This window comes from Acartia tonsa, chromosome 5 (assembly GCF_053477335.1).
Source record: "Acartia tonsa isolate MP-2025a chromosome 5, ASM5347733v1, whole genome shotgun sequence".
Classification (NCBI taxonomy): Eukaryota; Metazoa; Arthropoda; class Copepoda; order Calanoida; family Acartiidae; genus Acartia; species Acartia tonsa.
Genome location: NC_137264.1, coordinates 2,077,769 through 2,587,794, shown reverse-complemented (window position 1 = coordinate 2,587,794; position 510,026 = coordinate 2,077,769). Strand labels below are relative to the sequence as shown.

The 510,026-nt window shown below is 34.2% G+C and overlaps 17 protein-coding genes and 2 long non-coding RNA genes across 48 annotated transcripts; 6 read left to right on the top strand and 13 right to left on the bottom strand.

Moving 5' to 3' along the window:
- The first annotated feature begins 9,902 nt into the window (after positions 1-9,902).
- On the top strand, positions 9,903-58,993 carry LOC145318533 (uncharacterized). The gene is made up of 18 exons (XM_080159849.1): positions 9,903-10,035; positions 12,304-12,405; positions 13,281-13,316; positions 13,746-13,786; positions 16,402-16,471; positions 17,626-17,746; positions 20,852-20,979; positions 23,453-23,536; positions 24,797-24,901; positions 25,924-25,959; positions 26,597-26,684; positions 30,562-30,627; positions 33,732-33,805; positions 55,991-56,062; positions 56,574-56,624; positions 57,500-57,598; positions 58,063-58,137; positions 58,829-58,993. Exons 1-18 carry the CDS (start codon positions 9,956-9,958, stop codon positions 58,869-58,871), a joined length of 1,371 nt encoding a protein of 456 aa, XP_080015975.1. The 5' UTR covers positions 9,903-9,955; the 3' UTR covers positions 58,872-58,993.
- Positions 58,994-63,689: 4,696 nt separating this feature from the next.
- LOC145318532 (uncharacterized) lies at positions 63,690-100,636 on the bottom strand. 2 transcript variants are annotated; one of them, XM_080159847.1, is made up of 20 exons: positions 100,629-100,636; positions 93,573-93,648; positions 90,979-91,182; positions 85,920-89,546; positions 85,435-85,713; positions 85,045-85,110; positions 83,952-84,079; positions 80,531-80,682; positions 79,050-79,177; positions 74,613-74,808; positions 74,144-74,225; positions 72,621-72,771; positions 72,115-72,293; positions 71,383-71,443; positions 69,544-69,647; positions 67,962-68,100; positions 66,740-66,844; positions 65,408-65,540; positions 64,585-64,700; positions 63,690-64,112 (listed from the first exon to the last, which is right to left on the bottom strand). In XM_080159847.1, exons 2-20 carry the CDS (start codon positions 93,642-93,644, stop codon positions 64,026-64,028), a joined length of 6,009 nt encoding a protein of 2,002 aa, XP_080015973.1. In that variant the 5' UTR covers positions 93,645-93,648; positions 100,629-100,636; the 3' UTR covers positions 63,690-64,025. The 2 variants fall into 2 exon arrangements, with proteins under 2 accessions (XP_080015973.1, XP_080015974.1); XM_080159848.1 differs by lacking the exons at positions 63,690-64,112; positions 64,585-64,700; positions 65,408-65,540; positions 66,740-66,844; positions 67,962-68,100 and adding an exon at positions 68,330-68,390.
- Positions 100,637-103,829: 3,193 nt separating this feature from the next.
- On the top strand, positions 103,830-139,854 carry sty (sprouty signaling antagonist). Of its 2 annotated transcripts, XR_013879377.1 has the most exons (5): positions 103,912-104,070; positions 119,304-119,407; positions 119,969-121,010; positions 137,664-138,472; positions 139,456-139,854. XR_013879377.1 is itself a non-coding variant. In XM_080159845.1 (4 exons), exons 3-4 carry the CDS (start codon positions 119,971-119,973, stop codon positions 137,926-137,928), a joined length of 1,305 nt encoding a protein of 434 aa, XP_080015971.1. In that variant the 5' UTR covers positions 103,830-104,070; positions 119,304-119,407; positions 119,969-119,970; the 3' UTR covers positions 137,929-139,854. The 2 variants fall into 2 exon arrangements, 1 of the variants encoding a protein (XP_080015971.1); XM_080159845.1 differs by having other exon boundaries at positions 103,830-104,070; positions 137,664-139,854.
- Positions 139,855-144,185: 4,331 nt separating this feature from the next.
- LOC145318521 (PAX3- and PAX7-binding protein 1) lies at positions 144,186-169,137 on the bottom strand. Of its 4 annotated transcripts, XR_013879368.1 has the most exons (24): positions 169,047-169,137; positions 168,377-168,438; positions 166,555-166,671; positions 165,054-165,184; positions 163,933-164,032; positions 161,660-161,758; positions 160,667-160,748; positions 159,648-159,758; positions 159,018-159,070; positions 158,254-158,344; positions 157,544-157,664; positions 156,193-156,272; positions 154,930-155,035; positions 153,952-154,089; positions 152,262-152,570; positions 151,786-151,886; positions 150,305-150,394; positions 149,836-149,951; positions 149,230-149,332; positions 148,208-148,320; positions 147,107-147,258; positions 145,686-145,785; positions 144,921-145,173; positions 144,186-144,626 (listed from the first exon to the last, which is right to left on the bottom strand). XR_013879368.1 is itself a non-coding variant. In XM_080159826.1 (23 exons), the coding sequence occupies exons 1-23, from the start codon at positions 169,096-169,098 to the stop codon at positions 145,015-145,017; spliced, it is 2,586 nt and encodes an 861-aa protein (XP_080015952.1). In that variant the 5' UTR covers positions 169,099-169,137; the 3' UTR covers positions 144,186-145,014. The 4 variants fall into 4 exon arrangements, 3 of the variants coding, with proteins under 3 accessions (XP_080015952.1, XP_080015951.1, XP_080015953.1); XM_080159826.1 differs by having other exon boundaries at positions 144,186-145,173; positions 149,836-149,943; positions 150,297-150,394; XM_080159825.1 differs by having other exon boundaries at positions 144,186-145,173.
- On the bottom strand, positions 162,317-163,593 carry LOC145320212 (uncharacterized). Its single transcript, XM_080162648.1, has one exon. The coding sequence runs from the start codon at positions 163,225-163,227 to the stop codon at positions 162,328-162,330; it is 900 nt and encodes a 299-aa protein (XP_080018774.1). The 5' UTR covers positions 163,228-163,593; the 3' UTR covers positions 162,317-162,327.
- mRpL44 (mitochondrial ribosomal protein L44) lies at positions 169,098-202,505 on the bottom strand. Its single transcript, XM_080159828.1, has 13 exons — positions 202,379-202,505; positions 193,040-193,082; positions 188,611-188,658; positions 187,247-187,348; positions 181,881-181,960; positions 181,245-181,356; positions 180,380-180,508; positions 179,532-179,618; positions 178,766-178,854; positions 178,302-178,371; positions 170,964-171,019; positions 170,177-170,273; positions 169,098-169,810 (listed from the first exon to the last, which is right to left on the bottom strand). The coding sequence occupies exons 1-13, from the start codon at positions 202,489-202,491 to the stop codon at positions 169,769-169,771; spliced, it is 1,068 nt and encodes a 355-aa protein (XP_080015954.1). The 5' UTR covers positions 202,492-202,505; the 3' UTR covers positions 169,098-169,768.
- A 215-nt stretch (positions 202,506-202,720) lies between these two features.
- On the bottom strand, positions 202,721-208,999 carry Psf3 (DNA replication complex GINS protein Psf3). 5 transcript variants are annotated; one of them, XR_013879372.1, is made up of 9 exons: positions 208,891-208,999; positions 208,372-208,440; positions 207,879-207,913; positions 207,194-207,288; positions 206,483-206,561; positions 205,915-205,987; positions 204,913-204,976; positions 203,359-203,745; positions 202,721-202,981 (listed from the first exon to the last, which is right to left on the bottom strand). XR_013879372.1 is itself a non-coding variant. In XM_080159843.1 (8 exons), exons 1-8 carry the CDS (start codon positions 208,981-208,983, stop codon positions 203,651-203,653), a joined length of 603 nt encoding a protein of 200 aa, XP_080015969.1. In that variant the 5' UTR covers positions 208,984-208,999; the 3' UTR covers positions 202,721-203,650. The 5 variants fall into 5 exon arrangements, 1 of the variants encoding a protein (XP_080015969.1); XR_013879373.1 differs by having other exon boundaries at positions 202,721-202,825; positions 203,432-203,745; XR_013879374.1 differs by having other exon boundaries at positions 202,721-202,825; positions 203,559-203,745.
- Trs31 (trafficking protein particle complex subunit 31) lies at positions 208,994-217,625 on the bottom strand. Its single transcript, XM_080159844.1, has 8 exons — positions 217,528-217,625; positions 215,736-215,781; positions 214,507-214,563; positions 213,889-213,945; positions 213,160-213,264; positions 212,019-212,136; positions 211,265-211,359; positions 208,994-209,769 (listed from the first exon to the last, which is right to left on the bottom strand). The coding sequence occupies exons 1-8, from the start codon at positions 217,554-217,556 to the stop codon at positions 209,707-209,709; spliced, it is 570 nt and encodes a 189-aa protein (XP_080015970.1). The 5' UTR covers positions 217,557-217,625; the 3' UTR covers positions 208,994-209,706.
- LOC145318526 (serine/threonine-protein phosphatase CPPED1-like) lies at positions 217,605-228,927 on the bottom strand. Of its 6 annotated transcripts, none has more exons than XR_013879369.1 (12): positions 228,884-228,922; positions 228,477-228,587; positions 227,856-227,921; positions 227,092-227,180; positions 226,382-226,547; positions 225,406-225,475; positions 224,934-225,031; positions 224,260-224,335; positions 223,025-223,089; positions 222,469-222,541; positions 218,356-218,518; positions 217,605-218,255 (listed from the first exon to the last, which is right to left on the bottom strand). XR_013879369.1 is itself a non-coding variant. In XM_080159839.1 (11 exons), the coding sequence occupies exons 1-11, from the start codon at positions 228,917-228,919 to the stop codon at positions 218,457-218,459; spliced, it is 912 nt and encodes a 303-aa protein (XP_080015965.1). In that variant the 5' UTR covers positions 228,920-228,927; the 3' UTR covers positions 217,605-218,456. The 6 variants fall into 6 exon arrangements, 3 of the variants coding, with proteins under 3 accessions (XP_080015965.1, XP_080015968.1, XP_080015966.1); XR_013879370.1 differs by having other exon boundaries at positions 218,369-218,518; XR_013879371.1 differs by lacking the exon at positions 223,025-223,089.
- On the bottom strand, positions 225,774-226,371 carry LOC145318530 (uncharacterized). Its single transcript, XR_013879376.1, has 2 exons — positions 226,256-226,371; positions 225,774-226,193 (listed from the first exon to the last, which is right to left on the bottom strand). It is a non-coding gene; the product is annotated as an uncharacterized LOC145318530 (long non-coding RNA).
- On the bottom strand, positions 228,921-247,243 carry LOC145318525 (serine/threonine-protein phosphatase CPPED1-like). 5 transcript variants are annotated; one of them, XM_080159836.1, is made up of 14 exons: positions 247,124-247,243; positions 246,308-246,418; positions 245,715-245,792; positions 245,032-245,120; positions 244,299-244,387; positions 243,053-243,129; positions 242,123-242,192; positions 241,683-241,780; positions 240,623-240,698; positions 239,492-239,629; positions 232,972-233,086; positions 229,696-229,716; positions 229,356-229,392; positions 228,921-229,180 (listed from the first exon to the last, which is right to left on the bottom strand). In XM_080159836.1, the coding sequence occupies exons 1-11, from the start codon at positions 247,157-247,159 to the stop codon at positions 233,025-233,027; spliced, it is 924 nt and encodes a 307-aa protein (XP_080015962.1). In that variant the 5' UTR covers positions 247,160-247,243; the 3' UTR covers positions 228,921-229,180; positions 229,356-229,392; positions 229,696-229,716; positions 232,972-233,024. The 5 variants fall into 5 exon arrangements, with proteins under 5 accessions (XP_080015962.1, XP_080015961.1, XP_080015960.1 ...); XM_080159835.1 differs by lacking the exon at positions 229,696-229,716 and having other exon boundaries at positions 232,962-233,086; XM_080159834.1 differs by having other exon boundaries at positions 228,921-229,392.
- A 2-nt stretch (positions 247,244-247,245) lies between these two features.
- On the bottom strand, positions 247,246-261,926 carry Ctu1 (Cytosolic thiouridylase subunit 1). Of its 4 annotated transcripts, XM_080159830.1 has the most exons (14): positions 261,887-261,925; positions 261,802-261,851; positions 261,107-261,276; positions 259,874-259,990; positions 258,662-258,782; positions 257,606-257,690; positions 256,771-256,844; positions 255,381-255,421; positions 251,812-251,917; positions 250,394-250,451; positions 249,295-249,369; positions 248,488-248,578; positions 247,906-247,980; positions 247,246-247,358 (listed from the first exon to the last, which is right to left on the bottom strand). In XM_080159830.1, exons 3-14 carry the CDS (start codon positions 261,255-261,257, stop codon positions 247,288-247,290), a joined length of 1,065 nt encoding a protein of 354 aa, XP_080015956.1. In that variant the 5' UTR covers positions 261,258-261,276; positions 261,802-261,851; positions 261,887-261,925; the 3' UTR covers positions 247,246-247,287. The 4 variants fall into 4 exon arrangements, with proteins under 4 accessions (XP_080015956.1, XP_080015955.1, XP_080015958.1 ...); XM_080159829.1 differs by having other exon boundaries at positions 261,802-261,926; XM_080159832.1 differs by lacking the exons at positions 247,246-247,358; positions 247,906-247,980; positions 248,488-248,578 and adding an exon at positions 248,587-248,685 and having other exon boundaries at positions 261,802-261,926.
- On the bottom strand, positions 261,923-326,074 carry KrT95D (phosphofurin acidic cluster sorting protein KrT95D). 6 transcript variants are annotated; one of them, XR_013879367.1, is made up of 25 exons: positions 317,533-317,685; positions 309,861-309,990; positions 306,263-306,336; positions 305,355-305,462; positions 303,128-303,236; positions 301,289-301,355; positions 300,767-300,858; positions 298,083-298,157; positions 296,528-296,642; positions 295,600-295,666; positions 294,461-294,533; positions 293,575-293,743; positions 293,131-293,210; positions 287,869-288,033; positions 278,296-278,370; positions 274,153-274,242; positions 273,604-273,696; positions 272,850-272,970; positions 271,828-271,952; positions 270,747-270,818; positions 268,553-268,616; positions 267,654-267,747; positions 266,727-267,447; positions 266,429-266,615; positions 261,923-266,281 (listed from the first exon to the last, which is right to left on the bottom strand). XR_013879367.1 is itself a non-coding variant. In XM_080159822.1 (24 exons), the coding sequence occupies exons 2-24, from the start codon at positions 309,966-309,968 to the stop codon at positions 266,496-266,498; spliced, it is 2,877 nt and encodes a 958-aa protein (XP_080015948.1). In that variant the 5' UTR covers positions 309,969-309,990; positions 325,925-326,074; the 3' UTR covers positions 261,923-266,495. The 6 variants fall into 6 exon arrangements, 4 of the variants coding, with proteins under 4 accessions (XP_080015948.1, XP_080015950.1, XP_080015947.1 ...); XR_013879366.1 differs by having other exon boundaries at positions 261,923-262,253; positions 262,617-266,615; positions 317,533-317,684; XM_080159822.1 differs by lacking the exon at positions 317,533-317,685 and adding an exon at positions 325,925-326,074 and having other exon boundaries at positions 261,923-266,615.
- Positions 326,075-332,529: 6,455 nt separating this feature from the next.
- On the bottom strand, positions 332,530-352,347 carry LOC145318519 (uncharacterized). Its single transcript, XM_080159819.1, has 5 exons — positions 352,046-352,347; positions 336,814-336,930; positions 335,974-336,127; positions 334,268-334,331; positions 332,530-333,243 (listed from the first exon to the last, which is right to left on the bottom strand). Exons 3-5 carry the CDS (start codon positions 336,124-336,126, stop codon positions 333,077-333,079), a joined length of 384 nt encoding a protein of 127 aa, XP_080015945.1. The 5' UTR covers position 336,127; positions 336,814-336,930; positions 352,046-352,347; the 3' UTR covers positions 332,530-333,076.
- Positions 352,348-355,180: 2,833 nt separating this feature from the next.
- LOC145318518 (uncharacterized) lies at positions 355,181-359,361 on the bottom strand. The gene is made up of 5 exons (XM_080159818.1): positions 359,153-359,361; positions 357,760-357,865; positions 356,943-357,017; positions 356,416-356,583; positions 355,181-355,311 (listed from the first exon to the last, which is right to left on the bottom strand). Exons 1-5 carry the CDS (start codon positions 359,314-359,316, stop codon positions 355,222-355,224), a joined length of 603 nt encoding a protein of 200 aa, XP_080015944.1. The 5' UTR covers positions 359,317-359,361; the 3' UTR covers positions 355,181-355,221.
- A 38,451-nt stretch (positions 359,362-397,812) lies between these two features.
- Positions 397,813-422,850, top strand: NAT1 (N-acetyltransferase 1). Of its 4 annotated transcripts, none has more exons than XR_013879365.1 (16): positions 397,813-397,927; positions 401,307-401,393; positions 403,293-403,371; positions 409,673-409,765; positions 412,856-412,960; positions 413,310-413,412; positions 413,769-413,890; positions 414,173-414,277; positions 414,929-415,018; positions 415,905-416,083; positions 416,696-416,814; positions 417,107-417,993; positions 419,179-419,808; positions 420,307-420,459; positions 421,529-422,386; positions 422,572-422,850. XR_013879365.1 is itself a non-coding variant. In XM_080159815.1 (15 exons), the coding sequence occupies exons 5-15, from the start codon at positions 412,895-412,897 to the stop codon at positions 421,589-421,591; spliced, it is 2,517 nt and encodes an 838-aa protein (XP_080015941.1). In that variant the 5' UTR covers positions 397,813-397,927; positions 401,307-401,393; positions 403,293-403,371; positions 409,673-409,765; positions 412,856-412,894; the 3' UTR covers positions 421,592-422,850. The 4 variants fall into 4 exon arrangements, 2 of the variants coding, with proteins under 2 accessions (XP_080015941.1, XP_080015943.1); XR_013879364.1 differs by having other exon boundaries at positions 422,511-422,850; XM_080159815.1 differs by having other exon boundaries at positions 421,529-422,850.
- An 11,071-nt stretch (positions 422,851-433,921) lies between these two features.
- LOC145319896 (uncharacterized) lies at positions 433,922-442,142 on the top strand. Its single transcript, XM_080162298.1, has 4 exons — positions 433,922-434,017; positions 434,171-434,260; positions 434,783-435,151; positions 442,134-442,142. Exons 1-4 carry the CDS (start codon positions 433,961-433,963, stop codon positions 442,140-442,142), a joined length of 525 nt encoding a protein of 174 aa, XP_080018424.1. The 5' UTR covers positions 433,922-433,960.
- Positions 442,143-472,165: 30,023 nt separating this feature from the next.
- On the top strand, positions 472,166-476,744 carry LOC145319895 (uncharacterized). The gene is made up of 5 exons (XR_013880054.1): positions 472,166-472,188; positions 473,106-473,142; positions 475,592-475,672; positions 476,252-476,320; positions 476,658-476,744. It is a non-coding gene; the product is annotated as an uncharacterized LOC145319895 (long non-coding RNA).
- A 4,558-nt stretch (positions 476,745-481,302) lies between these two features.
- LOC145320211 (uncharacterized) lies at positions 481,303-501,412 on the top strand. The gene is made up of 26 exons (XM_080162647.1): positions 481,303-481,464; positions 483,354-483,479; positions 483,550-483,641; positions 485,033-485,187; positions 486,952-487,023; positions 489,298-489,475; positions 489,591-489,612; positions 490,073-490,138; positions 491,797-491,869; positions 491,990-492,061; positions 492,329-492,432; positions 492,497-492,600; positions 496,076-496,191; positions 496,292-496,410; positions 496,476-496,539; positions 496,648-496,734; positions 496,847-496,950; positions 497,091-497,191; positions 497,301-497,578; positions 497,732-497,850; positions 498,214-498,268; positions 498,839-498,899; positions 499,758-499,801; positions 500,087-500,188; positions 500,416-500,554; positions 501,288-501,412. The coding sequence occupies exons 2-26, from the start codon at positions 483,391-483,393 to the stop codon at positions 501,323-501,325; spliced, it is 2,454 nt and encodes an 817-aa protein (XP_080018773.1). The 5' UTR covers positions 481,303-481,464; positions 483,354-483,390; the 3' UTR covers positions 501,326-501,412.
- The last annotated feature ends 8,614 nt before the right edge of the window (positions 501,413-510,026 follow it).

The following is a 510,026-nucleotide window of genomic DNA, read 5'->3' as shown; positions in this document are numbered from 1 at the left end:
TTAAATTTTGGCAAAGACAAATTTTACTCCAAAATCCAGGACATTAGACTGAACTTAGTTTTGTTTATCATCATTTCAGATTTATTGTCCATTGTCTTATCCCTTATAAGAATTAATCCGCATTTCTTCCATTTCGCTAAAAAGTTTGCCAAAAAAGTGCACTGCAAAACCTTTGTTAACTTGTTTAAAATGACAAAAAAATGTATATTTTCTATTTCTTGCAAGTTAAGGAAATGACACAAGAAGTAAAAGCTTTTTATACACAGTGAATGTTGCATGGAACAAATTGATTTAAAAAGACACTACTAAATTTATTCTTTTTTTTAAAAATACCACAAATTATGCAATAATATACAGAAAACATATGAGTAAAACCTCTGTCAAAAGAATTTGAAAAATTAAACCACTTAAAGAAAATGAATGGATCCTACATGCGGTTTATTTCTCGCATGGACTTTTTAAAAAAAAATTGGCAGGTTTTTTAGAGGATTTTTATTGGTATTACTGGATTTATTCTAAAGGAAAATTTCCCAACAACCCCCTTTCCACTTTCCTCCCCTTCTTACCCACCCCTCTTCAATTACATGAAAAAAAAACAAAATATACTTCCACATACTACTTTAAACGGTTTTGAGATTTTTGTATAATTGAATGTTAGAATAGCAATAGAAATAGGAGAGAAGAACTATAGTGTGAACCCCTTTTTCGTAAATCTGACAAAGGAACTCCTCCAGCTGACAAAAAACTTTAAAATATATAATTTCTAGAAAGCTAACTTTATATTAAGTAATTCAACAATTCATAGCTAACTTATTAAAGGATTTGTAATATGCTTTACACTATACTAGAAAATAAATTTTAACACGATATAATTTATGTGAGAAAAGCTTTATCTTAAGAAATGCGACTATTTACAGCTGACTCTTTATATGAACAAAATGAAAAAAAATATGCCCTTTCCTCTTACACATGTGTGTACAGTGTATACACAGTACAACGCTAGGTCCTGTTGAAAACGTAACGAACGTACTGTTGTATTGCTATTTGTTGTTATTTTATTTTTATATAATTTATTTCAAGGTAAACATCAAACAAATTATGAATCTATGTATTTTAAATAGATACGAATTGCGAATTAAAGATTATAAATCATGTACATTTGAAGTCCGAGATATTATTTTTTGTTTTAATAGAAACTCAAGAAAAAAATATAATTTTATTAACTTAAATTCATAAAGGGATTTTTATTATTTTACAACGATTGCAATAGATGAAGCATATTTATTATTAATGCACAGATAAAACATAGATGTGAAACAACAATATGAAGGCAGTACTTCATGTGATGGACTTGATTCGAGTAAAAGTTGAAAGAACAGCTCTAGTTAACTCTAATGAAAAAACTAGAAAACTTCAGTTTAATTCAACCAATGAGATTTCATGTATGCTCCGATGCGATTTATTTATTGGCTCAATCAGACATTACCTCTCTTTCTTAGTACCTTTATTAGAATAGCTACCCCTGCATTTAACTGAAGAGGTGGGTTAGAAGGGGAGAAAAAAAGGGAAGGGGGTTGTGAGGAAATTTTCACTTAGCACTGTTTGTTAAAATCTTTTCACTGCACTGACTAAATGTGATCAGCTGAAAATGGATTTCCTATTCGAACCCTAGTTTCCTAAAGTGTACAGCAGACCCAATTATTGCAGACCCTATTTTCAGCGACTCCGGTCAAATGGAAAAGCGATTTAATGTATAAACGATTTATACATTATACATTAAAAATTTCAAATTTTTCAAATTTTGATTTTTTTTAAGTTTGAAGCTTTTTTAGCTAGTAGCAAATATTGAGATAGGACGCGAAAGCTAAGCACACTTTCGGAAACTAAAATTCAGTTCATCCTAAATGTATAATTCAGAGAGGAGGGAGGGGATCTTTGACTGTAAATTAGAATGGTACATCGAGTTGTGATTCATAAAGATTGGGTACTTGATAAAGATTAGTTACTTCTATTTGAGGTTCCAGGACAAACACAGGAGTCCCAAACGTCAGAGTGGACAAACGTAAGAGTGTTAAAATATTAATATAAGTAGGTATTTCTACACAGGTTAGGTTAGGTTAAGCTATGAATATACAAATAAGCCCCCTGCAGGGGTTAGGCATTTAAAAAACAAAAAATATGGTTTAAAATAGGTTAGGTTAGGTTAAGTGTCCACTCCTGCGTTTGTCCACTCCGACGTTTGGGACTCCTGCGTTTGTCCTAAGACCCTATTTGATTTATAGTGGTTGGTTACAAAGTAGTTGTGTCTATATTTTTCACCTAGCAATTTTGTTTATTGTCATTGGGAATCTATATCAATTTATCTACATTGTCTTATCCCTTAAGATCCCTACAAGAATTGCAGATTGATGAATCAGTTTAAAAGTTGGCCTGTCCCATTGTATTGAAAATGCAGTTGTTTACAGTGAATATAATTTTGTTCTTGCTATAAAGGCATAGCAATAACTCCGCCTTCCATTAAATACAATAATACCAGAGCTGGATCTTTAAATCATTTCAATGGTGCGCCAAATCGGGGTGAGCCAACTTTCCACCAATGAGAGCACAGCATTTTACGAAATGCCGCGCTGTGATTGGCTGAAATTCGGCGCACCCCGATTTGGCGCACCATTGAAATGATTTAAAGATCCAGCTCAGGAATGTTAGGGGATGAGACAATGGAAGATAAATTATATATAAGCCCAATTATGATAAACATTAGTACCCCTTCTGTAGTTTACATTATTGGTTGAAAAGTTTGCTCACAATAGCTTTGGGTACTGGTGTAAAATACAGTTTAATGTCCCCTCCCTCCCTGAAATAATATAGCCACAAAGGGTTCATCAATAAGAAATCTGGCTAGAATAATTTTTTTTTATAGCTTTTGATTTCTATTTGAGTTCTATTTCTCAAAATAAGTAAACTCTTCAAAAAGTTAATTTTACAACAACAAAAGATATGAAAACAAAGTGCTTCATTTTGTAAGAAAAAAAGGAGATTTTTTATGAAGAAAAATATGGTTAATACCTAAAAGGTGATCCTTTGGTAGATTCCTAGAAACAAATATCCTGATAAAAAAGTAAAAAGATGTTTGTACTTCAGTATTTCTGACACAAAATACCTTTAATGAAAGCTTTATTATGCTGATGATTTCATGCAGGTTTTAATTTATTTTCTCGTATTCATTCGAATCCGGTGGATAGGAACCGGTTCTCATCCATACGAAAAAATTATGTCTAGCATCATATTATATCCAGCTTTCTACGAATATAAAAATGTACAATCATAAGATTAAAACCAGTTTTTTTAGCCGATGCCTTCGGCACCTCGGGGCTAAAAAAACTAGTTTTAATCTTATAATTGTACATTCTATATCCGCGGAAAGCCGTTTATAATACGATGCGAGAAATAACTATTCCTAGAGAGTGATTGAATCATTGGTGAGCAATTTTATTCTATGAGATATTTTACTATCACTAAAAAAAGACTGGCCATACCGCATTATTACCTATAGAGTAGTTACGCTACTAAGAAAGCAGCCGCCAGTGAAAATCAGTATTGTATAATCTTCAATTCCGTTTAAATTTGAATGCTGTAAATTGATATTACCGCCTTATAAATTTTATAAAAATTAAAAGGGAAGGTGGTGCAGGAACCCTCAACTTTACATATTAGGAAATTTTTAGGCTTTTATTCCAGAGGCGATTTCTCTTGGGAGAGTGGAGGTAACATCTCAAAAAAAAATGTTAAACCTTCCCTGGATCTCAATGAATAATAGAGGGCGGTGGTTATCTCCCCCAAAATAGTTATTAACCTCTGAGAAGCTTCATTCTAAATGAAAACCATATCAGTTTAGCGGTTAGCAATATCCTTTGATACAAACACACAGTCAGTCATCGTGTTACTTTGGAACACAGTAACAGTGTCTGACTGATTATGACGTAACAAAAAAAATTAGCCAATGAGAGGCCGTTATTGATCAATGGTAAAATTTATAGTGGCCTCTCATTGGCTAATCTTTTTTGTTACGTCATAATCAGTCAGACACTATTACTGTGTTCGTTACTTTGATATACAGATAAATATGCTTTAGTTCGGAAGTGATGGTTCAACTTACAAAACCATTGTCTGATATTGTCATAATTTCTTAGAACAAAATCAGAACCTGGTTCATTAGAAATTGTATTTTTAAAAGCGAAGCTTTTCTATAATGAGGGTTGGTCCGTCCGTACATCCGTCCGTCCGTAACGGATAGCTTTTTTCGTTAATTTAGGCATGTTAGAATTGTACTATCGATTTCAAACTTTGCATGGTGATTCCTGTAGTAGTTAGGTACGATTTAGAAAGCGTAGCAACTCTATAATCACTACCAGAATGTTCGTACGTCCATTTTACTTTTTTAACAACAAATTTTTATGTGATCTAATTATCAGATTGATCTGATTTTTGGTATACTGATTCCTGGGACAAAAAAGTACAATATCATAAGCGAAGCAACTTTATAATCAAGTCCTAAAAATGTAAGTATGTCCATAAACATTATCCTGTATACAGCCGGTTTTCAACATATATACTTAAAATTTTGCTTCGACTCTTATACATTTATATTCTGATTATTTACTTCAGACACTACACAAGCCTTAATGTCCGTTTGTCCTTTCATTATAGAGCTTCGCTTTTATGGATGTTGTCATCCTTGTTTTATTTTAATTTTAGCGAAATATATTTACTACATAATCATGGAAGGGGGCGGTTAACCCCAACACCATAGATTTAAATATTAGAAGAATTTTTTAAAAATATAAGGAGATGTTTTTTTCAATGATTATTCTAACTACTTTGCAACTCAGTCCTAAAATTGATGTCAAATTACCCATGACCTATAAAATGCTTCTTAGAAGGATGATATAAGTAGTATAGCATTTGTTGAGATGATATCGGAAGGACAGACAAACATCCAACTATTTTTAAATAGGAAATTTGTTATTTCTATCTATCTAATGAATCGGCCTTTCTGAACTTCAATCCAAAGTTGGAATGTAAAACTACAAAAAATTTAATTTAGGATTTCATATACAGTTTTGGGTCTTAATTAAAACCAGGTCATACCTAAAGATGTTAAAAATGTCAAATGTCAAAAAATGTAAGGTAGGTAAATTCCCTGTGTAATTTTAACAACTTATTGCCATGCACACAGTTAGGACTTTCAGACAATAGTTAATCAATAAATGGGTGTTACATTAATGATGCCTTTTATTTTTTTGGTGGTCATATTTATTTTATTGGATGCTGTACGTATTGGTGCAAAAAATGGGGACAAATTTCAAATTGTTTTGGCGTGTGACGTCATACCACCATCTTTTTTCTAGAGGGTTTCTTTCCTCCTTCCCTTTTCTTTCCCCTCACTTGTGACGTAAATAAACAGCCCCGTCAAATCAATTTAAAAATTGTCCCCATTTTTTGCACCAATACGTACAGCATCATTTTATTGTAAATATTTTTTTGAAAATTTGCTGTTTTATGAAAACATCCAAGTGAAAATGTTGGAAAAAAACTCCCCCCAATGGATTTGAGTTCAGTTTGTAAAATCAGGTTGAACTATAAACAACAGTCCAATATGAAAATAGTCAATATATCACCAGTTTGTTGTGACAAGGTCAATGGAAGATTAGCAGGCACACAGGGATAGGACAATGGGCGATAAAATAATCTTAACCAAAATTTTAATCAGCCTTTAAAAGATGATAATTATTGCGTCGTAGAGGTTAATTTAATAGCAATTGTTCCCTCCCTTCCTGAATGAATAATACAGATATTTTAAAGAAAAACAATCGGGAAAAGGCATATTGCTGTTTTAATCAAAGTAGTGAGGTTTTTTCTGCAGATAAAGAGCTAGAAAATATTAATTAAATTGCCTGTATTTTTAAGGAAGTTAAATAAACTTGTTAGGGTGGCTTTAGGCTACATGGAGGAGTGAAGCCCTATTATTACACTAACTAAAAGATTTACCTGATTATTATACGAAGATTTTTAATTAAGTAGTGACTTAATAGTTATTTCTCGCATCGTATTATAAACAGCTTTCCGCGGATATAGAATGTACAATTATAAGATTAAAACCATTTTTTTTTAGCCCCGAGGTACCGGCTAAAAAACTGGTTTTAATCCTATGATTGTACATTTCTTTATTCGTAGAAAGCTGGATATAATACGATGCTAGACATAGTATTTTCGTATAGATGAGAACCGGTTCCTATCCACCGGATTCGAATAAATACGAGAAAAGACTTTTAGTTTTTTGACTGTTTAAAATTAACAAATTATTTGTCTTGTCTTTTAAGGGGGATTGTGCAATATCCCCCACAAAAATAATCTAAAATACAGCATATTGTGATTCATAATAGTTATTTCTCGAATCGTATTATAAACAGCTTTCCGCGGATATATCAGAGGTAGCCTTACAATATAATAAATCTTGACGAAATTACTGGCTGTTTCCAGATTATTGAAAAATTAAAATTATAATTCATTAATTCAAATGGAGAATAAGCTACCAAAGTCAGATTTTCAAACAAAAAATTTTAGTTTGATATCCAATGAATTAGAACCATACTAAGAAATTATGTATAGCCTCGTATTATATCCAGCTTTCTACGAATATAAAAATGTAAAATCATAAGATTAAAACTATTTTTTTAGCCCCGAGGTGCCGAAGGTACATTCTATATCCGCGGAAATCCGTTTATAATACGATGCGAGAAATAACTATTATTTCACTGCATTTTCAGATTTTAAAAATAAACTTTGTAAAATTTTGTTATGTTAATATAGAAATCTATCTCACATATGTTAGAGTAAAAATATGGTGTTGATAATACGTATGTCAGTTATGAGCACATTTGTTAATACCATACAGTGATGCTGTGAGTATTGGTGCAAAAAATGGGGACATGATTCCAGTGACGTCATATTTTTCTTTCCCGAAAAAGGGAAGGGGGGAAGAAAATCTCTTCATAAGAGATGGGGAAAACCCCCTTTTCTCCCATCTCTTTTTTTCGTCTTGAATGATTTTGCCAGGGTATTTTAAATTCTAAGAAAAATGTAATTAACCTAAAATTTGATACAAAATTATTTATATGCTGCAATGGCCATCTCTTAATTAATGCAACTTTACAGCGGATTTATTTTAGTAGCCGACTGCAGCTAATTGCCTAGCTTAACTGGAAAAAAAATATACAGCTATTCTAGAAGACAAAGAAAGTCATTTTTTCCCCCGAGCATGGCAACTAGTGAACAGAATCTCAGTTCTGCACCACAAGCCTCACACGACTGAAGTTCCCATGTCTATACAGTCATATTTATATGAAAATCTGAGAAAATATTTTAAAATATTTTTTATTTTTTTTTGGAAGATTTTAGAATTTTTATTAAATACTAAAAGAAAGCATAATTAACTTGAGGGAAAAAAAGACTACTTTGGAGAAATAAATGAAAATTAAAAACCAAAATTAAACCACATTTTAGCATAAAAATGATTTTTTGTTTAAATGAGAATGATATTCCTATCCAGTTTTTTGTTTAGGAATGAATATTTTTTGCCCGGGGGAATAAATAATGGAGCGATAGCTCATCATTTATTCATTATAGGAATACCCCATTTAAAGAAGTTCTTATTGGTAACATCTTTACGCACAAAAAAAAATCTTATATTTGCTGAAAAATTAAAGCAGTTTAAAAAATTTATTGCAATAATTCTTAAGTTTATTTTTATTGCTGACACAATTTGTAATGATAGATAGATATTGCATCGCAGTGTTCAATACCCTGTACCACTCTTTAGCAATAAACTTGCGGAGGTGCTTCAAAAAATTAATTTTTATTTTTATTGATACCATCCACGTTAAGTTAACTTTTAGGGCAACTGTCATAGACGTCCAAGTGGTTGGGGGGGGGGGGGGGGGGGGTAAACTTTGAAAACCCTCCTGCACAATGAAAAAAAGTACATTAGATATCCCCCCCACCACCAAAGAAAATTTGAATCCCCTCATTTAACCCCAAACAAAAAACAACTAAGTACAACCCTGGCAACTTTACTTGTTTCAACCCGTATTCCTGGAGAAACAGAGAAAAAGTATTGCCATTGTAATAATTATTTTCTTTGTATAAGTAGCATTCTATTGGTCCTGTGATGGTTTTAAGCTATAGTTTTCTAATGAAAGACTTCTGTATTAATTGAAAGTCAACTCTAAAAAATATCACCTTTTCCCCAAAAGTTATAAGGGGAAGAGGGCGACTAAAGTTTAATCTTAAATTTTTTTTAGTTTTCAGAAAAAAAATGGTGTCAATTTTTGTAGCACCAAGAAAGTTGTCGATTTTTGCATCAACTTGATGCATCTTATTCAGCCTAATTTCACCGTCTTTACAAACACTTTTAAGAGCGCAGATACTCTATATATAAGGAATATGTTCGTCCAACAGTCGCCTGTACTTTTAAATATTAAAGTCTTAGTTTTTACAAGCATTTTTAGATCCGGAGCTACTATTTAACTGGAATATGTTCGTCCAACAGTCGCCTGTCACTTTTAGTTCTTCTGGTTTTAAAGACTTTTCTACTAACAAAGCTACTCTACAACTAGGGTATTGATGTATGTCCGACCGCTAGTTTAATAGTTCATATATTACTCATGAATATCAATAGTTTAGTAAACATTCACTAATTAACGAAAATTCCACTCCAACTAAAATTTATGTTAGTTTAGAGAAGTAATCCATTGCAGAAAGATTTTATATAAATTAACCATAAAACTTGACTGTTTAATATATAAATGTATATGATATTTATTTAATTCATTAATTATTGTTTTTTTTTATGTATGTACAAGAATAATAAATCTAATCTAATCCGCATCATACACCCCTGGAGGGTTAATGCTTCCCGAAGGAGATAAATTTTATGAGCGTATTTTAAATTGGTCGAAATAAGTTAAGATTTGGTTTTAATTGTTCGGGTTAAATAGATAACAATATTGATATTTATACAAGACTGCTTCCTTTTTTATAAATGAGTTAAATTAATTTCTTCTTTTAATTTTTATGTATAACATTGTCCTTGTTTGACGGCCTAAATGGTGCAGTATTATCATTGCTATTATGAGCTATGAAATAACAACAAAGTATTTAACGCAGTGGTATTAAATAAATCAACTTTTTGAATTAGAAAGATACATTTGAAATAATCAATGAAAATTAAATAATATTTCGCTTATTTCTGTACTGATTTTGGATATGATTATCACCTTTTTACAGAGCTGAAAAGCCCCAGCTGTGTACTGAGCCGTCATCAAATTCAGCCGCATGTCGGTTGAACTCTTGCGGGACAATTTTGAAAATCCAGAGCTGCAAAATTGCGACTAAAACACTAAATAAAAACAAAACAACAATTTTTCGACCAGATTTCTTTTGCGGCCGCAGCTCAAATAGCGTCTTGTCAGTAATCAGTAACAATCCAAAGCAAATGCGAGCTGTGGTTGATGAAGCTCTTTATATTGTCTGTAAAAAAGGGGATAAATTTAAAAACTTTTGGCCGATGTAGCCCAAATGACGTCATATTAGAATAATGGACAGTTCTAAAATTACGACTTTCAGAATGTTTCGGCAAAAAGTTTTAAATATATCCCGTTATTTTAGGCACTATAAAGAGCTGGTGATATCCTCTTAGAATTTTTTTTAAATTTCCTAACCTAACCTAAAATAGTTGTTCATTGTCGAGGGGGGGGGGAGGGAGGGGGATTCTCAAATTTTCAAAATTGAAAAAAAAGAGGAGAACGCCAAAGAGCTTTGTAGTTGAGCCCTTATTAATTATTTACAATAGTTTTCAGATATTAGCAAATGCTATCAAATGCATAAAAGTTGTTAAATGAGAGAAATAATGTATAGTGAGAGTGAGATATCGTCACCAGCCCACTCTTTAACACCAAGGGAGTCCAGGCATCAGAAGTAAGTAATTAAAAATGACGTCATACTGGCCTACCATTGGTCAATTAAAATGTATACTGGCCTGCTATAGGTAATTTACTATGCAGGATCACCTTCTACAATTATTATCATAATTTCTTATTTTATTTTTCGCGAATTTTTTTAGTGCCTATAAAAAATGACGTCATTCTAGCCATTGGCCAATAAAAATCTACACTGGCCTGCCATTGGTAATTTAGTCTGTGTATTGACCTATCTTTGGTCATTTGTATTGTATGACGCCATTATTTATAGGCGCTATAAAGAGTTTTGTAAGTTTTTTTTGTGTAGGTATTATTATTAAATCACAAAAAGTGGACAATAAACAAGGATGATTAAGTTATTATACGTAACTTCCAAAAAATGCTAAGAAGGCCAAAAGCGTTTTAGTTAATTATCATAAAAAGATTTTCTCTTTTTTCAATCTATTCTTTATATTGGTTGATATTATTATATTTTGCTGACAAAACGACATATTTATTACTATAAAACGAGCCTATGAATTATTATGTGTTTTGTCATAAAACGGTTTAGTACTTACCTATATTTCGGGAAATTGAGAAAGTCACTCAAAAATCAGACATGTGACGTCATAAAAATGAGGGAGATGAGAGGAGAAGAGGGAGAGAAACCCCCTAAAACAGATATGACGGAACATGTCTGATTTTTTAGTGACATTCTCCATTTACATATTTCGGCCGGTGGAGTTGAGATTATTTATAAAAAAAAGTCCAATAACTCATAAACCTAATAATTAGTGTCTCTTTGAATTTAGCAAAGTATTTGACGATCTGTATACATTTTTCATTGATGGGCAGCATATTAATATCGTAATATTATTGTACTAGCGGTTACGCCCCTAGAGGCCTCTAGGGATATTTGTGTTGGGTGAGGAGATGATCCCCCTACATTCAATTTTAGTTTTAAAAATATTTTTTGGGTTTGGATATTTCTTTTAGGGTCGATTTCTCTTGGGAGGGTGTTGGTACCCTCCCCCCTCTAATCCTTATACTAAAGTAACAGGATGTTTGTCTGTTTGTGTATCTGTGTGTTTGTACCGAAGGATCTCGCTAACCGCTAAACCAATCGGGTTCTCATAGGTCCTGGGAAGGTTTATAAGTATTTTCTTGGGAGGTGGGACACCTCCAACCCCCCAAAAATGAAAAATACCACACCCCCCAACAAAATGAAAAATATCCCCCCCCTCTTACTTTTTCTTTTAAAATCTAAAATAAGAAATTTGGGTATCAAATTCGACTCCCCCCTCCTCAAGTGCCCCTAGAGGCCTCAAGGTGCGTATCCGCTAGTACTAATTTAAAGTAACTTCACTAATAGTAAAGTCCCCTTCACCCTTTTTTCTTTGCCTCCTTTTTCTTTCCCATTTAAAAACTTTAAAAGTCGACCCTTTTAAATTTTATAATTTTTTGTTGGGAGCAGGGTCATTTTTTCTCTTGGTAGTGCTGTGGTATCATCTACCAAGAAAGTTAAGAGGCCTCTAGGGGCGTATCCGCTTGTACTAATTTATAGTAACTTCACTAATAGTAAAGTCCCCTTCACCCTTTTTTCTTTGCCTCCTTTTTCTTTCCCATTTAAAAACTTTAGAAGTCGACACAATACAATCTGTCCCGATTTTGTATTACTTTTGCGGAACATGATTGCAGTTACGTCATATTTTTCTTTCCCGAAAAAGGGAAGGGGGGAAGAAAATCTCTTCAAAAGAGATGGGGAAAACCCCCTTTTCTCCCATATCTTTTTTCTTCCCCCCTTCCCTTTTTTTTCTTTCCTTCTTCCCTTTTTTGAGAAAGAAAAATATGACGTAACTGCAATCATGTTCCGCAAAAGTAATACAAAATCTGGACAGATTGTATTGTGTCTTAGAAGTCGACCCTTTTTATTTTTTTAATTTTTTGTTGGGAGCAGGGAAGTTTTCTCTTGGTAGTGTTGTGGTACCATCCCCCAAGAAACTTTCCCAGGACCAAAGAAAAGCTACATTGTGAAAAAGAACCACATCGGTTCATCTGTTAGCGAGATCCTTTGGTACAGACACTTACGGTCATCCTGAGCTGGATCTTTGAATCATTTTAGTTGTTAGCAAGATCGGGGTGAGCCAACTTTCCACCAATGAGAGCACAGCATTTTATAAAATGCCGCGCTGTGATTGGCTGAAATTTTGCTCACCCCGATCTGGCTCACCACTAAAATGATTTAAAGATCCAGCTCTGTTCTTTTTATACAAGGATAATATTTTAGATGTCTGGCACCGAACAATCTTGGATGTTTTGGAAAATATCCCCCGGTGGACAAATGGTCACACCAGGACTGGAAAAAGAATAAACGACCCAAAATGGTGAGGTAAGGGATAGGACAATGGAAAAGAAATTAATCCTCCCCACTAATCTACAGCTTGGTGAACCTCTTTTTTTCTTATTTTGAACTTAAACATCCCCCACCACCCCATAATTGTATTGGAGGGATATTTCTATGGAGATACAAGTGTTGTAGATTAATTAGTCATTTTTCTTCTTTTGAAACATTACACATTTCTTTCCCACCTCTTTTTAAAAGTGAAGCTTTTCAATTTCTACAATTAGGGTCAGTCCGTCCAGAACGAATAGATCTTTTCGTTGATTTCAACATGTTGTAATTGTCCTATCGATTTTAAACTCTGCATCATGATTACTAAAACAATTAAGATTTAGGCAGCATAGCAACTTTAACATCGTTATCAGAAAGTCTGTACTTCCATTTAAAACATGCAAATTTTTTCATTTTTTTTTTAAATGTTGTAATTTTCCTATTCACCTGATTTCTATTACAACAAGGTATAATGTTATAAGCAAAGCATCTTCATAAATTTGTCCTAAAAATGTAAGTATGTAATTAAATAGTATCCTCAATTTAAGCAGTTTTGCCACAGAATTACTTAGAATTTTGTTTAGACTTAAACATTTATATTCTGCTTATTCAGTTCTACAAGTGTTAATGTTCATTCGTACAACCTTTTCAAAGCTTCGCTTTTATGGATGTTGTCATCCTTGTTATTTTAAGAAATTGGTATAATTTCACTTATATTAACAAATTTTTGGTTGAAAAACTAATCTGTATAAGTATGATATACTGTAAATTAGAAAAGTTGAAAATTATCTATTTAACACAAATTTGTATTTTAATGTTCTTATTATGTTCTAGTTATATTTCTGTTCAGTTATATTACTTGATTGTTTAAGGGCTGGAAGTTTAACAGATTTTTCAAGACAAAGCAGGTTTTTTTATTTGACTTTTTTAATTTTGGAAAAATAAGATTACTTATTATTTCTTTCCTTAATTCACATTTCTCATACAATATAATGATAGTTATTTATCAATATCGTATACAGACAGACATACATCATGTTACTTTATAATTGCTTTAAGTAATAACTAGCGGTTACGCTCCCTAGAGGCCTCTAGGGGCACTTAAAGTAGAGAAAGGAAAGTTGACTCTCCCCCATATTTAATTTATAAAAAAAAAAAAAAAAAATTTATGGGGGTTAATTTTTTTCTATGAGCGATTTCTCTTTGGAGGGTAGTGGTACCTTGCCCAAAAATAGTTATGAACCTTCCCTGGAACTATAAGTAGCTTAACTGTCAAGGAGACCTTCGCTACAGACAAAAATATCTTACTACTTTATATTATTTGTTATTATTTCTAGACAATTAGAAGTTGGTAGAAGTGCAAGACCTGGGCCACGAAGTAAGTGTTATAAAAGGCAAACCACACTACAATTAGATTCAGTCCGTATGTCCGTTCGTCTTCAGCAACAAGCTCTTATTTTTTATATAGGCATGTTTGAGGATTAGCCCTTTCCATTTTAACTTTACATATTGATTCTTGTAACAATATGGTACAATTAAGAAGCGTAGCAACTCTGTATTCATTACCAGGTTGTCCTTACCTCCGCTTTGAAAATACTGAAAAACTACACTCACGTTTTACAATTATTATTATACAAATAAACAGTGGTTATGAATGGTGATTCCTTACAATAGTAGACATAGACACAATAGCATAAAATTATGTTTTCTTTAATCAAGTATTAGGTATTCCTTCTTCAATGTAATCGTCTTTATTTTAATTTTAAACTTATGTTAAATACTGTATTTAGCTTATTTTTAGTAAACTCGTCCTTGGTTCAGCAAAACTTAATTTGTGTTACAATTACTTTAAAGGTTTTCAAAGAATTTCGTCTGCGTTGTAATGAACATGAATTTTTGTAATTAAGGCGACCTTAATCACTTTTAAATCGCAAATTATATTATTCAACGCTCACCTCTCCTCGGGATACGAGTTTGAAACAATATTAACACCTCAGTTGGGACGAACCTAATAAAAGTGTCTGACTCTGATTATAACGTAAAAAAAATTAGCCAATGGGAGGCCACTATAAATTTTACCATTGGTCAATTACAGTGTATACTGGCCTCTCATTGGTGATTGGCTAATTTTTTTTTACGTCATAATCAGAGTCAGACACTTTTACTAGGTTTGTTAAGACATACATTGTTGGTTTTGTTAACGCTCAAAGGGGAGAAGGGGGCGAGTTTCTGTGTGTGTGAAATATGGATTAACTCTGGAGGCGAGAAACAACTATTCCATAATGCTTCAACCAAGTTTCATCCGTGTATGCCCAATAATTGGGGTGCTATATCGATTCCTAGATTTTTTAAGTTTTCGTGATTTTAGGTTTTGTGATTTATTTTATTAAGTTTAATTTTATGACACTGCTCTATATTTAATTTTTCCCGATATCCATTCATAATTTTTGAGCTTCCCTACTTATGTATGTTGTCATGTATGTTTATTTCTGAAATATTTAATTCCTAATACTCTTGCCTAATCCCTACTCAGTTCTTTTACAATTTTCAAACTTGTGTCCCGGGGAGGAGTGAACTGTACAAAATATAATTTTATCATTCACTAATATTTTGAAGAAAAAAACTACAACCTTTAATTATTTTTCTCGTATTCATTCGAATCCGGTGGAAAAGAACCGGTTCTCATCCATACGAAAAAACTGTGTCTAGCATCGTATTATATCCAGCTTTCTACGAATATAAAAATGTACAATCATAAGATTAAAACCATTTTTTTAGCCCACGCCTTCGGCACCTCGGGGCTAAAAAAAACTGGTTTTAATCTCATAATTGTACATTCTATATCCGCGGAAAGCTGTCTATAATACGATGCGAGAAATAACTATTCTAAAATCTTCATGTGTTTTCATATAAAATTAATTACATTAATTAAAGATAATCTAAATTAATTTTCAATTTTTAATTGTGAATAACTCAAGTATTAATTACTAATATTCATATTTTTTGTAGTAAAGATACTCTAAAAGTCTATTTGTCCTTCTGTCCCTACCATCCATCCATCCCACCATCCATAGTCTAATGAATAAACAAAAATTATTGTGACTTATTGTATGTACGCTTTTGGTTTATATTTATCTTTTGAGAGAAAAAAATGATAAAAATATAAAAAAAAGGATTTTTTTAAAAGTTATTAAAAACAAGGATTTAAAATGAAATTGTTTATTGGTGTCATAACCTTCAATCAGAATTGAAATAAAAACATAGTTTTTCAAGACACGTTGTTCTTAACAAGAATGATTACTATAGATAGAAAGAAAGAGATAATAAATAGATAGTGATAGGGAAAAAGAGATATAATCAAGGATAGAAATAGATGAAGAGTGATTAGGTGTGCGAGAGAAAGATAGAAAGAAAGATAGAGAAAGATAGATGCCTAAGGATAGAAAGAGATAAAGAGCAAAACAGCAAGATCATAAATTCGGTATTGTGCATTTAGTTAATTAAGTGATTGGTGGATTGAAAACTATCTGCACTCTGGTTGGAGAAGCTTAAGTGTCGTACATCATTCACCCAATTAGAGCGCAGGTAGTTTCTAATCCACCTATCCTATTGGTCAAAATTAATTAACTTAAGTTGTATTTCCGCTTTTAGATAAAGAATTATACAAAAAACGAATTTTAAAAAAATCCTTAAAATTTGATGCAGATTCCAAATCTCCCCCTAACATTAAAATTCCTTCCAACTTATATATCCTACTGGTTATAGAATACATAAGCGTTGTGGGAGATTCTCGCATACCCTGATAAAATGTTTCTCCCTGCTGGCTAATATAACACCACCACCCCCCCCCCCCCCCCTACTTATTCCCACACTTTATTCTCTCCCCTGACCATGTAGAAACATGTTGACCAATACCTGAGGTCTATATTAGCAACCTAAATTAAGGACAAAAATTACCCTGTAGCAATATTAATGTATTTTATATCCATTTAGGAATAGAATATGAGTCCAGCCCCGCAAGGTCAGATTCTGGTGTTGCTAAATCCAAACCTAAAAACTACAGGTATAAAAAATACGTCGGTTTAAATCCAGAAATAGGTGATAGGGCAATCCTTATTCCTTGTATTAAAGTAACACAATTATGTTTGTATGTTTGTTTTTACCAAAGGATCTCGCAAACCACTGAACCGATTGGGTTCTCCTTAACTGGGTAGCTTCTCATAGGTCCCGGGAAGGTTTATAACTATTTTAGGGAGGGTGCCACCACAATCACAAAAGAATCGATAAAAAAATTTCTAGAAATTTGAAAGAAACATAGACACGCAATTTTTTAAAATTCAAGAGGCTTCAACGCAACATAGACACGAAATAAAATAAAAACATTTAAAGTGACACTAGAGGCCTCTAGGGTAGTAGCCACTAGTGACAGATAATTGAATTTAAAAATTCCCTGTTTATAATTACTTACAAAGAAATTTTGGTCCATATTCTTACTTCATGTCCCCACACATACTTTTTAAAAGCGATCTTTTCTATAATTAGGGTCGGTCCGTCCGTCCGTCTGTAACGGATTGTTTTTTTGTTAATTTAGGCATGTTAGTATTGTCCTATCGATTCCAAATTTTGCATGGTTTTCCTGTAGTAGTTATGTACGATTTAGAAAGCATAGCATTATCATTACCTGAATGTCCGTACGTCCATTTTAAGCATGTTGATTTTTAACTTTTTTAACAACAAATTTTTATATGATAAAATTATCCGATTGATCCGATTTTTGGAATACTGATTCCTAGGACAACAAAGTACAATTTTATAAGCGACGCATCTCTATATTCAAGTAAAAAAAATGTAAGTGTGTCCTTAAAAACATCCTGTATTTAAGCAGTTTTTCAACAAATTTACTTACAATATTGTTTCGATTTTTATACAATATTCTGATGATTCAGTTCTCACACTCTACAAGTTTGTCCTATCGTTTCAAAGCTTCGATTCTATGGATGTTGTCATCCTTGTTTAATTAAGAGTTGTATATATTCGGTCTTCTGGGAGGTTCACTTGAGATGGGAGCTGACTTACAATTTATACAGATAGATGTGCATACATTCTGTTACTTGAGTATAAAGGATATCCAAATCATACTCTTAACCTCTTTGCCATTAATAAAAAAAAATAAAACAACGAAAGAATCATATACGCTAATAAATATTTATATTATAGGTCCAAATTATCAAGTTCTCTTTCTGTGATCCCGCAAGATTCCAATGCCCGCAAGAAGATTGGCTTTGGACAGAGAAAGAAAAGTACAAGATCAATTGACTGGTCTTTCTTAGAACACCAGGTTTCAAACTTTAGTTATTTACCTTTTTAAGTGCATTGGGGAGCAAAGAACATTCCCTACTCCGTTTTTTTTAGAATAATGGGGTCGTGTAGTTTATTTTTTTATTGCTTTAGGTCTAGTTAGGTAAGATTATGTTGGGTGCTGGGAAGCCACACACGGACCCCCCCCCCCCCCACAGGGATTTGAAAATAATGGTGGAGGGGGGGAGGGGGGAGAGAAGCACTTTGGGGGAAAGTCCCCAAACTTTTTTCTGACATTGTATCTATTATTAGGTGACGACAAAAGCCAAGAAAAAAAAATCCGTTTGTCTGTATAGAATCGTATAAAGTGCATTTTGCTCACTCCATTGTTTAATGATAGCCAGCTTATACCAACTAAAAAATTATTCGGGGAAAAATCACAAGCCCTACACGTATTTTCAGCTGTCGACGGACGCCGGAAAAACACATAGTAAAATTGACGACCTCTCCATTTGCACCCCTAAATAATATTTTAGATTTGTTTTTGCTTGTTGGTTATACCTTATGCCTGAATAATAGCACATGAATGGTATCATGAAAAAAACAAGGATGACAACATTTATAAGTTCTTAAATATACATCCCTGCAATAAGAAGCCAAGTAGATGGAGGGTAAAATTTAGTAAGATGTTCATTGTTACTAGAAAGACTGACGGACCTAAGAAGTTTAAGAGTAGCTTTTTATTTAACAAAATTTTCAGTAGTCTATCCTAAAAAGCTTGTGAGAAATACACGTTTCCTTATGTCATTTCTTACAGAAGAACTGACGGTGATGTCGGTTTAAAGGAACAAAAAACCTGTATTGTTTAACATTTTTGTCCTTAAATATGAATATTAAGAATTCTATATTGTTTTTTTTTTAAATAAGACTATTGCAAATTTTGTAATTGTCTTATTCCATCTAATTTTAAAGAAAATTTGCATCAGAGGTTTTGTAAAAAATAATTTTCTGGTCAAGAAATATTATTGAGGGCTCGGCATTCGCACACAAGCCACATATTTCAACACTCTTGGTTGCCTAACAATTTTACGACCATTTTTTATCCTTTTACAAACGTAACAGGATCTGTGTCTGTGAATGTGTGTATCTGTATTTTGTACCGGATGATCCTGCCAACCACTGAACCGATATGGTTCGCCTTTACAGTGTAGCTTCTTATGGGTCCTCGTAAGTTTAATAAGAAATCTCCCAAAAAAATTTATCTCCCCTCGACAAAAAAAATTTGTACATTTTTTATCTTTCAAACTAAAATTGTAAGTCCCTCATCTCTTTTAAGTGCGCCAAGAGGCCTCTAGAGGTGAGGCCGCTAGTATTATAGTGTAATGATGAATACACAGAGATGGTCTAGATGATCACTCCATTAAATGGACCAATTTTAAGTGTAAGTTAATACCCTCCTTGATGGTTATAAATTGTTAACATTTAACAGTTAGGGAGTTCAATCCATTATTATAGAAGCAGAAATAATAATATAATCTATGATTACGGTTTTGACTCTCTATAAAACGTAATCTACCATTCCACTTTTCCCTCCCTTGGTGATGATATCATCAACGCTGATGTGATTTTTGTAATCTATAATTCCAATTTTGCCTCTCTTGGTGATGATATCATCAATTCAATTTTTGAAATGTACTATTCCACTTTCAAGAGAGGCGAAACAAGAATCGACATAATTGAAATCATACATACTATTTTTAAATTATGTTAATCGTAGGAATGTATAAAATATCATTTATAATTAAAAATTTTTCATGTAAAATAAAAATAATAACTAGAATTTATCATTACTATTATGTCGATTTAAATAAGGAAATCAATGTTTATGAATACGCTGATATGTAAACATAAATGTACCATTCCAGTTTCGCCTCTATTGAAAGTGGAATGGTACATTTTAAAAATCGTATCGGCGTTGATGATATCATCACCAACAGAGGGGAAAGTAGAATGGTAGATTACGTTTTTTAGAGGGTCAAATCGTAATCATATATTATATTTCTGCTTCTATAAAAATGGATTCAAGTCCCCAACTGTTTAAGTAAATCATTTCATATCCAAACAAGTTCTGTTTTTTAAGGATAAAGCTTTGTTTGGGGAAATTTTATTGTCCGAAATCCATACAGGAGTGGAATAGAATGTGCCAGGAAGGGATTGGACTTTGGGGTCTTTAATATACTAGACCCCAAAGTTTTATGACAACGGTTTCTTTCTTTCTTCGTTGGCTTAAAAACTTTGGCAATTTCATAAAATTTTGATTGGTTGTTCATAATGTGTCAAATTGTTTCAACTTCTAAATGTTATATAAAGAAAGGTTATGCTGTGTATTATCATTGGGGCCATTGTGCACAAAAAGACAGACTTGACATATTTTAGAGTAGCTGCGTTAATAAGGTAAACAATAAAACAATAAAAATAACGAGACTAGTCTAATTATTGACAATTTCAAACAATCAACACTGAATTGAATTAATCAAGTAGAAAGTTTTTTTTAAAAGATACAATATTTAACCTTTAAATGTTTATGTAATTAGAAAATTATAAAACATATTTTTGTTACATTGTTACGTAACTTTAAAAAAGTAAAAATAAAAAAATAGATGAATTTTATGTATGAAGGCTTGCCTGACCCTTTTTCACTTTCTAATGGTTTCACACACATCCATGTTGAATTGTTGTGCACGAAAACTACGTGCAATCAAAATAACCATGTCATGATAAACCTTAAATAACCCAAATTAACCTAACTTAATGGTCAAATATTTCTTTTATGAAATGTAAGTGTCTACTAAAAAAAGGGGACAAATGCTACAAAGTTTGGCCAAACTGTTTTGATAATATGACGTCAAACGCAATACTTCGGCCCAAGTCATTTAATAGTCGCCTTTTTAGGTGACACTTTTACCAGCTTCATTTCTTGAAATATGTGCTTATTTTTTTGTAGCTGGACTAAGTCTCCAAAAATCAGCCATGTGACGTCATAAAAATGTGAGGAGAAGTGAGAAAGAACACCCCTAAAAAGAGATGGTAATCCCTTATTTTTATGACGTCACAAGGCTGATATGTCCAGCTACTTCTTGTTTAGATAAATGGAACAAATGATCACCAGTTGGTTACAGATTTATCTGAGCTGCACCTGGCAGTCACTAAATCCAAGCACAGTGTCATCAAACATCTGGCTGATCAGGGCTTGGACCTGGGCCATCCTCTCAGGTATGGGACAGCGGAAAGTATCATGTGTGACGTCATATAAATACGTCTAAAAGGAAAGGATTAGTGGAGAAGTGGGAAAGGAAACCCTTAAAAGAGAGATGGAAAATAACGTATTTTTATGACGTCACACAAGATACTTCTCGCTGCCCCTCCCCCCTCCCCCCCCCCCGGTATATTTGATGAACACTAATAAGATTTGTCACTGTTGGGGGCACAGGATCTCCTTTTAACCGCTGAACCGATATTGTTCTCCTATGAAGTGAAGCTTTTCATAGGTCAAGGAAAGGTTTAAAATTAATTTGGGAAGGGTAGGTACCTCCAATCTCCCATAGAGAAAAAATCCCCCATTTCCTCTTTTTCTTGTAAACACTGAAATTGAAATTGAAAGGTCTAGTAATAGAAAAAAAGATAGAAAAATAATTAGTTAAACAACACAACAAATGAATAAAAAATTAACGATATAAAAAAACATACAATAATGACATTTGGTCACAAGACCAAGGGTAAAGTGCTCTTGCAAATAAATTTTCTCTTGAATTAAAGGATTGTGTAAAATATAATATAATTTGCCTTTCTATACATACAAAGGTTTATGAAAACTTTTTGACAAAATCATCAAATTTTGCTGTAAAAACTTTAGGTATAGTCCCTTTCGTGGCAACGCCCCTTAAGGGGCGATTCTTCGTATTTTCACAGTAGCTTTTCTCCTATTTCTAGCCCCTGCGGACGGCTCTAAACCTGCGGGGCCAATTGCCTAACCCTGCGGGGCAATCACCTAACCCAATATAATCTAACCTAACCTAAAATAACCTATTAAAAGCCATTTAAAAAATACGACGAATCGCCCCACAAGGGGCGTTGCCACGAAAGGAACTATTCCCACAACTTTTAGTATCTTTCAGAAGATTGCGAAAGCATAAAACTTTAAGTAAAAAACGTTGTTTTTCTATATGTTTTTCTGTATTTATATTTGGAGTTCCTATTTGCACATTTTTTATTTAGATGAAATTTTGCAACTTAAATACATTGCTACCCTCTTTATCCTGAGCTGGATCTTTAAATCATTTTAGTGGTGAGCTAAATCGGGGTGCGCCGAATTTCAGCCAATCACAGCGCGGCATTTCATAAAATGCTGTGCTTTCATTGGTGGAAAGTTGGCTCACCCCGATCTGGCTCACCACTAAAATGATTTAAAGATCCAGCTCTGAATATATCTTTTTTTTAATTTAACAATATTGCAAATTTAAATTAGAATAAATGAATAAATTTGATTGGAAGCAAACTCTTTAAAATCATCTATTGTTTCTTATAATTTATAAAAAAAAATTGATTTTATAAAAAATGTTTTTATTTACCTTTTTATGTTAAAGGGTTATTGTCTAGATTTTACTGTTTAACAGTTTACTAATGATGCTGTGAGTATTGGTGCAAAAAATATGACGTAACAAAAAAAATTAGCTAATGAGAGTCCACTATAAATTTTACCATATTGGTCAATAACGGCCTCTCATTGGCTAATTTTTTTTGTTACGTCATATTTTTTGCACCAATACTCACAGCATCTTTACTGATGTTTTAATGTTAATCAATAATACAGTCATTAAGTGATTTAATTTTGTAGAAAAAAATATTTTTAAAAATATTTATTGAAAAAATTTAGTTTTTCGGTAGCGTAGCTAATCTATCATTCATTTTGTTTATAATCTACTAGCGGCTGCGCCCCTAGCTTTTAGAGGCCTTACATTCGAAGGGAAAGGCAGAAAATAGTTTATAACCATACCCAGACTTAATTATGAAAAAATAGCCTGAAACAATCTTAGGACCTATAAAAAACTTCACTGTAAAGAGAACCAAATCGGTTCAGCGGTTAGAGAGATCCTTCGCTACAGACAAAAAAAAGTGCTTACTAATTTTATATAATAGGATTATTCATTTTGTTTATAAACGTACTAAAAAAATCCTTAAAAAAATCAACAAAACAGATTTGTTTTAAAATATATTTTTACAATTTTTTCTAACGTCGAACTTTTGCCAAAGTATTTAAATAGAATCAAAATAGAATAAATTTTTTATTTCGTGTAATTCATAACGTTAATAATAATTAAATCTAAAGAACCAAAAATCAAATATTTCATGAACCTAATCTTATAACTTTATTTTCACAATAATTAAGTAATGGAGTGAATAAATAAAAGTTTAACAATTACAAGCAGGTACGCCCCTAGAGGCCTCTTCTTTTGTGGAGAGGAATTTTTTTTCTAGGAACGATTTCTCTTTGGAGGGTGGTGGTACCCTCCCCCAAAATAGTTATAAGCCTTCCAAGGACCTATAAGAAGCTACCCTGTAAAGGATAACCTGATCGGTTCAGCGGTTAGCGCGATCCTTCAGTACAAACATACAAACACACAGACAAACAGACAGAAGACATCCTGTTACTTTAATACAAATATTTAATCTTCTATAAATGTTTTAGAGGAGTAACTTCACTGTCTTTGGCTGTTCAACTTGGTAAATTAGAGATGTTGAAGGAACTTCTTAAAGAAATGGCTGCCTCCAGGTATGATTATAACAGCTGATGCTGCCTTCAGGTATGATTATAACAGCTGATACTGCCTCCAGGTATGATTATAACAGCTGATGCTGCCTCCTGGTATGACTATAACAGCTGATGCTGCCTCCTGGTATGACTATAACAGCTGATACTGCCTCCAGGTATGATTATTTTAGCAAATGCTGCCTCCTGGTATGACTATAACAGCAGATACTGCCTCCAGGTATGATTAAAACAGCTGATACTGCCTCCAGGTATGATTTAAAAAGCTGATGCTGCCTCCTTATGACTATAACAGCTGATACTGCCTTCTGGTAAGATTATAACAGCTGATGCTGCCTCCAGGTATGATTATAACAGCTGATAACAGGTCTCAGTCACCGCAGCTTGCCAACCGACTGCCAAAATGTCGTAGCTGCTGACGAGCTAGAAATAAATGTTGATGGTTTGCGGATGTAGATGGTTGAAAACTGATTAATTTTCCGCACTTGTAAAATCTAAAAATGTTTGAATAAAAATCTATAAAATTTATTAATAAGCGACTGTGGTTAAATCAAAGATTATTAGTGAAAGATAATTTTTTTTTCAACATTTCATTATTATATAATGCCTTTCACAGCTTTCAAATATTGACGGGAAGTTGGGTAGAAAATATTTACTTAAATAATATTGTTCGATCAAACGTTATTATAAAGTTTAACTAACAATAGTTGAATTTTCTGTTCCTGTAACTATATGAACCATTCTATAATATAAAGTAGTAAGTTTTTTTTTGTCTCGAAAAATACTGGGTCGAATAGTTTATGCTTTTCAGAAAAGCTTTGTATATATATCTTTTGGTGGTTTTGGGCTATTTACCTGACTCCTATGATATGAATTAGTACAGTCTTTTTTGTCTGAAGCTTAAGATCTCGGAAAAGACTGTGTCAACTCGGTTGTACTTTACATGAAAGCTATATAAATATCTTTTTGTGGTTAATACAATTCTATACATAATTTTTCAGCATGGCTGAGAACCGGTTCTAATCCACCGGATATTAATCAGTTTTGAAGCGATACTGGAATAGTTATTTCTTTCATCGTATTATAAACTGCTTTCTGCGGATATAGAATTATAAGATTAAAACTAGTTTTTTTAGCCCCAAGTTGTAGAAAGCTGGATATAATACGATGATAGACATAGTTTTTTCGTATGGATGAGAACCGGTTCCTATCCACCGGATTCGAATGAATACGAGAAAAAGGTATTATTGAAATCTGTTTTAGGTCTGTTGGAAAAACAATAAACTTGCTTTCTTTGGACACCAACACATCCAGGAGAGAAACTCCATTGATAACAGCTGCCAGAACAGGACAGCTGGAGGCTGCCAGGTAAACTTTTATTCCAGTATGGCTTCGAAACGGATTAATATCCGCAGGATTAGAACCGGTTCTAAGCCACACTGAAAAATTATGAAATGTATCAAGTTTTCTACGAATATAAAATGTACAATCATAATATTAAAACCAGGTTTGTTGGCCCGTGCTTTCGGCATCTCGGGGCTAACTAAAACTACAATTGTACATTTTTATATCCACGGAAAGCTGTTTATACTGGATGCGTTAAATAACCTTGAAATTATTTAGACTGTATTCTTAAAAGCGAAGCTTTTCCTTGAATTGAAAGTACGGACAAAACAATCAAATATGAATTATGTGCATTGCCAATGACAGGCCAATACACAGACTAAATTACCAATGACAGGCCAGTATACATTTTATTTGACCAATGGAACATAAGTATGACATCATTTATTATAGGCACTATATAGAAAGCTTCACTAAACAATCTTCGAGGTGATAAAATAAGCAGGATCTATATGTACGTTTTTTCGAGAGTAGCGGTCAATTCAGGCACGTTAGAATTGTCCTATAGGCTTAACGACATTCAAACATATGATCATGAAACAATTTGAAAAGTGTAGTAACTATACAAATATCAAGGCTCAGCAGCCGCGACTAGGCCTTAAATTTAAAATCGTTCGGATGTTTAAATTTTTTTTCATGGGAGTGCCATATTTGGGACGGATTTAGACTTCAGACTATTTTTTTAAAATTGTAAAAGGTTAATTACAGGTTGCTGATGTGCGGCTGCCGAGCCTTGGCAAAAATCCTATTAGATGATTTTTAGAAAATTAGGCATTATACAAAAGCAAAGCATCTCTATCATTAGGCATAAAAACGTTGAACGACATATTTACATTTAAAAAAAAACTGATATGAAGTTCCCCAAACTACAGGATAACATACATATATGGACATATGCAAGAAGAGGCACAATTATAACGCTGTTTTGCTTATTTCATTATCCCAAATCATCCTAGAAATCATCACACCAAACAATCTTTTTTTAGAATCTTGTGTGAGTACAACTGTGATCTTGAAGTCAGGTAAAATTTTAAATAAAAAAGTCCATATAAAGTTCAATAAGAAAAAAAGTTTTCGAAAGAAAGGTCAATTTAGTACAGTTTTAACACGGTGTAAAAAAAATTGCTACGGTTCAGTTTCTTATTTAAGTTGTCGTGGCTTACATAATATCGACAAATTATTTTCAAAATAATTACTGACAATATTTATGATGTTAATACAATTTTAAGGGTTTTCTAAAAAGTGGTCGTAGATTGAATAATTTCAACATATCGATAGTCTAAATTCATCTACTTATTTTGAATTAATAGCGATAATTTTTTGACATGACTGTTACTTAAAAATCAGCATGTATTATTGTGTTACTTCTGAATGTTGTTATCCTTGTATTTCTAGGGACGGTGACGGGCATAGATGGAATGCCATAAAGGAACAGCAAGTATTATTGTGTTACTTCTGAATGTTGTTATCCTTGTATTCCTAGGGACGGTAACGGGCACACATGGAATGCCATAAAGAAACAACAAGTATTATTTTGTTACTTCTGAATGTTGTTATCCTTGTATTTCTAGGGACGGTGACGGGCACACATGGAATGCCATAAAGGAACAACATGTATTATTTTGTTACTTCTGAATGTTGTTATCCTTGTATTCCTAGGGACGGTGACGGACACACGGCACTGTGGAATGCTGTGAAAGAACAAAGATTTGATATGGTCCAGTTTCTCATCTATAAAGGAGCTAAGGTGAGGTGCTTTCCAATAAAAAGCGTATCGAGCACTTAAACCCAAGTAAAGAGTAGATGCTCACAGAAATGTTCAATAAAGATCATTCGTCTCTCTTAAGTAGCAGTTGAGTTATTTGTATGTATTTCCTATCAAAGCTCTTTTTAGTGCCTATAAAAATGACGTCACGCAATACAATTGACCAATGATAGGACAAAACACAGACTAGGTTACTAATCGGCAGGGCCAGTATAATACATACATTTTAATTGACCAATGGTAGGCCATTATGACGTCATTTTTATAGGCACTATAAAAAGTTCCTGATTTACAATTTTATAATAACGAAACAATTTGGTTATTTAGTAGATATGCATATTAGTGAAAGGAATACAGAAAATAGCTGTATATACAGTGTGTTTTTTTTATGAGAACTTTTTTGAAAGCAAGTTTATCCCACTTATAGTTTTCAGAATTTAATGATTAATGGCTTATTTTCTTCGTTTTTTAATGCAATTAATAGAACACCAAAAAAGTATTTTAGTTTTTATTATAAAGTACAGTAAAATCTAAAATTCATAAATTAGGTGTCAACTTCTAAAAATGGTTTAGCGCATTTTTCTTATGCTCAAATATTCAACCTTTTGCAAGAATGGCTGCTAAACACTTCAAAGTTTAGATATAGAGCTAAAAATGTATACAGATACTATTAAGGATATGTACTAGAACATATCAAAGTTTGAAAGTCATATCTCAACCAGGGAGGGAGTACTGGTCCCCCAAAGTCGAAAAAAATCCAATTTTTTTAGGCATAAGAAAAATGCGCTGAAACCATTTTTAGATGTTGACACCTATGATTTGAATTTTAGATTTTACTGTACTTTCTAAATAAAAACTGAAATATTTTTTTGGTGTTCTATTAATTGCATTAAAAAACGAAGAAAATAAGTTATCAACCATTAAATTCTAATAACTATAAGTGGGGTAAAATTGCTTTCAAAAAAGTTCTCATAAAAAAAACACACTGTATTTAATACCTAACGACCAAAAATAAAAACAATAAGTATATAAAAGTAACAGAATGTGTATGAATCTGCCTGTCTGGTTGCTTTAATTATTTCTTCCTGGGAAGGTTATAACTATTTGGGTGGAGAGTACCACCAAGAGCAATCCTAAGAGAAATCGCTCCTAAGAAAACAAGGATGACAACATCCATAAAAGCGAAGCACTGAAACGGTAGAACAAACGGACATTAACACTTGTATGGTGTCAGAACTGAATAATCAGAATATAAATGTATAAGAGTAAAATTGTAATTAAATTTGTTGAAAAACTGCTTGATACAGGATAATGTTTATGGACATACTTATATTTTTAGGACTTGATTATAGAGTTGCTTCGCTTGTAACATTATACTTTGTTGTCCCAGGAATCAATATACTAAAATTCAGATCAATCGGATGATTAGATCACATATAAATTTGTTGTTAAAAAAAGTAAAAAAAATCAACATGTTTAAAATGGACGTACGGACATTCTGGTAATGATTATAGAGTTGCTACGCTTTCCAAATCGTACCTAACTACTACAGAAATCACCTTGCAAAGTTTGAAATTGATAGGACAATTTTAACATGCCTAAATTAACGGGGAAAAAATATCCGTTCTGGATGGACGGACGGACCGAACCTAATTATAGAAAAGATAATCTCTGAAGTATTTCTAACATGCCTAAATTAACGAAAAAAGCTATCCGTTACGGACGACCCTAATTATAGAAAAGCTTCGCTTTTAAAAATGATGTACCCCCCCTCCTTAAACTAAGGTGTCTCTATATGCGGCTAGGGGATTAACCACTAGTAACGTAATAAAAAATACCGAAAGCTGGGTTTATTAAGAAATTAATTCCAGATTTTGCTTCTATTATTAAAGTTCCTGTTTTTATGAAAATAATCTAATAAAATTTTGATTTTTAGAATGAAAGAAAAGAAATATAAGGAAATTATAATATGATTAATTTTTGTAGAAAATTGAAAACAAGGAGGACTATATCCAAGTTCCAAGCTTATATATCTGTAACATATCAGCACATAAAAAATAGTCTTAAAATTTAAAATTAAAGTTTTAATTGCTTAAATTTCTTATTTCATGATGCTTATTAAATACATAATATATATTACCGTTTAAGACGTTATAATAGAGACGTTACGCTTATAACATTATGTTTAATTGTCTCTGGAATCTTTAACTCCAAATTTTAAGAAGGATAAGAATATCATGTAATAATTTGTGTAAAAAACTTCATTTTATTTTAAAAATCATACATTATCGTCACAAGAATCTTCATTTAGGAATTAAATCGTCATGATTCTAACATGACCCTAATAAATGCTAACCGTTAAGTATGTATACAACATAAGTGTAGAAAAGTTTTTTTTAGTAATGATAGAAATACTTTTCACTGGGAAATATGATTTTTTTTCTTTTATTCTCAATTTTATGTTAGAAGCTAATTAATTTTCAAATATACGGAAATTAATTTTGTATTATTAGATTCGAAAGAATGATAAAGAGAGGGGTAGGTTTATGGTAAAATCCGTAAAGGTTATGTGTTGTAAGTAAAAAACAGTAGTAGAACGATAAAAATTTATGTTACCTTTTTTAAAAAAAATTTTGTCTATAGTTCTTTTCAATAAGAAATACACATATTTAGTGAATATTATCGTTCTACTACTATCTTTAAACCTTAAAACACACACCTTTACGGATTCTACCATAAACCTACCCATCTCTTTGTGGGAGGCAGGGATGACTGGAATATAAATTACACTGGTACCCAAAGTATTATAACAAAGCTATCTTATTAATTGGCTCAAGAACTTTGGGTACTTGATTAAAAACTAATAGTGTCCAAACTTGTGTATCAATTCATCGTCTATTGACTTATCACTGATTAATAAAAAATCTCCAAAATTATATAAAAAAAGATTGACATCATAGTACAGACAGTTCATGTTACATATTTTTGATTACGAGTTTTGTGAATGCATATTATGATGTTATTAGCTTCTCAATTATCACTAAAACAAGAATGACAACATCCATAAAAGCGAAGCACTGAAACGGTAGGACAAACGGACATTAACACTTGTATAGTGTTAGAACTTAATTATCATAATATAAATTTATAAGAGTCAAAGCAAAATTGTAAGTAAATTTGTTGAAAAACTGCTTGTACAGAAAAATGTTTATAGACATACTTACATTTTTAGGACTTAATTATAGAAATGCTTCGCTTATAATATTGTACTTTTTTTGTCCCAGGAATCAGTATACCAAAAATCAGATCAAACGGATAATGAGATGACATAAAAATTTGTTGTTAAAAAAGTAGAAAATTAACATGTTTAAAGTGGACTTACGGACATTTTGGTAAAGATTATAGAGTTGCTACGCTTTCTAAATCGTACCTAACTACTAAAGAAAAGATTCGCTTTTAAAAATATCAATGATACTCCACTGTACCCCCCCCCTCCCCTAGGGGCTTCACCTAAGAGGTAAGATAAAAATGTTTTTCTGCCAAATAATAATAATAATGTACATAGGGTTTTATTTTAGAAATTTTACATAGTAACTACTATAGTCACATGGGGGGGGGGAGGGGGCAAGTTGACCCCCCAACACCCCTACTCTTTCTCTCGTAAAAAAATAGGGGGTCATTATCTTCTAGGAGGTTGATGTTACTATCTATCCCCTAAAATAGTTATAATCCTTCCCAGGACCTACAAAGCAGGAATGAGAATCTACACTGGAAAGTATAACCATATCGGTTCAGCGGTTAACAATCCTTTGGTACACACAGACATCCTAACACTTTTATACAAGGAAATATCTTTCAGGTGTTTTATTCTGATAATGATGTATCCTGTCCCCTCCAACTTGCCTGCAAGACTCCACTATTAAAGGTAAAGTATTTATGTAATGAAAACTCATGTCTCGCACGAGTTTATAAATTGCGCATTCGATCTTCTTGGCGAGCTGATGGGCTGCTCAAACTGCGTCATAACTAAAGATGTTAAAACAGTAACTACTTCTTTGAAAGTTGGTATTTTAAATTTTCAATAGGGGAAATTTCAAAGTTGGATTGTGCAATATTAATATTTAAATCAGGGCAACGTTCTTGACTATATCAGCGTCATAACTAAAGACGTTAAAACTATACCTTCTGCTTTCAAAGATGTACGACATCAATATTTGGAGAGAAAGGGGATATTCTTGGATCAAAATTAGACGCAACTTTTTACAATGAGCTGTTAGGACTTGCAATGGTTTGTTGTCTGAAATTTTTTTTGATAATTAATGCTTTAAATAATTAAGCCACAACAAATGTTCACCTTAAAATGTTTATACAAATACTGGAGGTATGTCAAAGACGGGCGGATATTTAAAAATTTAAAAGTTGTTTTGCAAAAAAAAACTTATTTTTATTTCCAGTTTAATTGAACAAAGCAATTAAAGCCAGAGGTCATTGTCTTGTTGCACAACTTTCAGATTGTACTATCATTTCTGCATAAAAATTAGTTTCATTTAATTTTCCAATCAAAATGAATTAAAATTTCTATATTATTTTGATATTGTTAGTAACTGTTCAATTTGACATAAATGGTATTTTGATATTGAGTTAATTTGCATTTTCAAAATAATGCTCTTTTTTCAGTTTTTTTTTTGTAGAATTACCATATTGTACTGTTATGCGGAAATTATAGTACACTAACTTTGAGTGTTTTACACTGCAAAAAAAATTAGCGCTAGGCAGCCGCAAAATACCTTTTAAAAACAAATGAACAACCAAAAGTGTTTTTAGCATGGCTATCTGACCATTTAGTATATCTTAAATACACAACTGGTTTTTAAGTTGGCGGCGTATGCGCAACTGCCGCGCCATGGAAATTTTTAGCTGAAAGTTTTGAGTAATTATCCTGTTTACTATTGTGGTTTACTTCCTACAATTATCAACAACACAGGTTTAGATTCTAGGATCAAAAAGGGATAAGACAATGACCGAAAAATTGAAATACATTTCCAATGAAAATACGGTTCCAGAACAAACGCAGGAGTCCCAAACGTCGGAGTGGACAAACGCATGAGTGCTAAAATATTAATTTAATCACATTTTTCTATACAGGTTAGGTTAGGTTAAGATATGACTATACAAATAAGCCCCCCGCAGGGGTTAGGAATTTAAAAAACCTAAAAATGGTTTGAAATAGGTTAGGTTAGGTTAAGTTTCCACTCCTGCGTTTGTCCACTCCGACGTTTGGGACTTCTGCGTTTGTCCTAGGACCGAAAATACACAAATTTACCATATCTGTAGATTACAATTAGTGGTTGGAACGTTTGGACACTCAATTAAGGAAACCTCTAGGGGCGTAGCCGCTAGTTATCATTTAATAATCTTAATAATTTCATATGCGTTAAGATAAATAAATCCTATAATATAAAGTAGTAAGTTTTTTTTTGTCTGAAGCGAAGGATTTCGCGAACAGCTGAACCAATTTGCTCCTCCTTTACAGTGGAGCTTAGAATAGGCCCAAGAGGGGGGGGGGGTCATCCCCAACCCCCCAGAACCCCAAAAATTTTTCCTTGGTGAATGGTCTACTTAATTCCCTAATGTGTCCTTGGATGCCTCTAGGGACAAAGTCACAGTACATTATATAAATTAAATATTTTATCACTTTCATATTGATCTTTAATTTGAAAGAAAAGAGCTTTCCTTAAAATTCTTCCAGATAATAAATGTTTAAGATAAGTGTATCTAAAAATAGTGTGACAAATAAGTGTTGGAATTTTTGTTTCGAAAATAATTTTAAAATTATTAAGAAATCTTTTTATAAAAAAAGATCGGAATTTTTCTAAACTTATTTGTTGAAAAATGACGTTCAAGTTATTGTCTCAATTCTCTATTGGAATTGTCTTTACTTTTTAAATGCAGAGCATAATTAATAAACCTTCGCTTCCCTCACTCTGTCTGTCTTTGTATGTGAAAGTGTCTGTCTGGGTTGTGTAACGCCAGTTTTCTATAAAGATCGTGTCCTAACTTTTGTGATTTTTTAACCCATTCGTGACGAGCTCCCAAAGTTCAAAGTTTTGATTAGCCGGGTTTCAACAAAATAGATTTTTTCAATAATTACTCAACAGAATTTTAAAAAAAGATGTCAAATTAAAGATTTTAATTTTCCCTGGACCTATAAGAAGCTTCATTGTAAAGGAGAACTATTTCGGTTCAGCGGTTAGCGAGCTCCTTCGCTAAGGACAAAAAAGCTTAATACTTTATAGAATAGGATATTTTGATATCTTGAATTCAACAACAACGACTTTACAAAGCCTTGAATTTGACTAAAAGAATTATAATATGAACACTTTCTATCAGTGGCGTGCACAGGATGTTGCCTGTGGCTTCCACATAGTGCAACCATCTAAACCAAATTCGATTGGTGTGTAAGTTTTAATAAATTTTTAAAAACAAGATAGGGATTATGCATTTGTACGGTCCTAGTTGACTTTGTGATTCCTTACTTTTGTATATATGTATTTAACCATGCTAAAGTCAAATAAATGTTTTTTATGTTATGTAATACAGGTCCGAGAAGGGTATTATTTCTCCCCCACCCCTTAAATTTAAGGGATGGGTATAAATACAAATAAACTTTGTATACTTTTCAGGTTAGGTGACACCAAATAATGACAATGGGAGCTAGCATGAGTACAGCCCGGCAGGGCTAGAGCTCCAGCGCAGAAGAATATTCTTAATAAGATGAATGTAAAGTTTCATATGAGAGGCGGGGGGTCAAGGGCATCCAAGCTTTTTTTATTTGGGGGGGGGGGTTAATCTTTATATCATATAGGCAAGAACGTCCGAGTTTTTTAATTATTTAATGGGGGAGAAGGGGGGGAGTAATCACCCCTTTACCCCCGCCCCCATTGGACGTCCTTGTGGGGGATGTTGTAATTCACAAGTTGGTTCGAGAGAGTAATTATAATTTTATAAAAAAAAATCTTTGATTTTTAGGAGAAGGGGAGAGATATTTGTAGTTTGTTAATATCACATGGAGCTAATCTAGAATATAAAGATATTGCTCTCAGGTAACAACTTTGTTAAAATCACATGGAGCTAATCTAGAATATAAAGATATTGCTCTCAGGTAACAACTTTGTTAATATCACATGGAGCTAATCTAGAATATAAAGATATTACTCTTAGGTAACAACTTTGTTAATATCACATGGAGCTAATCTAGAATATAAAGATATTGCTCTCAGGTAATAACTTTGTTAATATCACATGGAGCTAATCTAGAATATAAAGATATTACTCTCAGGTAACAACTTTGTTAATATCACATGGAGCTAATCTAGAATATAAAGATATTACTCTCAGGTAATAACTTTGTTAATATCACATGGAGCCAATCTAGAATATAAAGATATTACTCTCAGGTAATAACTTTGTTAATATCACATGGAGCTAATCTAGAATATAAAGATATTACTCTCAGGTAACAACTTTGTTAATATCACATAGAGCTAATCTAGAATATAAAGATATTACTCTCAGGTAACAACTTTGTTAATATCACATGGAACTAATCTAGATTATAAAGATATTGCTCTCAGGTAACAACTTTGTTAATATCACATGGAGCTAATCTAGAATATTAGGATATTACTCTCAGGTAACAACTTTGTTAATATCACATGGAGCTAATCTAGAATATAAAGATATTACTCTCAGGTAATAACTTTGTTAATATCACATGGAGCCAATCTAGAATATAAAGATATTACTCTCAGGTAATAACTTTGTTAATATCACATGGAGCTAATCTAGAATATAAAGATATTACTCTTAGGTAACAACTTTGTTAATATCACATGGAGTTAATCTAGAATATAAAGATATTACTCTCAGGTAACAACTTTGTTAATATCACATGGAACTAATCTAGAATATAAAGATATTGCTCTCAGGTAACAACTTTGTTGATATCCCATGGAGCTAATCTAGAATATAAAGATATTGCTCTCAGGTAACAACTTTGTTAATATCACATGGAGCTAATCTAGAATATAAAGATATTACTCTCATGAAACAACTTTGTTGATATCACATGGAGCTAATCTAGAATATAAAGATATTGCTCTCAGGTAACAACTTTGTTGATATCACATGGAGCTAATCTAGAATATAAAGATATTACTCTCAGGTAACAACTTTGATGATATCACATGGAGCTAATCTAGAATATAAAGATATTACTCTCAGGTAACAACTTTGTTAATATCACATGGAGCTAATCTAGAATATAAAGATATTGCTCTCAGGTAACAACTTTGTTGATATCACATGGAGCTAATCTAGAATATAAAGATATTACTCTCAGGTAACAACTTTGTTAATATCACATGGAGCTAATGTAGAATATAAAGATATTACTCTCAGGTAACAACTTTGTTAATATCACATTAAGCTAATCTAGAATATAAAGATATTACTCTCAGGTAACAACTTTGTTAATATCACATGGAGCCAATCTAGAATATAAAGATATTGCTCTCAGGTAACAACTTTGTTAATATCACATGGAGCTAATCTAGAATATAAAGATATTACTCTCAGGTAACAACTTTGTTAATATCACATGGAGCTAATCTAGAATATAAAGATATTACTCTCAGGTAACAACTTTGTTAATATCACATGGAGCTAATCTAGAATATAAAAATATTACTCTCAGGTAACAACTTTGTTAATATCACATGGAGCTAATCTAGAATATAAAGATATTACTCTCAGGTAACAACTTTGTTAATATCACATGGAGCTAATCTAGAATACAAAGATATTGCTCTCAGGTAACAACTTTGTTAATATCACATGGAGCTAATCTAGAATATAAAGATATTACTCTCAGGTAACAACTTTGTTAATATCACATGGAGCTAATCTAGAATATAAAGATATTACTCTCAGGTAATAACTTTGTTAATATCACATGGAGCTAATCTAGAATATAAAGATATTGCTCTCAGGTAACAACTTTGTTAATATCACATGGAGCTAATCTAGAATATAAAGATATTACTCTCAGGTAGTAACTTTGTTAATATCACATGGAGCTAATCTAGAATATAAAGATATTACTCTCAGGTAACAACTTTGTTAATATCACATGGAGCTAATCTAGAATATAAAGATATTACTCTCAGAAACAACTTTGTTAATATCACATGGAGCCAATCTAGAATATAAAGATATTGCTCTCAGGTAACAACTTTGTTAATATCACATGGAGCTAATCTAGAATATAAAGATATTACTCTCAGGTAACAACTTTGTTAATATCACATGGAGCTAATCTAGAATATAAAAATATTACTCTCAGGTAACAACTTTGTTAATATCACATGGAGCTAATCTAGAATATAAAGATATTACTCTCAGGTAACAACTTTGTTAATATCACATGGAGCTAATCTAGAATATAAAGATATTACTCTCAGGTAACAACTTTGTTAATATCACATGGAGCCAATCTAGAATATAAAGATATTGCTCTCAGGTAACAACTTTGTTAATATCACATGGAGCTAATCTAGAATATAAAGATATTACTCTCAGGTAACAACTTTGTTAATATCACATGGAGCTAATCTAGAATATAAAAATATTACTCTCAGGTAACAACTTTGTTAATATCACATGGAGCTAATCTAGAATATAAAGATATTACTCTCAGGTAACAACTTTGTTAATATCACATGGAGCTAATCTAGAATATAAAGATATTACTCTCAGGTAACAACTTTGATGATATCACATGGAGCTAATCTAGAATATAAAGATATTACTCTCAGGTAACAACTTTGTTAATATCACATGGAGCTAATCTAGAATATAAAGATATTGCTCTCAGGTAACAACTTTGTTGATATCACATGGAGCTAATCTAGAATATAAAGATATTACTCTCAGGTAACAACTTTGTTAATATCACATGGAGCTAATGTAGAATATAAAGATATTACTCTCAGGTAACAACTTTGTTAATATCACATTAAGCTAATCTAGAATATAAAGATATTACTCTCAGGTAACAACTTTGTTAATATCACATGGAGCCAATCTAGAATATAAAGATATTGCTCTCAGGTAACAACTTTGTTAATATCACATGGAGCTAATCTAGAATATAAAGATATTACTCTCAGGTAACAACTTTGTTAATATCACATGGAGCTAATCTAGAATATAAAGATATTACTCTCAGGTAACAACTTTGTTAATATCACATGGAGCTAATCTAGAATATAAAAATATTACTCTCAGGTAACAACTTTGTTAATATCACATGGAGCTAATCTAGAATATAAAGATATTACTCTCAGGTAACAACTTTGTTAATATCACATGGAGCTAATCTAGAATACAAAGATATTGCTCTCAGGTAACAACTTTGTTAATATCACATGGAGCTAATCTAGAATATAAAGATATTACTCTCAGGTAACAACTTTGTTAATATCACATGGAGCTAATCTAGAATATAAAGATATTACTCTCAGGTAATAACTTTGTTAATATCACATGGAGCTAATCTAGAATATAAAGATATTGCTCTCAGGTAACAACTTTGTTAATATCACATGGAGCTAATCTAGAATATAAAGATATTACTCTCAGGTAGTAACTTTGTTAATATCACATGGAGCTAATCTAGAATATAAAGATATTACTCTCAGGTAACAACTTTGTTAATATCACATGGAGCTAATCTAGAATATAAAGATATTACTCTCAGGTAACAACTTTGTTAATATCACATGGAGCCAATCTAGAATATAAAGATATTGCTCTCAGGTAACAACTTTGTTAATATCACATGGAGCTAATCTAGAATATAAAGATATTACTCTCAGGTAACAACTTTGTTAATATCACATGGAGCTAATCTAGAATATAAAAATATTACTCTCAGGTAACAACTTTGTTAATATCACATGGAGCTAATCTAGAATATAAAGATATTACTCTCAGGTAACAACTTTGTTAATATCACATGGAGCTAATCTAGAATATAAAGATATTACTCTCAGGTAACAACTTTGTTAATATCACATGGAGCTAATCTAGAATATAAAGATATTACTCTCAGGTAATAACTTTGTTAATATCACATGGAGCTAATCTAGAATATAAAGATATTACTCTCAGGTAATAACTTTGTTAATATCACATGGAGCCAATCTAGAATATAAAGATATTACTCTCAGGTAATAACTTTGTTAATATCACATGGAGCTAATCTAGAATATAAAGATATTACTCTCAGGTAACAACTTTGTTAATATCACATAGAGCTAATCTAGAATATAAAGATATTACTCTCAGGTAACAACTTTGTTAATATCACATGGAACTAATCTAGAATATAAAGATATTGCTCTCAGGTAACAACTTTGTTAATATCACATGGAGCTAATCTAGAATATTAGGATATTACTCTCAGGTAACAACTTTGTTAATATCACATGGAGCTAATCTAGAATATTAGGATATTACTCTCAGGTAATAACTTTGTTGATATCCCATGGAGCTAATCTAGAATATAAAGATATTACTCTCAGGTAATAACTTTGTTAATATCACATGGAGCTAATCTAGAATATAAAGATATTACTCTTAGGTAACAACTTTGTTAATATCACATGGAGTTAATCTAGAATATAAAGATATTACTCTCAGGTAACAACTTTGTTAATATCACATGGAACTAATCTAGAATATAAAGATATTGCTCTCAGGTAACAACTTTGTTGATATCCCATGGAGCTAATCTAGAATATAAAGATATTGCTCTCAGGTAACAACTTTGTTAATATCACATGGAGCTAATCTAGAATATAAAGATATTACTCTCATGAAACAACTTTGTTGATATCACATGGAGCTAATCTAGAATATAAAGATATTGCTCTCAGGTAACAACTTTGTTGATATCACATGGAGCTAATCTAGAATATAAAGATATTACTCTCAGGTAATAACTTTGTTAATATCACATGGAGCCAATCTAGAATATAAAGATATTACTCTCAGGTAATAACTTTGTTAATATCACATGGAGCTAATCTAGAATATAAAGATATTACTCTCAGGTAACAACTTTGTTAATATCACATAGAGCTAATCTAGAATATAAAGATATTACTCTCAGGTAACAACTTTGATGATATCACATGGAGCTAATCTAGAATATAAAGATATTACTCTCAGGTAACAACTTTGTTAATATCACATGGAGCTAATCTAGAATATAAAGATATTGCTCTCAGGTAACAACTTTGTTGATATCACATGGAGCTAATCTAGAATATAAAGATATTACTCTCAGGTAACAACTTTGTTAATATCACATGGAGCTAATGTAGAATATAAAGATATTACTCTCAGGTAACAACTTTGTTAATATCACATTAAGCTAATCTAGAATATAAAGATATTACTCTCAGGTAACAACTTTGTTAATATCACATGGAGCCAATCTAGAATATAAAGATATTGCTCTCAGGTAACAACTTTGTTAATATCACATGGAGCTAATCTAGAATATAAAGATATTACTCTCAGGTAACAACTTTGTTAATATCACATGGAGCAAATCTAGAATATAAAGATATTACTCTCAGGTAACAACTTTGTTAATATCACATGGAGCTAATCTAGAATATAAAAATATTACTCTCAGGTAACAACTTTGTTAATATCACATGGAGCTAATCTAGAATATAAAGATATTACTCTCAGGTAACAACTTTGTTAATATCACATGGAGCTAATCTAGAATACAAAGATATTGCTCTCAGGTAACAACTTTGTTAATATCACATGGAGCTAATCTAGAATACAAAGATATTACTCTCAGGTAACAACTTTGTTAATATCACATGGAGCTAATCTAGAATATAAAGATATTACTCTCAGGTAATAACTTTGTTAATATCACATGGAGCTAATCTAGAATATAAAGATATTGCTCTCAGGTAACAACTTTGTTAATATCACATGGAGCTAATCTAGAATATAAAGATATTACTCTCAGGTAGTAACTTTGTTAATATCACATGGAGCTAATCTAGAATATAAAGATATTACTCTCAGGTAACAACTTTGTTAATATCACATGGAGCTAATCTAGAATATAAAGATATTACTCTCAGGTAACAACTTTGTTAATATCACATAGAGCTAATCTAGAATATAAAGATATTACTCTCAGGTAATAACTTTGTTAATATCACATGGAGCTAATCTAGAATATAAAGATATTGCTCTCAGGTAACAACTTTGTTAATATCACATGGAGCTAATCTAGAATATAAAGATATTACTCTCAGGTAACAACTTTGTTAATATCACATGGAGCTAATCTAGAATATAAAGATATTACTCTCAGGTAATAACTTTGTTAATATCACATTAAGCTAATCTAGAATATAAAGATATTACTCTCAGGTAACAACTTTGTTAATATCACATAGAGCTAATCTAGACTACAAAGATATTACTCTCAGGTAACAACTTTGTTAATATCACATGGAGCTAATCTAGAATATTAGGATATTACTCTCAGGTAACAACTTTGTTAATATCACATGGAGCTAATCTAGAATATAAAGATATTACTCTCAGGTAACAACTTTGTTAATATCACATGGAGCTAATCTAGAATATAAAGATATTACTCTCAGGTAACAACTTTGTTAATATCACATGGAGCTAATCTAGAATACAAAGATATTGCTCTCAGGTAACAACTTTGTTGATATCACATGGAGCTAATCTAGAATATAAAGATATTACTCTCAGGTAACAACTTTGTTAATATCACATGGAGCTAATCTAGAATACAAAGATATTGCTCTCAGGTAACAACTTTGTTAATATCACATGGAGCTAATCTAGAATATAAAGATATTACTCTCAGGTAACAACTTTGTTAATATCACATGGAGCTAATCTAGAATATAAAGATATTGCTCTCAGGTAACAACTTTGTTGATATCCCATGGAGCTAATCTAGAATATAAAGATATTGCTCTCAGGTAACAACTTTGTTAATATCACATGGAGCTAATCTAGAATATTAGGATATTACTCTCAGGTAACAACTTTGTTAATATCACATGGAGCTAATCTAGAATATAAAGATATTACTCTCATGAAACAACTTTGTTGATATCACATGGAGCTAATCTAGAATATAAAGATATTGCTCTCAGGTAACAACTTTGTTGATATCACATGGAGCTAATCTAGAATATAAAGATATTGCTCTCAGGTAACAACTTTGTTGATATCACATGGAGCTAATCTAGAATATAAAGATATTACTTTCAGGTAACAACTTTGTTAATATCACATGGAGCTAATCTAGAATATAAAGATATTACTCTCAGGTAACAACTTTGTTAATATCACATGGAGCTAATCTAGAATATAAAGATATTGCTCTCAGGTAACAACTTTGTTAATATCACATGGAGCTAATCTAGAATATAAAGATATTACTCTCAGGTAACAACTTTGTTAATATCACATGGAGCTAATCTAGAATACAAAGATATTGCTCTCAGGTAACAACTTTGTTGATATCCCATGGAGCTAATCTAGAATATAAAGATATTACTCTCAGGTAACAACTTTGTTAATATCACATGGAGCTAATCTAGAATATAAAGATATTGCTCTCAGGTAACAACTTTGTTGATATCCCATGGAGCTAATCTAGAATATAAAGATATTGCTCTCAGGTAATAACTTTGTTAATATCACATAGAGCTAATCTAGAATATAAAGATATTACTCTCAGGTAACAACTTTGTTAATATCACATGGAGCTAATCTAGAATATTAGGATATTACTCTCAGGTAACAACTTTGTTAATATCACATGGAGCTAATCTAGAATATAAAGATATTACTCTCAGGTAACAACTTTGTTAATATCACATGGAGCTAATCTAGAATATAAAGATATTACTCTCAGGTAACAACTTTGTTAATATCACATGGAGCTAATCTAGAATATAAAGATATTACTCTCAGGTAACAACTTTGTTAATATCACATGGAGCTAATCTAGAATATAAAGATATTACTCTCAGGTAACAACTTTGTTCATATCACATGGAGCTAATCTAGAATATTAGGATATTACTCTCAGGTAACAACTTTGTTAATATCACATGGAGCTAATCTAGAATATAAAGATATTACTCTCAGGTAACAACTTTGTTAATATCACATGGAGCTAATCTAGAATATAAAGATATTACTCTCAGGTAACAACTTTGTTAATATCACATGGAGCTAATCTAGAATATAAAGATATTGCTCTCAGGTAACAACTTTATTAATATCACATGGAGCTAATCTAGAATATAAAGATATTACTCTCAGGTAACAACTTTGTTAATATCACATGGAGCTAATCTAGAATACAAAGATATTGCTCTCAGGTAACAACTTTGTTGATATCACATGGAGCTAATCTAGAATATAAAGATATTACTCTCAGGTAACAACTTTGTTAATATCACATGGAGCTAATCTAGAATACAAAGATATTGCTCTCAGGTAACAACTTTGTTAATATCACATGGAGCTAATCTAGAATATAAAGATATTACTCTCAGGTAACAACTTTGTTAATATCACATGGAGCTAATCTAGAATATAAAGATATTGCTCTCAGGTAACAACTTTGTTGATATCCCATGGAGCTAATCTAGAATATAAAGATATTGCTCTCAGGTAACAACTTTGTTAATATCACATGGAGCTAATCTAGAATATTAGGATATTACTCTCAGGTAACAACTTTGTTAATATCACATGGAGCTAATCTAGAATATAAAGATATTACTCTCATGAAACAACTTTGTTGATATCACATGGAGCTAATCTAGAATATAAAGATATTACTCTCAGGTAACAACTTTGTTAATATCATATAGAGCTAATCTAGAATATAAAGATATTACTCTCAGGTAACAACTTTGTTAATATCACATGGAGCTAATCTAGAATATAAAGATATTGCTCTCAGGTAACAACTTTGTTGATATCACATGGAGCTAATCTAGAATATAAAGATATTACTCTCATGTAACAACTTTGTTAATATCACATGGAGCTAATCTAGAATATAAAGATATTACTCTCAGGTAACAACTTTGTTAATATCACATGAAGCTAATCTAGAATATAAAGATATTACTCTCAGGTAATAACTTTGTTAATGTCACATGGAGCTAATCTAGAATATAAAGATATTGCTCTCAGGTAACAACTTTGTTAATATCACATGGAGCTAATCTAGAATATAAAGATATTACTTTCAGGTAATAACTTTGTTAATATCACATGGAGCTAATCTAGAATATAAAGATATTACTTTCAGGTAACAACTTTGTTAATATCACATGGAGCTAATCTAGAATATAAAGATATTGCTCTCAGGTAACAACTTTGTTGATATCCCATGGAGCTAATCTAGAATATAAAGATATTACTCTCAGGTAACAACTTTGTTAATATCACATGGAGCTAATCTAGAATATAAAGATATTGCTCTCAGGTAACAACTTTGTTGATATCACATGGAGCTAATCTAGAATATAAAGATATTACTCTCAGGTAACAACTTTGTTAATATCACATGGAGCTAATCTAGAATATAAAGATATTGCTCTCAGGTAATAACTTTGTTAATATCACATGGAGCTAATCTAGAATATAAAGATATTACTCTCAGGTAATAACTTTGTTAATATCACATGGAGCTAATCTAGAATATAAAGATATTACTCTCAGGTAATAACTTTGTTAATATCACATGGAGCCAATCTAGAATATAAAGATATTACTCTCAGGTAATAACTTTGTTAATATCACATGGAGCTAATCTAGAATATAAAGATATTACTCTCAGGTAACAACTTTGTTAATATCACATAGAGCTAATCTAGAATATAAAGATATTACTCTCAGGTAACAACTTTGTTAATATCACATGGAACTAATCTAGAATATAAAGATATTGCTCTCAGGTAACAACTTTGTTAATATCACATGGAGCTAATCTAGAATATTAGGATATTACTCTCAGGTAACAACTTTGTTAATATCACATGGAGCTAATCTAGAATATAAAGATATTACTCTTAGGTAACAACTTTGTTAATATCACATGGAGTTAATCTAGAATATAAAGATATTACTCTCAGGTAACAACTTTGTTAATATCACATGGAACTAATCTAGAATATAAAGATATTGCTCTCAGGTAACAACTTTGTTGATATCCCATGGAGCTAATCTAGAATATAAAGATATTGCTCTCAGGTAACAACTTTGTTAATATCACATGGAGCTAATCTAGAATATAAAGATATTACTCTCATGAAACAACTTTGTTGATATCACATGGAGCTAATCTAGAATATAAAGATATTGCTCTCAGGTAACAACTTTGTTGATATCACATGGAGCTAATCTAGAATATAAAGATATTACTCTCAGGTAACAACTTTGATGATATCACATGGAGCTAATCTAGAATATAAAGATATTACTCTCAGGTAACAACTTTGTTAATATCACATGGAGCTAATCTAGAATATAAAGATATTGCTCTCAGGTAACAACTTTGTTGATATCACATGGAGCTAATCTAGAATATAAAGATATTACTCTCAGGTAACAACTTTGTTAATATCACATGGAGCTAATGTAGAATATAAAGATATTACTCTCAGGTAACAACTTTGTTAATATCACATTAAGCTAATCTAGAATATAAAGATATTACTCTCAGGTAACAACTTTGTTAATATCACATGGAGCCAATCTAGAATATAAAGATATTGCTCTCAGGTAACAACTTTGTTAATATCACATGGAGCTAATCTAGAATATAAAGATATTACTCTCAGGTAACAACTTTGTTAATATCACATGGAGCTAATCTAGAATATAAAGATATTACTCTCAGGTAACAACTTTGTTAATATCACATGGAGCTAATCTAGAATATAAAGATATTACTCTCAGGTAACAACTTTGTTAATATCACATGGAGCTAATCTAGAATATAAAGATATTACTCTCAGGTAATAACTTTGTTAATATCACATGGAGCTAATCTAGAATATAAAGATATTGCTCTCAGGTAACAACTTTGTTAATATCACATGGAGCTAATCTAGAATATAAAGATATTACTCTCAGGTAACAACTTTGTTAATATCACATGGAGCTAATCTAGAATATAAAGATATTACTCTCAGGTAATAACTTTGTTAATATCACATTAAGCTAATCTAGAATATAAAGATATTACTCTCAGGTAACAACTTTGTTAATATCACATAGAGCTAATCTAGAATACAAAGATATTACTCTCAGGTAACAACTTTGTTAATATCACATGGAGCTAATCTAGAATATTAGGATATTACTCTCAGGTAACAACTTTGTTAATATCACATGGAGCTAATCTAGAATATAAAGATATTACTCTCAGGTAACAACTTTGTTAATATCACATGGAGCTAATCTAGAATATAAAGATATTACTCTCAGGTAACAACTTTGTTAATATCACATGGAGCTAATCTAGAATACAAAGATATTGCTCTCAGGTAACAACTTTGTTGATATCACATGGAGCTAATCTAGAATATAAAGATATTACTCTCAGGTAAAAACTTTGTTAATATCACATGGAGCTAATCTAGAATACAAAGATATTGCTCTCAGGTAACAACTTTGTTAATATCACATGGAGCTAATCTAGAATATAAAGATATTACTCTCAGGTAACAACTTTGTTAATATCACATGGAGCTAATCTAGAATCTAAAGATATTGCTCTCAGGTAACAACTTTGTTGATATCCCATGGAGCTAATCTAGAATATAAAGATATTGCTCTCAGGTAACAACTTTGTTAATATCACATGGAGCTAATCTAGAATATTAGGATATTACTCTCAGGTAACAACTTTGTTAATATCACATGGAGCTAATCTAGAATATAAAGATATTACTCTCATGAAACAACTTTGTTGATATCACATGGAGCTAATCTAGAATATAAAGATATTGCTCTCAGGTAACAACTTTGTTGATATCACATGGAGCTAATCTAGAATATAAAGATATTACTCTCATGTAACAACTTTGTTAATATCACATGGAGCTAATCTAGAATATAAAGATATTACTCTCAGGTAACAACTTTGTTAATATCACATGAAGCTAATCTAGAATATAAAGATATTACTCTCAGGTAATAACTTTGTTAATGTCACATGGAGCTAATCTAGAATATAAAGGTATTGCTCTCAGGTAACAACTTTGTTAATATCACATGGAGCTAATCTAGAATATAAAGATATTACTCTCAGGTAACAACTTTGTTAATATCACATGGAGCTAATCTAGAATATAAAGATATTACTTTCAGGTAACAACTTTGTTAATATCACATGGAGCTAATCTAGAATATAAAGATATTGCTCTCAGGTAACAACTTTGTTGATATCCCATGGAGCTAATCTAGAATATAAAGATATTACTCTCAGGTAACAACTTTGTTAATATCACATGGAGCTAATCTAGAATATAAAGATATTGCTCTCAGGTAACAACTTTGTTGATATCCCATGGAGCTAATCTAGAATATAAAGATATTGCTCTCAGGTAATAACTTTGTTAATATCACATAGAGCTAATCTAGAATATAAAGATATTACTCTCAGGTAACAACTTTGTTAATATCACATGGAGCTAATCTAGAAATTTAGGATATTACTCTCAGGTAACAACTTTGTTAATATCACATGGAGCTAATCTAGAATATAAAGATATTACTCTCAGGTAACAACTTTGTTAATATCACATGGAGCTAATCTAGAATATAAAGATATTACTCTCAGGTAACAACTTTGTTAATATCACATGGAGCTAATCTAGAATATAAAGATATTGCTCTCAGGAAACAACTTTGTTAATATCACATGGAGCTAATCTAGAATATAAAGATATTACTCTCAGGTAACAACTTTGTTAATATCACATGGAGCTAATCTAGAATACAAAGATATTGCTCTCAGGTAACAACTTTGTTGATATCACATGGAGCTAATCTAGAATATAAAGATATTACTCTCAGGTAACAACTTTGTTAATATCACATGGAGCTAATCTAGAATACAAAGATATTGCTCTCAGGTAACAACTTTGTTAATATCACATGGAGCTAATCTAGAATATAAAGATATTACTCTCAGGTAACAACTTTGTTAATATCACATGGAGCTAATCTAGAATATAAAGATATTGCTCTCAGGTAACAACTTTGTTGATATCCCATGGAGCTAATCTAGAATATAAAGATATTGCTCTCAGGTAACAACTTTGTTAATATCACATGGAGCTAATCTAGAATATTAGGATATTACTCTCAGGTAACAACTTTGTTAATATCACATGGAGCTAATCTAGAATATAAAGATATTACTCTCATGAAACAACTTTGTTGATATCACATGGAGCTAATCTAGAATATAAAGATATTGCTCTCAGGTAACAACTTTGTTGATATCACATGGAGCTAATCTAGAATATAAAGATATTACTCTCATGTAACAACTTTGTTAATATCACATGGAGCTAATCTAGAATATAAAGATATTACTCTCAGGTAACAACTTTGTTAATATCACATGAAGCTAATCTAGAATATAAAGATATTACTCTCAGGTAATAACTTTGTTAATGTCACATGGAGCTAATCTAGAATATAAAGATATTGCTCTCAGGTAACAACTTTGTTAATATCACATGGAGCTAATCTAGAATATAAAGATATTATTTTCAGGTAATAACTTTGTTAATATCACATGGAGCTAATCTAGAATATAAAGATATTACTTTCAGGTAACAACTTTGTTGATATCACATGGAGCTAATCTAGAATATAAAGATATTGCTCTCAGGTAACAACTTTGTTGATATCCCATGGAGCTAATCTAGAATATAAAGATATTACTCTCAGGTAACAACTTTGTTAATATCACATGGAGCTAATCTAGAATATAAAGATATTGCTCTCAGGTAACAACTTTGTTGATATCACATGGAGCTAATCTAGAATATAAAGATATTACTCTCAGGTAACAACTTTGTTAATATCACATGGAGCTAATCTAGAATATAAAGATATTACTCTCAGGTAACAACTTTGTTAATATCACATTAAGCTAATCTAGAATATAAAGATATTACTCTCAGGTAACAACTTTGTTAATATCACATGGAGCCAATCTAGAATATAAAGATATTGCTCTCAGGTAACAACTTTGTTAATATCACATGGAGCCAATCTAGAATATAAAGATATTACTCTCAGGTAATAACTTTGTTAATATCACATGGAGCTAATCTAGAATATAAAGATATTACTCTCAGGTAACAACTTTGTTAATATCACATGGAGCTAATCTAGAATATAAAGATATTACTCTCAGGTAATAACTTTGTTAATATCACATGGAGCTAATCTAGAATATAAAGATATTACTCTCAGGTAACAACTTTGTTAATATCACATGGAGCTAATCTAGAATATAAAAATATTACTCTCAGGTAACAACTTTGTTAATATCACATGGAGCTAATCTAGAATATAAAGATATTACTCTCAGGTAACAACTTTGTTAATATCACATGGAGCTAATCTAGAATATAAAGATATTGCTCTCAGGTAACAACTTTGTTAATATCACATGGAGCTAATCTAGAATATAAAGATATTACTCTCAGGTAATAACTTTGTTAATATCACATGGAGCTAATCTAGAATATAAAGATATTGCTCTCAGGTAACAACTTTATTAATATCACATGGAGCTAATCTAGAATATAAAGATATTACTCTCAGGTAGTAACTTTGTTAATATCACATGGAGCTAATCTAGAATATAAAGATATTACTCTCAGGTAACAACTTTGTTAATATCACATGGAGCTAATCTAGAATATAAAGATATTACTCTCAGGTAACAACTTTGTTAATATCACATAGAGCTAATCTAGAATATAAAGATATTACTCTCAGGTAACAACTTTGTTAATATCACATGGAGCTAATCTAGAATATAAAGATATTACTCTCAGGTAATAACTTTGTTAATATCACATGGAGCTAATCTAGAATATAAAGATATTACTCTCAGGTAACAACTTTGTTAATATCACATAGAGCTAATCTAGAATATAAAGATATTACTCTCAGGTAACAACTTTGTTAATATCACATGGAGCTAATCTAGAATATAAAGATATTACTCTCAGGTAACAACTTTGTTAATATCACATGGAGCTAATCTAGAATATAAAGATATTGCTCTCAGGTAATAACTTTGTTAATATCACATGGAGCTAATCTAGAATATAAAGATATTACTCTCAGGTAACAACTTTGTTAATATCACATAGAGCTAATCTAGAATATAAAGATATTACTCTCAGGTAACAACTTTGTTAATATCACATGGAGCTAATCTAGAATATAAAGATATTACTCTCAGGTAATAACTTTGTTAATATCACATGGAGCTAATCTAGAATATAAAGATATTACTCTCAGGTAACAACTTTGTTAATATCACATATAGCTAATCTAGAATATAAAGATATTACTCTCAGGTAACAACTTTGTTAATATCACATGGAGCTAATCTAGAATATAAAGATTTTACTCTCAGGTAATAACTTTGTTAATATCACATGGAGCTAATCTAGAATATAAAGATATAAGTAATTTTGTTAATTTCTAATTTTTTACTCTAATAAATTATAATAGAGACCCCCCTCCCCCCGAGTAATTGCATGTTTTCAATCCATTGTCCTGTTCATTTACTAAGTATATTTGCGAATACTTTTATTTAATGAAATCTTCCAAATTTTAACATTTACAAAACGGCAAGCTTTATTGCATCAAGATCCATGACAGATCTATATAGGAAATAAACTAGGGTTGGGCCGGATATCCGGCCATTTTAAATATCCGGCCGGATACCGGATATTGAAACTATCCGGCCGGATATCCGGCAATATAATCTTTTATATTTTACAACAAAAATCTCTGTTTTTTAAAATCTTAAATGGCTGTAATTTTCTTATTATTGAAGCTAGAAGAAAATTTTTTTCTGAATATGTTTATCTTTATGTAAATTTTATATTAGAAATCTCAAAACATAAATTTTGGCGGTGGCAGCAGTTCTTTTATGATTTTATGATTTTATGAAATTGTAATAAGTCATGAAGATATATAAAAAAGCTTAAGTTTAAAATTTGAAATCTTCAAGTAAAAAGTTGCGGTCACAGAAACTGTTTAAAGATTTCTGGAGACCTGGAGGTTCAGAACTTGCAGGATTATACCTGGAACCTGAAATCGACTTGAACATCTATATTACATATGAGGATGTACGACTATAGGATATTTTAGTATTAGATAACATGAAATACTTTGTTTAAGTAAAAAAATATTTTTACTTTTTACTTGAATGACCTTACCAGATTTGCTGGCATCCTGTGCCCGCCAGGAAGGAGGTATTAAAAATAATTTTCAACTCTTAGTTATGTGTCATACCCATATTTCGAAAGTCACTCAGTTATAGCCCTCTACCTTTTATACACAGAAAATGGGATAGAAAAAAACAGAGGGGGGGGGGCAGGCATTTAACGCCACCTCCCCGCCCATCCTCCAACCATTAGGGGTTGATATTACATATTGAGGGTAGTGATAGTTAATTAGATTTATTTGCTATGGAGATTTAATAGTTACTTAATTTTTAAGTTTTAACCTTAATTTTATCCTATTATATAAAGTAGTAAGCTTTTTTTGTCTGTAGCGAAGGATCTTGCTAACTGATGAACCAATATGGTTCGATATGGTTCTCCTTTTAAGGTCCCAGGGTGGTTTTTATTCCGTTTAATTTTTATAAAAAAGTCGTTGTAAGGTTTTAAGTTATTTTTCTGCACTTTCATGTCCTTTCTAATATCCCTAGATACTAGGGACGCAGCCGCTAGTATAATATAAAACACCAGTTTATGAAGAATTTTTTTTGCGGGTATAGTCCCTTTCGTGACAACGCCCCTTAAGGAGCGATTATTCGTATTTTCACAGTAGCTTTCCTCCTATTTCTAGCCCCTCGCAGGGGACTCTAACCTTGCGGGGCCAATTGCCTAGCCCTGCGGGGCAATCACCTAACCAAATATAACCTAACCTAACCTAAAATAACCTATTAAAAGCAATTTTAAAAATACAACGAATCGCCCCTTAAGGTGCGTTGCTACGAAAGGGACTATATCCTTTTTTGATACTTTAATATGCAGTAATTTGGCCGGTTATCCGGCCGGATATCCGGTAATTTGGCCGGATAACCGGATATTTGCCGGATATCCGGCGTTGGCCGGATATCCGGCCGGATACCGGATATCCGGCATTTGAAATCAGCCGGATATCCGGTATCCGGTATCCAGCCAAAAAACTATCCGGCCCAACCCTAAAATAAACGTCTATAAATGAGCTCGAGTCTTCCAATGGTAAAGTGTTTAAAACTCATAGTGCTCCAATAATTCTCATTAAACTCTCATTGACCAAAGCGTTAAGACCTTTATTCTATTTGTTTATGGAATGAATTAAGTTTTTCACTTCATGTTGATATTTGAATTACATTGAAGTATTTAATCCTTTTTTCATAAATAAAAAAAATTACGTTCATAATAGAGTAAATCTAAGAAAATTGTATTTTAAAAGAATTCGATTGTGGCGACACTTTCTTCGTGTTAAAATATTAAAACTAAAATTTTAATTATATTAACCCTGTCTTGATGGTAATGTGAAAAAAAATAATTGAAAAAATCTTTTTAAAATCATTTAAATTAATAAATATTTACTTCTTTCTTTTAGATAGTAATGGCTGGGGAGGAAAATTGATTTATTGAGAAATAGATAAATAGTTATGTACTTATAGAAAACTAGCCAATAGCGATATAGTTATATTGAGCCAACTCTAGTTTATAATATCCTGCTCTCTCTATTAAAAGCGAAGCTTTTCTATTATTGGGGTCGGTCCGTCCGTCAGGGAAAGTTAGCTCTCTTCATTTACTTAACCAGGTTAGAATTGTACCATCGATTTCAAACTTTTATTGATGATTCCTATAACAATTAGGTACGTTTTTTAAAGCATAGCCATTCTATTATCGTTACCATGAGGTCCTTACGTCCATGTAAAACATGCTGATTTTTACTTTTAGACAACAAACTTTTGTATGTTTTTATTATCCATCTTCTGCTTTTTGTAATACTGATTCCTATTACAACAAGGTACAATGTTATAAGAAAAGCTTCTCTATAATAAAGTTCTAAAAATGTAAGTATATCTTTAAACAGTATCATGTATTTGGCAGTTTTGCAACAAATTTATCTCAATGTTGTTGTCATCCTTGTTTTTTTAAACAAACTCACTTTTTCCGTTTCCATCATTGATCTTTGTGCTTCTCTACTTATGGATGTTATCAACCTTGTTGTGTACTCATTAATTAAAATCTTTGTGTATCATTTCTAAAAAAACAAATGAATAAGGTTGTTTAAAAGGGACCACCCACGATCAAGGATGTTTATGAGCTCCGCCCACTTATATAGGATGTTTATGAGCCAATCCATATAATGACAGAAAACATCTATTTAGTATTTACTTATAAATATTCTTTCATTACAGAAGCCAATAAAAGATATCATTTTATTTATTCTTTAAAAAAATATAATCATAATCATATAAATAAATTGATTTTTATTTTCGTTTGTACGACCTTCTGTGGATTTTTTTTATCCTTTCAGTAATCAAATTTTTGTGTGCTCCCTTCTATTTTGGAAAGTCGACAAACAATGAACAGAATCTAATTTTCGCAAATTTTTACTTAAATTTGAAGATTTATGAATTCAAAAAATCGAAATATATCTTCATGTCTTAGAATAGTGTATTTTTTAAAAAATAGGTTGAAACTTGAAAATACTAAAAGATTTCATCAATAAGCATAGTAAAGAACATTCTGAAGAACCATTATAATATTTAGAAATGATTAACTTTATCTATGCACCAAAAAAATTAGACTTAATACTTTTATTACTTTCATCATTTTATATTTAAAACACAAATATAAATATCTATAAATTTTTAAAAAGAATGTGTTTAATCTTATCAAATAGAAAAAAAAGTCCTTTTTATCTTTCTAAAGCCGCTAGTTTGCAGTGTAAGACAAAGTTGAAAATATTTTTGTGCAAAAAAATTATTGACACAAACTAGGTTTTTGCATTTTGGCAATTTAAACGCATTAGCAATATCTATAATTAGTTGCGTGCGAAAGGGGGGTGTAGGAGAGTATCAACACCTCCTCACCCTAACACAAGATATAAACATATGGAATGGACAGGGTTTTGCCAGGAGTGTGCGCTTCGCCCCTTAAATCAAAATTGAGAGTAGTGTTATCAATAGGGGTGAAATATTATAATATAATTCGGGGGGGGGGGGGGGGGGGTGACATAGATTCAGTATGGTGTAAAATAGAACAGCCAATATGCTAATTGCTTTATAAATCTTTTTCATTGGAGCTTTGTATTAGTTTGTTTAATGCTATTGTTTAGGTGGGGAGGGGATGGTGATAATAAAACATACTCAAATTTCAAACAAGCGTCTTGTACAAGCCTATACCAACAACAAAACCTCTACGTCATTTTCAACTGTCGTTGAGGGGCAACACTCATTAGAATTGACAACCTACCCCCCAAAATTTATATTTGATTATTTCGCTTGATGGTTATACCTTATTTGGTCTTGTACTTAATGTATAAGTGGCGACAGACCCTATGTAAAGCACCAAAAACTTTTTGCTTCCCTTCTTTTAGACTTGTACATTTTAATGACTAATGTTCTGCAAAAGTTTTGCTGAGGTTAATGAACACTGCAAAAACCTGAAGTTTTAGAGTCTGGTTGTAATTACAGATATTGGGACATGCAACCAATGAATGGAATTATCACTACTTGGATCTTACACCAGATTTTCATGTTCTATAATAAAGTGAACTCTGGAGCAGGCTAAAATAACGATCTCCTCCACCCCCCCTCCTTTTTCACATCCCTTTACCTCCTACTGGATAAACGGTCCGACCAATAAATGCGAGGGGATATTGTAATCTAAATGGACGACAATTTTTCTCTGTCATAATATCCCCGTATTTTCTACATCCATTAACCAATGTACTGTAAATTAGACAAACCATCATTAAATTTTATTTTTACTTAGTCCTAAAGTAAAAAAAGGAATATAATATACAATAACATTAAAATTTTAAGGCTTGCAGAAGGGGGTGTGTTCAACCCCCCGGCAAAATTAAGGGAGTTGGATAACTCGATCTAGGTGTTTAGCCCCTTAAACCATTCTACACATCCCTTGATAAGGGTCTACAACCCCCCCCCCCCCTAAAAAAAGGGGTATGTTAAGGTAAAACAATCAAAAACCTCTTAACTAAAAGGGGGATGTGAAAAAAGACGATTGAAGCCAAAGTTAGTGTTAAAGCAGGACAAACAAACAGACGGACAGAAACAGTCCTTTATAGAGTAGTATTGCTACTTATAGTTGTATACTTTATTAAATCATTTACCTTACTAGCGGCTACGCCCCCTAGAGGCCTCTAGGGGCACTTGAGTAAGGGAAAATCAACTTTGATAACCCAATTTATTATTTTAGATTTGAAAAGAAAAGTTAAAAAAATTTTGGGGGAGTAATTTTTTTTCTAGGGGCTATTTCTCTTGGGAGGGTGGTGGGACCTACCCCTAAAATAGTTGTGAACCTTCCCGGGACCTATGAGAAGCTACTCTGTTAAGGAGAACCTGATCGGTTCAGCGGTTAGCGAGATCCTTCGGTACAAACACACAGACAAACAGACATCCTATTACTTTAGTATAAGGATATGTTAGATAAACGCAGCATCCTTTGTCTAGCTGAAAAGAAATAACTTATTAATAACTGAAATTTTTAATGAAAAATCTTTTTATAATTTCATGATTACATAGTATCAAAACTTTTTTTTACAAAAAATGTTTCACAACTTGTTAATTGAAGTTTCTAATGAAATAAAAGTATAAAAAGTTTTTAAAAAGTATTTTTATTTTAAAATATAGGAAAATGTCATAATAGTTAATTATCCAATCGTATTGTAGACAGCTATCAGCCGATAGTAAATTAAAAATATAAGATTAAAACCAGTTTTGTTAGACCTTAGGGGCCGAAGCAAAATTGTCTGTAATACGATGCTATACATGATTTTTCAGTATGGCTCAAAAGTATAACGTGCAGACAGACAGACATAGTAAATTGTAGAGTAGGTGATCACTGGTCTGGGGGATCTTCTGACAAAAAATCAGCCGCCTATCTTATATAGTTAATAGGAAAATCACATTTCCAATTGATATTATATTTTGCTAACTAAAAAATTTTGGGTACATTTTAAATTCAATTCCAATTTGATAGTACCAATAAATTTATACTACAAAAGGGTAATTTTGTCAATTTATCGTCCATTGACTTATCCATTAAAATCCCTGGCCAAACATCAGAATAATATATTGAAAGGTTTCGTGATTTTTACAAAAAGAATTTATCACATATAAACTATTTCTCGTATTCATTCGAATCCGGTGGATAGGAACCGGTTCTCATCCATACGAAAAAACTATGTCTAGCATCGTATTATATCCAGCTTTCTACGAATATAAAAATGTTCAATCATAAGATTACAACCAGTTTTTTTAGCCGGTGCCTTCAGCACCTCGGGGCTAAAAAACTAGTTTTAATCTCATAATTAAAGCCGTTTATAATACGATGCGAGAAATAACTATTTTTTTTCTTTTTTATGACAACTGGGCATCTGCTCTCTAGCTCAATTTGTCCATCCATAATTTTTTTTGTGTTTCGCTATTTATGAAAGTTGTCATCCTTGTTTTTATTTATTTCAATTATTTAGAGGCAAGGTTAAAAGAAAATTGTAATAGAAAGCCAAATTATGTACGTTATCTCCCCACCCTAAAAAGAAAATTAAAGCTACTCAATAATTTACTTATTTTCTAATTTTAGGAATACATTATTCTGGATTGTTTACAATAACAGCAAAGAGCTAGCGTATCATGTAATACAATGTGGAGCTAGGTTAATTTTTTGTTAGTAGCAAAGCTACTCTATAATCAATTCTATCTGTTAATCTGTAATGATATTTTACTTCGAACATTATTTATTCAAAATCTGCTAATACCAACAACCACGAAATTAATTCGAGAAAAAAATTAGAGTATAGTCCCTTTCGTAACATCGCTCCTTATGGGGTGATTCTTCGTATTTTTCACAGGAGCTTTTCCCCTATTTTTAGCCCCTGCAGGGCCAATTACCTAACCGTGTGGGGCAATCACCTAACCAAATATAACCTAACCTAACCTAAAATAACCTATAAAAAGCCATTTTAGAAATACGACGATTCGATGTTACGAAAGGGACTATTCCCAAAAATTACGAAAACCTAAACGTGATTTTCAGCTGTCGTTGGGGAGCAACATTTAGTAGAATTAGCGACCTTTTTATCTGCATCTGCCCCCAAATATCATTTTAGATTTATTTCACTTTTGTTGGCTATACCTACATATCTCATTTCTGCTTGTTTTTGTAGGGTACAGCCTTGGAGCTGGATTGATACCAGATATCTACCAGAACCTATCAGGTATAATTCAGTCAGATTAATTGATTACTGTACAAATGATAGATGGACAGATTAACCTGTGATTTCGCTCAGAGTGCCTATTAAGCACGGATATCCCCCGTAAAGTTATTTTAAAATACGGTCATTTTTTGCATTGGTTGTAGAGTTGTCACGCATTCTAAATTGTATCTAACTATTATAAAAATAATCAAGCAAAGTTTGCAATTGATAGAGTAATTTTAACAATCCTAAATTAACGATGGTGAATATTCATTAAGGACGGGCTACCCTAAATGTAAAGATGCTTCGCTTAAAATAAAAACTTTATCAAATGCTTATAATTATTGCTAACAAACGCGTTGCTTAAGTCCAACTGATTATAATTTACCAATTAAAATACATTTGAACTAGGACATGCAATTACATAAAACTAAACTAGAGGTCTGCTAAAAAAAATGTTTTAGAACATTTAAACTACAAACACTGAAAAACTTACCAGCTATTTTCTAGTTTCTAGTAGTTTTCTGTTTTATAATGATTTAGATGGTAAATAGGCTAGGCTAGACCAACAAATTTTTTTTAATAAATCGCCAAGTATAATTATTTTCAGAGAGTTGAAATCAAATGTTAATTGCGATAAGCTTTAGTAGAGGAGCTGAGCTAATATAAATCAATAGAAATAGCTATAAAGCATCCCAGAACCACCTGAGGCTTCCCTAAAATGTGAATTCAATCAGTTCTTTGCTTATTGAAATCTTAAGCTTCAGACAAGAAAACCTTTTTTGTTTGTCTGTAAAGATCTCGCTAACCACTGCACCAATTGAGTTTTAGGGAAGGTACTGGATTGGTTTTAGGCTATTTTAGTTTTAAACTTAGGTCTTAGGATTAATATTTAGGCAAGACAAGGCGCTGATTGATCTGATAGAATCATCCAGCTGTCAGCCACAGAAACTTTTGCTCATCAGTATTACAACAATCAGAAAATTATTTCTAAGGTTAGATTTTATTCCTTTGGTAATCAATGGCGATTTCAAAAATACCTTGAAAAGCCCGGTCCCCTATTTTTAAAATAAATTGAAAACATGGAGAAGTATTTTTTCGTTTGGTTATTTATTTTTGTTATATTAGTCACTGTAAAGCCCCACTGGGTTGGCGCACTCTAAAAAAAACTTTGCTACCTTGGATTAGACACGGATTTTTGTTTTTGGGGTTGGGGGGCGGTGAGAGTAAAAAATCCACATTTTCGAAAAAGAAATGTAGAAAAAAAATCTTAAAAATTAAGAAAGCTGTTTATAGTGCACATAAAAATGACGTCTTACAATACAAATGATCAAACTAAATTACCTATGGCAGGCCAGTTTACATTTTAATTGACCAATAGTAGGCAAGTATGACGACATTTTAATAGGCACACTAAAAAGCTTTAAATTTAGGGCTTTATTTGTGCTCTTTTTTTAAGAATGACAAATGGGAGATCTATATTATCTCTGATAAAACGGCTTCCAGTTGATGAAGATATCAAGAAACTGTTAAGGTAACACAAAATTTAATGGAATTTTAAATAGCTTGATGCTATCAAAACAAATTTTACAAACAGCTACAACGAACAGTCTGAAAATTTTAAAGGGTTAAAAATTAAACCACACGCCATTTTTTATGATAGCGTTGACCATTAAGCTATATAAGTTGGAAAGAATTTTAATGTGTATAATAATTTTGAAATCTGCATAAAATTTTAAGGATTTTTTTATAAAATTCGTTTTTTGTGTAATTCTTTATTTAAAAGCGCAAATACAATTTAAGTTAATTAATTTTGGCATCTTTGATTGGTGGATTGAAAAATATCTGCGCTCTGATTGGAGAAGCTTAAGTGTTGTACATCATTCAACCAATTAGAGCTCAGGTAGTTTTCAATCCACTTATCACAGATGCCAAAATTAATTAACTTAAATTGTATTTGCGCTTTTAAAAAAAGAATTCCACAAAAAAACGAATTTTATAAAAAAAATCCTTAAAATTTTATGCAGATTTCAAATCTATTATACACATTAAAATTCTTTCCAACTTAAATAGCTTATTGACCATCCCTACCCAAAAATAGATCAGAGGTGAATTTTTTAAAAAGTCCAATGAGAAGCTACACTTTACAGAAAAACCATATCGGTTCAGAGGTTACAACGATCTTATAGTAGAGTCATATATATATATTTATTATTTAATTTTAGATTGGAGTTACAACACGAAGATGAAGACGACTTTTATGATTAACAACAAAAATCATCTCTATAATATTTTATTCTAAACTTATATTATATTAGGACAATTGTTTCCAAATTTAGCGCAGAAAGAACAATATAATATACTAGCGTCTGTGCCCCTAGCATCAAGGGATTCTACAGGGTCATTCAAGAGAAATGATTTTTTTAAAAACTTAATTTTGCATAGAAAATAAAACAATAATGTAAAATCCTTTAAATATTTGGAAAACCTAATATGAGACATTTATGTTTCAAATATTTGAAAATGATTATTTCAACAAATTATGCCCTAAAAACCGGTTTTTCCAAAGGCCTTTTTTTCGAAGATTTATTGATTTTAGAGTTGTAAAAAAATGCGCACCTTTTTAAAATTTTAATTGCGCAGCTTGTATTAATAGTAGAAAAATGTTATGCATATCGTTAGAATCGTCATAATCTCTAGTTTTTTAATATATAAAAACCATTCCTGTGCTACGTATAGTATAAGAGCTACGAGGTAAAATGTTCCAATTACTTAAAACTTTTCAACCTTTTTCTCACATATTTCAATGTAGCTCCTAAACTACAAATAGCACAAAAACGGGTCTTATATTTTCAAAAACTAAAGCTTATGACGATTCCAACGGTATGCGCAACATTTTTCTACTATTAACACAAGTCACGCAATTTGAAATTTAAAAATGTGTGTATTTTTTGCACACCCTTTAAATCCATAAATCTTCGAAAAAAAAGTCTTTGGAAAAACCAGTTTTTTGGGCATAATTTGTTGAAATAATGATTTTTAAATATTGTAACATAAATGTCTCATAATAGGTTTTCCAAATATAAAAAGCATTTTACATAATTGTTTTATTTTCTATGCATAATTAAGTTTTTAAAAAAATCATTTTTCTTGAATGACCCTGTATATTCGAAAAAATATGGAAGGGCAGAAAAATAACTTAAAACCACACCCAAACTTACTTCTAAAAATAAAATAGCCTAAAACCATCTTAGGGCCTATAAGAAGCTTCCCTGTAAAGGAGAACCATATCGGTTCAGTGGTGAGCGAGATCCTTCGCTACAAACAAAAAAATTGCTTAGTACTTTATATAATAACTAGCGGCTACGCCCCTAGAAGCCTCTAGGGGCACTGGTAAGAGGGGGAAAGGTAACCTCATCCCATTTTAAATTTTAGTTTCAAAAGAGTTAGAAAAACATTTTTTTTTTGGGGGGGGGGAAGACACCCTCTCCAAAAATAGTTTAAAACCTTCCCAGGACCTATAAGAAGCTTCACTGTAAAGGAGAACAATATCGGTTCAGCGGTTAGTGAGATCCTTTGGGACAGACAAAAAACACTTACTACTTTATATAATAGGATATTAGTTCATACATAAATAGTTATGGGAGAGTTCCTTCCAGTGCATATAACAAATACGTATAAACTTTTTTAGGTCCTACCCCAAACGTATGAGTCCCAAACGTCGGAGTGGACAAACGCAGGAGTGTCCGCTATTTTAATAATATGATAATTTTGAAATTTTTTTATACCCCTGTCTACAAAATAATGACTATGGCCGCAGCGCTCGGCCCCCTGGCCTATAACCTAACCTAACCTAACTAAGAAAATAAAGGGACCGAGTGGGGGGAGGTGGGTTGTATAAAAAAATTAAAAATTGAAAAGAAAAAAAATTGGGACTCTCGTGTTTGTCCACTCCGACGTTTGTCCCAAAAATCCTGCGTTTGTCCACTCCAACGTTTGGGACTCCTGGGTTTTACATTCCTATGTTTTTCCACTTCTACGTTTGGCGTGGAACCCTTTTTTAAAACTTTAATTTAAATTAGAAGTATCCAAACTTTAATATGTAAAGTAGTAAGGTTTTTTAGTCTGTAGCTTAAGATTTTAAGATCTACTGAACCGTATGAGATAGATTTTTGGTAAGCTTCACATAGGCCCCAGAATAGTTTCAGGATGTTTTTTTTTTAATTTGAGTCTTGGTATGTTTTTATGATATTTTTCTTACCATATTTTTCTTTGATTACTAAGACCCTAATATAATCATAGCTTAGATAAAAAAAAATACAGAATAAAAACTCTTAAATTAAAATACATTTCTAGCACTACTCGATCTTTTATAAAAATTACATCATTTTAATTGAGGTAAACACTAAACATATGCAAAGGTGAACGTATGGACATAACCTTATTATATAGAGTAGCAGCGATAACAAAAATCAATATTAAGTGATTATTTCTGTACAACTGTTTATTGATTTTGATAGACAAGTTTTTTGTTTAGGTTTTAACAAAACAAAACACTTAATGTTATTAAAATGTACATTTAAAAAAATAAAATTATTATAAATTTAATAAAGTTTTGAAAAGTACATGATTTATTTTAGTAGTAAAGTATTATCTAAATTATAAATTTTGTTCGAAACGCTAAGATGAATTTTCTCACCTGCTATTAAATATAAACGTCTAAATTTTCTATGAGAGGAGTATCTATATACATTTTACCCATTTTTTGCAGGGAATGGTTTCTTACTTGGCTGCTATTTATAAATTACGATTAAAATTTCTTATAACCGAAGAGCATAAAATCCATTACTTACTTTTCAGTATGACTTCTAAACCGATTTAGATCCGCTGGATAATAACCGGTTCTAAGCCATACTGAGAAATAAAGTATCGTATCGTTTCAAATTAAAATTAATTTCGACGTCTAGTAAATCAAGTGCAAATCATAAAATCAATACCAGTTTAGTTGGTCCAGACATTCAGCCATAAATAATCTTTTAATTTTTCATTTTAATATCTGCGGAAAGCTGTCTGTAATACGATGCAATTATTTTCTTAAATTTTATTTCTATAATTAGCTACTGGTAGATGTTTTTATTCTTGTTTTTTTACGTCAATCTTAATTTACAAAAAGATTCTGGAAAACTTATTTAGGAACTTATAACATTCAAATATAATGGAAATTTCTATAATTTTGTGATATTACAAAAATTAATAATTAAGAATCAAAAAGAACATTCAAATAAAAATTACATTTATTTTGAAAAGAAAAATGATTAGTTGTACTTAATACTTATTATTATTAAATTATTGAATTACATAGAATTAAATAAAGCAATTAATTAACAAAATGGAACGGAATGACTATAAAGTAGTAAGCTTTTTTTGTCTTAAGAGAAGAATCTCGCTAACCGCTGATATAGTATATATAATACTAGCGGCTTAGCCCCTAGCCTCTAGGGGCTTTGCCCCAAGAGGTGATAAAAAAATATGGGCGAAATACGTAAAACGACCAAGGAAATCCCCTAAAAAAAAAAAAAAATTGAGAGGGAGGATTTTTGGTTTTTTGGGGGGGTTGGGGATGTCCATCCCCCCAAGAAAATAGCCCTAAACCTCCACAGGACCAGTAGGAATATTCCCTGAAGAGTAGAATCCGATCGGTTCAGTGGTTACCGAAATCTTAAGGGACGGACGGACAGACAGACATCGTTCTACTTTGTATTATAGATATCAGGGTGGGGCACATAAATCCGGACTTTTTCACATTTTGTATTTATATATATTACAGTTATCCTACAGGGAATTCTTTTTTAACTATTTTTAGGGAGGGTAGGTATCTTTACCCTCCCAGAATCTTTAAATTTTTTAAAAAGTCAAAGAATCATCTATTCCCCTTCTACTTTAAGTGCCCCTCGAGGTTTCTAGGGACGTAACCGTGAGTTATAAATAAAAAGGAGATCAATATCTATTCCTACTTAAAATCTTGCTAACTGCAAATGGACAAATAAATCAAAACAAGATTTATAGGCCTTATTTATTGCTTAATGCAGCTTATTTAGTTTTCGTTATACCTATTTAACTTCCAGCTTAACTACAAAGACTGAAGAGGGTACAATGTTCTCAAAGATATATTTTAAATAAATAATTATGAAGATAAAACTTTTTCACTGCAGTAAATTTATGTTATATTAACCTTTAGGGCCATAAACATTTAACATATGAATTTTAACAATTAAAAAGGGGCTGCTATTCAGCCAATTAATTCCATTTGAAATTGCCGAAAATTAAATATTTTGTTGAAAGTATAACTTGTTTTTTTGGGTAACTGAAAGGGAAATGGATAACAAGGGGAGAAAAAAGGGAAGGGGGTTGAGGGGAAATTTTCACTTAGAATTGTTTGTCAAAATCACATTCTCTTTTCCCTGGCAATTAGGTTAAGTAACATCCAACAAAACCTTTGATTGCACGCCCTTTGTCTAGAAGTCCTAACTGTGCATTGTAATAATTTGCGCTAGTTTATATGCCATTACATTTCCCTTACTCACCTGTTTATGTCGCGCACCTGACAGAGTAGCAGTATGAACTATTTTTAACGTCTTTAGTTGGGCAAAAAATCAAACAAAAATGCCACAGTCGCGGGTTTTTATTATTGGGGCATATTAGAATAATTTTTTATCCATAAAAGGGATAAAGACCCTCATGCTAAGTCTAAGTTGAAGTGTTGGAGGCGGCATTTGTTCAGTGACTGTAAGAAATACGGACATATTTTAGTTATAGAGTAGCTGCACTACATAAAACAATTATTCTCATATTTATTCGAATCCGGTGGATAGGAACCGGTTCTCATCCATACGAAAAAACTATGTCTAGCATCGTATTATATCCAATTTTCTACGAATATAGAAATGTACAATCATAAGATTAAAACCAATTTTTTTAGCCCGTGCCTTCGGCATCTCGGGGCTAAAAAAACTGGTTTTAATCTTATAATGTACATTCGTTATCCCCGGAAAGCCGTTTATAATACGATGAAAGAAATAACTATTCTTTTACACAATTATTTTATTTTATTTTATATCAATATCTACAATAAAATGTATAAAATAAATTGTAAATATGTTTTATTTTTATCACAATTCCAATATAAAATTATCTTGTTTTTACGCATTTTAACCAAATTTAAAAATCTATCAAACAACTCTATCTTTGACATATGGTTGATGATTTACTGGTACAGGGTCATATTTTATATACAATCGAATAAACCAATAAATATTATTATATTTCAATAATTCTTTTGTACATATATAATCCTGATGTTTGCTACTAATATTAAAGGGATAGTTATTGAGCACTATACTATATTAGTGTAAATATTAATCATTAGATGGCGCCAAAGTTCATCTCAACAACTTGTTCTTCTCTGTCATCTATGAGATGTGCGTTGCTCTTGTTTACTGGTTCTTCGTCCTACAATCAAATTTATTTTTTATAAAAACAATGATGACAACACCATTAAAAGCAAAGCCCTAAAACGGTAGAACAAACGAACATTAACACTTGTAGAGTATCAGAACTGAATAATCAGAATAAAAATGTATAAAATTTAAAGTAAATTTGTTGAAGAACTGCTTAAATACGGAATAATATTTAAGGACATACTTACACTTTTAGAACTTGATTATATAGATGCTAAGTTTATAGCATTGTACTAGAGTTGCTGCGCTTTCTAAATCCTACCTAACTACTACAGGAATCACAATGCAAAGTTTGAAATCAGTAGGACAATTCTAATATGCCAAAATTATCAAAAAAACGCTGACAGTTATGGACGGGCTGACCCTAATTATAGAAAAATTAACTTTTAGAAATTAGTTGTAGAACTAGAACCTGAATTTAAGAAGCCTATCAGGCCTTGGCCCAATCAATCATTAGGACTTACCAGTTCATTTCTGGCGTATGATTCAACAAGGACAGACCTCTTGATGGTTGGTTGAACAGCCTTTTCTGACTCTGATCCACTCCAACCAAAATTTTCTCTTTTTCTGTCTCCAACACCTTCGAGATATTTAGAAGATGATTTTAGTGGGTATTCTCCAGCTTATACCAATAACGAAATTAATTCAAAAGAAATTCACGAAACCTATACGTGTTTTTCAGCTGTCGTTGGGGGGCAACACATCGTAAAATTGACGACATCTCTATTTGCCCCCCAAATATTATTTTAGATTTATTTCGCTTGTTGGTTATACCTTATACCTGGGTATTCTCACACAAAAAGCATGAAAACCATTATTTTTAAAATAGCGGGGTGGTTTTCTTTTTCTGTGTCAAACCTATGTGGGTAGATAATCCCTGCGGGGCCTATACTACCATGCCCTGTCCCAGAGAAAATACCCAATGAAACCAAACCTGAAATAATTAACAAAAAATTCCCCCTATCTCAAATATTTTAAGTTTATCTTTAAAATAAGTGGGGAGGGGGTATAAGTGCTGAACAGGGTATTTTGGGTGAAAGCACCAATTAGCAAAAGTTAAAATCTCTTTTGGCATAAATCTGATGGATATGACATAAAACAGGAACAACAATTTTCATGATCAGTGAACAACAACAAGATACACATTGGTATAGAGAATCTTCACACAAAAAATCAGCCATCTAACTATAATAGCTGCTGAGAAAATCACATTATCCATAGCATTACAGACAACAAAATTGCAGTGAATTATGGAATAGCTTTGCTACTCAACTAAATAAAATTTACCTGAATCTGAATCCGAACTGGAGCCCGATTTCCTGGAACCAGCAATTTTGAGATGGCTGTCTCCGCTCCTATGTCGTCTACCCACTGTACTATTGCTCCACTCTGCCTTATGGCTCGCCTGCCATTCTTTTACCTACATTTATTTTAGTTTACCTTTAGACGAGTGCCAAAAAAATAATCAGCTGTCCTATTTTTTAAAACCTTTAGTGTACCTTGTTGTTCTAAGGAATCACTTTTCCAAATATCATATGAATAGGATATTATTTTATAAAAAGAGGAATATGAACGACGATTCTAAATGTTTTTTTGGTGAACATGCTAGTGTAATGTTTAATATCGTTATATCAATTTTTTTTAAAACAAGTTTCACCATGGTTTTCTATGAATAAAACTTTGAAATTACAAGTATTTTTTGATGATATATCATCAAATGTTTGGTTGAGTTTAAAGGTTCAAATAAACGCCAATACATATCCAAATAATGTAAATTACGAAAGTACACTAATAAAACTGTATAATGTTACAAGTTACCATCCCCCTTATGTAAATTTACATTTTCATTGAAAAGGTTTTCTTTTGTGTCACAGCAGTTTGAACTCAACAAAACATTTGATGATATATAGTCAAAAATAGCTAACATTTCAAAGTGCTGAAAGGTGCTTTGATTGATTGATTGATTAGCCACAGTCTCATAGGGTTTGGACCTAAGTAGTCATGGAGTAGGCTGAGACACTTTTGTATAGCCACTAGGGCTATCAAGCTCCACGTTCAAGCACATTATGACTTGACCCGCTATCTCATGAGAGCTACTCATTATTACCTCACCCTCGCCGAGTATGGCAGGTGTCCCAAATTAAGTCACCATAATGAATGACGCTCTCCGCAGAGGAGCTTGGGATAAGGGTAGTACTGATATTATGTACTTGACTATTAAGTATCCAAACTTACTCAATAATCCCCTTCTTACACAACCAGGGGAAGTTGCGTGAATGTATTCAACTGAGTAATTCGAGTTGCCACATGGGGACAAGAACTCGAACTCTCATTACCGTAACTCAGTGCGTTACCACTGAGCTACGACGCCCCTTCTGAAAGGTGCTTAGAATCACTTGCTCTCGTTCGTGCATTTCCTTCTTTTGTCAATAAATCTAAAAGTCAGCATGTCTTAAATGGACGTACGGACATTCTCTGAACGATTATAGAAATGTTACGCTTAGTAATCGTGCCCAACTTTTATTGGAATCACCATGCATTGTTGGAAATTAATAGACAATGCTAATTGACATAAAGTAACATTAAGAGCTTTTAAACACCTAAGAAATATAATTTTACCTTTTCTTTATCCGATACTACCTTACAATTAGGTAATGTGTTAAGTCTGGAGTACACGGCTAACTGTTGGTTACGCTGCATAGTCCACATATCTGTCTGTCTCTTCTGCAAATAGACATCATTTATGTATATCATATGGTCCATCTGACCCCAAAATTCGTCAAATTTAAAAAGTGTTTCCATAGCAGACTGACACCTCTGTTTTTTTTTGCTTTCAAGTTATGCACGTTAAGTAATTTAACTATTCATAGCTAACTGAAATTTTTCATGAGTAATCCTTGGTAGGTCTATTTTCCCTAAATCGACCAAAAAGTTGGAAAAGTAACGGCTGGCGGCTCACCAGTTTAGCCGTTTATTGCCTATTTTCAGGGCAAATTCATCATAAAAAACGTTGGAATCAACTTTTTAAAAACATATTTTTGGTTTAATTCATGTTAAAAGATAGCAATAACCATTTTTAAAATTTCTAGTAACAACAGCTACCGGCTAGAACCATTTGATAAGGTTTTTAGGCGACAAAAAGTATTATGTGGAGATAGGTTTCGTGACTAATTTGCTCTTAAAATACCCAAAAAATAGCAAAACGGCTGAGCCTTCAGCCGTTAGCCGTTACTTTTCCAACTTTTTGTGCGATTTAGGGAAAATAGACCTACCAAGGATTATTTATGCTAAATTTCAGATCGAAATTCGAATTCTAAGTGCCATTTAATCATTGATTACGAGATGGTTGCATTAACCCCCCCCCCCCCCCCCCCTTAAACAACGATGGCAGCATCAATAATAGCAGGGATCTTAGGGGATAAAACAATTAGGGGGGGGGGGGAATCGCTAATTTGCTAATTTGTCTAGAGCTCCGGTTAAAATTAATTTATGTAAGTTAGACAAAGTTACTTGTTCTGTACATCAAAATCATGGATAAAGGACACTGAAGAATGGAACATTTTTATCGGGGCATGTGAGAATCTCTCACAATTATTATTATTTCAAGCGTCAATCGTTATCCCCAATGATAATACACAAAATTACCCCTTCTGTAGATTAAATTAAGTGGTTGAAACGTTTGAACACTCAACTTAATTAATAAACCAATCAAAATTCACTAATGTCCCCAAAGTTTTTAAGCCAAGGAATAAGAAAATGTTATTATAAAACTTTGGTGACAAGTGGAATAAATAGCCCATTGTATCCCCTCTCTCTCTCTCTCTCTCTCTCTGAGAAATACCTTTTTGAATATGATGTCACTGTTGGAGTTATCGACCTCCAGGTCACTCTGGTCCACAACAGTGCTCTGCATGGTCTTGAACTCTGCCAGGGTCTTGGCATTCAGGTACTGGTTCGCCAGCAGCCGGTTATGTCTCCATCTATATCAAGAAATAATGGTTTAGGTACTGGTTCGCCAGCAGCCGGTTATGTCTCTATCTATATCAAGAAATAATGGTTCAGGTACTGGTTCGCCAGCAGCCGGTTATGTCTCCATCTATATCAAGAAATAATGGTTTAGGTATTGGTTCGCCAGCAACAGGTTATGTCTTCACCTATATCAAGAAATAATGGTTCAGGTACTGGTTCGCCAGCAACCGGTTATGTCTCCATCTATATCAAGAACTAATGGTTCAGGTTCTGGTTCGCCAGCAGCCGGTTATGTCTCCATCTATATCTAGATCTGTATCAAGAAATAATGAATATTTCCAGTATGGCTTCTAAATCGATTAACATCCTCTGGATAAAAACTAGTTCTCAGCCATACTGAAAAAAAAACATGTATTGTTTTATATTTAAGACATTTTTACGAAAAAAAAATCTTAATATTAATACCAGATTTGTTAGGCCGGGACTTCGCTCCGTTAGGGCTCACAAAACTGTAATTAACTCATTTTCCATTTTACTGTCTTAGGAAAGAAGTCTATAATACGATGCGATAAATAACCATTTTAGAATTCTATTTTCCGAGAATAGGAAAATGAAAATTTTTAAGATTTCTTTCTTTTTCCATGGCCTTAGTTAATTATTTTTACTTTGTAAAGCGATATCATATTATCTTTATAATAAAGTAACAGGATGTGTGTTTGTCTGTCTGTCTGTACCAAAGGATCTCGCTAACCGCTGAACCGAGCGAGTTCTCCTTAACAGGGTAGCTTCTCATAGGTCCCGGGAAGGTTTATAACTATTTTGGGGGAGGGTACCACCTCCCTCCCTAGAGAAATAAAAAAAATCAAGAAAAAAATTAAATATTTGAGAGACTTTAACGAAACATAAAGAGGTATCGTAGAATTTGAAAGTAATGAAAAGGTATCGTAGAGACTTGAACAAAAAAACCATTTAAAGTGCCACTAGAGGCCTGTAGGGGCGTAGCCGCTAGTAATATATAAGGTAAGGTTTTTTTGTCTGTAGCTTAAGATTTCTAAACTACTGAATCGATTGAGTTCTCTCTCCATTCTTGGGAAGCTTTAAATAGGTTACGGGATGGTTTAGGGCTATTTTTCTCTTTTCCTTTGAAAACAGAACCCCTAGATTCTAGGGCCGCATCCCCTAGTATGTCAATAAAATGGTAAAAATATAAAATAGGATTACAGTTGAATAGAATATATTACTAATATAATATTTGTGAAAGTTGTTTAATAGTTATTTATCGCATTGTATTCAAGACATCATTCTGAAAATTGTAATATGTAAAATGTATGAGGATAACGCCCATAATTCAAATTCCAGTATTAACTTTTATATAGTAATACAACCATTATTGTTTTAAATACGAAAAGATACATTCCAAAGTAAAATAAAAAACCTTTACAAATTAATTCTACCTGTTAAATCCAACAGTACATCCGAAAAGAGCAACCAACAGGACAGAAATAACTCCACCAAAAATGACAACCCAGGCCCAATCAGGCAAAGTTATATCTAGAACCTATTAATATGATGAAAATTAAATATTAATAATACAAATTATAACTATGTCCGTCCATCAGTTTGTCTGTCTGAAGCTTAAGATCTTGTTAACTACTTAAACAATTTGAATCTACCCTTCAGTAAAATGTAGCTATTGGACATGCAATGTTTTTAAGCTATTTTCTTGAAGGATAGGACACTTTGGTGGATTAACACAAAGTGCCAATTGAACAATGATCACCCCCACTTCCCTTGTTTTATTATGGCGGTGGGAGGGGGGGGGGGGTCCAATACTTAAAAACTTCAGGGGAGGCCCTAACACTGCAGGACTACCCAGTACCATAAAAACCTATCTTTACCTGATCTAACGAAATAAAAAAAAAACAATAACTACCAATTTCATATTTTTAATTTATTCCAAAATATGGAGGAGGGTAAGGTTATCAGTGCTTTAGAGGTCCTGTATGTGTAAAAGAATCTTATCTCCTCAAGTCTTCTTCATGAAAAGTCCCTTTAGTTTAGTCACGACCCTCTTTGTTATAAAAAAGTACATTCTTATTTAACACTTTCATTACAAATTAAACTATTACATGATTTTTTTCATAATTAGTTTGTTACAATTTTGTAACTATTTTTTCTAAACACTTAAAAATTTCTTTGCGTCGTCCAGTTTTTGTAATTGGAAAATAATTGAAAGGGGTAGTTTCCCGAAATGCATTTAAACTTAATTTAGTGATCCGCATATTTTTGGCTAGTTAATGGGTTAAACTATATTTATATGGCATATATTTGAAAGAATTTCAATTTTCTACCACGTAGTTTTGAAAATATCAAGACTTAAAATTCGTCTTTTTGTGATACATGCAATTTAAAAAGACGATTTTCAAGTCTTGATAGTTTAAAAACTACGTGGTAGAAAATTGAAATTCTTTCAAATATATGCCATATAAATGTAGTTTAACCAATTAACCAGGAAAAAATATGCGGATCACTAAATTAAGTTCAAATGCCTTTCGTGAAACTACCCCTTTAAAAGTTTCATAACTAGAATAAAGTTGTTGTTTTTTTGCAAAGCTACTCTTTTATTTGAAATGTCCGCCTGATTTTCTCGGAACTAAGATAGACTACTGATATTTTATAGTAAAGAATGAGATTCTATTTACGAATACACTATGTACTTATTAAGTTTGTCTGTCACAGTAATGCTATAAAAGATACTAGCGGCTTCGCCCCTAGCCTCCCACCCCCCAAGAAAATAGCCTAAAACCACCACAGGACCAGTAGGTATATTCCCTGAAGAGTAGAATCCAATCGATTCAGTGGTTACCGAGATCTTAAGGGACGGACGGACAGACATTCTTCTATTTTGTATTATAGATTTTAATTTTACGTATATGAGCCAAACAATAAGGTTTTGTGATTTTTTAATTATCTAATCTTATCAAGTTTTATCTCTTTTTTCTCTAAATCTTTTATAACCAATGAACTTTTTCTCTAAAATTATTGATTTGTCCGCTAGATATTTTGAACTTTTATTTTAATTTTGATTAATTAGATTTTACGTCTTAAAGTAAAACAAAGAGGAATTAAGAAACTAATAATTTCATAATAAGTATTAACCATTATCCAATCCCCCTCCCCCCCACACACACACCTAAGACGTTGACAAATGTCCTCGCCAATAGCCTCTAGGGGCTTTTTTATCCGAGGGGGGGAGGGGGATGTGCAGCTCTGCTATTAAATTTCATTTTTACCTCAACTTCAATATTCTTTTGTGAGAGGGGGGCCTGCGTTGAAATAACGTAGAAATCTATCCTAAAAATAAAAATTTAGTTTATTTAGTGGCGCAGCTTCTTGTTACTATCTCTGTAAATCCTTCCATCACTAATTGGAATGTCAATTAGAGATATATAAACTAAAAAATCAAACTATTATTTTACAAAAAGAGAGGGGTAGGTTTCTGGTAGAATCCGTAAAGGTGTGTGTTTTAAGGCTTAAAAATAGTAGTAGAACGATAATATTCACTAAATATGTGTATATCTTACTGAAAAGAACTATAGACAAAAAAAAAATTTTTAAGTTAACATAAATTTTTATCGTTCTACTAATGTTTTTCACTTATAACACATAACCTTTACAGATTCTACCAGAAACCTACCTCTCTTTATACGTGGGTGGAATATTTTTACTCTGAGCCTAAACCCTGCGGGGATCCTTAACCCTACGTCCTACGGCCTGCGATAACCTATTCTTTTGGGGCTAATCATTACCCAAAATATTCTTTTTAAAAATCTAAACTTAATCTTCCCCGTGTTATTTTCAATTACTTCAAAATAAAGGGGGGAAGAGGAACAGTGCTCTACAGGGTATCATTTAGCTTTCAAGAAATCAAGACAATGTTTTTGACGGGCTGTATCACAAGATGTACATACAGCAGAAAGAGCACAGTTATAGAATGTATTTTCTTATGATAATTTGGTTTATACCTATCAACATCAATCTGATAATCTCCGAGCAAATAAAGAGTGGTTGTATTTATTTTAGCTGCACCCCCGCCATCATCAACATCACCAGCCGTGGTCAGGATTAAGTCCTCATCAGCCCCACCCTCTGTAATGATCTCTGTTCTTGTTATCATTTCCTCTACCAGTCCTTTCTTCAAGGCCTTGATAATTATTATAAGAAGCGCAGAATTAACAACAACAACAAAAAATTTTATGAGAGCGAATGTATCAACAAAAATTCTGACTAAGATAATAATAAAAAAAACGTAGAATTTGAAAGAATCTTAGTTGTACAAGCATTTTAAAACTTAATTAATAAATATTTCTACCAGTTTATTACCGCAATTTACAACTACAATTGCAGTTTTCTTTAATTCTAACATTAATCAGGAAAATGAAAAAAAGTAGCACTTATAATTTTAACCGGTCTTTGACTTTGGTTCAACGCCATTCGATAACTAGCGGACACATTAATACAAAATTTCTACCTCTCTGAGATCTTTAGTGTCAAGATCAAAGACCAGGGCAACCAGTTCAACATTGAAGTCGATGATAACATTAGGATCTCTGAAACTGAAAGCTTCAACAGAAACACCACGCAGAGACTTTGATATGAGTGTAGAGTGCTCTAAAGCATTCCTGAAAAATGTACTAATATGACTTTAGCTATATTATTAGTACTGTATTTAGTTTTAATTCACCAGATAGAAACAGTAAGCTTGGTTTTTAGTATTATTCCTATGATAGAAACAGTAAGCTTGGTTTTTAGTATTATTCCTATGATAGAAACAGTAAGCTTGGTAGTATTATCAGCATATTATGTATTATTATTCACCTGAAAGAAACAGTAAGCTTGACATTATTATCAGCATAGTCTTTAGTAGTATTCACCTGATAGAAACAGTAAGCTTGGTAGTATTATCAACATAGTATTTAGTAGTATTCACCTGATAGAAACAGTAAGCTTGGTCGTATTATCAGCATAGTATTTACATTTAGTATTATTCACCTGATAGAAACAGTAAGATTGACAGAATTATCAGCATAGTATTTGGTATTATTCCTATGGTAAAAACAGTAAGCTTGGTAGTATTATCAACATAGTATTTAGTATTATTTACCTGATAGAAACAGTAAGCTTGGTAGTATTATCAGCATAGTATTTATTTTTATTCACCTGATAGAAACAGTAAGCTTGGTAGTATTATCAGCATAGTATTTAGTATTCTCCTGATAGAAACAGTAAGCTTGGCAGTATTATCAGCATAGTATTTAGTATTATTCACCTAATAGAAACAGTAAGCTTGGCAGTATTATCAGCATAGTATTTAGTAGTATTCACCTGATAGAAACAGTAAGCTTGGTAGTATTATCAGCATAGTATTTAGTATTCTCCTGATAGAAACAGTAAGCTTGGCAGTATTATCAGCATAGTATTTAGTATTATTCACCTAATAGAAACAGTAAGCTTGGCAGTATTATCAGCATAGTATTTAGTAGTATTCACCTGATAGAAACAGTAAGCTTGGTAGTATTATCAACATAGTATTTAGTAGCATTCTCCTGATAGAAACAGTAAGCTTTGTAGTATTATCAGCAAAGTATTTATTTTTATTCATCTGATAGAAACAGTAAGCTTGGTAGTATTATCAGCATAGTATTTAGTATTATTTACCTGATAGAAACAGTAAGCTTGGCAGTATTATCAGCATAGTATTTAGTATTATTCACCTGATAGAAACAGTAAGCTTGGTAGTATTATCAACATAGTATTTAGTAGTATTCACCTAATAGAAACAGTAAGCTTGGCAGTATTATCAGCATAGTATTTAGTATTATTTACCTGATAGAAACAGTAAGCTTGGCAGAATTATCAGCATAGTATTTAGTATTATTCACCTGATAGAAACAGTAAGCTTGGCAGTATTATCAGCATAGTATTTAGTATTATTTACCTGATAGAAACAGTAAGCTTGGCAGTATTATCAGCATAGTATTTAGTATTATTCACCTAATAGAAACAGTAAGCTTGGCAGAATAATCAGCAAAGTCCTTAGTATCTGGATATTCCAGAGTAGGGTTCCAGCTTAAACCTGGAAAAAAAACAGGTAAAAGACAAGGAAATAAAAGTTATTTCTCGCATCATATTATAAACATCTTTCTGCAGATATAAAATATAAAGTTATAAGATTAAAACCAGTTATTTTTAGCCTCGAAGATGCCAAAGACACGGTCTAAAAACACTGGTTTTAATCTTATGATTGTACAATTTTATATTCGGTATGGCTGATAACCGGTTCTAATTCACTGGATATTAAACTAAAATTTTGTATTTGAAAATCTGACTTTGGTATAATTTTAATTCATCAAAAATCTTGTAATAGCCAGTCATTTCGTCAAGATTTATTATATTGTAAGACCTCCTCCGATAAAAGCTTGTAGGGTAGTAGGAATAAAAGTGATCAAGATATTGTGGGTACCTGACTTGATGACCAACGAGGCAGCCAGCTTGCAATATTCTCCACAAACTCCAGGAGTTGTTACACGCGGAGTTGTTGTAGTTGGCTGTGTTGTGGTGGTGGCTGTGGTTGTAGTGGTGGTTCTTTTGGTTGTGGTGCTGGTTGCAGGGCGGCTCAGCTCCTTCTTTGGAGCCTTCTCTTCTACTATTTTTATATCCTGATAAAAAATATGTTTTTACTTCTAAGAATAAAGGTACTACGAAAGAGAGGTAATGTCTGATTGAGCTAATAGGAGAATCGCATCGGTACATACATTTAATCTCATTGGTTGAAATTGTGTACACATTTTGTTACGAAAGCATTTTTTTTTTCATTTCATAAATAGATTAAAGTCAGCTGTAAACAGTATATTTTCTTAGTAGAAAATTTGCGGAATTAAAATTAATTGCCCAAAAATTTCGTCTTCAATTTGAAAGGTGGATTCTTATAAAAAAAAGTTAGGCTGGCTACTCGCTGGTAAGGCAAAATTATTTTTAAGAAAAATCCTCCAAATCGAATAAAAAAATTTACAAAAATTAAATAAAATCTTAAAAGGGTTATTAACATATGATTTTGTTTAATTTTTGTAGATTTTTAATGTGCTTTTGGATGATTTTTCACAAAAATAATTTTGCCTCACTATCGAGTAACAAGTATCATTTTTTAAGAATCCACATCAGCTTAAGTCGAAAGTAAACAATACTTTTGTCTGCTAGAAATGTTCCTTCTTAGATTTGACGAAAAAAGGGTTCAGAACATGCTTCTATTCTTTTATTTCTATTCTTCTAAGGGATTCATAAAAAATAACAATTTAATAAAATGAAAACAGACAAACCATTTGGGAACTACTGTTTATGAGATCTTCAAATACTATTAAAAAATAACAACAAAAAATCACTATAAAGACTAAAATATGCAATAAAAAATCTTGTTGGAAAAAGTTTAGTAAATAAAATTTTTGAAACGTGAATCTTGCTGTACTTCACATCATCAGGAAGGAAAGACATTTTCATGTTTGCAAGTTTGGACATGAAAGTATTGTCTGGTCATTGTAAAACTTTGGAAAACTCATTAACCAAAAGTGTGGGAGCGTCTTATTATATGCAAAATTTTTATGCAATTTTTGGAACAATGGAAAGGTCGATTTTAATAAAAAAGGGGGGGGGGGGTAATGCAATCATCTCGTAATCAATGTATAAATGGCACTTAGAATTCGAATTTCGATCTGAAATTTTGCATGAGTAATCCTTGGTAGGTCTATTTTTCCTAAATCGAACAAAAAGTTGAAAAAGGAATGGCTAACGGATCAGCTGTTTAGCCGTATTTTGGCTATTTTTAGAGCAAATCTGTCATAAATTACGTAGAAATCAACTTTGTGAAACATATTTTTGCTTTAAATTATGTGAAATACAAAAAACATTTTTTTAGATTTATAGTACCTACCAGAAACTACCGGCTAGAATCGTTCGAAAACGTTTTGGAGCAGCATAGAGTATTGTGTGGAGATAGGATTTCGTAATGGATTTGCATTGAAAATAGCCCAAAAATGGCTAAACGGCTGAGCCGTCAGCCGTTACTTTTCCAACTTTTTGTTTGATTTAGGGAAAATAGACCTACCAAGGATTATTCATGCAAAATTTCAGAACGAAATTTGAATTCTAAGTGCCATTTAATCACTGATTACGAGATGGTTGCATTAACCCCCCCCCCCCCCTTATTTTTGTTTTGTTAGCAAAGTATTAGGTCGCAATATCTTAAGCGCCGCTTCTCTAGAATTATTATATATCTATTTTTAAGCTAGCAGGTTTGCTATCAAAGATCGAATTAAGCAATTATATTTTTTCAATCAATAGATATGCAGAGTCATTTATTTATTTTATTTTATGGTTATTCTCACACATTGCACCGATCTTCTGTAAAAAAAATCTATTAATATTCAACTTTTTATTCCTATTATATAAAGTAGTAAGCATTTTTTTTTTTGTCTGTAACGAAGGATCTTGCAACCCCTGAACCAATATTGTTACAGTGAAGGTCCCGGGATGGTTTTAGGCTATTTTAATTTTTACCTAAACAGTCTATGTATGGTTTTAGGATATTTTACTGCTTTTCATATCCTTTGAAGTCTCTAGATATGGGCGCAGCCGCTAGTTGAACACAAAGTAAAATTAGAATTATAATATTCATTTCCTTTTGCTCACAATGAGTTTCAAAAAATCTATAAACATAAAAACAATTTAATAAAAGATATATTTTTGACATTTTAAGGTGCTCTATAATTTTGCCTTTGGAAATGTTAACAATTTAAACATTAAACAATGCTTCCCTAAGGTTTAGTAAGTAACCCCCCCCCCCCCCTCCCGCTATCCCTTATATCAAATTGATTATAAAATAAGTAAGAACCCCCTTCTTTGCTCGCTGGGGACTTTAGGGAAAAGCAACCGCCAAGTTACTTTTATTTAAACAAGGATGACAACATCCATAAAAGCGAAGCACTGAAACGGTAGGACAAACGGACATTAACACTTGTGTCAGAACTGAATAATCATAATATAAATGTTTAAGAGCCAAAGCAAAATTGTAAGTAAATTTGTTGAAAAACTGCTTGATTCAGGATAATGTTTATTGACATACTTACATATTTAGGACTTGATTATAGAGTTGCTTCGCTTATTACATTATACTTTGTAGTCCCAGGAATCAATATACTAAAAATCAGATCAATCGGATGATTAGATCACATAAAAATTTGTTGTGAAAAAAGTAGAAAAATCAACATGTTTAAAATGGACGTACGGACATTCTGGTAATGATTATATAGTTGCTACGCTTTCTAAATCGTACCTAACTACTAGAGGAATCATCATGCAAAGTTTGAAATCGATAGGACAATTCTACCGTGCCTATATTAACGAAAAAAGCTATCCGTTACGGACGGACGGACCGACCCTAATTATAGAAAAACTTCGCTTTTAAAAACAGATGTCTGGGGGGAAATGAGTTATTTAAGCAAACAAAATTTAGCATAAATGGATATTTAAATCCCAATTTAATTAATTTTGACATCTGTGATTGGTGGAATGAAAATTATCTTTGCTCTGATAGGAGAAGCTTAAGTGTCGCAAATCATTCAACCAATAAGAGCGCAGGTAGTTTCCAATCCATCTATCCTATTGGTCAAAATTTATGAACTTAAATTGTATTTCCGCTATTAGATAAATAATTATACAAAAAACGAATTTTATAAAAAATCCTTAAAATTTGATGCAGATTTCAAATCTCCCTCTAACATTAAAATTCCTTCCAACTTATATATCCTATTAGATATCTTCATTCAAATTTTTAGCTTCGCTACTTATTTATGTAAGTATTTTTGTTATATTCCATCTAAATTTCACACAAAATATAACTTATAGAAGAGAAATTCAGATTTATATTATATATACGTATTTACAATTTTGCGTCGAAATTTAAATTATAAAATATATTTTTGTGAAAAAGTAATTTAATAATCCAATTTATCAAATTAAATACTAAAACATAATAAATAGTTTATAAAATCATTAAGATTAAAAAAAAATTTAAACGCACAAAATTGAGAAGTACGAAAGTAAGCAATGAATCATCTCCATTTGTTGAATATTATATAGATGAGTTTATTATAGACTAGGGGAACTTTTTAGGTCAAATTTTGACAAACTTCCCAAGGTCCATGGTTAACGCCCTCTTAGGACCTGGCAGACTTTTTTAAAAGCTTTCTAATGGTCTTTGTTTTATTTCAACCCGCCTTACCCTACCTCTTTTAAACAAATTAAATTAGTTTTACGACCTTGTTTCATTCGAATTTATTAAACTTCTTACAATTGAACCGTTCAAGATCCTCATTCCAGAGAAGCTTTATATAGGTCCTAGGACGAGGTGGTTTTAGGCTATAATTTACTGAACATTTGTATCGTTTAAGATATTTCTGTTACTCCATTTTCCTTTTTGAAAATTACAAAAACGAAGTTTTTTTTATCAATATTTTTAAAATATTTGAACATGGATAGGTATTAAATTTGTATTTTATGAACAATAGGAGAGTAAAATACAGTAAATCTACGGTCCTTTTCTTTTGGTTTCGTCTAATATTCCTATTTTTTCTGCAAGCCTTGAGGCCTTTACGGCACCTGAGGGGAGTGGAAGGAAATCGACAGATGAGTCCCCCCTTTGAATTTTAGTTTCAAAAGAAAAAAATTTGGGGGGGGGGGAATTCTCTTGCAAAGATAATTGTACTATCTAACAAATAAATATAAACCTTTCCAGGACAAATAAGAAGATACATTGTAAGGAGAACCATATCGGACAAAGGTTAGTGAGATCCTTCGGTACAAAGAGACAGTCATAGATCCTGCTACTTTTGTTATATGATTTTCTAACCTGAATATTTATATCTCGACCAGAGAGAATGGATTCAAAGACACTGGCGCTGGAGAAATCAATGTCCAGGACAGGATCCTCCTCCTCCTCCTCTAACTCTACTCGGGGCACTGGTATCACTATGTCAACTAAAATTGGAAACAAGGATGACAACATACATAAGTAGCGAAGCACAAAAAAATCATAAATAGAAATAGGGACAAAGTGATTTAAAGAGCAGCTGTTCAGTGTTTATAAATCAAGAAACCTTTTAAATGTACTTTTTAATGTTTACATCTTGTAGCATTACTGACAAACCGACCGACCCTATTTATAGAAAAGCTTCGCTTTAAAAAAAACTAATAGTGTTGATAAGTGAAACTATTGTAATTCCTATTTAAACTAAATTTATGTTTAGTCTTACCCATAGAGGAAAGGGACATTGGCCCTGTAAACCAAAGGGGGGGGGGGGTTAATGCAACCATCTCGTAATCAGTGAGCAAATGGCACTTAGAATTCGAATTTCCATCTGAAATTTTGCATGAGTAATCCTTGGTATGTCTATTTTGCCTAAATCGAACAAAAAGTTGGAAAAGTAACGGCTAACGGCTGGCGGCTAAACCCTTTTGCCATTTTTTTTTATATCTATTAGTCCAAATTAGTCACAAAACCTCTCTCAACATAATAACTCTTTTTCTACTCCAAAACGCTATCAAATGGTTCTAGACGGTAGTTGTTTGTTCTAGAAGTTTTAAAAATGGTTATTGCTATCATCTAACATGAATTAAACCAAAAATATGTTTTAAAAAGTTTATTCCTACGTAATTGATGATGGATTTACCCTGAAAATAGGCAAAAAAAACGGCTAAACGGCTGAGCCGCTAGCCGTTACTTTTCCAACTTTTTGTTCGATTTAGGGAAAATAGACCTACCAAGGATTACTCATACAAAAGTTCAGATCGAAATTCGAATTCTAAGTGCCATTTGCTCACTGATTACGAGATGGTTGCATTAACCCCCCCCCCCTTAATACCCAAAGTTTTACAAACAAAATCTCTTATTTATTGGCTTCAAAACTTTGGGTACCTTTAAATCTTGATTAGATTGTAAAAACCTTCAGTTGCCAATCTTATTATTAACCAATACATTTTATCTACAAAAGGGATACTTAGTCGCGTCGTAATTAGGAGGGGGGCGGGGGGTCATTAATTTATACTCTACTAGCGGTTACGCCCCTAGCGGCCTCTAGGAGCACTTGAGGAGGAGAGATTCGAATTTAATAACACAATTTCTTATTTTTTTTTGGGGGGGGGGTTCATTTTTTGGGGGGGTTAGGGGTGTACAACCCCCCAAGAAAATAGTTATAAACCTTCCCGGGACCTATGAGAAGCTACCCTGTAAAGGAGAACCCGATCGGTTCAGCGGTTAGCGAGATCCTTCGGTACAGACACACAGACAAACATCCTGTTACTTTAGTATAAGGATTGGCTTATCCCTTTTACCTTTCTTCTTAGCAAAATCCTCTTTGGCAGAAGGAGTGAACCGAGACCCGCCACCAAACTTCAGCTTTGGAATAAAGGATTTCTTAGGAAGTGGATTCTTGGTAAAGCTGGAACTTGAACCAACAACTACAGTTTCTTCTTCATACTCATTCCTAAAATGTAAAAGTCACTTAACAAGAATGACAACAAACATAAGAAGCTAAGAACAGAAATACAAAACAAAACAGGTAAAAAGCTATACTTGCTATGGGAAATTTCAGACGACTATCTTATATATCAACTAGGTAAACCATGATTTTCCAACATAGCATAGTAGACGGACAGACAAACAAGGAATTTTATAAATGAGCTATATATCTAAATCACATTTCAAAGAAATCACATTTCTTAAGAAATGTTTTTCACCATCTTAAATTGTAGCCAACATACAGACATTAAATAAAAATGAGTGTCTTTTTAACTTTAACAACACATTTGATATAACATTTCCCCAAATAATTAAAGGGCATATTATTGACTATGTTTAATTCTCAAACATTACCACCGCGGTATTAATGTAATTAAAGAATGTTATAAGGGACGTTTCAGGTTCGAGTCTGGGCCACGACGCGCCATACTAAAGAAGTTAAAAATTATTCCTAATTATGCTATTTCTGGTAAGATAATGCTTATTGCTTAGGCCCTTCAAGAGGCGCAATAGTTTAATATAAAATATTTTAATAAAGGGACTGGTTGTCTGTTTGATGTTACTTAACCTAATATCCGAGTTAATATATTAACACGTTTAGCTAAAATAGACAAACCTCTAATGCCATTAGACGATCATTTAAATCATGGAAAAGGAAATGTGATTCTGAAAACAATTCTAAGTAAAAATTTTCCCTCAACCCCCTTCTCTTTTTTCTCCCCTTCCTACCTACTTCCTTTTCAGTTAAACCAAAAAACAAGTTTTACTCTAACTTTACTTCAATAATATATTTAATTTTCGGCAATTTCAAATGGAATTAATTGGCTGAATAGCAGCCCCTGATTTAAAGTAAAAAAGGGGCATCGCCCCTACAAGCTAATAGGTAAGAAAGTGTTACATATTCATGTATGTAGCCCTGATTCTCTGAAATTAGAATTCAGATGCGCTCGGAGATCAGAAGTGAGATTCCGTTGAACGATCTTAGATTGTTGTTAAGCATCGCGCCCAGATAAATGTATTCTATGTTGGTTCGGATTCAGATGCCCACGGAGATCGAAAGTTAGATTCATATATTTTGAACAACTATCTTATAAATTGTTCCAATTAACCTCTTGTTGTTAGATGAACGATAGATAATTAAAAAAATTAATATTTTGAATGAATGATGTACTAAGCATTAACTGGCACAATATATATTTGAAAGTACCGAGTGGAGTCCCCACCCCTAGGGGGGGGGGGGGGACTTTAAAGCAAATTTTTACTTAGGTATAGAATGCTACCTTGTATGGATCTTACATTAAGCAAACATGGTATTTTTAATCAAACAAAAATCCTTAAAAAAAATTTTCATTCATTTGGTTGAAACTTTTTCCAACTTCTTCTAAAGTAAGTGGGGGGGGGGGGGGCTTTGCCATTCTTGGTATGTTGAAAATCCCCCATTTTCTTATTATGAAAACTAAATATTTTCATGTTACCAAGCTCTATTATATCCTGAAGTTAATTAATTTTAGCTAAATGTTTAAGAAACAAGGATGGTAACATCCATAAAAGCGAAGCTCTAAAATGATAGTACACACGATCATACTTGTAGAGTGTCAGAACTGAATAAAGATAATACAATAATTTAAGTTTACACAAAATTTTAGTAAAGGGAATAGTTCTACTACTGTTTTTAACTAAAAACACACAACCTTTACGGATTTTACCCGCAACCTACTTTTCACTTTGTTGCAAAACTGCTTAAATACATGATACTGTTTAAGGACTTGGTTATAGAGAAGCTTGGCTTATAACATTGTACTATGTTGTCCTGGGAATTGATATTCCAAATATCAAATGAATAGGTAATTATATTACATAAAAAAATGTATGTCCAAAAATTAAAAAATCAGCATGCCTAAAATGGACGTACGGACTTTCTGGTACCGATTATAGAGTTGCTACGCTTTCTACATTGTACCTTATTACTATAGGAATTATCCTGCAAAGTTTGAAATCGATTGGACAATTCTAACGAAATAAACTAACAGTTACGGACGGACCGACATTAATTATAGAAAAAATTCGCTTTATATAAGTAATTACATATATTTCTGTATTTGAAGTTAAGTAGAGGATTCTTTGGAAATCTATATTTATTTCTCAGATATAAAAGAATTTGATTGCAAAACAAATTCTATATTTAAAATAAAAATTCATTCACCCTTTTTTTTAAGAATAATATGACAATCATAAACCGAGGTCAGAGGCACCCCCAAAATCTTAGATAATACCTCCCCCATAAAAGGAGGATGTGCAATAAAATGGTTTAGGCAGTGGGGGGGGGGGGGTTACTAGAGAACCCTTTAAAGCTAGAGTGAGCTAATTTCGGATTTAAGCTTCTGTAGGGCCTAATTTACTTTTAAGAATATCGGTGACCGCGGCTTCCGCCGAAAACCGCCGTTTTCCGCCGCCGCCAATAAAATTTTTATTTGCATTTCTCGCCAAATTAGGCAATTTGGAATCATTTGAGACCATGTTATTTTTTTCAAAAATTTCCCCCCCCCCCCCTAAAAATAACCCTGCGGGGGAACTTTTTTCAAATTCTTGTTTATCAAAGGTATATCTGTAATTTGGTGCTCCTCCTGAGCTTTTGAAGATATTGGAACAAAATCTTACTTGGTGGGTCAGTAAAAAAAGATTAATATAAAGAAAGGCTGGTTGTCTCATTGAATTAGGCGATTTGGAATCATTTGAGACATTGTTGTTTTGGCGGTGGCAGTAAACGGCGGTCACCTCGCCGTTTTATTTAAATTTTTTTCTTATGACCAAACAAAAAAATTATTGTCTAACAATTTTAAAAGCCAAGGAGAAGTACAGAATGTCTTAATAAATGAGAATTTGAAATTTTTTGGCGGCGGCATAAAACGGCAGGAGCAGCGGTCAACCCGCTGTTTTTTTTAATCAATCTTAATTTACTGATCCACCAAAAAAAGATTTTATTCCAATATCTTTAAAAGCACAGGAGAAGCACTAAATTTAAAATTTACCTTGATAAACGAGAATTTGAAAAAAATTACCAAGTTCCCACGCAGGGTTAGTTTTAGGGGGAAAAATTTTTGAAAAAAATAACATGGTCTCAAATTATTCTAACTTGTCTAAATTAACGAAAAAAGCTATCTGTCTCGGACGGACGTACGGACCGACAACCCTAATTATAAAAAAGCTTTGCTTTTAAAAATTCTTTTGGCATACCTTAACAAATCATTGATATTATCATCGGGACCATACAAATAGTTAGGATTACTGATTTCAGATGGCACCAGCAGTCCAAACTTGTATCCAGGTGGTAGAAATTCATCCACGTCCAATATTTCAATATCCTACACGTTTTATTTTTCTTCATACAATGTAGTGTTGTAAATATATCTAGAGCGATTTCACACCAAGTACCTTGTTAAGCAATCCATCCCCCGCCCCTCCCTCATTGAAAATATGTTGAGTAGGGTAGTTTTTCCTTTTTTGTTTATTACCTTAGGCTTGTATTGGGTACTTGTGGCTCCGCAAGGTTAGGGCCACGCATGTAAAAAGTTAATTGATAAAGGGGAATATACATGAACAAGAGCAAGTGATTCTAAGCACCTTCCAGCAGTGAATTTAAATTTTTTTTGTTGAATATACCTGGGTTATATAGATTTTAAAAATTTGGTTTCACCATGGTTTTGTATGATTAAAACTTTGAAATGTTAGACTTTTTGTGACTAAGTATCAAATGTTTTATTGAGTTCAAACTGCTATGACACTAAAGTAAACTTTTTTGATGAAAAATGTTAATTTAAAAAAAGTGATGGTAAACTGTATTATTAGTGTACTTTTGTAATTTATAGCATTTGATTATGTTTGGGTGTATTATTTTATTTGAACATTTTACCTTAACAAAAAATGCTCAACATTTCAAAGCATTATTAATAGAAAACCATGATGAATTTTGATTTTTTAGTCGATATAACGAAATATTAAACATAACCCTAGTATATTCACCAAAACCAAATAGAATCACTGAAGTAAGGTGCTTAGAATCACTTGCTCTCGTTCGTGCACAGTCCCCTTTCAAACGCCTATCTAATATAATAAGTAAGTATTGTAGTGGGTACATTAAAGACAGAGATATTATGAAGGTCCTCCTTAATTTGCAACGTATAAATCTCATTGAAAGACAGACATAATTAGAGTGAAATTCTTAATGAGTAGACGAACTCAAAGAGGATTGATTTTTTAAGATCTTCTGAAATCTTCATTTTTTGAAATTTTAAACTATCTTAGTCAACAAAAAGTATTGTATGCGAACCTGAAGGATTTGTGCAATAGGATCAATTGGAGGTTCATTCGTGCTAACTCTGATTATATCTTTATCCTAAAAAAATTTACACAATTAAGAATATTATACCTATTAAAAAATGATGAGTGTGTGGGTGTGTGTGTGTGTGTGTCTGACTGTACTGTAGGATCCTGCTAACCTGTGGCTGTAAGTTTATACCTTTTTTAGGGGGAGAATACCACCTCCATCCCAAGAGAAATCAACCTTAAAAAAAAATACCTCACCAATGCAATAATCTTTATTTGCTCTTTTTCTTTTTAAATTAAAATTGAAAGTGTGGTGTCGACTCCCCCCCCTCCCCTTACCTCCAGTATCCCTAAGGTTGTAGCAGTAGTATTTATATAAGATAAAAATAACTACCTTTTCAACAGTTTCTTGCTTGGGAGGTTTGTATTGGAATGAGTTTCTGTACTTGTTGATAAGTTTATTTGTGTTTGAGAGGCCCACACCAACTTTAGGCTCATCAATTATAATATCTTCATTAATGGCAACTTCCTTGTTGACTTGATTCTCAGAGAACTCGTAGAAATCAGGGGGCAGAAGGTTAAAATCTAGAGTTTCTTCTTGAATAATGTAACTATCAGGATTAACAAATGAAGCAGTTTTGTCTTGAGAGGGTTCTTCAACCTTAACTTCCACCTAAAAGATAAAGTTTTTATGGAATTTCATTGCAATTAAAAGATTTATATATTAGGTACAAAATTCAAATAGAGACAAAACTATTGTTAAAAAAAAGAATTTGCTTCTTTCCTCAAATACCATTATTTTTTCATAGTTATGATTATTGCATAAATTAGGAAACCTTAAAGCAAAAAAAATATTATAAAATAAAAAAATAAGATTACCTGTGTAGTTTCCTCATGAAGTTTCTCAATGGCTTTGCTAGTGACTAGTTCAACAATTCCAAATGTAGTTTCTTCTAAGGTTCTTTCAGTCACAATATTCAAAGGATTTAATGTAAATTCTTCAACAGCTTCTTTGATAATTTCATTGCCACTAGAAGGAATCTTTTCAGTTGCAGAGACAGGATTAAAATCAGTTTCAGCGTCTTCTAAAGGTTGATTCTTAACAGTTGTTAGAATAAAATCTGTATCATAAAATATCTCATCTTCATTCATATTTTCAGCATCATTAATATCAATGGAATCAGTAGAATATGTACTGAAAATTTCTTCTAGTAGAAGAGTTTGTTCAGAACCCTCATTGATTTTTTTGTTCGGCATTTCAGTGGAAACTTCAGTGTTGTCCTTTGTTGTAGTTATCTCTATGTCAAAAACCTGTTCAATCATTTCTTTGGCTAATGGAGAAATTGTTGGAGTGCTCTCTTCTTCCGTTACATGATTAGTAATGTTAAAGATTTCATTGACTAATATCAAATCTTCATCAATCTTGTTGTTTTCAGGATATTCATCTGTTTTAAAAACAAATTTTGATGGAATCTCATTTTCTTCACCAGTTATCATTATCTTCTCAGAGGGATTTTCAATGTTTTTCATGGTCTTGTTTGATTTAGTTTCCTGATCATTTATAGTTTCTGTGGTAGTAAAGTTCTTTGGATCTTCCTTTCCTTGGACTGTTTCAACGTAATTTATTTCATCTTTAAACAACTCCAAGTCCTCTATTGATTCCAAATCTTTCATAGACTCCATACTGATTGTAGGCTCTATATCCATTAATACATCAATGCCTTTTATTGACTCATTGTCCTTAACCATCATCATATCTTTCACTATCTCAATATCTTTCATCTTCTCCATGTCAATCTCTGACTCAATAGTCCCAATGTCCTTCATAGTTCCAACTTTCATCATTGTATCTATGTCCTTTAATGACTCAATATCATTAATCATCTTGATCTTCATTTCTTTTGTCAACTCCTTTTCTTTCACCATTTTCTCATCCTTCTTTATTTTCATGCCCTCCATGTCATTCATTGCCTCCATATCCTTCATAGGCTCAATATCCTTCATAGGCTCCATATCCTTTATTGTCTCCATTTCCTTCATTGTCTCCATTTCCTTCATTGTCTCCATATCCTTCATTGTCTCCATATCCTTCATTGTCTCCATATTCTTCATGGTCTCCATGTCCTTCATTGTCTCCATATCCTTCATTGTCTCCATGTCCTTCATTGTCTCCATGTCCTTCATTGTCTTAATATCCTTCGTTGTCTCCATGTCCTTCATCATTTTAATGTCATTCATTGTCTCCATATTCTTCATTGTCTCCATGTCCTTCATTGACTCCATTTCCTTTATTGTCTCCATGTTCTTCATTGTCTCCATGTTCTTCATTGTCTCCATGTCCTTCATTGTCTCCATGTCCTTCATTTTCTCCATATGTTTCATTGTCTCCATGTCCTTTATTGTCTCCATGTCCCTCATTGTCTCCATGTCCTTCATCATTTTAATGTCACTTATTGTTTTCGTATCTTTCATATTCTCCATATCCATCACCATCAGATCTTTTATTAACTCCACATCTTTTTCTAAATCTTGGTCTATCACTTCAACATTGTCTTTAACAGGTTCTACAGTAGCTACTGCATCTTTGTCTTGAACCGAGTCAATCATAATCTTAGTATCTTTAATTTTTTTGTCATTTGTAGAATCAACTTTCAATGTCTCCACATCTACTATATCCATGTCATTCATTGTAGCTTTATGTAAATCTTCTATAACTATATCTGAAGAAATGGTTTCATTAAGTTCAATATTTTTCAACTTCTCAATCTTATCAGTTTTTATAACTTTCTTCTTATTCAAGATATCACCAGAGTCATCAATTTGTATATCTTTATTAGGCATTGTTGTAATCTCATGATCAATTACATTTGATTCAGTTATTATATTGAAATTTTCCAATTTGTGCTCTGAAACTTGTAAAGGTTTGGAGTCTGGATTGGCATCATTAGCGTTAGTTTCCTTCTCTGAAATTAAAGTAGAATCAGTAGCTATAAGAAAGTCATTATAATTAATTTCATTTAAGGTTTCTTGAACTAACGGGTCCTTGTATATATCATCAATTAAATTATCTGTATCTAGACCAGTCTTATTGTTCTCAAATGTAGGTTGCTCTTCATTCATGAGAGATAGAGTTGTAGATTCTTCAATAAAGTTATTCATGTTGTTTGATTTGGTATGATTATCATCAAAGGTTGAGGCAAAGATATCCTCTATAATCAAGCTTTCCTGTGGTAATAGAATATTGACTAGAGTAGAAGAAGACAACGGAATAATAGTGGTTTCAGGTATTTCTGTGGAACCAACAAAATCAGCAGGAACAACTCTTTCAGTTACAGTAGTATCATCAAATTTGCCAAAAATAGCATCAAGAATTTCGTTTCTAATTGTGACCTCATCATATGGCAGTTCAGTAGTTGATGTTGAACTTACATATTCTTTTGTTGTTGAAGTTGAGGGTGGAATTGTTAAAATATCTGCTTGTTCATCCTCAAAACTGCCAAGTGGACCAAATTCATTACTTACAAATGTTTTCGTTTGAAATTGCAATGCAAAATGGTCATCTTTCAAAAAATCATTGTCAAACTGAAAACTGTTGATTTTTTGTTCATTTTCATTATTGTTCAAAATTGTTTGTACTGTTGATATAGTTTCAGCAGAGGTTGCTTGAGTGGTTGATATTGTAGATGCTATAGGTTTAAAAGATGTTGAGGATGGTAGAGCAAACTTGTTGTTGAATGTATTAAAGCTTCCAAATTTCAGATCATTGTTACCAAATTGAACTTTATTGAAAGTTGCAGAGAAGGCAGATTCATTAAAGTCATTGGATAACAATTTCTCAGCCTCTGTTGTTGTAGTGGTAGTTGTGGTTGTAGTTGTTGATGTGGTTGTAGTAGATGTTGTTGTAGTGGTAGATGTTGTTGTTGTTGTAGTGGTTGATGCTGTTGTTGTTGTTGTAGTAGTGGTTGTAGTTGTAGATGTTGATGTAGTAGTACTTATTACAGGCTTTTGAAAGCTATTAAAACTAGAATCTCCAAATGATCCAAACTTCAAACCATTGCTAAACTTAGTATCAAAATTAGGTAGTGTTTTGCTTCCAAACGTTGGTGTTTCAACTGCCAATGGCCTAAATCTTGTTTCTGAACTTTCCTCAACAAAAGAATTGATTGAAGGTGTCTCTGAAGTTGTTGAATGTATTGCAGAAGTAGAAAATTCTGATGACTTTGTAGAAGACGAAAAAGGTGAAGATTCCTTTAAAAATGGCGCATTATTCTGAAACTGGCTTGGCCCTTCATCTGTAAAATCATCTGACAAAATTTGAGTTTTGTGGAATTCAGAAGTTGAAAATCTGTTAATTTCCCCAAAACTTTGGCTTCCAATTGGCTTAAACTTGACTTGGTTATCAATAGCTACAGCACCTTGGGTTGTAGACAAAGGTACTCTTTCTGTAGTTGTATAAGGTACAGAATCAGCTGTTCGACCAAAACTCGGAGCTTGTCCAAATTTCCTGACAATTTATGCAATTTAGTAATTGAAAATATTTAAGAAAAGGGTGTCAGGGCATTTAGTATCAATTTAAGGAGAATTTAATCACATCTACAAAACGTGTTAGTGTGTACCAGTCTGAACAGCAGTTGTAGGAAGGGATAAGAGACAGTATTATCTTTTTCTTTCATTCATGATACGTAGCTAGGGGGAACATTATTTATTACACATTATCTTAAGTTTAACAAGGATGACATCCATAAAAGCGAAGCTATAAAATGGTAAATTTACACATGAATTTGTTGCAAAACTTTTAAAATACAGAATTCTGTTTAAGGACATACTGACATTTTTAGGACTTCGCTTATAATATTGTACCTTATTGTAATAGGAATCAGTACTCCAAAAATCAGATCAACCCGATGATTATATCATATAAAAAAAATATTGTTTAAAAAGTTAAGAAATCTAAATGTTTAGAATTGACGTAAGGACATCCTGGTAACAATTATAAAGTTGCTACGCTTTCTAAATCGTGCCTAACTACTACAGGAATCATCAAGCAAAGTTTAAAATGAGAGTTTGAAATAGATAGGACAATTCTAACATGCCTACATTAACGAAAAAAGCAATCCGTAAAGACGAAGGTAAAGACCGACCCTAATTATAGAAAAGCTACTCTTTTAAAAAATCAAAATAGAAAGTAAAATAAATCCTTTAATATTTCTTCTAAAGTGTCACATAACAAAACAAGGATAACAACATCCATAAAAGCGAAGCACTGAAACGGTTGGACAAACGGACATTAACACTTGTTTACTACCAGAACTGAATAATCAAAATACAAATGTATAAGAAACGAAGCAAAAATGTAAGTAAATTTGTTGAAAAACTGCTTGATACAGGATAATGTTTATGGACATACTTACATATTTAGGACTTGAATATAGAGTTGCTTTGCTTATAACATTACACTTTGTTGTCCCAGTAATCAATATACCAAAAATCAGATCAATCGGATGATTAAAATCACATAAAAATTTGTTGTTAAAAAAGTAAAAAAAATTTACATGTTTAAAATGGACGTACGGACATTCTGGTAATGATTATAGAGTTGCTACGCTCTCTAAATCGTACCTAACTACTAAAGGAATCAACAAAATATTGACGTTCGTACAGACCCTAATAATTGGGAAGCGGGGCGCCCTGCAAACTTAAAAAAAAAAATATGAAGGGAAGGGGGTTAGTGTTCCCCTATTTCCAACCATTGTGGGGGGCCCAGTACCTACGGGGTTACAAGTATCAAATATGACGTAAACCAACCTAACCTGACCTAAAGTTATAAACATACTAATGACCCCCCCCCATCATTTTTGATATCTTTTAAGAGGGTTCTTTGTGTGATTGTGCTGTCTTAATTTTAAAAAACAATACATCAAGTTAAAATAGCATTCCTAAAGCCAGTGTTGAAACCAGTATCAAATCTTTTAAACTGCGGCTCAGCCTCTCGGCGGACGCGTTGAAATTCCTGCTGAAATTTTGGCAGATTTGCTTGGTTAAATTTTGGCTGGCTCCTTTGCACATTTCTGTACTCGTTATTGTGGTGCACGTTTGGTTTGAACTTGGCTCCGCCAGTATGTAAACCAGAATGGCTTGAAACCTGAAAATAGATTAATTAGAATACTATTATTACATTAAACATAGTAGTTTTCTATAAGGATGGACTGTAGGTCATAAAAAAACGTTCAAATACATACCAAGAATGATAACAGCAAGTTGCGAAGTAAGTAAGTAACTCCTGTTAGACAAATGGACAAAGTAAGTCATAAAACAGATGTTCATGGGTCATTAAAAAGATAATATGCGTTTATTAAATTGTATAAAACCACGAAACCTTTCTAAAAAAAAATTATTAAAAGCGAAGCTTTTCTATTATTAGGGTCGGTCCGTACGTCCGTCCGCACGTCCGTCCGTCCGAGATAGATAGCTTTTATTCGTTAATTTAGGCATGTTAGAATTGTCCTATCGATTTCAAACTTTGCATGATGATTCCTGTAGTAGTTAGGTACGATTTAGAAAGCTTAGCAACTCTATAATCATTACCAGAATGTCCGTACGTCCATTTTAAACATGTTGATTTTTCTAATTTTTTAACAACAAATTTTTATGTGATTTAATTATCCGTTTGATCTGATTTTTGGTATATTGATTTCTGGAACAACAAAGAACAATATCATCAGCGAAGCAACTCTATAATCAAGTCCTAAAAATGTAAGTATGTCCATAAACATTATCCTGTATCAAGCAGTTTTTCAACAAATTTACTTACAATTTTGCTTCGACTCTTATACTTCTATGTTCTTATTATTCAGTTTAGACACTATACAAGTGTTAATGTCCGTTTGTCCTACCGTTTCAGTGCTTCGCTTTTATGGATGTTGTCATCCTTGTTTTTCATAAGTAAAATGGCCAACAGACTGCCCGACCATGTAAATTGATTTCAAGATGCTCTTTGCAAAAGAATATCGAATTTCAGCCAATCACAGCGCGGCATTTCATAAAATGCTGTGCTCACATTGGTGGAAAGTTGGCTCACCCCGATCTGGCTCACCACTAAAATGATTTAAAGATCCAGCTCTGGAGAAAAAATCCCATTTCCAACATAGCCTTACGAACACACTGAAATGAACTAAAGTGTAGCTTCGCTAAGACCTATAAAATAACATTACCAAAATATTACAAAACCCCACTGACTAGAGGGTAATCATGTACAAATAATAATTTATAATTTCCATTTACAAAATATACAAACTGACCAACAAAATAAGTTATAGAATAGTATCAATTAGTAATAAGTATTTTTAAAATATACAGTGTGTTTTTTTATGAGAACTTTTTTGAAAGCAATTTTACCCCACTTATAGTTATCAGAATTTAATGATCAATGGATTATTTTCTTCGTTTTTATAACCATTTATAGAACATTTAAAAAATATTTCAGTTTTTATTTAAAAAGTACAGTAAAATCAATAATTCAAAACTTAGGTGTTTACATCTAAAAAAGGTTTGAGCGCATTTTTCTTAAGCTCAAATCTTCTACCCTTTGCAAGAAAAAAATTGGATTTTCAGTAGTTCCCTCCCTGGTTGAGATATGGTCTTCAAACTTTAATATGTTCTAGTATATGTCCCCAAAAATATCTGTATCAATTTTTAAGTAGGTATCTCAACTTTGAAGCATTTTGCAGCCATTCTTGCAATGGGGTAGAAGATTTGAGCATGAGAAAAATGCGCTAAAACCATTTTTAGATGTTGACACCTAGGTTTTGAATTTTTGATTTTATTGTACTTTTTTAATAAAAACTGAAATATTTTTTTGATGTTCTATAAATGGTTATAAAAAACGAAGAAAATAAGCCATTGATCATTAAATTCTGATAACTATAAGTGGGGTAAAATTGCTTTCAAAAAAGTTCTCATAAAAAAAACACACTGTACAAACAGCGAACCCCTTTTTCCCTATGAAATTGCTAACATTCATATTTATGAATTCATTTTGTGTAAATTCCTAGTTTTCTAGAGCATTACGAACAGACAGTCGGATCATTTTAGTTACAAAATACTGATAGTAATAAAAATCTTTTTTTAAAAATCAGCCATCTTTCTCTGTTAAGTCCAGGTTATCACCTTTTCTATTCATGACACAATAACAGATATAATAAGTTATGGGGTGAAACATAAATGAAGCTTCCCCCGAAAAGGAGGACTAAATCGATTATATTTATATTGACTTGTAATAAAGCAGATTCGCCAATAAAACCTAAGCAATAAAAACGGATCGTGGAAAGAAAACGAAGAAGTGGGTTTTGTTTTATTTTCGCAGTAGCTTTTGATATCAGGTTAGGTTGCCCTGCAACGTTGGGAAATCGGCCCCTCAGGGTTAGAGACTCCCGCTGGGGATAGAAACAGGAGAAAGGCTACTATGAAAATACGACGAAACCTACTACTTCGTTTTCTTTCCATGATTTAAAAAAAACAAAATCTTTTACTAACCTTTCTTATATGATTCTGTAAGAGTAATAGATAGAGAATTATAAGGCCATATTCAAGCATATAACACTTCATTTCTGAAAAAAAAAAACATAGTTTCCTTTAGTAATAAAATCAATTTTTAAAAAGGATAACAACATTCATAAGCAACATAGCCTTAAAACAAACAGACAAAATGAATAACATAGAAGATGTTCAGTTGATTAATATATGCAATAATGTACAGAAATCATGAAACTTTTCTGAAATAAATTTAATTTAAAAAAAAATATCTTTTTGATTACCTATATATGCAATGCATGACCGGCAGAATGACGGACAAAATAAATTTTACTCTTGATATTGCTCATTGATACAGGGAATCTTTACAAAAAATTTCAGCCGTCTATCTTACATAGCCACCGAGAAAATGCATTTTCCCCATAGCGGTACGGAAAAACTGAAAGACTAATGGACAGACATTAAGTAAATTATATAATAACTTAGCTACTTATAACAGAAAATTTAATTTTTTGTCCAAAAAATATATAGATTATCCTCCTTATAGGAAGATAAAATTGCTTTTTTGTTATTTTTTTCTTTTTAAAAGCGAAGCTTTTCTATAGTTAGGGTCGGTCCGTCCGTCCGTCCGTACATCCGTCCGTCACAGAGAGTTAGCTCTTTTCGTTAATTCAAACAGGTTAGAATTGTCCTATCGATTCCAAACTTTGCATGATGATTCCTGTAATAGTTAGGTACAATTTAGAAAGCGTAGCAACTCTATAAACAATACCAAAATGTCCGTACGTCCATTTTAAACATGTCGATTTTTAACTTTTTTGACAACAAATTTTTGTGTTTTAAAATTATCCGATTCTTCTGATTTTTTGAAAACTGATTCCTATTACAACAAGGTACAATGTTATAAGCGAAGCATCTCTATAAACAAGTCCCAAAAATGTAAGTATGTCCTTAAAAAGTATCATCTATTTAGGCAGTTTTGCAACAAATTTTCTTAAAATATTGTTTGTACTGATGCATTAATATTCTGCTAATTCAGTTCTGACAATCTACAAGTGTTAATGTTCGTTTGTCCTTCCATCTCAAAGCTTCGCTTTTATGGATGTTGTCATCCTTGTTTTATTGTAACAAAAAAAACTCGAAACTAGTATACACCTTTAACTAGAATAATACCACAATAAAAACGAATTTTAACTAATTTCATGAAAACATTAATTATCACTTGATAAGTTGATACCTATACATAATTAAAAATGCACATAAAATTACTAAAGATTAATTTGACTATCGAAAGAACTAGACTCCTAAAGACGTCCAAGTTTTTACCACGTATAAATGTACTTCATGACATTTTTAATTATCACTGTTTTGGGCTGTGGTAGTTATGCAATAAACAGCTGATCTGTAACAAATGTACTACTATAATGCATTTAAATCAGCTGACCGCTAGAAATGCGCAAAACAATAAAAATTTTATAAACTGTACATAACAAATACCTTGAACCAGAATGTTCGTACTATGCAGTTAAAAATGATGAAACAGTTATTTTTCTGCTAAATTATTTAAGCAAAATATTTAATTTTTCCGTTTGCAATTTATTGATATATTTGTTAGCAGTTTTCTGGAAATTTTCGAAGAATCTTTTATTTTTGGGGAAAGGGAAAGTCCTCTAAATAGAATAGGTCTGTTTATTTATGCAAAGAGTCTAATTAAATTCAAAAAATGCAAAGAGAACCAATTTTGAATTAAACCTAAATTAATCTTTATAATCAAAAGTAAGATAATGTCTTTAGCTGTGTGTGTGTCTATGTGTCTGTCTGTGTATATACCGAAAGAACTTGTAGCCGATGAACAAATATTATTCTCCTTTACAATTCAATGGTAGCTTCTCATAATTAAGTTATGGTAAGGTTTACAACTTTTTGGGGGAAGGGTACCACCTGCCTCCCAAGAGAAATCACTTTTAAATTTTTTTAAAAACTAAAATTGAAAAAACAGAGGGAGGGGGACTTCTTCTGCCCCCCACCTTAAGTGCCCCTCTAGGGGCGTAGAAGAATAATAATTACGTATTTTTTTGGCCTGTAGCTTGAAAGATTGCTGTAGATTGTTTAAATATGCTATAATTGTTCATATAATTACCAGGGAGTAAGGAAGGAGACAATGGGCAATTAATTCAATTTAAGAGTATTTGCTGAAAGACCTTGAAATCCAGATAAATCCAGAAAATATGGAGGAAATTTTAAAGGGAGAGTTAAAACAATACAGAAAACAATAAAATAAGAAGAAAGTTCCAAGAAAAAAGCATCCATTTGAAAATTATATTACCAGCACATCAGACTGACATTAACTAGCAGCTTCGCCCCTAGCCTCTAGGGGCTTTGCCCCAAGAGATTTTAAAAAACTAATTTTTCATGCTTTAGATTTTAAAAAAATATAAAAAAAAAATTTTTGAGGGGGGGGTATTTTCATTTTTTAGGGGAGTTAGGGGTGTCCCACCCCCCAAGAAAATAGTTATAAACCTTCCTGGGACCTATGAGAAGCTACCCTGTAAGGAGAACCCGATCGGTTCAGCAGTTAGCGAGATCCTTCACTACAAACAAACAGACAACAGACAAACAAACATTGTTCTACTTTGTATTTTAGATAACTAGAAAAATCTCCCTGGAACTTATTCAACCCATAGCCCAATAACCCAAAATTTAATTGGATTCTTAGATTATTTATTAAACAAATATCACAATAAAGTTTTTATCTATGAAATGATATTTTCAGGAGAGAAAAAAATTGTTAAAACCAGCCACATCATACCAAATTAAGTTTATTGATACTTGTCTGCAATATTCAAAACTAACAAACGAATTAGCGGCATTTTGTAAGCTAGTACCCATTCTTGCACATTCCCTTTAAGCCAGTACCCAGACTCCTAAAAATTGAATATTCGATCCATTGTCCCCTCCCTTACTCCCTGAGTCCGTAACATAGGATCTTGCTAACTGCTGAACCGATATGGTTCTTTTTTTTTACAAAGTTGCTTATCATAGTTTATAACTATTTTGGAGGAGCTGCGAAGCTGCTGGTACCTAACAATTCAAGAACTTAAATTGCTATACTGAAAGTGATATACAATTGATTTCTTATTCAAGAAGTAATGTATGTAAAGTATATGTATATTTCGCCAATCAAAATGACAGTTCTTAGACTTCACAGACAAATCCACCAAAATGAATATTTCTCGCATTCATTCGAATCCGGTGGATAGGAACCGGTTCTCATCCATACGAAAAAACTATGTGTAGCATCGTATTATATCCAGTTTTCTACGAATATAGAAATGTACAATCATAAGATTAAAACCAGTTTTTTTAGCCGGTGCCTCCGGCACCTCGGGGCTAAAAAAACTAGTTTTAATCTTATAATTGTACACTCTATATCCGCGGAAAGCCGTTTATAATACGATACGAGAAATAACTATTATTGTAAATTTTAGTTTTGAAAATCACTAAACCTCTACGTTTATAACTGCCTCTACGTATGATCTATCATTTATTATCATCATTGCATATCTATAATACAAAGTAGAATGATGTCTGTCTGTCCTTCTGTCTGTTTGTCTGTCTGTCTATCTGTCCGTCTGTCTGTCCGTCTGTCTGTCCGTCCCTTAAGATCTTGGTAACCACTGAACCGATCGGATTCTACTCTTCAGGGAATATACTTACTGGTCTTGTGGTGGTTTTAAGCTATTTTCCAAACCCCCCATTTTTTTGTTTGCTGAAGATTTCCTTGGTCCTTTTACTGATTTCGCCAAAAAAAATTTTGATCACCTCTTGGGGCAAAGCCCCTAGAGGCTAGGGGCGAAGCCGCTAGTTATCCATATTATACAGCGTATTTTCTTAATGCAAAAAAAGTATATTCTTTCATATTTTCTTTTCCAGTGGCGATTTATTCCAAACCCAGCTCCCTCAAAATAGTTAAAAATAACCTAAACCTATAAGAAGCTTACTGTTAAATGGAACTATTTTTTTTATATATATAAATGTCAAGCAGTTAGCGAGATCCTTATTTATAACAGACAAAGTACATATAGCATCTCATAGGGAATGTTTAGAACTATTTCGGGAGAGGGTTCAACCACCCTTTCAAGAGAAATCATCACTAGAAAAAAATGACCACAAAATATTTTTTTTTTATTTTCTTTTACAACTTAAATTGAAAATATATTCTGCTTTTTTATTCACTAGTGGCTTTGCCCCAAGGAATCCCCTTAAATTTTATCGAAGCAGCCGTCAGTCTTTAAATGAAATAAATAGTTTTTTTTGTCTTTTCAGTTTACGTCTAACAAGCTAACCACTGAATCAAATGAAGTTATTTGTAAAAAAGTAAAACTCCTTTTAAAAAGATTCCATGTGAATTTATTTATAATTCTTCGAATTTTAGAGGAAAAGATATCTTTAAAATCTTTCAATATATTTAAGTACTTCAAGTAATATAACATTTTAGAAATCTATAAGGCGAAGAAATAATATGAATAAATCTAACAAGATTAATCATTTACATAAGAAGCGAAACAATGACACACTAAATACAATTCTGTATTAAAAGGGAGAAAAAATAGCCTTTAACCTTAATGAGACGAAACAGATAATTCATTCTGTACAGAGGTTAGCAAAATTTTAACTGAAAAAAATACCTACTGCTATATGCAAAGCATTAGCGGACATGCCCACAGGATCTAAGGGCTCTATATTCGGAAGGGAAGAACAGAATATGAAAACAGCCTAAAACACTATAGAACCTATGTTAAGCTTACTTAAATTGAGAACCAAATCGGTTCAGTGATATTTAGATATTGTGCTTCATACAAAATGCTTTACAATATATATTCACAACAAAAGTCAAATTGACATCAGCCACTAATATATACTTTACACTTTTCTTCAACTGAAAAAGATGTAATCATTAAGTTCATATTAATATTTTTAAAAAATAAAGTTCTGAAAACTTTAGCATTTGATTTTAACATTTCTATAATTTTAAATTTAAATGTTTCTGCATACATAAAATATATAGATATAAAGATAACTTGTGGCTTGCTGTTTTTACTCATAATATTACAACATAAAATTTACCAACTTGCACATGTTGTTTTCATAGAATAATAGTAGAGTACTTACAAAAAGTATTGCCTTTATAATTATTGTTTCTATCGATCGATATGATCGATCCAATTTTTCGTAGGTATTTAAGATTTAAAACAAAAACAAAATTTCTTTGGGGAAAGGTAGTTTTTTTTTTTGGGGGGGGGGAGTAGTCGACCCCACTATTTTAGTTTTAAAAAGAATAAAAAAAATTGGGGGGGGGGGGGGTATTTTTCATTTTTTGGGGGAGTTGGGGGTGTCCCGCCCCCTAAGAAAATAGTTATAAACCTTCCCGGGACCTATGAGAAGCTACCCTGTAAAGGAGAACCCGATTGGTTCAGCGGTTAGCGAGATCCTTCGCTACAAACAGACAGACAAACAAACATCGTTCTTCTTTGTATTATAGATGACGATCGACAATATTCGTTTGCCTTAATGTCTGATTTAATACCTTTGCTTTAATGTATGTTGTCATCCTTGTTTTTTTTACAACTGATTCCTCATTTAGTCCATATTGATGTTAAAATCTATTTTAAAATTTAATTTTAGTTGAAAATATGGGATTTTTGTATCTATTGATGAAAGAACAAGTACATGAATATTAATGACTTTTAAAAGCGAAGCTGTTCTATGTCGGTCCATTCGTAACGGTTGCTCTTTTCGTTAATTTAGATATGTTAAAATTGTCCTATCAATTTCAAACTTTTCATTCCTATAACAATCATGTAAGATTTAGAAAGCATAGCAACTCTATAATTGTTACCAGAAAGTCTGTGCGTTCATTTAAAACATGCAGATTTTTAACCTTTCTGACAACAATTTTTTAAGTTTTATAATTATCATATTCATCTGATTTTTTAAATACTGATTCCTATTACGAGGTACAATGTTATAGGCAAAGTATCTCTATAATTAAGTCCTAAAATGTAAGTATGTTTTTAAACAGTAACCTGTAATTATTTAAGAACTAATTCAATTTAAATTTTGTTTAGACTTATATTCTGATTATTATGTTCGTCTGTCCCACCGTTTTAGGCCTTGCTTTTATGGATGTTGTCATCCTTATTTTTAAAGCAATTAACATTAGAATTTGATTTCTAATTGATCTAAATCTAGGGTTTGTGCTTAATTGTAGATTGTAGGACAGGTAGCTTTATTGCTGAAATTATTGATTTTATTTATTTACAATCTATAATACAAAGTAGAATGATGTCTGTCTGTCCGTCCGTCTGTCTGTCTGTCTGTCTGTCCGTCTGTCTGTCCGTCCCTTAAGATCTCGGTAAACACTGAACCGATCGGATTCTACTGGTCCTGTGGTGGTTTTAGGCTATTTTCTTGGGGGTGGGACACCCCCAACTCCCCCAAAAATGAAAAAATCCCCCCTCATTTTTTTTTAAATTATTTAAAATTTGTGGGGGCATCTCCAGAGGTAATTATTTTTTTTTTCTTTAATTACCTCTTGGGGCAAAGCCTCTAGAGGCTAGGGGCGAAGCCGCTAGTCCTTATAATAAAGTAACAGGATGTTTGTTTGTTTGCGTGTTTGTGTGTTTGTGTGTTTGTCTGTACCGAAGGATCTCGCTAACCGCTGAACCGATCGGGTTCTCCTTAACAGGGTAGCTTCTCATAGGTCCCGGGAAGGTTTATAACTATTTTGGGAGGGTACCACCACCCTCCCTAGAGAAATTAAATTTTTTTTTATTTCTCAATTTTAGAAAGAGAGTTCAACGAAAAACAAACATCAAACGTAATTTTTTTTACTTTTTCTTGTAAAATCTAAAATAAGAAATTGAATTATTAAATTCGACTCTCTCCTCCTCAAGTGCCCCTAGAGGCCTCTAGGGGCGTAGCCGCTAGTGCTTAATAAAATTCTAGGACATGATGATATATTTCGATTTTAGCCATAATTTTCAATTTATTTTGTCTCTTGTAGAAGTGAAACAAGAAATATTAGCCTGTTCGTTTTTAAAAGCAAAGCTTTTCTATGATTAGGGTTGGTCTGTACGTCCGTCCGTCACAGACAGATAGCTCTTTTCGTTAATTTAAATAGGTTAGAATTATCCTATCGATTCCATATTTTGCATGGTTGATTCCTGTAGTAGTTAGGTACGATTAAAAAAGCGTAGCAACTCTATACCCGTTACCAGAATGTCCGTAAGTTCATTTTAAACATGTTGATTTTTAACTTTTTAACAAAAAACAATTATGTGATAAAATTATTCGATTGATCTGATTTTTGGAAAACAAAGTACAATGTTATAAGCGAAGCATCTCTATAATCAAGTCCTCAAAATATAAGTATGTCCCTAAACAATATCCTGTATTTACGTAGTTTTTAAACAAATTTACTTAGAATTTTTTTTTTTACTTTAATACATTTATATTCTGATTATTCAGTTCTGATACTCTTCAAGTACTTTTCTATAGAGTAGTTGCTCATAAACAAATATGTTTATCATTTATATTTCTACAAAAAAAAACAAGGATGACAACATCCATAAGTAGCGAAGCTCAAAAATTATTGATGGATATCCGGAAAAATGAACTACAGAGTAGTTTCAGACAAAAAAAAATTAAACTAAAAAAAATCACAAAACCTTGTAAGATTTATTAACTGAAAATCTAGGAATTGATCTAGCACCTCAATGAAAGAGCAAATCTTAATGAAACTTTGTGTGGATATGTAAATTGTAAACTTATTTAATCCCTAAAAATATCAGCCGTGTATCTCGAATATGAGTGAAGAAAATCATGAAAACTTAAAAATCTAGGAATCGAACTAGCACCCCATTCAATGAGCAAATCTCTATTAAACTTCATAAAAGTTTTCAGAATATTAAAGTATTCAATCCCTGATAATTTTTTTAAAACGACAGGAAAATCAATTTTTATATCCTTAACTTAAAAAAATTGTAAAATCGGACTATATACATAAGAGAAATGGAAAAATAAGGAAAAAATTTTATATAGCAAAAAACCTGCAAAAAGGCAGCTTGACTGTCATGGTTGTTTTCTTTAAACGACAGGAAATTTAATTTTGATATCTATAACTGAAAAAATTTTGAAAATCGGACCATATACACCAAAGATATGGAGAAAAATGTGAAAAATACAAAAATAGCCTAAAACCTGTTTAAAGGTAGTCTGACTGTCATAGTTGTTTCTTTAAATGACATAAAATCTAATTTTGATATATATAACTGAAAGGAAATCGGACCATAAGCAACAAAGATATGGAGAAAAATGTGAAAAATACAAAAATACCCTAAAACCTGTTTTAAGGTAGTCTGACCGTCATAGTAGTTTTCTTTAAACGACAGGAAATTTAATTTTGATTTCTATAATTGAAAAAATTTTGGAAATCGGACCATAAACACCAAAGATATGGAGAAAAATGTGAAAAATACAAAAAAAAGACAAAACCTGGCTCCGACCGCCATTAATGTTTTTTAGTTAATTGTGCTCCTTATTAATAGGAGTGTTGTCAAAAAATTTCAGCATTCTATCTTTTATAGGAGCTGAGTAAATCCCATTTCCCCCATAGCGTTACGGACTGACTGACTGACTGACTGACGGACAAAGTGAATTATAGAGTAGCTTCGCTACTCAAAAGAATAGAGAAAATCACAAAAACTTGAAAATCAAGGAATCGATCTAGCATCTCAAATAACAAACAGATGGACAAAAGTATGTATATACTAGATGGACATGTGTCATAGGAATCTTCACGTTTTCCCCTTTCTATCTCTGACGGACGGACGGACATTTCGATTTATAAAGTAGCTTCGCTACTAAAAAAGTAACAAGATGTCTATCTGTCTGTGCATTGCATTGTAAAGGATAATAATATTGGTTCAGTAGTCAGCGAAATCCTTCGTATAACTATACAGACAGGCAGACATATTCTTTATTTTTATGTCTATATAATTTGCTTATAACATTTTTCCTTGTTGTCCTAGGAATCAGTGTTCCAAAAATTGGGTGAATTGGCTAGAAAAAAAAGATATTTTGTTGTCAAAAAACGTTAAAAATCATTCTGTTATAAATCTACTGAATTTCTGGTGACGATTATATAGAATCTATGCTTTCTAATGCGTAACTAACTGTTAAAGGAATCATCATTTAAAGTTTGGAATTCTATCCTTTTTAAAAGCGAAGCTTTTCTATAATTAGGGTCGGTCCGTCCGTACGTCCGTAACGGATAGCTTTTTTCGTTAATTTAGGCATGTTAGAATTGTCCTATTGATTTCAATCTTTGCATGGTGATTCCTTTAGTAGTTAGGTACGATTTAGAAAGCGTAGCTTTTCTATAATCATTACCAAAATGACCGTATGTTTATTTTAAACATGTTGATTTTTTTACTTTTTTAACAACAAATTTTTATGTGATCTAATCATCCGATTGATCTGAAATTTGATATATTGATTCCTGGGACAACAAGGTATAATGTTGTAAGCGAAGCAACTCTATAATCAAGTCCTAAAAATGTAAGTATGTCCATAAACATTATCCTGTATCGAGCAGTTTTTAAACAAATTTACTTACAATTTTGCTTTGACTCTTATATATCTACATATATTCTGATTATTCAGTTCTGACACAAGTGTTAATGTTCGTTTGTCCTACCGTTTTTATGGATATTGTTAAATTAACGCTAAGAGCTATCCGTTACGGACGTACGGACGGACCTACCCTTAATATTGGAAAGCTTTGCTTTAAAAAAAATAAGGTCTAGCTGTAAAAGCAGCTGAGAAAATCTTATTTCTAGATAGTTGTACAGATGATGGAAAAAGTAAGGTTGTGGTGGAGGGTTAAATTCAACCCCCATACTTCATTTAGTCACTTTTTATTTAAAATTTTTGTTGGGGAAGGATATTTTTTCTGGGGGCGATTTCTCTTGGGTGGGTGGTGCTGCCCTCCTCCAAAATATTTATGAACCTTCCCAGTACCTGTGAGAAACTACATTGTTAGGGAGAACCATATCGGTTCAGTGGTTAGCGAGATCCCTCGGTATATAAACAGAGTACAGACAGTTCATATGATAAGGATTTTTATAAATCCATTAGAACTTTTTTTCATTTTTAAATTAAAAATAATTTTGCATAGTTTTACTCATAACTGAAACGATATTTTGTTGCAATTCTAAAAGTTGGCGTCCATGTGCGCGCGACAATTTGGCATCCCTGCCCGGCCCTAAATGAATTTTAGTTTAGTTGAACCGAAACACTTGCTGAGGAGAGAGAGAGACATTGAGAGAGAGAAATATATTTATACATATACACAGCGAGTTAGCTTAATCTCTCATTTTTGTGAATTTTACAGTGTTATTGTGATCTAATTATAACAAAAAATATTAGTTTTTACCAGGTAGTTATTAATTTTTTATTATTTTATTTTCTACTGTTAATTATTTAATGTTATCTATAGATAAAAGCAATGAAAACTTAAGCTAGTTAAAGGTACACAAAATAATTGGGTTTTTTTCATTATTTTTCTTTCAAAAGCTAACTATCTTATTCATTATAAATAAAAAGTTAATTCAATATATATTTTATAATTTTGTGCTGTATAAAAGAAAGGTTTTGTTGAAAGAAAGCTTTTTAAGTTGTTATCGCGGTTGAGTGAAAAAATTCCGTTCAAATTCATAGATTCATTCATGATTTTCTCAAGTTCGGTTCTTAAATATAACTACTTTTTTTCAAGTAAAGCTTTTCTATATTTATGGGCGGTCATAATTATCGGTAATTAAGGCATGTCAGAAATGTTCTACCGAATTCAAACTTGGGTACAATTTTTAAATTAACTAATATAATTATCTCAAAAGTCCAAGTATAAAAACATATTAAAGTTTTTAACAATAATTTCTTATATAATATTATTATCTTTTTTGACTGATGTTTACTCAGACGATTGGGCATAATTTTAGAAAAATAAAAACTCGATAAATATAGTAATATAACGTTTTTACTTTAATTTTAACTTAAAGTTTCATATTTTTGCAATCTAGAGTCAGAAAGATCTTATAATATAAGAGTATGTCAATATTTATCCTCTGTATTTAAGTAATTTTGGGACAGATTTACACGGAATTTTTGTTTAGAATTTTAGATATTGATAAATATTGGATGTGCTGTAACTTTATGTTTGTCTTTTTGTTTTGTTGAGCTTTGCTTTTTTGGATGTGTTATTCTAGTTACTATTTAAAAATAACTAGCGGCTACGCCCCTAGAGGCCTCTAGTGGCACTTTAAATGTTTTTTTTTATAATTAAAATATGTCTATGTTGCGTTTGACGTTTATGTATGCGTTGAACTCTCTTCCTAATATCGAGAACGTAAAAAAATTAGTGATGGGAATCCGGATCCGGAATCCGAATCCGGAATCCGGAATCTGCCCAATTTTCGGCCAATTTTGGAATCCGAATCCGGATCCGGAATCCGTTTTTTGTAGCAGATTCCGGATTCTAAATTGGTAGGCTAAATTTAATTTAAATAGGTTAGAAAATACCAAGTACATTTTTAGGACATACGTAGCACTTAAATTTTTAAAAACTAATGTGATTTAAATGTTTTAGTTATGCTGGAAGTCAACACTTTAAACAAATCAAGGCTTCAACCAAGTAACATAGTGATAAATTAACGAAAAAAGCTATCCCTCTGTAACGGACGGCCTTTTAAAATACTGCTAGAATCCGGAATCCGAATCCGGAATCCGCCAAAAATAAGAATCCGGAATCCGCAAGAATCCGTCACTTTTTTTGACGGATTCCTTCAGAATCCGGAATCCGAATCCGGCCCAAAAATTCGACGGATTCCCATCCCTAAAAAAAAATAGTTAAAAACTTTCCGGGGACATATAAGAATCTACCCTGTTAAGGAGAACCCGATCGGTTCAGTTGTTAGCGAGATCCCTCGGTACAGACAAACATCCTATTACTTTAGTTTAAGGATTCCAATACGTAGGTTTTTAAGACATAATTGATAAATTTGATTAAACCTACTTTACCAGAATGGCTATTTTAAAAGAATTATTTCAAGCTCAATAGAGAATTTTTTTATAAAACATTTTTTTTTTGTATTTTCGTAATAAAGTAAGCAAAGTAAAGTTTGTTAACATTGCATGAAAAAAAAAAATAATTTTAAGGTCTGATCCTCGAGTGAGGCGTGCGATGGGAGGGGCAAAAGCAGACACAGAAAAAGAGAAGGGGGGGGGAATGAGTGGAATGGGAGGGAAGTTACATCGACTGAATCCCCCCCCCCCTTATCGTCTAATGCTCTCTCTTTTTCATCTCTTTTCCTTTCCCATTGTCTCTCTCAGACTTCCCCTACCCTCTTTAAACAGTGTATAGGGTGTGCTTATAGAGTAGCAAACTCGTATAGCTAAATTTTTGTCTATCTCACAATATGATTTTTAATTAATATGAACGAGTTTTTAATTTTCTTGAATTTTTAAACATTTTACATTTTTTTGTTGCTTTTTTGGCGTATTTTATTTAACCTCATTGTAGTCACACCCAGTGTGTGTGTGTGTTTGTGCTGTGCTGCCTGAGAATTCATTCATGATTTTTCAAACTGGAAAACTAGATTTTTTCTATGAATTGCTTATGCCTCTCTCTCTCAAAGCTTTTCTACATAACAAAACGTAAATGTAGGCAAACATTTCATGGGGATTCCTAAATTGGGTATTTTATTATATGAACAAGTAAGCTTTTTTTGTCTGTAGCGAAGGATCTCGCTAACCGCTGAACCGATATGGTTCTCCTTTACCATGAAGCTTCTTATAGGTCCAGGGAAGGTTTTTGACTATTTTAGGGTAGTGTATCTCCCCCATTTTCTGCCCCTAGAGGCTTCTAGGGGCGTAGCCGCTAGTTATCTATAAAGTGTAGCAGCTCTTTAAAGCATCTGTAGCCTTGAATGTGATATAAGCTTCGCTCTTATGGATGTTATGTTGTCATCCTTGTTAAATTGTGTTGACATGAATATTTACAATTTAAAGCTTTAGATTCAATAATTCTTTAATACACCGAATTAAGGACTTGAGTGCTATTAAAGTTTTAAAAACAAGGATGACAAAATTCAATTTCGCTGTCTATATACAATACCTACCTAATTATTACAGGAATCCTTATTAAATGCATAAATCTACCAAAAGGACTAAACTTGTAACTATAATGGCACCTAAAGTTTAAAAAATTGAAATGCTTCGCTTTAAGAAAATTTATTTGAAGCCTAATAATAGTTATTTCTCGCATCGTATTATAAACAGCTTTCCGCGGATATAGAATATAAAATTAAAAGATTAAAACAGTTTTTTTAGCCCCGAGGTGCCGAAGGCACGGGCCAAAAAAACTGGTTTTAATCTTATGATTGTACATCTTTATGTTCGTAGAAAGCTGGTTATAATACGATGCTAGAACATAGTTTTTTCGTATGGATGAGAACCGGTTCCTATCCACCGGATTCGAATGAATACGAGAAAATATTTTACTATCCAGAAAAGTATTATAAATCAAATAATTTTGGTTAATTAGATACCTAGCTAAAATATTTTTCATTAAAATGAATTTTTAAAACCAGCAAAAATATATAGCATTTTTGGAAAACTAATTAATAAGTTGTAAGATTTATTTGCAAACTATTAAGTAATTTGTGATATATAGACTAAAACCATCCCAGCACCCACAGAAAGCTTCTTTGAAAAACATTTTGAATTTATCAATTTTTTTTGATTATTGAAACCTGACTTTAAAAACTCTGAGATCTTAAGGGACAAGACAAAGGACGATAAATTGTTTTACATCCCCAATGATTATAAACAAGGAAGATTAAAAGTATTTGTTTAAAGTTTAGACACCAATATAAATTCATTTAAAGTACCCAAAGTTATAAAGCCAGGATAACACTGTTATAAAACTTTGGGCACCACTGCATTTCCCCTCCAACACAGGGCAAACCCTAATTTCATTGTTTTTATGTTAATAGACCTGTTATTCTTAAAGGATAAGAAATTTTAATATTTATTAGCTTTGTATACAACATGTGCCTAGCCCTGTGGGGCTGCTTATCATTCTATTAGCACCCCTTGCGTAGGAGGACCTCAGACAATCACAACACAAATCTTTTTAGCTACATTTTTTTTTGCAGCAAAGCTATTCTGAGACTATGTCTGTATGTCTATTAGCAATTCGGATATTTCTACATTTCTAGATCTCCTTATATATAAAGGAGAAACATTTTGTTTGAAGTTTTTACTTGGGGTAAGTTTTAGGCTATATGAATGACCTCCCCCGGCCATCCATGGGAGCTAGGGGCGAAGCAACTTGTGAAACAACTTAAAGCAATACATGTGTATGTGGTGAATTGATTGATTTTTCATAGAACCTCTGTTGAAGTCTTTCTTTTAGTCTTCAATGTGTAAAATCAATATAATGCTCTAAAAGGATTTAAAAGGATAAAAAAAAAATACTGATAAAGGCCTAGTTTGGTTATCCTAATAATAAAAGTAATGAATACATCTGCTCTAGTTTTGAATATTGCCATGCTTGTTTTTGTTTCTGGTATGATTGTGCAATATTTCAATTCTCCTGCCCAATATACTAAATTATCAACATAAAACATTCATGCTCCAGCACACATTTTTATAAATTTTATAACGCTGTGTTGTTTCAAAAATTTATTTTTATATAGGGCAACATTATGCGACTGCGGGCGGCTGCTAAACCTTGGTAATTTGGCCAGAAATCTTCCTTGAAATACAGTTAAAACAATAAAATAATTAAAAGAGCCTATTTGCCAATTTGTTGTACCCAGGGAGTAAGAGAATTAGGTTAAATTGTTGTTAAAAATCCTCACTATTAAAAAATTTACAATTTTAAATTTTTGTTTGGGGGGAGGGGACCCAAATTTTTACACACCCCTCCAATCCATATATTCATGTTATTCCCCAAGAATGGCGACCCTTTGTTTGTCAGCCCAAATCCAACAAGTTAGGCAATGTCCATCCCACAAACCTAACCCTACCCTATAGCCAAACCTTTCTTGGGGGGGGGGGGCTAGGGCAGTGATGGAAAGAAAATTTGCATGCCCACCAGAGCCCCCCTATCATTATGATTTGTAAGTTTTTGCGGAAAATGCAAATTGCATGGCATAATTTTGCACCATTAAAATGCAGGCAAAACAAAACTTGTTAGCTAAAGGCGAGTTAGGATTGTTTGTGTGTGTGTGTGTGTCTGTGTGTGGATTTATGTGTGTGTGTGTGTGTCTGTGTGTGGATTTGTGTGTGTCTGTGTATGTCTTTCATATTGTTTTTGGCCTGTGAGATGAAAAGTGTTTATTCATTGAAACAAAAATTACAAAAAAACTTGGAAGACGGTCAGATTTTATTTTTTCATATTTAGCTTTTATAGTAAATGTATTGTAGATGACATTTTGGCTCTTTAATTAAGTAAAACATGTTTTTTTTTGCTGTTGGTTATAAAACTAAGGATGGATATTGTGTGTGTAAGTAAATACTAAATAGTTGCACGTACACAATAAACTTTCCTACCATCCCATCAATGGTTATACCTTCGTTAAACAAAGAATTAAAGTGATAATTTAACCATCCCTTAACACCAGTACATACACACACACACACACACACACACACACACACACACACACACATACATACATACATACATACATACATACATACATACATACATACATACATACATACACACACACACACACACACACACACACACACACACACACACACACACTCACGCACACACATACATACATATGCCTGGACTATTCATTAAAATTTTAAGGCCCAGCCAATTAAGGGAACTTTCTTATTAACAAGGATGACAACATCCATAAAAGCAAAGCACTGAAACGGTAGGACAAACAGACATTACCACTTGTATAGTGTCAGAACTGAATAATCAGAATATAAATGTATAAATGTCTAAGCAAAATTGTAAGTAAAATTGTTGAAAAACTGCTTGATACAGTATAATGTGTATGGACATACTTACATTTTTAGAACTTGATTATAGAGTTGTTTCGCTTATAATATTGTACTTTGTTGTCCCAGGAATCAGTATACCAAAAATCAGATCAATCGGATTATTAGATCACATAAAAATTTGTTGTTATAAAGTATAAAATTCAACATGTTTAAAATGGACATACGGACATTCTGGTAATGATTATAGAGTTGCTACGCTTTCTAAATCGTACCTAACTACTAATTATAGAAAAGCTTCGCTTTTAATTAATGTTTTGAAATGTACATAACTCAGTGAGAGGGCCACATAAAAATGTACCACTGAAAATCATTAAGAAATAACTAGTATTCATTATGCTTAAATTGGGCGCGTGCGTCCTCAGATATTCGCCGGGAGGGGGGGGGGGGATTGAGGGGAAAAGAAGAGCTTTAACACAAAATATGTCAAAAAAGGTTGAACAAATTTTTGGTTTAAAAGTTGCAGGCACCTAAAAATGTACTTGAATTGCCAAACTGCATTGACTCATTATTTTAGTAATTTAAACCTCTGCTGTTTCAAATTGAATTAGTTAAAGCATCAATCTATTCTATACCCACTTCCTTTTTACCCTTTTCAATTTGAGTGGCGTAGATTCTCTACAATAGAACTAAGCAAACTTATTTCATATTTCATAAAGATAAGAACATGGCATTGAAATCAATCTTTAACTTATTATTTTCATTCTTTGTATGTATAAAGCTACAAAAGGCATAATTTAATACTTAGGTATTAATGTGATTGGGGGGCATTTATCATTTTTTCCTTTTCCTAATTCCATATTATAAAGAAATTCTGATATACCCGCACCATCATTCTCAGCAATGGATGTTATCAACCTTGTTATGATTTTTTTGTTTTGTTTAGTTGTGTATAAGTATTGATGTTGAGTGTCCTGTATATTCCTCTGGGCCTTAAAATTGCACATGGGTTGCTTACTGCATGCTCAGGCATGGGGCCTAGGAGCATGGTGCAGTGGTGTAGGGTACCTTCAGGCAGTGCAACTGTTACTTACAAGCATCACCACTGCATGCACTGGACTAGGAATAAGGATTCCGGAATTGTTGTGTTGAATAGAGTTGAGATACAACTAAAGACTGACCATTTGACACCTGCTATCTATCTATAGTTGGAAATATCCTAACCCTATTATTACAAAACCTTTACCAGGTGTCCTATTATCACACCCCCCCCCCCCCCAGATGACTGGAGCCAAAAAATAGTTTCTAGCAGGGTGAAGTTAAACTATCACACTTAGTTATGATCAATTCTAACCATCCTTCCCCCAAGAAAAAAATCTTTTTGTACTGATTACTTACCCAAGGACCTTCTTTTTAAAGGGATTCCATTAAAATGTAAAGTTCTTATTTTATCATAACTATATGACGACTTTTTGTTTTCCATTATGATTATCCCCTTCCCTCATCTTTGATACTGAGTTAATGAAAAAGTTAATAATTTAACTGTTATCCTTGCTTGTAACTTTGGGCAATATACATTCATGTTTTAATGTATTTTTTTTAACATGTTACACAATAACATGAGTAATTTTATGTTCTTATTTAGGTACCTAATATAATATTGATTCAAATTACTAAAAAAACATTATTTTTAAGTCATTATCATAAACATATTTTTTTGTGTGTTTTAAATGATTTATTCTTCTTACTAGAAAAAATCATAGATAAATTAAACATGATAATATTACATAATACACATATTTATATATACATGTTAAAACTGTTTTGTATATTCTTGGAATTTATTGATATGGATGTTGTCATTCTAGTTTTAAAAAGAAACATAAGTTTAACATTGCTGAAATCCAAGTCATAATTAGCATGGGCAAACCTTTAGAAAATTTTTAATTACACCTTTAAATTCCAGAACTTACACAAAACATAACATTTGTAGAGTTTTTACATATTTTTCAAAATAGTTTCTTTTCAATTTATTTAGGTAAAATAAGAAGACCTTATTATATAAATGTTCTTGAGAAGTATGTAATAGATGTTTAGAACTTAAGTAAAAAATATTGAATTGCACTAAAAATTTTTGTTATTTGTGTATGAATGTATTTAAACATTTACTACTTACTAGAACTACTTAGTACTTAACCCCGCCCCCTAATTTATAGATTTTTCTTTCTATAAAAACATTCTCTATATCTCTTTCTCTTTTTTTGATTTTTATTAGATGTTCTCATAAACAAGTTACTAAAATATGCTGAATTATTTATATTTTTTTTACTTTTTTTCATAAAGTTGAAAAAGACACGTGGCTGTTTCAGTTATATGACTTTACAGGTATAATATGTATCTAATCCATTTAGATTAAGGTTTTATGATTTGAAATTAGGTAATACTCCAACTTTTCACAGATTTTGCTTTTATTTAGCAGTTTTGTATTTGCAGATTTAGTAGCCAGTAAATAGTGAATTCCCTACAACATTCATTGCAATTTCAATTGATTCAATTCAATATTATGGATTCCGGACACACACACACATACACACACAAGCATTTATTTATCTATTTAAATGATTATCAATCAATCATTTATTTATCTAACTATCTATCTATCAATCAAACTTTTATCCATTTATTGAGCTGATTTTTTATCCAGCTTGTAACTTAAAACTAAGATTTTCAATCAAAAAAAATCTTATCTACATCTATTCTCAAATTTGCAGAATCATATTTCAATAAATTTGAATGTGTCTGTTAGGAACTAACTACAAATTAGATTATAAAGTAGCTTTGCCACTAAAATAAAATAATTTGACTAAATAGGATGAATTTGTTTGTATTATAACACATGGCAGCTAAATTTTTTTTTCAACTTGTACAAACACGCGAACAAATATACACAAAACATTAAAACATTCACAATGATAATTATACCAAATATTAAATATGTTTAATTTGTTTCATTGAAATAAATTTTAAAACAACAACAACATTAAAACATTCACACTTTCTTCTATAGCTTTAACCCTTTTGTTTGGCTAACAAATTATGTACTTTGCCTTTAGATTATTATAAAAAAAATCTTTTAAACTAAATTTTGTTATGGTTTTACATTTAAAACAAACAAAAATTAGATAAAAATCAGCCCAGGACCTTGATAAAGCTTACCTGAAATGGAATTCATTGGTTGGCGAAATTTTAAAATCTTATTGGATGTAATAGTAAAAAAAATGCCATTTTGGTCAACTGTCATTATTTAAAACTCTTATACAAATATTAATGTATTGATATATAACTCTTGGGTAATTTTGTAAAATAAATTATTATGCAATGAATTAGTTAGTGCTCTATAAATTGTTTATTTTTCTTTACCTAGGAAGTCTCTTATAAGCTTTAGACACAAACATTCTAAATTAAAACTTCCCCTACTTAAATATTAAAATATTCTACAATTTATTTTATTCTCGGTATTTTATAAGTTTTAGAAAAGGCTCCAAAGGCTAAAATTACAAAAGATTTAATAACCTTAATTATAAATAAATAATTAGTTGCTTAATAAACACAATACATGTTTTTTTTATAATATAATTGTGCTGAACACAAAAGATTATAAATAATGAAAAATCCCCTCCATACAAGATTTCATTGTATGACTCTAAATAAGGGGGGGGGGGGGAAGTTCTGACACATTTGTGTAAACCTGGTGTATAGGCTTCATCTTTAGACTGAGAGGATAGGTTATTAGGGATAAAATCATTCTTATATGATGAATTTCCCACAGATTTAAGATTTTTTGGATAGGTCTCCATACATAGACCACCTGGAGGCCTGGAGCTCCGGAACCTGGAGGCCTATCCAAAAAATCTTAAATCTGGGGGAAATTCATCATATAAGAATGATTTTATCCCTAATAACCTATCCTCTCAGTCCAAAGATAAAGCCTATACACCAGGTTTACGCAAATGTGTCAGAACTTCCCCCCCCCCCCCTTGTTGGAAGGTAAAATGTTGATTTATTGATAATTCCTAAAATCTTGTAATTTGTGTGAAATTAAGAAATTGCATGAGTTAATTAATGTGTTAATATCCCCCTTCATGACTTAAGTTCCTGGTTAAATAATTTCCCTCTCTCCCCTCCACCTCCCTGAAATTTGAATTTTACAGAGGATGGGGGGGGGGGGGGCGGGAAATGACAACCCTTCCTTGTATTATGTAGTGCCACCTTCCTTTGTCAATCAAACTCCTTTCTTTCTCCTGTTAAAAGACATATTAATCATAGACTGTTCATAGTTAAAATAGAACTTTTAATATTTTACCCTATTAACTTTAAAAAAATTCTAAAGTAGCTTTAGGTCATATTTGAAAAATACTAATTGTTGATCAGTGATCACTCTAAAGTATCTCTAGTTTCATTGTGAGCATTGCAATGTGTAAAAACAAGAGAAATTATTTTTCTCTTGGCGAAATATTTAATTGTGACAGTAGTTTAGTGTTATTTGATTTTCTTAATCGCAAACATTTCTCATAGTTAGCACCTCACATAAACCAAAGAAAGGAAATTTTATTCTGAAAATTAAGTATTATATTTTATTTAAGTTTATTTATAACTTTTACTTTAAATAAAAACTTTTTTACTTAAATCAAACATTTACCTACCTACCTATTTTGATTTTGTATTAAAACATTTAAATTATTTTACTATTATTTGCTGTTATAACACATGTCCTGTTTTAAAAACTCATGTCTTGAAGAGTAATTTAGGAGAGGGGAAAATATTTATGTTTAATTACTTTTAATATGTACAAAATTACTTGAAAATTCCTGAGGGTAAATATTTAAATATGAAAATTATTTAGATGAAACATTTTCACTCACAAATTAAATTGGAAATTTAAGAAATTCTATTTATAGAAATAAGTACCCAATAAATGTTTTGAATCCAGTTAATGAAGAAACCTGATATTAAAGATTTCAATAGATAATAGAAAATAAATGAATCATTTTTGAACCAATCCAACTATATAAAACTAGATAGATAGATAGATAGATAACAATGTCTCATACATTTTCTCATGCCCTATAACTGTACCATGACCCCCCCCCCCCCCACCCCTTATTCCCCTACCCAATTTAATACATCCTGTCTCTAATTTCTAACTCTCAAATAATTTTTGTATCCTTATTATTGAATTGGTCCTATCAATATGATGCTAGAAACATGGTAACTTTATTAGGTATCATTATAATCTATTTATAGAAGGAAAAATTAAGAAATTTAATAATTTATAATTTTCCCTTCCTTTTGGTGTCAAGTCCACCCACCCCCCTTTTGACTGACTTCTGTTGACTTTTTTTTGTAAGTTGGTGTAGGAGAGGTAGGGGTGGGGGGGTGGTAATAGTCAGTCCTAGTCCTTTGTTGTTCGGAAGTATTTGGAATTTTCACATCCTGGTAAAAAGGTGTGTACACTTGCAATTTTTTTCCCGAAAAAAATTATTTTCCAAGTCCTACTGTTATTTTATTTAATACTGTATATTTTCAAAATTCTAAAAAAGTTATAAAATTCGTTAAAGCTTTTCTTGATTTCTTTTCAAAATGGATGTTAGTTATTTAGAAATAACATCATTTTAGTCATAAAGATTTTACACTTTGAATCATCCTTTTTATTTTTAAGTAGGCGTTAGGAGTGTTGCAAAAATATTCAAGAAATTACTGTCTAAACATGGTTTTTCCAAAGATTTTGAACATTAACATAAAGGATATTGCAAATTGTTGATTATTTTTTTATGTTTAAAATTTCTGGGTGGACACTCCTTGCCCTTCAACCTGTAATAGGCACAGATGATGAGAGGGGGAATGGAGAAGTGGGGATGGGATGATTGTAACAGAAAGGGAGGTGGGGTGGGGGGGGGGGCAAAAATGAATGAAGTTTCACGGACACCACTTTTATAAGGATAGTTGTTAAAGAGGGGGGGGGGAGGTGAAGTCACAATTAAAGAGGGTCATATGTTTTCATTCATGTGAAAGGTGGGGGGGGGGGGGGAGATAGATGAGGGTTAGAGAAGTAAACATAATAATAATAAATAGTACATATTAGGTATGGTATTTGGATTTCTTTTAGATAGCTTTAGCAAAATAATTTTCATTTTTATGTTTTATGTTACTTAAGGTTTAAATAAGATTTTGGCTGTTGGTAAGTCACTATCTACTGTACATTTCTTACAATAAAAACCTGTAATATTAAATATCAGATTGCCCCACCACTAATAAATCAAAATTACAAACAAAAAATTGTTTGTACCTTCTATCCTTGTTTTTATTCATTTAATATTTGTTTCACAGCCAGACTGCTGGATTATTAAATCATCTAATTGGATTTAATATTTGAATAGTTTTTGCTTTGATTAAACTGCTTCATGCAAATAAAAGAATTAAATTCACATCATACATGTTGAATATTTTGTACAGTACATTTGAACCAACCCTTTTTAAAAAAAAATGTAAATCAATCAAGAAAAGTGTATGTTTTATCCTTATGATAATATGTATTGTTTTACACCATGAGTTTCTTAATTGAATTTAATCTCATTTTTTGAAATTCATCTCTCTCTTTATATACATATAAGAGATGATTAAAACTAATTAACTTTTTAACTTAAATAAAAAAATAACTTTGGAAATTTTTAAAATTATGGTAATAATTTTCAAACTCTTTGTTAAAATAAAATGACTTATTACTTTCTTTGCCTTTGTTAGGGAAAATCTTAAACAAAATTTTGTTTTTGTTCCAAAAATTGTACCTAATGTAGATAATGTTTTAATTTGAAAATTATGGAACATTAAAAAGTTATCATTCACACTAAAAGTCCTAAAAATGATAAAAAAAAGATATTAATTTAAAATTTTGTAAATATGACACAAGTAAACATTTTCTTTGTTTTAACTTTTATTTAAGGAAAATGTGAAAGAAAGAGTTAATATTTTGACAAATCCACTCCAGTTGAAAAATTGCTTTGTTTAATTCCTATGTTTTTACTTGAGGAGTGATTACATTTTTGTTCCATGGTTTTTCTTCTCATACCTCGGGGGAGTTCAAACAAAATAGCTAAAAAATTTAACCCCTAATTCAGATAGATTTTCAAAACTTTGTAAAATAAATCATCAACATTATTCAAAAGTTACCTACAAAAAAATCATTAAAGTGAACCTAATTTTGATTAGTATAGGTATGCCAATTCATAAACAGATAAAAAAGAAAAAAATGTTTTATACATGTTATAAGTTTATTATGTTTAATCTAATATATTATAATTAATGATAGAAAACCATAATTTGAATCTCCCCTAAAAGTTTATTTTTCCTTAGCATTTACTGACACATATATGAACAACATAAATATATTATTATATATATATACACCTTTTCTTTGTTAAGGGGTGAAATGGAATTTACCCCTACTTCCCCCTTTCTTCTTTAAAGATAAAGGTGGCAATAGAAAGAGAGATGTGTCTGAGGGGGGGGGGTATTCTTTATGTTTGATTATGACTATGTTGTGTTTGTTTGTGTACATGTGGTTGAATTAATGTTACTGTATGTCCGTCCGTCTGTCTGTCCGCAGTATCAAGTTAAGATCCGGTTAATTTTATATTATTATTAAAGAGACAAACAACAAGTGTCAACTGGAGAAAAATAAAATAAAATAATAGATGTTTATCCTTGATTTTAATATTTGATTCTGTCAAAAACATTTTGTCTTTGTCATTCTATCATTAATAAAAAGTTTTTTTTGTATAAAAAAAAATGAAAGTGTACATAAATAGAGAAATTTTAATGAACCTCAAGTTTTAAATATTTATGTAATTTCTATCAAAAAAAACCTGTTCTATACTTTTTGGCATTTAAAGTTTAGCTTGTAACCCTAAACTCTGTTTTAGCTAGGTAAAGCTCATGAATGCTTTGAAGGATTTTCTCTATAAACTGTGAGAAAGGAAAAAAGAGTGAAGCTTCTACTTCATTCAATAAAATATTTCTAAAATATTAAAAATTTTGTTTTTGTACTTTTTAGCATTATCTTTAAAATCTAATAAAATAATATCTACATTAAAAAAAACACAATTGTCTACTGTTTAGCCTTATTTTGTTTCAGTTTAAATTTGACTTGTCTACCTATCTTATTTCCCATTGATGTAAACATATTTCAGCCTATCCATATTTATACAAATAGAATGGATAAAACTTGGGGGCACACAGACACACACACACACCATGTTTACACACAGACAATCCTACACTCTTAAAAGTTTCTTATACAAGCAACAACTCTCTGAAAAGTCTACCTAAAAACCCTTTCCTTTTCCCTACCTTCCCCTTCATTTGCCACCCTTTTTTATACCTATCCTCTTACCCTCCCCCCCCCCCCCATCCACGCAGCTAAGACGCAGGTCATCTCTCCCTGCCTTGCACACGTCATAAAGTCCCGTCTTTTAAACAATTTCGCACATTTTTTTTGGAAATTTTGTCTGCTATGTTGTTAGAATTTTTAAACATACATTGTACAACACTGAAAATTGATATTATCTCAAGTGCAGAAGTGCATAGAAAAAAGTAAAACATACTCTTATATAAATTCAATTCCTTTAAATAGAACTAGCGGCTTCGCCCCTAGCCTCTAGGGGCTATGCCCCAAGAGGTGATAAAAAAAATTAATATTTATTGTTTTTAGTGAGAGAATGTTGCTATTCTTTCATTCAAAATAAATGCTGGAATAAAAAATAATAAAAAGGGCAGCCTGCGGCAGCCTGTAGCAGAGCAAAATAAAAAATAAGGGGGGGATTTTTTTGTTTTTGGGGGGGGTTAGTAGGGGTGTCCCACCCCCCAAGAAAATAGCTTAAAACCACCACAGGACCAATAGGTATATACCCTCAAGAGTAGAATCCGATCGGTTCAGTGGTTACCGAGATCTTAAGCTTCAGACGGACGGACAGACGGACGGACGGACAGACATCAAGCTACTTTGTATTATAGATAAGAGCACATATAAAAACTGAAGAAAATATTAAAAATTCCACCTCTATAAATGCTAATTTTAACACGTTCCTTTTGCTCATGTTTAAGGTCAGGAAAGTACACAAGAAAAACATTAACTGCTAATGATTTGTAATTTATTACTTTTGGATTTTTAGGTTTGTTTCATACTCAAAAATAGGACAATTTTGTCTAAACAATATACCTAATGACATTTTTAAATATTTTCAAACTGGTTTTTGAATAAATAATAGTTATTTCTCGCATCGTATTATGAACGGCTTTCCGCGGATATAGAATGTACAATTATAAGATTAAAACCAGTTTTTTAGCCACTAGGTGCCGTAGGCACTGGCTAAAAAAAGCTGGTTTTAATCTTATGATTGTACATTTTTATATTCGTAGAAAGCTGGATATAATACGATGCTAGACATAGCTTTTTCGTATGGATAAGAACCGGTTCCTATCCACCGGATTCGAATGAATACGAGAAAAGTATTTTTTTTATTGACACGCAATGTGATTTCTGTAATGCTTATCTGCCCCCACTCTATCTTATTATTATTTTTATTTCAGGTGTGGTGTGTCAGAATGTAATGCAGATGTTTGTTTGTGCCATCTCATCACCTTCCTAATGCCTCCTAAGTGGAGGACGGATAAATTAACCAAAAATTAAAAAGGTTTACAACACAACATTTGTTCAAATTACCTATGTTTAATTCATTTTTAGAAACCATATATTTTATCAATTTGACAATAAAGACTTGAAACTAGTGATGGCAATCCGTCAAATTTTTGGGCCGGATTCGGATTCCGGATTCTTAAAAGAATCCGTCAAAAAAATGGCGAATTCCTTGCGGATTCCGGATTCTTATTTTTGGCGGATTCCGGGAATCCGGATTCTAGCAGTAATTCAAAGGGATTTTTTAAAAATTAAGTGCTACATATGTCCTAAAAATTAATGTTCTTGGTGTTCTCTATAATTCACTTTCGATAATCGAACCAGATTTTAAAAGATTTTATATGTAATGATGATAATCTTTGCCTTAAAAAAGAGGCAGTTGAAAGAAAAAACCCAAAGCGCTAACTTTAGCCTACCAATTAAGAATCCGGAATCCGCTATTAAAAAACGGATTCCGGATCAGGATTCGGATTCCAAAATTGGCCAAAAAATTGGGCGGATTCCGGATCCAGATCCGGATTGCCAACCCTTCTTGAAACAAATGTTGTGTTATTAAAAGGTATGGATCATGGTCAGGGAAAGAGTTGTGAGACTCTGGCCTCAGTCACCCTCCCACCACTCCCGAAGCCAGGCGGCCACAGTGCACCCACACAATCCCGCACAATTGGCGCGGGAGCCGTCGCCGCCCACCCTCGACTACCGGGCGGCGCAATTCGCTTGCCGCCGCCCACACCGCCCCCGAGGCCGAGCAACACGCTGTACCCCTCGGTGCCGCGCTCTTCCAACACACCCACACGTCTTTCTTCGCAGTCCCAAAATGTTAGCTCCACGCCTTCAACAAACACGTCCTTGTCATCGCAGACGCCAAGGGTTGAAGGCGGCCAACAGCAAAATAACTTGTTCTCTAGTCTGGTCAGTACGATACAACAGCCGTTGCCGCTCTCTTTGTCAAGAAACAGTGGCGGCAGCGGCGGACTTTTGGCGGAAACCGCCGGCGTTACAGAATCCACACAGAATATCACGCTATTCACGCCAAGAACTCATAGACAACAAAATGTGTATGTTGACACACCGATCAAAAAAAGTGAACCCCTTCCCCCCTTGTCATCAGCCAATGCTACCCCACTGAATAGCATAAAGCGGTTGGGGGGTGGTCTGCACCGCACCCACCCCCACACCCCTCATATGCCAGTGTCAGTACCTAGCAGCAACCACAACAAGTCATTACCAACTGTGATTACTCAGCCGCTGGCCGCCAGCGGCGGCGGCGGCTCGATCCACGGCGGCATTTGTAAGCCGCCCACAGCCGTTTCCTCCAATCTTTCATCGCCCACTCCCTCGTCAGACAGTATAATATGCGGAGAGTGCGGCAAGTGTCGGTGCGCCTCGTGTAGGTCGGCCCGACCCCTACCCAAGGCTTGGATATGTGATAATAAATGTTTGTGCAGTGTTGAGTCATGTGTGGACACCCTGACCTGCATGTGCTGTGTGAAGGCGGGCCTGTATCACTGCGGCGAGTTTGTGGCGCGCGGCGACCAGGCGGCCGACACTCATGAACAAGAATGGGTGGATAACCCTTGTAGTTGCTCTAGTAATAATTGGTAAGGTTTTTTAATGTTTGACATTTATTCTTTAATTACGAACGTTCGCCAACGATATGCCATAATTTGTTATCAACATTAACTGAAAATGTAATAAGATCTTCATATATTAGAGCTCAAGGGATTCTTATCTAGAAAACTGAAAGGGAGAAATGTCTGGGTTTAAAAAAAAGAGTATTTAAAGCAGTCACACAATATTTTTACAAAAGAAGAAATGGATTTCACATATTTGACTGTTTTAAAGCATATCTTTTTAATGGTTTAATGACTTTTTAGAATTATTATCAATAAAATAGAAACTTTAAATTGATTTATAATTATATATCATTGTGGTTTCATATTTAGTTTATGCTTCGTCTAGTTTGCAAGACATCCAGGGTTTAGAATTTTCTATCTGTCTAGACTATCTATCTATTATCTATCTGTGGTAGATTATAATTTGTCTATGCATTATTGTTACACATTAGCTACCCAGCAATTAGATTCCTGGAACCTCTCGATAAAAGATTTACCTGTATTTCAAATAATAGAGATAACATATGTTGATTGTTCATTATAGTATTTTATTAGTGGATTTTATTTATTTGAAAAGGGATATTCTGTTCTTTACTTTACTCTTGTGCCCCCCCCCCCTTCCCTCTTTAATATCCGAAAGTTTTACTTTTTCTCAAATTACCATTCTGCTCCGAATTGTAGGATTAACAACGAATTTGGATTATCATACTTTAAGATTTGTACATTAAATTCAACATTGATAGGTTATTGTAAAATATCTGGTGGTTAAGAACGTTTCTATCATCTTTTTGCTATCAACAAGGATGACAACATCCATAAAAGCGAAGCAATAAAACGGTAGGACAAACGGACATTAACACTTATATAGAGTCGGAACTAAATAATCAGAATATAAATGTATAAGAATCGGAGGAAAATTGTAAGTAAATTTGTTGAAAAACTGCTTGATACAGGATAATGTTTATGGACATACTTACATTTTTAGGACTTGATTATAGAGTTGCTTTGCTTATAACATTTTACTTTGTTGTCCCAGGAATCAACATACCAAAAATCAGATCAATCGGATGATTAGATTACAACAAAATTTGTTGTTAAAAAAGTAAAAAAAATCAACATGTTTAAAATGGACGTACGGACATTTTGGTATTGATTATAGAGTTGCTACTTTTTCTAAATCGTACCTAACTACTAATCATCATGCAAAGTTTGGAATCGATAGGACAATTCTAACCTGTTTAAATTAACGAAAAAAGCTATCCGTTTGTGACGGACGGACGTACGGACCGACCCTAATTATAGAAAAGCTTCGCTTTTTAAAATTAAATCAGATTAAAATCAGTCCATGATATAAGTAAGATGTAATTTAATTTTTTCATGTAAAATATTTCTTTTTTGTTGAACTAAGGCCAGGATGTTAGGTTATCTATCTACATCATGTAAATGTATATCCATGTTTTCAGTTTTCTACTAATTGCTATAGTGCATGGTATATGAGTTATTTTAGAAGAATCATATATCTAATAGGCAAAAAATACCAGTTTACAAGTATAAAGTTAAATAATTTGGATTTTCAAAAAAGAAACACATTTTTTTTTGAAAATTAGGAATTAATATGTTAAAAATTTTAAAAATAGCATTAATGGTAGTATCAATGTAAGAAAATGGCAATTATTTCAATTACATGATAATGAAAGCTTTAAGAATTAGATAGAATTTTAATAATTACAATAGGTTTTAATTCATAGGTCTAATCTTAAATGCACATTTATACAGAATTTGTTTTCAATTCAGCTTTTTTTAGTTGTTGTCATATATTTCTCGTACAACTGCACTCCAATTTAATTTCCTTAATAATATATATAGTCATACACTTTAGCACAAATACCATAATAGCCAACACGAATGACATAATATTTAAAGATCAAAATTAAAAATTACAAAAAGCAACAATATTTCTATTAAAAAGAACAGTAAACTGTAATACAAAAGAGGTTTGTTAATGTACACTACAACAAATCAAAGTTATGAGTGCCTCCAAAAATATCTAATATTAAAAGTTGTTAATACAGAAACATCGTAAAGGACAGGGGAAAACTTCTAATTAAATATGTTGATGAAATCTAAAGAGAAAAGGCATAATTTTTCAAAATCTTCCTTATTTTATTTTGTTTGAACAGCCATGTTATAATGCAAAGGGGCGTGGCTGCATGTAGTGCATAAACATTTTATTTCTTTGTCAGGAGTTTTTTAGACGTCTTTGGTGTAATGTGATTTTAATTTTCTTGGAAATTAAATATTGTTTTTTTATGAAAGGAAGGAAGAGAATTAAAAATATAGAAAAAATAGCCTATTATTTTGTTTCTTTGTTAAATGCATTACCATGTATTTAATTTGATTTATTTTTTTTTGTCAACGAATTTTCAAAGGAATTTTATAAGGCTATTTTACCATTTAAAATAAATTTAAAACATAACTCTGAATTGTATGAATTATATAAAGTGGCAAATTACATAGGTAATAATAACACACAAAAAGAAAAGTTTATTTGAAGCCAAGTTTTTTCGGCCATTCATATTTCTTTAGTTTGCATTTTGGCAAGGCTGAACAATTGTCCCACAAAACAGTAAAAAAAAATATGTTAAAAGTTTTAAAAATCAAAACATCAAAACATGTGAAATGTATGAAATTAGATGAATTGTTTTTGGAGCCTAAAATATTGCAATCATTGCCATTTTTTGGGGGTCATGATGTAATAGGTCTTGGTGTAATGTTTGAACATCTAGGCTTTAAGTTTACTGAAACATTTAAGGAGAGAGAGAGAAAGATTGGGAGAGCAGATGGGAAAGAGGAGAAATTGAGAGAATTAGGAAAAGAAATGGGGGAAGAGGGAAAAAAAAGATTTGGGGAGTGTAATATTTTAAAGTGACAACATACATTCACAATATTTTGTCATTCATTCATATATTTTAGACAATTACCATACTTATCACTGTGTTTTCTTTAAACTAATAACCTATTTAGGGTGCCCTTATGCAAGATAAATGTTTCATGTTATTCAAGAAACCTTAAAAAATCGTCTAATCTTTCATAGGTAGGTGTAAGGAAAGATAAGTTATAGAATCTTTGTATTTTAAGCTTCAATGACAGTACAAAGAATGGCCTTTATAAAAAGAATGGATAGATAGAAAAGAATGTTATTTATAACTAAATGACAGTACACAAGCTGGCATTTTAGAGAATACAAAAATATCTGATTGTAAGGGAAATTGGGATTTTGTTTTATTTTGAAACACTTGAACTCTGTACATTTTATTGAGATTTTTTTTATTTATTCATGTTTTTTACTATAGCAAATAAGTAGATCACATGTTTTTTATTGTAATATATCTAAATTATGCTGAACTTAGCATATGTAAATATGTAAGAAGTAGAAATTTAACTTTAATCATAAAAAAAATTTAAGCAAGATTTTGTAACATTTTCTTTAAAGAATGCATACTCATAGTCCATAGAAAAATGTTTAAACCTGTAATCTAAAAAAAGATAATTTGATTCAACAATTTTTGTATATTAGTCCTGCTCTGTAATTTGTATGTAATGATGAAAATTGAAACATAATTGGCTCCTCAGTTTAGGCATGGCTACTGAAATATGTCATTGTATTACAGCAAATAATAAAATTAAGATCTATTTTTGATTTAGCCTTCACTATACCTTGCTACTTTACTTACTACATTTATATTCATTTTGTATAGGGGGAGTGGTTGGGGGGGAGGGGAGTTCTTGTGGATTTATCTATTAAGGATTGACGCAACTAACCTCTCACCGCCCAATAGCCTAAAACCTGCCTCAAAAAGTTATTGAATAATCAGTCCAACCATTTAAAAGATATTATTGAACAGACACACAACACATTACTATAAAGAAAAAGGACTTGTTTCATAATTTCAAGCAGTTTTGTAGAGCACATGCAATGCAATATGGTCCAATATTTTGATGTAATATGGCAGGTTGGGGGCAGGTTGCTGCCTAGAGAACTCAACAATATTGCATAATCACTCCATTTCATTTCATTTTGGGTAATATTCAAACAAAACATGATTTTATATGAATCATTTTATTTTTTAATCTTTTTATCAATTGAGTATTATATTGCTAAATATATTCAAATTATTAAAAAAAAATGCAATGATAAATTATCTTTATCTTTTTATTTATTTAAAATATATGATAATATCATGAATATTAAAGTTATGAATAATAAAAATTATTCAAAGTAAAATATATGCTAATTATGTAGTAAATTTACTAATTTTAAATTGAAGTTTTTGTTAAGAAACTCTGTGCTCTAAAATATGTTTTATGAATAGCACTTTTTTTTGTAAAACTGGCAGAGAAACAGAGTAAAAATTGTGTCTATTTTCATTCATTCAAAGGATATTTACAAAATTTTCCTCCTTTACTTTTCCATTCATACAAATCTTTTCAGAGCTTTCTTAAAGTTAAACTTATGCGATTAAACGTCATCAGTGAGGCCCTTGTTATGCAAGTTTTAATAAAATTTAGGAAAGTAATATAAATAGTTTATCAAACTTTAGAAAAAAATCAATGAATCCAAAGAATCAAAATCAAACTTTCATAGGTATCTTATTTTAATGTAAAAATAATATTAGGTTAAAATACAAGTTTATCTTAATGGAGCTTATAGTTTTGGTCTGATGTGGACAGGGTGGGGAAAAACCCAGGTTTTTTTTTAAAAAGCCAAGCCCAACCCAACCCAAAAACCCTTAAAAACCCAGGGTTTTAAGGGTTTTTATGGGGGTTTTATTGGGTTTTTAAGAAAAAACCCTGGATGGTTTTTTTTGGGTGGGTTTTTTTGTATGCCCACCCTGGATGTGGACCAAATTATAGTTTTATTTATTTTATTATGTACTTTAACTTTTGGATGAATAGAATCAAAATTATGTCGTGTTTTCTCATAAATGATTTCTTGCAATGTTTACAAAATGTGACAAATTATGTATTTTACAGCTTATTAATTTCCTTAAGCTTTAAATTATTTGTAAAAGAATTATTGTTAATTTTACAAAAAATGGTTGTAGCTTGTTTACCATAGTTTTTTTTATTAACAATTTCAAAGAAACACATGTTTCACTTTTTGTTGCTTACCTTCCTCTCTCAATAACTGTTTTTTTATAAGCTATCACTTTTTACTTACACAATACAGGTGAATTTTTGGATTAACACAGAAACACTTGCAAAATAGCTTCCTCTTTTCTTATGTGTCTTTATCATTTATTTGATATGAATGAATTAGTGTTCATGCATTTAATTATTAAACTTTTTTAAAAATTCAAGTTAAAATGTTTTAGAAATTATTAGCATTGGTTTTAGACTAACTTCAACAGATCAAGTGCCTTTTTTGATGTTTTGATGTTTAAGATAGTAAGAACACCAATAAAGGTTTCCAAGTGTAGAATCAAAGAGTTTGAGTATAGACATGAGATTAACTGGAATGTAGGTGAGTTGGGTAGGATTTTATAAAAGATTCTGAAATGTTAAAGATATAAAAACTATCTAAATGACAATTGAATTTTATTTAATATATTGAAATATTGTTTGAAATATGTAATTGATGGATTTTCAATGAATAACCCCACCCTTGTTTTCCCATGCCCAATTTCCAACAAATTTTCTGGCAAATCAGTAAAATATTCAACATTTTTTTGTTTCCCCTCCCCAATATTTACATTCTTTTGTTTCATTTTTTTTCTTTAAGTAGCATACATGGATTTACAATTTTAAAAAATTGCTGCTTTACTATGAAAAGCAACTATTCTTGTAAAATATTTAAAAATGAGGTAGATTCCTCTTAGTATTATTTTTAGCGATTTCGAAAATTTGAGTAGCCCCCCCCCCCCCCCCCCCCCGACAACAAAATAATAATTTAAGTAAACTATTATTAGGTTGGACAGGAGGAAGGGAGGGAGGGTATATAAGGCGAGACACGAGCCTTGCCTTGCCTTGCCTCAGGCTCCTTAGTCAACCATGCCAACCAGTTTAGGATCGCAGTCCCTCACTACAAGGCATATTGTAGTCGACTAACAAACAGCTACAAGCCCTCAGTCTATTTATAGCAGAATTCTTTCCCTTTCCCCTCCCATCTGACCAACAACCCCCTTTTCCCCACCCCCTTAATGTTCTCCCTCACATCATGCGAGCACTCCATGTCCGCTACGTGTCCGCGTTTCTCGTCCGCGTTTTTTTAGCAAGAACAATTTTATTTGTGGGTTGCGTAGCAATATTTAAAAGAAATAGCCGACAACGAACATCTGTGGCCGCAGCGCTCGGCTCCCTAGCCTATAACCTAACCTAACCTAACCTAAAATAGTTTTTTGAAATTTAGAAAATTAAAGTACCCCAGACAACGAACATCCGTGGCCGCAGCGCTCGGCTCCCTAGCCTATAACCTAACCTAACCTAACCTAAAATAGTTTTTTGAAATTTAGAAAATTAAAGTACCCCAGACAACGAACATCCGTGGCCGCAGCGCTCGGCTCCCTAGCCTATAACCTAACCTAACCTAACCTAAAATAGTTTTTGAAATTTAGAAAATTAGAGTACCCCGACATCAAGTTGTGGACACAGGAAAAAGGCAAGCTTCAATTTAATTCAATAACGTGCTGTGGAGAAGCCTCGCTTCGCTCGGCTTCCCCACACAGCACGTTATTGAATTAAATTGAAGCTTGCCTTTTTCCTGTGTCCAAATCTTTTCCTCCTCCCGCAGACTATCCAGACTGTCGGGGGGGGGGGGGGGGGGGGGGGGGTACTCAAATTTTCAAATTGATAAAAAATTTTGTAACAGGAAAACGCCACTAAATATTTTTCACATTAAAAGGCACTCATAGGTGTTTTTTTTGTTTACTTTTTTCAGAAAATATGCATTAGTCAGTCATAAATTACATTTTATTGTCATTTTTTTATGTTTACAATTGCTTAATAACTGTAAAATGCAATCAATATAAACAATTGTTTTTTTTTTCCATGCATGATTTTCAAACATATACATATATATTGTATATAATACATGTGTATTCAAACAAATATATATGAATGAAGGATGTATGGAATAAAATATGAATGGGAGAATGTGTTTTTATGTGTTTGTTTGTGTGCCTGTATGCATATGTGATGTGTATGCCACATAGGTTAAATGTTTAAGACTTCAATTTGAGAAGATCTTAAAGGGAGGGGAGAGAGGAAGGGAGGGGGGACTAGTCAAGTCATAGCCAAGGTGTGGCATTATAAAACTGAATGGAACTTCTTTAAAACATCTTTTTGCAAATATCTCTGGAGCCAAAAGTTATCTCTCACTCTTTTATTTGCAAATGATTAGCAATCAATTGATCTATGGGTGATAAACTATCAAGATGCCAAAATAAATGATAATAAAATGCAAAATCGCAAAAAAAATGTATTCACTGTATAAACAAGTTTTGATATCATGAATATTGATTCATATCATTCTACATATTTAATAAGGAGCTGGAAACATAATAAAAACAAGGATGACAACATCCATAAAAGCGAATCGCTGAAACGGTAGGACAAACGGGCATTAACACTTTTATAGTGTCAGAACTGAATAATCAGAATATAAATGTATAAGAGTCGAAGCAAAATTTTAAGAAAATTTGTTGAAAAACTGCTTGATACAGAATTATGTTTATGGACATACTTACATTTTTAGGACTTAGTTATAGAGTTGCTTCGCTTATAATATTGTACTTTGTTGTCCCAGGAATCAGTATACAAAAAATCAGATCAATCGGATAATTTGTTGTTAAAAAAGTAAAAAATCAACATGTTTAAAATGGACGTACGGACATTTTGGTAATGATTATAGAATTGCTACGCTTTCTAAATCGTACCTAACTACTGCAGGAATCACCATGCAAAGTTTGAAATCGGTAGGACAATTCTAACATGCCTAAATTAACGAAAAAAGCTATTCGTTACGGACGGACGTACGAACGTACCGACCCTAATTATAGAAAAGCTTCGCTTTTAAAAACATATGACATGACATTATGAATTTATTTATTATTGTTTAAGATAATGATCCTACCATTAACATCTTTCATTCTTCCCCTCCCCCCCCCCCCCCCCCTCCACAGAGCATCCCCCATAAACTGGTAAATTGTCCCCACACCAAGCTATTGGTCTGGTGGTGGTGGTTTGCGGGTAGTTTTATCATAGCACTAATTTTAGAAATAGCAATACTAAACAAATACCTAGTCCATAGTTATTAGTTTTACATGGTGTTTTAAAAAGTTAGTAACTCATATTCTCATGTTCGTATTTGTAGGGTTTGTGAAAAATTTTGCTTTTATGAAAGCAAAATTTTTTGAGGGTTTACACCAACACCATTTAAATGAATGAATCATGAATGAATGGACGGAAAAAGAAGAAGGCATAATAGATGGATAGATAGATAAAGGTGTAGGTATCCATAATTAGACATTACAAACGGTTACAGAATTCAAGCAACCATGAAGTGGTGGGAGGGAGGGGGTGTGCAGGATAAGAATGGTTCAAGATGATGTTAACAATTCCAAGATGGAACTATTCCTACTTGGGAACCAACCACAATGCAATTTTCCTGGAATTTTTCTACAAAAAATACATCAACGTTTTATCGATCGTTTTTCATTGATTATTCAGCATACAGAAATATTCCTAACATAGAACTTATTCTTGGACGTTAGTCTTAACAAGTAAAAAATTTTCAAGTTATCTCAATTTTCTATAGTGAAGATAGTTAAAGATATTTGACTTGTAATAAAGGAAAAAGCTATTAATTTTCACTCTTGAAGAAATATTACCAAGTACTTAAATTATAAATTATCTTAACATTTTACAGTTGAAGATTTTCAAACAACAATTAAGTTTAAATTTATTTTAAAATACATGTTTTATTAAGCTTTTAATTTGAATTTATATAATTTGTTTTTAATCGTTTATTGGATGATATATGATTACTTAAAAATACATTAATGTTGTTATATTCATGAATGATTTTATTACAGGGTGTTCTTACAAAGTAACTGATAGAATCATTGAAAAAACATTGCAGACCAAAAAAAAATATGAAAGAAATTAAAATTGTTTATTTCAAAATATCTTTTTTCAATTACCTTTTGATAGATGATATTGAAATAGGGGAATGTTGGACGGGGGGGGGGGGTGTTTGGTATATTTATGAGTAAAATCATGGTTTTGGTAGCTTTATTTTTGGGAGGGGTATGAGCTTCAATAAAAATTGAAAACTTCATTGTCCCATCCCTCCACCCCCTTTGCCTAATTCTTCAACATTTTTGTATTTTAAGTAGGTACTATTTTCTACTCAGTTTTAAGTCTGAGGTGAAATCTTAAAAAACTTTTGCCCCACTAAAATCAGTTTGCCTCACTAAAATTTTAGTGAGGCAAAATTACCCCCTCTAAATTATTAGCGAGCCTCACTGATTTTAGTGGGGCAAACTGATTTAGTGAAGCAAATTTTTTTTAAGAATTCACCTCTGAACAGAATTTTGTGAATGATTAAAAAGAACAATTTTATGCTTCTAAAAATATAAAATATATTGTATAAACAGCCCTATTAGGAAATAGCTTATCTTGTTCTTTTCCTCGCCTGCCACGTGTTTTGTATTTGCTTAGCTAATGTTGTCAACATGGTTAAAAATTAATTCATTCACTTTTAACTGAAAATTATATATTTTAGCTAAAATGAGGATTTTTAATGAAATTGAACAGATTATTATTCTTTCTATTAAACAGGCTTTAACTTTTCATTGATTAGTATTGTTAATAATCTATAATTAAACATAAAATATTTAATTTTGATAAAACTTAATGAATCTGATATTTTGGGAGATTAATGGAAGCAATTTTTTATGCCCTCAAATGTTGCAAAAACAGTTATAAAAAGTGAAGTAAAAAGCATTTTGCATCTTTTATGTAATTAATCATAAGCTTCAAACAAAAATAGATAGTCCCATAATGTCAATTTCTCTGCCTTCTAAATTTGTTTCTTAACACTTTTTGCTGACTTTATTGACTTTTGTCAAAGTTCAATTGATTGTTTTAGTTGTGCAGCTACTCTAAAATATTTTCTAGCCTGAAAAGACTAGCACAGAAAAACATTTACCTAATTTTTCATTCAAACTGAAGATGAAAATTTTTTTTTACTTATATCTATGATGCCATTTTTTCTCCAAGAAAAATTCTACCCTTATTAACAATTACTTGTTTAAGGACTTTAATTTTTTACTTTTCTCCTCTGCTTTTTGTTTTCATGATTAATTATCCTTGCCTTTAATTGGCAATACTCTCCTTGGTTTGCTTTTAATTTTTATGCTTTGGAAATTAAGGATATGATCATCCTTGTTTTATCTTTATCTTTGTTTGATACCCTTATCTTTCTAATTCAAAACTTGTAGTAGACATATAGCCGACACAAAAATACTCAAAAATTGGCCAAGATTCTATGATAACAATTAGAAACTAAAAACAGGCTGTAATTTTTTTACACAATATAAAACAAGAATGAAAAATGTTTTTAGAAGTTTTTTTATGAAATGTTTTAAAAGGACTAAAGTAATAGTTTTCAAGTTGATGAAATAATCTTTGAAAGGTGGGGAAAAATTTTACTGAATAAAAAAGTAGCTTCGCTACTTTGGTTAGGGTTTAGTCAAATGCCTTTTTTTCCGAAAAATAATAAAAAATGTGTTATTGAATTTTTTTTAGACTATCAGACTTAAGTGGGATGATTTGAGTAAAATATAGAGTTGCTTCGCTTCAATTAAATGAATGAATAGTTGATGTTACACCCAGACGGCTGGAAATAAAATAACATTTGTACGCATTTTAAAGAGCAACAACTCTTAGAAAGGGGATTGGGGGTGGGGGGGGGGGGGTAGTGGGAACAGGTAGCTTTTTTGATGCTATCAGCGATTTCATGAGAATTAACATGATCCCAGCTCTACATGGAGAGGACTACGCATTTAATTATTAATTATTACCCAAAGTACTTTGCTGCAAATTATTTGGAAAACTTGTATTTTTAATTAGATACTAATTGTATTAGGTAACTAGCGGCTTCGCCCCTAGCCTCTAGGGGCTATACCCCAAGAGGTTTGATCAAACCAATTTTTCATAGTTTAGATTTTAAAAAATAAATCTAAAAAAAAATTATTTTTTTGGGGGGGGGGGTTAATCGACCCCACTATTTTAATTTTAGTTTTAAAAAGAAAAAAAAAAATTTTGGGGGGGGTATTTTTAATTTTTTCGGGGGGTTAGGGTGTCCCACCCTCCAAGAAAATAGTTATAAACCTTCCCGGGACCTATGAGAAGCTACCCTGTAAAGGAGAACCCGATCAGTTCAGCGGTTCGCGAGATCCTTCGCTACAAACAAACAGACAGACATCGTTCTACTTTGTATTATAGATGTCAGGGAGGGAGGGGAAATTGGACTGTGATTTGCAATGGTACCCAAAGTTTTTTACCATCTATATTTAATTTGTTGGCTCAAAAACTTTGGTTACTTGTATTCAATTTTTATTGTTCTGTTCGGATATTGGTAGTGTACAAATTTACCAACCAATAATTTTAATCTACATTGGGAGTACTTTTATTTGTCATCATCGGAGATGGTTTATCCATTTATCGTCCATTGTCTTAAAACTTTTGTCATTCAAGACATAGTTTTGTTATTTAATTAAGGAAGTAAAAATTCTTAGGTTTTTTTTTGTTTTACCTTCAGGGTTCCTCTTTACTTTAAGCAGGGATCTAAAAAGATGAGAAAATGGCCGTAAAATTGATGTACATCCCCAATACGGATACACAAAGTTACCCCTTCTGTAGATTACAATTAGTTTTGAAACGTTTGGACACTCCACTGATAAACCAACTAATCATAATTCAATAAAAATCCCCAAAGCTAACGAATAGGAAAATGTAATTTTAAAACTTTGGAGACTTGCTCCATGTTCGCTGCCTCCTTGGCAATAAAATTCGAATATTCAAGAAACTACTACATATACTACTTTTGTATGAATAAAAAAGTATCAATGGGGGGGGGGGGGGAGAGGGGGTGGTTGGTGTGGCTATCTATCTAGCAGGGCAGTAGTCTTATCTACATGCTTATCATTTTGTTTACAAGTTTTCAATTACAATTTATTATCGACTGGGCGCCACAGATACACTTCTTAGGAAGGAAAGGATGCCACGCATTCAAATTGGCGAAGTTTTAATATTTTTTTTTGCAATATTTTAATGCTAGTGGCTACTCCCCAAGAGCCTTTTAAAGGGTGGGAGGGGGGTGTAGACATCCTCATATTTAATTTTAGCTTAAAAAAGAAAAAGTAAAATTTTTATGGGGAGAATTTTTTCCGAAGGTTTTTAAAATAATAGTAATTTTAGCTCTACGAGTTACAGTTTTAAAAACAATTATATTATGTAAATATGTTTTTGTAAATAACTTATTTCATATTTTAAAAGAAAAATTCTATTCTTGACAATGCACGAAGATACTGCTAAATTTTATGTGAAAAAATGTATATAAATAACCATACCCTGATGATGTTTATGCCAATAAACGAAAAATTTCGGTGCCTGATGTGTTGATTTTTTTTCCTTGTTGGGGAATAGAATAGTTGGTGCGCGTCCTTTTTATGAATATACTTTAAAAGAAAAATTAGTCAAATATCAGCTTTATTATATATGTAAGCGAGAATAAGTTATTCAACTCATGTTTGAAAAGATTGCAAATTTCCACTAATTCAACAGAAATTAGATATTGCAAGTGTTGGTTAGATTTATCTGAAGTTTACAGGTGGAAAAAAAGTTTTTCGGTTCACCTTTGTATACACAAAAATCAAATTAATAATAGAAAACCATATAATGAAAAAAATGTGTTTAAGGGGGGGGGCGAAAGTGACACTTTTTGAAACCAAAACTAAAAGTCAAAGGAACTCAACTAAAAAAAGAGTTACAGGTCTGACATTTTGCATGGCAGTTGCTTTATAGGGGTACAATATGGAACTGTGAAGAAACGGCGTCGCAACCGCCGAAAACAGCCGAGAAAAGGCAAAAAAAAATTCGGCGGGAAACGGCGGTTGAGCCGCCGTTTCTTTACAGTTCCATATTTTACCCCTATAAAGCAACTGCCATGCAAAATCTCAGACCTGTAACTCTTTTTTTAGTTGAGTTCCTTTGTTGACTTTTAGTTTTGGTTTCAAAAAGTGTCACTTTCGCCCCCCCCCCCCCCCTTTTACAGTAATTTCCTTATGCCTTTAAAGTTTATTAAACACCCTGTATTTTTATAGCATATCAATAAATAGGCCATATTAGGCTTAAATTTTAATAAATATTTGAATAAATCACAAAGAAATAACAATTTTTCACCCTAATTTAGTACATCAATTACAATGTCCTGTAACTTTTTTTTTAACAATGCCTGTTTTTGTATGATGTTGGTAAAAAATGTCCTTTTTGTCTTTGTCACAAAAAACATTGATTAAGAATGATTTATTTGTGTGTCCCTGCGGCTAGTACAGTTCTCTTGAATGAAAATTCATGAATGGAGGAAATTGGGCGAAGGAATGGAAATGACTCGAAAATATTTCTTCCCTAATTTTTTTCTCCCTAACTTTAAAATTCTCGGCGGCCCCTTAGGTATCAATTTTTCTCTCCCCTCAATATAATTGCATTGATAAGAGCATATTTTTTTGTTGGGCGTAACTTCTCTTCAAGTTTGGGTTGTTGGAGTGTAGTAATTTCAACAAATAAAAATGTGTTACATAGAAATATAAAATGGACGAAAAAGGGTTTAGATAATTTTAATTCATCATTGCCATTTATCTCTTCTTTTCAGAGCATAGGCCACGCACAATGGTTCTCCATTTTTCTTTGAATAGGGCCTCAGAAGAGGCATCAAGATAATTTTAATTAGACCTCATAAAACGTATTTCCAGGATATTAATATACCATCTTAAAAATCAACCTTTTCATTAAGATGGCCCCTGTTATGCAATCTATATTTCTTGTTATTGCTTCCTATATAGAATGATAGCACTAAATTAACAATTCCCGTATGATATTTACATTACTTTTACATTCCTTAACTAATAGACCCATCCACGGGGGGGGGGGGGATATTTTGTAAATTTAATTGTAGAACATGGAAAACAATGACTTAATCACTAGCGATTATTACTTAAAATTGAGTAAATGGTTTATAGTGTTGAATTAAAGAAATTAACTTGAACCAAGGAAGGAAGGAGGGGGGGGGGGGGGGCAGATTTGTTGTTCCATTAACTTGTTAAATGAAATCAGCCACCCTATTTTAATATTTCTTTCTTTACCCTTACACTCTTTGTGTGTGTGTGTGTCCAAAAACAAGTCTGTAACGACCTTGCGCAAGGACGAGTGCTTCCTTTTTGGTCCAGCTGTCCATTTAAAGCAGCTAAAATAACGAAAAAGCCCAAAATATTATTACAAATAACTCAATTTTAATCACAGTAAAATGTTCCAAAATATAGACGGAGGGACGTTCAGAAAAACTAATTTTTTAAGAAGTTTTATAAGATATAATAGGTATGATAGTAAGTTTATTAAGAGAAAATTGAATCAAATGAACCTTTTCCAGTATACTTAACTTTCTTGGCTATGTTCTATAATTTTATTGTAAAAATACAAGCTACTACTTAAAATATTTTAGTTTATTTTGCTAATGTTTAATATTAGCTAAAATGTTGGGGCATATTTGGTCTTTTTTAAGGGATGGTTGGCAGTAAAAAAAGGGAGGGGGGGGGGGGGAGTATTTAAATATAGGTATACACAAAAAGTTCTTTCTTAACTTCATACATAATAGTTTTATAACTAACAATTATAAAGTTTAGATATTAATTTAAGATTATATTATTTTAGATTTGATTGATTGTTTGGTAAAAAACTTTACATTATTTGGAGTTTAGAAAAAAAATTAAGGTTTTAATAGGGCGTTTGAGCCCCCTTTTTGTGTTTGTGTGTGTGTGTGTGTGTGTGTGTGTTAGCATATTATTCATTCATTCTTTACGACTCGACAGTTAACCAAGGGGAATTATATGTATATACAAATAAATAGGGGGGTAAAAGATACAACAAACAAAAAAAGACAACACTCATAATTCTAAAGCACTCAAATTAATAAACCTATGAGTAACACAATGACTTTATGAATAAAAAAGCTTACATTGAAGATAAAGTGTAGCTACGCCCGTCGCATTTAAGGGCTCTGTCTTCAAATGGATAGGAAGGGAGCAGAAAATGATTATAGTAAAGCGTAGACGTTAAAAATAGGTAAAAAGCACAAAGGAAAAGACAATTTTAAAACCTTATTAGAATTTTTTAAATGGTAAAAAATTTAGTTAAATACAAATATAAGTTAAAATTGGGCCTAAATTTTGTATTCGCCTGAAGAAAGAAGTTAAAAATCCTAATTTTGAGAGGCTAGAAGTGTCAAAGCTAAGAAACTGTCAATATTTTGTACAATTTTTTTGCTAGGAGAGTAATAAGCATATTACAAAAATCCAAAACAAATATTTCATGCTCGTATTTCTATTTCTTGTCATAATTCTTAGCAGACAACCAAACATACATTATACGTCTTTTTATCAAAGAATTTTCTAACTTGAATGGTTGCTACTTTAAATTATTTTTCAACTAGCGGCTACGCCCCCTAGAGGCCTCTAGTGGCACTTAAAATGTTTGGTTTAAAAAAAAATATTATGTTACCTATCTACAGTATGTTGCGTTCAAGTCTCTATACGTAACAAAATTTTCTTTTTTTCTGATTTCTCTTGGGAGGGTGGTTGTACCCTCCCCTAAAATAGTTCTTGGGACCTATGAGAAGCTACCCTATTAAGTAGAACCCGATCTGTTCAGCGGTTAGCGAAATCCTTCGGTACAGACAGACAAACATCCTTTTACTTTATTATAATGATAGATTATCCCCCTTCCTTTTGTTGTAAGTATGAGAGAGAATTTAGAACAGTTTTGTTGACTCATTTTCCTCCTATGCACACACAAGCACATTATTATCCATTAGTATCTCAACTAGGATTTTAGAAATAAAATTTTGTTAAACCAATGGTCTTTAGTCTTTTTTTTTATACATTGACAACAGCTTTTTATATTAGCATCTATTAAAAGTCTCATTTATGTAGTTGATAATTTAAAAAAAAAAATTATGGTTATATGTAAACAATAAAAACTATAGGATTTTTATAGGTTATAGAGGGGCTTCACAGACACATAAATCTACTCCTTTTACAGCTTAATTGTGTATTTTTTTTTAGGGGGTGGGTTGTACACTCCTTGGAGTATCCCTCTGCATATATGTTTTATTTCATGGTTGTCTTGGGGGTGGGGTTACAAATATATATATTCACAAATCAATGATTTTGTACTTACTTAACATTCAGTTGATTGTAGCCCAGCTATTTAATGATTTGTTTGAAAAATAAATTAAGAAATCGGTTATTGCAGGCAAATTTTAACTTCTATATATGTTTGATTTGAATATTTTATTTTCAGGTTGGCAAGATGGAGTTGTCTTTGCGTGTTCTCACTAGTGTTACCTTGTCTGGTGTGCTACCCTGTCCTGAAGGGGGGGAGCCTGCTGGCCGAGCACGCCTACCAGGCCTACACACGGCACGGCTGTACCTGTCCAGACGAGCCGGCCACCGGCACCGCCTTGCGGCGCAACGCTGGACTAAATTCCAGCAATGCGCTTGACGTGTCCATCGCCTCATCCACTTCACCGACCAGCGCAGCTGAAGACAAGCGGCTGCTCAGCTGAATTGTGGACGGCTTTACAGCAAAAAAGACATCAGCTTGAAATAAAGCTCCTTCTAGCAGCTTTGAAGGCTATTAAGCAGCTTGAAAAAGCCCAAATATCCATTTTATATAATATCTGAAACCTTCAAGATGACAATAGATATAATATTTCAGCAGCTAAAACCAAGAGAAAAGTTATTTTTATATAAGGAAAATTAACAGCTGCAGCTGCTCAACAGCTTATGAAACAAAAAGAGGCTGTTTCCACAACAGCTTAACATGATCAAAACCAGTTTGTAGCAGCTGATGGTTATTATTTCGGTCGTTAACCTTCATTGAAATCATAAATTATTATCAGAATTTATTCACTCATATTTATTTTCATTCTTATTGTGACAAAATTAAAAATTGAGAAAGAAGAAATTTTACAGCGAGAAAAAAATACAAATAGTGATTATTTTTATTGAAAATATCTAAATAATTAATCTGATTTTTCTACAGTTGTGTCTCTAAAAGAGCCTATTGCATATTTTATCCATGTTAAATGTTGTTTCTCTAATAATAAAGTAAAGTTTTAAGATAGGATTTTTATTTCGGGATTATCAATAGTTAATAAATATTTTTACTTTTTTTCAATATCCATATTGTTAATTTTAATATATATTCACTTTTTTTATCATCTTTCCTACAAAACCTAAAATTTGTTAAGATTATTTAATCCTTTATTTATTGATTAGTATTTTATGTAAATGATTAATATTTAGATTTTTTGAAAATTTTGGGTCGAAAATTCTCATTGTCTCCCATTTGCTAATCTTTGCCCCCCCCCCCTTATGTTCAACTTCCAATCTGCCTGATTAAATACCCCTTTTTGTGATGCCTCTTTTTTTTGCATACTTATGTGTGTTGTTTCGTCCAGAACTGCCTTGTGTGTGTGTGTGTGTTCTATAGAGAACAGGTTTTCATTTTTTTTCTATGCTGTTCATAGCATGGCATGGAATAGGGTTACCAAAATTTATTTTTTAATCAGATTTTAATTATAAAAATTAATTATTTTTTATTCAACAAATCAACAATTTAAGGTCCAAATAAAATTTCTTTTGAAATATAAAAAGCACGGTAAAATATTTAAAAACTGTGGCAACCCTGCCTAGCATGGCATGGTATGGTTGAGAGTAGTACATGGCTTCAGCCATTCATGAAAATATGCCAAGTGTTTGTGGCGACACACAAACAATTCAACCAAAAAAATCTAATAAAATATAGAACTCTTAATTTTAAAAGAATAATTCTAATCAATTTTAAACCCCATACTTTTAAAACAGTGCCAAAAGAAATTTAGCACCATTTTTAAAACAATTTTTCTGTTGAAATACAGGAACACTTTTGTGGTAGGGCTCTCTAACAGATTAACAAGTCACAACACTTCAACTTTTTTATTTCAAAATTTATTTATTTAATTTTTTTGTTTGGTAACCCTTAACCTTTGTTTTAACAATCCCACTTTAATAATCTAAAAATAAATCCTATAGCAACATTAAATATTTAGAAATACAAAGTGGAAGCTAAAAATAGTCATTCAAGGCAAAATTTAATAATAAATCTTAAAAAGCTTATAATCATTTATATTACATAGTAAATTTTGCTTAAGTGACATTTTTGGCGTGCTCCCTTTTTTCCCCAAAAACAAGCATAAAAGAGGCATCACGCCAATAATCAAAAAAAAAGGGGGTAAAGAATATATTTTTTTAATAAAGTTTTGTCTCTAGCAATATTATTACTATTATAATATTTTCACATGAAGTATTCAATCTGAAGTTTTGTTTAATTATTATTTGCATATGAATTAATTATATAAATATATTAATAATATATTATTATTATTATAATATATATGTTAAAACTGTTGAAAATTATTTGTCAGAATAGAATGTAAGATGTTGAATAATCTTTTTTTTTCCTTTCAAGAAAAGCTACTCTATAATTCATTTGTCATCGTGCCAGTGTTGTGAATCCGGTTCCGCAAGGATCCGCATTTTTTGAGTCAAAGGATCCGGATCCTGGGGTAAACATTTATGGAAAAATCTACCTAAATTTATATAAAATAGTCACTTACAAAAACATTCTCGTGATGAGAGCCAATCTTTAAGGTTTAGGTTCAGACTTGAAAATTAAAAGTATTTTTGTCTTCGAGATTAAAGAATAAATATGTTTTGAAAAATTTGGTGATTTTATTTTTATTGTCAAAAATCCGGATCCGCACTGACCAAATTTGGAGGATCCGGATCCGCAACACTGCATCGTGCTCACTGTCTTTAAGGAACTTTGAAAGGATGGATTGGGGGGAGGGGTTATTTAAAGCTACCAAGCTTGTTACTTTCAAGCTAGAGTTTTAAGAGATTAGAAATTTTAGTACATCCCCAATTGTGACAAACAAAACTACCCATTCTGTAGAAGATGGCCATTGGATAGTTTTAACGCTGATAGTTAGTATAACCCAATCATTAAGTCAATCGAGTTTTTAAACCAAAACGAATGAAACAACATGCTTGAAAAAGAAATTCATATCTTAAGTCACAGCAATTAAGAAAAGTTTTAAAGTTTTGATATATTGCAAATCCTATATCAGAGCGTTATTTACTGTTTGGTCTTGTAGTCAGTGTTCCGGAGCCGAGAGCCGTTAAGCCGCCATATTTTGCTAGAGCCAGAGCCGTAATTTTCGTTAAAAAAACGGCTCCGGAATAGATAAATAGATTTTTTATAAATTATAATTTGATAACTCTGTTTTGTCATGTGCAAATGCCCTTTTTAAGTTATTCAAGTCCATTTTTATCAAAATTTTAACTTTTAAAATCTTCAAAAGTCAAAAAAAGACTTTTGCAAAAAAAATATGTCGAGTTTTTCTTGATTTTATGTCGGAGCCGGAGCCGCACCAAAATCAAACGGCTGCGCAACGCTGCTTGTAGTTGTTGGATACATAGATACTGAAGGAAAGTGTATTCACCACCCCCCTTCCCCCGGCAAATGAAAAATTGTATAACAGTCCCAGAGGGAGAGGGGACAATGAACTGTTTATTACACTAGTCCCCAAAGTTTTATAATAATATTTTCTTATTCGTTGGATTGACAACTTTGGGGACTTTAGTGAATTTTGATTCATAAAGTTGAGTGTTCAAACGTCTCAACCACCAAGTTAAATTTACAGAAGGGGTAATTTTAATATTATCATTCGGGATGTACACCAATTTATTGGCCTTTGTCCTATTGACCCCTTAAACAGCTAAAGTTAAAAAAGCTTTATCATAAAACATTTATTCAGTGACAGATTATTTACGAAGAGTACATACAATAGTACACCAAGCTATTGCTTAGTTCCAGGTGTACTTTACAATTTTTCATAATATTTATAAAATTTAAATTGCATGACTAACACTAGATGTTTGGTGTGGCACTGATAAGGCTTCCCTAAAATTAGGAATATGCGTATCCGAGATGTTTGCATTGCCTTTTTTTAGGTTGGCATTAAGTTAACGAGAATAAAAAAATAATAATGTCAAACTAAATGTGGGTAATATTAAATGGAAAGGGGAAAAGGAGAAGGAAAGAAAGGTTACAACAAATTTCAAGGCTAATTTTTCTTCAATTATAAAACCATTTCTGTAATTAATAATGTCAGGTTTTTAATAAATCCATAAAAAGTCACACCATCCACAAATAAAAAAAAATGCGCGCGTCAATTTGCGCTTCTTTTTGCATTATAAACTTAAAGTGTGTTACCTTTTTATAATTTTCATTATTATTTGGCCACAACTTGTTCAAAAATGCTCACAAATCAGCAGGAATAAGGTATAACCAACAAGCAAAATAAATCTAAAATAATATTTGGGGGGCAAATGGAGAGGTCGTCAATTTTACGATGTGTTGCCCCCAACGACAGCTGAAAAACACGTATAGGTTTCGTGACTTTTTCCGAATTAATTCCATTGTTGGTAGAAGCTGACAAATCAGACTTTTTTTTCGACCAAAGATACTCAAATGGTTCCTTTACAAGCCCAATCAATCAGTTTTAAGATATCTTTATATTTCAAGGAAAATATATGAAAATACTAAAAAAGGCAAAATTGGATGTTACCTTTTATATGCACAGATACCATAAAATCAACAGAAAAAATACTTATTTTTACTTTACTCTCATTTTTAAAGTTTGATTCTGTTAAATTGGCTATTCTTGAAGGAATTTCTGCATTGATTATACTGAAACATAATATTGGGTAGAAATTAATGTATTTCAAAGAAAGAAAATTTGGAGAAAAAAAAGAGATTCGACCTATATCACTTCAGAGGACAGCTGCCAACCTCCAGTTGATAGGATGTATTTAAATACTTGATAGCAATAATAATTAGACCAAAAAGTGAAACTAATTTTTTTTAATATGGTAAAAAAATGATAATCTAAATCTTAATTTTGGGGATGATGATCTTAAAGACGATCCTATTGGTGGTGATGATGACCCAAATGGTATCAAAATACATGAGCATTATGACAAACTATGGTCCAATTTTTATATTTGTAGCATTTTCCAATCAAGAGAAATCCAAAACATACAATCATGGTTTTTAAATTCTCCAATTCATAATTTTAAAAGATAGTTATGTTTCTTGTTACATGTTTTTATTGGAGGCTGCTACAAATACAAAAATTGGACCATAGTTCAATAGATGAGTTGTCATAACTCTCATGTACTTTGATACCATCTGGGTCATTTTAACCACCAGTAAGAGCGTCATTAAGATCATAGAGATAGAGAGATAAAATTTTGTACATTTATTTCTAGGCCCCTAAAGTAACTTTTTAGGTCAGTAGAAGATTTAAATTTGAAAAAGTGTATTTTGAGTAACAGATCTAATATTCACCCTTATGACAAAAAAACTCCTCTTGTTGCCTGTATTAAACACTAACCTCAATTTTGGTTTGTGGGGGGTTGTCAAAATTTTGCAAAACCCTGTGCAGTGCCCAGCGCACAACTGCAAAGATGGATGTAAGAAAACAGCTGGAACTTTAAACTTTCTAGGAGTTAACAGATTTGAGAAATCTTTGCGTATAGGTCTATATTATTACTTGGATCATCATGTTCTCTAATTTAGTGAATCTTGTAGCTGGCTAAAATAACAATCCACCCCCTACTACTGGATGAACGCCCTAATCAATAAGTGATGTCTGTATCAGCAACCTAAATTGACGAAAATTTCTCCCCAGTCATAATATCCAGGAATAAGGTATAACAAACAAGCGAAATAAATCTAAAATAATATTTGGGGGGCAAATGGAGAGGTCGTCAATTTTACGATGTATTGCCCCCCAACGACAGCTGAAAAACACATATAGGTTTCGTGATTTTTTTCCGAATTAATTTTGTTATTGGTAGAAGCTGCATAATATCTACGTATATTCTATATCCATTTCCACATACTAATTAACATAAGTTTATATAATAGAGTTACTCAAGAGAATACTGTCTGATTCCACCAATAGGAACACACTAAAGAAACATACAAGAGATCTCATTGGTTGAAATTGTGTACACATTTTGTTACGTAAGGGTATAGTTTTATCATTTCGTTCGTATCATGAGTCAGGTATAAATTTTCGCATATTTTTGGATTAAGCTTTTCCTGGGTAAATTTATTTGTGTAAAAAGATTCTTCCCTCGTATAACGTAAAATGACAAAACATATATTAAGTTAGTTATGAAATTCTAGTTAGCTCTGTAATTGTATCGAATAAATTCGTCTCAACTTTCGTCGCCAGTATCTAGTATAATATAACAAAATGTAAACAACAGTTCTGTCTGCAATATTTCCCTTTTTAATTTTGACGAAAAATGGGGCCAGACAATCTAGATATACTATGTACATAGTTAATAAGCGTAAGTTACTGCCCAGCTTATACCTATAATGAAATTAATTCGTAAAATTTACGACCTCTCCATTTGCCCCCAAAATATTACTTTAGATTTATTTCGCTTGTTGGTTATACCTAATTCCTGGTGACTGCCACTAAATTAACTGCTTCACTAATGCTGGAATTTGGCAGCACCTATCATCCATTTACGTTCAATTTTGCTAGTTTAGAGGCAGCTAAAAAGGTGGTAGCTAACTTTAGCTTTCAAAATTATTTTCAGGTTTTTATTACAAGTGGTTTCTTTGACTTCAACAAAACAATAAACAATACACAAGGTTTACAACAACAAAAATTGTTTTAATACAAAAAAAATAGAATTTATATGAAATATTTATTTCCATAAAAAATGATCACATTAGCTATTACAATCTACAATGCCATTACACAATTTCAGTTTACGTCTGTGAAATGCTTCCAACTTATGTATAATATACTGAAACAATATTATAAAATAACCTTTAGTTTTAAATTATCATTTTATGAAATAGTAGTTATTTATAGCTGTATTATAAACGGCTTTCCGCAGATATAGAATGTACAATTATCAGATTAAAACTGGTTTTAATCTTATGATTGTACATTTTTATATTCGCAGAAAGCTGGATATAATACGATGCTAGACATCGTTTTTTCGTATGGATGAGAACCGGTTCCTATCCACCGGATTCGAATAAATACGAGAAAAAAAACATTTTTTTTCCATTTTTGAACAAAAAATTGAACTTTCCTTAGGTTCATTGATTGGTACTAAAAATACTCTACAAAAAAAATATTCAAGTTTAATAAATCAAGGAACGGATAAACAATAGGTTTGGGCAGGATATCCGGTTTGGCCGGTTATTCGGCCGGATATCCGGCCATTTTCAATATCCGACCGGATATTAAAACTGTCCGGTAACAGGATATCTGGCTGATTTTTGACGCCGGATATTCGGTTATCCGGTAAATTGCCGGATATCGAACGATGGCCAGATATCCGGCCGGAACCAGATATCCGGCATTATAAATCAGCCGGATATCCGGTAACCGGCCAAAAAAGTATCTGGCCCAACCCTAAAAACAATAACAGTAAGGTAAACAAATCTCCATTTCATTTCCCGCGGAATCTTATCACCAATTGTCCTACTCCTTAATCCCTGTCAAACATCACAGTTTCATTCTCAGCTTCTCGTTCACCTCGTCGCTGCCCAACTTCTTGGCGATCCTGGCGGCCTCCTGCAGGGCGTCCCGCGGCAGGTTACCAGAGCTGCCAGCTGTGTCCAGGTATTTCACCAGCATTCCAAATTTGCTGTTAAGAGTCCATTCCTAGTTTTTTTTTAAAAAGGGTAAATAAATGGCATGTAAAATTTGTATTTACTTAATTTTAAAACAAGCTTTTCTTTAATTAGGGTCCGTCCGTCCGGGACAGTTAGCTATCGACTTCAAGCTTATAGAAATTTAGCAACTCTATAGTTGTTAACAGTCCGTACGTCCATTAAAAATATATTGATTTTTTTTTACTTTTTAGACGACAAATTTATAAGCGAAGCATCTCTATAATCAAATCCTAAAGTTGTAAGAACGTCCTTGACCAGTATCCTGTATTTAAGATAATTGAAAACCTTTTTTAATCCACCTTAACATAGGTAAAATTCTGAACTGTAATTGAAAGTAGTTATTGGTATAACCAGCAATTCAAAAAATTCCGAGAATACAAATATTTCAGGAGTTATTTGTACTTATATAGAATTAGACAGCCCCAAAAATTAACAAAAATTACAATCTCAGTTATTCTATTGAAAGTATTTTTTTGCCATTTAATTATCCGTTAGTCCTGCCTTTTTGAGCCATGGTTCTGGCATCCAGTCGACAATAACCCTGGCCTTGTCTATGGCGTCGCTGGGGTCATTGTTGGACCTCAAGGACATTAACAGGTATCTGAAACATTATATATTACCATCAAAATTTGTTTACAAGAACGTCCAAAGGGGGGAGGGGGGGGGGGGGTTAAGCAGAGCGGTCTTTACAAAAGATCTATAGTATAGATGTATATACAGATAACTACCTCCCTCCCTTTTTCAATGACCTTTTTCGTCTGCTACCAAATTGTTTTCTGCTACTTGGCTGTGTTAATACACACCACACCATTGGTTGATTTTCAACGACCCAATTGAAATCGGCAAAAGGAGAGTGTGATTGGAAGATACAGTTATTTAACCCTTTCTCCCTCTAGTGTTTTACTTTTATGTGTTTATTCCGCCCAAACAAAACAAATTTTGGGAAATACATTACATTTCCACACCCCCCATAGAAAAAAAAAAGTTTAAACACTCTCCATTTACCCCTCCCTCCCCCTAATAAATAAATAAAAAGCTTAGAAGTCATTGATTTAATCATACTTTTGAGGTTTCTTTACAAGGATAAAAAAATGAGTACAGGTAAAAAGTGTTAACTTGTGATAAAAACAAGGATGACAACATCCATAAAAGCGAAGCACTGAAACGGTAGGACAAACGGACATTAACACTTGTATAGTATCTGAACTGAAAAATCGGAACATAAATGTATAAATGTCGAATCAAAATTGTAGGTAAATTTGTCGAAAAACTGCTTAAAAACAGGATAATGTTTATGGACATACTTACATTTTTGGACTTGATTATAGAGTTGCTTCGCTTATAATATTGTTCTTTGTTGTCCCAGGAATCAATATACCAAAAATCAGATCAAACGGATAATTAAGACACTTGAAAATTTGTTGTAAAAAAAGTAGAAAAATCAACATGTTTAAAATGGACGTACGGACATTCTGGTAATGATTATAGAGTTGCTACGCTTTCTAAATCGTACCCAACTACTACAGGAATCATCATGCAAAGTTTGAAATCGATAGGACAATTCTAACATGCCTAAATTAACGAATAAAAGCTATCTATCTCGGACGGACGGACGGACGTACGGACGGACGGACGGACGGACCGACCCTAATTATAGAAAAGCTTCGCTTTTAAAAATTATCTATTTCTTTAAAAACATAGCACCTAAAAGCATCACTTTCCTATGAATTATAAATTGTAAGTTATTTTTAAGTAATCTTGAACTCATCAAAGCATTTGATACTTTTAAAAGAAATCTATTTAAACTAAGGTTAGGTTATACAAGGCTCTTAGGAGTCCCGCCGGTTGGGATATCCACCCTGCAGGTTTTAATCAGTGTTATTCCAGAACATTATGAAAAATGTGCCAAAAATTAAGTATACCTATTTAGTAGGCTATCAATAGCAAGTTCTGCAAGAATATTGTCCGCTAATATCCCGTGCCACGAGACAATATTCTTAAACAGCTTCAGCGCAGAGTAAAATTGGCGCTGGAAAAACAGGAGGTGGGTGGAGTGAGGGTACTCTAAAAGTGCCTGAAACATATTATTTTTCTTATTTTTAATTACGCTTTTTAAAGGGAAAATTCAGTAATATGTGATTGTGAACGACCATATATTTGGCCACAACTCTGTCAAAATAGCTCACAAAAAAAGATACTTTCGGCTTAAGATGATTACAAACTTACTTTACTGGAACAAAAATTAGATTGTTAATAGAAGCTTAAAAGAGAGGGGTAGGTTTCTGGTAAAATCCGTGTGTTATAAGTAAAAAACAGTAGTAGAACGATAAAAATTTATGTTAACTTTAAAAAACAAATTTTTAGTGAATATTATTGTTCTACTACTATTTTTAAGCCTTAAAACACACACCTTTACGGATTCTACCAGAAACCTACCACTCTCTTTTAACAACGTACTTGAACAGTAAAAAAAAATAATAAGATTTAATTTCAATTGATATTTTGATAAATATTTTGATGGATTCTGAATTTGATGGTATGGATCTTGAGGGACAAAACAACGAACGATAAATCAAATTATACCCCTGATTATCATATACAAAATTACCCCTAATTAGATTTGACTTACCGATGGAAAAATTCGAATACTGCTAATTTACATAACCTCTTCAAGATTTTTCGCGCCAATAATGACCAGCTTAATTGATATTCCAATGACCCTTTTCCCAGTGAGAGAGGGGACAATGGGCTGATCATTACACTAGTCCCCAAAGTTTTATAATACCTAACGATTTCTTATTCGTTGGCTTTACAACTTTGGGAACTTTAGTGAATTTAAATGGTTGTTTCATTAAGTTGTGTGTTCAAACGTTTCAAACATAATTTTAATCTACAGAAGAGATAATTTTATATGTCATCATTGGGGAGTTACATCAATTTATCGGCCATTGTCTTATCCCTTTAGATCCTTACCCTTTACCTTATAATAATAAAAATAATCGCCTGCATTGAACTTTCCTTACCTTGGTATACATTGGAATGTAGACATCATGATCTAGTGAATCTCTGAATAGTTCTGTGGCATGGGAGAGACACAGGCGCAGGTGTTTACTTTTCCATGTCAGGGTGGGGAAATCTTAATAAAAACAAGGATGAAATAGTTCTGTGGCATAGGAGGGACACAGTCGCAGGTGTTTACTTTTCCAGGTCAGAGTGGGGAAATCTTAATAAAACAAGGATGAAATAGTTCTGTGACATGGGAGAGGCACAGCCGCAGGTGTTTACTTTTCCAAGTCAGGGTGGGGAAATCTTAATAAAAACAAGGATGAAATAGTTCTGTGGCATGGGAGAGACACAGTCGCAGGTGTTTACTTTTCCATGTCAGGGTGAGGAAATCTTAATAAAAACAAGGATGAAATAGTTCTGTGGCATGAGAGAGACACAGTCGCAGGTGTTTACTTTTCCAGGTCAGGGTAGGGAAATCTTAATAAAACAAGGATGCCAAAATCAAAAGAGAAAAATAAGTTTGTCTGAAAAACGAACATAAAAAAAAAATAGAAAACTGAACAAATTTGATGTAAGGGAGGACGGACGGACCGGCACTAATGACCAACTCCCCTACTCCCCGCCCCCCCCCACCCCCCCCCCACCCCCGACACTTAGCTTTCAGGATGGGAGAACATTTTTTTAGTATGTTAAAAATGCCCCCCCCCTCCCCCCACTTGTACAATGCATTTTGCACGGCACGCCTATCTAATCTAATGCTTAATTACTTTATGGTAAACTAACGGCTTCGCCCCTAGCCTCTAAAAAAAGAAAGGGGTGGCGGATTTTTTCCCACCCCCCACAAGGAAATAGCCTAAAACTACCACAGGACCAGTAGGTATATTCCCTGTAGATTTGAATCCAATCGGTTCAGTGGTTATCGAGATCTTAAGGGACGGACAGACAGACGGACGGACAGACATCAAGCTACTTTGTATTATAGATATAATATATTCTGATACACACAAAGAAACTTTCTACAGGTTTTTAATCTGTTTACCTCTGACTAAACCAGTCAAGATTCCAATTAATCTGACAGTTTGGCTGGTGGAAACAGGATCATAGCTGGTCCGGATTATTTCAGCAAGTTTGGGTAACACAACCTGTACCAATTTTAACACATGTTCAATCCTATTATTTAAAGTAGTGAGGGTTTCATGTGTCGGTGGCATAGCTTTTTGATTACTAGAAAATTGAGTTCTTCATTTTAGGAAAGTTTCATATAGGTCTTGGGATGATTTTAGGCTATTTCATTTAAGATCTTTTAAGTCTTTGAATGGTTTTAGACTATTTTTGTCCTTAACAGCTAGGGGGGCAGCTGCTATTTAGTGTTATTTTAATCAATAATTAAAAATTTATATTAATAAAAGAGAGAATATTTTCCTTCAATTTTACAAAGGTAGTGGTAGCATTCGCAGAATTCCTTAAAGGTGTGTGTTTTAAATAAGAGTATACTCTAAAATTTTGTACTGCGAAAGCTAACATTCGACTCCTTTTATAAAATGGAACCTTTGGTTTATAAACTAAAGAAGGTAACATCAGATCGTGTTATCAAAAAAGTTGGTTGTCTGACAATTTTTTCTCAATTAAAAATGTGTCTTCCTGCCTTATCTACACAGCTGGACACCAGGTTCCTGTCCGGATCCTTGACCCAGCTCCCCAGGTCTTCAGAGTTGTCCAGACCGTATAGTACCAGGGTGTTGTACCAATCCATCTCCTGGAATTCCTTTTCTTTCAACAAACCAGGAGTCGAGGTGCTTTATCTCAAAGTGCTTGACAGGCACCACAGAACCATCCCCTGCCTCCTCCCTTATAAATTTACTTCACTTTAATAAAGGGGGTGGGGGAGGGGTGCGAGAGAGAGAGGTGCTATACTCGACTAGGCACTCGCAGGGATTAGTAGTAATGAATTACATTATAGTTAATAGTAGGGTTGGCAATTCGCCCAATTTTTGGGTCGGATTCTTACAAAAGTCCGCCCCCCAAAAAGCTAATTAATCCGTGGATTGCGGATTCTCTTTTTGTGGATTGCGGATTCTAGCAATATTTAATGTTAAAAGAAAAGGATTCCTGGATGGCAATCTCCGTGGCAAATGGGTTCCAGAACAACATCTGCATACGGATCAACGGGGAAAACAGCTTGGGCAGGATCAGTGAGACATAAGCTGAATCAAAAATATTTTAGGGCGTAGTTATTAATAATAAGCTCAATATGTTTGAAAAGATTTAATACGTTGAAGTTAGAATATATATTTAAACGAGGACTGTGCAAGAACAAGAGCAATCGATTTGCAACACCTTCCAGCAGTGAACCTGAGTATTTTTTTGGTGAATATACTAAATTTATCCTTATAATAAAGTAACAGGATGTCTGTGTGTCTGTACCGAAGGATCTCGCTAACCGCTGAACCGATCGGGTTCTCCTTAACAGGGTACCTTCTCATAGTTCCCGGGAAGATTTATAACTATTTGGGGGGAGGGTACCACCACCCTCCCAAGAGAGATCACAATAAATCGAAATTTTTCTCTCTCAAATAGAGACTCCTACGTAACATTGCAAAGTATCGTAGAATATTGATAGAGACTCCTTCGAAACATTGCAAGGTATCGTATTATTTTTTTTTTAAAACCAAACATTTAAAGTGCCACTAGAGGCCTCTAGGGACGTAGCCGCTAGTGCTTACTATAGTTATATCGACTACCTAACAATTCGACTTCCTTAACTGATGAAAGGTGCTTACCGTAGACAATTTTATTAGTCTGCTAGCAAATTGTTTTCTGCTACTTGGTTGTGTTAAGATTCACGATTCTATAGGTTGATTTTCAAATACCCAATTGAGAGTTGGCACAAACTCCTTGCAATGGGGACATATAGTTATTCCCCCTCTAGTATTTTACTCTAATGGTCCAGGTCCAATTCTCGGTTTTAGTAAGGGGGGGGGGGGGGTTAATGCAACCATCTCGTAATCAATGATTAAATGGCACTTAGAATTCGAATTTCGATCCGAAATTTTGCATGAGTAATCCTTGGTAGGTCTATTTTCCCTAAATCGAACAAAAAGTTGGAAAAGTAACGGCTAACGGCTGCCGGCTTAGCTGTTTACCCGTTTTGGGACTTTTTTAAAGGCAAAATTATCAATAATAACGCAAATAAACTTTTTAAAAATTTCTAGTACCAGCTGTTTAACAGCTATAATCGACTAAAAAAGACTGGTAGAAGCTATAAAATGCCAAGAGTATCATTTTTAGACCGAATAGGTAATGTAAAACTACCATTCAAAAAGTTGATTCCTCCGTAATTAATGATGGATTTGCCCTGAAAATAGCCAAAAACTGGCGTAACGGCTGAGCTGCCAGCCGTTACTTTTTCCAACTTTGTGTTCGATTTAGGGAAAATAGACCAACCAAGGATTACTCATGCAAAATTTCAGATCGAAATTCGAATCCTAAGTGCCATTTAATCATTGATTACGAGATTGTTGCATTAACCCCCCCCCCCCCCCCTTATATCTATCTATCTAAGTTTGTACACAATCCTAGCAAGCACAAAATGAACCTGAGTTATAGCTGTCAGTGTCATCCTTTCTCCAATCCATGGCCTTCTCCATTACTGTCGCTAGACTTGAGAATTCTTCTATTACATCTTCCAGCACCAACCTAGAAAGGTTATCATTAGGTTTTAGAAATGAAATATATTTTTGTAATATCTTAACTTACAAGCAGGGAGGGAGGGAACATTGAGCTGTTTATTACACTGGTCACCAAAATTTCATGATAAAGTTTTCTTATTCGTTAGCTCAACAAATTTGGGAACTATATTGGGGATGTGCATCAATTTATCGACCATTGTCTTATCCCTTTAGAGCCCTGACTTACAAGTCATTGTCAATCCTTAATTGAAATAACAACTTCTTCTGTTGTTTGTAATTTTTTTTTGGTTAATATACTAAAAAAATAATTATTAACTCAAAATTAATCTACCTTCCTATCTTGTCATATTTTATGTTTAAATCTGTCTATCCAAAAATATACCTTGCTTGATTTTCAACATCCTTCTTAACAATTCCCAACTGCGCCTCATCCTGCCCGGGCATCTCATCATCGCTACTCAACCCCTCGCAATGCCGCGTGATATTTTTATTCGTGCGCGCCTGTCGTCTTCTTCGTTGACGACCTTCCCGCTCCGCCACCCTAAAGTCTCTGACAGCGTCGTTGACAGGGTCAAATGTGACGTTTGAGTTTGTGGAAGCGAGGCTGTGTAGAATGTCAGCCTGGTCCCTGACGTCCTGCCGCCGCCGTTCGCGGAGTTTTCCCCGTCGCTCCTCATTCATTTTGTTCAGCCTGAAAAATTAACAAACTATTTTATAAACTGATAAGTAATAGGCTTAAATCACCCATGTTCTACGTATTCTGTAGTATAAAGTAGTAATGTTTTTTTTTATCTGTAGCTTAGGAATTCGACAACTACTGAATCGATTGAGTTCTCCAATGAAGGGAAGGTTTACATGTGTCCCAAGATGGTTTTAAGCCATTCTATCATCAGATTTAAGTAATTGAATGAGTTTAAGCTATTTTTTTAGTCCATCTCTGCCTCTTCGGATAAAGAGCAGGGAACGTAGCCGCTAGTTCTATTATATAAAGTAATTTATAATACTAAGTAGCTTGATGTCTGTCCGTGCGTCCGTCTGAAGCTTAAGATCTCGGTAACCACTGAACCGATCGGATTCTACTCTTCAGGGAATATACCTACTGGTCCTGTGGTGGTTTTAGGCTATTTTCTTGAGGGATGGGACACCCCCAACCCCCCAAAAACAAAAAAATCACTCCCCCATTTTTTTTTGGTAGGAGATATCCTTGGTCCTTTTTTTTGTATAAGATTTCCTTGGTATTTCTTTTTTTTTTACGAATGTTACCTTAACTTTTTTTTCATCATCTCTTGGGGCAAAGCCCCTAGAGGCTAAGCCGCTAGTTCTATTATATGTATAAAGTAATAAGGTTTTATGTCTGTAGCTTAAGAATTCGACATCTACTGAATCGATTGAGTTGTCCATTGTAGGGAAGATTTACAAGGGTCCCAGGTTGGTTTTAAGTAATTTTTTATTTACTAAGTAAATTTGCGATAACTTTTATTTAATAGATTCTTCCAATTCTTAACATTTACAAAACAGCCTGCTTTATTGCTTCAAGATCCATGTCAGATCTATGTAGGAAATAAATGTCTATAAATGAGCTCAAGTTTTCCAAGGAATTAATGTTTAAAACTCATAATGCTCCAATAATCTATAATAAACTCTCATTGGCCAGAACGACGAGACCCATTATTTTACTTTAATAGAAATAAATTCTTTTTTTTCATTTCATGTTGCTATTTACATTATATTGAAGTATTTAATTTCTAATCATAAAAAAAATTCAAATTTACACTAGTCCCCAAAGTCTTATAATAATGTCTTCTTATTCGTTGACTTAACAACCTAAGCTCTTATTGAATTTTGATTGGTCCGTTAAAATGAGTGAACAAACGTTTTGTTTATAATTAGTATGTAAATCAATTTATCGGCCATTGTCTTATCCCTTTAGATCCCTGACAACTATCAATAAAATTATAATACCTAGTCCTAAAATATGATAAAAAAAGGCTAAGTGCCCATGCCAAAAATACCACTATTTCTACAGGGGACGTGAATCTTTTTATGACTGTCCGTTTGTCAAATCTTTTTACCTTGATTCCATGTAGTTAATGGTGCCAACCTTTTCATTGTAGCAATCCTCCAGGTCAGTGAAGTATCCGCGCAGCTGCTGGAACATTTTATACCTGGCAGCTAGTCGGGGCACTTCACCCTCCAGCCGTGCAATCTCTAAGATTCAACATTACTTTCATTTTTTTTAGGTAACAAGGAGGATTATCTGCAGAGTTGCACAGTTACAGCAGATTTATTCTATTTCATGTGTAATTCAAGTACAAAGCTAATATATTCTATTTGAACATATATTGTTAAGCGAGAATAAATATTCCAGTATCGCCTCGAAACCGATTAATACCTTGTGGATTAGAACCGGTTCTCAGCCATACTGAAAAATTATGTATAGCATCGTATTATATCCAGTTCTAAACGAAAATAAAAATGTACATTCACAAGACTAAACCGGTTTTTTAGCACAAGCCTTCGGCATGTTGGAGCCAAAAAGTTTGTTTTAATCTTATAATCGTACATTTTTATTTTATATCAGCGGATATCTGTTTATAATATTGTGCAACAAATGAATATGATCATATGTAAATCAACAAAAGATCACTACACTTAAGTTGAATCGAAGAGAACTAAATCCATAAGTAACAAAAAATGTCAAGCTAGATTTAGAATAAAATCCTTATACTAAAGTAACAGGATGTTTGTGTTTGTACCGAAGGATCTCGCTAACCGCTGAACCGATCGGGTTCTCCTTAACAGGGTAGCTTCTCATAGGTCCCGGGAAGGTTTATAACCATTTTAGGGGAGGGTACCACCACCCTCCCAAGAGAAATCACAATAATATCGAAAAAAATTTAATTATTTCAGCCGCATAGTGTCGCTAGCGTAGTCGCGCTGCGTAGAGACATGAATTTAACAGCTGATAACATAGACAAATTATTTATCAAATTAGATATTAAAAAATGGATTCCCCATAGTGACAAAATAAAAAGTAACATTAAATCCCTGATTGGCTGGTAACCAAATCATCAACAGCTTTGTCACAATTTTGTTCGTGCTGCCGTGACACATCTTTCAGCTGGCTGCAACGTTCAGCCATTCGGTCGCGTATACCTTAAGATAAAAGTTGAATTCCCATTTGGTCAGCAATTTATGATTTTTAAAACTTATTAGACAAACTAATATTTTGCTTTGTTTGTACCTAATCCATAAATAAAAGTGATGGAATGTTTGTCTCTGTGTGTCTTTGTGTGTGTGTGTGTGTGTGTGTGTGTGTGTGTGTGTGTGTGTGTGTGTGTGTGTGTGTGTATGTGTGAAGGATCTTGCTAATCGCTGTACGGACAAGGTTCTTCTTAACAGTAAAGCTTCTCATAGGTCCAGACAAATTTTATAACTATTAAGGAAAGGGGTACTACCATTCCAAAATAAATTTTCCCAAGAAAAAAAAGCCCCCTCCCCCAATTTTTTTACTTTTAAAATTAAAATCAAATTGGAGGGTCGTCTTCTCCTCCTAGTGCCCCTATAAGCCGCTAGTAATGGATGACTTATTAAGGGGGAAATACAAAAGAATGATCGTTCATAAGACAACTTTTATGTTATAATTTATAGTATATGTAATTTCTAATAATCAAGCAGTAAATATTCATCACTTGATTTTCTCATAGAAAAAAAGAGAGTAATTTTGATGGAAGCGTGGAAAGGGGGGGGTTTTTAATGCAACCTTCTCGTAATCAATGTATAAATGGCACTTAGAATTAGATTTTTGATCTATAATTTTGCATGAGTAATCCTTGGTAGGTGTATTTTCCCTAAATCGAACAAAAAGTTGAAAAAGTAACGGCTAACGGCTCAGCCGTTTAGCAGTTTTTTTGGCTGTATTTAGGGCAAATCTGTCATAAATTACGTACAAATCAACTTTTAAAACATATTTTGGCTTAAAATCATGTGAAATGATACAAAAAAAAATCATTTTTTAGATTTCTAGTACCAGCAACTACCAGCTAGAAGCGTTTGAAAACGTTTTAGAGCGGGGAAGAGTATTATGTGGAGATAGGTTTCGTGATGGATTTACCTTCAAAATAGCTTTAAAATGGCTAAACGGCTGAGCCGCCAGCTGTTAGCCGTTACTTTTCCAACTATTTGTTCGATTTAGGGAAAATAGACCTACCAAGGATTACTCATGCAAAATTTCAGATCAAAATTCGAATTCTAAGTGCCATTTATACATTGCATTACGAGATGGTTGCATTAAACCCCCCCCCCCCCCTTACCTTTTAGATCATAGTTAGCCAAAGGTTGAACAGCCGCAGCAGGTTTCTGATTCTGGTAATGGGACCCGTTCATATGATCTAAGGTCAATACTTTCATATTTTTATTGCCATGAGTTATAGAATCATAGATAGTCCCTTTCGTGGCAACGCCTCTTTAGGGGCGTTTCGTCGTATTTTCACAATGGCTTTTGATAGGTTACTTAAGGTTAGGTTCGGTGACTGTCCCGCAGGGTAAGGCGAATGGCCCCGCAGGGGCTGGAAATAGAAGTAAAGCTACTGTGAAAATACCAAGAAATGCCCCCTTAAGAGGCGTTGCAACGAAAGGGACTATACCCGAATAAACTTATATTTAAACAACTAAAAACTTAACTTTTATGTATTTTTGCCATAAAATTAATCTTTATATGATTTCATAAGGAAAAAGGATAAGAGGATGAATACTCACCCCTTTTTCATGGTAAAATACTACTTCCCCATCCCTAAATTTAGAAGCAGACGAAAATCAAATACCGCCCAGGGCTTTTTGTAAGTCAATCATAAATAATAGGTGTGAATAAAAAGAAAAGCGATATTTAACAAACAGCCGTGGGCGGTCAGAATCAGCTGAATGTTTATTATGAAAAAAAATTCCCCCTTTTTAGAAATAGAAGGATTCATCACTCATGAACAAATTTTTTTAAATAAAAATAAAATTCTATGTAATTTTTAATTAAAACATTAAAACGAAAATATCTAATCTAATATTCTTGCCCTAAATATGGAAATAGTAAAAAGTAAAAATATATTTTTTTTAATAATTTTTAATCCTCCCATTTGAAAAGTAGTGGAATAGCAATAAATTTTAGCGCGGCAACAGCGCTGAGTAGGCCTCTAGGCCCACTGCCTATTTTCGTCTTCTAGTTGCTTCGATTCCTCTCTTTTATTTTTTTCTCTATGTATGATTTTTAAAAAATAGAAATTCAATCAAATTCTGAAGACTAGATTAGATAGTAAGTCCATAAAAGTTGAAAACAACATCTTACAGGGGTGTATATTCTACATGGGATCCCCTGCTCAGGGGGGGGGGGGGGGGAATAAAAAATAAGTGGTTGGAGGGAAAAAAAATGTAAAAATTAAGAAAACTGAAAACATTTTTTCCATTTCCCCCACCTCCTTGGTGAAAAAAACTTAAAAAATGTGTGGTAGGAGGGATAAAATATAGAGTTCTTTAAATATTTTTCCATTTTCCCCCTACTTTGTGAGAAAAAACTAGGGGGGGGGAAGAAAAATAAAAAAAATTGTAGCAGGGGAAAAAAAATAAATCGTGTGCAGAATATACACCCCTGACATCTTATGTAAAGAATTGATTCCTGGATACTGTTGTTGTTGTTGGTACATACTGTACTGTTGCATTTGCATTTGTTGTTGTGCTGAAGGACCATTGAACCAGCCAGTAGCGTACTCTTGATCTTTAGCCTCGTTCAACTTCACGTCTATAATAATATTATTTAGGGTTGGCACTCCGAATCCGCCCAATTTTTGGACACATAATCTGAATTCGCAATTCAAATTGCGGATTCGGATTGGTAATTCTTATAAGTTTTGTAGCACTAAAAATCCGCAAAAAAAAACAAGAATCCGCAATCCCAAATTAATCCGGGTCTTTTTTGGGTGGGGGAGGGGATTTTTGAAAGAATCGATCCGAATCCGGCTCAAAAATTGAGCGGATTGCCAACCCTAATATTATCAATTTAAGTACTTTGGACTTCAAGATGGCGTTCGATGACTGACCACCAAGATATATGTATTAGAAAGATTAGTTATAGATTGCTACTTTTCATTTATTATTACAGGGATCTTAATTAACAATAAATTAGTAAACATCCCCAATTATAATGAGCAAAATTATCCCTTCTGTAGATTTAAATTATTGGTTAAAAAGTTTGCTAATTTAGAATCATGTAATCACAATCCAATAAAAGTACTCAAAGTAATCGATCCAACGAATGAAATAACGTAGTTATAAAACTTTGGGTACCAGTAATTATACCTCCCTAGCATAACTATGTTTTTTATTCTAACCTGTTATTCCAGCTTTCTTGATCTGCATACGCTCAAAAGATCCCAATCCATCCTCATCTTCGTCAGAACTTCCCCCTCCTTTACTGCTTACCTGTCAATGAAAATACCCAATGATAACCCACAAAATTACCCCTTCTGTATACAAAAATTAGTGGTTGAAACGTTCGAACACTCAACTAAATGAATCAAAATTTACTAAAGTCCTCAAAGTTGTTGAGCCAACGAATAGGAATACGTTTTATAAAACTTTGGAGACTATTGTAATAAACAATCCATTGTCCCCTCTCTCTCTTCGTCTCTCTGCGGTAAATATCATTATACAAGGGGTGGGGGGTGGCGTTTTTAAAACATTATGTGATTAAACGAAAATAATTAAGATTAAGCCAGTTTAGGAAACTGTTTTAGACGTAAACTCTAATAGACAAAAATCTCTCTCGTATTCATTCGAATCCGGTGGATAGGAACCGGTTCTCATCCATACGAAAAAACTATGTCTAGCATCGTATTATATTCAGCTTTCTACGAATATGAAAATGTACAATCATAAGATTAAAACTAGTTTTTTTAGCCAGTGCCTTTTATGATACAATGCGAGAAATAACTATTCTTTAATACTTAGCACTGGAATCTATTACTAACAGCAAAACGAAAAAAAGAATGGCGGAATATGTCTTACATGCTCATTATTTAGATAAATGATCATGATCCAACTCAAGAAATTTTATCAATTCACTGAGACTAAATTAAAATGTCAAAATTTTCACCTTTTTATGATATTCTTCGGACTGTTTAGCCAATGTAAAGCTTATTCTCTCTTCTAAAATATATTTTTAATCAATATAAAATCAAATTCAATACTAGCTATTATACTCTTACGATTTTTTTTCAATTTTGAAAACTTTGGTACCCCATTTCTCTTGGAAGGGTTGTGGTATCCTCCCACAAAATAGTTATAAACCTTCCCTGGACCTATAATGAGCTTCACTATAAAGAAGAACTACATCGGATCATCGGTTAGAGAGATCATTCGGTACAGACACACATCCTTTTACTTTAATTTATAAATTGACATGACTACTTATATGGCCTGTATGAAAACAATGTGTGAATACACATTACTGCATACTTCCTACTTTTTAGGAAACTGCCATTTGGGAAGAAATTTTTTTTATAAATTAACCATATTTATAAAATTTGACTGTATATATAAATGTATATAATACTCATTTAATTCATTTATTATTGTTGGTTTTTTTTCTATGTATGTACACCCAAGAATAATAAATCTAATCTAAAATCTAATCTACTTAGGTCCATCCAAACACTAAGGAATAATGGCTAAAATAGTACACACCTACACACACATATCCCTCCCTGTTAAACATTGAACTTACCATTTTCATCGAAATCTTCCTCATCCTCTTCCCTAGTCAACCTGGGACCATCCTTGATGTTCTCTTTCTTCTTGGATTTAGACTTGAGAGGTACATAATCATCAGTACCACCTTAATATATGACAGTAGCGTAAATGGTTAGCTGAACAAGTAGTGCATCAGTTCGTCGTCGGGGAGATAATAGGTTCGAATCTCGGAGTGCCTTTGCCAATTAACAGGCACAACTCATTACCATGCACAGTTAGGACTTCTCAGACAAAAGTCGTGCAATTTAAGGTTTGGTTGTCTGTTGGATGTTACTTAACCTAATATCCACCATTGGGCGTAAGAGTATTGCATCCCATTAAAAGCGGATGATGCTCTTGGATTCTCTAGATTATCACTTGGGGTCGAAATCGAAGGAGAATCCCGCCAAAATTAGGTAATAGGTAAAATAGTTAGAATTTGGACCATACCGTGTCAAAATAAAGACATTAAAATAGTATTTTGCTTCAATGTCAAGTGCTAGTGTGAAGAATGCACTTCCCTGTAACAGGTGCAACTCACTTACAGTTTAATAAGACAAATAGTTGGTTGTCTGACTCTGCAGGGTTTTACTGTTAAATTATTTTATAAAGTGTTCTTATCAAAAGTTTTCAAATTAAATAACATTAGGTATGACATAAATCTAAATAAGAAGTTTTGCTTCCCAAACTAAATGATTTTAAGGTGATTACTCTTTTTTCAGTCCTCTTTATTTTTCAGTTCTAACCCCCCCCCCCCCCTCCAACCCCCTCCCTTTTAGCAGGGTATCCAATGCAGAATACACCCCTGTGATTACTAGGGTTGGGCCGGATATCCGGTTTGGCCGGTTATCCGGCCATTTTCAATATCCGGCCGGATACCGGATATGAAAACTATCCGGTTACAGGATATCCGGCTGATTTTTGACGCCAAATATCCGGTTTTCCGGCCGGATATCCGGTAATTTGCCGGATATCGAACGTTAGCCAGATATCCGGCCCAACCCTAGTGATTACCTTTAGCCCTCATAGCTTCTCTTTTCTTTCTGGCCGCATGGATGGCTGCAGCGTCTGGGATTCCGCCACGTTGAATTATTTTCTAAAATCAAAGGACTATTATGTTTAGTTTCAATAACACAGTAATCTATAATACTGTATATATATACTGAATAAATCAGCAAATAAGAGAATACTAAATGGACATCCAAGACATCATTGGTTTAAACATTTCACATATCTTGGTACGAATCGCATTATTAAACAAAGATTTTGTCTGCAAAAAATCCCTTTTTTAGTTTGTCGAAAAATTGGGTCAGATAGAACATCTAGATATAGGTATTATGTTTATCAATGTATAATAGCCTGTGCAAGAAGATAGTTTAAAATGGTGTTTTAAACAACTAACCAACCAAAAAGATGAAAGCAAAGATGGGAACATTAACATAGAATAATACTTAGAATAGAATAGAATAAAAACAGAAAATTGACCCAAAATTTCACTTAGTGAAAATATTAAAATTAGATAAAATTGTACGTCGATAAAAAAAAAGATGAGTCCATATGCAAATTAATAAGAGTCTCTTGATGGTGGTTCTCTTTAAAACAAACATGTCATAATGTTTTATTACCAATCTGAGAGGGAGGGGACGCACGTTCTCTCATTTGTTAGCATGAAAACATTGGGTACTTCAAAGATCGAACTTTTCAATCAATAATTCTAATCTACAAAAGGGCTAAATTGTTTTTAATGATTGATTTATGGCCTGTATGAAAACAATGTGTGAATACACAATAATGCATACTCCCTAGGTACCTTTTTAGGAAACTGGCATTTTGTAAGAAAACTTTCATATAAAATAACTATATAAATAAAATTTGACTGTATATATAAATGTATATAATATTTATTTAATTCATTTATTACTTTTGTTGTTTTTTATTGATGTACGTACACCAAAGAATAATAAATCAAATCTACATGAATCTCTCTCCCTGAAGATCCCTTATTACCTGAATAGGATCCTCATCTCCAGAATCCTCAGCCTCATCCTCCTCCTCAGCATGCAGAGCCTCAGCCTCCCGTCCTGACAGAGTCCAAGATTTTCCCTCCTTCATATTTAGGATCATTATTTAAAAGTAACAGGGTGCCTGTCTGTACCAACAGATATCTGTAACCACTGGACCGATATGATTCTCCTTTACCTTCTCATGGGACCTGGGATGGACTATAACTATTTGGGGGGAGGGTACCGCCACCCTCCCATGGGAAATCTCCTTAAGTGGCCTCAGTTAATGGAATATGTTCTTTGAAAAAATGTTAAGTAGACTTGTTAACTTGTATTGTGTTATAGAGAAAAAAACAATTCCCGCAAAATATGTATTGAAAAAGTTATCAAATATCTTCAGATAAAAATCAGAAGATTTCCTTATCCCTATCAAACGCTGTTTGATGTATATCTAATGCAATATTTTATAAAGTTTTTTGCCTTGGATTTCCAAAAGTTCACCTTAGTGTATTGCTACTTCTGAATATTAGCACCCTTTAAAACATCTTTATAGTATTCATTACTAAAAAAATAACATCGATTTAGAGATAACAGTTTATTTACATTAAAATATATATATAATATTCAGAACAATATTATATTAATTTGTTTTCAATTTCATAAACAGGGTCTCTATGCAACAGATTTTCTATTTTTTCTATGTCTTCTTCTTTGCACAATAGCATCAGTTCTCCAGTTGGCCGGCCTGTGACGTCCATGCAGCTTGAAATACAGACCACATGCATTACAGACAGGCAGACCACTCTCACCATCTTTGCGCCACAAACAGGTTTTGGTTGTTCCACAATTTGTACAGGTTGTAGCTTTAGGAACTGTAGACATACGTCTGCTGTTTGTAGATTTGACAGTTTGATAATTCTTGATCCTGATTGGTTCACATGTTGCATCATATGTTGTACTGTCAGGCAATTGGATAGATTCTAAAATTCCCATTTCCAAATATTGATCATTATCTTCAGTTTTGTTAGCAGTAATAGGAACATACTTATTTGGTGCTTGGGTAACTGTAGTTTGGTTACTTTCCATATTAAGATTAGGGTTGTTAGTGATATTATTATCAGGAGTAGACCATGCATGCATCTCATGGTATACAGGGGGGCTATCAGGGTTGTTAGTCATACTATTATCAGGAGTAGACCATGCATGCATCTCATGGTACACAGGAGGGCTATCAGGGCTATATCCAGGAGAATATAGGAATTCTTTGGGTTGTTCAGGTGTTATGGGACTTGTGGCTGGATAGTACCAGTTGTAATATTGGTTAGAAGACAACAGCAGCTGTTCTTGTTCACAATTCTTCTCTCCCATTGGCCAGTAAATGTTGCCACCTTCATTAGCTGACTCCTGATTGGCTGGAACTTGAGAAACTGGGCTCTGATTGGCTAAAACATTTTGGAAAAATTCCTGGAACTGAAGCTCGTACTCTAAGCACTTTTCATCCTTGAGCAGGTTGTCTAGGATAGGAGTGTTGGAGTCATCCTGGGTGATCATCAGACTTGACATCATCTCCATTCTGGTTTTATATCTTTCAATTACTTTTAGTTGTTGTGGGTGTTAACAGTTTGAATGCTTTCAAGCAACTGATATGCAAGTTCAGTTTAAGATAAAATATCAAATAGTTCCATCCCTTTATATACCCTACCCCTCAATGACCGGAAAGTGGTAGATCTGTTTTAACCTCGCGCGGTCATGTTGTTCAGGTCAAACAACATCTTATCAAAAGAATCTCCGCCCACTTTAATAGCGACATGACCGTCAATTTAACCCCTTTTGAATTTACGGTCAGAACATTGCCTATGAAAATCTCCTCCCCTTTTTTTGTGCAGTAATGATATTCCGGTCAAATTAAAGCCTTCCATAATCTCCGCCCACTTTCTGAGGTCAACGCGTATTCATATTCCTAATATCCTTGTTGTTGTAACTTTTGTCTACTCAACCCTCCCTTTTATATATTCCGGTCAAGCCAAGAGAATAAGAGCTCACTTGCCAAAAAATCAATCTACAACTCTCTCTTTTTCAAATGTTTACAAGCTGTTAATTATGTGGATATTTATCGCATCGTATTATAGACAGCTTTCCGCAGATGTTAGATTGAAAAATGCTATAAAAAAAACAGTTGCTACGATGCTAAACATGATTTTTCAGTAAGGCTGAGAACCGGTTTAAATCCGGCAGAAAACAATCGGTTTCGAAGCCATACTGAAAATTATTTTTTACCTTTTTAGGGGGTGGGGGAGGAGGTGGTGCCGCCGTATTTTTAAGAATCAAATCCAGATTGTCATCCATTATTCTCATCCCACCTCCATTTGCACCATTACTAAAATAGAAAAAAAATTTATTCGAGATTTTTGAAAGTTACATTTAAACGGCAAAAAACTAAAAACTGACACGGAAATAAAATACATAGTTACTTTTCAATTCTTTCTCATTTTAAACTTTAAATAGAACCAAAGGCATAATTTTACGGAATATGAAACTAAAAAAATCTTCTTATTGTATTTGTTTTGGGTTAAGGGAGGGGGGGGGGGGAAGTTCTGACACTTTTGCGTAAACAGTGATTATAGGCTTTGTCTTTGGACTGAGAGGATAGGTTATGAGGGATAAAATCATTCTTATAGGTATGATGAATTTCCCCCAGTTTTAAGATTTTTTGGATAGGCCTCCAGGTGGTCTGATCTCTCTACAGGTAAAAATGATATTTTTTTTTAAGAGTTAGATGTCAGCTTATGAGACAAAATATGTTTGTTTTTTCTACCTCTAACTCTTCAAAAAAAAATCTTATTTTTAATTTTTACCTGTACAGAGACCACCTGGAGGCCTGGAGCTCCAGAACCTGGAGGCCTATCCAAAAAATCTTAAATCTGGGGGAAATTCATCATATAAGAATGATTTTATCCCTAATAACCTATCCTCTCAGTCCAAAGACAAAGCCTATAATCACTGTTTACGCAAAAGTGTCAGAACTCCCCCCCCCCCCTAAATTTTTTTATTGTGATTTTACTACCTAAATATCATTTGTTTCCTATTACAAATTTAAAAGCAGATGTAAGGCTTGTAAGCAGCTTATACCAACAACGAAATTAATTCGCTGTAAAATAACGAAATCTATACGTGTTTTTCAGCTGTCGTTGGGGGTCAATACTTATTAGAATTGAAGACCCTATTATCTGCCCCCCCCCCCCAAGTATTATTTGAAATTAATTTCCTGAATTTATACGAGAAAAAAAAACTGACAAGGAAACAAATTTCATATTGCTATTCAATTCTTTCTCCCCCAAAGGAAGAATTTTACCAAATATTACTCATAAATTATTTTTATTATTGAAATGTGGGTAAACCTGTTTTGTCTGACAGTTGGAGGTTTATTATCCTGAACTTTATCATCCTCCACAGATTTTCTATCCTCATCCTCTCTCCTCCCCTCTTTCTTCTGTTTCATCAACTTTCTAGATGCAGAACTTTTCTTCACCTAAAATAGAAAATATGTAATAAGCTTATAATTCTATTTAAATGTACTAGCGGCTTCGCCCCTAGCCTCTAGGGGCTTTGCCCCAAGAGGTTTGATCAAACCAACTTTTTGGTATTTTAGATTTTAAAAAAAATTTCGGGGGGGGGTTATTTTTTTGGGGGGGGGGAGGTAGTCGTCCCACTATTTTAATTTTAGTTTTAAAAAGAAAAAAAATTTCGGCGGAAATTTTTTAAATTTTTTTTTTTTTTTTTTGGGGGGGGGGGGGTTGGGGGTGTCCCACCCCCTAAGAAAATAGTTATAAACCTTCCCGGGACTTATGAGAAGCTACCCTGTAAAGGAAAACCCGATCGGTTCAGCGGTTATCGAGATCCTTCGCTACAAACAAACAAACAGACAGACATCGTCCTACTTTGTTTTATAGACTAGCGTATACTCACATAAGGACACTCAAGGAGGGGGGTGGGGTGGATAGTAAGTTACACTGCCCCTTTCAATTTTTTAAAAGTAAAATAAAAAAAAGTGGGGGAAGGTGTAATTTTATCCAGGGGCGATTTCTGAAGGGACAAAAAAAGAAGTTACATCACTGAAATTTTGCATGGCAGTTGCTTTAAACCGCCGTTTATCGTCGAATTTTTTTTGCCTTTTCTCGCCAAATCAAATCATTTGAGACAAACTTTCTTTCAACAAAATAAGATCCTTATATTTGCACTTGACACTTTTATGAATATGTTTGAATATTGAAAAAAATATGTTTGAAAAGTTTCCAATGAAAAGGGGTAGTTGCACGAAATGCATTTGAACTTAATTTAGTGAACTGCATAGTTTTTTCTGGTCAATGGTTTAAACTACATCTATATGGCATATATTTGAAAGAATTTCAATTTTTACCACATATTTTTAAAATATCAAGACTTGAAAATCGTCTTTTTAAATTGCAAATATCACAAAAAGACGATTTTCAAGTCTTGATATTTTCAAAACTACGAGGTAGAAAATTGAAATTCTTTTAAATATATGCCATATAAATATAGTTTAACCCATTAAATAGCAAAAAATATGCGGTTCACTAAATAAGTTCAAATGCATTTCGTGAAACTATCCCTTTATGAAAAAATAAGTTGGTATGTCTCAGATGATTCTAAATTGTCTGATATGGTGAGAAAAGGAAAACAAAATTTCGGCGGTTCCGCCGCCGTTTTTCACAATTCCACATTATACTTCTTAATAGGTACCGCTATACCAAATTTCAGTGCTGTAACTCCTTTTTTTTGTTGAGTTTCCTTCAAATTCAGTTTTGGTTTTTAAAAGTGTCACACCCGCCATCCACTGTTGTAATAATTGAGCATCTAGTTAAGAAATGTAAAACGAACCTTAAATTCTTCCGCAGCATCCTCCTCATCTTCAAAGCTTAACAGGGAAGCTTTCTTCTCAGCTTTATCCTTGTCCTTGTCACCATTCTTTTTATCTTTCTTTTTCTTCTTCTTTTCCTAAAACAAATATAAACAAATGTTTTAAATAAAGGGGGGGGGGGGGGGGTTAATGCATCCATTTCGTAATCAATGAGTAAATGGCACTTAGAATTCGAATTTGGATCTGAAAGAAGATTATACACGAACGAGAGCACGTGATTCTAAGTACCTTCCAGCATTGACCCTAAGTATTTTCTTTCAGAATATAATAGGTCACTATTAATTATTGATATATTGAAGAAAAAATTTAGGTTTCACCACTTCAATTTGAAGAAAAGTTTTAAAATGTCCAGTATTTTTAGTAAAAATTCTATCAAACATTTTGTTAAGTTCAATGTGTCTTTAATTGTCCATGTTGTCAAATGCTAAAAATTAAAAAAAGTCAAAAGTACATTAACTATTTCTCATATGTATGTCTAAATTAACACTAATGATGATTCATTTACAACATATGTATATAACATGAGTATTCGCATATGTATCATCAAATATCCATTTTATTAAAAGAATTAGCTACATTTATCACATGAATAAAAAAATTAAAAAAAAACAGAATTCCTCTTGATTCACAAAACATGGTGAAACCTATTTTTTTCGTCAATATATTAATGATTAATGGTGACCTATTATATTCTGTAAGAAAATACTTAGGGTCAATGCTGGAAGGTACTTAGAATCACGTGCTCTCGTTCATGGATAGTCCTTTTTTGCATGAGTAATCCTAGGTAAGTCTATTTTCCCTAAATCGAACAAAAAGTTGGAAAAGTAACAACTGGCGGCTTAGCAAAATTTCAGATCGAAATTCGATTCTAAGCACTTATTGATTACGAGATAGTTGCATTAACCCCCCCCCCCCTTTATGTCTGTCTGCACACCTGTCCTGTAAGATCTCACTAACAGTTGGATATACAGGATTCTTTTTGAGACCAGGAATCTTAAGGGATAAGACAATGGATGATAAATTGACAAAGATCCTGAATGATGTTAAATAAAATCCCCCCTTCTGTATATTAAAATTAATGGTTGAAACGTTTGGAAACTTGATAGTTTGGAACGAAACCATGGTTATAAAAACAGTCCATTGTCTCCTTCCTCTCTGTTTCAGGATATATGATTCAAAGATTCTAACTTAAACAGGATTTGTACCTACCCAAAAGGATAACTAGGTAACAGATTACTTTTTAAAAAAGTTTTAAAACATGTAGGTACTCTATCCTATAATACAGTAGAAAGTTTTTTCTTGTCTGTAGCTAAAGATCTCTGCAAATCCTAATCCGTCGGCTTTACTTTCTTTGGGTGGTTTTATGCTATCTTTCTAACATCCAACACCCTTTCCGCGAGACATGGTGCGATGCAAATAGTCTGTTTATGTATTACTATAAATCTTTTATGACTATCTTTATAAACAATCTATCATATATTCTAACTAGCGGCTACGCCCCCTAGAAGCCTCTAGGGGCACTTAAGGTAGGAGGGGGAAAAGTTGACCTCATCCCAATTTAAATTTGAGTTTCAAAATAGTAAAAATAAATAATTTTGGGGGAAGGGGGTTAAAGACACCCTACCCAAAAATAGTTTGAAACCTTCCCAGGACCTATAAGAAGCTTCACTGTAAAGGAGAACAATATCGGTTCAGCGGTTAGCGAGATCCTTCGGGAGACAAAAAACGCTTACTACTTTATATAATAGGATAATCCACCCCTCAAAAAAAATATCCACCTACCTTAAGCTCTCCTATGCTGTTCTGAATGACCTCAATGTCGTCTTCCGCTTCGTCTTCTAATTCTGAGAAACAAATGTTTATAAAAAAAACCCGCCAAATCTTACAAGTTTTAACGAAACGAAGTGTTGTAGGTTTTCTATAATAGGATAGGTCGGTACGTTCGGCCATAACGGATGCTTTTTTTCCGTTAATTTAAGAATGTTGGCCTTGTCCTATCGATTTAAAAGGCATAGCAACTCTGTAATATAATCATTACCAGTATAGTAAGAAAGTTTTGTATATCACCTTTCATATAATTTAATTCTATTCACTTGAATTTTGGAATATCGATTCCCAGGACCATTAAGTATAATGTTATAAAGGAAGCATCTCTATAATCAAGTCTTAAAATGTAAGAATGTACTAATTAAACATTCTGTATTCAAATAATTTTGTTATATTTCTTCATAATCGTTTAGGTAAATATTAAAGATATTAAAGAATATTAAAGAATAGAGGGGACATGGGCTATATGTAACTCTGTCCACAGGGCGGTGATCCCGTGCCGATTTTTTGTTGGGCCAACCCATGGGTCTTTGAAATCAGCTAACAGCGTCGGAAATATAAAGCCAGTCAAGTTCCTACAAAAGAACAGAAGGCAATTGTTTTGGCGGATTTTTTCTATAAAAACCTATTGGGCCGCGAGCTCTCACATTTTTCTTTGGCTTCCGAAACAAAGACATTTTTGTTTTATTTTCACTCTGAAAAAAAACATTAAAATTTGTATATCATAAACATTATTTAATATTAAGTCTAAAAATTTGTTTGTTTTGCAAAAAAAATTTCAAGTGGATTTCTAAAAAGAAATATAAGGAAAGGACAGACAATTATGTTTTATTAGAAATTCAACTTTTAGAAAAAAAACATGTCTAACAGGGGGGAGGCGGATGTGCCACTTTTTGAAACCAAAAGTAAAACGTGCATGACCTCAGCCCATAAAAGAGTTACAGCTCTAAAATTCGGCACAGCAGTTGCTTTTGTGGAGAACAATATGGAACTGTGAAGAAACGGAGGCGGAACCGCCGCTCTCGCCGAAAACCTCCGAATTTTTTTTTGCCTTTTTTTGCCAAATTAGACAGTTCTCAATCATCCGAGATAAACTTTTTTCTTATAAAAATTTTCCTTATATTTTCACGTGACACTATTTTTCAAACATTTCAATATTAAAAAAAAATTGTGCCGAATTTTAGAGCTGTAACTCTTTTTTGGGCTGAGATCATGCACGTTTTACTTTTGGTTTCAAACAGTGGCACATCCGCCTCCCCCCTTTGAAATTAAATTATAGCATCATTGTCTATTTTATTATATTTTTTTTACAAAAAAAAATAAAAAAAAATGTTTTATTTGGTTTGTTTATCCGACTTTCAAGTTTGGCAGATTTGTTCCTTTCCAATCCTAAAAATAAAATAAAAATCAACTTTAATTATTTATTTATATTACAAATAGTTTGTCTGTGTTTTCATTTCAGATTGCCTTTTTTTGGAAGTTTTTGGTCGTCATGCTTGTTTTAAAAATCATTAAAATTAATAAAAATGTATAAATTAGTTTTGAGTTAAAGTTAGGTAAGGGAAGATATTAGTGTTGCACTATAATGCAAGTTGTTTTCCTTGCTTGTAGCATGGCAATTATATTACTAAAAAGAGGAATTATCATATTTGGCCCAGGCTTTGACTTTTAGCTGATTTTTAAAATTATAAAAGGTTAATTTGCCTGAGGCTTACAGGCGGCTAACAACCTGATATGTTCAAATGAATATCATACCTGGATACTTGGGTTTGGTTTAGACTTTGAGAACTCTTGTTTAACAGGCAGAACAAAATGAGAAGCATCCAGCTTGAACAAATTTCTCAATGCATCTCTAAATATAAAGGTGTTCAATATTTAAACTTTAAATAAGGCTATAAACACTATGAAGATGAAAAAAATAAGTATTTTGTGAAAACAACTAGGTAAGGTAAATCAACTGACAAAAGAATGGTCAAAGGAGTGGACAGTAAATTGAAAACACCTATTGTTAATGCAATTTTTGTTAAAAAATTAGTTTTGTCGGTCAGATTATATTAAATAGAATGTAGAATATAACGTGGATATTATGACATGAGACAATTTGTCGTTAAATTAGCTTGCTAAATGGAACTCATTTATTGGTCAGTTCGTTTATCCAGTAGGAGGAGAGGGTAAAGTGAGTTGAAGGGGGGAATCGTTATTTTAGCCAGCTACAAGTTTCACTTTATCGGAGAAGATGAAAATCTAGAGCAAGATCCAAGTAATAATTTAGTTATTTCTCTCATCGTATTATAAACAGCTTTCCACGGATATAAAATGTACAATTTTAAGATTAAACCCAGTTTAGCCCCGAGATGCCGAAGGCACGGACTAAAAAAATTGGTTTTAATTTTACTATGATTGTAAATTTTTATATTGGTAGAAACCTGTGTATAATACGATACTAGACATAGTTTTTTTTCTCGTGTGGATAAGAACCAGTTCCTATCCACCGGATTCGAATGAATACGAGAAAATTCATTATCAGATTATATAATATTACCTCGCCGCCATTTCTTCTGCAATCTCTACAGATTCACCAGTACTCTCACCAATCAACTAATTAACAACAACATTAAAGTTTTTAGAAGCACAATTGTGAACAAGAATAATAACATCCATTAACAAAGGAGTCAATAGGAACAAAAATTCAATAAGACAAAACCAGAGTTTCGGATCCGCATTGATTGTATGCGGATCCGGATCCTCAAAATTTGGTCAGTGCGGATCCGGATCCTTGACAATAAAAATAAAATCACCAAATTTTTCAAAAAAAATTTTATTCTTTAATTCGAAGTCTAAAATACTTTTAATCTTCAAGTCTGAACCTAAACCTCTCATCAAGAGAATGTCTGAGATTTTATATAAAGGACCACCCTCAACGTCACAAAAAATGGTTTTTGATATTAAAGCTCCCATAGGTCCTATATGAAAAATTAAAGACCATTTTTCCATACAATTTGGGGTCGGAGATTCCGAATCTGCCGTCCATTTTTATGTAGCTAACCTCCTTCATGCCGAAAAACGGCGCCAAAGTTGACTACCCTTCGAAAAATCCGCGAATGACAATTTTAGCAAAATAAAAATCTACCAAATTATTTTGATCATAAGATAGATAGATAGTTAGATTTAAATAAATATAATTAATTTTTTTCTTTCTTAAACCTTGAAAGAGAGAGAGTGAGGAAAGGAGATAGAAAGAAAGACATAAGGAGATAGTTATAAAGGGAGAGAAAGAAAAGTTTTTTTTTTGATAAAATGTATAATATAATATAAAGATAGAGTGAGAAAGGGACAGAAAAGGTAAGAGACAGAGAGAGAAAAAAAGGGGAAAGAGAGAGAGAGAGAGAGAGAAAAGGGGAAGAAAGAAAGAAGGAAGGAGAGAGAGAAAAGGAGAAAGAAAGAGAGAGGAGAGAGAAAGAGAGAGAGTAAGAGAAAAATAGATAAAAAAACAGAGTGAGAGAGAGAAGGAGAAGGAGAGAGAGAGAGAGAGAGAGAGAGAGAGAGGGAGAGAGAGAGAGAGAGAGAGAGAGAGAGAGAGAGAAAGAGAGAGAGAGAGAGAGATAGAGAGAGATAGAGAGGGAGAGAAGAAGAGAAATAGAGAGACATAGAATGAAAGAGAGAGAGAGAGCGAATGAGAGAAAAAAAGAAAGTGAAAGAAAAAGATGAGGTAAGAAACACATAGAGAGAGAGTATAGAAGAGGGAGAGAGGGAGCAAGAGAGAAAGAGTAATAGACAGAGAGAGAGAGAAAGAAAGCGAGTAAAGGAGTAAGAAAGATAAGTAAAGAGAAAAAGAGATAAGGAGAGAGTGAGAGAGAGAGAGAGAGAAAGAGAGAGAGGGAGAAAGAGAGAGAGAGAGAGAGAAAGAGAGAGAGGGAGAAAGAGAGAGAGAGAAAGAGAAAGAGAGAGAGAGAAGGAGAGAGAGAGAGAGAGACAGAGAGAGAGAGAAGGAGAGAGAGAGAAGATAAGAAAGAGAGAAAAAATAATACATAAAGTGAGAGAGAAAGAGAGAGAGAGTAAGAGAGATAAAGAAAAAAGAGAGAGAGAGAAAGATAAGGAGAGAGAGACATAATGCGATGGAGAGAAAAAGAATATTAGAGAGAGAGAAAGGGATAATACGAGGGAAAAAAGGGAGTAAAGAAAACGTAACAAAAAAATCAAATAAAAGGGATCTATAGGGATAAGACAATGGCTAATAGATTGAAATACATTCCCAATGATGATAAACTTCTGAAGATTACAATTAGTGGTTGTAACTGTTGCATGCACATAACTATCCTATTAATCTGATTTTGAATAATGATGTCTATGACAAGAAAGTACAATATCATAAGCGAGGAAACTTTATAATCAAGTCCTAAAATTGAACGTAAGTATTTACGCAATATTGCAACAAAAATAAGGACAATTTTGTTTACACTTATTTGTTTACAAGTTCTAACACTCTACAAGGGTTAATGGTTGTCTGTTCTTCCTTCTGATTTTAGAGCTGCACTTTTAGGAATGTCATACTTTTTAGTAGCGGAGCTACTCTATATTTCACTTTGTCCGCCAGTCCGTCCGTCAGTCCATCCGTCCGTCCGTAACGCTATGGGGGAAATGGGATTTACTCAGCTCCTATAAAAGATAGAAAGCTGAAATTTTTTGACAATATTCCCATCATTAAGGAGCACAATTAACTAAAAAACATCAATGGCGGTCGGACGGCTTTTTAGCAGGTTTTAGGCTATTTTTTTATTTTTTACATTTTTCCTCATATCTTTGGTGTTTATGGTCCGATTTTCAAAATTTTTTCAGTTAGATATATCAAAATTAAATTTTCCGTCGTTTGGAGAACCAACAATGACGGTCTGACTGCCTTTTTGCAGGTTTTTGGCTATTTTTATATTTTTTACATTTTCCCCCATATCTTTGGTGTTTATGGTCCGATTTTCAAACTTTTTTCAGTTAAAGATATCAAAATTAAATTTCCCATTGTTTGAAAAAAACAACAATGACGGTCAGACTGCCTTTTTGCAGGTTTTTGGCTATTTTTAATTTTTTTACATTTTCCCCCATGTCTTTGGTGTTTTTGGACCGTTTTTCAAGATTTTTTCAGTTAAAGATATCAAAATTAAATTTCCGGTCATTTGAAGAAATCAACAATGACGGTCAGACTGCCTTTTTGCAGGTTTTTGGCTATTTTTAATTTTTTTACATTTTCCCCCATGTCTTTGGTGTTTTTGGACCGTTTTTCAAGATTTTTTCAGTTAAAGATATCAAAATTAAATTTCCGGTCATTTGAAGAAATCAACAATGACGGTCAGACTGCCTTTTTGCAGGTCTTTGGCTAATTTTATATTTTTTACATTTTCCCCCATATCTTTGTTGTTTATTAATCGATTTTAAAAATTGTTTAAGTTAAAGTTATCAAGATTAAATTTCCTGTCGTTTGAAGAAAACAACAATGACCGTCAGTCCCATCCACGAAATTTTGTGCTTTGCTACTTATGGATACAAAGTTATGGGGCAGTTGTTGAGTTCTTTAAAAATTAAAAAATAAAAGTAAATCACGAAACCTTGAAAAATAATGTTTGCTTTGAAGCATGACCGACAGACAGACGGACAAAACAATGTATTGATTAGATGTGCATATGCCATTAAAATCTTCACTTAAAATTTTAGATGTCTATCATCAATAGCAACAGAGAAAATTTTATTTCCCATGGTGTTAAGGAATGACGGACAGACAGACAGAAAAAGTTGTTGACATTCTACAGATATACAATTTCAAGAGTTTATATTTACTTAAATAAAAGCAGTTGTGGCTGACATAACATTGTTATTTATAACATTAAAACTACATATTTATGTTTACAAGATAACACCATTTTTTTGGAGCGAAGCTACTCTACAATTCCAAATGTCTGTCCGTCCATCTGTCTGTCCATCCGACATGAAGTGATTTTCTCGGCTTTTCAAGATTTTGTTTGTGCTTGGCTACTTATTAATGTTGTCATCCTTGTTACTAAGTAGATCCTGAACCTGGATATATTATTACTTGTAATCATCAGATCGCTAAATATTTTTTTCTTATACGAAACTTCCAACCCAATGAAAAAAAAAAGATATAGTTCATTAATTTATGTCAATAGTAGGTAGGTTAAATTAAGCAATATTTTTGTCCTATTAAAAAAACACCCAGTAAACACATCTTAACCGATATGGTTCTACTTTACATTGTAGCTTCTCATAACTATTGGAAAGGTTTATAACTATTTTGGGGGAGAGAACATCACCCTCAGAAGAGAAATTGCCACTAGAATAAATGACTCCCCCCCCCCGATTTTTTAAAAATTATTCTATTAAAAACTTAATTTATAACAGGGGGTGATCGACTTCAATCCTCCATCCACCTCAAGTGCCCCCAGATGCATAGGGGCGTAGTCGCTAGTATTTTCTATTATATAAGTAGTAAGGTTATTTGTCTGTAGCGGAGGATCTCGCTAACCGCTGAACCGATATGGTTCTTCTTTACAGTGATGCTTCTTATATGTCCAAGGAGTGTTTATAACCATTTTGGGGTGATTATCTACACCCTCCCAAGAGAAATAGTTTCTAGGAAAAATGATAGCCCCCCGAAAAATTATATTTTTTACTTTGTCTGAAGTCAATTAACCTTAAAATTACTGGTCTGTATGAATTGTACTTTACGGGGAAGCTTTACAAAAATCTTTGGGTAGTTTTAGGCTATTTTCCTGTCCTTCTACCAGAGGCTGGGGTTGAAGCAACTAGTAGTAGTAATTAGTAGTAATTATGATATCAACTTATTTATTTAAACCTTTTAAAGGATTCCTGTAGATATGGATACAGTTTTATATAAGTACGGGAATAAAATTTAAATGTTTCTCTCCGCTGGCTCGTATACTTACTATAATCCCAATCACCTCTTATGACTTTACCTCATCTCTTTCCATGACCATGAAGGAAGGTATTCACTTATTTCTGAGGACTATATATTAGCAACCTAAATTGACGACAAAATTCCTCTGTCACAATAGACAAGTATTATATATCCATTTCTGTAGCAGATATGCAGAAGGGATAAGACAATGGAATAAATTGATGTACAACGTATGTATGTATGCAGAAAGTCACAATAGTGTTTAAACCTACGAATGAGTGACTCTCAAACTTTGGGGATCTTAAGGGATAATTTAAGACATTAGGTCATAAATAGATATACCCTTCCCCCCCCCCCCCCCCCCAATTACTAAACATATAATTTCCCTGTCGGTAGATTAAAATTAATTTGATTCAAAAGTTTGGACTGTAATAGTTTGGTTTTAATCAATCATAATTTCTAACAGTACCTAAAGCTTCTGTGCCAACGAACAAGATAATTATTTAAAAGAACTTTTGGTACCAGTAAATTTTCAGCCGTATGTCTCCTCCCTTCCTAGCTGTCACTTTACAATGCCCCACATTTTGTTAAGCATTTATGGATGTTATCATCCTTGTTCATTAAATATTTTACCTGAGTTGATTCTCAATATATTTTAATTCCCAGAACTTATGAGAAGATACTCTGTAAAGGAGAACCATAACGGTTCAGCGTTTAGCGAGATCCTTCGGTACAGACAGACAAACAGACAGACAAACCTACAGACAAACAGACAAACAAACAGACAAACAAACAGACAGACAAACAGACAGACAAACAGACAGACAAATAGACAAACATTTAGACAAACAAGACAGACAAACTTTATTATAAGGAGATTACACGTTAGGTCTTCTATTCTATTAAAAAATATCTTTTCTTTCTCTCACTTTATAATTATCCCCCTCTTTCTTTCTTGCTTTCCATCTCCTTTTCTCCCTCTTTTTCTTTTTATCTATCTAACATATTTCTCACTTTTTATCTATCTCACTCTCTATTTCTCTCTCTCCTCTCTCTATCTCACTCTTTCTCTCTCTCTCTCTCTCTCTCTCTCTCTCTCTCTCTCTCTCTCTCTCTCTCTCTCTCTCTCTCTCTCTCTCTCTCTCTCTCTCTCTCTCTCTCTCTCTCTCTCTCTCTCTCTCTTTCCTTCTCACTCTTTCTCTCTGCTTCTCACTCTGCTTCTCTCATTCTTTCTTTCTCTAATTCTCTCTTGGTTTCTCTCTCCCTCTCCCTCTCTCTCTCTCTTTCTCTGTCTCTGTCTCTGTCTCTCTCTCTCTCTCTTTCTTCTTTTCTCTCTCTCTTGCTTTCTCTCTCTCTTCTCTCTTTCTCTCTGTCTCTCTCTCTCGCTTTCTCTCTCTCCTTCTCTCTGTCTCTCCTTCTTTCTGTCTCTCTCTCTCCTTTTCTCTGTCTCTCTCTCTCTGTCTTTCTTTATCCTTTTTTCTCTCTCTCTTTCTTTCTTTCCCCTTTTCTCTCTCTCTCTCTTCTTCTCTCTGTCTCTCTCTCTCTCCTTCTCTCTGTCTCTTTGTCTTTCTTTCTCCTTTTCTCTCTCTCTCCCTCTTTCTCCTTTTCTCTCTCTCTCTTTGTCTTTCTTTCTCCTTTTCTCTCTCCCTCTCTCTCATTCTTTCTTTCCCCTTTTCTCTCTCTGTCTTATCCCAAAAAAAACTTTTCTTTCTCTCCCTTTATAATTATCTCCTTTTGTCTTTCTTTCTATCTCCTTTCCTCACTCTCTCTCTCTCAAGGTTTAAGAAAGAAAAAAATTAATTATATTCATTTAAATCTAACTATCTATCTATATTATGATCAAAATAATTTGGTAGATTTTTATTTTGCTAAAATTGTCATTCGCGGATTTTTCGAAGGGTAGTCAACTTTGGCGCTGTTTTTCGGCATGAAGGAGGTTAGCTACATAAAAATGGACGGCAGATTCGGAATCTCCGACCCCAAATTGTATGGAAAATTGGTCTTTAATTTTTCATATAGGCCCTATGGGAGCTACAATATCAAAAACCGTTTTTTGTGACGTTGAGGGTGGTCCTTTAGGTAGATTTTTCCATTTTCCCCGCATTTTTTTGAGTCCAAGGATCCGGATCCGGATCCTTGGACTCAAAAATATGCGGATCCTTGCAAATCCGGATCCGGATCCGAAACCCTGGACAAAATAGTGGCGTGCACAGGGTTTTGCCAGGAGGGTGTGCGAAGCGCAATCAAAAAATTAAACACCCACATAGATTTTAGACACCACCCTCAAATCAAAATCTTAGGGGGTATGATTTTTTACGTGAGAAGTTGATACCCCCTTGGCTGCATTGGAGGGGTGAAGACCTCTATTAAGTTATGTGTAGATGGATGGACCCCTTTGGAGTGTATTCACACCTTTAACTTTGAAAGGGGGTGGATACAACCCCCTACTGTAAGCCTCTGACTTTAAATACCTATTGAAGAAACTTAATTTCAATATTAATTTGTTGTAAAAATGCTTAATATCTAGGATGCTTTGCTAATAATTTCGACATAACTAGCCGAGATCCTTCATTAAAATATTGTACCTTAAAGTTATCATACTACGAATGCTGAAAAAATAAAATGATTAAATATCATATGTAGTATGTATTGATTATGGAGTTACAAGTTAAGCTTTATATGATCCATATTATAGGATAGCTTAAACTAGGTTTGAAATCGAAAGGACGATTCTAAAACACATAGTAAAAAACAAAGTAGCGGGTTTCGTCATATTTTCACAGTAGCTTTAGATAGGTTATTTTAAGTTAGGTGAATGTCAATGATTTCCCCACAGTGCAGTGTTAGCAAGTTGGACCTGCAGGGGCTAGAAAAAAGGAGAAAGCTGCTGTGAAAATACGACCAAACCCGCCACTTCGTTTTCTTTCCATGATCCCTAAATGTCAAATTAATACGCACCTCTTTATCCGAGTAAATTCCGACAGTAAAAGATGCCAACAAAGTTTTTGGTCCCATCTGCCACAATAACCTTGAAAAAAGAAACAAGATCGGAATTAATCATTAATGTGTATTTTGAATTTTGAAAAAAAACAATTGTGTCTTTTTGTAATGACTTAAAAATTCCCCAGAAAAAAATTTTCTGAGTGACCTATCAAGCGTAGAACCTCTCCCCTTCTCCTTATATTGAAACAAGTTTAAATAACGGTGTTTTTTTTCGTTTTTACTTTACTACAGGCTAAGTTAGGTTCTAGAGAATTGGATAACCCCGCAGGGTTAAGCCACCCCCTCCCCAACAAGGATTGGGCACAGGGGAAAAACTTCATTTTCAAACACCCCTCATTCTTAATTTAGTTTTAAATAGGGGTGGGGGAAGTAAACGACAAATCATTATGCGGGAAAATGCCAAAATTTATTTTTTTCACCTAGGTTCTGGTGCTCCTCTGCCCTGGTTCTCCAGGATCTTAATCAACATTCTCATTGGCAGCTGGATCTCCCATAGGCTTGTCAATTCCTAAATAGGGTAGTTCCATAAAAATCATTTCAATTAATCCCGGGATCTTAGGGGATTAGACAATGGACGATAAATTGATGTACATTCCCAATGATGTGAAATGAATCACCCACTCTGTAGATTAGAATACTAGTTTGACAAAACTAATTTGGAAACAACCATAGAGAGCCAACGAATAAGATAACGTGGTTATGAAATGATATCTTATCATAACTATAAACTAGCGGCTGAGCCCCTAGCATCTAGGTGCTCTATATTCGAAGGGCAGATTTAAAAATTAAATAGCCTAAAACCATCTCAGAGTCTATAAGAAGCTTCACTGTAAAGAAGAACCATAACGGTTCAGCGGTTAGCGAGATCCTTCGCTACAGACAAAAAAAGCTTATTACTTTATATTATACTAGTGGCTATGCCCCTAGAGGCTTCTAGGGAAACATGAGGGGGGTGGGCGGCTAAAAAAATAGTAAAAAGCCCTCCCTGGACCTGTACAAAGCTTCACTGTTAAGGAGCACCATATTGGTTCATCAGTTAGCGAGATCCTTTGCTACAGACTAAAAAAGGCTTACTACTTTATATAAGAGGAAGGATAAAAACAAAAAATAAAAAATACTTTTAATCGAAGCTGTTGTTTTATTTCAAAATTACTTAAATACACAAAAACTAAAAAAATACATTACCTTTCCCACAAGTTGAACTACAACAAGGTCTCTGACTAAATTTTCTGCTCTTGAAATATCAACTCTTGAGAGGGCACCAACTAAAGCCTAGAAAACATAGAATGAGTAGAGTTTAGATTAACTAATAACAAATAAACTAAGGTAAACAAAAGAAACAAAGTAATAAAGCATCAAGGGGGGGGGGGGGGAGTTTTGACACATTTGCGTAAACCTGGCACCTAGGCTTTATCTTTGGACTGAGAGGATAGGTTATTAGAGATAAAATCATTCTTATATGATGAATTTCACGAGGTTTTAAGATTTTTTGGATAGACCTCCAGGTTCCGGAGCTGCAGGCCTCCAGGTGGTCTCTGTACAGGTAAAAATAAATAAAATAATTTTTTTTTTAAAGTTACAAATCAACTTATAAAACAAAATATGCATCTTTTTTCTTCAGCTTTCTTTTGCAGCTCCGGAACCTGGAGGTCTATCCAAAAAATCTTAAAACTTCGTGAAATGCATCATATAAGAATGATTTTATCTCTAATAACCTATCCTCTCAGTCCAAAGATAAAGCCTAGGTGCCAGGTTTACGCAAATGTGTCAAAACTCCCCCCCCCCCCTTAATAAACAGTAAAGTTACACAGGTATCTAAAGAGATAAGACAATGGCAGATAAATATAAAATTACCTCTTCAGTATATTACAATTAACGGTTGAAACGTTTGGACACTTCAAATAATGATCCAACCAATCAGAATTCACCTGGACCTATGATAAACTTGTAGATCCATACTGGTTAAGTGGTTGGCGAAATTCTTTTTTGGACTCACACATAGACATCCTGTTACTTTTAAGTAACTAGTATACCTGAAATGATTTGGCAAAGTCAGTCTGGAAGGGTGGATATTCAGGAGACAAAATGAGGTCTTTGAATCCAATGTGGAACCCAATTTCTGCCAACATTTCAACAGAGGTTAGGTAGGATTTCATTGCCTGCAGATTTTTGTTTGGATTTTCATTCAATAGGTTTTGATAGCACAAAAATATTTTAAAGAGTAGAAAAGAGCATAAAAATAGCCTAAACCCATACCAAGACTTAAATCGAAAAAATGAAATAGCTTAAAACTAACTTGGGACCAATGTGGTGCTTCTTAACAATGGAAAACTCTCTCGGTTCAGTAGTTATCGAAATCTTAAGCTACGAACTAAAAAATCTTGCTATTTTATATAACAGGATTTGACAGTCAAACAGAAAATTGATTTTGAATCAAAGAAAAGGATGCTCATTGGTCATGGAAATATTTACAAGAATCTTTCAGATGCATACCTCTCATAGCGACCAAGAAATTTAAAGAGATAGTTGCATGAAGTGCATTTCAGAAAAAAATGATTTCAAGCATAAGATACAAGTCTAAATACCATGAAATATTTATAATTGATATTTTTAAACTACATGGTAGAAAATTGAAATTCTTTCAAATTAATGCCCTATAAATATAATCAAAACCATTACACGGGAACAAATATGTAGTTCACTAAATCAAGTTTAAATGCATTTCGTACAACTTCCCCCTTATCTCAATGTTATTTACAAACCGAAAGACAAATTTGAGAATATAATAATTGTACAGTTTTTTGATCTCTGGCCAGGAAAAAAAGATATTTCTATAAATGTCAGACAGGCAGATGTGAAAATTAAATTATTGAAATGAAAATTACGCCAACTTTCCTGAACTCCTTCTTCCGGGAGGGCGGGTAGGGCCCCTCTCAGCCAGCTGAGGACCACTCGGTCGATGATTTCTGATCCCTCGCCACTCAGCTCTGTGTTGGATTTTAGGTTCATTCTGAAAGCACAAAAAAACGGATAACAACATCTTCTATGCAAAAACACATCATGTTTTGCATGATATCAATTATTGAATACGCAATTAAACGGCCCTAGTTGACTTTGTGATTCCTTACTCTTGTCTTACAATTGATAATTATTATTTCTATTATTTAGGTTTAACCATGCTAGTTAAGTCTTTTTACCCTCCCCCCCCCCCCATCCCCCCATCTTAGGAAGCTATAGACCTAGGATTATTAATAGAAGCAACAGAAACAAGAATGGAAAATTGAAAGGGCAATTTAAATAGCAGGTATCTTATGGGATAAGACAATCGATGAAAAATTGATTTATTTCCTAATGATAATAACAAAATTACCCGTGCTGTGGATTAAAATTATTGGTTGTATAGAAATAACTAATCAACATCCAATAAAAGTACTCAAAGTTTAAGAAAATATGGTTTAAAACTTTGAGTACCAGTGTAATTTACAGTCCAATGTCCCCTCCTTCCCTGCTTAAATAATGAATCCAAACACTTACTGAATATCTATGTTAAGTTTTTCTTGTTTTTCATTTTCTTCAATAATGTGTTCTTCCGTGGTAAACACTTCTTGCAACATCTAAAAATAAGATTTACAATTGCAATTTAAAAATAAATATTTTTAAGATTTTTTGGGGTAATATACTAAACTAAAGTATTGTTTGAAATTTACCATTTCTATGTTACTTGCATACAAATCCGCAGGAATCTAAAGGGATAAGACAATAGCCGATAAATTGATGTACATTCCTTCCCACTGAGGATAAACAATATTACCCCTTCTAATTACAATTAGTGGTTAAAACGTTTGGAAACCAACAAATAAAACATTCAATAAAAGCTCTCAAAGTTACAGAGACAACGAATAAGAAAACGTTGTTATAAAGCTTTAGGAACTAGTGTAATAAACATTAAAAAATAAGAGAACGGTGAAAAGTTAATCATTTGAACATATAACATAAAAATGCTAAGGATATTTTCAAAAAAAAAGCGTTTTAAATACGATTAAGAAAAGGAATGCTCGGTCATGACAATTCTAAAAAAGATATACTAAGATATACTAAGGATGGAATCCTATAAAATGTCTTCCAACATCACGCATGACCGCGTAGGATCGCGAGAAATGGCATTTTCTTGGATTCCATCATATCTAAGTACTCTACATAAAATGGGTGGAGACTTTTATAAGTTTAAGTTATGTTTTGACCGTAAACGCAGAAGGGAAAAATTTACGGTCATGTCGCTATTAAAGAGGGCGGAGATTCTTTTGATAAGTTATGGTTTGACCGGAACAACATGACTGCGCGAGGTTAAAACAAAACACTTTCCGGTCATTAGGGGTTAGGGTATATAAAGGGATGGAACTATTTGATATTTTATCTTAAACTGAACTTGCATATCAGTTGCTTGAAAGCATTCAAACTGTTAACACCCACAACAACTAAAAGATATAAAACTAGAATGGAGATGATGTCAAGCCTGATGATCCCCCAGGATGACTCCAACACTCCTATCCTAGACAACCTGATCAAGGATGAAAAGTGCTTCGAGTACGAGCTTCAGTTCCAGGAATATTTTCAAAATGTTTTAGCCAATCAGAGCCCAGTTTCTCAAGTTCCAGCCAATCAGGAGTCAGATAATGAAAATGGCAACATTTACTGGCCAATGAGAGAGAAGAATTATACACAAGAACAGCTGCTGTTGTCTCCCAACCAATATTACAACTGCTACTATCCAGCCACAAGTCCCATATCGCCTGAACAACCTAAAGAGTTCCTATATTCTCCTGGTTATAGTCCTGATAGCCCCCCTGTGTACCATGAGATGCATGCATGGTCTACTCCTGATAATAGTATCACTAACAACCCTGATAGCCCCCCTGTGTACCATGAGATGCATGCATGGTCTACTCCTGATAATAATATCACTAACATTCCTAACCTAAATATGGAAAGTAACCAAACTACAGTTACCCTAGCACCATATGCAGACTGGCCAGCCAATTTTGAAAATAAAAAACGTACATAACGTACACAAAAAAAATACGTTACGTACATAAAAAAAGTAAAAAAACGTACAAAAACGTACATTCCTAATAAAAATAAGTTAAATAATTTCCTAGTTACCTATTATCAATACAGTTAAGTCTACTAGCAGCTACCTGTAAAGGAGAACCATAGCGAACTGACAGACACAAGATATCCTATTACTCTATTCAAAAGAACTAGCGTCTACGCTCCTAAAGGCCTATAGGGGCACTTGAGGAGGGGAGAGTTGATCAATAAAAAAACATGGATGACAACATACATAAGTAGCGAAGCTCAAAAGTTATTTATAGACATCTGGAAAAAAATTAACTTAAAATCGCAATTAAAATTCATTTTTAAGGGGAGGAGGTAGTTTTTTTTCTAAAGTCAATTTCTCTTGGGAGGCTGGATGTGGATGGTGATACTCTTCCCCAAAATAGTTATAAAACTTCCAAAAACCTATGAGAAGCTATCCTGTTAAGGAGAACCATATCGGTTCCGTGGTTAGCGAGATTCTTTGGTTCAAACAAACAGACATTCTGTTATTATGTACAAAGTATATCCTATTATAAGGACCAGCGACTACGCCCTTAGAGGCCTCTAGAGGAACTTGATTAGGGGGGGGGGGAGTTGAATTCAAAAACCCATTTTTTTATTTAAAAATAAAAAGTAAAAAACAAGGATGACAACATCCTTAAGTAGCGAAGCTCAAAAGTTATGGATGGAAATCTGGGAACTATATAAACTATAGAGTAGTGTCGTAAAAAATAAGCATTTAACTTATTTAAATAAATCACAAAACCTTTTAAAAATATATAATAACGTGAAAATCTAGGAATATGTTCAGCCCCCCAACCAATAAGCAAATCTCAATGAAATTTAGTGGAAGTATTAAGAATGAAAACTAATACAATCCCTGAAAATTACAACCGTCTATCAGGAATATGAGTTGTGAAAATCACAAAAACTTATACATCTAGGAATCGATCTAGCACTGCAACAAATAGACAAACCTTAAAGAAACTTTTTGAAAATATGTAGAATGTGAATTTATTTATTCCCTGAAAATTTCAGCCGTCTATCTTGAATAGAAGTCGAGAAAACCATGAAAAAAAGAAAATCTAGGAATAGATCTAGCACCCAACCAAAAGGCAAATCTCAATGAAAATATGTAGAATGTGAACTTATTCAATCAAAAAACAGGAGCCGAGAAAATCACGTTTCTCCGATAGCATAACGGACTGACAAAGTGATTATAGAGTAGCTTCGCTAATAATTTTTTTAGTGAGGGAAGGGGGAGTAGACAACCCCCATTTCTGATTTCAATTTTAAAAAGAAAGAAAAAATAGGGGAAGGGTTGTGATTTTTTTCTAAGAGTAGTTTCTCTTGGGAGGGTGGTTGTACCCTCTCCCAGGACCTATGAGAAGCTACCCTGTAAAAGAGAACCATATCGGTTTAGCGGTTAGCGAGAACCTTCGGTACAAATAAACTGACAGAGACATACATCCTGTTATTACGTACTAAGTATATTCTATTAAATAAAGTAGTAAGTTTTTTGTCTGATGCTTAAGATTTTCATAACTACTTCACACAGTTACCGAGATGGTTTTAGGCTATTTTTCTACCATTTTGAATACAGGTTCTTGAAGAGATATGGAAGGACAGAGAAAATAGCCTACAACCTCACAAAGATCATGTCGGTTCAGCAGTTACAGAAAAAAAAGGATTTATAGGATAAACATATAATAGGATATAGGGTTATTTTGTCTATTGCTAAAGATCTCAGAAAATACTAGTCTTTAATACAAAGTAAATCAATGCCTGTCTGTCTAAAGCTTAAGATCTTGGTAACTGCTGAACAGATTGGGTTCTAAATTCTAATCTTCAGGGAATATATCTACTAGTCCTGTGGTAGTTTTAGGCTATTTTCTTAGAGTGTGGGAAACCCACCCCCCCCCCCAAAAAAAAAAATCAACCACCCCTCAATTTATTTTTGTAAACTAATGCAAATCAGCGGGGTGGGGGAACCCCCACCGCACCCTGGGGCAAAGCCTAAATGAAAAAAATTATCACAATCTTTTTTTATATTTTTTTGGACAAATTTCCAACAAACGATTCTATAAAAGAGGGATACGAAGCCTCTAATCCTAGTAGAAAGTAAAAAGCTTTAATGTCCCTCCCCCAAAGAAAATAGCAAAAACCATCACAGGACTATTAGGTATATTCCATGAAGAGTAGAGCACAATAGGTTCAGTGGTTACTGAGATATTAAGCTTCTGATATACAGACGGACAAGCAGACGGACAGACATCATTCTACTTTGCATTATAGATAATATACTATTTTTGTAATACTTTTTGTACAAATACAAATAAATATACAAATACTTTTATACTTATATTTGATTCTTATTCTTTAAAAACTGAAGATACCAAAAAATAAGACTTCTTAATCCTACACTGTGCACCATATGATATCTCGGAAAATTTACCCAAGTATATAAAGAATTTGAAAAAAATTATCGTAAAATCTATTAAAGGGGTAGTAGCATGAAATGCATTTAAACTTGAATTTAGTCAACTGCATATCTCTTTCTGTTCAATAGTTTAAACTATATCTATAGGACATATATTTCAATCTCATAAATTTAAACTGTAAGTTCTAATAACATATATGCATAATTTACATACATATTTTTGTTCTATGAAAATTGAAGATATTATTGGATTTATTTAAATAATACACCAATTGTTTTTGCAAAAATTTTCGTACAAAACATACAAATTACTTTTCTGCTAATATTTGATTCTTATTATTTTTAAAAAAACGTAAAACGTACAAAAATACAAATTTCAAAATACGTTACGTACACGTATCAAAATAACGTCCAGAACGTACACAGATTCGATGCGTAACGCACAAAACGTACAAAACGTACACTCTGGCCAGTCTGCATATGAGCCTGTGCCTTTAACTGCTATCAAAACTGAAGATAATGAACAGATTCAGGAAATGGACCTTATAGAAGCTATCCAATTACCGGACAGTACAACATATGACACAAAATGTGAACCATCCAGGATCAAGAATAATCAAACTGTCAAATCTACAAACAGCAGACGTATGTCTACAGTTCCTAAAGCTACAACCTGTACAAATTGTGGAACAACCAAAACCTGTTTGTGGCGCAAAGATGGTGAGAGTGGTCTGCCTGTCTGTAATGCATGTGGTCTGTATTTCAAGCTGCATGGACGTCACAGACCTGCCAACTGTACATAGAAGAAGGCATGGAAAAAACAAAATCAAATCTGTAGCATAAAACCGTATTTATTTTTGTAAAAAAAAGATATATTTGTTCATATACTGATGTTGTAAATGTACACAAATGTACTATAATGTTAGGTATTATTTTTTTGTAAATAAATATTTCTCAAAAAAAATAAAGTGTATATTGAGCGAAAATCATTAGGTATAAAATGTAAGAATATAGAATGATTAAAAGATTAGGTATAAATATGTTTAAACACCATTCAGACAACTAGCCCTTAAATTGCACGACCCTTTGTATGGAAGTCTTAAATGTGTATGCAAGTGAGTTGCGCCTGTTCTTAGCCAAGGCATTCCCCCTACTCTTACCTATTTATGTCGGGCACCTGGCATAGCAGCAGTAGAAACCCTTTATCGTCTTTAGTCATAACGTAATATTGAGCCGAGATTCGAACTTTTCACGTTCCCGACAACGAGTAGATACTCTAGTGGTTACACCACAGTGGTGGGTTACTAATACTTACCCTACAACCCTTTCTACTCTCCAAAAACTGGCAAGCTTCTAAATTCACCTGCAAAGGAATATTTTCTCCCAGTCGTCCATTCAAGGCCCCCAATTCAGCCTGGAAGTTCCATTCCAGAAAATCAGACCGCCTGTCTATGGGATTTATTTCCTAAACAAGAATAACAATGTCATTGTCAATATATAGTGCAGCAAAATGAAATAAGCAAGTTGTACTTAAAAAAACAGTAAACAAACTAAACTGACAAGGAGTTAAGCTCATAGAATGTTGAAGAGTACCTACAATTTCTAATGATTATTTTAAAAATATGACAGTCATGCATGCGAGTGTCTGTATGTACTGGTATATAAAATTGTGTGTACGTGCTGTACAAAGAGGGTTTGTGTGGTAAAATTGTGTGTACGTGCTGTACAAAGAGGGATTGTGTGGTAATGTAAAGAGAGTGATGTACTTTATAGATTTGAGTGTTATAGTCAATTGTACTATATTATTACGTAGCAACGAAAGGATAAAAGGACATATTAGGTATAGAGTATCTACGCTATTATAATATGTATATTTTTGAGAGTAGAAAACATCAGAAAAAAGTTTGAATAAACAAATTATTGACTGAGGTTTAATTTAAAAGTAAGTAAAGAAATTAACAAATTACTAAAGGAACCCTGAAAGAAATACAATGCTTTAACTGCTGAAAGACTGCCACAAATTTGAAGCCTTCAGCTTCAATAGCAAAAAGTTCTAGGCATGTCAAAATTACATTTTATGTACAATGAAAATTTTGAAAGATTTCAATTGATCATAATAGAAATTACAATGTTACGTCGCCTAGACACAAAATTATAATCTTATCTTTGTCAGAAACTTTAGGTTGCCGGTAACTGATTACTTTTTTACAATAAAAAAAAACAACTTTTTATAGTCAAAATCTCTGAAAAAAATTTGGTTAAATTTGCATTTGTAATAGTAAAATCATATCAAATAAAACTAACACAAGCTCAGCTGTGATTGGTTGTTGAACTGATTGGCTGGAAATACTACAGTACTCTCGGTACAACGTAAGTTAAACTTTATTTCTTTGATTGATTTTGACTATAAAAATACCCATTTTTATTAAAAAATATACTTAATTAGTTACTGGCAACCTAAATTTATGACAAAAATAAGATTATAATTTCATTTCTAGGCTACGTAGTTTAATTTCAAAATTTTTAACATGAGCAATGAAAATCTTTCACAATTTTCATTGTACATAAAATGTCTAAAATATTTTTTTACTAAAGCTGAAGGCTTCATATTTGGGGTATTGGATCTACTTGTGGCAGTTAGATCGGTGCATTTCTTGCAGGGTTCCTTTAAGTTAGGTTTATTTTAATAGTAAGAAAAGGGTTTAAAAATGAAAAACATATTCTTACCTTTAATTTATTGTTAAGCTCAATTTTATCTCTTCTATTATTGAGTTCCTGAAAGAATAAAAAAAATCAAATTAGAATACAAATTTGAAACATAGTATAATTCTAATCAAAGAGGGAGGAAAGGGCAGAAAACTCAAGACTCAAGGTTCAGTGTGGTTAGCAATAGGGTTGGGCCGGGATACCGGATACTAAAACTAGCCGGTTATCCGGTAATTTGCCGGATATCAAACGTTGGCCAGATATCCGGCCCAACCCTAGTTAGCAATATTATGACGGAAATACGACAAATAATTTTCTAGGGTGGAGGGGGGGGGGATTTTTCTTTTGGGGGTGGAGATAACCTTCTCAAAAACTTTAAAATGAATGAAAAAGTAAATACACTTTAAAGGAAGCCATATCGGTCCAGCGGATCAAGTTATCTATTGGTACAAACCCAGACAGACATATATCCTGTTACTTTATTGGATGTGTATGACAATGAGCCACGAGTTCATGCCTTGTGTATAAAAACAAGGATGACAACATCCATAAAAGCGAAGCTCTGAAACGATATGACAGACGAACATTAACTTTTGTTGAGTGTCAGAACTAAATATACAAAATATGAAATTAAAAAATTTGACAAAATTATACGTAAATTTGTTGCAAAACTTCTTAAATACAGAATTCTGTTTAAGGACAAACTGACATTTTTAATACTTGATTATAGAGATGCTTCGCTCATAATATTGTACCTTATTGTAATATAAATAAGTAATCAAAAAATCAGATCGATCGGATGATTTTATCACATAAAAAATTGTTATTAAAAAAGTACAAAATGAACATGTTTAAAATGGACGTACGGACATTCTGGTAATGATTATAGAGTTGATACGCTTTCTAAGTCGTACCTAACTACTACAGGAATCACCATGCAAAGTTTGAAATCGATAGGACAATTCTAACATGCCTAAATTAACGAATAAAAGCTAACTATCTCGGACGGACGTACGGACGGACCGACCCTAATAAAGGGGGGGGTTTTTAATGCAACCATCTCGTAATCAATGTATAAATGGCACTTAGAATTCGAATTTCGATCTCAAATTTTGCATGAGTAATCCTTGGTAGGTCTATTTTCCCTAAATCGAACAAAAAGTTGGAAAAGTAACGGCTGGCAGCTGGCGGCTCAGCCGTTTAGCCGTTTTTTGCCTATTTTCAGGGCAAATTCATCATTAATTACGTAGGAATCAACTTTTAAAAACAGATTTTTGGTTTAATTCATGTTAAATGATAGCAATAACCATTTTTTAAATTTCTAGTACCAGCTGCTAAACGGCTAGAACCGGCTGAAAACGGCTGGGAGCTGCCAAGAGTATGAATAGTTGATAGGGCATGTGACATGTCTAGGGGTAGGTTTTTATGGTTGCTGAGCTCAAAAATACTACCAAAAATAGTTGCAGCTCAATCATATGGCAGCTGGGTAACGGCTGCTGCTGAGCTGGGAGCTGCCAAGAGTTGAATGTGTAGATAGGGCTTATGACATGTCTAGGGGTAGGTTTTGATGGTTGCTGAGCTCAAAAATGCTACCAAAAATAGTGACAGCTCAATCATATGGCAGCTGGGTAACGGCCGCTGCTGAGCTGGGAGCTGCCAAGAGTTAAATGTGTAGATAGGGCTTGTGACGTGTCTAGGGGTAGGTTTTTAGGGGTGCTAAGCTCAAAAATACTACCAAAAATAGTGGCCGCCTATCCATATGGCAGCTGGGTAACAGCTGCAGCTCACCTTGGAGCGGCCAAGAGTAGAATGAGTACATAGGGCTTGTGACATGTCTAGGGGTAGGTTTTTAGGGGTGCTAAACTCAAAAATGCTACCAAAAGTAGAAGCAGCCCATCCATATGGCAGCTGGGTAACAGCTGAAGCTCAGCTGGGAGCGGACAAGATTAGAATGAGTAGATAGGGCTTGTGACGTGTCAAGGGGTAGGTTTTTATGGGTGCTGAGCTCAATACTACTACCAAAAATAGTGGCCGCCAATCCATATGGCAGCTGGGTAACGGCCGCAGCTCACCTTGGAGCGGCCAAGAGTAGAATAAGTAGATAGGACTTGTGACGTGTCTAGGGGTATTTTTTCGGAGTGCTGAGCTCAAAAATACTATCAAAAATAGTGGCGGCCCATCCACATGGCAGCTGGGTAACAGCTACAGCTCAGCTAGGAGGGGCCAATAGTAGAATGAGTAGATGGGGCTTGTGACGTGTCTAGGGGTAGGCTTTTATGGTTGCTTAGCTCAAAAATACTACCAAAAATAGTGGCCGCCCATCCATATGGCAGCTGGGTAACAGCTGCAGCTCAGCTGGGAGCGGCCAAAAGTAGATGAGTAGATAGGGCTTCTGATGTGTCTAGGGGTAGGTTTTAATGGACGCTGAGCACAAAAATTAGTGCCCTCCCTTCTATATGGCAGCTGGGTAATGGCCACAGCTCAGCTGTTTTTTGAGGCTTAAAAAATTGATTATTTCAGTGGAATTAAACTTCTCCCTATTAACATTTTACCTTTTTTTCATGGATATATTACTAATAACTCTTTTTAATTACTGGATTTCACTGTTTCAAGAGCTGAAAACTACCAAAAAACGGCTGAGAAAAGCTAACAATAGCCAAAAGTACATAGCATGTGACGTGTCTAGGGGTAGGTTTTTATGGGTGTTGAGCTCTAAAATACTACCAATAAAAGTTCGGGCCTGTCTATATGGCAGCTGGGTAACAGCTACAGCTGAGCAGCAGCCCTTACCATGCTGCCATTTGGATGAGCTTTTCTATTTTTGGGAGTATTAATGAGCTTGGCACCTATAAAAACTTACACCTCTTTGACACATCACAAGCTATGTCTTTACTTGTTTACTTTTATCTGTTGGTAACTGTTCTCAGCCAATTTCAGCCGTTTTACAACTAAATCAAAACATTGATAAGGTGTTGTTATTAATAATATAAAATGACAATAGTGTATTTATACTGAAATATTCAATATTTGATGATCATTCAATAGTCCCAATAGTCAATGAGTCTTAAATAACGGCTTACTGCTAAGCTTAGCTGTTACCCAGCTGCAATATGGATGGGCGGCCACTTTTTTTAGTAGTATTTTTGAGCTCAGCACCCATGAAAACCTACCCCTAAACACGTCACAAGCCCTATGAACTCATTCTACTCTTGGCCGCTCCCAGCTGAGCTGTAGCTTTTACCCAGCTGCCATGTGAATGGGCCGCCACTATTTTTGATAGCATTTTTGAGCTCAGCACCCATAAAAACCTACCCCTAGACATGTCACAAGCCCTATCTACCCATTCTACTCTTGGCCGCTACCAGCTGAGCTGCAGCTGTTACCCAGCTGCCATATTGATAGGCGGCCACTATTTTTTGTAGTATTTTTGAGCTCAGCACCCAATAAAACCTATCCCTAGACACCTCACAGGCGCTATGTACTCATTCTACTCTTGGCCGCTCCCAGCTGAGCTGTAGCTTTTACCAAGCTGCCATGTGGATGGGCCGCCACTATTTCTAATAGTATTTATGAGCTCAGTACCCCTAAAAACCTACCCCTAGACACGTCAAAAGCCCTATCTACTCATTCTACTCTTGGCTGCTCCCAGCTGAGCAGCGGCCGTTACCCAGCTGCCATATGGATGAGCTGCCACTATTTTTAATAGCATTTTTGAGCTCAGCACCCATAAAAACCTATCCCTAGACATGTCACAAGCCCTATCTACCCATTCTACTCTTGGCCGCTACCAGCTGAGCTGCAGCTGTTACCCAGCTGCCATATTGATGGGCTGTCAAAATTTTTGGTAGCATTTTTGAGCTCAGCAACCATCAAAACCTACCCCTAGACATGTCACAAGCCCTATCTACACATTCAACTCTTGGCAGCTCCCAGCTCAGCAGCGGCCGTTACCCAGCTGCCATATGATTGAGCTGCAACTATTTTTGGTAGTATTTTTGAGCTCAGCAACCATAAAAACCTACCCCTAGACATGTCACATGCCCTATCAACTATTCATACTCTTGGCAGCTCCCAGCCGTTTTTAGCCGGTTCTAGCCGTTTAGCAGCTGGTACAAGAAATTTTAAAAATGGTTATTGCTATCATTTAACATGAATTAAACCAAAAATATGTTTTAAAAAGTTGATTCCTACGTAATTAATGATGAATTTGTCCTGAAATTAGGCAAAAAACGGCTAAACGGCTGAGCCGCCAGCTGCCAGCCGTTACTTTTCCAACTTTTTGTTCGATTTAGGGAAAATAGACCTACCAAGGATTACTCATGCAAAATTTGAGGTCGAAATTCGAATTCTAAGTGTCATTTATACATTGATTACGAGATGGTTGCATTAAAAACCCCCCCCTTATATAAAAGCTTCGCTTTTAAAAATGAAAAAAGTATTGTATACTTACATTGATAACAGGTCTTACTGTTCTGGATAAATGGGATCGATGCCTGCAAAATAAAAATTACCTATATCTTTTCTATATACTTACAAGAAGAGGATGATAATATTAATACCTAGGTACTTTAGTTTTCTAAAGAACTATAAACTGTAATAGAATAAGTTTTGAGATTGGATGATAAATGGTAAACAGCTAAGCAAGAAAGCGTAAAAGAACTAATAACCGTTTTAATTAACGAAAATATTTTGCTCATAAAGTAACTGCAGATAATGAGCATTCAATAACAGAAACAAAAAACAGCAGATAATAAGCATTCAATAACAGATACAAAAACAAGGATGACAACATCCATAAAAGCGAAGCACTGAAACTGTAGGACAAACGGACATTAACACTTATATAGTGTCTGAACTGAATAATCAGAAAATAAATGTATAAGAGTTGAAGCAAAATTGTAAGTGTAAAGGGTGAGGTCATTTTCTAGTAAATTCCGTAAAGGTGTGTGTTATAAGGCCTAAAAATAGAAGTAGAACGCTAAGGTGCTCTAGATATATGTATTCCCTATTGAATAGAACAACAGGGAAAAAAATTTTTTTTTTGATTACCATACCTGGAAATTCTTTTAAAAATACGAAATTACTATCAAACGCTTTGATTTGCTCAAGGTGACATTAATTAACCCTAAAAATGAACCTAACCTTAATTTTCTCAGAAACCATTTGATCAATAGAGTTGATTTCTTGAACTTAAGCTTTTATGAGTATGAACATCTCATTGTTTCGAAGTCAACCCCCTATCCCCACCCCCTAGCCCTTCAGGGCTCAAAAAAACCCTGGAAATGAACCTAACCCTAATTTTCTCAGAAACCATTTGATCAATTGAGATGATTTCTTAAATTTAATTTTTAAGCCTATTAACTTACTTATAGTTTTGAAGTTACCCTCCTGCTGCCAAACCCTAGCCCTTCGGGGCTCAAATTAACCCTAAAAATTAACCTAACCTTAATTTTCTCAGAAACCATTTGATCAATAGAGATGATTTCTTAAATTTAAGCTTTTATGGTTATAAACTGACTTCTAGTTTAGAATTCATCCCCCTGCCACAAACCCCTAGTCCTCCGGGGCTCAAAAAAACCCTAAAAATGTACCTAACCTTAATTTTCTCAGAAACCATTTGATCAATAGAGTTAATTTTTAAACTTAAGTTTTTATACTTATTAACTTACTTATAGATTTGAAGTTACCCTTCTATGGCCAACCCCTAGCCCTCTGGGGCTCAAATTAACCCTTAAAATGAACCTAACGTTAATTTTCTCAGAATTCATTTGATCAATAGAGATGATTTCTTAAACTTAAGCTATTATGCTTGTAAAGTAACGTTAAGTTTAGAAGTCACCCTAGCCCTCCGGGGCTCAAATTAACCAAAAAAATGAACCTAACCTTAATTTTCTCAGAAACCATTTGATCAATAGATGTGATTTCTTAAACTTAGGCTTTTATGGTTATAAACTAACTTCTAGTTTTGAATTCACCTCCCTGCTACAAACCCCTAGCCCTCCAGGGCTCAAAAAAAACCTAAAAATGAACCTAACTTTAATTTTCTCAGAAACCATTTGATCAATAGATGATTTCATAAACTTAAGATTTTATGCTTATAAACTAACTTAAACTTTATAGGTCACCCCCCTGCCGCCAACCCCTAGCCCTCCAGGGTTCAAAATAAACTCTAAAAATGAACCTAACCTTAATTTTCTCAGAAACCATTTGATCATTAGAGATGATTAATTAAACTTAAAATTTTATGCTTATAAAATAACTTTTAGTTTAAGAGTCAGCTACCTGCCGCCAATATCTATCCCTCCGGGATCAAAAAAACCCTAAAAATGGACCTAACCTAAATTTTCACAGAAACCATTTGATCAATAGAAACGATATCTTAAACTTTCATCTGAACATTTAATAATGTGGTTACTGAGGTTAAGAAACTTTCAAACTAAAAGTTATTTTATAATCATATAAGCTTTAGACAAAAATAATCTGCACTATTGATCAAATGGCTTCTGTGAAAATCAAGTTTAGGTTAAGGGGGGGGGGGCGTAATGACATAAGCTCTTAAACCGTGAGCAAAATGGTCTAAATATTGAGCTAGGCCCTTCAAACTTGGTATATAAGCTTAGTCCTATAGGTATTACATCTAAATGGCAAAAAAATCCAAAATTTTTTATTTTTAGGTTAGGTTAGGTAAGAAAAACCCTGCGGAAATGGGGTTTTTAGGCTTTTTTTGGTCTATTTTGATGTGGAAACTTGCCTTAAATTGTTTTTTCTTAGGGTTTTAACTTAAATACACTGTATCTATTCATATGGACATTATTTAAGATGATTCAGCAAGTCGTGGACCGACCCCAGGGGGCTAGGTGGGTAGCCCGCAGGGGTTAAGTTCATATTTCCCAATATATTTGTTGTGATACATCAAATTATAGGTTTTTTAGGTCAAGGAACTCAAATTCAGAGCTAAAATAAGCATTAGACTAATCTGAAGCTAGCCCCAGCGGGCTTAGTTGGTGGCCTGCAGGGGTTAAGTGCATTTTTATCAATATATATCTTGTTATATATCAAACTAAAGGTTTTTTAGGTCAAGAAACTCAAATTCTGAGCAAAAATTAGCATTAGACTGACCTGAAGCTAACCCCCCCGGGCTAGGTTGGTTTTCTGCAGGGCTTAAGAGCATTTACCTAACCTAACCTAGAAACTTACTTATATTTTTATAGGTTTCTTTCTTGAATAAACTGTGTCTATTAATGAAGACTTTATTTAAGATGATCCAGCAAGTCGGGGACCGACCCCAGTGGGCTAGGTGGGTGGCCCGCAGGGGTTAAGTGCATTTTTTCCAATATATATGTTGAGATACGTCAAATTATAAGTTTTTTAGGTCAGTTAACTCAAATTCAGAGCTAAAATAAGCATTAGAATAATCTGAAGCTAACCCCAGCGGGCTAGCTGGGTTGCCCACAGGGCTTAAGTGCATTTTACCTAAGCTAACCTAGAAACTTACATTATTATTTTTTTAGGTTTTTTTCTGGAATAAACTGTTCATTCATGAGGACCTTATTTCAGATGATTCAGCAAGTCGAAGACCGACCCCAGCGGGCTAGGTGGGTGGCCTGCGGGGGTTAAGTGCATTTTCCTTAATATATATGTTGTGATAAATCCAACTATAGGTTTTTTAGGTCAAAGAACTCAAATTCAGAGCTGAAATAAGCATTAGACTAATCTGAAGCTAACCCCAGCGGGCTAGATAGGTAGCCCATAGGGCTTAAGTGCATTTTACCTAACCTAACCTAGAAACTTACATTTAATATTTTTTTTTAGGTTTTTTTTTCAAATAAACTGTCCATTCATGAGGACCTTATTTCAGATGATCCAGCAAGTCGAAGAACGACACATACTTTAGAAAAATGCACTACACCCCTGTGGGCCACCCACCTAGCCCGCTGGGGTCGGTCCCTAACTTGCTGGATTATCTAAAATAATGTCCTCATTAATAGACACAGTTTATTCAAGGAAAAAAACAAAAAAGAATAAGTAAGTTTCTAGGTTAGGTTAGGTAAAATGCACATAAGCCCTGTGGAAAATCTACCTAGCCCGCAGGGGTTAGCTTCAGGTAAGTCTTATGCCAATTTTAGCTCTGAATTTGAGTTTCTTGACCTTAAAAACCTTTATTTTGATACATAACAAGATCTATATTGGAAATAATGCATTTAACCCCTGTGGGCCACCAACCTAGCCCGCTGGGGCTAGTTTCAGATTAGTCTTATGCTAATTCTAGCTCTGAATTTGAGTTAACTGACCTAAAAAACTTATAATTTGATGTATCTCAACATATATATTGGAAAAAATGCACTTAACCCCTGCGGGCCACCCACCTAGCCCGCTGGGGTCGGTCCCCGACTTGCTGGATCATCTTAAATAAAGTCCTTATGAATAGACACAGTTTATTCAAGAAAAAAACCTGTGAAAATATAAGTAAGTTTCTAGGTTAGGTTAGGTAAATGCTCTTAAGCCCTGCAGAAAACCAACCTAGCCCGGGGGGGTTAGCTTTAGGTCAGTCTTATGCTAATTTTCGCTCAGAATTCGAGTTTCTTGACCTAAAAAACCTATAGTTTTATATATAACAAGATATATATTAGAAAAAATGCACTTAACCCCTGCGGGCCACCAACCTAGCCCGCTGGGGCTAGCTTCAGATTAGTCTAATGCTTATTTTAGCTCTGAATTTGAGTTCCTTGACCTAAAAAACCTATAATTTGATGTATCACAACAAATATATTGGGAAAAATGAACTTAACCCCTGCGGGCTACCCACCTAGCCCCCTGGGGTCGGTCCCCGACTTGCTGAATCATCTTAAATAATGTCCATATGAATAGATACAGTGTATTTAAGTTAAAACCCTAGGAAAAAACAATTTAAGGCAAGTTTCCACATCAAAATAGACCAAAAAAAGCCTAAAAACCCCATTTCCGCAGGGTTTTTCTTACCTAACCTAACCTAAAAATAAAATTTTTTGGATTTTTTTGCCATTTAGATGTAATACCTATAGGACTAAGCTTATATACCAAGTTTGAAGGGTCTAGCTTAATATTTAGACCATTTTGCTCACGGTTTAAGAGCTTATGTCATTACGCCCCCCCCCCCCCTTTATTAGGGTTTTTTTAAGCCCTGGGGGGCTAGAGGGGTGACTTCTAAACCATAAAAGTCCTAGAAATCTGCTTTATTGATCAAATGGTTTCTGAGAAAATTAAGGTTTGGTTCATTTTTAGGGTTTTTTGAGCCCGGACGGCTAGGGGTTGGCGGAAGGGTGCTGACTTTTAACCTTAAAGCTATTTTATAAGCATAACAGCCTAAGTTTAAGAAATCATCTCTATTGATCAAATGGTTTCTGAGAAAATTAAGGTTAGATTCATTTTTAGGGTTTATTTTGAGCCCTGGAGTGCTAGGGGTTGGCGGCAGGGGGGTAAATTCTAAACTAGAAGTTAGTTTTTAACCATAGAAGCTTTAGTTAAAGGAATCATCTCTATTGATCAAATAGTTTCTGAGAAAATTAAGGTTAGGTTCAATCTTAGGGTTAATTTGAGCCCCGAAGGGCTAGGTGTTGGCAGCAGGAGGGTAACATAAAAGCTTAAGTTTAAGAAATCATCTCTATTGATCAAATGGTTTCTGAGATTATTAAGGTTAGGTTCATTTTTAGGGTTAATTTAAGCCCCGGAGGGCTATGGGTTAGGGGCAGGGGGGGTGACTTCTAATCTAAAAGATAGTTTATAAGCATGAAAGCTTAAGTCTAAGAAATCATCTCTATTGGTCAAATAATTTTTGAGAAAATTAAGGTTAGGTTTATTTCAGGGAGTTTTGAGCCCGGGGGACTAGGGGTTGGTGGCAGGGGGCTGAATCTTAAACTAGAAGTTAGTTTATAAGCATAAAAGCTTAAATTTAAGAAAGGATCTCTATTGATCAAATGGTTTCTGAAAAAATTAAGGTTAGGATAATTTTTAGGGTTAATTTGAGCCCCAGAGGGCTAGGGGTTGGCGGCAGTAGGGTGACTTCTAAACTTAACGTTACTTTTAAGTTTAAACTATAAGTAAGTTTATAAGCATAAAAACTTAAGTTTAAGAAATCATCTCTATAGATCAAATGGTTTCTGAGATAATTAAGGTTAGGTTCATTTCCAGGGTTTTTTTGAGCCCCAGAGGGCTAGGGGGGTGGCAGGAGGGTAACTTCAAATCTATTAGTAAGTTTATAAGCATAAAAACTTAAGTTTAAGAAATCATCTCTTTAGATCAAATGGTTTCTGAGATAATTAAGGTTAGGTTCATTTACAGGTTTTTTTTTTAGCCCCAGAGGGCTAGGGGTTGGTGGCAGGAGGGTAACTTCGAAACTATAAGTAAGTTTATAAGCTTAAAAACTTAAGTTTAAGAAATCATCTCTATAGATCAAATGGTTTCTGAGATAATTAGGGTTAGATTCATTTCCAGGGTTTTTTTAGCCCCGGAGGGCTAGGGGGTGGGGGTAGAGGGTTGACTTCGAAACCATGAGATGTTCATACTCATAAAAGCTTAAGTTCAAGAAATCAACTCTATTGATCAAATGGTTTCTGAGAAAATTAAGGTTTTGTTCATTTTTAGGGTTTATTTTGAGCCCTGGAGTGCAAGGGGTTGGCGGCAGGGGGGTAAATTCTAAACTAGAAGTTAGTTTATAACCATAGATGCTTAAGTTAAAGGAATCATCTCTATTGATCAAATGGTTTCTGAGAAAATTAAGGTTAGGTTCAATTTTAGGGTTAATTTGAGCCCCGAAGGGCTAGGTGTTGGCAGCAGGAGGGTAACATAATAGCTTAAGTTTAAGAAATCATCTCTATTGATCAAATGGTTTCTGAGATTATTAAGGTTAGGTTCATTTTTAGGGTTAATTTAAGCCCCGGAGGGCTATGGGTTAGGGGCAGGGGGGGTGACTTCTAATCTAAAAGATAGTTTATAAGCATGAAAGCTTAAGTCTAAGAAATCATCTCTATTGGTCAAATAATTTTTGAGAAAATTAAGGTTAGGTTTATTTCAGGGAGTTTTGAGCCCGGGGGACTAGGGGTTGGTGGCAGGGGGCTGAATCTTAAACTAGAAGTTAGTTTATAAGCATAAAAGCTTAAATTTAAGAAAGGATCTCTATTGATCAAATGGTTTCTGAAAAAATTAAGGTTAGGATAATTTTTAGGGTTAATTTGAGCCCCAGAGGGCTAGGGGTTGGCGGCAGTAGGGTGACTTCTAAACTTAACGTTACTTTTAAGTTTAAACTATAAGTAAGTTTATAAGCATAAAAACTTAAGTTTAAGAAATCATCTCTATAGATCAAATGGTTTCTGAGATAATTAAGGTTAGGTTCATTTCCAGGGTTTTTTTGAGCCCCAGAGGGCTAGGGGGGTGGCAGGAGGGTAACTTCAAATCTATTAGTAAGTTTATAAGCATAAAAACTTAAGTTTAAGAAATCATCTCTTTAGATCAAATGGTTTCTGAGATAATTAAGGTTAGGTTCATTTACAGGTTTTTTTTTTAGCCCCAGAGGGCTAGGGGTTGGTGGCAGGAGGGTAACTTCGAAACTATAAGTAAGTTTATAAGCTTAAAAACTTAAGTTTAAGAAATCATCTCTATAGATCAAATGGTTTCTGAGATAATTAGGGTTAGATTCATTTCCAGGGTTTTTTTAGCCCCGGAGGGCTAGGGGGTGGGGGTAGAGGGTTGACTTCGAAACCATGAGATGTTCATACTCATAAAAGCTTAAGTTCAAGAAATCAACTCTATTGATCAAATGGTTTCTGAGAAAATTAAGGTTTTGTTCATTTTTAGGGTTTATTTTGAGCCCTGGAGTGCAAGGGGTTGGCGGCAGGGGGGTAAATTCTAAACTAGAAGTTAGTTTATAACCATAGATGCTTAAGTTAAAGGAATCATCTCTATTGATCAAATGGTTTCTGAGAAAATTAAGGTTAGGTTCAATTTTAGGGTTAATTTGAGCCCCGAAGGGCTAGGTGTTGGCAGCAGGAGGGTAACATAATAGCTTAAGTTTAAGAAATCATCTCCATTGATCAAATGGTTTCTGAGATTATTAAGGTTAGGTTCATTTTTAGGGTTAATTTAAGCCCCGGAGGGCTATGGGTTAGGGGCAGGGGGAGTGACTTCTAATCTAAAAGATAGTTTATAAGCATGAAAGCTTAAGTCTAAGAAATCATCTCTATTGGTCAAATAGTTTTTGAGAAAATTAAGGTTAGGTTCATTTTAGGGAGTTTTGAGCCCCGGAGGGCTAGGGGTTGGTGGCAGGGGGCTGAATCTTAAACTAGAAGTTAGTTTATAAGCATAAAAGCTTAAATTTAAGAAAGGATCTCTATTGATCAAATGGTTTCTGAGAAAATTAAGGTTAGGATAATTTTTAGGGTTAATTTGAAAGGGCTAGGTGTTGGCAGCAGGAGGGTAACATAAAAGCTTAAGTTTAAGAAATCATCTCTATTGATCAAATGGTTTCTGAGATTATTAAGGTTAGGTTCATTTTTAGGGTTAATTTAAGCCCTGGAGGGCTATGGGTTAGGGGCAGGGGGGGGTGACTTCCAATCTAAAAGATAGTTTATAAGCATGAAAGCTTAAGTCTAAGAAATCATCTCTATTTGTCAAATAGTTTTTGAGAAAATTAAGGTTAGGTTCATTTTAGGGAGTTTTGAGCCCCAGAGGGCTAGGGGTTGGTGGCAGTAGGGTGACTTCTAAACTTAACGTTACTTTTAAGTTTAAACTATAAGTAAGTTTATAAGCATAAAAACTTAAGTTTAAGAAATCATCTCTATAGATCAAATGGTTTCTGAGATAATTAAGGTTAGGTTCATTTTCAGGGTTTTTTTTGAGCCCCAGAGGGCTAGGGGTTGGCGGCAGGAGGGTAACTTCAAAACTATTAGTAAGTTTATAAGCATAAAAACTTAAGTTTAAGAAATCATCTCTATAGATCAAATGGTTTCTGAGATAATTAAGGTTAGGTTCATTTCCAGGTTTTTTTTTGAGCCCCAGAGAGCTAGGGGTTGGCGGCAGGAGGGTAACTTCAAAACTATTAGTAAGTTTATAAGCATAAAAACTTAAGTTTAAGAAATCATCTCTATTGATCAAATGGTTTCTAAGAAAATTAAGGTTAGGTTCATTTTTAGGGTTAATTTATGTCACTTTGAGCAAATCAAAGCGTTTGATAGAAATTTCGTATATTTAAAAGAATTTCCAGGTACGGTTATCAAAAAAAAATTTTTTTTTTCCCTATTCTATTCAATAGGGAATACATATATCTAGAGCACCTTAGCGTTCTACTACTATTTTTAGGCCTTATAACACACACCTTTACAGAATTTACTAGAAAATGACTTCCCCCTTTGTTGAAAAACTGCTTGATATAGGATAATGTTTATGGACATACTTACATTTTTAGGACTTGATTATAGAGTTGCTTTGCTTGAAACATTATACTTTGTTGTCCCAGGAGTAAACATACCAAAAATCAGATCAATCGGATGATTAGATCACAAAAAAATTTGTTGTTAAAAAAGTAAAAAAATCAACATGCTTAAAATGGACGTACGGACATTCTTGTAATGATTATAGAGTTGTTACGCTTTCTAAATCGTACCTAACTACTACAGGAATCACCATGCAAAGTTTGAAATCGATAGGACAATTCTAACATGCCTAAATTAACGAATAAAAGCTAACTATCTCGGACGGACGGACCGACCCTAATTATAGAAAAGCTTCGCTTTTAAAAAGTATAAATAAACAGGATTACCTCGTAAAAGAAGAATTGATAGAAGCCTTGTTAGCATTAAGCCAAAAATAATCTCTAACACTCGTGTTAACAAGCTTATTCAGCCCTGACAACTTCCTAATAGATCCGTACATTATATCTGAAATATTATTTTATTAAAACATTAAAAATATCAAAATATCTAAAAATTCACCCAAAAAGGTCTTCTAATGGTGGTTAAAATGACTTAAACTTTGAAATGATAAATGCAATTTGCCAAAACGATATAGATATTTGAAGAAAAAGTGTCATTTTTTATAAAAGTAAAACACAAAACTAATCCCCAAAAAAATGTTTTAGTACCCACAGGTAAATAAATTCATAAGTATAAAAATATTTTTAATATATTAGATCACATTATAAGCGTAATAGTTGATTTTACATATATGTACTAGAGTTTTAAATAATTCAAGCGTAAAATTACAGGTACTAAGTTTTTTCTTTTTCTCCTCGCGGATACAAAACCAGTTTTTAGCAGAGAAGAAAATACATATCTAAAATGGTTTATTTCAGTTAAGCAGGGTCTTCAGACCTTAAGGGCCAACAAAATAGAACTTACCCTGCGTTCAACTGTATAAAACCACACTATACATTACATACATGTTACAATACAAAAAAGGATTAAGTGCAGTATATAGTAAGATATTCATGTTAACGATGATCTCTAAAAAATTATGTTTAAAGGCTGCTAACGGCCAAACTGGTATAGCCATTTGCTCAATAATGCACAGTTATCTCGCAGTACACATAAATGCACAAAAAAAGACTTATTTTATGTTACTTTAGAGAAGTTTTCCCTGTGCATCATTGGATCTTAGCTATTATAAATTATTTATAGGCCTTCTAATGCCGATTATCACGATAAGCGGGCATGAAATGTATGTTAAGCCGTTTGGAAGCTAGCAGCCTTTTAAGTTAATGGATTTTTAGAGAAATCATTACCAGTGGCAGGAACATTTTACCGTGAACTGCACTAGATCCAAAAAATAATAGCTCGGCTTATGTTATTTACTTATTTATGGATAAAGATCAGACCAAAACTAAGTTATTTTTCATAATAAAGTATTACATAAAACATATTGTTGGAATAACTAAAATAAACAAGTGAACCGGCCAAATATTAACACAATGAAACCCTAATGAATTTAATACAGTAATCTACCCAACCCAAAATAATCAACAAGGCATTTTTACATTTTCTTTAAAACATGTCTGATCGCAATATTGGGATATTTGCTAAATATTTGTCTAGTTCTATTCGAGGGCCATGGCCTTCCTCTTCTTGTGGTTGATGACCATGGCGGCTGTCTTGATGGTGTACACCTTCCTCTGCTTCCAACAGTCGATACCTGGAATGAACAGTATTGTACAGTAAGTATTTTTAGTGTTTGCTGCCTACAAAGTAATTTCATAAATGTAAAACCAACCTTTTTTAGTGCAATGAAAAAGATTCATTTGTAAACTTGCTTTTCTTTCTGACTTGTTTTTAATTAGTTAAAAAATGTATTATTCCAATAAAAATTGAGAAATATTTGGTAATATCAGTTTCTCAAGCACTTTTTCCGAACTTTAGCTTTAGAAATCTCTGCTGTTATATTCTTACATTTTCTTATGTGGAAATATATAGAGAACAAGGAATATGTATATTTTAATTAGGGTTGGCAATCAGTATCCGAATCCGGAATCCGCCTAATTTTTGGTCAATTTTGGAATCCGTATCCGAATCTTTTTCTTAATAGCGGATTCGGATTCTTAATTGGTAGGCTAAAATTAGCGAGTTGAGTTTTTTTCTTTTTTGAAGGCTAAAAATATCATCAATATATATAAAATCTTCTAAAAATCTGGTTTGATTCTCGGAAGTTAATTATAGAGAACACCAAGAACATTAATTTTTAGGACATATGTAGCACTTAAATTTTTTAATATTTTTTAAAAGGCCTTTTAAAATATTGCAAGAAAAAAAATATCTATCTACGAAAAATACTGGTACCATTTTCATCCATGCATGTACAAAGAGGGTCCTTTTTTACAGATATAAGATATAACCAACAAGTGAAATAAATCTAAAATAATATTTGGGGGGCAAATGGAGAGATCGTCAATTTAACGATGTGTTGCCCCCCAACGACAGCTGAAAACCACGTTTAGGTTTCGTGATTTTTTTCCGAATTAATTTCGTTATTGGTATAAGCTGCATTTTTCATGTATTTTCCGTAAAGTTGTATGTTAGCGTTATAGTCAAAGGCGGTTATCTTAATTATGGCCATTTAATATTTATACATTTGGTCAAAATTAAGAACAGTTTGACTTATTAAGCGCATTTGACGAAACGGTAACACATAACTTTACGGAAAATACGCGAAAAAAATTAACCACTTTATGGGTTTAAACCCCCTGTCTGATTCGCATTATCTAACAATCACTAAACACAGTTTTTTTACACCCAAGAAATTGGAGGATAACTGTTGTTGACAAAGTGGTAATACATCCAGTCTTCAGTAAGATTAATAACTTACTTTTTCTAGTTTCATAGGCCTTCTTGAACAGGGACCTTTCTAATTCATCCATTTTCATCATTTCCTAAAAATATTCAGGTTAGGGGTAGGGTTGGGCCGGATATCCGGTCATTTTCAATATACGGCCGGATACCGGATATTAAAACTATCCGGTTACATGATATCCGGCTGATTTTTAACGCCGGATATCCGGTAATTTGCCGGATATCGAACGTTTGCCAGATATCCGGCCGGAACCGGATATCTGGCATTAGAAATCAGCCAGATATCCGGTATTCGGCCAAAAAAGTATCCGACCCAACCCTAGTTAGGGGTTAGGAAGAAGTAATATTATGCAGTGGGATGTTAGGCAAGGAGGGAGGGGACAATGGGCTGTTTATTACACTGGTCCCCAAAGTCTAATAATCACGTTTTATTATTAGTTGGATTAATAACATTGGTGACTTTTATCAAATTTGGTTGGTTGGTTCATCAACTTGAGTGTCACTGTCCAAACGTTTCAAACACTTGTAATCTACAGAACGGTTTACTTAGTACATCATCATTGGGGATATACTTTAATTTATCGGCCATTGTCATATCCCTTTAGATCCCTGGTTGTTAGGGCGCTTACTTAACGTCAGGGATCTAGGGAGATAAGGCTATGAATGAAAAATTCAAATACATCCTCATTAATGATAAACAAAATTACCCACCCTGTAGGAAGATCAGTAAACAATACTGTTTAAAAGCACCTTTTTTATTCATAAGCATAAAAAGTTTGGATACATCAAATTTTGATTGGTTGGTAAACTAGCAGTGTTTAAATTTTTAACCAATAATTATATTCTGATGAGGGGATATTTGTTTATAAATTTTGGGAATGTATTTAATTTACATTATTTTGACATCCATTGTCTTATCCCGTAAGATTACTGCCTATAGGTATGATCTCCATTGTTTGTGTACAATACATAAAAGAGGCACAAAAGAATCGTCCTATACATTTAAAATCCAACTTACCGTAAGTGTTTCTTCGTCCCTGCAATTCTGTGCAGCATCTAGGATGTTCAAGAATCTGGATTTCAAGGCTTTACTGAAAAACAAAAATATCTTTGAATCAAATAAAAAGAAGCACAAAAAAATAGTTTCGAACAAGATTTTTTTGGTAAAACTTGCAAATTTTTACTGCAGAAAACTTATTAAACTACAAACAAAACTGAATAAGTATACGAATAATCTATGAAAATTTAGTAATATTAAAGAAAACATCACGAAAAAAAGATAAAACATCCATATGATCATATACCTAAACGTAAATAGAACGACTGGATTTTAAAATTAAATAATAAAACTTTGTCACAAAATTTTGAATATTAGATAAGACAAAGATGACAACATCCATAAAAGCGTTGCTTTGCTTTCTAACTCATACCTTACTGTCACAGGAATCATCATCCAAAATTTTAAATCGATATGGCAATCCTAACAAATCGAGTACGGCTGGACGGACTCTATTTATAGAAAAGCTTCACTTTTAACTTACGAAGCCATCAAATATTTGGACCAATGTTTTAGAGGTCTTTCATACCTTAGAGAGTTTCCAATGATATCTCCTTCTTCTAAGCAGTGCTTCATTACATGACGACCAAACTCAAAATAATGGGGTCCTGTAAAAAATAAAGATTTATTAATTTAACGGCGAATGTGCATCATTGAACTTATAAAAAAAGTTTATATCTTTTATCTTAAAGAGGGGAAAAGATTAGCTCTTTGTTGAATAAGTTTGTTAAAGTTAAATACGTGATTAAAATATACTTATGTATAAATAAGAGATAAAAGGATGCTTTGTAAGCTTGTTACTATTAAGAAGTTAATGGCGGGGCGAGGTTTTTTTTCAGCAATCACGTAAAGATCCAAGCTTTTTTTTAGACAAAAAGGTGATTTTGAAATTGTTGATAAGAAATATCAACCCTCTCTCTCTCTTATTTGAAATTCTTGATTAGCAAATTTGGAAATTCTAGAAATGACCAATTATTCTATTTTAATATAAAAGTTTATTTTTTTAGGGAAGGGGTGACCCCCCCATTTTTTATTTTAGTTTATTTTTTTCTAGGGGCGATTTCTATTGGGAGGGTGGTTGTACCCTCCCCCAAAATAGTTATATACCTTCCCGGGACCTATGAGAAGCTACCCTGTTAAGGAGAGCCCGATCGGTTCAGCGGTTAGCGAGATCCTTCGGTACACACAGACAAACATCCTGTTACTTTGTTATTTGTTTAGGATAAATTAAAATCCTGACCTAATTTATGAAGATTCACAATGTTGGGGTCAGCTAGTAAGATTTCACGTTGGGTTTCTCGCAAACTTTTGGGTACTTGCACGTTCATGTATTTCCTTGATAAAAACAGAAATTAGAAACAGTGAGATGTTTTAATGACATCAAAAATGTTTTTTTTTTTAAGGGAAGCTTTTCTATACCTATGGTCGGTCCGTCCGTCCTTCCGTCAGTAACGGATAACTCTTGTTGTTAATTTAGGCATGTTAGAATTGTCTTAATTTGGAATTGGGATGCCTAGGACAACAAAGTACAATGTTATAAGCTAAGCATCTCTATAGTCAAGTCCTAAAAAAGTAAGTATGTCCATAACAATATTTAGTATTTAAATAGTTTTGCAACCAGTTTACTAACAATTTTATTTCGACTTAAACATCTTTACCTATCAAACACTCTAAAAGTGTTGAGGTTTGTTTGTCCTACCGTTTCAGACCTTTGCCTTAATGGATGTTGTCAACCTTGTTAATACACATTTTCTACCTTCCATATATGTATAAATATATGATATTGATAAGATACAAAATTTTTTCTCCATGCAGAGGATAAAATATGTAACTAACTATGCTTAAATCAAACATCAGAGCTATCCATTACGGACAGACCTACCCTAAATGTAGAAAAGCTTCGCTATTAATAAAAATCTACTTACTTCATTCCTTCTATGACCCATAAAGGTAACTCCAACTTGAAACAAAATTTGATTGTTAGTCTCTTTTTAAAAATATGTAGGTACCTAGGTAACCGCTGAACCGATAAGGTTAGGCTTATCAGGCAAAATTATAGATAACATTCAACTACCAACCCTTAGATTGCACAAACTTAGTCTGAAAGTTCTAACTGTTAAAAGCAATGTGTAGCACCTGTTTTCGAGCAAAGGTATTTCCCACTTCTGAGTTAAAGACACTATAAGCGTCACATAGAGGTATGTAGCCTTTTTAACGTTTCTAGTATGACACTGTGTGGCTCAGACTCGAGCCCATCAGCAAGCACGGTATTGCCGCAAGGAATGTAGAATATAGCTGGCGGGTATGTAGTAGAGTATAGCTGGCGGGTATGTAATAGAGTATAGCTGGCGGGTATGTAGTAGAGTATAGCTGGCGGGTATGTAGAGTATAGCTGGCGATACTAAAAACCAAACAAACCTTTGTATTAGGAGCAAGAATATCTGCATCACTGCTGGCATCCAGAAATCCGAGACCAGGCAACCTTTCCTGAAGAAAAAAAACATTTTACCTAGGACCTTACGGGATAAGACTATGATGGACAATAAATTGTTGTGTATATTAACCAGATATGGTAAAAAACCAGGGTTTTTAAAAGAAAAAGAACAAACCAGTTTGTTTTTTTGGTTTAAACCGGCTTTTTTTTATAAAAAAATTAAAATGTTGGGGATGGAGTACTCCTAAATTTTTCTTATTTATTACACTAGTCCCCAAAGTTTTATAATAACGTTTTCTTATTTGTTGGCCAACAACTTTGGGAACTTTTATTCAATATTGATTGGTTTCAACCACTAATTGTAATCTACAAAAGGGGTAATTTTGTGTTTCAACATTGGGGATGTACATCAATTTGTCGGTTATTGTCTTATCCCTTTAGATCCCAGAAAAAAAACCTTAAAGGCTATGGGTGAAGAACTGTAAAAAAATATAATTTACTACCTGGGTGATTATAGGAATACGTTCTTGGGTCACTAAGATATCCTCGATGGAAAAGTAATTTGGCGTATAGCTTATATCTAAGTTACCAGACATTTTAGATACTCTGAAATACATATTTTATATTTTTTTAAGGAATGATCAAGCTTTAATTTTATTTAATGATTTTTATAATTAACTTTCAAATATGAATGTATGTACAGTTTTCGCTGCAGTAAAAATTTAATCTTAGTTTTATTTGATGATTCAATCGGCTTCTATAATATTAAGAACTACTTCTAAGATTTAAATGTGCAATTAACGATTAAGGATGATTTATTCAGAAGTATAAATAGTAGGGGCGTAGCCACCAGACAAGGATATATGTAATAATGCAAGAGTCTTTTTATCTATTGCTAGTAGAATATTTTAATTTTAGTTGCGCATTTGCAAGAATGGCGCAATAAAGCAATATGAAATATAGCAATAATACTAAAAATGCGCAATAACAAAATTAAATACACAATAATAAAGAAAATTGATATTATTTAACTTGTCCAATGATTAGATTAGACATGAATGACTGATTACATTCAAATAAAATATCAGAAAATAGAAAACTACATTGAATTTCTTCTTTGTAAAAAATCAAATATTTATATTTCTTTGTAAAATAAAATCAATATTCTTTGTGTATTTTATGAAAATCAAAATTCATATTTTCAAAGATACTTAGGTATTCATTTTCTTGTAAAACGATTACATTGTTGGCAAAAATTTTTAATAACATTACAAGTTTTTAAGCTATTTAGCTAGAAGCGAAGCATTGTACAGTTCTGGTTAATCACCGGCCTTGTCTCTGGCGATCACAGACTCATCAAACTTAACCATGAAGGTAGTTCCCTGAAAATGAGAACAGAGCTGGATCTTTAAATCATTTTAGTAGTGAGCCAGATCGGGGTGCGCCGAATTTCAGCCAATCACAGCGCGGCATTTCATAAAATGCTGTGCTCTCATTGGTGGAAAGTTGGCTCACCCCGATCTGGCTCACCACTAAATTGATTTAAAGATCCAGCTCAGATCTATAGTATAGATGCACATACACTATACAATACTTATAAAGCCTCATCCTCTTTCCAAGGACCTTTTTCGTCTGCTAGCTAAATGTTTTCTGCTACTTGACTGTCTTAATATTCTCGACACCATTGGTTGATTTTCAAAGACCCAATTGAGAGTCGGCACAAGGTTATTGGGATAGGGAAATACACTTATTTAACCCCTTCCCTCTCTAGTGTTTTACTCTAATCACATGAGGATGAAAACATCAATAAAGGCGAAGCTTTACAAGTTTAAAATTGCTATTGTCCGATTATAAAACATTATATGATTATATGATTAATGGCTTATTTTCTTCGTTTTTTAAGGGAAATTATGAAACAACCAAAAAAAATTACAGTTTTTGTTGAAAAAGTACAGTAAAGTTGAAAATTAAAAACTTAGGTGACAACATCTAAAAATGGTTTTAGCGCATTTTTCTTATGCTCAAAATTGGATTTTCAGTAGTCGACTTTGGGGGGCCAGAACTTTCTCCCTGATTGAGATATGGCCTTCAAACTTTGACCTATTCTAGTACATGTCCCCAATAGTATCTGTATAAATTTATAGCTCTATATCTTAACTTTGAAGCGTTTTGCAGCCATTCTTGCAAAAGGTAGAATATTTGAACATAAGAAAAATGCGCTAAAACCATTTTTAGATGTTGACACCTAAGTTTTTAATTTTCAACTTTACTGTACTTTTTCAACAAAAACTGTCATTTTTTTTGGTTGTTTCATAATTTCCCTTAAAAAACGAAGAAAATAAGCCATTAATCATTAAATTCTGATAACTATAAGTGGGGTAAAATTGCTTTCAAAAAAGTTCTCATAAAAAAAACACACTAGTATATAAGTTACAGAATTAACAGGATGTCTGTCTGTCTGTCTGTCACTATGTATTAATGGAAATTGTGACAGGGGGAAACAATTTAGGTTGATATTTCTCCGGTCAATCCGTTCAGAAGGGGAGGTGGTAAAGGGAGGGGAGGAGGAGGTGGTAAAGATCGGGGAAGGGGAGGTGGTAAAGGGAGGGGAAGGGAAGGTGGTAAAGGGAGGGGAAGGGGGGGTGGTAAAGGGAGGGGAAGGAGAGGTGGTAAAGGGAGGGGAAGGGGAGGTGGTAAAGGGAGGGGAAGAGGCGATTCATTTTTATTTATTTGAAAACTTGAAAATCTGGTGTAAGATCCAAGTAATAATAAATCTATCTGTGTATTCATATTAAACGTTTAAACGGGCGGACAAATTATTGTTCTAGAATATCCGCGAAAAAAAAGCATTAAAAACCTTCGTTTAGGATTAGGTACCTTATGCCAATGAGCTGACACTTTGACCGGAAAGTTGGCCCCATCCAGTACAGCCTCAATTATACCAGCAACAAAAGAGGCGCAGTTCAAATGACCTGAAAAATGGACAGTAAAGTTTGCAGGGGGAACTTGCATAACAAAACATATGAACATTGGGGAGGGGGGTTTTACTTTATTTTAGTAAGTAGATAAGTAGATTATACAGTTTTAATCTGAAAAAAATTGAGATATCATGGAAATCTTCCCTATTATTATTATGAGAAAATTTTAGGCGGTTGGTTAGAATATAAATCAATCTGTTTGCTATTGTTCTCTCCCTCCTGATATGTAAAATAAAAAAAAACTTTAGAGCTGGATCTGTAAATCATTTTAATGGTGCGCCAAATCGGGGTGCGCCGAATTTCAGCCAATCACAGCGCGGCATTTCGTAAAATGCTGTGCTCTCATTGGTGGAAAGTTGGCTCACCCCGATTTGGCGCACCATTGAAATGATTTAAAGATCCAGCTCAGCAATTGACTTTGCCTAAAACAAGTGTGCAATCACTTCCGCTTATTTGAATCACTTACGATTGTCTCTTTCGATGAAAGACAGACGGACCATGTAAATTTTATACTGGATGCGCATTGTTTCGACTTCTTGTCCTAAATAGAAGCCGAGAAAATAACATTTCCCCCATCGCGTAACGGACGGACGGACAGACCAACATACAAAGTGTTTATAGAGAAGCTTCGCTACGCAAAAAAAGACCCAAACCTTTGTCTTTTGGTACTGAGATGAATGAATTGACAAGAGGATCTTTCTCAATGATATAATACGTTCTTTCATCATCATTAGCATGCTCAAGCTTATCTGCTTCTTTACCAAATAACACCTAAAACAAGGATGACAACATCCATAAGTAGCGAAGCTAAAAAATCATGGATAAATATCCGGAAAAAATTAACTTGAGAAAAGTTTCATAAATACATAAAACTAAAAAAAATCACGAAACCTTGTAAGATAAATAATGTGAAAATCTAGGAATCGATCTAGCACCTCAACCAATAAGCAAATATTAATGAAATTTTGTGGGGATATGTAAATTCTTAACCTATTTAATCCCTAAAAATGTTAGCCGTTTATCTCAAATTAATAGGAGTAAAGGAAATCATGAAAATTAAAAAATCTAAGAATCGAACTAGCCCCCGACCAATCGGCAAATCTCAATAAAACTTAATATAAGTACCTATGCAGAATATTAAGGTATTTAATCCCTGAAAATTTCCGCCGTCTATCTTGAATAGGAGTTAAGAAAATCATTAAAACTTAAAAATGTAGGAATCGATCTAGCACCCAATTTAATTGATGAATCTTAATAAAGCTCGGTGAAAATATGAAGAATATTAACATATTTAATCCCTGAAAATTTCAGCCTTCTGTCTTTTATAGGAGCCGAGAAAATCACGTATCCCCAATTTTGTGATTGACAGAATTTCGAATTATAGAGTTTTTCGAACAATAAAAACATAAATATTAAATACTTTATTTTGAAAAATGTAGTCTCTTATTATCAGTAAGTAAGGGGACAGTGAAATAAAAAAAATAAAGATCACCAAAGTTTATAAACTCATTTAACCATTTTCGTTATCTTTAACCATTGGAAAACAAGTTGAATTTTAATTGGGTTTCGAGAGGGATGATGTTTAGCATTTTTGTTGGTAACAGGCTTTTAAAGGTCTATAATACTAAATAAATGTTTTAAGACAATAAACAGTATGTTATTGTTTAAATTATTTAAATAATCTTATATTATAACAGCAGTAGTAAAATCTTTAACCACCTTTAGTTTTTAATTCTGTTTGGGCTGAAATTCGAACCAAAAACTAACGGATGAACCTTATAAACCAGTGTTTACCTTCCAAAGGGTGGATTTCACCATGAGAAGAGCATTCAACAGCTTAAGCTCCCGCTTGGCCGCTCTGTCACGGATAAAATGCAAATCTAGAATCCTCGCTCCAACCTACAATAGAACAGGGATGACAACGTCCATAAAAGCGAAGCTCCAAAATCAGACAATATGACAAACGAATATAAACACTTGTAGAGTGTCAGAACTTTATGAGCAGAACATTAATTTGTAAGTCTAAACAAAATTGTACATAATTGCATGAACACGGGATACTGAATAAGGGCATAATATCATATTTAGGATTTAATTATAGACTTTAATATTGTACCTTCTTGTATTAGGAATCATTATTTCAAAAAATAGATTAATAGGATAAATATATCATATAAAAAAATGTTGTCAAAATTTTAATATCAGAATGATTTAAATGGACGTGTACGGACTTTCTGGTAACAATTATAAAGATGCTATGCTTTCTTAATCGTACTTAACTGTTACAGGAATCATTATTAGGGATGGGCCGGATATCCGGCCATTTTCGATATCCGGCCGGTTACCGGATATTAAAACTATCCGGATACCGGTTATCAAGCGTTGGTCAGGTATCCGTTCGGATACCAGATATTGAAACTATCCGGATACCGGATATCCGGTATCCGACCAAATAAGTATCCGGCCCAACCCTAATCATTATGCATTCTATAAGAATAATTGTAATAAAAAATAGTTAAATACCTGCCAACCAAGGTCATGGAGCTTAGCCTGCAGCTCTGGCACTGTGCTGGAACGTGACTTAAAAAAGGGATAGTTGCATGAAGTGCATTTGAAAAGTTTGATAGCAAGCCAAAGTTACAAGAATACCATCGAACATATATTATAATTGTGTATCACAATAGATAGCAATCAATATTGCACCACCAAAATAGTCAGCATGCTGTTTTTGTGAAAACAGGACAGCCATATAAGTTGCATATATACCAAAACATAATTTTTGGAACTACCTTGTAAAAAATTTAAATTCTTTCAAATAAATGTCCTAAAGATGTAGTTTAAACTATTGAACAGAAAAAAATATGCAGTTCACTAAATTCAATTTAAAATGCACTTCGTGCAACCACCCCTTTCACATCATTATTTTTTTTTTTTTTCATATTTCACCATCAGAAAGATTCCCTCAAATAACCCCCTTACATAATATAGAGTGAATCAAAAAAGGGGCCGGAATTTTCAAAACAGAATATCTTAGGTATTCATCTAAGTTATTAAAACATCATTACTACCTACACAACACTTAATTTCAAACTAACCAGGCCGTAACAAAATGTTAAGAAAAATTTGAAAATTTTGTATTACCTGGCAATATTGAACTATTTCACTGAATAAAAGAGAAAATGCGGCCAAACTTGTCTCCTAAAAAAATAGCATTTTAATGAAAAAAAATACCTATAATTTTGTTTGTAATGTTTCATAGTTTTCTTACCACTTGGATTACGTTATCCTATCTATAATACAAAGTAGAACGATGTCTGTCTGTTTGTTTGTCTGTTTGTCTGTCTGTTTGTTTGTTTGTAGCGAAGGATCTCGCTAACTGCTGAACCGATCGGGTTCTCCTTTACAGGGTAGCTTCTCATAGGTCCCGGGAAGGTTTATAACTATTTTCTTGGGGGGTAGGACACCCCTAACCCCAACAAAAATGAAAAATCCCCCCCTAAAAAATTTTTTTTTTTTTTTTTAAACTAAAATTAAAATAGAAGGTCGATAACCCCCCCCTCCAAAAAAAATTTCCCCTCCCCCCCACAAAGAAAATTTTTTTTTGATTTATTTTTTAAATCTAAATTACGAAAAATTTGTTTAATCAAACCTCTTGGGGCGAAGCCACTAGTTACACAATAAAGTAGTAAGTGTTTTTTGTCTGAAGCTATAAATATCAAGAACTATTGAAACGCTTAGGTTCTCTATTTTAGGTAAACTTTACATAGGCACTGTAATGGTTATGTAGTGATGGCAATCCGTCGAATTTTTGGACCGGATTCGGATTCTTAAAGAATCCGTCAAAAAAAGTGGCGGATTCCTTGCGGATTCCAGATTCTTATTTTTGGCGGATTCCGGATTCGGATTCCGGATTCTAGCAATATTCTAAAAGGATTTTTAATTTTTTTTAAAAATTAAGTGCTACATATGTCCTAAATATCAATGTTCTTGGTGTTATCTATCGAACCAGATTTAAAAAGATGTTATATATACTGATGAAAATCTTTGCCTTCAAAGAGGAGTATTTGAAAAAAAAACTCAAGGCGCTAATTTTAGCCTTCCAAATAAGAATCCGGAATCCGCTATTTAAAAACGGATTCAGGATCCGGAATCCAAAATTGGCCGAAAATTGGGCGGATTCTGGATCCAGATTGCCAACCCTAGGTTATAGGCTATTTTATTTTCGGATTTAAGTCTCTGAATGGTTTTAGGCTACTTTCTAGTCCCTCTCTGCTTTTTACAAAATGTTTTTAGATTGCCCAAGACCAAAGCAGACAACCAACACCTTGTTTTTAGTTGTATGGTAGCTGCTCCACCAGCAAAGTATTCACCTGTTTACCACGACTAAGTGACTTGTCCAGAATTGTTGGCTTTGACCTAAAATATGGGAAATAGTAAGATATGTCTTTGAATCAAAAAAAAATGTATAAAACGGCCGTACTTTTTTTGGTACAGGGACGAAGTAGGGGGTCACTGAACTTAAAATTAGTCCTAGAATATGGTAAATAGTAAGATGCGTGTCTGTTGTCTTTGTGTCCAGTAAGATCTATAAAACGGCTGAACTACTTGTATAAATAAACGTAGAAAGGGGGACACTGAGTTTAAAGTTGGACCTAAAATATGGGACTGTTGTCTTTTTCTCCAGTAAGATCTATAAAACGGCCAGACTATTTTTTTACAGGGAAGTAGGTAGGGAGACATTAAACTTAAAATTTGACCTAGAATTTGGGAAACAGGAAGTTGTTTGATTATTGTCTTTGTTTCAAATTTTATCTTTAAAACTGGCAGGACTGTTAGATTAACAAATGTCAAGCTTAGTTTTTTTTCCTGGTAAAAGAGGAAAACAGGTTGTGCTAAAATTCCGTAAAGGTGTGAGTTTTAAGGGTTAAAATCATTAGTAGAACGATAAAATGTATATTAACTTTAAAAATACACAATACACATATTTAGTGAATATTATCATTATACTATTGATTTTAAGCCTTAAAACTCACACCTCTACGGAATTTTAGCACAGCCTACCTCCCCCTTAGTACCGGGAGGGAAGAGACATTGAACTCTAAATTATACTTGTAAAACTTAGCATTTTCTTGTTTACGAGAACTGAAGAGGGTGTAGGATGTACTGTAATATATTATACTGCTTACTAAAATTATGGAATTCGTCGGTATAAAGACTAGGTATACAAATGAGATGCACAAAGCAACAGTCTCCAAACTTTTTCACAAATAATCATAATCTCAATGGGGGCTAATCTTGTTTTTCATAATTGGAATAGTTATTTCTTTCGTCGCGTATTATAAACAGCTTTCCGCGGATATAGAATGTACAATTATAAGATCAAAACAAGTTTTTTTAGCCCCCGAGATGCCGAAGGCACGGGCTAAAAAACTGGTTTTTATCTTATGATTGTACATTTCTATATTCGTAGAAAGCTGGATATAATACGATGCTAGACATAGTTTTTTTCGTATGGATGAGAACCGGTTCCTATCCACCGGATTCGAATGAATACGAGAAAATAGATTAATTAATCGTCCATTGTTACATCCCTCCCAACAATCTTATAACCATTATTTGGATCTACTGCAGTTCACGGTAAAATATTGCTGGTAACAAATATTGCCAAAAATCTATGAATTTTAAAGGCTGCTAACTGCCAAACAGCTGAACGTACATATCATACCCGCACACTGTTTTAAACGGCATAAGAAGGCCTACAAATAATCTGGAATAGCCATAAATCAATAATACATAATTATCTCACAGTGCAGAGAAATGTGCGAAAAAGGCCTATTTTACGCGTTTTTTCTTCAGTGAAGCTTTCCCTGTGCATCATTGGATCTTGGCTATTCCAGATTCTTTTGTAGGCCTTCTTATGCCGCTTAAAACAGTGTGCGGGCATGATCTATAAGTTCAGCCGTTTGGCAGCTAGCAGCCTTTAAAATTCATAGATTTTTGGCAATATTCGTTACCAGCAATATTTTACCGCGAACTGCAGTAGATCCCATTATTTTTATGCTATAATCTTAATGATTGCCAACCATTATTGCATGTAGCATACATTATTTCTCAAAAAATCCTAAATCGTCTTTTATTGTACATCAGATTTTTATTACTAACCTTAACAGAGGTCCAGATAGAGAATTCATTTTATCTTTATATTATTTTTATTAACTAAAGTATCATTATATTAAATATCTGAAAATTCTTTTATTAAATATTTATATATTATAATAGCAACAATTCTATTTAAATAAACTTTGATATTTATGATCACATTTTGTTGAATCATTAGTCTTTTTTATACAATAATAATAATAAATGCTTTTTACATATCAATTTATCACAAATACAATGATTATATTAGGGTTGGGCCGGATACTTTTTTGGCCGGATACCGGATATCCGGTATCCGGATAGTTTAAATATCCGGTATCCGGATAGTTTAAATATCCGGTATCCAGCCAGATATCTGGCCACCGCTCGATATATTGCAAATTACCAGATATCCGGATAGAGGCTGTAAAAATCAGCCGGATATCCGTTATCCGAATAGTTTCAATATCCGGTAACCGGCCGGATATCGAAAATGGTCGGATATCCGGCCCAGCCCTAGATTATATATTGGAAGCACATTCTAGAGAACTTGATTTTTTTTTCTAATGAAGACTATATCTAACACTTAATGGCACTTTTTATTTAAATTTTGCTTTGAAATTGTTTATGTAATAAATAGACTACATTTTAGAAGTAGTATTTAAAAAAAACATAAAATTAATTAGAACTTAACCGGTTCTTAGTCATTCATAAAAATGATGTAAAGTACTTATCGTATTATATCCAGTTTTCTACGAATATAAAAATGTAAAATCATAACATAAAACCCAGTTTTTTTAGCATGTGTCTTCGGTATCTCGAGGCTAAAAAACTGGTCTCTTATAATAATACATTTTTATATCACGGAAAGATGTTTATAAAACGATGCGATAAATAACTAATCTGTGACTAAATTTGTTGAGGTGTATTGTTATATTTTTTTGTAAATTTCTCTAAAGTTTCACATTTGTAGGAAAATCCATCAATGCATAATACTGATGTTCGATACTGTCCTCTGAAAAAACAAGGATGACAACATCCATAAAAGCGAAGCACTGAAACGGTAGGACAAACGGAAATATAGTGTCAGAAATGTATAAAAAAATGTATAAGAGTCGAAGCAAAATTGTAAGTAAATTTGTTAAAACTGCTTTATACAGGATAATGTTTATGGACATACTTACATATTTAGGACTTGATTATAGAGTTGCTTCGCTTATTACATTATACTTTGTTGTCCCAGGAATCAATATACCAAAAATCAGATCAATCGGATGATTAGATCACATACAAAGGGGGGGGGGGGGGCGTAATGACATTTATTCGTAATCCGTGAGCAAAATGGTCTAAAAATTTAGCTAGACCCTTCAAACTTGGTATATAAGCCTAGTCCTATAGGTATTACATCTAAATGGCAAAAAATCCAAAAATTTTTATTTTAAGGTTAGGTTAGGTAAGAAAAACCCTGCCGAAATACACTGTATCTATTCATATGGACATTATTTAAGATGATTCAGCAAGTCAGGGACCGACCCCAGGGGGCTAGGTGGGTGGCCCGCAAGGGGTTAAGTGCATTTTTCCCAATACATATGTTGTGATACATCTAATCATAGGTTTTTTAGGACAAGGAACTCAAATTTAGAGATAAAATAAGCATTAAACTATTCTAAAGCTAGCCCCAGCGGGCTAGGTTAGTGGCCTGCAGGGGCTAAGTGCATTTTTTCCAATATATATCTTGTTATATATCAAAATATAGATTTTTTAGGTCAAGAAACTCAAATTCTGAGCGAAAATTAGCATTAGACTAACCTGAAGCTAACCCTCCGGGCTAGGTTGGTTTTCTGCAGGGCTTAAGAGCATTTACCTAACCTAACCTAGAAACTTACTTATATTTTACAGGTTTTTTTCTTGAATAAACTGTCTCTATTAATGAGGACTTTATTTAAAATGATCCAGCAAGTCGCGGAACGACTAATCTGAAGCTAGCCCCAGCGGGCTCGGTTGTTGGCCTGCTGGGGTTAAGTGCATTATTTTCCAAAATATATCTTGTGATATATCAAAATATAGGTTTTTAAGGTCATGAACTCAAATTCAGAGCTAAAATAAGCATTAGAATAATCTGAAGCTAACCCCAGCGGGCTAGTTGGGTTGCCCACAGGGCTTAAGTGCATTTTACCTAACCTAACCTAGAAACTTACATTCGATATTTTTTTTTTAGGTTTTGTTTCTCAAATAAACTACATTCATGAGAGCTTATTTCAGATGATCCAGCAAGTCGAAGACCGATCCCAGCGGGCTAGGTGGGTGGCCCGCAGGGGTTAAATGCATAAAAGTATGTGTTATTATACACCAAATTATAGTTTTTTAAGGTCAAGAAACTCAAATTTACAGCTAATAAAAGTATCAAACTATGAAGCTATCCCCGGCGGGCTAGGTGGGTTGCCTGCAAGTCTTAAGTGCATTTTACCTAACCTAACCTGGAACCTTACTTGTTTTTTAGGGTTTTTTTTCTGGAATAATCTGTGTCTATTTATGAGAATATTATTTAAGATGATCAAGCAAGTCAGGGACCAACCCCAGCAGGCTAGGTGGGTGGCCCGCAGGGGTTAAATGCATTTTTCAGTCCTTAAGCCATCATTTAAAAGATTCTTCATACAGGAGGCTGACCCAAGGAGGTCCCCAACTTGCTGGATTATCTAAAAGAATGTCCTCATTCATAGACACAGATCATTCAAGGAAAAAATAAAAAAATAAATAAGTTTCTAGGTTAGGTTAGGTAAAATGCACTTAAGCCCTGCAGAAGATCTACCTAGCCCGCGGGGTTAAGCTTCAGGTACGTCTTATGCTAATTTTAGCTCTGAATTTGAGTTTCTTGACCTTAAAAACCTATATTTTGATATATAACAAGTTGTATATTGGAAAATAATGCATTTAACCCCTGCGGGCCACCGACCTAGCCCGCTGGGGCTAGCTTCAGATTAGTCTTATGCTAATTCTAGCTCTGAATTTGAGTTAACTGACCTAAAAAACTTATAATTAGATTATCACAACATATATTTTGGAAAAATGCACTTAACCCCTGCGGGCCACCAACCTAGCCCGCTGGGGTCGGTTCCCAACTTGCTGGATTATCTTAAATAAAGTCCTCATTAATAGACAAAGCTTATTCAAGAAAGACATGTAAAAATATAAGTAACTTTCTAGGTTAGGTTAGGTAAATGCTCTTAAGCCCTGCAGAAAACCAACCTAGCCCGGGGGGGTTAGCTTCAGGTTAGTCTAATGTTATTTCTCACTCAGAATTTGAGTTTCTTGACCTAAAAACCCTATATTTTGATATATGACAAGATATATATTGGAAAAAATGAACTTAACCCCTGCGGGCCACCAACCTAGCCCGATGGGGCTAGCTTCAGAATAGTCTAATGCTTATATTAGCTCTAAATTTGAGTTCCTTGACCTAAAAAACCTATGATTAGATGTATCACAACATATGTATTGGGAAAAGTGCACTTAACCCCTGCGGGCCACCCACCTAGCCCCCTGGGGCCGGTCCCTGACTTGCTGAATCATCTTAAATAATGTCCATATGAATAGATACAGTGTATTTAAGTTATAACCCTTAGAAAAAACAATTTAAGGTAAGTTTCCACATCAAAATAGACCAAAAAAGCCTAAAACCCCCATTTCCGCAGGGTTTTTCTTACCTAACCTAACCTTAAAATAAAAATTTTTGGATTTTTTTGCCGTTTAGATGTAATACCTATAGGACTAGGCTTATATACAAAGTTTGAAGGATCTAGCTAAATTTTTAGACCATTTTGCTCACGGATTACGAATAAATGTCATTACGCCCCCCCCCCTTGTTGTTAAAAAAGTAAAAAAATCAACATGTTTAAAATGAACGCACGGAAATTTTGGTAATGATTATAGAGTTGCTACGCCTTCTAAATCGTACCTAACTACTAAAGAAATCACCATGCAAAATTTGAAATCGATAGGACAATTCTAACATGCCTAAATTAACGAAAAAAGCTATCCGTTACGGACGGACGGACGGACCGACCCTAATTACAGAAAAGCTTCGCTTTTAAAAACAAATCCTTATTTTATTCTCAAAAATTGGGAAGGTTCTTTGTGCTAAATTTCCGTAAAGGTGTGAGTTTTAAGGCTTTAAAGCAGTAGTAGAACGATAATAAACACTAAATATGTGTATCCCTTATTGAATAGAATCATAGCCAAAATTTTTTATATATTTATATTTAGTTAATATTATCGTTCTACTACTGTTTTTAAGCCTTAAAACTCACATCCGAAGTGATAGGGAAAAAATACTTGGTTAGTTATATACAACTAGCGGCTACGCCCCCTAGAGGCCTCTAGGAGCACTTAAGGAGAATTTTTTTTTTTGGAGGGGGGGGTTGTAGGCTCCTCCTCATTTTTAATTTTTTATTTTTTGGGGGGGTTGGGGATGTCCCACACCCCAAGAAAATAGTTATAAACCTTCCCAGGACCTATTAGAAGCTACCCTGTTAAGGAGAACCCGATCGGTTCAGCGGTTAGCGAGATCCTTCGGTACAGACACACAGACATCCTGTTACTTTAGTATAAGGATTTAAAATAACCATTCTCTCATGTTTGTATGTTTGTTGTAATGGTTTTATTCTACACTTAGTAGTACAAAAAAATAAGAAATCATCTAAAGAGAAGCTACCAGATAGAGAGAGAGAGGGGACAATGGACTGTTTATAACACTAGTCCCCAAAGTTTTATAATAACGTTTTCTTATTTGTTGGTTTGACAACTTAAGAGACCTGTGAATTTTGATTAGTTGAATTATTAAGTTGAATGTCTAAACGTTTCAACCATTAATTGTAATCTACAGAAGGGGCAATTTTCATAATGGGGATGTACATCAATTTATCGGCCATTGTCTTATCCCTTTTTAATACCTGAAAACTTTGTTACCTTTTACATTGACTATTCGCATACCATGTTGATCTGGCCCTATTTGACATCCAATAGCCGAGGTTACCACTACCTGAAGGATGCAGGGGTGTATATTCTGCACACGATTTATTTTTCCCCCGACTGCAAAATATTTTAAGGGGAAGGGGAAAAAATGGAAAAATATTTACAGAACTTTATTCATATTATCCCCCCTCTTGCATATTCTTTTAGTTTTTTACACGAAGGAGGGGAGAAAAATGGAAAAAAATGTATCAGTTCTCTTAATTTTTATATTTTCCCCCCCAACCACATGTTTTAAATTTTTTACCCCCCCCCCCCCTTTAGCAGGGTCAATTTTGCAGAATATACACCCCTGGGGGGTAATCTTTATACCATATAGGCAAGAACGTAAAAACTTTTTTTTATTTGAGGGGCAGGGGTGGTAAAAATTAAAAATTTTGAAGGAGGAAGGATAATAATCACCACTTTAACACCACCACCCATTGGACGGCCCTGTTAAGCGGCCAGCTTGCGACTGTTGATTTGAAAAAACAATAAAGAACTAAAGGCAAACCTCTAAATCATTGAAGAAACCACCGGCATTTCTATGGTAATGGCCACAAAATATTTTTCTAATTCCTAAAAACAAAACAAAAACAAGTTAGTGTTTATATACAATGTTCAGAAGAACGGAGGGATTATAGATTTCTTCCCCCCTGGTGCTCGCCAATTTAAATTAAATTTATTGGATCATGAAAACAAAACGCAGTAGCGGGTTTTGTTTTATTTTTACCTATATATTTGCGTTCTAACCCTGAGGGGCAATCATTAATATATACCTAACCAAAAATAATCTAAAAAAAGGTACTGTGAAAATACGACCAAACCCGCTACTTCGTTTACTTTCCATGATCCAATTTATTTTCATATCATCCAAGTTGGTCAATACTTAAAAAATATATACATATTCTTTTGAGCAAAAAAAAAACAATATAACAAGAATGACAACATCCATAAAAGGGAAGCACTGAAACGGTAGGACAAAAGGACATTAACACTTGTATAGTGTCAGAACTGAATGATCAGAATATAAATGTATAAAAGAGTCAAAGCAAAATTGTAAGTAAATTTGTTGAAAAACTGCTTGATACAGAATAATGTTTATGGACATACTTACATTTTTAGGACTTGATTATAGAGTTGCTTTGCTTGAAACATTATACTTTGTTGTGCCAGGAATAAACATACCAAAAATCAGATCAATCGGATGATTAGAGCACAAAAAAATTTGTTGTTAAAAAAGTAAAAAAATCAACATGTTTAAAATGAACGTACGGACATTCTTATAATGATTATATAGTTGCTACGCTTTCTAAATCGTACTTGATTATAGAGTTGCTTCGCTTATAATATTGTACTTTATTGTCCCAGGAATCAGTTTACTAAAAATCAGATCAATCGGATAATTAGATCACATAAAAATTTGTTGTTAAAAAGGTAAAAAAAATCAACATGTTTAAAATGGAAGTACGGACAATCTGGTAATGATTTTAGAGTTGCTACGCTTTCTAAATCGTACTTAACTACTACAGGCAACACCATGCAAAGTTTGAAATCGATAGGACAATTTTAACATGCCTAAATTAACGAAAAAAGCTATCCTTTACGGACGTACGGACGGACCGACCCTAATTATAGAAAAGCTTCGCTTTTAAAAAGGAATTAAAGTGGCTGAACTGGCCAATAGAATGGATGAACATGAACAATGACATGGGCCAATTATAGAATAATTGCGCTACTAAAACTTACCTGCGTCGTAAAATTGATTCAGTTTCTCCATTCTTAGTTCATAATTGATGTTAAAATACTGGTCAGGTTCGTCAGCCTACAACATTTGCATCCTTGTACAAAAGTAACAGGATGTCTGTTTGTGTCATATGCTTCCCAACAGATAACTACCTCCCTCCCATTTTCAATGACCATACTACTATTGGTTGATTTTCAATGACCCAATTGAGAGTCGACATGAGGACATTGTGATGGGGGGATACAGTTATTTAACACTTTTTCCTTCTAGTGTTTTACTCTAATTGCTTCTCCTTTACATTGTAGATTCTTACAGGTCTAGGAAAGGTTTATATCTATTTTGGGTGAGAGTACCACAACCCTCCCAAGAATAAATACCCTCCCCTTAAGTGCGGTTGATATCATTCACTAAGGCCGAACTAGATTATATAGTTTGGCCTTGAACGGGTTCTAATCCAGCGGGAATAAATCCAGGAATAAGGTATACCCAACAAGCGAAAAAAATCTAAAATAATATTTGGGGGGCAAATGGAGAGGTCGTCAATTTTACGATGTGTTTCCCCCCCAACGACAGCTGAAAAAGACGTATAAGTTTCGTGATTTTCCCCCGAATTAATTTCGTTATTGGTATAAGCTGGAATAAATCGGACTCGAAGCCATTACATCAGGCTACCTACCCTTTCCAGGAACCAGGGAATATGATGGAAAATAATTGTGTGCTTGGCTTTCTTTCTCTCCTCCATATCCAATACTTCTTTCAACCAAGATTCATGTGCTAAATAAGGGTTTTTTTATAATGCAACCATGTTAGCGATCAAGGATGTTTCAAAATGTACCTAGGTACTTAACAAATATGAAAAAAAATTGAAAAAAAAATCCTAAGAGGATAATACAAAAAAAAATAATACAGAAACGTAGAAAGTGAAATATAGAGAAATTTCCATATAAATCTGTATGTATATTTCTACATAAATAATAATACTGTACGTAAAAAAATTATATTAAAATGTGAATAAAAGAAATGGATAATAACCATATCCTTATAAAAATAAACTACGTATCAAATGAATAAAAAAAATATATCTTTTTTAATAAAAGAAATCATATGCAATACTGAACATATTGAAATTAAGAAAATAATAAAAAAACCTTCATATAAGTCTTGTACATTTGAATGGTCTTCATAAAATTGAGAATTCAAAACAATAAAGAAAACTCCCTAAAATTAGATGATAGTTATTTATCGCACCGTATTATAAACAGCTTTCCGTGGATATAAAAATGTACAATTATATAAGATTAAAAACAGTTTATGATTGTAGGTACATTTTATATTCGTAGTAAACTGGATATAATACGATGCTATACATAATTTTTCAGTATGACTAAGAACCGGTTCTAATCCACCGAATATTAATCGGTTTCGAAGCGATGCTGGAATAAATATCAGTATGACAATACTTAATCTTACTTGGACATTGCCCTCCTTCCTTAAATCTCTTACATTTTGATTGTTGTTTTCCTTTTACAATACCTACCTACTGCCTTTTTTTTGTAAAGAAATTTATTTTCATTTATCCTATTGTAAAAAGTTGTAATGTTTCTAGTCTGTGAATGGGGTATTCCTATCCAGTTTTTTGTTTAGGAATGCATATTTTTTGCCCGAGGGAATAAATGATGGAGCGATAGCTCATCATTAAACAAAAAAATGGATAGGAATATCATTCTCATTCAAACAAATTAATAAAAAATTCTAAAATCTACCAAAAAAAATTTAAAATCTTCAAAAAAAAATTCAAAAATCTTCTAAATATATTTTCTCAGATTTTCATATAAATATGACTGTATAGACATGGGAACTTCAGTCGTGCAAGGCTTGTGGTGCAGAACTGAGATTCTGTTCACCGGTTGCCATGCTCGGGGAAAAAAATGACTACCTCGGGGATAAAAATGTTACCTCAGGGAAAAAAATGACTACCTCAGGGAAATAAATGACTACCTCGGGGAGAAAAAAAGAATATTTACATCCACTATTTAAGGGTTCGTTTATGTGAGACTGAATCTTGTGCTGAATATACAACCCTTTAGTTTAAACAACAAAAAAAGCTTAGGAATGGCAACTGACCTGAAATGCAAAGTAGAAATAATCATCTCCGAAATTCTGCGTATATCTCTGTATAGTTTGGTGCGTTGGTGAGTTGCCAATGTCGTGGTTCCCGCACACACACAGCAGGGGGATGGCAGGGTCCAGCGATGAGAACACCTTCTTGTAGTCAGCCTCTTGACGAGATCTAGACAAATGGACGGTTTTCCTCAAAGTGCTGTGTCGCGCAACCCCTTGGGACACCCCCTTTTACTTTGAAATAAATTGAAATAAAGGTGTTAGTATTTGGTTCTTTAAAACATGATATTGGTCAGGATAGGTTTTAGTAGGTACATGGTGGTCCCGCGGAGGTTAGGTATAAAATAAAAAAGTACCTAACCCTTCCCCCCAATTAGGGAGAGGGGGGGTTGTTTCTGTGATAATCAGTCACTTTGAGGGAAAGCACCAAAAATTAGAGCAACTTCAAAAACAGACCTTTACCCAATAATTGTTTAAAAGTATAGATGTGTAATCCAAACGGCTACCTGGCCCAAGTGGTGAAGACCCTTTTCGTTTATTTTTTGTAGGAGCTCGGCTGTGCTATATATATCTTACGCTGATTTCAAAGACCCAATAGAAAATCGGGACAGGGTCCCGTGCCATAGGCAGATATAAGTATAGCTTATGCCCCATCTATTCTTTTACTAAGCTATTCTATCTTCTCCAATTTACTAATAAAAAAGTAATTCTACCTAATATCAGGATATTTATCAGGGAAAGCGTCCACTAGGTCGCCACAAACGATGAAAAAGGCTGGCTTCGGATCCATGGCATTCATTTTCTAAAAAATAAACCCATTATATTTACAAAGAACGTTTCGACACTAAAGAGACCAACCAAATAAAAGTCCCCTAGGCCAACGAATATGAAAACGTTATTATAAGATATTGGGGACTAGTGTAAAAAAACAGCCCAATGTCCCCTCCCTACCCGACATAAGCACTACTATGGACTGAGCACTGAGGGGCGTCGTAGCTCAGTGGTAACGCATTGAGTTACGGTGATGAGAGTTCGAGTTCTAGTCCCCATGTGGCAACTCGAATTTCTCAGTTGAATAAATTCACGCAACTTCCCCTGGTTGTGTAAGAAGGGGATTATTGAGTAAGTTTGGATACTAGTCACGTACATAATATTAGTACTACCCTTATCCCAAGCTTCTCTGCGGAGAGCGTCATTCATTACGGTGACTTAATTTGGGACACCTGCCATACTAGGCGAGGGTGAGGTAATAATGAGTAGCCGTCATGAGATAGCGGGTCAAGTCATAATGTGCTTGAACGTGGAGCTTGATAGCCCTAGTGGCTATACAAAAGTGTCTCAGCCTACTTCATGACTACTTAGGTCCAAACCCTAAGAAACTATGGCTAATCAATCAAAAAACTGAGCACTGCATGTGGATATATTTACATTTGTCCATGGTATCCCTCTTCTTATTTAAGGCTGCGGTGAAAAGTACCTGTACAGCTATCCTGCAAAGCTCCAGTTCCTGGTCCCAATTTGAGTCTGGGTATTGGTGGCCATCCTACAAGGTAAAAACAATAGGTACAAATTTTCATAAAAATACAAATACTACACTGAGATCCAAATGAATACGCAAATACGAATTTTAAGACTAGCGACTTCGTTATTCATTTAGTAAGATTGTACAATGTACTATGAATAATTAATATTGAATGTAGATGAATATTTTTTTGGTTCAACAATATTTCCCCCCATTACAGTTCTTGAGATCTTGTGCTGCATTAGTGCTGATTAATATAAAATTAACAATGTAAAATAGTAACTAAAAGATACATCCATCATCTACATTTTATATTTATGGTAAAATCATCTAAAATGGATCTGCCCAATTATTTGGTTCTTAGTGAAGAATAAAAACTTCAAGCATAAAATTTTCCATTGTTTGAGTTAGGAAACTTTTAATTTTAATATAGCAGATATTGAAAAAAGTTTTAGTTTATTCCTTCTTTTATGCTAAATAATAACAAACCCTCTAATAAATATCCAACCCTCACAACTTCTCTAAAGTCGCTGAAAATAAACCCCCCTTCCTGGAAGTTCTAACATGTCACCTGACCTGTCCATTGGATCCATAATTGTACATGAGCCCTAGTTGGGTGTCTGCTCCTTGGATAAAGAAAAATGGTCCGTCCCAGTCTTTGTTCTTCTCCAAGAGAAATCTTGTATTCTAAAAGCAAATAATTATTCACAAGTATTTAAATGCTAATAAAACAGGGTCGTGTGGATAAAAAGGAGGGCGCATGTTTCAAATTTTTGACCTTATACAAAGATAAAAAGATAATTGAGATCCTATCTGTAGATTTTATAAATTTTATTTTAGCCACAATCCCTTTTTTTTGGTCAATGCTTTCGCAATTCTAAAACTTTTATACTGCATATAACTTGCATTAATTTGAACAATAAAAACTTATTTACGGTTATATGCAGCAATTTAATATGTTTCTTTATGAAAGTAGGTATTACCTTCAAAATACGTCCAGACGCTTTCAAAATTGTCATCTTTTTCTGAAATTATACATATGTTATATTTAAGTTAATTATAATATCACAGAGAAGTTATTAAGGATAAGTTAATGAAAGATTAATATTATTCTTTAATATATACAATCATAAAAATTTATAGGTAATACTATTTATCAGGTATAAATCAAAACATATCATCATTAATGAGAATTAAAATTAGAAAGGAAAGGGTTATAATTACATAGAAACATCCCAAAAAAACTAAAAAGGGCTCCCTAGAAAGGGTTTTTACAAAGTCTTATTTAATTGAATATTTTGGGTATGGTCCCTTTCGTGACCAGGCTCTTAAAGAGCAGTTCGTCGTATTTTCACAGAAGCTTTTGATAGATGGTAGGTTAAGTTCGGTTAAGTTGGGTTAGGTGATTAGAGCCCTTGAAATAGGGGGGAAAAGTTGTCACGATCGGGACTATACCCAATATTTTTAGTAAATATCATGGAGCTTTAACTTTCTGTAATTTTTTTTTTCTCGTATTCATTCGAATCCGGTGGATATGAACCGGTTCTCATCAATTCGAAAAAAACTATGTCTAGCATCGAATTATATCCAGCTTTCTACGAATATAAAAAATGTACAATCATAAGATTAAAACCAGTTTTTTTTTTGTTTTTTTTTTATTTTTTTTTTTAACCGGTGCCTTCGGCACCTCGGGGCTAAAAAAAACTAGTTTTAATCTTATAATTGTACATTCTATATCCGCGGAAAGCCGTTTATAATACGATGCGAGAAATAACTATTAATATCCTCCATTTACGAGATCTTTACAAGCTTAATCCAGGGCAGGAGGTACTTCTTGAAGTACTGGGGGATATTGACGTCCCTCCCCTTACCAGTCACCCTTCCTTCCAGGGATATGGAAGGTTTGCGTAGGACTAACTATCCTACCTGTAAAAATCCCAACAGTTAGCGAAAACACCCACAGAACCTCAAACACTTATGGCTTTCACACAGCCAGAGGTGTACATGAAACAAGAACTGTTGGAACTGATGCTCAGTTTACTGAGAATATGAAAGATGATGGTCAAATCCGAAAGGAAGCTATCAACTTGATGACAGGACCAATAAGTTCTAAGCAAAGCTGTAAGATAGGAACCTGGAATGTTAGAACAATGTATGAGTCAACTAAAACAGCCCAAGTAGTTAAAGAAATGACAAGTTACAATATTGGAATACTTGGAATTGCGGAATGTAGATGGACAGGACAAGGACAAACTACAACCAAAGATGGCCACCTAATACTTTATTCTGGTCATGAAAGCCAACATATGTATGGTGTTGCTATAATTATTCAAAAACGACATGTCAATTCACTAATAGACTGGAAACCTATATCAGACAGAATAATTAAGGCTAGATTCCAATCAAGGCATTGCAAGTTGACTATTATCCAATGCTACGCCCCAACAAATGACAAAGATGGAGAAGTAAAACAAGAGTTTTATGATCAACTGCAATCAATCAGAAACTCAGTACCCAAACATGACATGTGCCTAGTTCTTGAAGATATGAATGCTAAAGTAGGAACTGACAGGACTGGAGTGGAGAACGCAATGGGACACTTTGGTATAGGTACAAGAAATGAAAATGGAGAACTTTTAATTGAATTCTGTTTAAATAATGATATGGTTGTAGGAGGTACACTATTCCAACACAAAAACATTCACAAATATACCTGGACAACGCCTGATGGACAAACAAGAAACATGATTGACCACATTATGATCAATAGAAAATGGGTCAAGTCAATGCAAGACTGTAGGAGTTACAGAGGAGCCGACATATTTAGTGACCATGAACTAGTTGTCAGTAAGATTAAATTAAAGCTGAAGCGTACTGGCCATGATAAAAAGAGTGAGATTGGTAGACAATATGATTCTTCAAGATTAAAGGACCCTGTGATAAAGAATGAATTTGTCTTAAAACTCAGAAATAGATTTCAAGTCTTAGAGGACCTAAATGACGAGACTGAGATCACATGGACTTCAATTAAAGAAAACTTTCAATCTACTGCTAAGGAAATCCTAGGACACAAGAAACCAGAGAAAAAGGACTGGATCTCTGAAGAAACATGGATCAAAATAGAAGAGAGAAAGAAGCTCAAAAACAAAATCCATAATGCTCAACATTTGGCTGACATGAGCAATTTAAAAGCTGAATATACTGCTAAAGACAAAGAAGTCAAAAAGTGCACAAGGAAAGACAAGAGAGATTACATTGACAATCTGGCTGAAAAGGCCCAAAGAGCAGCTGACTTTGGTAACATGAAAACAGTATACAACATAACCAAGCAATTAAGTGGCAAATATAGCAAAAAGAGTGGTGAAACTATCAGGGCTAAAGATGGTAAATTACTCACTACAGAAAAAGAAGTTGCTGAAAGGTGGAAATCACATTTTGAAGAAGTGTTGAACAGACCTGAACCAGAAATTACTGCTGAACCAGAACCAGGACATGAAATAGACATAGACACACGACCACCAACTATTCAAGAAGTTAAAGCTGCTATACATAGTCTAAAGAATGACAAAGCACCAGGACCTGACTTGATAACTGCCGAAATGCTTAAGGCAGACATAGATCTTTCTGCTAGGACTCTAACTGATCTCTTTGGTAAAATTTGGAGGCAAGAAAAGATACCAACGGACTGGTCTAAAGGTATAATCATAAAACTACCTAAGAAGGGAGAATTGAACAATTGTGATAATTGGAGAGGAATTATGCTGCTTTCTATCCCAAGCAAGGTCCTATGTAAAGTTATTTTAAACAGAATTGATGAGAAAATTGACAATAAACTAATGGAAGAACAAGCTGGATTCCGTGCTGGAAAGGGCTGTGTTGACCAAATTTTCACCCTTAGGACGGTTATTGAACAATGTGTTGAATTTAACAAGCCACTCCATGTAAATTTTGTTGATTTCTCTAAGGCCTTTGACTCCATACACAGACAAACACTTTGGAAAATACTAAGAAGTTATGGTATACCTGAAAAGATGATAATTATGATAACTAAATTCTATGACAACTTCCAAGCCTGTGTTTCAGTTGGAAACAATAAGACATCTGATTTCTTTAGAATAAGCACTGGAGTTAGACAGGGATGCATTTTATCACCTATTCTATTTATATTAGTCATTGACTGGGTGATGAAGAAAACCACAGAGGACGAAAAACGTGGTCTCCAGCTGGGCATACTAGGACACCTAGAGGATCTGGACTTTGCTGATGACCTGGCACTGATTTCAGAAACAATCAAACATCTACAAGCTAAAACAGATAGACTAGTCAAATATGCAGGACAAGTCGGGCTCTTTGTCAATGTCAAGAAGACCGAAATTATGAATATACCTACAAACCCTGATCAAAATATAACAATAAATGGTGAACAATTGACACAAAGCAACAAATTCACCTATCTGGGGAGTGTTATCAGCAACGAAAATGGCTCAAAAGCTGATATTAAGACCAGGATTGATAAGGCTAGGGTTGCTTTCAACAGTCTACACAACATTTGGAATTCAAAGAAACTTGCTCTGAAAACAAAAATCAGACTTTACAACAGTAATGTGAAATCAGTTCTTCTTTATGGAGCTGAATGCTGGAGAACTGTGAAAACTGAAACAAATCAACTTAATGCATTTCACAATAGCTGCCTAAGAAGAATTTGCAAAATATTCTGGCCAAACAAAATATCAAACATTGAGCTGCATGCTAAGACGAAGTGCAATAGTATTGAAGCAGAAGTGAAATATAAAAGACTAAGGTGGCTAGGACATGTGCTCAGAATGGAACAAAATAGGTTTCCAAAAAAGTGCTTAAAATGGAACCCCACCACTGGTAAACGTAAACGGGGACAACCAAAAATGACCTGGAGGCGGAGCACTGAAAAGGACCTCTTTGATTTGGAATTAACATGGGGAGAAGCTGAAGCACTTGCCAAAAAAAGAAATTCATGGAGGAACAAGGTGTCCGTATTCTCTGGACTCAACAGTCAAAAAGAGAGATGCGCCTGATGATGATGACAAGCTTAATCACAGTTTAAGAATCAATGCAAATAAAATGTAAATTTTTCTAATAATTTTTTTTCTACATGTTGATTTGGGTAGGAAAGTCGTCCAAGGAGTAATACTCATGTTCTATGGTTTCTTCTGAAAAAAAATTATCATAATTACTTTATATACAAGCACCTAGAGGCCTCTAAGGGTGTACTAGGCCAGAGTAAAGAGGGCCAGTATTTTGAACTACAAAGGGGGGGGGGGGGGGGGAAGGAACTTGAAACAGCTATCTGTGGGATGAAAATGGAAGACATCTTTTCTGCAAAAACATTACACGTTATTTGAACGGTAATATAATTTACCTAAAAAACATTACAATTAGTAAAAGGTAAATTATATATAAAAAATTTAAAATTTAAGAACTAAATTTAAAAAACTAAAATCATTTAAGTTTTACAATCAAAAATTAAATTGACTAGATTATTAATACTCTTTTAAAGGGTTTCTTATGAATAAGTTTCTTACTTCAGACATCATGGGTTGAAAGGCACAAAGCATAGGATCTTAAGTGTCGAATTCCTCATGAAAGTTATGGCATTAGACCAGAAAGAGGCCAGATTCGCCAAAAGAAAAACCATCAAAAAGGGTTGATACTCCGGGGACGTCACCATAGCTTTGTCCTTTAGGATCACAAGTAAAGCATAACTAGAACATAATTGACAAAGGTCTGAAAAACATTAACTATAGTTGACTCTTAAATAAAAGAAAATATTTGCTTTTACTTTAAAAGAAGAAACAAAATAAATGTAAAGAAAACTTTGAATTATTTTAAAAAAATAATATTAAATTAAATTAAGATAATTAAACTAAAATCACTGAATTATTGAAGTTGAAACATTAATTGTGAAGAGACAACTGAACAATTAAATGAAATAATATTGAAAAGTAATATTACAATGTAACAGAGAGAGAGAGAGAGGGGGGGGGGGGGTAGTCAAGTACAAATGAGTTAGAACAAAACAAGTTTGAAGAAACAAGAAAATTTGTACTTTAAAACTTTGAGAAAGAAAGGGTTGTAAAAACCAGAAGCTAAACACAAAAATCTAGTTTGAGCTTATTTGAAAGGGTGAATAAATATGACAGTGTCCATACAAAACATATAATATAATAACACATATATGTCAAATAAGAGCAAATAATGCAGTCAGATGTTTAACTACAAAATTAGGGTAAAAAAGGGGATTGATACTTTCAGTGTCATTTCGACTACAACACTCCCGACAAACAAAAAAGTATCAATACACTTTTTAAATACAAAAGATTTAGTCTAAAAAAAAATTGGTCAATAGTCAATTAGCAAAAGGCACAAAGCATAGGATCTTAAGTATCGAATTCCTCATGAAGGTTGTGGGATTAGACCAGAAGTAGTCCAGATTCACCAAAGGAAAGACCATCTAAAAGGGTTGACACTCCGGGGACGTCACCATAGCTTTAGGCCAGTGAGAATGTAAATGTGTGTGTGTGTGTGTGTGTAGCCTCGGCACTGTTCATCATTCTGTTAATAATTTCGTCATCAAGTTCCATCCAGTTTTAGAAATGCTGTAACAGCAGAAGGTTTTTTCCATAAGTCGATAGGTTTAAGATTTGTTGGTTTTGCCGGGCAGTTGAAAAGATGTGTGACATCATGTGGGGAGATATTACAGTTGGGACAGTGATCATAAGCGGATTCTTGAATTCTATACAGATAGCTATTTAATTTTCTTGAAAATCCACTCCTTAGTTGGGCGAGACTTGTTCTTGCTTTCCTTTTCAGGTTCAGTTCACTTTTGTGAACTTCTGGAGGTCGGGTTCCAAGGACTCGATAATTTGAATATTTGGAAATGCATGTTTTGACTACTTTTGTGTGTAGACGTTTCAGACCTTTTTTATAAGATGGTTTGTTGGTGATAGGAAGGCATTGGCGGACATTTGACTTGAGATCAATAGCAGTAGACTTCATTTTACGTTGTGGTGGTGGTCTATCAAGGTGTTTCTGTCCAGGGTGGCCGGGTAGGTGCATGGCAAGTACATACTGTTCAGTAAGTAGCATAGCATGATCTTTTATGGGTAGAACTTTAGTTTCTTGGTGTAAATGATCAATACTAGACATGACCAGGCAACCTGTTGCTATCCGTAGGGCTTTGTTTTGTGCAATTTGTAGGTCCTTCCAATTGCTGTCGCTAATGATTGGGCTCCAGACAGGGGTGCCATATTCTAGAACACTTCGTCCGAGAGATTTATAGGTAAGAATAAGATTTTCTTTTTCTTGGCCCCAATCAGATCCAGCAATGGCTTTCATCATATTAATCTTTGGTTTATATTTATCTAAACTTGCCTGAATATGATGAGAAAAATTAAGGTGAGGATCAAAAGTAACTCCAAGGAGTTTTGGGTGTTTTTCAAGAGGAACTAACTTATCTTTAAGGAAGATTTGTGGATGGTAGTTGGCTTGTTTCCTATCAGAGGTAAACAGAGTGACAGTTGATTTCTCTGGGGAGACAGATAATTCTCGTTCATCTAGATATTCAAGAAGAGACTTCATATAATCATTCAGTTTTAGAGATAGTTCATTCAGATCAGTTCCAGATGTATAAACAGAAATATCATCTGCATATTGGATGATCTTGATACCTGCAGGTGGTGATGGAAGTTTAGACAGGTAAAAACTGAATAAAAGGGGTGAGGTTACAGCTCCCTGTGGTACTCCTGTTCTGATGTTAGTTGAGGCCGATTTCTTGGTCCTGAATTGTACTCTTGATTGTCTACCTTTTAAATAACAGTTAAGCCAACGTTTTACACCTTCAGGAAGGGAAGATGCATTCAGATCTTTAATAAGTTTATCCAGCGATACCATATCAAATGCCTTTGATAAGTCAAGCTGGACTAATATTGTACGATCAGGTGGAAGATTTTTGTTGAAACCTTGAGCAACAGCCTCGGTAAAATCATACAATGCAGTAACTGTAGAGTGATCAGATCTGAATCCATGTTGAAAATCTGGAAGTTCAAGATTGTTTGTAAGGGTAGGTAATAGCAGGCGTTCCAAAATTTTAATTGCAGGGCAGAGAAGGCTGACAGGTCTGTAGGATTTGGAATCATCAGGATCTTTTCCAGGTTTAGGGAGCGGGATTATAATGGAGGATTTCCAAATTGCAGGAATCTTGCAGGTTGATGAAGAGAGATTGAAAATTTTTGTAAGATAGGAAATTCCATTTGGTCCTAAATGTTTCAGGTGTAAGTTAGATATTTTATCAGGTCCCAGGGCTTTGGAAGATTTACTCTGTTTAATAGCTTCTTTGGTTTGTTCAGCTGTATGAGTTGGATGGTCATTTAAGTTATTTTTTCTGATATCTTTGGTGATCTTTCTACTCTCTTTAGAGCTTTTATGGTGAACAACTGAAGAATATTGCTTATTAAAGAATTTAGCTATTTTTGATGGATTGGAGATATATTTTCCTTTAAATTTTATTGGTTGATTTCCTGATTCTTGATTTTTGCCATTTATTCTTTTAAGTAATTTAAAGAGTTTGGTAGAACAGGAACGATCAACTTTTTCAACTTCTTGCTTCCATTTTTCTTTTCTGTGGTTTATTACCAAATCACTGATTTCTTGGTTTAAAATCTTGATGTTATCAGACATAGGATCATTATTTCTTAACTCGTCTCTTTCTTTTATAAGAGCTGCGGCTTCCCTAGGTACTTCAGGATAAACTGTTTTAATTCTGCCTTGAGGTATGCATAGATTAGATACTTTATTAATAATTTTTCTAAATTTCTTTTCCCCTTGATATACATCTTCCGGATCCTCTAATTTACTAAATTCTTCTTCGGTTAATGATGAAAAAGTTGCCCAATCTGCTTTATTAAAATTAACAAATGTTCTTCTATTACTGTACTGTTCTTGGAAATCTGCTTGAATTTTTAAAACTATAGGTAAATGATCAGAGTTTAGTGCGGTTATTACATCCCATTCTATCACAGGTAGGAGAGAGAGACTAGCTAGACTAATGTCAGGTGAGGTAGGTTGACCAGATGTAGGTAATCTTGTAGGTTTATCACAGTTAAGAGTTCCAAAATTTGAGTTGGATATATCTTCAGAAAGTTTTTCTCCTCTGGTGTCTTTGATGGTTGAGTGCCAGAGTGAGTCATGAGCATTAAAATCCCCTAAAATGATGGCATCGCCCAGAGATAGGATTCTGGAGAAATCTGGATTATACCCAGGAGTACAGCTTGTGACTGGGGGTACATATACATTTATGATGGTAATGTCAGCTATTTTAATTCCTGCGGTTTCTATATGGAGGTCAGGTGGTGAGTCAGGTAACTTTTGGTATTGAATACTGTTGTGAACAATGAAGGCAAGTCCACCTCCAGCATCCTTTGTTCGGTCCTTTCTTATCAAAACATAATCACCAAGATTGGGGAGGGTTGAAGATTCATTAAGTTTTGTTTCTTGAATTGCTGCTATTTTAATTTGATTTGCTTTCATAAATGAAATAATTTCTATAATTTTACTTCTAAGCCCATTACAGTTGAATTGAAGTAGTTTGAAACTGTCCTTGACAATATATGGAGTTTTACTTTTCTTGACGCATTTGGAGCATTGCCAGTTAGATGACCATTCTTTAACACTTTTTAGTTCACTACAATTATTTGTTTTTCTGACGTGGCACCATCTGTGACACTTGGAGCAAATTACTGATGGAGAGGCCCAGGTAACGTTTTGAGGACATACTGCACAAGGAAATATTTGGGGTCCAGGATTAGGTTCAATTCCAGCCATAATTAGTAAAAGTCTAATTAATGTTGGAGAGGGGTGTGAGGCAAAAAAGAAAGTTCAGAAGTAGGATGGCTTGATGACGTCCTTGATGTTGATGACGTTGAGTGCTGAGGAGAGAACGAAGAACTTTGCAGCCGGGATGTTGGTTGAGAATGTAAAGACACAATGAAGAAATAAATCAGAATCAAGAGAAATTCTAACTAATTTAGAGGAGTCAGTCATCTTGATTAACTGCAACACAAGCTGCAGTTGCTTCTTCAGCTTCAAAAAGAGGGTGTTGTTCCAGAAAATAAGGGTGTAGTCAGGATTGAAGTGGAGGTGAAAACAACTCCCATATAATCTTTAAATTATATTACTGTACTAGGCCAGAGTAAAGAGGGCCAGTATTTTGAACTACAAAGGGGGGGGGGGGGGGGGGAAGGAACTTGAAACAGCTATCTGTGGGATGAAAATGGAAGACATCTTTTCTGCAAAAACATTACACGTTATTTGAACGGTAATATAATTTACCTAAAAAACATTACAATTAGTAAAAGGTAAATTATATATAAAAAATTTAAAATTTAAGAACTAAATTTAAAAAACTAAAATCATTTAAGTTTTACAATCAAAAATTAAATTGACTAGATTATTAATACTCTTTTAAAGGGTTTCTTATGAATAAGTTTCTTACTTCAGACATCATGGGTTGAAAGGCACAAAGCATAGGATCTTAAGTGTCGAATTCCTCATGAAAGTTATGGCATTAGACCAGAAAGAGGCCAGATTCGCCAAAAGAAAAACCATCAAAAAGGGTTGATACTCCGGGGACGTCACCATAGCTTTGTCCTTTAGGATCACAAGTAAAGCATAACTAGAACATAATTGACAAAGGTCTGAAAAACATTAACTATAGTTGACTCTTAAATAAAAGAAAATATTTGCTTTTACTTTAAAAGAAGAAACAAAATAAATGTAAAGAAAACTTTGAATTATTTTAAAAAAATAATATTAAATTAAATTAAGATAATTAAACTAAAATCACTGAATTATTGAAGTTGAAACATTAATTGTGAAGAGACAACTGAACAATTAAATGAAATAATATTGAAAAGTAATATTACAATGTAACAGAGAGAGAGAGAGAGGGGGGGGGGGGGTAGTCAAGTACAAATGAGTTAGAACAAAACAAGTTTGAAGAAACAAGAAAATTTGTACTTTAAAACTTTGAGAAAGAAAGGGTTGTAAAAACCAGAAGCTAAACACAAAAATCTAGTTTGAGCTTATTTGAAAGGGTGAATAAATATGACAGTGTCCATACAAAACATATAATATAATAACACATATATGTCAAATAAGAGCAAATAATGCAGTCAGATGTTTAACTACAAAATTAGGGTAAAAAAGGGGATTGATACTTTCAGTGTCATTTCGACTACAACAAAGGGTACTAAAAGGAAAAAATTGTAGAAGGGATGGTCGTGGCAAGGTAGTCGACATTCCACTTCTAATTTTATTTTTAAAAGGAATAGAAAGGGAGGGAGGAGGGGCCGGGGGGGTCTAAGAGCTATTTCGGGTATAGTCCATTTTGTAACATCGCAACTTATGGGGCGATTCTTCGTATTTTTCACAGTAACTTTTCTCCTATTTCTAACCCTGCGGGGCAATGCTAGACATAATATTTCTGTATGGATGAGAACCTGTTCTAATCCACCGGATATTAATCGGGTTCGAATGAATACGGGAAAACATGATATTACCTGTGACAGTGACAACTCTCATTCCATTTTGATCCTGACCAAGCTGGCAGCCGATGGCTGACGTGACAACGACCTCTAGGTCTTTGTAATCTCCGCCAGCATTCTTGTGCAGATGTCCACAGAATATTTTTCTTATACCTGAAGAAAAAACAAATAAAAACAAGGATGACAACATCCATAAGTAGCGAAACACCAAAAATTCATGGAAGGACAAACAGACAAAAGAATTATTAAGGTGTTCAGTTGATAAATGTACAATAATTCTTAAAAATCAAGAAACCTTTCTGAAAAATTAATAAACAAGGATGACAACATCCATAAGTAGCGAAGGACAAACAGACAAAATGAACTATAGAGAAGATGCTGATAAATGTACAATAATTCTTAGAAATCACGAAACCTTTCTGAAATATTAATAAAAATATTTATTATGTCTTTTTAACATGACCGAGAGACTGACGGACAAAGTAAATTATAAAGTTGATGCTTATTGATACAGGGATTCTTCACCACAAATTTCAGCCGTCTATCTACAATAGCAGCCGAGATAATCGCATGTTCCCCTATAGCGTTAAGGACGGACAGAAAAAGTTAATTATAGAGTAGGTTCGATACTTATAACAGAAAAAAATATTTAATTACATTAATGCTGGTCAATAAGACACTTTATTTTTATTCAGAAAAAAACGCAATTTAACAATAACACTTGCTCTAAGAAAGTTCTGTAAAAAATTTAGATTTACAACTTTTATCATGGACGCAAATTCTTCTGAATGCAAAAATCTACAAAAAAAAACTGATGCAATATGCAAAACGAGGGTATACGCTAAATTTAGATAGCAATACTTATTTTCGGAAGGTATAATTTTCCCTATAGATTCACTTTTTATAGCTGAGTTTTGTTAACGTAGCTAAACTAAAAAATACTTTATCCATTTTAGTTTTGCCAAAATGTGAACACGTTCTAACCTATTACATGACCGGATTGTTCCTACACTATCTTATTATTGTCCTAAATTAGGATCTAAATCTAATATATCTGTTTACAGTATGGCTTCGAAACCGACTAATATCCGCTGGAATAGAACCGGTTCTCAGTCATAAGGAAATCATGTAAAAATGAGAACTAACCTTCTGCATAAAATTGATCTAATTTCTTGATTCTCATTTCATATCCAATGTTGAAATAGTCCTCTTCTTCATCAATCTAAATTAAAATAGCAGTTGTTAAATCAATACCAAAGTGTGTCTTTTAAATATAATGTTTTTTTTCTCGTATTATTCATTCGAATCCGGTGGATAGGAACCGGTTCTCATCCATACGAAAAAACTAAGTCTAGCATCGTATTATAACCAGCTTTCTACGAATATAAAAATGTACAATCATAAGATTAAAACCAGTTTTTTCAGCCGGTGCCTTCGGCACCTCGGGGCTAAAAAACTAGTTTTAATCTCATAATTGTACATTCTGTATATCCGAGGAAAGCCGTTTATAATACGATGCGAGAAATAACTATTCCAATTAATTTTTATTAGGACAAACTTGGCTTATTAAATTTTTGAATACTAACTATTCCAATTATTTGTGTTATATTTAGTAGCAAAGTTAATCTACAACAGTCCCTATTAGTATGAATTATTCGCAGGATCAAACATATTTTGAAAAGTGACAAAATCAATGTATAGAGCATTGGCGTGTTATGGGAAGGGGGGGGGGGGCTGTAAATACCTTCCTTAAAATTGAAATTGGAAAGAATATCGGCCCCTTTTTAACATCCCCAAAGTTTACACCATCGATGACTAAACCTGTGCCCGCTACTAATGTAAGGATAATTTCTATTAGAAACTAAAGCTTCGCTACTGTGGGATATAACTAACAGGGGTCCTTGCTTTTATTTGCAAAACATTTCATTGAATATTTACTAGGGTTGGGCCGGATACTTTTTCGGCCGGATACCAGATACCGGATATCCGGCTGATTTATAATGCCGGATATCCGGTTCCGGCCGGATATCTGGCCAACGTTCGATATCCGGCAATTTACCGGATATCCGGCGTCAAAAAACAGCCGGACTTCATGTAACCGGATAGTTTTAATATCCGGTATCCGGCCGGATATTGAAAATGACCGGATATCCGGCCGGATAACCGGCCAGACCGGATATCCGGCCCAACCCTAATATTTACTAACCTCTCCAAAAAACCACGGAATGTGTTGAAAGATTATGGTATGTTTTGCGTTTTTTCTTTCATCCATCTCTAACACTTGATTCAGCCATGCCTCTTGTGCTAAAAAAATAAATATTTACTGTATTTTGCGGATTAATTAATAAATAATTTGATAGGAAATCGGTTCGTTGCTACACTTTATCTACTTTTTTTTTGTCATGAAAGAAAAATTTTATTTTCAGTGGTTAATGTTTAATAACTTTAACACTCATCTAAAATGTTTTAAATTGGTATTAATTCGCTACTTATGAATATAGTTGTCCTAGTTTTGACTTTAATTCAAAAATATTTTTTTTGAAATAACAGCAAAATCCAGTCAAATTTGCCTGTTGTTATGACTCTACGAGGTATATATACAATACACCCCCCTCTCAATTAAAAAAAAAGAAAGCTAAAAATAACCTTCATATAAATCCTTTACATTAGTATGATCCTTATAATACTGAGAATTCAATACAATAAAGAAAACTCCCTAAAAACAAAAAGTTCAATAAAATAAAAAAGAATTAAAGAAAACAAAGACAATAATTTAATAAGAAGCGCAGCAATAACGAGATTATTACAGATAATATATATTTAGATTGATCATATGGAAAAGGTCATACAGTCAAACCACTGAATTGAGTTGCTTTCAAACATGTCAATATAAAAGTATCAAGTGCAAATACAGGGTGTTTGTTTTAATAGGACAAAAACATTACTTAATTTTACAGACTTGCCATTGACAGAAGTTAATGGATCTTTATCTTAATTTCTTCATTAGGTTGGGGAGTTTTGTATAAGAAAAACATATTTAGCGATTTTCAACAAATTATACCTTAAAATCCGGTTTTCCAAAATACCTATTTTTGGAAGATTTTTATGGATCATGACAAATTTAAAGAGAGCGCAAAAATGCGCACATTTTTAAAATTTAAACTGCGCGGCTTGTGTTGATAATAGAAAAATGTTATGCATACCGTTAGAATCGTCATAAGCTGCACGCCTCAACCCAATGAAGAAATTAATATATAGATTATTAACTTCTGTCAATGACAAGTGGGTTTAATTAATGTAAAATAATGTTAAATTATGTAAAACAATTTTAACAACAAGGACAATTTGTCCATAAGTAGTGCAACACCATCCATCAACCCAGAAAAGTAAATTGTAATACACTAGGAATAGACTTAATAATGAGGTGCAATATTTATAACAAGTCGTACAGTGTTGTATGTTAACTCAGTCTATTTTATATCCTAAAATATTTCAAGTACTACTACCAACCATACGGACTTTATGGATGTTAAGACAAATCCAATTGTAGAGTAGCTGCGCTATGGCTTAGCTTACCTGGAATACAAAATAGAAGTAGTCATCTCCAAAGTCTTGTCTATACTTGTCTATGGTTTCATGGGTTGGAATATTACCTATAAGCCAGGGATTGGGGTCTCAGTTCAATATCAGGAATCAGGGAAAAGGGAATGATATTCTGACAAAGAATTCAAAAGGAAAATTTCCCCACAATCCCCTTCCCCTTTCCCTCCCCTTCTTACACACCCCTCTTCACTTACATCAAAAAAATATACTTCCACCATACTTTAAAAGGTTTTGTGATTTTTTTTTGTAGAATTGATTGTTAGAATAGCTACCCCTGATTAGGAATAAATGTATTTACAGTAACTTAGTAAGATAACTACCTATACTTTTCTATGCCCCAGGCTTTGTGATTTTAATTATTAAAAACGTTCCTATCTAGTTAAGGGGGGGGGGAAGTTTTGACACATTTGCGTAAACAGTGAGTATAGGCTTTATCTTTGGACTGAGAGGATAGGTTATTAGGGATAAAATCATTCTTATATGATGAATTTTCCCAAGTTTTAAGATTTTTTTGATTGGCCTCCAAGTTCAGGAGCTGCAGGCCTCCAGGTCCCCTCTGTACAGGTAAAAATTAAAAAAAAATATTTTTGAATGTTATTCACATATTTAAAGAAAAAAATTAATATTTTGTTTCATAAGTTGACTTCTAACTCTTCAAAAAAAATTATTTTTTTAATTTTTACCTGTACAGAGAGGACCTGGAGGCTTGCAGCTCTTGAACTTGAAGGCCTATCCAAAAAAAATCTTAAAACTTGGGAAAATTCATCATATAAGAAAGATTTTATTCCTAATAACCTATCCTCTCAGTCCATAGATAAAGCCTATACTCACTGTTTACGCAAATGTGTCAAAACTTCCCCCCCTCTTGTTTACTAGAGGATACAAAACAGAAAATGGTGGGTAGAGTACCCTTCCGCCAAAATAGTGCAAAAAACCTTCTTTTTACCTATATAAGAAGCCTTACCGTCAAGGTGAACCATATCGGTTCAACGTCTAGAGAGATCCTTTGCAACAGACATACAGAGACATACAGACCTACCACTTTTATAGGGATCTTATTTGGGTATTCAGATGATTTAGGGAATTTGTGTGCACGTCTAAAATATTTCCTTGGTAGAAAATGTATTTCAAAGGTCCATAGGAAAGCAGAAACTCGACTGAAATACTGTTAATTGGATCTTTTACAGCCGCTTAATCTAACTGTGTCCCTTATCCCTGCCTATATCACAGTTGCCACAGGCACAAAGGATTGGAATGGACGGATCCAGGTCAAGAAATGATTTCTTGTAATCTGCCAGCTGTTTTTCTCTACATAAAAAAGAAAATAAAAAACAACAATTATTTGGAGGTTCTTAGTCCTATACAATTGACCAAAAAAATCCAACATTTTTTCATTTGTTTGAAAAGGTAAAAACTATAGGCCTGTTTTTTTAAAAGAGCCTTTAAAAATGTACAAAGTTTTGTATTGATTAGACAATTCTGTTAAGCATGAAAAAAAAGCTGACACTAAAGGGGGGGGGGGGGTGTTTAATGCAACTATCTCGTAATCAGTGAGCAAATCATCACAAAACCTATCTCCACATAATACTCTATGCTGCTCCAAAACTTTTTCAAACGGTTCTAGCCGCTAGTTGCTGGTACTAGAAATCTAAAAATGTTTTTTTTTGTATCATTTCACATGATTTAAAGCAAAAATATGTTTCAAAACGTTGATTCCTACATAATTTATGGCAGATTTGCCCTAAAAATAGCCAAAAAACGGCTAAACGGCTGAGCCGTTAGCCGTTACTTTTTCAACTTTTTGTTCGATTTAGGGAAAATAGACCTACCAAAGATTACTCATGCAAAATTTTAGATCGAAATTCGAATTCTAAGTGCCATTTGCTCACTGATTACGAGATGGTTGCCCCCCCCCCCCCCCCTTTATAAAATGCTATAAATAAGAAACTTACTTGACATTAGGCCACTCGTCAGGAAAAGCATCCGTGTAGTCACCACACATTATGAAGAAAGCTGGCTTCGGTGACATGGTATTCATTTTCTTTGAAAAATTTTATTTTTAAATTAGGTTTTAAAAGTGAAGGGTGATTCTTGAAAATTAGTATATTCAAGTATTAAGACATTAAGAGACATAATTGAATATTTCAAAAATATTATTCTTTTTGGTTTTGAAAGGGAAGTGTGATTCTAGTCCAGATATAGAAGATCCATCTTTATTACTACGACGCCGTAGTATCCTTAATTTTTTACAATATCTAAAATAACCACGTCTGCTGGGTTAGCCTAACTCTAATTATTCTTTAAAAATTAATTGAACGCATTAAAAATCAAATTGAACGCTAAGAAAACCTATGTATAAAAATCTTACTATACACAAATGTTGAAATGTTGGAAATGATATATAAAACGTGGATTATTTGACAGGGGAAAATTTGTCGCAAATTTAGGATGCTAATATGGACCTTTTTTATTGTTCACTTCATTCATCCAGTAGATGTGGAGGGTATGGGGTAAATGAGGGAGGTATCGTTGTTTTAGTCAGCTGGGAGTATCACTTTATTAGAGTACATTAAAATATCGTACATCATCATATATTAATTGATGTCGGACACATCATGATATAGAGCAGCACTACCTGTATCTGTACCTGGACGGCCAATTTTGCAAGTTCCATTTCCACTTCCCATTTAGAATCTGGATAGGGTACTCCATCCTGCAGAAGATAAAGTTCATACCTTTGATTGCATGACCTTTATCTGTGGATATTAAGTGTGCATGGTAAACACTTGTTTTAAAGCCTATGAGAGTTAGATTAAGTTGAGTTAGTAGTTATTTTAGTGAGTACCCTCGCATGGTCGTAATCTTGGGTACTGTTAATCAGTTGAATCAAATGAAGTGAAGATACAAAATATAATTTTAGTTCAAATAAAATTTAAAATGAGTACCAAGTAACAGAGGGGGGGGGGGGGGACAATGGGCTCTTTATTACTTTAGTCTCCAAAGTTTTACAATAACGTTTTCTTATTCGTTGACTTCACAACTTTGGGGACTTTCACTGAATGTTAACTGGTTAGTTTATCAAGTTGAGTGTTCAAACGTTCAACCACTAATTTTAGTCTACAGAAGGGGTAATTTTGTGTGTCATCATTAGGGATGTACATAAATTTATCGGCCTTTGTCTTACCCCTTTAGATCCCTGACCTAAAATGCCTTCTTTTAAAATTTTACCGTTCCATCATTGCCCCAGTCGTAGGTAAGTCCTAATTGAGGATCAGATCCTTGGATAAAGAAGAAAGGTTCACTCCATTCTTTGTTTTTATCCAGTGAAAAACGCTCATCCTAAAACAAATTGTGCTTAGATAATGGAAAGAAAACAAAGAAGTGTGCTTTGTCGTATTTTCACAGTAGCTTTTCTCCAATTTCTAGCCCTTGCAGGGCGCTCTAACCCTGCGGGGAATCACTAACATTTACCTAACCTTCATCTATCATAAGCTTCAGTGAAAATACTCCACATAAAATACAAAGTTAAATAGAATTGGAGATTTTATAGGTGAGTAATTAAATTAATGTTTAATGGTGAAAGCAGTAAAACAAAACAAAAAAGTGTAACGAGTTGTAACTCCGCCCCTTTAAATGTCTATTTATATCAAGGAGTGTCTACTAGCCTACACATTTTACAGCTTTTCTTTTGAGACTGTCCGTCCGTATTCCATAACGGATTGTTAATTTGGGCACGTTTGAATGGTCCTATAAATTTTAAACTTTGCATGATGATTCTTGTTACAGTTTGAGTTAGGTACATTTAATAATCTTTACCAGAAAGTACGTACGTCTATTTGAAGCAAGAATTTTTATATACAATATTATTGTCCCAATAACTTGGTTTTTTAAATGCGAAATGTTGCGACACATTAATGGTCAAAGTTCTTCAATATCTAAAGTGTTCTTAAGTTTCAAATGACCGATTGTCCGCTTGTCATATTCTTTTAGCTTCGCTTTTTTAAATAATATTTATCGTCCTTGTTTAAATGGTAAGAAGCCTACTTGAATTATTCTATTAGACGCTTTCAAAACTGGCATTTTTTTGTCTGAAAAAAAATATTGTCATTAAAAAATCTTCTAAAAGTATCACAGCAAAGTAACTTAGGTCATTTGTGTAATTTTCATTTTTAATTTTTTTGTTTTTTTTTCTTCATGTGAATTGTTCATTATCTTGGCGCTGACTGGAGTAAATTTGTTTGTTCACTGTTTTTTATACCATTCACTTCTTTGTTTTCTTCTAGAATAAAGAAATGATAAGAAAATAGGCCTTTATTATTTGCAATTTTGTGGTTTGAACTCAATTTATTTAGAACAAAATTTGCTGTAATTGAGACAATTCTATTTGAAATTGCCGAAATTAAATATTTTGTTGGCGTAAAACTTGTTTTTTGATGAAGTTGGTTTCTTAAAACTTTATTATTGAATTTTCAATAATCCGGTTCATTCAGTCAACTCTATTTAAACTTTGACTAATTTAACCTAACCTAAACTAAACTGAGTAGATTTTTTAAAAAAGACAAATCTTTTGTGGCCCAAATGCAATCTGAGTGAAACCGCCAAAACTCCATATTTACTCGCAAGTCAAGTTTTAAGCCAGTTGGGACATTTTACCACATAGCTCCTAAACTATGCTTAGCACAGGAATCGTTTTTATATTTCAAAAAAATAGACTTCATAACGGTTCTAATGGTATGCATAACGTTTTTCTATTATTAACACAAGCCGCTCAATCTAAATTTTAAAAAGGTCCGCATTTTTTTGCACACCCTTTAACAACATTTTACCTTGAAGCTGATTCAAAGTTTTCTTGTGCTTGCTAGACTTTCCAATACCTAACTGTGGTAACCCTTTATTCAATCCTAAACATATTAAAGTTATATGAGAGGGATTTTCTTAGTAAATACACGTCCATCTCCCTGTTCTTAACGCGACTGTAAAGATCCGTTATGTAAAAAAAAGACAATACATTATTCGGGTATAGTCCCTTTCGGGGTAACGCTCCTTTAGGGTCGTTTCTTCGTTTTTTTTCACAGTAGCTTTTCTCCTATTTCTAGCACCTGTGGGGGGGCTCTAGCCTTGCGAGGCCAATTGCCTAACCCTGTGGGGCAATCACCTAACCCAATATAACCCAAGCTAACATAAAATAACCTTAAAAAGCCGTTTTAAAAGATACGACGAATCGCCCCTTCAGGGGCGTTGCCACGAAAGGGACTATTCTCCATTTTTCTTATTAATTTCTTAAGTATTAAGAGGGGAGGGTGGTGGAAGTGAAAAGCCAAAAACGGTGTGGCGAATAATTTAGGCAAATTTGTCCCTCTGCCTTCCTGATATTATTTTGATTTAAAAAATAAATACTATTGTATAACCTGTTAGCATAACACAAGCTTTGCAAGTATCTTGACTAGAAATATATCCACACTCTTTGCAAGTTCCCTGGGTTGGCATCCGTGATTTGGCCTAAAAATATTCAATTTTAAATGGCAACCATGAAATAAACGCATCTCTTAACTAGAAATATATCCACATTCTTTGCAAATTCCCTGGGTCGGCATCCGTGATTTGGCCTAAAAATATATTTAATTTTAAATGGCAACCATGAAATAAACGTATCTCGTAACTAGAAATATATCTATAAGTTCTTAAAGTTCCCTAGGTTGGCATCCGTGATTTTGCCTAAAAATATTCAATTTCAAATAACAACCATGAATTAAACGTATCTCATAACTAGAAATATATCCACAAGTTTCTAAAGTTCCCTAGGTTGGCATCCGTGATTTTGCCTAAAAATATTCAGTTTTAAATGGCAACCCTGAAATAAACGTATCTCGTAACTAGAATTATATCCACAAGATTTTTAGTTCCCTGGGTCGGCATCAGTGATTTTGCCTAAAAATATTCAATTTTAAATGGCAACCATGAATTAAACGTATCTCGTAACTAGAAATATATCTACGCTCTTTGCAAGTTCCCTGGGTCGGCATCCGTGATTTTGCCTAAAAATATTCAATTTCCAATAGCAACCCTGAATAACTAACGTAACTATAAATACATTCACAGTCTTTTGGTTGGCATCCGTGGCCCAAAAAAACCCCGAAAAATGTTACGTACGGACGGAAGGACGTAAAGATCTAATAGAAGAAAATCCTCGCTTTTAAAAGCTTTTATAAACTTACCTTATCAGTGATGCTAAGGTTCTCGCCAGAATGAATAATGTCAATAATAGCGGAGGCCCGGATTTTCTCAACTTCCTACAACATTATATCCTTATATAAAAGTACAATGACGTCTGAGTGTGTGTTTCTGTCTGAATCTGTCGGTCTGTACCGTAGGATATTGCTAACCACTGAACCGATATGGTTCTCCTTTACAATAAAGCTTCTCCTATGTCCTGGAAAGGTTTTTGTCTATTTTTGGAGAGGGTACCTACAACCTCCCAAGAGAAATCGTCAAACGAATTTTTTTGTTAAACTAAAATTGAAAATGGGTCAACTCCTCCTACGCCCCCTCCCATCCACTTTAAATGCCCCTTGAGGACTCTAGGGGCGTAGCCGCTAGTGCCTAGATAAATGAGATGGGATCTTGACCAATTATTCATGAAGGTGGGTTAATCCTAAACTAGAGGGTAAACTTTTGAAGATCTTTTCAGCCTTAGTTTTTTTAAATAACTGTATTTTTTTTGAAAGTGTGCAAAAAAAATCTATCTGAAATCTAACAGAACATTATCGACAGACAGACGGATCAAGTCAATTAAAAACTGCATGCCAATGGTGAAAATTCTACCTACACAATTTTTATTTTTGTCCGTCTAAAAAAGTTTCACATAAAGTTGCTGACTGACAGACGAATATTTGTAATTTCAGAGTAGCTTCGTCGTTAATAAATAATGATGACAACATCCATAAAAGCGAAGCACTGAAACGGTAGGACAAACGGACATTAACACTTGTATAGTGTCAGAACTGAATAATCAGAATATTACAGTATAAGAGTCGAAGCAAAATTGTAAATAAATTAGAACACATAAAAAATTGTTGTTAAAAAAGAAGAAAAAACAACATGTTTAAAATGAACGTACGGACATTCTGGTAATGATTATAGAGTTGCTACGCTTTCTGAATCGTACCTAACTACTACAGGAATCACCATGCAAAGTTTGAAATCGATAGGACAATTCTTACATGCCTAAATTAACGAAAAAAAGCTATCTATCTCGGACGGACGTACGGACGGACCAACCCTAATTATAGAAAAGCTTCGCTTCAAAAAAAATACCTTTATATAACTTCGTGCATAGCCTCTGTAGGCGTTGGGAGAGTAAATACATTCCGTACTAAAAATATAGGTATTTATATATTAAAAAAGTATATATTCTGGAGCGATGATACTTTCCAAAAGGGACTGCCATTTTTACATCCGTTAAAAGTTTCGATGTATTTTCGCCAGTGCAATTAAAAATGAATTTATTTAAAGCGAACAGAATTTTAGCCGTATAAATGACAAAAGTATTGAAACTCTTAAACTAACTTGTCATTAAGAATTGGCAAAAGAATGCAACATATTAGCGGGAGGCGATGGTATCTTAATCTAGCAGAACGGCAGTTTTTTAAAGATTTTATTGCAGTTTCTACCATACTTGTACAATGAATGTTAATAGATTTATTTCTATTTTACTTTGCTTTTTGAATAAAATCGTCTTTGTTTTCTTCAAAATATAAAAAAAACTATTTATATTATCATATTAAAACTTAATATTGGAATTATAACGTCTGTCAATTCGGATGAAGCTTATTGACACGCTAACCGCAAAACTAATAGGGCTCTGCTATTTAAGGAACTAGCGGCTTCGCCCCTAGCCTCTAGGGGCTTTGCCCCAAGAGGTTTGATCAACCTAATTTTTTGTATTTTAGATTTTAAAAGAAAAAGTAAAAAAAAAAATTTTTTTGGGTGGGGGGTATTTTTAATTTTTTTGGGGGGGTTGGAAGTGTCCCACCCTTCAAGAAAATAGCTTAAAACCATCACAGGACCAGTAGGTATATTCCCTAAAGAGTAGAGCCCTATCGGTTCAGTGGTTACTGAGATCTTAAGCTTCAGACGGACAGACAGACGGACAGACATCAAGCTACTTTGTATTATAGATAACCGTAGTCCCTACTGTTACTGTTACTGCCCCCCCACCCTCCTCATTTCTTCAGATTTTTTTATGAAATCATATGTATAATGCTAAAAAAATATCAAAGATAACATTTAAGACTGAAAAATGTTATAAAGTAGGTAATTTAAAACGTCTAATTTTAAAATTCTATTTTTTTTTCTAAAACAAAAATATCAAATGAATAGAACAGACAGACACACACCGTAAAAGATACAATCAAACATCTTTGAATTTGAAGACAATACGCATTGGAGACATTCATACAGACTGACACACCCTACTTGTAGAGCAGCTGCTAAACCTACTAGGAATGGGCCGGATATCCGGCCGAAAATCCGGTCATTTTCAATATCCGGCTATATATTAAAACTATCCGGTTACATAATATCCGGCTGATTTTTTTACGCCGGATTTCTGGTAAATTGCCGGATGTCGAACGTTGGCCAGATATACGGCCAGAACCGAATATCCGGCATTATAAATCAGCCGGATATCCGATATCCGGCCAAAAAAAAATCCGGCCCAACCCTAAACCTACCTAAAGTAGTCCAACTGCTTGAAGTAGGCATACATAACAATTTCTTTTTCATACGTGTATTTGAATGGTTTACACCGTGGTATAGCCCCATCCGCATCGGATCCTGATGTCAAGGATTATTCAGTTATAATAAAACGCGACATGCACTTGCAGCCGGGAAGGTGTACTGGGTAAGGTTCGAGTCTTAACCACACTGAGTCATACAAGAGATATTTAAGATTGTACCAACTTCTGCTATGTCTGGAACGTAACACTTATAGCGAAGCCGCTAGTAAGCTTTATAAAGTACTTCTAAAAATAAGAATTTCTAGTATGAAAGGGGGGGGTTTTTAATGCAACCATCTCGTAATCAGTGATTAAATGGCACTTAGAATTCGAATTTCGATCTGAAATTTTTCATGAGTAATCCTTGGTAGGTCTATTTTCCCTAAATCGAACAAAAAGTTGGAAAAGTAACGGCTGGCAGCTCAGCCGTTTAGCCGTTTTTTGCCTATTTTCAGGGCAAATTCATCATTAATTACGTAGGAATCAACTTTTAAAAACATATTTTGGGTTTAATTCATGGTAAATGATAGCTATAACTATTTTTTAAATTTCTAGTACCAGCTGCTAAACGGCTAGAATCGGCTGAAAACGGCTGGGAGCTGCCAAGAGTATGAAGGGTAGATATAGCTTGTGACGTATCTAGGGGTAGGTTTTTATGGCTGCTGAGCTCAAAAATACTACCAAAAATAGTGGTCGCCCATTCATATGGCAGCTGGGTAACAGCTGCAGCTTAGCTGGGAGCGGCCAAGAGTAGAATGAGTAGATAGGGCTTGTGACGTGTCTAGGGTTAGGTTTTTATGGGTGCTGAGCTCAAAAATACTACCAAAAATAGTGGCGGCCCATCCATATGGCAGCTGGGTAACAGCTGCAGCTCAGCTGGGAGCGGCCAAGAGTAGAATGAGTAGATTGGGCTTGTGACGTGTCTAGGGGTAGGTTTTTATGGGTTCTAAGCTCAAAAATACTACCAAAAATAGTGGCGGCCCATCCATTTGGCGGCTGGGTAACAGCTGGAGCTCAGCTGAAAGCGGCCAAGAATAGAATGAGTACATAGGGCTTGTGACGTGTCTAGGGGTAGGTTTTTATGGGTGCTGCTGAGCTCAAAAATGCTACCAAAAATAGTGGCGGCCCATCCATATTGCAGCTTTGTAACAGCTGCAGCTCAGCTGGGAGCGGCCAAGAGTAGAATGAGTAGATAGGGATTGTGATGTGTCTAGAGGTAGGTTTTTATGGGTGCTAAGCTCAAAAAAGACTACCAAAAATAGAGGCGGCCCATCCATATGGCAGCCGGGTAACAGCTGCAGCTCAGCTGGGAGTGGCCAAGGGTAGAATGAGAAGATAGGGCTTGTGATGTGTCTAGGGGTAGGTTTTTATGAATGCTGAGCTCAAATTTACTACCATGGTGGTCCATCCATATGGTTGCTGGGTAACAGGGGTAGGTCTGAGCTCAAAAATACTACCAAAAATAGTGGCGGCCCATCCATATTGCAGCTTTGTAACAGCTGCAGCTCAGCTGGAAGCAGCCAAGGGTAAAATGGGTACATAGGGCTTGTGACGTGTCAAGAGATAGGTTTAAATGGGTGCTAAGCTCTAAAAAAAACCACCAAAAATAGTGGATGCCCATCCATATGGTTGCTGGGTAACAGCTGCAGCTGTGCAGTAAGCTGTTGTTTAAGCTATAAGCACTTTTTGGGACTATTGAAGGATAACCAAATATTGAATATTTCAGTATTGATTTAGTTGTTAAACAGCTGAAATTGGCTGAGAACAGTTACCAACAGATTAAGGTAAAAGTTTAAGACAAAGCTTGTGATGTGTGGGGTAAATTTTTATAGGTGCCAAGCTTATTAATACTCCCCAAAAATAGAAAGGCCCATCCATATGGCATCAAGGCAACGGCTTCTGCTCAGCTGTAGCTGTTACCCAGCGGCCATATGGATGGGCCCCAACTATTATTGGTAGTGTTTTTGAGCTCAACACCCCCATAAAAAGTTAAAAACCTACCCCTAGAAAAGTTACATGCTATATCTACAACATATACTTTTGGCTGTTGATAACTGTTTTCAGACGTTATTGGTAGTTTTCAGTGAAATCTAGAAATTAAAAAACTGTTACTAGTAATATGTCCATGAAATGAAGTTATAATGTTAATTGGGAGAAGTTTAATTCTACTGAAATAATAAATTTTGTGATATTCTTCACACGTCACAAGCCCTATGTACTCATTTTACTCTTGGCTGCTTCCAGCTGAGCTGCAGCTGTTACCAAGCTGCAATATGGATAGGCCGCCACTATTTTTGGTAGTATTTTTGAGCTCAGACCTACCCCTGTTACCCAGCAACCATATGGATGGATCACCACTATTTTTGGTAGTAATTTTGAGCTCAGCATTCATAAAAACCAACCCCTAGACACATCACAAGCCCTATCTTCTCATTCTACTCTTGGCCACTCCCAGCTGAGCTACAGCTGTTACCCAGCTGCCATATGGATTGGCCGCCACTATTTTTGGTAGTATTTTTGTGGTCAGCACCCATAAAAACCTACCTCTAGACACGTCACACGCCCTTTGTACTCATTCTACTCTTGGTCTCACAGCTGAGCTGCAGCTGTTACCCAGCTGCCATATGGATGGGCTGCCACTATTTTAGGTAGCATTTTTGAGCTCAGCACCCATAATAACCTAACCCTAGACATGTCACAAGCCCTATGTACTCATTCTACTCTTGGCCACTCCCAGCTGAGCTGCAGCTGTTACCCAGCTGCCATATGTCTGAGCCGCCACTATTTTTGGTAGTATTTTGAGTTCAGCACCCATAAAAACCTACCCCTAGACACGTCACAAGCCCTATGTACTCATTCTACTCATTCTACTCTTGTCCGCTCCCAGCTGAGCTGCAGCTGTTACCCAGCTGCCATATGGATGGGCTGCCATTATTTTTGGTAGTATTTTTGAGCTCAGCACCCATAAAAACCTACCCCTAGACACGTCACAAGCCTTATCTACTTATTCTACTCTTGGCCGCTCCCAGCTGAGCTGCAGCTGTTACCCAGCTGCCATATGGATGGGCGGCCACTATTTTTGGAAGTATTTTTGAGCTCAGCAGCCATAAAAACCTACCCCTAGACACGTCACAAGCAATATCTACCCTTCATACTCTTTGCAGCTCCCAGCCGTTTTCAGCCGGTTCTAGCCGTTTAGCAGCTGGTACTAGAAATTTAAAAAATGGTTATTGCTATCATTTACCATGAATAAAACCAAAAATAAGTTTTTAAAAGTTGATTCCTACGTAATTAATGATGAATTTGCCCTGAAAATAGTCAAAAAACGGCTAAACGGCTGAGCTGCCAGCCGCCAGCCGCTACTTTTCCAACTTTTTGTTCGATTTAGGGAAAATAGACCTACCAAGGATTACTCATGCAAAATTTCAGATCGAAATTCGAATTCTAAGTACCATTTAATCACTGATTACGAGATGGTTGCATTAAAAACCCCCCCCTTATGTTTAATGAATAATCTTTTCCTGTTGTAATAGCTGTACACCGCTGTAGACGTGCAATATCCCCCCTAAAATCATTATAAATATTATTGATAAAATATATAATACTAGCGGCTGCGTCCCTAGCATCTAGGGAATCTAGCATCAAAGGGATATGGGAGGGCAGAAAAATAACCTAAAACCATACCCAGGCTTACTTAAAATAAAATTAAATAGCCTAAAACCCCACATGGACATATAAGCAGTTTCAGTGTAAAGGAGAACTATATCAGTTCAGTGGTTAGCAAGATCCCTCACTACAGACATAAAAAACCTTATTACTTTATATAATAGGATAGATTTTTTTTTATATTATTTTTTTCCTTTTATCCCCCTCCCACGTATTTTTAAAAGCGAACCTTTTCTATAATTAGGATCTATCCGCCCGTCCGGAACTGATAGCTTTTTTCGTTAATTTTTTTCTATAATAAGGGTAGGTCTGTCAGTCCGTAACGGATAACTTTTTTCGTTAATTAAATTTAGGCAGGTTAGAAATGTCCTATTGATTCCAAACTTTGCATGGTGATTCCTGTAGTAGTTAGGTACGATTTAGAAAGCGTAGCACCTCCTCCATAATTAATACCTGATTGTCCGTACGTCCATTTTAAACATGTTGATTTCTTACTTTTTAACAACAAATTTTTATGTGATCTAATTTTTTGATTGATCTGATTTTTGGATACTGATTACTGGGACAACAAACTACAATATTATAAGCAAAGCAACTGTATAATCAAGTTCTAAAAAGGTAAATGTCTATAAACATTATCCTGCATCAAGCAGTTTTTTAAAACTAATTTACTTACAATTTTCCTTCGACCCTTACCTATACAATATACATTTATATTTTGATAATTCAGCTATCCGTTTCCGACGCACTGACATATCCAAAATGACAAATATTCTAAAACTTATGTTATAAGATACCTACTAGGGTTGGGCCGGATACTTTTTTGGCCGGATACCGGATACCGGATATCCGATATCCGGCTGATTTCAAATGTCGGATATCCGGTAACCGGCCGGATATCCGGCCAACGCCGGATATCCGGCAAATATCCGGTTATCCGGCCAAATTACCGGATATCCGGCCGGATAACCGGCCAAATTACCAGATATTAAAGTAGTAAAAAAAAATTTCTTCAGAAATCTTATATAAATTTACATAAAGTTGAACTTATTCAGAAAAAATGCTCTTCTAGCTTCAATAATAAGAAAATTTAGCCATTTAAAATTTTAAAAAGCAGAGATTTTTGGTGTAAAGTATAAAAATTATAGATATCCGGCCGGATAGTTTCAATATCCGGTAACCGGCCGGATATTGAAAATGGCCGGATATCCGGCCACACCGGATATCCGGCCCAACCCTAATACCTACCTAAGAATATTCATTATGACAGTTTCAGCAATATCATCAGCGTTATGACCGGTTACAATTTTGTTTACTCCCAGCTGAAATAATTGCAAATATAAATGGCATGCAAATTGTGTGTTCACTTCCTCAAATCAACATAATCTATAATACAAAGTAGAACGATGTCTGTTTGTCTGTCTGTTTGATTGTAGCGCAGGATCTCGCTAACCGCTGAACCGATCGGGTTCTCCTTTACAGGGTAGCCTCTCATAGGTCCCGGGAAGGTTTATAACCATTTTCTTGGGGGGTGGGACACCCCCAACCCCCCCAAAAAATGAAAAAAAAAATGAAAAATACCCCACTTAAAAAAAAAAAATTTTTCTTACCCCCCCCCCAAAAAAAATTTTTCTTTTAAATCTAAAATACGAAAAAATGGTTTGATTAAACCTCTTAGGGCAAAGCCCCTAGAGGCTAGGGGCGAAGCCGCTAGTTTCATATTATAGCAAAAGCAAAAACTGCCTACCATTACTTCACTAATATCATTAATATTAATCATCCGCCTATTAGATAGTAGCATAAATTGTAAATCTCAAAAGGCATGTAACTTCGAAGCTTTATTTTTTGCTTTGCGTGTTAGGTGCAAATTAAATAGGTGTGGTTTTACGCTATTTCCTGGCCTGTTTCGTCCTTCCTAGAGGCTCAGCAAAGTACTTAGCCAGAAATTGTTTGATTTTTTTTCATGGAAAATTAAATTTTTTATTTTTAATATTGCCAATAAATAACCTTTATTATTTTTTTTACATAGGTACTTACTATAATTATACCTACCTAATATTTTTAAAATTTAATTTTAGTTCACCTGCATAGCGCCTCTATCCAAAGCTTGACGTCTAAAAACTCCGCAAAATGTGCAATTATTCTTCAGGCCTACTTGAGCAACAATTCTGAAACAAAATTATGTTGCATAAATTTTTTTGTTTGTGTTCAAGAAAAAAGGCAGAGATCTAAAAGTAAGACAATAACCAATAAATTGATCCCAAATGATGATCCACAAAAATACCCATTTTAAAGATAACAATTAGTACCTAGTTGAAACGTTTGGACAAGTTGTTATGCCAACGAATAAGAAATCTTTTATTATTAAACTTTGGGGATTAGTGTAACAAACAGCCCAATTTCGTCCACCCCCGTCCTAAAAAAACGCTCGTTGTTCGCTCGTAGGTAGAAAAGGATTAACAATAAAACACAAAAAAAGGCATGTGTCATAATACTACTTTTTAAGGGTATTTTTTACCATAAAAAAAACTTAAAATTAGAATAAAGACTAATTGACAGATATACAAATATGTTAGAGTATATTTCTTCAAGATATGTTTTGTTTACATGTAATGCAAATTTAGGAGACATTTGGACTGTAAATTACACTGGTACCGGTACCCAACGTTCTAAAAACACGAATATTAGATAGCTGAAAAACTATTTTTAATTGTTTGGTTTCAAAATATTGAGTAACTAGTGTACAAACTTTTTGACCAATGATTTTTTTAATCTTAAGAAGGTGTCTTATCCCTGTTAGACCAAAGAAACTACAATAAATGCTAAAGGGTGTTATCTTTTTTTTTAAAAGAAAAATTTGTCTTAATTTGTAATAAATTATTCACTTTCCTTGCAGAGCAAATTTCTTCCTAAGGGCTAGGTTTAGAGCTCTAGTGCTCTGGAGAGCTGAGGAGATTCAAAATTCAATATTGTTTTTTCATTGTCATTGCTTGGGCATAAATAGTATTTTTTTTATTAGTTTTGGCCCAAAATGTAAGGTTAATATTAAAAAAAGTGATACGATTGGTTTTTTTTCAACAACTTTTATGTGTCGATTAAAAAATGTAGCTACACTACTAGAAGTTAAAATATTACTTACTTATCCATAGTCCAACCATAAAGATCTTCATAAGATAATATTTTCAAAGGAATTTCATATTGATCTCTGTTTCTCTTCACCGTCTCCAAGGAGTCATCCCGATAACCTGTTATACCTTCGTCTAAAATAAAAATATTCCATTAGTCTTTCCTTATAACAGGGGTGTATATTCTGCATGGGATCCCCGGCTAATATGGGGGGGGGGGGCCGGGGGGATAATAAATACGTTAGAGGTAGAAAAAGAATTAAGAAATAAACAGTCCTGAGCTGGATCTCTTTAAATCATTTTAGTGGTGAGCCAGATCGGGGTGAGCCAACTTTCCACCAATGAGAGCACAGCATTTTATGAAATGCCGCGCTGTGATTGGCTGAAATTCGGCTCACCCCGATCTGGTTCACCACTATAATGAATTAAAGATCCAGCTCTGAACACATTTTAAAAAAAATTTCCTCTTCTTTGGGAAAAAAAAGACAATACGTAATATGTAGTTATGGAAAAAGAGTAGGTATCTACCTATTGAAAACAATTTTCAATTTTTTCCCTTCTTCGGATAAAAATCTCGGTGGGAAAATTAAAAAAAAAAAATATTTTGCAGCACAGAATAGTTATTTCTCGCATCGTATTATAAACAGCCTTCCGCGGATATAGAATGTACAATTATAAGTTTTTTTTAGCCCCGAGGTGCCGAAGGCACCGGCTAAAAAAACTGGTTTTAATCTTATGATTGTACATTTCTATATTCGTTTAAAGCTGGATATAATACGATGGTAGACATAGTTTTTTCGTATGGATGAGAACCGGTTCCTATCCACCGGATTCGAATGAATACGAGAAAAAAGAATCTTGTGCAGAATATACACACCTGTCTAAAACTGAAAGAAAATTGCTAAATCTCAATAATCTTTAGTTGTTATCTTATCTTTAACCCACAAAAACATTGATTACATAAAGAAAAAGTTCGCATTAAATGTTTTTTTTCTTTTTAATAGACATATGGCATCACCCCTAGCCACAACATTTAATATTCGTTTTTAAATGATAAAAAAAATTACAACGCAAAAAATAAGAAAAGGGAGTGAGCTTGTTAACGTATTTATATAAAAAGTTTTCATATCGACTTTTATTTGTTATGCTCACCTAAAGTAATATTTTGAAATAAAATGGAAGATATTCTAAGAATTTAATGGGTTTTTTTGCGTAACAATACATACCTATGGACAAGAGTACAAGTTTAAGGCCATAATCATATCTATCATTTAAAGTTTTCATAATATAAGCAAGAACTGTTGAATCTTTGCCCCCAGACGCACCAATGGCAACATAATCTCCTGAAAATACAACATATGAGACTTTTTTTCAGTGTTGCGGATTCGCATTGATTGTATGCGGATCCGGATCCTACCGGATCCGACTCCGGATCCTTGACAATAAAAATAAAATCACCAAATTTTTCAAAAAATATTTATTCCTTAATCTCGAAGTCAAAAATACTTTTAATTTTTAAGTCTGAACCTAAACCTTAAAGATAGGCTCTCATCAAGAGAATGTCTTTGTAAGTGACTATTTTATATAAATTTCGGTAGATTTTTCCATAAATTTATACCCCAGGACCCGGATCCGCATTTTTTTGCGGATCCGGATCCTTGGACTCGAAAAAAAATGCGGATCCGGATCCACAACACTGCTTTTTTAAAGGGTATAGTTACCAAAAGAAAGTAACGTTTTAACGAGTTCTAATTAAATTGGTTGAGATATGGCAAAAGAGCAGGGCACACACAGACATCCTTTTGGAGTTCAAAGGGAACTTAAAAATGACGAAAAAGCAATAAAAAAGAGCAGGGAACACACACACATCCTTTTGGAGTTCCATAAGAACTTAAAAATGACGAAAAAGCAATAAAAAAAGAGCAGGGAACACACACACATCCTTTTGGAGTTCCATAAGAACTTAAAAATGACGAAAAAGCAATAAAAAAAGAGCAGGGCACACCCAGACATCCTTTTCGAGTTCAATAGGACCTTAAAAATGACGAAAAAGCAATAAAAAAGAGCATTGCACACCTAAACATCCTTTTGGAGTTCCAAGGGAACTTAAAAATGACGAAAAAGCAATAAAAAAGAGCAGGGCACACACACATCCTTTTGGAGTTCCATAAGAACTTAAAAATGACGAAAAAGCAACAAAAAAATGAGCAGGGCACACACACACATCCTTTTGGAGTTCCATAAGAACTTAAAAATGACGAAAGGTCAATAAAATTTTTTTTGGGGGTGAAGTAAAAAATGAATACACACAAAAATGCACAATTTACATTTCAATTGAATTTAATTAGACGATATGGTAAAACCGGTTGCCTAGGTACTTATTAAAGGCCTTCTTGACTCTGTAATTTTCATAATACCTACTGCATCTAAATGTTTTTGCTAGAACAACAAATAGGTACCTCTATTAAAAAGCTTAGCTTTCACAATGGTAAAATGAACTTCGGTCTCAAAAGCGAAGTAAAAGCATTCTTTGCACAAGGCATCACCAGTCTTGGGACGTTTCAGCTGGGCACGTGAACCACATCCAGCAGAACATTGGATAGCTGGCATTTTAATTTAATTTTCTAAGCTGCAGAAACACAATTTTGAAATTGAAATCTTTATTACCTTTTGTTTTTCACGGAATTATGTAATTGTAGACTCGTAGAGGTAGATAAAATAGGTAATTATAACTTAAATTTTGCTTTGGTTATTCCATTTTATCAAAAAAAAAAGAGCTCAAAATATGTAAAATATTTTGAGGTAGAACCGTTGACCCTGCAAGTAATTTTACCTTAGTAAGCTTATGATTATGATATTTTACTTGTTGATTACTATAAATAATCACCCTCGCACTTGGCAGCCTTTCGATTGCAGGACTAGCATTATAGGGCCCAAATCAACTGGACTTAACCCATCTCTAAACTAATAGAATAAAGAATAAAAGTAACCAGGGAACGCAGTCTAAAGCACTTTTCACTAAATCAGATTCTAAAAAAATTGTCAAAATATTGGCGGATGCATTGTTACTGAGAAAACGGTTTGAGAAGAACGGGGGGGGGGGGGGTTGTTATCACGAATTGTGCCCAACTTTTCAATTTCTGATGTGTTAAACCTGTTGGACCATCCAGCAACTCTGTTCCTAGCACGCAATCAGCTGATCAAGCAACTCTGTTCCTAGCACCCAATCAGCTGATCAACATTTAACATTTATTGCTATATATATCTATCTGAAATCTGAGTTGAAATATTTATGAATGAAAGATAAGTATGGTGTATGGTGCTCCACTGTGTCTGGTAACACAACAACCAGCATAATAATGATACACAGAAACAAAGTTTATACCATATAGAGATATATATTGATATGATTTTGATAAAAATTACATAGTACATTAACATGCAATTTTGATTTCTATGCAACTATCAAAAAAAAAGTAACTTTTATAATAATAATAATAAACCACATTGTTTTGTAATTAAGACAATTTATATAAGAAGATAAATCAAAATATCTTTGGTAGTTAAAACTTGCATTATCAATTTTACTGGTCTAAGGAACCCTATCTACAATTTAGAAGAAATATAGCAGATCAAACTAAAATTTAATATTTTGATAAAAATGGTTTTCAATCTAATAATTCCCGAAATATTCTCCTAAATTATGTAAATGTGATTGTTTATTCTACTATTATTATTTAGAAACAAGGGACTGCTAAAAATTACTTGCTTTTTAGTCTCTTTTTCGTCATAAAACTTTCTAACTTTTTTTTTATATGGTGAAGATAGAAAATAACTCAAAATTATCTTAAATAGGTAATTTGAATTTTTTTTAAAAGCGAAAAAAATCCACTAAAAAAGGCAAAATATCCGCAACTGTCAAAAAAATAACAATAAAAATCAAATAAAATATAAGGGGAAAAAGTTTACCAATCACAATAATCCAATAATTATAATTAAATTCAGAATACATAAACAATAGCATAATAATTATAATTTAATCAATGTTAATTCTACAATACATTTTGATTAATTAATTATAGTAATTAAAAGAAACACAGGTTTTCGATAGTTTAAATTATGATTAAATTATGTTACTTTTATCATAAGCATTGTTGTATTTATATCATTATTACATTTTGGAAGCTTAGTATTAGGGTTGGGCCGGATATCCGGTCTGGCCGGTTATCCGGCCGGATATCCGGTCATTTTCAATATCCGGCCGGATACCGGATATTAAAACCAGGGTTTCGGATCCGGATCCGGATCCGCAAGGATCCGCATATTTTGAGTCCAAGGATCCGGATCCGGATCCGCAAAAAAAATGCGGATCCGGATCCGGATCCTTAGACTCCAAAAAATGCGGAAAAAATGGAAAAATCTACCTAAATTTATATAAAATCTCAGACATTCTCTTGATGAGAGCCAATCTTTAAGGTTTAGGTTCAGACTTGAAAATTAAAAGTATTTTTGACTTCGAATTGAAGAATAAATTTTTTTGAAAAATTTGGTGATTTTATTTTTATTGTCAAAGATCCGGATCCGGATCCAGTAGGATCCGGATCCGGATCCGGATCCGGATCCGCACTGACCAAATTTTGAGGATCCGGATCCGGATCCGGATCCGCATAAAATCAATGCGGATCCGAAACCCTGATTAAAACTATCCGGCCGGATACCGGATATTAAAACTATCCGGTTACATGGTATCCGGCTGATTTTTGACGCCGGATATCCGGTAATTTGCCGGATATCGAACGTTGGCCAGATATCCGGCCCAACCCTACTTAGTATGTACCTATAGTTATCTAAACAAAACTTGTCCAATATTTAGGTTTAAAATATTAGTTTTATTTTTTGAATATGACTTGAAATTTTTGTAATAGAATATATATATTTAAATTTATTACTTAAAGAGAGGATCTCCTATTGATTTAAAACTGGGGTAAAGAACAATTTTATGTCTTAATAATTGCACATTAATATTTTTAAAATTCTTACAAAACCTAGAAATGTCTTTATCTTCAATAGTTTTGTTACATTAATATTATCCAATACATACAATTTTATTTTAGATCTTTTACAATAACTAATATATTATATATAATCAAAGGAATTGAAAAAGTAAAAAAAAATGCGGACTCCCCTTTGTAATTGGTCTTTGAAAAACATTGTTCTTGTTAAACTAACCTCAAAGTTGTACCATCTTGTGTGAAAAAGCTAACAGTTTTATCAGAGAGAGAAAGCCACATTTGAAATTTTTATCATAGAATTAATTTTCAATTAATGTTGTTTTAAACTATAAATGTAAAAGAGAAGATACTTTATATTTATCACAATAAACAGAGCATATGGTTTAAATTGATATTCTCCCAGTAGTAGAAAGATAGATTAACAAATGGTAAAATTAAAGCAAGTTTAATTTAGTCAAATTTTAAGGTTTAAAATACATCTAAATTAAGTCATTTGAAAAGCCTACCAATCAGTAACCAAGATAATGCCTATATAAGTTGTATAAAATCAAAGATATTATCTATCCTGTTGTAAACTTAATACATAGTGTTATGAAGTTAAAAGGGTGGAGGGGAAATTCAATGTAATATTACATAGGGTACATTTTTTGGGCCATTATAAAGAAATGTACAAATTGTTTATTTACTTACTGATATATGTTACAAAAAATATTTTGGTTCAATATCTTTATCTGCTAAAAAGAAGCATTTAAAATAAGAAATCTGATACCACATATTACATTACATTGATTAGCCTCCCCACTATATTTCAAAAAAAAACTGAATACATAAAGTTACTTACCTACTAAATCTATTCACTAAAATTGACTTTTTTTGAACATATCCTTGATAAATCACATTAAAATTGATTTTTTTACATCAACAATTATATTAATAAATATGTAAATAATGTAATTAAAAACTGTTAAACCTTACATAGCTATGAAAAATTTATTTCTAATTGTATAATTATTAATTACTATAGTAATAAATGACTTAGGTCCACATGTATGTGTGTTTATTTTCTTCATATTAATATACTAATATTGTTGAATATGACTGAAATGGTTTACACTTCAGGGGGAGGGTAATCTACAGTTAGAGCTCTATTTTACAGGGTAATCAAAAGTAAGATATGAATATTGTCTAATTCTATTGTTTAATTCAATTCATAATAATAAAAATCTTTGTTTAATGGCCAAAAAATCTAATTTTTACATCATATCAAATTTTACAACACCCTAAAGTCTACCAAATAAATTTAAAATTTTTAATAGAAACACATATAATATCTTAAAAAAACATTGTTTATAGTCCAATATTTATAAGTGAGCTATATAAAAAAGTTATTAAAAGGTTTGAAATCACTATTTTGTGTTGCTATGGTGAAAGGATTTAAAATTAGAAAGGGTTGTAAAGAGGGATAAAATTCTGTTTTTAAATCATTATTTATTCCACTTTATTTAGGTAAGAAAAAGAAAATTACAATTTTCTTTTAAACATTTGAAATTCACATAGAACTATAAAAAAGTCCTTAAAATAACGTTAAATCAAATATTTGATGAAAATGTAAATGAATTTTAGAAAATCATTTAGAAATTAGCAAAAACTATATAAACTATCTATTACCTAACTAATTGCTCATTGATAAAAATTAAAACAAAAAAGGTGGGAATGATTTAAGGTGGGATTACTAAAGTCTTTTTGTTGTTGGATGAAACATGAAAAAAATGCAAAAAAAAGAAAAAAATTAACAAATGGTTAAAAATGGTATCTATTGAATAAACTCAAAATTAATAGAGTAAACTCCAACGAGGTCCTAAATTTGATGCATTTTCAATTGCTTGGCAACTATTGGTAGTAGAGTATCTGAGATTCTGAAGACAAATATTATGGCATATTATAGTTATTTCTTTGTTACAGCTTTATGTCATTTGTATTTGAAAATCATCATAAACTTGTAATGAAAGTTTAATTTAATTTCAATACAAAAATTGACAGCACTGTAACAAGCCTAAAAATAGAAAAAACTACTAAATCTATATATCTATGTATTGTCTAAAGGTATATTTATGTTTCAACATCTATAAATTGTTCATGTTAAAAAAAAAGTTGGCTGTTTGATGCTAAATCTAGGGTTGGGCCGGATACTTTTTTGGCCGGATACCGGATACCGGGCCAACGTTCGATATCCGGCAATTTACCGGATATCCGGCCGGATAACTGGATATCCGGCGTCAAAAATCAGCCGGATATCATTTAACCGGATAGTTTTAATATTCGGTATCCAGCCGGATATTGAAAATGGCCGGATATCCGGCCGGATATCCGGCCCAACCCTAGTTAAATCTTGGGGTTGTCCAATATAAGATATCACAATTGTTTCCTTATATAAGTAAATCCTACAAAAAAAACTTTGAACATAATTCTATAGATTTGAAACATTTTTTTAGGTAATGGTAGAAATGCAAGGGGTCGAAGCTATTTGAATTATAATTAAGTATTGTTTATTTAGAAAAAAAATATTGTTTCATTAATAAATAACAGTGACTAAAAATGAGCACACTGGATTTACCAATACAACTTGTAACATGAGCTCTTTCTTTAATATATTCCATACATTTAACTTGAATTTTTGTGACTTCTAATTTAGAGAAAATAAGTATTAAATCTAACAAAAGTATGCGAAGAGCTTGTACATATGTAATAAAAATTGAAAAGAGCTCGTACAAAAACAAACAAAATGATGCAAAGAGACTCTGTTGATGTAAATAAATATGCAAAGAGCTTGTCTGTTCTATAGATCATTGTCAGGTTGAGAAGCCACAGCAACTGGAAATTGTTTCGTATGTGTTTGCCAATGATTTGACAACTGGAAAAATTTTACACCGGTCCATTCGTGTCCATCAATATAGACCTGAAATAAAACAATATTTTTAAAATTAAATATTAATTTTAGACGCGGAAGAGTGATGATTTTAAATCTTATTTCTACTTGTATTTTTTTTTTAAATAACTGAGATGATACCTTTAATGGATGACTAGACTTGCCAACCGTGCTACATATCAACCTGTCTATGCCCTCAATGGTCTGAATTTTGTTCTCGTTATCCGGTGGCTTCTCTTTCTTCTTGCCCAACTTAAGGACAGCCTTGGGCCGCTTCTCCTTGGTCGTGTACTTCATGGTAAAGTCGGTGCTGTCTGACCCCGCAGCCAGGTTGCTGATCACAAGGCTGCGGAAGTACGTCTTTATCGACAGCTTGCTGTCCTGCTTCTTGGACTTTTCAGATTCCGACTTGCGCAGATGCAGGTCGCAGTTCTCGGTGGTCCAATAGTCCAACTGGAGCTCTAAACAGCCGTCATCATGGCTTCCTCCGGACCCGCCGCTGCCGCTGCCCGACTTACTTCCACTGCCGCCAATATCAAAGCTGTATTTTGATATGCTGGGTGAGCTCGGCGGCGTAATCTTCTCCATACCTCTACCGCTGCGGTCAATCGGCAGGCCAGAGCTCACACCACTGTTTCCAGCAGCGCTTGAACTCGCTCCGCCCGACCCATGCCCGTTTCCGCCGCCAGAAAGACCGGCGCCGCCCATCAGGCTGACCGCCCCGCTCCCGCTGTGGTGGTGGTGATAGTTGGAGCACAGTTGAAAGTCGTCAATCTCTGTCTGTGAGGTTGTGGCAAGGGTTGTAAGCTCGTTGCAATTGTGACCCACGCGCACGTCACAAACAAAGGGAACAAAGAGGAACCTGACAAATAAAGAAATGTAAAAAAGGAATAAGTATAAAAAAGTAAGGAAACAGAACGAATAAAATCCTTCTCAAAAACCAACCTAATTTCTTCCAGGGTTTATTAAAAGAGAATTTAAAGTGAAAAGAGACAAATTGACATACAAATTTAATTTTTGTTAATTTCCCACCCTATCACCCTGCATCCCTGTATTAAAAGTTGTAACCTGGTAAGGTCTTTGTCAGAGGGTGGCTCCTCCTCCCCAGTTTTCTCCTTGTACGTCACCATAGCTTCAGATATTTTCAAGTGGGTTGTATAACCTAAATGTGAAACGAGGATGATAATTGTTATATTTTAGCATCGTATTATAGACAGCTTTCCGAAACCAGATTTATATTCGTAGAAAATGTAATGCTTTATTATCTAGGTAATATTTTTGTTCATATTTAGTTTCATACCATTTACTATGTCGTTTTAATATTTATATTTATGGAGGAGAAAATCATGTGGCTTTCTTTCAAAGGTTTAATTTTTCACACATTAATAATTAAATCATTTTAATGGCTGCATTAACTATTTGTTGCAGTTTCAAGGGAAATATAATTCCAAGCCATTTTTTTCCAGTGGTCATCAAAGAACTTTAGGGCATCGTCCAGATTTCCTAATCTCACTATTATTGTCAGATGTATCAGAAGTAGGTCCCATTAACATCTATAGTATGACACGCAATGGACAGGCCTAGAATAGTTATTTGTCGCATCGTATTATAAACAGCTTTCCGCGGATATAGAATGTACAATTATAAGATTAAAACTAGTTTTTTAGCCCCGAGATGCCGAAAGCACGGGCTAAAAAAATCTAGTTTTAATCTTATGATTGTACATTTTTATATTCGTAGAAAGCTGGATATAATACGATGCCAGACATAGTTTTTTCGTAAGGATGAGAACCGGTTCCTATCCACCGGATTCGAATGAGTACGAGAAAATACCTTACATATCTGAAAAATGTCACATTTATTTGAAATTTGAGATAGTTGTTCCCCAAACGATTGAAATTGATATTCCAATCGGAAAAATCCCCGAAAGCAAGCGCAAATGCCGCGTGTTATTTTTTTTGTCCGACCTGCATTGAGATACTGATAAACTCTGGAGACAAGCTCTGCTACATCAGGTTTACTTGGTTCAGCCTAAAACAAAAACATAAGATTATATCCTTATATGAAAGTAACTGGATGTCTATCTGCCTGTAAAAAAGGATCTCGCTAAATGCTTAAACTATAAGGTTCTACTTTACAATGTAGATTTTCATAGGTCCATAATAACTGTACCTGTGATGGCAACCACCAAGAAAAATAACACCTAGAAAAAATGTCCCCTGCCAAAATATTTTTTCTTATCAAAACTTAAATTAAAAATGAGCGGGTTTAAATCCCCCCCCTCCCCCCCACCTACTTCAAGTTCTAGTATATACATATATGTATATAGATATATTAGCCTGTCCCGGATTTGAAAAATTTTGTTAAAATTTTTGCCCCCAGCCATAATATAGTTGATTTATGCAAATTATTGACCCATGCAAAATATTTTTTCTGTAATGCAAAAATTGCGATGGTACAAGCACTGCAAAGTTTTTAAAATTTGCAAAAAAAGACCTGTTTTTAAAGCTCTTGTACCATCTCAATTTTAAAGATTTTTACAAAATTTCAATTCTAGTGTGTCTATATAAACCTAAAATTTACCCCAAAAAATGGGGGCAGTCTCAATTCTAACATATAATGGAAGAAGGTGTAGCAAGTAATTTTCCAAAGTAAAAATTGCCAGATTTCATACATAAATAATGGGGTTGGGCTGGAATCGATAGATACAGATATCCGGCTGATTCATAATTCTGGATATCAAGTATTTAGGGTTATATTGACACACTAGAATTGAAATTTCGTAAAAATCTTTAAAATTGAGATGGTACAAACTTTTTAAAATCTGCAAAAAGACCGTTTTTAAAGCTTTTGTTTCATCTCAATTTTAAAGATTTTTATGAAATTTCAATTCTAGTGTGTCAATATAAACCTAAATACTTGATATTCAGAATTATAGATCAGCCGGATATCTGTATCCATCCAATCCGGTCTAACCCTATCATTTGTGTATGAAATCTGGCAATTTTTACTTTGAAAGATTATTTGCTACACCTTTGTCCTTCATATGTTAGAATTGAGACTGCCCCCATTTTTTTGGTAAATTTCAGGTTTATTTTGACACACTAGAATTGAAATTTTTTTAAAATCTTTAAAATTGAGATGGTACAAGAGCTAGCGATCCGTGTGTAATATGGTCAGATATTGAACTAAAATTTAACAGTTACCTAAACATTTTAACCCTTTCAGGACGATAATTTGAAGTAAAAAATATTAGGATCCTAAAATATTTTTAAAAAAGAGGAAATACTTTAATACTTTAAACAGGGATAGGACAATGCAATGGAAGAAAAAGAATAATATTCAATCTAGCCAATATCGGAATAATTTTAGAACGCCACCTCTAGTTATTTATATTTTAATGTTTGTGGAAAATTGTTTATAATATGACGCTATACATGAATTTTCAGTATGGCTTAGAATCAGTTTTAATTCACCTGATAATAATCAGTTTCGAAGTTTTAATGAATAATACATAATTTCAATTATGTAAACGTTATCTAAATAGACTACTTTTTATCGAATAAAAACCATTTGAACTAATTCTATAAGAAAATTAAATTTTCTAACTACATAATAAGTAAATAATATGTATAATTGTATAAAATTGAGGTTAATTAAGTTTACAAAGTAAAAATACATTATGTACAAAAATTTATTTTCTTATATTCTTATTTACAAAACAATCAAAATTTTTATCCTTCTAACTGTAGAATAGGACCCGTAGGTAATCATTTAATAGTTCAAATCTTAAAAACTGGGTATTTCAGTCTATGTGACTTACTGTTTATCTATCTTCTTAACAATTACCACCAAATAAGTAACTTCCATTATCATTCCATCCATTAACTTACCGAAGCAGCTTTTGAAATTTCATATCAGGCTTTTCCTGGCATAGACAATTCAGCTTTTCGTTTATTAGATATATTTATCAAGCTGTAAATTTCAGTTATAAGATATAACCAACAAGTGAAATAAATCTTTATTAATATTTGGGGGGCAAATGGAGAGGTCGTTAATTTTACTATATGTTGCCCCCCAACGACAGCTGAAGAAAACGTATAGGTTTCGTGATTTTTCCCCGAATTAATTTCGTTATTGGTATAAGATGTGTAAATTTACCTTTTCCAGTAAATCTTTCCAGGAATCATCTAGGAAAAGTCTTGAATACACCTGACACCTAGCTCCCAACCCCTGAGAATAAAGTAATATCAATATCCAATATATTCATTAATAATCAGGGTTCGGAAGCCGCGCCTCAGCCGCGCATAAGCCTCAGTTTTAAACCTGCTTGTGAGCATAAAAAAAAATTTCAGAAAGAAGGATTGTCTGCTAAAGAGCAGTTTTATACATCCAGCTGAATTTTATAGTGATAACATGAAGATTTCACTGAGGCTTACACGCGGCTTACGCGCGGCTTCCGATCCCTGCATTAATTAAACAATGACACAAACGTACAAAAGTGGTGCAGCATTAAAGTGTTTACTCTCCTCTATAGGCGAAAAAAGAAGAGAAAAATGCTTTACTGCGTTTCTTTTTTCGCAGCTAATTTCTAATTATTGGCATAAAATATCGTTGTCAAAAAATGTATTGAAGGCCTCCTAGCAAGGGGGGGGGGGATGGGTTGAATGTTTCACTTATTGAAATCAACAAAAAGGAACTGTGGCAAAATGTGGAAGTATGAGAAACGGCGGTTTGACTAACATTGCCACAGAAAAATAACCATATCTCTTTTCCAATATCCATAATGTTTCACATTAAAACATCTGAAAATGAAAACCTACTGTGAGTGCATTAACTCTTTTTTTATGACTGAAATTCTTTGTGGTGTCAAAAATGTTTAAATCCTCTTAAGCCTGAAAAATATCAAAACATATGGATTCCTTGCAGGGAAGGAGGGGACATTGGGCTTTTTATTATACTAAAAGTTCCCAAAGATTTATAATAAAGTTCTCTAATTCGTTGGCTTAACAAATTTGGGGACTTTTATTGAATTTTTATTGGTTGGTTCATTAAGTTGAGTGAAAAAACGTTTCAACAACTATTTGTAACCTATAGACGGAGTAATTTTGTGTATCGGCATTAGGGATGTTCATTAATTTATCGGCCATTGTCTTATCCCTTTAAATCCCTGGACTAATTAAAGGGGCCAAACAGTGTACTGTCCACACTAATGGAAAGATGGGTTATATTATAATCAAACCTTTGATATTGAGTTCTGTCCAAGCGGAATAACAAAGAATCTGAACAGGTTTTGCCAGTCCGGAGGTTTGCTGGTGAACAGCTCCACATAGGGCCGTAACATTGAGTTGATGAATGCGTCAGAACCTAAAAGTAGATAGTAATGTCAGATTGTCTGCAGTCAGTTTTTACAATAAAAAAAGTTGTTTTTAAAAAAGACACTGAACCCACCCCCTTACTAAATATTAAAATGTTTCACAAAGTACAAAAAATAATCGATAGATATGGTATTTTTTTATTTCATATAAATCTAGGGCTCCTAGAAACTATTATTAAATAAAAACGATAAATCAATAAAAAAAACTTTGAAAATTGGTAGGTATGAAGAATATATAAAAAACAAAGTATTTTTAATATTTTATATAAGGTCTAAGAAAAAGAATAAGAATAAAAATCAATAATCATATCAACACTTAATAAAAGGAATAAAATATCTAAAGACTGTTTTAGATTCATCAGGGTGGCTATTATCGGTATGGGGCAATTTTGATACTGCCCTTGGAAAATGACATTTTTGACCAAGATCCTGTATTTTACTTTTGATTCAACTAGCGGCTTCGCCCCTAGCCTCTAGGGGCTTTGCCCCAAAAGGTTTGATCAACTTAATTTTTCGTAGGTACTTCAGATTTAAAACAAAAAATATAAAAAAGAAAAGAAATTTTTTTTTTGGGGGGGGGGGGGGTTTAGTCGATTCCACTATTTTAATTTTAATTTAAAAAAAAGTTTTTTTTTGGGGGGGGTGGCGGGATGGGGTTGGGTATTTTTTCATGTCCCACCCCCCAAGAAAATAGTTATAAACCTTCCCGGGACCTATGAGAAGCTACCCTGTAAAGAAGAACCCGGCCGGTTCAGCGGTTAGCGAGATCCTTCATTACAAACAAATAGACAGACAGACATCGTTCTACTTTGTATTATAGATAGAAACAAACTATATTTTTAGGATTTGTTTCAAAGATAAGCCTATTATCCCACCATTTAACGTACCTATGAGTCCAATTTTGAGAACATTTGGTTGGTTGATGTTTGAATTACAGAACTTCTGAATTCTTGTGACTAAACAGGTTAATGTGGCCCTCACGTCAGCTGAACATGCTGTACATATCACCTACAAGATAGAAAATTTTATGTCTCGATAAATGGCAGGGTTTCGGATCCGCATTGATTGTATGCGGATCCGGATCCTTGACAATAAAAATAAAATCACCAAATTTTTCAAAAAAATTTTATTCTTTAATTCGAAGTAAAAAATATTTCTAATTTTCAAGTCTGAACCTAAACCTTAAAGATTGGCTCTCATCAAGAGAATGTCTGAGATTTTATATAAATTTAGGTAGATTTTTCCATTTTTTCCGCATTTTTTTGAGTCCAAGGATCCGGATCCGCATTTTGGATGTCTATATAGAAAGATAGATAGTTGAACCTTACAGTGTAAATTTCACTTCAAGATAGAAACAAACTAGCCTTTTTTAATATGGATAGATAGATAGATAGCTATAAAGATATAAATAAATGAACATTACAGTGTATATTTCACTTCAAGATAGAAAAAAAGATATGGATAGATAGCTATATAGATAGCTGATTTAGCTGTACTTACAGAGCACATTTCATCTATAAGATCAATAAAAAGATATCTAGGTTTCTATTACAAAATGTAAATTTAGGTATTTCACTGGCTAGCTAGCAATATTAAAACTAAACATGTCACTTTAAAACAATTACAAAAAAAAATTCATACCTTGAGCCCATTTTCTGTGAGTTTTGAAGCCAGATGCGAGGCCTGTGGGTCCCCTGTGTTGGCAAGTATTATCTGCTCTGGTAGAGTATCATCCTAGATATATAAATATAGATAGATAGAATGATACAGAAACAAAGGCGTGAAAAAGGGGTTGTAACCACCCCCTTACAACCTCCTTGAAAAGATTCTAACACCCAAAGGGTGTGTCCAGGTAAAAAAATCACACCCACTTAGATTTAAGGTGGCTGTGAAATAAATTTACCTAAAATTACAAGTCGAGTCAAGGGAGTTTTATTTTTACTTTTGAGAATGTTGATTATGTAATTGTAGAGGGTGGATATTTAAGGAGTACTAACATATTCTTATTAATTGGCTTGATAATTTTGCGGACTTTTATTCAATTTTAATTGGTTGGTTCAATCAGTTGAGTATCCAAACGTTTCAACCACTAATTATAATCTAAAGAAGGAGTAATTTTGTGTGCGATCATTGAGGATGTATATCAATTTATCGGCCATTATCTTATCCCTTTAGATCCCTGTTATTTACCTGAGGCAGCATTCTACTGAGTTGTTCCAGCAAAACCTTCCTGGGAGAGGCAGAGTCCAAGCTGCTTGAATTTAATCTGTCAATTTTATCCTAAAATCAAACAAACTTATAAGGATTATGTATTTGATAATTTAGGCCTATTGGAATTGTACTTTCGATTTCAAATTTTGCAAGATAATTCCTGCAACAAAGAGGTACAATTGAGTAAGTGTAGCAACTCTATAATTATTACTGACTGTTAATTTTGTCTTAATTTTGCCTTCAATAAACTTTCTAGACTTTCATGGAAATGTTCTAAAGCCTTGTCTTACTTTATTTTAAACATTAGCGGCTTCGCCTCTAGCATTTAGAGAATCTTTATCTTTGGCATAAAAAAACCACGTGGTTAAAATCAAGTGGTTTAAACCAAAAAAACAAAGCTTAAAAAAACCAAGGTGGGATGGTTCAAATGGTTTTAAAAAAAATATTTATACAAAGGCCTATCTTTCCAGTTATATCTTTTCATAACGTAAATAATACAGTAAATAACTGTCAGTCAGGGTTGTCAAATCGGGCGGGCGGTTTTGGGCTGACCTTTTTCGGGTACTTTTGGGCAGATTTGGGCACCCCCCGTTTCGGGGGTGAGAAAAAGGGAGAGGGGGTGAAAAAAGAGGACGGGCAGGCCTATAATATGGATATTATTAAAAAAACCAAAAAAAAACCAAAAACCTGGTTTAACCCAAAAAAACAAAAAACCTGGTTTAACCCAAAAAAGTAAAAACCAAACTGGTTTGTTCTTTTTTAACCTGTTTTTTTTCCATCTCTGATCTTTATCATATCGTCCATAGCCTTATCTCCTGAGATCCCTGATTATAACACAGAACTCTCATAAATCAAGAAATGAAAAAAACTTAGGAACATTAGGTACAAAAAACTGAAACTGAATATATTTATCTTCAATGGAAATAAATATATAAGTAGGTAATATTAAAAAAGAATAAAATTCAAAGATTTTTTATATCCGAAATTGACATTTTTTCTCATGAACATAAAAGGGAGAGGTAGGTTTCTGGTAAAATCTGTAAAGGTTATGTGTTATAAGTTAAAAACAGTAGAAGAACGATAAAAATTTATGTTCACTTAAAATTATTTTTGTCTATAGTTCTTTTCAATAAGAAATACACATATTTGGTGAATAGTATCGTTCTACTACTATTTTTAAGCCTTAAAACACACACCTTTACGGATTTTACCCGAAACCTACCTCTCCCTTTTTATTGATAAAAATATCAGAAAATTTAAGAAGTATTAGGTAAGGGACAAGACAATGGACGATAAATTGATATACAACTCCAATGATGAAAAGCAAAAATGTCGATTAAAAAGATTATAAACCACTAATTTGGAACCAACCAATCAAAATTTAATAAAAGTCCTTAAATTTTTGTTTTACCAACAAAAAAGATAACGCAGTTAACTTTGGGTACTCGTGTCATTTACAGTCCAATATCTCCTCCCTCCCAGATAAAGTTTCATCCTCCAAAAATATTAGATTTTATATCAATTCTGCCTAGAACAGCTCTTTCTTGCTTATTAAATACTGCGATAAGTTTACAATTGACGCTCGACACTAATTCCTTATAATTATTTTTATCCTATGCTTTATTTTGTCTTTCGAGAAAGATCTCGGGAACCGCCGAACCGATTTCGCCCTTCATTTTAGGAAATACACCTACTGGCCCTGTGTTGGTTTTAAGTGATTTAAGAATTACGTGTAAACTTTTGTAGTTCATAATTTTGTGTAATTTCTTTTCTCGTATTCATTCGAATCCGGTGGATAGGAACCGGTTCACATCCATACGAAAAAACTATGTCTAGCATCGTATTATATCCAGTTTTCAACGAATATAGAAGAGTACAATCATAAGATTAAAACAAGTTTTTTTAGCCGGTGCCTTCGGCACCACGGGGCTAAAAAAACTAGTTTTAATCTTATAATTGTACATTCTATATCCGCGGAAAGCCGTTTATAATACGATGCGAGAAATAACTATTCTCGTATTCATTCGAATCCGGTGGATAGGAACCGGTTCTCATCAATACGAAAAAACTATGTCTAGCATCGTATTATATCCAGCTTTCTACGAATATAAAAATGTACAATCATAAGGTTAAAACCAGTTTTTTTTAGCCCGTGCCTTCGGCACCTCGGGGCTAAAAAACTGGTTTTAATCTTATGATTGTACATTCTATATCCGCGGAAAGCCTTTTATAATACGATGAAAGAAATAACTATTCCTGGGTTTAATTTAACCAGAGAATCCGCTAGTATCATATAGTATTTTGAAATCTGATCTATTCATAGAGGAGCTACGCTTACAGAAACAATAATATCCTGTGCGTTGAGAAATGAATTGCTATTTCTGAAATTCAGATGCCAAATTTAAAAGATTTACTACAGTTTTGCCTTAACTCATAAGTGCAAAAATTATAGAAAACAGTCTGTAAATCATTTTCTAGTAAAGGAATAGGGATTCAGGAAACTGTTTCACGTCATTTTGACACAGAAACAGTTAAATGATTTATACGAATGTTTTCTGAGTGTATCACAAGCCACGAATTATCTTGAATCAAACTATATTCTTCCTTTTAAAATGTGTCAATTTATTCTTATCAGCATTTTCCATAGATCACTTTACAGGTAGGTATGTATTAGATGGTTCAAATCAACAAACCTCATGTGAACGATGCGTTTTCTTATTCGTTGGCTTAACAACTTTGGCGACTTTCACTGAATTTTGTTGTTTAGTTTACTAAGTTAAGTATTTCAACGTTTCAACCACTAATTTTGAATTACAGATAGGGTAATTTTGTGTGTCATTATTTGGGATGTACATCAATTTATCGGCCATTGTCGTATCCCTTTAGAAACCTGATAATTGCGTAGCGATGATAAGATTATGAAATATCTAATACATATATTTCCATACGAAAAGCACTACAAAATCCATACCTTTATATCTATAATACAAAGTAGAATGATGTCTGTCCGTCCATCCGTCTGAAGCTTAAGATCTCGGTAACCACTGAACCAATTGGATTCTACTCTTCAGGGAATATACCTACTGGTCCAGTGGTGGTTTTAGGCTATTTTCTTGGGGGGTGGGACACCCCCAACAACAAAAAAATCCCTACCCAATTTATTAAAAAGAATTTTTTTCGCATATATTTTGGGAATTCGCCATTTATTCATGAAAATTGGCGACCCATTCACATTTTTTCAGCTGGGTAGGTAATAGAAGATGTAATAATTCCCATAAATCGCATCATTTTTTTAGGCACGTACATAACTTTTTTTTGGATTACCTCTTGGGGCGAAGCCGCTAGATTATATACATTTCTATAATCAATAAAGGACTTTTAATAATTTTGCAGAATATTTGTACCCCACCCTGCTGATTTCCTGCTCGCAACCTTGGCATATTGTTTATGCAACTTTTGTAGCTTGTCAGTCAAGATCAAGTAAACGTTTATGTTTTGTTTCGACCTACTTTTGTTACTGCGAATCTTATCTACATATGAGAAACAGGATTCATGGGACTATTGGGGTTTATCTTAAAATTTATTGAAACACCGCGTCATAACTAAAGACGTTAAAAATGGTTCCTACTGCTACTATGTCAGCTGTGCGAATTAATAGTTAGACCAGGTAGAATGCCTTGGCCAAATTATTAGCAGCTCTGCTCATTACCATGCACAGTTATAACTTCTCAGACAAAGGTCGTGCAATCAAGGAGTTGGTTGTCTGATGGGTGTTAGGGCAGAAAAGGAAAGATTTGGCTCCCCTTAGTTATCCTTGGTTGTTGGACCTGGCGTTTGAGTGTCATACACAGCATCCCCGCCGCCCGTATGAGGTAATTAAAAACATGCAGTGCATAAGGGGCTAGTTATAGAGTAGCTATGCTGATTAAAACTAGGGTTGGGCCGGATATCCGGTGTGGCCGGATATCCGGCCGGATAGTTTAAATATCCGGTATCCGGAGTGGCCGGATATTCGGCCGGATAGTTTCAATATCCGGTATCCGGATATCCGGCCGGATAGTTTCAATATCCGGTATCCGGCCGGATATCCGGCCCAACCCTAATTAAAACCTAAATATTCACCTTTGGTACACTTAGGGTTGGTTGAAGAGATTTTGGTTGTTTGATTGAAAATAGTTTACTCCTTCGGTGGTCCGTCTGAAATAATATATCTTTATTAATACGTTTTTACATGTAAAATTAACAATAAACTTATGAATTTATGAAATTCCTACATATTATATCTCTTTTCTTAGCGTTTAGTAATTTGTCAAATATATATTTTTTCAATGCAAAAACATTAAACATCATATAATTATAAGCTTTCCGATAATATTAAAATGAAAAATTATTAAGTAGATTAAATTCCTTAAAAGTCCTCAAAGTTGTTGAGCCAACGAATAAGAAACTGTTATTAAAAACTTTGGGTTCTAGTGTAATAAACAACCAATTGTCCCCTCCCTTCCTGCTATTATCCATTAAAACCATTCTGCAAAATTTTCTAAGGAAGGAAAATAGTGAGTAAAATCTTGCTATGAAATATTCTCTGCTTCATTTTATTCTGCAGATATTGTTGTTAAAAGCGAAGATTTTCTATAATTAGGGTAGGTCCGTCCGTCCGTCCGAGATAGATAGCTTTTATTCGTTAATTTAGGCATGTTAGAATTGTCCTATCGATTTCAAACTTTGCATGATGATTCCTGTATTAGTTAGGTACGATTTAGAAAGCGTAGCAACTCTATAATCATTACCAAAATGTCCGTACGTCCATTTTAAACATGTTGATTTTTAAAACTTTTTTAACATCAAATTTTTATGTGATCTAATTATCCGATTGATCTGATTTTTGGTATACTGATTCCTGGGACAACAAAGTACAATATTATAAGCGAAGCAACTCTATAATCAAGTCCTAAAAATGTAAGTATGTCCATAAACATTATTCTGTATCAAGCAGTTTTTCAACAATTTACTTACAAATTTGCTTCGACATTTATACATTTATATTCTGATTATTCAGTTCTGACACTATTTAAATGTTAGTGTCCGTTTGTCCTTCCGTTTCAGTGCTTCGCTTTTATGGATGTTGTGATCCTTGTTAATTTCATGAATCAGCCTTTACAACATCCCAATAAACTGTACAGCGTTGCAGATAGATAAATACTAATCACATCTCGGATCATAGAAAGAACACGTAGCAACTGGTTTCGTCGTATTTTCACAGTAGCTCTTCTCCTGTTTCTAGCCACTTCGGAGCCAATTCCTAATCCTGTGGGGAAATTTAAGGTTAGGTTAGGCTAAGTGAATGCTAATAATGATTGCCCCATAGGCTTTGGAATTGGCCCCGCAGGGGCTATAAATAGGAGAAAAGTTACTGTGAAAATACGACAAAACCCGCTACTTCGGTTTCTTTCCATGATCCCACATTTCTTTTCATCAAACTTAATTTTTCGGATTTCTAACAAATGAAAATTATAGAAATTTATAAATTTCAGTCTTAATACCAATACCTACTTCAATCTAAAACTACCTGGATATTAACAAAAAAAGTAAAACTAAAATCATAGATCGCTGTGGAACTTAGTTTTAAACTTTTTTTTAATTCTGCAAATTTATGTCATTAAATTTAAATTAAACCAATTCTATAATCAAAATGTATCTTAAAAGAATCAAAGATTTTTTACCCCACTTTTCCAAATTCAATCATAATTCAACCTATAGCAATGATTAAAAAGAAATATACATATTAGATAAATATTTTCTTTTTAAGACTGATTTTAAAAAGAGAATACAAGAATGTAGTTAATTCAAAAAAAAATTCTAAAGACTGAAAATAAAATGATTAACTATTTCTCCTTTTATAAGAGAAGTAACTCAATTAAAAGGGGTAGTTTCACGAAATGCATTTGAACCTAATTTAGTGAACCGCTTATTTTTTCCTAGTTAATGGGTTAAACTACATTTATATGGCATATATTTGAAATAAATTCAAATTTATACGATGTAGTTTTTAAAATATCAAGACTTTAAAATAGTCTTTTTGTGATATATGCAATTTAAAAAGACGATTTTCAAGTCTTAATATTTTAAAAACTACGTGGTAGAAAATTGAAATTCTTTCAAATATATGCCATGTAAATGTATTTTAACCATTAAAGCAGGATAAAGTATGCGGTTCACTAAATTAAGTTCAAATGCATTTCGTGAAACTATTCCTTTGTATTAAGCATTAAAAATTGAGACATTGGACTATTAGTTTGGGCCCCATTTTTTTCATTTTGACATGTATTTTAACACTTCAATAATTAGACCTATTTATATAGGACAAATTATTTCTTCAATGTGGCTTTATTATTTGTATTAATAATGTGTATAATAAAAAAAAAATTTAAAAACTATCTTTTTAGTAAATTTTCTAGAATTCATTGCAGTTTTTTTTTGGAGTATTAAATAACATTAGCTAAAAATCAAAGATATTGGAAATAATACTTAACTACATCATGGAAAGAAAACGAAGTAGCGCGTTTCATCGTATTTTCACAGTAGATACATTTTTTTGAGGTTAGGTAAATGTTAATGATTGTCAAAAAGGGTTAGGAAATTGGCCCCGAAGGTTTAGAGCCCTACACTGGGGCTAAAAAAGAGGAAGACCACAGTGAAAATACGATAAAACCCGCTACTTCGTTTTCTTACCATAATCCCATCCCTACATATCAATATTCATAAATAAAATTAGAGGCAATAAAACTCGAAATAAAAAAATGCTTTGTCCACATATTAATAAATCTATTATTAATCCATAAGAAATTATTCAATGTGCACTCAATACATTGCTCACAAGTTTAAAATAAATTAATTGAACAGTTTTCCTCTTCAAAAAAAAAATGTTTTTACAAAACAAATTTTCAAAACATTTTTTATGGCAATTGAAAATCAAAGGAATTAGAGTAGGTCAATTTTCAATGATATATTTTATTTTGAATGTACTACTTGCACCTACTACAGTTCAAACTGAGAAAATTGTAAGAAACTGTAAGAGTGTAGAATTAAAATAAAAAATTCGTTTAAAAAAATTAATTCTAGCCAAAGAAATCCTCTAATAACTACCTATCCAAATAAATATTTTAGGATTTCTCTGACACTACATTTCAATTTCAAAATCCGTCCACCATAAAGGGGGGGGGGGAGGGGAGGTTTAACCATCTCGTAATCAGTGAGCAAATGGCACTTGGAATTCGAATTTCGATCTGCACTTTTGCATGAGTAATTCTTGGTAGGTCTATTTTCCCTAAATCGAACAAAAAGTTGGATAAGTAACGGCTGGCGGCTCAGCCGTTTAGCCGTTTTTTTTTGCCTATTTTCAGGGTAAATCCATCATCAATTACGTAGGAATAAACTTTTTGAAACATATTTTTGGTTTAATTCATGTTAAAAGATAGCAATAAAACTTCTAGTACCAACAGGTACCGTTTGATAGCGTTTTGGAGTAGAAAAGAGTATTATGTGGAGATAGGTTTCGTGACTAATTTGAAATATAGATATCAAAAAAATGGCAAAACGGCTGAGCCGCCAGCCGTTAGCCGTTACTTTTCCAACTTTTTGTACGATTTAGGGAAAATAGACCTACCAAGGATTGCTCATGTAAAATTTCAGATGGAAATTCGCAAGAAAACAATGCAGGAAATAAATTCGCTATTTTTTAGTTAAATTATTTTACTTCATTTTAAGGACATATTTTAAATTCACATGCTTTGCCATTATAACGTTGCATTTGATTTAAGCTTTACACATTACAGCTCCTCTATAATTAGCATTCTTCATATTAACTTTAATATAAAGTAGCTTTCTATCCTATAATATAAAGTAGTTTCTTCACAGTTCCATATTGTACCCCTATAAAGCAACTGCCATGCAAAATGTCAGACCTGTAACTCTTTTTTTAGTTGAGTTCCTTTGACTTTTAGTTTTGGTTTCAAAAAGTGTCACTTTCGCCCCCCCCACCCCCATTGTTTTTTTTAATTAAACACTTAATGTGTTTTAATTTACTTTAGGCTTATTTTGAAATTTTTAAAAATCATATATTTAACTGACGTACTTGTAGAAAAACCTGCGCGGACATACCCAAAAAACAAAAAAAACGAGTCACAATTGACACGAAGATGTAGATATAGGTAACTTTTGATTCACCTAATTTAAACTATTTTCTATACCGCCGTGTTAAGATTTTTTCTCGTATTCATTCGAATCCGGTGGATAGGAACCGGTTCTCATCCACACGAAAAAACTATGTCTAGCATCGTATTATATCCAGCTTTCTACGAATATAAAAACGTACAATTATAAGATTAAAACCAGTTTTTTAGCCCCTAGGTGCCGTAGGCATTCTATATTCGCGGAAAGCCGTTTATAATACGATGCGGGAAATAACTATTCTTAAATTTTGCCAAAGTACGACACCTGATTTACATGTCTAGGTTTTAGAAAAAAACATTTGCCATAAAATCTGATGTAAATATTTATAATAACTATCAATTTTAAACATTTTTATAGAACAAGAAATAAATCTCAGCCAAAAAAAAACAGAAAGTATACATGTACAAATATTTTCACCACAGTACAGCCCCGAAAGTGAATAATTTCAGATGGATTATTTATACTAGTTCTAGGCTATACTAAAAATACATTTTAATGCTTATTCCATTTGTTTTTTAAGGTAATTACAATGTATATATTTGCACTTGTTTAGTTAATTAAACTTGTAGCTGTCAACATACTGAAATGTTTCAATTTACAAATTGATACACAGTAAATAACAATTTTTATTTGCTCCAAGAATTTTTATTCTATTCTTTTGCCGGGATTTTTTTCGTCAGGTGGGGTATTCTAATTTAGTGTCAATAGAAACTAACCATTATTATTGCCTTATATATATAATACAAAGTAGAACGATGTCTGTCCGTCCGTCCGTCTCTTAAGATCTCGGTAACCACTGAACCGATCGGATTCTACTCTTCAGGTAATATACCTACTGGTCCTGTGGTGGTTTAAGGCTATTTTTTGGGGGGTGGAACACCCCCAACCCCCCCATAAAAAAAAATCCCCCATTTTTTTTTTGCTGAAGATTTCCTTGGTCCTTTTATGAATTTTGCCTTAATTTTTTTTGATCACCTCTTGGGGCAAAGCCCCTAGAGGCTAGGGGCGAAGCCGCTAGTCCTTCTAAAAGTAACACGATGTTTTGAGTCTGTCTGTCTGTGTATACCGAAGGATTATGCTAACCACTAAACAGAGATGGTTGTCCTTCACAAAGTACCTTCTCATAATTTTTATTTTTACTTCTTTTAAAAACTTTTAAAAATGTGGGTAGGTTTATGAGGCTTAGGTTATGACAGTTGGCGCGCTTCAAATATGCTTTTCAGAGAAGTTTTAAGTTATTTAAGGTTACTTTCGATATCTTTGCCCTCTTATCCCATTCTGTTTGGGGAATAAAGGAAAATAAAATAAAATAGAGGCTTGTTACCCCTCTGCCTCCCATATAATACGATTTAATAAAGATTTAAATGTTTGCGGATAGATTATTTCCTTCAAGGGACGGGAGGGGGGGGGGGGGGGAGTTTTGACACATTTGCGTAAACCGGAGCTCCAGGCCTCCAGGTGGTCTCTGTAAGGTAAAAATGAAAAAAAAAATATTTAAAAAAAGTTACAGGTCAACTTAAAATATGTTAACAATATTTAAAAAAAGATGCATATTTTGTTTTATAAGTTGATTTGTAACTATAACAATTTTTTTTTCATTTTTACCTGTAACGAGACCACCTGGAGGCCTATCCAAAAAAATTTAAAACTTCGTGAAATTCAACATATAAGAATGATTTTATCATAAATAACCTATCCTCTCAGTCCAAAGATAAAGTCTAGGTGCCAGGTTTACGCAAATGTGTCAACCCCCCCCCCCTGTCCTATATTGCACTCCTATCTCTAACTTAGGTGTCTAAAATATAACCAAAACAGATTTTATATATCTATTGACAGAAAATGTGTTGCTTGTTAAAGGCTATTTAGAATTTGCTGCAATGTTTGAACACCATTTGATTTGGCCCTAAAATTTAATGATGCAATAATTAATGACTATTGTTGTTTTCAAGTCAGGTATAACATAAATAAATATGTATGTAGAAACACACAGCGATCTAAAGGGATAAGACAATGGCCGATAAATTGATATTCATCCCCAATGATGGTACACAAAATAGCCCCTTTTGTAGATTACAATTAGTGGTTGAAGCGTTTGGACACTAAACTTAAGGAATAAACCAATAAAATTCAATAAAAGTCCCCAAAGTAGTAAAGCCAAAGCATAAAAAAGGCTATTATAAAACTTTGGGGACTAGTGTAATTAACAGCCAAATGTCTCCTCCCTCTCTTAAAAGAAGCTTTCATATGATAAGAAATTGTTGGTTATGGTTTTTAACTTTTTTGACAACAAATTTTAGTATTTTAAAATTATCCGATTCTTATGATTTTTTGAAAACTGATTCCTATTACAACAAGGTACAATGTTATAAGCAAAGCATCTCTATAAAAAAAGTCCCAAAAATGTATGTATGTCCTTAAACAGTATCATCTATTTATGCAGTTTTGCAACAAATTTACTTGCAATATTGTTTGTACTGATGCATTAATATTCTGCTAATTCAGTACTGACAATCTACAAGTGTTAATGTTCGTTTGTCCTTCCATTTCAGAGCTTCGCTTTTATGGATGTTGTCATCCTTGTTTTATAAATAACCAAAATTAGACATTTTGTCAGTCATAAATGAAAATGTAACACTACCCCATGTGTTTAATTTTGATAGACGGTTAGTTTATAAATTAAATACTTCCTAGCTTTATTTGTTTATAGTCAGATACACACATTAAATATTTTACATCATAGCACAGTGGACTATAATAGGATAAAATATATTTATATTCAGGTCTGTCTGTCTGTCTGAAGCTTAAGATCTCAGTAACCACTGAACCGATTGTCTCTACTCTTCAGGGAATTTACCTACTGGTCCTGCGGTTGTTTTAGGCTATTTTCTTGGGGGGTGGGACACCCCCCACCCCCCCAAAAAATTGAAAAATAACCTCCCCCCCAAAAAATTTTTTTTGTGTATGCGTACAACCTGGGTTTAATTTTTACGATTTGAAATTTTGTGTATACGGCAAACAACCCGGGTTTAATTTTTACGAATTTAAATTTTTGTGCATACAGCGCACAACCTGGGTTTAATTTTACCACAGAGTAATTAAGAATACCTAACTTTTTGAATATTTCTATTTAGGAGGGTTGATTTCCCATTACTCCATAGGGGAAAACCCATAGAGGCTAGGGGCGAAGCCGCTAGTATAATACTAAGTAGCTTGATGTCTGTCCGTCTAAAGCTTAAATTCTCAGTAACCGCTGAACCGATTGGGCTCTACTCTTCAGGGAATATACCTACTGGTCCTGTGGTGATTTTAAGCTATTTTTTTGGGGGGGGGGGAGGTGGGACACCCCCAACCACCTAAATAATGAAAATTCCCACCCCCCCAAAAAAATTGTTTTTACGCAGTTACTTCACATAAATTGGCAGCACCAGAAATTTTTTTAAAAATTACCTCTTGGGGCAAAGCTCCTTCGAATAGGGGCGAAGCATCATAGCACAGTGGTCTAATTTAGGAAAAATGTGTTTATAGCCGGATGCACACGTTTAAGGATTCAATTTTTTCCAAGCCTCCATTTTGAATAAATTGAAATATGCATAATACCTTTAAATAATAGTTACATAATATAAACACAAAATAACATAAATTTAAAGGTTGAAATTTATGTTTTACAAAAATATAAATAAAAAACAAACATTATTGCAACTAAAAGGAGCAGAGCCATTGTACTGTAGTGTATTAATATAAAGCTTCTTGATTTTATAATAATTGCCTATAAATCCGTGTGTTTATGATATACAAATCATGTGACAAATGCTAGTATTGTAAATTATCAACGGCTGATATGCATATAGTCTTAAGAACAGCGTGTCGGAGACGTTCAATTTTGATGCAGCTCTGGCTCCGCGGAGCCGTATCTGGAAATACGGCTCCGGCTCCTACCTTAAAATTAATATATCAATGTTTATTATATGAAAATAGACCGTTGCCAAATTATAATATTACTTTAAAAAATCCTTTTTAGCTAATCTGGAGCCGGAGCCGTTTTTAACGAAAAATACGGCTCCGGCTCCACCAAAAATGTAGCTGCTCCCGGCTCCGGCTCCGAAACGCTGCTTAAGAAGATCCACTATCTAAAATATTACGTATCATATCAAGTTTTTTTATTTACCTTTTTTTCAATCAATCAATTTATATGTCAACTATTTTAAAGATAAAAACAAGCAAATATTAGAAATTTGAAAATAATATCCACACAAAGTTTTTTTAAAGTTAACTCACAAAATTTTCTACTATTTTTCACAGAATTTTAAACTTTGTTAGAAATTCAATTGTAAAGTCATGAAATTTCTATAAAAAAAAGTAAAAAGTTTTAAATAGAACAAAAAATTAAATGTTCCTAATGTTTTCATTTTATTTTGTCTTTAACGATGTGAGCTACTTAAAGCTGGAGAAAAAAAATATTTAAAATTTAAATATTTGTAATTAGAGTTGGGTCGGATATCTGGCCAACGTTCGATATCCGGCAAATTACCAGATATCCGGCCGGATAACCAGATATCCGGCGTCAAAAATCAGCCGTATATCCTGTAACCGGATAGTTTTAATATCCGGTATCCGGCCGGATATTGAAAATGGCCGATTATCCGGCCAGATAACTTGCCAAACCGAAAATCCGGCCCAACCCTAGTTGTAATCAAGTATCTAAAGGGATACAACTACAGCCGATAAATTGATGTACATCCCCAATGATGATACACAAAACTACAGTAGTTTAAATTTAGTGGTTGACACGTTTAAACACTAACTTAATAAATCAACCAATCAAACTTTACTAAAGTCCCCAAAGTTGTTCAGCAGCAAACGAATAAGAAAACGTTATTTAAAAACTTTGGGGACTAGAGTAATAAACAGCCCATTATTCCCTCTCTCTGTAATAATAATAAGACAGTGGTCCAGGTCTAGTGCCTTTCGAGGCGGGTCTAGGCGCGTAGTTACCACCCTGCTGCCGCACCCGCCCTCGACACAGAGATTCATTCTGACCAACTGACACATTAAGACCAGAGGTGTATTCTTTAAAAAAATTTGCCCCACTAATCGCTTAGTGGGGCAAAATTGTTTTCGTGAAAAATCCACCAAAATCACATTAAAAATCTACAAAAATTAAACAAAATCATAGAAGGGTTATTAACATAAGATTTTATTAGAATTTTGCAGATTTTTTATGTGATTTTGGAGGATTATTAACGAAAACAATTTTGCTCCACTAAGCGATTAGTGCCGTGGGGCAAATTTTTTTAAAGAATCCACCTCAGGTGTCTCAGGTTTGTTGTAAAAATAATAAAACAGGCCAGGCATAGATTTTAGAGAAATAGTAAAAAAGTGTTTGGACCTGAGTAAAAAATCAATTATTATATCGAATGTTTATTTCTTTTTTTCTTATACTAATCATTAATAAAATCAACTCACCTTTAGTTTCTCATCCCCGGATTGTGGGGGTGATGGGCCTCCCCCGCCCTGCGTGAGGGGCGTGTCACTGTGCTCAGGGTCGGTGACAGCCTCCCCCTGAGAGTCGGAGATACCGCCCCCTTTACCGCTGGAGTCATCCGACATCCGATCTGACAGGATATCCGTCTGAAACAGAACAATATGATTCAATTTAATATAAATTTTACTGTTTCATGGCCTAATTATTAAGCATTAGAATTATAAAAATAAGATTTAATATTTATTCCAATAAAAACCTAAGTTTTCTAGGTTGTTCCTAGATCTAAAAAAAACACCATTGGCTCAATTTAATTTTCTCCCAACCTTTCCTAACCTTAAAAAAATATGAAATCCTTCTCGTTACAATAATTCTTCCTATGCATATTAGTGTTCTTTTATTTCAGTACATTATTTCGCAACATCAAATAATCAGAACCGCAAATAAAATCCCTTTTACATTAAATGAAACTGAGCTTTCTTACAGACTGCCGGTTGAACACTGATAAATCTGCTCCTTATATTTGAAGAAAAAATTGGGTCAGGGGGGGGGGGGGGGGGGTAGTTTTTTCCTATTCATATCCCCTGATTGGGCTCATAACCTGTGAGGAATATTAATACCTGCAGCGCCTTTACTCTGCTGAGCTACCCAGTACTTAAACATATATTACCTAAACTAACAAACTTCATAATAGGGGGGGGGGGGGGGGAGGTATCAGTTAAGGATCTAAAGGGATAAGACAAGGGATAAGATATGTTTAAATCAGGATTTTTATGGTAAAAAAAGAAATGGTTTTTGGCGGCGCTTGAACGCCCCCCCCCCCCCCCCCCCCGATCGATTAAGGTGCGGCAAGGGGCCCGACTGTTAAGGGTCAAATTCAATTCATGTCAATTGGCTTTTTGGAATTCTAATATCTGTTTGAGCAAATAATAATGGATAAAGAGCGAATGTTTATTTTCCGGAGATAAAAACTTGAGCAAAATTTTAGATCAAGTCAGTAAGCTGCCATAGTTCTTAATAATACAGCTTAGTCAAGTTGCTTGACGTACTTGCTACGTTTATCATCTAAAATAGCACAGACTATATTGTTTTTCTTTTCACGCATTTACCTTAGCCGAGGGCTCCTTGTGTATTAGTAATTCCCAATAATGGCCTAGTGCGGACCTAAACTGTGAGACATGATCCAAAATTGTTAATATTTTCCTCGTGCTGTCTTAAAATACTTTATGCCATTGCAAAAATTAAAATTTGCACTACTTCAACTACTCGGGATATATTTCAAATTTTAGCAAAGGAAAGAATAATATTCTTAAAAGAAATTGTTAAAAAAAAGCTTAATCAAGTTATTATTGCATATTCATTTTTAGGTTGGGAGGACCCCACAGGGTTAGAGCTCCTTATTTGAATGGGTTGCTCTCTGGTCCAAAAAATAAAGGTTTGTGATTTGATATTACAAAATAACTGTGTCTAAATTTTTCACCAATATTTCAAATATAGATAAGGGATATTTTCGTTTTCCTTAATAAGAGCCGAGGTTAAATAAGTTTATTGTCTAATTTCCTATCCTTATATCCAGCGTGTCGGAGCCGTTTAATTTTGATGCAGCTCCGGCTCCTACCTTAAAATTAATATATCAATTTTTGTACATTAGTGAATTTGATAAAATAAAATAAATAATATCAAATACTTTGCTTTTATTTGATTAAAGCTATATAAAAGTAGAAGGATGTGTGTCTATTTGTTAAGTAACAATAGTTTTTCAGTTTATTATATGGAAATAGACCGTTGCCAAATTATAATATTATTTAAAAAAATCATTTTTAGCTAATCTGGAGCCAGAGCCGTTTTTAACGGAAAATACGGCTCCGGCTCCACCAAAAATGTTACTGCTCCCGGGTCCGGCTCCAAAACGCTGCATATATACCTGCATAAATAGCTACTAATAAGTTTTAAGTACAGATCCAAATTGTCTTATAATAATTTTCTTTAATTTTAATCATTTATTAGAATAAATATTCTTCTTCATCTTAGCTGGCAAGTTTTTTTTATTGCAGTATGCACTTCTTACACTAACTGGCTTTTTAGCAGAAGCGCAGCTGTTTTATAAATCATTTTATCCGTCCTTCTGTCTATCCAGTGTTGCGGATCCGCATTGATTGTATAAGGATCCGGATCCTCCAAATTTAGTCAGTGCGGATCCGGATCCTTGACAATAAAAATAAAACCACCAAATTTTTCAAAAAATATCTATTCTTTAATCTCGAATACAATGTGAGAGAGAAGAGTGTGGGAGTGAATCAGCTGATCTTAACAGGGTTACCAGATATTTCAAAATTTGTAAGTGACTATTTTATATAAATTTAGGTAGATTTTCCATAAATTTATACCCCAGGATCCTTGGACTTAATTTTTGCCACAAGAAAAAAAAGTTTAAATAACAATTCAAAGAAGAAAAAATACAAGACGGCCACAAAATTAGTAAAAAATTATAACTATGAATTTTTTTTTCAAAACCAACCTATATGTATAGGATTTATTGTATGCTGAATTTAAAGGAAGAACGAACTGTATAAAAGCATAAATATCCGGGATTTAAAAATGATATCTTTTTGTTTCTCTCATTATGGAAAACCAAGGGGATGAATAGTGATCTGAAAATTCTTTTGATTTTCTGGTTGCACGAAATAAAAAACTGCGTATCAATTTTGTCAAGTTGGCATTGGTCTATTTAAGATTGGAAATTTACAACTAAATATTTACAGAAACGAACTTTGCTGTGCCATTAATGAGTAAAAGCATCCTTGTCTGAAAGGAATTTATTTTTGCCTTGAAAAGAGTGAGAAAATTGGTAAAAGAATGTGTAAAGGGTAAAAAAAGAAGACCTATAATTCAAATTGTATAATTGTCTGCTAAAGCTAAAAATCTAAAGTCACAGAGCACATTCCATAATGTAGATAAAAAGTTTTTTAAAACAAAATATTTTCTTTCATAATTTCTCTTAAGAAAATTAGTTAAAAATGAATTAAAGTTTAATTGTATTAACAACAACAATTATTAGGTTAAATGCATTGTTTTAGAGGGGTATTAGTCAAAGACAGATATCAAAATACACATAAAAAAAACTATTTGCCTAAAACTTTTCTTCCCTTCTGTATATGAATGTCACAATGTATTATTTTAGAGAATTTTTATGACTTTGTTCAGTAATAAGGACTATAGTTGTCTACTAAATATTTGAGAAAAAAACCCTCCATTTCCCTGATACTTAAATATTTTTCAAGAGCAAAAATTTAAACAATACATTTTTTATATACATAGGTACATGTACTAACAGAATGTCCTTAACTAATCTTTTTACTGCAATAGAATTTTGTTGAAAAGGACGAAATATTCTGAAAAATGTTTTGTCTAATAATTACCTAGTCTTTAATTTTATTTGACAAAGCCACAGAAAAAAATGCGCGTAAAGCCGCGGCAAACTTATTTGCAATTAATTTACAATAACAATCTCACCCACCAAGTCTTTGAGCCAAAGAATGGGGGTTCTGTCCCTGTGGGCCTCTATTCCTACAGGGTTCTTTACCAGCAGGGTTTTTATAACCTGTACTTAACCTACTAGTCTTACTTAAAATAGGCTTTAAGCATGTATTTTACTTCCAAAAGAAGTGCATATTCAGAGATGCCATAAAAAAACCACGTGGTTTAAATCAAGTGGTTTAAACCAAAAAACCAAGCTTAAAAAAACAAAAAAACCAAGGTGGGATGGTTTAAATGTTTTTTAAAAAAATATTTATACAAAGGCCTATCTTTCCAGTTATATCTTTTCATAACGTTAGGAAATAACTGTCAGTCAGGGTTGTCAAATCGGGCGGGCGCTTTTGGCTGCCCTTTTTCGGGTCCTTTTGGGCAGATTTGGGCACCCCCCGTTTAGGGGTGAGAAAAAGGGGGAGGGGGAGAAAAAAGAGTGGGGGGGCAGGCCTATAATTTGGATATTATTAAAAAAAAAACAAAAAAACCTGGTTTTTATCAAAAAAAAAAAAAAAACCTGATTTAAACCAAAAAAACCAAACTGGTTTGTTCTTTTAAAAAAAACCCAAGTTTTTTTCCATCTCTGTGCATATGTGGTCCATATGTGATATTTTATCTATTGGGAAATTGTCTTATTCTATCTTGCTCAACAGTGAGTAATATTCTGAATGTTGGTACCTGCCCCTATAAACAATACACACTGCACACACACACACACACACACACATTAGAACGGATAATTCAACCTAAGCTGGATCTTTAAATCATTTTAGTGGTGAGCCAGATCGGGGTGAGCCGAATTTCAGCCAATCACAGCGCGGCATTTCATAAAATGCTGTGCTCTCATTGGTGGAAAGTTGGCTCACCCCGATCTGGCTCACCACTAAAATAATTTCAAGATCCAGCTCTATATTAACAAAATAAATTCAACACCCATCTATTATGCATTGTATTCAAAGTTATCATTCAGGATTAGGGCAATTGTAGACGGTAAGGAGATCCCCATTAATAAAGTCAATATTGAGGGAAAGAAGGCAGCTTCTACCAATAACGAAATTAATTCGGGAAAAAATCACGCAATCTATACTTGTTTTTCAGCTGTCGTTGGGGGGCAACACATCGTAAAATTGACGACCTCTCCATTTGCCCCCCAAATATTATTTTAGATTTATTTTGCTTGTTGGTTATACCTTATTCCAGGAAAGAAGGTCTCTTTACTCTCTCTTTGTTATAAGTCTTTAAATCTGTTTGTGTTGAATAAAGACTAAGTACTTTTTAACTACACAGTACACACATTCCTTTATTCAAAATGGCATAGAAGGCTACATATAAGATCTTTATTTACTTAATCCAATAACAGATCAAATTAAGTTTTGTAAAATGGAGGGAAAGGGGTGTCTTGAAAATACTCCAACCCCCCCACCCCCCTCAGACACAAAAAAAAGAAAATTCTAAATGTTTTTATAAAATGAACAGACCCCACAAAAAAAAAGTTGAAGTGGCGTTATCCTCTTAGAATTTTTTTTCAATTTTAAAAATTTGAGTAATTCCCCCCCCCCCCCCCCCATCCCAGAAGGCGAACAACTATTTTAGGTTAGGTTAGGTTATGGGCTAGGGAGCCGAGCGATGCGGCTAGGCAGGCAAGGGGGCCGAGCGCTCAAATTTTTAAAATTGGAAAAAAATTTCTAAGAGGATATTACCATTGAAGTAAGACCAACCTTTTCTAAAAGAGAATATCCTCTCTGCTTGGATCTGGTAACTGACTGGTGCCCGCTATGACCGCTGTTCCCACCAATAACTAAACATAAACAACAAGATTAGTGTTAATGAAAACAACTTATTCCTGCAAATATGTAGCAATTTTATATCATAGAACTGTTAATTTTACATAAATTTAAAAATCTGATGATTTACAGCTTTTGCTTTTAGCTATTTAAATGAATGTAGGATTTTCTATTTAGGGGTGATTTCACATGGGAGGGTAGTGGTACCCTCCCCCAAAAGTAAACCCTCCCATGACCTGTAGGAATCTACATTTTAAAGGAGAACCATATCGGTTCAGCGGTTAGAGAGATCCTAAGGTACATTAAGACAGATAGACTAGACATTCTATTACTTTAATATAAGGATTATCTGAAATAATGCCAGCTGGAAACTCATACCTGGATCGTTCAAAGCATCCCTGATGGAGGACCTGCTGGACCCAAAGAAGGGGCGCAGCTGTGGCTTGGGTGTCGAGCCCACGGAGATGGTGTCCACCTCGGGCCCAGAGTCACTGAAATCCTCCAGCTGGTTGATCAGGTCCTCTATCTCCTCGTCAACGTCTCCAACCTTGGTAAAAAGAAGGTGAAGGCAAAATTAATAAGAAACGAAAATCTGATTTTAGAAAAATATAATCTAAGAATGTATGTAAAATAGAAACGTGTTTCTGTCCGTTCATAGGTTTGACATTTCTTTTTTATTTTAATATTTATTTAATCCACATCAAAACGTTTTATTATAACTGGATTTTAAACGTAAAACTATTTTCTAAAAAATTAAGTTAAAGAGTACATTAATGGCTTCTAAGATTGATAAATGAAGGAAAGGGGGGGGGGGGTGACTCGTAACACGACATAACAGCAATTTTATTTTGGTTTCTACTCCCTTAAGGTTAGAGATAAATGGGTAAAATGTTTTTGGTTGTTATCTCTCATAATAAACTAAGGGAGTAACACCCAAAATAAAATTGCTGGTAAGTCGTGTTTCGAGTCACGCCCCCCCCCCCCCCCCTCTTTGTACAAAAATATAAAATTAATAAAATGCGTTATATTAGGCTTAAAGAAAATTGCGTCATTATGAAAATCGTGTACCTCGATTTGCCAGGGGATACGTAAGTATAAAAGGGCCTAAGCCATAAACAAATGGGTCAATTATGATTTTTTCTCCCCCTTCTGTAAACAATAATACAAAACCATGAATAATAGGAATATCTAAGGTTTAAAACTGGTTTTATTCCTGTGGAAAATGAGGTATCAAGGCTGTGGATGAATGTAAATTAAAATTTACCTGTCGACTGTCCTGGCTGTTGATTTCCGATGACTTGATGCCACCCAGTTCTTCTGGTTCATTCACTTTAAACCTAAACAAGGAAAAATAAATACAAAAAAAAAATATTTTCAATTTAGAAAAAAAACATTGAAAAAATTGGCGTTATCTTTATAAAAAGAAATTAAAAAATCACCTATTCTCAAAGTCTAAACTATATTGTACTCAGGGAAAAGGGAATGTGATTCTAACAAACAATTCTAAGTGAAAATTTCCCTTTTTTTCTCCCCTTCTTAATCACTTCCCTTTCAGTTGCACCAAAAAAACAAATTTTACTCCAACTTTACCCCAACAAAATATTTAATGTTCAGCAATTTCAAATGGAATTAATTGTCAGTATAGCAACCCATGATTGAACTAAGTTGTTCATAACAAAGGTTCGAATCAAACGTTTTAGTTATTTATCGCATTTCTACGGATATTAAAATGAAAAAATATAATATCAAAACACTTTTGTTAACCCCGAGGGGCCGAAGGCCCAGGCTAACAAAAATGGTATTAATATCATGATTTTTATTTTAGTATTCGTGGAAAATTGCCTGTAATACGATCCTATACTGACATCATTTTTCGAAGCCAAACTGGATTAGTTATTTCTTTCATCGTATTATAAACAGCTTTCCGCGGATACAGAATGTACAATTATAAGATAAAAACCAGTTTTTTAGCCGAAAGCACGGGCTAAAAAACTGGTTTTAATCTTATGATTGTTCATTTTTATATTCGTAGAAAAGCTGTTTATAATACGATGCTAGACATAGTTTTTTTCGTATGGATGAGAACCGGTTCCTATCCACCGGATTCGAATGAATACGAGAATAGTTATTTCTTTCATCGTATTATAAACGGCTTTCCGCGGATATAGAATGTACAATTATAAGATTAAAACCAGTTTTTTTAGCCCCAAAGTGCCGCAGACACGGGCTAAAAAATGGTTTTAATCTTGTGATTGTACATTTCTATATTCCTAGAAAACTGAATGTAATACGATGCTAGACATAGTTTTTTCGTATGGATGAGAACCGGTTCCTATCCACCGGATTCGAATGAAAACGAGAAATAAAATTACACATTTCATACCTATAAGAATTTAAAAATACCTTTTGAGTAGAGCAACAAACTTTTGTCTGATGTTTCTCTGTCTTGCAGCGGAATTCAGCAGACCTGCTAAAAAAATTATTGAATTGAAATTTCGGCTGGTTCCCTCAAAGTACCTAGGTAGTCGAGCACAGTAACCCTCCCTCCCTCCCCCTTATTTTGAAGTAAATTGAAATTATTAATGATAGGGGGGGGGGGTGTGTGTGCTAAATATACAATTTTAGGGAAAGCACAGAAATTTAAAGATTTATGAAAGAAAAATAGACGAAATCGTTGCCCAAAGGGAACTATCCACGAACAAGAGCAAGTGATTCCAAGCACCTAGTAAATATACTAGGTTTATATTTAATATTTTATTTATCGACTGAAAAGTTTAACTTCACCATGGTTTTATGTGAAAAAAAACTTTGAAATGTAAAGCATTTAGGGATGCAATATCATCAAATGCTTTGTTGAGTTCTAAGGACAAAATAAAATAACACGACAGAAAAGCATCAAATGCTGTAAATTGCAAAAGTATATTAATTAAACTGTTTACAATATTACGAACGCTTTTCTGAATATACATTTTTATCAAAATAATATACTTTTGTGTTGAGGCTTTTAAACAACAGTTTGAACTCATCAAAACATTTGATGATAGTGTACCAAAAAATGCCTAACATTTCAAAGTTTTTTCATATAAAACCATGGTGAAACCTAACCTTTTAGTCAAGTATTAGATAAACCAAGTATTAAACATAAACCTAGTATATTCACTAAAAAAAATACTATGGATCAATGCTGGTAGATGCTTAGAATCACTTGCTCTTGTTCGTGGATAGTCCCCTTTTGTAAGTCTAACATAATGCTGATAAAATGAAAAAGAGGAAAAAAGAATTGTTAGTTCTTCTGATTACAACACTGGTGTAAAAAAAATGCGCTAAATACCTTTAGCGGATTTTCTTCTATCCGATCTGACGTCATCCAGCATTGGTTCCGAGTCTGATCCCTCTTCAGGAGACGTGTACTCGTCCTCATCCTCAGAGTACAGTTCACTTCGCTCCTGGAAATTTAAAAAACTTTTTTAAAAAAGGGAATAGTAGCTTACGCAATAATCTGTAAAGTAATGCGCTTATTAGGTCAAACTGCTTTTAAATATGCGTTTGGTCAACATCAAGAACGGTTAGACTTAATAAGCGCATTTGACTGGAAGCTTGCTCACAATATTACGGATTATCGCGTAAGCTACAAATTCCTTTAAAACAAAATCTGACAATATAGTAAGATTAAAATAATATAAAAGATGAATTTAAGATAAAACTTGTGATAACATTACAAGTAACAAATAACACATTCATTGCCAAATATAAGAGAATATTTCCATTCATTTCAATTTACTAGAAATACCAAAACAACATGGTCGTACTAAAAGTGTAAAATGCCGCGTTTTGTAAAAAAAAATGTCGTCTTTTTATACGTACGAAGTGTACAATAGTATTACATGTGGACAGTGCCGCGTTTTGATTCTAAAAACTTTATAATGAAAAAAATCTTCTTTTATTAAGTATTTCTAAAAACATTTGCGATTAAAATAATCTACGCAACAAGATATTATATACACCAAAGAATTAATAATATATAATATAAGATTCCAACAAAAGTAGACTAACAATTTTAATAAATATATTAGTTTTAAGAATTTTCCTAATGTTCCATTCATTAAAAACTTTGGATCTAATGCAGTTTAATGTAAAAAGTTCATTCTCTATAAAAATTCAAAAACTTTAAAGGCTGCTGGCGGCCAAACGGCTGTACGTACAATATGTTATGCCTGTACTTAGTTATAAGCGGCATAAGATGGCCAAAAGATAATCTGGAATAGTCAAGATTCATTGATGCACAGGAAAAATCTTATCTGAAGAAAACAAGCATAAAAAAGTCTTTTTCGCGCATTTATGTGCGCTGCGAGAAAACTTTACACTTACCTAGGTATGTAATGGCTACTTCAGATTATTGGTAGGCTTTTTTTGTCACTTAAATTTTGTACGAAAATAATATACCTACACGTTTAGCAGTTTGGCCGATAGAAGTCTTTAAAGTTGATTTTTGGAGATATTCGTTACCAGGAACATATTACCGTGGACTGCAGAGATGGGTTTTTGAAAGATGAATGCCGCGTTTCTTGATTGATTGATTGATTGACTAGTCAGAGTATACAACTATTTATTTAATTATTTCGCTTCTGTTGGTACGGCCATCAGATAAGAAAAACAAATTATCTTCAATCCATTTTTGCTGCATATTAATTTATGCATCTTTTTAGAGCTGTATTAGACATTATAGAAATGGTTAAAAAAATAACTTTAAAATTTTGAATTCTTAAGTTGTATACTCTGTATAACGATATAGTCTTCGTTCAATCATTAAATATCTAAAAAATGTCGAACAAACGCGGCATTCTTTTTTAAGAACCCATCTCAGTAGATCCAAAACGTTGTATTACCTGATCTCCTAGAACCATTTGTTTTCCTGGTTCTTCATGGTCCACAGGTTGAGAGGTCAGGGACTGCATGTACACCTTAATATATACATTAATCTTAATATCTTTCTGATGATTGCAGAAGCATGAAACTCTGAGTAAAAGAAAATAAAAATTCAAGATAAAATGTTGTTTTACTTTTAAGTATATACATTAATGGATACTTTATTAAAAAAAACAACTAGCAGATAAGCCCCCTAGAGGCCTCTGGAGGCACTTGAGTTGAATTCCAAAGCCAAATTTTTTGTTTTAGATTTAAAAAGAAAAAGTGAAAAAATTGAAATTAAAATTTTTTTTTGCTTGGGTTGTTATTTTTTAAGGGGCGGTTGTACAGAATGTACATCTAAAGCAGCAAAATGGAATTTCACCTTAATCTTCTGAATTTTCTAGATCATCATTGGCAGAAGAGTCCCCATTGTCAAGAGGATCCTCCAGATGATTATTTCCACCAAAGATCAAGAAGATTTAGTTATGAAATTATTATTTAAACTTGTCTAGCTTGAGTAAGGCTTTATGTAAATAGGATGCCAATATTAATGATTCTTATGTAAATGTAAAAGTCTAAATGATTCTTTTCTTGATTTTGCTTTTGCTGCATTTAATTCCCTTAACTTAACTTAAATTAGCAGTCATAGGCAGGAAAGATAATTTATGAATAGACCTTATTAATTGTTAATTTTATTTCCAGATATCCTAAGTGTTTTATTTAAAATGAATGTCTGAAACAATCTGAAAGAAACCAAAGATTTAAAAAGGTAGAATTTTGACTCTTTTTTACAATTTGCTCAGTAGCCAAGAGAGGTGGGGCTGAGGCATTGTTGATGTTGATCCTGATCTTGTCTTGTTAAGGACTGTTGCTGCTGATGGTGATGGTGACAGAGATGATCTGGTAGAGTTCAGAGAGGATCAAGCAACACTAGAGTTGGTCAACTGTGGATAAATGTCTGGCACTCAAATCCCCAACACCCTACCAAACAAGGGTTGAGCTTGAGTTGGGAAGCTTGCAGGTGTGTAAAGTTTAATTTAATGCTATCTGATGTTTAAAGCAATCAAATTCATGCAAGCAAAGTTGATCTCCTTAAAATTGAATCTGGCACTGAATAGTTTAAATTGTCTGATGATTATGTATCCATTCAATCCTAATCTGATGATCTTTAGGAGTGGCTTGGAGTGGAGCCAGCCCAGTAGAGAGGGAACCCTGCAAGAAGTGGCCTAAAAGCAAAACTGCCACTTATCAGCAATTGAGTCCTTTAAGTCATCTTTAATAGTGTTGAACAAAAGAATCTTAAGTCAAGTCTTTAAAATAACTGATGATTCATTATCATCATCTTCCAGCTCCTCAAGTATATCTTTTTTAGAGCTGCAGCTGCTGACAATCACAAGCTGACAAGGAGCACCAATTGACAAAGGAGCACCCATTGACAAAGAAGTACTAGAGGATGATTGCTGATGATCTGATCAAGATGATGATATAGTTGATGATGATACCAAAGATGATGATATAGTTGATGATGATACCAAAGATGATGATGAAAGTAATGATGAAGAAGCTATGAGTGATGAAGTTATTGATGTTGACAGCCAAGAAATGTTGAAGTAAAAGATGCTTGAGAAAGACTATGTAAGTTTAATTATTATTGTAAACCAATTTATTTTAATTTCTTTCTTCAATAATTCAAATTCAATCAATTTCTTTTACAAAAGCAGATAAAGTTTGACCTTCTGTCACTAAAAAATATTCAATTCAAAATCATTCCAAAAGTTTTATTTTTATCAATTTTAAACATTTTAAATTTTAAATCAAATGCATATATTTATTGTAAAGGATATCTGGATTAGTCTAATGGTCTATTCTTTTTAGGTTTACCGCACCTTTGATGTAAGAAACTATTGAACAAATTAAGAAACTGTGTGTAAATAAAGTTGAAATATTTGCAGAAGTCAACACAGAATGGCTAGAAACAAACTTTAAATTTCTACCTGTGGGCAGTCAAGCTGAAATACTATGCAGGTCAGAACAGCGGTTTCTCCTGGGACGGTGGTGGTACCCTCCCCCCCCCCCAAAAAAAAAGTTATTAACATTCCCAAAACCTAATAAAGCTACCCTGTAGAGGAGAACCCGATCAGTTCAGCGGTTAGGAAGATCCTTCAGTTTCAGTACAAACAAACAGAAAAAATAGACATTCTTTCACATTAAAAAAAAATGTTAGTAATAGAAAGTTATTGTTAGAAAAGGGAGAATGTCTTGTCCAAAAAAACAGGCGCAAGTCGTTCTCATGCAATTAAGACTTCTGGACAAAGATATATTACAAAAAAAGGATTGGTTATCTGTTGGTTTGTAGTCAACCTAATATCCTATAGTTGGCGTTAGGACATCGGATCCCATTACAAGCGGATAATGCTCTGGACTCCTCGACTCTATATGATCACTTGAATTCGAAGGAGAATACAGCGTTTCCAAGGAAACTTAAACAGAGCTGGATCTTTAAATCATTTTAGTGGTGAGCCAGATCGGGGTGAGCCGAATTTCAGCCAACCACAGCGCGGCATTTCATAAAATGATGAACTCTCATTGGTGGAAAGTTGGCTCACCACTAAAATGATTTAAAGATCTAGCTCAGATAAAAATAATAAGATATAAGACCAACCTTGCCAAGTAGGCCGCCACCTCCCTTGTTGTCAACCAGTTCAAGCTCTTGTTCCATTTCACGTTGAAGCACGTGACTCATGTTGATTAAACCTACCAAAACAATGGCAATTAAGTATAATAGCAGTATTAAATATTTGTTTATCCCACGAGTGAAAAGTGAAATAGGAAATTTAACATTAACAACGAAACTGGTAGGTATTAATTTTATGATTTCTATATTCATGGAAAATCGACTATAATACATACGATACATGCTTTTTCAATAAGGCCAAGAACCGGTTCTGAGATATTTTTTCACTTAGTATGTCGACACAATTGTAAAACAATAAGTGTGCGTTCGCTATAGGTTACAATAAAATAACAAAAATTAATCAAGGTTCAAGTATCACAGCGTTAAAATAGTTCTTTAGGCATAAGTTACGACATGATTGTCGACATACTGATCCAAATACACAAGCCCCAATATTGTGACGTATTGATACTAAATTCAAAAAAGTTACGCTTTTAAAAACCAGCTCACCAGTTCCGAGGGTTTTATAACCGAGTATCGTCCTGTTCTTGTACTTCTTTCTACGTTGGAGCATTATCTAAATAAAAAAAATGAGCAAATTATAATTTTGAACATTTTTTTAACATGAGTACGTGATAAAAATTAATGACAAAACAACAAGGGTGACAACGCCAACAAGCTGCGAACCACAAATTAAATCATGGATGAAAATACGGACAAGGTAATTTTTTAGAACTGTTATTTATTTTTTTAATATTATTATTTTTTTGTGGTTTAACTGACAGACCGACCAACCAATTAAATCAAAAGTTTTAGACATGGTTGGCAAGATAAGGCCAAACATACACAAACGTGTTATAGATAAATCTAAAGAGCACCAGGGTTTTATATGAAAAAAAAACTTTAAAATGTTAAGCATTGTTTGGTGCAATATCATCGAATGTTTTGATGAGTTCAAACTGTTGTTTAAATCTTTGACACAAAATAAATTATTGTGATTAAAAATGTATATTTAGAAAAAGGGTTGGTAACTTGTAAACAGTTTAATTAATGTGCTTTTGCAATTTACAACATTTGATGCTTTTCTGCAGTGTTATTTTATTTTTTCCTTCGAACTCAACAAAGCATTTGATAATATTGCTTTAAAAATTTCTTAACATTTCAAATTTTTTTTCCTATAAAACCATGGTGAAACCTAACTTTTAAGTCGATAAAGCAAATATTAAACATAAGCCTAGAATATTCACTAAAAAAATACTATGGGTCAATGCTGGAAGATGCCTAGAATCACTTGCTCTGGTTCGTGGACAGTCCTCTTTTCAACATTAAGTATTAGGAAAACAAAAAGAAGAACTCAACTGATTAATTTTGAAAATTCATTAAAAATGGTAATAAACAAAAAACAAATGAAAATAAAAAGCTAATTTAAAATGTTTTTTTTCGGTTTTAACCACCAACAAAAATCCATAGCAAAAGTCCATCTTGAAAAAAATGCTGTTTTCGCCTTAAAAAGGTCCTAAATTACTATTTTTTCTTAAGAAACTTCAAATTTATTTTTTAAATGCATGTACACACTGTATAAATATTAAAAACATTAGAATTCATAACAAAAAAAGCCTTTTTTTTCAATGCAACATTTTCATTAAAAAAAATAGAAAGAAGTCAAAAGGTACATAAAAAAAAACAAGTTGTCAACCAGGGGCGTCCAAGCTTTTTTATAATTTTTTTTTTTGGGGGGGGGGTAAAATTTTGAAAATAAAAATCTTTTTTTTTTTTTTTGGGGGGGGGGGGTAATCTTTATTTCATAGAGGCATTTTTTTATTTAGGGGGGGGGGGGGGGTTAAAAATTGAAAATCCAATATTTTGGGGTTGCCTATGGCACCCCCAAATTCATTTTTTTTTTTTTGGGGGGGGGAATCACCCCTTCCCCCCCCCCCCTTGAACGTCTATGTTGTCAACTGTAACTGTTTTTTTCCACGATTTTTTCCAAAAATATGAATACCAAGATAAAAAATAACAAAAGATTTCTTTTATAAAAGAATTTCATAGTAACGCATACCATTTAAAATAAAAATATTTACCATTGCTATTTCATAGACTAAGACTAGCGGCTTCGCCTTAATTTAAAAAAAAAATTGGAGGAGGATTATTCTTTTCTAGGGGCGATTTCTCTTGGGAGGGTGGCATTGTGGTACCCTCCCTCAAAATAGTTATTAATTAACCTTTCCGGGACCTATGAGAACCGGGAAGAAGAACCCGATCGGTTCAGCGGTTAGCGAGATCCTTCGGTACAAACATACAGACATCCTGTTACTTTATTACAAGGAAATAAAACTACTATTTATTTACCTGTAGAGTATTTCCCTCCCTCTTGAGGAAGTGTGGATATTGTAAAGAGAAGGTAAGTTCAAGCTCTGTGTCCAGTAGTCCTGTGGGGGGTAAGGGTATCTCATTGGATCTAAAAAAACAATTAAGGATATTAGAAAATAGGGTTGGGCCGGATACCGGATATTAAAACTATCCGTTTACAAGATAGCCGGCTGATTTTTGACGCCGGATACCCGGTTATCTGGTAATTTGCCGGATATCGAACAATGGCCAGATATCCGGCCCAACCCTATTAGAGAATAGATAAGTCAGGGATCTAAAAGGTTAAGACTAGGGATGGCAATCCGGATCCGGGATCCGGAATCCGCCCAATTTTTGGGCAAATTTTGGAATCCGAATCCGGAATCCGTTTTTAATAGCGGATTCCGGATTCTTAATTGGTAGGCTAAAATTACAAATACAAAGAACAGTTTTTTTCAGACAAAACTTATTTAAAATGTGGCAGACATAACCTAAAAAGTATTTTATTGTTTCTTCTTAACTACAGGTAGCTATTTATTTTCATTTCACAGCTTTTCATGCTTCATTTATTTTTTCTTAAAAAGCCTTTTAAAATACTGCTAGAATCTGGAATCCGAATCCGGAATCCGCAAGGAATCCGCCACTTTTTGGACGGATACTTTAAGAATCCGGAATCCGAATCCGGCCCAAAAATTCGACGGATTGCCATCACTAGTTAAGACAATGGCCGATTAATTAATGTTCATCCTCAAAGATGATACACAAAAATACCCCTTCCGTAGATTACAATTAGTAGTTGAATTAAAATCCAATTAAAGTACACAAAGTTGTTAAGCCAACAAATAAGAGAACGTGATTATAAAACTTTGGGAACTGGTGTAATAAACAGACAAAAAGGCCCTTTCCTCACAGAATGTAAGGTGATTGCCACAGTCGCAAATTTATTTTCGTTAAAACAACAAAGACTAGATATTGGTTTCTAAATTAATGGATTTAGTTGTAAAAAAAAGAAGCAGCCGGCTAAATATGCCAAGCCTTTAAAAAATAAATAGCTTTCTAAGCAGCAAATGTATGAATTAAGTAAACATTTATTTAGACTCGACTTGCACTATTGTTTTTACATCAATGCAGTATGTTGACAATAGACTATGAAACTTTCAGTTCAAGGTCAGAATGTGACAATTAGCAGAAGACAACATAAACAAGGATGACAACATCCATAAAAGCGAAGCACTGAAACGGTAGGACAAAATGTCAAAGCAAAATTGTAAGTAAAATTGTTGAAAAACGGCTTGATACAGAATAATGTTTATTTAAATACCTACATTTTTAGGACTTGATTATAGAGTTGCTTCGCTTATAATATTGTACTTTGTTGTCCCAGGAATCAGTATATCAAAAATCAGATCAATCGGATTATTATATTAGATCACATATAAATTTGTTGTTAAAAAAGTAAAAAGATCAACATGTTTTAAATGGACGTACGGACATTCTGGTAATGATTATAGAGTTGCTACGCTTTCTAAATCTTACCTAACTACTACAGGAATCACCATGCAAAGTTTGAAATCAATAGGACAATTTTAACATGCCTAAATTAGCGAAAAAAGCTATCCGTTACGGACGGACGGACGTACGAACGGACCGATCCTAATTATAGAAAAGCTTCGCTTTTAAAAATATCTAAAGAAATGCCTAGCTCTACCCCGTTGTGACAAGTATGCCTACCTATCATAAACTTTTACAAATATCAAAAAGGTATAATAAACTATCACAGTATAAGACCTAACTTACTTTACAAAGGTAAATATTAGGGTTGGGTCGGATACTTTTTTGGCCGGATGCCGGATATCCGGTTGATTTCTAATGCCGGATATCCGGTTCCGGCAATCATGCCATTGTTCGATATCCGGCAAATTATCAAGCATTAAAAATCAGCCGGATATCCGTTATCCGGATAGTTTCAATATCTGGTATCCGGCCGGATATTGAAAATTGCGGGATATCCGGCCCAACCCTACTATTTACGACAATCAGATTTACTGAATTAATCAATCACTTATTCACGAAGCACGATGCTACGACTTCCAAACAATATGGTCATAAAATCGATCAAAGAATTGAGGTTTTTAGAGATACATCCTTTACATGCCTAATGATGTTAAGAAATAGATTTTTTCCAAGACAAATTTTCTAAAAGCTATGTCTATTCTATAACAGTCACCTGAGTGTTCGTTTACAGCTCTGCATCTTTACAGCAATTACAATAGAGTTCAGTTCAGAATCAAGAGACTTGTACAGCTCAAGGCGAGCAAGGGTCAGAGAACACAATCTAAATACAAATAAGGATTAGCGGCATTGTTCACAACAAGTTGAATATACCATATTGCCTTGTGAGCAAAAGTCATAAAACACAGCCTAAATGCAATCAGTAAAGAGGAGTTTTTTCCTTTTGAGTTTCTTTGCGTTTTAGTAAAATTAGGTAAGAAATATTTATAGGCCTATGAAAATTATTCTTATCTTAGCAAGTTTAATTAATTCATTTTAAATTAGTTCACACTTAGTACCTACTTAGTTAGACTTATAATATACAAAACAAAAATTGCATTGTATTTTAAGGTCAGGTTAAAGGCAAATTAGGAGAAATCAAATACATATTCGGAAGTCTACATGCATGTTTTAGAACTATTTTACAGCAAATATATAAGTTTACTAAAAAAAAAGTTTTAATGTATTTAACTAAATTTTAGGACAAAAATCTTTACTAAAATTGTCAAAAAGCATATCATTAACTAAAATTCTTAGAGATTTTAACCATTAAAATCAAATTTCCTCCAAATTAAGGGAAACCCCAAAATAAATTCTGACAGAATCCAGAGCTAGATCTTTAAATCATCTCAATGGTGCGCCAAATCAGGATGAGCCAACTTTCTACCAATGAGAGCACAGCATTTTACGAAATGCCGCGCTTTGATTGGCTGAAATTCGGCGCACCCCGATTTGGCGCACCATTAAAATAATTTAAAGATCCAGCTCAGTAAATCACATAAAGACTACGGACAAACATGACCAAAGAGCAGCTTCGCTACTAAAACAAGACAACAAGAACAAGATCAGTACAAAAGAGGTTACCTGGGTATACAATTAGGCGGAGTTCTTTCTACTTCCCAGGTGGCAAATAGTTTCATAGGCACTGGCTTTCCACCCTGACAACAAAAATATCATTATTATTACAAATCATTGATTATTCCAATTATTCTCCACTGAAAGCTTTAATTGTAAAGAAATCTTCTTTGACTCATCGAAATAAATAAAAGGAAAAATATTTCCATTAACCATATATTCAATAATCTTAAGCAGCATAGTGGAGTCGGAGCCGTGAAGTCATCATATTTTGCTGGAGCCGTTATAATGCCCCTTTTAAGTTTTTCAAGTTCATTTTTATCAAAAATTGAACTTTTAAAACCTTCAAGTCAAAAATAGACTTGGCAAAAAATGATGAGTTTAGGTCGGAGCCGGAGCCAAATCCGGAGCCAGAACTAAAGCCGCACCAAAATCAAACGGCTCCGCACCACTAATATTAAGAATATTTGAAAAAATCTTAATTTTCTTCCAAGCAGCTTAAAAACTAGGATGTCTTTAGTGTAAATCTCGGATGAATGTGTTACTTATACCTACAATTGTAATACGTTTTAAAAAAATTTCACTAAAACTGAAAATTATTAAAATTTTACAAATGCATAGCCAAAATGTTATGAAATTATTAATACAACATAAATTTTGTACTTTAACAGCAGGCAAATAGCTTAGGGTCAAGCGGGGCATTAACCGGTAAGGGGCATTACCGGTAATTTTTAACCCACCTTCAGAAAATGACATTTTTCTCCATGTTCTAATCGACTGACAGAAAAAAACATAAAAACAAATTTGTTCCTTATTAAATTGCCTACAAAAAAGTATAAAATGAAATTTTTGTGAGATAAATTTTAAGGGTACTTTTGGGGTCTCAAAGTCGGACGAAAAAATTTTTTTTTCAAAAATTTTTTCACCTATGTGTATAAAGATCGACCTACACAAAAATTGGTAAGACCTAGAACTGATCCGTAAAAACCTTTTGAACTAAGAATTGCCCGCTCTTTCCAAATCCGTTGAGAGCTTAAATGTAGAGTTAATATTTTTTTCAAAAATGACTAAAGTTCGCGCGGGGTATTTTTCGGTAACGTCGAAAAAAAAATTCAAATTCGATTTTTAATATCAATTTTCAGGTTTTCTTTAGTAAAATCTAAAATTCAATATGGGCTTTTTAAGGATTAGGCCAAAAAGTGAATAGAACAGATTTTTTTATATAAAAAAATTCAAATTTTATTTTGAAAGAAAATTTTTGTGAGAAAAAAAATCGAAATTTCTTGTCCTTAAAAAAAAATGATTTTTGACATAGAAGGAATAGTCCGATCTTTATGAAAATTTTTGTGGATAATCCCTATAACCTATACTAATTATGATTATTTATGTTTGACTGGCCGTTTGGCCGTTTTTCATCGATTTTTTTTAGGTTGAAAAGACGTTACCCACAATGCCCCACCATGGGGCATTTATCGGTAATTTCTTTGAGTCCAATTATGACAAACTTCTAAAAGTCCTAGGATAACGTCCTATTAGGACCTGATAGTCCTTTCCGTAAGTTTTCTAATGGTTTTGGTCCCATTTAAAAATATTAATATTTACCCCATTTTTTTTTCAAAAAACCGAAAAAATTACCGGTAATGCCCCGCCTCACCCTAGAAAAATGGAAAATTGAAGCAAATAAATTTTTGAGGAAAAAAACACAACAAGGTAGTGTTTAACCACATACTTTCTTTAAAACTACTTGATTTTTAATCAAAACAAATGACCTAATTTTGAGATTTAATACTTAAAAATGTTTGGTTTGTCTTGTTCTAATATTTTTTATTAAAGGAAGCCTGCATGAAATACACCGGTTTACTAAAATAATTCCACAAGTAGACCTAATACCATTAATTTGAAGCCTACAGATTCAGTAAAAGACAAGTTAAAGGCACTTTAAAATGTCTTTTTAGTAGGTTGAAACTTTTCTATTTTTTTCTAACCCTCATAAAAGAAATTTCATTATTAAAGGGTAGTTGCACGAAATGCATTTGAACTTAACTTAGTGAACCGCATATTTTTCCTAGTTAACGGGTTAAACTACATTTATATGGCATATATTTGAAAGAATTTCATTTTTTACCACGTAGTTTTTAAAAGATCAAGACTTGAATATCGTCTTTTTGTGATTAACCCATTAACCAGGAAAAAATATGCGGTTCACTAAATTAAGTTCAAATGCATTTCGTGCAACTACCCCTTTAACCAACTAGAGCAAAATTTTAAGCTTATTTTGGATATATATTTAGAATGCAAGTAACCTCACATATTTTGTTTAGTAGATCAATAATACATTTATATAGGTATTTAACGAAGAAAAATTTTCTTCGTATATTTCTTTTGTTTTGGTGGGGTAAAATATTAGTAAGGTGGGGGGGTGGTTTAATGCAACCATCTCGTAATCAATGTATAGATGGCACTTAGAATTCGAATTTTGATCTGAAATTTTGCATGGGTAATCCTTGGTAGGTCTATTTTCCCTAAATCAAACAAAAAAGTTGAAAAAGTAACGGCTAACGGCTCAGCCGTTTAGCCGTTTTTTTTGGCTATTTTAGGGCAAATCTGTCATAAATTACGTAGAGGAATCAACATTTTGAAACATATTTTTGCTTTAAATCATGTGAATTGATACAAAAAACATTTTTTAGATTTCTAGTACCAGCAACTACCGGCTAGAACCGTTTGAAAACGTTTTGAAGCGGAAAAGAATATTATGTGGAGATAGGTTTCATGTTAAATTAGAAGTAAACATTTGTGCCAAAAGTCAAGTTTCACTTTTGCATGTAGCAGGTGAAATTTAATATCTAAATTTATTATATGAGAGTTAGAAATTTTTGAAAGATTTTCAAATCCCTAAATTTTTTTTTAAAAATGCCAAAAACTTTTTTGTTACAAAAGCTGGAGGCTTCAAATTTCGTAAGTTGAGTCTACTTTTGGCAGTCTTTTAGCAGTTACAGTGGTGAATTTCCTACAGGCTTCTTTTAAGTTATTAAAGCAGTAGAAAAGAGACCTTATTTTGATTATTTTCATCATTTTTCTCTTCTTCTAAAGTTTTATTAAACATTTTTTTGATTAAAAACTCCATATTATTGTCGTAACTCAACCGTGCCTTATCTGATTTTTATTATTGTATTATATATCCTTGCGATAAGAAGAATAAATAAAACTAATATAAAAAAATTTATATTCATATTTTAATATCTTTTTTATCTATTAGACGCAATACTTTTTACTTAAATGGTAAGATCGAGAGAAAAAAGGAGAAAGAGGGGAAGGGCAGGGGATATAGAAAGAAAATAAATAGCAAGAGATAGAGAGAGAGAGAGAGGGAAAGAGGTATTTTAAGAGACTGATATAGGATTAAAAAATTATCAGATCTTTGATCGAATTAGACAGACTTTGAAGTATGAAATCAAATTTCAATTTCTTTCCCTTTTTTAAAAATAGCTCAAATGTAAAGTACACTTACAAAATTGACAGTATTAGGTTGCTTTATAACTAAAAGTAAAAACGCAAGTAATAACTTATGTTAAAGCGTAGATGTGCCTCTAAAACTAACTCCTACCTTGTTAGAGCCGGTCAACTGTTGGGGGAGGGTTTGAACCATGGGCGAGCCAATTGTCCCCGCCATGCCGAGGGGGCGATGCATCGCCCCGGCGGTTGCACTCGCCATTACCAGCTCACCTTTGCTCCGCCTGAAAAATTTAACGTTATAGTTCTTTGTAAGTCTAAATAATATAAACACATTTGTTCTGTGTAAAACTCTTTGAAAATATCAAGGACATATTTGTACTGATTATTTACATGATTACATGATTATAGGTAGAGATAGGCCTATGAATGCATAAAATGATACAAATAATGCCTTGGGCCTAGCTAAAGTAATTGTGTCTTGCGCCTGATTGCTACTAGATAATTGCAGGGCACGCGTCAATCAAATATTCATAATCTGCTCTATAAAGTGTTGACTTTATATCAAGCATAGATAGATAGTTGTGGATGCGAAGCATTTCTGTAAAAGTCTTATATGTACGTTCAAAGAATTTGAAAATTGAGGATCGCATCTCCAGAACCCTATCGGTTCAGTAGATATTGCGAAATTAAGCTTCAGACAAAAAATCCTTACTACTTTTATATAATATGATTTTTTAAAAAGTTTCAGTAGGTACTTTCTACAAAAAAAATCTATTTAGTAAAATTCAAACAATTGATTGAAGTTTTTTTTAAAGAATCAATTTAATGCATGTCAAAATTTTGAAGCAAAAAAATAATATTCTGACTAGATTTTTTCATTTAAACAGGTCTTGCAATTTCGAGGTTTCTAAATTTCTTTCTTTGTTAATTTTGCAACTTATTGTAGTGTGTCCAGCTTCATTGCAGTTTTGACACAATGGGCGACCTTTATCCCTTTCTACAGCAACTAGCGGATCTAATAATGTTAGTATTAAAGGGTATAGTATAATAATATATATTTAAAATTTTGCAAAACAAATGACATTTTTATAAGAGAAGCTTTGCTATAATTAAAGTCGGTTTGTCTGTCCCTTATCGTGTATTTAAGCAGTTTTGAAACAAATTTACTAACAATTTTGTGTGAATTTTTATATTTATATTCTGCTTATTTCGTTGTGACACTCAAAAGTGTTAATATCCGTTTCAGAGCTTCGCTTTAATGAATGTTGTCATCCTTGTAATAAGTAAATTAATGAAATAGAAAGATTGAAAGGAAAGAACAATATAAATTAAGTATTTCAAACAAAGTTAAAGGACAGACAGAAAAAAAATAGTGGCTTAGAAATCAAATTTAATTTAAATGTTTCAGAAATACAGAAAGGAAGACATACGCACATTTATAAAAATTGAGCAGCTTTGTTACTAAAACTATTCATAATAATCATTGTATATATGTTTTCAGTATATCCCATAATATAAAGTACTAAGCTTTTTTTGTGTGTAGCGAAGAATCTCACTCACCACTGAACCGATATGGTTCTTTAGAGGGAAGCTTCTTATAGGATGGTTTTAGGCTATTTCATTTTTATAAATAAGCCTGGGTATTGTTTTAAGCTATTTTTCTGCCCTTCTATATCCCTTCGAATACCCTAGATGCTAGGGGCGCATTACCATCAATGAGGTAAATCTTTCCCCCCCCCCCCAAAAAAAAGCTGTCTATTTAAAATTACAGCGTAGCTTTTCTATAATTAGGGTCAGTCCGTACGTCCCTGCGTCCATAACGTTAGCTTTTTTGTTAACTTAGGCATGTTAGAATTGTTCTATTGATTCCTGTATTAGTTCTGTACGATTTGGAAAGCGTATCAACCCTATAATCATTACCAGAATGTCAATACGTTTATGTTGATTTTTAACTTATATTATAAGTACAATATTATAAGCGAAGCATCTCTATAATCAATTCCTAACAATGTCCGTTTACCCTTAAACAGTATTTTATATTTAAGAACTTTTGCAACAAATTTAGGCAAAATTTTGACAAGACTTATTTATATATATTTTACATATTTACGCTGTTTGTCTGTCACCCCGTTTCAGAGCTTTGCTTTTATGAATTTTGTCATCCTTGTTTAAATATAAATCAACTGGTTGTCAGACCATTACCGATAGACTGAAGGACTTAGTAAATTATAATCTGGATGCTTCTTAGTATGGTAATAAAGTCTTTTAAATAGCAGCCGAGATATTCACGTTTTCCCTAATAATGTTTCTAACGGACAGATGTACCGACAGACGGACGTATCATTTACAGAATAGCTTCACTATTAAAAACGGAAAGGTAACCTTTAAAGATTAAATATGTGTGTTATTAAATTATATCAATTTATAATGGTATTTAATTTATATTAATACAACTTCACAGTATCTATTTTCTAAGCTGGATTTCTCATTTGGGGCTACGAGGTGCCAAGAGTTATGAACTAATCTTGAATTATGAATACTTGAATTTAATCAGGACCTAAATAACTTTTGGCACCTCGTAGCCCCAAGTGAGAAAAACCTTTAAACGTAAAAAATACATGTTATTTTAAGATGCAGTATTAGGTGTTCTTGGATTTTAAATTACAGATTTATGACAACTTTTCTTATTTTTCTTTGCATTTTAAAGTAGAAACATCTGTATATATCAATGAAATATTGTTACATATCATTTAATCAGATTTTTACACCAATTTATTCTAGGAAAAAGTGGGAAAAGCAATGTATGATGATTTTAATGAAAAAATTCACTTTTTAAAAATATTCCTTTGACCACGTTCAGCAAAACGGCTGTATTTTGCCTAATTTTGTAGTATATAAAAAAATCTGTTGCATGGCAACTTTTGAATGGTAATACTAACCCCTGGGACATTTAACTCAAAATTGAGGAAATTTAAAAAATGACCAAAAATCCCACTGTGCCCCCCCCCCCCCAATCATCCTCTAAATGTTTTGTTGGTGCTGAATTTACTTATTTTAGTTAAGATGAAAATCATTTGTAAACATAAGATGCAGATTAACTAGAAAACAAAAAAGAATATGAGGCCTTGTACTATTATGGCTTCAAAATTCCTTACGAAAAAAAAACTAAAATAGAGTCGACCTTGTGGCTACTGAACCTGAGTCAGCCCTAATTAGAAAGATCACCTTGCTATGTAATTATGTAAAAACAAGGATGACAACATCCATAAAAGATCTGAAATAAACGGTAGGACAAACGAACAGTAACAATTGTACAGTGTTAGAACTGAATAATCAGTTTTAAATGTATAAGAGTCGAAGTAAATTTGTTGGAAAACTGCTTGATACATCGATAATGTTTATGGACATACTTACATTTTTAGGACTTGTTTATAGAGTTGATTGGCTTATAATATTGTACTTTGTTGTCCCAGGAACAAGTCATAACAAAATTAAATTGTTGAAAAACTGCTTAAATACAGAATGGTGTTTAGGGACATACTTACATTTTTAGGCTTTGATTATAGATTTCTTTAAAAAGTTTAAAATCAAAATTTTCAAATGGACGTACGGACATTCTGGTAACGATTATAGAGTTGCTACGCTTTCTAAATCCTGCCTAACTACTACAGGAATGGCCATGCAAAGTTTGGGATCGATGGGATAATTCTAACATGCCTAAATTAACGAAAAGAACTAACGAATATTCAAAATAATAATAATATAGCAGAACTAAATAAAATTCAAGTCATTATCATAGTAAAGTTAAGTTGTGCATTGAACATTGTTCCTAAACGTCCAGACATAACCCGTGTATGTAGAAAAGTTTTGCATTTAAAAAAAAATAATAGTTTTCTGTGTCATTATGTTTTACAGTGAAAGATGACACGTTAAAGCTCATTTTCAAACTTAAAATTCCGCTAAAACCCATACACCTTAATTGGACATCTTAATTAGCCCCCCCCCCCCTCTTCTTCACTGCATAGAACAAGGATTACAACATCCATAAAGGCGAAGCTTTAAAACGGTAAAACAAACCAACATTAACAGTCAAAGAGTGCCAGAACTTAATGAGCTGTTTTTAATTGTATAAATCTAGCAAACTTTGTTGCAGGACTGCTTAATTACTGGATACTGTTCAAGGACATACTTACATTTTTAGGACTTGCTTATAGAGGTGCTACCTTAATGTAATGACTAAATTAACGGAAAAAGCTAACTGATCCGGACGGACGGACCAACCCTAATTATAGAAAAAGTTCTCTTTTAAATAATTACAAACTAGTTAATAATTGCTATCTGAAAAAAGCTTATCTACCTAAGAAAAAACTCGTCCTAATTGTAGTACAGCTCTAAACCTTTTTTGTCCTTAGGTAGATCAATTCTATTATATGAAGTAGTAAGTTTTTTATTGTCTGTAGCGAAGGATCTCGCTAACCGTTCAACCAATATCATATGGTTCTCTTTTACAGTGAAGCTTCTTATAGGTCCAGGAAATGTTTTTAACTATTTTGTGAGATGGTTTCTCCCCTCTCCCAAAAAATGCCCCTTCCCCAAAAATCTTTTTCTTTTTTAACTTAAATTGATAATGGGGGTGTAGACTAGGGGATTTTTTTTTCCCGGCTTTTTTTGAAATTCTAGTAGTGCCGTTGCAATTATTATGCCTTTTGGTGAAAAAACACTTGTGTAAAAATTTTAACCATTTTGGACAAGTATTATGCCCAGTAATTTCACTTTGAAATTTTGACGCCCCCCTTATGGGGGTCAAAAAATCATTGCATCAGAACTATGGCTTCATGGTGCTCCCTGAATAGGTCTTGAGGAGTAAATTCAGGAATTTTTGAAATTTTGAAAATATCTTGTTCCTAGACTGAGAAAAGTTCAAAAAACCCCTAAAAAACGCCATTTTTGAAAATTGGCCAATTTTTATAGGTTTTTTGAACTTTTCTCAGGCTAGGAACGAGATATTTTCAAAATTTCAAAAATTCCTGATTCTACTCCTCAAGACCTATTCAGGGAGCACCATGAAGCCATAGTTCTGATGCAATGATTTTTTGACCCCCATAAGGGGGGCGTCAAAATTTCAAAGTGAAATTACTGGGCATAATACTTGTCCAAAATGGTTAAAATTTTTACACAAGTGTTTTTTCACCAAAAGGCATAATAATTGCAACGGCACTACTTGAATTTCAAAAAAAGCCGGGAAAAAAAAATCCCCTAGTGTAGACTTCCCCCACCTTAAAGGCCCTTAGAGGCTTCTAGGAGGCGTAGCGCTATTGTTTTTGATAATAGAATACGGATTATCATTTCTGCACATAATAGTAATTTTAGTAATATTATTGCAAAAAAAATTTAAGTCTTTGAACGTGTTTTTCAGCTGTCGTGAAGGGGGGGGGGGGGCATACAGTAAAATTGACGACCTCTTCATCAGCCCTCAAAATATTATTTAAGATTTTTTCACTTGTTGGTTATACCTTATTCTTGTCGAAAAATGCTGAACCGATGGAGTTCTCCATTGGAGAGACGCTTTGCATAGGGTCTGGGATGGTTTTAAGCTATGTATGTATCTTCCCTTTTCTACCCCTTCGAATACAAAGCCACTTGATTCTAGGGACAAGCATCCTAGTACTGTATAATATAATGTCGTATGGGGGTTTAATTAAAAACAAAGTCACTTTAAAAGAGAACTGAAAAAAATTCCAGAGACAATACTCATATTTTAAATCATTAGTTAAACTCATGAGACATTTCACAAATATTTATAAAAAAAAACAGAAAGTATTTAAATAATATTATGAGGATTTTTTTCGTTTTTCAATATCTAAGGTATGTCTTGTACGTCGGTCTGTACTTCAGTCAGACCGAGTCAGATATGCCCAAAAATACTATATTTTATGAATCATCAATCCCTACAATAATCCTACAACAGGTTTAAAGTGCATATGATATATAGAAGAATATTTCTAACAGTATTCCAATTTTTATAAACTTTTCTTTTTTGACAGCTTACTTTTGGACATAATTATCCCTTACTAATATAAATAGTATTCAGTATGTCTATCCCTGCGAGAAAATTTGAAGCAAACAGACAGTTGAGGCATTTCCTAATATTAGGAAATAACGCAGTTTCTTTCCTTATTTTGTCATTAATATGGATAGGTAATGGTATTCTATAAAACAAAGTTAAAACCGAGCAGTATAAATTCTAGTTTAAAAACATGATAATACTTACAATTACACATAATTTCACAAAAGAGCCATTAGAAAAGATATTGAAAATGGCCGGATATCCGGCCGGATAACCAGCCAGACCGGATATCCGACCTAACCCTTATAAATATACTTCATATACCAAAAACAAATAATTTTTCATAATATTAAAATCTTTCTTTTATACCTATTTTTTGTGTTTTATTACTCCTTTGTTTGAAAATATTGAAACATGTTCAAAATTAGAAAACACTTAAAGTAAATTATTTAGGTATTAGTTTTGATTAACACTGGATTTTAACAATGTAAACATTTATGTGGAAAACCTACTCCATTTTTCTTATAGTATGTTCATCATGTTTAACATACGCGAAAATAAATAGGTTAAAAGGGATAGTTGCATGGAGTACAATTCAGAAAATTGGTTTCGAGCATAAGTTACAAGTTTACCATCAAACATATATAATTTTGCATTACAATAAGAAATCACTAAATTAGTCGTAATGCTGTTTTTGTTAACATAAGCCAGCTATATAAATTGCATATATCAGAAGAATGCAATTTTTAAGTCTTAATATTTTTAAAACTACAAGGTAGAAAATTGAAAGTCTTTCAAATATATGCAATTCAAAGTTTTAATGCATTTCGTGCAACTACCCCTTTAAAATATCTAAAAATTCAAATTTTCTGTTGCTTCTAAAAAAACTTTTCAGTTACCTTAATCAATATCATGGAAGCTGCAAAAAATGACCGAAAAATGATTTTATTTTGAAGGTTAAATAGGATAATTATTTATTAAATAATAAATTAATTACTAGTACAAGCTCAAAAAGGAACGTATATTCTTAAACTTCAATCATATAAGCAACATTTGTATATATTCCTTTAAAGGGAGAAGTAGTTTGTGCTTGTATTGCGTAAAATCCGAGAGTTAGCTTTAGTCGAAAGTGATTATTAAGTCTAATTGTTATTAAATATGCGTTTAATTATACTATGCATTTTGTCAATGACTTAATAACTTTCGACTGAAGCTAACTCACGGATTTTACGCAATACAAGCACAAATTACTTCTCTCTTTATCATGAATTGAGGAGAAATTTGAATGGAAATCACACTTGATGCCCTGATAATTCCTCTTTATTGAATACCACTATTTTCTTAATTTTAAGACATATTTTCGGAGAGAGAGAAAGGGGACAATGGGCTGTTTATTACACTAGTCCCAAAAGTTTATAATAACGCTTTCTTATTTGTTGGCTTAACAACTTTGGGAACTCGATATTATACGTCCTCCATGTACAAACATTATTAAATATTAGTTTTTTTTTCTTTTTCAAATGTATACCTTTTGCGTTGATGCAGTTTAGCTAAGAATTATCAACAAAGGAAGTTAGTTTTAAAAGTACATAGTGGTTATAAATTATACCTATCATACTATAATGTCTTGTTAAACTCTCAAAAATTTGGTCTATTTACATTTCTCATTATAAATATATATGACATAGGTAAAATTTCAAAGATTTTTAAAAAAAACATTATTTGCGGATTTTTCAAAGTTTTCATAAAAATGTACCTATTGATTTTCATTCTGGAGGTGGGGAACCAGACAATCATTTAACTATTTAATTCATTTATTCACTATCAATTATTAATATCAAATTCATGTTTTCACTAGCAACCATCAAGAATTGGAATTCTTGAACTAAATACTACAAAAACTCGAGTTTCTTTCATAGTATTCATTTTTTAACTGAAAAGTTTTTTAAAACATAAAATATATATTTTTTCCATTGCTACGATGATACCTTTAGTCCCTTTCATACATTCATAAATATTTTGAAATTCAGCTAATTCTAGTTTAAAATTAATTCAATATTAATGGTTAGAAAAGGTATTTCTGAATTTTAATTAGGTAAAGGGAAAGACATCAAATTAAAACGCAAAATAACGAGGAGTATTTCAGTTTATGCTATAAATGGGTTGTTTTCTTATAGAGTAAAATTATATTTATAACAGAAATATTCTATATCTAAAATAAAAGATTTTGCTAATAAAAAGCAACATAAGTAAAAAAGTAAAAAGGCCGAAAAATGTTCCAGTGACATTGTTCAAATATATAGAACAAAGAAAAATACAGAAAAAAAAGCAAGAATATGTTAACACAACTTTTGTCCTCCTTACGAAGAGCCACCCTATAAAAAGGAGGGGTGTCATCCCCTAAAAAGTAGGAGATGGGCCACCAAGCGCTACTAAGGAACTGAAAAGTACTGATTAGGTAGTAAGTCCATACACAAGAAAAAATAAAGCTATAGGTATTATCCCTTTAATCCCTGGAAAAAGCCTAAATGTATTAAATTACAATTATTTTCTTGTCCCACCACAAAATACAGTTTGTCAATTATAATTAAAATTGAAAAAAATGTCCTTGTAAAATAAAATAGAATTTACACAAATTCCATCTGTTCAATTCAGCCAAAGATTTTAGGTTTTTTCATGTTAGTTGACCCAAGATATTAAGTCGCCTTGTCATACTAGAGAAGTTAAAGTACTACTAACTCCAGCTTTTTGCACTGATAACTGTTAAAATAGAAAGAATGCCTTAGCTAAAAACAGGTACAACTCATTACAGTTACGACATCAAGTTAAGGGTTGTGCAATCAAAGAAATGGTTATCTGCGATAATTGGGATGTTAGTTATTTAGTATTTACGTTGTTATCAACAATTCCAAGAATAATATCCCCGCGTCCGCACCCCCCCCCCCCCCCCCTCCCCACTCCCAATCCTTGAACGTCCTTGCTCTTTATATAAAACTAGCGGCTTCGCCCCTAGCCTCTAGGGGCTTTGACCCAAGAGGTGATAAAAAATTTTTTTTGGCGAAATTCGTAAAAGGACCAAGGAAATCTTCAGACAAAAAAAATGGAGGGGGGGATTTTTGTTTTTTGGGGGGATTGGGGGTGTCCCACCCCCCAAGGAAATAGCCTAAAACCACCACAGGACCAGTAGGTATATTCCCTGAAGAGTAGAATCCAATCGGTTCAGTGGTTACAGAGATCATAAGGGACGGACAGACAAACAGACGGACGGACAGACATCATTCTACTTTGTATTAAAGATTAATTCCAAACATTATTTCTAGGGTCTAAATTTTCATTTTATAAGTCATAATTAGATACAAGAATGATTCAGCTTAATATTCTTTTTTATAAAATTGATAAAGTTTTATAAAAATGGCGCAAAACTGTTTTGGCCGCATCAGGAAAAAGGAAGAAGAAAAGAATAAATAGTTGGGTAATAAAATGTTTGCACCAAGTATATAACATTGCCAGGGATTTGGGATAATTAAAGAGCATCAGAAAATCTAAAGGTATTTGGAATCTTAAACTAAACCAACTTCATAAAAAAATACATTTTAAATGGGGAGGCTGATGTGCGGATCGTTTTACTTTTGGTTTTAATAAGTGGCACATCCGCCTCCCCCCTTTAAAATGAAAGTGCAGGGGTTAAAGGATAGTATACAGGGAAGGATTTTTAGGCTGTTAATTACACTAGTTCCATAAGTTTTATAATAACGTTTTCTTATTTGTTGGCTTAGCAACTTTGGGGACTTTAATAGTATTTTAATTATTTGATTTATCAAGTTTAGTGTCCAACTGTTTCAACCACCAACTAAAATCTACAGTAGGGGTAATTCAGTGTGTCATCATTGTAGATGTACATCAATTTATTGGCCATTGGCTTATCCTTTTAGATCCCTGATATATCACACACCAGAAAATCTAATTTAAATAATTTCTGTTATATATCTTCTCCTATAATTTCAAGCTTATCCAAATTGAATTTGGGAGGAATATTTTTAATCATTGATTGTCCTATGCCTGTTTCTCTGGCATTGTTGAAGGAAAGCATGCAGAATTGGTCTTATCAGTGACGAACACAAATATTGCAAAATATTATATATTATACCAGTGTTTCGGAGCCGGGAGCCGTGGAGCCGCCATATTTTGCTGGAGCCGAAGCTGGAGCCGTATTTTCGTTAAAAAACGGCTACGGCTCCGGACTAGATAAATAAAGAGATTTTTTATAAATTATAATTGGGTAACTCTGTTTTTTCATGTGCAAATGCCCCTTTTAAGTTTTTCAAGTCCATTTTTTATCAAAAATTGAACTTTTTAAACCTTCAAAAGTCATAAATAAAAAATATTTTTTTTTTTATGGGGAAAAAATATATGTCGAGTTTTTATTAATTTTAGGTTGGAGCCGGAGCCGGAGTCGGAGCCGCACCAAAATCAAACGGCTCCGAAACACTGATTATACATTAGGGGACTTCAGGATTGGGTCAGAATCGAGTATCATAACATAATTTAACATTCCCAGTACAATATGAAAGACATTGCCATTCATAAGTCCTCTATAAACTTACATCTTTTATGTTATATCTCAATTCAACCCACATGTATCTTAAAAATTAACGTCATGGCCTTTGAGGGAAGGAATCCTTGACATAGAGCCTTGATTTTGAAAGTTTTTTTGATCAGGGTTAGTATTCAAAATTTGCATCCTACCCAATCCTGTGGTCCTCTAATATATACATAAATATATAATAAAAGCCTAAGGTGCTCAAAAATCTTTAATATTAAGTAAAACCGAAAGTCAGTATGTCTGCCAGTCTGAAGATCTCGGTAACCGCTGAACTGCTTGGGCTCTGTTTGGGGAGGGGAAGGAGGGTTGGTGGAGTTAAAATGACACAAATGACAAATTAATTTTTATTTCAAAATATAAAAATCAAAAGCTTTTAACATTGGAAGGGTACTATTCTAGATAGCTTATTTTGTTTTTAACAAACGTCTTGTGTTTTTGCTTTTATTTAAAAATTAAGTCAACAGATTCGATTTTAATTTCTTATGTTTTTGCACACCCGGCAATATATAAATGCGCTGCAAAAATTCAGAATTGCAAATTTAAGGCACATATATGCATATTCATATTTATATTCCTCCCTTCAACTCTTACAGATAGGGACACACATAATATAATAAATAGAAAAGTTTTCTAAAGTTTTTCAACTAAGAATCAATTTAATTGAGATGCCATTCTATATTGTCTAAATATTACAAAGATGTGAAAACGTCACTCTTACCCCTTTACACCAATAAACAAATATTATGTAATCTTAGACAATCTTATTCTAATATTAAAAAGAAATGATTTTTCTATTCCATTTCCAAAATCCATGACGACCCTTCCATATGTGCCCTTTTTTCTCCTTAATGTCAACTTTTAATCATTTCAAACGTTTTTTTTCTTTCATATTAAAAATGATTTAAAGAAACAGCTCTTATACAATTAAAGAATATTTCCAAGAAAGACATTTTCTTATAAATAAAAAATAAATGCACAAAAAGACAGTGTCTGTTGTAGACTTTAAATTGAAGTTTTGTTTATTTAAACAACTGGATGTATGTATCTTATCAATTTTATAATTGACAATTTAATTGAATACCTATGTATTAGTGATATCTTTTTTTTTCCAAAAAAAACTTAAATAATATGTAGTATGATTTTGAGTTTAAGGCGTAAAACCTGCAATTTTAATGAATTAAGAAGACAATCAAGACATCTAATAATTAACTTTCCAGAAATCATGAAAAAAATTCAATAATTCATCTGGTATTTTTTTTTTACACCAAGAAAGATCTTATCCAATGTTATTGCATCCAATATAACTGGTATGTCGCAGTGTATGATGCATCATATTTTCTGGGTTTTACAGGCTTTTTGTGTTATATAAAATAACATCACAATAATGTACCATGCCAGGCAGAATTAACAGTGATATTAAGTTATGAAATGACTATCAAAATGGCCTATTATATTATATACTGCAACAAAATTAAAACTTTTAAAAACTTATCATTTTGCAAATTCATATATACATTATACTAAATAGTTGCGGCTTATTTTTGACGAAAGGGGGGAGGAGGGGTTGTTATTGTAGATATCGTAAATCAAGGGGGAAATTATTAAGTATTCATGTTTTATTTTTTTATACTCCGTAAAGCATTTGATGGCAAGAATGGTTTAAAAATAGGTATATGAATGTTTTTTTATTATGACTTCAACCTAGGTAGCTATAAAGGAATTTTAACTCAATAAGATATTTAAATTTGTTCTTAAATAAATGAATAAAAATCTACTTTGCCCTTCAAGTAATAAATATAAGATAACTTAATCAAACTGTAATATTATTAAAATATTATTAAAAAAAACAATTTCGGGAAAGAGAAAGACAAGTGAATCGAACAGCGGAAAAAGATTTTCTCGTATTCATTCGAATCCGGTGGATAGGAACCGGTTCTTATCCATACGAAAAAACTATGTCTAGCATCGTATTATATACAGCTTTCTACGAATATAAAAATATACAATCATAAGATTAAAACCAGTTTTTTTAGCCAGTGCCTTCAGCACCTCGGGGATAAAAAAACTGGTTTTAATCTTATAATTGTAAATTCTATATCCGCGGAAAGCTTTTTATAATACGATGCGAGAAATAACTATTTTAATTTAACTAGACTGAACGTATAGTGAAAAAAACTGTTAAGCTGTAATTCTATCTTTAATTGCAGACAAGGCTTGGTAACTTGATTAATAAAATGGATAGACTAAAGCACAGGTTATGGTGTAAGTGATAGAGTAAATGCGCTTAAACCATAACCTATGATATTTTCTGTATTTATTTTTTTTCCAACACAATAAATATAACTTCCTAAATTAAAAAAAATAAGTCTTTTTATTTATGTTTGTCCTAAAAAGCTTTTTACAAACATTCTAAGATTCTTGGAGATTGTACCTGCGAGTTCAGAGAAATATTGAAAAAATTGGTACATTCCCTTGAAGTGTCGATTGTGCATTGTGAACCCCCCCCCCCCCCCCCACCTAATTAGTTTTTAAATACATTGAAAATGGGTTGGAAAATAGAGAAGAAAAAAAATAACACCACCCTTTTTTTCAATTTGATTCATTAAAACAAGGGGGGGGGGGGATTCAGTGCTCGTTAGGCCCTTTGAGGTAAAGCACCAATTTAAATATATTAATGGGTCCTATGGAAAGGTTTTCTGTCGGAATAGGAAATAAAATGAAATAAAAACAAAACAGCATTTTAGCTAGGCGAAAAAAAAGGTTTTTATAAAAAGATTTTCTGTATAAGGTGGCTCGACTTAAGACATTCCTTTAATGCTTTAGACCTCTCCATGCTTGTCACTTAAATATTTCAAATATTTTGAAAAAGTTTCATAAACTTCAATATACATACATCAACATTTCTTTTGCGTAAGTTAATATTTATGAATCACTAGTTTTTATCCAAAATGAACTGGACACGATAAATAAACAAACACGGTATCATTTCACAAGTAAAACATAATTACTACAAATTCAGACTTCATTCAATTTGGGACATTAATAATTGAATTGTGTAAATAAAAAAAAAGGAAAGCCTGAGTAATAGAAGTCAGCCTTCTGCATTTTAAAACAGTTCAATAATATTGTGTATATTCATTATTTTGCACACACATACACACACTAGTTTCAATTTAAGTTGAAAGTATGGGTGGGGGAAGGGGGGAGGCTAGGCAGACTCGAATATGTCTGTAAATTTCAAGGCCTATATATATTGGCCTGGGCCTTGTCCCAGTGACTGCCGAGTATTGACTAGCCATATTAGGAATAGACACAGCACACACACACACAGACCCACACAGCGAGCTAGTCAGCAGCGGTCAGAGCATTTTAAAAGGGGAGTGAGAGATGGGGTGGGGGGGGGGGGTAAAAACCTACTAAAAAGCTTTATGTTAATAAAAAAGTTTCAATAATTGAATAAATCTAAGGTTTTTAATTTTATTACTGTCTTAAATTTTTGGACCATTTTTTATTTTATGTAAATATACAATCAAGAAGGGGGAGGGGGGAAGGGTGAAAAAGAGTATTCTTAAAAATTTGGAAAAGACAAGAAGAGAATTTAGAGAGAAATGTGTAATATAAACAAAGAGATGGGGAGAAAAAAAGAGGCAAGTATTGAGGCTTAAATAGGCCCAGTAGTGTTATAACAAAACAACTTGTAATAAATGATTTTTTTCGAACATGAATATGACACATTTGACGTTTACATATTCACAGCTTTGACTTCAATAAAAATCTTTAATTTAATTTTTAATAAATTAATATAATCTAAAATTTTAATTTTTCCGCTAAATCGTGTAAATACTAGGCCCGGCGCTTATTCCTATAAAAAAAAACACCTTTCAGCTACAAAGATTTTTGCTGTTTCTATAAATATAAGTACTGTGTCAAAATGAATTACATTATGTTATTTTGTTGTAAATCTACTGTAACTTATTCTCTTTAGAAACCTCTATTATAGGTATTATATTAAGTTTAGGCCTTAACATTCCTTAGGTTAAATCAACACGTTCTCTTTTTCTAATACTACAACTACTCAATAATGCAGTATTTACGCTTTTTTGCGTAGCACAAGCTTAGGCTAGTGTATGACCGTCAGATTTATTGCGTGTTTGTAAAGCCAAGAAAGGCTCTAAGGACTTAACGCTATGCTACGTATGGACAAAAGTATGAAAGATGTTTAAAATCAGTTTAATTACATCTATAAAAGAGTTAAGACTCTAGGGGCTAGGTGTCGCTTCGGGTACTAGACCTCCACGCACCTTGAAACATACATGCAATACTTATGATTGCGTTGTAAAGCGTCCATTCACCCATCAGACAACCAACTCTCTGAGATGCACGACCTTTGTCTGAGAAGTCCCAACTGTGCATGGTAGCGAGTTGCATTAATTACATCTATAACCATTATGAATAAAACAGTTATTAAACACCACAAAATTATATTATCATCATTGACACACACATTGTAATATTAAAGTAAATAATGATCTTTAAACAAATAAACAAACTTTAAATTCAAGTTTCAAAACGCCTTAGTAACAATCAAAATATTAAAAATATAGGTAACGTCTTTTTAAAAAAGAAACACTACGCGGTCTAAAATGTTTGTTCTTGTTGAGATTAGTACCTTTCCTTATGTTAAGAATAAGATCAGTGCCTTTCTTCATGTTAGAATCTTCCTAACGATTCTAAACCTTCCAAACGGATTCCTGTAACGATAACGAATAATTTGGGAAGCCCAGCAACACAAAGGCTGATATTTTACTCAGCTTATAAACTTATTATTTGCCTACTTCAAATTTTTACCTGGCTATGCCCAAGACGATACGATTGTGTATAAAGCCTTATAGTAAGTATTTATCAATATAAATTGTCTTATTATTTTATACTCGATGAGATCTTGCAAATAATCGTTTGTCTGATATCTTGAGCTTCGCTCTAACGTACGTTGTTATCCTTGTTTAAAACTAATATGCTATAAACTGGAAAAATCTTGCTATATTTCGTCTAATTTTCGAACTATTAGGTATTACTAAATGAAAAACCTACCCAAAGTGACTTTAAATGCGTTAGAATACAAATTTTTTTTTACTAAATGTATCAAAACAAGGAGAATTATATCCATAGGATGCGAAGCATAAAGAGCCTTAACACAATTTTAATGCAAAATGAAATTAACAATAAGATTATCTAACTTTCAAAATATCAGACTAAGTTTAAGCATATATTTAACAGGTATCTTCCATAAATGACTAAATACTGTAACTAAATAAGGCATTATTTTAGATGCTTAATCTTATTTAATTTTACACACAATCTAAGATTCCTAAACCCAGCCTTAAACACAAAGAAACTCCATGTCCTAAGATTAAAGAACGTAATAAGAATGGATAAAGAACCACTGCTATTGAAAACCAAATATATTTTTTGTCATTCAATTGTTTGAAATCATTTGCTATATTAAACCTAAATTCTAGCTTATTAATTCTAAATTGTGGCTTACCTTTCTATAAGCTAAACCTCTGTTTAACTTTCTAGGTCTGTGTTTCTAACTGGATTCTAACATTATGAGAACATTTTATATCTGCAAAATAATCAAATAACTCTCAAGGTATTTATTTACCCGCAACCGTGGTTTAACACGTGGCGCATCCGCTCGTCGTGGGGGAGTTCAACTCTCGGAACATTGCGTCATAACTAAAATAATAACGTTAAAATAGTTTCTACTGCTGCTATGTTAGATGCGCGACATTAATAGACTACGTATGGGGGAATGCCTTGGCCAAAAATAGGCGAAACTCAATACCATTCACAGTTAGGACTTTCAGACTATTGTCGTGCAATCAAATAGTTGGTTGTCTATTGAGTTTTAATTAACCTTATACCCCGGGTGTTTGGACAGAAGTGGAGAGATTTGGCTCCCCTTAGTTTTTGAACCAAAGTCGCAGCATCGCCCGCATGAGGTAATTGATAGGTAGGTGTAAATTTAAATTAAAAATATGTATCTTAAAGGGATATTACATGATATAAATGGCGCGGTTGCTGCAGAAATACATAGACGCAACGGCAAATTAGCTATCAAACTGCTGCGAATATGTCTTATTTCAGTGTTGTTGGTCCACTTCAATTTTAGTGGCTCCGATTCCGGCGGCGACCTCTGAGAAAAGTATACTACCTAAAATTAATAAAACTCAAGTAAAACTTAGTTGGAAATTTTTTAAAGTCCATTTTTTACTTTTGAAGGTGCTAAAGTAAAATTTTTGAGGGTTTCCAAATAATATTATAAAATTTGAACTTTAAGTTTAATCAAAGTACATATATCTTTTACTTTTTGTTATTTTTTAGCTACTCTCTGATCCAGGCTTCCAGAAGTGGACCCGGCTCCGGCCAAATATGGTGGATCTGGGCGCTCCGGCTTTGACTCCACAACACTGGCTTATTTATTGCTCTAAATGTAACAAAAATTTCGTCATCACATTAAACTCAATTGAAAATGAATATCTATAAATCAAAAAGAATTATTACTCCTAATCCCAAGGAAAATTTCCAATAAAATATGTAAGTGTATTTCATATTTGAATATTTAAATTTTTAAAAATAATTTTACAATACAAAATATTCTTTTCAATTTCCTAAAAAAAAATATTAATAAAAGGAATTTTAATTTTAACGTCAATAAAATGTATAAATAGGTATCAATTAACTTATTATCATTTTTATAAAGATAAATTAAATTTTTGCGTAACCAAAGAACTGAATTAGATGGTTAAAAATAAAATATTGTATAAATTTTTTTCTTTTAATGCGCAATAAAAAAAGAATGTAGAAAAAAGGATTTTTGTAGGAAAAAAACAAGGATGACAAAATAAACAATATTAAAGCTCAACAACATATACATAAGGTTTGATAAGGAAACACATTTTCACCAATGTATCATCCTAAAGAAACAAAACAAGTTTTTAATGATTATAGAAACTTTAAAGTACCTAATGAATTTGGAGTTGATTCGGTTATCTCTAGTTTAAATCTAACTGCTACAGGAATAATAATGCAAATTTTGAAAACGATATAGGATGATTCCAATAAACCCAATAATGATTTAATCTAACTGTTACGTACGGTTGCTTGACCGTATGAACGGACCAACCCCCGATGTATGAAAGCCTTTAGTCTTAAAATAAAATAGTTAAATATGTCTTTATCAATGAAATTATCAAAAATAAAGATCATGTAAATAACTCGTGATAAGAAAGAACGTAATTATAAACTCATCAGGATAGATACACCCAACAAAATAATGATATCTTTTTTTGCATAGCAAAACTATTCAAATGATTTATTAGCAAGGAAGACGTCAAACTGGAAGATTGGAAATTTTTGTGGGTAGGGTAATATTTTTTCCCCATGTCAAGTGGATTCGACCAGCCCAAATCTATAATCATGATCACAGTGTTATTGTTTAATAATCCACTTTATACTAAAAAATTTACACATTGTGTTTTGCGTTAGGTCCTGCCACTAGGCAACATATTTGATATTTCTTGTGTATTAAAATAAATAAAATAAAATAAAACTATATAAACAATATACCTATGTTAATATTCGTATCATATAATTGTGTTTAAATATGTTGACTGAAATAAATATTTTGAATCTTATTATTAAAAAGAAAAGTAAAACAAACTTTTTCAGGTAGTTGGAGATTTTTTATTTTTTTGGGGGGGGGTAAAATGAAAAATTCGTTGGAGGGGGGGGTAATCTAACTTTACCCCCCCCCCCTGGACGTCTCTGGGCGGTGGTACCCTCTGAAAGAGTTACCTAAAACGGTAGAGCAGTGCAATTATGACAGCTGTCCCAATTTAACAAGAACGAACACATTCACATCTCTCTCTGAAACAATAATGAACTTTGATATTGATATATGATTTAGCCCAGAATCAGTTTTACTTTCTGCAATAGAAAAAGCCCCATAAACAAATAAAGTTTAAATAATGATTTAACAACAACATAACAAATAATAAATATATTTTAATTCAACATTTGGTATTGGTTTAACAAGGATGTATGTCTTCATAGCTTCTCCTTCCCTACATTTGATATGGGTCTATGGTGCTCCAACAGTTTGGTATAGGTAAATTCCTAAAACATAACAAATCATAATTTGTCACACCCTCCCCCAAAAAACATTGTGTTTTTTTTAATAAAAGTATTGTCTAATTTAACCCACTTAGCACTGTCAGAAATTATTCATCACTAGGTATCCTATATGATTTTCTTCATTGACGTAGGGAGTTTTGTAGCGGGAAAAAAAATTCATGGTTTATCCCTTACAACTGTTTTTTTTTTTTCAAAGTAGTTTTGAAATATTTATTTATTAAGACATATTCATAAGGTCATTATTTCGACTGCAAAAATTTAAATTCAGATAACATAGCTGCCAAACGGCTTGCAGCAAAGTTTCAGTAAATCAATAGAACCGGAAGGTCTATAAAAATGAGAAAAACTTAATTTATTACGGATTGCAAGAATTGCGTTATATTAAAATATACGCAAATTTTTCTACGCGAGTTTCTGTGTGCTATTCGCTTCAGGGACGTCCAAGAGAGGTGCGGGGATGATTACAACTCCGGCCCCATAAATAATAATAATAATATTTGAAAATTCCATAGGTAGTAAAAATATCAAAACGCGCGCATATGATATCATAGAAAATGTTGAAATTTAATTAATTTCGTTTGATTATAGATGAAAAATGTGATAATATGGAAAAGTATTTAATTATAGTTAATTAAGGGAAAATGTTATTAATAATCACATAATTTAGAGAAAATAAAAATTTATATCAACTAATACCAAAGAAAATTGCATAAAATTACATTACGAAAACGTTTACAATTAATAACATTTAGAAAATATTATTTAAATTAAAGTTTAAATTTGACCTCTTAATAAAAATAATTGAATCGTGTAAATAAATTAAAATTGACCCCACCCTAATTTCACAACGTAGAAAGCTCTCTCCACATAAAAATTTCACTTTTTAACAAAATGTATAAATTAATCACATTTACTAAATAAACAATAAGAATTAATAATTGTCACTAGATAAGCCTTAATGAGTAATACTTCACTTTTTTTTATTTTTTTTATTAATAAGATGTTATGTATTTATAATCACGGAATTGAGAGAAAAATAATCACTAACAGGGTGGCCGCATTTTTATTAATAAACGAAAATATAAATTATTTGTGCTAATTTAAAAAAAATACCGTCAATAAAAATTTGAATTTTGTTTGTTTTTCAGTAAAAATAAATTTAAAATTTCATTTTTTTAGTTTTAGTAATGTGCACAAGTATTAGAATGATCAATGACGCAAAAAGAAAATATCCGGCGCCTCTGTTACCCAGGGAAAAGGTTTGGTTTGGCCTACTCGGTGTTTTGTGTACACCCTTCTCAACAGACTTGCGCATTATAGCTTTTATTATTTGGGATAAGGATTTTTGAGCAATGATAATCTAACGCATATAATTTTATGATAAGAGGAAAATAAAGGTATTGAGCTTTATGGACGATTTTAAAAGTGAAGCTTTTCTATTATTAGGGTCGGTCCGTCCGTAACGGTTTGCTCTTTTCGTTAATTAAAATAATTAGGTTAGAATTATCATATCGATATCAAACTTTGCATGCTGATTCCAATAACAGTTAGGTACGACTTAGAAAGAGAAGCAGCTCTATAATCATTTAAAACAAGCTATTTTTTTGGCTTTTTAACAAATTTTTGTATGTTAAAATTATCCCATTCATCTGATTTTTGGATTACAAGGTACAATATCATAAGCGAAGCATCTCTGTAATGAAGTCCTAAAAATGTAAGTATGTCCTTAAACAGTATCATGTATTTAAATAGTTTTGCAAAAAATTTACTTACAATTATGTTTAGACTTATGCATTAATATTCTGTTTATTCAGTTCTGACACTCTACAAATGTTTACAAGTGTTAATGTTTATTTTTCCTTCCATTTCAGAGCTTTGCTTTTATGGATGTTGTCATCCTTGTTATAAAAAAAATAATCATTTTAATGAACTATTACAAGAAAAAAATTTAAAAGAAGAAAACACTGCTTTGTAAAAAAAGGTAGCGCCTGTAATGGAATCCTGGGTACTGTTTTTGTGGTAACCGCCTCGGTTTAATGGCCGTTACCCAAGTTCAAATGACTACGGCAGTGCGGACAGACGTGGACACGTATAATTATAGAGAAGCTGGGCTTCTCTAGCTATCACCAAATAACAAACAGAATCTATTCAGATGTTACTTTATTCAGAGTCTAAAGGTTACTGATTTATAATACAACAAATAATAAATACACAGATTGGAATAATTAATACTAAATCAAAGTCAATATAACTATACATACATTAATCAAAATAGACAACAATTATCCCCCATCCCTGGAAAGGGGTGGGGAACCAAACAATGCAGATTAGCCATAATGCGGCTGTCAAATCTATAATCAGTTTTAAAGCATGGGGAGGGGTCAGGTGGACCCATTCCCCCGTTACTCGGGGGAGGGCCCTCGGCCCTCCTCCAAACCGAGGTCAGGGTTGCCATACAACATGGCTCAGGGTCGCCGAATACCACATTTTGGCCTGCCAGTTCAGAAGAAGGCCATGGCTATTTTTATTTTTGATCTTTTATATTAAAATGCAGGATAGACAGCCACAACTGTAGACAGCCGCCATTTATTATTCAATATTCATCCTACTCTCTATTTAAAAATCTAAAAATATCATTGAAGAAAAACTTTCAAAAATAATAAAAAACTAACAATGTTTTTAGTTGTAAATATTTATTTATTATAAATAATAAAAACAAGGATGACAACATCCATAAAAGCGAAGCACTGAAACGGTAGGACAAACGGACATTAACACTTGTATAGTGTTAGAACTTAATTATCATAATATAAATTTATAAGAGTCAAAGCAAAATTGTAAGTAAATTTGTTGTAAAACTGCTTGATACAGGATAATTTTTATGGACATACTTACATTTTTAGGGCTAGATTATAGAGTTGCTTCGCTTATTACATTATATTTTGTTGTCCCAGGAATCAATATACCAAAAATCAGATCAATCCGATGATTTGATCACATAAAAATTTGTTGTTAAAAAAGTAAAAAAATCAACATGTTTAAAATGGACGTACGGACATTTTGGTAATGATTATAGAGTTGCTACGCTTTCTAAATCGTACCTAACTACTAAAGGAATCACCATGCAAAATTTGAAATCGATAGGACAATTCTAACATGCCTAAATTAACGGAAAAAGCTATCCGTTACGGACGTACGGACGGACGTACGGACGGACCGACCCTAATTATAGAAAAGCTTCGCTTTTAAAAATGTTTGAATGCATAATTTACAATTTAAAGGCACTACAAAGTAGTTAATTAAAAAAAATGCCTTGCTATATTATAAGCACTTACTTTTTTTAAATTCCTCTGTTTTAGAATAAAGCTACACAAGAGAGCAGAGCTGGATTTTTAAATCATTTTAGTGGTAAGCCAGATCGGGGTGCGCCGAATTTCAGCCAATCACAGCGCGGCATTTCATAAAATGCTGTGCTCTCATTAGTGGAAGGTTTGCAGACCCCGATCTGGCTCACCACTAAAATGATTTAAAGATCCAGCTCAGCTATCTATTTAAATCCGTACGTCAGAGAAACTCACTATCACAAAAATACAAGTTAAGCTGGGTCTTTGTTAAAAACTTAAGTTAATTATTATGTAAAGAACTTAACATACAAAAAGAAGATGATTAAAGTCCCTCCACAGATTATGACGTCATACGATATAATAGCTAATGAGAGGCCAGTATTTACTGTAATTGGCCAATGGTAAAATTTATGCTGGCCTCGCATTGGTTATTCTATCGTATGACGTCATGATCTGTGGAGGGACTTTAATCATCTTTATACAAAAATATATTATCATCACATTGAGCATAGACGTACGTCCAAGGGGGGGGGGGGTAAAGGGGTGATATCTCCCCCCCAAACTATTTTTCATTTTACCCCTCCCATTTAAAATTTACCCCTACCTTGGGGGGGGGGGGGGTGCCGTAGGCACCTCCAACCATTTAGGAGGGGGTATTTACCCCCCCCCCAAACAATTTTAGGGGGGAAATATCACCCCCCCTCCCAATAAAAAAGCTTGGACGCCTCTGACATTGAGTAATAGTATATGTATTTCATCTAACCCAAAATATTGACATTGGTGCAGGGATCTTAAGGTAAAGGTTGAAAAGTTTGGACACCAGTTTAATTTACAGTTCAATGTCCATATCCCCCCTTGCATTGGTGCGCTTCTTAGGGACATATTTAATTTACTATCAAAATATCACAACAATTTAAGTAAAATGTCTTTTACAATGGATCTCGTTAACCACTGAACCGATAGGGTTCTCCGTTATAGCTTCTCATAGAAACTGGGAAAACTTATAATTATTTTAGTGGTGGATACCACCATACTCCCAGAAGAAATCTTCACCAAACACCCCTCCCCCCCACAAAAAAAATAAAAGCTGTAGTTTGGAGGGAGGGGAGTCGACTTCCCCCATCCAACCTCAATTGCTCCCAGAGGCGTAGCCGCTAGTCATAGATATGCCGTACTCTACATGTATTACACCAAGGCCTGTAGGAATAGTTGAATTTGCATAGATGGTGTTGCTTTTCAGTTAGGATTTGTACAGGTTGCGAGCATTTGACCGCCAGCTTTTCTACCCAACTGTTGGCTGGTACTTCTGATACTTTCAATACTAAAAAAAATAACGAGAAAAGATTATCAATCTCAAACTAAACCAAAGCAAGGCATTAAGGCTTATAATTTGATCATTAAGATCTTGCTACCATTTAAGAGTTAAGACTCTAGGGGCTAGGTGTCGCTTCGGGTACTAGACCTCCACGCACCTTGAAACATAATATACATACATGATTGCGTTGTAAAGCGTCCATTCACCCATCAGACAACCAACTCTCTGAGATGCACGACCTTTGTCTGAGAAGTCCCAACTGTGCATGGTAGCGAGTTGCGCCTGTTTTGGGCCAAGGCATTCCCCCCCCCCCACTCTTACTATTTACGTCGCGCATCTGACATAGTAGCAGTGGGAACCATTTTTAACGTCTTTAGTTATGACGCGGTGTCGGACCGAGATTCGAACCTATCACCTTCCCAACGACGAGCGGATGCGCTACGTGTTGAGCCACGGTCGCGGGTTTGCTACCATTTACACAACTTCCCCTAGAGTTTAAGATATCTTCTCATATCACCACCCAAAGGCTCAAAACTCTATGGCAAATATATATTATATATACGTCACTTTAAATAAAGCAAGTACGTCCAAGCTTTTTTTTTTGGGGGGGGGAGGTAAAGTTTTTTACCCCCCCCCCCCTCCAAATTTTTACCCCGGCGGTAAAATTTGCTTGGGGGGGGGGGGGTAATTTACCCCCCTGAAATCTGTTGGCAGGGGTAAATTTTGGGGGGGATAATTTAAATTTTATTAAATACCTATTTAGTATTAAAATGCGCAAATTTTTTTTTGTTACCTAGAGATTTTTTATTTTGGGGGAGGTATTTACCCCCCCAAAATTTTTTGGGGGAGGGGAGGGGTAAATACCCCCTCCTATATGGTTGGGGGTGCCTACAGCACCCCTCCGGTTGGGGTAAATTTTAAATGGGGGGGGGGGATAATCCCCACTTTATTTTCCCCTTCCCCTAGTACCCTATGAGTACGTCCATACCCCAGTGTTATAGAAGCTGCACAACCAATAGTTAGGTCTTACCTATTTGTCGAAGGTTTGGATAGTTTGAATTAAATTCTATTTCTTCATCATTTGTGATGTCTCTTTTGATAAATATTTTTGTCAATAAAGAGACCATTTTCAAAAATCCTTATATAAAAGTAACAGGATGTCTGTCTGTGCCAAAGAATCTCGATAACCGTTGAACCGATATGATTCTCCTTTACCATGTAGCTTCTCAGTGGTCAATGGAAATTTTATAATTATACTTGAGGAGGATACCACCATTTCTTTTTAAAAGCGAAGCTTTTCTATAAATAGGGTCGGTCCGTCCGTACGTCCGTCCGTAACGGATAGCTTTTTTTGCTAATTTAGGCATGTTAGAATTGTCCTATTGATTTCAAACTTTGCATGGTGAATCATTCCTGTAGTAGTTAGGTACGATTTAGAAAGCGTAGCAACTCTAAGTATTACCAGAATGTCCGTACGTCCATTTTAAACATGTTGATTTTCTTTACTTTTTAAAAACAAATTTTTATGTGATCTAATCATCCGATTGATCTGATTTTTGGTATACTGATTCCTGGGACAACAAAGTACAATATTATAAGCGAAGCAACTCTATAATCAAGTCCTAAAAATGTAAGTATGTCCATAAACATTATTCTGTATCAAGCAGTTTTTCAACAATTTTACTTACAATTTTGCTTCGACATTTATACATTTATATTCTGATTATTCAGTTCTGACACTATACAAGTGTTAGTGTCCGTTTGTCCTACCGTTTCAGTGCTTTGCTTTTATGGATGTTGTCATCCTTGTTTTAATTGACAATGGGCAGGGGTCGACTTCCCCCTCCCCCTCATGGGAGGCCTCTATAGGCATAGCCATTAGAACTATATAAAGAAACACAACTTAAATCTTTTATAATTTTCTGAAATAGTGTTTAATTCCTCAGTACACAAGGACAGGCATATTCATATAAAATTTTAATTTCTGCAAATTTATAATTTTACAACAAAAACAAGTACGTCTATTGTCTAACCATTATTGACCCATATTATATGTTTCACTTTTATAAGTGCTGCAATCATTGTTACAAATTTTCCGTTGAGACAAAAAAAAGGTTTTATCAAAATGTTTTGTAATCTAACAAGGATGACAGGATCCATAAGTAGCTAAGCACCATAAAGTTTTGGAAGGTCAAACAGGCAAAATGAATTATATAGATAAGATGTTCAGTTGATAAATGTGTAATAATTCTTACAAATCACGAAACCTTTGTGATGTACTAAAAAAAATATTTTCAATGCCTTTTATGCATGACCGACAAACTGACGGACAAAGTAAGTTATACACAGATACAGATAATCTTCACCAAAACTTTCACCCGTTTATCTGCAATAGCAGCCGAGAAAATAGCATTTTCCCCAGCATAGCGTTATGGACGGACAGACAAAGTGAATTGAAGAAATTTCTCGTATTTATTTGAATCCGGTGGATAGGAACCGGTTCTCATCCATACGAAAAAACTATGTCTAGCATGGTATTATATCCAGCTTTCTACGAATATAGAAATGTACAATCATCAGATTAAAACTAGTTTTTTTTAGCCCCGAGGTGCTGAAGGCACCGGCTACATTTCTATATTCGCAGAAAGCCGTTTATAATACGATGCGAGAAACAACTATTAAATGTCTGTGTGGTTAATATCGTAATTTTATGTAATTACTTGACAAACTATTCTTATTGAGAACATGCAAAACTTGAACAGTGGCACTATTCAGCTCTATGAAGTCTTTAGCCCAGGAATTTAGAGACAATACCGTCACAAATTTTAGGTTTGTCACTTGTAAACCAGGAACAAGGTTTTCTTGGGCCACAAAATTCTTCCCTGTCATCCTAGTAAATATTTTTAAAGGTGATGATTGCACTTATTGTTATTTTAGTGTTAGAATTATCCCGTTATTTTCAAACTTGGCGTGATGATTCCTGTAACAGTTAGGCATAAAGCGAAGCAACTCTATAATATCTACCATAATTACCCCCCCCCCAAGCAAATTTTACCCCCGGGGTAAAAATTTTTGGGGGGGGTAAAAAAAATTTGCAAAAACGAATTACCCCCCCTTAAAAATTTTGTATCCCCCCCCCCCCAAAAAAAAACCTTGGACGTCTATGATCTGTCTCTATTAACAACTGAGAATATCTCTTTCTTGTGGGCTAAAGGACAATCAGTAAAACTTTTAGATAATAAAGGGGGGAAAGTTCTGACACATTTGCGTAAACTTGGAGTATAGGCTTTATCTTTGGACTGAGAGGATAGGTTATTAGGGAAAAAACCATTCTTATATGATAAATTTCCCCCAGATTTAAGTTTTTTTGGATAGACCTCCAGGTTCCGGAGCTCCAGGCCTAATAACCTATCCTCTCAGTCCAAAGATAAAGCCTATACTCCAGGTTTACGCAAATGTGTCAGAACTCCCACCCCCCCCCCCTACCGGGCCCCCCCTTAGTTCACAAAAGAGGCATTCTGTTACGCAGCTAAGCCTAAAATGAGCAAAGCCGTGTAAACGTTATTTATTGATTACCTGAAACATTCCAGGAGTGGGCAAGCTGATGGCAGGACCAAAAGGGGGCCGCGGGTACAAAATTCTTTCAGCACAGGAAATATCAACCCGGCTATTTCATTTCCAACATGACGAACTCTAAACAAGATTAATAAGAACAGTGCACCATAATATAGAAATAAGCATATTAAGAAAATGTACAGGGTATTCTTTTATACCTACAAATAGATCCAAGACATCATCAGCATATAAAAAAATGCGCACATAATATGAAATATAGGCTTTTATTATGACGATATAACAAATAATAAACAACTGCGATTACATGTACGATAGTAGTAATTTTGATTTTCAATAAAAATGTTTTAATAGTTATTTCTTTCATCGTATTATAAGCCGCTTTCCGCGGATATAGAATGTACAATTATTAGATTAAATCCAGTTTTTTTAGCCCCGAGGTGCCAAAGGCACGGGCTAAAAAAACTGGTTTTAATCTTAAGATTGTACATTTCTATATTCGTAGAAAGCGCAAAGCGGTTTATAATACGATGCTAGACATAGTTTTTCGTATGGATGAGAACCGGTTCCTATCCACCGGATTCGAATGAATACGAGAAAATATATTATTTGTTTTGTTTGTTTGTAAAAACAAGGATGATAACATCCATAAAAGCGAAGCTCTGAAACAGTATGACAGACGAACACTAACTCTTGTAGAGTGTCAGAACTTAATATACAAAATATAAATATATGTAGGATAGGTATAAGTTTTCACAAAATTATACGTAAATTCAGAATAAATTCAGTATTCTTAGATTCAAAATACAATAAATTAAATCGGATGATTATGACGTGTAATAATAGTAAGAACAAACAGCTAAATATTCTAATAAAGTGTATTAATTCAAGACAGATTAAACATACAATTATAATATTAAATATAATAGCAAGGATTCACTTTTAGGTTCGTGCTGAGTCGCAGAGCAAAGTCTTGCTCCGAGACGGGTGACACAAGAACTAAAAGCTAATATACAAAATACATACAATGCTCTCAAGACAGGAAGAAAGGGACTATACATCACATTTCTCCCCGGCTTTAACATGAACATAAATTTCGAAACTGTAACATTACAGATTGAATATAACAATATGTTTATTACATGTTAATTATCAAATATATTATAAATAGCATTGAATGCTTATAGATAAATAGATAATAATTGATCTAGTATGACACCTGCCATAATTTTTTTTTTTTTAATTTTATTTCCAGATCTTTAAACACTTCATATACATTTTTTTCTTATTGTTTTGGTTCCTTAGAACTCTTTTATGTTTTATATATGTTCCTTTTTTTTCTCTTTATGTGTTTTTTTTTCTTTTTTTTATATTTTTAAAAAAAAACATTGATTAACATATAATCATTGAAAAATGCATTGATTAACATATAATCATTGAAAAATGCATTGATTAACATATAATGCATTGATTAACATATAAACATTGGAAATGCATTGATTAACATAGTTATTATAAATGCATGATAAATAAAAACACTGATTAACATATAACCATCAGAAATGCATTGATTTAAAAACATGTCATTAGAGATGCATTGTTATAAAAACATTGATATTAAACCTTTCGAGACTACTACTGCCTCAACAAATACTTAAACATTAATACATAAAAATAAAATAAAATATGAATTAATACACAGTAAACTATAATTATTACTTTCTTTTTCCAGCTGCTCTTCCTTTCTTGCCAGATTCTTCAATATCCATAGGAATGGTAGCTTCATTATCATTCACTCCAAGTTTTGCGGTCTCATCACACAAGCCGTCTTGAGGCATCCTTGCCTCAGTATCACCAAGCATATGTAAACATCTTTCAAATCCGCTATTAACCGCAACTGAAATCAAGGTTGCAACGCTATCAACCTCCTCTTGAGTATCCAAAATCTTTTGATGCTTACGACTAACCTCCTCCCCGAATTTATCAAGCACCGTCAATATTCCAGGCGTGTGTTCCATCCTCATTTCCTCCATCGCTTGTTCATCAACACGCCATTGCTGACCTGACAATTCAAGGTCTAGACAAACAGGAATGTTCTGATCCAAAGGCTGATCCTGCTGGACACAAACAGGACCCCCAAACCGAGTAACCAACTTAAAATCACCCTCAAACCACTCATTTACTTTGTGTTCAGGATTAAACTTCCATTCGAGATTGGTTGCCAGCAAACTTGTATGAACTTTTCCATCCAACTCCAATCTAAGTTCCTTTGCCACATCCTCTAAAGTAGTACCTGGCTCACAAAGCAACGTCTGCTTGGCTAGAGTCGGACGCAGACGTTTGCAGCGCATCTGCATTTCCCAGGTCAAAACTCTTCCGTCTACTTTATTGTTCACCAAACTACCTGTATATGTAGCACTCACAAGATTTTCAATTATTTCTCTTTGTCCATCCAATCTAACATAACGTATCTCAGCTGGCATCTCTCCACTGGTAATTAAGCTGACCGAATTCACGTTAAAGATGCGTGGTATAAAAACCGATAGGTTCATGTATTCATTCACATGAATAGCGTCAATAAACACTTTAGCACTCAAATCCTGTTCAGACTTTCCTTCAAGCCACTCTTTTTGTAACTCGAACAAAGTTGTGGATGGCATCTGTTTCAGAATAAAGGAAATTTTATTCACAACGTCTCTCCAATGTGCCAGGAGCCAGATAGCTGATACAACCTGCGTCTTCAAACGCGCATCAATGCTATTGCCCACCGTTCTCAGCACCGACTGAAGACTCATTCGACCATCTGCAGGTATGACGTCAACTCTGGCAAGTTGGTGCCAGTCATCCAGTTCCCCCATGTGCTTGATTATAGGCAACAATTCTCCCAACGTTTGGCAGCTTTTTCTCTCATCTCCATCCAGGTACTCAATCTTGGCAAGCAACACCAAACTTGGTAACATTTCACAAACAAGCTTGTAGAGAAACATAGTTGCACTCAATTTATTCAAATTGTTTGTCTCGTTCCAGTACAGCTTTCTGTTTATAGCTTTAGAATGCTCACCAGCCGCTACCAGGTTCAAGTGTCTTGAGTTCTGGCTGGTAAAGATAGGGATCCTGTCCAAAGCCCAGTCTAATGAGTTGATACATCTCCCCATCTCTAACTGCAACGAAAGCATGTTTACTAAGTTCAATTTGAACCTTGGTTCATTATCAATAAGACGAATTAAATCTGCAAGTGGCATGTCTTCACTGTTCATAAACACATTCCTCGACGATCTACCCACACTCAACGTTGGCAGCTCGACGCGCGACATTATCAACACCAGCCGGGATGCAGAGTTGCTGACCAACGCGCTTACAGGTAGACCAGGTTTGACTTGATTTCCTTCATCCGCAGATTGTTTGTGGCAACCATTTTCTTCGTTGCTCAATAACTGTTGATTCATTGTTGCCGCCGTAACCAACCTGCAAAAATACAATATAATTAAATTTCAGCATAAGAATTTAAAACCTAGCATTAAATTCTTCTTCAGTAAATCTTTTTTTATAACACCATGAACAACAACAATACAGAACTACCAACATGGGAATTATACCTAACAACAACATCTAAACAATCAATACAAACTTAGCAAACAATGGTAGTATATCTTTAAACAAATGTTCTAAACCAAACCAAGAACCTGTAACTTGTTCGAAAAATGACAACTTATGATCAACAAAATCCAATTTAGAAGCCTGTCCATTAAAATCCTCAAAATCCTCTAAGCCCTGATATCTAATAGTCTTATTAAAATCAGCAATAAACACCTTTTCATCATTCAGAAAAATCTTTTGTCCCACATGTTCAGATTTCTCATTGGCAATGTGAAGAATTTCGAGTCCCTGCCCCTGATTCCCAAGAAACAAATTAGCTGTCAACTTCAGAAATACCGGACTTTGCGAACAATTCAGCAATTTTATGTCCTCTACTGTAACAATCATTCTACTATATTCTTGTATCCCAACTGTCTCACCTTTATATTCCACCAACAAATGTCCTACAGCACATCCATAATCCACACCTAACTTTACTGGAATTTCAACCGCTGTACATTTTTCATACTTAGCAATCTCTCCCAGGTGTATAATTCTGAACCCATGATGCAACTGTACATTTGATCTAACTTCTGTTTGAGCACATCTAGAAATACTAAAAAGTTCCATCATCCTCTCATTCCTTTCTCTACTAGCCAAAAACATAGCATTTAAATCAAACCTGGCTTCTTGTTTTAACAAATCCCCAAAATAACTTCTAACAGCCGCCTTCGGTTCCTCTAAAAACTTGATACCCTCCAATTCTGTTACAAAAATCTTAAAATCCAGATGCTGCAAAACAAGTTTCTCTGTTCCCATAACTTTAACTAAAATATTCCTTTCCGAGTTAGAAACAAAAAGTTGATCATTCCATGTAGTTAAATTGAATGTATCTTGAAAAACTACCTTAAAATTACTGGCCGGTTTTCGTACTACATACGGAAAATAGCGTGAAGTTGATGTTGCCCACAAATGATTTTCTTCAAAGTTCGCCACAATCGTTTTTTTATCATAATCCATAACAACATTTCCCTTGATCAAAACTGGAGTATTTTTTACTAAAATATGCAAAGTCCCAATAGCAAAACCTAAATTGAACCACATGTTGTGCGCATATACTCCCAGTGTCTTGCATTGAATGTTTTCACCACCAACATCACCGAAAGGTGACAATGTTCCATTAACCGTAAAGCTGTGAACAGTTGGCAAATCTATGTTCACTTTAAAACTAATACCATCATGCTGATACTTGCCAGAATGGAAAACCCTTCTACATTCATCCATACTTAACTCTACCTGTGTTTCATGTGGCACGTCTAACACGTGCACATGACTCGCAGTGCCGCAAAACCAGCGCTCCAACTTTAGCCTAACCTCACAACTAATAGCCTCCGACAATATAAAATCAGTTTCTGCTAAACCCAGTAATTCCACAGATCTGACCGGTTCCATCCTATCATGCAAACAGGCAGCTGATCTAAGCTCAACAGCACTTATTTGAGAACAATCATAAGCCGCTAACCGTGGATCCTGTGACGCATACATACCACCAACAATAATAAAACAATAGGTCTGCATCACAACAACAAATAGCAAAATATCCAAGTACCTGACTCCTCTATCATCCTTGGATTTTTTCACAGGTATTGGTCCAGAACGTCCACTCTTTGAACTACAGGCGTCGGGTGACCTTTTTCGCATACCACGATCTCCCTCTCGTCTGTTCCGGTCATGTCTGTCACCACCGCTGCCTCCTCGCTTGTCGTCACGCTCCCGACGATTGTCATGGTAATCTCTTCTCCTGCAAATATTATACAAATTATTACAAATATTATTTTTTAATCAATTTTGCGAGGTTCCTAGTTACTACATCTGCTACAGAATAACGTTCTAATCTATCTTTATCTCTATTTTGTCTATCCTCATCCAATTTTTGTAATTGTACTTCATTTGTAGAACCTTTAGGACGACCTTTCACAGGAATAGTTTCGGACATTTTTTGCGATTTTGCATTATCTAACGATCTATCTAATTCATCCTCCTCAACATCCCTACCCCGTTTAACACTTCCCCTTCTTTGTTCCAAGTTTACAATTTTACTCTGAAGTTTTGGAAAAGTGTCTTCTAAAATACTCATTCGAGACTCTAATTCTCTAGCAGATTCCATGTTAATATCCTCTACACCCAAACTGTTGTCTATTAAACTATTATCATTCGCATAATCTCCATGAAAAACACTATCTTTACTAATAGTAGAATATGTAGAATCTAACTTAGTTTTGTCATTCGTATCTACACTTTCAGAAATATGAGTACTTTCCAAAGTATCACTAAGATCCTCAACTAAATCATTTAAATATTCATTATCCTTAGATACATTTGACCTTTGCTGTGACAAGCCCACACCCAAAAAAGAATCCTCCAAAAAATCTGGTGTTACCTGTCCATCCTTCCGCCTTCCAACCACCTCTGGACTAGCGCCACAACTATTCTCCTCTTCGGTAACGCCTGAACAAGATAAATTTCTTAAAGTATTGGGAAAATCATAGTTTATTTTCAAGTCATTGTCCACAGAGAAGAACTCATCTGTAACCACTAAGTCAATCTTTTCATCTGGAGTCAAATCTAGAGTACTCTCTATAACATATATTTTATCCCTTGGCACAATTCTAACCCCTTTGTCTTTCAATCTACACTTTTCCAGGGGTTGAACCTCAAACAAACTGTCAGAAATTACTTTTGTCACTAGACACGGACCCACCCATAAAGAACAGAGTTTACGAGCTACACCAATCGTTGTGACGTCATAATAAATATAACAATAGGAATTTATAGCTATCGGCCTACCTATCCTTTCTGTATTTTCTACCTGTAAATACTTCTCAGTCCTCTCTTGTCCAGTTCTCCAATTTTTGTCAAGACAATCCAATAACTCTGAAAAATTCATATATTTAATCTTTGTGCGTGTTAAAGGATCAAATGCATCCAATGGAAGCTTAGGGTTACGTAGGAAAAACTTGAAAAACGGGGAACATCCTAACCTCCGATTAAAAGAAGTGTTCATACAAAATTGTGTAGCTTTAAGTTTATGAGCCCAATCTCCATCTTGAAAACGTAAATCAGTCTTAAGAAACGAATACACCGATTGGTTGTATCTTTCACTAAAATTCGAATTAGCTGAGCGGGGAGGGATAAAAATTTGTTCAATACCCAACCTTAAACAAACTTCCCTAAAAACTTTCGATTTAAAACTTTGTGCATTGTCAGTCCTGATTCTCTCGCACAATCCCCAAACAGAAAATAAATTAAACTTCAAACATTCAATAATTGTTTCAGCTTTAACATCCTCAATAGCAAACAACCACACATATCTAGTACAACTGTCAACTACTATTAAAATATGCTTACAAATGACTCCATTATATTCACACTCATTCAAAGGACCTATCGCATCTATGGCCAACTCTGCCATAGCCTCCCCAGCCAAAGGTGAAAATTCTATATTATGATTATGTTTCGGTTTTTTACGCCTATTCAAACAAATAACACAATTTGCAACTGCCGCAGCTACATATTTAGACACATAGGGAAAAATAAAGTGTCTGTTAATCTTACTCAAAGTCTCCAGGTAACCCCTATGTCCCGCTGTAACATCTGCATGAGCCAACAAAAAAACTTTATTGTACATTCCAATAGGTACCACTACCCGTTCTATAAATTGAAATTCCTTCTGGAGCCGCATGGGTGAAGTCAAAATAATTAAACCATCTCGAAAACTCAAGTGTTCGAAAAACCTTAATATTTGTTTACCACGATAAGGCATTTGAGACAATTCCCTGGACGTGGGTTTGACATTATTTACAATAAATTTCCTCACCTCCACTAAAACAGGATCCTTCTCCAGACTACGACTGAATTCTCTCGCCTTCAATCTTGACGCTATTTGACTGGCCGTCTCTGCTCCAATTCCTGCAATAAGACATAATTTAGGATCTTCTAATTGATATACAGTATCCAATATTAACTCTCCTTGTTCGTCCGTCGATAATTTAGATATCCTATCTTTACTATCCACTAACGTAGTACGTGACAATATATCAACATTAGTATGCATCTTGCCCTGCCTATGTACAACCTCATAACTGAAGGTGGATAAAAAATTTATCCACCTTATGGTGAGGCCAACAAAATATCCGTTTTGTCTCCAAGTAGATAAATGTTTCAGTGCAGCTGAATCAGTTCTAACAATAAATTTCTTGTGTCTCAAATAACATTCAAATCTTTCAACAGCATTTACTAATGCACATAATTCTCCTTTATGCGCTGCATAATTGGCTTCATGAGTTGAACAAACACGTGACCAACACGATATCATTTTCTCTTGACCATTTTGTTTTTGACTTAACACTGCAGACATAGCTGTAGACGACCAATCTGTATCCAACACAAATGGTTCAGCCTCCATCCTCCAATCTGGAAATGATTTGCTTATTTCTTCACAGAACAATTCTCTAGTCTTTGTAAAAGCTTCCATACTTTTTTCATCCCATTCTATTTTACTACTGTTTCTGAATTTGTTCAATGGTGCCGTAATATCAGAAAAATTCTTGAAATATGAACCATAATAATTTATGAAACCAGTAAATCTTTGAATATCTTTACCTGTTTCAGGTACTGGCCAATTCTTAATTTTTTCAATGTATGCTTTATCCATGAATATGCCTTCTGCATTTATGATATGACCCAGAAATTTCACTTCCTCTGCAAACAATGTACATTTTCCAAGATTAATCTTGAGTCCTGCTTCACAGAAGGTTCGTAGTAGTGTATTCAGATGCTCCAGATGTTCCTCCACATTCATGCTATATACGAGAACATCGTCTAAATAAACTAGACAAAATGCTCTTAATTCAGGACTCAAATCCATTACTCTATCCATCAATTTTACAAACGCACTTGGAGCATTGGTCAATCCAAACGGTAGCCTCTTGAAGCAATACTGCCGTCCATTAGAACAAAATGCTGTATATTTCCTGACAGATTCCTTCAAATGCATTGAATTATACGCCGAAGTAAGGTCAATAGACATAAAAATCTTCTTTCCTCCAAGTTTGTCAAATAACTCACCAATGTTAGGCAAAGGATAACATATCTTCTCAGTTATCTCATTTAACGAGCGATAGTCCAGGACAAACCTGACTTTCACCTCGTTAGTATTTCCCACTTTCTTCTTAACAGCAAAGATTCCAGAATTAAACGGTGAATTACATTCTTCTATCACATCTGTCTCCAACCATAAATCAATCTGTTCCTTTAATTTCTCTGCATGATGAGGATTAAGTCTAATCATTCTATTTTTGAAAGGTTGAGCTCCAGGAACCAACTGAATATCATACTCCTCCAAAGTACAAGATCCAATATCCATAGGGTCAATCGATAACGCCTTAAAATTCTTTAAAAATAAACCAACTATTCTACCTTTCAAAGAGACGTTATCTTTTAAAAACGGAACTTTATCCAACTTCAATTTATCTTTAATAAAACGAATCTTCTTTAATGTTGTTGACACATCTTCTTTAACCCTATTTTCTTGTAACATCGCTATCTTCTCCGCCAGAAACAAATTTCCAACCAAAGTACCAGCAGGAACAGATTTCTTAAAAGTTTCAAAATTCGTAATTTTAGTCATAATTTTACCGTTTTTGCCCACCTCCGTAATTCCTTCATTTATCAACAGGTTATTCCGGCTACAGTAACCTTGTCTAGGAGCTATATAACACAACTGTCCTTCAGGCATCTTTCCCTTAGTTGAAACTTCTACCACAATTGTACTTAATGCTGGAATTTCTATTCGATCTTTCAATGAACAAATCCATTTTTGGTCTTGTAATTCAGCTACATTAATCTCAGGTTTCTTAGTTCTTGCCTTCTCCATTTTCTCCAGAACCGTATGAACCAAATTCTTCACTACAATCTTTCGTTTAGCTACCAGATTCACACTGGTTCCATGCATCTCAATCCTGTTACCATCTTTCCCAAATATCGTCTTCACGTGATTTCTGTTAAGCCAATGACTGCCTAGATTCATAGGTACAGTCATGCCAGAAATCACATAGCAATCTTCTTTAAAACTGTGGCCTCCAATCTGAAATTCAACATTCCGAACAACACAGTCAATCTTGATGCTGGAACCCTGCACGCCTGATGCTTTCGAATCCGTCTCTTCAATTGTACATTCAAGTTTTCTAGCTAACACTTGAGAGATCAGGCAGCCACGGGCATTACCGCTGTCAACTAAGGCCAGGATTTCCATGCCACCAATCTTCGTTGGAACGTAGACTTCAGCCGCTCCAGCCGCCATCTCAGAATCTTCATGAAAATTAAAAAACAGCTATCTAACCAACACCAACAGTTATGAGGTTGTAACTATCCAATTTTCCTATCAAATAACCATCTATCTATTTGCAACAAATAACAGAATAACAGAATAAAACAAATCACTCACCGACAATATTTCCTCCTCCAACAGAAATATCCAAAATATCTCTCAATCCACAATCAACAAAACTTCTCTCCGGCCAATCTAAAATATTACAAACATTTTAGATGCCAATTAGTAAATAAATCACTTTAAATAAGAATTAATATAGGTATTAATATATATAACTAATTGTTTTACAAGACTGATTTTCAAACAGCAATATATATAATAGTAATCAAATATTGAACAGCATAAAATAAAATCTCACCATCAAATGAATAGTATATCTCAACCACTACAACTACTCTTCCCGACCAATCTAAAATATAATACAATTATTTTAGATGCCATACTTAAATGTTATCACTGAACAAATAAACTTGCAACACATTTAATAAAAGAGATTGTATTTAAACTGTTTTTAACCTATTTTTAAAACATATATAAAAAATATACTATGACACCAGTAGAATGATACTGCAGAGCCTAAATTTGAATTAAGTCCCCAATAAACTTTTTTTGGGGGATTTAAATATTAATTTTTACTGTTGCCGTGATCATATTGACCGAAGCAAAAGGATTTTTTTTTATTTGGGTAAAATTCGTAGCTTTTAGAGTGTTTTGCTTCATAAATATTGTATTCTGGTATAGAGTAAAATTAGGCCTTATGATTTTACTATAAAAATTCACTAAAAAGTTAATTCTTTATAATATATCAACGAATTAACATTAACATGTTTGTGTTCTCTCACTTATTTTAAAAACATAAAAAATGGCTGTAAAGGGTTAAATGACAACAAATGTTTATGCAATACAACAAATTTATTTTTGTCACATATACAAATGTGTTATAAAATAAGATTATTCAAACTTATCTTTTGAAATAATTTTAAAAAGTATGTATCTTTTATGTGTATGGTTTTCATTCTTTTCATTTTAATTAAATAAAAAATATTTAACTACATTGGAAATACGTCACTTTGTGAAAACACTCTTTTTTTGAATTGTAAAGAATTATATAAAACAAGACTCCTTATTGGTTAGATTTCAGAATTATTTGTTTTATTGTAAATGTTAGATTTTTCAATGAAATTAATTGTTTTGGAAAAAAAAATTATTTCCAATGAACAGAGTAATGTTTTTTTTATTGTATCAATATAAAGTGAATTATATAAAAATGTTCTGTAAGCCACAATATTACCCGAAGTAAAAAAAGAGCTTTTGCTTCGGTCAAAATGATTACAGCAACACTAAAAATTAATTTTTAAATCCCCCAAAAAAAGTTTATTGGGGACTTAATTCAAATTTGGGCTCTGCAGTCTGATTCTATAGGTGTCCTAGTATATTTTTGACCCCCCATTCAAAAATAGGTTAAAAACAGTTTAAGAAATATAATATTAATCAACTGTTATCAATCACCAAGCAACTAAATAATTCTTTCTGAATGCCATAAAATTTTTCTAATTCAACAAAATATTACCTAATAATACTATTATTATCAGATTAATAACTGATCTCCTGCACACTACTTTTATGTATTAAATTTTTGAAAGTCGAAACTCAACTAACTATATTTCTCCATACCTGAGAGCACCTTCTTGCGCAGCTCAACTTTCTTGCGCAGCTCAACTTCTGTGTGCAGCTCAACTTTCTGCGCATGGAACGCCCCACTCCTGTTAATCATTGCAGCTACCTCTCTACACCACCCCATTTTGCGCATACCAGCTCTGAGAGATAGTGCAAACTTCTTTGCAAATATGTTCACTCCCCCTTTCTCCTCAAAAGAGAGACAGCTCCACCATTCTTGCGCATACCAACTCCGAGAGACAGCGCAAAATATTTGCCAACCCCTCCCTCCTTTATAAAGAGGGGCTACTCCACGATGATATCTAATGCATTATAACAATTTTGCTTCATGAAATTCTAAGCTTCATAAAAAATTTTGCTGAATCAACATTACTAAATCGCAATATAATTGTTTTAAAATTAAATACTTAAAACCACAATAACTGACTCAACTTTTAAAACAATTTTTCACATTTTCATCAAAATTTAATACTTTTCAAATATCTAATTTCACATTTTTATCCAATTTGATTCAATTTAAAATTAAAATTAATTTTCTTTCATTAACAATTTTACAAAATTGTATTCCTATTTCGTTATTCCATTTTCAATTCTTTATTATTCTTATCTCTGTTAGACTCCCCAACAGTCTGAAACAAAAATGAATTTTTTTAATTACAACAAAACATAATCGAAAACTAAATTAATTATTTTGATTTCTATTATAACATAATCTCATAACTTCATATACGGTAATAAACAATATGTTATCTTTTCATAATTCAAAATAAACCATCAAAATAAACTATCACAGTATTAGAGTTGCTTCGTTCACTCTTTATCATTAATTTTGTTTTGTTGTTGTTTATTTACAACGCGCATAAATCAAAACAATGCCGCGTAACATGTAGAAAATGGAATAAGGTTTTAGTGGTCATAATACATACAAAACATTAATACCATAAAATGTCATCTATAATAGCACTATTCCATGCACTATTCCGCTACAAGATCATCTTCATAATCGCGTACCCCTAAACCATCGACATACGCCACTTCCTTCGTATCTGCTTCATCCTTCACCCCTCCTTCAATTTCACCAACCAATTTCTTTTCATCAATGCCATTTTCATCCTTCTTAAAACTCTTTTGCCCCGTTTTATAGGGAACAAAAGGCTTGTTTCCCCACCGCAAATAGTATTTTCCTTTAGGATTAGGTAACTTTTTATCTCTAATATCAAAGCAATCCCTCATCATGTGTCCTTTTCTATTGCAATAATAACAAATAAAACCACCTTGAATTGCGCCAATTAAAGGAATAAGTTCAGCTGGTCCGCCAAATTCATCAGCTAAATCAATTTCACATTGATTTATTTCATATGAAAAATTATCTTCATCACTAACCTGATCAATAGTTACAGGATTTGACTTGGAACCAGCGCCTCCAACCATCGTTTTAGCCAAAGCCATCTGGTTTGTTGTACATCCTCTAGCCATTGATCCTGAAATTTGATTAAATTGTAGCCCTTTAACAATCAGCTGTGCTTTAACTATTAACTCTGTCCGAAACTTCGTTATCATTCGCACTTGTCCGTCACGCTCCATATCTAACGATGCTCTGCGACTCGGCACGAACCTAAAAGTGAATCCTTGCTATTATATTTAATATTATAATTGTATGTTTAATCTGTCTTGAATTAATACACTTTATTAGAATATTTAGCTGTTTGTTCTTACTATTATTACATGTCATTTTGGCGCAGTAGTGTAGTACGAATCTATAGCTCAGATTTTCTTTTAATTGTATTATTTCTTTGCTTTTGGTTTTTGTTCAGGATATTTGCAGTGACCAGGATGGACATTGCTGATTGGAGGAAGATGTCACAGGAGGAGAAGGATGTGTATATGGTTAATTTTATGGGTTCGGTCAAGAGTGAGATTTATGCTCTTGGGACTAGAATTGATAATGTGGCGGCGGAGATGGGTGGGCGTCTAGCGCCGCTGGAGACGAATATTCAAGAGTTGACGGATAATGTTACTACTAATAGTGCTGCGGTTACTGGATTAGCTACTCGTATGGACGATTTAGAAGATCGCCTTACTAAAATAGTGGTGCCTGGTGTTGAAAGTGATATCAAAACCAAGAATGTGACGGTTGTTGATGAGTTTATGACTGGCCAGCAACGAATTTTGGATAGAATTGCCCAGCAGAATAGTGCCCAGCAGAATAGTTTGAATAACTCTATGCCTTGGCAGAGGACGGCTGGAGGATCTGTACCAGAGGAGAAGCCTAAATTGTTTGCTAGTGGTTCTCGAGCTATTTTTGGTGGAATGCAAGATCATGAAGATAAGATCATAAAACTTTGGGAGCTGTCTAAGGTTGATGCTGTGGATAATATCTACAATGGAGTTCTCATGTGGTGGCCAGCCATTTCTGAGGTTAAAGCGGAGGATTTTAATACGCTCAATTTCTTTGAGGCTGGGCTGAGTGAGTCACAGGTTAGTTGGTGTAAATCTCTTGTTTATGTACCAGATAGATCTTTGTACGTATCGCAGGGGGAAGAGAATGTTCATAGGTACAATGAAACGTGTGCTAAGCTTGATGATCAGTTCAGAAAGAATGCGCCTGAATTTTTAGTAGACGATGATGTGATTTTCTTTGATGATTATTTAGAGAGATTTTGGATGACTACTAGACGGTATCATATGACTAATCATCAAGTGTGCAAGGAAATTCTGTTTGACAAGTGTGTGGGTGTAAGAACCGCTTGTGGTTATACGCTAAAACCTGCAGATATGGAGAATAGACGATTAACATTAAAGGGGTACTTGTGTAAGATGCGAGAGACATTTTTACCACCCGACATGAAAAATGTGTGTAAAGATGCGTATTTGTGTGTTAAGCAGTATGAAAATGATAAGATTGATGCATTTTTTGATAAGATATTATCATTCTGGAAACGTGCTTATCCGAAACCAACCGATGATATGTTTATGGATTTCTATTCTCAAGTGTGTAATGTGATTTTATCGCCACTTTTGGCTAACCAGATGCGTCAATTTTATTATCACATAAAAATTTGAGTTAAAAAAGTTAATAATCCACATGTTTAAAATGGACGTACGGACATTCTAATAACGATTTTAGAGTTGCTACACTTTCTAAATTGTACCTAACTTATCTACAGGCGTGGTTACGATTTTGGCTAAAAGGAATTAGTGGGGAAATGGTTCGAAAAAACCCAGTTACAATATTTTAGAGCCATGAAATACATACAGGGTGCTGCAGAATTTTTTTTTTTTAAATCATCTATTTTAGATTTTTTATTGAAAATCAAAATTAGGACTAGCGTACATGTGTCAATTTTACATTTGATCGATGCATTTGTCGCGAAATTTTTTTAAGCGAAGCCTTTCTATAATAATGGCCGGTCCATACGTCCGCAACGGATAGTTAATTTTGTTGTTAATTTAGGTATGTTAGAATTGTCCTATCGATTTCAAACTTTGCATGGTGATTCCTGTAGTAGATTCTACTCAAATAAGTTTATTTTCAAAATACTTTGATATCACTGTAACGTTCTATTTAATAGTAAATTAAAATTAATATACCTAAGTGCGATGAGTTGTTTGGAAACTTTCTTGACAAGTTTGCCAACACTGGGATGCTCCTCCCCTAGCTCTATGCAGAGATGACGAAGCACAGGGAAGTCGGCAGCCAAATTACAGTTTTCCCCAAAACGGAAAAATTTGATGTCCAGCACATTTAGACTGTTTCTGTGATAGATAGATATGACTAAGATAATCCTTATATAAAAGTAAAAGGATGTCTTTGAGTGTAGCGAATGGTTAATTTACCAGTTAAGAGAGGCTTTTTTTACTTTTTAATATTTTGATTATGTAGGAGGTCATATAACCCCCCTCTTGTTGTCAGTGTTACATCTTCTTAAATCTCACAACCTTCTATATTTTGTTTAAGGTGGGGGTGGGAGCAGGGGCGTCCAAGCTTTTTTTTTTTTTTTTTTGGGGGGGGGGGTAAAATGGCGCGCGAATTTTAATACCCCCTCCTAAATGGTTGGGTAAATTTTAAATGGGGGGGGGGGGAGGTAAAATGAAAATTCGTTTGGGGGGGGGGGGGTAATCCCCACTTTGCCCCCCCCTTGGACGTCTATGGGTGGGGGGGTTCCAAATTTCTCCCTGCCAAAACCCTGTGCATGTCTATGACAAATACATTTTTCCTTAATTATTAAAATCTATGATAATCTATCTTAGTTGCCTGTATTGAAGTATGAAATCAATGTTTGTCAGTCTAGCATGACCGCTGACTCGTAGCGTGTGCAGTCTAAGTCCAATATTTCATATTTTCATAATTCTTTTGATATACTGAATATATTTATTCTACAAATTAGAAAGCCTTTTAATTTTAAGATCTCACTAACCACGGAGTTAACAGAAAGAGTTCTCTAGTCCCTGGGTTGGTCTATAATATTTCTATATTTTAGTAAGAGACCAGAAGGTTGCGGGTAAATTCCATAAAGATGTGAGGTTTAAAATGATAATATTTAATAAATATGTGTATTCCTTATTGAAAAGAACTACAGACAAAAAAAAATATTTTAAGTTAAAAAAATTGTTAAAAAACTCAAAAAATCATCAAATGCTTCGCTAATGTCAAACTGACAATAATAACAAAATAGACAATTATAAAAAAATTATTGGAAAGAGTTTAAAAAATAACAATAATGCCAATTATTTCAAAGATATTAATTTTTTAAACATTATTTGATTGTCCATGGTAATTCTATGCACCTATTATATGATAAAAATTTATTTTTGTCACTTTGACACTAGCAAAGCGTTCAGTGAAAATTTCAGGTTTTAAAAAAAATTTTAGGTACCTATTGTTAACTATAAAAAAAATTTTTGTCTATGGTTCTATTCAATAGGTAAGGAATACACATATTTAGAGAATATTATCGTTCTACTACTGTTTTTAAGCCTTAGAACTCACACCTTTACGGAATTTACCCGCAACCTACTGGTCTCTTTGTGATTTTAGGCCAATTTTTGTATTCTCAACTTTCCAAATCAAAGGCGCCACCACTAATAAGATTAAATGTGTCAGATAACGAATAACTTTTAAAAATAATCCAAATAGATTACTAAGTTCTGTAAATCTTTGTTTTAAAATTTGCCCCTAGCCTCTAGGGGCTTCACAATTTAGGCTCTCAAATCAAAGTTTGTTTTAAAACAAAATCAAATTTTTACTGGGCTCTTATATCTTGTCCAAAAGAAATCAATTGGCATTGCCGTTTGTAAGATCCTAAGGGTCACACAGACATTTAAAATTAGGATTAATCTTTTAAAACTTTAAAGTATTGTTCCCTGGGTAGAGTGATGTTTACCTGTGATTAATGGATATATAATATCTGTATTTTGTAAGATATTTTCTCGTATTCATTCGAATCCGGTGGATAGGAACCGGTTCTCATCCATACGAAAAAACTATGTCTAGCATTGTATTATATCCAGCTTTCTACGAATATAAAAATGTACAATCATAAGATTAAAACCAGTTTTATATATACATTACAATTTAGGGTTGGGCCGGATACTTTTTTGGCCGGATACCGGATACCGGATATCCGGCTGATTTCAAATGCCGGATATCCGGTAACCGGCCGGATATCCGGCCAACGCCGGATATCCGGAAAATATCCGGTTATCCGGCCAAATTACCGGATATCCGGCCAAATTACCAGATATTAAAGTAGTAAAAAAAAAATTTCTTCAGAAATCTTACCTATATAAATTTACATAAAGTTAAACTTATTCAGAAAAAATGTTCTTCTAGCTTCAATAATAAGAAAATTATAGCCATTTAAGATTTTAAAAAGCAGAGATTTTTGGTGTAAAGTATAACAAATTATAGAGCCGGATATCCGGCCGGATAGTTTCAATATCCGGTATCCGGCCGGATATTGAAAATGGCCGGATATCCGGCCACACCGGATATCCGGCCCAACCCTACATTACATATTACATTCTATATCCACTGAAAGCCGTTTATAATACGATGCGAGAAATAACTATTCCCATACCCTGATCAAAATAATATTTCTCCCAGCTGGCTGATATAACAATACCCCATCCTCCACCCTTAAGACTTTACCCCAATACCTCCCCTGACCATGGTACGTATTGACAAGAGGGGGGGGGGGGAGTTTTGACACATTTGCGTAAACCTGGCACCTAGGCTTTATTTTTGGACTGAGAAGATAGGTTATTAATCATAAAATCATTCTTATATGATGAATTTCACGAAGTTTTAAGATTTTTTGGATAGTCCTCCAGGTTCCGGAGCTCCAGGCCTCCAGGTGGTCTCTGTACAGGTAAAAATTAAATTTTTTTTCTTTTAAGTTACAGGTCAACCTATAAAACAAAATATGCATCTTTTTTAATATTGTTCACATATTTGAAGAAAAAAGATGCATATTTTGTTTTATAAGTTGATTTGTAACTTAAATTTTTTTTCCATTTTTACCTGTACAGAGACCACCTGGAGTTCTGGAGCTCCGGAACCTGGAGGACTATCCAAAAAATCTTAAAACTTCGTGAAATTCATCATATAAGAATGATTTTATCATTAATCACCTATCCTCTCAGACCAAAGATAAAGCCTAGGGGCCAGGTTAACGAATGTGTCAAAACTCCCCCCCCCCCCTTTCTCGAGGACTGTAATAGCAGCTGAAATTGACGAAATTCTCCTGTCATAATATCCACATATTCTATATCCACCATTCCTCCAAGAAAGCACTGAGATAATCTCTGGGGGAAATTCTGTCTGTATCATAAATGTGTAGGTGTTCTAACTGGCCCTAAACAAACAAGGATGACAACATTCATAAAAGCGAAGCGCTGAAACGGTAGGACAAACGGACATTAACACTTGTATAATGTCAGAACTGAAAAATCAGAATGTAAATGTCAAATCAAAATTGTAAGTAAATTTGTTGAAAAACTGCTTGATATAGAATATATACTGTTTATGGGCATACCTATATTTTTAGGACTTAATTATAGAGTTGCTTCGCTTATAATAATGTTCTTTGTTGTCCCAGGAATCAGCATACAAAAAATCAGATCAATCGGATGATAATTAGATCATATAAAAATTTGATGTTAAAAAAGTTGAAAAATCAACATGTTCAAAATGTACGTACGGACATTTTGGTAATGATTATAGAGTTGCTACGCTTTCTAAATCGTACCTAACTACTAAAGCAATCACCATGCAAAATTTGAAATCGATAGGACAATTCTAACATGCCTAAATTAACGAAAAAAGCTATCCGTTACAGACGGACGGACGGACGGACCGACCCTAATTATAGAAAAGCTTCGCTTTTAAAAACAAGAACAGGTTCAGAAATTCAGGAATCTTAAGGAATAAGACAGGGGACGATGAGTAAAAGTAAATATGAACATAAACAAAATATACTCTTCTGTATATTAAAATTATGATTGAATAGTTTAGGCACTTTTAAATTGGAACCAATAAATCAAAATTCAATAACAGTATCAAAAGTTTTGGCCTATTGACTTGGATTCATGATTATAAAACTTTGGGTATCAAAGTAATTTACTTGTTAGAATAAAGGTAATATAGTAAATATAGTAAATAAACGTGTTTGTATGCTTCGACCTAAAGTTTAAAGTACGTAGTAGGAAGAGCACTAAGCCCTAATCCTGGGGGGGGGGGGGGTATTAAACCTATGGTTACCCTAACCATACTGAGAAACCCTGTACTTAATATATATTACCTAACATAATCTAGGGTAAAACACGGATACTATCACTTTTGAATAGAACTAACCCCTCGGCCCCATCCTCTTATCTTTTTTTATTTGAGGGGGGGGGGGGGGTTCTGTGGTCGACAGCCAATTTGATGGAACCGCCAAAATAAAAGTTAACTGACAAACCTGATGTCTCTGGATAAACTTAAACTTTTCAACCATTCCTTTCTCTAGAACCTTGAGAGACGTCAGGTTAGGAAAGGTGAAGTCAAGCTCCTCCAGAAAATGGAGGTCATGATAAGTCTCCAGTCTTGTAATGTAATCGCTCCAGTCTTCAAATAGGGTTCTCTTTGCCTAGAAATAAAACTGATATTTCTTGAAGACAATAAATAAAAAAAAAAACAGTATAAAACTTATACTTTTATTTACCCGCGGTCGTGGCTCAACGCATAACACATCCGCTCGTCGTCGGGGAGGTTCGAATTCCGGCCCAACACCAGGTTGCAACTTAAGACATTTAAATGGTTCCTACTGCTGCTATGTCAAATGCGCGACAAAAATAGTTAGAATAGAAGGAATGCCTTTGGCACATACACAGGTGCAACTCATTACCATGCATTACCAATTAAACATATTGGTTATTATTGACGGACGTACAGACAGACCTACCCTAAATAAAGAAAAGCTTGCATTACAAATGTTTTACCACTTACAAAGTTAACCCTGCTATCCAGATGAAATCTTAGGTCCAATTTCAAGGGATTCTGCCTCTGTCTCTCTTTGGCCACCTGAAACATAAGTAAAAGTAATAGGAAGCATGTGTGTGTGTGTGTGTGTGTGGCAAAGGATCTCGCAAACCACTGAACCAAAGTGGTTTTTATTTACAGTGAAGCTTCTTATAGGTCCAGGGAAGGTTTATACCTATTTAAAGAGAGGGTACCTCCGTCCACCCTCCCTAAGAAATTACACCTAAAACTAATTACCCATCCCCTCCAAAAATTGGGGCCTCTAATGGCTTAGATAATGATGTTAGTCTATTTTGATTTAAAGTCCATCCGTCCGGGAAGCATACAAATAAATAATTTGATTCATGCTAGAAATGACTAGATAAACCATTCCTTATCATGGTAGTTTTGAGACGAAGCCCAATCTGTCCCACTGTGAGGAAGACGATTCCTATAAAACGTCATATAAAGGGAAAAGAAAAAGGGAAGGGGGAGAAGAAAATCTCTTCAAAAGAGATGGGAGAAAAGGGAATCGTCTTCCTTACAGTGGGACAGATTGGGCTTCTTCTAGTTTTGATCAACAACAAAAAGTAAAATTGTTGGTTACTGTTGGCTCGGCTGCTGCCTAAAAAAGGACTAATTTCAAAATTTTTAATTTTAATAGTGCGGCTGGTAAAAATCTAAAAAGATAGTTGCAAAATAAAAAGCTGCAGCTGCAGATTGTGCAAAGATTAGGTGCATGCCTGCAGCTTGCTTGCAAAGGCGACTGGATGTGTATGCCGCACCAAACCACATCTTGCCATACCTGAATAGTCTTCAACATTATGGCAACTTCTTGATCATTGTGGGCTGTTAAACTTATGCTCCAGGTTCTCATGGTGGCATCAAGCTTAGTCACCATGGTATAGAACCTGAAAAAATTATATTTAAGAACTAGCGGATACGCCTAGGGTCATTTAAAGATGTGAATGGTGTTTAGCTCCACTTTTATCAAAGATATTATATTCAGTGGTTTTTGTAATTGATTTCTATGGACAATTTCTCTTGTAAAGGTAGAGGAGAGAGACCCTCATGGAAATAGTTTTTTTTTAAATGAGAAGCATCACATGTAAAGGAGAGCCATATCGGTTTAGCAGTTTTTTAGGTACAAATAAACAGACAGACATCCTACCGATTTTTTTACAAAAACTAGTGGCTACGGCCCTCTAGGGACAATATATAGAGTTAAGGGGAAGGTAAGTCGACCCTCCATTCCACATTTATTCAATCTTAAAAGTAAAAGAAAATCTTTAAATTTTTTTGTTGGTGGGGGAATGGGTTTCCGCGGGTGATTTTTATTTGTATAATAGAGTTGACCCAAAAATGAATATAAACCTTCCCTTAACATTTAGGAAGCTTCACTATAAAGGAGAACCATATTGGTCCAGGGAATAGTGGGATCTAAGAAGCAGACAAAGACATATTGTCTCTTTCATATAAGAATAATAAAAATGTTTTATGCATTTTTGCAACAATCCATTGGGTAAATCTTCTCAGGGTCAGAGAAAGAGACAGGTAAAAAATCATAGGAGTTGAGCAGAGGAGGGGGGGGGGGGCGGGGGGTTAATATTGTCCAAACAAGGATGACAACATCCATAAAAGCGAAGCTCTGAAACGGTAGGACAAACGGACATTAACACTTGTATAGTGTCAGAACTGAAAAATCAGAATATAAATGAATAAGAGTCAAAGCATAATTGTGAGTAAATTTGTTGACCAACTTCTTGATAAAGGATAATGTTTATGGACATACTTACATTTTTAGGACTTGATTATAGAGTTGCTTTGCTTATAATAATGTAATTCGTTGTCCTAGGAATCAGTATACCAAAAATCAGAATATTCGCATAATTAGATCACATGAAAATTTGTTGTTTAAAAAGTTAAAAATCAACATGCTAAAAATGGACGTACAGACATTTTGGTAATGATTATAGAGTTGCTACGCTTGCTAAATCGTACCAAACTACTACAGAAATCACCATGCAAAGTTTAAAATCGATAGGACAATTCTAACATGCCTAAATTAACGAAAAAAGCTATCTATCTCAGACGAACGGACGGACGTACGGACGGACAGACCGACCCTAATAATAGAAAAGCTTCGCTTTTGAAAAATACCTAAAATAACATTCTAATGTATCTAATCTTATCCTTACCAGTTAGACACACATCTAAGGTTGCCCTTGTCCTTGATAGGTAAATGTTGTAGGACCTGGCAGAACACAGGTAGAGGGAGGCTGGACAATGGAAACACAGACCCCCAGCCACCATCCTCATCTGTTGACATGCACTTGGGAAACATGTGGCGGATGGCAGACATTGCTTACATCATTTACAATTTCTTAAAGTAAAATATTGTATACTAGCTGTTCAGTGGCGTGCGAACTGAAGGGGGCATTTGGGGCAATTGCCCCCCCCTAGTGACCAAAACGCCCCCTCCTAGCCACCGCCCCCCCTGCCCCCCCCTAAATGTTGAAAAATGCCCCATTTTGCCCCCCCCCCCTGGTCAACAAAAATGCCCCTTTTTGCCCCCTACCCTACAAAAAGCATAACTATCCCAGTTTCCAAAAAAAAAAGATCAAGAAATACTAAAAAAAAAATTTTGGCGCTATGCGCCAAACAGACAGTTACTATTCATTTAACCCCAAAGTTGTTGAGCCAACGAATAAGAAAATTTTATATGAAATATTGGGGACTAGTGTAATAAATAGCCCAAAAACCCCTTCCTCCCTGCATATTTGAATAAAAAAAATTGCGCTTTGCGCCCTTCTAAATGATTTCTGCTTTTTATCACATTGTATATTTTGTTTTTATTTCTATAAAAACATGTGTAAATAACAAATATTGGATCATGGAAAGAAAACAAAGTCATTCCTAATTAGGACAGAAGTCACTGAAAATTGGTCTAAGGAAGGCTACTTATGTCCTTCATCTAACAAAATCTAACTTAAGGGAGGTGACTTATGTCCTTTGTCTGACAAATTCTTACATTAGGAAGGCTGCTTATGTCCTTCAAGTTGCAAAACTTAGCTTTTCTGTCCTTTACATAGCAAAACCTCACAAAACATAACATTTCTGTCATTCACATAGCAAATTCTTGCAAAACATAGCATTTATGTCCTTCACATAGCAAATTCTTGCAAAACATAGCAAATTCTTGCAAAACATAGCATTTATGTCCTTCACCTAGCAAATTCTTGCAAAACATAGCATTTATGTCCTTCACATAGCAAATTCTTGCAAAACATAGCAAATTCTTGCAAAACATAGCATTTATGTCCTTCACATAGCAAATTCTTGCAAAACATAGCATTTATGTCCTTCACATAGCAAATTCTTGCAAAACATAGCATTTATGTCCTTCACATAGCAAATTCTTGCAAAACATAGCAAATTCTTGCAAAACATAGCATTTATGTCCTTCACATAGCAAATTCTTGCAAAACATAGCAAATTCTTGCAAAACATAGCAAATTCTTGCAAAACATAGCAAATTCTTGCAAAACATAGCATTTATGTCCTTCACATAGCAAATTCTTGCAAAACATAGCAAATTCTTGCAAAACATAGCAAATTCTTGCAAAACATAGCAAATTCTTGCAAAACATAGCATTTATGTCCTTCACATAGCAAATTCTTGCAAAACATAGCAAATTCTTGGAAAACTTAGCATTTATGTCCTTAACATAGCATTTTGGTCCTTCACATAGCAAAATCTCACAAAACATAGGTTTTTCTGACCTTTTTCTACCAGGAGATCAGAACTAAATCAGAACACACATAACAAGAGTTTTACATAATTTAACTCTGCATAAATTATGATAATTCATTATTATTACCCCTCCCCCCCCCCCCCTATTTAAAATTTACCCCTGCATAAATTATGATAATTCTTTATTATTACCCCTCCCCCCCCCCCCTATTTAAAATTTACCCCTGCATAAATTATGATAATTTATGCTGAGTTAAATGTACTGTTTGAACTTCTATCTAACAGGATATGAGAACTTAATCAGAACACACATAACAAGAGTGTTTACATAGTACATTCAGACTAACAATTATTCAATTGGCCCCTTTCCAGTCCATCATATGACATGGGAAGGAGGTTGAGGAGCATTTTATGCAGACTAAATTCCACTATGCCATGCCACTTTTCCTAAAAGGCGTCATAGCTGGCCTCTTTTGTGTCCATCATATGACATGGGAGGTGGTGCCATGTAGGAAAAGTGGCATTGCATTCTTGGGAATTTAGACTGCATAAAATGCTCCTCAACCTCCTTCCCATGTCATATGATGGACTGAAAAGGGGCCAGCTATGACGCCTTTTAGGCCCTAGAATGCAATGCCACTTTTCCTACATGGCACCATAGCTGGCCTCTTTTGTGTCACAACCTCCCAGTTCTCATATCCTGTTAGATAGAAGTTCAAACAGTACATTTAACTCAGCATAAATTATCATAATTTATGCAGGGGTAAATTTTAAATAGGGGGGGGGGGAGGGGTAATAATAAAGAATTATCATAATTTATGCAGGGGTAAATTTTAAATAGGGGGGGGGGGGGGGAGGGGTAATAATAATGAATTATCATAATTTATGCAGAGTTAAATTATGTAAAACTCTTGTTATGTGTGTTCTGATTTAGTTCTGATCTCCTGGTAGAAAAAGGTCAGAAAAACCTATGTTTTGTGAGATTTTGCTATGTGAAGGACCAAAATGCTATGTTAAGGACATAAATGCTAAGTTTTCCAAGAATTTGCTATGTTTTGCAAGAATTTGCTATGTGAAGGACATAAATGCTATGTTTTGCAAGAATTTGCTATGTGAAGGACATAAATGCTATGTTTTGCAAGAATTACCTATGTTTTGCAAGAATTTGCTATGTGAAGGACATAAATGCTATGTTTTGCAAGAATTTGCTATGATTTGCAAGAATTTGCTATGTTTTGCAAGAATTTGCTATGTGAAGGACATAAATGCTATGTTTTGCAAGAATTTGCTATGTGAAGGACAGATAAACTATTTTATGCAAGATTTTGCTATGTGAAGGACCAAAAAGCTAGGTTTTGTGTGGTGAAGGGAGGCTACTTATGTCCTTCATCTTGCAAAATCTTTGTTAAGGGAGACAAGTTATGCCCTTCATCTAACAAATTCTCACATAAGGGATGCTACTTATGTCCTTCCTAGGAAGGTGACTTCTGTCCTAATTAAGGAATGACTTTGTTTTCTTTCCATGATCCCAAATATTTAATCAAAAAGTTATTTTATATAAAAAAGAAACAGCGATGATATTTATCTAAGCCTTTTTCTCAACACTGTATGTCTGTCTAAATGAACTATATATGATGTCATATTATTTTCAAGATAAGTTTATCATTTTTTTTGTGTACATACCCTTACAAAAAGACATGTTTTTTATGGCAATTTTCATTAAAAACCCTTAAAACTAACTACACTCTATATTCCTAACTTGATAAAATATGCCACTCTTGTTGTCTTTAATTGATTTTAGTTCAAAGGGGGAGTAAATATTTTTAGGTGCGCTTCACGCACCGCCCTTATAAATCATTGGAAACACCACTTAATCAAAAATTAACAGAGTTTTAAAGTGCCATTTAAAGAGGGTAGGATATGTTGATATAACTTTTAAAGTGGCTGTGAATTTGCAAATAACGTTATATATATAGGTAGATAACTAACAATTGAAGATAAATCTTTAAAAATATTGCCTACAAAAATGAAAAATATTTAATTAGATGAAAAACAATTTTCAAATTTTCTAAACAGAACGATACCGCGCTTATCATTATTATGAAAACTGAATAATAAATGCATTAAATACGAACAATTGCAGTGCATTTATAGGGAATTGTATTCAAAATAGATAAAGCATTGTGTATTTTTTTAAATGTCATTTAAAAGTAACACAACATGATTATCATTTTAATGATAAAAAAAGCAAAAAAGAAAATTAGCCGAAGTTCGAAAAGTAAAATGTTTTTTACCGGCACGACATTTTATTACCTCTCTTTCTATCTATCTGTCTCTCTAACCATCTCTCTCTCTCTCTCTCTCTCTTCTTCTCTCTCTCTCTCTCTCTCTTTCTCTCTCTCTCTCTCTCTCTCTCTATCTATCTATCTCTATCTATCTCTCTCGCTCTCTCTCTCTCTCTCTCTCTCTCTCTCTCCTTCTCTCTCTCTACCTAACTCTACCTAGGTTAGTTTTAAATTAAATATTATTTAATGTATAAAAAGATTATCATTCTAATCTTGTAATTTTATATTTAATTTTATTTAATTCACTAGCAACTTTTTTAATAAAAATAAAATAGCCTAAAACCTTCGCTACAGACAAAAAAAGCTTACCACTTTATAAAATAGGATATTGTTAAATCTTTTTATTAAAAACTCGACATTCTTTCTATTCTGTATTCAGGGAGGAAATGGATATTTAGCTGTTTATTACATTAGTTCCCAAAGTTAATGACATTTTATTCATTGAATAAATAACTCTGGGGACTTTTATTTAATTTTTATTGGTTGGTTCATTACTTTGTGTGTCCAAATGTTTAAACCACTAAATATAGTTTAAAAAAAGTGTAATTTTGTGTATATTTTCCTTTTGGATATCCATTAATTTATCGGCCATTGTCTTATGCCTCTAATTCCCTGGTTTTTATGTAGCAAGTGGGTTCGTGGGTGGGGCGTTAAGTGTGTGTGTGTGTTATACTACGATAGTGTGTGTGTGCGTGTGTGTGGCAAGATAGGTAAGGTATGTGTGTGTGTGTGCGTGTGTGTGTGTGTGTGTGTGTGTGTGACAAATTACAATAACTTTTCATTGGAACAAAAAAAATAATGTTTGTTTTTATGGAAAAACTTTAATAAAATGATTGAATTTTTTGCTGAAGTATATAGCAAATATAATACATTTTTACTTTTTAAACAATTTAATTCTTAAATATCATTCTTTCTATAGATTTAAACACTTTTTCTATTGTCTTTATACCAGCTCAAGCATACCGAAATTCGGTTAATAATTTTTTAAAATAAACCAAACTTTTTCATTACATTTTAAAGAAAGTTTGAAGACAAATATTATTAGAGATGTATTATAAAAATATTTCCTAAGTATTGTTTTTTTTGTTTTTATCTGTGAGCGAAAAAATAGCTTATTATTTCATAATTTAATTCTTGCACAGATTTTAACATTATTTTCATGTGGAAATACTCTTTGCATTTTAAACTGATTTTTTTCTAACTTAGTTGAACTTTTAAGGCATTATACTTTGAAAATTACTTTAAAAATACGAAAAGGTAAACGAAAATGCATTTTGAAAAATTAAATTCGCGATCACTTTAAGCTTCTCTATAATTCACTCTGGCTGTCAGTTCGTAATACTAAGGGGGAAATGTGATTTTCTCAACTGCAATTAAGGATAGAAGGCTAAAACTTAATGTTAACATTCCCATCATTATGTAGTAGAATTAACTATTAAAAATTCATGGAGGTCGGACTGCTTTTCAGGACGTTTTTGGCTATTTTTGTATCTTTTAAATTTCGGGAATAGTCCCTTTTGTGACATTGCCTCTTAAGGTGCATTTCGTCGTAGTTTCACAGTAGCTTTTCACCTATTTATAGCTCCTATGGGGCCAATTGCCTAACCCTGCGGGGAAATCACCTGACCTAACTTAACCTAGAATAACCTATTAAAAGCTACTATGAAAATACGACGAAATGCTCCTTAAGAGGCGTTGCCTCAAAAGAGACTATACCCCAAAGTTTTCCATATTTCTAAGAGATTTTTATATCTGTAGATGAAAGGACAATTATTTTTTTTTATTTTTTACATAGTTCTTTATATCTTTGGTTTTTATGGTATGATAAATTTTTTTGTGGATTATAAGATAAAAAAAAAAAATTTCTCGCTGTTTCGAGCATCCAGTATGTAATTTACTTTGACTGTCATCACACAACATACAGGAAAAAGGATTTGTGACTTTTTCTATATAAAATATATATTTATTTCAACAGATGCTTTTTAAATCTACTTGTCTGTATTCTTATTAAAGATGTTGTCATCCTTGTTGTCATACAATAAAGAAATATTTAAAATCAGTTTTACATATTAGGTTAATTTTTGGTAAATTATTTCCAAAATGAGTGTTTTATTTCCCCCCCCCCAAAAAAAAAATTTTAGATTTTATAACATCCCCTTCCACCCATAAAAAATGCTTTGTGGTGGGGAGGGGGAGGAAAGGTTAAATTATCTTCTCTACTTTTTTTTCGAAGATGCTTTCTAGCTCCCTTCCCTTCGGTCATTGCAGGGTGGGGAGAAGGGATGGGGGAGAAGGGATGTTGGAGAAGAGATGGGGGAGAAGAGATGGGGGGGGAAGAGATGGGGGATATAAATGGGAAATAGGGATGGGGGAAGGGATGGGGAAGAAGGGATAAGGAATAGAAGGCCCATAATCAAATAATCCCACCCCTTAAAACGCCCTTATTTAAAATTAGTATATATAATCAAAATTGATTTAGGGGGGGGGGCAAAATTTTACAAAATCTTCAAAATGCCCCCCCCCCCCCTAGACAATTAGTCCTTTGCACGCCACTGTAGCTGTTGCGCTCCTAGATGCATCTTTTGGTATTTGAGTGGGTGAGGAGAATTCATCATCCATACATTTTCAATTTTAGTTAGGTATAAAAAAAATAAACAAGGATGACAACATCCATTAAAGTGAAGCTCTGAAACGTTAAGACAAACAAAAATTAAGACTATCAGAACTGAATAATCAGAATATAAATTATAAATGTATAAAAGTCGAATGAAACAAAATTGTAAGTAAATCTGCTGAAAAAATGCATAAATACAGGATATTGAATAAGGACATACTTACATTTTTAGGACTTGGTTATAGAGATGCTTCGCTTATAACAATGTACTTTGTTGTCCTAGGAATCAGTATTCCAAAATTCAGACTAATGGGATAAAATAAAACAATTTGATGTTTAAAATGCATGTATGGACTTTCTGTTAACGATTATTGAGTTGCTTCGCTTTCTAACTCGTACCTAACTCTTATCATCATGCAAAGTTTGAAATCGATAGAACAATTCTAACATGCCTAAATTAACAAAAAGAGCTCTCTGTTTTGTACGGACGGACCGACCCTAATTATAGAAAAGCTTAGCTTTTAAAATTTTTTATTCTTTGGGGGGATTGGATAGAGTCGACCCCACTACCTCCCAGGGGCCTATGAGAAGCTACCCTGTAGAACCCGATCGCTTCAGCGGTTAGCGAGATCCTTTGCTACAAACAAACAGACAGACAGATAGACATCGTTCTACTTTGTATTATAGACTAGCGATTTCGCAGCTAGCCTCTAGATTCACCATTTTTTTGGGGGGTTGGGGTGTCCCACCCCCCAAGAAAATAGTTGTAAACCTTCCCGGGACCTATAAGAAGCTACCCTGTAAAGGAAAACCCGATCGGTTCAGCGGTTAGCAAGATCCTTCGCTACAAACAAACAGACAAACACAGACAGACAGACATCGTTCTACTTTGTATTATAGAAAGACAGATAACAAATTCTGTCTAAAAATCAAGAAACTGCCTAAAAATTTAATTAATTTCGTAATGCAATAAAACATTTAACATAATATTTAATTTGCTATTATGTTTTTCACAAATTTATTTTTACACTTAATCAGAAAAAAACATATAAACAATGAAAGTTCATTAAATAAAGAAGTTGTTATCACTTCATAGAATGATTATAATAACTAAACTATCTCGAATGAGTAATACGGTGCGTTTTCAGTGTTTGGGTGTTGTAAAGTTGTATGTGTATGTATTGTTGTTTGTGTGTTTTTAGTAGCAAAACTACTCTACAATTTGAAATGTTCGTCTGTCCGTCCGTTTGTCTGTCCGTATTTATGTCTTTAACGTGATTTTCTCGGCTCCTATAAAAGATAGAAGTCTGAAACTTTTTGACAACAATTTCATATCATTAAGGAGCTTAAATAACTATAAAACATCCATTGCGGTTGGACTCTTTTTAAAAGCGAAGCTTTTCTATAATTAGGGTCGGTCCGTCCGTCCGTACGTCCGTACGTCCGTCCGTCCGAGATAGATAGCTTTTATTCGCTAATTTAGGCATGTTAGAATTGTTCTATCGATTTCAAACTTTGCATGATGATTCATGTAGTAGTTAGGTACGTTTTAGAAAGCGTAGCAACTCTATAATCATTACCAGAATGTCCGTACGTCCATTTTAAACATGTTAATTTTTTCTACTTTTTTAACAACAAATTTTTATGTGATCTAATTATCCGTTTGATCTGATTTTTGGTATATTGATTCCTTGAACAACAAAGAACAATATTATAAGCGAAGCAACTCTATAATCAAGTCCTAAAAATGTAAGTATGTCCATAAACATTATCCTGTATCAAGCAGTTTTTTCCACAAATTTACTTACAATTTTGCTTCGACTCTTATAGTTTTATATTCTGATTATTCAGTTCAGACACTTTACAAGTGTTAATGTCCGTTTGTCCTACCGTTTCAGTGCTTCGCTTTTATGGATGCTGTCATCCTTGTTTTATCAGGTTTTTGGCTTCACATATCTTCCCATATCTATGGTGTTTTTTATTCAATTTTCAAAATTTTTGAAAAAATATGATAATTATTTATCCCGTCGTTTCATGAAAACATCGATGACGGTCGGACTGCCTTTCAGCAGGTTTTTGGCTATATTTTCATATTTTTTACTTATTTCCTCATATCTTTGGTGTTTTTGGTCCGATTTTAAAATTTTTTGGGATGTCAGTTAAATAAGTTAATTCAGCTATTGTTCTGATTATCCAGATATGTAATATTTACTTTGACCGTCGGTCTATCAGTCAGATCATAGCAATCAAAATAAGGTTTCATGTTTATTTTCTCCAATAAATCTATTCTAGATTTAACAAATAATCTTTAAATCTTCTTGTACATATTTTCATCTACGATTTTTTTATGCTTTGATACTTATGGATGTTGTCATCCTTGTTTTCTTTAGCAAATTGTGAGTAATGGCAGGAATAAAGAAATAAATAATTTAGAAACATGGATGATTTTACATCCAAAAGTAGCGAGATTCCATAGAATATATAAAAAATTTGACTCCTTTTGTACAATAAAATTATTGGTTAAAAGGTTTGGAAACTAACCAATAAAAATTTAATAAAAAAAACCTACAAATAAGAAAATAGGATTATTTTACTTTGAGTTCCAGAGAAATGAATATTTTAAATAGAAAACTTTACCCTTTCCCCTGTATATTACATATATCCTAGCAACAAGCGTGAAGTGAAACATGAAAGCAATAAATCCGCGAAAATAGATGCAATACAAAATGTCGTAGTATAACCAGGAAATTTTAAAATTATTTGAAAATTGTTTCTAATACGGCTTTGAAAATCATATGTCCTCTAAATGAGAACTGAAAAGACATGTATCGCATCGTATTAGACAAATTTCCACGAATAATAAATAAATAAGGCAACTTCCTGCAGTTGAGGAGCTTGAACCAAAGGCCTAGCTAAAATCCCCCCACCCAATCAAAGTTTATTTTGACAGATGCCGGGACCGGGGGGGGGGGGGTTATTTTTCCACATTTTGGGTTCATTCTCACTCCTCCACTGGGATGGTTATAAATTAGCGTAAAATAATCAAAAAAAATTCTGTAAAAAAAGCTTGCTCCTAATTCAAATGTAAGAAAAATTCTCACCAATTTTAGGGAGTTTATTTTGGAACGCGGCATTCAATATCAGGGTAAACAACTTCTTAATGAAATTAATATATTTTCATTCTTAAGTTGGTATTATTAACAAAAATGTTATTCATAAAAATAATGAACTAGGATTTCATTGTATTTTTCATTTATGAAAAGTCACATTAAGAAAATTTCAAATGCAAATCAATAGAAATAAAATAAAATTGTTTACAAATTTGGACACCCTGGATTTAGTATTGCTAATGCACGGCTTCATATCCGCATTGGAATATTTTGTAACTTTGTTCATTGAATCATTCGTTTGTCCTACTTTGAAAATTAATGCGGAATTAAGTTAAGTTAACAAAATACTGTGATTATTATCCTATCAATGTGAATTTTTAAAGTTAATTTTGTAATTTTTGACCTTTATTAGTCCAAAATATTAATTATAATGATGTTTTAAGTTGCATATTGCTAATTTTACACATTTCAAATATTGTTGAAATATATAGGTTAATTTTTATTGCCTAACTAATTATTTTACAAGACATATGTTTGTTATATAATCTTAATTTTCTAAATACAATGTATAATGTAGTTTTGAGTTAATGTGGGATAAGGTTTTTTTTAGCCGGTTCTTTGCCATTCAAATATGCGTTCATTGACCTTAATTGACGCCCCATTTATTGCCTTTTTATTAAAATATATTGCCCCCCTTTGTTTTAACAACCTTTGTTTTTAGGTCCTTTTTTACTTATAAATTTCAAACGGCTGTAATTTTTTTATTTTTGAAGCTAGAAGAACAATTTTTTTTGCAAATAATGTTTATCTTTATGTAAATTTTATGTTAGAAATATCAAATGATAAATTTCAGCGGCCGCAGCTGTTCTTGGCAGCTGCTAGCCATAGCAGTCGGCGGGAAAACGGCGGCAGATCTTTCTGAAATTTTAATACGTCATATATGTATACATGTAAGAAAAGTTTAAGTTTAAAATTTCAAGTCTCTAAGTCAAGGGTTAAGGTGGCAGCTTCTATTATAAATAATGGTTTAGACTAGTTTGGATAAAATAATTAAGGTGAACCAATCTTTTTGTAAAGTTGTATAAGTATAAAATTTTTAATAGCTAGTTTGTTTTTTTATTGAAGATAATTAACTTTTGATTTTTGTTTGGTCATTATAATAATTTATGAACATTAGTTTTAATTTTTTTATTCACATTAAAATAAGTTTGTCTTGTTATCTTTAATATTATGCGATAAAATGACAGAATAAATTCAGCAGACATATTAACTAGTATATACTAGCTTTTTCCAAAACATACATGCGCAAGAGTGTGATTTCTCATTATGTATGACTTTATTATACACTTTTTTATGAATTTTGATATTACATTGATTTTTTTATCAGTGTTGTGGAGCTGGAGTCGCCATATTAGCCGGAGCTGGATCCGTTATATTCAGAGCGGCTCTGGGGGTAGCTAAAAAAGGTTTTTTATACCTTTATTAAACTTAATGTTTAAATATTTGTTGAGTTTTTCTTGATTTTAGGTAGGAGCCGGAGCCGTTATTTTCAGAGGCGGCTCCGTGGAGCCGGAGTCGGAGCCGCAACAAAATCAAACAGCTCCACAACACTGCCTAGTATACATTTTGATCCACAATTTCGATGAAATTTTGGAAGGTGTATCAAAAGGTTCTTGCTTCATAGGGTACTTTTATTGTTAAGTTGCTTTAATCGAAAACTAGTATTGTTAAATTTGTTAGTCTTTTTGTCCCTTTCAAATTAGTTAGAAGTTACATGTTTCAGCTTCCTTAGCAATCCCTTTGCACGAATTAAAATAAAGTTGGGTTTTTGTTACCGTCCAACGGACCTTTATGCTATGGGCGTAACCACTAGTAGTAAATATTATAATCATATTACAAGCTATTTTTTTTAAGAACTGCTCTTATTTGTTGTGTAGTTACTAGATGTATTGGCTGTTGATTGTACATTTACGCCTTTTATCTAAAACACTTGTTTAATCATGAAGTCCCCCTGTTTTCTAGGTAGGTATTGATTATAAAAACTTAATTTGATATGCAGACAGGGATTACTATTTTTGTAAACAAATTATTATGATATTCGGAACTAATTCGGTTGTAGATAGATTAATGGCACCTGAATTTTTAACTTTTAAAATTTTCCGACAGTTACAATTATTATATAAAAAGAGAGGAGTAGGTTTCTGGTAGAATCCGTAAAGGTTATGTGTTATAAGTTAAAAACAGTAGTAGAACAAAAAAAGATTTTTGTCTATAGTTCTTTTCAATAAGAAATACACATATTTAGTAAATATTATCGTTCTACTACTATTTTTAAGCCTTAAAACACACACCTTTACGGATTCTACCAGAAACCTACCCCTCTCTTATTACATCACCCTGAAAACATTTTTTCAACATAAAGCATCCTGAGGAGGCTACGGGCAAAGCCAAGAGTGCATTAAATAGAATCTTGTCCCCTCTTCTTAAATAGGAAAACATTTATTACAACATAATACATCGTTTAATTAAAAAAATTAAAACACTTGTTTTATATTAATTTTTGTATAGAATTGAAATTTGATCTTAAATTGAATAGGGGGAGTTTTTGCTAGTGATTTTAGTCGGAAAAGGTCTAGATTAAACTAATAATTGTACTATGTGGCGTGCTTTAAGGATCTGTTTGTTCTCTAGCTATACTTTTATTTTCCCCCCAAGATTCTTCACGAAACTTCTTTTATCTTAAAATATTTATCTTAAGAAATAAAGGTTTCGTGACAAAACTAATTCTATATTGTAAAACTATTAAATACAACTCAAAACTAGGTAAGGGGTAGTTCCATCTAGTGCTTTTAATAAAATGCAAAAGTTGCAAGAATTCCAAGTTTTACATTAGTTTTACAATACCTAGCATTATAACTTCTACTAGATTTACATAAATATGACTTATTTTATGGATGGAAGTGTCACACTCACAAGATTGTGTTTCAAGTGTTTTGAAAACTACACGGTAGAAAATCTTAATTCTTTCGGATGTAGGCTAAGATTCTAATAATTTTAGATAAAATTAATTTTAAAGGAGCTTTTTTTGTTATTACTTATATTTTTGTTTAAATTTCTAAAAGATAGATAGATACATAACCTAGTATAATATCAGCTTTAGTTATTTTATTTAATCTTAATGAAACGTCACGCTTGTTTATATTCATAACGCCTGTTGAGTTAATTCATAATTATTCCTCAACTCAAAAGTATTACTCCACCCTTTTTCTTGTATTTTTCAAACTAAAGAGAAACTCACAAGCAGATTTTTGGATTTAGAGCTAAAGAATATATAAAATAATAAACTTACAAAATATTACACAGTTCTGTCTTTGTTGATTCAATTGAAAACTACGGTTGGGATTATAAGTGCCAAAAATTGCTTTATTTTTGGTATCGATATTTTTTTTCAAAATTACCTCATAATACCTGCTTCATACGTATTACGCTTTTTAGGATATTTTGCCAATTTTATATTTTATCTCTTTTTTAAAATTTTGTTGTCAAATAGTTTTTTTTTGCCGTTGTTAGCCATTTAAGAAAAAGCTAGCTGATCTCTTTTTTTAATTTTCGTTTATTTATGAATGAAAATCTATAGTGTCCTTTTAGAGCCCATCCTTTCGTGCATTCATCTTCAAGGCACTTGTCAGATATCTCAAGCGTTCTGTTTAAGGGGTCTAAGAAATGTTTAACACGCTAATGTCACAGTAGAATATATGCATGAGATACCATGCTAATATGATGTTATATGCATGTTATCATTGTTTATTTAGAAACATGTTTTTGTGTTGGGTTACAACAGCAATCACATTTTTTGTCAGCCAACAAGGATAAAACATGATTTTAGAGGTCCTGTAGATTGTTCAAGAATTTTCATTTAAATGTTTTTGTGCTTCTATATCTTTAAGTAGCGGCTACGCCCCTAGAGGCCTCTAGGGGCACTTGAGGAGAGAGTCGAATTTAATAATTCAATTTCTTATTTTAGATTTTAAAAGAAAAAGTTAAAAAAATTTTACGTTTGACGTTTATTTTTCGTTGAACTCTCTTTCTAAAATTGGGAAATTTTTTAAAAATTTAATTTCTCTAGGGAGGGTGGTGGTACCCTCCCCCAAAATAGTTATAAACCTTCCCGGGACATATGAGAATCTACCCTGTTAAGGAGAACCCGATCGGTTCAGCGGTTAGCGAGATCCTTCGGTACAAACATACAAACACACAAACACACAGACAAACATCCTGTTACTTTATTATAAGGTTTTCATTTAAATATTATATGTTTTTGTGCTTCTATATCTTTAACTACTTGATGGGTGGGGCTTTGATTTCAGGGAAGCCTTTAAATGGCTCTCGGCCGGTTTTGAATTATTATCCGTGCTTTTACACAAAGTTCCTGTTGAACACTGATGACCCTTCCCTTATTTTTAAAATACATTGAAAATAGTTAGGGTGAGGGGGGTATTTTTTCCCCTAATCCCTGATATAATAATACCCAATATAACCTGACCTGAAGTAAACAACACCAAAAAAATACAAGGGGGGGGGGTTATTATTGTTTAACAGGGAACTTTTTGTATAAGCACCTGATTTTTAAAAAAAATTGGCTTGGCAACAAAATATTTTTACACTTGATTAAGTTATGATTTTTACATTTTACCTACACAGCAAATACTTAAAAAGTAAAAGTGTATTATTTATTAACATATTAGTTCTGAATTGCATTTTTTTTGCAATAAGACTTTTTATAGTAAGTTAAGTATAAAGAAAATAAGAAAATAAGGTCCAGCCGTTAGCAAAATCTTATTGAATATTTATATTTAATGATTTGCTTACGATTTGCTTACATTGTCTGGTCTTTAGGTAGTATAGCTACTTTTATATTATAAATGTCCTTTTTTTTCCTATTTTTATGTAAAGATTCGCTTGTATTTCCTTTCCACAAAATCAAATGTTCTTATTTCATGATGTAGTTGTGTACAGTACATCTGAATCAACAAATTATGGGGCGGAACCCCCCCCCCTCCCTCCCCCATTACAAAAAAGTAACCTAGCCCCTTTAATTGTCAAGAATTTGTATACATCAATGGGATGCGGCTATACGTTGATTCGGCCTTGAATGATTAACAAACGTTGAAGAGAAAGAGAGAGTGAGAAAAAAATGCCATTTCTTAGATCCTTTAAAATTCAGCAATCACAGTTCAATGATCGGGCAACCAATACGCAAAAGCTACCGTGATATGATCGTTAGAAAAGATTCTTAAACTCGCCTGTTGCGATATGATAGCGAGTGAACGAACCCAAGGCCTTGTATGTAAGAGTTTAAATGGCACGCGAGTGTGGGGGAGGGATGGGAGGGGTGTGGGATAATACCATTAGGGTCATGGGGGGTTATTTTTTTCCCGTTGTATCTTGATGTTATATGTACTCTGCACAGTACACCTGGCACATATTAGTTTTTAAAATCATCAGACTAGAAACTTTTAAACCAATCATGAGTTTTAATTCTAAGGCTATTATTAAGTCTTTATATTATTTGCTCAATAAACCATTAAAGGGGTGGGGGGGGGGGGGGGGGGTTTAATGCAACCATCTCGTAATCAGTGAGCAAATGAAATTCGAAATTTCGATCTGAACATTTGCATGAGTAATCCTTGGTAGGTCTATTTTCCCTTAAGTAAATCAAAGGTTATATATTTCCATAATATTTAAGATCTATTAAACAGTTTTCATTGTTTTATTCATTGGCATGTTTTATGCTATTTTTTTGTCGGATTAGGTTCACCTCAAGTTTAAACCCTAATATCTTAAGAAACGAATTGATTATCTTAAGTTTAATTTTGCTGAGAATTTTTTAAATCTTAAATCATTCATTGAAAAGGCCTTCCAAATATTTTACATTTACCACTTGTGAGAATTTTTAAAAGCGAAGCTTTTCTATAATTAGGGTCGGTCCGTCCGTCCGTACGTCCGTCCGTCCGTCACGGATAGCTTTTTTCGTTAATTTAGACATGTTAGAATTGTCCTATCGATTTTAAATTTTGCATGGTGATTCCTTTAGTAGTTAGGTACGATTTAGAAAGCGTAGCAACTCTACAATCATTACCAAAATGTCCGTACGTCCATTTTAAACATGTTGATTTTTTACTTTTTTAAATAGCTTTTTTCGTTAATTTAGGCATGTTAGAATTGTCCTATCGATTTCAAATTTTGCATGGTGATTCCTGTAATAGTTAGGTACGAGTTTGAAAGCGTAGCAACTCTATAATAATTACCAGAATGTCCGTACGTCCATTTTAAACATGTTGATTTTTTTTACACTTTTAACAACAAATTTTTATGTGACCTAATTATCCGATTGGTCTGATTTTTTGTATACTGATTCCTGGGACAACAAAGTACAATATTATAAGCGAAGCAACTCTATAATCAAGTCCTAAAAATGTAAGTATGTCCATAATCATTATCCTCTATCAAGTAGTTTTTCAACAAATTTACTTACAATTTTGCTTTGACTCTTATACATTCGCATTCTGATTATTCAGTTCTGACATTATACAAGTGTTAATGTTCGTTTGTCCTACCGTTTCAGAGCTTCGCTTTTATGGATGTTGTCATCCTTGTTAGATTTAATGTTTGTAGGGATAAAGAAAACGTCTTTTGAGTTTAAATATAAATTTTGTTATCTTTTATTTATATAATACTCTCCTACCCATTTTTTACACATTACAGTATTTTTTATGTAAATTCTCGAATTAGGCTATTTACCTCACCCTTAATCCCTACGGGGTTGGGTTAGGGTAGAGGGAAGGACACAAGTATTTGGCAAACCTAACTTCTCAACAATTTAAATCCCAATACCCTGTGTGTGTATGTTAAGTTGCAACAATAGAGGCATCAAAATAGAGGATTATTTATGATATTTTGGAAGATTTTTTTGCTTTTAGCAAATGAAAGGAAAAGCAATTTAGTGAGTAGGTGCTTGTTGTACTGAAAATCTTTACATGTAATTTGAACATCTTTCTTATATGCAATCGAGAACATTAATATATCCCCCATAGAATATCAAACACATCAGACACACAATCTGACATAGTAAGTTGTAGAGTAGATACTCCGTGGTCATATAGATCTTAACACAAAATTTCAGCATTCTGTCTTTGATAACAACTGAGAAAAAGGTATGTTTCAGTTTTTAAGTCAACCTTTCAGTCAAAATCCAAATGATATATTTCAACCTGCACTGAAAAAATAGCCTTATGACCCATAAACAACGACTATTCCTCTATTATCCAAGTTTACAAAATGTGCAACTACGTAATAATATGTCAAGAAACATGGAAGGGAAGTTAGTGTACACAACGAATGAAGGGGGGGGGGGGGAGTTGACCTTGGAGATTTGAATTCCATCATCTTTGTGTTGTTGTCACTGGAGATTCTCTAAAGTTTAGATTTAAACGTCATATAGCAATTATCTTTAACTCAAAACATACTAATAGACCCTAATTTTTTTAGCCTTAAGTGTCAAGATATCACAATTGAACTTATTTAGATTTTAGCTTTGCTTAATGGATGCTGTCATCCTTGTTAAAACTTAAATCCAAAGTTCAATATCACTCTAAAGAGGGCTTCTAAAGGGTTGCTATTTAAAGGGAAACTAACGTCAAGAGGGGAAAAATTGCAAATTGCAATTGTTTTTTTTTGCAAAGAATTTTGCATTGGGGGTAAAATATTATTGGGAAGGCAATTTAATACATCATGTAATTTTCAAACAACTTAATTCTTATTTTAGCTCAAGGAAAACTGATTTTTTAATTCAGATTTTGTAAACAAATATTGACAAGTTTTTTTTGCATATTTTTGCAATCAAATGTAACACTGAATGAATATAAAATTAAAGTAATTTAAAAAGATCTAAGTATTTAAATAAATGTTTGAATTGCGGGAATCTTCATAAAGATCATGGACAGATTTTTATGTTTATCCCCCCCCCCCTCCCCATACAATTGGTGCGAATATTCTAGAGGCTAAGGGCAGAGCAATGAGTTATATATTCTTTCAGTACAGTTAATTGAAATTTTTATATAAAGGGGGGAGGCGGATGTGCCACTTTTTGAAACCAAAAGTCAAAGAAACTCAACTAAAAAAAGAGTTACAGGTCTGAGATTTTGCATGTCAGTTGCTTTATTGGGTTACAATATGGAACAGTGAAGAAACGGCGGCGCATCCGCCGAAAACCGCCGAGAAATTGCAAAAAAAAATTCGGCGGGAAACGGCGGTTTTCGGCGTTGCGCCGCCGTTTCTTCACAGTTCCATATTGTACCTCTATAAAGCAACTGCCATGCAAAATCTCAGACCTGTAACTCTTTTTTTTAGTTGAGTTCCTTTGTTGACTTTTAGTTTTGGTTTCAAAAAGTGGCACATCCGCCTCCCCCCTTTTAAAAATCGACTGATTGTAATCTTTATGGTTGTGTAACAATTATCCTTATGAAACATAAATATTTAAACATTAAGTATTCCAATCTACCTGCATTAAATAATACTTGATCAAAACAGAACTACATATTTCAATTTTGTAGTTTATAAAGCTAAAATCTCTGCCTGTCCAATTCTACTATTTGTTCTTATTGTATTGTATTTAAACTGTACACATATCATTGAGGATGTAACCCCCCAAAAAAGGCTGTAATTTTTTCATGACAAAACCCCCCTCCACCTAGAAATGGTTTTACAGGGGGTTATTGTCCCCGTTCCAAATGGCATGGTTTTTCATATGTTGTTAAAGAATATCAAGAATGTAGGAATAAATAATTTGAGGATGTTTATCTTTAACTAACCTTTTTATTGTCATAAACTTTAGCTTTCGTTTAAGGATTAAAAGAAGTGGTATTACGAAGAAAGTCATTGATGATCTACAACCATTTCTCCCCCCTCACTTGTCAAATAACAGAAGCTAAACGTACAAAAGGTTTATTTATTGCCTATTGTCCTATCCCCATACCCCTGCAGGAAGGATACACATTCCTCTGGCTCTTGACGAAGGAATGTCAAGGCCAAACTTATGAAAACTTCTGATTTTTTTCTTCAACTCAACTCTTGTGGTGTTGGTGGATTTTACGTTGACGTGTGACGTGCCTTTGCGCGCTTTTGGGTGTTGATACATTACAATTAAGAATATTAAATAGCGAAATAATAGATTTTTAGTTAATGCTGCTTTATAGAATAAGCGATTTAAACCATTTAATTTGGGTGTTAAGGTTCATTGTTTTTTTTAAGCTAAAATATCTGTTTATTGGCGGTAGGTTGTAAAGATATTTAATTGCCATTTCACTATCCCCTGTGTAACTTATTTTCTCGTATTCATTCGAATCCGGTGGATAGGAACCGGTTCTCATGAATACGAAAAAACTATGTCTAGCATCGTATTATATCCAGTTTTCTATGAATATAGAAATGTACAATCATAAGATTAAAACCAGTTTTTTTAGCCGGTGCCTCCGGCACCTCGGGGCTAAAAAAACTAGTTTTAATCTTATAATTGTACATTCTATATCCGCGGAAAGCCGTTTATAATACGATACGAGAAATAACTATTTTTTGATAAATTGTTTTATCCCTGAGTTTCCAAAGGGTTTGAAGTATATCTTAGTACCTGCGCTGTTTTAGTTTTATGGGTTAACTTTCCTTATATTGGGACCAACTAATGCCAAAGAGTTTTATTTTTCACGTTATAGATCTTAATTTACACAGAAAACATTAAAATAAAAGTATAGAGGAGGCATGAGCTTTATGTAACTCTACCCACGGGGTGGGGACCCTGTGCCGACTTTCAATTGGAAGTATAAACAAAGTAAAAGTCGCTACAAAAAAGTAGAATGCCCCCACCATGCACTTTTAGCCATTTATTCAGAAAACACTAAACTAGTTATTTAGATTTTATTCGGGTAGAGTTTGTAATGATTTAATTGCAAATTTCTTTGTTTTCAGTTGGGACATTGATTAAAACTCTAAAAATGTTTATAATGTTTATAACATGTTATATTAAGATTAAATAATATGTCGAAAATATTTTAAACCAATATTTATATCTTTTACTTTAAACATTCTTTTCTAAGTAAATTGAAATAATGACTGGCCTATATGTCAAAAGGTGTGTTTCTTTCCTAATTTCAGTGTCATTAAATCACATATAATTTGACAAAGATGGATAGTAAACAACTTCGCCCCCCCCCCCCCATCTTTTCTAAATATATTGATAGCAAAGGGGGGGGGGGGGATGGGAAAGAATACAATAAATCATAAAAACGCAAACAGTACAAAATCTAATAGATTTAAAGAGTGGAATATTTATCATTGTCAGGGGTTTCTAGTTGCTATATTGATTTAAATGGGCGTAGATTTTGGTGTCATAAAAATCCGGGAAGGCTATTCTGAAGAATTAGTAGTAGTACAAAGGATTTTAGACAATCGTGAAAACGGGTTGGGGGATAGGTCAATAACAATTATATTAAACCTCATTTTAAAATATTTATAAAAGGCATTTTAAAAAATTAAAGATGTCCATAAATACGGGTTGATTTATGATTTAGGTTAGGTTAAGTAGAGTTAGGAAGGCCAAACAGAGGCTAGAAACATGTCTTAAAATGATAAAAATAATAGGGTGTGGCTTTTGTGCTTTCAGTTTATCGAAATATCTATTTGACTGTTCTTAAACACGAGAATATTTTAGTCTAAAGATAGAATCTGCACAATGTCAAAATTTTGTAGTTTTAGCACAACTTGGAATGATGAAATCATATTGCAGTTTTCTTTCGCTCAGTTCAATATTTAGAATACATATGCACTTCTTTTGATATTAAAATTATCCTTTGATTAATTTAAAGGCACCACGCCCCTGTAGGGAAAGGGAAAGGTACTCATCAATTTAATCTTTTTAATGCCTGTGTCTATATATATCCTGTTTGTCTTTGTGTACTGAATGATCTTGCTAACCGTTAAACTGATATGGTTCTCTTTTTACATTAGAGCTTTTAAAGGGTCCTTGGAAGGTTTAAACATCCTCCAATGAGAAATTACCTTAAAAAAAGATTACCCCCCCCCCCCCCCCCAAAAAAAAAAAAAATTTAATCTTAGATTATTTATCTCTTTTTTAGGACCCCATGAAATAATGAATTAGAATTAGTAGTATTGTAATTGTTAGTGAATTATTAAGCAGTTACTGCAGTGATTTTCTTTTTATTTGTTTTCTACATCTCTTTAAAGTTATTAGGTCCGTTTTCATTGAAAACAATTCAACCCTTTTTCAAGAATGGTACGTTAAACGAATTTTTAGATTTTAAAACAACAGAATGGTTCATTCATCTTTAAATATTACTACTAAATAATACAAAGTATTGAAGAATTTACCTAAACGGGTAAGTAATCTTATAGCATGGTTAAAAATGGAAGTATGGAGGACATCCACAATGAAAAGAAAAGCTTTGTTTTTGATAAAGCATTCCAGGAATTTAGAATGAGCAATATCTATAACCTCTCTTTTATAAATATTATGAGTATGACTCATAACTAATGTTGCATTGTGAATACGTACTCTATGACTTAAGTATTTGATACTTGCATATAAAATTCTGTTGTGTTGTTTATTCGAATCTATAGGCGTTTGGAATGGAATGGAAGGGGGGGGGGTGTTGAGTTGAACCCCCCCCCCCCTCAGTAATTAGGTAGGCCTCTGCTTTCTTCACCTCAAGGTTTACAATTCCTGGCAAAACCCTGTGCAGGTTAGGGGTTTGTCGCAGGGATCTAAAGGAATGAGGTAATGGGTGATAAATTGATGTACATCCTCAATAATGATACACAATATTACCCCATCTAATCATAACAAGTTATTGAAACGTTTGTACACTCAACCTAATGAACGAACATATAAAAAAGGGGGGGGGGGGGTTAATGCAACCATCTCGTAATCAGTGATTAAATGGCACTTAGAATTCGAATTTCGATCTGAGCCGCCAGCCGTTACTTTTCCAACTTTTTGTTCGATTTAGGGAAAATTTACCTACCAAGGATTACTCATGAAAAATTTCAGATCAAAATTCGAATTTTAAGTGCCATTTAATCATTGATTACGAGATGGTTGCATTACCCCCCCCCCCCCTATTTACTAAAAAAAACGTTTTATGAACTTTATAAGTGTCGACTTTTTGGTAGTTCTGTTTAAGACGTTTGGAAATCTTTAAATGAGATGGGGTGGAATGTCTAGAAAATGAAATTTTCAGATGCTACAAGCTCTCTTTTAGAATCTGCAGTTTAGGATCCTTTAATCAAAAGGTTAGTTGTTCATTATGCTGATTAGGATTAGCAATTAGAATAAGTCGCCCCAAAAGTCATTGTTATAATTTTTTTATCCTTTCTGGACTTAATTAAATTCTTTTTTTTCTGAGTTTATTTATGAAAATTAACTTCTTTTGTTAACATGATACTTCTTATAAAATATATATTTTTATACAACAAAACATTTTTGTTGTAAGATGATAATTTACAGGAATATATGATTAGATCAACGGAATATTGAACTAAACTAAAATAAGTTTGTCTCAAATGATTTGAGATTGTGCTTTTTGGCAAAAAATAGCAAAAAAATTCAGCGGGAAACTGATTTTCGGCAGGAGCAGTAGTTCTCCCGCAGTTTCTCCTTAGTTCCACATTATAGATCATTCGAGCAACTGCTTTGCCAACTACCTTTTAGTGCTGGAACTACTTTTTTGGTTGAGTTTCTTTAAGTTTTAGGGTTGCGTATAAAATGTCTCATATGTATAATGCTCAATTTATAACATACATGAAAAAAATTTTGTGGGGGAAAGTTTCTGTAAAGAAAATTGACAAATTCTTTTTATAAAAGTAAGAAATGTTGAGTTAATAGGAAAATTTTCTTTTGTTAGTATATCTTTTCATCCTTGTTATAATTTCTAATTTCTTTGCAAACATTAGTTGAAACATGAGATGTAATTTTCAGAGGTCATTCACTTTTATATAAAAACTAGCGGCTGCATCCATAGCAATCAAGGATCTCTATATTCAAAAGGAAAGAAAACCAAATATAAAACTTTTCTAAAATGGATAACTCAATGGATTCAGAGGTTAGTAGGATAAACTAAGAATCCTTACTTATAAATAACTAGAATTTATTTTCCGCCGTTTTTTATAATTTTTCCGGCATTTTACATTGATTTATATATTTTGTGGACATTACCTTTATTATGAGAATTTTAGTTTCAATTTTTACATGACCTACTAACTGCAGCCAAAAATATGTCTAATTTACGTGTTGGATGCTAAACTTTCTATTTTAATTGTTTTTCATCCTTGAATTTATTTAAAAATATTTTTTTAGTAAAGCGGTTTCGCCTCTAGGGGCTTTCCAAATATTTTATTTCAAAAGAAAAAAGTATAATAGTTATTTCTCGCATCGTACTATAAACGGCTTTCCGCGGATATAGAATGTACAATTATAAGATTAAAACTAGTTTTTTTTAGCCCCGAGATGCCGAAGGCACCGGCCAAAAAAACTGGTTTTAATCTTATGTTTGTACATTTTTATATTCGTAGAAAGCTGGATATAATACGATGCTAGTGTAGTAAAGCATCCTTGTATAGAAACTATGAATCATGACGCATATAAATAAACAAATTTCTGTTATCAAGATTTTAAACAATTGAAATTATATAGTGGAGTATTAAGCAAGGCAATATAAAAAGTTAGTTATATTTGCCAAGCTTGAATACTATGTTAATGTTTACCCTTGGTGGTTTTGTGATAAAATAAACCTTGGTGGTTAACTATATTATAGAGATTGATTAAGTAATACCTTTGTGGTCAAGGCTGAATCTTAGTGGTTGATTAAGGGACCTTTGTGGTCCAAGACATATATATTGGATCTTTGTGATAGACTGGACCTTTGTGGTCAAGGATGAATCTTAGTGGTTGATCAAGGGACCTTTGTGGTCCAGGACATATATATTGGACCTTTGTGATAGACTGGACCTTTGTGGTCAAGGATGAATCTTAGTGGTTGATCAAGGGACCTTTGTGGTCCAGGACAAACCTTTGTGGTTTTGTGCAAAGACCTTAGTGGTCAACTGAAGTGACCTTTATGGTTAAAGACTTATCTTTGTGATTGAAGAACTTAGTATACCTTTGTGGTCAAAGAACAAAACTTGTGTGATTACAAAACTATGTATAAAGGTGCAATATAACCTTAATACTCTTCACATTCTCTATTGTAAAAATGCAAAGTTCAATAAAAATCAATATGCATGAACTTTGATACACACATACTGCATTTTCTGATCTCCTAGCATTGAAAATGAGCACAACACAATAGATTGAATACTAGTATCATAAATTTTATGTATATAAATGATATGTATATGATGTATATAATGTCTATATTGATGTTCTGATCTTCTTATTGTCAACTCAAATTTTGTTAACAAAAGGCAGCCATTTTGAATATGAAGGCAGCCATTTTGAATATGAAGGCAGCCATTTTGAATCATGGGAGCAGCTATTTTAAAAAATGAAGGCAAAATTTTGTCAGCTGATTTGAATTGACGGGTATAAAAGCTGAGATATTTATTGTAATAAATCAGTTCTGTATTTGCTTTGAAACTGTTAACAGTCAAAATAAATATATAACTCCAAAAGAAATCTTTGTTATTTAACAAATATTATCTTTGTAATATAACAAGGAAGTAGCAGTCCATCAAGAAGACCTTCCTGCCTGAAGAACCCTCACCAAGATGACCTTCCATCCCAGAAGTCCTCCCAGCCTACATCTTCCAAGTACCTACCTAGTGATAATAAGGTTCCCTAGTTCAAGGGATATCTTAAGGAGGTACTCATTGTGGTAAAGAGTGACTTTACCACACTAGACATAGTTTTTTCGTATGGTTGAGAACCGGTTGAATCCTATCCACCGGATTCGAATAAATACGAGAAAATCTTTTCCAGGAAATTCTCTGTAATATATTCTCGGTAAAGCAGAGGCCAATCGGTCCAGTGGTTAGTGAGATTCTAATCTGCATTCAGACAGACAGACAACGTTCTATTTTGTATAACTGAACCTAATCGTCATAAAATAGCTTAAAACCTACAGTTGAGTAAAGTAAATCATATTCAAAAAAAATTAATGTGCCCAAATCATTAGGAGATTATTATTTTTCTAGAGGTATTTTTTAATAGTCAAAACATTTTTGTTAGATAACTATAACACGTGACAGATTAACTGATAGACTGCAACGGCAATTATAAAGTGGCTATGCTACCTTTTTAGAGGAAGGGCCAGGGCTTGGTTCTGGGAATATTCTTTATATTCAGGAAATGTAAAAATTCATTCATTTCAATTTAAAATCAGAAAGTAGGGAATTTTAAGCTTGTTTTTTTCCTCAAATATTTAAGTAAATCTAAAAATAGTGCAATTGGCGAAAATAAAATTCATCTTTATAATTGTTAGTACTTAGCTGTTAAAAGTCAAAGAAATAAAGAGTTGTATGATAATAGTTATTTTTGGTGAGTAAAGTTTAAAGACTCGCATCCCTTGTTCCTGATTTAAAAGGAATATAATGCTATATTATGTTGCCTAGGGGTTTGTCTTGTCAAGTCTTGTTTTGAACATGTCTATTTCCTTCATTTTATGACATTTTTTTTAACAAAGGGAGAGGTCATTTTCTAGTAAATCCTGTAAAGGTGTGTGTTATAAGGCCTAAAAATAGTAGTAGAACGATAAGGTGCTCTATATATTTGTATTTCCTATTGAATAGAACAATAGGGAAGAAATTTTTTTTTTTTTTTTTTGATAACCGTACCTGGAATATCTGAAATTTCTATCAAACGCTTTGTTTGGCTCAAACTGACACAAATAAAAAAAAATATAATTATAATAAATCAACCTGTAAAGAATGACTTCTTCCTTTGTTTAATGGTATAGATTGTTCTTAACTTTTACCTTGTACCTATAGAAAACATTATTATTATAATTATATTTTTTTTTTAATTTTTGTCAGTTTGAGCCAAACAAAGCGTTTGATAGAAATTTCGTATTTTTTTTAGATAATCCAGGTACGGTTATCAAAAAAGAAAAAAAATTTCCCTATTGTTCTATTCAATAGGGAATACATATATCTAGAGCACCTTATCGTTCTACTACTATTTTTAGGCCTTATAACACACACCTTTACGGGATTTACTAGAAAATGACCTCTCCCTTGTCATAATTTTATAAGCATGGCAACTTAAATATAATCTTATTGACTTAATTTTGACAATTATTGGCATGGGGACTTTTGTTCAGACTATATGATAGTCTTCTAGCAAGTTTTATAGACAATCAACCACTGCACTGACTCTTTGGGAGTTCTTTCTCTCATTCATTTTTTTTCTTTAATAATGATAATGCATAAAAGTTTTCTCATTTTAAGCCTAGTTTTTACATTATTTTTTATATTGTTGTAAAAAAGTAGGTAAAGAATATGATTCTATAGTTCCGTTTTGGAAGTTTTTGAGTGTATGATACAGCGGTTTGAAAACTAGTTAGACCAATAATGTAAAACACACAAATATGGTTGAAGGACATTATTGCAGAAAGAGAGGTTTAAGTTTCATAGCTAAATGAATGAATTTAGTTGGTAATAAAATATCTTGCAAACTGGCTATTGGTTTAAAATACCTAGTATTGTAGGTAAAAGTGAAGTAGACAGTTTTAGGGTTTAAGAATAGTTATTACTCGCATCGTATTATAAACGGCTTTCCGTGGGCCTTAAAAAACTGGTTTTAATCTTATGATTGTATATTTTTATATTCGTAGAAAGCTGGATATAATACGATGGAAGACATAGTTTTTTCGTATGGATGAGAACCGGTTCCTATCCACCGGATTCGAATAAACACGAGAAAAGAATTGATTTTTTCAGCTTTTTAACAGTCCTTAAATTATTTCTAATAACTTTTCATTACCTACTTCATTAGGAGAGTTTTAAAAATAGCCGTAAACCATCCTAAGACTTACAAAGGATCCTATAAAAGCAATTGATCCATCCATTTCAAAGTTATTTTGCTTCTGACAAAAAAAAGACTTTACTAATACTACATTATATTATACTAGCGGCTACGCCCCTAGAGGCCTCTAGGGGCACTTGAGGAGAAGGGAGTCAAATTTGATAACCCAATTTCTTTTTTAGATTTTAAAAGAAAAAAGTAAAAAAAAATATTTTTGGGGGGTGGAATTTTTTTTTGAGAGGGGGTATTTTTCATTTTTGGGGGGGTTGGGGGTGTCCCACCCCCCAAGAAAATAGTTATAAACCTTCCCGGGACCTATGAGAAGCTACCCTGTTAAGGAGAACTCGATCGGTTCAGCGGTTAGCGAGATCCTTCGCTACAAACAAACAGGCAAACAAACACACAAACAGACAAGAGGTTTGAATTAACCAATTTTTCGTATTTTAGATATAAAAGAAAAATATTTTTTTAAAAATTCTTTTGGGGGTGGGAGGTCGACCCCAATATTTTAATTTTAGTTTTAAAAAGAAATTTTTTTTTTTTTTTGGGGGGGGGTTCATTTTTTGGGGGGTTGGGGGTGTCCCACCCTCCAAGAAAATAGTTATAAACCTTCCCGGGAACTATGAGAAGCTACCCTGTTAAGGATAATCCGATCGGTTCAGCGGTTAGCGAGATCCTTCGCTACAAACAAACAGACAAACAGACAGACAGACAGACAGACAGACATCGTTCTACTTTGTATTATAGATGTTTAAGTATAACAAATACTTATTAACAAATAAGACATGTATGTGTGTATCTTTATATTAGTCCTGTCTGTAAGTCTAGCCTATCTATTATCTATCCATCCATATTTCTTTTGCAAGACGTTTGTTTGTCTGTCTGTCTGTCTGTACATCTACCTTAGAGTCGCACCAAATCAAAATTATTACTAAATATTTATAGTAGGTAGTTTGTTAGTTCCGATATCTGAATCCTGTTTTTCATAATGTTTTCCCCTGGTCATAATCAGTTAATCAGACACGAGTAGCGACGCTTGTAAGGCCATTGATCCCCGGAAATTCTATACGTTTTTAAAAGCGAAGCTTTTCTATAATTAGGGTCGGTCCGTACGTCCGGTCGTACGTCTAAGATGGATAGCTTTTTTCGTTAATTTAGGCATGTTAGAATTGTCCTATCGATTTCAAACTTTGCATGGTGATTCCTTTAGTAGTTAGGTACGATTTAGAAAGCGTAGCAACTCTATAATCATTATCAAAATGTCCGTACGTCCATTTTAAACATGTTGAATTTTTTTAATAGCTTTTTTCGTTAATTTAGGCATGTTAGAATTGTCCTTTTGATTTCAAACTTTGCATGGGAATTCCTGTAGTATTTAGGTCAGATTTAGAAAGCGTAGCAACTCTATTATCATAACCAAAATGTCCGTACGTCAATTTTTAACATGTTGATTTTTTACATTTTTAACAACTAATTTGTATGTGATCCAATTATCCGATTTTTCTGAGTCTTGGTTTACTGATTCCTAGGACAACAAAGTACATTATTATAAGCAAAGCAACTCTATAATCAAGTCCTGAAAATGTAAGTATGTCCATAAACATTATCCTGTATCAAGAAGTTGGTCAACAAATTGTATGCTTTGACTCTTATTCATTTATACTCTGATTTTTCAGTTCTGACACAATACAAGTGTTAATGTCCGTTTGTCCTACCGTTTCAGTGCTTCGCTTTTATGGATGTTGTCATCCTTGTTTTATCTTTAGCCGCAGTTTAAATGGAGGGTTTAATATACATTTAAATTGTGGTGTAATTTTGCGATTTAATGTTGATATTTATCACCTGTGTAATAACTCATGTTTTAGCTTTTTCCAAGGCTGAATATACAATGCTTAATAGCCTAAAACCTTCCTAGGACAAATGATATAGTTATATGAATCTAGTGCTTCGATCAGTCAATCCGTTTTTAAGATCTTATGGACATCCATGTAGCATATTACTTTTCATAATATCATTATTTTTAATTTCCTATTCATTCTATTTTAAAATAGAAATTAATAGGATATACTGTTAATCTGAAAATCGATATTTGATATTTGGATTATTTTTAAAATTAGTAATATTATACTAATATGACGTATTATTCAAGTGGGGGTTAGGATTCTTTTTAATACGTCATAGTGATTCATTAATATAAGAATTAACAAATAGGTTTTAATATTGTAAATTCATTGTCTTTTTCTTTCTTTCTGTCCCACTCTCTTTCTTTTTAAATGCTTCTTATTTGCTAAATGGAATTTTTCATAACCTTAAAAATTCTGTAAAGCTTCATTTTACCCCTTTACTGTACATGCACCTTTATATTCATCTATCTATCTTTCGTCAATATGTCAAACCAGTTATTGTCTTGGCTAGGCCTAGAGGTTGGTTCTAACTTACTTCATTTTTTTTTGTAAGTACAGTAGGATTAATATTTTAATTATCTTTGATGGTTATGTGATTTTATATATTTATGCGGTGCCTAACCAAACAAACCACCTGTCTGTCCATTGCGCCATTTAAACTACCTGCGCACCCCCCCCTCCCCTACTCATTGAAAATTTCGTCCTTGCCCGCCCCCTCCCCTCAATGCCGTTTTTAAGGATCATTGCCCCCTCCTTAAACCAACTCTATCTTCTTCATTATATGCACCTTTAAAACTGCAAATAAAAGAAAATGGCTGTTTTAAAGTAAAATTCGTATTAATACACATAGTTTTTGTATGAAGAAAGATGCAAGAATTTTCGGATATTGTCGGTTTTGTCACATCGCCTTTTAAGGGGCGTTTCGTCGTATTTTTACATTAGCCTTTCTCCTATTTCAAGCCCCTGCGGGATAATCATTAACTTTTACCTAACCTAATCAATAATAAGCCATCCAAAGCTACTGTGAAAATACCACGGAACGCCCCTGAAGAGGCGATGTCACGAAACTTACAAACCCCGAATTTTCAAGTAATTTATTTGAAAAAATTCAAACACTTACCTATTTTAGTTAGGACTGCTTTTCATTTAAATGCTCAGTTTAAAATATATTTTGATGTTTAAATCTCCTTTTTGTGGATTTTTACATATTTTATCAACACCTATTTATTTCCCCATCCTTCCCCTTTAAATTTTCATCCAGGAAGGGGGTGGGTAACAGGAAAACAACATGTGTCCGGGAGGGGGGGGGGGGGGGATTTAAGCCAACACACAAACGCTAGAGCAAGCGCAGTTATTTTACAGCTATCAGCGCTAGATTACTACCATGCTTTATCCGCTTTAACTAATACGTGTGTGTGTGTGTGTGTGTGTGTGTATGCGTGTCTTAGTATTCTAAGCATATGTGTAACATATGCCGTATTTCAGAATTTTAAATTTAGGCCACTAGGCCATGTAAATAATATCTATATTGCATATGTTCTTTTTAAATTTTAATATGTGAAAAACAATGATAATACAGTGATCATTTATATTTTATTTTGTTAAGATGTTTTAAAGTGAAGATTTTTGAAGTAATATTTTGGTGAAAGTTTTGGGAAAATATTAAGTAGTGCTCTAGTGTGATTGAACTTTCAATGTACTTTGCCCTGAATAGTGCAATAGGAATATTGTATTTGTTTACATTTTTCATTTGGTCAAAATATCAACAGTTTTAGCTGTAAATTTTTAAATTTCTTTTTAATCTAATAATAAATAAAAATCATTAGATTTCTAAGTTTTTGATTGCTAAGAAATTTATTTTGGATTTTAATACTTATTTTTAAGCTTTCTTAACATTTTTAGCTTTTTGTGATGTTTTTAGGTATCTCTGTTTCTTATATTGTGACATATTTACTGATTATAATGATAATTTATTAGTTTATACATTTCAATCTTATGCTCAATTTCATAATTGGTTTCTAGATTAATTTGATTTGTTTAACATTCTCTCAGAATCAAGAATTTCCTCGTCTAAATTCATTTTTTAATGCAATGTTAGTTGTGATTTAAGAGGAAAACAAAATTAGAATTGCATTCTAGCTTTTTTATTCTCAAAAAAAAACTTAACCTTTTTCCTTATTTTCATATATTGACATTAGCTTTAATAGTATGCCTACTTTCTGCATTTTTATAAACTAAGATCTCGTGAACGGCTAGACCAATCGCTCTAGAATTTTCAAGGAAATTTAGTTGTTTTTCCAGCTTTTTGGTCCTTATGCAGGGGAGGGGGGCTACTTACTACTTGAAGTGCTAGATTAAGAGAGAAATCTTTAAATTTTCAGGATTGTTGCTTGTTTTAACCTTTTTTTATGACGACTTAACTACCAAAAAACATAATTTTTAATTAAAAATAATCATTTAAAATCAATTCCCCTTCCTTTTCAAGCAAATAAACCATTAAAAAAACAATAAAAAAATTCATTAAAAATACAAATTGGCCTAATTGTTATTTTGCTAATTACATTGCCTTATTTTCTTTACTGGGTAGATAGGTAAGTATGATTGAAATTAATATTAAATTACAGTTTTGACCTACATACAATATAGTATTGATTTCCTGATAATTGCATTACTTTTTTGCTTCCAAGGAAAAGAAATAATGATATTTTTACAGAACAGTGCAGATAAAGAATTAAGATTTTGTCTTAACATTTTATTTAAATTTTTAAATATATTTCTGTATTTACTATACTTCTTCTAAGGACACCTAAGCTTTTTTTAAAATGGGTGAAATGATTGTTTTGACGGAGGTTATCTAATGCATTGAAAGAATTTTGGTTGGGGTAAAATGAGAGTTTTCAAAGTTTTAGGGGGGTAAACACCCCTTTCCTCCCACCCTCAATTGCATTGGTACTGCTCTTCTCCCATACAAAAATATTTTTTTTTATTAAAGGTTGATTATTCTAATATTAAAAGTCATTCTAAATTAAATTTTTATTATTTGTTTTACTCCTGTAATAATTTACTATGAGACATTTCCATGAGTAACTTAAATTGAGGGGATACATATTACTTAAAAGTATTGATTTCTATGTATTATATATACAATATTTATTTATCTAATCATTCATTTAAATATCTATTTGTATATATTCTTTTATAGCGAATTTAAAGCGTTTTTCTGTCTCTGCCAATTTTTCTTAATTTAGATTTTTTTATTCAATTTTTTAATATATCATAAAAAATGGTAATTAGTCAATTTATGTGAATTTATCTACAATTAGCAAGCTTTGTTTTTGATTATCTTGTATTGATCCAAAGTACATGTTTTATTGATCCAATCTGCCGAGTCGTAGGCTTAATTCTTCTATAATTCCCCCCCCCTGGATTAAGAATAGTTATTCAGCTATTTTATTCTTGGGAATTTCTTATTTTTAATGTGCGGGGGAGGGGGTGAACTTAAATTCTTAATATATATAGTAATAGGACAAAAATGACAATTTTTCCTCAATTCTTATGTGTTTAACTATGCCTTGGGTAGTTATTTTGGGGGTTGATTAAATTATGCTGTTTTCTATTCCATTTCTTATTTACTCAAAACCATTAAAATTGATTAAATCTGTCCACTTTCTTTATTACAATATATAGTGATATCAAACACAAGTCCCCCCCCCCCCCCACACACACACAGAAACCCTTACATGCACACAATTCTCTGAAAAAAATTAGGCCAAGGTCGTCGGAGCAAGAGAGAGAGAGAGGACCAAAAAGTTGGTTTTCTCTTTCTTTCTTTCTCTCCTCCTCTCTTTTTAAGTTTCTTATTGAGTATGCTATCATATCAGCTATACCCACTGAACTAGTAAAATATCAGCTCAATAATGAATAAATGTTTGCAAATTAAATATAGCAAAATGCTAATAAATCCTTATTATTTTTCTTTAAAAAAAAAACTTTTATAGAACACCAAATCGCTTCCTTTCCTTTTCATCCTAACAGGGGTGTGTTGGAATAATTATTCGAGGCCGGGCCGATGATGCCAACCTCCCCCAACTTTGCCAAACACCTGTTATATAAGGATACAATATCAAGGGGGAGGGTTGGGGGGTGGTTTTACTCTCTGGTAGGGTGTGTTTGATTGTAGGAATTGTAGGGCCGGCTAATGTGGTTTCCTAAGCTGGTAAATGAAACCGCTGTAACACAACTGTATGAGTCTATAAAAGACTTGTATTCAAAAATCAATTTAAATGTAGGAACTGGGCCTCAATGCGGAAGTTTTGTATCCAAATAACTTTCCCCTTCTTTTGTAAGATGACTACTTGTGTTTGGCACACCATCACCCAGACATTTCAGGGGTTAGGCATGGCGGTTTTTTCTTCTTCAGGGAATAGCCCGCTATTAGACATAGCACTTTTTCATACGTCCTTTAAGTTTAGGCCATTATTTAAGGCATATTAGAATTGCACCCCCCAAAGATCCATAATTACTTATTGAAAATGATTGATTTGGCTAATTTGAAACCTAATTTTTCAGTATTTTATCTCTTAAAGAGGTGATTTCTACGACGATAAAACACATAATAAGAGTAACAGCTTCCAATATACAAAAAATTGAAATAAGCATAGATTTTCTGTTCAGACTTCTGCTTCTTAAGTGTTAAATAGCTGTCATAAAATTGTTAATTTTTAGTTTAATATTTGTATATTTTTTGACGATACATAGGTATACAAAATTTGCTTTACTATTCTTTTTTTTTTGCCCAATTTTGCTGCGATACTTATTAAACAAGAGTTCCTTCTAATCCCAGAGGTCCAATATCAAACTGCAGTGATTTTACTTTTTTCCAATAATATTATAAAGGAAATCGAAAGTCACCCTTTCTAATTTCTAGCCCTTTGCCCTTTTTCTCCCAATCAAGCGAAAAATTATCATCCTTTATAGACGTGCAATGTACTTTGGTTGAAATCTAGCAAAGAAGATGCAAAAGTATTTTATTCTTACCCCTAGTATAAGCAACAGAATATTGTACTTTTTCAGTTACTAGTTGCTTTATCCCTAGCCTCTAGGGAAGGTCTTGGGAGGTAAGGAAAAAGCCTTAAACAATCTCATTACATTTATGTAGCTTCCTAAAAAAGTACAGACAATTTGGATCAACTTTTTCAGATATCTTTAGCTTAAGATAAAAAAAACCTTACTATTATAGGATAATAGTTATTTCTTTCATCGTATTATAAACTGTTTTCCGCGGATATAGAATGTACAATTATAAGATTAAAACTAGTTTTTTTAGCCCTGAGGTGCCGGAGGCACGGGCTAAAAAACTGGTTTTAATGTTATGATTGTAAATTTCTATATTCGTAGAAAGCTGGATATAATACAATGCTAGACATAGTTTTTTCGTATGGATGAGAACCGGTTCCTATCCACCGGGTTCGAATGAATACGAGAAAAATATTAACTTTCTGTCAATGACCTATCCTTCTTTAATTAATTTCTTTGCTTTACAAAATGCAGGATATTAAAGTATAGAGTAGTTTCGCTGGCATGAGAAAAACTATCACTTTCAGTCAGTGTCCTTCTAGATTGGAAAAAAATATCAACAAACTTGAATTTCAACTTTTTGATAAGGATAAATATCAATAGCTGTTTTTATAGTTACTTGCACTACATTGTTACTTAGTAATTTCGTATTTTCTAGTCTTTTACAAGACTGTCATAGTATATTTTAAAGCGAAGCTTTCCTATGATTAGGGTCGGTCCGTCCGTCCGTCCGTAACGGATAGCTTTTTCCCCTAATTTAGGCATGTTAGAATTGTCCTATTGGTTTCAAACTTTGCATGGTGATTCCTGTGGTAGTTAGGTACGATTTAGAAATTTGTATCAGATAGAATTATCCGATTGATCTGATTTTTGGTATACTGATTCCTGGGACAACAAAGTACAATATTATAAGCGAAGCAACTCTATAATCAAGTCCTAAAAATGTAAGTATGTCAATAAACATTATTCTGTATCAAGCAGTTTTTCAACAAATTTACTTAAATTTTGCTTCGACATTTATACATTTATATTTTGATTATTCATTTCTGACACTATACAAGTGTTCATGTCCGTTTGTCCTACCGTTTCAGTGCTTCGCTTTTATGGATGTTGTCATCCTTGTTAGATCCCATTTTAGTTTAGTATAGCAAGACCTGCTTTATGTTAAACATTGTTTATGTAAATGTCAATCAGCATTTTAGGGAATTGTTGACGTTCTATTTTTAAATTTAATTATGCATCATTATGAAATGTGGAGCATTGTAAGACAATACAATTGTCTTAATTTTTATTGTAGTTTCATTTTTTTGGATTACAGTAAAAAGTTTTTAAACTTTGATATATAGACTAAATTGTAAACATATAGTCCGAGCAAAAAGGTATGAAACGGTGGTAGAAAAGGCAAAAACTATTCGTAAGAAACATGCTCTATTTATTTCTTAAATTGGGTGAAGGTTCTTTAACACACACACACAAAAAGTTGGGTTCAGATTGTTTTTGCTATATTAATCCTTTACTCGGGAAGGGAGGGGACATCGTTAATAATACTGGTCACCAAAGTGTTATTCGCTGGCTTAAACTTTGGGGACGTTAATGAAATCTTAATTGTTTGGAACAAACTCCCAGTGTTCAATCTGTCTATAATGCCCATAACTTAGTTTAATTATTGTGGCTGAACAAACATCAATAATCTGTTGTCTTATACCTAAATTGAATATGTTGTGTCATTTATTAAAAATTAGGAAAAAGGTTAAAAATACTTATTTAGTGCTAACTAAAGTACAAAGTCTAATTTGAAACTATTACTGTCTGTCTAGAATCGAATTTAGATGCAATGTTAAGAATTTTGAAAAATTATTAGTATAATTAAAAGTATTTAGTAGATGGTAAATTGAAGATTCAATATACTTCCCCCAAATATTCAATCTGTATTAGATTTTTTTATGGTAGCAGAAAATGTTAGTTTGTCATCCATTCACCTTTTCTGTTTATCTTTTCTCTTAATAAGATTATTATTTATTATATACTTTAATTTTTGTCTGTACTGTCCACCTTAAAAAAAAAATATGCCTTATATTTTAGTATCTAAGTAGGTAATTCTTAAAAACTCGAAAAGAATCTATGACGTTATGTTTTAGTGGGCGGCCTAAATGTTTTTCTTAAGGAGCAAAACTACTTTACAAATCCTTATCATTTTATTAGACGCTTGAAAAAGCATGCATATGTTTTAAATTCGAAGAAATTTTATAAAAAATAAGTACTATTTAAACCTATTGAACTAAACTTGGAAAAATGTCTAAATTCAACGCAATTAATGGTCGTGCATTTCCTTGTTTTTCTTAACAGCTGATCTAAACATTTAGCTCATTTTCTTGTGTGTCAACTTTTTCACAGATTTTTCCGTTGTTGTGTTGTGTGATGTTGTTGCCTAGGAGGACAGTGTTGTTAGTTTTATTTCAGCAGCTGTTGTGCATTGTTGTTGGATACAGTGATTGTGATTTAAATTCGGTCTTTCATTATCCTATCATTGAATTTCTGTATGGCTTTAAAAGGGAGGGGGCGAAAGTGACACTTTTTGAAACCAAAACTAAAAGTCAAAGGAACTCAACTAAAAACAGAGTTACAGGTCTGACATTTTGCATGGCAGTTGCTTTTTAGGGGTACAATATGGAACTGTGAAGAAACGACGTCGCAACCGCCGAAAACCGCCGAGAAAAGGCAAAAAAAATTTCGGCGGGAAACGGCGGTTTTTGGCGGTTGCGCCGCCGTTTCTTCACAGTTCCATATTTTACCCCTATAAAGCAACTGCCATGAAAAATCTCAGACCTGTAACTCTTTTTTTAGTTGAGTTCCTTTGTTTACTTTTAGTTTTGGTTTCAAAAAGTGTCACTTTCGCCTCCCCCCTTTTAAACTAAGAAAAACTAGTAAACCTCAAATATTTCTGAAATTAAACTGATGTCTAATATTCTTTATTGATATTACTTACAGCATGCTATTTTTCCATAAGAGGCTGGAAACAAAACATTTTGTCTTAATGGTGATAAATTTTGACTGGTAGAAAATTTGGGAGGCTAGAATTGTATTCTAGTTTCCATAATTTTGGTTATGAAAGAATAATTTTTGTGTAACACAGTAACTTTGTGAATGTGTTTGGAAAATTGCGCAATTGAATGTTTAGTGATTAAGCCATTTTATTTATTTTAAGTGTTGCAGTTCTTTGTTATATTTTATTCAAGTGAATTCAACATTTCATTTATTTAAAGCATCAAAATAAATAAAATAACATAAAACGTTTAGAGAGTGCAAAAAATGTAAACATGTTAATTAAAATACTGAATTTTATTTTATTTGATAAGTGATAATGTTATATAAAGTTTTTAAGCTAATTCATAATCGATATTAATTCTAAATTAACATGGAATTTAGTTATATAAGTTTTCCCCATATAGAGAGGCACTATAAATAATATTTTCTTGAAATATGATATGTATTTTACCATATAAGTTTATGTAATACTTAATGATTATCTTGAAAAACAGGTTTAAAGAGTTATAAAAACTAGACAAAATTATTTTAATTTGTTAGGGAGGTAAAAGAGAAATACATAAGAAAATTACTATGCTTTATTTAACTTCAATTGTCTTATCACTGAACACCCTCCAATAATGGGTTAGTAATAATATGGATTATGGATTATTAATATGTAATATATGGGGTCAATGGACAAAATAAGATTCCCCTATTTATTATGCAACCCGTGTGCAGTACATCATAATTACAACACAAGAGAAAATCCCCCAAAATTATTGGCAAAAATGTTCCAAATCATTTTGCAGTTTCCATTCGTACTTTGTGACCGAAGAATATTATATAATATATCTATGGCAGATTTTCTGTGTGTTTGTTTGTTATTTTCTATGCGTTTGTGTGTGTGTGTGTGTGTGTGTGTGTGTGTGTGTGTGGGGGGTTGTTTTTGAATATTGTCTGTGTTTGATAACAACCTCCCAAAGATGTGTCTAAAGCTATCTTTTCCATATTACTACTGTAAACAAATGAATCTGTAAAGCTTCAAATAGTTATGTGATTTTTTCCAAAAAGACGGCTCTAAACCCCACCAGTAGCTTTCTGCAATGCAGGCCCTCCGTTAGCCACTTCCCCTTTATCTCCTACCCCTCCCAATTCTTGTCCTCCGATGCCTAAGTGTTCACACGTTATAGCATTTCGATCTAAAATAGTTTTTTTATAAGATTATTTTAAGCAACACAAATAAACGTATTAAATTAATATTTCGAGAAAAAAAAATATTGAATACGTACCTACGTTTATTTTATGTTACTTTGTAGGAACTTTACATCCTCTTGTAGGGAAGAGGGAGGGGAGGGGGTGTACCAGAGCAACCTCTCTGAATATAAGGGAGGGGGAATATCACAGAGAGAGAAAGTGTAAATCCCCCCCCCCCCCCCACCCCCCTCCAAATGTAATAAAGTTTACTAGTGTTGTATAGGAGCTGTATATAGTGTGTGCTATGAAGACATTATAGAGCTCATGTCTCCTGTCAATATTCAACTTCTGGTTATAGCAAGTTACAAACCGGTTTTCTCAATTAACCATTGATATTATGTTATATGACAAAAATTAAACCTAAAAACATTAGTTTGATAAAATATAAAAACAAGTATCTTTTATGTAATGATGTATGAAATACGCAATATTTTGATATGTAAAAACTAGATTACTACAAGAAGATACATGACCCAAATTAGAGATTTTCTTATTTTATCCTAAAAAAATGTATTATTTGTGGGTTTTTATGAAACGCGCTACTAGTATTTATATACTTTTGCCTTTAATTATTTAAAATTTTCTGATGTTTTTTAATTGTTTGATTACATAGTTTTTGCCTATTTGGTAAAAAAATCAATTTGAGTATAGGTATTGTGTTTTGAAATGTTTGTTTTTTCATTTTTATAACGTTTTTGTTATTATTTCAGATTTTTATCTCTTAAAACGCATCTTCGCCAAAGAGGATTGAATATTTGTTAGCGGAGACACTCATCTTTCACCACGACGGCTGGAGTCATTAGGTTAGTTAGTTTCTCGTATTCATTCGAATCCGGTGGATAGAAACCGGTTCTCATCCATACGAAAAAACTATGTCTAGCATCGTATTATATCCAGCTTTCTACGAATATAAAAATGTACAATCATAAGATTAAAACCAGTTTCTTTAGCCGATGCCTTCGGCACTTCGGGGCTAAAAAAACTAGTTTTAATCTTATAATTGTACATTTTATATCCGCGGAAAGCCGTTTATAATACGATGCGAGAAATTACTATTTAAGTATCTTTCACCACGACGGCTGGAGTCATTAGGTAAGTTAGTTTCTTGTATTCATTCGAATCCGGTGGATAGGAACCGGTTCTCATCCATACGAAAAAACTATGTCTAGCATCGTATTATATCCAGCTTTCTACGAATATAAAAATGTACAATCATAAGATTAAAACCAGATTTTTAGCCCCGAGGTACATTCTATATCCGCGGAAAGCTGTTTATAATAGGATGAAAGATATAACTATTCCAGTATGGCTTTGAAACCGATTAATATCCGATGGATTAGAACCGGTTCTCAGCCATACGAAAAATCTATGTCTAGCATCGTATTACATCCAGCTTTCTACGAATATAAAATTGTACATTCATAAGATTTTTTAGCCTGTGCCTTCGGCACCTCGGGGCTAAAAAACTGGTTTTAATCTTATAATTGTACATTCTATATCCGCGGAAAGCTGTTTATAATACGATGAAAGAAAAAACTATTCCAGTATCGCTTTGAAACCGATTAATATGCGATGGATTAGAACCGGTTCTCAGCCATACTGAAAAATTATGTATAGCATCGTATTTTATCCAATTTTCTACGAATATAAAACTGTACTATCATTGAATTAAACCAGTTTTTTAGCCCGTGTCTTTGGCATCGCGAGGCAAAAAAAACTTTATTTAATCTTGTAATAGCACATTTTAATATCCGTGGGAAGCTGTTTGTAATACGATGCGATAAATAACTTACACACAAAATCAACATGATTAAAATTGATGAAATTCGATAGGTAATAATTTCCCCGCTGTTCTACTTCTATTTAGCTACTAAATAACGTATTACGTTCATCTATACATTCGTAAAAGGTTTAACAACCTTAAGACCCATATTGAGACAAATTATAATATAACAAGAAATCATGGACGTGATCAAGATTCCTTTAAATGGATAAGTTTAGATTAATATTAATCAAAGAAGTATGAAAAGAAAACTATCTCTAGCCTACAAAAAAATTCTCCTTTCAATAGGTAGCTTATTATTATTATTATTGGAAGAAACAAGGGTTGTATACTGATTTAAGAGCTATTGTCTTTTCCCTCTCCATTTTAAATACATGGTGTTTAAGAATGCTTGTTATTTATGTATGAACAATATCAACACACATTTATACATATTTAAACATTTTGTTAAAAGCGAAGCTTTTCTACAATTAGGGTCGGTCCGTAAGTTCGTCCGTCCGTAACGGATAACTTTTTTCGTTAATTTAGGCATGTTAGAATTGTTCTATCGATTTTGAACTTCGCATGGTGATTCCTTTAGTAATTGGGTACGATTTAGAAAGCGCAGAAACTCTATAATCATTACCAGAATGTCCGTACGTCCATTTTAAACATGTCGAGTTTTTTACTTTTTTAACAACAAATTTTCATGTGATCTAATCATCCGATTGATCTGATTTTTGGTATATTAATTCCTGGGACAACAAAGTATAATGTTATAAGCAAAGCAACTCTATAATCAAGTCCTAAAAATGTAAGTATGTTTATAAACATTATCCTGTATCCAGCAGTTTTTCAACAAATTTACTTACAAATTTGGTTCGACTCTTATACATTTATATTTTGATTATTCAGTTCTGACACTATACAAATGTTAATGTCCGTTTGTCCTACCGTTTCAGTGCTTCGCTTTTATGGATGTTGTCATCCTTGTTTAAAATAAATTTTGGGTTTGGTATCTGCTTTACAAGATTCCTTGAATTGCCTAGGACTTACATTAAGCTTTATTTTAAGTAGAAATCTTAAGGTTGTCTATTTTGAATATCTAAGTTAACAAAATAATAATTTCAAAATGTGTTCCTATTTTAAATGGGACGTTGATTATTATATTTGTCTCTTAATCAAGATTTTGGTACTTAAATATGACTCATAACTCCTGTCTGCCTAAAGAGGACTATCCACGAACAAGAGCAAGTGATTCTAAGCATCTTCCAGCATTGACCCATAGTATTTTTTAGTAAATATACTTGGTTTGGGTTTGTAACTTGTAAACAGTTTAATTAATGTACTTTTGCAATTTACAACATTTGATGCTTTTCTGCAGTGTTATTTTATTTTGTCCTTTGAACTCAACAAAGCATTTGATAATATTGCTTTAAAAATTGCTTTACATCTCAAAGTTTTTTCATATAAAACCATGGTGAAACCTAACTTTTTAGTCGATAAAGCAAATATTAAACATAAACCTAGTATATTCACCTAAAAAAATACTATGGGTCAATGCTGGAAGATGCTTAGAATCACTTGCTCTTGTTCTTGGATAGTCCTCTTTGATTACGAGATGCATACTATAATCGCTACCTTTTTACTGGTTGAAAAAATACTTAAAATGAATCATAAACAAAATCCTGTTTTAATAAAATGAAAATATTTTACGTTCCAATTTAAAAATGACGACATGTTTACTTTTTTGCGGGAACAGAAACATGTGTTTGTTATCTTCTTATACTGAAAATTCAATTACGCATTTTATCTACCGGCATATTTTGATAAGTTTATTGCTTTTATAACAATAAAGTATGTCAAACTGAAACATTTAATTTTTATCAGTTTTCACTTATTTTCAACAATTCAAAAATAATTTTCATGGGACTTCCAAAGCAGTGGTATCCAATGGTTTGTTTGTGTGTTACACATTTTGGGAATGGGGTTTTATATGGAGATTTTCATAGATAAGTGATAATAACAGTTTTTCTATCCTCCTGTTTTGTAAAATGATAAGCTTTTTTTGGCTCTAGCAAAGGATATCGCTAACTTAACCGATATGGTTCCCCTTTACAGCAAAGCTTTATTTAGGTCTCGAGAAGGTTTATAACTATTTTGGGGGAAAGGAAATCGCCCCTAGAAATAATAAAACTCCCCTCATTAAAAAAAAACATTTTCCTTTTGAAAACTAAAATCAAAGTTAATAGTCACTTTCTGGAGATCTAGAGAGTTTGAATAAAAGGTATGTAGATTTCTAGATGATTAAGGGTTTGGTTTCATTAAAACTAATCTTGTATTGAAGCTTTTTCACATCTATGTATGTTTAAATTCTTATTAAATGGATAAAAATTAATAATGTTTAATATATTTTTCAGGTCAGGGGGAGTGGGTCGTCAGGCCAGCGGTTCAGAGCAGCCCAGTGCCAATCAACAGCGAAGATGGATTGCCCCCTCAACGCTTAGGCAATTGCAATAACATATAACCTATTACGTGATTCCTTCCTTTTCAGTTACTTTATGTAGCACTAGTTGAATTGTTTTTAGCCTATACGTACCCTAAAACAAAACTAGTCATCGGGTGTGGTCGTTCTTGTCATTCAAGAGATCTTAAGTGTCATACAGAAATTTTGATCTTTTTATTTACAAAGATTTGAGATATGAAAAACTCAAAAATTAACATTTACTTAAAGTACTTCATTCTAATGTTATAGGAAAAGCCAAAAGCATCTTAAATATAAAGCAAAAAAAGGTTTTCTTTGTTTGCTAATATCTATGTCTTTTGATGTCCTATCACTTCAACTGATTTTTAGCAACAAAAAAAAGGAATTAATTGGAGGTACACCTACTTAAAAACCATTATATGAGTGGGTTTCAATAGTTTTATTCATATCAGTAGTATGACTGTAAAGTGGTGTGCCATGATAGACTTGATTCAATTGTTATACTAAAGAATTCAATGATTTTAGAACTATCTTAACAAGAAAGGGTTGAAATCATCCCTCTCACGCTTTTACGGTTTCTTGTTCGTGCCTAAAAACAAAGAATTATCCGTAATATCTCTTTTTAATATCTGGGCCACCCGAAATCTATCTCCCTCTCACCATAAAATGTTTGAATCTAGTAAGGATGTTTCTGTTAGGCAAGGTTGAAGAGTGCATTGTAGGGTTATAATACATATAACATCCCCCGCAGGAACTTTTCTGAAGTTTAAAAACAATGAAAATTATGTTGTTACAATTTTGGGTGGTCCATAGCTGTTATTCTTTATTTTGCCGATGTTTGAACAAAGAAAAGCAGAAAATAATGTTTTACAGATTTTGTAAGGTACCTAGATTAGGTGACTGGTGGTGTATATTAGTCCGAGATTGTGCGCAAGTTTAAAAAGTACACGGGAAAGTAACCCCTAAAATAATCCTACACGTTGAATTAATTGTTAGTTGAGAAAAAATTATGGTTTGTACATTTAGTTAATAAAGTAAACCCTACTAAATATATTTGTGAACTTAAGAAAAATTCCGTGGGTTTTTACTGTACACAATCGGACTCTGAATTAGCCTGTCATCCTAAATATCTGTGCAATACAGTACATTTAGCTTTGTCTGTGGGATTTTAAATGTATTTTGCAAGAAAAGTTAGGTTTTTTTTGCAAGTGGCTTTTAGCATAGTATTTCTTGTACAATTTAAGGTATTTTTAGGTTTTCCTTAATTTTGGAGAACGAATGTTTATGTTATAGCATCATATTTGTAGAGTAAAGTTATTTAGTCATTATTGTACTTCAATTCAACTACAGAAATTCAAATGGGTCATGTCTTTTAATATTTAAGTCAGCGTTTCGGAGCCGGAGCCGGGAGCAGCAACATTTTTGGTGGAGCCGGAGCTGTATTTTTCGTTAAAAACGGCTTTGGCTCCAGATTAGCTAAAAATGATTTTTTAAAGTAATATTATAATTTGGCAACGGTCTATTTCTATATAATAAACTGAAAAACTATTGTTACTTAACAAATAGACACACATCCTTCTACTTTTATATAGCTTTAATCAAATAAAAGCAAAATATTTTATATTATTTATTTTATTTTATCAAATTCAATAATGAACAAAAATTGATATATTAATTTTAAGGTAGGAGCCGGAGCCGTATTTCCAGATACGGCTCCGCGGAGCCGGAGCCGCATCAAAATTATACGGCTCCGAAACGCTGATTTATGTTCTTATTTGTAATATCAATGTAGAAGTAATTTTGTTAAATTTTTGGGATATTTTGGACTAAATGATTTAAAATATTAACCTATTGCCATGTTTAAATAGTAATTTTTTTTTGGAGAAAAGTGATGTTAATGTTATTGTGATTAATTTACCAGACGAGACACTCTCCCTCCATCTGAGACCAATCACCATGATGATTATGTATTTCGTAGGGTCAGAGGGATCCTTAACAAGGTCAGTTTTATTAGTTGTAGCTAGGGTTGGGCCGGATATCCGGCCATTTTCGATATCCGGCCGGATATTGAAATTATCCGGATATCCGGCAGATTTTTACTGCCGGATATCAAGCGTTTGCCAGATATCCGGCCGGATACCGGATATTGAAACTATTCGGATACCGGATATCCGGTATCCGGCCAAAAAAGTATCCGGCCCAACCCTAGTTGTAGCGCTGCGCTTTGGGAAACTTTTACTAGTTAGAGGTTGTAGGTTTGTTTAGCTTATTTGGAAACCTATATTAATACAAATAGATGTGAATTTTTAGTATCTTTGTCCCTTCAATTTTGCTTTAAGTTTTTGTTAGGTAAGTTGACATTTAAATGTAAAAAGTTTTTTCTTTTCAATATACAAATAAAATGTATATTTACAAAATGTTAATATTTTTCATGGTAAAAAGTACGCAATACTGTTAAGTTTAATCAAAGTAGAACATCTGCCATACCTACAGATCTATATTATAGATGTATATACATTCAACTACCTCCCTTTCTGTTGTGTTATATAAGCAATCCATTGGTCGATTTTCAATGACCCAATAGAAGGGTTGTACTTGGTGGTTGCGATGGTGAGATACAGTTATTTAACCCTTTCTCCCTCTAGTGTTTTACTCCAATGCCATACCCACCCAGGCTAGGGTTGGGTAATAATGAGTATGTTTGGTGTTAATGCATCCATCTGATGAGATATTTCCTAACTATTTCTTCGAATCTAAGTATACAAAGATTACATAATAGAAGTATACTTTTTCTCATTGAATATTTTTTTGCATAGTATTAATATTGAAACCTTATGTTCATAGAAGTCTTCAGTTGTCTATAGCGTTGCTACTCTTTAATTCTGCGCACATAGTCTGATTCTAGTAGCAATAAAATCTTTAGAATATTTAGCTTTTATTTGTTGCATTCAGGAAAAAGGTATAACCAACAAGCAAAATAAATCTAAAATAATATTTGGGGGGCAAATGAAGAGGTCGTCAATTTTACGATGTTTTGCCCCCCAACGACAGCTGAAAAACACGTATAGGTTTCGTGATTTTCTTCCGAATTAATTTCGTTATTGGTATGAGCTGTGTTGCATTGACTATTGTATATTGTATTGAAGTTTTACATACAACCGTAAGATGTAGGTGCAATTTGGTATGAGCTTCATGTTCTTATATAAGGATTATTCAACATAAAGGGTGTGCCAAAAAAAATGCGGACATTTTAAAATTGAAATTGCGCGGCTTGTGTTAATAGTAGAAAAATACTAAGCATACCGTTAGAATCGCTAAGAAGTCTGTTTTTAGGAAATATAAAAACGATTCCTGTGCTACGTTTAGTTTAGGAGCTACGTGTTAAAATGTTCCAACTGACTATACGTAGCAGAGGAATCGTTCTTATATTTCCAAAAAAATTAGACTTCATAGCGGTTCTAACGGCATGCGTAACATTTTTCTACTATTAACACAAACCGCGCAATTTCAATTTTAAAAATGTCCGCATTTTTTGCACACTCTTTAAGTAGCATAATATTCCTTACCAGAGATTCATTACTACTTATCCCTTGCATGGAGTATGGTAGATGTTCTACATAAAATTACCCTAATAAATAGACCATTATTTGTTTGTGATTCATTGGTGCTTCTTTGAAATAATTGGTCCTTGTTTAGTATTTCTATTGTATTACATAAGATATTAAAAACAGCAGAATTGCAAATTATGTGTCGATAATAAGGAAAAACTTGTATTTTCCTTTTATGGTTTCTTTAAATAGTGCAGCTATATCTTACTGACTGTTTCTTAAAGCTTAATTAAAGCTATACTACAAATAGATATTATGTTCCATGTTAATTGTATTTCCTAGAAAAAGAATTTGTTTATAGAATGTATAAAACCATTGTGTTGATATTCAGGGAACTTGCAATTTTCCCAAATAGCATAATAAAGGAATTTTGCATAGAAAGCGGGAAGTGAGAGATATAGAATATACTTTAAAAAAGGATTTTATAACAGCCTTTTTGTATTTCTATGGATTTTACCCATCCCATATACAAAACCTAACAAACACATATCTGTTCCTTTCTAAATGACAACCTTCATCGCATTGATTTACTTTGATTTCAAAAGGAATAAAATAGGACACCTTAGGGACACACTAAAGTTAAATTTTTGGTGGGAAATCAGAACGTGTTTTTTGGGGGGGACACCTGTCATGCTAAGGGTAATGCTTGAGGAATACAACTATAACTTACAAAACATTATCATAACATTTCTAGTCTTTCTTAGTTTCTATAACTCCATCCCCTTAGTTGGGAACATTCAGTCAGCAAGCAAATATATATTTGACCGTTTAAAACAGAACCTTGATATCTTGGATGTACTTTCATGCTACCAGAAAGGGTTTTAATATGTGCATGCATTGGTGGGCTGGGTCAAGGCAAGTTCTCCATCAGAAATATGGTGGACTAGTCAATCATTTTAATCATGTTTTGTTTGTGTGAAAATGAGGAAAGAGATATGTAATTATGTTGTTCGAATAAGGATGTAAGTTTAAAGAAAGCCATTGATAGTCAGATATATTATTGTTTACTATAATGACTTCAAAACCTGAATATGGGGATGATGGTAAAAGAAGGTAGTTTTTAGTAAGGGTAGCTATCGGTGGATCTTGTTTAAGAAATGCATATGATGACCAGCCTTCATACAAAAAAAAAAAATTTGTATCACATTGGTAATTGTTGAATTTTTAAAATTGACTTAAAGGTTATTAATTCAAAGGCTAATAATATATTGTAGCATTGGAAATTGAGAAATTCACATTAACCTTACACAATTAAGATTTATGAAAATGGGGCCGTTTCCCTGGGAAGAACCAGCAATTGTTGCAAATTCTCGGCTGCATTTCTTAGAGATGGATATTACTTGCTGCATTTCTCTCTCTCTCACTTTCTCATTTTCCTTTTTCCAACAATTTCCCTTTCTTTTCCCTTTGTTTCTTTCCCATTTTCCCTAGTTCTCTTTGTCTCTACTTTTTTCTCTTTTTGGTGGACGGATGCATTTTTTCATGATTTGAAGGTCATACAACACCAACCAAGCAACGCGTTCACATTTTCAACAGCATAGCAGCTCTATAATTCACTGTAAGAGATCATCTATAAATTGCAACTATATTAGCATAGAATGGTTTATTTTTGCCCTGTAACATGCCTCTATAAAATTTAGGGAGGGAGAGGACATTGAATTGTTTATTACACTACTCCCCTAAGTTTTATAATAACATTTGACCCTGTAACTTTGGGTACTTTTATTTAAGTTGAGTGTCTAAATATTTTAACCACTAATTGTAATCTACAGAAGGGATATTTTTTTGTATCATCATTGGGAATGTATATCAATTTATCGGCCTTATCTTCTCCCTTTATGACCCGAATATAATTTTATATAGGTATACCTTTCTATGTAATATTGTGCCAGTTATGGATCTAGTTGTCCTTGTTTAAATATCTCTTTATTGCATTTTGTTATGGACTTGGGTTAAATAAGTTTGGACTAAGCCATTTATTTTTTTTTTATAGAGAAAGGCTGAATTTAAAATGCAATAGCAATGCCAAAGTTTCATGATTTTAAAATATTTTGAAGCAATCATGTAATTTGTTTTTGGTTTTGATCATAAATGATATAATAGTACAGAATTTTCCTTTTTTACGACCCTTTTCAACTATTTTCTTTTGTTGTTTCTATAAAGCAGATATCCTATTATATAAAGTAGTAATCGTTTTTGTCTGTCTCTAAGGATCTCGCTAACCGCTGAACCGATATTGTTCTCCTTTACAGTGAAGCTTCTTATAGGTCCTGGGAAGGTTTTAAACTATTTTTGAAGAGGGTGTCTTCAACCCCCCTCCCCCAAAAAATATTTTTTTTATCCTTTTGAAACTCAAATTGAAATGATGTCGACTTTTCCCCCTCCTAACTTAACTGTCCCTAGACTTAGAGGCTTCTAGAGGCGTAGCCGCTAGTATTTGATAAAGAAACCAAGTTTTCTAGTAGCTAAATATTTGATTAAGTTGTGGATTTTGGCTGTTTTGTTTTACTAGAAAGTGATGAAATAAGAAGTTTAAATGATACTGTCTGTTAAGCACCCTTGTAATCTTGTCATATAACTACTAATACTTTTCTAGTGTCAATGTATAAAAATCAGTGTTTATTATCATAGTGACATTTTTTTCATGGGCACTTGGTTCCTTAGAACGTCTGACAGGCCGAAAACTTCGCTGCTTACAATTAAATCTAAAACCTTTTAGTAATATAATCATTGGAAAATAGGAAAGAAAAAACAAAGTTTTCAACCGTTTTGTACTTTTAATTCCAACTTCTTATTTTGGCCATTTTTTTTTGAAAATCACGTTTTCCTAGCTGTGTTTGGTTTGGTGCGGCAGGGAAATTGGCGGGAAGTAAGGGGTAGGAAGAGGGGCTTGGGAAAAGTAGGCTGAAAAATAATTTTAGGGACAGACAAATAAATTGGCGTTGAGAGAAAAAATACAAAAAAAATATTCTTTCTCCAAGGTTTTGAGTTGATAACTTTACAGTATTTTTTTTTTTTTTGGGGGGGGGGGGGTTGCGTAGATTTATTTTATGACTAATCTCCTTTTCCAGCTGCTTTCCCACTGTGTCGACCATGGTCTATTATTTGTGCAATATAGTACTATACCTCATCTTTGAGAGTTAAGAGAGGAGATTTTGAGTTGTATAACTAAACATTGTCAAAGTCTCGTTTATCCAACGTGAGTCTTATGTATGAAGATAGAAACCATTCCAGTTCAATAATACATAAATTACCTATGTTTTTATAACATAAATTCTTCTATTTTATCTCATATTCTTTCTATTTTTCTATATTGCTCTTATTTTTACTTTTTTTCTTTGTTACTTTTTTTCCTTTTCTCTCTTCATAATCAAGGGGGGGTGGGGAAGTTCTGACATATTTGCGTAAACCTGGTATATAGGCTTTATCTTTGGACTGAGAGGAAAGAGTTAGAGGTAAACTCATAAAACAAAATATGCATCTTTTTTATGTTATCCACATATTTGAAGAAAAAAAAATTTTTTTTAATTTTTACCTGTCCAGAGACCACCTAGAGGCATGGAGCTCCGGAACCTGGAGGCCTGGAGCTCCGGAACCTGGAGGCCTATCCAAAAAATCTTAAAACTTGGGAAAATTCATCATAAAAGAAAGCTTTTATCTTTGATAACCTATCCTCTCAGATAAAGCCTATATACCAGGTTTACGCAAATGTGTCAGAACTCCCCCCCCCCCTCTTGTTTTCTTTTTTTCCATTCCTTTCTTTCTCTTTCAAATAATCTTATGATTTTCCTTGAATTAATGTACCTGGATTTAGCAAATGATGCAGGTTGTACACATGTTTTGAAAACACATTTTAATTCACGTTTACATACACTGCTGAACGTGCAGTCCTTCTCCATCCATAATTGCGCAAGGAAGGGATATACTTAAGAAATTCATTTATTTTAAACAAATCTTAAAACAAATTTAGGTAATTGTTTGCAGTAATCAACTAATAATGTAAATATAAACCAATTATGATTAATTAAACTACCCCTCGCCCCATATCAATAAAGGTTATTGGTGTAATATTCCGTACACTAATGGCATTAGAACTCTGAACATAATTGTATATTTTCTAAATAAAAATTTCTAGCTAACGAATGGCAGAATGGGTATCTGGTATTAAAGTGAAAAAAAATCATGAAACATTTTCATAAATATGTTATAATTATTATTTTGTTAGACAGGTTGATTTCTATATTCATGTTAGTCCCCCTTATCAAGTCTTTAGGTAATGAAAGTTCTTTTTATATTTTTACATTTTAGTAGGATAGTACAAAATATTAGGAATTATTTGTATGGTGTAGGTATTGTGAAAATTGACCCTAATTATATAAAAGCTTCGCTTAAAAAACCTGTAATTATATATTTTGTAAGACGAAAGGAATAGTTATTTCTCGCATCGTATTATAAACGGCTTTCCGCGGATATAGAATGTACAATTATAAGATTAAAACTAGTTTTTTTAGCCCCGAGGTGCCGAAGGCACTGGCTAAAAAAACTGGATTTTATATTTTGATTGTACATTTTTATATTCGTAGAAAGCTGGATATAATACAATGCTAGACATAGTTTTCTCGTATGGATAAGAACCGGTTCCTATCCGCCGGATTCGAATGAATACGAGAAAATAATTTATTTTTTGTTTTAGATTACCCCCGAGAAGTTTGAAAAGTTAAGCGGTGACATACAGAGCATCATTGGACACGGATCCCCGACTGTTTTCAAGGGTGTTATTCTATTGGTAAGTGTTGCAATTTGTAGTTTTATTATCACGCAACCTTTCTGGTAATTTTATTTAAAATGTTCAAGTTATTTGTAAAGTAGAGTGAGACATTTCTTGAATTTGGTATTCAGCTGATATTTGGATCTTCCACATAAGGCCTAGCTTACTATGATAACGAGATCTTTTAAAGACAATCCATCCTCATACTTTACCTAGTCCAAAACTAGCGTTGGGCCGGATATCCGGCCTTTTTAAATATCCGGCCGGATATTAAAACTATCCGATCATGATATCCGGCTGATTTTTGACGCCGGATATCCGGTAAATTGATGGATATCGAACGTTGGCCAAATATCCGGCCAGAACCGGATATCCGGCATTAGAAAACAGCCGGATATCCGGTATCCGGCCAAAACAGTATCCGGCCCAACCTTACCAAAAACCATGCCAATCCTTAAAAATAATAGGATCTATGTGTGTACCAAAGGATCTCGCATCTGGCTGAACCGATATGGTTCTCCTTTACAGTTTAACTTCTCATATGTCCTGAGAAGGTTTATAGCCATTTTTTTGGGGAATGCCACCACCCTCCCAAGAAATACCCCAAAATAATTTTAATTGCCGTTAGCATCTTACATACTTTTAATATTTCATGCAAGCAAATACATTATCCCCTAATCCCGGGCTATTGGCTGTGTGTGTGTGTGTGTGGTTGTGAGTTAGTGTGGTTGTGAGTGTGTGTGTGGTTGGTGAGTGAGTGTGTGAGTGAGTGAGTGTGTGTGTGTGTGTGTGTGTGTGAGTGTGTGTGTGTGGTTTGGAAATATTGCAGTTTGCATTGCAGTTACTGCTTTGCTCAAACTTTGTATCAATTAGGTTTCACATGTTTAACCAAACACACACACAATAACCAAGGAATAGGGGATAGGTGAAAAACAGATAATATTCTCATTCTTTCTTTATGAATCAAAACTTATTCTTTTTAACCTAAGAGCAAGGTTTAATTATCTTGCATTCGCCTATCCCTCTTTTATGGTTATCATACTTGCTTATTTGTTTAAATTAAATATAAAAAGCTACTATTTTAAAAGGTTTGTAGTGAAACAAAACTGTCAAATAAGTAAATCATTGATTGTAAGAAGAGCGAATTTTCCAATATTATTTACTTTTTTGAAAGAACATCAAAATTTTGTATAAGGAATTGACCAAGCTAAATTTTTGTGTATATTGCATAATGTCTTGATTACAATCAATGAGATTAAAGAATAACCCTATAAAGTTTTTTTGTAAATAAGTACCTATTGCAAGTAAATCCTTGAATTGAATGTAATATTAAATGTTCTTTTTTAAATCTGTTATAAACGTAAGATTTTTAAAAATCACACGGATTAATGAACGTACAGAAACTCTAATTGTAGAGGAGCTTTGCCATAAACCATTTCTAACTTTTAATGAATGTTTTTGTTACCAATCACTTTACCCATGATAAAGTGTTATTGGAATTTGTGCAAACTTGAAACTTTAAAGGGAATTACAAGGGGGAAGGGGGTGGCGTAGATGTACTGTCAAAACGTTGTCAGAAAATATCCCATACCACTATAAATATGAACATATTTTCATATCTGCATTTAGAATTAAACATATCCATCTATAATACCAATACTGTTTTTTTTCAAAATCAAATAAGTTTTATATTTTTTTTGGAAGCTTGAAATAAGTTAATAATAGTTTAGGTTATTTTCTAAATGGCCTTTAAAATAAAAAAGAAAATGATTACTTATTGTCCATTGTCAAATCTATGATTAAAATAGATTTGCGGGTAGGGTTACTATTGGTTAAAAGGGATTATTGAAAAGCTAAAAGGGGTTGCAATTGTAAGCCAACAATGTAGCTAAACTTTTAATGTTAGCACAAGTGAAGAATATAAGTTAAATGTTCCATTTAAAAATTCTAAAACAGATACTGAAGAATCTAAAAATTCATTTTATGAGTCAGAATCAGTAAATGTAATCATACCGCCCCTCCCTTCCATCTGTTTATAAGTTTGCCGATTTTGTTTTTAAAATTAGCGTATTTATGTGGACACTTTTTGCACTCAAGTGTTGACTGCAACTAATGCAATTGCTAAACAAATTTCAACTTTAAATGGTCGAAAACGCAGAGATTTGGGTATTTCATAATTTTTACAAAAATTTATATCGATTTTTTTAAAGTTCTGCACGGGGTTTACCTAGCTAATATTCTGTTATTGGCATACGTTTTTCGTTATTTCCTGCGATTTATTTTACCATTTACACGTGGAGAGATTAACTTTCATTGACCTACACCTGTATTCCTGATAACATGCATATCTAACCTAATTTCATAACTTTTAAAACACAATTTTAGTTGCTATTCTAAAAATACAAAACTTATATGAAGCACGTCAATCCTTTGAAATATACGTCAACTGCATCGAAAATAAAGAGCAAATCCTGTTCAATAATTACGTAAAATATATATTTTATAATAGACATAAATAGTATGCAATCGTTTTATTTAATAAATTTTAGTATTTTAAAAACGTATTATGATATTTCTCGTATTCATTCGAATCCGGTGGATAGGAACCGGTTCTCATCAATACGAAAAAACTATGTCTAGCATCGTATTATATCCAGCTTTCTACGAATATAAAAATGTACAATTATAAGATTAAAACCAGTTTTTTTTCGCGCGTGCCTACGGCACCTCGGGGCTAAAAAAACTGGGTTTAATCTTATAATTGTACATTCTATATCCGCGGAAAGCTGTTAATAATACTATGCGAGAAATAACTATTCTAATATTGAAATGGATTATTTAAAATCTTTATAATTACATTTGATCAATTGTAATCTGGTAGGTTTTATTTTTGGTGAAACCGAATTTTGCCTCTTCTGGGAGCTCTTAACACTGCGGGGCCCTTTCATTAAGGCGGAACTTACCCTTATAACCTTAACTAAACTAAGCATAAAGTATGTTTTTTCATAAGGTTTGTTTGTGTCCATCTAAGATTTAAGAAAATCGTCGTAATTTTTTTTTTACAGTAGGTACCTAGCGATGTATTTTCACAATATGTTTTCTTTTTAGATATTTGAAAAAGCTATCGATGAGCCGAAATACAGTTCCATGTACGCACAGCTGTGCAAACGGCTGTCCGAAGATGCACCAAACTTTGAACCCCCTGGATCTAAGGTAAAAATATTGATTGTTATCAGCAAGGGCGTCCTCCAAGCTTTTACATTTTTTGTTTTTTTTTTGGGGGGGGGGTAAAAATTCAAAATTTGTTTTGGGAGTGGGGGTGGGTGATCTTTATATCATAGGTAAGGACGTCCAAACTTTTTCATTTTTCGGGGGGGGGGGGGAGGAGTAACACGTCAAACTTCAAAATTATGCCTTTTGACTGCATAACAAATAGCTAATTTTTAACTTTCCATGTAATTTTAAAAATTTCAGTTTAAAAACTTTCAAATTCTGTGATTGAATAATCGTTTATAGGCATAATTGCCATTGTAACACCAAAATGACAATTTTTTTTCTTTAGATTACCACCTTTAAACGCCTGCTGCTTATTAACTGCCGAGATGAGTTCGAGAATAGAGCGGCTCTTTCCGCAACTTATGACAAGAAAACCGGAACCCTCACAGGTTTGTGTTACTTTTCATTCTAGTAGCGCAGCTACTTTGACGTCTTTTTACGTCAGACCGTCTTGCAAAAAGATCACTTGGTGTACTGTATTAGGGGTATTATGTTTCCCATATTAGTCGCATGTAAGTGTAACGTAATAGCTGAAAAACATATTTCTTACTTACAGCTGTTTTTTTTTAGGGCTATTTAGTACATAAATTTTCTGAAAACATTAGGTATATTTAAAAACTATTGTATGTTGTTTTTTTTACAAAATATTAATCCATTGTTATAACCTTTTAATTTTGTTTTTAATCATTGGGGTATGAGCAACAATATATCATCTATTCTCTTATAATAAATTTATGCTTTTCAGGGGAGGAGGAGGAGGCGAAGTATATTGCGAAGAGAAAGATGTTGGGGAACATCAAGTTTATCGGAGAGCTCGGCAAGCTCGAGATGCTCCATGACTCCACCATACACAAGTGCTGTGAACACGTAAGTATCCACGGACTTTTATAAAGTTAGAAAATAGAAACCAGACATTAAATGTTTAGAATTGTGTTTTACGGATTTTACCAGAAACCTACCCCTCTCTTTTATGATGTTGTAAAATAGAGTCCTGACAGATTAAATGATTGTATAATTATAAATATTTACCTTCTATTCGGAATAATGACCCTAAAAGGACAAGGCTTTTAAGGAGAAACATGTATTTAGTATATCTAGAAGCAATTGTTTTGTCTGAAAAAAATATTTATGGGATTATTTTTTTTTCAGTTGCTGGTTGGAAGGCGAAAGCAGCCTATCGCGGATCAGGCTGAAGACCTCGAGTGTCTGGCGCATCTCTTCAAGACTTGCGGACGCATCATTGATTCGCCTAAGGTGATTGTTTCATTCTTGTTATTTTTGGATTAACAGATGTATAGTATAGATGTATATACAATACAGTTAACTTTTAGATTTTAGAATCCAACAAACAAAATTCAATTGAATTACCCAAACTTTTTTTTTAAGTGTTGTGGATCCGGATCAGCATTTTTTTGAGTCCAAGGATCCGGATCCTGGGGTATAAATTTATGGAAAAATCTACCTAAATTTATATAAAATAGTCACTTACAAAGACATTCTCGTGATGAGAGCCAATCTTTAAGGTTTAGGTTCAGAATTAAAAATTAAAAGTATTTTTGACTTCGAGATTAAGGAATAAATATTTTTAAAAAAATTTGGTGATTTTATTTTTATTGTCAAGGATCCGGATCCGCACTGACCAAATTTGGAGGATCCGGATCCGCATACAATCAATGCGGATCCGCAACACTGTTTTTTTTTGTATAACGTCGTGCTTATAAGACTTTGGGTACCATTATGATTTACAGTCCCATTATCCACCACTATCTGAATATTCTCCATATAGATGGAGATTGCAGCCCACGATATATCTTAATTATTTGCGACAATTTTTTTTGTGTTTTTCTGGCTTTTTGGTAACTTAAGAAGCGCAACAAACAACTCTATCATTGATGTATTTTTTAGGCAAAACTGCTTGTTGACCAGTACTTTCAGCGAATCCAGGCGGTAATTGCCAATCAAGATACACCAACTAGGATCAAATTTTTACTTCAGGTAAACTCTCGTCCATTTTTTTCTCAATCTGCTGGGTGATTTTTTTGATTATTCGCCTCAAAAAATTTGTTTTCTTGTGGATATTAAGAGATAAGACAATGGACGATAATTTAAAGGTCATTCCCGTCGATGATAAAGAAAGCTATTACTATTCAAATTATAGGTTGTTAAATTTGGAAACTATTAGTTTGGAACTTTACAATTTAAATTCAATAAAAATACCCATTGTTTTTAAGCCAACCTAGATAAATTAAGTGTTATATAACTTTGAGTACTAGTATAATTTTGTCTAATATCCACTATCTCTTTTTCTCCAAGAAATATTGAAATTGGCAATAAAATATATTCAATTAATATTTGTAGCTTTATTATAATTCTATGCAGAATATTGTTATAGAAGCCTTAAAAGTTAAACAATATGTACAGCTGAAAAAGTGTACTTAAAATATTATTAAACCATACTTATTTTCCTTGGAAATTAACTTAAATTACTTCCTTGTGTACTTTCATATGAAAATTACCAGAGCTGAATCTTTAAATCATTTTAGTGGTGAGCCAGATCGGGGTGAGCCGAATTTCGGCCAATCACAGCGCGGCATTTCATAAAATGCTGTGCTCTCATTGGTGAAAGTTGGCTCATCCCGATCTGGCTCACCACTAAAATTATTTAAAGATCCAGCTCAGGATAATATGGGAAATTCTAACCAAATAGTACTTAAACCTTGTTGATTAAAATAAGGTTTAAGATAAATATAGATAAAGTTTGAGATAGATAGAAATACTAGAATTTTGGATTCTATTTTGTACGGTTTGATTGAAATGGAGTCTCAATATCAACTTCGCGCCATGTTAATACAATGGAACCTTAATAGAACCTTTTTCGCAGGATGTGATCGATATGCGGGAAAACCGGTGGACACCGCGCAAGCTTGCGACCCAGGAAGGTCCCCGCCCAATTCAACAGGTCCGCGAAGACGCGGCCAGAGACGGATGTATCTACATGCCGCAGCAGGACGCTCAAAGTTCTGCTGGCAAGGGTACTCCAGGCGACCTACATGCCTCCAGGTAAAGGAAGATTTAGACGCGTAATAAGATTGTTGATTGGCCTTAAAAGGAAGGCTCATCTTGAGATTTAATACTTTATAATACAATAAGTTTGAAACGAAGTGGATAAGACATATATTATAGATCGATAGGTTGATTGATATAAACAGTTATAAAATATTGATTTATTAATCTATAATACAAAGTAGAATGATGTCTGTCCGTCCGTCCGTCTGAAGCTTAACATCTCGGTAACCACTGAGCCGATTGGATTCTACTCTTTTGGATATATACCTACTGGTCCTGTGGTGGTTTTAGGCTATTTTCTTGGGGGGTGGGACACCCCCAACCCCTCCAAAAACAAAAAAATCCCCCCCCCCCCACTTTTTTTTATTGCAGAAGATTTCCTTGGTCCTTTTTTTTGCATGAGATTTTCTTGGTCCTTTTACGAATTCCACCTTAATTTTTTTTGATCACCTCTTGGGGCTTCGCCCCTAGAGGCTAGCGGCGAAGCCGTTATATATATATTTTAGATCAGGATTTGTTAGATTTGATTTTGTTTCCTATTATCTCATAAAGTCCAAAATAATATTAAATTACGAACAATTAAACTAATAGAACATTTGCTTTCAGATTGGAGGAAGTTTTATTTTCTAAGAGTCGCGGCAAAGGAATGGAGGATATTTTTGGAGGCCCCGCTCCAAGGAGCTCCAACTCATTGGGCTTAGGCACAGGCCCTGGAGTTATTGGAGGTAAGAAACTTTTTCTACAATAGCTTTCTTGGATTTCTTTTTGTTTAAAATGGGATTTTTGTCAGCAATCTATTCCTCCCTCTTTTTCATTTTCCTTCGAGGGTCGTACCCTAATAGATAAAGATCCTAAACCAATATTTTATAGATATGTGTAGAATAACCATTTAGTTATTAAATCCCATATTAAAAAAAACACTAGGCACTTAAGATTTTAGGAGAGGAATAAGTTAAAAAGTTCTTTAGATTTTGTTGAAAATTATAAGTACCTATTGATTTGTTTTTGTTTTTTCAGAAGGAACTAACGAGTATGGTTATGACAATTACAGCAGTCGTAACGGCCACCATCACGAGGACAAATACAACGGCTACAACAACCATAACAATAGCTATAACAACCACAATAACGGCTACAACAACCGCGACAGAGACGAATCCCGCGGTGATTATAAACCAAAACGCGATAATTTTGATAATAAATACGCGGAGCGGCCAGATTTTGGCGATAGATTTACTGCCAACCGCAACAAGACACACCCAAGCAACCGCGGACGCGGCGGTAATCTTAATGGCGGTACCGGAAGATCAAACGGCGGACCGGGTTATAATAACAGTTATGACAGAAACGGAACATCGACCAACGGCGACAAAGATTTGCCGCCACGGTTCAAGAAAATGAGCATGTACAACTCCGGTATGAACGGCGGTTCTGGCATGAATGGCGATATCCAACTACGTCCTGCCAACGGTAACCTAATGCTGAAGCCCAAAACACCGGCGGCTCTGCCTAAATCTGCCCGTCTGGATAATGTCCCGGTGCAGCCCAACAACGGCGCCATGACTATGAGTGTGTTAGAGCCCGTCTACATCTCTAAGAAGGGCGGCGACAAGAACAAGTCAGATAGGAAGAATAATCACGGGCCTTCGCGTGAGGAAGTGTTTTCCCGTGTGGACGGAGTCCTATCCAAGCTGACCGACACAAAATCTACAAATGAAGCTTTTACTGTGTGGAAGGAGAGTAACATCCCCAGCCAGATGACAAACAATGCCCTGATTCACATGCTGAAGAAGGTTGTCAGTTTTGACAGTGAGTCTAACAGGGCCCTCACTTTCCAACTGTGCGATCAGCTGGTCGCGGAGGATTTTGTTACAGATGTGCATTGCAAGGAGAGCTTAGGTAAGGTTTATTCTTTTTAAATCTTAATAATGGTTTTAGTTTGTACCAGGTGAAACTTTTACTAAAAAGATTAATAACACGTTCCTCAATAAGTTTCCCATTAGATTCAAAAACATAATCTTTACTATTAATCTAGAAATTTCATTTTTCATGTTCTTATCACTTAAAACAGATTATTTGCAGGGATAAGGGATGGGAAACGTAGGAAAATATTATTTCAGGCCTATTTCAAGCCTAGGCCTATTTCTAGCCTAATAAACCAGTTTTGGGATAGCGCAGTGGTTCGTATAAAATGCTAATGAAAAAGCTGTGTGTGTGTGTGTAGATAAAGTATAGAATCAAATTCAGGTAGCTAGTTTAAAGTAAAAAACATAACTTTTTATAAACCTATATATTAATGGCTTTTGTTAAAATGAAGTTTTTTCTCTCCCAAAATTTTTTATCTTTTACTTTGGTAATTTGAACTGTCAGAAAGCTATCGTTTGGTTTCCCTCAGACAGACTTTAGTTTGTATTATTTGCATTTTTATTAATGAGTAAAAATTTTATATGAAAATTTCATTGCTAATTAAAATTCAAAATAAATAAATAAATATGCACTTGGGTAACATTCTATCAAGTTCTTTGGATACTATACTGGATATAATGTAATGATATATCTGTACTGTGTTGTATTGTACAAAAATTAGGGTGAAGGTGTTGTATCAACTCCGTACTAAATTTTTAAAATTCAAAATACAACATCTAATTTATAAACTACCAAATGAAAATTCGTAGCTACCTTCTTTCCAAAAAAATAATCCCGTTATTTTTGTTTTTTCTATGTGGCCCTTTTTTAATGTTTAACTCTAAGCAGATTTAATAATTAAACTAATGTGATCTAACACCATTTATATTTATTTTTTCGTAGCAGACGAAATCATTATTTTTTCTAGAATTGTCTGCTTGTAAAATTTCCGCCATCTGTGATTTGAACACTGATTTCACAAAACACTATTGGTTTAGAGCGGTAGCCAATATGAGCCGTCCGCCAGTAAGGTCATTAAATTAGGCAAATGGTAAAAGTTGCATGATCCCTTTCAAAACCAGGCCGAGACCTAATTTATGGCCAGGTTTCCTATCCCTTATCCCTGATTATTTGTAGGTACATACATGGATAATATTAATTTTTTATATTATCTTGTAGGTAAGATTGTACAGGGAATGAACGGTAAGGAGGACGAGCAGCACATCTCTGGCATTGTCGACCTGGCCGTCTGGACCCTGGCCTCCAACAAGGCTAAATTGATTGAGGTCGCCGAGATGACGGAGGGCGGATCAACCCATCCCATGTTCTTATCCATCCTGCAGAAGTTGGGCGCCACCACCAGCGAAGATACTTTGTTAGCCATGTTCAACGAGTCCGGAGTAAAGTTGTTGGATCAGCTTCCATCTGATCTGCGCACTGAGGATAAATTGGGACAGGTTCTTAAAGAAAAGAAGCTGACCCTATTGGTTCCTCTGCTTAGCATCAAGACGGAGCTAAGAAAACAGCTGTCCGTCGGCAATGAGGCCAACATCTCGCCGCAGCGGCTGCAAGAATGGATTCAGAGCAATGTGGACGCCAAGTATCAAGAAGATGCTGGATTTGTGTACGCCCTTATGGACGCCATCATCCGTTACATTGTTGACAGCACTGAAAGCGCCTCGGCCAATGTGGACGCGAACAAGGACAACACTAATGAGGTTGAGAAGGAGCGAATTTGCGAATTCAAGCCCCTGCTTAAGAACTTCCTGGGTGGGAATGGATTGCTTCAGCTGAGTGCTATCTATGCCCTACAGGTATAATACTTCAATATACAAATAACTAGCGGCTACGCCCCTAGAGGCCTCTAGTGGCACTTTAGATTTTTTTATTTCTTAAAGTCTCTACATTACTTCTTTATTTTACGATAATTCTCTTTATGTTACGTTGAAGTCTCCCATATATTTTTAAAATTTACGATTTTTTTCTCTTGTGAGGGTGGTTGTACCCTCCCCCAAAATAGTTATAAACCTTCCAAGAAACCATGAGAATCTACCCTGTTAAGGAGAACCTGATCGGTTCAGCGGTTAGCGAGATCCTTCAGTACAGACACAGAGACAAACAAACATCCTGTTACTTTAGTATAAGGATATCTAAGCACTAATATGAAACTTTTGAATTCTTAATTTTGTTCTCTTACTCCAACCAATTCATTTCGAAACCAAAAAAGTTGTAACATTACTATTGTAGACCTCCTTGAAATTTTAATTTACTTTTATAAATCCCATTGTTTAATTTTATAATTTTTTTTGTAGGTGTTCTGCTTTGACAAGGCGTTCCCCAAGGGTCTGATGTTGAGATGGTTCATGGCTCTGTACGAGAATGATATTATTGAGGAGGGATCTTTCCTCAAGTGGAAGGAGGACGTGAATGATACTTATCCTGGCAAGGGCAAGGCTCTGTTCCAGGTACAGCTTCATAATCTTGTTTTGTCAGAGTAAGGACATTGGGCTGTTTATTACGCTAGTCCCCAAACTTTTATTATAACGTTTTCCTATTCGTTGTCTTCACAACTTTGAGGATATTAGTGAATTTAGATTGGATGGTTTATTAAGTTGAGTGTTGAAACGTTTCAATCTCTAATTTTAAGCTACAGAAGGGGTAATTTAGTTTATTATCATTGGGGATGTATATAACTTTATCGGCCATTGTCTTATCCCTTCAGATCACTGGTGTTTAGTGTTCCTATGTAAAGGGATGAGTTACAATTTTCGATTGTATATATACTTATATAGTAGTGATGGCAATCCGTCGAATTTTTGGGCCGGATTCGGATTCCGGACACTTAAAAGAATCCGTCAAAAAAGTGGCGGATTCCGGATTCTTAATTTTGGCGGATTCGGATTCCGGATTCTAGCAGTATTTTAAAAGGCTTCAAAAAAAAAATAAATGAAGCATGAAAAGCTGTGAAATGAAAAAAAATACTTACAAAAAAACGCAACTTTGGATGCTAGCAACCATTATACCTGTAGAAAAAAAACAATAAAATACTTTTTAGGTATATGTCTGCCACATTTTAAATAAGTTTTGTCTGAAAAAAACTGTTATTTGTATTTGTTATTTTAGCCTACAAATTAATAATCCGGAATCCGCTATTAAAAAACGGATTCCGGATTCGGATTCCAAAATTTGCCCAAAAATTGGGCGGATTCCGGATCCCGGATCCGGATTGCCATCCCTAATATATAGACTTTTTCTTTCATATTATTAAATATTTTTATGTTTCTAATCCCCCATCACCGTCCTGTATACCTTGTATTGTCCTACAAGGCCTTTCCTTTTTAAAAAGGAGCAGAATAAATGTGGCCTTAAAAATATTGCACCAAGAAAAGTCTCATAATTTGAATTTTACTCCAAAAATTTTGCTTTGTTCTACTGATTGATTGTTGCTTTTGCTTTTTACTGCCCTTAATTATGCTATGATGGATAACTTGTCTAAAGTGTAAAATCAAGGTTTAACGTTCTACCTGTTTTTAGGTGAACCAATGGCTAACCTGGTTGGAGGAGGCTGAATCTGAAGAAGAGGAAGACGAGGAATAAATGTCGTCTTTGCAAACAAATAAACACACAAAAAATCCGCGAAACAAGAAAATAATTTTAAAAAGCCCGCGAAACGAGAAATGTAACAAAAGTCCGCAAAAATAATCAGTTTTAAAGAAAAAGTGCCGTCTTTAAAACTGGATTATGTGGTTAGTTCTGCTACTTTACACCAAAAGCAGCCTTTTATCTTTAAAAAATGGCTCTTTTTGACCCCACATGAAGGTCGAAGCCTACAAAAAAATCCTCAACATAAAAAAAGAAAAGAAATAAACTTAACGTCGTGAAATGAATGAAAAAATGTCAAGAATAACCTACCATCATGATAAATTAGATAAAAAAGTGAAATGATAATAAGATATCAACATATTACATGTATACACGTATAATAATACACAAACATGCATCATATAACCATCCATTTAATCTCTAGTAAAAAGTTATTAATAAATGAATGTTTTAACATCTGTAAGTAAGCATATGGATAAATGTACTTATAAAATACTACTAAGTGTATTAAATATAAAAAGTGTACTATACAAAAAATGCTTGACCTGAAAAGTACTGAAAAAAAGCAAACAAAAAAAATTAAATATTTTGTTTTTGCGTTTACAAAAGTTGACTAAATTCAAGTTATTGATATTCTCTGTCTCTCTATCTTAGTAATTATTAAATTATCTTCATACTTCAAGTTTAAATGTTGCTATTTTAATGTTAGAAATATCTTCCATTTTTAATATCCCCTGTTCAAGATCTTAATAAATTTTACTTCGCCTAAATTCATGGCATTTTTTCTCGGTTACTTTTTCAAGAATTTTCAGCATATCTTTTTTGCTATTAAATAAAATTATCGCTTGTGATTATATAAAAATTTAGTGACTTTTTTATGTATTTTTAATCAAAGGCATTATTCTTGAATTAGTAACTTTAAAACTTAAATTTTACATTATCCCCCTCCCTCCCCCTTATAAAATAAACTACAGTAATCGTTTATTTAAATTCAAAGTACACTCATAAAGCAAGACTTATCTCCATAGTTTTTTTTTGTTGTAATTACTAAATACCACAAGCTATTATAAACATATGAATAAAACACCTGGATTATTTTTGTTTCTGTAAATTTAGATGTGGCTCTTGTCCCCCGCTACGTCCTAGCTATAATCTGTATTATCTCTTCCTCATAATTGATTTGTTCTTATGTTTATAGGTATAAAAATTAATTTTACATTTGTTTTTCTTCCAATAAATTGTGAAGCTAATCATATAGTTGTGTTTTTAAAAGCGAAGCTTTTCTATAATTAGGGTCCGTCCGTACGTCCGTAACGGATAGCTTTTTTCATTAACTTAGGCATGTTAGAATTGTCCTATCGATTTCAAATTTTGCATGTTGATTCATTTAGTAGTTAGGTACGATTTAGATGGAACTACCCCTTACCTAGTTTTGGGTTATTTAAAGGGCGAATATAGGTTTGATATAATATGAGCTTATTTCAAAGGTGCCATTATATAGATTATAAATAACTTAAGGATATTGACATATCTAATTGTATAAGTCTGTTTATAGCTTAAAACCTTTCTAACTCAAGATAATATTATGTAATAAGTGTGGTTCCCTAAGAACTCAATTACCCTAGCATCACACAAGGCTTCGTAGCAAGGTTGAATTAAAAAGCTTTCGTTAAAGGATAGTCGTAATAATGTGGAAACCAATTAATCAGGGGTAAATATACCCATCTTCTACCTTAAAACAAATTATATAAAGTAAAATATTTAAAAGTTAAAAAAACATCAAATAATGTAAAAAGTAAAAAAAAAATAATTGATAAAATTTTCTTGGAGGAAGAATGATTTCAAATCCCTGTTTTTTTAAGGTTTGTGTGTGTGTGTGTTAAAATTGCGTACATCAGGGTTTTTATATTTTCCAGAATTAACCAATGATCTTTGTACAGAAAATAAACTTTAAGACGTATTATTTACCCTAGTCAAAACTTTTACGCAAATTATTTCTACGCTTTTTAAAAATTGAATTAAAGAGTATATAATCTAAAATAATAAACATTTAAATTATCATTTAAGATGCGTGCCATTGTAATAGTCAATCAAACTTAAGCAAAATAGTCAAAAAAAAGTCTTGTAAAGGGCTAAAATAAACCGTTTGTCGTCAATCTCATTTATCATATGTTCAATTGAAACAGAAAATTGCAAAATCTACTTAAGGATTTTTTTGAATTTTTAAATTTGGCATAGATATTCTAAAAGTATGAAATGGCACCTTTCATATAAGCTCATATCATATCGAACCTATATTCGCCCTTTAATAGAGTTTTACAATATAGAATTAGTTTTGTCACGAAACCTTTATTTCTTGAGATAAATATTTTAATATAAAAGAAGTTTCGTGAAGAATCTTGGGGGGAAAATAAAAGTATAGCTTCAGAACTTACAGATTCTCAAAAGCACCCAAAAAGTAAAATTATTAGTTCAATCAAGATTTTTTTAGACTATAATGAAGCAAAAACTCCCATCATTCAATTTAAGATCAAATTTCAATTCTAAACTAAATAAATTGTGCAAAGATAATTAAAAGCGAAGCTCTTCTATAATTAGGGTCGGTCCGTCCGTCCGTAACGGATAGCCTTATGTTAATTTAGACATGTTAGAATTGTCCTATCGATTTCAAATTTTGCATGGTGATTCCTTTAATAGTTAGGTATGATTTAGAAAGCGTAGCAACTCTATAATCATCACCAAAATGTCCGTACGTACATTTTAAACATGTTGATTTTTTTAACTTTTAACAATTTTGCATATTTTACGCTTTAATTAAAAAAGATATTATTTATCAACAATATATGTATTTTCACTATTCAGTACATTTTAATCAAATATATGGTTTAGGTTTCAATGTATAAAAAAGACTGGCTTCTTTCACAGGCAGCTGGTTCTTCATTCTTGTCTGGTTGTCCGCGCGCTCAGTCGTGCATGGTTGTGGTTTATAATTTCGGTGGTGTTACAAAATTGTAACATAAGTTCCCCCCCCTTTTAATGAGGCCAATGAGGCAGGAACTTACAATGCATTCAGTAACTTGGATTATCTTCTTTTTAGTAGAATTGGAAGTTATTGCAAATGTCGTCTTCATCATAGTAAAGTTTTTGTTTTTAGGTTTCGATGACAATATGATGGTTCAACCAGGAAGAAGCTTGCGGATCATATGAATAATATGAAGTAGAATGACAATGAACAAATTTGTGAAGAAGTGGAGTTGCTTTGTATCATTAATTAATTATGTTTAAAGTTCATGTTACATAGTACACAATATCATATATTACAAATTATTATCTATAGATGGCTATAAAAATTTTCCTTAAAAAATGTTAATCAATATTACTTTTTTAATCAAAGGGAAATATTTACTATTTGTATTTAATTTGTAATTGTCATGAAGCATAAAAAATATCAAAATTAAATCTCTTTTTAACTTTAGTTTTGTTGCAAAAAATTTGATTCAATTTTTTCATTTTAAGTTTTTCATTAAATTTCATTTATATTTAACATATATAAATATATAGTTCACATATTAATAAATGTTTAAAATTACATAAATTTTGTATCACAAATTGGCGAATTACATTAATTTTGTATCACAATTACTGGCGAAAATGTTTGAACGATGAAAAGAAAATTAATTAATTTTGCTGTACACATGTAACATAATTAAAAAATAAGAAATTAAAGAATAAAGATAAATAAATGTCGCCAAAATTATAGCATATACTAATTGTTGATTATAATTATAATGTGGTATCCGCCTAGGGTAAATGGCAGACACCAGAGTTCGAATAAAGACTACGGCAGTGTGAACAGACGTGGACACCTTACTATAGAGAAGCTACGCTTCTCTAGCATTCACTAGACAAGAATCAACATCTATTTCAGTTGTCACTTTATTGAAGGGTTAAAGGATACTAAAGCTATATACAACAAACAATAACTACATGGATAGGAATAAATGATCATACCATAAAAGCATTATAATACATATACAATAGTCAGTTTGGGCAATCATGATTCCCCATCCCTGGAAAGGGTGGGGGGAATTAAGAATACAGTTAACCATAATATAAATACATATGGATTAGGAATAAAGATAGTTAAAGATAAATCATACAGTAAAACATAGATAATTGCAATGGTTAGGTAGATGGCTATCCCTGTCTGGGGCAGGCAGGATAGCCCATGGAGCAGCACAATAGGTAGATAAGCATAGAGGGGTTGAGTGGTAGGTCTGGGTACTAAAGAGGGAAGGTTTGATGATTACTTGTGACAACAACAGTCTGTGTGGGGGTGATTCTATCAGGTGAGGGCAGGTTTAGATCCTTTATCCTCAGGGTTGAGGTGGTGCTGATAACTTGGTGGTTGAAGGGGAAGGTTCCGGTGCTTAAGATGGGAGAGGGAGGGGTAACACCCCTCCCTCCATTTGCAGGACAACTGAGAGATGAAACCAGTACCGTTATCTGACATATTTTCAGGTGGCTTTATAATTGTAGAATAACAGGATTTAGCTAGGTGCATAGCATCACTATAATGTCCTGGTTTCTGCATGGTCCAGAGCTGCCGCATACCACAACTCTCCCCTCGGAAGGCTGGAGGGGTTGTCTGCACCGCCAGACTTCCGACAGTGGTTGCGGCCTTCAGTTTGTTGTCCTTGTGGAATGGGTCCGCCAGGATACCAGTTGCTGGACGGTGGTGGACTCCAGCCCTCCCCAGGTCTAACGGAATCGGCTATATCTGCTGGAGTAGCTGGTCCTGTTGGATATTCTGGCCGTTGGATATGTACCTCTGAGGCCACCCTGGCAACCTCCAGGGGTGGCACAGCACATGAGGGGGCTTGGACCAACAGCCGCCTGGTATACACCTCTTCAGGTTTCTCCACTGGGCTGGTGGTCTCCATCGTGTTGGTCACCTTGCTGCTGGCAGGCTGGCTACTGGATGCAGGCGCAGTCTCTTCGCCCTCGGGGCTGGTCAGGTTCATTCGGCTTCCAGGGTCTCTGTCAACGCGGGCAGGTGGTGGTTGCCATACTGTAGGAGCGTTGCCTCCTTCAGGCTCATTCTGGACATTGGCAGGGTGGTGCATGGCAGTCCGACCTGCGGGGTAGGGAAAGGTAACAGTCCATCCTTTATGCCGGAGGCTGTCTTGGATCTGCAAGGGTGGCTTCGCTCTAGTTGGCTGGGAGACAGGCCCATCCACGGACACTGCTGCTGGTGGACTGGAGGCACAAGGCTCCGGATTTCCTCCCCTAGCCTGAAGGGGTCCAGGCACATTGTCTCCATCTTGGGTAGACATAATTGTTGGGGATCCTCTACTTCTATGGTTAGGCTCGGCACTTGGCGCATCTAGTTTTGTTACTCCCCAGGCAGCGGTCAAAGCTTCTTCAGTTTGGCTGGTAATGGCTGATACCCTGGCTCCTGGGGCAGATGCAGGGGGCGCAGGCAAGTTTGGCCCAGCCCAAACTTCCTGGTACACCAGTGCAATACAATTACCCTGGCTTGGTTGAGGGAGGTAGACAGCTGGATGCAGTTGAGGGTGTGGGACAGCTGGACTCTCCCTGCTGGCTGGGGGCTCTGGCTGGCTGGGGGTGACGGGTGTCACCCCTTCCTCTGGGGCTGCGGGCTCCTTCCGGGGTCCAGGTATCTCGGTGGCGGCGACGGTTGTCGCCCCAGGCACCAGTGTGGGGGCGCTGGATAGCACCCCCCAGTCTTCACAGGGGTCCAGGTCTCTCGGTGGCAGCGACGGTTGTCGCCCCAGGCACCAGCGTGGGGCGCTGGATAGCACCCCCCAGTCTTCACAGGTGGCGGCGACGGTTGTCGCCCCAGACATCAGCTTGGTGGTGCAGGGAAGCACCTCTCGTTCCTTCCAGGTGGCGACGCCGGTTGGCGTCCCATACATCGACTCAGACTCGCTGGGTAGCGCCCCTCGGCTCTTGCTGGGGGTGACAGGGGTTACGGACACCGGTCCCCTGTGGTGGCGGCTGAGGTCCAGGCCAACCCGGTTGGGTTCAGCCGCTCCTCCCAGCACGTTGATCCTGGCCACCATGGTCCCAATCTGAGACACAGACTCCTGGGTAGCCGCGGCCCCAGCGGCGGCAGCTAGTTGGGGTGACGGCTGGGCATCTCCCTCCAGGTGGACCTGGGTGGCAGACTGGTTGCATGCAGGTTGTTGGGCGGCCTGGTGTTTCTTCATTGCCCGGTCCCCACCGGTTCTACACTTGGCGGCTGTGTGGCCGTTGAAGGGGCAGCGCCCCTTCGTCCAGCTGGGTCCCATCAGGCCGGCTTCCCCAGGGTGTATCAACCTGCCAGGTCTCTCCTCCTCCAGTTGGGGCACCAGCTGACAAACAGGGTCTCCCCTACTAGGGGTCAGGCGGTGCTGGGCTGCTTGTGGTGGCTCCTTGGTTACATTCAGCCTCCTCCCCATACACACAGGTTCCTTCCATCCAACAGCGGCTCTCCTCCCCTGGGTGGCGAGGCCAGCCTCGGCCTTAGCTTCTGCAGGTGCTTCTCCACATGAGGGATCCTGCCTCTGGGTATGCCAGGTGGTTGGTAGCAAAGGCCGTTGATGGTGCCAGTCGGAAAGGGGGCTATGATCTCTGGGGGGTACCTGTGGCCAGTGTGTGGACAGGTACCCACAGGTGGACCAGCAAGGCCCAGAAGATGCCATACTGATGGTAGCCTGAACTGTATTCCGGACTGTCAGCAGACTGTTGGTAGCCACCTGAGTTGGGCCAGAGTTGCCAGCTGGTATGGCGTCCCTGCCAGGCTCCGTCAGCTGCTGGTGGGGAGCCCCTGCGGTGGTTCTGGTTTTGGCAAGGGGTGGCCTTCTTATTGACTTCCCTGGTTGGAGCTCTGCGTCCTGGTGGGCCTCCATCTTCAGCAGCATGGGGGAACTTGGCTGGGACATGTGCAGTGGTTCAACAGAGTAGCGGCATCTGGTCTTGGAGTGTGGGGGAACAGCCTCACTGCTGCTGGTCAACCCTGCTCCCTCCGTGCTGGGTAAAGTCTTCCACTGCAGCAGGTCACCAGTCCCCATCCTTAGGCCGGTCCCCAGTCGTTCCATGCCTGGGGGCTCCCAGGGAGGCTTGGGTGGCGGCTCCCCCACCCCCAGGTACGCGTCGGGCATCTGGGTGAAGAGCCTATTCCCCTGGGACAGCTCCCCATCCTCCAGCTTGGTGAGGCCAGCGCCAGGGAGGACCTTTCCACCCCAGAAACAGGTGGTACTGGCCCTAGAGCTGGGCCCCGTTGGAGTCTCAGTTCTGGTGGTAGTGTCCATCTTGGGGCTGGCCACTAAGTCTCTGAAGCTTATCACCTTCTCATTAGGCTCAGTTGCATCGTTCAACACCCCCAGGAGGACACCTACAGGTTCAGCAATCCCCAGTCCAGTATTGCTATTTCTCGTGCGTTGAGCACCAACTGAACAGGAGCTGTGCAGCGGACATTCAGTCACCCTTCCAGACAAGGGCATTTCAGGGACCAGGGGTCTGTGACCTGGCATGTGTTTGATGTTCACTGTACTCAACACAGTAGGCCAAAGTAATAACAGAAGTAGTATCTTGTAGATATAGAAGCAGAGTAGAGTAGCCGCGCCGCAAGGAGGTTCGAGCCGGCTCACCCCTAGTATAAATACTATAGCTGTGTAATTAGGGTGGTAGTCCACGTAGCCGTAGGCTCGGTCCTCCTGGCTCAAGAGTTTCTGTGGCTGGCGCGCCCCCATGATAAGTAGCAGGGGGTTGGTCTGTTGGTGCCAGCGTCTTGTTTAACTGTTGAGCCTGAGTTGTTCTCCTTTCCAGTATAGCTCTTGATTTCTGTGGTAACCAGCGGATCTTAGCTTAAAGGTAACAGGGAATATGTTAGGCATCCACAGATGTCTCTAGGAGCGTATCCGCTAGTAGATATATGGATAGGTAGGCTATCTATATATACACATGGCTACACGCCCATATATATATATATACGTGTATAGGAATATCCCCGGAGCTAGCTAGCTTTTCCTCCTTGCTCCAAAAAAATCACGCTTCCTCTGTATATAGTTCACAACTATGAGGGTCGATGGTCCAGGTACACACCACCACTGCCCAGTGTGGGGCAGCAAGTCAGGCTATGTCCACAGGGTGGGCGTACTTTCGTTCAGTTACCATATCAGTTTCCAGTGTTGTTTGGTGAGGTTAGTATTCACTTGCTTGTACCCATGATACAAAAAAAACAACATTATTTATCACTTGGGTATTTATATATACATATATTTGTTTCACTAACCACTCAGCTTTGAAGTAGGGTTGGCAGGGCTAGGAGATGTTGAGGGTCTGAGCGGGTTTAAGGAACTGGTTTAGTTTTCCTTATCACACTGTAGACAGGGAGGGAGGAGCTTGCAAGTTTTTCTCCTAAAAAAAGATCTCTGATGTATGCTATAGAGTGGCCCCTCTCCTGTGTGGGTGTGTGTGTGTGTGTGTGTGTGCGTGAAATCTCCTGTCCTTGCAACGCGCGTCCGCACCGTCAAATCCGCGCACACGGGGAAAACGCGCTCTCACCCCTCAACTCGCTCTCTCATTGGTCCGCTTCGTCCATTGCATTTATGATATTTTCCGCACTCTGTTGCGCTACCCGTGAATGGCGCTCTGTGTGTCCGATCGCTAGCCCCACACTACAGACGGACTCAGTCTAGTGTGGGTAGGAAGGGGGAAGCGCGTGAAGGGACGGGGGTAACTCCGTCCGTTTCCCCTGTGAGGGAGGGAGGTAACTGTGTGCTGGTGTAATAGTGCCTTTTCTTCTTAATCCTAGGCTTATCTATTATATCACCCTGATTGTATTTGCCTTCAATGGAGAGGGGCTCCTCCCTTTCCCTTGGAATAAGGGGTGTATTGTTGTTGTGCTATAGGCTTGAGGTGATTTGATTGTATATCAGGGTCTTTATTATATTACATCTAGCTTCTATTTTTGTCCTTATCACAATTGCATAACAGATTTGTTTACTAACCCTGTCCTATTTTTAGCTGTTATCACAATACACAATAAATCCAAGCCTGTTCTATTTTTAGGTTTATCACAACACAACAATTTGTTTGCCAAGCTTTGCTCATAAATCTATTGTTTAGCCATCACACCAGGGGGGTAATCCCTGCACTGTGACATAATATCTGTTTTTCTAGATGGGTGGCTGCGTTGTAGCCTCTCAGGATACTTGGAGTTGACGTAGTTTTTCTCTGTTCTGGTGCACTACACTCGTATGTTGGCTCGCAGCTTGCAGCTATGTGGCGTGTTTCAGCCTATCGGCGGCAGGGAATGTCCCGTCCTGCTAGCGCCGCTTGCAGCTATGTGGCGTGTTTCAGCCTATCGGCGGCAGGGAATGTCCCGTCCTGCTAGCGCCGCTTATCCAAATCCAGCTGATGGCGGCAGGGAATGTCCCGTCCTGCTAGCGCCACTGGTTCGGATCCTGCTATCTCTTGCAGTAAAATTGGCCTATTTTCAGCCGTTTACACTTATTTGGCTTGTTTCAGCCGGTCCGCAGGCCTGTTTCAGCCTTTTGAGCGCTCAATTCTCCGTTAGATGTCGGCGCTTCTCGCGGTTCTTCGTCCAGTTTCACTTCCACAACTGCCGGATGCAGAGTTAGACTTGCTGTCCAGGGTGGGTAATTCAGGTTGCTTGTGTCAGTTTTGCCAGTTTCACTGCTGGGAGTACCTTAGCCTCAGCTGCGCGTCTGCTCTACACTTGTGGTTCGCCGTAATCTCACACAGCTGTCACCAAAAGTTGTGGTATCCGCCTAGGGTAAATGGCAGACACCAGAGTTCGAATAAAGACTACGGCAGTGTGAACAGACGTGGACACCTTACTATAGAGAAGCTACGCTTCTCTAGCATTCACTAGACAAGAATCAACATCTATTTCAGTTGTCACTTTATTGAAGGGTTAAAGGATACTAAAGCTATATACAACAAACAATAACTACATGGATAGGAATAAATGATCATACCATAAAAGCATTATAATACATATACAATAGTCAGTTTGGGCAATCATGATTCCCCATCCCTGGAAAGGGTGGGGGGAATTAAGAATACAGTTAACCATAATATAAATACATATGGATTAGGAATAAAGATAGTTAAAGATAAATCATACAGTAAAACATAGATAATTGCAATGGTTAGGTAGATGGCTATCCCTGTCTGGGGCAGGCAGGATAGCCCATGGAGCAGCACAATAGGTAGATAAGCATAGAGGGGTTGAGTGGTAGGTCTGGGTACTAAAGAGGGAAGGTTTGATGATTACTTGTGACAACAACAGTCTGTGTGGGGGTGATTCTATCAGGTGAGGGCAGGTTTAGATCCTTTATCCTCAGGGTTGAGGTGGTGCTGATAACTTGGTGGTTGAAGGGGAAGGTTCCGGTGCTTAAGATGGGAGAGGGAGGGGTAACACCCCTCCCTCCATTTGCAGGACAACTGAGAGATGAAACCAGTACCGTTATCTGACATATTTTCAGGTGGCTTTATAATTGTAGAATAACAGGATTTAGCTAGGTGCGTAGCATCACTATAATGTCCTGGTTTCTGCATGGTCCAGAGCTGCCGCATACCACAATAATAAGAATTGAATATCATAATTATTGTTTCTTTGTTTTGCTGTTTTTTATTTGTTTTATTATAACCAAATAAAGTATGACAACTTGGTTATTAGATTGATTCGTACAAGTATTTAATTATAAATAATGGTTTATTTGTCGGTTTATAACAAATTTCCTCAATCGAACAAAGAATGGATTATTGATTGATTTACATTTCGATTATATTAGCCAATTAAAGAATGAATTAACGGCTGATATATTTTACATCAACTAGATAAAGTTTGAATTATCTTGTTGTGATTACGCAATTTTTATAAAAAGTAAATTACATTTCGATTCTATTAGCCAATTAAAGAATGAATTAACGGCAGATATACTTTACATAAACTAGATAAAGTTTGAATTATCTTGTTGTGATTACGCAATTTTTATAAAGAGTGAATTATAAAATGCTTAATTTAGGGACGCAGGTTTATAAAGAGTGAATTATAAAATGCTTAGTTTAGGGACATGTCAATAAATACCAGCTTTAATATTTTATTCCTGATTAGGATTGACTTAAGGAGATATAAACACTGGTTCTTGTGTATTAGCTGGTGTATACATTGCACTCCTTCTTGTATAACTTAGGGACATTAACCCTATAACTTTATAATTTGAGCAAACACATTTGTAAAAAATGTAATAATATGGCGCTGATAAATGTTTGAGTAGAATCACCCCCCAGAGTGAGATGGTTTAACAGAAACCAGGTAATGTCTAGGTAAAAACCTCGAGAAAGGGCAAGGTTTGTAGATATTAATCATGCAGGCTTTGTCTAAAATTTTCGTTGTCAAAGGTTGTCTTGGATACCTTAATAGGAAACAAAAATAATTTAAAACTAGAAACTTGAAAAGCAAGATCTTATTATAAAATCTTATCTGGTATCTTTAAGCCATTTTTTAAAAAAGAAAATCAAGACCATTAAAGAAGATAGGAACAGGGAAACTTAACTCCACTACTCATTTGATCTTTGAAATGAATTTAAAAATTACGTTTACTTTTATGTAATTGAAATGAAATATGTCTAATATTTATATACATGTGTATATTATGTGTATATACATGTATATATAATACATGTGTATATTATATATATGTATGTATATATGTATGTATATTTTGCGTCTCGAAAAGGGGTTGTTGTATCTATAATGAACCTTGATATTCGGCGCTCCGAATAACGTAGCGCGCACGCGAAAAACCGGTAATTTTATACCTAAAAGTTTGGAATTTTTTGGGGTTTTTATTTCAAAAATATTATTTATGTACATTAATGTGCAATTTCTATTACTTTTTCGCAATTTTTTGGGATGTTTTTAAGCATAAAGACGCTATTTACTTGAAAAATCAGGAAGATAGTATTTTATGAGCGCACACTTTATTGTTTGTGTGAGTATCGTAAAAACATTGACCACTTTTGAGATTTGAATTTTCCGATATTCACGAAACCCAACTAAAAACCGTTACAAATTGTTTACAAATATAAGACCATATCGATCGTTATGGTAATGTGTAGACAAATACTTTCTGAAATATTTATTCCATATCTGCGTATTGTGCAGACATAAAAAAAATAAAATAATATATCTCAATGCAGATTGGTTATGTAATATATATATTTACATCTGTCTTTATATAGATATATTTTTTAGATACATATTATAAATTTACGTATTTTTTAAGGGAAAAAGAAACCGGTGATGAGATCAAGTACAACAAGATGAATCTGACCTCGGATACTAGACAAGCGGTCTTCAATGCTTTATTGGGATTCAAAGTGAGTTTTACCTTATATAATTCTTCAATATTAGGTATAATCTGCGATGTTTTATTGAGGATGGTCGATCCTGAAAAATAAGAATTTTTTTAGGGATTTTTATATCCAATATATAACTTGTTATGAAAAAGTTTTTAATAGTTAATTTTTTAGGAAACCTATGGACTCGATGGACGTCAGACTTGCAAGAATGAAGTTAACGGATGGCTACTTCTGATTGTTTTTGTACTTTCATGTTTCTTGGTAAGATAATTTACAGAACACTTTTACTGGCTTCAAAAGCAAATACTTATAATTATTATTTTACTTCATAATAAATAATTAATAAGCATTTCGTTGTGTAAATATAAAAGATGCGGTATAAGCAAATAAAAACGTTTATTTATGTATCATAAAGAATAGAAATTTGATTTAGTTTAATTGCGTAGATAAGAATCAATTCCGCAAGCAAAAAAAGAACCTTGTGAACGAAAGGGGAGAAAAATTTTTCATTCAACGGCTAGGCAAAACTGTAAGACTCAATTATCTTGCCGCAATCGCGGACGTGATTAGTTACCCTTTTTTTTTATAATGTTGGTAACATAATTTCCTAACTAAATTTTATATATTATTTATGGTACATAACAAAGAATAATTTTCAAGCCTTTATTTTCTTACACACACAAAGAAGTTTGGGAACTAGTTGTTTAACAACAAAAGATAATATACTAACAAGTTAGAAAAATAGGGTCTAAATAATTCTATTTTTATTTTAATTTTATTTAGGTTTCGGCGGTTGTTTTAGCAGCTGTAGGTTTCAGCCTGAAGAGATGTAAGGAGTACTATCAAGGACGGGCTAACGAGAGGCGCAAGAAGAAAATCGAACATATGGAGCAGGGGAAAACTTTGATAGAAAAACTTGAGCATATAGATGCAAAACTCGAAAGCCATAGGGCCGCGTCCACTTTAAACAGAAGTTTCAAGGCTGAGTCGGTTAAGCCGGATCATTTGTTAGACACCGATTCTGATTCTAAGGAATTGGTGGAGTTTGACCATCAATGGAGACTAAATAAAATTAAGTCGCATTGTTATGAACAGAAAAAGGCTAATGAAAGTCTTGATTATAATTATGTGTTTATGTGGTATTCGGCAACCGTGAGCCATGCCTATGGCACCCCTGATCTGGGGTTCGGTGGAGGGTCAATGGCCCTCCCCCGAGTCCTGGGGAAGGGGTCTAGTGACCCCCTTCCTACGCTTAGAATTGATGATTGAATCTGTCATGTTTATTATGGTTAACTGTATTCTTAATTCTCCCCCACCCTTTTCAGGGATGGGGGATCATTATTGCCCAAACTGACCATTGTATATGTATTATTTATGCTTTGATGTTATGATTATTTATTCCTATCCATGTAATTATTGTTTGTTGTATATAGCTTCAGTATCTTTTAAACCTTCAATAAAGTGACAACTGAAAATAGATGTTGATCATTATCTAGTGAAAGCTAGAGAAGCGTAGCTTCTCTATAGTAAGGTGTCCACGTCTGTCACACTGCCGTAATCTAATTGAACTCCGGTGTCTGCCATTTATCCTCGGCGGATACCACAACTTTGGTGACAGCTGTGTGAGATTACGGCGAACCACAAGTGTAGAGCAGACGCGCATCTGAGGCTAAGGTACTCCCAGCAGTGAATCTGGCAAAACTGACGCAAGCAACCTGAATTACCCACCCTGGACAGCAAAGTTTAACTCTGCATCCGGCAGTTGTGGAAGCGAGACAGCGAAATTTGACGAATAACCGCGAGCAGCGCTGATATCTAACGGAGAATTGAGCGCCAAAAGGGCTGAAACAGGCCTGCGGACCGGCTGAAACAAGCCAAATAAGTGTAAACGGCTGGAAATAGGCCAACTTTACTGCAAGAAATAGCAGGATCCGAACCAGTGGCACTAGCAGGACGGGACATTCCCTGCCGCCATCAGCCGGATTTGGATCAGCGGCGCCAGCAGGACGGGACATTCCCTGCCGCCGATAGGCTGAAACATGCCACATAGCTGCAAGCTGCGAGCTAACATACGAGTGTAGTGCACCAGAACAGAGAAAAACTACGTCAACTCCGAGTATCCTGAGAAGCTACAACGCAGCCACCCATCTAGAAAAACAGATATTATGTTACATTGCAGGGATTACCACCCTGGTGTTATGGCCAAACAATAGATTTATGAGCAAAGCTTGGCAAACAAATTGTTGTGTTGTGATAAATCTAAGAATAGAACAGGCTTGGATTATTGTGTATTGTGATAACAGCTAAAAATAGAACAGAGTTGGTAAACAAATCTGTTATGCAATTGTGATAAGGACAAAAATAGAAGCTAGATGTAATATAATAAAGACCCTGATATACAATCAAAACATCTCAAGCCCACAGCACAACAACAATACACCCCTTATTCCAAGGGAAAGGGAGGAGCCCCTCTCCATTGAAGGCAAATACAATCAGGGTGATATAATAGATAAGCCTAGGATTAAGAAGAAAAGGCACTATTACACCAGCACACAGTTACCCCCCCTCCCTCACAGGGGAACGGACGGAGTTACCCCCGTCCCCTCACGCGCTTCCCCCTTCCTACCCACACTAGACTAAGTCCGTCTGTAGTGTGGGGCTAGCGATCGGACACACAGAGCGCCATTCACGGGTAGCGCAACAGAGTGCGGAAAATATCATAAATCCAACGGACGAAGCGGACCAATGAGAGAGCGAGTTGAGGGGTGAGAGCGCGTTTTCCCCATGTGCGCGGATTTGACGGCGCGGACGCGCGTTACAAGGACAGGAGATTCCACGCACACACACACACACACACTCACACCGGAGCGGAGCTACTCCATAGCATTTAACAGGGGTATTTTTAGCAAATAAAGAATTACAAGCTTCTTTCCTTCTAGCTCTAGTGTGATAAAGGAAAACCCAATCAGTTCCTGACAGCAGTTCAGACCCTCAACATCTATCTACCTCTACCAGCCTACCCTACAACCTCAACACCTAACTAGTGATAAGTACAGCTAAGTTATATCTTTGCAACTAAACTCCCAACCTAGTGATACAAACAGTGTTGGCTGTTAGGCTAGGAAGCCTCAAGTGACAAACCATTCATTTTAGTACTGTATAACTTTGTGCCCGCCGTTGCACCGTTGACCCAATGGACCAGCATCAAGCCCCAGGAGGTGACCAAGCCCCAGGATGGCTCCAGGATGACCCTCAGCCGGCCCCAGCCGAGTACCGCAAGCTGATGCTGAGCAATCTGCCGGAGTTTAGAGGGCCGCCCAAGCAATCCTGGTCGGCACATATCCGCAGACTCGAGATGTCATGGGCGGCTTACCGCGTGCCACCTCATGATTCCCTCAACCGCCGCAACGCCCTCCTACTGTCACTGGTAGGGCAAGCGGCGGAAATGGCGTCCCATCTGTTTGGCGAGGCAGGCCAAGCCTTGACCTACGAACAGGTCAAGACCGAGTGTGAATTGCTATTTCGCCCTGCTTTTGAATCCCAAACGCTTAAACAAGCGTTTAGGGATTACAAGCAACACTCGACAGAACCTATACAAGCGTACATATCAACTAAGTGCGCCTTGTATAGGGACGCCTACAACCATGAGGATCTTGAGTTGTTGGTGGACGAATTAAATCGTGGAATTCGTAACGCCAATGTAAAACGCCTCATGATGAACCATGAAATTACGAGTGTACCTGAGTACACTCGTAAGGCCATGTTCACCGTGACCATGGTTACTAAGCAACTGAAGGAAGGTGTGTGCTTAGTGGACTCGACCGACGGGCTGACTGGATCTGCCTGCATCCAGTTGCCCCAATATGACGAGTCGGAGCCAATGGAGATTGGCTCCTTGGCTCCGGGTCTCCACCAGATGGGGAAGGTCGCTCCAGATGACAAGGCTCCAGGCCGCTGCTACCGCTGCCAGGGGAGAGGCCACCGAGCTCGAGACTGCCCAACGCCTGTGGAAGTTAGCCTAGAGGAGAGACGCACCCAGCCACGCCGTGACCGTTCTGCCAAGTGTGAGCGTTGCCACTATGACGGTCACACGGCAGCCGATTGTAGAGCTGACTGGGCCCAGGTAGCCAGCCGCAGGCGCACCGCCGACAAGGGTGCCCCTCCAGGGAAGCCCAGCAGAGTGGCCCATATGGAAGGGAGCGCGCCCCCAGCACCACCACAGCAAGCAGCCGCCCCCAGAGCTGCGGACCGAGCCGATGGGATGCCGCAGTTTGGGACTGTCCCAGCTAGGATCAACGTACTGGGCGGCGCGGCTGAACCCAACCGGGTTGGCCTAGGCTTCAGTCTTAACCATCTGGGGCCAGAGCTGATACAGCCCAACAACATAGCCGAGCCAGAGGTGCTGAGGCCCCAGCCTTTTAGCCTCAACATGATGGAACCTGCCCGACTGAGCCTACCCAGCAAGAGTGGAGGGGCGCTGCCCAGCGTCCCTGAGACGGTGTATGGGGAGGTCCTGGCAGCCGCCGAACGAGAGAGGCAGGAGGTGCTAGCCAGCACCTCTGCATCGATGTATGGGACGCCACCCGGCGTCGCCACCTGGGATGATGGGGGGGTGCTATCCAGCGCCTCCCACCTGGTGCCTGGGGCGACAACCGTCGCCGCCACCGAGATACCTGGATCCTGGAACGAGCCAGCCTCCAACCTGATGTCTGGGGCGACAACCGTCGCCGCCACCGAGAGACCTGAGTCCTGGAACGAGCCAGCGGTCCCAGAGGAAGGGGTGACACCCGTCACCCCCAGTCAGCCAGCGCCACCAGCCTGCAGGGAGAGCCCAGCTACATGCCATCCAGAGCCCCCTGCCAGCCAAGGGAACCCAGCTGCTCAACATCAGGATAAGTTGAATTTGTTAAATGTGTTGTATCCAAGGTATTGTAAAAACCCAGCCTTGCCTGTGCCCCCTGCACCAGAGGCTGGGGAGATTGAAATTTGGGAAAATAAGGACTTGCCTGTGCCACATGCACCTGAGTTCCTAGGGCAGGGGAGGGAAGTGAGTAAGGGCGAGCCTGTGCCACATGCACTTCAGCCCCATGCCACTGGGCATGCTTTGGACAAGGGAAGGGAGCACTTAGGGCTAGGGGAGCCGACACCCAGGCAAGTGCCAGTCGCTTGCCAGTCTGTCATTGGGGAGGGTATCGGGGTGCCTCGGCCGCATACAGATAACGCTCAATGGAAACTTGTATCTAGCCAGGAGCAGCCCAGCCGTGTCCAGTCCCAAGAAGCAGCCGTGACCAGAGCTGAAGATCCCCAGCCGCGTGTACGAGGAAGATGGTTGCCTGGAAGCCTCTCCCATTGGTGGATGGTCCTGTGGGGCCTCCTGCTGGCAGCCGTGTGGCCTACAACCAGCTACGTCCTGGTGGGGTGGGACTGTGCCAACCCCACCCATGTCACGTCTTACAATAAAGAAAAGATGTGTAACACGGAGCCCCTACACCAGGAGGTGCCCCTGGGCCATGAAGTGCACGTCCTGCAGCAAGTCAAGGTGAGGGAAACCACTGGGTACAGTTGTCAGCTCACCGTGTCCCAGTGGACATTCAGGTGTGGGGTATGGGGTCACCTCAAGGTGACCTCGGTCCCCACCCTCATGAGGCCAACCAAGATAGACCCAGAAGCGTGCCGAGACCTGGCCAGGAACCGAGTCTACACGTTGCCAGGCAAGACCCAGCCACTGACGTTCCAGCTGAACCACCCCCTGTTCTTCACCATCGACATGGTGGGCGCCCTCGTCAACAGCCCCGAGGGGGTGGGTTGCGAGGGGGAGGACGTCCACTTTGAGGGCCAGCTATACCGCAACGAATTAGTGCTCCAGGAGCGACGGCTGCTGGTCAAGGAGGAGACCTATGTGGTGGAGGATGGACGGGTGGAGTCCCAGTCTGACCACCTGACCCTAGAGTGTCCCCATTCTGAGCTGTCCTGCATCACTGGGGAAGCAACCTACGTGTGGGACCACCTGGGAAGAGATTGCCCCTTGAGGCTGATCCGCAGCCTCCAGCCCAGCCTGGTGATGGATGCATATCTGGTTGACCATCAGGCCCAGTTTTTCATCAACATGACCAACCCCACCTCGATTGTGAACTGCGACTTCGAGGCCCATGCCACAAACCATCCAGCGTTGTTCGTGGCAGCTGACCCAGCCGCGGCTGCGCTGCCCAGAGTGTCGGCCAGGGATGTTGACGTTCCCCTTCAAGCACAGATACATGCAGGTTATATTGGGTTTACCCTGGAAACGCGCATGAAAAGCACCGCAGCAGAAGAAGTAGCGGCCAACTGCTGGAAGCTCCAGCAACTAGACCCGGCCCACCCGGTGCGTGTCCAGGGGAGCACGTTCTCGGTACTGAGGGGAGACATCCTGCTGCAGCTGACCTGCCAACGTCACAAGTACGTTGTCCGCGAACACAAGGAGTGTTGGGACAAAGTGCCAGTAGAGCCCACAGGTTTTGTAGACGCTGTGACACGGGTATACAGTGAACACGCCACCAAGATTCCCTGCTCCTCCACCTACCCCCTGACTGTGCACGCGGAGGAAGGCTGGATAGAGTTAACCCCCGCTCCCAAGAAGAGGCCACCCCCGCTGGATACGCCTAAGCAGTTGTTGACAGAACCCTTAGATGACTTCAGTTCAGGTGGCTTGTATTCGCAGGCTGAGTTGAACGACTGGCAACAACTGCTGGCGTTCCCAGCATACAAGAGTGCCATGCTGACCGGCCTATCCTATGGCTCCTGCGTTCAGCAAGGCAGCTGTTCGGCCACAGGAGACCATGGGATAGTGTCCTACAACATTGACCGACTGGCGGAGGAAGGAGAGGCAGCCCTGGATGTCTGGGCAGGATTTAGACAAGCCATCCACGAGTGGGGAGATGGCGCAGCCATACTGTGTTTGCTGTTGTTGATCCTCAAACTGCTGGGGGACCTAACCATCATTTCCCTGGCAGCAGCACAGGGAGGAGTCCGGGCAGCCCTGAATGCGATATCACAAGTGTTCCTGTACCATCCAGCTTTATATAGGAAAGCGCTGGCTAGAGCCAGGCTCAATCATGCCAAGTCCCGGGACTTTTCAGTGGACTGGGATGCCATTCCCATCGGCAGGGAAGCAGCCGAGGAAATGGTGTCTATGAAATCAACTGACAGCGGGCATGACCGCCCAGGTAGGCCAGGACCGCCCTCTGGCAGACCCCGCGGCCCCTCAGGAGGACAGGCCGCTGCTCAGACGATCAACCTGGCAGCCAGTGCCCCAGCCGCTGCCAACAACAACCAGCAGGCCCCACTGCTGACTGTTCCAGCAACAACTGTGCCACCAGCAAACCTGATACCTGCCGGCGCTGACCAACGTGTCCAACCCAAGTCAGCCTCTGCCTTCTATCCCACATTGGGAGCCCATCAACCCTAAGAAGATACTCACCACTAGGATTCCATTGAATCATTATCGTTTGTATATATTTTAGCCCTAAGGAGCGGACCGAAGGCCTCAACCACTGTCGGAAGTCTGGTAGGGAAACCACCTCCCAGCCTTCCGAGGGGAGAGTTGTGGTATTCGGCAACCGTGAGCCATGCCTATGGCACCCCTGATCTGGGGTTCGGTGGAGGGTCAATGGCCCTCCCCCGAGTCCTGGGGAAGGGGTCTAGTGACCCCCTCCCTACGCTTAGAATTGATGATTGAATCTGTCATGTTTATTATGGTTAACTGTATTCTTAATTCTCCCCCACCCTTTTCAGGGATGGGGGATCATTATTGCCCAAACTGACCATTGTATATGTATTATTTATGCTTTGATGTTATGATTATTTATTCCTATCCATGTAATTATTGTTTGTTGTATATAGCTTCAGTATCTTTTAAACCTTCAATAAAGTGACAACTGAAAATAGATGTTGATCATTATCTAGTGAAAGCTAGAGAAGCGTAGCTTCTCTATAGTAAGGTGTCCACGTCTGTCACACTGCCGTAATCTAATTGAACTCCGGTGTCTGCCATTTATCCTCGGCGGATACCACATTTACTATGTGCGATGATGGTGAGTTATCATTTCCGTTTTTGCTTAGATGCTTTCATTGCTTAACAAATCCTTATTGTTTGTAGGAAAAATAACTATTAAATGTTAATTTGATGTAAAGTTAATAATAAAATAATTGTTTTGTAATTGACGTTTTTCTTGTATGTCAATCATTAATTGTTATCTATTATAAAAATGTACAACCTATTGATATGTTATTAAAATTCATTGCACGTAATAAAATTTAAAAATAAAATAATATTGCAAATTTGTTTTTAACTTGCGGAAATTGTAAAACGTTAGTAGGGCTTAGCCTAACCCGGATGCCAAGCCTAGTAAAGCTAGTTTTTATGTTGCTTTGTCATGCTAAATCGTGCTAGGTAGAATATCTTGTTTTGCACAAGAAGGTGTTCTTACTTTTTCCGCAAATTGTTTAATTTACAATATAAAGGATGGAATTATGTGTAAAATAATTGGTAAAAGAATTTGCATTGGCTTTAGAACAAATATACTTGTATAACGATTTAAAATACAAAAACACTAGTATAATGACGTGATACTAATATTTGGTATATAAGCCTTTTTAGCCAGTTTTGCAAAACATTTATTTTTAAATAATATACGGCGGGCCCGCATAGCTTGCCCTGGCACAGAAACGCCTTTTTAGAAAGTGCGTACCGTACCGGATAGGTTTACCACTAAACCATTAGGCTAGCTATGGATGTACTACAAATTTTTACACATTATGTTTGATAAATATCGTTTTAGCGTATTTTAAATATATTTTAATAATTACCTTTTTATGTTTTTGTAGTTTTTTTGCCTTTATACAAGATAGGTAGGACACGGGGGTATTCAGGGTTCCTATAATATTAAAAGATTAACATTAAAGATATAATTGTTCTTTTTTTAAAAAGACATTTTTCAGTATGGAGAAAAGATTTTATTACAAACATGAAGATGGTTGTCTTTTAAAATATAACAATATAAAAATTGAGCGAAAATAATTTCTGTCAAATATTCACCTTTAAGTCTTTTAATAGTATAGGATGTGTGTTATTTTGATGATATAACTCGATGAGTGCGTTATCCTTCCGTCTGAAAGAAAAAGGCAATTTTATAAAAAATGTTTATGAGGTTTGATAATCTCTACAATTATTTTTTTATTAACATTCAGAATATATAAACCATAAGTCACAATTTTTGGGGAAATGGTTTAATAGATAATTCAAATTACATGCCATAATAGTCACAATTATAATCAGGGAAATGGTTTAATGAGTATGATGTATAACTGTCTATCTATATATTTATAACTTAGGATGAAAAGTTATAAGAAATAGAGACAGACATTAAATTATTATACAAAAGATAGAGTGAAGGGGAAAATAGGTAAGGCTATATTATAGCCATATTTTAGGGGACAATTTATTAAAAAGGATTTAAATTTACATTTTAAACTTTTATAACGTCTACCTATTTTTAATTTTCTGTACTTGTTTGGTATACCAAATTTAATGTTATTAAAGGGAAATAAACTCGTTACATTAAAGCTTAACACAAATAGATATAACGCAAAATTAACGTCAATTAAACTAAAGTATGTTAGCAATATGAGAAAGAATGTTGTATTAAAAATGAATTTAGTAAAACTATGTAAAGACTGATAGTTATTACTGCTATTAATTTGTTGTGTATTATTTGCAAAATTAGTATTCAAATCATTTTTTTCAAAAAGATGATGTCGATAATTTTTTTTTTCAAGATTGATTACATTAACCTTATTCGATAAAGATATATCAACAGAAAGATTTAAAAAAGGGACTGACTTACTGAACTTACTATCTGTAATGTTGATAGGGTTCTCCAAAGATACATCAACAGAATGATTTAAAACAGGGACTGACTTACTGAACTTACTATCTGTAATGTTTATAGGGTTCTCCAAAGATACATCAACGGAATGATTTAAAAAAGGGACTAACTTACTGAACTTACTATCTGTAATGTTGATAGGGTTCTCCAAAGATATATCAACAGAATGATTTAAAACAGGGACTGACTTACTGAACTTACTATCTGTAATGTTGATAGGGTTTTCCAACATAGTATCATTATTTACAACAGGGACTGTGTAGTATGGCACACTATTTGTACAATTAAAAGAGTAATTTTGTGCATTTTTAGGACGACGCTTTCTTACGTGTCTTTTTCTGACCTTTTTAACTTTTCTAAAAAATTGTTCTTTAGACATGCATCTACAGGGTGATCATATAAGTCTTCAGCATAAATGTCAAATTGCTCCCAGTCAACATCTACCCTTTTTATCATGTTTTTCTGTATCCTAGATTCTTTGGATATAAAACTGTCAATGGAAGCTTCGTGGGTACGCAAAAAATTTTCAAAGCCGAAAAGCGTAAGCTGGCCATTTTGCATGGCAGCGGTCGAATTAAGCAGGTGCCGAAGGTCATAGGGAATATATTTATATACCGCACTAATAATTTTTCTCTGCTTTTCCCGCTCAGAAATAATAGTGTCAGATATATTTTCAAGGTATTTTTTGTATTCCCACAAAATGGACATAACGGATTTAGAGGAAGGTTTAAATTTATAAAATTTTTCCTCTACTTCAAACATGTTTGTAATTGACCCATTAAGGACACGATTTACTTTATTTAAATATTCGCTAGTAGGGAGATCTAACGGGTTACCCCCAGCCATTTCCAATTTTTCTTTGATTTCCTTAGATATGGACATGTGAATTAACATATTATATTCACATGGGCTAAAGTCCGAAAGATCAAAACTATCCAACTGATTTAAAAAAGCTTTTAGCCCTACTGTTTCTATGGACATCAATTGACGATGGATAACTCTTTGTTTTTGGAAAAGTTTATCTGCATTGTACGTGTTTTTTCTATTTGCTAAGAAAGGGGGCTCAAGGTTGTTAAAGGTGTTACACTTTAAATGAGGGGCGTTGTAAGTATTCTCTGAGTTTTGTGCTTTAAAGATTTGTTTTATTTGTTGGCTAGTTTGATCTAATAGCAATTCTTTGTTTATTCTATCCAACCCTTTAGCCTTATTTATATGGTCCTCTATTGAAGAGAGAAGTTCCCTAGCATGAATTGTGGATAATCCCGTAGGAGATAAATCTCGCTGGTTTGACCTGTAGACGGGAATATCAGTTGTAGCGTAGCGATAATTCTGAGGGCCAAAACTAAGTATAGGGTTTAGGCTAGGAGGGGGTTGGCTGAAATCATTCCTTATTGCATTATTAGAATTAACCTGTAGGTTGGATATGTCACTTGCCATTTTATTAAGACTGTTTACAATATCTCCCATATTATTTTTTAAAGCATTAATTTGATCTTCATTATTAGAAGTAGAGTTATGGGAATTAACCGGAGGATTAACCTGAGGAGCAGGTGCAGAAGGGGCTAGTAAAGGGGCTCTAGGTGCATTTTTTATGAATTTCCGTCCAAACGTTCTCCATCTACCCCTCATACCTATAGACGCCTCGTCATCACTGACGTCATAATCCCTATATCTGTCCATTTTGGTATAATTTTTGTTAAAAGCAGAATGAAGCTTTGGAAATTATTATGAACAGAGAGTTGAATTTACTATGAATATATTTGTATAACGATAGCAAGATAGCAAAAATTTTTATTCAATAGGGAGCTTGTGATAATATTAGAAGATATATTGTTTAATAATAGTGGAACGATTTCAACAAAAGCAGTATGAAGCTATGTATAATATGTAAATGTATAAAATAATGTTAAGTTAACTCTAAGGTTAATATAAGGGACGAAATTGTGATTTTGGATAATAAATATTTCAACAAGATTTTACATATAATTATAGCTGTATGAAGCTATGTATAATATGTAAATGTATAAAATAATGTTAAGTTAACTCTAAGGTTAATATAAGGGACGAAATTGTGATTTTGGATAATAAATATTTCAACAAGATTTTACATATAATTATAGCTGTATGAAGCTATGTATAATATGTAAATGTATAAAATAATGTTAAGTTAACTCTAAGGGTAATATAAGGTAAATTAAAGGGACAAATTGTGACTATAGATAATATATTGAGTCTTTTATATGTGGAGGAACTGAGAAGGGACAGCACCCCCGCGGAAAAAAGATACTAAAATTGTAATGAAGAAAAAAAAATCAAAAATGAAATCTTACCGGTTCAAAAAGATTCGGTGGCTTTGCCTCCATTTTGCATATTTTACGCTTTAATTAAAAAAGATATTATTTATCAACAATATATGTATTTTCACTATTCAGTACATTTTAATCAAATATATGGTTTAGGTTTCAATGTATAAAAAAGACTGGCTTCTTTCACAGGCAGCTGGTTCTTCATTCTTGTCTGGTTGTCCGCGCGCTCAGTCGTGCATGGTTGTGGTTTATAATTTCGGTGGTGTTACAAAATTGTAACAACAACAAATTTTTATGTGAACTAATCATCTGATTTATCTGATTTTTGGTATATTGATTACTGGAACAACAAAGTATAATGTAATAAGCGAAGTAACTCTATAATCAAGTCATAAAAATGTAAGTATGTCTATAAACATTATCCCGAATAAAGCAGTTTTGTTCAACCAATTTACTTACAATTTTGCTTTGACCCTTATACATTTATATTATGATTATTCAGTTCTGACAGTATACAAGTGTTAATGTCCGTTTGTCCTACCGTTTCAGTGCTTCGCTTTTATTGATGTTGTCATCCCTTGTTATAATTTATGCTACTTCATAGCTAACTTTGTCTGTTTGGAAATGTTTTTTTTTTATTCTGCGGATTTTTTTATTTAAAGTTTTCTGAAGAGCTTTATTGCAGCAGTTGGCTTTGTTAGTGTATACTGTTGTACAGGGGACAATAGTCTTTTATAACAATAGTCCCCAAGGTTTTATAATAATGATTTCTTATTCGTTGGCCTAATAACTTGGAGTTTTATTGAAGATTGATTGGTGGGTTCATTGAATTGAGTGGCTTAATATTTCAACCATTAATAAATTGTAATCAACAGAAGGGGTAATTTTAAGCATCATTGGTTATGTACTTATTGTATTTACCAGGTCAAGGATTAATTGGTCATATCATCATGTCCTTTCCTGAGAGCGTGCTGAACCTTTTCCATTTTCTTTGTTTTATTGTCAGTTTGATGTCTGACATGTCACTGCGCGCTCAAAGTTCAGTATTCAGGGAGTAAGGGAGGGGACAATGGGCAATTAATTCAATTTAAGAGTTTTTGAAGAAAGGCCATGAAAACCAGAATAATCCCGAAAATATGGTGGAAATTGTAAAGTGATTGTTGATTACATCTAGAAAACCATAAACTAAGAAAAAAGTTCCAAGAAAAAAAGCAATCATTTGAAAATAAGATTACCAGTATTACAGACTGACATAACTATTCTGTAATTAATTACTAGAAATATCTCCCTGGATCTCTTCAGATGACAGGGAAAGAGAAAAGAGATTTGGGGGCAAGTGATGTGAACACAGAAAAAAGGGGCAGGCAGGCGTGTAGCTGGATGGGCAAGTATATGACCCGCACGCCTTCCTGCCCCTTTTTATCCTGTTTATTTCCCCCACCTCCCTTCTCCATTTCCCTTTCTCGTCTACTTTTAAAAAGGAGGTGGGGATGAAGGGAGTGAAATATAGTATGGGAGGGGGGCCGTGTATTTATATTTGAACTATTCTCTGTCTGCAAAACTAAATATATTCAAAACTAACATAGCGAGTAACGGCATTTCTAGCGCAAGTCCCCAAACTCAGTCAGAAACTGCTAAATTCTTGCAAATTCCCTTTAAGCCAGTCCCCAAAGTCTGAGACTCCTAAAGATTGAATATTCGATCCATTGTCCCCTCCCTTACTCCCTGTCAGTATTAGTTTTTTAGATCTAATGTAGATTCTCGAGATGTTCGATCTGACTGATGAAGAGAAAAATAAAATGAGTGCTGTTCTAGCTGATCAGTCATTGCTTGAGTCAGTAACTCCATGTTTTCTAAACCGCTACTGTCTAGCTGGAATATTTCAACACAGTAAGGATAAAATTAATCGAGTGGTTGTTGAATCTATCAATGTGTTTAATGAAGTCTATGATCATGACTATAGTCTTGATAACACCAAGAAACTGATTGAAAGCTTTAAAGAGGGAATTTATACTAGGGATGCTAAGTAATGTTATGCCAAGTATAAATGTAACTTTAAACCAGCTAATCCCTTAAGAAAACCAGTTAACCAACGTCCAATCGGAATACCCAAATTTCCTGAACTTCCCGAGTTTCCAGAACAAGAATTTACCAAGATGCCTGTATGCAATGAAGTAGATAATGTTTCTCCCGCTTTGGAAATCTCTTGTGCCCTGTGTGCAATATTCCTGCCAGCATCCTGTCCAGGTTTGAGTGCCATGACAGGTACACTCTGCGTTGCTGGCAAATTCTTTTGTACTGTTTATCCAAATCCATGATTTTATAAAATATATAGGGTAAGGCGGGGGAAGTTTCGGTAAGGGGCTATTTTCGGTAATTTCGACCTACCTTCATTAAATGACCTTTTTCTCCATGTTCCTTTCAAATGACAGAAAAAAACATAAAAGCAAATTTGTTCTTTATTAAATTGCCTACAAAAAAGTATGAAATGAATTTTTTGTGAGATGAATATTAAGGGTACTTATTGGGTCTCAAAGTCGGACGAAAATTTTTTTTTTTCAAAAATATTTTAGTAGGTGTGTAAAGATCGACGTACACAAAAATTGGTAAGACCTAGAGCTGATCCTTAAAAACCTTTTGAACTAAGAATTGCCCGCTCTTTCCAAATCCGTTGAGAGCTTTAAAATCGGGTTAATATTTTTTTCAAAAATGACCAAAGTTGGCGCCGGGGGAAATTTCGGTAATTTCCAAAAATAATTTACTATATGTATTTCACTAACCTAACCTTAATTTTCTCAGGAACCATTTGACCAATAGAGATGATTTCTTAAACTTAACTTTTATGCTTATAAACTACCTTCTAGTTTAGAAGTCACCTCCTTGCCGCCAACCCCTAGCCCTCTGGGACTCAAAAAAACCTAAAAATTAACCTAACCTTAATTTTCTCAGGAACCATTTGACCAATAGAGAATATTTCTTAAACTTAAGCTTTTATGCTTATAAACTACTTTCTAGTTTAGAAATCACCCCCTGCCACCAACCCCTAGCCCTCTGGGGCTCAAAAAAAAACCTAAAAATGAACCTAACCATAATTTTCTCAGGAACCATTTGACCAATTGAGATGATTTCTTAAACTTAAGCTTTTATACTTATAAACTAAGTTTAAGTTTAGAAGTTGCCCCCCTGCCGCCAACCCCTAGCCCCCCGGGGCTCAAAAAACCCTTAAAATGAACCTAACCTTAATTTTTTCAGAAACTATTTGACCAGTAGAGATGATTTCTTAAACTTTAGCTTTTATGCTTATAAACTAACTTCTAGATTAGAAGTCACCCCCTTGCCACCAACCCCTAGCCCTCCAGGGCTCAAAAAACCCTAAAAATGAACCTAACTTTAATTTTCTCAGGAACCATTTGACCAATAGATATGATTTCTTAAACTTAAGCTTTTATGCTTTTAAGCTACCTTCTAGTTTAGAGGTCATCCCCCCCCCCCGCCAACCCCTAGCCCTCCGGGGCTCAAATAAAATTTAAAATTGAACCTAACCTTAATTTTCTCAGGAACTATTTGACCAAGAGAGATGATTTCTTATACTTAAGCTTTCATGCTTATAAACTAACTTCTAGTTTAGAAGTCACCCCACTGCCGCTAACCCCTAACCCTCCGGGGCTCAAAATTTAAATAAGAAATTTTAATTAAGGTTAGGTTCATTTTTAGGGTTTTTTTTAGCCTGAATATCTTACCTACTAACAACCTAGATGAACCCTATTGATGTTATAAACAACATTTTGACACAATATCATGTTATTCCTAGATAAAAATGAACACAAAGAAATATCATAAATGAAAATGTATGCAGGGTGAAAATGGTGAATTTTTGTCAAAGATGACACTTTTGCTTCAAATTCAATTTTTAAGGTCAATTTTTAATCAATTTTCATGTTTTTTGGGCTAAATCTATAGTTCAATGTGAGCTTTTTTAGGATCAGGCCTAAAAAGTAATAAAATACGTTTTTTTCTTATATTAATTTTAAGTTTGAAAAAAAAATTTTCAAAAAAAAAATCGAAAATTCGCGTCTTTCAAAAAAATTCATTTTTAACATAGAAGGAATAGTCCGATCATTATGAAATTTTTTGTGGTTAATCCCTATAACCTATACTAATTATGATTATTTATGTTCGACTGGCCGTTAGGCCGTTTTTCATCGATTTTTTTTAGGTTGAAAAAAATTACCGAAAATTCCCCCGGTGGTGGGGAATTTTCGGTAACTTTTTTGCGGTCAATTTCGGCCAACTTCTAAAAGTCCTAGGATAACGTCCTTTTAGGACCTGATAGTCCTTTCCGTAAGCTTTCTACTGGTCTTGGTTTCATTTGAAAATATTAATATTTACCCCATTTTTTTCAAAAAAAACCGAAAAAAACACGAAATTTCCCTACTTATTTTGAATCATAATTTAGTTGTTAGTAGCAAAGCTACTCTAATACAAAATGAACAGAGTAGAGAAAATGCCTTGACCAAAAAACAGACATTACTCATTACCGTACACAGTTTTGACTTCCATACAAAGGTTGAGCAATCAAAGAGTTTGTTGTCTTTTGGGTGTTACCTCATCGTATACCCCAAGTGTTTGGACAAAAAAGGAGGAATTTTCTTCCAAGGGTTATCCTAGGTTATTGAACCTGATGTTAAAGTTAAAAGGTGGTTTCCTCTATATATTTTAAATTTTAGATTAATAGAAAATGAAAATAGATTAAAATATAAATAAACAAAAAATACATTACCTATATAATCTATGTTCTTTCATAAACAAAATTTATATCTACAAAACCAACACATGCCTCTTACCTTTCACCAAACAAAAATTTATTTTCTGCCAGATACCTTATTTTTTACAATTATTAAGATTTAAAGGAAATATTAATTTGTCTTTACTACTTTATATTATAGACTAGTGGCTTCGCCCCTAGCCTCTAGGGGCTTCGCCCCTAGAGGTAATGGAAAGTCAACCCTCCAGAATAATTTTATAGTTATATTTTCAAAAAAGTTATTCTTTGCCCAATTACTCTTTGGTAAAATTAAACCCAGGTTGTGCGACGTATGCACAAAAATTTCAATTCGTAAAATTAAACCCAGGTTGTTCACCGTATACACAAAAATTGAAAACTCTCCTCTCTAAATTTTATTCAATACCTATAATTGCGACAACTTTTTAAAGATGTCAATTTTTAAAAGTTATAAAAAGCCCAAAAAATTTTTTGGGTGAAATTCTTTTTTTTTTTTTTTTGGGGGCGGGGGTTCATGGGGGCTTCGCCCCATGGTGCAGTGGGGTTCCCCCAACCCAATTACTGGTTTTTGTTTACAAAAATTAAAAAATTAAAAAATTTGGAAATAGGGATTTTTGTATTTTTTGGGGGGGTTGGGGTGTCCCAACCTCCTAGAAAATAGCCTAAAACCATCGGAGGACCAGTAGATATATTCCCAGAAGAGTAGAGCCCAATATTTCAGCAGTTACTGAGATTTTACAAAAAATGCAAAAAAAAAATTTGGGGGGATGGTTTTTTAGTTTTTTGGGGGGTTGGGGGTCTCCCACCCCCCCCCCCCCCCCACCCCCCCGGAAATTAGCTTAAAACCATCACAGGACCAATAGGTATATTTTTTTGTATTTAAGTCATGATTGACTGGTTCAAATCAGTGTTCAAATATAACAACCGATATTTTGAATCTTCAATAGGTATAATTTTGTTGATCATAATTGGGGATACAATACATACACATCAATTTGTTTAATGTATAAGGTCTTCTCCTGAAAATCCCTGATATTTTTAACATGAAAATTACTTCCAATGTTAAAAAATAGTTATTTCTCGCATCGTATTATAAACGGCTTTCCGCAGATATAGAATGTACAATTATAAGATTAAAACCAGTTTTTAGCCCCGTGGTGCCGAAGGCACGGGCTAAAAAACTGGTTTTAATCTTATGATTGTACATTTTTATATTCGTAGAAAGCTGGATATAATACAATGCTAGACATAGTTTTTTCGTATGTATGAGAACCGGTTCCTATCCACCGGATTCGAATGAATACGAGAATAGTTATTTTTCGTATCGTATTATAAACGGCTTTCCGCGGATATAGAATGTACAATTATCAGATTAAAACTAGTTTTTTTAGCCCCGTGGTGCCGAAGGCACCGGCTAAAAAAACTGGTTTTAATCTTATGATTGTACATTTCTATATTCGTAGAAAACTGGATATAATACAATGCTAGACATAGTTTTTTCGTATTCATGAGAACCGGTTCCTATCCACCGGATTCAAATGAATACGAGAAAAACTTTTAAAGTTGGGCGAATTATTGTATTTGAACTTTCCAACTTATAGAATAATAATTATATTAACAAGGATGACAGCATCCATAAGTAGCGAAGCTCAGAAATTATGAATGTATATTATGAATATATTTACCATATACCAGTGTCATTTAATACCTATATTTGAGACTACTTTTATTTAATGAAATCTTCCAATTTTTAACATGTATAAAACGGCCTGCTTTATTGCATCAAGATCCATGACAGTGTGATATCCGCCTAGGAAAAAGGGCAGACACCAGAGTTCAAATTGACTACGGCAGTGTGAACAGACGTGGACACCTTACTATAGAGGAGCTACGCTTCTCTAACAATCACTAAATAACAAACAGCATCTATTCAGTTGTTCCTTTATTGAAGGTCTAAGGATTACTAAAGCTATATACAACAAACAATAGTTACACAGATAGGAATAAATAATCATAAATAAAAGCAATATAATACATATACAATAGTCAGTTTGGGCAATAATGATCCCCCATCCCTGGGAAGGGTGGGGGGAATTAACAATGCAGCTTAACCATAATAAGGCTGTCAGATTCAATCATTAATTTTAGGCATAGGGAGGGGGTCGGCAGACCCCTTCCCCAGGACTCGGGGGAGGGCCGTTGGCCCTTCCCCGAACCCCGGTCAGGGGTGCCATAGGCATGGCTCACGGTTGCCGAATACCACAACTCTCCCCTCGGAAGGCTGGGAGGGAGCCTCCCTGCCAGACTTCCGACAGTGGTTGAGGCCTTCGGCCCGCTCCTTAGGGCTAAGATATATACAAATGATAATGATTCAATGGAATCCTAGTGGTGATTTTCAGGGCTGATGGGCTCCCAACGTGGGGTAGAAGGTAGAGGCTGGTTTTGGTTGGACACGTAGCTCGGCGCCGGCAGGTGTCAGGTTGGCGTGGGGCACAGCTGCTGCTGGGCCGGTCAGCAGCGGGGCATTCTGGTTGTTGTTGGCAGCGGCTGGGGCACTGGCTGCCAAGTTGACCGTCTGAGCGGCAGCCTGGCCTCCCGAGGGGCCGCGGGGTCTTCCAGAGGGCGGTCCAGGCCTGCCTGGGCGGTCATGCCCGCTATCGGCTGATTGCATGGACACCATTTCCTCGGCGGCTTCCCGGCCGATGGGAATGGCATCCCAGTCTACTGAAAAGTCCCGGGACTTGGCATGGGTGAGCCGGGCTCTGGCCAAGGCCTTCCTGTACAAGGTTGGATGGTACAGGAACACTTGTGACATCGCATTCATGGCGGCCCGTACACCTCCTTGTGCGGCAGCCCAGACATCCAGGGCGGCCTCTCCTTCCTCCGCCAGTCGGTCGATATTGTAGGACACTATCCCATGGTCTCCGGTGGCCGAACAGCTACCTTGCTGAACGCATGAGCCATAGGACAGGCCGGTCAGCATGGCGCTTTTATACGCTGGGAACGCCAGCAGTTGCTGCCAGTCGTTCAACTCAGCCTGCGAATACAAGCCCCCTGAACTAAAGTCATCCAAGGGTTCTGTCAGCAGCTGCTTGGGCGTATCCAGCGGGGGTGGCCTCTTCTTGGGTGCGGGGGTTAACTCTATCCAGCCTTCCTCCGCGTGCACAGTCAGGGGGTAGGTGGAGGAGCAGGGAATCTTGGTGGCGTGGCCGCTATACACCCGTGTCACGGCGTCTACAAATCCTGTGGGTTCCACTGGTACTTTGTCCCAACATTCCTTGCTTTCACGGACAACGTATTTGTTGCGTTGGCAGGTAAGCTGGAGCAGGACATCTCCCCTCAGCACCGAGAACGTGCTCCCCTGGACACGCACCGGGTGGGCCGGGTCTAGTTGCTGGAGCTTCCAGCAATTGGCCGCTACTTCTTCTGCCGCTGTGCTTTTCATGCGTGTCTCCAGGGTAAATCCAATGTAGCCTGCATGTATCTGGGCCTGCAGGGGGACATCAACATCCCTGGCCGATACTCTGGGCAGCGCTGCCGCGGCCGGGTCAGCTGCCACGAACAATGCTGGGTGGTTGGTGGCATGGGCCTCAAAGTCGCAGTTCACTATTGAGGTGGGGGTGGTCATGTTGATGAAGAACTGAGCTTGATGGTCAACCAGGAACGCATCCATCACTAGGCTAGGCTGGAGGCTGCGGATCAGCCTCAAGGGGCAATCTCTCCCCAGGTGGTCCCACACGTAGGTTGCTTCCCCAGTGATGCAAGACAGCTCAGAATGGGGACATTCTAGGGTCAGGTGGTCAGATTGAGACTCCACCCGTCCATCCTCTACTACGTAGGTCTCTTCCTTGACCAGCAGCCGTCGTTCCTGGAGCACTAATTCATTGCGGTACAGCTGGCCCTCGAAGTGGACGTCCTCCCCTTCACAACCCACCCCCTCTGGGCTGTTGACCAAGGCGCCCACCATATCGAGGGTGAAGAACAGGGGGTGGTTCAGCTGGAACGTCAGTGGCTGGGTCTTGCCTGGCAGCGTGTAGACTCGGTTCCTGGCCAGGTCTCGGCACGTTTCTGGATCAATCTTGGTTGGCCTCATGAGGGTGGGGACCAAGGTCACCTTGAGGTGACCCCATACCCCACACCTGAATGTCCACTGGGACACGGTGAGCTGGCAACTATATCCTGTTGTTTCTCTAATCTTGACTTGCTGCAGGACATGTACTTCATGGCCCAGGGGCACCTCCTGGTGTAGCCATTCCGTGCTACACATCTTTTCCTTATTGTAGGCTGTGACGTGGGTGGGGTTGGCGCAGTCCCACCCTACCAGGACGTAGCTAGTTGTAGGCCACACGGCTGCCAGCAGTAGTCCCCACAGAACCATCCACCAGTGTGAAAAACTACCAGACAGCCATCTACCTCTCGCACGCGGCTGGGGATCTTCGGCTCGGGTCACGGCTGCTTCTTGGGGCTGGACACGGCTGGGCTGCTCCTGGCTAGATACAAATTTCCATTGAGCGTTATCTTTGTGTGTCCGGGGCACCCCGATACCCTCCCCAATGACAGACTGGCAGGCGACTGGCGCCTGCCTGGGTGTCGGCTCCCCTAGCCCCAAATGGTCCCTTCCCTTGTCCATGGCATGCCCAGTGGCATGGGGCTGAAGTGCGGGTGGCACAGGCTCGCCCTGTCTCACATCCCTCCCCTGCCCTAGGAACTCAGGTGCATGTGGCACAGGCAAGTCCTTATATCCCCAAATTTCAATCTCCCCAGCCTCTGGTGCATGAGGCACAGGCAAGGTTGGGGTTTTACAATAATTTGGATACAATACATTTGTTAAATTTAACTTATCCTGGCTCGACTGGAGGTGCTGGGCATCTGGGTTCCCTCGGCTGGCAGGGGGCGCTGGATGGTGTATGGCTGGGCTCTCCCTACAGGCTGGTGGCGCTGGCTGGCTGGGGGTGACGGGTGTCACCCCTTCCTCTGGGACTGCTGGCTCGTTCCAGGATCCAGGTATCTCGGTGGCGGCGACAGTTGTCGCCCCAGGCACCAGGTGGGAGGCGCTGGATAGCACCCCCCAGTCATCGCAGGTGGCGGCGCCGGGTGGCGCCCCATACATCGACTCTGATGCGCTGGCTAGCGCCTCCTGCCTCTCTCGTTCAACGGCCGCCAGGGCCTCCCCGTACACCGTCTCAGTGGCGCTGGGTAGCGCCCCTCCACTCTTGCTGGGTAGGCTCGGTCGGGCAGGCCCCATCATGTTTAGGCTAAAGGGCTGGGGCCTCAGAACTTCTGGCTCAGCAATGTTGTTGGGCTGCACAAACTCCGGCCCCAGGTGGTTGAGGCTGAAGCCCAGGCCAACCCGGTTGGGTTCAGCCGCGCCTCCCAGCACGTTGATCCTAGCTGGAACGGTTCCAAACTGCGGCATTCCGTCGGCTCGGCCCGCTGCGTTGGGGGCGGCTGCTTGCTGCGGTGGTGCTGGAGCGCGCTCCCTTCCATGTTGGCTACTCTGCTGGGCTTTCCTGGGGGAGCGCCCTTGTCTGCAGTGCGCCTCCGGCCGGCTACCTGGTCCCAGTCGGCTCTGCACTCGGCCGCCGTATGGCCAGCATAGTGGCAACGCTTGCACTTGGCAGGACGGTCACGGCGTGGCTGGGTGCGTCTCTCCTCCAGGCTGACTTCCATAGGCGTCGGACCGTCTCGGGCTCGGTGGCCTTTCCCTTGGCAGCGGTAACAGCGGCCTGAAGTCTTGTCATCTGGGGCGACCTTCCCCATCTGGTGGAGACCCGGAGCCAAGGCGCCAATCTCCATTGGCTCCGACTCGTCGTAGTTGGGCAACTGGACGCTGGCTGATCCTGTGAGCCTGTCGGTGGCGTCCACTAGGCACACACCCTCCTTCAGCTGCTTGGTAATCATTGTGACGGTGAACATGGCTCGCCTCGTGTACTCAGGTACAGAGGCGATCTCATGACTCATCATTTCACGTTTCACATTAGCGTTACGAATGCCACGATTTAATTCATCGATTAATAATTCGAGATCCTCATGGCTGTAGGCCTCCCTATACAAGGCACACTTTGTGGATATGTATGCTTGTATAGGTTCTGTCGAGTGTTGCCTGTAATCCCTGAAGGCTTGCTTCAAAGTCTGGGATTCAAAGGCTGGACGAAATAACATTTCACACTCGGCCTTGACTTGTTCGTAAGTCAAGGCTTGGCCTGCCTCGCCAAACAGATGAGACGCCATTTCCGCCGCTTGCCCTACTAGTGACAGTAAAAGGGCGTTGCGGCGGTTGAGGGTGTCATGGGGCGGCACGCGGTAAGCCGCCCATGACATCTCGAGTCTGCGGATGTGGGAGCTCCAAGATTGCTTGGGCGGCCCTCTATACTCCGGCAGGTTACTCAGCATCAGCTTGCGGTACTCGGCTGGAGCCGGCTGGGGGTCATCCTGGAGCCATCCTTGGGCTTGGTCGCCTCCTGGCGCTTGCGGCTGCTCCATCGGGTAAACGGTTCAGCGGCGGGACACAAAGTTATAAGGCAATACTATAAATGTTTATCACTTGCGGCTTTCTAGCCTAGCAGCCAACACTGTTTATCACTAGGTTACTAGGTTGGTAGTTTAGTTACAAAGATATAACTTAGATGTACTTGTCACTAGTTTTATTCTGAGTTTTTGTAGAGTAGGCTGGTAGGGGTAGATAGCTGTTGAGGGTCTGAACTGCTGTCAGGAACTGATTGGGTTTTCCTTTATCACACTATAGATAGGAGGGAGAAGCTTGTAATTCTTTATTTTTCTAAAAATACCTCTGTTAGATGCTATGGAGTAGCTCCGCTCCTGTGTGTGTGTGTGTGCGTGAAATCTCCTTTCCTTGCAGCGCGCTTACGCACCGTCAAATCCGCGCACACAGGTAAAACGCGCACTTATCCCTCAACTCGCTCTCTCATTGGTCCACTTTGTCCGTTGAATTTTATGATATGTCCCGAACTCTGTTGCGCGACCCGTAAATGGCGCGCTGTTTTCCCGGTCGCTAGCTCCACACCGTGGGCGGACTTAGTCAAGTGTGGGTAGGAGGGGGGAAGCGCGTGAGGGGACGGGGTAAATCCGTCCGTTCCCCCTGTGAGGAAGGGGGAGTGCTGTGGGTTTGAGGTAACTGTGTGATGAGGTAATGGTGCCCTTTCTCCTTAATCCTAGGCTTATTGTTATGTCACCTTGATTGTATTTTCTTCAATGGAGAGTGGGCCCCTCCCTTTCCTCTGGAATAAGGGGATGTATTTTGTTGTGCTGGAGGCTTGGGTGGTTAGATTGTTTATCAAGGCATTGTTATATTACATCTAGATTCTATTTTTGGCCTTATCACAATACATAACAGATTTGCTTACCAAGCCTGTTCTATTTTTAGTTTTATCACAATACACAACAAATTGTTTGCCAATCCTTGCTCATAAATCTATTGTTTAGCCATCACACTAGGGTGGTAATCCCTACAATGTGATATAATATCTGCTTTTCTAGATGGGTGGCTGCGCTGTAGCCTCTCAGGATACTTGGAGTTGACGTAGTTTTCTCTGCTTGGTACACTACACTCGTATGTTGGCTCGCAGCTCGCAGCTATTTGGCGTGTTTCAGCCTATCGGCGGCAGGGAATGTCCCGTCCTACAGCGCCGTATATCCGAATCCGACTGTTGGCGGCAGGGAATGTCCCGTCCTGCGGCGCCGCTGGTTCGAATCCTTGGCTTGTTTCAGTCTATCGGCGGCAGGGAATGTCCCGTCCTGCAGCGCCGTGTATCCGAATCCGGCTGATGGCGGCAGGGAATGTCCCGTCCTGCTAGCGCCGCTGGTTCGAATCCTGCTATCTCTTGCAGTAAATGTTGGCCTATTTTCAGCCGTTTGCACTTATTTGGCCTGTTTCAGCCAGTCCGCAGGCCTGTTTCAGCCCTTTGAGCGCTCAATTCTCCGTTAGATGTCGGCGCTTCTCGCGGTTCTCCGTCAAGTTTCGCTGTTTCACTTCCACAACTGCCGGATGCAGAGTTAGACCTTGCTATCCAGGGTGGGTAATTCAGGTTGCTTGTGTCAGTTTTGCCAGTTTCACTGCTGGGAGTACCTTAGCCTCAGCTGCGCGTCTGCTCTACACTTGTGGTTTGCCGTAATCTCACACAGCTGTCACCAAAAGTTGTGGTATCCGCCTAGGAAAAAGGGCAGACACCAGAGTTCAAATTGACTACGGCAGTGTGAACAGACGTGGACACCTTACTATAGAGAAGCTACGCTTCTCTAACAATCACTAAATAACAAACAGCATCTATTCAGTTGTTCCTTTATTGAAGGTCTAAGGATTACTAAAGCTATATACAACAAACAATAGTTACACAGATAGGAATAAATAATCATAAATAAAAGCAATATAATACATATACAATAGTCAGTTTGGGCAATAATGATCCCCCATCCCTGGGAAGGGTGGGGGGAATTAACAATGCAGCTTAACCATAATAAGGCTGTCAGATTCAATCATTAATTTTAGGCATAGGGAGGGGGTCGGCAGACCCCTTCCCCAGGACTCGGGGGAGGGCCGTTGGCCCTTCCCCGAACCCCGGTCAGGGGTGCCATAGGCATGGCTCACGGTTGCCGAATACCACAACAGATCTATGTAGGAAATAAACGTCTATAATCAAGCTCGAGTCTTCCAAGCATATAGTGTTAAAAACTCATAGTGCTTCAATAATCCCTATTAAACTCTCACTGACCAGAACGTTAATACCCATTATTCTACTTTTTGCATCATAAATTCAGTTTTTTTTAATTCATGTTGCTATTCAAATAACATTAAAGTATTTGATTTCTATTCTTAAAGCAGAAAACTTAAATTTTAAAAATAGTATATCTTAGAAAACTTAGTTTTAAAATGAATTGATTCGTGCGACACTCCCGTAAATGTGTTCAGATATTGAACTAAATGTTTTAACCCTTTCAGGACGGAAATTTGAAATGAAAAATATTAGGATTTTAATCTTTAATAAATGATTTTAAAAAAGGAAGCAAAACGTTAAATTGTGTATTTTTAAATTGGGTGAAAATATAAACTAATTACTGAATACTCAGTTAAACAAATATTCTAACGTAAGACATTAAAAAGTCGTAGTAACGAGACAGAGAGAGGGCGGAGAGAAAGAGAACGGGGGGGGGGAGAGAGATAAGGAGAGAGAGGGGGTAGAGAGAGAAATATAACGAAGGGGGGGGGGGGAAGAGAGAGAGAGAGAAAAAGATTAACAAGGGTGACAAAATCCGTAAAGAACTACTAAATACTAAAGAACATTAAGAAATATAGAGTAACTGCACTTAAAAGAGAAAATATTTATATTGCAGCAAAAATTTGAGTAAATATGTCATTTAATACCTTAAATACAAGTTATTTTATTTGGACATACTAACGTCATGGTGATGGGGAAACTATGTAAAGCAATGGTAAAAATTTACTTTGACTTCATTGCAGGACAGTTTCATGAATTTTATTGTCAAGTTTTAATTCAATAGAACAATTCTAATATGCCTAAATTAACAATCAGAACTTTCTTTTAGGGACGTACGGATGGACAGAACAACTGAAGAAATAGATCATTAACATTATACAACCCTTCTACCCCATTTCCTTCCCTCTTACTGGATGAACGAACTGACCAATAAATGAGGTCCACACTGACAAGCTATGTAGGGAATATTTACACAATTTTTCAGGCATTGAATTGAAAAATTGAAGAGAGAAAATCACATTTCCCCCTAATCCTAGCCATCAGACGAACGGACGGACATTTTGAATTATAAATAAGCTTCGCTACTAAATAACAGCGGAATTTGCAAATGTTCCATTATAATCTTGATTAAAAATTTAAGCCATTTAATTTTGATAGCAGCTGAGAAAACAAATATTTTAGCTATTAAAATATGATGTCTCCAAAAGACTAATGGACCATATGAATTTAGAGGAAGAAGGATAGTTTCAATACCAAAATTTCTTTTCCTCAGGGAAGGAGGGAACATTTGACTGTAAATTACACTGTTTACCAAAGTTTAGTAACCACGTTGACTAAAAAAACTTAATCAGTGTTTCATCAGTTCTATACATACTAGAAGTGTCCAAACTTAAATCAACAGAAGGCTTACCTTTGTTTATCATCATTTGGGATGTAAAATAAATATAGAACATTATCTCCTAAGATCCCTAAGTTTAAAAATCATCAACAATGATGATAATATCCATAAGTAGCAAAGTTCCTAATAGTTAAAGTAAAAACACAAAAGTTAAAAGAAGAAAACGCGGTATAAGCGACAGACAGACGAACGATGATCAGTGCAGTGGTCATACAAATCTTCACACAAATTAGTCTTTGATATCAGAAAATAAAATTATGTTTATGTGCAGTACTGATTGATCGAAGGATAGGCGGACAGAAGTACATTGGTCCAAAAAAAATTCAATCTTCTATATTAAATAGCAGAAGGGAAAATAAACATTTCCCTTACAGTAATTTTATTTATTTTGAAGCACTATAGACAGAATAACAGACTAAGTGAGGAATAAAATTATTTAACTTAATATTAATTGACTTTGCTACTAAAATTTAACAGGTAGATAAGGATGACAACATCCATAACCATAGAAGCTCTTGAATTTAAAAAAAATAAAAGGCAAAGCAAATGAAAGGAAAAAGGGTACACAACAGACAGACATAGTAAGTACACAAAAAAATATCTTCGATAAAAGCTGGGAAATTATTTAAGAGCATTACCAATAGACCGACAGTCAATATTATTCTTAGAGTAGACGTGCATTGGTCAGTAAACATAAAATAAGTCTTCTGTCTTAACCCTGAAAGATCGGGCCCTCTACAAATTCTTAACTGATCGGATTTTATACCTTAATAATTGCATCAGACTTCTACCTTTCCAGTAAGGATATTTAATATTCTTAAGAGCATTACAGACCAGCGAACAACGTGAGCTGTAGGCTAGTCCTATATATTTGATGAAATAGGGAAATGACGAAAACTTCAAAATCACGCAACCTTTAAATTACGAAAAATTAAAAATCTAGGAATCGATCTAGCACCACAATATATAAACAAATCTTAATGAAACTTGATGGAAATATGTAGACTATTACATATTAGCATATTCAATCCCTGATAATTTCAGCCGTAAATTTTGAATAGGAATTGAGAAAACAATAGAAAACCTAAAAATCTAGGAATCGATCTAGCACCCCTATTAATAAAAAAATCGTAATAAAACTTAAGGAAAATATGTAAATTTAAGCAATCCCTGAAAATTTCAGCCCATTATCTTAAAAAGGAGTTAAGAAAATCAGAAAAACATGAATATGTAGGAATCGATCTAGCACCCCAAATGACAGACGGTTGGACAAAACAATGTATAGATTAGATGGACATATGTTTTAAGAATCTTCACTAAAAATTTCAGCTGTCTATCTTTTATAGGAGCCGAGAAAATCACGTTTCCCCCACTTTGTCTCAGACGGACGGACAGACGGACGGACATTTCGAATTATGGAGTAGCTTCGCTACTAAAAAGAGTAATTACTTTATAAAAGAAGTCTTTTTTAGAATGTTCGTCTTTCATAAACGAAATATAGGTTAAATATAAGCTACAGTATACTATACAAGAGAAATATCCTATTTCATGTTCGATTGTTTGGCTGTTTCTAAAAAAATGTTTTTTTTTTGCAAAAAGACAGAAAAATAAAGTGTTTTATGACAAACACAAACATTAGAACAGTATAATAATGATAAAGTAGATATATACAGAGGGAGGTGACATTGGGCTGTTTATTACAGTAGTCCCAAAAAATTTCTAATGATAATTTCTTATTCGATTGCTTAAATACTTTTATTTAATCTGTATTGGTTGGTTCATTAAATTAGTTTCGAAACACTTCAACCACTAGTTTTAATCTACAGAAGGAGTAATTTGGAGTATCATCATAAGGGTTGTTTATCAATTTATCGGCCACTGTATTATTTCTTTTAATCACTGAGATATAAGGATTTCATGTGATCTTTTATCTTAATTTAAACAAGGTTGACAACATCCATAAATACTGAAGCTCTGATAAAATGTAAGGAAAAAGAAGAGCCATAGTCACTATAACAGACAGACGAATGTAATGAATTGAAGAGTAGATTAAAAATATTTTACCTAATTTCTACAATTTAAATTTTTAAGATTTTCAAATATTTATTAAAAATATTACAATAAATATTTATATGTATTAGTATACTGAAATCCAGAAGAATCGTATTATTTGATTTGCTTTGTACTTAATTTATATATATTTTGACATTTTAATAACTTTTTACATGGTATTTTCATGATTACAGTTTTGATTGTTTTGATGCCTGACTTTTTACATGGTATTTTCATGATTACATTTTTTGATTGTTTAAAAACTTTACTATAAATAAAATCTGTACCAATTTCTGTAACTGTAATAAAGTTATTATGCAACCTAAATAAATATTGATCTATTTTTTAAAATTAAATTTGAGTAAATATATCTTCATATGATACATATTTTTTGTTATTTTAAATATAAATAAAATTATCAAAAATAAAATCAATTAAAGGTAAAGTAAGGCCTACCAACTGCGACGGATAGCAGAATTCGAACCCCAGGCGCGGCAGGACGGGACATTCCCTGCCGCCACCTCTCTGGATTCCAACCCACGGCGCTGCAGGACGGGACATTCCCTGCCGCCACCTCTCTGGTTTCGAACCCACGGCGCTGCAGGACGGGACATTCCCTGCCGCCACCACCTGGATTCGAACCCGCGGCGCTGCAGGACGGGACATTCCCTGCCGCCACCACTCCAGGTACGAACCACCGGCGCTAGCAGGACGGGTATTCCCTGCCGCCACCGCTTCTAACCCCAACCGTGTCGCTGGAACCAGCCCAGGACACAACCTACCGGCGCTTGCAGGACGAGCCTTCCCTGCTGCCACCGCTTCCAAAATCACCTTCTAAAGCTCAAGTGATTCGAAGCTCAAGTGTAAACCACTCCCAGAGGTTTGCACTCACTATGGTAGGCGAGAGCACCATAGCTGCGGCCTGATAGCCGCCGAAGTTCCGCCCAACACCGGCAGAACGGGAGGCCCCCTTGTCCAATGGCCAGGACCTCCACTTCCCCTGCCACATCAGGGTGAGGTTCCCCACTCACGACCCTGCCCAGCACGTACAGGTTGATGCCATGGTTGATTCTGGCAACCGTGTACCAGGGTCTGCTGTTATCTCCGAGTCCCTCATGCATGCAATGGGCGTGCAGAGGATGTTGATCCCGGACAACACCCAAATCCTGACCGCTAATGAGGAAGGGCAGCCCCTCCAGGTAATTGGGAAGTTACATGAGTTGTATATGGCAGTTAGTCATACTCTCATACTTCACCTGTGTCACGTGACCGTGGTACGGAATCTCTCGCACCCACTGAACTTAGGGGGGTACTTCTTGCGTGAATTCGGAACTAGGCTTTGTTTCGACATGCAAACCCCCTGTCTGTGGGTGCGTGGTGAGTTCATCCCCCTCCGTGGCGTCCCTGTGGACCGTGAGACCGCCTAGAGAGAGTTGAGCTACAAGGGGCCGCTGCCAGGCCCTCTGCCGGAGCAGCCGCGCGTAGTCGAGCGAGGGACACACTGGGTGGATACCGCTCTGAACGCCCACAAGGGGACCAACCTGCTAGCCATGGGAGTGCCTCCAGTGCCCCTGGTGCCCCTGGAGAGCCTGCCAACAACGTTCCCCGAGATTTCCAGCCCTCCAGAGGCCCTCTTCTTGGCAGATACATTTATCAACGGCCAGCCGTGTCCACCTGGCCCCCTTTACCTGGGGCCCCCAGCGGCCCAGCCCGCTGAGTCGCGGTCAGCTAAGTCCGAGACCAGGCCCGTCAAGTCGCGGCCTGATGCACTTGGAGCCGCGCTCGGTCCGCGGGATCCAGCCACCCCCGGGGCCGAACCCGTTGCATCGCAGTCAGCTAAGTCCGAGACCAGGCCCGTCAAGTCGTGGCCTGATGCACTCGGAGCCACACCCGACCCACCTGATTCAGCCACCCCCGGGGCCAAACCCGTTGCATCGCAGTCAGCTAAGTCCGAGACCAGGCCCGTCAAGTTGCGGCCGGACGCCCCCAGAGCCAAGGCTGGCCCCGCGCCAGCAACCACCTACAAGCTGAATGCCATCACTCCAGCCAATGGCCAACCACCCCAGCTTTGGACGGCCAAGCGGGTAGCCCTGCCTGGGCGCAGCATCATGGCTGTCCCCGTTGAACTGGTGGGGCACCGCACCAAAGACGCCGTCCAGCTGTCTGCCCCGGAACAGAGGTTTGGGGAGTATCTTGTCATCCCAGAAGGCCTGTATGCGCACCGGCCTGGCTCCGCCAACATGTTTCGAGTACTGGTGGTCAATGAGGGGGAGATGCCTCTCCTGTTGAACGCCGGCCTCCCCGTGGCAGGGGAGCTGGTGAAGCCCAACATCCTGGAGGTCTCCAATGAGCCTCCCCCTCGCCTCCACTCCATTCAAGAACCTTCTGAACCCCCAGATATGCAGCAGCTGTGGGCAGACCTTGAGCTGGAGGAGAACGAGTTCCTGCGCAAGGACCCTCCGCTCAAGAAAGAGGTTTGGACTATGATATCCGAGTACAGAGACGTATTCTCGAACTCTACCCCGGGCTGCACCGACGTAGTAGAGCTGCAACTCCGACTAAAGCCTGGGACTTAGCCGATCCGCCAGAAATTTCGTGATTTGAACCCCCGGCAGGAGGCTGAATTGGAAAGCCAGCTGGATACCTGGCTGAAGGAAGGAGTGATAGAGCCCTCTGACTCGGCCTGGAGCAGCCCCCTGGTGCCCATCAAGAAGAAGGACGGGAGCACCCGTTGGGCTGTCGACTACCGGGCCCTCAACAAGTGCTTAGAGTTAGACAGCTACCCCCTGCCCAAGATCCAACAACTGGTAGAGTGAGCCGGGGGACACCGCGTCTACAGTGCCTTAGACGCGGTGGCTGCGTACTATACCATCCAAGTGTCCGAGGATAGCCGGCCCTGCACGGCCTTCACCACCCCTAGAGGCTTGTACCAGTGGAAAAGGATGCCCTTTGGCCTAGCCACCGCACCTTCCATCTACTCCAGGTTCATCGCCGGGATCCTCAACCCACTGGGCACGGCCAACCTCCAGTCCTACCTGGACTATGTCTTGTCCTTTCACAACAACACCTGGGCCCACTTGGCTAGACTCCGAGAGGTCTTGGAAGCCCACCGTTGGGGAGGAATCCGCCTCAAGCCCTCCAAGACCAAGATGTTCCAAGCCAAGGTCGATTATCTGGGCCACACCCTCAGCTGCGAAGGCATAGCCATGCAGGAGGACTACATTGACCGCATCCTAGACTGGCCAGCCCCCAGCACCCCCAAGGACCTGCTGGCGCTCCTGGGGTTCTTTGGGTACTACCGGCTGTTCATCCCGGAGTACGCCGACCTCACCTACGAGATGAATCGGCAGAAGACGGCCAAGGCACTGACATGGACGGCTGAGATGGATGCCCAGCTGGTACAGCTCAAGGACAAGTTCCGCCAAGCCCCGATCCGGGCGCCACCCAGGTTTGACCTACCAGCCGTGTTCCAGCTCACCACTGACTACAGCAGCCGGGCCATCTCCGCCATTCTCAGCCAGTGCCAGGACGGCAAGGAGAGGCTCATTGCCGCTGTGGGGCGCAAGACGACTGACCCCGAGACCCGTTACCCGTCCTGGAAGGGAGAGATGGCCACCATCATGTATGGGATCTGGAAATTCCACGGGATCCTGTCCTACCGCAGCTTCCAGATCAACACTGATTCCTCTGCCTTGCTACAAATGAAGTCACTCAACGCATCCACAGGGATGGTAGCCCGCTGGCAGGAGGAACTGGCGGCCCTGGATTTCACCGTCTGCCATCGTCCTGGCGCCCAGAACACCAATGCCGACGCCCTCAGCCGCCGGGAGGATGACAACATGCCTGCCCCGTCCGCTGAAGAATTAGCAGAGCAGGCCGAGTACCTCCACCACCTCTGCCAGCTAGGGGAGCCCGCACCTGGCAGACCCTCCACAGTACGCCTGGACCCGAAACGAGTCCTGGAAGCCCAGACCCAAGATCCTCTCCTGCTCCGTGTCCGCCAGTGGGTGGCTGATGGGAAGCCCCCAACCAAGGCTGAGCTCCGGGGCAAGTCTCAAGACGAACAGCAGTACACCAGCCGGTTCGCCGCACTCGGACTCAACGAGCACGGCTGCCTGATCATCACCGCCAAGACCCTGACAGGGGAGAGGACTCGTTACTTGCTGCCTTTGGCCCTCCAACAGGACGCATACTTCCTAGCCCATGGCGCCCCCATGGTTGGACACCATGGGATGGATGCCAATATAGCTCGCGTAGCCATGCACTTCTGGTGGCCCACCGTGCACCGCGACGTCTGCCTGATGGTCCAGACCTGCCCTGAGTATGTACAGAAGATCACCAAGGAGCGATTGAGAGCCGGGATACATGTGCCCTCCCGGCAGGGGTATCCACAGCAAGTCCTGTTCATTGACCTTGTGGGGCCCCTACCTGAGACGCCAGCCGGGAACCGCTACATCCTCACCTGTCAAGATGGGTTCAGCCGGTTTGTCAGCCTCTCACCATCCCCAACAAGCGCACGATCACGGTCGCCGAGGCCTTACTGCACCGCCACATCCCCACGTTCGTATGCCCCCTGAAGATCCACTCCGACAATGGGATGGAGTTCACCGGCCAGGTATTCAAGGAACTGGCCTCCCAGCTCGAGATTGGCCTGACACATCCGCCGCCCTACAACCCGCAGTCCAACCGGGTCGAGAGGTTCCACCGGACGCTCAACACAGGCATGCAGATGTTCCTAGACAGAGACGACAACAACTGGGAGCTGCACTTGCCTGCTATTGCCTTCGCCTACAACACCAAGACCTGCAGGGCCACTGGCGTGACCCTCTTCCTGGCCTACTTTGGAAGAGAGGCCAAGCTCCCAGTGGACCTGGTGCTCCGGCTGCCCGACACTGAGTATGCGTCGGTCCCAGCCAACGTTCAGGCCATCCTGCAGCGATACCACGCCGTGTTTGATGCAATCCAGCAGCGGGAAGAAGGGACCATCCGAAGGAACGCGGCGGCCTACAAGGGAACGGCCAAGTACGAGGTTGGAGACCTGGTCTGGTATCTGGCCCCCCGCCTGGTGCCGGGGAAAGAAGCCAAGATTACCAAGAGGTGGACCGGCCCCTGGAAGATAGTGCGCCAAGCGACGGACGTCCACTACGTCATCAGCCCAGCCTCTCCAACAGCCAGGATCTCGGAAATCACCGCGCATGTTGCCCTGCTGCGCAAGTACACTGGAGATGTCACCGCCCAGCAGATTCCAGAGGACATCCAGGACGATTTGGACAGCGACGAAGACGCCACGAACTGCCGGTCGGAGCCGCGGCGGTGCCATCCAGTGGACCAGGTCAGCTCCCCGTGTACCAGCCGGCTGCCGCAGCAACCGAAGCCTCACTGCCCAGCCACCAGGATTGTGACCCCGTGGAAGAGAACCTGCAGAACCAGCCCAGCGAGCAACGGCCGGCGCCGCCGGCCCCAGAACCACCCACTGATGCAGTATGAAACCCAGATGCAGACATGGAGCCCCCACCTGCCAGCAGCGAGCCCCCAGGAAGAGTGGTTGCCACTGAAATGGAAGTAGCGGCCCCCGAGGACGAAGCGGAAGCGATGTGCCCCCTCCAGATGTCAGCCATCCCCATCCAGGTAGGAGCCAAGAGGCCGAGCAACCTGGACAAGACAGGAGCCCCCATGGAGTTCTACGCGCCTACTACCATCGTTGTCCCTCCTCTAGGAGCCTCTAGAGTGAGCCTGGGTCTCCGTGTCCAGCTGCCAGCCGAGACAGAGATAGTTCTCCAGACAAGGCCTAACTTCCAGTGCCGAGGCTTGACCGTCGCCAACCCCCAGCTGGGAGCCAACCGGGAGTTGACCATGCTGATCTCCAACCACAGTCAAACCGAGCAATGAGTTTCCCGAGGGGCCTGTGTAGCCCGGGCTGTCCTACACCGCGCTGTGCCCCAGGGAGAGCCTGCCGCCCCCCATGGTTCAAGGCCTGATGTCCCGGTGGTCCCGCAGCCCTTGAAGGGGAGGTTGTAGAAGTGCGGCAACATACGGACAAGCCTTTCATAGAGTTGCTATGCTTCGGCTTATCACATCACAACCCAGCGCTAATCCTATTATCACCATTTCACCCGGCCCCTCCGGGGCCTTGCCGATACCTCACAAACAGTGGTCAAATTGGACATCTCTGATAGTGGGAGGGGCGCGGCCCCTCTACAACCCCAAGCCCCAGTCGCCTGTCTTGCCGGGAGATGTCTACCTTCCCCTTTCTGAAGCTTACCCCACAAATATTCACCGAAACAGGGCTCCGCCCTCATCTCCCCACACCCCCTTCTACCTAACCTATGTTATCATCTAATTGTGTATATATAGTAATAATCCTATTGTAAATGTATTCAGTTTAAAATATATCTTTGTAGTAGTAACTACTGCTAGTTATTTATTGATAGAATCTTTAAGGCTAGGGGCTCGTTTGAATCGAACTCGCGACTGTAAGGTTGAAACGCTTCACCTTACTACAATTACTCCTTGCTGTGCAATTTTTACTATGATCATGTATATTTAATAATTAAATATATTGCATTAGTTAATAAATTCTATTCTATAACATGTCAATTTTTCAGCACTGTATATGTAAGTTTATTTGACATAAGGGAAAGAGATATAAAATGGAACACTTGCCATATTTGAGACCATGGTGATTTTTTTAGAAGCCGGAAATAAGATGGCAATATCCTTACATAGAGAAGCATAAAAAAAATCCTAGATGGGTAAATGGATAAAGAGTTTTCTCGTATTCATTCGAATCCGGTGGATAGAAACCGGTTCTCATCCATACGAAAAAACTATGTCTAGCAACGTATTATATCCAGCTTTCTATAGAATATAGAAATGTACAATTATAAGATTAAAACTAGTTTTTATTTTAATAATTATGGAAAATTTTGAGTAATACGATGCAATACTTTTTTTTAGTATGGCTCAGAATTGGTGTAATCTATCTGATATTAAACTGTAATCGAGTTCGAAGACCTACTGAAAATGATTATCTAAATTCAAGAATAAATTTTGGTAAATTAAAAAAAAAACTCCTCAAGGTTTTATCAAAACCTTTTTTTTAAAGTTTCTAATCCATGAAATTCTAGATATAAACAAAAACATTTTTGTAATATGTATCTCAATGACTATACACATATGTCAAATTTCCACAGAAATAACGAGAATAAAAAAATCCAAACCAAAATAAATGCCTTCCAATATTAATGGAACGAGAGCAAATGATGTTAAGGATCTCCCCGCATTTTTCAGGTTAGTATACTTAGTTCCTGCTATATATGATAAAATGATCGAAAAAAAAGTTCAGATCTACCATGGTCTTGACAAAATTGAAAATTAGTAAGTTGAGATTATAAACCATCTAATGTTTTAACACAAAAGAATATATTTTCGAGCAAAAGAAGTGGAAAATTGTAAAGATATAAACCATGGTGAAACTTATTCTTTTATAGTTGATAAAACTATATTTACCAGAAACCTAGCATATTTATGAAAAAATACTCAAATTAACTGCTGGAAAGTGTTATGAATCACTTGCTGTCTTTTTTTGCATAGTCCCCTTTGCCACAAACTCCTGCCTGGAGATTTTATAAAATACGGTAACAAAAAGTATGTCAAAGTTTAGATAGAAATCTTAGCATAGCAATAAGTATTACTCTAAATTTTTAATAAGAGAAACAACAATCTGCTCAACAAATAAAGGAAATTTTAGCAGACGAAGATTTTTGTTTGTATTTAGTCACAAATGATTCAACGCGATTCAATGGTATGCGAAAATCTATAACAATATTAACATATTCTATATCTATGATACAGAAAGAGAATAGATGTAGAATATAATACGAAGATTTTATGACAGGGCAAAAATTGTTGTCAATTTAAGTTGCTATTAACCCAGTCTTTTATTGGTCAGTTCGTTCATCCAGTAGGATTGTAGCGCACCTTAAGGGGCGATTCTTCGTATTTTTCACAATAGGTTTTCTCCTATTTCTAGCCCTTGCGTGGGGCTCTAACCCTGCGGGGGCAATTGCCTAACCCTGTGGGGCAATTACCTAACCCAATATAAACTAACCTAACCTAAAATAACCTATAAAAAGCCATTTTAAAAATACGACGAATCGGCCCTTAATGGGAATTGCCACGAAAGGGACTATTCCCAAATAAAATTACAATAAAGGAATAATACTTTCATAAATGACCTGCCGACAGAAAAAGAAAGTTAAATAGTAACCTTGAAGTAGATTAGGAATCAAAGAGACAAAACTTTTTTTTCTAAATATCAAATCCTTCAATTTAATCATTATTATTATTTATGTTGACATTTTTTTCTCGAAATTTGAACTTTTCAAAACTTTTCTTATAAAGGTCCTTTTTTAGTAACAATGCACTATAATTTGGTATGTCCGTATATTTTTTGGGGCAACAACGGGTCCTATTTAAGATATACGGCTGATTTTTATGAAGGTTCTCTACACCAATGAGCATTCAGTATATGATTTACTTGGCTCGTAAGTATTGCTATAACGAACATAAGATTTTATAAGAAAAACTGTTTTACTCTACTGCTATTGGGTTAGAATGCAGATTTTTATTTTAATGTTAAAATATTTCGGTGTATTAATCAGCAATTACTATCGAATTAAGGTTACTTTCAGTCTGCTTATAATTTGGATATCACATAACAAAGGATAAAATATGCTTCTGCTATTTACGATAAAAAGCTGATTTTTTTATGATCAATGCAATACATAATTCTGGGCATTGGTTGCCTTAAAAGTTGCAAGAACACTGTGACACATATCAGTGTACAGTACAGTACATAGCAGACAACCAACCACTTGATTGTACGACCTTTGTCTGGAGATTCTCAAGTGCATGGTAATGAGTTGTGCCTGTTTTGGGCCACAGGTATTCCCCCTACTCAAACGTAATGATGTCCTGCGCTAAACAAAGCAGGTAGGTAAAATCTTTGAAGTCTTTGGTGTGACGCAGATTAGAGCTAGCATACTTCGCATCAATTTGCTTTAATTAGAACTTGTGGGTAATTTTCACTTTAACCCTATGGGTATAGCCAGTTAAGGTTTTGTGCTTTTTTCAAGATGTTCTTGCAACTTTTAATGATATCAAAGCACAGAACATGACACTGTATTGACAACGATTCTATGCTACTTTGCTGTGTTAATATAAGAAACTCCATTGGCTGATTTTCAATGACCCAATAGAAAGGTTGCACAAGGTGGTTGCAGTGGGGAGGTACAGTCATTTAACCCTTTCTCCCTCTAGTGTTTTACTCTAATTAAAGGACCACCCATGCCTACCTGATTTAGGGCTACTCCAAATCACTAATGCCTGAAAGGGTAGAAGAAGGTGCTAATTTTGTAATAATATGGTCTGGGGACTCACTATCGACACCTCCTTAATAGAAAACTGGATATAATATGAAGCTAGACATAATTTTTCATTATGGCTGAGAACCTGTAATATCCACTGGATATTAATCGGTTTTGAAGCAATTCTGAAATAGTTATTTCTCTCATCGTATTATAAACAGCTTTCCTTGGATATAAACTGGTCTTAATCTAATGATTGTACTTTTTTATATTCTTAGAAAGCTGGATATAATACGATGCTAGACATAGTTTTTACATATGGATGAGAACCGGTTCTAATCCACCGGTTTCGTATGAATACGAGAAAAGTTATTTCTCGCATCGTATTACAAACGGCTTTCCGCGGATATAGAATGTACAATTATGAGATTAAAACTAGTTTTTTTAGCCCCGAGGTGACGAAGCTGCGATAAATGTTATTCTTGTTATACTCTGTTAATAAGAAATGATATAAATATTGTGTTCCCAAGTGATATTATTCAGACATCTCTCTGATGCCGAGCAGAGAACCATGATTTTGGTAAGCATTTTACAAAAAAAAACCTTTTGTACATAAATAAAAAAATTAAATTCATTTTGAAAATGAGCAAAGTTTACCAAAGCTAACCTAATACATTACCTTTTTTTTTATTAATTTGGTCAAAGGACTATTCGCGAATTTGAAAAATAGATGTTTAGCATTTTACAACAGAGATGTTTATTTTCTTTTATGATAACAAAATTTCAGCTATCTCTACTGGCGACCTAGCGCCAGGCATGTAAAATATCAACAGATAACGGTAGCACGGCGGTTTTAACAATATCTCCTAGGTCGCCAGTAGAGATAGAGAGCTGAAATTTTGTACATGTATTTCTAGGCTCCTAAAGTAACTTTTTAGGTTACCAGAAGCAGAAGCAGAAATTCGAATAAGTGTATTTTGATTAAACGGTCTAATGTTGATTTTCTTTTATGAATAAAAAAAAGCAATTCTATCAATGCTTTTGTATATATAATTCTTATTTGAAAGTAATGGGATGTCCTTTTTTATCAAGGGATCTTGCTAAATGCTAAACCGATATGGTTCTCCTATATCTTATAATAGAAAGTTTATAACTATATTTTGGGGAGGGTTCCACCATACTCTCAAAAGAAATCGCACCTTGAAAAAAAGACTTCCCAAAATGTCTTTTCTTACTTTTTCTGTTTTAACAAAAGTTGAAAATTGGGAGGGAAGAACTGTGCAAATTAATGAAATAGTTTATATTCAAATGATTATTTATCATAAATTTTTCTTATGTATATAACCAGAAAATACATTGAGAATTTTAAAAAAATGGCAAATCCGAATTTTTAGAATAGCAGCTTTGGTATTCATTTCAGATGATTTTACTATAAATATAAAATAAAGATGCATAATTTGGTTGCTAGTTTCCACTATTATTTTTTTATTAAAGGGCGAATATAGGTTCAATATGATATGAGCTTATATGAAAGGTGCCATTTCATACTTTTAGAATATCTATGCCAAATTTAAAAATTCAAAAAAATCCTTAAGTAGATTTTGCAATTTTCTGTTTCAATTGAACATATGATAAATCAGATTGCCGACAAACCGTTTATTTTAGCCCTTTACAAGACTTTTTTTTACTATTTTGCTTAAGTTTGATTGACTATTACATTGGCATGCATTTAAATGATAATTTAAATGTTTATTATTTTAGATTATATACTATTTTATTCTATTTTTAAAAAGCGTACAAATAATTTGCGTAAAAGTGCGCCAGGAGTATTGACTAGAGTAAATAATACGTCTTAAATTTTATTTTCTGTACAATGATCATTAATTAATTCTGGATGATATAAATACCCTCAAGAACGCATTTTCAACACACACACACACACAAAACTTACATGGCCACAAAAAAACAGGGATTTGAAATCATTCTTCCTCCAAGAAAATTTTATTGATTATTTTTTTTTACTTTTTACATTATTTGATGTTTTTTTTAACTTTTAAATATTTTACTTTATATATTTTGTATGAAGGTAGAAGGAGGGTATATTTACCCCTGATTAATTGGTTTCCACGTTATTACGACTATTATTTAACAAAAGCTTTTTAATTCAACCTTGCTAGGAAGCCTTGTGTGATGCTAGGGTGTTTGAGTTCTTAGGGAACCACACTAATTACATAATATTATCTTCAGATAGACAGGTTTTAAGCTATAAACAGACTTATACAATTGGATATGTCAATATCTTTAAGTTATTTATAATCTATGGAATGGCATGGTTTTTTTGAGCCCATATCATATTCAACCTATATTCGCCCTTTAATCAGCACCAATGAAGCACAAGATCTCAATCTGCTATGACTACAAAAAATGGTCCATAGTTTAATGTATAAGTTGTCATCATGGGCATCCACTTTGATAACATTTGGCTCATCATCACCACCGGTAGGAGTATCTTAAAGGCCATATCATCCTTAAAATTAAGATTTTTAAATTGATTTTTATAACACATCAAAAAAATTTGTATACTTTTGAGGGTAATTTTTTTTATTTATAACATGTATTTAGCTCTATCCATATTACTGGAGGTCAGCAGCGGTCATCTAAATTGATAGGGATGGAATTTATTTTTTTCTAACATTTATTTTTTTGTAAATTCATTAATTTCTACCTTATTTTATATTTAACAATAATTAATGCATGAATACCCTAAAAAGTTGTTAATTTAACAGAATCAATCTTTAAAAGCAGAGAAAAGTGCAAAAAATCATTTTCCTATCAATTTTTATTTTGATTTGCACATCTTTTTGGTTCACCAGTATTTTTTGCAAATACTGTTTTTGAGATCTTGTGCTTCATAGGTGCTGATTAATAATAAGATTAGTAACCTAAATATGCATCTACATTTTATGTTCATAGTAAAACTTCAATTTGCCTTATTTATGATTCTCAGTGTATATAGTATTTATATTTAGAAAATGATCTTGCTAAGTCTACTTTTTTCTGCTACTGGTGCAGAAAAAATGTTAAGAACATTCAATTTTGTGGACAACGAGGTTTGTTAAATGTTTTTCATAGCAAAGCTAGTCTTTAATTTAAAATGTCCATCCATCTGTTATTTATAAACCTATTATATATGCGTGTGCAATCTATGGCGGTCGTTCTGATTTTGCAGATCTTTACAACTGGTGAATTATTTACTCTTCATGTTACTTTGTTTTATATTTTTTGTGCTTGGCTACTTATGGTTGTTGTCATCCGGTTTTTAAGGCATAATTTGTTGAAAATCGCCAAGTATTTTTTTCTTATACAAATTGTCCCAACCCAATAAAAAAATTAAGATATAGATTATTAATTTCTGTCAATGGGTTATATTAAGAAATAATTTTGTCCTAATAAAAAAAACACCCTATATATGATTATCAAGAAATTATTTATTGCTATGGTCCAATACAGGTTCTAAGCTATTTTTACAGTGAAAAGTAAGGATAGGAGGAGAGTAATTAATGAAAATGCAAAAAAATCCAAAAATTTTAAAAAACTTGTATTAACATGATACTAAGATACCAAGATCCTAAGCTTTAGACGGACAGATTATAGATAAGAAATATTTCAATGTTGTCCATATTTCTTAGATGGATGTTAGATTTGGTCCTGATAATGGTGTTATGACATACAACACTGGAAAACCCATGTTTGACGAGGTAATGGATTTATTATTACTTGGATCTTAGACCAGATTGTTATATACTCTAAGTAAACTTATGGCTGGCTTAAATAAAAATCCCCCCTCCTAACCCCTTACTGGATGAACGAACTGACCAATACGTGATGTCCATGTTAACAACCTAAATTGACGATAATTTTACCCCTTTTTTGATTTTTTACAAATTCTGCAAATAAAAAGTAAAAATCTTTTCAAAGCAGCATATTTTCAAATTTTCTATTATTCATTAATCTTTTTGCTGTATTTCTTTCATAACAAAAATGTTAATCTTTATGTGATGACTTTATTTCAATCATTTTTAAAACTTATTTTAGGTGTCAGCTTGTGTAAGAGTTTTCCCTCTGTTTGACAGGAATACAATTTTTATAAATGACCTAAATAGCAGGGAAAAAGGAATGTGATACTGACAAACAATTCTATGGAAAATTTTCCCACATCCCCTTCTCTTCAGTTAAATGGAAAAACAAGTTTTACTCCAACTTTACTAAAACAAAATATTAAATTTTTCGGCATTTTTAATTTTAATTGATTAGCTGAATAGCAGCCCCTGCCTAAATAGTTCTATCGTTTATGATTTTATTGATGTTTTTATCCATGTTTAATATTATCTAGCCAAATTCCAACAAGGGAAGAAGCCCCTAGAGGCTTAGGATGAGGATTGACCAATGCAACGTTAGTACAATAAAACTTGTAGGAAATAATTCTGGTCTTGAAAAAAAAGTTTTTGTTTGTAGAAAGAAATTATTACTTTTTGTTTTGGGTGGATGCAGGGGCTGCTATTCAGCCAATTAATTTCATTTGAAATTGCCGAAAATTAAACATTTTGTTGGCGTAGAGTTGGATTAAAACTTGATTTTTAATGTAACTGAAGGGAATTGGGTAAGTATGGAGAGAAATAGGGAAAGGAGATTTTTTGTCAAATTTTCATTTGTCAGAATCACATTCCCTTTTACCTGGGAGGATGGAAATTAATATAGATTCAAAACATGAATATGAATTTAAATCCACTGTCTCTATGGAGTTTTATCTTCATATTTAAAGATTAAAGTTTGTAATAAGATTTGGAGGGCAAATACCATTGCTGGAATTTTACAAAGTGGATGAAACTGTGGATCCAGCTATTTCTCTACTTCTAAAGTAAGCAAAATTATCAAACTAATAATACTTATAAATAATCAATTTGTAAAAAAGTAAATATGCCCTAAAACAATATCCTAGCTGTGTTTTAACAATTTTGCAACACACCCACATACCATTTTGGTTAGACAGATTATTTATATTCTGTATATAAATTCTGACACTCTGATTTCCTACAATTGCATTGTATGACACTGTTAATTACAGGGAAGGAGGGGACATTGTGCTGTTAATTACACTAGTCCCCAAAGTTTTTCAACAATTTAGGAGACTTTTATTGAAACACTAATTGTAATTTAAAGAAGGGATAATTTTGTGTATAATCATTGTGGACTATATCAATTTGTCTTATCCCTTTAGATCCCTAGTTAATTATAACTTTTTTTTGCAGGCCAGGTTTGTGAATATAAATATTAGATTTTTGTATTGCATTTGTAAGTATCAGTAAGTTTTTTTTATTTATCAATAGCTAAGATACTTCATACTTCATTTTGTCTGTCTGTCAGACGCTCAGTCCATCTGTCAGTCCATTACACTAAATAATATGATAAATGTAATTTTTTCAGCTGTTATTTAAAATATTCGGCTGATTTTAACATTAATTAACCCCTCCCCCCTTGGACTTCCTTGCCTATATGATAAAAAGATTACCCCCCCCCCCACCCCCGAAATAAAAAAGCTTGGACGTTCTTGTTTCCATCCATGTTTTTTTAGAAGCCTTAAAGGGCGAATATAGGTTTGATATGATATGGGCTTATTTCAAGCGTGCAATTATATAGATTATAAATAACTTAAAGACATTGACATATTTAACTGTATAAGTCCGTTTCTAGCCTAAAACCGAACTGATTCGTTGATATAATTACGCCATTTCGCGTAACTTGTGTGGTTCCCTAAGAAATCCAAACATCCCTGCATCACACAAGGCTGCGTCGGAAGGTTGTATTATAAAGCTTTTGTTCAATCATAGTCATAATGAAGATGAAAGGAATGGGAAAAAAAAGGATGCTGCAACTTTTACTTTTGATCAAATAAATTTTTCATAACATAATTTTGTAAAAGTACATTGAAAAAGGGAGGGCTGAAAACTAATTTTAAAAAAATATTTCAAAATTAAAATATTAGGGTAACGTGGGGTAATTCCGGTCAATTTTTTTCTTCAACTTAAAAAAAAACATACTTCCCAAAAACTTTTTCCGGTTTTTAAGAGTGCAAATGAACGATATGGCAATAACGAAGAAGCCTGTCTTGGTCCCATTAAGATCTCGCAACTAGAAGTCGGTCAAAAATCGGTTTAAAGGGCGGCAGTTGGCCTATACCGGAATAACCCCACCGGTGGGGCTATTCCGGTCAGTTGACTTTGGGGGGGTGGAACACCCCCTTAAAATATTTTTTTTTTAAATATTAAACTATGAGTAGAAAGCTGAGGTCATTAGCTTTCTAACAGTACTAGTCGCATGCAGATCAGACAATTTTTTGACAACATTTTCCCCATTTTAAAAAAGTCGGTAAAATCGCAAAAAAAAACATCAATTTTTTTCATGCAAACTTTTAAAAAAAAATCATACTTTTTATTATATGATTAGGTTTTTTTAAGCTTTATACATAAATTAGAGGCAATTTCTGATTCGCAGGTCTTGGAATTTCTTGAAAAAAGTGATTTTTTCCAAAAAAAATTTTAATTTTAAAAATCCTGCCAGTTTTGACAGCAGTTTTTGATAAAATTTTTCTTGTCTCAAATTGGCTAGGATTGACCTACAAGGGTGGTTAAGGTGTCTAAAGATGCAAAATTACATGCCTGACAATTAACTCGAAATGATATGGGGTCTAACTCTAATATTTCAACACATTTTATGCAACAGGAATTTTGAAAATGCAAAATTTTGAATATGTACTCTAAATCTTGGAGATAGAACCCATATCCTGGGGAGTTTTTGTTAGGACATGCAAAGAGCTTTCTATAGACACCTTAAACACCTTTCTAGCTTAATCCTAGCCGATTTGACATAAAAAATCCAAACCGCGCAAAAATCGCGAACACCCTCTTATACGAAAAAGATGCAAGAGTTTCATATGGAATTTAAAATCTTCTAGCGGTCTTTCTATTAGACATACCCCTTCTTACATGAGCCAATGCAGCTGATACATCTTCAGGCAAATATTTAAGGCGTTCCTTTGGGTGATATACTCTTCCCATTACTATAAAAATGTGTCTGAAAAATTTTAAATGTCTTTACAATTTGAAAAGCTTAGGCAACAAAACATGACATAATACAAGCAGTAAAATGACTAATAATGTACATCTAACAACAGGCAAGGGAAGGTTAAAGCCTTTGTCATGCATTGGGGTTGTTCATGCTTCCAGATCACCTGAAAAAAAAGTTAGGGTATTATAAATTTATAAATATAGTAATAAAAAAAAAGTAAAAAAAGTGACCGGAATTGACCATATTTTTGAGACGAAAAAAAAATTATGAAAAAATCAAGTTAGAACAACGCCTCCAATTGCAAACGATAAATGAATGCCATATCTTTCATTTTACAAAAACCCGCGGGTCAATAGGACTTACCATTTTTTCACAATTTTAGGTTGAACATGGCCTATTTTGAAAATTTTTTTTTGCAAATTTTTTGCAACTTTTTGAGGGCAAAAAAATCATAGAAGGAGTGATCTGACAAAAATTTGCTGAAGTAAGAAATGAAAGTATAGGCAATAAACTACAACTTTGCTTTTCTGAAGATCTCTCGCAAACGTTTAGAACACCGTTAAAAAACGGTTTTTAAAAAGTTGGTCGAGTGACCGGAATTAGACCCCCCTACCGCATTTACCCCACGTTACCCTATTTTTGTTTGCTAAAAGTTGCATCATGTTTGTGTCTTTACCAAGGCTACAAAGGGTAAATATATTTTACATATTATATATTTTTATATAAATAAATTGTATTCATCATGAATAAATCTAAAATCTTAGTAGAGAAAATAAATTTAAAAACTTAATATTTATCTTTATGATGCACTATAAAGCAAAATTTTGACGCTATTTAAAATTTGAATAAAATACTATATAATTAAATAAAATAAACATTTTAATTATCATTTAAGATGCATGCCAATGAAATAATCAATTAAACTTAAGAGAACTAGTCAAAAAAAGTCTTGTAAAGGGCTAAAATAAACAATTTTGTAGGCCATCTCATTTATCATATGTTGAAGAAAACACGAAAATTGAAAAATCTACTTAAGGATTTTTTTGAATTTTTAAATTTAACATAGATATTCTAAAACTATGCAATGGCACCTTTGATATAAGCTCATATCATATCGAACCTATATTCGCCCTTTAAAATTCAAACTCTTTTCCAGTATGGCTTCGAAACTGATTAATATTAATATTAACCCTTAACAGTAGGCCCCTTGCCGCACATTAAACGGTTGGGGCGGGGAGGGGATTCAACGCCCCTTCCCCCCTATTATCTCAGCTCCTATTAGAGCTAGAGGGCTAAAAAGTGTGTGCATGTCCTCTGTTTGATAATAAATTTCCGACTATAAGTGGGTCAAAGTCAATTTTCGCTTCCTTCACCCTCCCTTCATTTAACAACCTTTGTTTTTAGGTCTTTTTCTACTTAAAAATTTTAAAATTCTGCCATTTTCTTATTTTTGAAGGTAGAAAAAAAACAATTTTATCAGAAAATGTTTATTTTTATGTAATTTTTGTTAGAAATCTCAAAACATAAATTTCAGCGGCCACAGCTGTACTTGGCAGTCTGCGGTCTGCGAGAAAACGGCAGCAGATCTTGAGTTTAATTTTGCCTATTTAGGAAGCATATCAACTGATGGTATACACTCATTCACCACTCCCTCTGATTACAGATACACAAGGAAATGGATTCATTTGTGTATTGCAATTTCTTTTCCAAAAAATAAACTCGACATATTTGTTGGTGGACAAAATATTGAGGACATTTGTAAAAGGAAAATCCTAAGGTTGGTTTTTAATAGAAAATCACAACATGTTTATGTATAGATGTATCTTGTATTGCATTACTGTCATATTTAATTTGTTATCCAATTGTCCTGTCACTCTACAAGGTATGTCCATGGCTCAACATGTAGCGCATCTGCTCGTCGTCGGGAAGGTGATAGGTTCGAATCTCGGTCCGACACCGCGTCACCGCGGTTAAAAAAGGTTCCCACTGCTACTATGTCAGATGCGCGGCGTAAATAGTTAGAGTGGGGGGAATGCCTTGGCCTAAAACAGGCGCAACTCGATACCATGCACAGTTGGGACTTCTCAGACAAAGGTCGTGCATCTCAGAGAGTTGGTTGTCTGATGGGTGAATGGACGCTTTACACTGCAATCATAAGCGGAGTATGTTTCAAGGTGCGTGGAGGAGAGGCCTAGTACCCGAAGCGACACCTAGCCCCCTAGAGTCTTATCTTATGTCCATTAGATAAAAAAAAACATTCTCTAAAAATACGCATATGTTGCTTTCACAAGCCAATAAGAAACGTTATGTCATGCACACTTGCTTAAAATTAAAATTAAAAGTTGTATGAAAGATAATTTAGTTTTTAACAAGGATGACAACATCCATAAGTAGCAAAGCACAAAAAATCGTAGATAGGAATACATACAAGTAGATTAAAAGGTTATTTATTAAAATCAAGAATAAATTTATTGGATAAAATTAACACGAAACCTTGTTTTATTATGTATGATGACGATGGTCCAAGTAAATTTATATAAAAGATGCTCTTAACCCTTTCTCCCTCTAGTGTTTTACTATAATGTTTGAATATATCTCGTTCCTAGCCTTAGAAATGACTAATTATTGGGGTTTATTGAGAATATTCCAATTTGCAGAGGATTAGGAACAAGATATTTTGAAACAGTTCCTTATTATACTCCTTTTCAGGGAGAACCATGAAGTCATAGTTCTGATTCAATAAATTTTTTACTCACATTCATAAATAGCTGTACAATTCTATGTGTGGTCGCCAACGGTTTTTAGATAAATTTTTATCCAGAAGTGTATTATACTTATATATTAGGGTTTGGTCGATTTTGGACATTTTTATCTGAGACCATAGCGGGAACGTTCACATGTGTTGATTGATTGATTAGCCATAGTTTCTTAGGGTTTGGACCTAAGGAGTCATGGAGTAGGCTGAGACACTTTTGTATAGCCACTAGGGCTATGAAGCTCCACGTTCAAGCACATTATGACTTGACCCGCTATCTCATGAGAGCTACTCGTTATTACCTCACCCTCGCCGAGTATGGCAGGTGTCCCAAATTAAGTCACCGTAATGAATACCGCAGAGGAGCTTGGGATAAGAGTAGTACTGATATTATGTACGTGACTATTAAGTATCCAAACTTACTCAATAATCCCCTTCTTACACAACCAGGGGAAGTTGCGTGAAAGTATTCAACTGAGAAAATCGAGTTTCCACATGGGGACTAGAACTTGAACTCTCATCACTGTAACTCAGTGCGTTACCACTGAGCTACGACGCCCCTTTCAATTAAATGTGTGGTAGCCAGCGCTTTTTAGACTTAGGATAAATTTTAAATTATACATAGGTGTATCATACTTATTCCCGCTAAAATAAAAATGTCAAAAATCGACCCACCCTATTATATAAATCAAGTGCTAGTTCCCGCTTAGGTCTCAGACAAAAATGTCCAAAAAAGACCCACCTTAATTGTCAATGACAATATCTGTTAAAGTTTTAAAGTGGTTAAATTTCTTTTAATCTTCAAATTATATATTGTAAACTTTTACTTTTTGTATTCACTCTCTGAACATTTTCAACTATTTAAATGTTTTAACATGTTTATTGTTTATATCACATAAATATATTTTAAGGGACGTAAATGGAAGACTGACAAACAGCACAAATTCTATGATGATTAAAGTTGGTCATTACTACTTTGATAATAAACCATTGATTGGTCTATTGTCTGATATTGATGTTTGGGACAGATATTTAAGGTAAATATAAATTAATATTTTTGTAATTTTAGTAATCATTAAAATGAACTGCCTTCATTATTTAATTCAGCATTGAAGAGTTGACAAAGTTTTCTTCCTGTATATCCCACACAAGAGACCCTGGAAATATTATAAATTCAACCACAACTTGGAATATAACAGGTGGTGAAAATATACATTAGAAATATTTCCCCAACTTTCACACTAATTTTTTATTGATTAGCAGTTTTTATAAAAATAAATAATTATTGTTGTTATCCTTTTGATTTTCTAAAGAAGGTGTATCAACTTTTTTTCTATAGCTAGCCGGTTCTTTTAGTAAGTAGTAGATGTAAATTTTTTCATAGAATTCAGATATGCAATCGGTTTTTTTGTAGACCTCTTATTTTTTAAGTAATTTAAGTTTTTTAAAAAAATAATTAAGTCGGTTTTAAGGTACTAAAACGCAACAAAATAAAAGAAGAAAATGGCCAGTAAGAACAAAAATGGTAAGATCTTTAATTTGACACCTTACTTTTAAAATTCTGTTGAGTAATTATTGAAAAAATCTATTTTTTTTAACCTCGGTTTAATAAAAACTTTAGACCTAAATATTTTCTCAAACAGACATAAAAAACATGGGTTCATATATACCTTTAGAATCAGAAAAATATTACGAATCCATTGTAAGCAAAATTGAAAAAAAGTAAAAAAATAAAAAATTAAAAAAATGGCCTATTGTATTTTTTGTTCTGGCAACACTATCGTCTTCCCTTTTTTACCCCCTCTTTACCCCCTCTATACCCCCTTCTCATTTTTATACTCAATTCAAAAGTTAAGATGTTGCCTGTACAATATAATATGATATTTTCATATAATTCCTTTTATTGTAGTTTATATACTATCTTGTAAACTTTTTTTTTCAATTTTGCTTACAATAGATTCGTAATATTTTTCCGATTCTAAAGGTATATATGAACCCATATTTTTTTACTTGTGAAATGATAAAATTGAGTTCAAAGATTTTATTCTCATGGGTTTTAAAAAATCGATTTTTTCAATAATTACCTGACAGAATTGAAAAAGTAAGGTGTCAAATTAAAGATCTTACTATTTTTGTTCATAATGGCCATTTTCTTTCTTTTTTTGTTGCATTTTAGTACCTTAAAATCGACTTTTTTTTTTTTTTTAAACTTAAATTACTTAAAAAATAAGAGGTCTACAAAAAAACCGATTGCATATCTGAATTCTATGAAAAATTTTACATCTACTACTTACTAAAAGGACCGGCTAGCTATAAAAAAAAAGTTGATACAACTTCTTTGAAAATTTCATGAACTGCTGAAACAATTTGTCTTTACAAAAAAGAAATAGGTTTTTTTAATGTAATCTTTGTATTCTATATTGAAGTGGTTTATTGAAAAATCTAATTCATCCACTTGATAAATTATTGTTTGATCTAATTATCTATTATTTTTTTAAAATATCCTAAATAACTACATGGAAAAATGATGAATTTTAAAAGAATTCTGATAGCCAATTGAATTTAAACACTTTTTAAACCTTATTTCTAGGAACATTGATCAAGGAGACCACACATGATTGGGAAAAAATGGCCTGTCCTAGAAATTATTCTATAGTAAACATTCCTGTACTGTATAAAGCTTTTGATAAAGCAGAAGAAGCATGCAATAAGATTACAAGTAGTAGTATGACTGGCCTCTTTCAGGTAAATAATATCTTTTCTCGTATTCATTCGAATCCGGTGGATAGGAACCGGTTCTCATCCATACGAAAAAACTATGTCTAGCATCGTATTATATCCAGTTTTCTACGAATATAGAAATGTACAATCATAAGATTAAAACTAGTTTTTTTAGCCGGTGCCTTCGGCACCACGGGGCTAAAAAAACTAGTTTTAATCTTATAATTGTACATTCTATATCCGCGGAAAGCCGTTTATAATACGATACGAGAAATAACTATTCCTGTATCACTTCTAAACCGATTAATATCCGGTGGATTAGAACTGGCTCTCAACAATACTGAAAAATTGTCTAGCATCATATTATATCCAGTTTTCTATGAATATAAAAATGTACAATAAAAAAAACAGTTTAATCTTATAATTGGAAATTTTTTAATCCAAGGAAATCTGTTTAAACTACGATGTGAGAAATAACTATTATAATGTTTTCAATTCTAATGTATTAAAGGGACTGTGAACGTAAATTTTTCTCATCTTAATATCAAATCTTAACATTATCTCATTCATAATATCTCACAGATAGAGCAAAACGCGCTTTTGTTTGCTTAAAAAACGGCTTTTTCCGACGATTTTTATAAGGTACGGGGAAAGGAAGAAATTTTCCGTATTATATAAAATGTGCATTAAATTGCTTTTTTCTCCCATTATAGCTAAAATTAAACTTTTTCACATAGTTCTAGATTTTTCCTAACAATCCTTGCTTTAATCCAATGTATAGTTACTTAGAAATTGATAAAATAAGCAATATTTTTTTATTGAAAACCAAATACAATAACAAAGCCAGAAACAGGTTTTTTATTAGTATCCAATTAACTTTAAATGGCCCATCTCTCGCCCACCTTTAATTACAAATTTGTAAATAATAAAGACGCAATATTTCTTTATAAACAGTCTGATAAAAGTGTAAACTAATTCTCCAAAGTGGGTTATTTATTGTTCAACACAATAAAAAAGGATATTATTATTTTATATAACCTATGAGATTCAACCCTTTGTAGACAGTGAGGTATTTTTTTTTGTCAATAATACGAATTTAAAATATGTCTTTATTACCTAATTACTACGTTATAAAAAAACGAATTGGCAATTTTATAGCATAAAATAAATCCTTAACAGTAAGTAAATTGTTTCAACTATATATGACAAGTTAAATATCCCTACAAACATTATAAGAAACAAAAACGTTCAGATTTTCCCTGTTTTTTCCATTTTCCCTCTCAAAATACCATAAAATCAAGGCATTATTTCTGGATATTTTTGTGAATAGGACATTTTTGGTTGATCAGTGTAGTGAAATGTGCTTAGTAAATGTTAAGATTTGATAATCAGATGAGAAATTTTTACGTTCACACTCCCTTTAATTACAGTATATTTGTGTACTGTAATTCAAAAACGTTAAATGAAGAGAATAGTTTAGAACAAACATAAAAATGCATTTGTAAACATTTTTACAAAAAAGTAGAGGAAATGTAATAAAGAAAAAGAGTGCGTTTAGAACTGTATGGAAATAATTGTATTCTATAAAATAACATAAATTAAATTTTTATTATATATTATTCATAACAAGGGCGAACAAGCTTTTTTATTTGAGGGGGGGGGGGGAGGTAATTTGTATTTGGGGGGTGGTAAATGGCTACTAATCATCCTTTACCCTCTCTTGGACGTCCTTGATTCATAGTATATATTTATAGATATATATCAAAAATTTAAAATTTATGCTTACAGACTTTTGAAGATTATGAGTTTTATCACACAAGTAGTATTCTAAAGCCAGCAGTAAAAGAACAGTGTTGGCAGGTAACTTTAAAATTTTACAAGATTTTATTCCTTTATTCTATATCATTTGCTTATAATCATACAAGCCCCCAACTTACTCTGTCATTAAATTTCTGTTGGTGAAAGGTAGAAGGCTCATTTTAAATGTGTAGCTTCTCTATAAATATCCTTTTCCCTCACTGACTGAATAACTTCTTCCAACAGCAAAATTGTATACCGCTATATTAGTATATAATATGAAATAATATGTATCTAATATGTGGATTTTATGACAGGGGAAAGATTGTCGTCAATTTAGATTACTAACATGGAACTTGTGCATTAGTCAGTTCGTTCTTCTAGTAGGAAAGGGGAGGGAATGGGGTGAATGGGGTTGGATAAGGGGGGAATCTTTATTTTAGACCAAATGTTTCACTTTAGATTTTGTATATGATGATTTCAATGAACAAAAAAGCTTCGTATCATAATTTAACTTTGTCAATAGGTGCTATTAAATATTTATGTTTTAAGTACACTGTGCATATGTCTATGTCTATTAGACATCTAATCATTAAATCAAATTTTCAGTCCATCTTAATGAAATCTTCCAATTTTTAACATTTACAAAACAGCCTGCTTTATTGCATTAAGATCCATGACAGATCTATATAGGAAATAAATGTCTATATATGAGCTCAAGTTTTCCAAACGATGAATGTTTAAAACTCATAGTGCTCCAATAATCTGCAATAAACTCTCAATGACCAGAACGTTAAGACCCATTATTTTACTGTATGAAGAATAAATGAATTTTTTTATTTTATGTTGCTATTTGAGTTATATTTATTATTAAATTTCTATCCATAAAACAGAAAATTTAAATTTATCATATAGTATATAAAAGAAAACTTAATTTTAAAATAATTTGATACTAGCGATACGTGCGTAATGTGTTCAGATATTGAAGTAAAATTTAATATTTTAACCCTTTTAGGACGATAATTTGAAATAAAAAATAATTAGATCCTAAAATATTTTAAAGAAAGAAATCGTCAGGGAGAGGATAATGTAAGAATAGGGTTAATAGTCAGAATTCAGACAACTAAAAGAAAGTAAATAAAACATTGAATAAACCTAGCCAATAGCGAGATAATTATATCAAGCCCAACTCTAGTATTGTATGTTCATTAGATATACTTATAGACTCAAAAAGATTGTTATTAGTTCAATTTAGTTTTTTGGCTGCCATTGAAGATAGACAGCAAACTGAACAACTTCTCTATAGTTCATTTTGTCTGTTTGTCCTTCCATGAATTTTTAGTACTTCACTACTTATGGTTGTTTTCTTCCTTTTTTTATTATTAACGTTGTCTGATTCATCTCTTTGCATTTACACTATTTGTTCTTTTCTTTAGTATGGAAGCTACTCTATAATTTTTTTGTCTGTCTGTTAGAAACCGTTTGAGAGAAACGTGAATTTCTCTGCTGCTATTCCATACAGACGGCTGTAATATTTGTGAAAAATTTCCTTTACCAATGAGCATCCAGTATATAATTTACTAGGTGCATCAGTAATGCTCTGACATTCATTAGATAATTAAAGTAAGTAGGGGAAATTTCCATTTACTAAAGTTAATATGAACCTGGGATGGCCTAAGGTTATTCAATTTTAGATAAGGGTTTTAAGATTTTTCTGCCTACTCTATCCCCCCTTTAAATAAATAGTTAGTTTTGTGATAAATGAACATATACTATAATATATCTCACTTGGTCCATCCGTCTGTCGGCAATGCTCTAGAGAACATAAAATTTCTAGAGATAAAACGTGTTTTTCTTTTTGGCTATTTAACCACTGAACATAATTTCTTATAATTTCCGTCTGTCTATCTGTTATGAAATCTTAGTGTATATTTTTTCAACCAATGTGTATCTGTCGCTCTAGTATAATCTTTTAAAATATCTGGGTTTTTTTTAAGTACAACAATGTATACAAATAAATTTTTCAAATTAATTTAAATTATGTTATTTAGGGTGTTTGCAACATAAAATTAAAAATTGTATTTAGTCCGTGAAAATAGTATAATTGGATTTAACTAAGCAGTCAATGAGAGTTATTACAGAATAATTGAACCACTATTAGTTTTAAACACTTAACACTTGGAAAACTAGAGCTCATTTATAGACATTTATTTCCTATATAGATCTGACAGGGATCTTGAAGCAATTAAGCAGGCCGTTTTGTAAATGTAAAAAATTTGAAGATTCTATCAAACAAAAGTTGTCACAAATATAGGCATTAAATAACTATCTTTACAGGGTAGTCGCTTGCTACATTGGATGCCCTACAAATCTTTCAGAACTGAGGGTCAATATGAAAAATTGGGAGATTTTTTCCACATCTACACTAATACAACACTGGCCATTGACCTCTGGAGACCAAGCCAACCTAATGACAAAACACCTAATGGAGAAAAATGTATTAGATCATATTTTGGTAATAAGTTTAACAAAACTTTTAACAATATTATTGTTATTTATTAATGAGAAACATAAAGTGTTAGATTAAAAATCAAATTAAAAACTTATTCTTACATAAAATTTTTGTTTAGGTTTAGAGGCTGGTACTAGTTGGTAAGATACACAATTTTTTTTTAGTAAAAAAAACAAAAAAAAATTGACATAGATTTTTATTCAGTTTTTTCAAGTATAAAGGCTTATATGCTTACTTCCATCACTTACCCTAATAGGGCATAAGGATTAATGCAGTTATTATGTTGTATGGGCGGGCAGGTTACATATCTATGTTTTAAAGTACTAATCATTGAACATTACAAGCTAAAAACATTTTTAAAACATGGTAATTTGAATACATTTTTTAATAAATCTATCAAGACTAAACTTGAGTAGCAAATCAATTATGAATGAAAATTTCGATGTAGTTAAGGGTAAGAATAAGTAATTCTAAAAGAAAATAGTCAAGGACGTTCTAGCTTTTCTTTTAGTGAGGTTAAAGTCCTTAATAAAATGACTCATGAAACACATGAAAGATTACAACCCCCAACCCCTTAAACAAACAAATTTCGTAATGTAGGTATGATTTTGCTTGCAAAACTGGAGATTGGGATTGGGCTGCATGTACAGCTGCAAATGTACCTAGGTATCATTCACATCAAGATTTTAACTTGGTTTTCTTATCAGTTCTTAGTTAAAGAAAACCTGCAAGAAATACACCGCTTTAACTGCTGCAAGCCTTCCACTAGTAGAACCAATACCCAAAATTTGAAGCCTCCAGATTCAATAACAAAAAAAATTACAGACATTTCAAAATGATTTTTTAGTACAATGAAAATTTTGAAAGATTTTCATTGCTTCTGATGGAAATTTCAATATTAAATTACGTCGTCTGGAAGCAAAATTAAAAACTTTTTTTTTTTCAGAAACTTAGACTGCCAGTAACACCCCTTTTCATAGTCAAAACTTTTTGATTTTTTTAAAATTCGGTTTAAATTGCATTTGTAAGTGTAAAATCATAGCAGGAAAAAAAGAATGTGATGTAAGTAATAAAGATGCTAAGCTGTGATTGGTTGTTCTGCGCATAGACGTCCAAGGGGGGGGGTAATGGAGGTATTTACCCCCCCCAAACAATTTTGGGGGGGTAAATACCCCCCCCCTAAGCAAACTTTACCCCCGGGGTTAAAAATTTTGGGGGGGGGTAAAAAAAATTTGCGGCGCGCTACGCGCGCCATTTTATACCCCCCACAACCGAATTACCCCCCACTTAAAAAAATTTTACCCCCCCCCAAAATAAAAAGCTTGGACGCCCCTGGTTCTGCAGACTTCTGATTGGCTGGAAATCCTAAAAGCTAGCATTATCACACTACAGTAATCTCAGAATTTTTTTGAATGATTTTGACTATAAAAAAGGGTGTTTTTATTGTAAAAATGTTTACAGTTACTGGCATTCTAAGTTTCTGCCAAAAATAAGCTTATAATTTTCTTTCTAGATGACGCATTTTAATAATTTTGGGTATTGGGTCTACTCATGTCTTTCAGCAGTTAAAACAGTGTATTTCTTGCAGGGTTCCTTTAATTGTTTAAAATTTATCTGTTTAAAGAAACCCTGCAAGAAATATACTGCTTTAACTGCTGAAAGACTGCCACAAGTAGACCCAATACCCAAATTTTGAAGCCTCCAGATTCAATAACAAAAAATTACAGACATTTCAAAATGATTTTTTTTAGTACAATGAAAATTCAATAACAAAAAGGTTTAGACATTTCAAAATGATACTTTTCCTACAATGAAAATTTTAAAAGTTTTTCATTGCTAATTATAGAATTTTCATTATCAAAATGCGTAGCCTATATAGAAAATTATAAGCTTATTATTAGCTTCCAGACAACGTACTTTAATGTTGAAATTTCCATCATGAGCAATGAAAATCTTCATAGTACTAAAAAAATCATTTTAAAATGTCTGTAACTTTTTTGTTATTGAAGCTGGAGGTTTCAAATTTTGGGTATTGGGTCTTCTCGAGGCAGGCTTTCAGCAGTTAAAGCGGTGTATTTCTTGCAGGATTCCTTTAAGGCCAGCAAGATCTTTTGATGCACACTTTTAATTTTTAATTTGTTTTGAAATCAAGGACTAGAGATGTATTCATATTCTCAGTCCACGATAAATAAGCAAGTTTTTACAAATTTTTTTAGCAAGAGAAAACGAATTTGCTTTTTTAAAGAAAAATAATAAATGATTGGTTCTTAAAAGCAGTGCTTAAGTGTTTATTATAACTCATTTAAAGATGGAATTATAAATAGGCAAATGAACAGCTATGTCCTGTTTACTTTAAAAGGTCTTTGTTCAAGATCAGAGTTTGATACAGAATTTGAGGTAAAATTTTAAGTATTTTTGCTCCATGTTGACATTCTTTTATATTATCTTACTTTGATTTTAATTACAAAACAATGCATAACTAAAGATTTCAAATGTATATAAATCCTATTTTTTAAGATTTACAATGATGAGATGGGATATATTACCTTTATTGGTATCAAAGGAACTATCATAAGATATGACCCTGAGGTAAATATTGTTGATCTTTTTTTATAGGGAATGCACATCTATACATCAATGTACACAATAAATAGGTTTGGTTTAGTAATTTTTAGTTTTAAAGTATTTGTGCATTATACAAGTACCAACATAAACCTAAAAAATGACACCCAAATTAAACTACATTAGAATAAATCTCAAATTTAACAGATTGATCATTAATTTCTATGTCTTTTAAATACAAACTAGGTTCAAGTTAAAATTACATTTTTTACAACATAATTTATTTATTGTAAGGCTGAAATCTGGCATATGGAGATTGCATATAATAAGAATATTAGGGCTGAAACCAACTCTTCTTTTGCTAGTATGGTCCTGGGTACTAATATGTGGAAAATCAGGTAACATACTTCATTACCATTATATTTTAAATCATGTAAAAATCTCATTAAAATTATCTTTCAGCAATGACAGAAAATGTAGCAAATTTACAGAAACCAAATTGTTAACATTATCATCCTGTACAGATAATCAGTTTACCTGTCAGAATGGATTATGCATACCATTAGGAATTCAACAGATTATTTTTTTATATATCTTTTCTTATATACACACAGCTATCCTCAACAGTTTAGCGGATTTATAAACAACACGCTCTAAGCGGTCAATGGATCCTAAAAATAGACATACTTGCTGAATCATTCCTGGTTTTACCTAAATTATATCTGCTCCTTCTTCGGGACTATAGGCTTTTAAAGATTTTCACTTAAATTACCCTATTATTTGACTTAAAAATAGTGTTCGACAAGACATCCTGTCGCTGTTTATAAGTTTTAATACAAAAAAAGATGTTATTATTTTCTTTTAAGGCCATCCAAATGTCTTTTATTAGATTTAATTTTAACCGATATAATTGTTATTGGTTCCCTCTGCCGTTTCTATCCATATTTCATGAAATTAAAACCATGAGAAAGAGTTGACAAGAAAATAAGATAAGTGTTGAGAGGATAAGTAAAAACTAAGTTAATGATAGATGTATAGTATTAAGACTAAAGTAATTGTATCTAATATAAGGTTTAACAAGGTTAACCTCAAGAAAATTGTAAATATAATGGTGGGACAAAGTAAATCATAAAGTAAATGATCAGTTAAGTTGTCTTAATAAATAGAAAATAGAGGAATAGAAATGAAAGAAAAGAATGATAGGAGAATATATAAGAAAACCGAGAAACCCTTAATTATCAATATAAAAAATGTAGCATGACCAACAGACTGACAGACAAAGTAAGTTGTATGCTGTTACTTTTTGTTAAGGGATATCTTCACAAAAATTGACTTATCTATCTGAATTAGTATTGGTTAAAATTAAATTTTACCATATTGTTATGGACTGACAGACAAGATAAATTATAAAGTAGTTCTGCTACTAACCGCAACTATTGCTCGTCATGTAGCGCATCCGCTCTTCGTTGGGGATGTGATAGGTTCGCGGTACAATTAAAGAAGTTAAAAATTGTTCCTACTGTTACTATATACGGTGCGCGGCATAAATAGTTAGAGTAGGGAGACAGGGATCTAAAGGGATAAGACAATGACTTATAAAGTGATGTAAATCCCCAATGATGATACACAAATTTACCCCTTATTTAGCTTACACTAAGTGGTTGAAAAGCTTGGAAACTCAACTTAAATACCAATCAATCAAAACTTAATAAAAGTCTCCAAAGTTGTAAGCTAACAAATAAGAAAACACTATATTAAAACTTTTGCTACAGCCCAATGTCCCCTTTCCCTTCTCAGACAAAGTGTTGGTTGTCTGTTGAATGTTACTTAAATGAATATCCAACAGTGGGCGGTAGAGCTCCCATGACAAGCGCGCGGATTTTGAAATCGAAGGATAAACCCACCCCAATTAGGTATTTATGGTATACTCTGCTAACTTAATTTGAAGTCAAATAAGCTGATCATATTTATACCATCTACTTTCTTATATTATGCCTGGAGTAAAACTTCAATTATATAGGTTAGTACTCTAGCCTATAACTTTTCCTCAAGATAAAAATACAGTAAATCTTTAAGATGATTGTAAATTTCTTTGCTATTGATTATAGCATACTATTGAAAATCGGTATGCAAAAGATAAATTTCTTGTCAAGTTTCATAATTATCATTTTTATCTTTTGATATGATAAAAAGTAATGCAAAATTTAATTTTCTATTTTTATCATTGGTGTTGGGCGTTATATACCAAAAATATTTGATGCAGTTATCAGTAAGTATATAAATAGCAGGTCAACAGTCTTTAGATTTATGAAATAATATTAAATATGTATTAGATAGTAGTTCACAGCACAAAAAACGCGCGAACAGAGGTTAGTGGGTTAAACTAAGCACTACTTTATTCCTCAAAAAATAAAAATCACCCTGTGATAAACATGCTGCTACTTTTGTTTTCCATAAATTGTAACATGTCTTTTATTACTATAAATAAACATATGGTTGCCCTTTAACATCCAGGGGATTTGTATTCAAAATGGAAGGAAAAGGCAGAAAAATACCATTCTGAGACCGATTTAAATTTTGCATTATTTCGAGAATTCAATCAATTCATTAGTTATTGAAATCTTAAGCTAGCTACAAACAAACAAAAAACCCTTAAAACTTAAAAATAGAATAAGTATAAAATACATTTTACATTTGTGCCAATAAAAAAAATTGATCCTAAATTCATGTTAGTATATCATACTGTAATCTTAGGCAATATAATTATTTTTTAGGAACCGCTATTCTTGACTAGCTGGAGATTTAAACGCACACTAGATCATTTTCTGATAATATTTTTTTCTTACTCCCCTGTAATTTATTAATTACATTTCATATTTTGTTTTGGTATCTATTTCAGCTTAAAACTGTAGTTATAATGTCACCAATCCTACTTTATAAAGTAGTAAGTTTTTTTTGGTCATGTGAAGGAAACGAAGTTGCGGGTTTCGTCGTATTTTAACAGTAGCTTTTGAAAGGTTATTAGGCGATTGCCCCGCAAGATTAGGCAATTGGCCCCGCGGGGTTAAAGCACCAGCAGGAGCTAGAAATAGGATAAAAGCTAATGTGAAAATATAATGAAAACTGCAACTTTGTTTCCTTCACATTAGCCAGTTTTTTTTATAAAGCCTAAGATCTGAAAAGTTGTTAGGTTGTACTTTTCAAGAAAGCACAATAATTTTTAAAAGTTATTTTAGGCTATTTTCCTCCTCCCCCGCCTTCCCTAGAGGATCAGGTTGACCAATTAGTAATCTAATAATGTTAAGTAGTAAGTTTTGTGAATGTATGAATTAACATTCTGATATTTGAATGGTAATTTTGTATAAAAACAAACACTGTAAATAATGGTAGAAGTAAACGCTGTTAACAATTTTATCAATATATTGAATACAAATGACTCCTTTTTTGTAATAAAACTTATAAACAGCGCAGGATGTCTTGTCGAACGCTATTTTTAAGTCAAATAATAGGGTAATTTAAGTGAAAATCTTTAAAAGCCTATAGTCCCGAAGAAGGAGCAGATATAAATTAGGTAAAATCAGGTATGATTCAGCAAGTATGTCTATTTTTAGGATCCATTGACCGCTTGGAGCGTGTTGCTTATAAATCCGCTAAACTGTTGAGGATAGCTGTGTACAAGTATTTTATGATGAAAATAACATTTTTATTGATTTTATGTTTGGCTGGATACATAATTATTCTCTTTTCTTCCTAATTTAAAAAAAAAGTTGCATAAGAATGACAATAGTTAAAAATGGTCCAAGAAGAATTACAAGAAAAATTATTAGAATTAAATGTTAACCTTAGTATTATTCACTGGTACAAAGTTTTAATTTAGAACATTATTATATTAATCATAAAGTTTAACAATAAACAAAAATCAAGCTTTTATTTTGGATTTTTTATTTCTTTCACAATTGCTTTTTAGTCTTAGTGGCAAAAAAATATGCTGCTTAAAAAAGGCTATTCTGTAAGCAAAATAATTTGTTGAAATAAATGTAGAGTTAAGATGCAACAGTAGACCAGATTGTTCAGATAGAAGTGATGAAATAGGATGTAACAGATTGAGTCCAGACTCTGCTTATCAGAAATACATTGCTCCACCTGTTCTCAATAAGGCTTTCATCTTTGCTTTTTATACAGAAAAATAATTTAAATTTCTTGATTTTAAATAATATTTAGGTTTTTAATATAAATGTTTTTTTTTATTTTCTGTAGAATGAGTCTAAACTTATCATCAAAGTATCTGCTGATCTGGTAAATATCATGGAAATCAATGAAATAGCCTCAATATTTCATGTTCAGTTTTTCTTACATTTTACTTGGTATGATGCAAGGTAAGTTGTGAATTGATTCACCAATTTTTTCCTGAAAACAAAAACCTGTATTTAAAATGATTTAGGCTAAACTTCTATGATTTGAGAAATGATAATGGTTTAAACAGTTTATCACCTGATGAGAAACAGGAAAGATCTTTGTTTGTAACTTATAACTTTATGTAAAACGGAGTAAGCACCAAAGCTGTATAGATTTTTTAGCAACATTATTCATAAAATAAAGATCCTAACAAATAGTCTATATGGATTCCAAGCCTTGTACTAGATAACACAGAGGAAAAGCCTACCACAGTTGCAGATGATACTTCTAGTGGTACTATAAAGGTACTATTCATAAATACAATTATATCATGTATAGTTTTTAATTAATAAATCTATAATAAGTTTATGAAGTTTGAAATTTTGACACATTATAATTTATCTAATTAAATTGTAGAGGGTTGGTGAGCATACTATTTCACCTCAAAGTGAGCCTGCTACAAGACAAATCTACGAAGGCAGTGAAAATCCAATAACATTGTCAAGATTTTACAACACAAGGTATTTTTTTATTATCTTCGTAGAAATCTAATGTTATTGCCAAGTCTAAACCTAAGTTAAAACAAACCCAGTTGACTGAAAAATTGTAGTTTACTGATTACTTCTAGATTCTACAATAAATGATTTATGCACTTTCAAAGGTTTCTCTGTACTTATCGCTTACAATGGTATCCATTTGACCTTCAGAATTGCCAGCTTATCTTTAGAATGCAAGGAAAATCAGGAGATTTTGCAGAATTAGGTAAAATTGGCTACATTATCAAATTATTTAAATTCAAATTTTTAAAAAAGTATTGTTCTATATTATGAAATTATACCATGATGCTAAATAGTTTTTATTTATGTTATAGAGGCAATGATATTGAGTTTTCTGGGAGAAAAGGAACAAAATGAATATGTTGTTGAACATTATTACATGTCTACAACAGAAGAAGAGGGAATTACCTATCTGAAGATCAATATAATTCTGGGCAGAAGGCTGATGGCATTAGTGCTAACAGTATACATACCAACTATATTGCTAACAATTATTAGCCATGCCACTAATTATTTCAAACCATTTTTCTTTGAAGCTTCAGTCACTGTAAACCTGACTTCTCTACTTGTATTAGTTACACTTTTTGTCAGTGTAAGTCTGTTTAATTTTTGAATTATTCTTAATATAAAATAGTTACAGTAATTTAGAAAATGCAAGAAAACTTAAGTGTTTTGTTAATTTTGGAAATTGTTTTGTAAACTTAAATCTGATCTAAAGTACCAAATCAGTTCATATATTTTATAGTTTAGCAATAGCTTACCTCCCACATCCTACATAAAGATGATAGATGTCTACCTTCTCTTCTGTTTATTTGTGCCTTTCTTGGAAGTTCTTCTTCATACGTATATGGATTACCTACGACTGTAAGTAAACTCCATTTATTTAATTAAGTAATAATCATAGTTACTTCAATAACAGTATGCGATTAATCTGTTAAATCTAAAAATTGTTGGGACCAATTTACATAAATTTTTTAATATCTATGGAGAAAATGAGGGGAGGTGTAATTGAACCCACATTATTCATGAAAAAAAAAATTGGGGATTATTTTTTACATTTGGTGATTGAAGAGTAGTTTTACCCTCCCCCAAAATAGTTATAAACTTTTCCAGGACCACTGAAAAGGTGCATTATAAAGGAGAAACATACTGGTTCAGTGGTTGCATGGCAGACATACATACAAACATAGACAACCTGATACTTTGTAATAATGATTTATGTTGCAGTGACTCTGGAGATGATCCTCTTGGAGATGTTATGAAGAATTCTTCACATAGTCTAGTAATTCATTTTTCTTCATCAACTGCAATTTTTAATATTTTTTCTCGTATTCATTTGAATCCGGTGGATAGGAACCGGTTCTCATCCATACGAAAAAACTATGTCTAGCATCGTATTATATCCAGCTTTCTACGAATATAGAAATGTACAATCATAAGATTAAAACTAGTTTTTTTAGCCCCGTGGTGCCGAACATTCTTGGTGTACATTCTATATCAGCGGAAAGCCGTTTATAATACGATACGAGAAATAACTATTCCAAACCTCACACAAACAAACATAAATATTATATTTTCTTATTCATACTTGTAGTTCTTATTTGCAAGCCTTTCCTTATTAGTCCAAAACTCAGAGAGAAAGGGGACAATGGGCTGCTTATTTCACTAGCCCCTAAAGTTTTTTTTAACGTTTTCTTATTCGTTGACTTAACAACTTCATTAAGTTGGGAGTTCAAACGATTAAACCACTACGAAGGGGGTAATTTTGTATATCGTCATTGGATATGTATATCAATATATCGGCCATTGTCTTATCCCTGTCAAAACTAAAGTTTATTTAATTCTTGCGAAGGAGCAAAAAGCTGGACGTGAAATCAACCATCATGGCAAAAAGATGAAAGTATCCAAAAATGGTAATTTAAATTCCAACCTTTAAAGAGATCATGAAGCAATTTTGAAAAAATTGTCTATGGACATTTATTTTTCTATATATAACTAGCAGATATGCCTCAACAGGTCTGTAGGAAGCTGGAAAGTAGGTGAGGGGGGGGGGGGAGGTAACCCTTTTTTAAATCCTAATTTTAATTTAATTCAAGGAAAAGTGGAAAAATTTTTTTTGGGTGGATATTTTAGGGGCAATTATTCATAAGATGATAGCACTACTCCAAGGGATTGGGGGGCGGGGTATAGCAATGATATACCCCCCCCCCCAATTTTTTAAGTTTGAATTTTTTAACCCACAAATTAAAAACCTCTGCTGTCCTAAGGCACTCTCCCCTTAAATCCCTCTTGGGGCACTTAAAGGGGGGGGGGGAGGATTCCAAGGATGTCTATCTTTTTATTTTGGGTGGGTAAAAAAATGTAATACTAAAAATTTAGGGGGTAACCTTTATATCATATATGCAAGGACGTCAAAGCTTTTTTTATTTAAGGGGAATGGGGAGAAAAAATAAAAATTAAAAATTTTCCTATGGCACTCCTAAATTCATTTGGGGGGTATTCACCGCTTCCCCCCCCCCACCCCTTGGACGTCCCTGGAGAAGTTCAACCCCTCTTTCAATTTTATTTTTAAAAATGATAAAAAAAATTGGGGGAGGTATTTTTTAAGGAATAATTTCTCTTGTGATGGTGTTGGTACCCTCCCACTAAATAGTTACATTGTAAAGGAGAACCATATGGGTTTGGCATTCAGCAAGATACAGACAGACAGATAAACTTGCTACTTGATGTTACTTTTATACGTGATTAATCTTATCAAAACTTCTATTAAGGATTTTTTACAAACAAGGTGAACAATGTGGAAAATTTCATTCAGGTAATAATATATTTTAGAAAAAAAATAGCTAAATCCATTTTCAATAATGTAAAAATTAGAATAATTGTTGTATTAAAACAATTAGATTTAAATAAAGTTTGATTATAGACAAGGATGACAATGTACAGACGGACAAACATATACCCATAGGAGGGAAGGGAATGGGGAAAAGGGGGTGTTATTTGGGGGTTATCTTTATTTTAGCCATGCGTGAGTATCACTTCAATTGAGTACATGAAAATCTGGTGAAACATCCAATTGCTTAATACTATTTAAAAATAACAGGGAACATATATCCAAAACCACAATGACCGCATGGCAACAGTTGAACAAGTTCTCAGGGAAAACAAGATCAACCCCATGGATATCATCTCAAGAAATGAAACTGTAGGATTTTTATACATTTTAATCTTTAGTTTAGTCAAAAATTTATGAAGTTCTTAAAATGTAATACCTTTTTTAAAAGATTGTAACCTTATTATATCCATCTAAGATATGAATAACAAAAAAAATATATTTCAAGTTTTTGTATCAATATTAAAATTAGTAGTTTGGGAATGTAAGGGTTATAAAGCTATTAGCAAATAATAATTGAATAATTCTCCTATAATTAGACTGAAGTCCTTGCCAGAGATAGGATGTACAGAGGAGCTAATAATGAGGAGAGAGACATGCTTGTAATTTGCAAGATGTTTGCCAGAATTGGGATTCCTCTCATTGTGGTACTCTTCCAGTGTATCTACTGGACAGTTGGTATATATATCCTTATTCTTACTAGCGGCTTTGCCCAAGAGATGGTAAAAAAAATGTGGAAACCATCCACAAGGGTTACAAAAGAAAAAAAAAAAAAAAAAAAAAATGCAGCCTGCGGCAGCCTGTAGCAGGGCAAAAATAAAAAAATAAGGGGGGGATTTTTTTGTTTTTGGGGGGGTTAGTGGTGTCCCACCCCTCAAGAAAATAGCTTAAAACCACCACAGGACCAATAGGTATATACCCTCAAGAGTAGAATCCAATCGGTTCAGTGGTTACCGAGATCTTAAGCTTCAGACGGACGGATGGACAGACAGACATCGTACTACTATGTATTATTGATGATTGATAGAGGCCTCTAGGGGCATTTGAAGTTGTGGGAAGTTATATTTTTTGAGGTGGGTGGGGGGGGGGGGATTATTTTCTCTAGGGAGGGTAGTAGTACTCACCCCCAAAATACTTAAAAACCTTCCCAGGACCTACATTTTAAAAGAGAACCTTATTGGTTAAGCAGTTAGCAAGATCCTTCAGAACATAGATATTACAAAGACAAGCAAAGAGATCATGTTACTTTTATTTAAGAATACATTCAAAAATAATTGATTAAGAATTTAAAGAAAATTATATCATACATAAACTTTCTCCAATATAAATTTAAATTTGATAAATATTAAAATTATTACTAAGTCTATTTTCTAAATTATATTAAAGTGAATAACCTTGATTATTTTTACAGGTATGGTTCATGTGAACAGTGCCATTCAGGAGTATTGAACAAGAACATTCCCTGATTGCAATTTATAAAATTGTAATATAAATTCATGTTAAGATCTTCATGAAATACATATAACAGTTAAAAAAGATTTATTAAATGTTTCTATTTAATTATAATTTTTAAAATGCATACTTAAACCTTACATCGTAAGGGCGGGATTCTTCTTCAATTTCAAAGTGATTATCTTAAGAATCCAGAGTATCATCTTCTTGTGATGGGATGTGATACTCTAACACCCAAAGATATTAGGTTAAGTAACATCTAACAAACACCCAAATCTTTGATTACACGACCCTGGTACAGAATTCCTAACTGTAGTGAAAAACCAAAAAATTGTGGATGGGAATACGTACCAGTAGATGTAAAGAATATTTGTTAAATTAAAGAACAGATTTATTTCTTAACTACAAAAATTTTAAAAATCGTACCATAATCACCAAAAATAAATAAACAAGGATGACAACATCCATAAAAGCGAAGCACTGAAACGGTAGTACAAACAGACACTAACATTTGTATATTGTCAGAACTGAATAATCAGAATCTATATGTATAAGAGTCGAACCAAAATTGTAAGTAATTTGTTGAAATACTGCTGGATACAGGATAATGTTTATGGACATACTTACATTTTTAGAACTTGATTATAGAGTTGTTTCGCTTTTAACATTATACTTTGTTGTCCTAGGAATTAATATACCAAAAATCAGATCAATCGGATGATTAGATCACATGAAAATTTGTTGTTAAAAAGTAAAAAAATCGACATGTTTAAAATGGACGTACGGACATTCTGGTATTGATTATACAGTTGCTACGCTTTCTAAATCGTACCTAACTACTAAAGGAATCACCATGCCAATTGAAATCGATAGGACAATTCTAACATGCCTAAATGAACGAAAAAAGCTCTCCGTTACGGACGGACGGACGGACCAACCCTAATTATAGAAAAGCTTCGCTTTTAAAAATACATAAATAGCCAAAAATCTGCTAAGAAGTATTCTGACCGCTTTGGATGTTATACAGAGTGCGGCACATTAATCCGGACTTTTTGAAAACGGCCATAGCATCAAAACTACTTGACCAATCAGGACGTTTGACCCCACTATAAAAAGCTTAGATAATGAATTTTTAGCACAAAAAAATCTTTGGACGAAGATGGACGTGTATTACGAGCGGGCCGCGCATATGTTCAACAAGGCAGATTCGAAATGCGCTGGTGGTTTAATCTTGATTCTCGACTAGGGCCCACTAAATCTGACCTCAGCCCATCTGTAGGTGAGATATGAATATGAAACTTGCTGGGGATACTGTTAGATACATAAGTAAGACACTAGAAAAGACTAGAGCTCTCTATCTGAAATGGCTTGGCCGTAGTACTCCAGCAAAGTGAAATGTGTCAGATTTTAAGATGTCAAAAACGTCAAAAATCGTGAAAAATTGTTAATATTTCTCGGTTTTCGATTTCAGGGACCCATATGGAACTTTAAAACTCATTTTAGACTATTAATTGCGCTGATAACCCTAGCTGAATCGTCATGCCATTACCAAAAAGGTAAAAAACGTCGTTATAGCTCAACTGTGGTACATATGAGAGCCTCTGTGTCTAAGGGTAGCTTGAAAGTTGTGTTAATTTGGACCCTGTGGTTACTCACGTTTCTAAGGATTTCTTACCCGAGGGAATAAATGATAGACCAATAGGTCATCATTTATTCACGAGGGTAAGATATATTCATTCCTAAACAAAAAACTGGACAGGAATATCATTCTCATTTAAACAAAAAACTCATTTTTTTATGCTAAAATGTGGTTTAATTTTGGTTTTTAATTTTCATTTATTTCCCGGCTATGATCATTTATATCCCTGATATCAAGTTTCTTTTGATAATTAATAAAAATTCAAAAATCTTCCAAAAAAAATTTTTTAAATCTTCTAAAAATGACTACCTCCGGGAAATAAATGAATATTTACATCCACTATTTAAGGGGTTGTTTATATGGGAATGCTGTTTCCACCACTTTGTCTCTAACAGACGGACGGACAATTGGAATTATAGATTCGCTACTAAAAAGAAGGGGTTGTTCCTTTTGTGGCAGCGGCCCTTCAGGGTCTTTTCGTCGTATTTTCACATTTTGCTAGGTTATTTTATGTTATGTCAGGTAAGATTGGGTTAAGTGATTGGCCCGCAGGGATAGGCAATTGTCCCTGTAGGGTTAGAGCCCATCGCAGGGGCTAGAAATAGGGGAAAAGTTACTGTCAAGAGTCGTTGCTTCGAAAGGGACTATACACAAAAGAAAATTTAAAGTGCCAATCAGTTCAGGAATAATATAATAGAATTTATTCCTACTTACCCTTAGTTGCGTGTCTTACACAACACAAATAGAACAATGTCTGTCTGACTGTCCATCCATCCGTCCTAAGTTAAGTTCTCGGTAACTGCTAAAGCGATTAGGCAGGGAAATTTTAAAGAATAATTTTTTTTGAAAATATCTCTATGGCTTTAATAAAAATTATATATAGTAGTGGGTCTTCCCATTACCTCATAAGGTAAAGCCCCTATAGGCCAGGGTCCAAGCCGCTAGTAACGTATAAAGTAAATAGACAAGGAGAATATTGTCTTAGATCGATTTAGAGTTATAAATATTCTCGGCAAATGATTTTTCCTGTTTGGCCTGACTGAAACATTATCCGAACGTTCCAGGTGCAAATTTTTGCTGGTCTGCGGGAATGCAGAATCATCCACCTGACTGGCCCGTTAGTTGTTTCCCAGCCAAACATCATAATGCTGTTTCCAACCTTTAAGTCGTTACCGAGCCCACAGTTAAATTGGTCATTACTTTGTGCGGATTGACTGTGAGCAGGTCTTTTCTAGGGAAGGATTGTAAGCCCTACCTAAACCCCCTAATTTGGCGACCAGAAGTCAGCAAGGCATTGCACGGTGCAGAATGGACGGCAGGCACGTATCTGGTCTACTATCCCAGAATTATTAAAGTAATAAGATATCTTTTGTGTATGGCGAAGGATCTTGCTATCTGCTGAATATGTTTCTTCTTTTTGGCAGTCATGCTTTTTATAGGTTCAGGATTTAAAAATTTTTTTCCAAAGAGAATTTTTTTGAGATTTTTTTACTTTCCTCTTTAAATCAAGAATCGAAAGCAGAGGGTAAACTTTACCCCTACCCACTCCCTCCCTCAAGTGCCATTAAAGGCCCCAGGGAAGCAGTAAAATTTACCAATTATTTTTTTGTAGAATAGTTCGCCTGAAAATTAGAGCAAAATGGTCTACAAAAATTATGTACGATGCAAACGTTTATAATAAAAAAGACAGGGAAGGTGTCTATCTGTCCTGAAAGATATCGCTAACTGCTGAACTGATATGGTTCTCCTTTACAATGTAGCTTCTCATGGGTCTAGGAATAGTTATTTCTCAAATAGTATTATAAACAGCCTTCCGCGGATATAGAATGTACAATTATATGCACCTCGGGGCTAAAAAAAACTGGTTTTAATCTTTAATTGTACATTTTTATATTCGTAGAAAGCTGGATATAATACGATGCTAGGCATAGTTTGTTCGTATGGATGAGAACCGGTTCCTATCCACCGGATTCGAATGAATACGAGAATAGTTATTTCTCGCATCGTATTATAAACAGCTTTCCGCGGATATAGAATGTACAATTATAAGATTAAAACTAGTTTTTTTAGCCCCAAGGTGCCGAAAGGTTTTTAATTACCCCCAAACAATATTTTTTTATCGTTATTTCGAATTAAAAAAAAAAAATATGGGGTGACGATCCCTTCCCCCACCTTAAATGCCCCTAGGGGACTCTATTATTTCTTATTGTATTATATACTTTTTTATGTTTTAGGTCAAACAACATTAAAGCTCCTTTTCTGTTCCAACATCCATGGTAAATGATTTATTAAAGCCCAACTGACAACCAATCATTTTATGAACTACTATTGTCTATGTAGACAACAGGGCAACAAAACTGGTTTTAATCTTGTATATTTTAATATTAATATCCGTGGAAAGTTGTCTATAATACGGTACAATAATTAAATAACTATAAGTACTTTTCTATTTTCTTATTGTTGGATGCTTCATAAATGTCCGTATTAATATTTCATAGTTTATTATTTGTAGTAAAAAACATTACATGTCAACCTTTGTTGATAAAGTTTCAAATGTTAACTTTTAAATACCTTCTTTGTTTGTTGTAATTAAAAACCTTTACAAAATATAAAGAGCAACAGCATTTTTAATGAAACAAGGAATAATTTGTCCATTAGCAGAACAACATCAGAGCATGTGTCAATTAAGGATTAAGACTAGAATAAATTGTATTACTTGGTTCCTAAACACAGCAGTGGTCTCCAAGCTACAGACATATGTCAATAAATGTCTCAGGAGAATCCACAAGATCTTTTGGCCAAATAAGATCACAAATGCTGAGCTTCTAGAGCGCAGTGATATGTCAGACATTAAACTGACAATAAAACAGAGAAAATGGAGATGGTTGGGGCACACTCTAAGGAAAGGGCATGATGATATATCCAATCAAGCCTTGACTTGAAACCCCCACATAGGAAAGAGGAAACCAGGTAGACCAAAAACAACCTGGAGGAGGGAACTCTTAAGTGAACTGAAAGCTAAGGAAATTCCATCTTTCAGCAATGCCTCAAAACGTGCCGAAACAAAGGAAGATTGGAGAACCATTGTGCATGGCCTACGTTCTGCCGAGAACTAAAAGGCAATGATGAGGAAGACTGTAAAAATAGAGAAAAAAGAGTGGTAAATTCCAAATAAATTTTATATATTTAAATAACAATACATTAATCTTTGTCTGTCTGTATATGTTCTTGCTAACCACTGAACCAATATGGTTCTCCTTTGCAGTGTAGATTGTCCTTTATAACTATTTATTTACTAGGTTTTTAACATTTTCTTTCAATACTAAAATTGCCATGGGGATAGGAAGGGGGGGGGGGTTCAACACATCCTCCCCATACCACATGTACCCCTAGAGGCCCCTAGGGGCATAGCCGCTAGTATTAACATAAAATAACAACGCATAAGATTTACTACAGACATGTTTGTTTGTTTATTGGACATTGGACTTTACTTTAAACAGATGTCAAAATATATATAAACCTTTCTCTTATTTGCTGACTTAAAAACTTTGTGTACTTCTCAAAATCTTAAATTGTTGGTTCAACGGTTTTGTATTATCCATTGAGATACCTTTTAAAGTCTATCTTACAAAAATATACCTGCGCTTGGACTGACGTCACGCAGTTAGACTTAGATGGACATACAGACAGACACTAATCATAAAAAAGCTGCATTACAAAAAGTAAAAATTTTGTTATTTGTAAATGTTACCAAGTGTCCAAAAATATGATTGAATTAAATGTCATCAATGTCAAAGTCTGGCATTATTACATGTGTTTGGTATTTTGAAAAAAAGCATGTATCATTATAAAAAGCATAGATTTCCTGTTACCATGTCTGTGCGTCAATTCCTGGAATAAAGTAAAAAGATTTCTAAATGTCTTTCTGTCTGTTTGTTAATACCGAATGATCTCGCTAACCGCTGAACCGATATGATTCTTCTTTAGGTCCTGGAAACGTTTTTAATAATTTAGGGGGAGGGTAACACCACCCTCCCAAGAGGTCGCCTATAGAAAAAATTTACCCCTCCCTAACTTTTTTTTTAATATACAATACAGCATTTTTAATGCTAGATTAGGAAAGTTAATGTTAGTAAAAAATTCCCAAACTGATTAATCTCTTTTTCAATATAGAAGGTTCACTTTTCAAAAATCCACACATATATACATATGTATACAATGTCATGTAGAATAGATGCTCATTAGTGTGGCCCAAATGAAGGTCTAAATCGCTTTATAATGTGCGCAATGTAAAAATAGGTTATGTATTGTTTGTAGATTTTAACCCTATAATTAATTTTAAGAAAAAATCTATCTCTATCTCCTATTTTATGTCTTTAAAATGTATTTTTTAAAAGTTTTTCATAATTTCTCTTCTCATAAGACTAATAGCTACTGTTTAGTTCAATTTCTTACACAAATTATCAATTTAAATAAAACAATGTTTTTAGACGTTTTTCGGAATTATTCGGCAGGAATGGCGGTTCTGCCTACTTTTTATAATTGCTTCATATTTAAACTCTTGTTACATTATTTTAGGTTGGCAGTTCTTTAATTATTTCTTGTTAAAATCATGAAAATATTCCGTTTTTTGATAAAAAGCTTAAGATTGAAATTTCGAGATCAATTTTCATTGTAGAGAGGTCTAGTTTTCACTAAAAGGTCTACATTTGAGCCGGTAACAAATTCAAGGTAGGCCAAAATGATATGGTAAATATTTAAAAATTCATGTTTTTTTGGGCCAGTCTAATGCTCATTGATTAGGAAAATTTAGTAGCCAATCTCATTGAACAGCGGATTAATACTAGCAAGCACGGACCCCCCCCCCTCCCCCCTTTATAATTGAGATATTTTTTTAAAAAGGGGTGTTTAATTTTTTTATGGCTAACCTCTACAGCGGTTCCTTACCCTGCGAAGCAATCTGTGGTATTCGGCAACCGTGAGCCATGCCTATGGCACCCCTGATCTGGGGTTCGGTGGAGGGTCAACGGCCATCCCCCGAGTCCTGGGGAAGGGGTCTAGTGACCCCCTCCCTACGATTAGAATTAATGATTGAATCTGTCATGTTTATTATGGTTAACTGTATTCTTAATTCTCCCCCACCCTTTTCAGGGATGGGGGATCATTATTGCCCAAACTGACCATTGTATATGTATTATTTATGCTTTTATGTTATGATTATTTATTCCTATCCATGTTATTATTGTTTGTTGTATATAGCTTTAGTATCTTTTAAACCTTCAATAAAGTGACAACTGAAATTAGATGTTGATCATTATCTAGTGAAAGCTAGAGAAGCGTAGCTTCTCTATAGTAAGGTGTCCACGTCTGTCACACTGCCGTAATCTAATTGAACTCCGGTGTCTGCCATTTATCCTCGGCGGATACCACAACTTTGGTGACAGCTGTGTGAGATTACGGCGAACCACAAGTGTAGAGCAGACGCGCATCTGAGGCTAAGGTACTCCCAGCAGTGAATCTGGCAAAACTGACGCAAGCAACCTGAATTACCCACCCTGGACAGCAAAGTTTAACTCTGCATCCGGCAGTTGTGGAAGCGAGACAGCGAAATCCGACGAATAACCGCGAGCAGCGCTGATATCTAACGGAGAATTGAGCGCCAAAAGGGCTGAAACAGGCCTGCGGACCGGCTGAAACAAGCCAAATAAGTGTAAACGGCTGGAAATAGGCCAACTTTACTGCAAGAAATAGCAGGATCCGAACCAGTGGCGCTAGCAGGACGGGACATTCCCTGCCGCCATCAGCCGGATTTGGATCAGCGGCGCTAGCAGGACGGGACATTCCCTGCCGCCGATAGGCTGAAACATGCCACATAGCTGCAAGCTGCGAGCTAACATACGAGTGTAGTGCACCAGAACAGAGAAAAACTACGTCAACTCCGAGTATCCTGAGAAGCTACAACGCAGCCACCCATCTAGAAAACAGATATTATATCACATTTGCAGGGATTACCACCCTAGTGTGATGGCCAAACAATAGATTTATGAGCAAAGCTTGGCAAACAAATTGTTGTGTTGTGATAAATCTAAGAATAGAACAGGCTTGGATTATTGTGTATTGTGATAACAGCTAAAAATAGAACAGAGTTGGTAAACAAATCTGTTATGCAATTGTGATAAGGACAAAAATAGAAGCTAGATGTAATGTAATAAAGACCCTGATATACAATCAAAACAATCTCAAGCCCACAGCACAACAACAATACACCCCTTATTCCAAGGGAAGGGGAGGGGCCCCTCTCCATTGAAGGCAAATACAATCAGGGTGATATAATAGATAAGCCTAGGATTAAGAAGAAAGGCCCTATTACACCAGCACACAGTTACCCCCCTCCCTCACAGGGGGAACGGACGGAGTTACCCCCGTCCCCTCACGCGCTTCCCCCTTCCTACCCACACTAGACTAAGTCCGTCTGTAGTGTGGGGCTAGCGATCGGACACACAGAGCGCCATTCACGGGTAGCGCAACAGAGTGCGGAAAATATCATAAATCCAACGGACGAAGCGGACCAATGAGAGAGCGAGTTGAGGGGTGAGAGTGCGTTTTCCCCGTGTGCGCGGATTTGACGGCGCGGACGCGCGTTACAAGGACAGGAGATTCCACGCACACACACACACACACACACACACACACACACTCACACCGGAGCGGAGCTACTCCATAGCATTTAACAGGGGTATTTTAGCAAATAAAGAATTGCAAGTTTCTTTCCTTCTAGCTCTAGTGTGATAAAGGAAAACCCAATCAGTTCCTGACAGCAGTTCAGACCCTCAACATCTATCTACCTCTACCAGCCTACCCTACAACCTCAACACCTAACTAGTGATAAGTACAGCTAAGTTATATCTTTGCAACTAAACTCCCAACCTAGTGATACAAACAGTGTTGGCTGTTAGGCTAGGAAGCCTCAAGTGACAAACCATTCATTTTAGTACTGTATAACTTTGTGCCCGCTGTTTCACCGTTGACCCAATGGACCAGCATCAAGCCCCAGGAGGT

Coding starts and splice junctions, on each gene's coding strand:
- NAT1 (XM_080159815.1), top strand. CDS start 412,895: ATGTACGCACAGCTGTGCAAACGGCTGTCCGAAGATGCACCAAACTTT. Junction 413,413..413,768: donor GAAAACCGGAACCCTCACAG/GTTTGTGTTACT, acceptor TATGCTTTTCAG/GGGAGGAGGAGGAGGCGAAG. Junction 416,815..417,106: donor AGGCCCTGGAGTTATTGGAG/GTAAGAAACTTT, acceptor TTGTTTTTTCAG/AAGGAACTAACGAGTATGGT.
- LOC145318519 (XM_080159819.1), bottom strand. CDS start 336,126: ATGACAGGGAAGAATTTTGTGGCCCAAGAAAACCTTGTTCCTGGTTTA. Junction 334,332..335,973: donor AAGTTTTGCATGTTCTCAAT/AAGAATAGTTTG, acceptor ATATTTATCAAA/AGAGACATCACAAATGATGA. Junction 333,244..334,267: donor TCCAAACCTTCGACAAATAG/GTAAGACCTAAC, acceptor TATTTTTTTTAG/TATTGAAAGTATCAGAAGTA.
- LOC145318525 (XM_080159833.1), bottom strand. CDS start 247,159: ATGCCAGTTTTGAAAGCGTCTAATAGAATAATTCAA. Junction 245,121..245,714: donor CCGTCCAGGTACAGATACAG/GTAGTGCTGCTC, acceptor AATTTTTCAAAG/AAAATGAATACCATGTCACC. Junction 233,087..239,491: donor GAGAGTTGTCACTGTCACAG/GTAATATCATGT, acceptor ATTTTTTTTCAG/AAGAAACCATAGAACATGAG.
- sty (XM_080159845.1), top strand. CDS start 119,971: ATGGATCATGGTCAGGGAAAGAGTTGTGAGACTCTGGCCTCAGTCACC. Junction 121,011..137,663: donor AGTTGCTCTAGTAATAATTG/GTAAGGTTTTTT, acceptor TTTTATTTTCAG/GTTGGCAAGATGGAGTTGTC.
- LOC145320212 (XM_080162648.1), bottom strand. CDS start 163,227: ATGGAGATGATGTCAAGTCTGATGATCACCCAGGATGACTCCAACACT.
- mRpL44 (XM_080159828.1), bottom strand. CDS start 202,491: ATGTACGGATCTATTAGGAAGTTGTCAGGGCTGAATAAGCTTGTTAAC. Junction 188,659..193,039: donor CAGTAAGACCTGTTATCAAT/GTAAGTATACAA, acceptor TTATTCTTTCAG/GAACTCAATAATAGAAGAGA. Junction 169,811..170,176: donor AACCAAACCCAAGTATCCAG/GTATGATATTCA, acceptor TTTTATTTTTAG/GATTGGAAAGGAACAAATCT.
- KrT95D (XM_080159820.1), bottom strand. CDS start 317,573: ATGATTGTCTGGTTCCCCACCTCCAGAATGAAAATCAATAG. Junction 274,243..278,295: donor CAACCCTAAGTGTACCAAAG/GTGAATATTTAG, acceptor GTTTGATTTTAG/GATAAAATTGACAGATTAAA. Junction 273,697..274,152: donor TCAGTAGAATGCTGCCTCAG/GTAAATAACAGG, acceptor TTATATATCTAG/GATGATACTCTACCAGAGCA.
- LOC145318526 (XM_080159839.1), bottom strand. CDS start 228,919: ATGACAATTTTGAAAGCGTCTGGACGTATTTTGAAG. Junction 226,548..227,091: donor GATAAATATCCTGATATTAG/GTAGAATTACTT, acceptor CCATTTGTCTAG/ATCTCGTCAAGAGGCTGACT. Junction 225,476..226,381: donor ATTTCTACTTTGCATTTCAG/GTCAGTTGCCAT, acceptor ATCTAATTTTAG/GGAGTTTTCTTTATTGTTTT.
- Psf3 (XM_080159843.1), bottom strand. CDS start 208,983: ATGTCTGGTAACTTAGATATAAGCTATACGCCAAATTACTTTTCCATC. Junction 206,562..207,193: donor TGTGAATCTTCATAAATTAG/GTCAGGATTTTA, acceptor TATTTTTTACAG/GACCCCATTATTTTGAGTTT. Junction 205,988..206,482: donor ATCATTGGAAACTCTCTAAG/GTATGAAAGACC, acceptor TTTGTTTTTCAG/TAAAGCCTTGAAATCCAGAT.
- LOC145318518 (XM_080159818.1), bottom strand. CDS start 359,316: ATGTCTGCCATCCGCCACATGTTTCCCAAGTGCATGTCAACAGATGAG. Junction 357,866..359,152: donor CTTAGATGTGTGTCTAACTG/GTAAGGATAAGA, acceptor TAATTTTTTCAG/GTTCTATACCATGGTGACTA. Junction 355,312..356,415: donor AGTTTATCCAGAGACATCAG/GTTTGTCAGTTA, acceptor TTGTTTGTTTAG/GGCCAGTTAGAACACCTACA.
- LOC145319896 (XM_080162298.1), top strand. CDS start 433,961: ATGAATCTGACCTCGGATACTAGACAAGCGGTCTTCAATGCTTTATTG. Junction 434,018..434,170: donor ATGCTTTATTGGGATTCAAA/GTGAGTTTTACC, acceptor TTAATTTTTTAG/GAAACCTATGGACTCGATGG. Junction 434,261..434,782: donor TTGTACTTTCATGTTTCTTG/GTAAGATAATTT, acceptor AATTTTATTTAG/GTTTCGGCGGTTGTTTTAGC.
- LOC145318532 (XM_080159847.1), bottom strand. CDS start 93,644: ATGAAGTGTTATATGCTTGAATATGGCCTTATAATTCTCTATCTATTA. Junction 80,683..83,951: donor AATATCAATGATTTGTTAAG/GTATGCCAAAAG, acceptor TTTACATTTTAG/GAATGAGTATGAAGAAGAAA. Junction 72,772..74,143: donor AAGCTTACTGTTTCTATTAG/GTGAATAATACT, acceptor TACATTTTTCAG/GAATGCTTTAGAGCACTCTA.
- Ctu1 (XM_080159829.1), bottom strand. CDS start 261,257: ATGCCAGCTATCCAATGTTCTGCTGGATGTGGTTCACGTGCCCAGCTG. Junction 258,783..259,873: donor ACTTGTACTCTTGTCCATAG/GTATGTATTGTT, acceptor TTTTTATTTTAG/ACGAAGGTATAACAGGTTAT. Junction 247,359..247,905: donor AACTTTGAATCAGCTTCAAG/GTAAAATGTTGT, acceptor TCTTTATTCTAG/AAGAAAACAAAGAAGTGAAT.
- LOC145318533 (XM_080159849.1), top strand. CDS start 9,956: ATGAGAGAAATAATGTATAGTGAGAGTGAGATATCGTCACCAGCCCAC. Junction 13,787..16,401: donor TGCAAGACCTGGGCCACGAA/GTAAGTGTTATA, acceptor ATATCCATTTAG/GAATAGAATATGAGTCCAGC. Junction 26,685..30,561: donor TCATCTATAAAGGAGCTAAG/GTGAGGTGCTTT, acceptor AATATCTTTCAG/GTGTTTTATTCTGATAATGA.
- LOC145320211 (XM_080162647.1), top strand. CDS start 483,391: ATGATGATTAAAGTTGGTCATTACTACTTTGATAATAAACCATTGATT. Junction 483,480..483,549: donor GTTTGGGACAGATATTTAAG/GTAAATATAAAT, acceptor TATTTAATTCAG/CATTGAAGAGTTGACAAAGT. Junction 491,870..491,989: donor AGTTTGATACAGAATTTGAG/GTAAAATTTTAA, acceptor CTATTTTTTAAG/ATTTACAATGATGAGATGGG.
- Trs31 (XM_080159844.1), bottom strand. CDS start 217,556: ATGAATTCTCTATCTGGACCTCTGTTAAG. Junction 213,946..214,506: donor AAATAGTTCAATATTGCCAG/GTAATACAAAAT, acceptor CCCTTTTTTAAG/TCACGTTCCAGCACAGTGCC. Junction 212,137..213,159: donor TGAAATCCACCCTTTGGAAG/GTAAACACTGGT, acceptor TCCTTGTTTTAG/GTGTTATTTGGTAAAGAAGC.
- LOC145318521 (XM_080159826.1), bottom strand. CDS start 169,098: ATGTCTTTGTTTCGGAAGCCAAAGAAAAATGTGAGAGCTCGCGGCCCA. Junction 155,036..156,192: donor GGCTAACTATGATCTAAAAG/GTAAGGGGGGGG, acceptor TTTTATCTTAAG/GTATACGCGACCGAATGGCT. Junction 145,174..145,685: donor CAGAACCATGGCTCAAAAAG/GCAGGACTAACG, acceptor AAAAAAAACTAG/GAATGGACTCTTAACAGCAA.